General features: G+C 30.1%; 11 protein-coding genes, 1 long non-coding RNA gene and 1 other non-coding gene across 25 annotated transcripts; 9 read left to right on the top strand and 4 right to left on the bottom strand.

The window, feature by feature from the left end:
* Positions 1-3,565: 3,565 nt before the first annotated feature.
* On the top strand, positions 3,566-40,524 carry LOC129972406 (proclotting enzyme-like). The gene is made up of 8 exons (XM_056086531.1): positions 3,566-3,613; positions 12,270-12,389; positions 16,012-16,368; positions 23,186-23,262; positions 24,202-24,323; positions 25,792-26,066; positions 26,983-27,128; positions 40,173-40,524. The coding sequence occupies exons 2-8, from the start codon at positions 12,314-12,316 to the stop codon at positions 40,332-40,334; spliced, it is 1,215 nt and encodes a 404-aa protein (XP_055942506.1). The 5' UTR covers positions 3,566-3,613; positions 12,270-12,313; the 3' UTR covers positions 40,335-40,524.
* A 20,279-nt stretch (positions 40,525-60,803) lies between these two features.
* LOC129972629 (beta-soluble NSF attachment protein-like) lies at positions 60,804-73,468 on the top strand. The gene is made up of 4 exons (XM_056086839.1): positions 60,804-60,959; positions 65,574-65,856; positions 68,950-69,129; positions 71,344-73,468. The coding sequence occupies exons 2-4, from the start codon at positions 65,581-65,583 to the stop codon at positions 71,764-71,766; spliced, it is 879 nt and encodes a 292-aa protein (XP_055942814.1). The 5' UTR covers positions 60,804-60,959; positions 65,574-65,580; the 3' UTR covers positions 71,767-73,468.
* A 7,277-nt stretch (positions 73,469-80,745) lies between these two features.
* On the top strand, positions 80,746-94,314 carry LOC129972626 (zinc finger BED domain-containing protein 4-like). Of its 2 annotated transcripts, none has more exons than XM_056086829.1 (6): positions 80,746-80,853; positions 83,662-83,773; positions 85,798-85,870; positions 88,555-88,613; positions 90,209-90,274; positions 91,947-94,314. In XM_056086829.1, the coding sequence occupies exons 2-6, from the start codon at positions 83,670-83,672 to the stop codon at positions 94,111-94,113; spliced, it is 2,469 nt and encodes an 822-aa protein (XP_055942804.1). In that variant the 5' UTR covers positions 80,746-80,853; positions 83,662-83,669; the 3' UTR covers positions 94,114-94,314. The 2 variants fall into 2 exon arrangements, with proteins under 2 accessions (XP_055942804.1, XP_055942803.1); XM_056086828.1 differs by lacking the exon at positions 80,746-80,853 and adding an exon at positions 81,040-81,422.
* Positions 94,315-98,595: 4,281 nt separating this feature from the next.
* On the top strand, positions 98,596-98,668 carry Trnar-acg (transfer RNA arginine (anticodon ACG)). The gene has a single exon. It is a non-coding gene; the product is annotated as a tRNA-Arg (tRNA).
* Positions 98,669-117,169: 18,501 nt separating this feature from the next.
* LOC129972628 (uncharacterized) lies at positions 117,170-216,164 on the bottom strand. Its single transcript, XR_008784879.1, has 3 exons — positions 215,828-216,164; positions 126,320-126,599; positions 117,170-117,281 (listed from the first exon to the last, which is right to left on the bottom strand). It is a non-coding gene; the product is annotated as an uncharacterized LOC129972628 (long non-coding RNA).
* Positions 192,651-373,391, top strand: LOC129972627 (sodium-dependent dopamine transporter-like). 8 transcript variants are annotated; one of them, XM_056086836.1, is made up of 15 exons: positions 192,651-193,504; positions 293,483-293,634; positions 299,242-299,446; positions 304,930-305,061; positions 327,025-327,250; positions 334,396-334,534; positions 335,518-335,652; positions 338,532-338,635; positions 339,902-340,139; positions 342,199-342,339; positions 345,645-345,744; positions 347,177-347,277; positions 364,876-365,043; positions 368,895-368,969; positions 370,613-373,391. In XM_056086836.1, exons 2-15 carry the CDS (start codon positions 293,593-293,595, stop codon positions 370,634-370,636), a joined length of 1,830 nt encoding a protein of 609 aa, XP_055942811.1. In that variant the 5' UTR covers positions 192,651-193,504; positions 293,483-293,592; the 3' UTR covers positions 370,637-373,391. The 8 variants fall into 8 exon arrangements, with proteins under 8 accessions (XP_055942811.1, XP_055942806.1, XP_055942810.1 ...); XM_056086831.1 differs by having other exon boundaries at positions 299,237-299,446; XM_056086835.1 differs by lacking the exon at positions 192,651-193,504 and adding an exon at positions 212,538-212,690 and having other exon boundaries at positions 299,237-299,446.
* A 7,527-nt stretch (positions 373,392-380,918) lies between these two features.
* LOC129972620 (ganglioside-induced differentiation-associated protein 1-like) lies at positions 380,919-394,474 on the bottom strand. Its single transcript, XM_056086822.1, has 5 exons — positions 394,324-394,474; positions 390,514-390,706; positions 388,275-388,448; positions 385,282-385,482; positions 380,919-381,254 (listed from the first exon to the last, which is right to left on the bottom strand). Exons 1-5 carry the CDS (start codon positions 394,426-394,428, stop codon positions 380,938-380,940), a joined length of 990 nt encoding a protein of 329 aa, XP_055942797.1. The 5' UTR covers positions 394,429-394,474; the 3' UTR covers positions 380,919-380,937.
* A 336-nt stretch (positions 394,475-394,810) lies between these two features.
* LOC129971635 (NFATC2-interacting protein-like) lies at positions 394,811-420,959 on the top strand. 3 transcript variants are annotated; one of them, XM_056085585.1, is made up of 12 exons: positions 394,811-395,006; positions 396,102-396,276; positions 404,140-404,199; positions 405,453-405,512; positions 406,981-407,031; positions 409,575-409,614; positions 411,392-411,487; positions 413,051-413,198; positions 415,098-415,242; positions 417,343-417,455; positions 419,081-419,143; positions 420,480-420,959. In XM_056085585.1, the coding sequence occupies exons 2-12, from the start codon at positions 396,183-396,185 to the stop codon at positions 420,735-420,737; spliced, it is 1,128 nt and encodes a 375-aa protein (XP_055941560.1). In that variant the 5' UTR covers positions 394,811-395,006; positions 396,102-396,182; the 3' UTR covers positions 420,738-420,959. The 3 variants fall into 3 exon arrangements, with proteins under 3 accessions (XP_055941560.1, XP_055941561.1, XP_055941562.1); XM_056085587.1 differs by lacking the exon at positions 394,811-395,006 and adding an exon at positions 396,675-396,833 and having other exon boundaries at positions 396,143-396,276; XM_056085586.1 differs by lacking the exon at positions 419,081-419,143.
* Positions 420,960-426,985: 6,026 nt separating this feature from the next.
* Positions 426,986-428,284, top strand: LOC129971922 (zinc finger protein 287-like). Its single transcript, XM_056085899.1, has one exon. It carries the CDS (start codon positions 426,986-426,988, stop codon positions 428,282-428,284), a length of 1,299 nt encoding a protein of 432 aa, XP_055941874.1.
* Positions 428,285-474,759: 46,475 nt separating this feature from the next.
* Positions 474,760-480,909, top strand: LOC129971921 (uncharacterized). Its single transcript, XM_056085898.1, has 5 exons — positions 474,760-474,991; positions 475,363-475,522; positions 476,232-476,288; positions 476,376-476,872; positions 480,261-480,909. The coding sequence occupies exons 1-5, from the start codon at positions 474,836-474,838 to the stop codon at positions 480,648-480,650; spliced, it is 1,260 nt and encodes a 419-aa protein (XP_055941873.1). The 5' UTR covers positions 474,760-474,835; the 3' UTR covers positions 480,651-480,909.
* A 1,056-nt stretch (positions 480,910-481,965) lies between these two features.
* On the bottom strand, positions 481,966-483,854 carry LOC129971919 (uncharacterized). The gene is made up of 3 exons (XM_056085897.1): positions 483,630-483,854; positions 482,720-482,931; positions 481,966-482,307 (listed from the first exon to the last, which is right to left on the bottom strand). The coding sequence occupies exons 1-3, from the start codon at positions 483,817-483,819 to the stop codon at positions 481,966-481,968; spliced, it is 744 nt and encodes a 247-aa protein (XP_055941872.1). The 5' UTR covers positions 483,820-483,854.
* A 119-nt stretch (positions 483,855-483,973) lies between these two features.
* LOC129971059 (uncharacterized) lies at positions 483,974-495,816 on the top strand. 2 transcript variants are annotated; one of them, XM_056084530.1, is made up of 3 exons: positions 483,974-484,151; positions 486,635-486,781; positions 493,703-495,816. In XM_056084530.1, the coding sequence occupies exon 3, from the start codon at positions 493,773-493,775 to the stop codon at positions 494,955-494,957; it is 1,185 nt and encodes a 394-aa protein (XP_055940505.1). In that variant the 5' UTR covers positions 483,974-484,151; positions 486,635-486,781; positions 493,703-493,772; the 3' UTR covers positions 494,958-495,816. The 2 variants fall into 2 exon arrangements, with proteins under 2 accessions (XP_055940505.1, XP_055940504.1); XM_056084529.1 differs by lacking the exon at positions 483,974-484,151 and adding an exon at positions 484,703-484,983.
* Positions 495,817-502,026: 6,210 nt separating this feature from the next.
* LOC129972780 (dermonecrotic toxin StSicTox-betaIB1i-like) lies at positions 502,027-537,320 on the bottom strand. 2 transcript variants are annotated; one of them, XM_056087036.1, is made up of 6 exons: positions 537,167-537,320; positions 516,981-517,233; positions 515,460-515,591; positions 513,844-513,969; positions 505,702-505,927; positions 502,027-502,357 (listed from the first exon to the last, which is right to left on the bottom strand). In XM_056087036.1, exons 1-6 carry the CDS (start codon positions 537,209-537,211, stop codon positions 502,147-502,149), a joined length of 993 nt encoding a protein of 330 aa, XP_055943011.1. In that variant the 5' UTR covers positions 537,212-537,320; the 3' UTR covers positions 502,027-502,146. The 2 variants fall into 2 exon arrangements, with proteins under 2 accessions (XP_055943011.1, XP_055943012.1); XM_056087037.1 differs by lacking the exon at positions 537,167-537,320 and adding an exon at positions 523,829-523,933.
* Between the last annotated feature and the right edge of the window lie 3,196 nt (positions 537,321-540,516).

The following is a 540,516-nucleotide window of genomic DNA, read 5'->3' as shown; positions in this document are numbered from 1 at the left end:
TAAAGATTCAATGAAGCTACAATCCGATACAGATATTACGTAGGGTTCATAGGTAGGATACGTAGGTTTCACAGTTATATCGAATTTTCATTTTTAAAAAATTGTAACTAAAGTTGAAAGATTCAATGAAGCTACAACCCGATACAGATATTACGTAGGGTTTATAAACATCTCAAGGACCTTATAAACTCTTAATTGCATCAAAATGATAACACAGTGACGAAATTGGATGCATCATCTAAACAAACAAGTATTAAGAGACCAAAAAAATCTCATTAGCCCCCTCCCACATCTTTTCTAGGGCAGTATAAATACTGATCGATTAAGATTTCTCTCTTCTCTGTTCGACGAATTAGTTTAATTACCAATAAAAAAATATTTCTGTCTTCTGTTGTACTTCCTAATGTGTGATAAATCGAGTACCAATGAGCATATAGAATAATAATACAAGCTATGGAAGGATTCTATTCTAATTACTTGAAAAGAAAGAAAAGTAATTTTTTGTTTCTTAACCGCTATATTAAAGAATTGTAAGAGTTTTCTCGTCTGAATATGAAAATTAATGTGACAGAGATAATAAATTAATTGTCTTCGAAACATGTTGATAACAGTCAATTAAGTCTTCTGTTATTTCTTGAAGATATTTGTATTAAAATTAATTCAAAAAATAAATTTTGCAAATCACAACAAAAGATTCATTTCACTATTTCCTTAAATGAGTTCTAATTCGTTGCAATAAACAATTTGACTTTTTATTTGAATGTCAATGTATGTTTCGAGAATTCTTAAATGCATGTATAAAGATTTGGTATTTTGAAAACTGTTAGCTGGAAAATCAATTTAAATTATTTCACATGCTAAGGAATATAAAAAGATGCTGAAAACACACAGATGCTTGTACAAGAAAAGACATAGTCAGAACTTTTTCTACATGAAGTCAGAATTTATTGCAAACTAGCCGCCTTTGGCGATCAATTTCTTCGATGGGACTGATGGATGGTAAAAATTTCAATTAAATATTTGTGTTATTTGATCTTAATAATTAGTCAGCGAAATATTTTTAAACTTTAAAACTTGATAAATATGTAACTCATATTATTTTGAACGCTTTGCACCGTTCTGATTATTGTATTTCGCATTTCCATATTTTTCTATATATATCTTTATAGATTTGATTATATTATAAGACAGAAGTATTTTAAAATATTTGCACTTTAAAACTTTTCCTCAGTTTCTTAAATTTATGCTTAATTATTAGCACAACAAATGCATAATTAAAGTCATTACAATAAGACATTTTTAAAACATACCTTATGCTGGGATCTATTCGTCAGGAAAAAAAAAACACCTTCTTATCTTAGTCATTAAAAATAGATAAAAGTAGAATAAAATATTAGTATCAATAGCATAAACAATTTGGTTTTTACATCAACAATAAAATATACTGTTGTAAAATGCGCTTAAGTTATTTTTAAGATAAATTAAAAATAGAAAAAAATAAGGCAAAAAGTTGGGATGAACAATTGATCACCAAAAAGAAATATATATGTAATCTCGCTTAATTTTCAGTTCATTACAATTCTAATTAAAATTTCAAGAAATCGCATCAAAATACACATTTCCGCAGTTCTAAATACATATGTGCCAAGTTTGGTAATTCTAAGCAAACGGTCTGTCCTGTAGAGTGCCAGAACACACCCGCGCATGTTCATCTTTATTATTAACTAGACGTTTCAGACGACCAGCTGATTAACTGGGAAATCCATAACATCATAGACTGTTCAAAACGCGAATACCCAATTCCATAAACTTCAGTATCATATTTCATATGCAATACCCAATACATCTACTTTCTAAAATTCCCAATATTGTAACTTCACTTTATTATTGGTTTTGTAAACAACAGATATAAAACAAAATCTTTTTTCTTTAACTTTCAATAATGGTAGAAAATCCTTGATTAAATATTTGATAAAATAATTAAAAGGACTTGAATTTCAAAGCAAAATATAACTTATTAGTATAAATTAAGAAATAAAAACCGGCGAAACCGAACCGGGCCGGGAATAGGAGCTGCGTGAACCAAATCGTTAAATAAACTTTATACCGCTTCCGCTCACAAAAGAAGTTAAAAAATCATAAAAGTTTTTTATTAATTCTTAAAATATTTTAGAATTTGTCGGTAGTCGAAGTATTGTAGTTGGAGAGAGAAACATTTTTCTATTTGTAGCCATAAACTAAGGCTAGCCAAAAGGCTGATTGCATATATGAATGCCAGATTAAGAAAATCTGCAAGCAGACCCTCAATAAAAGTAAAATCTTAGAAAACGATATTATACGAGATAGAATTTCAGCAAAAAAAGTTATTAAAGTACTTTTTTTATAAATCCTCAAAAGAGACCCCGGCTAAAGCTATGCATATTATTGTAGCGTGATGTCAAATTTGTATTCTAATAACCTGTGCAATTCACTTCTGGTAAAATTGTAAATTTCCATTGCAAATTTAAAATAAACCATGGCAAATTTACAACAGTCCAATTGCATAATGAACATTCGTGGAATGCGTATAGCTTCAGACTTCATGCACCTTAAATATTAATGTAAACACTCTGATTGTAATGATTTGTTGTTCAATCTGTCGAAAAGAAAAGGCCTCCAAAATGCATATTCTGTATTCTTTACTATACTATAAACTCTCATATGCGAGATTCTGAAAATAAAATTATGATCACATGACCCGTGCTAAGCCTTACCAAAGGTCAAAGATTACATATTTTTGAGAAGAGGGTACAGAATAACATCTTGATTAAAATACATGCGTTAAAGTTCCGTAGAAGCCATTGCTGCTGATTTAAAACGTATAATAGCATTCCCGTCGTAGAAATTAATGTTCGGCATCAGCCAAATAATGCAAATGGATTAGCACTTTAACTTGGTGGAATATTTCGCCATATAAAATACGGCACCAGCAAATTTTGTTGAACAAATGGCTAAATGCAAGTTCGCTAAAAGTATGAAATTTGTAACAAAATTGTTACAAATTTAAATCATCAGTTCAATGAGCTGAAACTCTAATCAAGGAATATCTTTCACTGTAAAATTTGCTAAAATGTGAAGCTTCATCTGTTCGAAACGTATGAGAGCGGCAAAATGCAAACTCATTTAAAGTATGAACTTTGCAACAAAATTGTTACAAATTTCATTCATCAGTTCAATGAACGGAAACTCTAATCAAAGAATATCTTTCCCTGCAAAATTCGCTGGAATGTGGAGCTTCATCTGTTCGAAACGTATGAGACCTTGATGAAAACTCATTAAAAGTATGAATTTTATAAGAAAATTGTTACAAAGTTCATTCATCAGTTCAATGAACGGAAACTCTAATCAAGGAATATCTTTAACTGTAAAATTCTCTGAAATGTGGTGCTCCATCTGTTCGAAAAAGTATGAGACCTTGGTGAAAACTCGTCTTCCATGAATCGGAAGGCAGGAAGGCAGGTAAATGCGATAATAATCGCTAGTTGTAAGTGATGTCACAAGGGGGCTCTTCCAATGAGCAGGTGGAAACCGGAACGTGCAGGGGAAGATTCGCATTTTTAACCGTCCTGCTCTGGTAAGTGCATGATCCTTTATTTGTATTTAATCTAAAAGAAGTATGCAAAGTACTGTCATCGTCAAAGTATCAGATATTCAAACTTGATATTTTGACATATCTCTCTGTTTATCTCTGTGTTCTAAAAATACGTTTCTGATATTACATCTGTCTACCTGTCAGTCTGTCTGTCTGTGAACATGATTAATTCAAAAACGCTTTTGAGTTAGATGGAGGAATCTGGAGTATAATTTTACAGCCAATTTATGGTTTTCTATCAATTTTGAACGAAATCTGTTCGAAGTAAGTTTGTCTGCCATTCCTTTTAAACGCAAATAAGTACGGAAATAAATACAAAACAGTATTTTTCATTTATGGCCTTTGTCAAGGTTCTTAGCTTTTATTTGGGAAGAGCGATAATATCTTGATTAGGAGAAAATTTCAGAAAGATTTCTCCTACTGATTTGTATTAAAAATAAGAGTAGTTAGACTTGATTGATTTATATTTTACCTACTTTTACAATAAACCTTTATTATATAGTAAGTGTATTTACAACAACGTTAAACTCTGCAGTGCACTTAGATGGCGTTGAACATTGGGGATAAATATCTATAAAGAGAACATCCATCGCTAAATTAATGCGCTTATTAAATAAAAACCCTTAATAAATTAATTAAATTAATTTTTAATAAAAACTCTTAATAAATTAATTAAATTAATTTTTTAATAAAAACCCTTAATAAATTAATTAAATTAATTTTTCGGATTAGCCGGATTATCGGTTTTTGACTGTTTACTCCTGATTGCAAGAACGTTTTTCGAACTTACCCTCAGTTTCAATTGAATGTTCCAGATTTTACTTATAAGTAAATAGTAAATATTTGATGACTGTAAAATTGAATCTTTTAAATAAAATTAAATTAAAATACTTGATTTTAAATAAAAATTAGATGGATTATGCATATAAATGGAAGGAGGAAAAACAAGGAACCAGACTTAATTAGTCGAGTTAATGATGCTTTTCGGATTCTTTTCTTTCCTTGAAAATTGTTTCTGTAAATGTATGAATTAAATTTCATAGAATGATTCGTTTTGTGCTTAATAATAATTCATTCATATTAAAAATTTATTGAGCCTTTTTTTTATTTTTTGAGCTCTTAATTTCTGCAAAATTCTCGATTACAGCTTTCATCAAATATAAATATGTATTTTATGCCTTTTCAGTATTTTTTTTAAAAAACTAAAAAAATTAAACATTTCGTTGTTATTGTTATTACAAAACCGACCCCTTGACTCTGCTCTTATAATGCCCCTGATTGGATTCCTTGGTTTTTATAGCATGCCAATTTGAAGCTCAAAATTCTTGTCATACCAGCTAAATGAAAAGTGTTACAAACGATAAGATCTTCAAGAATAAATAATGAGCAGTTATAGAGATTTTTACTCTCTCTGTCTCTCTCTTTAGTCCCAAGACTGCGGATATATTTGTCAAATTTTAAAACATTATTTAACAAAAGAGTAATGCATATAACTTCTTAATTTTAAACATTTTCTAGGAAATATTACAAATAAATATATTAAATTCTTTTTTATTTGTTCCACATGAAATATTATTTTATTTTGTTTTTGTTTTTTTTCATTTATCTGTAAATAGAGATAAGACATTTCCCCTCAGCGAGGAAATAAAACTTCCGAAGACGTTTTGGTAAGTACTACGGGTCAAAGCAATGATTCAATAAATAAAGATAATAGTAATTCTTTGTTTACTCTTTATTTTTAACATAATATATTACTTCTGTGATAAAGTGTTTTCTGTTATCATCGCTTAAATTCAAAAGTCATCCATCAAAATAAGTAATTCATAATTAAAATGACTATTTATGTAAGATTTTTTGAAAACTAAAAATGGGATTATTATTGTTTTTATAGAAAATAAAATATTATATTCATATTTTTTTAAATAACTTCAATGGCTAATTATAAATATGAATTATGATCTCAATGAATTTTTATGTATGTAGAAGAATCAAAACATGAAATTCGAAATTTTCCACTCTTTTATGCAAAGATAAAAATTTGGATGCCTCATTAAGGTGTATGTACACACTTGAAACTTCGAAATTAGTTCAAAATATCAAATATTTTTCTATTGCTTAATAATGTTCCCTGATCCTTTAGCTTTCAAACGATATCAAGATGTTGTCAATATTCGAAATATTTCTCGATTTAAAATTATTTTTCTTGAGGTGATTTCATTAAAAACTCTAGTTACGGTTTTTTTAAACTCATTTTATGAAGAATGATATTTTTCCACTATGTTGCTTCATTCAAACAAACATAACTCAGCAAGAAATGAACCAAATACAATTATTTATATATCAAAATAATCTGTATGAAATAGCAAATGTTTTGCGCCTCAATCAAAGTTATATTTATAGAAATAAATTTTTAATAGCTATTTAAAAGATAAAATTACAGAAAAAATCTCGCTTTTTCTATTCATCGTTGATGAAAAAATTGTTAAAAAAAAACTATATATTTTTATAACTTGATTGAAACAGACAACATGAGGACTAATATTAGGCATAATTTCCAACTAGAATTGTGTGTCTGTACAAATTAGAATTTAAGATATCATGTTTCAAAAAATAGGCTAATTAGCTCATTAAATATCATTTAATTAGCTAATAATTAGTGTAATATGGTTTTTTTTCACTGAAATGAGTTTAAAAATATATTAATGACCTACTGTGAAAAACCTGTATTTTTAAAGTTAAAATTTTTAAAAAATATTCTAGAGTGTACGTACACCTTAAAATGAATAAACGAAAAATATAAATTGAAAGGTATACTGTTTTAAATGGTCTCGTTTTTTTAACCAGCTGAAACCATTTGTCATTAACAAAAGGAAACTGGCAAGAGTGGTCTTCCCGAAACTTTCTCGCACACTTCTTCAATAAATTTCTATACCGTTCAATCCATATAAAATTGTGGATCTTAGTTAAGCCGCAGAGATTTTGCGTAGTTTTGGTGAACGATACTTACCAAACTTAGATCTTTGGCATGAATCTTACATTTTTACTAAATCTATCGTGAGTATATATATTTTATAAGTTTTTTTAACTGCAAATTGACATTAAAATTCGACAGGAACTGCAGTTGTAATCACAAATTAATGCACCAGATTTCATTAAGTCATTCATTTACATACAAGCAAAATTACTTATTGACACATGATAAACTGTTTGGCAAATTCGGTTCAAAATTTCATAAAAATCTATATTTTATATGTTAGATTTTTGTGCAGAATTTTATCTACATAGATCTTTGCATTTTGCATCTACCTAGTTCATTTGCACTAGAATAGTTAGATAGACGGATTTTCTGTGGTTGGTTTCGTTCGAAATTTGATAAAAATCTATAAATGTAGTCATAATTCCATATACAAAATTTCTAAGATCAATGCATTTTTGAATTATCGTGTTTGTAGACAGGGAGATAAATATAATGCTAAAAATGTTTTTTTTTTATAATTTTTTGGCCTTAGGTAAATCTGAAACGCTGACATTTGTCAAAATCTAGAGTTCCAATTTTTCGAAGATTACAATGCTTCGTATTTGTGAAAATAAAAATCAACATCCAAGATATGAATATCATCAAATATTGGGCCTCTTTTAGACCAAATAATACACGGTAGTCTTCTTTATTTATAAATTATTCATTGCCTGCTTATAGATTAATTCACTTTTTCGGACACATTATTCTGTTACTTTTATTTTTTGATGAATTTTAAAATTTTGTCTTTACCTTTAAAGCGTATTGAGAACCTAACCGAAAACTTCTTTTTTTTCTTACTACAGTTTTTTAATAATAACTATTATTTCCATTATAAATATTACAATACAAATTTATTTATTTATTTTTACATGTGATTAGCCACTTTTGACGACTAGCGAGATCCGGGGAATGTATGCCATGCTTTCTTTTAATGAAATGCCTTATGCATGATTTAATGTTCATAATTCCTGCTAGAAAATATTTTTATTCTTCAAATCCTCAGAGACATCAAAAACTGTTATTTAACAGTCTTCACTTTTTGCGTTCGTTTCATTTATGTATCATTCTAATAGTCCAGTTTTAATCACAGTGTAATTAAAAGCCATTATTCAAAAAAAAAATAATTGACATTAAAAATAATAATTAAAATCCATATAATCTATTTTCTAATTCTCCCGGTGCTATAACATTACTTACTTATTCTTTTTAAAATGCATAGATATAATTCGGAATATCTTTTCTTTATATTTCAACAATGGAAAAAATTCACGTGATTTAATATTTTATGACACAAAGGAAACAGTTTGAAATTCAGTTCCGTTATGAAATCAGTTAATAAAAACGATGCAACAAAAATATTTCTTTTAAAATATTGCTATTGCTAACCTAAAACTTAAAGATATAAAATTACTGGTATATATATTTTTTCTAATTCAAAGTTCAAGTCAGATGGTTTCTGAAGAGAAAACACGATTGCTACAATCTCATTTGAAAAAAAAAATTATTAAACAGAATCGGTAATATTCTTGTTATTGAAAGAAGTACTGAAAAGCGTTATTGTTATTATGGGGGGAAAATTAAATTTGTGAAAATAACTTTTTAATGAAAATACTTTCTTCAATACTAATTATAATATTCGGAACAAAAGTTAGTATTTCAATAAACTAAAATTTAAATTTAAAAACAAAACTGGTTAAGAATTCATTCAAGCATATCTTTTAAAGAAAATTATTTCATTTTAATTTGTCATTGCGTAATCTTTGCTTCTAAATCTAAAAATTATTTTAAGAAAATATCAGTAGTATTAGTAGATTTTTTGTTCATATCCTTTATGTCGAAATTGGCAGGAAGGTGATGATTTCGAAGTCGTTAATGAATTTTTTTGTCTGCCAAGCTTTCCGTTTCCTTACGACTTTCTCGAACAGGAAATATATGAAGAGAAATTGTTACAATAGACAAATGATTCGATTTTCTGGTTTTGAAAAATATCTATGTAGATCCTTCAGTTAAATAAAATGAACTCAATAAATGAAAAACAAAATGAGATAAAGGTATGAAATTTGCATGTTTTTTTTGTTTGTTTGTTTGTTTTCCACCAACAGATTTTCAGATTCAGATTTTCGTCTACTGAACTTTTTATTTCCTTTTTACTTTCTCAAATATGAAATATATAAAGAGAAAGTATATTGCAATCAACAAAAGATTCACCTTCCAAATTTTGAAAAATCTTTATGTACAGGGTGCGGCAAAAAAGAAATCCCTTGGACAACGTTATTACATCATAGATAAAAATTAATTAATTTCTTTTTAATTTTTGTTCATTTCTTTTTGTCTACCACTTTCATTATAACATATTTTATAATGTATCTTTTAGTTTACTTACTGATTTTTGGCTTTTTTACAATGCCAAGCAAAAGGTATGCTATTTTAGAGTTGGAAAACGAACAGTATGAAGTTGTTGGTTTGCTTAATATACTTCGGCAAACAATGTCTGATGCAATCCATCGTTGAGGGTCAAATGATGGAAACGCATGCAGCAATGAGGGTCAAAGTCCAGGAAATGAACGAAAACGTATGGTGAACACTTTCAATAGTCGTAAGGTTATCAAAAAGCGACTTCAATGAAATTCGAGAGTTTCCATGAGAGAGATAGCTCGTGAACTGGGAATGAGGAACCGAACAGTGCAACGAATGGCAAAAACAGAACTTGGGCTGAAGCCTTACAAGCCTTACAAGCAGCTCATAATGAAGAAAACAAACTCGTGCGGCTGCGAAGATGCCGAAAACTTTTGAAACAGGCCGCAAATCAGCGCTCAGAGATATTCCTTTTCACTAATGAGAAGTTTTTTACCGTCCAAAAGCTTGTAACTCCTAGAATTATAGGATAGTGTCTGCAGACTCTCTAAGCATTTCAGTAATTGCTGAGCATCGCAAAATTCCAAAATCAGTCATGGTCTGATGCGAAATTTGCGCAAGTGGCAAAACAACTCTGCCTTTTGTGGATGAGGGCGTTACAATAAATCAAAAAAGGTACCTGTGTGGCATTCTAGAAGCTGTTGTATTTCTGTGGACCAAATGCACTTCGGCAATGTAAAGTGGGAGTTTCAACAAGACATCGCACCAGCTCACAAGGCTAAAAATACAGAAGAGTGGTGCAAGGCGTATTTTCCGGACGTGATATCATTTGGAGAATGGACATAATACTCGCCGAATCTCAACCCCCTGATTACAGTGTATGATCCATTTTGGAGTCTAGTGCATGCACTAAGCGACATAAAATTTTGGACTCTCTAAAGCAATGGCTTCTGCGGGAATGGAATAGATTAAAGGTAGAAGACTTGCGGCCCATTACCGAAAATTACAATAAGCGTTTGAGCCTCTGAAGCGCTGGAAAAGGCGGCCACTTTAAAACAAATTAAATTTATTTATTAGTGGAAGTTTACTCTTAATATTATTTGCTATGTTTTGTTAATTAATTTATTTTTTATCAAGTTATATTACAAATTGTTTGTCTGGGTTTTTCTGCCACACCCTGTAGTAGATATCCTTTACTTTAAAAAAAGAAAAATCATTTTTCGAATTCAGTTTGACCGGTTCTCTTTGAACACAACAACTGAAAAATGTAACGAGTATGCAAATTGCATGTTTTTTTTTAAACAAAATTTCAGATTTTTGTCTGGAAAGCTTTTCGTTTTATTTTTACTTACTCGAATAGGAAATATATAATGAGAAAGTGTGAAATCGACAAAAGATTCGACTTCCAGATTGTGAAAAATTACGGTGCCGTAGACATCCTTTAGTTAAAAAAAATCCTTTTACGAACTCTATTAGTTTGTTTCTCTTTGAACACAATAACTAAAAAACTCAACGAAGTAGAGGTATGAAATTTGTCTGTAGCTTCTTTCCACCAAAATTTCAGATTTCTTTTAAACTTAGAACAAAATTTGTCTCTTCGTCCTTCCATCTCCATGAAATTTTGATTTCTCATTAAAACTGCAGATATGTGTCACAATTTTGGACGATATTTCTAAGGGGTGACAATCTGCCACTCTGATTATTTGTATGTGTGAAAGTGAAGATTCAGCAAGTCAGACAAGTGACATCTGATATCAAGTCTAGTCACAAAACTTCAGACATTAATCACCTTTGTATATAATCAATGGAAAGAGAAACACTTCAACTTTTGGATTGATGGAAATCTAATTTCTAATTAATGGAAAGAAAAACGTCTAAAATTTTGAAAATAATTGGTAGAAAAAAAACGCATAAATCTTTGGACTTAATCAGGGGAAATATAATTTTTTTTAAAAAATTTGAACTTAATTCGTGGAAAGAAAAACACTGAAAATCTATACACAGTAATCTTATCTTTTTCTTCAAACACAAGGTGCACCAAATTTTGTTAATATAGGAGAAAGAATAGAGGATGAACATTGCTCTATATGTTCTAGTTACTCTCTTTATGACAATGTGTAGCTATTATAAGTGACTATATTACTTCTTTTGGAAATGTTTACTCGCTCAGAATGGGAAACAGGTATTTGTTTCACACTCTGGAATACAACCCATTCCTTTCTTTACCAAAACAAAGTTTATATTACAATCTTCCATATTAATTTCAATAATAATAAATCTATCTCTTTTTTAAATAATTAAAAAATTTTGAAATTAAATATATGAAGATAAATTGTATTGAAATACTAAATACAATATCTTATAACTGGTAAAATTTATTAAAATATAATTATATATATATATATATATATATATATATATATATATATATATATATATATATATATATATATATATATATATATATATATATATATATATATATATATATATATATATATATATATATATATATATATATATATATATATATATATATATATATATATATATATATATATATATATATATATATTAAGTAATTAAAGCAAGCATTTCATGAATATTTTTATGAAAAAGAAAGGACAGATCAGATTTAAGCTTTCTGTCCAAATGCCAACCAATAACTTTTTTTAAAAATCACTTTTAATTTCCATCCTTTTAAGAACGCTGCCTTTTTGTCTCCATCATAATGTTATCAATGACTAAAGGGAAATAGAACAATGGCATTTTTAAAAATTTCAGTTCAACTCATTAATGAAATTTTATTTCAGTAAAATGCATTGTTTCAAGTAGTGTTCAAAATTAATTTTAAAAATGCGTAAGCTTAGGAAAACGATTTTACTAAAACAAAATTTTTTTCACAGAAAAGCTATTGTTTTTTAAATTTTAAATGTATAAAAATGGTTTTTATGTGGCTATATTTTTCGAAGGTATTGATAAAAAACTTTAAAATTTTGATTAATTTTAATTAATTAAGAATTTTATTAGAATTTTAAAAAACTCTCACTACTAGAAAAAAAATTACTGTATGACTAACTACTATTAAAACGAATCAAATTTAGCTCTAGATCTAACAAACCATTGGAGCCTGTGCTTAACGATTTTCGCCTCAAGTAATTTGCAAATTGTATGCCAGTTCGCTTTTTAAAAAATCCTTGTTAGGTCGCCAAACAAATTGCCAATAAGAATTTAAACATTTATACATTTTTTCTTCTTCTCTAGATGGAAATTCCTTTCTTGAAATTTACTTTAAATGAGACTAAGAGATGAATACGAAATATCAAGTTGTTCAGCTGCTGCTTTTCCTGATTCTATTATGGATCGTCGTCTGTGAGGGGCAGAGTACGTTGTCTTTATTTCTTTCTTTTCATTAGCATATTAAAACTGCTACTATAATTAGATTTATTAAACATTTGATTGATTGATCAATTGGAGGTTTCTGATACTAAGATGCCAAATTTTTGATGCTAGGCCAAACGTGTGTCAAGAATCAGAGGCAAAAGTTGAAATTTAAACTGATAATACAAATTGTTATGGTCATCGACCGGTGGGTGCATAGTGGAAGAATTCCATATCCAAATGGAAAAAGAGACTTTGCTCTTTAAGAAGACTCAAAATATAGATAGAAAATTCATGTCGAAGAATACACAAAGACAGTATTTTCAGAAATCAGCGACATACCGGAGATAGCAATTCATTCAGAGCAAACAACTAGAGAATTCGCTCTATCATCGACACTCTAAACAGAGAATTCATTCGATTGACTTGCCTTAGCTCTCTTGCTTTTATAGTCTGCATGATAGAGTATCGAATATTTGACGAGGTTCTATAAAATGTGAACCCTAATAAAATTATTGCCCTAATTCTTGTATTTTCTGGAATCTTTATTTTTGTTGCCTAATTCGCAATCAAGGACGGTTATCATTAGCCTGGCATCCGCTCAGCATCCATCAAACTACATATGAATCGCTTCTTTTTACTATGTGACTAAATGTGCAAGGAAGCAATTCGCAACAAGATGAAATAAGTTTTCTAAAAGAAATGAAATTTTTAATGCTGAAAAGAACTCAAGGTGATATCATTTTTAAAAAATCCTAAAAAATAAAAATAACCTATTTCTTTTTTAAAAAATAAAATGATTTGATGGAAATACTTTCCCACTAACTACTGTTGGCGCAGCATAGCCATGTCTGGCTTTTGCGCCATTAAAATCCAATCAATCAACCCACTAACTACTGAATATTTAAATTTGATTTAAGAAGAGATTAATTGAGAATGATTACTAACGACACATTGTGCAAAAATTTGGATGACATTAAAATCAAGCAGCACTCTGCTTATGTGGGCAATTGCTTACGAAATAGGGCCATTTGAATTCAAGTTCATCCTCTAGGATAATATTGAACAAAATTACCATTGATTGAAGGATACAAGATTGTTAAGGAAAATCCAATCAATCAATCAATCAACCCACTAACTACTGAATATTTAAATTTGATTTAAGAAGAGATTAATTGAGAATGATTACTAACGACACATTGTGCAAAAATTTGGATGACATTAAAATCAAGCAGCACTCTGCTTATGTGGGCAATTGCTTACGAAATAGGGCCATTTAAATTCAAGTTCATCCTCTAGGATAATATTGAACAAAATTATCTTTGATTGAAAGATACAAGATTGTTAATGATCTATAGATCCACAATTTTTACCACAATAAACTTATAAATATTTTTCTGATTTTTCTGGATTGAGTGATGGTCCAGGCAGAGGAATATCCAGCAGAGGAAGCTATCCAAACTGTAGTATGGGACAATTTATGATCTTTAACTGCAGCAGAATTGAAAATCCGACATTTTAGGATTTTTATACTGTTTTTCTGATGTAAATAGAGAAAAGTTTCTATCGAATAACTGCTATCTAAATGAGCCTAATGTTAAAGACATCACGAATCAAACATCCTAACAACTGTGCCTTATGAAAGAAAGATTTATATAAAAATACCGTTCCCAAAGCCGAAAGCTTGTTCAAACGATATCGCAACTAGGACGACATCAACAGATATCAAATTTTATAAAAAAAAAATTACCAGAAAATCAGAAGGAAGTATGCCAAATCGAAACCAAATTAATATAATTGCAATTTTTCTTTGCAAATAATGGTGATGAGATGACTTCTTGTAGAAAAACGTGTCTTAATACCGGATGGGCAAAATATCAGTAAAAACTATAAAATTTGTAAAATTAATCAAAATAAAAAAATGATTTGCAGCATCGATGCATCGATAAGTCGCGGGAGTTTTTTAGGAAAAAAAATTAATTCAAAAACATCTGATAGGTGGAGCTGGGATGAATGACTTGTTTGGAAATATGCAAATGAGACAGGCGATTATAAATACTTACGCTCTTGATTCATGAATAAGTTTCCCGTTGCATGCTATGTGGAAAAAAAGATAAAACTTTGTTGGTAAAGATGTTTTTCCTGAAACAGAAATCAGCAACTGTTGCACTGCGTGAGTTCCGACTTCAGAAAAGCGTAAAGAATGGGAACGATCCTTTAACAATCAGGCTTCATAAATCTTGTTTAGCGCTTTGAGGAAGCTGGATCGCTGGAAGATCGTGTTAGGTCCGGATGATCAAGGCTAAGGCAGACACGTTCGGGGTGCGTTGAAACCAAAACGGAACCATTAGCTTCTGAAACCGCGGCAGGGACTAGCAGTGCACTAGAAGCTGGCAGACACTTGGGATTACCACAAACTTCGATACGCAACATTCTTCATTGAGTTCTTAATCAGTATCCATACAAATTACAGTCTTGGATACTGTAGGGAGAGAATTTACAAGGTGGACTCTCACCAAAATTGAACAAGATCCCTCCTAGGTCTTTAACATCTTGTGGACAGATGAAGCTCATTTTTCGCTCCATGGCGACGTTAGTACATATAACTGTCGCATCTGGGCCACGTCAAATCCACTAGTGTAAGCTGGGAAACCACTGCATCCTCCCAAAGTCACAGTGTGATATGTGCTTATAGGTTACTTCATCATAGGACCCTTCTTCTTTGAAACACAGTGTCTGGTAAATGGGTGGAAAACGTTGAACAGAAAGTTCTCAGTATTATTTAACGTTTCTGTGCGAAAAGGTTGTATCATGTTTGAGAGGGAAAGATGCGCTTTCTGCTGTTACATTTATGCAAGATGGAGCAACAAGTCACACTGCTATTCCAGTCGAAGAATTCCTAATAGAGATATTCGGGGAAGAGAGAATCATTATTAGACGTTGCAAGTTTCCATGGCTTTCTCGGTCACCAGATATGATATCATCAGACTTTAGGCCATGGATAAATTTTAAATCCCGGGTGTGTCGATCCCGTCCATCCAATCTGTCGGAATTGAAAGATTCAATTCGCCGAAAGATGTCTTGCATACAGCCGAACATGCTGCACTCTGCCGTTGCTGGATTTGTGACACGCCTGCAATGGGTAATCACTTGTGGTGGTGGGCATGTCGAACACATGTTGCAATAATAAATGATTTGATAACATTATTTTTGTTATTTGCGTGTCTATTCTTTCATTTATGTACGAAACACCACGTATCGTTTTTTTTTTTTTAATTTTTTTTTCTTACCTAAAAAAATTCCGTGATTTATCGATGCTAAATCTGTAAACCGTTTTTTATTTTGCTTAATTTTACAAGTTTTATGAATTTTTAAAGTTTTTACGGACTTTTTGCCCACCTAGTATATTTATTTTAAAGGTATAGAATGAGTCATTGTTACATATTTTTATCGTTTCTCCATCTCATTAATTGTCTAAATGCAAGAGTTTCATTTTTGGTTCAGTTTCAAATACATCACTTGCTTCATTTTATATATTAATGGTATGCATTGATTTATGTATGCATATGTGTGCACTAATTTAATGAAAGACTTCACCGAATCATTGTTTAAAATTCTCTTTCAGTCATATTCGAAAAAAATAGCAGGCATCTTCTTGATGGTAGCTGCAAGACTCCAGAAAGGAAGAAAGGAACTTGCACGTACTGGACGAAGTGCATATCCATAAATAAAAAAATTAAAAGCTGGGATCAGCTTAGGCCTTATGTGTGCGGTTTTGTCGGCTTTCAGCCAAAGATATGTTGTCCCTCATCTCGTCAAAGATATGTCTCAAATTCTCATAGAGATACGATTCCTCAAATGTACAACAACTTCGGAACGATAGCCACAACTACCGAGGATAGTCTGGTCCTCACCACACCTATTGCCAATTTTTCTGGATCACCGGGTAACAGTAGTGAAAAGCCCAGTTTTTTGCCAGATGGTAAGCATGGAATTTTTTTTTAATCATGTGAGAACATGATGTTTTGGGAATGGTGTTCGTTCCATCGAAAATCATTGTCCAGATATAATACAGAGAATACGTGACATCGAATATTATTGAATTATGGGAACTGGCTTGAAATCGGGGCAGTGAAAAATATAAAACATCCAAGAACTTTCTAAATTCGAAATGTTTGTATTTAGATTCTGAATTACCACTATCTCTTTTTATTTTTAAACACATTATTAAAAATTAATTATCACAGAGATCTTAATCTTTTTTTTTCAAAATATTTTGGATAGTTCAATTCCTTTAGTGTGATTAACTATAATTTAAAAACTCAATTATCATTAATCAAAATTGATATTGCAAAATAAAAATGCCCACACATAATAACTTGAAATTTACAACAGAAAATTTCAATTTTGTTTAAATTTAATGTTGCATTTCATAAATTGAATGACTACCTTGAAAGAGATTGCTTTGTCAAAATTTTTGATGACGAAATCTTCAATCAAAAATGTTGATTCATTAAATGGTGTATTAATTTGTAATGTTTTCATATCATCATTATCGCCGGATTGCTGTTTGTGACTGAATTTCTATTTCTATATATTTTATCAGTAATTAATGTTGCTTTTTATAACTTCTACAGGGTGTCCTACAAGGTATTCAGCGTCTAATATTTACAGATTCGGATAGAATATATCAAGATGAATATTTTGATGTATAACATGTGGAGTCCCCGAATATAACTTCATAGTCTAATAAAGAGAAGGACGTTAGTTACGAATCCGACAGTTTGTATTCCAAATTGCGATGCATATGACGATTGCACAATACGAAAGCTTCCCTAGGTGACTATGGAAATTTGCGGCAACCAATGGTAGATAAACAGCGTCTGTAAGTGAATAAGCAAATTCTTATACGGTTCTGTTCCCTTATAAAATTCAAATCAATCACCATTGACCGATTTGGGTGGTTTAAGGAGGTTTGATTTTGCAGGCACGATGTTTAATAAGGTTGAATGTGATGAAATTGATTTTAATCAGATCTGGTTCAGAAACGAGGTGCAGTTTCACCTCCAAGGATATGTTAACAAACAGATCTGGAAGTTCTGGGCACCTGAAAATTTTCATCATGCAATAGTTCTGCCACTGAACCCACTTAGGCTCACAGTTTGATGTGCGTTTTCTGCCGAAGGCGTCATTGGGCCAGTTTGTTCTATTGAAAATATCGCCGGTGAAACTTATTTTGACGTGCTGAATGACAGTGTCATCCGATTCTTGCATGGCATAAACACAATAAGCGGTTATTAGTTTATGTAAGACGGTGCTAGATCTCATCTCATTAAGCGAAACGTCGGTGTCTTAGCAGAACATTTCCGCGATAGACTGATCGTGTTGGATTCCGTTATGAGAACAGGCAATGGTATAGAGTGGCCACCTAACTCGCCGGATCTTAGCCCGTGCGACTTTTTATGGAGACGTCTGAAAGACACAATGTATCTCACACAGCCCCCAACATTGGACGACTAAAAAGTAGTAATTGAAGCCGAGATCAAGGAAATTGGAACAGATGGTTTGCTGAAAGCAACTGCGAACTTCTTTTCTAGACTTCGCCATATCATTTGTTGAAACGGTTGACATTTCGAAAATCTGTTGCATTGAATATTCACAATAAACCTTGATTTTCACCTTGGTTCCCGCCCCCCCCCCATTTTTTGAAGTTTTCAAGACACAAGCTTCACACTTTAATTAGACTATGACGCTATATTCGGGGACTCCACATGTTATACACCAAAATACTCGTCGTGATGTGTTCTATCCGAATCTGTAAATATTAGAAGCTGCATACCTTGTGGGAAATCCTGTATTATTATTGAAATAAAAAGGCATAATTAAATCATAAAACACTCTCCACCAATTTTTAGCATAAGTCTTACGAATGTGTATATATTGAATATCGATATCTTTGATTGCAAAATGACGCTTCCTCAAAGTTATAATATTAATGCCTGCCTTCAATAAAATGAGCCTGCAGCACCATTTCAGAATAATTGCAGAGCTTTTGATAGTGATTTTTGGAAGTTAAAGACTTTATCAAAAAAATGAGATTAAAGCATTCAACTGAAAAAGCATAGAAGGCTACCAATTTCACTCTTTGTGCAAATGTTGGTACATTCCTTATAAATATGTTTACATGATGTGTCGTAATATCATTATGTAACTAAATTATGTTTCCAGTGATAAAGCTGGAGTAGTACAAATAATGCCTACCAATAGTAAAGTGGATATTTGCTTTCATCTTAGTTAATTGCAGCAGTTCTAACAATTCATTTTGAGATTTAATGATTTTATCTCAAAACCTTAAACAAAAAAAACGATAAAAAACAATTGCAAAAGGGTAAGACCTTACCGATTTAATATAAAATGTTCCTCTGTATAGACAAAGTTCTGTACGAATCGCGGTCTCTTGTGGTTTACGCCTGCATGCTTTCTATATTTCATCTTTCTGGGAAAATTACAAAGTTAATTTTGAATTTTTTACTGTTCGATGCAATTAATGATAGAATTTTATTTACGATCGCATTCTAAGATCTGTAATTTAGTCGATGAAATGTAACGCCTGAGATATACGATCATAAACAAAACTGTATCATTAATGACATCGAGTACAAAAAATTTTAAATTATTGAAATCTTTCTGAACAGTGTAATATTGAAAGAAAGTTATAATCAAGAACATTATAGCGAATAATTTATTGGTGAATGAGAAAACTTATCAATTACTTATATTACTTATATGGAAAAAAATCAAGAACTTTATTTTATATTTTTGCTACATTTTTATCCTACTATTAAGTAATTTTCCGACTAAAACGTTAATTTTAGCTGATTTTAAGCTGTTATATTTTTAGCCTCTCCTGAAGTAATTATCTATAGTGATTGATGTTATAGGATTTGTCTTTCAATACTATTGGATTACTGTAGAGTTCTTTTTATTATAATGATATTTAAGATGGAAGAAAATAATTATATTTATTATTATTTTTTACTTTCTCGTATACGAAATGTACAAAAAGAAAGCATTATTATCGACAGAAATGTCGAATTCTAGATTCTATTGAATCGGCTGCTCTGAATCCGAAAAAACACATTTTTAGAATTGTGCTCATCTATCTGTGAATCCGCTTTGAGACGGATAGACGAAAACGCCTAGAGACAGATAGTCGAAAATGCCTTGACACAGATGGACGAAAATGCTTGAGACAGATAGACGAAATTTAGTATGCTTATCGATTTCTATCAAATTTTGTTTAAAATCTGTTCACAAGAAATCTTGTCTGACTATCTGAGTACAAGTGGGAATGGTATTTACAGAATGTAAAGAACTAGATAAATAAAATTTAGTGCACAAATTTAGTATTTGAATCGAAAATACTTTTAAAATTTTAAACCAAATCGATCGGGAGATGGATCGTATCTCTAAACTTTAGCATGTAGAGAAACGCAATAGCTCAAAAATACAAAGACTTGGATAAATGAAATGTGATTCACAATTATAGTGGCTAAAGCTTAGATCCTTATCAAATTTTGAACCAAATTCATCAAAAGATTGACCTCTGTCTGTCTATACAATCTTGGGAAGAAAGCGCCGATAACTCAAAAAATAAAACGACTTAGGTAAATAAAGGCCTGTGATTTTGTTACGAAAAGCATAAGTCTTTGCCGAATTCCGAAAATTGCCAAATTAGGTAGACAAAAAGGTTTCTAAAATGAATACCCGATTTTTTCCACTATACTATGAAGTAGAACACTCTTGTGGCGAATTGGGGTGAGCGAAGATAGAACCTGGGATCTTGTGGTTCGTATTCCAGTAACATGACCACGATACGAAAGCAATTGCTCGGGTAGCGTGGCTGTTAACTGGCTTATAAGCTTTCACCACAGATTCTCCCTCCAGTGAGTCGAACGATATGGCTATGAGTGGTGATGTATTAGCTGTTGATTCTACTGCGCCTATACTCATTTGAGTAGCGCCAAGCGTTATGGCGAGCGTGTGTGGGTGAGTGGTTGCTGATGCTGTGGCTGCGTCAAGTGAATTTGACGACTTTAGTTGTGGGTAGATGGCGCCACAACAGCTGTACGAAGGTTGAAGGTTCATCGTCCGAGGTCACCAGATATGTCATGACTAAAGCGAAACTGAAAAAGTCGTGCTGTCATACATTTGTTAAAGTAATAATAATTCTAAAGTAGTAATAATTCTTGTTAAAGTAATTCTATCCAAAGTAAGACGACATATACATTTAATATTTACATTTAATTTACATTTTAAAACGTTTAAATATAACGATCGTAGATTAACAGAGGTAGCGCTAACGAATATTTCAAATCTTTAGAATACAAGCCAATATACTAGGTAGAGTTGAGTTGTTACACAACTTCTAAGTTCAATAATAGAAAAAATTTCTGCTTCTTCTTTGCACCACACTCTCATAAGTGAAACTCTGCGAATAAAAATCTGATCATTAATGGTATTCAGAGCTTTTTCTAAGCTTGTATTACATAAAGCTTATGAAATATATAAACTATATAAACTTATGTCGGTTGATCTGGCTAAGAACATGAACCAAGTCGTCAACTAATGATATCCAAGATCATAAACCAACCAGCTAACTATTTCTATCCGAGATCATAACTAAGAAGTCAAATATTGCTAGCCAAGAACATGAACCAAATAGCCAGCTATTGATATCCAAAATCATAAACCAGCAAGTTAACTATTTCTAACTAAGATTATGACCAATTAGCCAACTATTACTAGCCATGGTCACGAAAAAGAGGTACTGAAGGTTTCTATTGATCAAGTGAACTACAGCTTTTAAGAATATGTAAATTGTTGAAACTTTCTAACGTGCTTTCAAGGACTGTATGCATTCCTTTTTGGGATTAAAGATGGCAATAAGATAATAGAAAAATTAATCTAGCTCAGAAAAATGCACCACACCATCTAGAAAATCGATGTTTTTTTTTCCTGCAAATTGAATTTTTTATATAAAAATAACTTTTATGTTTTTCATTTATTTTATAAATTTTATTATATTTTTGCACTTTTAAACTTATATACTGTCTCTTTGTCTATCATTACTTTTTTCTCCTGAATGACATCTTTTTAAGATTGAAGAGCTCTACAAAGTCATTCTATTGTAATAGTTCGAAAAACAAATTTGAAACTGAATATTATTACCAAATATTTTTTAATAATTTCATTTTCATAATATTTTCTTTTAGTTTATTATTTATTATCTCACTTAGTACTAATAGGCAGAGACACACGAAATTCGGAACCTTTAACCTAAAATAAGGTATTAGACTGACTTTATTATACAGGGTGTTTATAAAGTCCCGGACCCATTTTGATATTTAATAACTCGTAAAATAATAAAGATATAAACAAACTTATGGCATTTATTGATGGAATAACTCATATATTTTCCTTTTCAGGTTTGAATATTTTTACTTTTGTAAATATCGTCTGCACGTGTGGTTATTTTCAGATAATTTCATTTTCCAGTCTAAATATCTGTACTTTTCTAAATATTGTCTGCTTATTAATTGCATTTTTCTCTCTTTTGTTTTTGGCAACTATTGCAATGTTATGTTTACTTTTGATGTGTTTGTTCTATGTAGTACTTTTGTATGTGATGTTTTATTCGAGTGGATATTAAGGAGAATGCGTACACCACAAGAGAAAGGACAGATTTTATGGTGGTTCATAGAAATGAAATCGATTGTGCAAGCACAGAGAAATTTCAGAAGAATTTACCAAAAATATCCTCCATCCAAAAACAGCATCTTGCGGAGGAAAAAGAATTTTCTAGAAATTGGAAGTATCGCAGATAAGAAACGTTCCAGACGTCCTTGCACAAGTGATTTTGATGTTGAGCGTGTCAGAGAGACATTTTTACACAATCCTAGAATATCTGTGAGATCAGCGGCAACAGAATTGGATATGCTAATTTCGACGGTGTACAAGGTTATTAAGAAAAAATTAAGACTGCATGCATACAAAGTTCAAATTGTTCAAGTTTTGGAACCGAACGATAGGCCTAGGAGGATGGCCTTTGCAACAGATATGCTAAGGAGGATAGAAGATGCTGCTGATTTTCTGAAGAGCATAATGTTCTCCGATGAAGCATCCTTTCATGTTTCTGGCATTGTTAATCGCCATAATGTGCGCAAATGGCTCTGTGGATGCCGACATGCTTGTCGCTACCTGGCGTGAAATTGACTATCGACTTGATATTCTCCGTGCGACGAAGGGGGCACACGTGGAAGTTCATTGACAAGGGTCATGAAACTTTTTGAGTCTATTTAACCATTTATGTTATTAATTTTAATCTATCTTTATTATTTTATGAGTTATTAAACATCAAAATGGGTCCGGGACTTTATAAACACCCTGTATATCCGACAAAAAATTAAAAGAAGTAATTCTATTTAAAGAAACTTTAGATAATAAGACTGCTAACAATAATTTTGGTTTCTAAAATATTCTTCGTCTTATTCATAGAAATGGATGTACATGTGTATTCGCACTATTTTGTAACATGAGCTATTTTCATAAATGGAGTAACATAAAACTCTTAACGATCTTTTGCAGTCAAGGTGATATTACTAATTTGTTTATTGCTTTTTTTTTTTTTTTTTTTTTTTTTGCCTGCTCGAAAATTTTGAAATTATTTCAACTTTGTTTAAACCAAGTTTTTAAAACTATACATTTTGAATCAAACTATATTAGAGCATTACTTTTAGATTGTGGTTGGACACTCTTTACGGTCAATCAAGTAATCGGTGGTCAAGAGGCTGAGAAAGGAAGCTGGCCCTGGATGGCGAGTAGATGACCAAAGTTCGAATTTTCTTCCGCTTTCCAAATGCCAATATGTCATTACATAAATTTCAAAAAATCCTTTATATTAACTTGCTGTCCCATTTACTGAATATATCAAGCATAAAATTTGAATAACAACACCAGAAACATCAAATATGCCTGTAATGCCTCGGAAAAGCTCTAATTTCAGTAAATTAAATACACAAATTTCTTCAATATGTAAAAATAAAAAAAAAAATGAGAAATTCTAAAAAAGTTGAGAATTTAAAATTTTAAAAATCGAGTTCAGAAATTAAATTTGCACAGAAACATTAATTATGTTTCACGAAGAATATTGTACCATTTTTATAAGGTCATAACTTATATAACATGCAACTGCTTCCAGAGTTTCTTTTAGGTATATTACTGATGATAATGCTTACTGAATCCATTTACTGTTATGCTACAGGTAATACAAGATCTGTACTAGTAAAATTCTCCGTTTTACTTTAGGCTGGTACAATTGCCTTACCAGTGGACCATAAGGATTTTTCTTCCCTCCCCCCCCATTTAAGAAATTTCTTTATACTTTAATCACTTAATTTTCCGCTTCATTTTTCGTGTTCAATTTAATCATTCACTTTAATGGACAGATTATAGCAGTAAAATAAAAATAGTAATTCTAAGAGCATTTTCAAAACTTTGTAAATATTATGAATGCTAGGAAAGAAAGGAGGGCACTTTTTTTTTTTTTGTTTCTTCACCAAAATCACTGAATAAGAAGGTTAATGAGTTTTTCCTACATAATTTAGACATTCAAGAAAATATCAGTATAACTGCAACTGAAGCATGTTGTAGGGGAAAAATTAAAAATATTTAAAAAATAGTTCTTCCATAAAACATGAAAAGATATTCTTTAATAGATCTCCGTGATGGAATTCTGTCCTATTTCTTTGTTTAGGCGGTTATTTTTGAAGTCAAGAAAAGTGGCTCCAAGAAATCAGACTGCGGTGGAGTCCTGGTGACTGCAAGGCACGTGGTTACGGCTGCACACTGCGTGGTGAAAAGAAATACTATTACACCGTGAGTACTATTCCAGTTGACTTTGTATAAGTTTACATATCTTTCAACCCTTATTTAATACTTAGCTGAACCGCCTACATCTAACGCAGCTGATGACTTTGGTGGTGTAACTTGATATTACAACTATTAATGAAATGAATGGTCTGTTTACATTTTAATAAGAAATTTCTTTGTTAAAATATTAAATTTATTATTTACGTAATCAAATTCTAATAGGAAGTTTTCACTAACCGTTTACTAGTTGACCAAATATACTCATCTTACTTTCCATCTGAAATCACTTTTATTGTTTTTATTTTCCATATTTTATGTCACATCACGAACTAATTACATGCTATTAACACACCTTTACTTTTAAGGTAATTAGATGTTAACGAAACGCCATCTTCTCTTATATATGCCCATAAGTGACTGACTGTATTAAGGTAGAGTATAGCTGATAAAACTAAAGCAGAACATCTTTGACTTTTTGGTTGCATTCATAGCTAGCATATTTAAAAGCCGATACAATGTTCTAATCCACTTTAGCAGAAAATTGCTCTTTGCAGTTTGATTGGATGCCGGAGGTTTCCTTGCAAACAGGTCGTTAAGTTTTTCTGGTACAATTTAGCCTGAAAATATTAGAGGGAAAGCACTTACTACATGTATTTGCTGTTGCAACGCCATTGGTGGCACGCATTTCTAGAGCTAAGTCAGACTTTTACCTAAAGTATTGTCTAGATGCTTTAAGGTCTCTTACCAACTTTATCACGTGTCTTTTCATGAACTTATATAAATGAATTAGATACAGTAAGATTTCAAAAACCCATACAGCAGTAATCCAGGATTCAATCATCACTCAGAAGAGGGAGTTTAAAGTTGGAGTATTAATTGATCCTCAAAGCGGAGAACGCTACCGCAAGAAAGTCACTAAAAGGTGCACAGAAACGAAGTAATTGAAGTATAATGAAGAAAATTTACAATCTTGTAGTCGAGAAAAAAGATATTACAAACATTAATTGCAAAAACTGCTGCTTGAATTGATACTAGCTAGCTATTAGGGAATTTAGCAAGGGATAATAGTCAATTGTCATATTGTATAAAGATACTCAATGAGCAAAAATTCATATGTTATATATTACCTCTTTAAGAGACACGGTATCTTGACCTTTGAGAGACGATATTGTCGCGCGCGCGCGCGTGTTTATGTGTGTGTATGTGTGTGTGTGTGTGTGTGTGTGTGTGTGTGTGTGTGTGTGTGTGTGTGTGTGTGTGTGTGTGTGTGTGTGTGTGTGTGTGTGTGTGTGTGTGTGTGTGTGTGTGTGTGTTTTGTCACGTTGTTTCCGGAGGCAATTTCCTTGTATCAGCTGTCAAAAAGACATCATACTTCTGAAAATCAGTTTCTAGATTATACAGTCCAGGGCAGTGATTCGTTGACTAAAGAATATATTTTTCTAATGTTATTCATTTATTTCTCTCTCCTCAACAGTATTGTCCCTAGCCGACTCCTGATCAGGTTGGGTGCTCACAACCTGAGCATTGACAACGAGCCTGGTGCTACCGACGTCGGTGTGGATGCCGTCCGAATTCATGAAAGGTATGATCCTAGAATTCATACGAATGACATTGCAGTCCTTCGACTCAACCAGTCCGTTCCATTCTCGAATAGCACTTCCCCCGTCTGCCTTCCTTACAACTATCTGCGGAATATTGATCTTTCCTGGAAGATTGCTACAGTCACTGGATTCGGATTGACATCCGTTAGTAAGTTCATGCAAGTTGTTGTGAGTTAACTTGATTTCTTCGAAGATATATACATAGAAAAGTAGTACACATTGGTAAATGGAAATTTGCTTATTCTTACACTTTTATTTGCTTATTCTTACACATTTGCCTACGGACAATCACTTCGAGTACGAACATGACAGATTGAATTATGAAGAAACAGATTCTTATCTGAGCAGTGATTATGCTATCTTTCTTTTACATATGTAACTGCCCGTAATCAAGCATATGATCATGAAACTTTTAAAATTCTCATTTGTCCTTCTCTGCTGATATACTGTAATAATATACTTTAAAATCTCATCCAGTTTCTTAATATTTCATAAGGAGTTGAATCGAAATGGCTAAAAAGTAGAAAAATGACTTCTTTTGGGTGGTATTTATTCACGCAAAAGTCATATGCAATCTTCCAAATAGAAAGCATGATAAGATGGTAAAAACACAGAGATCTATGATTCAACGACGGTTTTCAATTAATGTAAACAAAATCAAATTTAGATCTAGATCGTTTAAATTTCAAACAGATGTCCCGAGATCAATATCTCCATTTCCGTAAATAATTTATCTCTTACTATTGAAAGTTTTAAATGTGTCTATGTGTGTTCCTTTCTTTTAAGGAAGAGTATATTATAGAAACTTTGGTCTTATCATAACGGAATTTACCTTTCATAAACATAGCTCACTCTGATATATACTTTAACTAATTGACTCGAATATAATAATTAATTATTTCTTGAGCATTACTGTGCGTCGAATTTTGTAACCTATCTCTCTATAATCCTTTCATGAAACTTTATCTTCTATCTTCTAATCCTGCTCTTATACAATCTAAATATTGTTTTTATACGAGCAAAACTACTGGAGGAAATCCATTTATAATTATATATTTTTTCAGATGGGTCTTATAGTGATGTTTTGATGGAAGTGACTTTTGACATCATAGATCAGGAAACATGCAGGAAGTCATATGCGAAAGATATTCGGATTACTGATGGACATTTATGTGCTGGAAGTCTCGATGGATCTGCAGATTCGTGTCTGGTAATTAGAAACATTTTTATATCTATAACTTTTTAGAAATTTGCGTCGCCAATTGATTTCGCAAACCAATCAAAGTGCACCCCATTATTAAGTAGTCATAATTTAAAAGAGTACTTCATTTTATTTTGGGTAGATTCGTCGATATGACTATATTAAGGCCAATGATCGCCAAAGATATAATTACCAAAAACACTTGATACTGTAATGATTCAGCTTCTTCCCTGGGTGCCACTGTGACATTCCTTTTTTCCACACTCGGTAATTTACATTCCGGGCCATTCTTCATCAACAAAACTCCCACAGTGTTAAGTGTCTCCAGATTGCCAAATGGAAGACCCTCCTTTTAAGTACGGTCGTCTGGCCAATTAGTGCTAATCCAGATAAGGAACCACACGTGCGTTTCCCAGGGAAATAAATCGTGTCTTCGAAAGGCGAGAGTGTCAAACACTCCAGATGTCCTTCATTTTTCCCATTGTGGAGGGTGTATCATCAATGGACATTTCCCATGGGCGACCAGAGACGATTCAGGTTGTTCTGAACGGTGATTGGGTAACAGGGAGTAGACAGGAAAGGTGGAGTCTGAGAGAAAGATAAAAGGTGAGATTTTTCGGAAGAAGAAGGAGAGAGGAGCTTGGTATGAAGTGGACTTCTGAGAAAAATTCAACCCGAAGGAAATTCGGTGGATTCCTAGAGCTAACCCTGCAGTAGCCTGAGACGCCAACCGCCTGTTAGCTGTTCTTGTGAAGGCGTTTTCTCCAAATTTGTTCGAGGAACTATTCTTGTTTAAATTTCGTGCTATAAATAGCATCATTCATTTAACCTAGATGAGAAAGAGTTGTTTTTATGTAATAAAGCTGTAAATAAAGAATTTGATCATAACGCTACCTGTTATTGGATCGAGACTTTACAATACATAAGAATAATTTAGTCATGTCAACCAAAATTGATTAACTGCATCTTAACACAACCAAAATGTAATAAAAAATAGTTCTAATAATATAAGTGAAAGTTGCAAAATAATAGTAGCACTGTGATTGGTTAATAATATTTCAAAGAGACAAAACAGTTTAGTTTGTGAAGAAAATTGACGAAATCATTCCAATTGCTAAGGCTGAATGCTGTCCCTAAGTTCTATTTTGAAACATCTCCCGAAATCGAGAAGAAAGCAGTTCATGCTTATAGGAGTAATTTCTCCCAAAAAAGAGGTTGATAGGATATTTATGTATGCAGACGACAAGCATACCTACGAATATAGGTGACAGGCATTCTTTGTATTACAAGTTTTCACGAAATAAAATTGTTTGAAATTGGTTCAATGGTTGCGCCTGGAAAATTCTGTTGGAAGTTTTTCCCCATTCTCTTTTAAACTCAATTATGAAGTTCGACGCTTTCGATTTCTCTCAAGAATGGAGGGGGATGGAATACAGGTGACCCTTAATGACTGCATTCCTAGTTCCGTCATGCATCTTCCTGATAAATTTATGTTCGCTATTCTATTTTTTTTTAAAGTTCATCATTAAATATAGGTTAGTATGGTATAGGATTCGCAACTTTGATGCATATAATGCTCTTTTCTATATCTTCTGTCAATTTGTCATGTTACCGTTTTGTTTGCGCTCTTTATTAAAAAATGGTAACCATGCCCTGATTTGGCTTCAGCGATTAAATTTGCTTTAACCCTGTTGATATGGGATCAGCTATTAAAATAGTTTCGTATTGAATCGCTGCGGGGTCGGTTGAACCTCGATCAAATAAAAAGTTGGAATTCGAATTGTCGTTTGATTTTAAATACATTTCAGTTGAAACGAGGAACATAACGCTGAGATAAATGCAATATGAAACAATTTGATGCACTGCATGCTTTTCCTCCATTAACAGTTTCGCGCGATTGAGTGTCTCCATTTAATAACGAGACAAGGCGTTCCATTGTTAAAAATATTATAACATATTTTTTTAATACACTATCTACCAGTAAGTATTTGGACACTTATGCAAGCGAAGACATCGGCGGTCCTGGTTGATGTTACGCCTTCTGTACTTAAATATCAGGTAGTAAACAGCATTGACATTAATCGCATGCACGATGCCACAAAATTCAGAGCTGTCTGGCTTCGAGTAAGGCATGATGTCGTATATCAAAGAAATTACCAATCCTTAAGGGACATATCTAGCGAGTTAAACATTTCAAAATCGACAGTGGGTTTTGTGGGTAAGAAGTGGATGGTGAGTCGTGATTGTGGAAATGTACTTTGACCCAGTAAATCCACGAAACTAAGAAATAGAGACCGACAAGTGCTGTTCAAAGAAATTAGATAAATCCGCACCAAACCAATGATCAACATACTTCAAGAGTTCCAACAAGCCTCCAGAACTGTTGTTTCGATAAATACCATCCTCAAGGAAGCACATTTGCTTGGTTTCCATGGTCGTGCTGCCACCTATAAGCCTTTAATTACAAAGTCCAACCGCACTGCTCGGTTGAGGTGATGCAAGGAACGTCGAAATTGAACCATAGATAAGTGAAAATAGGTTCTCTGGAGTGATGAATCAAGATTCAGTGTCTACCAGTTGAATAGCAGAGTATGGGTTTGCCATATGCATCAAGAACGTCTCTTGCCAGAATGCATTGTGGCTACAGTAAAGGTAGAAATATGGTATGGGGATGCTTCTCATGCTATGGGCTGGGAGTCTTGATCCAAATTCATAGTAAGCTCAACGTCGATTCCTACTCCACTACTCTAGACAGAAACGTGCTTCCTACGCTATGGCAATTTTGCGGGTTTGATTATAGTTATTTTCAGGATGACATGGCAATTTTGCGGGTTTGATTATAGTTATTTTCAGGATGACAACGCCACTTGCGATGTTGCGAGGTCCACCATGGATTGGTATGATGACAATGAGTTGAACCAACTGGATTGGCCTGTCCAGAGTCCAGATTTGAATCATAAAAAACCTCTGGGACGAGTTGGATCGCCGAATTAAGGGGTGCAGCAACCATCCAAAATCAGTGAAAGAACTTGCACGTTTTCTTCAAGGCGAGTGGAAGAAAATATCACTATCCGTCATCTAAACACTTGTGGAAAGCATGCCGCGGAGGATTCAGGCTGTAATTGCCTCAGGTGTAGGCTCTACCAACTATTGAATATGAATAAATTATGTTTATCTCTTTTATCACAGGTGTCCAATTACTTATAGGCAGATAGTGTATATGCAACCCAATCAAAAGGAACTATTGCGAAAAATTACCGCACTGCTTGTAGTGGTATAATATCGTAGAGAATCCAATACTGCAGGCTATTGTCCAGTTTATGCTACTGCTTTTCTTATAATGCAGTACTCAAAATCTATTTACGTTTTTGCATTAAATTTTGTTGTACACCGAAGACAATCGATTATGAAGTTTGGCTTTCATTCTTTTGACCTATTGGCTCTAAAATTTGGTAAAGTTCTAGTATTTAATTTCAAGATAAAGATTTCGTTCATAGTAATTTCCGGGTGATATACAAACGGCCACGAAAAAAAAAAGGAGCTACAAAGCTTTTTTCTGGTATCGTTCATCGTATAATTATAAAAATAGTATCTTTCAGTGGGAATTAACATATTTTTAAAGATTTTTGGATTAAAAATTTCATCTGGGGCCGTCTATGTATTGAAATAATTGAAATAAGGACAAATGTCAAAATTTCCAATAGTTACTTCCTTTTTTCTCATCAAATTCAACACTACATCTTTTTCACTGAAACCAAGTCTCACTAGTCTAGTCTACTCATTTTGAAATTATGAAATGATAAAATTATGATAAAAGTTAAAATAAAATTTTGAACTTTTGCTCATTTTTTAAAAAATTCATAGGTTTGTGCAAACTTTCAGTTCATTCCTATGAGTCATTTTTTTTCATTAAGTGTCCTGTTTTCCCTCCAAAACAATGCGCTTGAAGCATAGTTACAATTTTCAAATGTCGATGCATTTTGTTTAGAATTCAAATACAATTGATCATGTATTTCGTGAATCAATATCATTTTACACGATGTTTTAATATAAGAATATATTTAAAAGAATTTCGCTAATGGCAAAAAATATAAAATCAAGATTTCAAAAAAAAAAAAAAATGCTTTTCCGTGTCGTAATATTTTTAAGTGTGAATGATAGTCTCTGTCGTTTTGGCAAGCGAGAATCTTTACTCATTGGCTCATATATTACTTACAAAACATAAAAAATTATTTAAAATGGGAATTTGATTTCCAAATACTTTATATCCTTTTATTTAATTTTGGGAGCTGAACAAATTATTTCTATTTATAATTAATACATAATGAATTCCAAATTCTTTATATTTTGTAACAAGAAAAAAAAACTATTTATGTTTCTTTACATTTATTGACGTTTATTTATATGCTCGGTATTTCTCACAAAAATATAAATTTCATAAAATTAATCTGCCATAATTGTAAGTATAATTTTGTATCAAATCATAAATGGAATAAAAAAATTCACACTACAAAATGTTATTAAACAAGTAATGTAATATTAATTTTTGGAGGGAATAATATAACTTATATTTTTTTCCCCAACACATGAGAAATTGAAGAATTTCTAATGATTTTAAGGTTTCTTGAAGTACCTAATGATTGATGTTCTAATTTACCACTAGTTTTGTAAACGTACAATTACGCAGTTGTTGTTTTTTTAATTTTAATTTTTCGCTTTTTAATTTCTTAGTTTCATTTCAGTCGTTCTATCTAAAATTAATTTCTACTTTCCACATTGCACACGTTTTTTTGCCTTCCACGGAATTTCACTCACTTCAAGCCAATTTTTTTTTTCCTTAATGCAACTGAATGCCCCGGGCAATGGCCAATAAACTGCAGTAAACTTCCATAACTACATGAAAAATAGAAGTGAATGAAATAAAGTTTTTGAAATAAGGAATTTCTGTTGAAATGAATACAGTTATGTAAAATTTTCTCTCGGTAAGGAAAATTTATTTATTACAGAAAATGACACCAAATTTCGAAAATTCATTTTCAGTTAATACTTTTCTTACACATTCAGTTAATACTTTTCTTCAAATACCTAATATTTAGTATGAAGAGAACAGATTATTAGAGACTTTTTTATAAAATGTTTGCGATCATTTTTTTATTTGACCTCAATTATATGAAAAATTTCAGCTTGATAAATAACTCTATTAAAGCATTATTCTTATATCCTTTTGGAAAAGATTTTAAATTTTTAAGAACAAAAATTATAGAAGAAAATTACACATTTAAAATAAATTTTCGTTTATTAAACTGGATATTCCTTACAGACATCCTACGGATTTATTACTGTTTCTATAATTACTCTTATAGTTATATAGATTATAATTATTTCTATAATTACACCTGCTTTCAAATTTCTATTCATGCCAGAAGCAGGAAAATATAGAATGAATAATAGCTTTAAAAAGTACAAGTATGGAAATTAATAATAAAATAATGTAAAATAAATGAATGAATATTTAGAATGACGCTATTGCTATTTGCGGTCCTTGTCTGAAGCAAGCACATTTCGGATGTCTCCAAAATGACTAATGGATTTTGCAAAACAATAAAAAAAGAGAAGACGGAAAGCGATAGAGAGGCATTATTTGAGGCAATGTGCTTGGGAAATCAGGAAAAGGCATTTTACTAGATTGCGAATTCAGTTAGCATTATTAGCAATAGATGGTGATACAAAAGAAAATTAAAAACCAGTATGAAAGGTAAAAGGACAGTTCTATGAGGACCATTATGAGGACTGTTACAAAAAATTAAACAACGATGTTTTCATTGTAATTCCCACTTATAGCGCAACAATAGAGCCCAGTCTCAGGTAAAAATTTCAAGATCTAAAATACTTTTATACCTCAACAATCCTCTTAATTTTTGTAGTTATCTGTGGCGCCATCTCTCTGTGTCAATGCTAACTAAATCTGTAATTCTCATATAAAATTGTACGATTTTCTAAGCGTAAGACATTTCGAGTTCGATAGCAGGCTTATTGGGGCTCCCGTCCTCGGAGAAGGTCTATCCCCTTATTGATGTGACGAATAGAGCATTTAATTTTAATATGTTGCCATGAGTTATAATACATTTCTATTTCAGTATATAAAATTTATAACTTTGTGGTTGAAAAATAAAGTGGTAAATCATTTCCTATCCATTTATTAGTAAGCAATGATGATAAAAATATATTGATAACGAAATACAGGAATGAAACGTTAAAAGAATAAAAATGAATTCACTTTTTCTCTCTTCTTATCGTTAAGCTTTTAATTTTAAAATTAAAATCGATATTTCTTTTAAGCAATAAAAAATATACAATTTTATTTTTTCCATTCATATTACAAAACTTTCAATTTTGATTCTTTCAGCTTAATGGCGACTCAAGCTCAAATGTAATTTCAGCAAAACTTTCAATGCTCTTGAATATTTCTTTGTGTAAAAGAATCAAAGTTCAGCCAATAATTTTCTCTGAAAATATTTTATCATGCATGAAGTACCAATCGATTCTTAACATGTAGATTGTAACCTTACCAATGCTTTTAACATAAGAGTTTTGCTTTTAAAGTTTAAGTTTTTATTAAAAAGAATTTTTTTAAATATCAATGCCACCGCCCAGAGAATATAAATTTTACACAACTAATTATGGAAACACTGTCATAACGGAAAATGTTAAATATCTCCGGATGTAATCACAGTATATTAACCAAAATGGTAAATTTTTCCATGAGGAATTTATTTTTGACATTAAAAAAGAATGTTGCCATAGTAATTTTCAAAGTTTGAACAATTTTAAATATGTAGACAATTCCCTATGAACTTTTCGCATTCTTTTTAGTACACGTTACTAGCCTTAAAATGGTATTTTTAGTTTCTTTATATATTCAGTTTAGTTTAGCGACAGATTTATTTCGAGTAATTCGTTTCCCTTTTTTCTCCTCGTCTATGTATTTGTACGTCTGTTTCATTTCGTGGTTAGAGATACTGAAATAAAATAAGAAGTTAAAAACCTTCATTCATGAAATTAATGTAGCCTTCACTTAATAGATAAGTCTAACAACTTTTCGAAGTTGGAAGACTTTTTCAAAAATGTAAACAAATTGCAGGTTTAAGAAATTTTTTGAGCCACTTTGGACTTTGAGAGTAGAGAATTAAAATGTAAAGTTTTAACAAAAATCATGGTAACTACTATTTCCCTTTGGAAAGGCACAAAGCAACAATTGCTTGTTTCGCGAGTCTTTGGGGTGCAATTCCAAAGAAAGTAAACTGAAATAGAACTATATAAAATCTGTCATGGGCTAACAGATTTAGAGAAGAAAGTACCAGCATGATACATGATCAAAATGTTCTGTTAGAATGACATGAATAATGAAAATGCACCACTTGTTAGCAGAATCTACCTCACCGATTTGTACACATAAGGGCGAAAAGTGAGGTATTCTTGAGGTTAAACGTTTATGTTCAAGATCGCTTGTTGAACTGTTTAAGAAACTAAATATTAATTAAGCAACGTAATTCTTGAAAATAATTTATGATTACTTTATGGTCAATTAAAATTTTATTTTCCTTAAATTGCAATTACTAATATTTCCAAGGACTGAATGGTTTTTTTTTTAAATTCCCACTTTAAAATTAAAATGTTATTGTATTAGTAAAAGTTAGTTATTTACTTATAGCAACTGTATGAATAATTGGAAAATAAAATTTCGGCAGTTTTCTCATTGTAAAAAAGATTGTGGTGAAACAATTGCAACTGTACTTTTCTTTTTTTCAAATTTTATTTATAAGCATTAATTGAGGATACAATTGCCAACAAAAAATGGAACACTTCTGTAACTTTGTTATTTATTGTCACATTAACAAAGTTAATTAACCACCATTTCAAAAATTTTATTTGACGGAAATCGAGATTTTTTAGTAATTCGATTCAACAGTATTTTTATGTATGTGCAAAAAAATTTGTTCAGAAATTCGTAGAAGTTCTTGAGATATATTTAATTTTATTTAATAAAAATTCAGCCACAAATGTAGCCAATCAACCGGGACCGTATATTAAGTAAGTCTCAGCTTGTTAATAGACATTTAAGACTTCTTTCGGGTTTTTATCTCAGGAATTTCGAAAGAGCAAATAACACGACTAGGATTTATCCTTAATATGAGTATTCTTTTTTTTAAATATAAATATTTTTTCCTTTTATTTAAACATTGAAAATTGTCCATCACCTTTAAAATCAATTCATTATTTAGTGTTTTTTAATTGATACCGCCCTAAGATATAAACATACATCTAAATTTTTATGACAAATGTAATACGTTGCTTCATACATTATTCCCTTAAAAAGCTACTGATAAGGAAAATGCGAATACCCTATAGACATTTTAAGCCAATGAAATTATCAATGTCTATTAAAAGGATAGACTCATTGTCAGGCAGACACAATTGTTAATCTTACAGAAGATTTATTTAGTTTCCTACTGTAAGAATAATTGAGTAATGGACAAACATTCTGTTATGCAACGGCTGATGTAATCATGATAAAGAAATACAAAAGAATTCAATCAATTGAATTATCATGTACAATATCTCGAACTAGAGGTTCGAAAACAATGATTTTTCTTAAACGCAATTGCAAAGTGGATATTATTTTATAACTCTGAGGGAATCATGATACTTTTAAAATATTATCCATCTAACTAAAGAAATTTATGAATAAGTGTTCACATTAAGCAATTAAGTCTATAAATAATATATGCTGATTAATTTCCTTATCTTAGTGTTAATTGACTTACTGGATAGTAAGAAATGCTATGGACTTCCTAGGAAATCGTTTGTAAGCATTTACTTACAAACGAAAACTGTGGGTAAAGAGCAAAAAAATAGTTAAATATTTCAATGATAAATCCATCCTGCAATCTAATTTCATATCGACTGACTAGGGAAAAAACATTAAAAGAAAAGAAATAACAGAATTCAATTTAACAAAATCATCTGATTTGAAAATAAATTTAATATAAATTTTATAATGACGATAAAAACTCGTATTTCATAAGATTTAGATCTATAAATACAAATAAATTTGATATATGCTCCCTCAAAAGTGGGTGTCGCAAATCGACATTGGGAATTTTACATTCTTTTGTAAATATTTCGAAAACTCTTTGGGGTAGCATGTCAGCTTTGCACCGATGTAAAAATTGTATTATGCTACAATTCACTTTTTCGCACATTCATTTATTTTAAAAATCATTAAAATATTAAATTTGTATTATTTAAGCATTTATTTCATGATTTGATATGATAATTTACTTTCTGTGAGTAAAATAATTTTTAAGAAATACATAATACTTTTCGATATATCAGAAGATTCATTTAACATTGGAAGTGTCATTTTTCCAAAATCCTATATCTCTCGAAATTATCATCAGAATTCTACAAAATTTTATTGAGAGATTAATTTTATTAAGAGAGATCGATTCAGGAAAAAAAAATGATAGCCGTAATGGAAAACATGGAATGTTGACATAGTATTTAATTAATCATATTTATTAACTCGGTTAATCAGTTTGTCTACCTCAACAAACCTGATTGATAGATGAGATGCTTAGAGCATTTTTCGTCTATCATGCATGGTGGCAGCCGAGAATCGAGAAATTTGATTCAGTGCAGTTCGCGGTACATCGAATCAAATTTTTCGCTTCAACTTCATGTAAATCCTTTTAGCATTGGGTATTTCGGCTTATTCGTCGATTTCATTTGAAATGATTTTATTAGTGAGCAAGATATGTACCAATACTTATAGTAATTTTTTTCTTTTGCCTTTCTGCTGAGTGCATGAAAGGGATGCTGTGATAAAATACACAGCTCTGTTCCAACGAAATGTCATATGAAATAATTAAATGAAAATGAATCGAAATTTATGAAAATTTAATTTAAGAATGCAGTCGCAAACACTGAATTGGAATCGTAAAATAATCAGTATAGTGTATATTGCTTTTACTTTCAACAGTTGGTGTCATCTAAAACAGCGCCATCTGTTTGACTCCGTTATCAAAAACAGTAAAAAACATGTTTTAAAAATGTTACTGGAGTGATTCTATGTAATGAGTATATAAAAACCCGGCCGTATTGGAATACAACGTTGTGTCCAAATTTTAAAGAGTAACACGTATACAGTCATGAAAGAACTTTCGAAGATTACCGATTTTGAACCAACAAACATTTACATTTTTATTTATATAATTTTAAAATATTTCACTAATAAGTGCTATATTTTTTTTAATTTCAATTCAATGAAATCCTTTTATTTCGTTTAATCAAAAAGTCTCTAATGTAAATTTTCATTTATTAAGCTGTTACTTCATAAACACATTCTAAGAAATTATTTTTATTATATAAATCATAACTATTCCTATAATTATATATACTATTGGGTTGGCAACTAAGTAATTGCGGATTTCACTCATAGATGGCTTCAGTTGAATTTTTAGGTTTGCAGACGTAGTACAAATGTAAAACACATTTTATTATTTGATAGTTGGCAATTCAGCTATCAACTGTCAATCAGTAAAAAAAGTTTTTTGATCGGTTGCGTAGTTTTCGTTTGGCGTTCGTTGAAAAATGGAAAATCAAAAGGAACATTTTCGTCATATTTTGCTTTTTTATTTCCGTAAAGGGAAAAACGCATCGCAAGCTCATAAAAAGTTATGTGCTGTTTATGGTGACGAAACCTTAAAAGAAAGGCAGTGTCAAAATTGGTTTGCCAAATTTCGTTCTGGTGATTTTTCACTCAAAGATGAAAAACGCTCTGGTCGTCCAGTTGAAGTTGATGACGACCTAATCAAAGCAATAATCGATTCGGATCGTCACAGTACAACACGTGAGATTGCAGAGAAGCTTCATGTATCACATACATGCATTGAAAATCACTTAAAACAACTTGGCTATGTTCAAAAACTCGATACATGGGTTCCTCACGAACTGAAAGAAACGCATTTAACGCAACGCATTAACAGCTGCGATTTGCTAAAGAAACGTAATGAAAATGATCAATTTTTAAAACGACTGATAACTGGCGATGAAAAATGGGTTGTTTACAACAATATCGAGCGAAAAAGATCGTGGAGCAGGCCAGGTGAACCAACTCAAACAACATCAAAAGCTGATATTCATCAAAAGAAGGTTTTGTTATCAGTGTGGTGGGATTACAAAGGAATTGTCTACTTTGAACTCTTACCACCCAACCGAACGATCAATTCTGATGTCTACATTGAACAACCAACGAAATTAAACAATGCAGTTGAAGAAAAGCGGCCCGAATTGACAAATCGAAAAGGTGTTGTATTCCATCATGACAATGCAAGGACACACACATCTTTGGTCACTCTGCAAAAATTATTGGAGCTTGGTTGGGATGTTTTGCCACATCCACCATATAGTCCTGACCTTGCACCATCTGATTACTTTTTGTTTAGATCTTTACAAAACTCCTTGAATGGTAAAAATTTCAATAATGATGATGATGTCAAATCGTACCTGATTCAGTTTTTTGCTAATAAAAACCAGAAGTTTTATGAACATGGGATTATGATGCTGCCTGAAAGATGGCAAAAGGTCATTGATCAAAATGGACAATACATTACAGAATAAAGTTATTTAGTTCCATGAAAAAATTGTCTTTGATTTTCTAAAAAAAATCCGCAATTACTTAGTTGCCAACCCAATATATTACAATTATTCAGACATTATATCTGCTTTTCAAATTTCTATTTATATCAGAAGCATCAAAATATGTGGTAAACAATAATTTAAAATAATGCTGTGCTACAATAAAAGAAATGAAGCATATGTAGGTTAAATAAATGAATATTTAGATGGTGTTGTTCTACGATTTTTCACTTCCAAGTCTGTAAAACTCATATAGCCTGCATATGTGTCCACTTAAAATGAATTCTTTTTTAATCAAAAACCATTCATATAGATTCCTTGGTTGCTGGTAAAACAAAGAGGAAAAACATATTAGATTTTATCATTGAATAGAACGATAGTTTGTTATGTATATTCATAGAATAAAGTGGCGTGTCATTGCATATCCATTTACGAGTATTAAGCAACAATAAGGGCAATAGTACATACTGATAAACAGATACAGGAGTGAAGTGCAAAAGGAAGAGAAATCATTTAATATTTTCTCTATTTATCTAATGGTATATTATACAAGTATACTTAATTTAATTTTGATACTAAAATTAATATTTTGATTAAACGATAAAAGTTTATTTAATCCTATTTCTACTTTTCATACAATCGAACTTTCTATTTTGGCGCTTTAAATGTAGTGGAATTTAAACTAAACTTTCATTTCTCTTGATTTTTTTTTCCGGAAAAGGATGAAACTTCTACCAGAAATTTTCATTGTAAACATTGTATTTGTCGTACATGAAGTGGCAACGATCTGATCCGTTTAAAGTATCACACACACAAAAAAAATTTTACTGTCATTTGGCGAATGTCTAAACTTTACATAATTAAATGTAAAAACGAATTCTTAACAGAAAAGGTCAAGTATTTACCAATGTGTTTGTGGTATATTAACCAAAATTTGCACTCCAGGTAATTAATGCATGAGAAATATATTCACGACATCAAAAGTGGGTGTTACTATAGGAAATTGTAAAATTTGAATACTTTTAAATTTGTAGACATTTTCATATGATGATGCTAGGCTAAGCACCGTTTAATATACATATATTACTGCCTTTAAAATGATATTTTTAGTTCCCAAAATGATAATCGGCATCAGAATAAAGCTAAGTGGCTCTATTTTTGTTCCATCAATACTTTAAGCCTCAGTACGTCAGTTTTTGGAACCTAATGTTAGAACGCTGATGATGATATCAAAACATTATAAAAATTTCAAATCGCACTGAATGTAATTATGTGATAGCCACGCTTGCATTTCCAGTTCTGATTAACACTTTTGTATTCAAGTTTTTTTTTCAACCCAATTCCTATTTGCAGGGTGATTCTGGAGGACCCCTGGTGACTGTAGGAAAGGGAAAGAGATTCTATCTTGTTGGAATTGTTTCCTTTGGGAAGAAATGTGTCCTCTCTGGTTTTCCTGGAATTTACACCAGAGTTACAAAGTACCTGGACTGGTTAACACCCAAACTTGCGGACTGAATGCTATGAGAGGAAAAAGATAGGTCTATTTAAAAATCTTTTGATAGTTCCTGCCTTGAGGAGACTTACGACTATGGATTCATGGAAAATCCAGAAAGTTTATAGAATATTTGTTGATTTATTTATTACGAACTTTTATTTAATTTGTCCTTTTTACTATTTGTTGAAATTCGCAATCATATGTCATTGAATGGTGCAATCTATTTTACACCATTTTTTCTTATACTATAGAATTGTAATTTTATATTCTTTTGTATTCCGTTTGACAATCCCGTATTTCAGTATTTTCTGATATTAACTGTCAGCTTATCAATAATTTAACTAAATTTTGATTTCATATGAGTGGCGCCATTCAGTATTAAACATGTAAAAAGATATGCAAATATTTGCTAATAGTTAAGTAATAAAAACTACTTTTTAGTTATTAATAAAGATATCTTTTTAATAACTAGTTTTTGATTATATTTTATAAAAAAAAACTATCGCTGCCATTGGTAAATCTGTTTAATAATATCAAATAAATTTTCATTTTTGCTATAACAAAATATTTTTTCTTAGATTCAATTATTTCTAGATATCTGCTCATTGCCTAATACTAGATATGAAATTGCTGTTTGAAAAAATGAAATAAACGAAATTCTACACTTTTATTTGTGTTGTATTTCTTAGTTGTAAGAATCTTCTTATAATAATCTCATCGTATTCTTACCTCAATCAAGTATAATAGATTTAAGAACAAAAAAGAAACAAAATCTTTTTCACCTTTATTCGTTAATTCTAATTCAGTTTAACTTTTATGTTTATCTGTTTCCAGCTATAACTGGTTTTCGTAGTACATTCTTTTTGGATGCAAATATTAGATTGGTTCAAAAAGAACTTAACTTTTCACAAGTTTAGTTTACGTTTTGAATAATACTTGTAAATTATGCGATTTTTTTCATTTGAGGTTTATTATCTCATATTTGAATCTTACCTTTAAGAGCATATAATTTTATTCAAAAGTTTCTTGTATAATTTTATTAATATAGACTAAGAGAAAGAAGATGCTCATAATACAGGGTGAGACATAAATTTGTGCATACTTCAAAAAAAAAAATCAAAAATGGCCAAAATCACAGCCAGATGGCGCTCACAAGCCAAACTGAGATGATTTATTGCAAATCAGAAAAACAAAGCACAGTGCATTTTATTTTAAAACAACAGGTATTCAATATGATGCCACCACAAGGTATTAAGCAAGTGAGGGGCGTAACTATATCTGTTAAAGTTGAGTATAGCATGTCGGCATCGATGCCCCAGACGACCCGTTAAAATGGCATCTTTCAGTTCCACCGAAGTGCCTGGAGGGACCCGATAGACGAGAGACTTTAGGAATTCACTATATTTTTATCTCGTTTTCCAACAAATAACATAAAATTATTGACGAATCGTAGCTTTATTTTAATAATTCAAACAAAGTAATTCTGAAACTGCATTTTCTCACTTAGTTTACAATAATTCCTCTGCAATGAGGCATGTACTACTGCATTCGTGAATTTTAAATTATCAGCAATTTTTTATTTGAATTTCAAATGCTACTGGTCCTATATTTCCTGAATCAAATATTTCTTTCCCCGTTATTGTAATATATGAATATATAAAAAAATGTTCAGCTGCTACATGAATATATAAAAAAAAATTTTAGAAAAAAAATATTGATATTTTTTTAATGATAAAAAATATGAAATCAAATTAAAAAAAATGTTTTCCATTTCTATAATATTTTATTAATAGTTGCTACTTCTAAATATTGCAAAGCGTACCTGTTGTGAACGGCATTAATTTTTATTTGCAAACTCATGTAATGTCATTTACAGAATAGAAGAAATGAATGGAAAATGGAAATTTATTTCCTAATAAATACTTTGTTGGACTGCTATTATCCAATTTACAAACATATTCTTCAAATTATTTTTCTTTGTAATTAATGCATAACTGTTTCCATAATTTGTAAGAAACTGGCCAGTTGAAATTGTTGAAATTTGTTAATGTTTCTCTTATACGCGTCATATTTCTTTTTAAAAAAATCTTCAAATTTCCAAACATTAACCTGCCGGTACAGTGATTATTATAATATTGTATATAATCATAACAAAAATTAAAATATCAGAACGTTAGTGAATAACGCATTTTTAATGAAGTTCAGTGAAAGAGAACAGTAATAATGATGATGATGATCTTTATAATGATGGAAACATTCACTGGAAATCCGAATAAACAAGGTCACTCCCAAAAAATGATCGCAGCGCCACTCATTTTCAAAAATGAGCCAATATTAAACAGGATATGTTCAGTTTATTCATCTATGTAGTTACAAACCATCAAATGATGTTTATGTTTTTAGCGATAGGTGCTGTGCTAGGATAGAACCTGGGACCTTGTGATTAGCAATCCAGTAACATAACCATTATGCAAACGCAGTTGCCCTTGAAGCGTAGTTGTTATGTTACTGGACTGCTAACCACAAGGTCCTAGGTTCTATCCTAGCGCAGCACCTACCGCTAAATTGGTGACCTCGGACGATGTATCTACAACTTTCGTACAGCTTTTGTGGCGCCATGTACCCTCAACCAAAGTCGTCAGACTCACTTGACCCAGCTACCATTCACTCACACACGATCGCCATAATTCTTGACGCTACTCAAACTGGGTACAGGCCCATTTAGACAACAACTACTAAATACATCACCACTTAAGAGCCATATCGTTTGTCTCACCTCCGACTCACTGGAGGGAGAGTACTGTGGTGAATAGCATATAAGCCAGTTAACAACTCTTCTACCCGAGCGATCGTTTTGGTAAAATGGTTGTTACTGGACTTCTAATCACAAGGTCCTAGGTTCTATCCCAGCGCGTCTAATACCGTTTCATGTTCCACTGTTTAATATTTTCTACCAATCGATTCGTACCAGCTTTGCATACTTTGGATAGGATAAGTTTGTGTGAGAAATGGAAATAAATAAATAAAAGATCACAACACTCTCATTTCTGAAAATTGATTGCAGTCACTTTAAATAACAAGTTCAGTAAGTAGCTTAAAGGAAAGTCCACAGATAAGCATTAGCAAAGTCTTCATACTCATACACACTAATGAATATTCATTTAACACTGCATTTCAGATAGTTTCTTAATCCATCCTTCTTGGCAAATGGAATTAATAGAAAATATGTCATTCTGACGAACAAGAAATGAAAGTAGTCTCTGTTGCCATACAACACTATGAACAATAATTAAGTATTCGCTCAGGGACGGCCATCTGGGGGGTGCGGCGGGTGCCATGCACTTGGGCCCCGTGACTGAGGAGGGCCCCACCGTGATTAAGCATTAATATAGTATTCTGAACAATAATAGTGTTTACACGTATTGAAAGTATACAAGTTTGTTTCCACGTGGCTGGCTGAGCTTCGAGTGACACCGTTATTACGCAGGGATCGCAATGATCGCTGTAAGAAGGGGGGTAGAGGAAGTTGATTTAGGAATAAAGAAGACATGTTAAGAAGACAGAGAGGCAGAGCGGCGCGACTTCTGGGCGCTAGCGGCGGACAGAAGTCGAGGCTAAGGCTGGGTTCAAAAGGACTTGCAAATAATCAACTATCTACTTTTTTTTCTACATCTAATGTAATATATTTTATGTGTGCATCTGCACATATTTGTTTATATTAAGTTGTTGAAGCAAAAAGTAAAACAAAGATAAATTAAATGATCAACTCCTAACAATGCACACTTTATTACTTCTTCACCGGACACGACCGGAATAAGAAGAATTAAGGAAGAAGTTTAAATGGAGCAGTCGACAGATTTGGAAATATATGAAGTTTACAGTGTATATTATAGTCTAGTGCAAGTGTGTAAATATTATTAATATAAGGTAAATAGATTTACAGTCACTTATCTCTCTTACTAGGTAATAGCGTATAGTATAGCGTATATTAATTTGATAATCCATTCTATAAACTACTTAATATTGTTAAATATAACCATGTCCATGCCAATAAAGTATCGCTCTGGGTGTCAAAAAAGAAAATTATCAGAAAAGAAAAAAAGAAGGAAAACTAAACTTCACAAGAAGTCACAAATAGATCACTTTTCTTGGCTTCGAAGTAATTCTGGAAAAGAAATTACTTCAACTTCAGAAATTGCAATTCAAACTTCAAATGGAGAAGAAATTTCTACTCCAACTACACAGTCTTGCAATGAAAATGTTGAAACGGGGAAATTAGTTGAAGAACCGTGTGTTTATACAAATAAGACCGAATCAGAAAATAATAAATACGACCAAGAGAGTATAAATAATCCTGGTTTATGGCCAAGTATTATAATTGATGAATTTAGAATGTTTTCTAAGAACACTATCAATAAACTATTTCAAGAGGAAACAACTGTTCTTGACTCGACTTTCAAATTAGTCAATAAAATTAAAACCGAAATCCAAAATTTAAGAACAAACTTAAACACATTTTTCGACGAAGCAAAAGTGCCAGCACATAATTTAAACATTTTACTGAAAAACAAATTCGAGAAAGGAAAAGATTATACTCCGAAGTTATAAAAAAAAATACACGGTAGAGGAATTTAGATATTATTTTTTAACACTGTAATTGATACTGTTATTGTACAAATAGAAGCTGGGTTAAAAAGTATACCAAATAGTATTTCTGATTTCAAATTAATCTCTGATGTAACAACTTTAGAAAATATGAATTAGAGAAATGTTCTAAAAACTTTGTAAAGTTTTATAACACGGATGTAGATGAAAACCTAATCCAAGAAATTTGTTACGGGATTTGATTTTGAATGAAACAGATGTAAATAACGCGCAAGGCATATTGCAATGCATACTAAATAATAATTATAAGGAGTTATTTCTAAATAACTGTGTTAAAACTTTTCTTTACGTTGCCAGTTACTACAGCAAGTGCGTAGCACTCTTTTAACAAATTAAAATTAATAAAGAATTTTCTTTTGTCAAGCATGTGTTCAAAACGCTAAAATACATTTGATGTATTAAGCATCGAAAAAAAATTGCAAAAAATTGTAATTTTCCTGAAATAATTGATGTATTAGCAAAAAAAAAATCACGGATTAAATAAATATACATTAATAATACATGTTCAGATTTGTATTTTTATTTTTTCTTTTCAAAAAATTAGGGTTTTAAATGACTTCTAGTACCCAGGCCCCTTTGAAGAGAAGGCCGGCTCTGACCATAAGCCCTTTAATCTACTTTGTCATAACCAACTATAAATATATGGCGAGGAATTTTGTTATGAATTTGTAAATTTTTGTCACTATAAATTTTCAAATTTAAGTCATTATAAGATTCCTCCATCAGATTTATGACTGTCAACGCTACTGATTTCCTGTATGTGTGAGTTCTACAACAATTCCTTGTCAAATACATATTTTAAGTTCTTTTTTATTTTTTTTAGGATAAAACATATATAATTCTTACGTACATCTAAAAAACATTGCAGTTGTTGCTACCATAAATACACGTTCTGCATGTTCTGAATTTGATGCTTGTAATGAAATTTTGGGACATTAAAACGCAAAATCAAAAAATAGGTGTGTAGTTTCGTCAAACTAAATAAAAAGTTCATTATTTGTTTCATGCTTGAGTAGCCTCTTAGCCAATGCAGTTCCAAAGAACTGCACAGTTGCCCAGGGAACACCACGTGGAGGTGGGCTATTTTTGTTCCCCGCCCACCCACCCTCCTTTGCTGCATCCGTAGACAGTTCTGATCTGAAAACTGCATCGGGCAGCCGACGACAGTTTTGATATTAAACTGTGTCCTTCTGCGACCGGTATCTCACTGGAATATCCAAGGCTAAGCAGAACTGGTAGATCGCAAAGGATTCTACAACTGGCACTCCCACAGGAGCCATCCGTGCAGGCAAACCCAGAGCAGAACACAGCTTGTAGACCGTATAGGATTCTACAACAGGGATATCTGACTTCTGGATTGCAGATGGAGCCAGTTTCGCTGGAAGTTCTAAAGCCTGGCAAATCCTAAATACCGTGTAGGAGCGAACCACTGGGACGGATTCTACTCTAGTCGCAGGTGGATCAGATGGTGTATCAACATCTTGATCCAAATCGGGACCGAAAAACAGATCTCCGATTGAGGGTAAGTGAGGGAACATGTAATATTTCAACAGTTCCCAGATCGTCCATAGGACGATCCATCCAATGATGGCCGTAGCCTCATTGAAATGTTCATAAAACGCACCAAGCATAGTTCAGCAAAAAAAAAGTCACACAACGATCAGTTGCAAAAAGAGAAATGATTTTTAACAGAGCAGCAGAAGGTGGATTCATTGTTTCATCTATTATATTGTTTGTATTTTTTGCCTTTGATTAACATTAAACAGTAATATTTCTGTTAACAACAATAAGAGTGATTGTTGAAAACTTCTGCATCCATTAACAACTGAAATATAACCAATGATTATTACTAAGTTAACAATGGAATAAATCTAATAGTCAATCATAGAATATTAAAGGAGGGCAAAGAGGGGTGTTAATATTTAATTAAATTATGTGAGTTTTAATTTCTATATTTTTTTCGAATATTAACTAGATTTTGCATGAGGCATTTACAACGAATACTATCGATCGAGGTTGAAATTCATTAAATTTTTTTTTAAATGTGTTGAGTGAAATTTGAGAAAAAATTTCCTTTTTACTTAATATGTTAAGAAATAAGTCTCTGCCCTGTGCTGTATTTGAGGTAAATTGCCATCTCATATTAGTGTAGTAATCAGTTAAACAAAGGAAGTGGAAGGTAAAAGAAAAATGAAAGAAAAAGAGAAGAAACGCTCAAAAATAAGCTGAAAGATAAAATTCACGCAAAACTTATGCAGAAAAACCCTCAATTCAAGAAGCACCAATTTTCAATATCCCTTACATGAGCGTTTAGTCCTTCATAAAATAATGAAGGGAAGAAAAAAAACGAATATACATTTTAGACCTCATTTGTCAACCAAATAAAACTAAAAACTCTATTCCAAATTATTTTAATGATAAGATCAATTATCATATTAAGTCGCTGTTGCTACGTTTACACGAACGAGCAGATCTACAGATGGTCAATCCAAATTTGAAATACTTTAGCTGTTAAATCGCCGGCATGCAGGGATAGTGCGTCTTCTCCGTGATCTGGGCGTCCCGCGTTCGAGTCCTGGCTCGGACATGATTGTTCTTCCTGTTGTATTATATCTGTGAAATGTGTGAAAGAGTCACTCCCTCCCCGTAAAAAGGGGTTGTGTAAGTGAGTGTTATCTTCATATGAGCTGGACGTCAGACTTCTGCCCTCGAATGTTCAGGAGTCTTTACCATCAGAAGCTACTGGCCCCCTATTTCCGTTATAACGCGGACACGACATCACTAGATGTTAAATCTGTACATCAATTATTATTCATTTATCGTTCTTCGTTTTGTTGCTATCGTGTTAAATTGCTTTCGGACCACCGAATTGACTTATTTCCTCTGAATGTACTTCGTTCAAAATTTGATAAAAATCTCAAATAGAGACCATATACAAAATTTCATCCATCAAACTGAAAACGCTCTTGAATAATTGTGTTCACTCATAAGACTGATTTTATTTTTAATAAATAAATTTCTGAGATTCTGGGAGATCTAAAATGTGCTGATTCGTCAAAATATGGAGTTCGAATTTTAATTATTATAAGTACAAACTATAAAACTATACTTAAGCTATTTATTTTGTATAAACTATATTTTTTAACTATTATAAGTCCTGGCTAGGCACACCGTCAACCCATTCTTATTTGATTGGGTTGATCATGTTTTGCAAATAACTGGACATTAATTTTAAATCTTACTGAACCTTTAATTACTGTGTCTTACTATAAAAAGTATCCAGAAACTGAATTGAAGCTTCAAGTGGCACAAATAAGGCTCAGAACCTGAAAAGTGAAATGCAATCATTCATTTTGTTAAAATTTAATAAAATGGAATGTATTAAATATAATTAATATTTTGTAGCTTTTTTCATTTTCTGTTAAACTTATCTTTAATTAGGAATCTGTTTTATATATGACAAAACTTGATATTATCCTTTAAGCTATAAAAGTGGTTTCAGTCTTAAACCCTTAGAAACCCAGAAAAATTGAATTTTTTTCTAAATGAGAGATTAAACGCTATTGAAGGTGTTTGCGTTGCTGTCGTCAGGCTTTGTCACAAGATACAAAATATGAATTAGAGAAAAATTCCAACAACTTTGTAAGGTTTTATAATAGAGATGTAGATGAAAACCTAATCCAAGAAATTTGCTTGTTAAGGGATTTGATTTTGAATGAGAGAGATGTAAATAACAAACAAGACATATTGAATGCATAATAAATAATAATTATAATGAATTATTTCTAAATGTATTAACTGTGTTAAAACTTTTCTTTACGTTGGCAGTTACTACAGCAAGTGCTGAGCGCTCTTTTACCAAATTAAAATTAATAAAGAATTATCTTTGGTCAAGTATGTGTTCAGAACACTTCAATGTACTTGCTGTATTAAGCATTAAAAAAAATTGCAAAAAAGTAATTTTTCTGAAATAATTGACGCATTAACAAAAAAAATCAACAATTAAGAAAAATTACAATTTTTTACAATTTCTTTTTCGATGCTTAATACAGCAAGTGCATTTAAGCGTTCTGAACACATGCTTGACCGAAGATAATTGATGTATTAGCGAAAAAAATTTTTAAAAATCATTCATTAAATAAATATGCAGTTATAATAAGTGTTCAGATTTTTTTTTTCTTTTAAAAAAATTAGGGCTACAAATGACTTCTTGCACCCAAGCCCTATTGAAGAGAAGGCCGGCTCTGTATTCACTATATTTTTATCTCATTTTCCAACAAAATTAATGACGAATCGTTGCTTGATTTTCAACAATCCTAACACTGCAATTCTGAATTTGCATTTTCTCACTTAATTGTATCTTATTTTAACAACAAAATAAAACTTTGTGAATTAAAAATAATTTATTCACGTGCTTGCACTGTTCCAATTTTATAACCTAAGCGGATAAATAATTTTAAAAAGAATAAATTCAATTAGATATCCTTTTTCCCAAAGCAAATTAATGAGATCATATGATTTTTTTTAACAGGAATTTAATTTTAGATGCAAAGTTAATATTATTCAATCTTTTTCAGCGAATAATTTAATACAATAATATATATTTTTTTTATCTGAATTCAATCTTATTAGAGACAAAATATTAAAAAAAAATTTGAAAGAATGCATGTTTATTAAATCTTCTCCAGAAGCACGAAGAAAGTTTTTTCGTCTTAAATTAGACGAAAAAATATATAACAAAAATAACAATATCAAAAATATATAACAAAAAATTATAATGCTAAAGAATCAAACTGTCATTAAAATGATTACATGAAATAAATATAAATGAAAAACGTAAAATGTCTGATATAAAGCAAATATTAGTATCAGTAAAAATACAAATCAATAATAGAGACATTTTTTTCCGAAACTTGTTCAAATAATGCTTTCACTTAAATATTTCAAAGTTTAATTAGTAAAATACCAACATTTCATTTCTTAAATTGACTTACTTAATGAAAACAGAATTTTTTAAAATAAATATGAGCACATGTATTAAGAAATCTTACCCATAATATAATTAAATTAAAAAATAAAGGTATCTATAAATTTTCCAAATCCTATGGAATATTTTATCATCATTTGAGCATAAGAAAAAGATATTTTTCCATAACTTAGAACATAGCTCTCAATATTCACTTAATCCAATGTTCAGCTTAAAGTATATATTGCTGTGGATAAGTGGCGATCTAAATTTCCTCTATTAACAAGCTCACATATCCTAAACATCTTTTTTTATGAAAAAGAAATCTCCAAATCTGGACTTCACATTGTATTTGAAGTCTTATCATTGTGCAATTTATCTTCCAGCATGTACACAGTCAGCTTGCAATAATAACTGAGTGCCAGGAAGAAAAATAAATCGATTGTAAAAATTATTTAGAAAATTTTTCACCATATCGCTGTTATACATAATTTGTCTAAATAAAATATTCACCTAAAGGATTTGTAATTAAAAATTAGTTATTAGAATTTTAAGATAGCTATTAGCAACTAGAGTTACTATATCAAATTGTGCTAATAAAAGCAAATAAAAATATTTTAACAATAATAAAATTTTATCAAATATTTACTAGATGAACTTCCTTAATTTTATATTTAAAAGTGAGTATTAATATTTAATTTATACCTAGTATAAAAATAACAATGATAATTGTGATTTTTTTTTTTTTTGATGATTAAGCCAAAGATATCAATATATCTTTTCAGATTTATTTTATTTCCCTCTCATATTATACAGCAAAACCTATTTCATAGTACAAGCTCATGATTATTCAGGAGTATCCAATATGAATTTTATAGAAATAATGCATATTTTGTCAGCATATTTCATGTGATTATCATTTTAAGATGCAGCAACAAATGCACAAAAGGAAAAGTCAGTTGCAAGAACAAATACAAAAACAAAAATATTTATCCCTGCAATTTTTTTAATTAAAATAATTTTTATGAAAGTTTTGAAACACATTTTAAATTTGCCATTCGTATATAAATGAATCTTGTTTAGTAGTAGATCATTACGTTCTTTGCAAAGAACATCGATTTATTCTTTATGCATTTACTTATTCTTTAACAACAAAATAAAACTAGTTAGGCAAACATGCATTGTATGTACTTCATGGACCTTGTTAAGGACCTAATTCCCAGTACTAATTCTATATTAAGCTTGATTATTATGTTACTTGCGTACGTTAGCCGTTTTGCCGATGACCGTCAAGGTGACAGGAGGCTGACCGTGACCTCCGAGAAATAAGGCTTGCTGGCTGTTGTAATGAATCATCACGGCTAGGCGGACGCTCCGAGGAGGACGGAGATTAACATAACGCGTAACTTGCGATGTATTGCATTGTGCTTTCTTGACAGTTTTCGCTAATTCTCTAAATTATCAAATAATTGAATAGATACTAATTAAAAAATATTACTTTGTATTTTAAAAAATTGACATTTAAATAATTACAATCGCGGTTTGAGAATTTCCGATATTGAATATCATAATTTCTTGACAACTTTCGTTATTAAGAACACATTCACCGAATTATTAAATAGATTCATAATAATTGCTAATTTACGAATTATTTATTATCTGTTTGTATAAAATAAATGTTTACATTAAATTTTCTTTGAAATGGAAACTTTTTAGTTCTCAGGAATTTTATTTTTAAAAAAAGGAAGCTAATTAATAGTAAAAGATTTACATGTAGAAAATAAAATTTGCTGTAAACAAAAAAATTTGATTAGTAACATAATGAGATTATTCATTCATTTTTTTATGCTTTATATAAATATTGGATTTAAAATTTTTTACTAGAAATGAAATGTTTCTTTAAAAAAATGTAGCAAATCTATAAGCTGTACTTGTATAAAGAAATAACATATTTAAGTTAATAAATATGAATAAATTAAGAAATTATAAAATATGGACCAGATGAAGACTCATAGTAGTAAACATTTATTTATTTCAACATAATAGCAAGAAAAAAAATACAATTATTCAGAACTCGTACATATACAAAATAGAAACACTATTAAAATGTGATTAATAAACAATTGTTTTTATGTACTATATAAAAAAATACAATTATTTAGAATACATATATACAAAATAGAAATATATTAGTAAACATTTATTTATTCCAACATAATAGCAAGAAATTATTCAGAACTCATATATATACAAAAAGAAATACTATTAAAATGTGATTAATAAACAATTATTTTTATGTATTATAAAAAAAGGTTCATTACTATATAAAATAGGTACTATATAAAAAAGGTTCATTGAAGATACTATATAAAAAAGGCGTTCAGGTTTACACTTCAGCAGATGCAATTGCTCAAAAAAAATTCAAAGAAAAATTTACATTTGTCAATAAATACATCATCTGAATTTTTGATGATAGAATTAATATTATTGAATGAATATTATTAATAATATTCAATGAACTTGATAATCTATCACAGGGATCCTTTTCATAATAGTCAAGAATATCAAATATTTGATTTATATTATTAACTTTAATTGGTAATGGGAATTGCTCGTGTTTCAAAATCCTTTCTCCCATAAATGATGCATTTAAAAATAGATCATTGTTAATACTTACAGCATATGTTATGGTAGGAATGCCATCACTAACAAATAGTGGATGAAAAACAAATTTTCATTCTTTTCAATAATAGTCCAAAAGGAAAAAAAAAAAAGGTATGATCTTCAATACATTTTTTTAATTCATTAAAATTAGTAAATACAGTCTTGCTGTCATAGTTCTGTTTGGAATTTAAGCTTTCAATTATGGAACGTTCAATTTGGACTTGTTCTAATTGTTGCCTCTTTTTTTGAAAGACTCTCTCGAATTCAGGATGTTGATGATGACAAATACGTTGGGCAGTCAGGAAAAGTACTTGGCACAGCATTTTCTTTCAGCCTGGACTTCTTCAGAGGAGCAGATAATGTTTCCCCAGTACTTTCATTGTAGAAAGTAGTTCTGTAAAGCACTTCACTATCTTTAAAATGTCTTTCACATACCAGCAAGAAAAAGAGAAAAAAATCAGAAAAAATTAGCTATCACGTAGAATAACTTTTTATATTTATAAACCTACAAATCAAGAGGAAAAAATTTTTTAAGTTCTAAAAATGTTTTAAACTACTGCTTAAAAATCAGTTTTTTTCATGCTTTATTTTAAAAAATAAATAAATCTGAGTGGCCTATATTTTATATTAACAAAATTGTGAAGCTAAGATTGAACTAAAATTAATGCATCTTAAATTTTAATTAAACAGAATGACGTTAATTTTTTTTTACAAAAATTAAGACTGTAACTAACACAAATTATAATATTTTACACCTAAAAATAATTGAAACTATTTCAAAATATTAAAACGTATTAATTATCAATGCTAATTTTTGCTAACTTCAGAATTCTTTGTAATGGCAAAAATTTTTCTTGGTATTGCAAGCAGCCATTTCTCTATTAAAGCCTCATCAGTGGGATATCCAAAAACAGCGACTTTATTTTCTTCATCATAATTTCCACAGCAAGCTGGAACTGAGCATTTATATGGCATTTTTTTTTTTTTTTTTTTTTTTTTAAGAAAAGGTAAAGTTTATTTACCAAAAAATAAATAATTTAATTAAAATAAAAGTTCAAATAAAGTAATATAAATTTCTTTGTATATAGATATTCATAGTGATATTAATTTACATTGTTACTTTAAAAATAAAACTCACTGTCATGATTAAAAATACTTAAGAGCTAATGGATGCAACTTAATAAATTGTATGTAACTAAATAGTAAATAAAAGATAAGCTCGAGATTAATTGATGAAAAAATTTAATAAAGAACCTATTTAAACAGAATTTTTATACCAAAATTATGAATAAGAATCGAATAAGTAAGAACCCTGACAGGGCTATCATAGATAAACAAAAGATAGATTAGACTATCATAGATAAACTAAAAATAGATTCGATTTTTGACATAAAGAAATAGAGAATTTGTATAAATAGATTAGAGCTATTTATCCTTTTTTCATTAAGTTCATTCTTAATCAACGCCATATCATTGAGAGAACAAATAATATTGAAAAACTAAATCGTAATTATAATTTGTTGGTAAAACGGAAGTGATGAACAAATAGGCTTAACAGTAACAGATTCAATAACACTTTAAGTTTATATTGAGGATTATAAAAGAAATACCTTCAATAATTTGTATCCTAAATTTGCTTTTGCATCTCATCCATTTCAATATAACACCATCTTGGATCAAGAAATAAATATAAAAATAGAAAAAAAAATGAAGGCTTATAAACGCCAGCCGTCGTTCACTTCGAGCAGAAAACGTGCAGTGACGATTGTTAACCGGCTTCTCGATCGCCTAGCAGTGATGACTCATGCAGGAGCGATTCGTAGAGCCTGCAGGCCTTGTCTCTCGGAGGTCACGGGCTCACACGTGCGTTTCTTCCATATCTGGAACATATCTGGTGTTGTAAGGGTATAAGAATGAAAAAGTTCAGTAGTTACATGGGATTAACGTATTTACTGTATTTTCGATATTGTTAAGATTATTAAAGAAATTGTGTGGATAATTTTTTGAACTCGAGCAGTTTCAGGAATTTAATGTTTTTTTCTGATATCTTCTGTTCACATATACCATCCTACCTTACAAATCATTGCGAGTATATATTTTATAATTTTGAAATGTTTTCATTTTGGATTTTGCAGCTGAACCTAAATGAGATAAATTAGATAAAGTAAGAATATATAATAATTCAATTCATTAAAACTGAAACAATTATGAAACAGTTCAAAATTTTGGTTGATTTTTGTTCAAAATGTAGAATTCGGAACAATAATTCCAATTTCCAATAGTGGTGGCGCTGCGTTCGTCTATAAAATTATACTGAAATGTCAAATCATTTTTCTCTTATAGCTAGAAAATTTACTTTTACTATAATGAATTCATTCACTGTGCACATAAGATGATTCAGCGTAGATACTAGTAGCTTCTCAGAACTAGGAGAGCTCTACTATTTTATATGGTATAGTTGGACAAGTTTGATGAGGCGGAAATTTTTTTCAAAACTGACCATCTCAATTATCTGAGTATAATAGAGCCGTAGAGAAGTAGAAATTTAATTTCTCGATGCTACCGTTGCAAATTATTTAATGACACTGCAAAGAATTGCAATATTATGTCAAGGTACTTAAAGTGCAATGGAGCCACGGAACTAATATATGTGAAATTAAATATGGAATTAAAACACCCAATTATCGAAAACTGGGACATATTGCTTCCTATGGAGGCTGCGAAGCCTTTCCTAAAATCCAAAACGTAATTCAAATTAAATCCAATTTTTTCTACAAAAACCAAACAAAAATAAGAGACAATATTACAACCACTGGACTTTTCAATCAATAGATGGCGCCACAAGTCAATACAATTGTAGATGAGCGAGAGAATCATAAAAACACTTTAACAATCCCAAATGAAATAGAAGATCTTGTGAAAACTATGAATGAACCGAAAAAAATTAACTAATGAATATTCATTACTTTTCACGCAACTGAGAAAATTTTAAATTTGTAAAAGGAATCACGGACAAAATTCAAATCCTATAATGACAGCCTTCGTTAACTCTGGCCAACAATATAATATTTAAAATTCTTTTTTTTTTTGTTTTATTTCCTAGTCTTTATTCCTTAAAAAGTTTGTTTTAAAATTACCTTAATTAAATATAAAATCCTAGATCAATATAAAATCTTTTTAAGTCCAGTACTCATAACAGCATATACTTGCACATTCTAACAGCCAATAGAAATGCTATCTCATGTTCACGACTTCTGCTCTTCTGACAAGACAGAAGAACAATGACTAAAAAAGCCCCCTTATATCCTACATGTCGAAAAAAATCACTATGACAGAACTGCCTTCTCGGTACTCATAATCCTATCATTAAGGCACCTAGCAATAGTGTTGTCTAATTAAACTATTAAACAATATTTTTCTTTTTCTTCCTTTCATTCAAAAGTGGTGTCTAATTAAACTATTAAACAATATTTTTCTTTTCCTTCCTTTCATTCAAATGACAATGTATTTTACTGATTTAATGCAGTTCATCAAGTGAAGTTTTATTTCAATAATAAAAATTTTCTAAATAGAGAAAAAAAATTCTGAAAAGGCGCCGCAAATGTTTCTAAAATATCAATATATTTTAACCGAAACAGCTACTAATTTGAAAAAGGATGATAATAGGAAATAATAAGTATTTAGCTACTTTATATGATAAATTAATAAAATGTGAAAATACTTTAGTATATACCGCAACCAACAAAATTTCGATTTCATATGCCAAATTGAGATTAAACGGAATGATAGAAGAGGGCGCTGCAGTCAGTGCTCATGATGCAAACAATATCCGTTGGAGTAAAAAAATCTTAAAAATATACAAATAAAGGAGAAAAGACGAAACACAACTGTAAGGATTTCCTTAGCAATGAAAATGATGCACTTTTTTCAGTTTTTGATCAATAATGGACTCTTTCCAATAAATGGTGTAAACCCTTTAATAGATTTACTTTTAAGTCCAACAAATCCTTTTCAAAAAAATAACTCTTTCTTGATGAGTGTGTCGGTTTAGATTCGACTTTTACATTCTTCCAGTTGACAATATTTACTCTCATCAGTTCAAATTACCTTATTTGAAAGCGATAAACCTAACGCAGTCATGTTTGTCTGTGTGTTTGACAGAGCAACAGATTTCAGAGATTCACAATCTCCGACTCCAAATTTTTAATTAAATAAAACTTAGTTGCTATTGCTTTTTGATTTAATCTTATGATCGTGTTTATAAACAGTTACTTACTTATTAGAGATGTGCTAGAAAAAAATATGTTTATTAACATTTACCATGATATATTAATACCGACAATCATTCTTTCATCGTCGAATATTGATCTGCATTCATACTTTCTTCCGTACAACAGAAAAAGGAAAAAAAAAAAAAAATTGATAATTTATCTGATTAACAGATGATATACTTTAAAATTTTACTGCAAATATTACTTAAATAGCTACAAAAGATATTTTACCTATGTTAGTGGTAATGAATTAAAATTCAATATTTTTCTTTTCCTCCTTTTCTTTTGATGTCAACTTTTTAATCTCTAATTGTATCTGCAACAGAAATATATCACAAATTTAAATTTGTCGATTTAATGCAGATAATCAGGCTAATGTTATATTTGTTTCTTAAAAGAGAAAAAGGAAAAACATTTTTTTTTTATCGAAAGATGCCAGCAAAAATGTTAATATATTTTTACCAAACAACCTCCATTTGAAAAAAAGGTGATAGGCAGCCAATATAAAATTATTACAATGAAAAGTGAGTAAAACGTGAAGAAGCTTTAGCATACAGAATCTTCTTCACCATACACATCACAACTAACGAAATTTTCTGGCATTATTTCTCAAATTAAAAATTAACGGTCAAACAATAGAGGGCGCTGATGCAGCACCCCTGATGTAAGAATTACTTCGTTCGTTCTTTACCGACTTAAACATATACAAATGCAACGGGGAAAGAAGAAATATAACTGTGCCGATTAAAGTAGCTATTGAAGCAGACCACTTTCTCTTAAATTTTATTTAATTACAATTATGACAAAAATTTCAAAAAATATATCTTTTAGTTCATAAATTTGCATTGATGAACTAAATATGAATTAGAATATGAATTAAAGCATATTTCTAAGAATATCGTTCGTAGCTGCAGATCAAGTGTATAAATAATTAGTAGATAAATTAATATCAATAAAAACACAAGAAAGTGTATTAACGCAGTATAGCTCCAATTATATTAATATTAATTTGACTACTTATTATTTATTTTAAAAGAAAATGCACAAAATAGAAAAAATTCTTTCATCGAATGCATTAAATATTGATTAGCTAACATCTTTTCTTGAAAAAGGTTAGAATGATTTATTCTATTTTTATATGTATATTGCACAATTAAAAAGCTTAAATTTATCACAATATTTATTTCTATATTTCCTCTTCTTGGAATGTAAAATTTCTTATAAGAAAAGTGTTTTTCTTGTTTCTGAATATAGATAATATCTGTAATGAAAAAAAAGTATATTGAGTTAGTATCTAAGTTGCTGGAAATATTTCTAGAATTTATTAAGGGATAGAAAAGCTTTATATATATATTCTCACATTACATATTTTGCTGATAAATTTAATATTTTACATGTATTTAAAAGGGTTGTTTCTTGTTATTTGTTATGAAATTGTATGTTTATATTTTCAATAAATATTTTCTTCATAGAAATTTTTTAAAATGCCATACCTTTGTTTATATTGATGCTTAAAAGTATAATGAATATTTTAGCTTTCAAAAATATTAAATTAACTGAAAGTTATATTTGTTATAAAATTACAAGACATAAATTGTCTTTTTAAATAGTTACACTATAACTTCTTCTAAATTCGTATTATAGAAAATGTAAGCATTGCTTTTTTTTTGGTAATGTTATTATTCTTGCAAATCTATGTGTTAGGCACAAATATTTTCTTCTTTATTATAGCTTTCACTAATTGCAATTGTAAATATAAATGCTATATTTTTGCTTTATTGAACTTATATTTAAATAAGTTACAGTTATTGCAGTACATCATTTGTATAATTTTGTAATATTGGTTGTTATGCCTAAAAATGTCAGATTTTTCTAGTGTTAAATTTGTATTTGTTCATTATGAATAAACTAAGCGTTTTTCAAAGAAAAAAGGTTGGTCATAAATATTTCAGTAAAAATGAAGTAATATTTCTATACAAATACAAATCAAAAAGATTTTTTTTTTTTTTTTCAATTGGGAAATTCATGATTTTTTCAGGGCTGGTACATTTCTGTATGAAATATTCCAGAATTTAATTTTTTCATTCTTGACATTAATGAACTTTCTTTTGTGTAATAATTCTATAGTAATTTTAATATCTGAACAACTTTTTGTACTAATTCAATCATTTTATTGTTCAATTAATCATACTTATTTTACTCCTTGGTGTTTGGAACGATGCATTTAATGTATGAAGATGAGCTTTTTTTATTCCAAGGCTGAGTTGCATAGTTTTATATTAATAGTCATTTAAAATGCAACATAATTATAGTAAAATATACCCTTGGATCTTGACACCCATTTTAGATAATAAAAGTTCATCACATATTTTAAAATTCTCTTCAAATTTTGTCAAATCGCCTTGCTCTTTTTTTTTTTTTTCTTTTTTTTTTCCTATTAACTTTTAGATATTGATGTTTTATAGTTTGTTTACTTTCTTTAATAAAAATGAAGTGCTTAGTAAAAATATCAAATAAGAGCAAAGTGTCTGATATTTTAATTAATTGAAATGCTTTTCGTTATGCACAGAATACAAGTTTCATTGGACCTACAACTATTAAAACTGACATGTAGTTTCTTGGTTAGTGCGCTGGAAGAAAAGATTTTTCCAAATTTTATTTATTTTATTTAATGTAAATTTAGTGGAAATTTTAATGCTTTCCCTTATTAATTTGTTCACCTCCATGAAATCAAAAAAGTCCAAAAACAATAGCGAATCCCTTAAAATCTGAAAAATCGTAAAATTTAAACATTTTAGAATATTATTGGGAGTGGCTTGATCTGCCTTGCACCAAGGACATTCAACAATGATCCTCCGTCCGTGTTGGAAGGTGAGAGATTTGGTGTGTTCACTCAAAAAACGAGAAAGAGACATTTGCTGTTTTCTAGAGATATACAGACGGTGACACCAACCGGGACTCTTACCAAAGTACCAAGGGCCTTATTATTTTAGAACAATTTTTTGTACAAAATCATTTGCATAATTTTTTGAAATTCACAAAGGTGATGCCAATTTCATTCTCGAGCAATTTTTTCTTTAATTTAAATATTTTTAAAATTTATTTTGAATAGAATTTGTAACAGTAATTTTTGTTTTGAATGAAATGAAATTTGTAATTAAATTCAAATTAATTTAATTGTTTTATCAAATCCAACATTGTGATTAGCAGCCCATCAAATTAATGCTACAGTTTTTTTAATTGCTTTTTAGGGCATTAATTCAAAAGCATAATTTGCACTTTCATTTTTATTAAATTAATAATGATTTTAGGCTGATATTTATTCTGTAATTTGAATGACGTAAAAATATGTCACATCCGCCAAAGAGACAAATTTTTAATTTATTAATTTCCTGACTACAATTTCTATTTATACAATTTAATATTTTTGATTATAATTTCAAAATTATTATTTATCAAAAAGAAAAGTAAAAATCATTGAATTTCATAGAAATGTTTGTGTTAAATGCTATGTGAATATTATTATTTCAATTGCTTTTTAAATTGTTCAGGAAATTTGGCATTTTCTTAGTAATTTATTTTATTTACTTCTCTAATTTCATAATTGACTTTCTATGATTAAAAAGTCAAAAGAATCTTCAAACGCCCTTCAGAAAAAGTTGGAATTGAAATATACATTATTTTAAGAAACATAGCTCTGTCGTCGTTATAATATTAAATAAATGAGTATATTTTTTATGATGAAACTTTTAGTCGTATTGTTTTGTTTATTATATAACTTTTTTCTCCAGTAATTCCATTTTTAAACATCTACGAGAGCTTTTAATTTCCTCCGGTGCTTCATATTTGACAGCTGTTTTAGTTTAACGAAATGGCAACGGAGAGTTGATTCTATCGATCTATCAGTTTGAAATGTCGTCTGCACTGCGCAGGCACTCAGTTTCGCATTCTCTGCTTCAAAATATCACTAGCTTACTCCTCGCATTTGGCTTGCTTGTTATTCATTATACTCAGATTAAACTACTGAGAACTGTGTAAAAACAAAGCAACTGATTAATTGATTTGCCTTCTTCGTAAAGGTTTGTGCTGATATTTTTGATTGATTTTAAATAACGCTAACATGCGCTTTTCATTTCTGTTTACATTTTGAAGTTATATTTTCTTGGTAAAAAAGGAAATATTAACGTAAAATTAATTAATATGGCGTAAATGACGAAACAAAATTTTATAAGAAAAGCTTAGAATTTCAGTAAAATAAAAAGCGGAGAAAAATATACTGCTTTTTTACTGTTTGATTCACATCGTTGCATAACTTGTCAAAATGAATTCAGTCAATAAATATGATCTTCAAAATTCAAAAATAAGCTCATGTATTTAAAAAAAATCAGCTATGAAATCAAAATTAAATCAGCGATGAAATCAAAATTAAATCAGCTATGAAATTCTCTTCATATATTATTCCTAAGCATTTAGTTATTCATGAAAAAATGTTAGATACACAAAATGGTACAAATATTTTGAATGCAAATATATTAAAAGAGAAATATTTTTGTTCATCTGATTTCAGAATAACATATCATAGCTTTTATCAAGACAGCGAAAGGTTAAAATAGTTCATGTATTCCACTTTATGTAAAATGTGTTACATTTAATTAGATAGTAAGGCGCTTCAGATAAAAAATTAAAACACCATGGAAGAAATTTCTTTTTAAAAGTATTTTTAAAAGATTATAATTTATAGTCATTACCTTGAATAACAAAAAAATATTTGTATTTCAAGGATTTTCTATGTCCTATATTGTAAAAATATCTGTATCGGTGCTTGTAAAATGATTTGTCGACCGAAAACTCCGAGCATTTATTGAACATCAGAAAACATCATCAGCAATTTAAAAAAAATCGAATTTGAGTTTTACAGAAATTGATCACAGATATATTATAGAAAACCTGATAAAAACCATGTATAATTTCTCCTTTCACTGCATAAAATGCGTACAATTAAAATCATTTTTTCATGATCAAAAGGCGGAATCACTATTCCATACACAACGAAGAAAAATATTGGTATCGGTTTCTAATTTTTCTGATGTGATTGATGTATTGGAGTTTTCTTCTAATTACTTAATAAAACAATATATAATATTGGTAACACTTTCAATCAATATTTAAAAGTAATATTTATCTTTAAATTCGTTTATCTATGCGTTTAAAGTAATTAGAAAAACCAACCCCCCTCCCCCTGCCTGAGTCCCAATTAATGTCTCGATTTCGTCAACTTTTACTTCATATGAAAGCCCATGACCTCTATATATGCCATCAAAGGTCACCTGCCATTCATCGCCCATCATTTTCGAAAAAATCTTCGATAACATTATTTAATTGTATATTCTGTACATTGTATAGTGCATTTGGGAAATCGCAACAGAATATCACTGTCACTGTGTCCTATTAATGAAAATTCACATGCTAACTTTTGACCCTTAAATGCATCATCATTGATTGAATGTTGTCCCCACCCTAAGTTTCAAAAGATATCGCAAAATAATTCTTTAAAAAGTTTAAAAGTATATAAATAATATTCTTTTCTTAAACAATTTTTTATATATATAAAACTGTCAGTTAACCCTTTCTAGGGCCGTGGGAAGTATGCTTCCCACCAAATTTATGAATCTTTGTATGAATTTATGTAGTTTGGCACAAGTTCTGACAATTTTTTTAGTAAAACAAAAACTAAGATTCTTCAGTTATTTATCTTACACAGAATGTGTCTTGATTTGTTACTTAATTATAAATTAACCAAATTAATTAATTAATCAAATTAAATTTTTCTAATAAGCTAAATGAATCCCTTGTCTTATTCTGATTTCAAGCCTAAAAATATTTAAACATAATATGACTAGAAAAAAATGGCCCTTTAAATGGTTAACACATAAGAAATGCACTGTATAATACTATTTGCTTTCTATTGTGAACAAGTTCTAAGCGAAATAATTTTTTTTCTCTTTAATCTACATTTTGAAAACTGTTTCTAGTATATTAATGCCTAGAGACACAAAAGTTCGGTATTTAATACTTGTTAAATATACTTTAAAAAAATTAGAAAAAAAATAGTTTTATTTAAAATTATATCATTACAAACTGTATTGATATAAGTCCTTCTTGCACTAAAGAATAATTTTTTAATCTCGATTAAAAAACGATTTAAAATTCAATTTTTCTATTACTTTTGAATTTGTGTTATATTGCAGTGTTTTAAGATAGAACTTACGCTTATAAATATTGTTTTACATTTTATAGTTCAGTTAGCAATAATAATAATAAAAATATCTTTTGAAAGATTCTGTTTTCTAGCGAAGATATGCAGCATAACGGTTTTCGTTGATGTTAAATATTTAGAATACCAAAACATCCTCTTGCCGATATGGTGTAAGGTAACGGTACTTATCCTCAGTAGATCTCGTGTTATTACAAAATAGCCGTCTTTGATGTCCAGCTGGTTCTAGGGGATATTTGTTGCGTTCATTTTCAGTTAAATCTTTTCTATACAATATAATGTTCATGAATTTCACAGGAAAATATTTGTAAGCATCAAATCACAGTAAACGTTAAAACGCATTCTTTTGAAAGCCTTACACCTGTTATGTTCTTTATGTACATGAATTATCGTAACCGAATCGAATACTATTATATCATAGTCCTTTTAGAAGAGTAATTGTCTGGTTCATCTGTCTTCTAGTTTTCACGGCAATACAATTTCAATTTCTAATACTTCCTGTAAATTGTATAGATGTTAAACAGATTCCTCCTTTAGCTTTCAACAATGGAAAAAATAGTCACGCCATTACATATTTGATGAAGCAACAAAAACGGTTTGAATTTCAGTATAATGGTGATATCCATTGGTGTAAATTATGCAAAAAGCTGTTTTAAAAAATTGCGAAAATCGAGGAAATATTTGCACGAAAGTTAAATATGAATGTATATATTTTTTAATCTTAAAATGCTGCAAAATTTGATTTTGTATAGCCACATTTTCTGAAATTATAGCAGAGAAATGTGAAAATATGACTGATATTTTCAGTAGTTAAAATTCTAATCAAAATATTTTAATAGGACGAATGAAGAGCACATTCTCATTTCCCTAAGTATATTTGTGCCAAGTTTGGTAGCTCTAGATCTGACAGCCCGCATTATAGAACCCCAACATTCAAATGAACAGGAATTAAAAAAATTAATCCATCATCGGACTTAAATAAACAAAGAAAATAATATTTTAAACTATATTTTCATTAAATCTAACCATTTAATAGATTATCGTGCTGAAATAAAAATAAATAAATAAATAAGATTATACCCTACTATGGTATTCAACTTGGGAAAATAAAGAAAAGAGGATTTTCAATCCAATTTCTACTTTGTATTTTATTAAATATACTAGTCACCTTTAGTAACCTACTGGGTCTCCGGGATTAATAGTTGCTAAAATCTTCAGTTAAATATTTTAATGGTTTTAATGGTTTCCGCAGCGAAACATTTTTTTAAGATTCTAATTTTGACAAATATATAACTAATTCTATCTTAGAAGCCTCTCACTGTTCTGTTCATTGTGCAACTTTTGATTTTGACAAATATATAACTAATTCTATTTCAGAAATCTCTCACTGTTCTGTTCCTTACCTTTCTGTTGTTACTAGTTTCAATTTTAACAAATATAACTAATTGTATTTTATAGACTTATCACTGCTCTGTTCATTGTTCAACTTTTGATTTTGACAAATATATAACTAATTGTATTTTAGAGGCTTCTCACTGTTCTGTTCCTTGCTCAACCTTTGATTTTGGCAAATATATAACTAATCATATTTTAGAAGCCTCTCATTGCTCTGTTCATTGTGTTACTTTTAATTTTGACAAATATATAACTAATTGTATTTTAGAGGCTTCTCACTGTTCTGTTCATTGTCCAACTTTTAATTTTGACAAATATATAACTAATTGTATTGTAGAGGATTCTCATTGTTCTGCTCCTTGCTCAACTTTTGATTTCAGCAAATATGTAACTAATTGTATTTTAGAGGCTTCTCACTGTTCTGTTCATTGTCCAACTTTTGATTTTGACAAATATATAACAAATTCTATTTTAGAAGCTTCTCACTATTCTGTTCCAAGCGCAGCTTTTAATTTTGATAAATATATATATATATATATATATATATATATATATATATATAATTATATTTTAGAGGCTTCTCACTGTTCTGTTCATTGTGTAGCTTTTCATTTTGACAAATGTACAATTCTATTTTAGGAGCCTCTCACTGTTCTGCCCATTGTGCCATGCATTTTCCTAATTTGTTTTGTCTATACTTTTGTACATCCAATTATATCACAGAAAAGAGTAGTATAATTTAGACATATTTGTTTTGAAAAGATTTTTCTCAAAATTTCATAGAAATCTTCAAATTTGGTGTAAAGACCGCATACCAAATTTCAATCTTCTAGCTCAAAGGGTTTTTTAGTTATCTTTGAGATAGACACACGGACATTTTCTAAAAAGTGTTTTTCAAACTCAGGAAGGTCTAAAAATTGGCGATTTATCAAAATCTCTTCAAATTTTTTTGACGATTATTGCACTTTCTCTATACTATGTACTCGATTAAGTAAAAAATGTGGCAATTCATTATCTCTTTCAGCGCTATCATGGGCGACCAGCAACGTTCTAAAGGTGAGCAGTTGATGATCGAAGCAGAGGCGATGCTGAACCAAGGTGGGGGCATGTGCTGTGGCAAGAAGGCACGTGTGCGATCCGAGGAGGCATGCATGTTGTACGTGAAGGCCGCCAACGCCTTCAAGATGGCCAAGGAGTGGCACAAAGCGGGAAATGCATTCGCAGAAGCTGCCACTATAGAACTGAAGAACGAGAGAAAAACAGAAGCCGCGATGCACTTTGTAGAGGCAGCTAAATGCTACAAAAAGGTATCGAAAATTCGGTTGGTCTGTTCAATTTTGATCAAGAACAAAAAATAGTTCAAGTATTTTTTTGAAGATGTACTATCTTATTATGGAGAAGTGATTTTTTATGTTTGGCACAATTTGATTCTGGTAATAAAATTAACAGGTGGGTGGGCATCAGAAAAACGATCTTCTATTTATCATTTTACATTGAAAGGATTCAAAAATATTTTGGTGATAAAGTATTTTGATGATCAAAGGACATTTCTGTTTTAAACAGAGTTCACTGATCCAGAATTCAACTTTATACTTTCCATTATCCTTGTTATAGTTTATCCTATATATTGTGAGTTAATTATTACTGCAATAGCATGGGCGGATTTTTTTTTATATTCTCCTCATTTAATTATTGCTTAGCTTAGTTATAATTGTCGTTATTTAATGCTTGTGTTTTGCACATTACAAGCTATGAGACCAATCTTCTTGTAGAAGAACGTCTGGTAACGATTCTTTTTAATCTGATATACAATTATGGAAATTTAAAACTCTTCTATTTCAATGTAGTAATACTTTCTTTATACTTTTCTGTTTTCTATTTTTTAAATTGTTTTCTATTTTATATTTGTACTTAGCAAATGTGCTTATATTGCCTTATTGTATCATACACCTTTTGTTATTATCATCATGTGAGAACATGATGTTATTTTGGTTTGAGGTATTTGAAACCTCAAAATGCATAGGCAACAAATTGGCGGTTTTATTGCTTTTGAGGCATCAATTCTTCGCTTTTAGATTTATTAGAAAGTGATAAAGAAAGTTGTCATATTTGGTGATTTATCGTCAAATAAAGTTACAACATGATTTCCAAATTATTCCTTCTGTGAATCCTTACGAATTGTCTTAATTAATTTAAGTCATTAACTAGTTTAAACCGGTTTAAAACAATCACGGGACTATCAGATTACGCCTGCGTCGATATTTAGAAAAACGGTGGGTTTTTTTGTTTTTTTTCATCTCAAAATCGCTCGAGCCCCAAAACTTTGTTTGCCAGTTAGAAAATTGAAACTGAATGTTAAAAAAATTTTATACATATACATATATTACACACACACACACACACACAGAAAGAGAGAGAGAGAGAGAGAAAGAGATAGATAGATAGAGAGAGAGAGAGAGATAAGGACAGAGACCGATAGAGAAGTCTCGTGATTGTTTCAAACCGGTTTAAAATGGTTAATGACTTAAATTAATGAAGACAAATAATAGAAAATAATAATGTTCTCACATAATAACTTGATATTTGGGATCGTAGATCTTGTTATTATTATTTGCTATATTTCTTTTATTGATTGCTTTGTTATTTTATCCGGTCAGTCTAAAAATTTAAACTCCAGACCGACACAACGAAATTAGCTTCAAACATCGAGAATAAATAGATACCAAGCAATCTTTACATAAGTGTTCCAGCTGTTATAATAGCAATAAAAAGAGGAACATTTTAAACGAAGAAATATATAATTTCTGTCCTCTTAGAATACTTTAGCAGGATTAAAAGCATTAAAAAATTGCGTCCTATCACATATTATTACATGCATGTAAGGGGGGGGGGACAAAATGCCCATTCAATCCGATTTCGATCAGTGTCTAGGGTACTGATTAAGAAAAGAAGTAACGTTTAAAGAAAAACAACTCATTTATTTAGAGCAAACAAAATTAACAGGACATTAACAATCAAGACAGGAAAGGTTAATGACATTAAAGTTAGAAGTTAAAATGCTTAGATGGCACCAAAAGGCGAAGCCTAACAAGATGTCTGCATATAGCAAAATTATGTGCCGCTATAGCAAAAGATTATTAAACACTCATCGTTACCGGAGAAGAAAAACCCTCTTCCCTTTTTTTTCGAGCGAATGTCAACAGCTCGCTTTTTACTAAAACTTGTGGTCATGTGACTTATCACTTTGGATTAGTAGATCGATCATAAATAGCAGCATTTTTCCTTCATTTATAACCCCATCTACATTTTACTTTCATAATTACTTTAAATAATATTTAATCATTCTACGAGCTAGTCACATTGCCATGCTTAGACTTTATGCATGTAACTGGCTTATTAAAGACATCCTTTTAACATTTTTACCACAGGAGAATTTTAAAAAAGTATCGAATAATATGTAACATAATAAAAGCTTTAAAAAACAAAACAAAAAATGTCCTATTCAAAATTAGGGTGATCTTTAAATGGATTATTTTAGTTGTTATTTACTAAGAAGAGTTTTCACTCTAATGTGAGAAACTTAAAAAGTATAAAAAATCTCATATAAAATTTAATTAAAATGAAAAAGCTTATCATAAAAAAAGAAACAAAAAATTCTAAAATTAACTGAACGAATAGTTTAAATGATGACCTCTACACTGATCATAAGAGATCCTCATAAATTTTTATCAAGGAGTAAAAAAATTTAGAAATATATCTCAGTTAAAATCAAGCATTCTAATGCAACTAATTTTTCATAAACAGAATAAACAAAAATTAGGGGATATACTGTGGATACCTTCTTAAAAGGAAAAGGTTATCATCTAATGGAGCTTAGAAACCATGAAGAAAACTATTATTTAAAATTTATTATCTATTTTTATAGTCAAAATAAATTTAATTTAAATATTCTTTTAAATATAATATGGTTTTCCTTTACAATTTTTGGGACTTAACTGCCTTTTTTGAAATAATTTTTTTAATCTTATGAAAAGGATTTATCTAATATCATCATTACAAATTTAACATCTTTTTTATAAAGATATTTATTATTATTACATGTTAATATTATTTCAAACTATGAAAAAAAAAAACTTTCACTTTTAACGTAGAAGATGGAACAAAAAATTTGATCCAGGAAACGAAATTGAATAATTTACTGTGCAATTCATTTCAGTACTTTTCCGTTTCCGAAGACCGTTGGCGACAGTTAAATAATTTTCGCCAAAATCGCCAACAATAATAATAAAAAAAATCACACACAAAAAAAGCCAAAAGTTTGGCGATTTTTTACGGCCCAGAGAAACAGATAAGTACCTACATTTCTTTAAAAACTAATTTAATGTACATTTTTTTATTAGGTGAGTCCTAACGAGTGCGAGCAGTGCCTCGTGAAAGCAGGCGAAGTGTACGACGATGTAGGCAGAGGGAAGACAGCAGCCAAGCAGCTCATGACCCTGGCGGAACTCTACGAAGAACAGGGCAACTTACAGAGGGCAGTGGAAGAGTACCAGAAAGCTGCCGACATGTTCACTACCGAGGTAATCAAATTTCTTCATAACCTTTAACTGGCTACTCCGACCAACCGAGGGCACACGGAAAAATCTGAATGACCGAACCACCGCGTCAGCAACACTGACGGGAACTATGGTGGAATCCCAAGGTCCATCACTGGTCACGGTACAATCTTTTCCGTGGAAAGTAAGTCCCGTCATCGATAGAGGGCAGCCAACCCACCATTTCCTTACCCACCAGAGTAGTGAGAACTAACCACCATACCAGAAAAATTCTAATCCTCGTTTCTGAAGTGCTCCCTGGTGGGATCACATTTCTTTATAAAGAAGCGTTCTGAAAGTAATCAAGCACGGACTGATTTCCAACTAGATAGATGCCAAGGACAGATAAGCTGAGAGGTGGAAGCAAGTAAATGGATTGAATAACTTTATTTTCCTAGTTGCCAAATAAATGTTTGCAAAAAATACTCACTCTATGAATAATAAAATATTAGGATGAAATAAACATTTAAGCAAGTATAACTGGCCAGGTTCCTATATGTTTTATTACGTTCATTTAGTTATTATAAGATTTAAAAACATTGAACTTCTGCTTCGATATATCATATATAAACGATTGTGCAAGACAGTTTAGAGTCATAACAGATAAAGATATATATTTTCACAAATTAAATAAAGTTAGAAAATAGTGATTAAATAAAATTAAATAATGAAAAAATTACCAAGATAATTATTAATCTAAATTAAGCCATTATCATTGTAAAAATATGCGGAAATATTAAAGTAGATTGCTTATCTTATTTAAACGCAGTATATGATGAAGTCTCCTGAAAGCGTCTGTGTGTTTGGAAGAGATCGCGTAAAATAGTAGGATCTGTGCTTTGCACTTATCCGCACATGTGCGAAAACATCAAATTGCGCATGTGCAAATAGAAAGAGCTGTGGTATGCATATGCAATAATTTCTTTATTTAGGTCTGATTTTAAACAGCGATTCAAAACTCATTATGCCCCAAAAAAGGAAATCCAACCTTCGACGGAGCACATTAAAATGTTTTTCTCGTGGACAACTTTATGTGGCATTTTCTAGAGTTACATCATTTTTGTCTTGGCACCAGGAGAAAAACAGCCAATATAGTTTACAAAGAAATATTATGAAGCAAGCTGAATTGCATTTTCATATCAGGTTATACAGAGTTGATGAACAAGTGTGGAACAGGGGATACAATTAGTATATGCTAAGCTAAAACTATTTCATGTTGTGTATAATAACACACCGCAGGCTTCTGTCAATCTGTTTAAGGGATTAAAGATAATAAAATGTTGAAATTAACATCCTTTCAATTAAATAAAATTATTATAATATTCAAAAAATACTATCCCAAGAAGTAAAATTTGTTAAAGGGAAGATTGTTTACTCTCGCGCATTTAAATCCTGTGATTGAATCCACAAGAGGAATTAAATTTGATGCATGTTCTATTCTCCGAAATTTGGCACAGATTGGCAATTATCTTCTGAATTAGATTCTCGATCTTTCTCTTCACTCCTGATATAAGTACACAATAGCTTTAAATACCATGAATAAATCGAAGAAAATAAGGTGCATAGGTTTAAACAATAATTTTAAATCTGTATCAACGTTCGGATTGCCGCTTCAATTTATATATTCCGTTATTTTCCTTATGCGACGAAACTAAATACAAAACGTGTAGTGGAAGTATACGCGAAAGCTCAATTGTAAACATTAAGATTTTTGTCACAAGAAAAGCATATAACAGAGCTTTAGTCTTTGTACAGATATTGATATTGCAGCAATTGACACGAAATTCAGTTTTGCAAAGTGTAAAGAAAAATGTATTGATGTTACAATAAAGCATTGCATTTTAAACAGGTGGCAAACTTTTTGGGGTAAAATTCGGTTTTAACGGCGACCGAAACGCTCCAAGAAAAAATATTGCCGAATTATAAAAATATACTCAAGCATTAAGTATCAAATTATATAATCACATGCTATATAATTTGACGATTGAAATCGCCAACTGACGAAATTTTTTCTTGGCGCTTTTTGATCCCCGTTACTAACGTACACGTTTGGAAATGAATAAAAACATGATCTCAAGTGTTGCAGAAAAATTAAAAAAAAAAATTCTATTCCATTAAAATTACGATATACCGAAAAGATTTGAATATATTTTTTGATGTTTTACAGCGAATTTTTATTCAAAAAATGTTTTTTTTCAGCAATTGGCCTCTTCCACCACTAAATGCTTGATTAAAATAGCAACGCACAGTGCCAGCCTTGGTGATTATGACAGAGCCAGGAAACTATTCGAAGAGATAGGAACAGAAGCTCTCAACAACTCACTGCTCAAATACACTGCTAATGAAAACTATACTAAAGCTGGCCTCTGCATTTTAGCAAACAACCCTCAGGATGGAAAGGGACTACAAGAGAAGATTGAAGAATGGAAAGACACGAATCCTTCATTTCCTGGCAGTCGAGAATGTAATTTTTTATCAAAATTAGCTTTAGCTGTCATAAAAGACGACGTTGATGAATTCAACGAAGCTATTCGGAGCCATGAATCCATATCAAGGCTGTCTGATTGGGATAATGCCCTTCTCAAGACTATCAGGAAAAACTTAGGACCAGATTTGCGCTAATCATTCTTGAAGGTGACATTCCATCATTGTAACCAAAGTTTATGGACTCACGCCTTAAGTATGCTTAAAAAGAATATATGTTTTTTTTTTTTTTTTTTTTTTTTTTTTAAGATTTTATGTTTACAATTATTATTATGCCACATTCATAAGAATGAAATCAAGCTATTAACCCGTAACTGGAGACGGGAGTCAAAATAATTCCGTGTTGTACATTGGCTCTGATTATCTCTGATTTTTTTCTTTGTCCTTAAATACAGTCATCTCTTTATTACCTTCAAGTAGTACTTTTAACAGTATGTTGGCAGAAGTCTAAGCTTGAATACGTGCATATATCCGAATTATTCTTTTTCAAAGTTTTTGTTGTTATTTAAGGAGTCATTGATTCCACATCTCTGTAACTGTGATTGAAAATATATCTAACGAACCAGTTAAGTTCTACATATTTTCCATTGCAATCCGTATTGTATTCTTCCTTTTTATTTGTTAAATTATAATATTTATTAATGTTAGTGTCATCCCGTAATATTTAAATGAAGTAAGTACGCATGAAAAGATTGTTTAGGTTTTTCTTATAATATTTTTCCAACATTTAATATTATAACACTTGGCAATCTCAATATTAATATTTTTGGGAATTACATGATTTCCAGAATATATTGCGTTTCAAAAAAAAAAAGTTCATTGCTGTTTACAAAAGACAAAAAAGAAAAATTACAATGGATTCTTTTTTGACTCCATGTCTCTGACCTCGTAAGGAAATTCATGTCTCCAGTTATGGGTTAATCTCAAATTCTAGACAATGGATTAATCTCATTTATTCTTTAGGGTTTTATTAAAATTTAATTATAACCCTTTATAGCAATTAATAACTTGAAATTATCAGCAATATTTGGAAAGTTTTGAATAAAGTTCGTAAAGCTTGACAGCTTCATTGTATCATAAATTTAGCAATGAAACACTCAGTACCTGAATTTGATCCTTTTTGGTTAAGTTCTGAAAACAGCAGATACACAAATAATTACAAAGAATTTTAATTTGCTCTCCATTTTTTCTCATCAAATGATAGAAAAATTATTTACAATTAAGCAATTAGCTGATGAAGGTGATTGCTTTTCCAGAACTTCAGTTTTTCAAGTGGCATTTTATAAAATATTCGAACATTTGATCACAGAGTATTAGAACCATATGATTATATATTGTTACCTGACCGGTATATTTTCTAAAGCGTATTAGTATTATGCGATATTTTCTATCGATAGTGCATTTCAGAGTTCGTAACTAATTTTCTTTCAAATTGTGTCCCCTACTACGTAGGAGCATGCTATTTTTGCCTACACTTTTTCTTTGATAAACCTATAGCAAACACTGCTAAAATGTCTTACAAAGGTGTAACTATTCTTCCCTACTAATTGCCTTAAAAGTTGTTGATAAATCTGAATATAAGAGCTCAGATGATTTACACATTGTTAGTATATTTAAGAGTTTATTTCTCAGTAGAAATTTACAGCTTCATTGTAATTTAGATAAGATGTAAAGATAGAGTTTTTACCAGCTCAAATATTGCTAGTTAGTATGTGTGTAATTATGTTTTCCCTATTATTCGAACTGTGATGTTTCTTGTTTCCTACTATTGATAATCGAATTGTGAATAATAGATCTATGTACTGTTGCAATTACAATAAATTATCTGTGAATTTGCGAATGTGCATAATTGTTTTAGTCCATTTGTCCAATTTGCTTAAGTTATATATGTTTTTTATTGTATTCAAGAAAATTTATTATTATTAAAACTAGCCACTTTCATAGAAATATAGCTTTACCTACTCAGGTAATAATCTTATTTAGGTTTGTTCAAACACACACTATGCGCAAACGCACATTACACATTAAAAGTATCCAAATTAGTCTGAGGATATTTTAATTTAAAAACTTAACAAAAAAAATCCTTAATTTCACCCCTTTATATTCTAATACCAATGCCCAGCTTCCAAAACAAATTTATATGTCTTAAATATGATTTTGTCTTTAGATCCGACTGAAAATTTTTAATTATCTTTAGGTTATCGTATTCTTTCATGGCGTTAAGATGTTGAGATGGGTTGCTACCTTTCATGTTAACAAAAATTTTGTGAAGATCTATGTAGAGATGCATAATCCACGATTTTTTGAATAACAAATAATATTGCTATTGTTATTTTTAAATATGTATTCCAAATATCTGTTATTTCAATCATATTATTAATTAAAAATTATTACTTAATATTAAATATAAAATTTATTAATTGTAATTAATACTTAATTTATTAATTTAAATAACAGGCGATTGAATTAATTTATCTGTTTCAACTTCCTTCTTAAATTTTATTTTTTTCTCAAAACTATTGATTTAATTTATTTATTGGAGTGAACCATTTTCTGGAAAAAGTGAATTAAAAATATATGTCATTTCTTTAAAATGTTTACTTTAGTTCTATATTCTACCAATAGCTGGCGCCAGCTGTAAACAGAATATATGTAATCAAAGTCAATCATGTCACGAGCAATTAAAAATGATCTGTATGGAATAGTGCATCATCATATGCGAATATCGGAAGTCACTCCCGTAAGGTGGAGTGGTGACTTCGCACTTTCCAGTGAAATCACCGCCCCGATAAATTTCAGTGATATGCAATTCAATGATACGATAATTCCAATAACCGGTCCGTTCACTTTTCAATCCATTCACAGATTTCTTTCGAGGGCTTCCATTGGACAGATAGTATCGATTGTTACTTTCCAATGAAGTCACCGCTCCGGCAAATTTCAGTGATATCGTATCGATTGTTATTTTCTATCGTGATCCAAAACCACTAATCGAAATATCACCAGTAAGATCGTATCAAGGATTTGAATCACACCCTTCTTTGAAAAGTATTGATCACTTGTATTTGTGACTTTTTGATATTGGTTACGTAATAACCGCTCGTAAAATATCCGTCATCCCTAGATCTATGAAGGTTGAAAATCATGGAATCTAAGTTCGTGATTCCTGAAGAATCAACCTCATTAACGTACACGTTGTATGATCATCCTTATCAGTTGTTTTTTTAATCATGTACATAGAATCAAGATTTTATCAGAAATAAAGCATTAGGTATTCGGTCTACTCCTTCTCACTGATTTGATGATTTTTTTTCTTGTGAAGACCGTTTTATAAAACTTACCTGAAACCAAAGGTATCTCTGTTTTTGACAAATTTCAAACCTTTAGATATTATATAACAATGCCTATATTAATACAACAAGAAATGCAAGAATAATGAGAAGAAATAAATAATTTTAAGCAGAAACATTATTAAATAAAAAAGAATCAGAAATATTTAGAAAAGTAGTTGGTTGCTAAAACACGAAAAAATAGTGATCTTAAATACATGTACTGAAAATGCTCTGAAAAGAGAGTTAATATTTATCTTTTTAAGCGTTTCGTATTATCAAGAATTTTAAGCAGTAATTTTCCATTATGAATTTTCCTTTGGATGCATACTATAAAGCGCAAGTCAAAAATTCCTACCATACAATTGATGCATTCAATTAATTTTCTGTAAATGTTAAGCTCATTGTTATATTAACCATTCCACAGATTATTCTATAAATCTGAATATTGAAAATATATGATCTGATTATATCGAATATGAAGATTCTTAGTAAACTAAAACATTCAATAAGTAGAAATTTTAGTATACGAAAATACATATTGTCAGTTTATATTACTATACTTATTAAAACAATTATCTTAAACTAGGACTTGGTAAACTTCGCCTAGTGGGGTGGGGCAACTTTCCCAATTAAAAAAAATTATAATTGGTTAGAAGCTCAATTTCTGGATCAAACAATAAATGTGCTACAGATTTATCGCGCAGAAATGACATTTAATTATAGCTTTTTTGCATGCTTTAGCCATTAAAGATCGTTTACAAATTTTAATCTTCCCCCCTTTTTTTTCCAACATGTTGAGCAAGCATCTTTGGTGGTCAGCTTAAATTATTCGAACAGTCCAGTTATTTAAACACAAATCAAACAAATGATATTTGATTTGCTTGAATCACCATCATATAATTGAATTTTAAAATCACTTCTAGATTTAAATTGTATATCAGATTTCGGTTTAGTAATACAAATGCGTAAAGTTTCAGAAATCTGAATAAAAAAGGATCCACTTTACTAATCTAGAATTTTTTTTTCTCTTTTCTAAACATTTGAATAATTTTTTCACATTGAAAATTGTCTGTGTTTATTTAACAAGTATTTCAAATGCAGAAGCATTAGAGACAAGTTGGGAAGGCGCAGATATCAAAGATATGATAATATTACCCCTCAATATATGGTCTCTAGTATAGTTTATAATGAAAAGACCAGTGAAAAGCATCTGAAAATAGTGATATTCCTTGAAGGATTATTAGAAATAAAAGTGCGTCCATTGAAAGAAACCAAGACTCCAGACTTTATCGAGCAATGATGAGGAAGACAAAATCTTCGATAAAGCTCTTATTCAGCAGATTGCAGGATTCCTTTTAATACTCTGAATGTATTTATTCCATCGAGAAGAATTTCTTAAACTTTTTTGAGGTGACAGATGCCACAATTTTGCAAATAATAGAAAAAGTCCAATCCAATTCAAAGTACTTCTACAGCAAATAAAATTGGAGACTGGAAACTTTTAAACTGACAATAAAAAAAAATCACCAAAGCATAAATGAATCTAATTATGAATTTGCTTAACATGCCATATTTTACGAGCATGATGAAATGCTGAAAGTCAGTGTGTTCCAGGAAATTGGTGGTACTGTTCTTTAAAACTAAAGCTGTTCTCCAAAGTTTTGCCGTGTTTGTTACAATAAAACTCTTTGGGGAAGAAATAGTGCCATATATTTTGTTCATAATCTCCCTAAACTTTCTCCATTCAATTGTGTGGATACAGGGAATTAGAAATATGAGTGAGTATTAATAATTAAGGCACTTAATTTTGAAAATAATAATAAAAATGTAGTACATGATAATATAAAACGGAAATGAAAATATTGCTAATTTATTCTTTTCGATATAACTGCCATTCATGTTAGGCATTTGACCAGCATTGATCGGTTTGAAAATCCCGGTTTCATTGAACTCTGACGGACCACATGTGGTCGTCATCACTACCAAACTTCTGACTGCTGAGGAATTTCTTCCCGAGTCCAAACAACTGGAAATTTAAGGGTGCCAAATCTAGTTTGGTGCTTCACAACTTTCCAATCGAATCCTTGTAGTTTTTCACCTTTGGTATGAAAATGTACGGTAAGTGAGAAATGAAATTAATATTGTTTCCTATTTAGAGGCATCTTGCTTATTTGTAACGATGCATACTATTCAATTGGTCGATTTTTAAACCTTGTGATACGCTATAGCATAGTTCAGCGAAAACAGAAAGACCTCCAGTCTTCAAAACTGTTGTTGGCTATAGCCCCAAAGTTTTATATTTAATAGCCTCGGCACTAAGCTATCCATGTGTGCTTAGTAAATCTTGTAATGTCTCTGGTGAAATAAAGGAAAATTGAATATAAGGATAAAATCTCAAAGATTTTTTTTTTTTATCTCGAAGATCGTTCGATCGAAACAAGATTTTTCTACTTCAACAAGTACATCATCCCCAACAGGAAGAGCAGGCACTTCCTTCCCTGGACTCCAGGACTGATGCTACTTCTGCAAAAGAGATTTAAAAAAAGTTATAATAGATCGTAACAAGTTGCATCGAAAGGCAATGAGCAGAAAACATGAGTTAGCTCTTGATCATAACATAAGGCGCCAAGAGCAGAGGAAATAAAGAAATATCATGAGCCATCTGTAATCTCTATACCAGTGAAGATGGAAGTCTATGTATCCACCTGTTGGAGATTTCTAGAAGATATTGCTGCACCTAAACAAACAGCTGAATATTGTTGAAATCAAGCAGAACGTTATATTTGGCAATATGGATGATGAAAATATACGCTTCGAGGCCAATTTTTCAGCTTTTAATTATTTAAAAATTGATAAATTTCGATGTTTCCGCCTATTTTTTCACCAATAAAAGAAGCTACTGACTGAAAATAATATTTATACCATTTATCTCTCTACCGATATAGATTTAATTATTTTTCAAAATTTAGATCTTTTAACAAAACTTTAAAACTTAAGTCTTTTTTTTTATTTCGGCAATTTAAAAAATTATTATTATCATAATCTGTCATCAAAGTTGCTCAAACAGATTCTATTGCATTCTTTTTTTATGGTAGGGAAAAGCAAAAATGGACGAACTGGTTATATAACAATGGTCGGGTAGTTAGAAGGAGGAGGGGATTTAATAGTTTAAAAATCTTAACATAAAACAGACACAAAAAATTTTTGTTAACGCTTTCATGCATTGTAAACTCTTTTTTCTTATGGAAAATTTTTCACACACATTTAAATGAAGCAAGTTAACTTTTCTAATAGTATTATACTTCCTACCATGCGGTGATATCATCGTCACATGACAAACGTAACAGGGCAGATAATCCAAGCATGCAATTATATTAACTACATAATACGAGTACAAATGTGTCTGTCAAAACAATCATACAGTTTCATTTCATTTTGTGCAATATTTTTTAATAGAAATATTGCTTTATTTTTTTTCCTATGCTATCATGCAAATGAAAAAGTATTTTTTTAGAAGTTTCTTCTTAAGAACTGTTTTATTATAAACAAATAAAATGCGAAAGAAGCCTTTTAAACTTTCACCATACTGTGTGCAGTTTTTTTTAACTATAATAATGCTAACCAACATGGTGATTAACCAACTTTAATCTTCAACAAAAGAATCAGATTCGCTTAAATATTTTAAGTAGAAATTAAAATCAGTCATAAATACATAAAAAAAAACATTATGCAGATTAGAACTAACACTAACGAAGAAAAATCGTTGAAATACGAACAGAACTCTTTATTAAATAGCTTTATCAAAATTGTGGATAAATAAAACTTAAATTCTAATATGCGAATTAATATTGTGAAACTAAAGAAATTGTGAATCAAAAATATTTAATTGAGGGTGAACTACGAACAATTATTTTTATGAAAGAACTTGCTCTTACCACTTTCAGGAGCAAATGCAAAACGTACAATAAATTTAAGATTTGACTTTAACACCAAAATTTAGCATTTTGATAACTGGAGCTTGATTTGCTCCCTATCATGCAATTTCACAGTCACATGACACACTTTTTTATGTCTTCTAAATGCATACTATCTGACACCTGCGCTGCATTGACACATACTTTCAATGACATTACGGAACTTAGTTTAACCTTATTAGCATCGAAATATAATCAAAAGTTTGTAATACTACTTGGAATATTTTAATGTTTCAATTTAGTTTTCCTGGACATTTTATCCACCAAATTATGTAATTTTGTTAAAAAATAGGCCAAAATTTCGTTCCTTTTACACAAATCATTTTTTTTATTCCAATAGCAGTTTCATTGCTTCAAATAATGCAGTATAATATTAATCGAAAAATGAAATTCTAAATTTGATGCCCATTATTTTTTCAGAAAGTATCAAATTTGACCTTTTTTTTTCTCACTAGTGGGAAAATCATTCTATCTTTCTCCATTTACGGATGCTCTCCTCAAATGCATTTACGATGCCATAAAAGAGTATTATTTATATATTATCCTCACCGTTTTCTAAGGCTTCAGTCTTATTTATCAACTTCTTTAAAAATGTAAAATAAATGCAGAAGTGCATTTTCTTGGAACATCTCCAAAGAATTGGCGACTAATAATCTATATCCTACTTACACACTTCTCGCTGTGTCAATGCCAATTGATTTTAAATTAAAATTGGTAAAGATTTGACCCATGAACATGTAAGAATAAAATTATTTCTTAGAGCGAGTTATATCTCAACTAATATACTGAGTTAGACTCCTAAGAGTATAAATTATTGCGTTATGGAAGATTTTTCTATTTATAAAGAACTTTCGTCAGGAATTTAGCTTTTCACATATGCTTTATCGATGAGAATTTAAAATTTTTGGGACTGATATTTTCTTTTAATACCAATAAGTATTTAAGTCTTTCTGTTTATTAATGTTTGAGGATGCTTTAAAGATATTAAATAAAAGGGCTATATTTTATCATTTTAAATATTTTTTTAAATAATTATTTGTGGTTATAATTTCCATATTATTTTTATGTTCAGTAATATTTAATTCAATTATAAATTCTTCAATCGCGAAACTTAATGTTAATTTTTTCATTTTTTCTAACAAATCTGATAAAGAAATAAATGGATGAAAATGATCTATAGTGAAATGAATGCATATTCATATAATTTATATATAAAAAAAAGCATGCACAGGTTTTTAACTTGACACTTAGAATTGAAGCCCAAAACGGTTGGCGAATTCGTAAATTAAATGATTATTGAAAGGTATTGACAGCAAGGCAATAATCTAATTCATAATCGTTTCTGATTTCATTAAATATATTTTTTGTCATTCATTAATTGAAAATAATTAGAGAAAATGATGGAAAAAATGTAAAAAAATTTCTGACATAACTAAATCGAATCTCTCCCCCCCCCCTTCTTTTAATTTGCACTATCTCAATCGCTCTAGAGCATTGCAAAGATACTTCTTCGCCATTTAAAAGGAATTTTTACGACTGATATTATTTATATAGCTTTATATTTTTATATAAGTAAACTTAAAGTTTTCAAAATATAAGATACTGAATAAAAATAGAGGAAGAGAGAAAGAAAAAAAAAAAAAAAGGAAACGCAAATTGTAATTATTATCTCTCTTTCTTTTAAAGTTGTTATCATATAAGCAAGTATTTTCAGAATAATTCTAGAGCAAATCTTAATCTGCAGCTTTTTTTTCATATTTTCATCATCTTTTGATTTTTTTTTCAGAAATAAATTTTTTTAATCGGCATACACGTACTCTGCTGAACATAACAAAAAATATTGTGGCCACAGTTAATGTAACTGATGCAGAGTACTGAATATTGATTTTTAAAAGGTTGTTGATTAAATCTTTCAAAAAGTAAGTCAATTTCATTATTTCATTTAAAGTTTTTGTTTGTAGACAAATAAAATTTGTATAAAATTGTTAATTATCATATAAGGTTAATGGAGAGCTGTCCCTTCACGAACATAAAGGGAACCCGCGGTCTCCTTGGAATTGGACCGTGGACCGCCATTTTCTTAACTGTAGTTATTTTTTACTCTTAACTGCAAAGAAACTTGCATGTTTACGACCGAAAACCGCTAAAATCATTTCAAATTAATGGATCTTGTTAACATTATATATAAAAATGTAATGCAGTGCATGATGTATTCTGTTAAAGACGATTGCTTCTATCTGTATTTGTAAATTAAAATCTGTTAAAATCAAACGCACTAAGTGTTAAAACACATTTATGGCAATACTCATTATATATATTTGTGAGAGAAACTGTGTCGTCTTTAAAAGTATGGCTTCTTTATTTTAAAATCGGAAATGTCTTCAAAATTATTCGATTATTTCCTTAGAATCCTGAGGCCTAATGGAGACGAAAATGAACTTTATCGTATGATCGCACTTTTTTAGCATTTCCCAATTCTGGGAATAAAGTGAGTGTACATCGGAATTTTTTTAAATGAATTTTTTTAATTAAAAAGAAATACTACTTTTTAATTAAAGAAAGGAATAAAATAATGTAATCGTAGTTAAACAAGGGATTTTCATATTAAATAATGAATAAATAAGCTGATATTGATCAATTACTGTTGTGTTATCGTAAATTTATGACAATAAATTGTTACCTATTGATTTTGATATGTATTTTCAGAATTGATTAAGTAACTTTCAGCATCTTCTATTCCTTAATTTATATTATGACTGAATCTGTATACGTACATGCCAATTGAGTCCCCTCCCCCCAATACTTAGTTTAGTGTAATATAAACTTTAGAAGTTTGATCCATCAGCAGATTTCTGTTTTGAATGCTCTATTTATTTAAATAAATGAAATTCTTTTTTCATAGAAGTTATAATTAATTATAGCTTTATATTTGGCTTAAATGTCCTGTTAAAAACATTTCATAATTTGGTGTAACAGCTCTCACATATTATTTTAAAATGTCATGTGTATGAAAAAATAATTGTTCTTATCATCCTAATGAAAATCTAGAATAAAACTTTATAAATTCAGGGGTGTTTGTGCTCCGGGGAAACCCCGGAATTCCGGGGATTTTGAACTTCGATACCCGGAAATTCCGGGGATCGTTGTTCAAAAGGAAGTAGGAATAATAATGAATTATTTATTTTGATCTGGGTAATTTTGTTTGCTTTGAAAGCAGAAAACGCAAGGTCAGTGTGTGTGGTGAAAACTTTTCCTTTCTTTCTCCAAAGGCAGTGATAATGCGTGAAAAGGGGGAAAAAACTTCTTTTTTGTTCTTTCCTTATTGCGAGTTATGACTCATTCCCCCGGTTCTCGGACATTCTCTTCTGGATTCTTTTCGGCAAGTAGGCGCGGCAGAAAAAAAAGGGAGAGACTTCGTTCGACCAGATGTGCGATCACGTGACCTGGGTTCAAAGGTCTTAATTTTGCAAAAAAAGTAATTCATTGAACTTTTATAATTAGGTCATTCAATACTTCATAATTGTAATTTTTCATTTGCCCCCCCCCCCTTCTCGAAACTCCAAAATGTCGGTAGTAAGTCCGTAAAAGTTTCAGGGGATTTTTTGGGGTCCCACAAACACCCCTGTAAATTCGAAGGGGAATTAACCTGTAGAAAATTTACTAGTGTCTTGAATATTAATTTTTCAAGCTAGACGTATTGTACAGTTTGTTTTAAAGATAAATTAACAACTTTAAATACATTTTGGTATCAAGAAAATTGAATGTCAAAAACAGATATGATAAAAAGACAATATAACAGCCAAATAATTTCTGAATAATAATGTAAATAATTTTTAATTTACTTTGAAATTTTAAAGACTCATTTCTATCAAAATATTTTTTTATGGATTTTAAATTACAACAAAATGGAAATTTGTAATGCTATGTAGGATTTGGTAATTCAACCAGTTGACAGTAGAATTTCAGTGCAAAATTTTTTTTGTGAAAGTTATAAAAGGATTCTATGACTATATAGTACTTACATTATGAATTATATTAATGTAAAACAATTTAATTACAAAAAGGATAATGAAAGGTGAGATGTGATGCTTATTCCAGAATGAATTGTTTTATCTAAACTAATAAATTAATTGAAAAGTTTGTACAATTTTAAAGTATTATTTGAGATTATCTTTAGTGATTTAGTAAGATAATGTCGAAGATTTACCAAAATAATCTGTGTAATTACCAAGAGTAAAAGAAAACAGAATTGGTAGATTCTAAAAAAGTCTATAAATAACCACTGCATTTTGAAGAACTCATTCTTTTTTTTATATTTGAATCAAAAATGAACCTTTGTTATTTTTTTTAGTGAGAAGTGAGATGGAGGGAGAGTAAATTAGCATATGAAGTTTAAGAATTTAAGCTTAACAATATGGATAAATGTTTGAAACTAATCAATTTGAAAGAAAATATCCTTAATCATATTCACTATGAGAATTAATAGAAAAGAATAAACTGATAAATAAAAGGTCCTGATCGAGATAAGTTTCAAATGCATTTTTTATAACTTAATTCCTTCAACAGCTGACTAGTTGATGATCAGTGATTATTTCTTGAAATGTTTTCACTTTTTACAAAAAGTTATGCAGCATCACTGTATTGTCTTTAGAAAGAATAAAGATGTTTTTTTAAAAATATATTTCTGAATTATGAATGACTTAAGAAATTCATTTTCATTTTTGCAGTTATCATCATGGCAGATGATATTGATGAACTCTTAGATGAGGTGGAATCGAAGTACATTGATACCGATAATAGAATTTCTGAAGCTCGACAGTCATCAGCTTTGGCAAAAAAGTAATTTGCTTGCTTTTTATATATATATTTCATTATGTCTAATAAATTTGCAATGCTAACTTGAATATATATTTTTCATTTTTTTTATGCTTTAAAAACCATTTTTAATTTCATATTTAATAAAATCAGTAAATTTTTAATAGTAATTATATTTCTTGTCTGAAGTGCGATCAGTGAACAGTGCATAAAAAAATATAAATACTTGTGTATTATAGTGATCTCCAGATTTAATCTTTAAACATTTTGAATATATTACCAAGATTCTTGCATTATATGTCATGAAGCATGGTATAATCCTGATGGTTGCTTAGTAAGCCTAAGGCTTGTATTATACTTTGTACCAAAATGTACATTTCATCCAGTGGAATCAATTATATAATAGTCTGATGAAAGTTCTAACCTAAAATTAATATTTAAGAATAGATAAAGTTATGATAGAAGAATTATTTTGTTCACTAATTATAGGGTAAATACTTAAATATCACTTTCAGATCATGCTATTATGTTTTTTTTTGTTTTTTTTTTTCTCATTTTATCCTATCTTCTGTATCAAGTTAGAATTTATTTCTTTGATTACTTTTATGTGATAGTTTTTACGTTTGTACCTACTTTGTATTGTACTACATCTACATTGATTGGCAGTATTTACATTTTATTACTTAAAACTATTATCAAAATGCTATTTATTGTATTTTCACGGAATTATCATGTTTCAGATTAAAAATTATTTCTAATTGTTTTTTAACATAATAATTGCATATTGAATTATTAAAATGCATTCTAAATTCATCTTTTTTAAAGCAATGTTGTCTTTATATTTTTATTAAAAAATAGTATGCTAGATTTCTTGGACTGTTTTTAGTTTTATGGCCCTTGGTTTGATTGTAAATATATTAACATGTCATATTATATCTATGCTTATTTACATTAGTATGAGCTCTAGAATACCAAATTTAAGATAGTTTTCTTCGTTTACTTTTCCTTTCACCATTTTCTTTAAACGATTGCTTTGTTAATATCACCACTATGTTGCAAATTATTGTATTTTCTGTGTATAAATTGTAATATATGTAGCATTACTAAAATATGACTGCAGTTTATGAATAAGTGTTTTTTGATATTTGACATGACTAAAAATTATATGTATGTTCATTACTGTTTCATCCCAAAAGATATAATTAATTATTAGGGAAATGCTATATAGGATCTTCCTTCCCAACTTTTAAGCCACAAAATAGTATGCATATTTATTTATTTTAAATAGCAGAATATGAATGTAATATATATATATATATCATGAAGTTTCTTTTTGTAATATCTTTCCTAATATAAGATTTCACATTGTAGGAAAAAAAAAAAAAAAAAAGACATTTTTTACATTTGAGAATTATGGTAATAAAATCTAGATTGGCCAAAGACTAGGGATTTTATTTGTAGATTATTTGCTATTTTTGTGCATCTAATTTTATATAAATATTTTATATTTGTTCTGAAAGCATATATAATAAATTTTAAGATATCCAAAATAGTATGCACATTTATTTATTTAAAATAAAACTAGGTGAAATTATCATATTCAATGTATTATTTTTGAAGACTTTACCTTATACAAGATTTCACATTCATTCAAAATTTTAATATTCAAGTATTAACTACAAAATATTTTCTTTTTAATAGTATTTGATTATAAATATTGTTAATTGTTTTAGAAATTTATAATTGTAAATTAGATAAACCCTATGAAATAATATTTTTATTTTTATGTTATTAATTTTTTCATGACTGATGTACCACTTACAAATATTTTTACAGGCATAATATTATTATACATTTTCACTTGTCGAAATAAGAAATTAATTTTAAATTGTGTTACTATTATATTATGAAATAAATATTTGACATTTTAATGTTTTCTTTTTAACATGTTATCCAATGTAGTTCTTATTGCTAATTTAAAGAATTTCTTATACAAATGATTGCTGGTTGGTACAATTATTAATGTAATAAATTTGATCTCAATGTAGAGCTAATGGCGAGGGAGGTGTTGAAGAATTGGATGCAGCTATTCATTCTATTTGCAGCATTCCAGAGCCTATTGTAAGTATAAATTGCTTTTCATCTTCTAATTTTCTTCACTGATATCTTTTTATAAATTTTGCAATAAATTCCAAATTTTATTAAATGTTTTATATATTAAATTTAAGCTTTTGCTTTAGAATGATTTTCTACTTATATGAAGTTGTGCATTTTTGATTTTAGAATAAATTAGTTTTTACTTGAAATGTGTTTATTAGATAATTCTTCAAATTAATTTCCAATGTGATGGGTTCATACATAATGCTATCTTCCAGCTTTTTTATCAGCAATATTATTTGTTTTATGTAATCTCTTGTTCATCATTTGTTCATGATTTATGTTACAAAATGTTTTTAAAAATCAAATTGTTATGAGCATTTTAGCTATTCGATTTTAATAGTTTTTATTGTGCTATTCTACTTTATAAAACCTGGAAATTACAGAAAATTAACAGCAGAAATGCTGGCCGTCTTGAAATATATCAAATTTTTTAGAAATATTAAAATAAAATTTTATTTAATCATTGCTTACACTGAAATTGAATATATACTATAATTGTTTCATGCTGAAAAACACATACAATTTCATCAAACCTACTTTTATCTCTTTGTGCTACACTTTCTTTTTGTTCTGTTCTATTTCTCCTGTTTTTCATGTCTTATTTCAGTTTCATACATATACCATTTAGAGTGTTCCTTCCTTCAAAAGACTACTCTAAAGCAAAATATTATTGAATTTTGGTTCAAAATATAATTAATTACTTTCTTTAGCTTTATATTAATATATATTAATTTTTAAGTTAGAATTCTTTATCTCTTAGCTATATTATGGTGATAAATTCAGACAATATTAATAAAATTTTAAATTTTTGAAACTTAACAGATTTCATTTTTTAAATAATTGAATAACACATGGTAATTATTACAGTATGCAATAAAATTTCTTCAGTATTTAATAATAGATGTCTTTTATTTTCTGAATTTTTAAAGCAGAATTTATAACACAATGCAATTCTACTTATAGTTATGTGTAATATTCTGGATAGTTTTATTACAATCGATGAAAATTCAAATAACTATTTTGATGCAACAGACTTTCATTTTCTTGTTTTTGAAGAAAATTTACAAAAAGAAACTAAAGTTTTAATTCTGTTTGACAAAGAATAATCTGTTTAATTCGTTCGTTATGATGTTTGATTTATTAAATCATAATGTATGGAACATATATCCCTAAAACTTTTCTTCTTCTGCATTGATTTTTAATGACTTGTTATCTGCAATTTATGAATTTTTTTTTTGTTTTTTTTAGCTTAAAAATGAATTGGAATAAATCAAAAATTATCTTAATTGGTATAATAATGGACAACTTTCTAAAAAGGTTTCATTTTGTATATATAATTACAGGGTGTGCAGAAAACCCCGGACCAACAATTTTTAATATAATTTGTTTAAAAATAAATAAATTAACAAAATATAATAAATAATAATAAGAACAGACATCTATTAATAAATTTAATTTGTTTCAAAGTGGCTGCCTTTTGAAGCAATGCAGAGGAGCAAATGCTCATTGAAATTTTATGCAAAAGGGGTGCAAGTCTTCTACCTTTAATTTATCCCATTCCCGCTGAAGCCATTGCTTTAGAGAGTCCAAACTTTTATGTCGTTTAGTGCAAGCCCTAGACACCAAAATGGGCCATACATTGTAGTCATGAAATTGAGGTTCGGCGAGTATTGTGCCCATTCTCCAGATGATATCAGATCCAGAAACTGCACCTTGCGTCACTTCTGTCTTTTTAGCCTTGTGAGCTGATATGGAGTCTTTTTGAAACTCCCATTTTACATTACTGAAGTGTTTTTTGCCCCATGGAAATACAACAGCTACTAGAATGGCCCATTGGTACACTTTTTGATTTATTTGAATGGCCTCATCCACAAAAACTAGAGATGTTTTGCCACGCATAAATTCTGTCCCAGACCATGACTGACTTTGGATTTTTGGGATGTTCAACAATTGCTGAAATGCTTGGAGTATCTATAGATTAATTCCTATAGTTCTAGGAGTTATGAGCTTTTGGACAGTAAAGAGCTTCTCATTAGTGAAAAGGAATCTCTCTCTCAGCACTAACTTGGGGCCAGTCTCAAAAGTTTTTGGCATCTTTGGAGTCACACGAGTTTGTTTTCTTCAGTCAGAACCTGAACTTTTTGGAATTTGTAAGGTTTAGACCAAGCCTTGTTTTTGCCATTTGCCACATTAATCGGTTACTTATTTCTATTTCACGAGTGATTTTTCTCATGGGAAACCTTGGATTTCATTGTACTCACTTTTTGACGGCCTTACGATTATTGGAAGTTTTTATATGTTTTCATGCACTTTTTGGATGTGGATCATCATTGCCAAGCTCTTTGAACCGACAGATTACATCAGACACTGTTTGCCAAGACACAGTAAGCAAATGAACAACTTGTTTTCCTTGCTTAAACAATTCTAAAATTGCAGATCTTGTTGTAAAAATACCAAAAAACTATATGTAAAATAAAAGATATGTAATAAAATATGTTATAATTGAAGTGATAGACAAACTGAAATGAACAAAAATTTAAATGAAATTAATTAATTTCTAGTGTATGATGTAATAACTTTGTGCTGCACCCTGTAGGATATATAATTTAAACTTTCATTCTTAACTTTTCATAATTTTTTTATAGGAAAGTTCCTCTATTGTAGGGGAGGCCAATCTGCATTTGAATAAAGGAGCAAATAGGAAGTAAGTGTTGCTGTACATGAATAATTATATTCTTTCATATTTTATTTTTAAACTTTGTCTGATGAGAACATTTTCTAAATATTTCCTGTGAATAATTTTTAACTTTATATATTATTTATTACTTTTGACAAACAGCGGTACACTAGGATTAGCGATTGCTAAAATTTTCTATTAAATACTTTATAATATCATTAGCATCATTCTTAATTATTTTTTAATAGCATCCACAACAACGTATTTTAAAATTTTAAATTTTGATAGATATGTAACATGTATTATTATAAAATATATATACCATTCTTTGTCCAGTGCATCTCATCTAGAATGTGATCCTTGATTTTCAAAATAGATCAGTTAAACTTCATCTAATTCAAAACCTTTTTTCCCTGAAATTAAAAACTTTTCTTTGAAAAAAAAAATGGTAAATAAGATTCTTCGCCATTGATGTTTTATGTGTGTTGTAGAATATTTTTTCACATTTTTGTATACCAACTTAGAGGATTATTTAATAAATATTTCTCTGATTAAAAAAAGAAAACTCGGTGCATTGTAATAAGAAAAAAAGTTTCAAGCATTAAGAATGTTAATTTCAAAAATTTTTGTGGAAAGCAACAAAATTTAGCTTAAGTTTTAATAAAATAAATTTAATTAAAGTAAAATAAAAAGGAATCACTCCAAAGTACACATTCTTATTTTCTGAGATGTAATTCTGTCAATTTGGTAGCATTTAATCTAACATTCTGTCCTGTAGAGCTTCTGCGCACATCTTTGTTATTAATAGAAGTGCAATATACTAAGAAATCATGATATGCCTATAGTTTATTTTTGTGTTTTACCATAATACATTAAAACTCATTTTGCTGTTTCAGAAAATTACAAATCCTAGCCAATCTCTGTATATTTGTTTTTATGTTATTAAGTTCATCTTTCATGCTATTGACTATTTTCTTTTTTAGTGAGCTTTTATTTGCATTACATTGTTTTTGATTTGTCAAAATTCAGTTATTTGAAGGCTACAAAATAATTAGATTTTGAAACTTGAAATTTACTAAATGCTATTTACTTTCTATTGATATCTTTAAAATTCATTTGTATATAAAGAGATTTGATTCATTGTTTCTTGAGGGAATCAGCTGAAAATTGATCAATATTTTACAACCTTTGAAATTGAGTTTTTCCCCCATCTTTCCTAGGATTTATATACAATGAAATCAAATGGTTGTTGTAATTGAGTCTTTACAGTATAAGTTACATCTGTAATATCATGATTTTTTAAAAATTCTTAAGTAATGACTAAAGTTTTAAAATAGTGCTTTGATATTTGCATACAAAAATAATTATATTGTAAATTCACTAAGCAATTTTTTAAATTATTCCATTAAGCACATAAAAAAGGAAGCTTTGATTCTTATTTTTGCAAAATGTATTTCGTTGTTTCCTTTTTATTATAATGTACAGATTTACTTATGCGTATGATATATTAAATATACTTTAAGTAAATATTAACTATCTTTTAAGTGGTATTTTATTTCTTAGCTTAGTTTCACTTTTAAAAAATGATTTTGTACTGTTTTTAAATTATCTATTTTCAACAGATGTACTGTGGTTTACATTGGTGATAGTTCTGCGGCATCTGGTTTATCTAGTGGAATTACTCAAAGGTAAGAACCAGTACATTACTTTTTTTAACAAAATATTTTTTAATTTACAATGTTTAATATCACTTTTTAAATTTGTTTGAATCTCAGTTATATTTGTTTGGATTAGCATAAGATGCAACAATTATAATAAATTTCTGTGTGGCATGTATTTGAAAATGACCGTTTGAATTGAATGAAAAGGTGTTGTGCATAGTTCATATGAAGTTTGTTTCATTTTCTGATTTTGAAACTGTTAAATGAATAATTATTTTTAGGGATATGGTAAATGTAACAGGGTAATTGGAATGGAATACTTATTCATATATGTTTTTCAGTTTTGAAGCTAATTTTAAGAACAGGAAAAAATATTACAAATGAGAGTATATATTAAGATTTATAATTCTTTTTTTACTGCCAAGTCAAAATAAATTCATCAAATAGTAGAATTTGTAGTAGGATCCATAGAAAATCTTTTGTTTTTTATATTATAATTCAAAATTAAAAATAATCTTGCATTATACATAAAAATTTATAGCAGGTAATTATTTTGCTTGTTTAATTATATACATTTTTACAAAAACTGAGTTCAGTTTCTTATTTTGTACAAAATAAACTTAAATTCATGCATGATTTGAATGTAGACATTTTTTGAAAATGTTTGATTTAAAACTAAATGAAGTGGTTCAAATGGATCCATTGAAATTCCACATGGGTTTCACATTTTGCTTGAACTTCTTTTTGTTTAAAAATTTAGCAACCACCTTGATTTTTGTATTTAATTTTTCACTAACCTTTGTGATAAAAAGGAACAGTTCTTTGATTTTCAAGCTCCAATAAAACATTTTGCAAATGATTCTGAAAGCAGTTATTTTATCAAAACAAAAATCACTGTGTCACAAAACAAAAATCGCAAATTATTCATTTATGCATTTAAATAATTTTGTTTCAAAAATTATAAAGTGATAATTTGTTGGAAGCAATTTTCACAATTTTATATTGTGCATGAATAACTTACACCAACCTTTAGAGTATGGGATATTGAAGGCTTTAGCTGAATATTATTTTAATCTTTTGCTCTATTGGAATTTGTTAGTGAAACTAAATATGGACCATTTAAATTTTAATATATACATAATAATTTTAATATATTTGTCTGGAAATTATAAAAATGTACTCTCATTCACTTTTCGAAAGAATGCTATTCATAATTATTATTTTATGTGCCATTAATGCTAATTAACTTATCTTCTGTTTGTGAATCATTTTAAATGGTGATTAAATGTAAAGGCTTGATTTATGTCCAATAGAAATAAAAATTATAAAAAGTAATATAAACACCAGAACAAACTTTTGGGCTTTATTTTAATTTCTAAAAGAATATTCCTTCATGTGCTATTTTATAAAAAAAATCTCTCTGAAGAAAATCCTTCCTCTGAGCTCAGCTTTTGTGCAATGGATGATTTGGGATCAAATTCAATATTTCAAGATTTTTTACAGGTAAGAGTTTCTAACAATTATTACACAAGCCTTTTAATCACCATTTAGAATCACTTAATCCCTGTCAAATAATTAAATATGTATGTTAATTGGGAACACAATAGTAATAATATGCACTTTTGCACTAATTTGTAGTTTTATAATTTTTTAACTTATATTGTTTATATGAGTGGTAATGCTATATTCTTTTCTTTAGACGCAATGCTCTGAGAAGACCAAAGCACAGTGCAACTACTAAAATATACACCAAAAAATATTTTGCCAAGCCTGTCTTTGAACTCTCTGTAAAAGACTTGGAAGCTGAGAGTGCTCGAAGAAAGCAGAAAGAAATCATCGAAAAACTTTTTGAAAAGAAACTTGCTGTAGTTACAGATAAAATGATTTTAGATGCTCGTAAATTCAAAAGAATAAAAAGTGATGTGTGGACCAATTTTGGTGACGTACGACTTTTGATCAGTGAAGATGAAGTCAAAAGACGCAATATTGATCACCATGTTATCCAACTTGGGAAAGAAGAAGTTTTACTTTGCAAGTCATTTGTGGCTTGTGTCAAATGCTCAGCAGTATTTAGTTATGAAAGTCACAGCTATGGCACTTCAACTTTACGCTCACATTTGAAGTCCTGTGGCAAACAAAGGTATAATCGAAGTGATAAACCCAAAAAGCCTCGAAGAATTACTGGTTCATTGTCAGATATGGGCATGATCGATCCTAATACCATTCCTGAAAAACCTGTATTCCAGGAGAAGATGTATAAATTTAGAGATCATGCCAATAAATTGCAAGAACAAATTTTGTTATTTTTTATAAGCAAAGTGAAGCCTTTTACTCTTATGGAAAATGTTGAATTTAAAGATTTACTTCAAACTTTTATTCAAATAGGTCATAGAGCTGGCAATGTTGATTTGACACATTATTTATGCTCACCAAATGATCTTCAAGAGTTTTTAATAAATGATGTTTACAATCAAACCGAAGAAATGTTTAAACAAGAAATTCAATTTTTGTATGGATTGGCCTTCTCTGCTAGTGTGTGGGTGGATGCAGTTGACAAAATTCCATATATAACCCTTACTTGTCATTATTCAAATGAGGATGGTGTTTTCAAATCTGTCATGTTTCATACCTCTGAATTTCCTTACGAACACAGGACATCGACAGATGTCAGTAAACTCTTTCAAGATTGCATGTCTCTTATGCATAATGACTTCAAGAAACTTTTGGTGATTGATTACTCTTTTAATATGGTAAATGCTTTCAACAACAATGAGCAGTTTATCCAGTGTATATGCTATGCTCTGAACTGTGCTGTTCAGACTGTCATCAATACTCTCAGTACAACAAATGAAAAAGAGACAGAAGAATCTAATCAAGATGACGATGATATGGAAGACCCACATGCATTTGCATGTTTTGTATCACTTATTAACCAGTGCAGGTCTTTGGTTTTACATTTCAAAGAAAACAAGTTACAGAGTAGTTTGCCAAAGAGCTTACAAATGTGTTCCAGTACAAGTTGGAAATCTGTTTTATCCATGCTTGAATCTATCAATAGCCAGTGGGATCATGTTCTTGACATATTGGTGGATAGGAATGAGTTGGAGTTGTTTTATTTTGATCAAGAACTTCTTAGTCTTGTTGTTGATTTCTTAGAAATTTTCAGAGATGGCTACAATGAACTGTCTTCTCTTAGCAGCCCTACTTTGAATCTAGTCTTGCCTTGGGTTACTAAATGGAAAACTCATTGTCTGCAGAACGAAGATGAATCGCCTTTTCTGTCTGCTGTAAAAAGCTTCATGAGTTCATCTATTGATCAAGAGGTTGTGAAGCGGATTACTATTCATCACAAATTAGCAACTATGTTAGATCCAAGGTTTAAAGAGCTGCAATTCTTGACTCCAGAAGACAGGATGGAGACTCAGGCTCATGCTGAATACATGGTTAGGGAATGTCATGAAACACTTTTGATGAATGGTATTGATGTCCATAATATCTCATCAACAAATGATCACTTTGCTGAATTTTATGATAACATGTCTTCAGAAAATGATGCCATGGCAGTTTCACCTAGTGAAGAAGTTGAAGAATATCTGATGGAAGAATTCAATATGGGAAAATTAGACTTGGATGAAGAAAATAAGTTTAATCCTTTACAATACTGGATTCGGGCAAAGACTAGATACCCATACTTGAGTCGAGTTGCTCTTTGGGTTTTATCTTGTCCAGCTAGTGCTATCCAAACAGATGACTGCTTTGTTGGAGCAGAATGGATGATTACAATGAGGGATACTGAGCTACCTCGTGAACACATGCACAAATGTCTGTTAGTCAAATCATTTAAGAATTTTCGTCAGAAAACATGACATTCTGAATGGTTATGTAAATTTTTTTTATAAATTAAATTTGTACAGTGTGTTATATTCATTTTCTGTAATGTTTTGTTGACTGAAATTCTTTGATTCTCTTGTACATGTTTTTCAAAATTTCTTTGTTTTCAAAACTGCCAAAAAATATGTATTAATGCATAATTTTTCCCCTTTTGTTATTAAAGCAAATATTTTTAATTTTTGTGTTATTTTTTTTCTTTTAGACAATTATTAAATGTTTATTATTAAATTTTGATTTTTATTTGCCCTGAAAGAGGGTAAAAAATATTAAGAAATTTTATATTTGTAAATTTGAGGGGAGAAAATTCATGTTAAACACAATTAATTACTGATAAGTGAATGCAAACTATTTTAATTCTTATATTATTTGAAGTTTATAAAAATATTCTTAGAAAAATTGTCTATTATTAATTTTAATACAAAATATATATAGCCGAATCAATTTATAATTTGCACTAATTTTTTAATGCTAATAATTTTAATAGATTCATTACATACATAAATTTGTACAAAAAAAGTGACATTTAACATTAATATCACATTAAAAAATACAACTAAAGCATTAAAATATTTGTTAGTTCTTAAGTCAAATATAAAATAACTTCAGATTAAAGAAAAAGACTAGCATCTTTTATAAATTTTTTTTTTAAAAGAAAATCATATTGTGTAATGAATTTTCTTTAATTGTTTCAAATTTGTAAAGTACAATTCATGTTAAATATGTTGAAATTTCTGAAAGAATATTTAGAAAAAAAATCATCTTTAATGATGGGGTTGTAATATTTAAAATTATTTATGCAATAAGCTTGCCATCTTCTCACATAGAAAATTCATTTTTTTTCAAAAAAATTTTGGAATTAGAGAAAAGAAAGGAAAAAAAAATTGTTTTTAGATAATTTAATGTAATGGCAAACAGTTCTTAGATATTCTTTTCTCATTGTATTTGATGGTATTTTCATTTTTTTTTTGTACCATTTTTGGTAGAAAGAATATAAAAAAACCTGTCCTCCATGATTTCAGTAAATCTTCATTCACCTGTTCAATTTTGTTTCCTCCATATTTCATAAGTTTTGAAAAATTTAGCCTTCCTCTTAAAATCCAAGTCTTCTGCATCAAAGATAATCATAAATTTTTAAAAAACTAATATAATATATTTATCTACTGAAAGATCAGGCAATATTTTATCTATAGCAGTTATTTTATAAATTAGGTAAATTTTTAAATGAAATTCAATGATATCAAATTAATTTTTTGTTATTAAGGAATATGTTTTAAAAAGTTGCTTTAATTTTTTATGAGTATTTACCAATATAGAATTCAGTTTTTTTTTTTTTTTTTTTTTTTTTTTTCTGGTTGGAGCATCTTTTTCAATATTATATTTGTACCAATTTTGATTTATTAGTTAATTTCGAACTTTCTAAATAGCAGTTTACTCATTTTGTTTTCCTATTAACATATTTCTGAAATTATAGCATTTGTTTTTTAAAATAAATTGTGTAGTCATTGTCTCTTTGCATTTCTGAACTATTAAGCCAAGTTTTTAATTATTACTATAAAAATATAGAAACTATGGTTTCTTTTTAATATGTTCATAATTGCTTATTTTATAGACATTTGGTAACGGGCAACAAAATCCATAAAACTACAGAAAATTTCAAAATTTGATTTCGAAATTTCTGCATACAATTATGCAAACATTGTTTGCAGGACCCGACTTAGTCTAATTTGGGAGACGGGGCAAAAACTTCTTCAGGGGGAACCTCTCTGCTTCAGTAATGAAGAACTGTGCATAAAAGTATGCACTTTAATAGCAAAGATTTAGCTGAATTCTGCCCTGAAAAGCCATAGATTTTCGAAATATAGATTTTTTTGTTTTCAAACGATAGATTAATGAAGAAACTAACATGAAACTGACGAATTTTACACTGTACTGATATTATGTTTAAGAAAAGTTCATTAAAGAAGGAAATGTAAAATGAACTTTCTATTCGATTTTGGAACCCCACCCCCCTCTTTCCTGGGACAACTGCCCCGTATGCCCCTTCCTTTATCAAGCTCTGGCAGACAACTGACTCATAATGCACTTTTACATTAGTTAATAATGTTTAAAAATAATTTATAATAAATAAATGTTTTTTATAAGACTAAATATGCACATTGTAATTTGTTGCAGAAATTTGTTTCTGGATAAAGGATACATTTTGCGGTTTCCTCTTTTTTTATTTACGTTTAATCATTTTTTAGCATCAATTTTTTAATGAGACTACTATAATTTTTAATGTGTTTATGCACATAATGTATCTTAAAGGGTCTTGTTCATAGGATGAATATTGTGTTTACTAATTTTTTGAGCAAAGTATGTTAACTTTCAAGAGACGAATCAAATTTATTATGACCTCTGGAAATTGCATTGCACTTGCTTTGTTTATAAGCTTACTTTCATCATTAAAAAGATTGATAATGCATTGTTTTCTGTGAAAATAATTGAAATTAAAATAAATAAATATAACTAAGATGCAAAGTTATTTTTACGAATTAAAAGAGTGATTTTAAAATTATAAAAGGATTTCTAAAGGTGAGATTATAAATATGAATGGGATTTTAAAAAGGCATTAAATAAGCTAATGGAACATTTTAAAATGTTTTGATACTGATATTTTCCTTTTTCTTATTCAGTAAAGAGGATTTATACAAAATTAAATATCCTTATATTTCATTTTAATTAAAAAAAATAAATACACCATAATTGAATAATGATTTTCCATTCCAGAACTAATACCAGTTGATTAAACTTTTTTTGGTACTTGCATATTCTAAAAATAAAGATGGAAAGGCTGGGAGCCTCAACCTAATTTTCTAAAATTGCATAGGTCCTGCTGTTGCTTTACCTTTCAGGATAATAAATTAATGCACTCATAAAAAGGTATTAATAATTATTCTTTAAATAGATTATAAATACAGTTAAAATTTTTACTAGAATGAAGTACTTTTTTTTATTAATGATAGTGTAATTCTCTGAAGGCAGCACTTGCTTTGTGTTCCATATTGTGTGGCTAAAACACCAATTAATTTCCTATATTATTAGATATCAAGACCTTTACATAGCACTTTACATTTATGGAGGGGGGGGAGAAACCCTTCCTCCCACCAGTATATAAGATGAAAATATTTTTATTTTTTATAAAATTTCCTGCTTCAAATTTTTTAAGCATGTTTTTTATTTTAAGGAAAGAGAAAGAAATTATGATTGTTTTTGGCATACTAAAGACAATATTGCATGCTTTTTAATAATGGTCCAGGTGTCACTTATCATTGCTTTACCATATACTTTCCTTTATAATTTTAGGATTGAACATTTTTAAGTTTTAAAAGTCATGATTCAAAAGAATGTTACATTTTTGGGAGAAGTTAGGTAAACAATATTTAGACTATCTTATATTTTGAATTTGCTTTTTATTTATAAATTTTATTTACTTTTATTTATGACTTTTATGGTTAGAAAAAACTGGTTTTAGTTATATATGTGAAATTGGAAGAAATGTATTTGCTAAGAAAAATTTTTGGTTTTTAAAAAAATTTGAATCCGTTAAGATATGGAAACATCTTGTAGCGGATTGGTATGAGTGAGGATAGAACCTGGGAATTTTATATTTTGAACCACAGGTTCGCAGCCCAGTAACAAGACAACAATGTAAAAGCATTTGTTTATGTTACTTAGGATTTTTTTTTAAAAATTTTGCATTGATATTGAAAATTAAATCATTAAAATGTGTCAAGTGGAATGAAAAATTTGCTATAGAAAAATTTAATTTGAATATGTTTATATGTTTTCCTTTTTTTCATTATGATTAAATTATGATAAATTAAAAAAATGGCAGATAGAGTATGAACATAATTGCTTTTTCTGCTTTTTGTTTATATTTTGCCTTTGTATGATAACCTTAAAAATCTGACGTTATTTAAAGAGAAAGTTGTCAATTAAGTGGCTATTAGCTTATAGCTTTTGAATCTGAGTTCCCACTAGTGCTGTAGTTTATAGTAAATAATTACATTTGGTCGCTTAAAATTAGTGAGGACTCCAGGTTCAGCAGAAATACCTCTACCATTTGGGTATATATATAAATATATATATATAAAGTTCGAGTATATATATATAAATATATATATACTCGGATTTGGAATTCCAAACCCGATTTTCATCTACTAGATTTGAAATCATATAACAATCAAGAGTATTTCATTTAATTTCCGTTTCGAAAAAATTTAATCAAAGACATAATGAACAAAATCGAGGACTATAATTTTCTCCAGTCTAGAATAGTGGGATATTCATAATTACCTGTTTTCTTAACTCTAATTCTAATGAGCTTTATGCGCAAAAAAATGATCGGGTAAAATCTATTGAACAATTTTATTAGTGCTATTTGACCTCATTAATAAAATGCCGAAAGCTTATGTGGGCCAGTGGCGCAACGGATAACGCGCCTGACTACGGATCAGGAGATTCCAGGTTCGAATCCTGGCTGGCTCGTGGTAGTGTTTTTTTTAATTGATGCACCGTCTCCATATTTGATGTATTATCGAATGAATTTTCCAAAATGTTGCTTTCCATTTCAAGACCTCAGGCAAATTATAAACGTGGAAGTTTTAAAACTATATTTTAATATGAATAATAATATTTTATCAAGCGGTGACATTCCTCATAAATTTCCAGACATTTTTATAAAGAAAACTGACTTGGTAACTTAAACTTTCGTTAATTTTCTTCTGCTGCTGCAGAATGGCGTATAAATAAATGTTTTTCGTAATATTTTAAAAAAGGATACAAACTGCTTCATAAATAGTTTTCTCCCTTAAAGTTTTGAAGTATCTTCCATTTATTTCGTTTGAAATATACATATGCCTTCAAATTTACACAATTTTGTATTAATATTTTAGAAAAAAAAAAAACTAAATATTCAAAATGACATCCATATTAATGCTTTTTGTCTTCTTAATATCGTGTATGTATTCTTAAAGCTATGAGTTCTTATTGATAGATTCTTAACAAAATATTTTTGCGACCTTTTTTTTAATCTTTTTATATTTTAAAGCGTTTTATTCAAAATTTTACTTTAAAAGTAACTTATCAACTTAAAAATAAACTATGTGGAATATATATAAAATTGTCGAACGAATTAATTTCAAAATCTATTACTTTAATTCCTTGCACTACAGATGGCAGCACGAGTTCTCCTTTTTTCCTTGATAGTCATAAGACACTTTCAAAATTAAAAATATATTCATGTTCTAATACTCTTTACGTTAGAAACTTAACACATAGCTCTCATATTTAAAAATTTCATAAAAATAAACTCTTTGCATAATGTTGATTTATATAATTAGCTTAGCTAGCCATTAGCTAGACACTAAAGAAATAAAATGGTATGTTCGAAAATACTTTCAATGTAAAGCAACGAATTAGTATTTTTTTTTCACTTTACTTTTGATTATCAGATTTATAAATTTTAGCGGTTATGTCATATTTCATGCAGAAAATCCAATTCAAATACTGCGATTTAACAAATTTTACAATTCAATACAATATACTATAACAACTTCATTGCAAGGTATGAAGTGCAAACTTTTTCTTTCTCAAATTATATTGACAGAATTATTTACATTTTAAAACTGTCTTTTGCCTTTATACACTACTTTAAACTTTGAAAAATAATTTTTCAGCAATGGCAACTCTATTTCTATGCACATTTTTCTTTATTTTAATAAAATTTCACAATTAACTATCTAACGGTGAAACGAAAATTAAGTAAGTTTTCATTCCAAAAATATTTAATCTTCAAAAACTTGGTTACGAAGTTCTGTTTAAAATTTATTGAAAGTACCTGCATATGCAAGTAACTGCAAACAATATTTTGATTCTTTTTTTTTATGAGACGGCATTGTTTGACGAATTAGGAAATTTGGAATATAAAATAAATAAATAGTGGGATTGTTGGATGCAGAAATTTTAACTATAAATTTTTAAAAATTCTGAATTTTTAAAATTTAATAAATTATAGGTACAAAAACAAATTTCTTTTAATGACATTTGTTTTTTCTCAATGATGGATTTTTTTTTCTATATCCATTAGAAACAATGCCATGAGCGAAAAATCATTCGGAAAGACAGAAAATATGTATTAAAAAGGATTCTACCTTAAACTTTCAGTCGGAGTTTTAAGTGCATTCAGTTATCATCATTATGACAATTTGTGTGCTGAATTTTATGTTTGTGAGTACGATTGTTTTGTCTAGACACACACACATACACACACTTTTTAAGTATTGGCAATAAAATATGTAATATTTTTTATTGAATTATTTTATTATAATTAAATGACTAGGGGATTTGATTGAGAAATAGCATTATAAAAACGCAAACGATAAAATAAATAAAAATTTTAACTTAAAATGTTTTTAGACTGGCATTCTTTCTATAAACTGTGTGATGTAAAAATCGTTACTCCTTCAAGTCAGACGAATATAAGAGAGAAGTCTCAAGTCTCAGACATTATAATGTTATAATATTAAGTTCGAATTTATTTATTTATTTTTAAGGCAGTTTCTTCTTCTTTATCCCCCCCCCCTTTTTTTTACTATTGTAATTTTCCGATTGCAGTTTTTTCTCTCTCTTTTTCGATCTAGTATTGAAGCTATCTGTTCAAAATAGCAAAATAATGTTGTATTTCGCATTCTATAAAATGCCAAATCTGCACTGAGTTTAGCTGGTATCTGCATAAGGTTGATTTTGAACTTAATTTTTTAAATATTGATCCTAGGCAAAGGTGATTTTAAAAACTTTGCTGCTCTAGCATTGCCCATTATGAGACATTATATATATATATATATATATATATATATATATATAAACCATACAATATAATTTCGTATTTCAACACTTTTTTAACATGTTGATGATTTATTTTAGGGTAATATATATATATATATATTTATATCAGGAATTTAGCAAAAATGTTTCTTACTTTTCTTTATCTATTCCGATTCTAGACAGCCCGACATCCACATTCGTACACAATATTATAGAAGCAGACATTTTATTTATATATGGAAGCAGATGTACACAATTTATTGAAGCAGACGTTAAATATTCGAATAATTAAGAAAGTGTAATGAAGCATACAAGAACCCGAGTCTTTGCTGCTGCTTCTCATCCTATGGCCGCAGGCAGCTGCCTAATCGGATATCCGCTATTAATCCTAGTCATGCTTCTTCATTACGAAGTGGTTTAATAAAAGATATATAATTTGATGAAATCGACTGTCAGTAAATTGAGAATATATTATCATTACACACAAAAACTCTAAGTGCTTTACGTAGATTTATAAGATAAGTACCTGGAAAACCAAGATTAATTCGACAAGTTTTGTGTGTGTGTGTGAAATCGTGTTTTTTTGCGAGAATATATTTAGATACGAATCACATACGAATATTTTTCAATCCTACCTACATATGAAATGGTTATTTAAAAAAAATTATACATGCACTTAGTTTAGCACCTTTTTCGAAATAACCTGCATTCATTTTACAATTTATCTATCATTATTTACATTTTTGAACTTACACTCAGTTTTACCATGGTGCAATCGGGTCCGAGATGACGCTATATGACATTGTCAGCATGAGAGCAGATAGTTCTTTTAGTTTAGTTATATTAATGTATCATTTTAAGGCAACATTAGGGCTATTTTGGGACGGACCTTGTAATTTTGAAACGTGTTTAAATGACGAGTACGACGCCTGAGCTGGCTACCCCTCTCCACACCACCAGGAGAACATTTGGTTCGGAAGGACTTAACATGCACTAAAGCCCCTTACACAATAATCCTTCGATGGAATCGGGTCTCGAACCTGAAACCCTCTTGTTCCGAAGCCGAGATCTTACCATCGGGCCGCGGCGGCTCATGAGGGCAGATTGAAAAAGGCTCTAATAGTTAATTATAAAAATAAATGTTTCTTTTGGGTATGTGTAAAATAGCGTTTTTTTTGTTTTTTTTTCAGAAAAGACACCTATATAGATAAACTTAAAAAGAAGAAATATTAAATATAAATACATAAGTAAAAAATAAAACAAAAAGTGCGACTCGAATCCGAGGACCTACAACACACAATTCAGCCATGTTTTTCTGACCACTATACTACATTGCTCTCACTTCGAAACGGAAGTTGAATAAGCATAGTCTAATAGTTAGTTATAATTTTTTTTGTATGTAAAATAGAATTTTTCAAGGAAAGACGCCTATATAGATAAACTTAAAAAGAAGAAATATTAAATATAAATACATAAGTAAAAAATAAAACAAAAAGTGCGACTCGAATCCGAGGACCTACAACACACAATTCAGCCATGTTTTTCTGACCACTATACTACATTGCTCTCACTTCGAAACGGAAGTTGAATAAGCATAGTCTAATAGTTAGTTATAATTTTTTTTGTATGTAAAATAGAATTTTTCAAGGAAAGACGCCTATATAGATAGATTTAAAAAGCAAAACCGCATCTAAATATGAAATTTAATCCAAATCCATACAGTCGTTTCTGAGATACATGAAATAAATATATATACAAGAATTGCTCATTTGAAAATATGAGATAATGAAAGATATTTCACTTTTACATATACAGTCTCGCTTATCGAGCACCTTGTATAAAAAAATGATTCGCATTCCGGCATGAGGTCCGTAGCACGTCTTCCCTGTGATCTGGGTGTCCCGGTTCGGGCGTGGTTGTTCTTCTTTTGTGCTCTATCTGTGAGATGTGTGAATGTGCCCCCCTGTAAAAAGGGGTTGTGTAAGCGAATGTGACGCATGGAGTAGCTAAGTTGTACTTTGGTCCTAGTTGGCGCTACTGAAAAAACAAGAGACGCTCACTCGGCTTAAATCGCTGACAGATAACTGTCAGTTGGCTTGTAAAGTGCCATAAGTCACAACACAACAATATGATTCGCATGCTTTTATGAAGTTGATAAGTTTTATTTCTGGTTATGAAGTTGATAAGTTTTATTTCTGGTTAGTGTTAAACATTTCTAGAAATAATTATATCGTACATCAGTCACAAGCAAGATCGAATAAACAGGTAACATAATCAATTGTCTGGAATAATTTTGCATTGAGATAATTTTGTGGTATTTTCAAAGTAATTTAATTTTTTTTCTTGCATGTAATATATAAGAGTCACACACTTGAACTTATTGAAATGAAAATATATAATTTCGAACTATTACTATACCAATATTCCTAATTAAATCACCTTTTGCAAGTTTTGTGTTACGACGTTTTATAATTAAAAAATATAAGCTGCTTTGTAATTTAAAAATGAATGATCCAGTGATTAAGGAGTATTTAAATTATATTTTTAAAATTGTCTTTTTTTTTTGTTACTATTTTGCTTAAAGTCACTCGAGTTTTAGTTTTGAATTTTTAAAAAATGAGATACTGAAATCAGCTATCTTGAAGAGTATTCGAAATTAAATATAGAAGCGAATTAAGCATCGGTTAAAATTAATTATTAAAGCTTAAAGCACTCAAATTAAGCTTAAAGCACTTAAGTCTCTTCATAAAGAGATTAAAGTCAATAAAAAAACCGTATTTGGTTTAATAAATTCAAGAGGAAAAATAAGTGGCTCGAGATTTACGTTGCCTAAAGGAGATCTTTGTATTGATTAAATTATAATTTCACATACATTTACATTGACTTTTTTCAAAATTTAGCACTATTTTTATTTTCTCGTATACGTAGTATAGAAAAATTCGAACTCAAGATTTTGATGAATCTGCACATTTTAGACCTCAGTTCAAAAGAAAGACATTTTTGGATTATGTCCGTCCGTCCGTCCATCTGTCTGTAGCAAAGATAACTCAAAAACGCTTTGAGCTATACGGATGAAATGAAATTTGGTATACAGGCTTGAAACCAAATTTGCAGATTTCTATCAAATTTTGTGTAAAATCTGTTCAGAGGAAGTCCATCTGTCTGTCTGTTCGAATATAATTTAACATGAAAATTGCAAAACGAAATAAGATAAGATATAGATAAAATTGAATAAAAAAATAAGATGGTAAATAAAATTTTGTATACATATTTAACATCTGTAGTGTAGAAACATGTCAAATTTTGAGCCTAATCCAACTTTGGGTTAACTGTCTGTCTATCTGTACTTTCGGAAACATATAAATTCAATAATTCAAAAACGCAATGACTTATATATATCAAATTTGCTATGGGGTTTTGTGACTATACTTTCAGTTTTGTGTCAAATCTTTGTTCTATTTGGTTGAGAAAAGCGTTTCTAAAACACAAATTCGATTTTTGGATATTATTAACGCCAAAAAACTCGACAAGGATGACACGATAGATTCAGCAAATATGCTAAATTTTTCCAAAAGTAAATATTTTGTAACTACTGTACGCCAATGCTATGCAAGGCATTTTCTGACATAAAAGGTTTATTGGAAAGTAGGCGAGAATATCTGGCGGAGACTATTCCTATTGATTTACACAACTAATTATTTTGTCGAATGCAGTATTTAAGGAATTAAATTCGAGATAAAATTCCATTTCAAACTTTTCGCATTACCTCCATTAAAGAATTTTTCAGAAAGAAATTGAGCACGAACAAAAGGAATTTTTAAATTACTCAATCTGTTTTAAATAAACATTAAATAATTCACAGATTGAAAATTTATCTTTCGCCTTTTAATATCTCATTCATAGTGTTTAGACTTGAGACATTTTGGTTGGAATCGTGAAATTCATACTTTTGTCGAAGAATGAAAATGGCAAAGAACGATGCATTTGAGACAAAAATACAGTTCAGTATTTTGAAGCGAAGCAGATGTGAAATGATATTGATAAGGTAATAGATTACTTTTGTAAATTTACAAGTGAAAACGCTCTAGGTACAAAAAAAATTATTGTTGAACTTTAAGCGTATCACGTCGACCATTTTCGTAAAATTCCATTTAAATAGCATGGAATTGGAGAAGGGAGTGTCAGCTCAAGTGTCATCCTCGTCCTATGATTACGGTTCATTATTAAGAGAAATGTCCCAAGATATCCATCGTCTAACTTAAAACTGGCCTATTTGTCTTAGTTATTAATCAAAACAAAACTAAACTATTTCTCAATCCATTGTGTTGCAATTTAATATAACTATTAATTTTAATATAACTATTATTTAATATAACCAATATTAATTAACTATATTCCTAATATAAATAGTTATTGAATTGCCAAATAACTTGCGGAAGGATATAAAGTTCTAATAGTTGCTTTGGAACACTTCAGGTATTATAATCTTTTTTTCAGTGATAGCAATTATAGTAAATAGTCATTTTAAGGACAATAAGGCGTTTTATTTTGCATCGTGGCAGTTTTAAAGATAATAAGATGTTTCTTAAACGCCTCGCCATATTAAAGACAATAAGTGTTTTTTTTCTTTAAAAACTTTGTGGTATATCAATATATAAAAAAATACCCTATCGATGATCGATTAAAATATAATACTCTGTGTAATCCAATACTTTTAACTCGATCAAATAATCTTATTATACAGTCTCTCTTGATTCTGACTATATTTTTAGCACATTCATTAAAATTTTTCTTATGTTCCTGAACTCTTACCACTTGGATGTTGCTGACCTAAGGAAAGTCACATAGGTCAATGGCTATATATGCAAATAAAAAATTTCTGTCTTTTCTTAATTGTTACTGCTTAGATGTTGTTGCCTAAAGGAAGTCGCATATGATAATAATTGTATATGCAAATAAAAATGTAATAAATTTTTCTGGATTATGCTCCTTAACTGTTACTGCTTTACTGTTTTTGACTAAGTGGAAAAGGACAATAATAGGACAATAATTACAGCTCATAAAAATTTAATAATTTTTTCTGACTTATATTACTAAGCCAGAAAGCTGGTATTGTTGTTTAAAGAATGTCACATAGGGCAACAATTACATATGCAAATGAAAACTCAGGCTCTCCGATATTTTATAATTTTTTTTTCTTTTTACCGTTGTTTACTAGGAAGTTATAGCCTTTATAACCTCTGCAACTGTTTTAAATAACCTTGCATTACGAAACATATAAAGAGCCATATTGCATAAATAAACAATTAAATCTCTGATATTCTAAAATTCTACCTACTATTAATGTTGCGTTTGTTGCGCAGAATCGCTGTTCCATGTCACCTTCACCGATCCAGCACTTTGCCTTGAGAATTACCATCTCATTAATACGCAAAGCGAAGTTCTGCCCATTCCCCATGAAGTAATGAGAGAGATAAAAAGCAGAGGCAAAGGCCAGGTCTCACAAATTATAAATATGATAGATGGATTTTACGGAAGGGGATGCTTTAGAAGGAATGAAATTTCGAATATAACACGATAGAAAGCGAGAGTTGAAAAGATGCCGATGAAAGGGGGAATATTTTTGGTGAATAAAACATGATCGTGATGAATTACCGATTCGAACTATTTGCAAAAACGGATCGAACGAGATCCTGTTGTAATGCAAGTATAATGAGACAGAGGTTCCATTTCGAGAGATGCATTTTGTACTAATAATAGCATTTTTGGCTTAGCTTTAGAATTATCGTGATTGACAAGACAAAAAAATTGAGTTAAACTTCCAAGAAAAAGTCGTTTTGAACAGTCTATAATCTGTAAGAGACTGGTAATGACACATTTGAATTTCAGAATAATTTCGTGTACTGGAAGCCATTTCGGGCTCTGTATTCTTTTAAAGCAACTTTAATGAGATTAAACTATAATGGAAATGATGGTTCAAAGCAATTTTGATGATTCGTTCGTTCTCTTTCTTAAAGCATCTGACACAGCTGCTCAACCAACGAAAATGTTCTTTCCTCGATTTTGTAACTAGGATTTCTATTTAGACAACGGATTTTGTACTTAGATGATGGATTTAGTATTTAGTTTCAAAATTTAACCCAGATTTACAGCTTTAAGTTCACGTACTGAAATTCACTTAAATAGCTAAGAGGGAGAGAGTTGTATCTTGGATCCTTTCCATTAGAACTGTTGGTTCTAAAATTTGACTGAGATTTACAGGTTTGATGTTAAACTCACATACCGAAACTAACCTTTAGTTATAGGATTTCTATTTAGACAACGGATTTTGCATTTAATTTCATCGGATTAGCTCCAAAATTTAACTCAGATTAAAGCTTTCATATTAAGTTCACGTACTGAAATTTACCTATATAGCTAAAGGAAAGCGAGTTTATATTTTAGAACCTTTCCATTATACTGTTGGATCCAAAATTTAACTCAGATTTCTAGTTTTGATGTTAAACTCACATACCGCAATTAACATTCAAAGTTTATTATGCTTTTTAGCATTCGCATTTACATATTCATAAATAGGCACTTCGGCATATAGACAATTTCAATGTTTTTGATCCACAATTTGATACTGGTAAGCCATATATAAAATTTCCCTGTCTAACTCGTTAGATATTTATATTATCGAGTTTACATTCATATAATTGGACGTGCCTATGGACATATTTTGTACTAAAATTTATTACAAATGTGAAATTTGGTTAAAGGGTCAAATTTCTTTATTCCATTTTTGAGTTATCGCTTTTTCATAAAAATAGATATAACTCCAGACAGGATTTATTTGCACTTATAAAGATCTAAAATCAAATTGAAATCTCGTGATCGTATTTTTTTTCGTTGATTACGATAGATTTGCTTTATTTGCCTCACAAAAGAAAAGTAAAAATCACAAATTCCCACGGCTGTGCAAACGTCCTCCCGCTGGTGTGGTGTGGTGTGGAGAGAGGGGTGCCAGCTCAGGTGTCGTTCTCGTCATCTGACCGCGGTTCAAAATTACGAGGTCCGTCCCAAAATAGCCCAAGTGTTGCTTCAAACGGGACATTAATATAACCAACTTCAACCCACGGCTGTAACTATAGAACTAACTATTAAGGAGGTAACCGTCAATTTCCATGAAAATAAAGAGAAGGAGTGGAATTTCAAAAATAAATAGTGTTTGAAGCAGTGATGTAGTCTTGAGGCTCATGAAGTATAGATGTCCTGCTGGGGTGGAGGTGGGGAGTATCGAGAAGACATTTATTATATTTTACTAACGATAAATATGACAAAAGAATTTAAAAAAAATGCTATATCTTTAGACTCTACTTATACTTGATACTCTATTAGCCCTAATGCAGTATTTTGTTCTCCTTCTGGATGTAATTTTTTTTTAAAAAGAAAACACAAAAGTAAAAATATACGATTTTGTGGTGTCCTCTACCGGTGCCCATGACATCATTAATCATCTTGTCCTTTCCTCGTCATGCCATTGAAAGCTAGAACGACTTGTACGTTAAATATATAGACAGTAGAAATATACGGTTTTCCTGATGTCCTCGACCGGTGCGCAGAACATCATTAATCATCTTGTCTTTTTCTCGCCACGTCATCGAAGGCTAGAACGACTTGTACATTGAATACATAGACAGTAAAAATATACGGCTCTTGCCGTGTCTTTGACCGGTGCGCAGGACATAATTAACCATCTTGTCATTTCTCGCTATGTCTTTGAAGGCTAGAATAACTTGTACGTCTAATACTTAGACAGTAGAAATATACGGCTTTTGCGGTGTCCTCGACCGGTGATCAGGACATCATTAACCATGTTGCGTTTTTCTCGTCATACCATCGAAGGCTAGAATGACTTGTACATTGAATACATAGGCAGTAAAAATATATGCCTTTTGCTGTGTCTTTGACCGGTGTGCAGGACATAATTTACCATAATGTCCTTTTTTCGCTATGCCTTTGAAGACTAGAACGACTTGTACATTAAATGGATACACAGATAGTAGTTTCTATATATATCCCCTACGCTTTCTTGAAGCAATATGAGAAGATTCATTTGCCACAGAATGTTATGATCGTTTATTGAGACTCAGAGGGTTAATCTGTAAATTCATCAATGAAAAGATATCCTTACTAATGCTTTGAAACTATTTAATGCAATAAAAAAATGGAAATAAAACGAAATCTAAAAAAATAAATAAATAAATCGATATTATTATGCCTTCATCTGTCTCTCATAATAAGTATAAAAATTTGCCTTTAAATGTATCGTTCAAATCAATGCATTCCATGTTTTATTACTCTGATTTGCATTTAATTTGAGTTTATTAATTTTATTTAATTGTTATTTAATAGACAAAAAATTATTTATCATATTTTATAAACTTCATTTGAAATTTAAATTTTATAAAATTACGCTGCCGTTTTTTTTCCCTCTAAGAAAGGAAAACGTTTTTTATTTTATCGTACGTAAACGTTTTTAAGAGGATTTGTATCGTATTTTAGGACTATTTTCAAAGGGACGTTGAATCCCCCTTTTCTTTGAAATACGATAGTAATTATTTCTTCTTGTAATCAAAGTAAAAAGAGCGCAGTTTGTTTTCCTTCCTTTGAAGAAGAAAGATAGATTTTGTGTCGATTCAAAGAAATTGCTAATGGAACGTCTTTCAGAATCTTGGAAAAAAACCGCATAAAGAATTTCCAAGAAAAAAATTACATTCATCTATTTTTGTAGATTTTGTTTCGATTCAAAGAAATTGCTAGCGGAACGTCTTTCAGAATCTTGGAAAAAACTGCATAAAGAATGTCCAAGAAAAAAATTGTATTAATCTATTTCTGTTAACAAGGAATTTGGTATATAGGTTGACCGATAAAATCATTTTTAGCCATTCAGATTGAAAACGGCGTCTCGTATAGCCATGGAAGTAACGTGTATCTATCGTTAAATAACTATTCTGAAATTATTAAAACACTTTACAGGGCTCCTAGCTGCGAAATAAGAGAGTTAAAAAATAAACAATAAAAAAATAAAGGAGATCGGCTAAAAAAATCATAACAAAAATAAAGAAAAAAGTTTCATGTAGTTATCAGTAAAATTAGCTGATATATTTACGATTATGAACTTTCCTTTACTTGAAAAAGGGTTCATCCTAAAATTGAAAAATGTATTATTTGGTATTGTCACAACGAAAGCTATCCAAACAAAAGTTTTATTTGATTAAATTTTGCATTTTTGTATGCGAATTTTACGAAGAGAAAGTATTTATAGTATGAAATTGACATGTGGACAAGTGGAGGATATTTTGAAGAAATTTAATATGTGGTCATCATATCGAAAATTTAAATTTTGTTCAAATTTTGGATGAGATCCTCAACACCAATTTTATTTTCTATTCAAGTGTATTGAGAACAATAATCAAATACGCAACAAGCCAAAAACATTATTACTAGAAGGTGTTGATTTGCTTCGGATTCTGAGCCAAATTTATCAAATGATTGACTTATCTGTCGATTTGTCTTTTCGTATAAATATAAAAATGCAACAATATAGTTTGATGATTTTTAGTAATAAAGCATTTATAAATCTATATCTAAACTTAGACTAATTCTGTCAAATATTAAAATGTAGGTGTTAATTTGTTAATTTTTATATATAAATAACATATAAATTATGAATCTTTTTTTTAATTGTTTTATTATAAATAACAATTCCAAAACATAAGAAGCAAAATAAATAAATTGGTAAGTAGTCTTAATGTCAAAATTGCTGATCTCAAACAAATTTCAATTTCGTTAAACTTTAGACTCTAAGAAAATAAATACAAAACACTCAGCATTCGCAGCGAAAACATTCCTTCTAGATTTTGGCGGGGGAAAAAAGATAATTCGGAAGAACACTATAAAACAGAATTCCGAAAGTTTCATTATCAATAGTTTCCTTACTGTTTCTTCAAGCTTCTTAATGACCTACGCACTTTGAAAGAAATCCTATTGCATTTACATTGAAAAAATTTTGATACTCTGAGACGTAATACAAGTTTACGATCGGAGGCCACACACTTGTTAAGGCCGACCTCGGCGACCCTTTTGCCATCGATTCGAGTCAGAAGGAGCTCATTAGGTATTCCACAGCGTATCCCTTTCCTTCTTCTCTAAGCCGATGCAGACGATAGATGGGAGGGCAACAGGTGGTCTCTGGGGCAGTAGTCATCAAATCTCTGCCGGCTGAGAAAAAGAGACTTCTCTTATTGTTTTTCTTCGTTTCTTTTTTTTAATTTACTTTCATAGCGTTCTTCCTTTTCGACATTTGCTATGGGTCAGGGTCGGGACTTTCTGTGGAATTAAATGCTAATAGCTGGGAATATTTAAAACTCCCTCGTACACAGAAATAGAATTTTTTTAGGTAGATTCCTATAGGAAAACTACCTATTGCAATGATTCTCACATCAAGACGCCGGAAAATTTTCTTATATATATATATATATATATATATATATATATATATATATATATATATATATATATAAAAGTAAAAAAATATATTCGTATAAAGCTTTGCCCATGTTATCCCATGTAACAGGATAACTGGAGTAATTTTGTTTGGGTTTTAACTGACTTGGAATATGTTGTTAGAAATGAAAAAATCTCTGACGAGTTCTTAAATGGCCCATCTAGTTCAAAAGGGGTGGAAATAGAGGGGGAGATTGGAATATTAATTTCGCTATAACTTTCTTAATATTAAGATTAAAAAACAAATCCAATTAGCCGAATTTGCGCCTCATTAAGACGAGCAACTATTGCATTTAAAGTTTTTCGATAATTGCAATATCTTAGAAGTTAGGGATTGAAAAGTGATTTTCGAATCCTTATATTGATTGTTTCTAACATCAACAATTTATGTTGCCAGATAGTAAATTAAACGTAAAGGAATCTACCTTTGCATTCGAGCTTGCGGAGTGGAATTTTTTTTATAGTTGCACTGAATTTCGTTTGGAAACTATACACAAATAAAATTCTTGTAATGTCTCGATCAAATGGCTTGTGTCATCAAAATTGCTTATGTCATCTAAAGCTGTAGTTATTATAAAAGCGAATGTATGTGCTGACGTTCTACAAACCAGACTTTTTGACATAGAGTTGGTAAATTAGGCACAAATATGCTTTGAAGGGCAAAAATGTGCACCTCGGAACTATTTTAAAAAAATTTTAATTACTTAAAAATTTAGCGAGATTTTGTCGATAACTTATTAATTGTGGAAAGAAATAACTGAACGGTTTTACGATATATAATTATCTTTCGTATATGACGTTAAATTATACGCCAGTTATTCGATGCTCTTATTTATAGTCGATCTTATTTTTTTGCATTGGATGCAGTGTCATACTTTTTTTTTTATTTTCAATAACTGCGGCCGTAGAAGTATGTCTCTTTGAACAACATTAATGAATTCGAAGTCTTGTCTTTCTATAAGCTTGTCCGATGGTATTCTATATAAAGGGTGTTCCAAAATTAACGCAAGATTGGAATTTTCCACCATTCGTACAAGAAAGTGTGCAAGCCCTATTTTAAAAAAAACCATTTGACAGCTGATAGTTTAGGTAGTAAAAATGAAGCGTTACACGATAGTACAAAATGTTTTCACTGTCGAACAATATTTAAAAAATAATGAAAGTCTAGCCGCCATAGTTCGGAGATTCGAGAATTGGCCCCCAGATCGTGTGATTTAACACCATTGGATTTCTTTTTATGGAGTTATTTGAAGTCAAAGATCTATGCCAACAAGCCCACAAGCACGAGGGTCTTGAAAGAGGAAATTCAACGCTGCATCAATGAAATTCAGTTACATTTATGCAAATTGGTCATGGAACATTTCGACAAGAGTGCGTATGTGTCAGCAAAGCGTGGAAGCCATTTTCCCTATGTTACATTCCATACATAACAATATCCTGTATACTTTACGATTCAATAAAAATATAACCAATTTAAAGAAAAAAATTTGTGTTTTTTATTTAAGTCAAATTTTGCGCTAACACGCTATTCTATCGCGTAAAGCTCCATTTTTACAAACCCTAAGTTATCAGCTGTCAAATGTTTTTTTAAAAGGTTACCAACACTTTACTACAAGAATAATGGCAAATTCAAATCTTGCTTTAATTTTGGAACATCTTTTATTATTTAATTGATTGAATTTTTATGTTTCGCCAGATATTATTTGTGTATATTTAAATTAACTGCATTTAATTATTATGTTCCGCATGCAATAAATTGATTTCGATTTTTCAGATAAAATGTTCTGAGTTTCCATAACAAGCATTTTTTTCAGAATGACAATACGAATCTTAGTATGAATTGAAGCACGCAATAAAAAAAGTATATATATATATGAAATGACATTTGAAAATTGAGTAGTCGAAAGAGAAACGTTTCCAACTTTTTAACAAGAGTAATTCCACGTTTCCGTCTCCGCTGACATTTAGCCTGGATTGTTGCCTTCAATTCCAGCAACTTAACTCTGATTCAGAAATAAGTGAATCCGAGAGATGATTACTCTTTTCTATCAAACAGGCGGGGACCGCGCACAAATTGTTGAAATGAGAAAAAAATGATTTAATTTTTAATCTCACACTGCATAGAAATATATATAAAAAAGAATTATTACCATTTTTGCTTTTTACTTACTTGTGTGCAAATGATATAAGAATAACTGAAATGATTAAAAATTTGAATTTTGGATTTTGATGAGCATGCAGGTGTAGAAAGACGTTTAAAACTTTTCTTTTATCACATTTGAAGTGAATTTCCCTCAATACCTTCCTGGTGTGGCGTGGTATGGAGAGGGGGATACCAACTCAGGTGTCGTCCTTGTCATCTGACCGCGGTTCAAAATTACGAGGTCCGTCCCAAAACAGCCCTAGTGTAGTTTTAAAACGGGACGTTAATATAACTAACTTAAACCCGCAATATCTTCTTCCCTTCACAAATCTGGTTGCAGAACCGAGTAACTTAGTTTCTAAGCTTGCGCCGCAGCAGAACTTGGTACTTTTTTTGGCAATTCATAGTGATGCATTTTCGACTGTGTCCCCTAAACATCGACAGCTTTTGAAAGAAAAGTACGTTAGATAGTTGGGGAATTTAAATATTATGTGTAAAATTGAATAAATAGGTGATTATATTTAGTCACTGGAAATAGTTGGGTGTGTCCGCAGCGAGCCGTGTTCTGTTGACAAATGACTAAACTTTTTAATACATTTTTAACCGTTTTATTCGATTATTTGTAATTTGAATCCATTTATGGAATGCCAAGTTCATTATTTTTAACATTTGATTTTAAAAATTGATGAAAATTAAATTTTTATTGGAGAATGAATGTGTAATTTTTCTCTCGCAGTGCTTGCGACAGTCTTCGTTGCACCAACTGTGACTTCAAAGTGTCGATTTTCCGCGACTTCGCCTGGGATTCTTCTACCAACTACCTCTTTCTCAGGAACAACATGCCGGACTTTGAAAAAGTACGCTCTAAGCTCAAGGCGAAGAAAGGTAAAGGGCAGTTGCTGTTTTTATCAGAGAAAAAAAATAACTTCAATGTAATTTAAAAAAATTTTACATTAGAAAAAAATTTAGAATAACAGGGTGCACACCAGAACTTCCTAAAACGTAAGTTGTGACTATAAAAGAAGTCAGAATAATCTATACTTATAATAAAGCTGAATGTGTGTGTGTGTTGGCGCTCCACAGGCCAGGTAATTTGACATACAGCTATCAAATTTGGTATATATATACCTTAGAGGTCGGGAATGTGCACCTGGGGTCCCTTTTTTTTGAAATTTTAATTAGAATTTTAATTATTAATTAAAAACTAACTTTCCCGCCAAAAAAATCTTCTATTTTCCTTACCGCCAACTTTTCTGCCAAAAAAAAAAAAAAAAAATCTTTCATTTTCCCCACAGCCAAATGAGTAAGGCTTAGTTTTGTTTTTTCTCCCAACAGTAATGAGGCTAGGGTTACCATTTTTTGGCGGATTATTTCAAACGATTCTGTTTATTTTCTTAATGTTTAATGCATTTAAAATGAAACATTGTTAATTAATCCATGTTTCAGATTCATTCTGAAGTACTTTTGAGTTAAAATAACACAGAATAAAGGAAATTAAAAATGTCTAATCTGCATAGCGTTACCGCAACTGGCGTAGAAAAATTCACGCATTTGCGTTACGTAAGTGGCGAAGAAAATTCACGCATGCGCATTGCGTTCTGATTGTTGCCATGACAACCATTATCAACGGATGATTTAAATTATTTTTAGGTTAGTTGCATGCTTTTGTAAGTAAATTTTATTTATATTAGTTATATATTTTTTGTATATGCTTATAGTTTTAAGTACATCGTTTTGAAGTAGTTTTTTTTAACCTGTTTTCAATGATTCAAATTATTTTTAGGTTAGTTGCATGCTTTTGTAATTAAATTGTATTTATGTTAGTTATATATTTTTTTGTATATGCTTATAGTTTTAAGTACATCGTTTTTTAAGTAGTTTTTTTAAACCTGTTTTCGACCGATTATTTTAAACGATTCATTTTATTTTCTTAGTGTGTGATGCATTTAAAATTAAACATTGTTAATTAATAGATCTGTTCATGATGAATCTGAGAAAATTTTGTTGACAAATTCTTGAGATATTACATAAATTAAGAAAGATATTCTTTAGTGCCCATAAAGTTTAAACGCTCAGTGACTCTATTATCAGTAATCATATTATTAAAAAAATGCTTTGTTTCAGTAAAAAATATTATTATATTAATTGCAGATTAATCATTTATACTTTAATTTAAAGCATAAATTCTACGAGGGGTACGAGAAAATTAGAGAGATACATATCACGTTATGACTGAAGGCCTTTATAATATTATGAGTGAATTATAATATTATGAGTATATGACTATCAAAATTTGAAGTTTTAAAATATTTTGCTGAAAAATCTATTAAAGTTGGAATTGCGTAAAATATTTAATGGTACGACCGGAGTTTAACTCCCTGCTTGGCCAAATTTTTTAAAATCGCCAACAACGGCCTTGCGAAATGTTCAAAAGCAAAGGAGCAGATGTTCAATCATAGTGCATAATAAAGATTGTCAGCTTTGGCGCGTTATCGCAACTTGGCGAAGAAGGGGGTTAAACTCCTGTTCAAGCTATTTAATTATTAAAATTTAAACGAACATTAAGATTGGCGAACCGGCTGGTCGCCAAAGGCGGCTAGTCATAAATAAGGCTGAGAATACATTATGATTTTTTAGTGTTAATATATAAAAATAATTAAGAAAGTTGTTTATTAAAATTTAAGAAATAATGATGTTTAAGTAAATTTCGTAATCATTTTACTTATTGTGTTTACCCCTTTTAATCCCCATTGTGTTTGTTCTCAAAATGGGGGATTATTAAATTCATTATTAAACATCAAATTCAGAATTAACACACAGGAGCTGTACATTCTAATTATAACACAATATTTACTTGCGAAAATGTTACAGAAAGAAATAGACATATACTTTCCATTAGGAAAAGCTATAAATAACGTAAAAAAACCATATTTTGGGCGATTTAAAAAAATGTATATATTTCTAAACCAGTGATAGTGATCTCTATGAAACTTTCTTGCATAACCTCTAATATATAAGTATAGCTGCCTCTATAAGTATAGCTGCCTCTATAAGTATAGCTGCCGACCTTGGATAAGAAAGTGAATACCATAAATGCTCAGATTTTTATTTTCTAATCGACCTAAGGGTTGTGTGTTTGTTACTACAGCAAAGGAAACTGGTGCTTATGTATTATCAACCCCATGTCATTGACGAACAACTAATACGAAAGGGTCAATTAATGTACAATCTTTGGGACTTGGTTTTTGACTATTATTTGTTTGCTGTCAGTTGATACAAACAGCAGAAAATCGAATATGTATTTCGAAGACCTTTTTTAAAATCAGTTGAAACCAAAATTTGACATATAATTAAAACTGTAATCATAAGATTACTTACTCAATTTCATTTATTTAAGTTACAGCGTTGGCAGGCATATGAAAGTTCAGACCGGCAGATTTTCAACTCCTTCTCGGATTTGGTTCAAAATTGGATAAGGATCTACATTTTTGATGGTAAATCTGCATATCATGCTTGATCCATCTTGCTCTTTTGTTTTGCGGTTATTCTGTGAACTTGTATTTTGGCAGACAGGCAGACTTCCTGGAAATGGATGTAATTCAAAATTTGAGAGAAATATACAAATATTGATTGAAAGACCATAAACCGAATTCGAACCATCTTTGTCAAAAAGTTCACGTATTATCGTATTTACAGACACATTCCAAAAATGTGTTTTTCGGATTCAGAGATGTCTGAAACTAGGAAATTATTTTTTCAAAATCTTGTGTTCAAATTTTTCTATGATTATACTACTTTCTCTTTGTATATTTCATATACGAGAGTAAAAAAATGTAGTTTTAGCTTTTATGCAAATTCCTTTATCGTATTATATTTCATATAACTTGACATACTAAAATTCCAATACTGAAAGTTCCATTCTTTTCTAACCATTAAACTGTAATTCAGTAAAACTGAATGAATTATAAAGTTATGGATTTCATTAATTTAGACCAATCAGCTGCTATTTCGTGAAATCACCGAATGTTGATTGGTGGATATTTTTCAAAATAGTCATTGAAATAGTCTAAAGTATTGATTATGTTTTTTTCCTCCTACTGTTAGAAAGTAGCCTATTTCTAATAGTTTAGAAATTTCAAATATTCCTTTCTTTTTCATATAGTATAATAGATAATAGATTTTATGTATCCTAGCTAAAATGGATTAATTTTAGTTTAAAATTTCATATATGAAACTAGCGGGTGGAGTTTCCCCAAAACATTCATTCATACTCTCTAATAAAAGTGTGTTCGAAAAGAATATACCTTGCATGGCATTGGTGCACAATAGTTAAGAAATATGAATCTTTGGCGTGAATTTAGCACTTTTACTGCATCTGTCGGGTCATCATTGGCGAGTTAATCCTTGGCGTTATTTGGCGATTAATCCTTGGCGTACAGTTCATTATGGTATGCGGTTAATAGTATTCGAAAATCGAATTTCTATTTTAGACACGTTTTTCTTAACCTATTGAAACAAGAATTCGATACAAAACTGCATTTGTAAACAGAAAATCTCCATAAATATTTGATATATTGAAAACATAGCGATTTTGTATCTTCGCGTTCACAGGTTTCTGAAATTACAGATCGACAGACAGTCAAACCGTAGTTGAAGTTTGGCTCAAAATTTGAGAGATGTTTATATTATAAAAGTTAAATCTGCGTATCGAATTTTATCTTTTTAGCTCTCTTCGTTTTTTAATTATAACAGATGGACTTCCTCTGAAGAGATTTCGCTCAAAATTTGTTAGAAATCTGCAAATTTGACTCAAAGCGTTTTTGAATTACCTTTGTCGCAGACAGACGAATATTTTCAAAAAAATATTTTCGAACTCTTGGATTTCAGAAACATGGAGATTTGTCAAAATCTGGAGTTCGAATTTTTTGGCGATTATTATACTTTCTCTATACTAAATATACGAGAAAGTAGAAATAAAATATATCTTGAAAAAATGAAATTTTAATCCATTAGTGTAACCTTTCCGTTATTATTAGAAAAATAAAATGAATTATACAAAAATTATTAAATAAATCTTGTAACTGAAAGCCTGTTTCACGATTAGTGTAATTTAGAATTTAATAGCAACTATCTCCTACACTAATGGAAGTTTAACAGGATCCATATCTCTGTTTATGTGTTATTGAAATCCCTCAAGTGTAATTCCAAGAGAAGCTCGCATAATTTAGTGATAAAACGTTACGAACTTGTGATGCATTATAACGCTTCAGTTAACTGCAGTATCTCTATTAAATATTCAAATGAATTAAGTTACGCTTTAATTTTAATGGACAAGTGAATAACAAAATTATTCTTTTTCTCTTAATCATAGTTTCTTTAAATTATTTTTGAAAAAATACTGTTTTGCTTCATGTATTTAAGCAGTATATCGTATTTCTAATTTTAATTCATGTCTCTGATCTCAATCATTCTATTTAGAGAAACTAGGATCGTCTTCGATTGTGAGTCATTGGAATTCTACGAAAAAGGACAATGACTCACTTTCATTGATTATTGGCCTGATTTGAGATATTTAGTCAGACTTTATGTTGTTAGATAAGTGAACAGTATCTAATTAGGATCTTGAAATCCAAATTATACATACAACTGCGAGTACATTTAACCCTTTATGTAGCACGATGGTTCGGAATCAACATGCTTTCATTGGTTCTTGTGAGAGATCTACAATTCCAGATGTTTTTGATAGGTAGTGTAAGGATGCCTTCGTACACAGATTTCTGAGTATGAATTAAAGTAAATTTCTAAGAATTAATTAATTAAAATAAATATTAGGAACATATCTGACTTATTTAGCAAGTGCACCTCCAAATTTGTTTGATTCCAATTTTTCCCCATTTGCCAGTTAACGGGTTAAAATATAGAAATATTTAGTAGACGTTTTATTTGAAAACGGAATATTTTAATAAATACTTTGCTATGTGATTACTGCTATCACGGCATAATGATCTTGTAAACAAGAACATTTTTATTTTTTCTTGTACGAAGTATAAAAATATAACTATAAAAAACTATATTCTTCAAATAAATTCAGAAATTGATGAATCTCCACGTTTTAGACTTCCCTGAATTCGAAAAACACCTTTTTGGCATTATATCTGTCTGTGAAACCAATAACTCATCTATATTTCTGAAAAATGTTTGTGAAACAGATGGATGAAATTTGAAGATTTTTATAAATTTTGAACAAAATCTATTTAGACAAAGATTGTCTATCCGGTTATCGGAAAATTAGTTACGAAATATTCTACGAAACAAAGAGAACTAGATGGATAAAATTTGTTGCATGGATTTAACTTCTAAAGTGACGCCAAAAGTAACGTGATTACGCCAAAACACAGTGACTTAAATATATATATAATTTGTTATTTGTTGCCATTTCATGTTTAGTAACTTGCATCGAATTTTGGTCCTAAGGGATTGGAAGAAACAAATTTAAAACGTAAATCCGATTTTCTGTTATTATAAACTGCATGTCAGATATTCATCAAGAAAAATAATTGCCAAGAATCATATTATAGACGCAGTAAAAACGCTAGATACATGCCAAATATCTATGTTTAGTTTCTATTCTTCTCCAAAGTTATTCAAAGGATTCATGTCCTTACCCAAGATCCATAATTTTATGTAAGCGTGGAAAAGGGGGATGACAACTCTGTTAGAGAACATGCGAGAAAGTTTTGGGAAGCTATTCTCTTTAGTTTTATTTAACTTCCAGTTACTTTTAAAGCGATATTTGTAAACATTTCTTGCAATTTTTGCAAATATCAACGCTTGGTCAACCTGGAAATGGTTGGAGATTGAATGAAAAATCAATTCTTGCATTCATTGGGATATATTGATAACTTATATTTGATAACTGTCTTATAAGATAAGTAAGAGGGGGAGTGGGTAATTCTCTTCCCGAATATTCTTTCAACATCTAAGACTCCTATTAGGTTTGTTGGTTAGGAATAATACCTTAACTAACAGAAAGTATCTAAAAAAGTGCGAGGGGGGACCTTTTCATTGTCTGTTTTTCTTTTTTTTTTCATAACTTTCATAATATTTGGAATTGTAAGTAGTAAGTTTTTTTATTTTATTGTTTGCCCTTCGTTTGTGCTATTATTTGTGACTAATTATTTCACTTACAGCATTTTATAATTTTTATTAACCAACCTACTTCTGTAAAATCAAATAAAAGAGTAATGTTACACTCTAAAACAGTTTAGTTTATAGCCTAATGAGCTCGCTCCTATCAACTATGGAATAGCCAAGGCCGGATGAAGCCCTCTAGTAGTTTTTAGCCAATGCAAGTTTCGGGGAACCCTTTTTTTTAATCTCTAAATTTCTGAGACATTTATTTTTTATTTATTTTAATTATTTATGTAAACATTTTTATGTAGTGAATTCTGATAAATTGACAGAACTTTTGATTGCGGAATTCTTTCAATACAATTGGTTTCAATATTTCTTATAAAAAACCCGAGATTCAAATATTAAGCAAAAGATTAAAAAAAATCTTTACGAACAAAATCTAAATGCTGTTAAATTACAGAATCGGATAGTTTGAAAAATATAAAGTAAAATATTTCCATAAAGCTTTCAAATAACACACTATAAAAAATGAGGAATATTAGAATGAGGTTTTAATATTTAATCGATACCTGATTTGAATTTGAATTAGTTCGTGCGTTTGGACTTTGTATATTAAATAAAAGGAAAAAATTAATACGCCCCGAAAATATTATAAAAAACGAATCAAAATTTTGGGGCCCTCTGCTTTAGCGGGTCTTCTATGTAGTTGCCTAATCCGGTAATACTTAGGAATAATGTCATGTTATATCAACTTTTGAAATCGGAATGTCCGTCTGTTTGGCAATAATAAAACACCAGCAACTAATAAAAATTTCTGACTTCGTACGCATTAGTTACCATTAAGAATAACTTTCATAATTTTTAATGTTTGCTTGCTATTTCATTTAATGAAATCATCGGGACACCCTGTTAGTACTTCCTACTGCACGTAAACACTAAAAATGCCCACGCTGCGACAGCAGCTGGCCACTGTAAATAACGCTGTTAAGAATGAAATGATTGCTTTAAACAAATGTTTTATTTTTCCAGGATGGTGTGCTTATGGATGTCAATGCCATGCCATATCCGTCAACGTGTTTATGGAAATGAAAAAGGCGTCTCATGTCAAATGGGTCTGTGCCGGCCACTAGCCAAGTGATGCACAATTTGCAGAACTCGTTTAGGTTTTGAAAGGAAGAATATTTATTTCAAATTTCTCAAATCTTAGAAAACTGTCAGACAGAAGATGAATCAAAATAGCAGAAGTTATATAATTTATGATTTATAAACAGAGCTGTTTGGTAATACGACAAATGAAATAAGATAAAATAATTTGCTTTTGAAAATCTTTTAAGTAATAATTTTCTACTTTTTTTTAATATTAAGATATCTAAACAGTCCGTTTTTACATATTTCATACATCTATATGCACACAGTGATTAAAAAATCCATAACAACTTTAAAAGTCAATGCAATATTATACCGTTTTTTATATTTCAATGGGCGTAGTGGAATAGTGAAATAAATGGTGGTGGAGAATATAAATTGCGGGAAATCTTTTGCTGCATAAAAAGGTCCAGAAAAAGAAAGGCAAGTGTTTAACAATACACCTTCCCAGGTAACCTAGCCTGTTGTACAATTTTAAGCGATATTATATTATGATATTCAAAGTTCAACAATATTATACAATAATGTGAATAATGTTTAATATCATTTAATATTGTACAATATATATGTATCCCTGGGTTATTAAATCTATCGACTATTTCGTTCATATTCTTAGTAATTACCTCAAATAAATATCCAATGCATATTTAAATACTATTACTATACTTAACTATTGAATTAGAGAAGGGTAATTGGAATATAAAGTAATAGAACCTTTTAATTTGTCTATCTTTCAGAGTATGGATATGAAATTACTTAGATGTAATAAAGGTTCTTTCTTTACATGAAATATTGATATTTTAATGCTAGTATTAAATTTACAAAGTTACACAAGTATTAGGGTGTCCCTTTTCTTTTCTATTTCTAATATGAAATGAATACACAATATTTACTATTTAAGATATTATTTATTTTGCTACATAAGACCCCTTTTGCTCTATTACCTTCTTCTATCTCTCAGGAAGCCTCAATATGTTTTCTTTCCAAAATTGTTGTGTTTTGGACAAGAGATAATCCACGAGGTGCGCTTTTATTTCGCTGATGGATTTAAAGCGCTTATCGCGAAGAGAATTTAAGGACAGAAAGAAGTTATAATAAGATGGAGAGAGGTCTGGAGAATATGCAGGATGCGGTAAAACATCTCAATCAAACTGTAAGAGCTTCTCTCTTACGACTAATGAAATATGTGGTCTCGCGTTGTCATGATGGAAAACAACTTCTCGTCGGTTCATTAATTCTGGCAGTTTTGTTATTGTTGTGGCTGCTTTCAACTGATCCAGCTGATAACAGTATTTCGTAGAATTTATTGTTTCACCTTGAGAAAGCAGCTCGTAGAAAATTGCGCCTTCCCAATGTCACCAAATGGATAAAAGAACTTTTTTGGGATGTAGTAGAGCTCTGGTGCGACTGAAACCGATGAGATAGACAGCTAATAGATAAGCCTGCATGTTTGGACAAGCAGAGCCAGATAAGGCCATTCATAGCGTGATTTAAAATAAACTTTTGGGACACCATAATATTTATTCCAGATGAAAATTATAAATACTGCTTCCTACTGAAATAAGAAATCCAAATTGGGTTTCTACTTCTATTTATTGTTCTTTATGCTCCCCCCCCCCCTTTTTTTTTCTTTTTCTTTCAAGTAAGTCAAGATTATCGATATTTTTTTCACCCTTCCCACCCAGAAATTTAATTATTGAAAGCGTTTCTGATTATTTAAGAGCTATTTTACTACAATTTTGTTCTCCAATCAAATTTATCCGTTGATCGTGAAATAAACGGTTGGAAGCATAAAATTAAGAATTCTGAAAAGACATAAAAAAAAAAGAGAAATGTCCAGTGAATGTTAAATATAGAATTACAAAAGCGCAGTAGTATTGCATTTTGCATACAAATAAAGATAAAGATATGCTGTTTATGTAAAAAAAAAAAAAAAAAAAAAAAAAAAGTAGATATGAAGTCACAATGTTTAATTTCAAAACTAGAGTGTCTCCAATATTTAGAAATGCAGCTGTCACATGTTTTTGAAACATTTAGAACCATTTCTGATCGTATAACACGTCATGAGCTACAGAAATGTTGTACACTATGTTAAAGTCCCCGTACAACAGTAAAAGTAAGACATTATACAAGCTGTATAGGGTTTCCTATGGATCGCATAGATCTAATAACTGCCGAACCACCTGGCGATTTAAATTAAAGATAATATCAGTTAATTCTGGTTTCATGCCAAAAATACGTATATCGACATTATTTTTATCTTTTCTCTGTAAATGGCATCTTATATTAATTTTAATTAATTACTAAATTTTAAAGTTGTTCCTTAATAACCCTTGTATATTTATTTATCTATCTGTAATTCCCTCCAAATCCTTAGAGCCAAGTTCATTTTGGGGTAAGATAAAGTTCGTAAAATGAAATAATTTTTACTTTAATATTATAAATTAAACTTATGCTAACTATAAATTATTATATACCAAACTTAAAATTAAATATTATTAATAAAAGTAATTGTAATTAATAGAAATGTAATTGTAGTATTTAGTAATGTCAAATTTTATATGAATCACTTTAAAATGCATTAACTAATAAGTTTGAACGAACGTATATGCATATGTGATATTTTGATAGGATTGCAAATAATTTTAGCACCAGGAGCTTGAAATCTTTTTAATCCGTCCCAATTCTATGTATTTTATAGTTAGGATGTATCGCACCTTCTCTAGGATTGTAATTATCAAATAATCAAGAAATTAATTAATCACAATTATATATAGATTTCAATTTTCAAAGTTTTTTTGGTATTCTACCAGTAATATTTATGATGGGTAAGTTGTCTGTGATAAATTAAACCTGAAGATGATTTTTACAATGATGATGATGATGATGCTTAGATTTTTATTGCTTTGATAGAATAGGTTGATATTTAATTCCTTCAAAACCTGGTCGTAAAAGTGAGAATTTTGTGTTTAACTCAGAAATATTTCTTATGTTTTATATCTAATTTATTTATTGTTTTAGAATGCGGATATTTTGTTTTAATGTATTATTTGTAATGTTTAGTGATGTTTTCTGATTAAAATAAAAATTATAATAAAATTTTTTGCCTTTTTTTTAGTATTTATTTATTTATATTTTACATAAAGAACGCGCTTTAGAAAGCAATTAAAAGCAAAAACTATTTTGTACATGAAAATTAAATTAAGAACACGGCTCGCTAATTAAGTAAAAATCATAACATTTATAATAATTAAATTAGTCAAAAAGAAATAGCTAAAAAATTGACTGTAGAATGACGCAGAAAATTTTCTTTTAACTGTAATAAAACTGGAAGAATAAAAAAAAATTAAATATAATTTTAAATAAATAACTTTTCGTGTTAAATATCATCTGATAAAATAAATGAAATTATTAAAACGTGTGTTTAATGTTTAAAACATTTTGTTTGAATACATTAAATATTCGTAGTGCTTGAAAAAATAATTTAAAAAGGACTCTTCTTCTTAAAGAATTAAAAATCTTAAATCTTCAAGAATTAACATTTTAGCAGAAATGTAACTATTTCTACAAATTAACTCATATTTGGAAATAAATAGCATAATATTGTAAAACCAGCAGATCTGTATTAATAATTTATTATTATTATTGTTAGAATAGATAAATGTGTACTTGTCTGTCGGTGTCCTATGGGGCAAAACTGTTTAATCAGCACTTATCAATTTTGGTCCACATGTATTTTATGAGATAAGAATTAGTATTTTGAGTTATTTTTCAAAAATTTTATTCAGAATTATAATTAATGAAATTCTAGCCTTCGTATTTTTCAGCGCAGATATCAAAAAATATTACTACACTAAATGATTTTTAATTACCTTAAATTTTTTTAATAAAACTTTTCAATCATATCATTTAATTATACAGCCATTTTCTAATCTAATTTTAGCAAATTTTTAAATATATTTTCAAATCTGATTTGCAAAACTGTTTTACTGCATTACAAATTCGTTTGCTTATCATCAATTAAAAATTCTTATAAAATTTGTGCAAAATTTTTTACTATCGATTTAAAAATAGATGACTTTTTAATGATGTCATTTTTATTGGTGTGATATTTTGTTCTTAATTTTATCAAACTTTTCAAAATTGATTCAAAAGAGTATTTATTATGAAAAATGCAGTTCATTTTCTTTGCTTCGCCAGTTAGTTCTTCCAATAATTGAAGCATGAAAAATTCGATATATTTAATATTGAATTGAAAACATTTTTGAAAACTTTTCTTTTATAGTTTATTTATTTACTTTTTTAGCTAATATTGTAATTCCTAATTTTTTTTTACTTACTACAAAAAAAAAAGTCCCACTGAAGGCACCTCTTAATTGAGGATGAGAAGCTTCCAGCATGGTGGTTAAATCTCGCCACCCTTGTGGGTACACGAAAAGATGGAATCTGGTTTCTGCCATCGATGACGGGATATACTTCCTTAGGAAAGGATTATATCGGGGCCGGTGATGGCGCTTGACTCAACCACCGTTCTCGCCAGTGCTGCTGTTGCGGCGGTCCGGTCATTCAGATTTTTTCGTGTGACTTCCAGCGAGTTGTTGGAGTACTCAGTTTATGATTCTACAAAAAAAAAAAGAAATGATTTAGGTGAAGATTATCATTAAGAATATGTTTCTAAAATACAAATTTTTCGTGCGAGCGTACACACTCATAATCCGACCGAGGGCCACCTCAAAAATGAGTACGAGAAACTTTCAACATCGTGGTTGATTCTCGCCACCCTGGTGGGTGCAGAAATGGTGGGGGAGGCTACCTCCTATCGATTGCGAGACGTACTTCTTACTGGAAGGGTTGTACCGTGGTCGGTGATGGTCCTTAGGACCAGTACTGCGGTCAAGGCTGTCTGGTCATTCAGATTTTTCCATTTGCCTTCGGAAAGGTCGGAGTAGCCGGTTATGGTTATGGTATGATAGTGAGATCTACATGGGCACCATTAGCATAGGCCACCAACTGCTTTCCTTATAGTGAATATTTAGTGACATTTAGAAAATTAACAACTTCTCTTTGTCATTTATGATGTCAAATCAAAACGATAGTTGACAATAATTCAATCAGGGCAATGTTCTTCTCGTTTAAAAATTCACAGATTTTTATCTTGTAAGTCACAGGTGAAAGAATAGTAACATTTTGCAATACATGATCCATCCATGCCATCTGTTGGCAATAGGTAAGATTCATTTTCTGGATATTCTTCGTATATCAATTCTTATTAAGTAAGCTTTATGATTAGGATTTTCAAAACATGCAAGTTTCAGAGGAAGTTAAAAAATAGTCTTATAATTTTATTTTACTGTTTAACAAAATGTATTATAAAAAATTGTTTAAAATATCTTAAATCATTTTGTACATTTAATTTCTAAAATCAAAAAAAAAAAAATCTGATCTTCTTCATAAAATTAAACATAAATTTATTCTATCAATAAAATTTAGTTATTATTTTTATTTTATATCAAAAAATAATGCAATAGATCAGCTAAAAATGGCTGCCATTTATTTAAAATACAAAAAATAATTTTGCTCCATTTCTGATTCCTTAAAATTATTCTTCGTTTAATTCTACCGAAAAAAGTAATCTTTTCTCCCTCTAGAATATTTACTTTGGTTTTTCATTTAAAATGAACTCTCAGTAAAACGATCCTTCCTCTTCTCATGAATATGCAATGGGCAAAAATTGATTTGATCTTCAATTCTTATTTGCATTGAAGTTCATTTCAATATGGTAACATTTTTATTAACCTGAAAGGCTTTATCTTTGAAGTCTTTATATTTGCAATCTTACCTTTACTCTTTTGTTTGAATATATAGAAAACGATATTTTAATTATTAAATCGTGTTAAATCTTTTGCCTGGATATAAATTCTGTTAGGAAATTGATTTAAATAGAATTAACAGTTTTAAATCAATAAAGCAATTTTTTTTCATATGGAACTAATTACTTTATCAGTATTTTTTTTCAGGATACACGTGATTAACTTTTAAATTCTTATTATTTATTTATCCAATAAATATTATTTGTTGTTTGCATTTCTATACAGTGAAGCGTTGTCTTAATAATGCTAATATTTTTTGAAGAAATCAAAATGAATTTATGAATAAATATTACCTCAGCAAATGATGCGATATTTAAAAACATAATCTCATTGGAGCATGCACAATTGTGACCAAACCACAACTTTGAACACAAACGCCAAAAACAAAAGGGCTTTCTTAAAAATGATATTTTCAAGATCATAATCTATGCCTTCTCAGAGTTGGGTTAAAAACTGATAAAGATATTCAATTGTGTTTGAAGGATACTATGAAGCTTTTCACATCTTTAATTTATTGTATTTTTTGGTTAATATTGTTCACATAGAGATGTACAAACACCTTCTCTGTTAGAGAATTTGTTGTATACACAATACCGACCGATTCTGATATGAAGATCAAAAGTTGCATGGAATAATGGTCGTATATCTCATTTTATCCTAGTTTCTCATCATGTTCAAATGCACATGAATAATATATCAATTATAAGATCAAAAAATGAATGAAATAATGGTCGTATACCTCATCTTATACGTCTAACTGTTTGTTTATCATATTCAAATACACATGAATAATATACGAATTATGTATATCAAGTTACTTGAAATAATAATCGTAAATCTAATCTTACTCATCTAACTTGTAGTTCATCATGTTCAAATGCACATGAATAATACAGGCATTATGAAGATCAAAAGTTACTTCAAATAATGATTGTATACCTCACATTATGTGTCTAACTATTTGTTAATCATGTTCAAATGCACATGAATAATACATCAATTAGGAAGATCAAAAGTTATTTGAAATAATGGTCGTATACTTCATTTTATCCTTTTATTTGCTCATCATGTTCAAATACACATGAATAATGCATCAATTAGAAAGATAAAAAAATGAATGCAATAATGGTCGTATACCTCATCTTATACGTCTAATTGTTTGTTCATCGTATTCAAATACGCATGAATAATATACGAATTATGTATATCAAGTTACTTGAAATAATGATCGTAAATCTCATCTTACTCATCTAACTTGTAGTTCATCATGTTCAAATGCACATGAATAATACAGGCATTATGAAGATCAAAAGTTACTTCAAATAATGATTGTATACCTCACATTATGTGTCTAACTATTTGTTAATCATGTTCAAATGCACATGAATAATACATCAATTAGGAAGATCAAAAGTTATTTGAAATAATGGTCGTATACTTCATTTTATCCTTTTATTTTCTCATCATGTTCAAATACACATGAATAATGCATCAATTAGAAAGATAAAAAAATGAATGAAATAACAGTCGTATACCTCATCTTATACGTCTAACTGTTTGTTTATCATATTGAAATACACATGAATAATATACGAATTATGTATATCAAGTTACTTGAAATAATGATCCTAAATCTCATCTTACTCATCTAACTTGTAGTTCATCATGTTCAAATGCACATGAATAATACAGGCATTATGAAGATCAAAAGTTACTTCAAATAATGATCTTATACCACACATTCTGCGTCTAACTATTTGTTAATGATGTACAAATGCACATGAATTATACATCAATTAGGAAGATCAAAAGTTATTTGAAATAAGGGTCGTATACTTCATTTTATCCTTTTATTTGCTCATCATGTTCAAATACACATGAATAATGCATCAATTAGAAAGATAAAAAAAATGAATGCAATAATGGTCGTATACCTCATCTTATACGTTTAACAGTTTGTTCATCATATTCAAATACACATGAATAATATACGAATTATGTATATCGTTACTTGAAATAATGATCGTAAATCTCATCTTACTCATCTAACTTGTTGCTCATCATGTTCAAATGCACATGAATAATACAGGCATTATGAAGATCAAAAGTTACTTCAAATAATGATTGTATACCTCACATTATGTGTCTAACTATTTGTTAATCATGTTCAAATGCACATGAATAATACATCGATTAGGAAGATCAAAAGTTATTTGAAATAATGGTCGTATACTTCATTTTATCCTTTTATTTGCTCATCATGTTCAAATACACATGAATAATGCATCAATTAGAAAGATAAAAAAATGAATGCAATAATGGTCGTATACCTCATCTTATACGTCTAATTGTTTGTTCATCGTATTCAAATACGCATGAATAATATACGAATTATGTATATCAAGTTACTTGAAATAATGATCGTAAATCTCATCTTACTCATCTAACTTGTAGTTCATCATGTTCAAATGCACATGAATAATACAGGCATTATGAAGATCAAAAGTTACTTCAAATAATGATTGTATACCTCACATTATGTGTCTAACTATTTGTTAATCATGTTCAAATGCACATGAATAATACATCAATTAGGAAGATCAAAAGTTATTTGAAATAATGGTCGTATACTTCATTTTATCCTTTTATTTTCTCATCATGTTCAAATACACATGAATAATGCATCAATTAGAAAGATAAAAAAATGAATGAAATAACAGTCGTATACCTCATCTTATACGTCTAACTGTTTGTTTATCATATTGAAATACACATGAATAATATACGAATTATGTATATCAAGTTACTTGAAATAATGATCCTAAATCTCATCTTACTCATCTAACTTGTAGTTCATCATGTTCAAATGCACATGAATAATACAGGCATTATGAAGGTCAAAAGTTACTTCAAATAATGATCTTATACCACACATTCTGCGTCTAACTATTTGTTAATCATGTACAAATGCACATGAATTATACATCAATTAGGAAGATCAAAAGTTATTTGAAATAAGGGTCGTATACTTCATTTTATCCTTTTATTTGCTCATCATGTTCAAATACACATGAATAATGCATCAATTAGAAAGATAAAAAAATGAATGCAATAATGGTCGTATACCTCATCTTATACGTTTAACAGTTTGTTCATCATATTCAAATACACATGAATAATATACGAATTATGTATATCGTTACTTGAAATAATGATCGTAAATCTCATCTTACTCATCTAACTTGTTGCTCATCATGTTCAAATGCACATGAATAATACAGGAATTATGAAGATCAAAATTTACTTCAAATAAGGATTGTATACCTCACATCAGTCTAATTATTTGTTAACCATGTTCAAAAGTACATAAATAATGCATCAATTAGGAAGATAAAAAAATGTATGAAATAATGGTCGGATACCTTATTTTATCCATCTAACTATTTGTTCAACATGTTCAAATACACACAAATAATGCATGGATAATGAAGATCAAAAGGTGAAATAATGGTCGGTTACTTTATCTTATCCGTCTAACCATTTGTTCACCATTTTCAAATGCATATGAATGATTCATGAATTATTAAGATCAAAAGTTACTTGGAATAACGATCACAAACTTCATCTTATCTGTTTGAATATATTTGTTCATCATTTTCAAATACAACTGAATAAGTCATGAATAAACAGGCAAACAATGCAAATTGCAATGCAGAGATTCATCTAAATCTCGTCTTTGAATTTTTGATGGTTGCAATGCTTTCTCTTTCTTTAATTCCCTTTTTTTTTTGTATAAAAGAAAGCAAAAAGTACAAGGGAGTCCAGCACATGGCATTGGAGAATTTCCCCGGCACTCCTTCATTCTGCGAAACATCGCTCGTTGAGCACATCACTTTTTGCATTTTATTTTAATTGTTTAACCTCAAAATTGTTGGAATGATCACGTGACAACTGTGTTGCGCAATTGTCACCTTTTAGAAAAGATATAAATTGTTTTAATTTCATCTCAAAGTCGTTCGAGCTCTAAAATTTTTTTGCTAGCTAGAAAAATTGAACCCAAATCAAAACAACATAATGTTCTTACCTGATAATAATAATAACAATGCTCGTGGCGGTATCTTGCCTCGCCAAAAGTTCGCAATTTTCAGATGATATTGATGACTTTCCTTTATAAGGGATCATACGAGAATGTTTAGGGGACACCACTTCTCTTAGTTAATAAATAAACTCAATATTTGAACATTTTTTTCCTGATTTACAATCTCATTTTCTGAGTATCTTAGTATTTGTTATACAAAGAAGCTTAGTTAATTCGATGTTAAAGGGACCATCCTAAAAATTAGATTTATACAAAGAATTCAAATGGAGAAAAATTGGATCTAAAAATGAGCTCTGAAAATTAATTATCAAATTAATAATGACATTACATATTTATTTTCATAAATGTTTTATCTATATCTATACTTATAATAAAGCTCAATGTGTGTGTGTGTGTGTGTGTGTTGGCGCTCTACAGGCCAGACCGTTTGACATACAACTACCAAATTTGGTACATGTATACCTTGGAGGTTGGGAATGTGCACCTGGGGTTTCTTTTTTCGAATTTTTAATTAGAATTTTAATTATTAATTAAAAACTAACTTTCCCGCCAAAAAAATCTTCCATTTTCCCCACCGCCAACTTTTCCGCCAAAAAAATCTTCCATTATCCCCAGCGCCAAACGAGAAAGGCTTCAGTTTTTTTTTCTCCCAACAGTAATGAGGCTAGGGTTAAAATTTTTCGGCGGATTATTTCAATCGGTTCTGTTTATTTTCTTAATGTTTGATGCATTTAAAATTAAACATTGTTAATGAATCAATCTTTCAGATTCATTCTGAAGTACTTTTGAATTAAAATAAAACAGAATAAAGGAAATTAAAAATTTCTAATCCGCATAGCGTTACCCCAACTGGCGTAGAAAAAATCACGTATTTGCGTTACGTAACCGGCGAAGAAAATTCACGCATGCGCATTCTGTTCTGATTGTTGCCATGACAACGTTATCAATGGATGATTTAAATTATTTTTGGGTTAGTTGCATGCTTTTGTAAGTAAATTGTATTTATGTTAGTTATATATTTTTTGTATATGCTTATAGTTTTAAGTACATCGTTTTTTAAGTAGTTTTTTTAAAACCTGTTTTCAACCGTTTATTTTAAACGCTTCGTTTTATTTTCTTAGTTTCATTTTGATGCATTTAAATTTAAACATTGTTAATGAATCGATCTGCTCATAATGAATCTAAGAAAATTTTGTTGACCAACTCTTGAGATATTACATAAATTAAAAAAGACATTCTTTAGTGCCCATAAAGTTTAAACGCTGAGTGACTCTATTTTCAGTAATCAGATTATAAAAAAATGCTTTGTTTCAGTAAAAAATATTATTATATTAATTGAAGATAAATTCTTTCCACTTTCATTTAAAGCATAAATTCTACGGGTGCTAACAGAAAATGAGAGAGATACATATTACGTTATGACTGAAGGCCTTTATAATATTATGAATGAAATATATGATAATCAAAATTTGAAGTTTTAAAATATTTTGATGAAGAAGCTATTAAAGTAGAAATTGCATAAAATATTTAATTATTAAAATTTTAACGAACATTAAGATTGGCGAACCGGCTGGTCGCCAAAGGCGGCTAGTAATAAATAAGTAAACAGGAAGCAATTTTAGTAAATGAAGTGGTAGTAATTATAATATTAAAGATGAATAATGTTGATTTATTACTTTGTAAATTTAATAGAAACCAAGTTGTATTAATAAATGAACAATATTTAGCATTTTAAATAAAGTATTTATGCATGAAGTCCCAAATAAACACTACAATTTATAACTAACGTGTCTTAAAAATTTTTTAAATTCAAGGGATTTTTCATAGTTTTTAATCGAATATATTGCATCTTAAAAACGCACCGAAATAATCAGAAAGAGGCATATTTAAATAATAAAAGCATTTTTCTTTTAAACGTACAATAAATCAAAATGTACTTAAATTATAAAATAGTATATTAAAATTAAGTTATAATAACAAGAATTTCAAAGAACCCAAGATAAATTATCGAAGGTATCGAATTAAAAATCATCCAATGATCTAATTTTTTATGGATAGTGTCACCATAAAATAGTTTTACTTGCTGATGTCTTGGAGAAATGAATTCGGAAAAAAAATTCCGCAAAACACTTTTACAAAAAGAAAGAAAGAAATCACAACAGAAAAAAATGGTAATAAAAGTCACGGACAGGGACTATTTTGTGCTGCTGAAACAAAAACGATGAAATCAATATTCACAATGAAAAAAACAAAACAAAAAAGATTATTGTTTGCCAACGGATTCTAGAACCCTCCGCGCTTTTGCATATGTTTTAGGAGGGGTTTAAATCTGCAAAATAGGGGTGAGTGGGAAGAGAAAAAGAGATGTTTACATTTAACAATAAAGTAATTTAAAAATTATAATTATTAATTATTAACAATTATTATAACAATTATAATTATTAACAATAAACATTTAACAATAAAGTAATTCGGTGGTTCTATCCATAAAGGGGTGACACATTTTTCCGTGTGTCACCCCTTTAGTAAGATAGAACCACCGAAAAGTGATCGTCTCAGAATACTGAAACGAATAGTATGCAAAATTCCTTTAACATTCGGAAATGAATCAAATGAACAAAAAATAGTTTTTATTAATTTATTGCTGCATGCTGATCTTACCTTTAAGATATTGCACCAATAAATTTTTTCCCTTCAAAATTCATCTCTTCATGGTACCTACAGTTTGGATATGAATTTTCTTTTTTTACATTCTTTTCATTTGTTTTAGTAGTACATGCTTTCAAACAGGGCGTTATTTTTTAGGGCTCACAGTCCTTCCCTATTTAACGATGATTCGCTAATAAGATTTGAAAAAGAAACCTAAAATAATAAAACTTATAATAACATATTCTTTTTCTCACTATTTATGCTACATATGTCAAGAATATTACTACTTAATTCTTCAAAATACAAACTTGAAAATAAATTTCAATTAAATAATAATAAAAAAAACTGAACATGCAACTTGATCTTAGAATGCGTGATTTTAGACGATCGTATTATATGAAATCAAGCACAATCTGTATGAATTTGAAATGTGAAGCTGACATGCAAAGGGGAAATGTCAAGAACGCCCCTTTTTCCAGGCAAACTGGATTTACGTTTTCAATTCCATTGTAATAAATAGAAGCGGGGAATTGAATCCGAAATCTCCCCGGGCGGGCAACCCGAGCCGCCCTGCAATTTCATGGCTTTTGGTTTCTTCGGAACGAAAACAAGACGATCCTCCTCCCTTTCTTATATTAATCAGATTACAAATGTTCTTGTTTGAGGGAACTTCACGTTACTAAACCGATCGTCCCTATCGATTGCAGTCTTCAGATATCCGAATTCTGAGAGCACTGGTTTCATAATAATCGCAAGTGAAAAAATTGTGGATTTATATGGAATAAGAGGAATGGAATAATATATATAAATATATAAGGGATGTAAGTATAGGGGAATAATATATAAATTAAGGATGTAAGTATATTGCAATAATAACATAAGTATATAATGGACATAAGAATACCGGAATAATATATACATAAATATATAATGAACATAAGTATACCGGAATAATATATACATAAATATATAATGGACATAAGTATACCGGAATAATATAAACATAAATATATAATGGACATAAGTATACCGGAATAATATATACATAAATATATAATGGACATAAGTATACCGGAATAATATATACATAAATATATAATGGACATAATTATACCGGAATAATATATACATATATATATAATGGACATTATACCGGAATAATATATACATAAATATAAAATGAACATAAGTATACCGGAATAATATATATATAAATATATAATGGACATAAGTATGCCGGAATAATATATACATAAATATATAATGTACATAAGTATACCGGAATAATATATACATAAATATATAATGGACATAAGTACACCAGAATAATATATATACTTATATAATGGGCATAATTATAGTTTTGATACTTTGGTAAGCTGCTGGAGAGAAATGAATATATGAAATAGTCATTCACATATCTAATGATATTTAATTCGTAAAATATAACCACCGAAAGTTGTTGCCTCTAAACTTTTTCGCATGCTCTGTATTAAAGGAGTATCCCAGAGAACTCCTTTCATGGCATTGGCGTACAATAGTTACGAAATATTATCCTTTGGCACGAATTTAGTAATTTTACTTAATATATGGAGTGATTCTTGGCGAGTATTTGGCGATAAATCCCTCAATATGGCAAACAATATCCGAAAATTTATGTTTTAGGCTCGTTTTTATCAATTGATTGGAAAAAAATTTGATATAGAACTACACTTATAGTCGCAAAATCACATACTAAATTTCATACATTTAAATCCTTGCATTTTTTTTTTTACTATCGCTTTTACTTGCTTTTGAAAGTACAGATGTTCAACGCCTCAAACGGCTCAAAATTCTATAGGTATCATCACTATAATGTACTGGAATTTTATCCAAATCTAGAATTTATCTGAAATTTACTTCTCTCTCTTCCCTTTTTTTTAGTTGTGGTGTAATTTATATTCGAATAGCCAGGCAGGCAGACTTTCTATGAACGAAGTTTGTTCCAAATTTGATAGAAATGTATTAATTTGATATAAATACGATATACCAAATTTCCTCCGTCGAGCTCAAAGCAATTTTGAATTATCTTTGTCACAGACAAACAGATATATTTTTTTAAAAATTGTTTTTCGAATTCAGGGAAATCTGAAACGTGGAAATTCGTCAATATCATTAGTTCGAATTTTTTGATGAGTACAATACTTTCTCTATATTCTCTAATAAGAATGATGAAAGAGTGGCCAAATTTTGTATGATAATATTTTAAAGAGTAAGTTTCTGAGATTATTTATAGAGCTATAATTTTTGTACTTTCAATTAATTAAAAATTAAGAGGAATTTGAAATTTTCCTTGGCAGTTTTGAAATATATATATATATATATATTGCCATCTGGAAATTGAAAAAAAAAAGTCCCCTTTCAATTGTATGAATTTAGTTACAGCGCAAACTTTTCTTAAATTTTATTAGATTTGAAAAATATTTTTACGTATATTTTACAATAAACCTGAATAAAAACAATGCTGAATAAAAACAAAAATTTATTTATATATATACGGTCTTTTCTTCTGAATTAATCAGGGTTCTATTCGGGAGATTCCGAAAAAAAAAAAAACTTACTTTCTCCTTCATAATGGTTGTTATTGATGTTGTGGGGTTTATTGGCACAAGAGCCATTTTTGGTTATACTGCGCCAAGATTACGGTAAAATCAGAACAGACATTTAAACCAAAATGATTTTAAAAGTTAGTGTAAGTAATTTAAACCACATAAAAAGTGTCGATACAAATATTATAAAACCATTTTAACGTAAGACAATAATTAACGTAAATGCAAAAAAATCATGTAATAAAGACGTATTTTACATAAAAGGAAGAACAAACAGACGGAAAAGGTGTTAAATACAGTTGATGAAACGAATAGCTCTTAATTAAATATTCGTAATGGAATAAAGCTATTAACTACATATTAAACAGAACACTTTCTTTACTGAAAATACTTGAATTCATAGCTGTATTTAGCAGGACTAATTATAAATGTTTGAAATACATTTATTAGACGATCATATTCAGATGTTACAACACTCCAGTGCAAACCATGAGCATCTACATACAAGATCAGAAATACACACACGCACATGCACGTAAGCACACGCACACGCATGCACACACACGCACACACACACACACACTGACAATTAAGAGCATAGATAATACTGAGATATGAATTATAATTTTACACAAATAGCTTTCGGGAATTACTTTGAATGATATGCTTTTCTGCTTTATGCCATTAATTTAAACTGGAGAGAATTTGATGGAGTCTATAAAATAATTTAAACCAATATAAATGAATTAATTTTAATTAATTAATTAAGAAAATAATTATCGTCTAACAAGAAAAAATCTTTAGACATGTATTTCTTCTAAATTGTTTATATCCTAACTTCTCCTTTTTTAAAAATTAACAAACCATAATTTGTTGCGTAAATGAATAAACACTATTTAATTAACTTATTTGAATATTTGGATACCCCATGAGTTACTTTGCATCGATTAACTTCAAAGGATATCTGCACCAAATGTTAACGAATAACAATCTTTTTCGAATAAATTTAAGATTTGTTGAACTTTTTCAAACCAAAACCTGTTTTCCCGAAGGACTCGGAGAAGATCTCGAATTACGTCAATTAAACGCGATCACGCAGACTTTAATTATCTTCTAATTAAGGAAAGGTTTCAAATTAAAACCTTATTTATTTTGCCGCAAGCTCGTAAAAATGCGAGAGTCGTTATAGGATCCCAAGGGATTCTAGTTTTAAATTTGCTTTATTTAAGGCTTTGCGATGTTATTTTGTTTTTAAAAAATGTTTTAGTAGATTTTTAAAACATTGGAGCTTTTATTTTCTCCTATATAAAGGGGAAAACAAGGAAGATATTTTTTGTAATCGTCAAAAATTTACTTCGAGATCTTTTATAAATTTCTATGTTTAAGACTTGTTTGTGTTCGAAAAAACATTTTTGAATTGTGTATCTGTCGTTGGAGATAATAATTCAAAAATACAACAAATTGAGAATTCTGATTTTACGTTCTTACTCCAAAACCATAGTCAACTATGAAATTTTGGAAGATGTCCTTTAACGGAGAATTTGTATAAAATCTAATTATCCGCTTATAAAGACTCGAAAATTCAAAACTACAATATATTAAACTAGTGATTCCTAATGGGATGCTAGATCCAAGAATAGACATCCTATCTCATATAAAATGTAGATACTAAAACATTTGGAACCAAATCTGGCAAGGGATTGACTTTTTATCGGCCTGTACTTTCTCAAACTAGTAAACACGACAACTCAAAAACGCAATGACTTAAATATGTGAAATTTAGTATGTGATTTCTTGACTACAATTGTAGTTTTGTGTCACATTTTGGTTTTAAAAGGGCGGACTAACTCGTTTGGAATACAAATTCGATTTTTGGATATTATTAATTCTATGCCTGTGATTAATCGCCAAAAAAAAACCGCCAAGGATGACACGTCATGTTAAAGATCAATATTTCTTTGCTATTGTTCGCCAATACTATGCGAGGTATTTGTGGCTTTATCCAAAGTGCACGATTTTCTACAGAGGGGGGGGGGGAGGAATAAGGATTTTACTAGAGAGTATGCTGGAAAGTTTTGCAAAATCACTTCTGCTAGTTTGTTATACAATATAGACTGGGAACTCAAAGAAGGATTGGCGAGTTAAGAAAATGATACATTAGTTGAATGTACAGCACACAGTTAATGAAATATATATATATTGTTACGAAATTTCCGGGGTTCGTTTGGATAGTGGAAGTTAAATGGTGTGAAGAACGCTCAATCACCAGGCGGCAGTAGAAAATAAAACAACGATGTTTATTTACACGAAGACACACAGGACAGCACAAAGACGACAACTATATACAGCACAGAAGACGATTATCTTCAGCCGAGATGTGCAGCAACAACAGCATACACAGCAGCATATAACAAGACTCTACTGCAGACAGTAGAGCACAGCTTAGTTCAGCACTGGCTTCACTCCGTCACTCTGTAAGGCCAGTTCTTTATCGTCGATTCCGACTACTCTGCCCTAGCAGCTGCGGCCGCCTCCTTTTATAGGTCTCAGGAGGCGGGGCTAGAAGCCTCTCAACCAATCAGGAACGTTCGAGGCGTATCTCGGTTCCTACTGGACGGATCGGGAAAATTCTCGATGTTTCGGGTATAATCTATTTTGGCGCCAAAGTCGCCAAATTCGTTGCCAAGTCGCCAAGTTTGTCGCCAAGCTCTGGAACCTCCGACGCGACACCGGACTCCGTCCAATACAGATGACTGTAAAACATTCTTTCCGATGGTGGAACCAACTATGCTGGGAAGCAGCATAACAGATTCGTAACAATATGTACAGTGATATAACGTCCATTTATATGAATATTAGCATTACAAGTTGTGTACATCAAGATATGATTATATTAAATAGTTCGCAATACTAATATTTTTGGAGAATTGGAATGTTCAATGGACTTGCTGCCTGAAGCTGTACACGCTTCGCACACTGTTATTCATGTATCTGAATGGTTAGGTTGCTGTGAATTTATAATACATAAATTCTGTTCTAGACATTTTATTTGATAATATTTTTCATTAATTCATTAACGAAGAGAATGAATTAAAAAATTATACTATTTCTTCAAATCTGACCTACTTTTAACCCTTTCGTGCACAATGATATATCTAACACGCACATCGAATTAATAAATTTTTAGTTTTAAATCCAGAATTATGGTGTCCGACTGATTTAAAAACGTCCTTTTTAGGAAATTATTGAATTTTTTTATGATTTAATTTTGTAATCTGTTTTATTAGCTATACTGCATTGTTTCCCTCTGTTTGATTTATAATAGCAATTACAACCGAGTATTATTACCGAGTTATATTGATAATAATAATAATTATTATTTATTTATTATGAATTTTTTTATTACCGAATCATAAGCTTTATTTTGTGTTGTATTAAAATTTTAAATACGTTTTCCAAGAAGCGATATTTTGAAAGAAAGTGTGCGTCTGAAATAATGATTTCTCAAGAAATTTATTTATTTGAAATAAGCACACTATAGAGACGAAGACTGACTCCATTTACAGAGTGAATTAATCAAAAACACTCAAGGAACACTAACCACAAAGGGAATTAAGTTATATATATATATATATATATATATATATATATATATATATATATATATATATATATATATATATATATATATATATATATAAAGCCAGATAATAAAGCACACGCAAGCCCAATAGCAAGAAAAAGGCATGCGTACACAAAAATATTAGAATATATATAATTAAAAGTAATGTGTATTCAAGAATTATATTAAAAAAAATAAAGTCAACAAAAAAAGTTCAAGCAGATAAGAGTTGAAAACAAATCGCTTTAAAAATTCATATATGAATGTCAAGTTCTCCAGAAAAATTCTGTTAAAAGTCTTATACAGTTTATACAAAGAGAACATTTAGTTAAATTTAGAATAATACTCTGGTTCCGTAAAGATCTTACAAACACAACGAAGTTCATAGATAATTTAGTTATATTAACTTCTTGTTTTAAAGCAACATTAGGGCTATTTTGGAATTGAATTCTGAACCACAGTCAAAGGACGATACCTGAGCTGGCACCCCCTCGCCAAGTTTCCACACCAGGGGGAGGCCGTTTGACGACGACGGAATTGGCGTCCCACCCACTTACACGGCGGTAGATGAAATCGGGTCTCGAACCTTATACCATCCAGTTCCGAAACCGAGATCTTACCACCAATCAACCGCGGCCCTTAGAGCTGCTGGAATATCAATTCAATCAATGGAACCATTGATAACCTTATGAAAGAAAAAAAAAACAGGTCTACAACACAAGCCAGGGGAATTAAACATATCACGTAGACAAAAGGAAGTTATATCTTGAGAGGAAAATCCATTTTCTTGTAACGCAAGTAATTTTCTTGTAACGAGAGTAATTTTCTTGTAACGAGAGTAATTTTCTTGTAACGCAAATACCGCAAGATACTTGTTTGAATACGTTCAATAATTTGAATTTTGTTACGCCAATTTGGATCCCAAATAATGCTACGAAATTGCAGACGAGACCATCATGAGCATAATATAAAACCTTCAGGGCATTTTTACTCGGAAATTCCCAAGAAATTCCTAAGAAAATTCCTGAAATCATCTGAAATTGCTTATATTTTTTTCTAAAAACTAAGGTCCAGTATTGAAATATATGTAAATTTTTTTAAAATGCTAAGTGTAAAATACATTTTTTATGAAAAATTACCTGTTTAGTAACTTTTTCAGCTGAATCTGAAATTTATTTCGAATTACAAGAAATATTTTATGATATAACCGTCATAAATATACTCCTGCAACGATGAAAGAGAATCTAATTTAGTCTATCTTTGTTAGTAAGGCTAATTTATTAGATATTTTTCGCCAAATCTCTTAATTAAAAAAATTAGTACTTTGAAAGGTTAATTTTGCAATATTTTCAAAGTTTTGAAACATATGCAGGTAAAAAAAGTAACATTAAAGAAGAAATATAATTTATTTTATTTAAAAAAATTGCTTCCGAGCACAGTCGGATATTTTAAGCGAAAGTATTAAGTAATTTAAAATGAAAAATCCTCTTGAAACATTTCAGATGCCTCTCATATTATTATACGAATTAAAATAGCAATAAATGTCCCATCTAATATAAAAAGTCGTAGGTCAAAAGGTTAAAGTTTTCAAATATTGCCATTGGACATCCTATTGCTACAAGAAGATAAAAAGAAAAAAATAAGATCTGTAAACAATCGTAATGAAAGCAATTTTCATAAAATAAACTATCTATCAGAAATGATAATAAAAATTCTTGTAACAGTTAACAGTCCTTACTTTACAATCGACTGATCGAATTCGGGAAAGTCAAAAGCAATCTAATAGCACGGAAAACTTTCAATTGGAGGAGATGAGTTTCAAAGAGCACATAAAATGCGTGCACATTTTAAGTACAGAGGGGAGGGATAGAAAGGGGCCTTCAAATGCAGATGAAATTTGCATACGATTTGCCTCTTAAAGCGGATTCGGGCAACGGGCCATGAAATGAACGCGCTTCGAGAAACGGGAGCGTGCGCGGAATGCTGACAACTCGACTCGCATTTTCAGAATCGTTTGCAAAATGCACTTCTAATGAATTATTATAGTGCGTTCTCTTAATGAAGTTGTTCCAAATGGCGACCCGGACTGTTTGTTCTGCTGGAGATTAAATACCACTTCGCGCGCTTCGAGTTCTCTGAATTCATTGGACGATTCTCAGAAGGAACGAGGATTTCATAAAATGATTGGCAAAATCGAACATTATTTAAATTTTGATGATGTAACTAAAGTTGTGCAATTTGGGATGGATACTAATATAAAAATTAGTTTCAAAGAAAAAAAATTGGCCTTTTTTTTTTTTTTTTTTTTTTTGTACTGAAAATATGTTTATAGAGTTGTTATAAGATTGTAAAAGCTCTTTGTTGGAAATGTAAATTGTAACAATCCCGCAGATCACGAATTGCTTTCAGATATTTGTTTATATTTTAGTATAAACATGAGTATCATATTTATGCGATTAATATTTACATGATAACTATTGTCTTGATTCATCTGTTTATTTAATTGTTAGGTCAAAGATTTAATCTCACAGATATTTCATTTCAGAGTTCCAAAATTCCAAAAAACATATTTAAAATATATAGATTCCAAAAAATATATTAAAAATATATAGATTTCAAAAACATATTTAAAATATATAGATTCGTTTCTTTTTATCTGCTTTTGAATTTTTGTAAGGTATTTGAGAATCGTAAACATATTAAAAACATTTAAACATATCCAAAAACATATTAAAAATATATAGATTCCAAAAACATATTAAAAATATATAGATTCCAAAAACATATTTAAAATATATAGATTACAAAAACATATTTAAAATATATAGATTCCAAAAAACATACTAAAAATATATAGATTCCAAAAAACATATTAAAAATATATAGATTCCAAAAAACATATTAAAAATATATAGATTCCAAAAATCATATTAAAAATATATAGATTCCAACAAACATATTTAAAATATATAGATTCCAAAAATCATATTAAAAATATATAGATTCCAACAAACACATTTAAAATATATAGATTCCAAAAATCATATTAAAAATATATAGATTCCAACAAACACATTTAAAATATATAGATTCCAAAAAGCATATTAAAAATATATAGATTCCAACAAACATATTTAAAATATATAGATTCCAAAAAGCATATTAAAAATATATAGATTCCAACAAACATATTTAAAATATATAGATTCCAACAAACATATTAAAAATATATAGATTCCAAAAACATATTTAAAATATATAGATTCCAAAAAACATATTAAAAATATATAGATTCCAACAAACATATTTAAAATATATAGATTCTAAAAAGCATATTAAAATTATATAGATTCCAACAAACATATTTAAAATATATAGATTCCAAAAAACATATTAAAAATATATAGATTCCAACAAACACATTTAAAATATATAGATTCCAAAAAGCATATTAAAAATATATAGATTCCAACAAACATATTTAAAATATATAGATTCCAAAAAGCATATTAAAAATATATAGATTCCAACAAACATATTTAAAATATATAGATTCCAACAAACATATTTAAAATACATAGATTCCAAAAAACATATTTAAAATATATAGATTCCAAAAACATATTTAAAATATATAGATTCCAAAAAACATATTAAAAATATATAGATTCCAACAAACATATTTAAAATATATAGATTCTAAAAAGCATATTAAAATTATATAGATTCCAACAAACATATTTAAAATATATAGATTCCAAAAAACATATTAAAAATATATAGATTCCAACAAACATATTTAAAATATATAGATTCCAAAAAACAAATAGCTTCTTTGTTTAAGAGTAAGTGATAACTACAAAACGTAAAGAACTATTAAATAAAATTTAGTACATAGTTTCAGCATTCAAAATATTGATTTTTACTCTCAAGGTTAAGATTTTGTAACTATGGTGCATCGGTGCCTGGCAAGAATTTCACTGGGATATACCAGAAAATTTTATGGAGACCACTTTGGCCAGTTTTTTTAATAAAGTATACTGTAATGTATAAATGCGTTTTGTGCGATAATATACTTTATGATTTTTTGAGGAAAAAAGTTAACCGTATTCTTTAAAAAGAAATTAGAATGTGGTAATTCTAGGTTTAATAATGTGTCCTGTCGAGCAATTTGAACGAATTTTCTTTCAACCAATTTGCATATAGTATCCACTTTCAATATTACCATATTTAAAATTTAGTAGCCATAAGTTACCATTTGCCTCTAGCATGTCCCTTTCTAAAATAAAAAAAAAAAGGAATACACAAATGCGACAGTAACAACGTTTGATTTATAAAGTACCGCCTTGGGAAATAATTCTTTCCCGTCGCATCAGAATTTGGAATATTTGAAATTTAATTTATAGTTTGTTGAAAAGAGAAAAATATTTTTTCTCAATTTAAAGTAAGCGAATTGTGCTGTATATCTAAAATGCATTATTCCTACTGTCAGCATCCCTTTTTATTTGATCTAATAATACAAAGCCTTCAGCGATGAAAGAGATATTACTGAGTAGGAGTTTTACCGACATCGAATAACAATTCCTATCCATAACATCTCATTTTCCTTTAAGACACATTGTTTGTTTCTAAATTTATGTGAAAAGAAAATTTATATTAAAAGAAACAGTCTCATTTCGATTATCTTCATCTAACTTGGATAATATTTACTCGAAATTCAAGTAGAATATTTATTTGTTCAACGTATTTCAATATTCATGTTCTGTAGATAATTAGCTTAAGTAGATAATTTTAGCTTTGTAGTAGATAATTTTGCTTTTATTGACTTTTGCTCGACTTTTCAATAGTTAAGCGGAATTTTTATCTTTTACTTTCTCGTATATAGCATAGATAAAGTAAAGTAATCGTCAAAAAACTCGAGATTTTGACGAATCTCCACGTTTCAAACTTCCTTGAGTTCGAAAAACAAATTTTTGGAAAATGCCCGTCTATCTGTGGCAAAGATAACTCAAAAACGATTTGAGCTAGAAGGATAAAATTTGGAATATGGCCTTTACACCAAATTTGCAGATTTCTATCACATTTTGTGTAAAATCTGTTCGGAGTATACCGTCCTGCCGCTCATTTAAAGTCAAGTCGCTCTGGAGCCGAATTTGTTGGAACTTCTTCAGCCTTATTGGGAGTTAAACTGTAGTGAGATGGGCTTCGACGGAATAAAAAGAAAGGATGAGACGAGAAAGGAGAGACTTTGGTTTTGTTCTGTGTGTGATGGCCGGATACTGAATTCTTTATATTTAACAATTTTAAATTAGTTTGGTTTTGAAAACCCAGAGGATTTTAAAATGTTAAACCTGTTTTTTTTATGTTTAATTTTAACTGTTGTCTATGTCTGTGAATAAATGTCTTGTGTGCTTTTAAACTACGTTTTCCTTCTCAAGACATTACAGAAGGAAATCTGTATGTCCGGCTGTTCGAATATAATTTTCCACGATAACTGCAAAATGAAGAGAGCTCAATAGATAAGATTCAGTACACATATTTAAAATCTGTAGTGAAGACGCCTGTCAAGGTTTGAGCCGAAAGCTACAAGGGGTTGTCTGTTCTTTCACAAACATATAAAAATGATAATTCAAAAACTGAAGGACTTAAATACATAAAATTGGATATTTGTTTTTGCGATTACAAGTGCAATTTTGTGTCAGACCTTTATTTCAATGATGGGGATGATGATGTTGTGTCCGCATTACCACGGAAAGGGGCTGCAGTACCTTCTGAGGGTAAAGACCCCTGAGCACCCGAGGGCAGAAGTCTGACTTCTAGGTCATATGAAGCTGAAACTCACGCATTCGCTTGCACAACCCCTTTTTACAGGGGAGCACATTCACACACCTCACAGATAGAAGAACAACCCCGCCCGAACCGGGATTCGAAACCGGGACACCCAGATCACGAGGAAGATGCACTATCCCTATGCCAGGACGCCGGTTTTTATTTCGATCGGTCAAGAAAAACGTGTTTAATGCACAATTTTGATTAATGAAGTTTTTTGGGGTGGGAGAGGGATTGAAACAATAGGATCGTAGTTTGGTAGTTATAAAGATTCGTTGCGGATTAGTGATATACTTTTAAAAAAATATAAATTTCATTCATATCAAACTAAGAAGCTAATTTGATATGCTACAAAAGTGGCTTGTTTGTGGATTTGTTAAGCAAATATTCTCACTTTACATATGAAAAAAGTATTTGCCACTGCCGTTATTTCTTCCTTTAGAAGATCAATATTTGGCATTTTTTTTTTTTTTTTGGCGGTTTTTAAATGATTTTGAGTTTCACAAGTATGAACCCTATAATAGGATTATATAAAACTGTATTTCTAGATCAAAATCCCGTGTTTAATCGGCAACTGATTTTTAAAATAATTAAGTTTCCGAGTTTAATAATTATCAATTTAATTTTTCTTAATATTCGTAAGTAATCAAAATATAATTTGGAGACAAAATAAGTAATCCCAATTAAATATTTAAAAATTTACAAGAGATGATCATTTCTGTGCGTATATTTTTGTAAATACCTTCCAGCTACATTCTGGAAAAATAAAAATCGATACTTTCCCCCTAATTAGAGCCAGTTTGAAGACATTTTCGAAAATTCTATACTACATGTAATCATTTCTGTGAGCGATTTTCCGAGAATGCTTTCAGCTTCTTTTTTAGAAAAATGAAAACTGGTAATTTCCCACTAATTGGAATCAGTTTCAAGATGTATCAAAATTCTATAATTGATAGAAACGCACAGGCTTTGTAGGTTTACCCTCATGTAAGCAAATATTTATTTACCAATTTTCTTCTTTGCTATATTTTAATCGACTCGTGACTATAAGTTATTATCGATCTTTAAGTAAATGCATTATAACTAAATATTTAGTCGAGAATTCCAGATTTCTTAAGTAAACATTTAAATATTACTTTCATACATAGAATCGTTTAGAAATTGAAAAGAGAAGGCGATATGTGGTTATTATTTTTTTTTTAATTTTCAGTTATGTTATATATATAACAGAATTTATTTTATACAAAACAATTGTTTTATATAGAATATTGCTTTTCCTTTTATTATAAATTCGTGTGAAATGTTGATCATTAATGGCATGGAACTTTCGGTTTTCTTATGAAATTCATTTTATAGTTAAATATGCTATTTTCAGATTTACAATGGAATTATAAAGTTAGAAAAAACTTTATTTGAAACTCGAAATAAATGTATTATTTAAATGGACTCAAATAGTGATACAAATGTTAGTATTTCCAATTCAATTTAGGAGTTCAATAAAGCATTTCCTATCAGAAATAGAAAAATGGAAATTGGAAACCAATATTTCAAAATGTTGCATAAATTTTGAGTTCTGAAATATTTTTTTTTAGGATTTTATAACAGGATTAATCAAATTAATTAGTATTGAAAAGGCACCTGATAAAAATCTGTCTCTGCCGAAGTCGGGTAGGTGGTAGATAAATCTGAAAAAAATTCAATCGCAAAAATATGTATGAATTGCTGAGTTGCTTTCTTTTTCCAATTCCTACTATTAGCTCATTCTCTCTCTCTCTCTCTCTCTCTATATATATATATATATATATATATATATCTTGTTTAAATTTTCAATCGTTAAGAAAATACTTATTATTCATCCACTCAAGTTCAAATACATTTTTTTAAACTTGTAGTGGATGACACTTGATACTAATACAGTTTTTTTTTCAAATATTAATTAATTAAATAAATTTGTCCAGTAATTTATATTTGGGCACCAAAGTTGCCAAATCATTCGCATGTCGCCAAATGGTCGCCAAGTTTGTCACCAATTTTGTAATTATTTAATAAAAAGTAACTAAAATAAATTTTTTTGAAATAATAGCAAAATATTATTTTATTTAAAAAATCATGCAATGATATTAAATTTTAATTAAATTTTTTTTAAATATTCTTAAATATATAATATATAGAAATTTAAAAAAATTGTATAAGATAAATTTTACATAGCAACCAACGGGGATGGTCTTCCCGAAACTTTCTCGTATATTTTCAAATAAAGGTGTTATATTCCTCCCCCAAATATAAGAGTTGTTGACCGAGAGGAAGGCTATAACCCCCCTCCCCAAGTGCTCTGATGTTTATTTTCAGAATTTCGCACATGAGCATTTCCTGCTACGTAGTAAAGTGAAGAAGATGAAGTATGCGTTTCGAACATCTTTTTTGCGATCAAATGAAATTAAAATTTGACCAATTTCTACAATTTAATTCGGATCTGTACATTAGATAATAAAATTGTGTACTAAATGTCTCTGTCTAGTTTTTCCGTTTACCGTACTCAAGGACAGACAGACACAACTATAAAAATATTTCTGTCAGACTTGGACAAATCTGAAACGTAAAAAAAAAAAAAAATCTAGTTCGAAATTTTTGAATTTTTTTGAAGTGCTTTCTATTTGTACAATTCGTATGCGAGAACGTAAGTATATAAACAGAAGAAAAAAAAATGTAATTTTTTCTGGTAAATAAAATAAAATAAAATTTTCTAAAGAATAAAATAATAATAATAAAATAATATTTTTGATAACCTCAGGACTTAATTACTATGATTGACTTTTAAGTGACAATAGATTCCATTTTCTAGAACGATTGTAATGTAATTAATTTTAGTTCCGGTGTTTAGATTTTGGTACGAAATTACCAGAAGTTAAGCTGGTTCATTTCAATTTTTTTAATAAGTGGACTGTAATCTTATTTAAAATCAAACGACAATTCGAAAGCCAACTTTTTTTTTGTTCGAGGTTCGTCCGACCCCGCAACGATTCAATACGAAACTGTGTCAGCAGGGTTACAATAAATATAATCGCTGAAGCCAAGCCAGCGCATGGTTGCAACATTCTTTAACAAAAAGCGCCAACAAAACGGTAACAGTTTTCAATGATCAATTTCTTGATCAAGAGTGTCAATGGAGGATAATACGTGGTGCCTCAGGATTGTTCCTCCAGAACATATTAGAACAGCTATTCCTATACAACTAGAGCTGAATGCTAGACATCATTTTCTTATCCATTATTTGTATTATGTATAATCTCTCAATTACTGTTATGGAGGTACTTCGACGAACATTTCCTTTCAAAAGTAGCAAATAGCTATATGTATTCATTGTTTTTTTTTATTATAACTAAGTTTATCTTTTTTGGATGCTGCTATGCAATCCCAAGCCATAACTAAACTGACCCGCTTATACAATTCTTCTCATATTCATTGACTGATCCTACTATTGCATATTTTTCACAAAATTTTCTAGATATTATAGTAGTTAAATTACTTTCATGCGAAAGTAAATCTTAGAACTCCCAGGTTGTCGGCCCATTCAAGACAGTTATACAAAATCTAGTTTTTTTTCTTACGATTAATTTTTTTACAAAAGGTTTACTTCTTAATTCTGAGCATAGTATTTATTTTCTGACATTCTACTTAAACACTTATATTGAGATCTATTTTATTTTCGGTATTTTGTCTTCGAATTTTATGATCCACATTGCTCTACAAATGGTAATGATGATGATGTGTCCGCGTTACCACGGAAAGGGGGTGCAGTAGCTTCTGAGGGTAAAGACCCCTGAGCAACCGAGAGCAGAAGTCTGACTTCTAGCTCATATGAAGAGGAAACTCACACATTCGCTTGCACAACCCCTTTTCACAGAGGGCACATTCACACACCTCACAGATAGTACCCAGATAAAGAACAACCATGCCCGAACCGGGATTCGAACCCGGGACGCCCTTATCACGGGGAAGATGCGCTACCCCTATGCACAGACGCCGGCTCTACAAATGGTCTGTAGAGGCTAACATCTGGTGGCAGGGTTAAGGTGTTTAATTATTTTCATGCATTGTAGAGTAACCACTGTTGTACAACTAGCTTATTTTGTCGAAAAACGCATGGTGTCCGAAGTTCTAACATAGAGATGTTTTGATCACTCCTAAACCAAATATTCGCGAGGATTCATTTTTACTTTTTCGTATACATAGTAAAGAGAAAGTATAGGAATCACCAAACAAATTCGGTTTTGAGATTTTGACTCAGCTCCTCGTTTTAGATCTCCCTAAGTTCAAAAAACACATTTTTAGAAAATGTCAGTCTGTCTGTCTTTTGTGCTAAAGTAACACAAAAACACTTTCAGCTAGACGGCTAAAATTTGGTATACGGCCTTCACACGAAATTTGCAGATTTCTATAAAATTTTGAGTAAAATCTATTCAGAGGAAGTCCGCCTGTCAGGCTGTTCGAATATAAGTTAACATGATACCTACAAAACGAAGAGAGCTAGATAGATAAAATTCGGTACGCAGATTTAATATCTATAGAGTAAACACCTATCAAGTTGTGAACTAAATCTAACAAGGGATTAACTATTTGTCGGTCCCTACTTTTAAAAACATGTAAACGAGATAACTTAAAGATGCAATGACTTAAATATATCAAATTTGATATGGGATTTTGTAATTACAAGTGCCGTCTTGAGTCAAATCATTGTTTCAGTCGGTTGAGAAAAACATGTTTATAGCACACATTCGATTTTCGTATACCATTAACCTCATACCAGAGATTTATCGCCAAATAAGTCATCGAGAATGACACGATAGATTCAGTAAAAATGTTAAATACCCAGCAAAATTTAATACTTCGTAACTATTGTACGTCAATGCCATGTAAGGCGTTCTTTGGCTGATAAGTTTATTAGAGTGTATACGAGAAAATTTTGGGAAGACCACTGCCTCTGTTTGTCAGATTGGAGCTAAGCTTGTCTTCATAGGATGCTGCCATCAATTCCAAACCAAAACTAAGCTGTCTTTGTTTTACACTTCCTCATATTCATTAGCTTAGACATTACATTTACAGATTTTTCATCAATTTTTTTTTAGGAAAGTCTGTATTGTAGAAGTAAATTTCGTGCAAAGTAAACATTGGAATACCCAGACTGTGGGTCCATTCCCTTGTTTTTTGCGAAGTCCAATTTTTCTTTGCTATGAATTTTATTTCCGAACAGTTGACTTCTCAATTCGGAGCATAATGTTCCTTTTGTGTGACAGATTTTATTTTCTGTTTTTCTACGAGAACTCTTATAGTGAGATCGATTTTATCTTTAATGGTTTTTTTTTTTAATTTGATGATCCAGATTGTTTTACAAATGGTCAATAGAGGAAGAATAACATCTGGTGGCAGAAGTAGAGTTTTTAATTGTATAAATAGTAGTTAGAGCATTAGTAGAGTAATTGTATATTTATAGTAGTATATATTGTATACTAGCCGCCTTTGGCGACCAGCCGGTTCGCTAATCTTAATGTTCGTTAAAATTTTAATAATTAAATATTTTATGCAATTCCTACTCTAATAGCTTCTTCATCAAAATATTTTAAAACTTCAAATTTTGATAGTCATATAATTCTCTCATAATATTATAAACGCCTTCAGTCATAACGTAATATGTATCTCTCTAATTTTCTGTTAGTTCCCGTAGAATTTATACTATAAATTAAAGTGGAAAGGATTAATCTGCAATTAATATAATAATATTTTTTACTGAAACAAACTATTTTTTTGTAATATGATTACTGAAAACAGGGTCACTGAGCGTTTAAACTTTATGGGCACTAAAGAATATCTTTCCTAATTTATATAATATTTCAAGAATTTGTCAACAAAATATTCTCAGATTCATTATGACCAGAACGATTAATTAACAATGTTTAATTTTAAAACTAAGAAAATAAAATGAATCGCTTAAAATAATCGGTTGAAAAGAGGTTAAAAAAACTAAAAAAACGCTGTACTTAAAACTATAAGCGTATACAAAAAAAATATAACTAACATAAATACAATTTAATTACAAAAACATGCAACTAACCTAAAAATAATTTAAATCATCCTTTGGTAATGGTTGTCATGTCAACAATCAGAACACAATGCGCATGCGTGAATTTTCAACGCCAGTTACGGTAACGCAAATGCGTGAGTTTTTCTACGCCAGTTGGGGTAACGCTATGCAGATTAGAAATTTTTAATTTCCTTTATTCTGTTTTATTTTAATTCAAAAGTACTTAAGAATGAATCTGAAAGATCGATTCATTAACAATGTTTAATTTTAAATGCATCAAACATTAAGAAAATAAATAGAATCGTTTCAAATAATCGGCCGAAAAATCTTAAGCCTAGCCTCATGACTGTTGGGGAAAAAAAACTGAAGCCGTGCTCATTTGGCGGTGGGGAAAATGAAAAGATTTTTTTGGCGGGAAAGTTAGTTTTTAATTAATAATTAAAATTCTAATTAAAAATTCAAAAAAAGGGCTATCCTATCTTTTAAGTTAGATCAAACTGCACACGGTGTGCAAATTTGATTAAAATCGGTTAATTAGTTTAGGAGTCCATCGCGGACAAACAACGTGACACGTAATTTATATATATTAAGACTAGCTTTTACCCGCGACTTCGTCCGCGTGGAAATAGATTGGAATTTATAGTATCAATGGCTTTATCTTTTGTTACTCCTGCGCATGCCTGAATTTTCAACGCCAATTGGGGCAACACAAACGTATGAATTTTCTACGCCAGTTGGGGTAACGCAATATAGATTATAAATTTTTAATTTCCTTTATTCTATTTTATTTTAATTCAAAAGTACTTCTGAATGAATCCGAAAGATCGGTTAATTAACAATGTTTAATTATAGATGCCTCGAACACTAAGAAAATAAACAGAATCGTTTGAAATAATAGTCAAAATCATGTTAAGCCTAATCTCATCGGCGTGGGAAAAAAAATCCCTGAAGCTTTACTCATTTGGCGATTTTTGGCGGGAAAGTTAGTTTTTAATTAATAAACAATTAACCACTAAATTAAACGGAATAAATAATAGCATATGTCCTATTCCAGACTATAATCTATCTCTCAGCTAAATTTCATCCAATTCTGTTCAGCCGTTCTGGCGTGATTGACTAACAAACATCCATCCATCCAAACTTTCACATTTATAATAGTAGTATAGATATATAGTAGTGATTTGTAGCTGGGTGTGTGTGTTTTTATCCAACGAACACTTCTTAATTGCCTTTTCCTTATTTAGTTTTGCAGTTTGACATCACATAAAACACAGACAAAATTTCTATAGCATTTAGGATAACATATAGCTCTTCCCAGCATTATGCTAACAATGAATGAGCTCTGCGTAACGGCGACAAGGTTTTTCCATAAAAGACACGGAAGTGACAAAAAAAAAAAAAAAACTCGCCACACATTGTCAAACTATGCAATTTAGAGAATACATTCAATGTCATCTATCAACAGCATTAATCAGCCAATTGAGCATATTTAAATTACACATTAAAAATAATAATTACAAGTAACAAAATTACATGAACACCACTACTGTATAATTAGCACAATATACATTATGTTGTTGAAAAATGCATGATATCGGAATTCCTATTATAAAGACACTTTTATACTTTTTACAATAACCAAATAGTTGTGCCGATTTAATATTTTTTAGACTGCAATTAGATTGTCTTCTTCGGATACTGTAATTTAGTTCCAAGCCGAAATGTAATTCCTGAGTATGAAGAACACATTTTTGAAAAGTGTCCGACTGTCTGTTTACATGTGACAAAGATAACTTAAACACGCTTTGAGCTAGACGGTTGAAATTTGGTATACGGTCTTCATCTATCATACAGATACAGAACGAAGAGCTTGATAGATAAAATTCGGTATACAGATTTAATATTTATAGTGTAGAATTTTGTTAAATTATGAGCCAAATCCAACTTTGGGTTAACTGACTGTCTGTCTGTACTTTCAGAAATATATAAATTCGATAATTCAAAAACGCAATGACTTAAATATATCAAATTTACCATTGGGTTTTGTGACTACAATTGCAGTTTTGTGTCAAATTTTTGTTTTAGTTGGTTGTAAAAAGCCTTTATAAAATGTAAACTCTGTTCTTGGATATTATTAACCACATGGCGGGGATTAATTAACAAGAAACTCGCTAAGGAAGATATGAAAGATTCAGTCAAATTGCTAAATTCACACCAAAAGTTAATATTTCGTAAATGTTTTACATCAATGCCATGCAAGGTGTTCTCTGGTGTAACACCTTTATTAGACCACTCCCGCTGATTTAAACTAATATCCAACTTATTTTGATTCATGAAATTGTATGGTCACCCTGTTAATTGGTTAGCTTGAAATACTCTCCTCAATTTGAAACTTTTCAATAATTTTTCAACGATTATTTTACCGTTCAATTTATCTTCTTTATTAACTTGCATATTTTAAATTTTAAGGTCTAGAGGAAGTTCACTTGTACATGTGGCCATTTTTTTTTTGTCGTGTGACTATTTAAGCCAAATTTTGCGCAGTTACTTCTGAGGGTAAAGACCCCTGAGCACCCGAGGGCAGAAGTCTGATTTCTAGATCAAATGAAGATAACATACACACACTCGCTTGCACAACCCCTTTTCACAGGGGGGCTCATTCACGCACCTCACAGAAAGAACACAAGGAAGAGAACAAACGTGCCCGAACCAGGACTCGAACCTGGAACGCCTAGATCACGGGGAAGACGCTCTACCCCAGGCAAGGACGTCGGCACATGTGGCCATTGATGAATGAATGAAAATTTAATTCCATTTTACAAAAATTAGGATAATTTTTTTAAATACTCTTGAAAATTCAAGAACACTCAAAATTTATCGTGCCGAATATTTTCTGAAGCTTATGACATTACGAACTTTCAGAATGTGTATATGCTTTTATTCAATATTCAATATAACTAATTTCTTCTTCGTTTCTGGAAGAACATCGAGAAACGTTTGCATCGAGATATGTGTCAAAATGTTGCAGTTTGTAAGGCCATTGTTCCCATTCCCATTAAGCTGTTGAATATCATAACTACCTATAATCATTGTAGAGTCAAAGATCATGAATTAAACTGTGTCCAAAAGTAATGCGAATCGTGGCGGTTTAGCATATCTCATCCTATAAACGCTCGTATCATTTTTCTTAATCATCTCAAAACTCTATTTTTGTTGCACAAAACGTGCTTGTTCCGTTTCTTTCGAATTTTTGTTAACTATTTGAAAATTGCATTGTTATTACATTCAAATGGCAGCGTTTCGTATTTTTTAATACAAGAATTAATCATTTTTGGCGATCAATTGATACCTAATGATATTGACAGCTTTATTAATCTAGTCATGTTAATCAGTTGTGATTACATTTTACTAAAATTAAAGAAAGTATTATTTCAAATAAAACTTGATCAATAAACAAAGAGAAATCTGATCGATCAGCAATGTCTATAAATTGGCGAATTCAGTTTAGTAATTAAATCTCGGAGTTCTACCAAAATTTTATTTCCAGATATCTCTCGAAATTTTGGATAGGTGACAATTAATGGTATATCTTGGAATCATAAACTTTCATCTGAAAATTTTCGAAATCATTACTGGGATTATGGCTGAAGAATTATATCACATTTTCTTTTCTTTTAGAAAATATAAGCCTTTGATGGCAAATTTGGATATCAATTTAGATGAGCTTTCATGTGAAGCAAAAAATGGGCGAAATTGGATCAGTGATTGGAGTTGGAGGACTGATATTTTTACTTTCCTCATTATTTTAAATATATAGATGCACACATATATTAGCAGATGCTTGACAGAGAAAAATAAACTTTTTAATTTTTAACTTCGATTAATTTTACCCCGGAAGGAATAATTTGTACAGAGAAAAAGCGATAAGAGATACGTCAGTCTACATCGCGACATAAGAATAACCTACACAGATATTCTCCTTTATTATTGGTGAGATATGTTATCTGGCAGTGCTTAATTTAACATATTGTAGTTTCGAATTATCGAGTCCTTATAAGCGGATAATTACAAATGAGTAGAATTCCCCACTTGAAGAATATATTTCAAAATTTGATAGTAAACTATAATTTTGGCGTAAGAACCCAAAATCAAAACTTAACTCAGAGTTTGTAATAATTTTGAGTTATTGTCTCCAATGACAAATGCACATTTCAAGAATTGTTTTCACGAATACAAACAAATCTTAAACATAGATATTTATCAAAGTCTCGAAGTAAACTTTTGACGATTACAAAAAATAGTTTTTCTTGTTTAATTTTTTATATAGGAGAAAATGAAATCTTAAATGTCTTAAAAGTCTACTAAAGCGTTTTTTTAAAACAAAATAACATCGTCAATCCTTAAATGAAACAAATTTAAAACTAGAATCCCTTGAGATCCTATAACGACTCTCGCATTTTTATGAGCTTGCGGTAAAATAAATAAAGTTTTAATTTGAAACCTTTCCTTAATTAGAAGATAATTAAAGTCTGAGTGATCACTTTTAATTGACGTAATTCGAGATCTTCTCAGAGTCCTTCGGGAAAATAGGTTTTGGTTTGAAAAAGTTCAACAAATCTTAAATTTATTCGAAAAGATTGTTCTTCGTTAACATTTGGTGCAGATATCCTTTGAAGTTAATCGATGCAAAGTAACTCATGGGGTATCAAATATTCAAATAAGTTAATTAAATAGTGTTTATTCATTTACGCCACAAATTATGGTTTGTTAATGTTTTAAAAATGAGAAATTAGGATAAAAACAATTTAGAAGAATTTCATGTTTAAAGATTTTTCTTTTATTACAGAGTAATTATTTTCTTAATTAATTAATTAAAATTAATTCTTTTATATTCAGTTTAATTTATTTTCCAGATCTAATCAAATTCGCTCCAGTTTAAGTTAATGGAAAATGAGTAGAATAGCTTATCATTCAAAGATGCCAAATAGATTCGTAAGTCCCTAAAGGGCTATTTGTGCAAAATTTTAATTCACATCTCAGTGTTAAATGTGATCTTAACTGTCCGGAGTTTATAGATGTGCGTTTGTGTGTAAAACATATATAAGCAGTTGCGTGGCCGAAGAGAAGACACTTTTGAATTTTTAACTTAGATTTATTACATTCCCAGAGGTATAATTTTTGCACAAAAAATATGTGGTCAGAAATACGTCAGTCCACATTGTGACAGAAGAACAGAAGAGCAAATCAAACCGAAAGTCTCCTTTCAGTGGTTTTTACAATGAGATTTTGATAGGGATTTCTTTGACACATGTAGACTTAGGATAGGGAATCTTAGGTATCTTTAAAAGAATGTTTTAAGCATTAGTGATTGTTGTCCTTTCTCTCAGAGCGTTGAGAAAATGTTGAAGTCATCACTTTCCTGGAGCGTGTGTAGAATTAACTGAATAAAAAAGTGAAAATTATATCAAGAAATAAGAAACATTTTAAAATTAGTTAATATGAGTTAATTTCAAATAAAAACTAGGAAATTAATTAAGTTTTAAATTATATTTTAAAATATTATATAGATATATTAATAATTTTGATCAGTAATCGAAGTTAAAACGATAAGATACTTTCAGACCCAAACTATGCTTTTAATTGAAGGATTACTTATTTTGAGACAGATTCATTATAATTGTTGCTGATAACGAAAAAAAAAACTCTATTGGAGAATGTTTCTTTAAAAATAATGAGATGTCATGGAAAACTGTTCTATTGTTATGTCTGTGAACTTCTCGGTTCCTGAAACTGCGACGGCATAAAGAATTGTTTATATGTGCAAACGTTAAATAACTGTTAATTGTTTACTTTCGAACAGATGTTAACAGCTGAAAAGGATTGATTGTGTTTGTTAAAATGGCTTTGACTTCAACTTTAATGACTTTTTTCCCTAAATAATAGTTTAAGTGCTTTTCTTTGTTTGTTAAGCAGAATTTCTAAAAATGTTTACACAAGTCAGGTAATTTGCAGTGTCTGCAAAATTTGAATGTGTTTTTACTGCGATGCAGACCGGTTCATTTGGCTATGTTCTTTTAAAAATGTGCCAGTAAAAAAAAAAAAAAGAAAAAGGCTTTCTTTCGTTTGTGACAGTTAACGACTTTTCAGAAAAGAAATTTGAATCCCTTAAAAGAAACATTTTAAAATTATCTTTATTTTATTTTTATAACTTACTCTTAATTACATAGTAGCAATAACGTGCACCAAAAATGTGTTTATATTTGAATATAATATAAGTAATTCATAATAATTGAATAAAATAATGTTGCAAAATATGCAACATTTTACATGAACGGATTATGATTGTTGTATTTGGCCATTGTTCTATGTATCACATTCTCTGTTATTTGGATTATGAATCATTTGAATTTTTTTTTCAAATTATCTTTTGAAAAGTGTGATTTACAAAATAAACTTTGATATTCTAACCATCGGATGTTGCTACATACCAGAGAAATCAACCATAAACGCTGTGTTCTATAGAATAATATGCAATTCTAAAAATACATGTTTGGGGAAATTTGAAAAATTAACACATTAAAACTACCCAGTATAAAAGATATCAAAATAAAATGGGATATTTCATGGAAACTATAATTTTTGTAATTCGTTTGACTGATTGATTTGATTTACTGAATTTACAGCGCCATAAAGAAGTTGGTGGAATAAACAGAATTGGTTTTCTTTTTTTAACATAAATTGAGTTCCCATGGGCTGATTACAGTCAGTTTGGTCACATTTGGTAGAATTAATTTTTCTACAATCGAGACTAAAATATTTCATTTTATGACCATTCTATATTTTCATCGACTAATAAAAATTTAAAATTCCCCCAGATCAATAACCAATAACTCTGAATTCATGTAACTTCTAAGAATCTAATTAAATGTCACTTTGAAATGATTCCTTTGAGAGAAAAATAATGAAGAGAAATTGTTTAATATCGTTTGCAATGTTTTTACCATCTAAACCGTCATATTCAACTGAAGTTAATATGAATATTATACAGAATTCTTATTTATATGCTGAAAATGTAGAACTATTTCTTTAGATCATTGATATATCTTAGAACTGGAAATATTATTATGCACCTTTATGTGATCATGGACTGCAACATTGTATTGAAATGATCAGAAGCTATCAGAGTACAAAATAAAACTAACGAGAATTGTCTTGCATAAACTGTCCAACTGTCCCTACCTCATCGTCAAAAAATGTGGATTTTAGAAAAGGCCGTGGATGTCACGAGTGCTCAGATTTTTATTTTCAAATTTCTGCAATTTTATTTTTTGCTTCGAAGTATAATGAAGGAAATCAAGCATGCATTTTGGATGCCTTTTTTTTCTGAATAGATTAAAATCAAAATATATTACACAACTAAAATTTTAATAACATGAACTTGAACTTAATTCATTTGTTTAAGTGATCGTGTCTTTGAACTATCGCGTTTACATGCATGCAAATTAACAGACGGTTAATCATGTGAGGGATTTCACTCAAAAATTTAATATGAATCTACTTTACAGATGCTATCTATGTACCTATTTTCAATTATATAAGTTGATACGTATTGAAGTTATCACATGAACATGTATATGAGAGTATAGATAATATGGACTTGGTATAAAGTTTGATACACTTTAGTTTCTAAAATTGTCTACCAAATTTGTACATAGAGTAGAGATGCATAGAGGAGAGATAAACATAATCAATGTATTTTTCAGACTCAGGCATATCTGAACATAAAAATTCTATAAAAATTCCTCAAGATCTCCAAGCAAACTTTTTTGGCGATTAAATTTTTCTTCTCTTTATATATTTATGAAAATTTATTTTATTTATGAAAAATTGGATATTTCTGAATATTAATTTTGAAAACGAATATGTCTTGTCAACTTCTTTGTTATCTGACTGAATTTTAAACTGTTAAACTTACAGGTTATAAAAATAAGTAAAACTTACAGTGCTGTGTTGTGGTTTTCTAAAGAACTGCCCGGTTTTAAATACAATATTTTTAATCTTCACAAACACAGCTACACTATACACACAGCTACACTACACTACACTTTAATCTTCACAAACAGAGCTACACTACACTTTAATCTTCACAAACACAGCTACACTACACTTTAATCTTCACAAACACAGCTACACTACACTTTAATCTTCACAAACACAGCTACACTACACTTTAATCTTCACAAACAGAGCCACACTACACTTTAATCTTCACAAACAGAGCCACACTACACTTTAATCTTCACAAACACAGCCACACTACACTTTAATCTTCACAAACACAGCCACACTACACTTTAATCTTCACAAACACAGCTACACTACACTTTAATCTTCACAAACACAGCTACATTATATACACAAACACTTATCTGCTACACACACACACATAGAAAATTAGGTTAAAGAAAACAGTATGGTGGAGGGATTCCACCGTTTCCAGCCGAAAGCATTCGGTGTTAGCGCAAGGGTTGCGCATAGGGGAAAAAGTCGACCTCAGGTTTCAGGTCTTCCATCCAACTGATTTTCTTCTGTAAACTGTCACAAGGGGACGCTCTCTGCACAAGGGGAAAAAGAGGTGCTACAAACTAAGTTTATACAATCCACAACAAAAAAAATTTATATACAATTACAGGTTTATAAATACCCATCGTTTGAGGATTTGGAATTTGTAATAAATATGTGAATGCTTTTAAAGCAAAATGAAGGCTAAAAAAAACGTCATTAGAAGTTGATAATTTAAAGACAATGTTACAATATTTCACTAAATTATCATTTTTTTTTTCTTCCTTGAGAAGCGTTGTCGAAGTGGATAATATTTCTTTCTTTTTTTTTTTTTTTTTTTTTGGTAAATTGCTGGAAATATTTAATTTTCCTGCCTTATTTTTACGGTTACCTACCTCAACCTTTTTGCCGAAAAGAATGATCTTTGAAAAGAGCAGACTTGGTATATTTTGAGCTTAAAAGAAATGTGGCTATGTTACACTTTAAATTAACTTTTTCAGGAATTTAAAGATTTAAAAAAAAATTATTTTGTGCATATTGATTTTACATTTAATTGATTCAAATCAAAATTTTTGTCAGTTAGGAATTTAATTTACATTTATGCATTCATGAAAGAATACATCTCAGGACAAAAAATATATACTAAACATCAATTCGTAATACATTTGTTTTGAACCTCAATGTCATCTGTAAAGTGTTCTCTGGCATGACAAATTTATTAGAGTGTATGCGAGAAAATTTTAAGGAGACCACTTCTGCTGGTTTTAAATTGCATAATAATATTCCAAAGCTTACATTTTTTATTAGAAAGGCCATAATACATTTTCGAAGCATTGTCTATGTAGAAATGAAGCTCGATCTCTTCATCTGTGAAAACTTATCAAGATTTTGTATATACAACATTAGGAACAATTGATAGTGAATCTGAAATAAAAGTAGAAGGTAAGACAACCGGTTTCTTGTGTTTAAATAAAAAGTTAACTATTTGAGAGAAAATAATTTAATTAAAAATTTGTTGGTATAAAAAAAATTTATAAAAAGCATAATCTAATGCTAACAAAGTTTAATTACTTTAGTGGTAAATTTAAAAATAATGCAAAATTGGAATAAAATATTATATATATATATTTCAATGCATGGATAATAAAATAACTGGTAAAAATTTAGGATTGATATCCTGCATTATTTTTGAAAAATTCAGCTTAGGGTATAAAACAGATTGATAAATGACTTTAAGTTATTTTCTATTCTTCAAAAAAGTATAAAGAAAAAAAAACTAATCTAAAAGTTTTATTCTGTGATTGTATATAATATTAAATAATCAAGTTTTAGAAAAAAAATTTATGGAAATTAAATTTGAAATTAGCATTTTGTTTCAATTATAAAGCTTGAATTCATTTTCTGATGACTATTCCGCTCACGAACATTGCTATTTAATGTTATTCGAGAATAAATAGTTACAAAATAAACCTTTCAAAATTTAATTTTCACGAATTTTTAAAATTGACCATTAGAATGCCACTTGAAATCGTAGAATAACACTTTTAAAATAGAAGATTTTTGCTATTCTCTAATTTTGATGGTTAAAAAAATTTTTTGCATGCATTTTCCGACAACCCTGTTTGGTTTAGCATCCAAAAAAAATTTGAATTTTTCAAAAAAAAAAAAGGATATTAATTGAACATTTTTATTACTTATTCTCTTTTAATTTACTTGAGTAAAATTCATTAAATTTTGTTTGAATTAAAAAGAAACGAGAAACATTTAATCAAATTGCTGTTTTTTAAAAAAGAATTACTCCAAACTTAATTAAACTATTAAAATGTTCGATATTTCCTTTTATAGATTTTTCAAATTTCTACAACTTTTTAGTCTAAACCTTTCTTCTCGATTGAATACCTTTTCATCTGAATGCAAGAAACCAATGTTCCAACTTCTGCTTATTAACCTTTTAATATATCCGGGTGCAAACTTAAAAGATAGCCAATTTAACAAAATAAAATCTCTGTTATGTGTTTTTTCCATGTCAAAATAAAATTTGACTGTCTAATATTAAATAACACGCTCTTTCGAAAATTGAATCAGTGTTATTTAATTGGAATGAATTACTGGAATAAACAAAACTCTCAAATATTTATGACAGGTCATGACCGGACTGTTTGAAGACCTTGTTTTACCAAATCGCCCATTCATCTGTTATATCAGAATGGTAGCTGCCCTTCACATGAAATATTTACACTAGACAAAGGATTTTCCCATAATGCACTATTGTCAAGTCCAGTAATTCATTTCAAAGCGGTCATACTGTCAAGATGATTTGAACTTATATTAAGTCATGGAAAAAAACATTGAAAACAATTTCTTGATTAAGACACATTATGCGCCAAGTCTGTGACCATTTGAACTGATCGAAAAAAAACACGCAAGTCAATTCGAAAACAACGCACTCGATGAGAAGGGAACTTTCCCCTTTTACAGCCCGGAGCTAAATATTTTTATCGACACTACTCCAAGGTCTCTCGATTTAATTCAGTCACGAAATTCTCGGTCCGTGACTAATTTATGGCCAGCCATCTGAAATGGAATTGCTCAAAATTAGAATAGCACAATACTATCTCCCTCATTTAAATGGCAGCAGGAACTAATGAGGAAAACACTTCATTTAATTATCGGAGCTAATTTGAATAAATAAATCGCGTATTCTTTTAAGAGGTTTGGTCATGTTTTCCAATAAAAGATGATTTATAGTCGCTTCGGCTAATGAATGTGTAATATTATGAAGGCATTCGGTCGATCGTTAAAACCATATCTTAGCTGCCGGAATGGATGTATTGTTGAAGGAATGAATTTTGATAGCCTTGATCCAAGTGAGATGGCGCTCGTACACGTACTGCAGATATATCTTGATACAATTTTATCTCTTGTTGATTTTGAAATAATGTATTGTAAGTAAATCGTGTCCTTACTCATTCTCTTCAAAAGTCTTTGGAAAAAAGATTGCGAAGATATCTTTTATTTTGAATTGACTTTCAAGCAAATCTCAAACAAAACTCTTTCACTTAATTGAACTTATGAACAATGCAGATCTCTGAATTTTCTAAATAAATAAATAAAATAAATCAACCCTTAAAGATTCTAAATTTTCCATTTTTACTTTCTCGTATTCTTAGTATAGAGAAAGTATAGTAATATCAAAGCATTCGAACTCATAATTTTGAGAAATCTCCACTTTTTAGACTTTCTGTTAGAGTTCGAAAAACACATTTTTGGAAAATGTCCGTCTGTTTGTTTTTGACGACGATAAAAACACTTTGAACTAGACGAATGAAAATTGGTGTACTGTCTTTACACTAAATTTGTAGATTTCTGTTCAATTTTGAGTAAAATCCGTTCAAAGGAAGTCTGTATATCCGGTTGTTCGAATATGTTAACGTAATAACTACAAAATGAAGAAACCTAGATGGATAAAATTCGGCACACCGATTTAACAACTATACTATAGACAACTGTGAAATTTTAAGCTCCCACCAAAAAGGATTTGACAAAATGGATAAAGGGTCAGAAAGAATGAGTGGTACTAATGCATATTTCTTGCTTGAAATAGTACAGAGTTTTCATTCATATGTTATATTCCCAAGAATCCTTGAGTCCCAGAAAACCGCTCCAAGACAAAGAAAAATAAATACTTTCACCTTTCAAATTAAGCACTTCCACAAGTTTACGGGCCGCGGTGGCCTGGTGGTAAGGTCTCGGCTTCGGAACCGGAGAGTTTCAGTTTCGAGACCCGATTCCACAAAAGAACCTTCATGTAAGCGGGTCTGGTACACGTTACGCTGTCCGGGCCAAACGTCCTCCCGCTGGTGTGGTGTGGAGAGGGGGAGGCTATCTCAGGTGTCGTCATCGTCATCTGACCGCGGTTAAAAATTACGGAGTCCCTCCTGAAATAGCCCTAGTGTTGCTTTAAAACGGGACGTTAATGTAACTAACTAAACTAAACTAAGCTAAGCTAAGCTAACTCCATAAGTTTGTAGCTCCAATACTACAAATTACATGCCCACAATATATCGTCTCATATTGTACAAAAATTAGCAAAATAATAATAATAACAATGAGTTCATACTGTTTCTTTTTCATCACAAAGCTTTTATAAATGTTACAAAATTTATTTGAGTCTTTCAAAATTTTCCTTATACATTAATAGGTAAATAACTAAAATAGGCAAATACTAGCACGGAAACACAAATTCATTTCATTATTTAAGAATAAACATTTAATGGAAAAACGATAAAAATATAATAAAAACGGTTATTTACCTTTTGATTCTAAAAGGTTGATACTTTGAACTAAAATCGGAAGTTCATTGCAAAAAAGTAATATTTAGGGTATCCAGTCTGATCGTAACTCAGTAGCTGATTCCTGAATAATTAGAAGTAAGCGTGAACTTTCAATTGGAAAAATGATTTAGTGACGCAAATAAACAACACCTATATTTTATGTTATTTGTTATTAAATGTATTGATATAAAAATATGAAGTATACATTTTTGTACACTTCTTCGATTCTATTATCGATTGATATACAGTCGCTCTCGATAGTCAGATTATCGATAGTCAGATTATTTAAGAAAAAACATTTAATGGAAAAAAAAATACAAATGTAATAAAAACGGATATTTACTTTTTGATTCTAAAAGGTTGATACTTTGAACTAAAATCGTAAGTTTATTGCAGAAAAGTAATATTTAGGGTATCTAGTCCGATCGTAACTCAATAGCTGATTTCTGAATAATTAGAAGTAAGCATGAACTTTCAATTGGAAAAATGCTTTAGTGAGGCAAATAACCATCAACTAAATTTTATGTTATTTGTTATTAAATGTATTGATATAAAAATATAAAGTATACATTTTTGTACACTTCTTCGATTCTATTATTGATTGATATCCAGTCGATAGTCAGATTATCGATACCAGATGCATCCATGCGCAATAACTAGCAGCTACTACAAAACAGGAGCTTTAATATTCTTTTCTGCTGGGTACCGAGTCATGCGGGAAAGTGGATTTTCAAGCTAAATCTGCATCGACATTTTTGTCACAGTCACTCCCATTTTGTGACACTAAAAGATCACTTGTATGCCGACTTTCTACTACTTGGCAGGGATTATGGGATCTGCAGATCCACAACAAATTGCATTCTATAAAACCCACAATTGGTTTGTGGCCTGTTCTCCCTATACGAGAGGTTGATGACAAATTGACACGCCTCTGTATAGGGCATACTCGCTACATGCATAAACATCTTATTTTTGGCGAGGCGATACCTAAGTGCCCCACATGTCAGGTGGATTTTACCATAAATAATATCTTAATCGAATGCTCATCTTTTAATGCCTCTCGTTTACATCATTTAAGTTATCTTCATTAACTTTACAAGATCTGGTTGGTGATAAATTAAATTCAAACATTTTAAAATTTTTAAAAACCCTTCACTTTTATACTTATATTTAATACATTTAACTTATGTTCATGTTTAACTTTTACATCGCATCATTGTAACGCTTTTCCCACACAACTGTTTCATTTAAATTTATTAACTTTGTACATACTTGAATCTTTATAATTTTTGTATTTTTATGCTGATATTTTTTGATTTTATATGTTATTATAGTTTGCACTATGATTTTACCATTTGCTTGGTGTAGCATAGCCAAGTATGGCACTTGAGCAAAAAAAAAAAAAAAAAAAAAAAAAAAAAAAAAAAAAAAAAAGCCGAATCAACCATCTATTATCGATATTTAATAAAATATGTTTGACACAATTAACAATATATATATATATATATATAAATTAAGTTTCCATTCTTCTGCGTCTTAAATTTACCAAGTTGTGAAGTATTGAATCTTACAATTTAAAAAATTTGAAACCATTTTCATGGCTGCTACGGAGATGATCCGTTAATCAATATAGTATTTCGATTGGCTAAAAATAATGAAAGTAAAAACAAAGAGTGCCTATATTTTTAGCAGATAGAAATACATGACATAAAAATTTCAAGTATAACGCAATATATCATACCCAGGTAGCACAGCCTGTTGCACAATAGTGTACAATATTGTGAGATATTATATGATATTGAACAATATTGCGAATACTGATCAATGTTACACAATATTATTACAATATTCGTGTGCTGCGAGGGTATCTGACAATTTCTTACAGCAGCGATTCTCAACCTGTGGGGCGCGCGAGAATATCCAAGAGAAAATATTATTTAAAAGAGAAAATATTATGACTGAAAGAAAAGCACACATACACATAGAAAACCAAATTTATTTCGACATATTTAATAACTTATTGAAGTAAAACAACTTACTTAATCAAAACATACTAAATTAAAAACAAATTTAATGATTATTAGTGACTTCCTTTGGCCTGTCTTGCAGAGCAACGTTTTTCGAAGGAAGGCTTAATATTAGAAATAGCCAGAATATGTCGACCAAGTACCTCAATTTCATCACAAATAAACTATCGCGAAAATTCTCGGCCTCCTGTCTGTTTTCTTCTTCTAGGAAATGGTGATTTCTTCTCTTAATTCATAAACACGTTGCAAAAATTTCTCACGTGATGACCCTCTTGCCTTGCAATAAAATAGTAACGCTGAACGTACTGAACCCATGTCGTCATAAAGTGCGGAAAAGATTCTCGATTTCAGGGGTCTCATTTTTATATAATTTACTACGGTTACAACCGTATTTAACAAAATATTCAAACCAGGACTCATTTCTTTCGAAGCCAAAGCTTCTCTGTGGATCATGCAATGTGTGCACTGAGGAGACTTTTGTTTTAAAAGTGCTTGTATATCTTGAAAATCTTTCGGACATTAAACGAGCACCATCGGTGCATATTCCGAAGCAATTTTTCCATTCTATGTTTGCCTCGTTCATAAAATCATTTAAAATAGCAAATAATGTGAGTGCTGATGTTTTGAGTTCTATTGGTTTGCAGAAAAGTAGTTCTACTACTGACATGTTACCACAAATTCGAAAATAGCTATTAAATGAGCATCTTTATTACTATCTGTTGCTTCGTCAAGCTGTATTGAAAGCAATTTGTAACGGAAATTGTTATGATTGTTATTTCTTGTTATAAGATTTTAATTCGAAGAATTCTCTGGGTTTGTAGACGTACTCGCTATGAAGCGTTTCCGAATGTCGTTTAAGTTTATTAGGTTTCATGCAGTCTGCGGCCAACAATTTTGAGCAAATGATACACAGGGTAATTTTTTCTTCATTTACTTCAGTACTGGTAAACCCAAAATTTAAGTATTCTTGACAATATTTTCTTGATTTTATTTTCGGAACCACGCTCGTCTGTGTACTTGTTGATGCTTGACTATCGTCTAATGCTTGCTTACTTCCGCTTAAAAATTTATTCATGAGTCTGCATAAATCTGCTGCCGTGAATATTTTATATGGTGAATTGCAATTAACACGAAAACATATATAACAAACAAATTCACAATTGATTTGATAGCGATAAAAGGATCGTCTCGATTGAGACTGGCTGGAATTGAAACTTGCGTTATCGAACATTTTACTTCTTCTTATGAGAAAACATTTACTCCTCGCATGCTCGAGACGGCCTCGGTCGTGTGGATTCCCTTGCACAAACATTCCTATTTTTTTCACTTTCGTTTTGTCATGCTTCTGTTTTTTTTTCTTTTATTATTCTAAAAAATGTATTCCCCGTTTCTAAATTTAGCTCACCCCGTCTAAGTTAACTTTCATTGATGAATTATTCTACTTTCATATTCTTTTAACGTTACCTCCCTATTTGGCTTTCATTTCAAATATAATATTTAAATTTTCTCCACTTTCATTCGCTTCATCTGTTCACTTTCCGCTTGTCCAAAATGCAAGATGTGGTTTCTCGCCAACGTTGGCTCGCTTTTACTCTTGTCTTGGCAGTTAATAAAAAATAATTTAAAAACAGAATCCAAAATACTCGATATACATTATTGTTGTATATATTTTATTGTAAGGGGGGGCGATGAAAGTTATGATTGAAAACTGGGCCACGAATACTGAAAGGTTGAGAAACGCTGTCTTACAGCATATAATTCATTGTTCTTGTAACAGCTCAAATTTAGTGCAATATGATTGTTATCTCTGTGCAAGTTTGAGGTTCGAACTCGCAACGTTAGGGTTCATAGCCGAGTAACAAAGCCACTAGACAAAAGTGTACACTCTTCTCCGGAAGTTGTTATCTGGCTTATGATGTTACCACCACATCTCATAAACCACGCATCACTAGATACGAAGATAGCGAGTATCTTCTGCTCGACATATCAGATAACCTTTCCATGCACCTTTCTCGTTCAGAGCCAGAGATGAGGAATTAGCTTAACTACATAGAAGCCAATGATTTTAATTATATATGTTATCCAAGCAAATATAGATAGACCAAGTTCTGGTGATAGGGCATAGTTAAGCACTTATTCGAAACTGAAATTCCTAATTAAGCTAAATAAAACTGAGTCTGATAGTTAAATATTTAATACAGTAATATTATAAAAATGTTTTATTTACACAGAGTGTACATATCATTATTAAATCTCATATTTATTGTTCATAAGGAAATATTGAAAATTTATTTATAATATCCATTTTTACATGCATGAAACAAATAAAGTTAACTAAAGGCATTTGGACATTCTCAAGGATCACGATGCCAATAAAATTAAAAGTTAATTAAATTTCATGACAGCAACTTCTTGAATTTCGAATTTTGCACATGTTTATTAAATAGGGATGTGTATTCACTCAGATACAAAAAAGTTTCAATAATGAAAGAACATTTTTTTTAAAAACATAAAGAATACTCTTTCAAACAAAGGACATATATTTGCAAATCAATGGGCATATATATATTGTAATGATTTCAAGAAACATTATTATTTTTCGGATTATAATTGAAAATAAATTTTACTAACGGTTTCTTTTCAGTCATGAATAATCCAATATTTAATTATTTTAAACGTATAATGAGTTCTAAAAGGACATATTCTACACAAATGAGTACTTTTGAATGACATTAAATCTTTGTTCACTCTAAGAAATAGAAAAATAATTCTTTTCCTTATGGCCAATAAACGTTTTGAAAGTAACATTTGGAAAATATTTATTAGTATTTTTCTTCGAATACATAACATAAACCTGCAGCTGCTTCGTTAAAAGTGTATGACACTAGGCAATAATCAAAACAAGGAAAATAAAATAATAATTTCCTAGGAACGCACGTCAGAGCGTTGCATTTTCTGCAAATTAATCAAGTTTTCAGTGGTTCATTATATCTTTCTCTCTTGGTATTTTTCATTCATATGAATTGTTTTCAATTGCGCAGTTGATTATTGTTTTCTCAATGTTCTAAACACCGTAACTTTTGCAATTGCTCTGTTATTTACTATTCTGCTAAAAAAAATGATATTTTCGAAATTGTGATATCTTTCGCATTTGCAATGTATAATGTCTTATGAATTCTTAAATGCTTTTTTAAAAAAAGAATGCCGCACTTCTATGTATATTGAATGAAAAAAAAAAGATGAATATATTTTTCCCAAGAGGTAACAATACACAACATTAATTATAAAATATTATTAAGACATTGTAATAAGAGAAGTTCTAATTGAATTTGTTTCAGTGTAAATACAGAAGATGATTGCATATTTTCAGAATAATCTCGTGGGCATTTTTTTTAATTAAATGTAAAGATTATTTTTTCAATTGTTCAGTTTGATAGCATTTTTTCTGGATTATCAATCTGTATCATGACTTTAGTGCTAGAATGGGTTTTCTTAACATTTCCAGGATTATTGATTTTTATACTTCTTCTGCAGATTTTCCAGAGTCCATCATCATAATCGGTTTGAGCATAAAAAAAGTTTTCTATCTAAATTGTTTGCATGAGATATGTGAACAATTTAGGCATTAATTAACTATCTGACTCAAATAGCTCGATCTAAACATAAGTTCTATTTCAAGTTGAAAGGATGTATATATAGGATTGGTTGCCATAATTAAAAGCCATTCAAACAGTTTCGGTATGCATTTTGAGGATGAATGGAGGCGCGTAATCCACGACTGCTTCACAGAAGACATACAGCCATTATCACTTTGTAAGCCATATCCGGCAGAATTTACCACACATTCATCTGGATGACCAAATCAAGAATAAATTCAAGCAGTGCATTGTGATAAAAAATGAACACATACATTACTAATGTTTCATAAGAGAAACTGGTTAAAATTTTTATAAGAAATATGTTTCTTTCTCGAAAACCCACAAATATACCTCATGTTTTATGTATATTATAATATATTTGTTATTTTTTGTATTACATATTTCATCATATATATAAAATATACATATATATATATAAATTACATATATATAAAAATTTAAAGTAAATCCTAATTGTTTTCCTTATTTTTATCTTAATTTTACCCATATTAACTACTTCATTCTAAAATGTTCTCTTATTTCCTGATCCAATTTTACCTTTTTTTTTATTTAATTAATACAACAGAAGCTCTGTAATATTGTTGAAATCAGCAAATTCGCACACTCCGAGTGAAGGGATAAAAATTTGTTGATCTAAACTCATTCTTTTAAAAGATCCCTATAATTCCCTTACCTAAATCGGCACGTGTAAAGAAATCCCTAAAAGAATCTAACAATATATAATGATGGGGATAAATTTTTCACTCTCTCTTTTCTCTTTTCACTCTTGTGTCGTTCTGTGTTGACGTGCCTCGTCGCTTCTGACAGAGATTTTTTTTGTAGATTTAGGAAATGGAATATAAAGTATCTTTGAATGAAATGCATAGTTGTTAAGGATTTCGCTCTGACGCCTTCATTTATTTAAAATTATTATAGCATATTTGCTCTAACAAAATCTTGATATATTTTAATTTATTTAGACGAATATAAAAATTATTATTTTATTTTTGCTCCTTCTTAAATAAAGAATATTATTAGTTGATTATTACATGACAGGAATCGATTTAAAAACAATGTAACTTTTTCCCAAATAAATTCTTATTAAATCGTCTATGCAATAAGAAATATTTCAATTTATCTGATGTCTTTGAAATCATGAAATCGATAAACAAAATGAAAATTGTACAAAAATTTCTATTACAAATATTTTTTTTTATTTGATTCATTAAACAAAAAATTGTACGATTAATTTTACGGTTTTGAGTTTGAAAAAGAAGAGTTTGTCTTTTCAATTAACATTTTTTTTTTTTTTTTTTTTTTTTTTTTGTTCAATCTTGGTTAAAAATTTACAACGAATTTAGTTATTTATTCATATGTTATTACTTTAATTATTTATTCATTCATTCTGATAATCAATTGCATATTGTATCCAATAATGCAAAGATATTAAATATTTTTCATTATAATTTATTTTTAAAGCTTTCCTATGATTCAGAAGAAAAAAATGACTGTTATTAAAAAAAATTATTATCTTTTAAGGAAGAAGGAGCAAATTCAACCATCTTTTTTTGATTAATCAAGGACTAGAAAAAAAACTACACGTTTTTTTTTTTTTAACTTGATAAATTATTCAGTTTAACGGATTGAATTCCAAGTTTTTAACATCACTAAAGCTAGTAATAAAATATATTGTTAAATATTTACCATTATTCGTTGGGGATAACGTAAATTTTTCTATAAAAATGCCAAAAGTAGAAAGCTTATTTAAAAAAAATGAAAAAATGAAGTGCATTAGGTTTCACCATTTTATTGAAATGCATATTATATAAAACTCTTTTAAATGAACAGATGTTAAGGGTAGAAGTATTTTTAAATCCAACATTAGGTTTTTCCAGGACTAGAATATAAAAGTTTCATGGTTATGCAATATAGGTCTAAAGTGCCTGCCATTTTAATTTTCAAATTCGCGTCTTTGCAAGAAGTTAAAGGTATAACGTGACTGTGATACTTGTAACTTTATTTCTCACGTTTTTCATGCCCGAGAATCCAGTGTTTGTGTGAATTTAACCATTTTTAAACAATTCTCGTTTGGATCTTAGTTATGTGAGAGACATTTTTTTCTTTGTGTCTCGTTGTGTGGTGAATTTAGAATAAAGTTTATTTGCTAGTTTTTAAAGAATTCTTTATAAACTACTTAATGTATTAGTACAGCATTATACAACAAACAATCTAACGTTACATGGTAGATGGAGTTTTATAAAGTGGTCATAGTTATTGTTTAGATGTTTTGAATTCTGTTACAACGAATAAATAAGAGCAAACGAAACACTATTTCGTATGTTTATTATTTAGACAGTGAATAATCGACTTATAACGGAAATAATAATAAAAATAATGATGATAACATTTTACATTTTCGATATCAGAAACAAAAGCGGTTGTTAGAAAAAAAAAGTTGATTTATGCTATTTGGATTTGGATTTTCTGGATTTTATTGGCACAAGAGCCATGATGTTGGCTATGCTGCACCAAACTGTATTTTTCAGGATTAAAATATAAAATTTCAGCTGTAAAAACAATGTGAAAACTTTTGAGAAAGATGAAGAAAACTTAAATATCTGGATAAAAACCTATTGATTTCAAAAATGCACACATTTGAACATGTGGTGTCTTACCAAGTAAGAAAGGTAATGGAATGTTCGTATTTTGAAAGAAGTGCAAACGTTGAGCATTGAAATTTGGACATTCTGACATTATATGTTGGACAGACATTTGACACTCTAGGAACATAGAGGTGGTTATTCACCTAGCAAAAAATGGAGATGGGTGAATCTCGTATGTCCAATACGTAAACGGGTTAACACTGTGTCTGTATTTCGGTAATCAAGACCACGGTTGTACATGAGGTTTAATAGCATGTAGTTTATTGTTAGTTTCAAGGTCCCACTGAATTTGCCATTTGGAATAAAGAAGCCTTTTAGTGTGCTTATTTAAGTTGCTATATGATTTATGCTATTAAATATGCGTGAAAATTATGAAAAAGGTTTTTTTATCGATACCTAACAACACAGGAAGGCATTTAACTTTCTTGTAAGCGTAATATACAGAAAGTATAGTAATCGTCAAAAAATTTGAACAAGAAAATGTGACGAATATTCATGTTTTAGATCTTCCTGGGTTTAAAAAACACATTTTTGGAAACTGTCCGTTTGCCTGTCCTTGACAAAGATAACTAAAAAAAATGATTTAAGCAAGACGGTTGAAATTTGTATATGGCCTTTACACCAAATTTGGTAGATTTCTACCAAATTTTGAGTGAAATCTATTCACATGAAGTCCATCTGTCCAGCTATTCGACTATATTAACTAACATGATAACTACAAAAGGAAGAGAGCTAGATATATAAGATTAGGTATATAGATTTAACAGCTCTAGTGTAGGTACCTGTCAAATTTTGAGACCAATCCAGTTAACTCGCCAAAAATGAGGCCAAATATTCCGCAAAAATGCTAAATTTACTCCAAAAGTTAATATATCGTAACTATTGTATTCCAGTGCCATGTAAATTCATAATTAATTTGCCAAGTGTCATGACAAATTTGTTAGAGAGTATGCGAGAAAGTTTTGAGGAGACATATCTCTCTGGTTCAGCGATTACATTTTTTTTCTACACTTAACTAAATTTTTATTGTTATAATCACACTAATATTCAGAATTTAGCTTTTTTTACAACGTAGACTTTTTATTTCACAATTTATTTAATGAAATATGCTGAGTATGTTTCCTTGCATGTGTTATAGCAAGGTCGTTCTGAAAATGGTACTATTGATTGAAGAATGCTTTATGTCATATCGATCTGTCTGGTGTGCACTGCTATACGGTCTATTAACTCTGATGAATTATTCACATTTGCAGAGTTTACAAGATATTTCTTATGTTTGAACAACCAAAAATAAGAACGTGGAAGACAAATGAGCAACAATTTAGACTAAACATATTCCACAGCTTATTTATCAGTGAAGATCAGTTTACAATAACACTTTTTTAAAGGCCACATTTATTATTAAATATAACATATGTATAAGTTGAAAAATATAATCATTCTTGTAAAACATTACGCTTTGTCGTTTTTCTTCCCCATTTTACCGCACAAAATTAGCCTTCTTTGCAGTTTTCGCCCTTGGCGCCAAAAGTGTAATTTATTATTATTACTTTCTAAATGATCCGAATAAAATCTATATACGAAATCTTATTGAGTTATTATGCATCTAACCTCTAGACACCTATACTTTTATTATTGCCACCACGCATTTGGCATATAAATTGATTCGACTTATTAACCCTTTAGTGGGCCATTTATTTCTCTTTTGAATTTCTTCCATGTTTTGTGTTTCATTAAGAATTAAATAATAGTATTTAAAGAAATATATTTTATTTTACCAAATTTTATGTTTATATTTAAATTCTAGGGATGGGAAGTATGAAACCATTTACGGTCATGAAGAAAATTCAATTTAATTGCGATTATTTGCCACAGAAAGATGGGAAGAATGTTGCAGTGTACAAGTGTACATTTCATTCTACTCACAGTTAGCGGGTCTTCTTTTCTTGGGATTTTGTGTTACATTTTCTACATCGTCTATAGTTGGAAACCAAATTCGGAGTATGCTTCTCCATACTGGCAAAGCATTCATCATCAGGAAACTTCACACATTTTTGATTGTAAGTAAGTAAGGAGGCCTTAGATTTATCTTGAGGAATAACCATCTATTAGTTGACGAACTAATGTTATTATGAGTGTTAAATGGCCTAAACTTCTGTTTCTTTTGTTCACTTGCCACAGTATAAAGCTACTTGCGATGCAAAGGTAAAAAAAAAAGGAAGAAAAAAAATACGGTGCCACCATTTTACAGTTCTTATTCTTATGAAGTATCTTCTCCCTTATTTTTTTTTATCAAAATTATCCCCCCCCTACATTGACAGATACTTTGGGCTAGATATATCTGTTTTAGTACCATTCTTTTTTGTCCTCTTTACAGATGTCATTAATCGTTGGATTATGTTCAGTATTCAACAAAGTAACACCCTTATTGCCCATTCACTTTATAGTAGCAACACCTTCCTTAGTTAGAAACACTGATTCACTTATTTGTAATTAGTGGGAATTGATTTTCTTAATGGTACAATAGCGCGGGCAATATATTATAGTTTGATTTGCGCTTCCCTTCAAGTGTATTTCGTATGAACATATAAGTAGATAGTAAGCTTTTAGCCGGCGTTCTGGCATAGGGGTAGCGCGTCTTCCCCGTGATCTGCGTGCCCTGGGTTCGTGTTCCGGTTTGGGCATGGTTGTTCTACGTGTGAGATGTGTGAATGTGCCCTCCTGTATAAAGGGGTTGTGCAAGCGAACGAGTGATGCGTGAGTAGCAAAGTCGTACTCTTGGCCCTAGTTGGCGCTATTATAAAAACAAGAGACGCTCCCCCACCGGTTTAAAATCGCTGTCTTAGTAACACCGGACTTGTTCTTGGCAAGTGCCATAAGAAACAATAACAAGTAATCCTAGGCCACGAAAGAGTTAAACTTACTTTCAATATGATTCGATTTAGGCATTTTGTACTTTTTTTATCTTTAAAAAAATGCATGCTAAAATTATTTTCTAGCATTCTTCCATGATGTACTTTTTTCATAATTTTATCGACTTAATAAACATAGCACACCTTTATTTCTTTCTTTGCAGGAGTTGCAAAAATAAGGTTGGTATGCTTTGTGCCCTACAATAATCAATTATAGTATTCACAGAAATGCCTTAGGTTTATAGGTAAAAGACTTACTTCCAGGATTACATTGCATTTTGCTTGTATGATCAGCACTTTTGAAAATAGTTGTAATATCAATATTATTTTTCTTTTCTTTTATTTATTTGATTTTTAATTCTCATTTATTGATACATAAACTTGTAGAAATTATATTTTGCCCTTTGTAATAAAGGTTGATTGGAAATATTATATCCGAATTCATTTTTTTTATCAGTTCCATGACCTAAAAATTAGTTATGGTTTTACATGTATGAGGTTGACATGAAATAATGAAACAATATTTAGAGCTTTCACCGAGATTGTTATTCTTTATTATTATTATATAATATTCACATTTTTTACTTATTTAATAGTTTTAAGTTTTTTTTAAACGAATTATTATTATTTTTTAATAGAGGTTTTAAGCCCTGCGAGGATCTTTTTAGTTATTCATTAGAAATATTAAGTGAAAGCATTTCAAGAACAGAAAAAAAATTTCACTTATTTATTATTCATCAATTTTAAGTAAAAACTTTGAGGGCTTGTTTGAAATTGATTAAAATTGTAAATTATTAATAAAATATGCATTTTGCATATCTTCTTTTTGATGAGATGAAATCAAAATTCGATGCATCTGCAATCTTGACTAGAGAACCTTGTACTAAATTTCATTTATCTAAAAAGTAATTCTTAAACAAAATCTTGAGGTTGAGTATTTTGATTATTAAAATATGTATTCTTTTTATATTTCGAATGCAAAAAAGTAAAAACAATCTTTTAAGATAACTAAAAAGTAGAAATTTCTTTATTTTAGTTATTTCCAGCTTTAATCAAATTTATGATTTTTAAATAAATGCACTTTTTCTGGTTTTTCTAACCAAATGAGTATAATGCGTAGTACTCAAATTTAAATTAAATTAAATAATTGATTAATTATCTGAAAAATTCATGATTTTATATTTTTTTTATAAAAAATTCATGCGTTTGAAATAGTTGCATATAATTCAGGAAAATTATTTAAAAAATTTTAGATTTTTTTCGGTGAAATTTTAACAAAAACAATTAAAATGTGTCAATTGTCTATATTATGAATTAAACAATATCCCAATGACACAAATCGCATTATAACAATTCTGCAATAAAAATAATAATCCCTTTTTACCAATATATTTTTTACAATGAAAATAAAACATTATAATAGCATTTTTAATGGTAGAATTATTTATACAACAGCCATCTTGGTGTTTTTCTGCCTCCAGTTTAAATCTAATTCTAATTCTAATTTTGTTCTTGCCAAATATCGGTGTTTTCTGCAAATGTTTATCAAAACGTATTTAAAAAGGGATTTCCAAACCCTCATTGTTGCCTTTTAAAACAGTCATGTGGAAGCATATAAATGGAAATAAAAATTTGAAACCAAACTGCTACACGATGCATTGAAGGGTTAATTAATTGTGAATTTCTGAAAACACTAAAATAGTGCATTTTTAGTAAAAACAAGAAAGTTTATATCAGAATTCTAGCACATAATGAAAGGTAACGAAAAATTAATGAAAAAACTTTTTATCCTAACAAATTTAAAATAAGTCAATCAATATGAAAGTCCCAAAAAACTTATCATTTTTGTGTCATTCATTATATCGGCTTTTAAAATTGCTATCAATGTTAATTTTAAGGAATTTTTTTTTCAACAGAAGAAACGAAGGACAAATTTTCACACATTTATTTTGCATAGACTTTTTCTAAATGTAAAGTTAAGCAGAAAAATATCAGTAAAATTGAAGCACATGGAAGATAAACAAATATGATTGAATGAGTAACAGAGGGCATTATTCTTCGTTAAAATTAATTGAGAATATCCTAAAGAGAATGGAACCTTGACGGCAAATGTCATGGCCAGAAAGCTGGTTACTTTCGATAGTATTATTTTCTTTTAACGACTCTATTTAAATATTTCAATATCGCTTAAAAGAATAAATTATTCATTAATACTGACAGATGAAATCAATTTTAAAAGTACTGAAATACTCAAGGGTTAAAAACTTACATTTTACATTATTTTTATGAGAATGCTGATTTCAAGTTTTAAAAGATATCGTTCTTTTTAATGAAGATAATTTGAATGATGTGTAATTGCCTCTTAATAGAATATTAATGGATATATTAAGCTATCATATAATGTATAATATTAATATAAAACATTATATTTTTTTATTAGAATTATTAGTTTTAATAATTTTTATTATTTTATTCTATAAGAGTTTTTATTAAATGATTTTATTGTTACTCTCAAAATAGAACAGCTTTCTACAGAGATCTTTAAGTAAAGTTTTAAGCATTTTAGGAAAATAAATGCCAAAAGAAAGCATATTAAAACAAAAAATGAAAAGAAATAAAAATCTTCCGGATTAAAGTTGATTTATTTTTAGCGTATGATGATCATTTTTCGATTTAAATTTTAATGAAAAAAAAAACTTGTTTAAAAAAACTATATTGTGTATTTACACATTTATGAGCATTTAATATTATCGTGAAGTGAAGAGAATAAATATTGTTATATTCTGACGAATTTGCGGATTGAATGATTTTAATTAAAATTACACTCGCAGAAATTCATGTACCATTGCCATTCATAAATACTTACAGTTCAAAAAAGCAAAAAAAAAAAATCCAGACTTTAATAGACTTTTACAGTTCATTTTGAGAATTCTGTTAAAATTCAAAATGCTATTTCGCATATCGACTTTGGTTCCCGACGAAGTTCTGAGGTTTAGTCTTGATTAAGAACCGATGATTACGTGTCACACTTACACAAGGCAAGTATAACAGCAACTGACTGATAGACGATTTCAGCAAGGCTCTAAGACTTTCCTAAATTTCCTGTAAAAAAACAGTATCATATAGAAAAATTTGTCACCAAAACGCCACAGCAAATTCAATTTACAGATTTCGTAAAAATATGCTATTTAAACATTTTTTCTTCTTTGAACATAGATAGATACTAAAATCACGGAAAGATGCTCTGGAAAATTTCGCAAATTCCTCAAAACCAATAACAATCAACGGGTTCGGAATAGTGGGTGTTCGGTGAAACAGTATAAAAAGTTCAATAACAAAGAATAGCGTTTATTCACCACGAGGAAACGAACACACAGACAACAGAACACAACCTAAGTGCATTTACGAACAGATACAATAAACAGCAGTACACAAGTTACACAGCAGTACAGAATGAATGATGAACAACTGTAACAGTATAAAATGCTCAGTGAGCTCCACAGGAAGAGAGGTCACACAACTATTCACGCCATTCAAACATCTGTTATTCTCTACTGTCGACTGACTGGAGCAGCGTTCGACTGCCAATCCATAAACTCAACACTGACTACCTACCCAGCACGAAACTCAATGTTGCTTCAATACACGATTATAAAACTATTTGATGTCTATTCCTAACAGCTGTATTTAAACAGCGGTGTAAAGAACTGTTAGTGATGTATAGCACAAACAGAGGTAAGTAGAGTACAAGATATTGCATTAATTTTTGCCCCCTTATGATATATTGCCTGTAAAAGTGACATAAAAATTAATATTTTGTCACCATGGCGCCCCCTTAAAACTTTCATTCCACGATAAATACTCCCTTGCTTCTAATCATTGCGTCACTATATCTGAATTCAAAATTTTGAAGATAATTTAATCGATCAATAAATCTTCATCATTCATTTAGCTATCCTAATTAAGGAAATTATCAGATACAAAATACTTCAGATTTACCCCATAAATTAGCTGGTTGTTTATTGATAAACTGATATTCAATTTAAAAGGACTTTTGTGTAGTGGAAATAAAGTAAAGGTATGTCTAAGAAAAAAAAACAATATCTAGTAATTTCTTATAAATTTGCTATTGATGACCTTTAGAGAAAACAATGCTTTGGCCAAACAGGAAAGATGAATAGAGCGAGCGCCGATCTGTCAATAGGAAGAGGATGATTTACAACAGTTTTAGTGTCGTTGAACCGGTATCATGTATCAAACAACAAGAAATATGTGGCATTTATGATGCTGGAAATGGCAAAGAAATAAACCATTGGGAGTTCTTTTCATAGAGTGTTTTTTTCTTTGAAAAAAACATAAGGAAAATCCTTTCGTCTCTCATGAAATCGTGTGCAAGTAGGAAAGAGATTAATGCAATATATCTACGTTTTATATAAGATATGAAATCAAAAAGACAAAACAGTAAAGCAAAATCTAAAAAAGTAAACAAGCTATAGTCCCAAAAAGGTAGAACTTTGAAAAACTAATAATTAGATATTTTGTGGTTAAAAGGGATTAATTCAATTTTAATTAACGTACAAGGGTTGTTTCTTCCTAAAGTCTGAAGGGCTATAAAATAAAGACAAGAAAGAGTACCAAATGATTTTATTACGAAACTTATCTACAAATTTTGTTACTTTCGACTTAAACACCATTAAGATTCAGGCATTAGTCATATCGATAGGCTAGGTCTCGGATACTTCCTCTGAAGAACGTTAATGATGTCGTTGTAAAAGGAACCTTAACATTCTTTTGGATCTCCAAGTCTAGATGTCCTCTGAAAATTCTTTTAAGGAAAGAATATGGGAACAGAAATTCTAAGCTTCATCTTCTTAAGTCATAATTTTGGCATGCTAATCGGCCCGATTGTTGCTTGTCATGAACATCTACCTTTTTTTTTTTTTTTTTTTTGTTCTCTATGTATAAACTCCTTGTGTGCCAACAAGTATACCACAAGGCTTACAGATGTAAGTCAGTACCCAATTGACAATAAAATAATTTCAAATATAAGGTCTCAGGCACAAATGCAAAAAAAAGAAGAAAGAAAAATAGGGCAAAACAAGTAGATACACAAACAAATGCAAAATGAAACAAAATTGCTCACATAGTAACAGAAACATATAGTAAATGATATAAAACAATTAAAGAAGCATGATCAAATAAAATATTCAAAATACAAATACAAAAGTATATATGCAAATATATGTAGACAAACACACTGGAGTAAAGTTTAAATCATACGTGGAAAAATACTGTTAATATATGTACAAAAGGAAATGAAAGATGATTTACACTGTACAAAGTTAGATCAACGAGGAGGCCAAGCTGTATTGTTCTTCAGAAGGCAGTTCCTGAGTTTACGTCTTTCCGGAGTAAACTTGGTGCATTCAAATATCAAATACTTGACATCCTGGACTGCACCACTGTAGCACGAACACCTGTCAGTCGGCGACAAATTGAATCGTTTTAAATAGAACATCTACCATTCTCTTCCGAATAATTTAAATGAGAAGTTGAACGAGATCTTCTAATCGGCATGTCTTGATCCTTGCCTCTGCTATCGAGAATAAGGTTTTCTGAGGTTTCATAATAGAGTTAATACATAATTAACAATACATTTCATAATTTTTGATGAAATTCTAAATAAATTTCGGCTTAACCCTAAGATTTTTTAATTTTATATCCTAATTGGACCAACAGTGTGAATAAGTGAACAAAGATCAAATAAATTCGCACATTGAAAAATGTTTTATAAATGAAATATGTGATATACGTTTGAGCCACCATATTAATGATTATTGTTAAATAAAAAAAGAGTATAAGAAATAAGTCACTTGATGGTATAATCGGACTTGGGAAATATTTTTCAATTCAAAAAAGGAAGCAAATCCAGGTTTCGCAGTATTTAAAATCATATCGAGATTATTCAGTGTCATTTCAGTAGCCGCGATCTGAAACACCGGTATTTTTATATATTTATCTGTTTGTTGTTTGCAACTTCATGTTTTGAAGTTCATTACAGTTTTGCTTTGTCCACGTATTTGTTTGGTTTTTCTAAACCGATGTTACATTTTTTTGCTGTAATGTATTGCGATTTATCCATATAAATTTCAATATATATGGTGTTTAGGTTATTAGTGTAAAATTTTTATTCGTAGCTGAAAATGATATTGAAACTAATCATGTATAAAGGAAGAAATGAATCTGTCTTTCAAACACATTTAATTAAGAGATTCGAGAAAACCAAAAAATTATTGGTGAAAAGAATACACAAAATTAATCATATATCGTTTTCCTTCTACAATTAAAAATATAAAAATATCATATAAAATCCATGTAGAAACTTAAAGACAGAAGGAATTAAAAATACATTGGGCAATATAAAAATACTATGGTCAGGAACAAAAGACTGATGATATTTTTATTAACATAAATTTTATGACAATGCTACAAATTTCTTAAGCACAGAAGTTAGTTTACATTCAGTCTAACTAATAGGAAGCAATTTGTTGCAACAAATTTTTTTGCCTTCAAGATATTTTTAAATAACGAGGCATTGAATTAAATTTTCTGTATTCTTTGAATAGTTATTTCACTCCTTTTTTTTACTCAGCAAAATTTTTAGTAGTCATTTTTCCCTAATATGTTGATGCTGAACAGGTTCCTTTGCTATTTAAAAGCATGTAACACATTTGAATAATATTGTTTAAATGGAGACTGGGTTGGGAGGAGTATGCAAATTCATTTTGAAATTGTAAAAGTAATGTCATAATGTCAGTTGTATCCTTAGATTGTTAAAAAATAAAATTTGATTCTAAATTAATTTTCTGGACATTTTATTAAACATTTTTTTTACTAACATTTCATTTCATATATTTCATATATATACCTCAGATTCGTATATTTCATATATGAATTTTCTATTCGTTCATTATTTATTTTATACATCTATATATTTCATATACGTATATACATTAAATTTCCCACTCCATTTACAGATATACAACCCCCATGCAGAGACTGAATCTCATCCAACTTGACTTTGGGAATCGTGATTTGGGGAAACGGTTCAGAATCAGGCTTTCGCCTCAACTTCGACCATCGCAACCAAAAATTTTAAATTTACTTTCGCCACTGAATAAGACGTTATTCCATTTAATAAGTAATCTCATTGCTATGCTATTACTTTATTCACTTTTTATGTCCATAGGTTATGAGCCTTGTGTTCAAGTCCTCCGTGTCACTCAAGCCACCATGACGTTATTACAAAAATTCTTCAAATTCTAAAATAAGCCTTTCAACAAATCCAGTTTTAAAAAAATCTGAAATGAATTTTGAAATGAAGATTTTTTTCGCTGTTACCATTCTAACTTTCTGAACACTCTTCTAACTTTTTTTCTACACAGACGTCTCTTTCTATTAGTCTAGATGTCGACGCAGAAAATCCTACAGCACTCAGTTTATTATTTAGAATAAAGAATTTCTTTTCTCCTCTGTCAGATTTATTTGTTATTAATGCATATTTTTGATATATTTGAATAATTTTTTGTATGCTTTCATGACCAACGGTGAATATTCTTTACAATATCTCTCAGAAATATACTTTTTCAGACTTTGTAATTACAACTTTAAATTCAAACGCTTGTTTTCGTTCTAGGGCTTCTTTTTTGAAAACTATAAAAGTAATAAACTGATTTTTTAAAAATTTCAAGTGATTTTTGTTTTTAAAATAAATATTATTTTGACTTAATTAATGATTGTAATTCATATAAGAGAATAAAGGATACATGAATTATTTTAGATTGTTCAAATAATCTTTGCTTTTTAAGTTAAGATATATTCTTTGGCTTAATAACTGATTCGAATCCATGTAATAAAATAAAAAATACTTGAGGCACTTTAGCTTTTTCAAGTTTTTATCTTTTAAATTAATAATACATTTGACTTAATTGCTATGTTCAATACATATAAGAAAGCATACGTTTTCTGAAATATTTTAGCTTTTCCAGTTAACTTAATTTCTAATTTGAACAAAATTATTGATGTAAATGTTAAAAATTATATAATTCAATGTACTAATAAAACACATCTAGATTTGGGAAGGGATTTGAAGAAATATATTATCAAACCTAAGAATAAAGTTTTCAGTCTCTTTTAAATCATCTGAGGACCTAAGCCAACTATTCACATTTAAAATAGTCTCTATTGACAACATCATGTCATTCTTAGTTTGAATAGCCTCACGCTGTGCTAAATTTGTTCTAAAATTAGGTTTTGCTTTCAGTCATCTGTCATTTAAATAATTTCAGATTTGACTGATGACATGCTTATGCTATGAAGGAGACAGATTCCATGCTGGTAGGAAAATATTCAGGGACATGATCTTCTCGTCTTTCGAATGTTTTTCTACAAAAGCATTCTAGTTAGAAAGCATAGAAAAATGTATGTATTATGGAAAACTAGCTTTTAATTATAGTATATTATTATCTAAATAATTTCAGATTTGGCTGAAGGCATTAACGGCGTACTTATGTCATAAAGGAGACAAAATCTAGGTTGGTACAAAAAATAACATTGATATGATTGTTTCACCTTTCCTTGATATTTCCAGAATTATAATCTAATTATAATTAATATGTAAAATATGTATGAATTATGGAAAAGTAATCTTTGCATATAGCATACAACTCAATTTCCTCAATTAATCTTCAAATTTTTATAATGATATCACGATGATTATGAATATTTCAAAGACTTCGTACAGTTAATTTTGCTCTTAAAAAAGGCAAAATTTTAAATGAATGACAAATAAGCCTGGAGAAAAAAGGGTCCTAAAAGAATTACTTGTGCTGGTAATTAAACTAGGTGCAACTAAAAATAATAAAATTTTATTACTCAAATTGTACATGTAAAATGTCAACTACAAAATTATCAACAAAATAATTAGATTTCTTGTATACCAACTACCAGATCTCTCGCAACTACAAGATTGCCAACAAAATAATCAGATATCTTCCATATCGACTACAAGATTAGCAAAAAAAATAATCAGATATCTTGCATATCAACTACAGGATTTTCAAAAGTAATTGGATCTCTTTGATTATGAATTTTTTACAATTATAAGATTATGAAAAATATTTTCTAAATCGTCAAACAGTTTGAAAGAAAATCGATATACTAGATTCTTTTTCAAAAGAAATCTTATATTTATTTTATTCATTATATTCAAAATCTCTGTTTGCATTTACCATGGAAGCTTGTTTGAACTCTCGTTATTCTGTTCACTATTTATACAACGAACCTGATTGTCCTGGATCTCACGAATTTTCGTCTATTTTCACAATCCTATAATTCGTAATTAAACAAAAATTAAAATCGTTCAACGGCATTCAAATATTTAGTAGGAATTTTTTATATCAAATCTTATTGCGCACTAAATTTAGGTTAAAGGTTTTGTTAAAAGATTTATTACAGCATACTTCTAATAAATGTTTCAAGTACTAGTTCCAGAAAACCAAATGTTTACTGTTAACAAATAACACCGTTGTTATTGTTTCTAATATCACTTGTCATAGACAAGCCTACTGACTTTAGAAGTCAGCGATTTTAAGCCAAGGGTGCGTCTCTTATTTGTTCAGTAGCGCCATCTAGGGTCAAGAGCACGACTTAGCTACACGAGCGTCACAACCCTTTTTACGGGACGGACTTATTTCGGGCATTGCATCAACTCATCTACAAACTGTAATTTAAAACTGAATCAGAGAACGATCACCCCTGAACCAATACCCCCAGCGGTATTATCTCGACATGGATGACTTTGTGAAAACGACAGATTTATATTTGCACCAGACGCCACACGGAGAGTCTTCGGCCGGCAAAGTTCGAACTCGCAACCCAATGAACGCGAATCCAACGCCCTTCCAACCAAGCTATCCCGGCCCTCATTTATAATAATGAAATCATAAAATGCTTTATTACAACATTGTTTATTTAATTGATAAAAAAGAAAGCACATTTGTAGATAAATGTATTAGCCAGTTTTAATAACTTTAAATCTACAATAGAAGAATTTGTCACTTCTAAATGAAAAAGGTAAATTTAAATCAAAATTTAATTAAAATTCCTGTTTCAATTTCAGTAAGTGACTCTACATTTTAGGTCCACAATGACACAAATTCATTTTAACATATCTAAAAATACATCATTTCAGATTTACATTTAATTTCACGAATTCATTACAGGTCCATATAGGTCTAGTGTTAAATTAACAGTAATTAGAAAGCAGGATTTTAGATTCTAAACTACGTTTCACTAATCTTTTAACTCTATTTGGAAAACATTTTGTTTGATTCTACTTTCCTCCTTTTCATAATTGCTCAAGAAATTTAAATTAAATATATGTTATAAAAATATCAGTAAAGGGAAGAAAATCGTTCAGCATTGTAGTCTTCGTTCAGCATTGTATTGAAAATATTTTATAATTTATACAGTATTTCAAAGAATTATTCTATAAAAATTTCCAGTACATGATAAAAATCATTTTTCAGTATCTTTTTAAAATTTCTATTGGATTAAATGACATAAATAATATTTTGCTTCAATCAAAAAATACTCTTCTGAAAAAAATTATGATGTCTAAATTTTATAAAGTCTTTTTGGTCTTAAAGAATCGTATTCTGCAAATTATTCTTGACATTCCAACTTTTAAATAAATAAATAAACATTTCTATTCTTTGTGATCAAGTCTGACTGAGTCATGAAATTTTGAATATCATTATTTCAGAACAATCAATATTTTCCTTACTTTCGGTCACTTAGCCTTAGAAAATTATCGGATGCTGATAAGTATATTTTCCACTAGACGAGCAATGAAGCAGTTTAATACAGCACGTATTTAAAAATTGGTATATTTATATTTTCATAATTCAAATCAGTTTTTGCCGAAAAAAGGATTTTTTATTACTATCTCAAGAATACTTTATTACATACCATTCGCCTCTGGTGCCATCCGATTCGCCAAAATTAATGGTCGATAAATTTTTCAATTAAATATTTTATATTACTTGGCTTTAATGTAATCCTCATCCAAATATTTTTAAGCTTCAAATTTTGATAGTTATACAACTCACATTATTTTAGAGGCCTTACATCGTTCTTTCATTGTAATATACATTCCTCTAATTCTTTCCATAATCTCCCCTGAATTTGAACTTTAATTCGACACGGAAGGGATTAAACTTTAATTAATATAATTATTTTTCTGAAACCATATTCTTCGTTAAAAATTATCAAACGTGATTTCTTTAAATTTTAAGTCTTAACATTTGCTGAATATTTTAATCAGCTTATCGAAAACATCAGCACCTTATTTGATCCGATTACTATAATTTTAAGACCTTAATCTACGTGTGTGTTTTGTAATAATAAATATCGAAATCTTGTAAATTTTTTTTCGTTTCGTTTAAGTGAAGCGCTCTGAATTTCCCTTTAAAAATATTAAATTCTGGTTATTTTCAAGTTAATATTCGAATTAAACTACTTTATATCCATATGTAAAAACATACGTAAATAATACATAGAGTCTCCGTTAAAAAAAAGATTTCTAACAAATTACAAACTACAATTCCCCTTACAAATTTTCCGATTTCTATAAATAATTTCAAGAATAATTCCTTTTCTATTTTGAAAAAAAAAATCAGTTTTTGCTTTATATTCGTAGATAATATGGCGTTATTCGTAAAAAAAGTGTAGGTTTAAATTATTGATTTCTATTGAGTGAGAATAGAAAGGGACAAATAAAAAAAAAAAATTTAAAAGCTCTTTTTTTTTTCTTCTTTTTTTTTTTTCTTTTTTTTTTTTTTTCTTTTTTTTTGCAAAATAATAATAATCTTGGTAAAAAAAAATGATGCTTAATTTTGAGAAAATAGTGAAGTTACAGGAATCATCATTTGAGCTGTAAAATGCGAAGAATGAGTCCCGTCCACGCATTTCGATTAAAATCGACAAAAGGCCTCCTTATCATAAACATATTTAAAGCTGATAAAAGAAATTCATAGAAGATGATAGCACATTCAAAGAGGGAAAACGCTGGTAGACTTCGCTGTTAGATGAAAATGTTAAACGTTTCTAAATTGCTTTTGCAAACCATAGAAAATCCAAAAGCAGAGAAATCAAGGAGTTTCGAATTCCGTGCTTAAAATCGATGCATATTCATCGATGCACTTTTCATTTCATCGATATAACTTTTTAAAGTCTGAAATGAATCAATGCATATTCATTTTATTTATCGATGCATTTTTTGTTACATCGATAAAATTTTTTTAAGCATGAAATGATTCGATACATAATCATGTTTAAAATCGATGCATTTTTTCAGATCTGCAATATCAAGCTTTGTTGTAATATTGAAATCAGCAATCAGGGACCAGTTACTTTTCTGATATTTTGTTGGCCGCATATAAAATCAAACTCATGTTAAATGCACAGAATAACAGCATTTTTTCAGATCTGCAATATCAAGCTTTGTTGTAATATTGAAATCAGCAATCAGGGACCAGTTACTTTTCTGATATTTTGTTGGCCGCATATAAAATCAAACTCATGTTAAATGCACAGAATAAAACTTTGAATTTCTCTTTTATACAATCATGTATTGCAAGTGTCTCTATATTTTCTCGTTCATTAGAAATGAATAATTTAAATTTGATTCATCTTTTTGAATAATTTGGTGTAACTTTGGTTTTTACCTTGGCTATTCACATTAATTTTTTAGAGCTTTTGTCAATAAAATTTTGAACCTACTATACTTTTTTGTACATTAAGTATACAAAAAGAAAGCTTTGTAATTGTAAAAATATTCAAACTCAAGCTTTTAACGAATATTCATATTTCATATACCTCCCTATGGACAAAAACATATTTATGATATTGTGTTTTTCTATCTATGAACACCATAACTCAATAAAAACTTTGATATGTAATCTTTATATCAAATTTGTATATTTTTCTCAAGTTTTGGACGAAATACAACCAGAGGACGTCTATCTGTCCAGCTGTGCAAATAGAAGTGAACACAATAACTGCAAACTAAAGACCCGCTAGTGCGTTGTGGTGTGGAGAGGAGAGTGCCAGTTCAGGTATCGTCCTCGTCATCTGACAGCGGTTCAAAATTACGAGGTCAGTCGCAAAATAGCCCTATTGTTGCTTTACAACGGAACGTTAATATAACTAAACTAAACTAAATTAGACAAAATAAAGAGATAAATAAATAAAATTTGATAATTTTTTTAACATCTAAATTACAGATCTGTATCAAATTCGTCTGAGGGAAGGGGTTAATCATGTGGTCTATATTTCTGCATGCATGTAATGACGATATTCAAAAATGTAATAAATTGAATAAATAAAATATGGTATGTGATCTTGTGACTGCGGTTGTAATTCTCTGTCAAATTTTATTTTCAATCGTTCAGAAAACAGCACCTAACATACATATTTCATTTTCTGGTGGTTGTGCAATAACAGCATACAACGAGTGATCATCAAAATTCGAACCCTAATAAACTCCTTCATAACCATTTTTTCGCCATATGACATTAATTTAACAGTATATAAATACCACTTTGTTTTATTATGCTATGAAGTACATACGAGTCTCTGAATATAAAAATCTGCGCACTGAGTGTTCACGGCCTTACTAGACGTCCGCACTTTTATCCAAGAGTGGGAAGAGGGTTTAGTTTAATTATTTTAAAGTCCCGTTGTAAAGCAACACTAGGGCTATTTTGGGACGGACCTCGTTATTTTGAACCACGGTCAGATGACGAGGACGACACCTGAGCTGGAAGAAGCTTATCAGGAAGTTTATCCTGAGTAGGAAGAGAGATAACATCTTAATTAAAGATGATGCGAAAGTTTCGGGAAACTACTCTCGGTGCTTAAGTTTGTTCACTATCGTTTTCTTTTTGAATTTGAGCAATCGCATTCATTAATATTTAAGCCGTTGATCTAATCTTAATGACACTAATCTTTTTAATAATAAATTTTGCTAAATTTGTTAATTGCTAATAGATAATTTTATTTTTGAAGAGATGATAATATATATACATACACTTTTCTTTTCAAAAAGGTTTTCTGGAATACAAGATATTCAGAATGTTGCAATCGTAAAATTCCCATTTAAACTTATACAATATTTTTTATTTTCATACAATTTAATGACGAAAGCAAAAAAAGCTCAGTTCTTATTTGGTTAAAAATGAATTATGTCACCATTACTATTACTCAAAATTATTACTTTTATGGTTTTCTCAACATTTTATGACATAATTGACATTCAATTTGTTTATCGTTGAGAAGGTTAAGGTTAAATTTTTGCGTAATTGCATTGCATAATTAATCGAATATTCAATCGCGTAATTTTCTTCCATTGCTGAAATCAAAAGACGAAAGATTCTTCTTAATATCTATGTACTTCAGAAAACGATAAAAAAAAGTGTAGTTAACATACAACGAAATTTAAAAGATAGATGAACGCATATTTATGTTTTTAATGGCACTATGATATGATGGAACTTGTCCCTACAAGAAAGGTTCATACACAAATGAAGGGAACATATGTAAATCATTTAGTATAACTTGACTTTGATTCTTGATAATTTGCTGGAATCATGGACATGGAAAAGAGACTAGTATTTAGTACCTAAACTATAAATCAGTTCTTATAGATAATTTGAGAAAAATAATACGCACATTTCACAGATCAGAATATTTATTCTACAGAAAATCAAAAAGTTTCAATTGGCGATTTATTATGGACTTTCAATTTCTTAAAGAATCGAACCCGGGAATTTATGTCAAGGATTAAATTCAGATTTGAGACAATAAATGGTACTAATAAAGATAATTCAGAGATGTACCATTTGAATGCGTCGGTAACAGAAAAATCATGCATTTTATTTCAAAATACATTAGTTTGTTTCATTCTCAATTTCAAGCAAAAACTACTCTTTTTTTCAAAAAGAGGTAAGTATGACTTTAAAGATAACTTTTAATGGAATTTCAACAAAAATAGATTTCGGACATTTATCTAAAGAAAGTTTAACAAAAATCTCGATGGAATCATTTTAACTCTTCATAAGAATGATCCATTTACAAATGTCTTATTTTTTTATTTCGTCCTCTATTTGACATAAATATCATCATTAAAGTCGAAATACTCCCATTTTTTTGAAGAGAAAAGAATAAATTACTACAAAAATAACTTAACGAAATTTCTGCAAAAATAATAATTTTATATATTTATTTAAAAGCATGTAAATTTTTTCTTCACGATTAAAAAAGTTTTAAGAGACATGCCATGGGAATTATTTTTATTCTGCATGAAAATGATTCACCTGAAAATGTTACAATGCTACTTATGAGTTTATCCAAACAAATTCCAGATTTTATTTTTTACACTGATTCCTCTTCCACCAGCAACTTATTTAAATCTAAAATACTGGATGCTGCTATCCTCCCCTAGGGAGAAAATTGAAATCGCATATTTTCTCCCCAAATACGTTGTTACTCGTTTTGTTTCGTCCCCGCTCTCGCGCAAACAACGTCATTAAAATCGAAATACTCCCGACTTCCAACACCTGTTTGCACACCTTAATTGCGTCGCGGCCTCAGCCCCCAGAGAGCTTTACGATTTACATAAATCTCGCGCCGCACACTAATGACCCGCAAAACTCTCCTGCTCCGAGAGTGTCTCCACGAAAACTTCGTTGCAGATCAGGAGGAGGAATCCCGAGCTCGAAAAAGGTGGCGGCAGGGGAGGTGCATGACGTCACTCGCAACGTCCACCAACTAAGCGCTTCCTCTGTTCGCGAACCACACAGCGGATATGACAACTCAGCCCAATTGATGCTCTGCTACGACTGGCTTTCACACACTCTTTGCTCTTATGTATACACAGAAAGAGATCCAAGGAGGTTCGTGAACATGTGCACTGTCATGCAAGAAAAACTCCGGCCTTAAGAGAAGTTGTTTCGAAGAAGTGAAATTCAAATTGCAGAATTTCAAATAAGCTCAATTTTTTTTATTTCAGATTTTATTTTAAAAACAATTATCGTCTGCTGCTGATATTCTTTGTCAGATTTTGATTTAAAAAAAAAACAATTATCATCTGCTGTTGATATTTTATATATGAATTTGATTTAAATTCAGTTATCGTCTGCTGCTGATATTTTATATCAGAACTTTATTAAAAAAACAATAATCGTTTGCTGCATTTTTTTCCCAGTGATATTGCAATTATTTCTTTACAGAAAATAAAATCGTTAGATGAATTTCTTTTGAAAGAACTTAATTTTTCCGAAATTTTCAGAAGCAGAAGAATTAAGAAGTGTGTAACAAACTTTTGACGGAGAATTAAGAAATATATTCATTTCCAAGAACTTGAAAATTCTTCGATATCTTCAGTGAATAATGAACTTTTGAAAAGTTTCGATAACCGAAAAATTTTGTGTTTGTAATAGAGGAATCTGTCTTTGAAAAAAGAACCAGGAGAAAAATTGTGAATTACAAAAAAATTATGTACTAAAGTTTTGACAAAAGCCCATCAAACAGGTAAGCATGTTTTATGATATATTATTACTAATTAAAAACTTGGAAATTATTTGAAGTATAGAAAAAATATTCCCTTTCATTGAAATAAAAAATCACTAGTGTTTCAGAGAGATTCGTAGAATATGCTTTTGTAGTGTAAGTATGAAAAGCAACGCAGTATTTTTTTAATATTAAAGATTATTTGTAATGAAATTCGAGTACATCATTTGAACTAATTCTTTCATAATTGTTCAAATATTATTAATGCTATCTTATGTAGCATGATATTCTTAAACATATTTTATTTTATAAAGTTTTTTAAATGTTGCTACGTTGTCATAATAAATATGTATATACATATACATATTTATTTTCTTTTCAAGATTTAGCATTGACATCTAAAAATAATATGAGAAGATATAAATTATTGAAAAATTCAAAATTTATACTTATAGATACAGTAGTATTTAAATGCCTACATTCTTTCATTTTTTTTCCAAACTCTCCCCCCCCCCCTCCCGCCAAAGTTCATTTAAAAAAACGCAAAAATACTGTACCAAATTTGTAAGTTTAAGATAATTTATTACTTAAATTAAATAATATTTATTAAAATTCTGAGTTTTTACAGATACTTTACAATCTTATTCTATAGTTTTTGCGTCACATTTGAAACTACATTTATCATTTTTTGAGGGAGTTAGAAATATTCAGTCAAGTGATTTTAAATGCATTTAAGACTTTATTATAAATTCATGGTGATTCTTTTTTTTCGTTCATGATACAACATATTTTAAAGGAAAAAATTTACGAATATCCGAGTCTTTGCTATTTTTATATTTTTACCCTTCTTATAATTAGCATAGAAAAATTTTAAATGAATATTAAAAATCAAAAGATTTCCAATTGAAAATAATCATAGATCGCAAATCATTCTGATGATGCCTTATTTTTAGAACTTTTTATTTAATTGAAAAATACATTATAGAATAAAAATGATTTTCTTCTATTCGCTGTAAAAATTCTACTGCGCAGAACTGCTGATAATGACTTATTTTTAATGCTAATTAAAAAATATTTTAAGTTTTTCTCCTATTTTAGCATTCATATTTTAGAAGACACATCTTAAACATTTATATCAAATATCCAATGTAAAAACTAAATATGCATATTTAATTAAAAATTTACATTTTATATGCAGATATATTAAATAGAAAAGTACCCATCTGAAGCTAAGTGTTTACCAAAATGCTATATTGTTTCCATGGATTATATCCTACTTGTGCAAAAATAATTTCTTTTTTTCATTTCGTTTATACAAATAACAAATCAATTAATTATTTATTTTTGATTAGATATGCTGTGACTGAATACATGACTATCGAAAGGGAAGATAATAATGATTTCTTGTGCTTGAAATGTACTCTATTAAATTAAAATATAGGCTATCATTTAGAGTTTAATAATCAACTTGCTGATTTCATATTTCGCACTTGTACTGTTTCAAAGTTATAATCATTTCCCTTCGTTTGCAATTTGGAATAATTTTATACTAAACATTTCTCTCACATAGTTATTTGTTTCTCTTGAAAATATTTTTATTGAGCTCTCAACCAGTTCTCTTATAACAGATTTTGATTTAGATTATAAAAACGAATAAATTTCTAATAGTTTTATTTTTTTAAAATTTTATAATTCAGCAAAAGGTATCGAGTATTTAAAATTGGAAGTTAAAATGAAGTTGCAACCTTTCGAATATTTATCTCAGAATCCCTAAAGGCGTCCGTTTGTTCTTTGTTGACAGAAATAAATTTGAGTATTCCAGCTGCATAAAAAAAGTGATCCACATGCTTATTTTATACTTCTCTCGCGTGCTGTTTTAAAGTTATAATTATTTTCCTTTCTTTTGAAATCCGAATTAATTTTATGTTGAACATTTCTGATGACGTCTTACATCATAATTTATTATTTCTGAAACTATTATTGACCTAGCTATCATCAGTTTTCTTATAACACATTTTGATTTAAAATATAGAGGCGAAGGAGTTTCGAAATTTTTTTTTATAAAAAAAATTATAATTCAGCAAAAGTTATCGAGTATTTAAAATTGGAAGTTAGAATGAAATTGCAATTTTACGAATTTTTATCTCTGAATGCGTCCATTCGTTCCCTGTTGCCAGCAACAAATTTGAATATTCCAGCTGCAGAAAAAAAAGTCAAAATTTCTCACGACATCACTTAAAATTTTAAATGCGGAAGCTTAGTCTTATTTCACGTTTAGATAATTTTTTTCTTCTTTTGGATGAAAATTAAGTTTCTCTCCAGGGAATCTAAGTAATGTAGTAAGTGTAGTTTCTGATTTTCCCTCTCCTTTTACTTGGCTGATGGAAAGTCTTTGCATCTTTGTTTTTATCTTCTTTTTTTTTTTTAGCCGACTCATTAGATCATATTTCTGACAGTTGATATTTCTATAATCATTTTCCTGAGGAGCTACAGGTTGAGATATGTTGAATGATTGTAATTATTTTCTGCTTTAGGTAGGGAGCCTTATACGTCAGACATTGAACTGCTTATTCTTTCTTTCTTTCTTCTAAAATAAGTTTGATTCTTTTGCAAATATGTTTCGCAAAAATTTCGTAATAAGAAAATACTCACTGTAAACTAACAAATTATTCTATTTATTGATTTTGGAACATCTTTATCCTGAAGTAAATAACATTCACTAATTTCTTAACCCTTCTTATTTTTTCTTACTTATTTCTTTATTATCTTCTTTCTTATTATTCAAATGAAAGATAAGTGTTTCATATTATTGTTAAAGTTCTACTTCGTACAGAAAAAAATGACTTAAAAAAAATTTTGCTATCGTTTTTGCAATTTTAATTCACGACATAACATGTAATATACACTATTTTCTTAATACGAATCTGTTTCCTAAAATTAAAATAATTATGAAATAAAATTTTTCTTTTTCTTTTGCATTAAAACATACATATTCTCTATCATCTTTCAGTAATTTTTTAATTTAACGACATTTTTCTGTTATAATTTCTTTAAATCCGAAATCTTCCTTTAGCGTTTTGTAATTTCTAAGCTTAAAAAATATTATACATTTTCTATGCTGACATTACTTACGAAATATTAAAAAAAAATCTTGAATCTTTGTAAATTTTGTAAAAATTGTATCATTTGAATTTTGAAATGAGGAAAAATGAAATAACCAGGTTTTTTAAACATTTGAATCTGGTGCCTTATAGAACATAGGTGATTAAACAAGTGGAGAAATAAGGGGGGAAAAAACTAACAAATAAAATAAGAAAAATTATAAAACAGAAAAAATAAAATAATTATTTAAAATTTCAGAAAAAAAAATCACCAATGTATAATTAATATTTTGCACATGATACAATGTATCGTGTATAAACTTATATAAATAGTAATGCATACAATGTACAAGCCTGGTATTTTTTAGTAAATAAAAATGATATATAAATGATGTATTTTATATTATTTCATTTCATACTAATTTACCTTTTACAAAATTGCTAAATGAAAGAAAAACTGGAAAGACTAATATTAACAGAAACTAATTTTTAAAAAAAATTAAAACGAATTAATATTTCTCAATATATTATATTCAAATAAGTAGGAAATAGAAAATCGGGAACCTTTAATTGAATTTGAAAGTTTGAAATCTATTATATCCTGATTGATATGGTATACCTGGATGTTAAATTCAGGAAAGACCGTTGTCCTAAATAGAATTTACCTTGTGATTAATGTCGTGAAAGCAATAAAAAGTTTGAATACACTCTTTAATTATTGTATATGGATGTGATGTTTTAAAATTTTAATTAATTTTCAGCGTTTTAGTCTTTAATTTATAATTCATTATCGTAGATTTTATGACATTGGAAGATTGGTTCTTCTCAAATTCGCTACCACGTGATATAATTCATTTGGAAATTAAGTAATCGACAAACGATCAATAATTTTTGAATGCAATATGTTGTATCGGAGTCTTACTATTGATCAAAATTTCAAAGCTTTACGATATAAGAAAGTAAAAGTAAAATTAATGGCAATTTTTTTATTTTTGCAAGCTTAAAGTAAATCAAGTTAAATAAAAATAATTACTAAATTACCTCAGCTGCAGTTTAATAGAAGTTATTCGGAATATCGTTCATTGAGAAATAATAAATAACTACGTTCAAATTAGAAAAAAATTGTTAATTGATTAAAAAATTTTTTATATTCAATATATCTTTTCAATTCCCCAGCGTGCTTAAATTTTTCGTTCTTTATTCCATGTAATCGATACAAGAACCTGTATTTCTGAATTACAGCAGATCAGAAATTTGTGTAAAGGCATGAATACTGTATTGATAACCAACTGTATTTATAATAGAGGCTTACGTGAACAATGAAAATTATTTAGCATCCAATATATATTATGCACTCTAAGAAATTCTAGTCTATATTTTTATTAATTTAAAACTATTGGTAATAACTTGATTTGCAGTTAGTGATTACCCAAAACATTACTAAATTTGTAATATCGACACAAGTTTGGCAATAAATATTAGACTTTCACTATACTTTAATGCTTATGCTTTCATTATATTTCAGTATTCATTTTAAATTAGCCTTCGAAATGTGAAAAAAAATAACATATGAGAACAAAAACAATTGAAAATATGCTCACAATTGTCCCCTAAAATTCATCGATTTAAACCTTTTAATCTTATTTACAGCATTATAAATTGCATATATTAAAGTTAATGTTATTAATTGATTATTATAAATCAATGGCTATGCTCGGTGACCAGCTTCCTTTTATATAGCATTAATTTACAGGGTGCGGCAAAAAAAAACTCGGACCAAGTTATTACATCATAGAATATAAGTTAATTAATTTGTTTTTAATTTTTGTTCACTTCTTTCTGTCTACCATTTCAATTATAATATATTTTATAGTATATCTTATAGTTTACGTATTGCTTTTTGGCTTTTTTACAATGCCAAGCAAAAGATATGCTATTTTAGAGTTGTTTAAGTAAGGGAAACGACAGTATAAAGACGTTCATTTGCTGAACATGCCTTGACAAACAATGTTTGATGCAATCCATCGTTTTAAAGAACTTGGAAATGATCGTCAAAGTCTAGGAAGTGAACAAAAACGTATGGTGAACACTTTCAATAGCCGTAAGATTAATCAAAAAGTGAGTTCAATGAAATTAGAGGGGTTTCCATGAGAAAGATCACTCGTGAACTAGGAATAAGGGACCGGTCAATGCAAGGACTGGCAAAAACAGAGCTTGGACTAAAGCCTTACTAGTTCCAAAAAGCTCAGCTTCAAACTCGTGCGGCTTCAAAGAAGCCGAAAACTTTTGAAAAGGGCCACAAGTCAGCGCTGAGAGAGATTCCTTTGCGCTAATGAGTAGTTATTTAACGTCCAAAAGCTCGTAACTCCTAGAACTACAGGATCTAGTCTATAGACGCTCCAAGCATTTCAGCAATTGTTGAACATCACAAAAAAAAAAAAAAAAAGTCTTTCGTGGTCTGGGGCAGAATTTGCGCAAGCGGCAAAACATCTCTGGTTTTTGAGGATGAGGGAGTAAAAATAAATCAAAAAGTGTACCAACGAGACATTCTAGAACCTTTTGTATTTCTGTGGACCAAAGATTACTTCGGCAATGTAAAGTGCGAGTTTCAACAAGACTTCGTACAAGCTCACAAAGCTAGAAAGACAGAAGAGTGGCGAAAGCCGCATTTTTCTGATGTAGTATCATCTGGATAGTGGGTACAATACTCGCAGCATATCAGTCTCATGATTACAGTGTATGAACCATTTTGGAGTCAAGGGTTTGCACTAAAAGTTTGGACTCTCTAAAGCAATGGCTTCGTCAGGAATGGGATAGATAAGAGGTAGAAGATTTGCGGCCCATTGCTGAAAATTTCAATAAGCGCTTGCGCCTTTGCATCGCTGCAAATGGCTGCCATTTTGAAACAAATTAAATTTATGTGGGGAAAGGCAACTACCAACATTAGTATGAGAAATATATTTATTAAGATTAAAGGAGAAAGGACAAAACATTACTAACATAGAACATAAAAAAATACATGAGCGTGAGCTGTACGTCGTACAGTCTCACTACCCAACTCTCGTCTGCCAACAATGGCGGGAAAAATTACGTGATTACTGACGCAACATGGCCAACATGGCGTCATACAGGATACGAGGTGTGTCAGCAGTTCCCATATTTATTTATTATTAAAAGTCTACTCTTATTATTATTTGTTATATTTTGTTAATCATTTTTATTTTTAATCGTTATATTAAAAAATTGTTTGTTCGGATTTTTCTGCCGCACCCTGAAATATCTTATTAGTAATGTCAATCAGCATTGATGAACTATATTGTATCGCACTAAATATCGAAACTGTTTAAAATTATACTTTTATACCAAATAGAGCATTAAGATTGGTTAACTGCGCGCATAAATTGGCGCAGTCAATTCAGTTATTGAAGTTGAGAAATATTTTAGGATTTTATTTTATAGCTCCTGAAAATGGCGAATTGGTTGGATGGAGCGAGTCGGTCATTGATGACATATCAAGATTTCATGAGCTTCTAAATGAAATAAAAATTGCAGAAATCGCTACTGTAATCGAAACTGGGGAAATGTGAGGCTATTTATTTTAATATTGTGAATATTCAATGACGTAGTGTTTTTGGAGATTTCTCTCGAAAATGGAAGTTGAAGAGGTTCGACGATAACTAACGACTTATTTAAGGGTCATAAAGTTTCAAATAAAATAAAAGTTGGCGAAACTGGACTAGTGGTTGGAGCCCCGGGACTAGTTCATCTATTTTCTTATTTTAAATAATGGATGATAATAATGGTAATAAATAATGGATAACAATATATATATATATATAATATTTTTTAATTTAATTTAAATCAAATAATTCTTTAATTTTTATTTTAAATTAGTCCATATTACATATTTTTTAAATTTATTATTGCTAATACGGGCTCTAAAATTTTCTTTTAATTTGCTTCCACGCATCACGAGCAAAGGAATCTTTGGCGCATAATCAGTTTCTTCAGATACCTAAGATTCTCTTTCCTAAGTCGACACATGTCATGTTTATTTTCAAAATCCCTATGGGAATCTCGTAATAAAACCCCTAAAGGGAAAAATTCGGACTTTCATCTTGTATCGCGATATGAACAGACTTTTTTTTTTATCATTCTTATATTCTTTGAGCAAATTATGCATTTCGGGATGAAATAAACTGAAGTTCAAATTTCAAAAGTAAATTATTGTCCGCCATGCATATATATTCAACATTTATGCGACTGAATGCTTTAATTTCTTACAAAGTATTATAAATTGTGTAGTTTATTGATCATGTAACTTTCTAATGAAATCATTAATCATATCTGAAATTTTATCGTAGAGAGCAATATATAACTAAATCGCCTAAAATTTACAACCTCACAATGCTATATCATACATAGCAGCATTTAAACCTCGGCCTTTAAACAGTGAGGCCAACAGTTCGTTTTATGATTTCGCTAGAGCTCATAAAACTATGCCGGGGTTTTAAAAGATCTCGGTAGTAAACAGGTGTTAATATTTCAGTGTGGATCAGAGTTTAGTCGAAGTGTTCCCAAGGTTATTTTTACTGCCATTTTCTGCTAGTACTGCGATTTTCAAATATCAATTCTCATCGAGACCATTTGATGAAAGCAGTTCTTGCTTTCTATGTTTCTGAAATTCACATTAAATGGGATATATTTTCTCAATCTTGGATTCTGAGACGTTTTAACTATTCCTTTGCTGACTCAGAGTCTTTTAAGTTAGAAAGATGTTTACTTTTATTTATGTTTATTTTCAATCGATTTTAATAAATTATTAATACAAGATTAATAGTATTAACATTGATATATTTTACACATAATGCGTTTACTACTGAAATCTTCAAACAGCAGAAATAGTCTCCTCAAAACTTTCTTACATACTCTAAAATATTCTTACTTCCACCACCCCTCTCCCTTCCCCTTCCTCCACATAAAATTTTGAAATTTTTCGGAAAGTCTGCAAATGCTTCGAATGCCATTGGTAAACGGTAGTTACGAAATATTGATATTTGTGACTAATCTAACGTTTTTACAGAATCTATCGCGAGAATAACTTTGTTGGACTTCATTTGGCGGCTGGATTGACATAGAAATTACTTCAATTGTTGTGGCAAAAAAACATACCGAATCTCGTTAATTTAAGTCACTGCCTTTATGATTTGTTGCCTTTATATGTATACGAAAAATGCAGACTGACGAACTGTCAACCGTTCGGCAGAACTAATTCAATATCTGATTGGAATCTATGTTTTAGAGGCTAAAACAATGTACCAAATTTTATCTATCTAGTTCTCTGCCTCCTGCAATTATTGAGTTACTTTTACTCAAACAGCCAGACAGACAGACCTCTCTTTCTTTCAGCTTTGACAGAAATCTACAAATGTATTCGTAATTCTATGCACCGAATCTCAGTCATGTAGATCAAAATCTTTTTGAGCTATCGAGTACACATACAGACATATAATGCTAAAAATATGTTTTTCGGATTCAGGGTTTTTGAAATGTAGATATTTGTCAGAATTTCAAATTCGAATTTTTTTGATGATTAGCATACTTTTCTACTTCCTATACGAGAAAGTTAGGGCTAAATGAATAATTTTTTAAAATATAGGTGAAATCTTTTAAAATATGTTCGAAATTATTCCTCTGATGTTTAAGATGCAAAGGAAGATGTGACTGCCAAGAAATAACCAGGGGTGATCTACCCTAAACTTTCATACAAACCTTCAAATAAAGATGTTAGTCCCCCTTCCCAATATAAGATGGGGGGGGGACTCTGAGCAAGGTCATAAACATTATAATTGTTCAAATTTTTATTTACAGAATTCCTCATATAAGAGTTTTATAATACGTAGTAAAGAGAAGAAAACTGATTATACATTTTGAATGTCTTTTTTTAAATAAATATTTGAACCAAATTTTGCCCATGAAAACATTTTCTATAGCAAGATCACATATCAAATTCCATTGAATTAAGTTCTTACGTTTTTGAGCTGTGTTTACACGCACGCAAATTAGAGATCAACAGAAGGTCAAGCATTGATAGATTTTTCTTCTTCAAAATTGGCCATAGATATACACTTTATATGTCATGCATCAACTTTACACGTCTTGTTCTTTACATTTAACAATTACTCGACCCATTTTACTCAAAATGACGAATGTAGTGATTGAATTTCTGTTTAAAATTTGAATTCTATAAATTTGAGAACAAATCTCTATTTTCCGTTAGATTAAAACATTTTTGAATTATATTGTCTATTATATTGTCTGTTATGTCTGACAGACATAATTTCAAAAGTGTATTTTTCCAGTTCAAGGGGAACTGAAACACAAAAAATCGGCAAATATCTAACTCAGATAGAATTTTTCGACTATTACATTACTTTCTCTTTACACTTCGTGCAAGCGAAAGTAAAAATATAGTTTGGAATATAGTAACATTTTTAAAGCTGAAAAACTAGGGGAATACTTTCTCTTCGATGTTTCTAATTTTCTTCCACAACTCGGAACGTTAAATATTTAGTTTTGTTCGTATCATAAAAGAGAATCTCGAATTCCGTTCCATTGATTGAATAGTTTCAAAATTTAGCATAGATGTGCAATTATGTTGCTATAACCGAATACAATTTATTCATTGAACTACTGAGTTATCGTTCACGTTCACTTGAATGAACGTGAACGTGAACGACGTTAACACCATTGCAAGAACCTGAGCTAGGAACCAAGATTCTCTGACTTGGATGGACATGTTGACAGATTTGGAATTACAGTTTCAAACTAGGCACGAAACTATAATTTCATTTAATGGAGGTATAACAAGTTTCATTTTACTAGCTTATTTTATTTTAGAATTATCCTGTTCACAGACCAAGAGACAAATAGAGAAAAATGCTTTTTTTTTAACTCAAAGAGAGCTAAATTGTGGAGTTTCGTTAAAATTTAGGTGTTGATTTTCTTGTTGATTTCAATGCTTTCTCTTAATACACTTTACATGACAGAAGGAGAAGAAACTAGACAATCAAATGTAAATTTAAGTGGAAACTATAGTATAGTTTTTAAACTAATATTATCTTCTTTCAATATATATATAACATAAATGAGAACCATTATACCTCGAAAAATCCCACAGAAACTTTTGTAAATGTGAACTATTTTCTTTCAACTCCCAAATGGTATTAATATCTTAATAATGCTTCGAGTCTGATGCAGAATTTTTATGTTTTGAACTTTTTACCTGCACTTTTAACCTTTTTATCAATTCAAAATTTTCATAATAAAAAAGTTCAGAAATATATGTGATGTATCATCGACTTCTGCGTTCAAGGTTACAAGGCAAATGACAGAACTTTAAATCAGATACAAATGGTCAGAAGAATTTTTGAGAGCCATCAGAATTTTAGATGTTTATATTGAAACTAAGCTTGGTTTTATGGCTATTAATTTTACTGGACAGTATTTTGTCTATGTTTGTGACTCATTCTTTTTTTTTAAAGAATCGCATCCAAATCGAAAACACGTTGTAAATTATCGATTTCGAATGACTGAGACGAAAGGCAATAAGTCGTCACTGTAGCAAATTTTTGAATCCAACGCTGTAGCTCAAAACGATCGGGTAATCCTCAGTTAAACCATCTTTTCTTTTCCTGACCTTCATAAGCCAATGCAAAATTAAAATTAAATCTTAGATCTTTGATATTCAGAGGCGATATCTCTTGATCTGGATGAATATACAGAAGCAGGAAATGGTATCGGTCTAGGAAGAGTGATGATACTGTTTGGATAATTTTAAAATATTCTGCTTCGTACTTGGGTTAATAGAGAATAAAAGTAAATGTTTTAGAACTTATAGTTAAGAGGCCGGACATATTAGAATCATGTTTTTCAAAATTATACATTCACTCTTCGTGTAAAATGCAAGTTATCTTATCGCCATTGTTTGATACCATCTCAATTATATTAAAAGTCGTTTATACTCTTCTTAGGACAGTTATCGATAAGTTTAATTTAAGCTGTGAACCCTAAAACGCAAATATAATAAAAAATATTTTTAAGTTTTTTCAGTGTATTAAAAATGAAAAATAATATATTTATTAAAATCTGGAGATTAAAACATCAAGATGCAAGATTGGCGGCGAAGTTCCTTCTAGAATATGCATCAAACACTCCATCGATGCTTCCAACCATATGTTGCTGTTGATAGCCTTATTAGGATTTATGACATCTAATCAACAACTTCTAAGAATATTACTCTGGAAAAACAAAAAGAGGCGATGTATTTCTCGCAAATGTATAATCACATCGAGGGACAAAAAAATTCAGCGTAGTCTGCCTAGAATGTTCGTCAAACACTCCACTGACGCTTGCAACTATTGACACTTTCTTTCGCCACAGAATATCCCCGAATTTGGAATCTCTTGGATTTCCTGTCGGTTTAAAGGATATACTTGGAAATATTTACTAAGAAAAAATATTTTACATACGGTACACAGAGAAAGTAACTACATACAATATTATGATGATGAAGGGGGTGGTCATTGGGTAGTATGAGTAGATGAAATCTATTGAAGTTAATATATTCTAGAGAAGAGTTTGGTTGAGATACGAGACGAAAATTTATACAGGGCTTGGGACTAAGCAGATCAATTCCTCGTTGTCTTGTAGGAACCGCACAAGATTTCTAAGTTTGACCTTGGATATTTTGTTTCCCATAACGTTGATCCACCAGATATTTTCTAGGTCTTGGGTGGGTGGGTTTTTTGAAATGGAAAGGCGCGGTGAGAGGGCAACAAGTGGCATAATGAAGGGGATCGCCTACTTCACCCGCAGCCATATTGATCCGATCCTTTAATACTGAATTGCTTGAAATACGAAGGAAAAGGGTCATGGTCAGTTGTAAAGATAATGTCAAGCCTGTTACAAGATGATTATTTAAAGGAGACTTTGGAGATGATTTGATATATATTTTTGCCAGTTGAGCCATTGTCTCATTCTATTTGTCATCTATGTAGGCTCAATTTATTTAGAATACTTTTAAGATGGCTTCTAGGAGCTAGGTATTGAACGGGCGTACCTGTAGAAATGACCTGTTTGGCTAAGGAATATTACTATTGACAGACATTTTCTGACTTATTACGACTAATAAATTTTAATTTATGACGTGTTTGAAGAAAAATGAAAGATGATGGATATTTCTCACAACCAAGTAGCCATTATGACTATACGAGAAGAAAGAACACCATCAAAGTCCATCTAAAATTTATACCACGACTCCATCGATACTTGCAGCTATATATCACTGTTGAAGGACATGTGACTTATGACGTACGCCTAATCAATTTACGAAGTGATTGAAGAAAGACTCAAGGTGATGGGTATTTCTCACAAACGTGTTGCCACAGTAAATTTTTGAAAATTAAGAATATCATGAAAGTCCATCTGAAATTTATACCATGTTCCATCAATGTTTCGAACTATTTATTATTGTTGATGGATATGCTGTCATTATTCTTATGACAGCTAATCAATTTAAATTCAGGAAATGAAAGAAGAAAGAGAAATACTACGAAATCAAGAATTCGTTAATCACAGAATCGCGCAAGGTGGTACTACTTCCCTTTTTCGAGCCACCTGACTTCTCTTAAGCAACTTTTATTACCTTAAAACACTCAGTAATGAAAATTAGTCTCCTAACCACTTTAAAAGGTTCGGATAGCTGAAAGAAACATTCTGAGATATAGCTGTAAAAAATCTGCTGGAAGTAGCATTTGGTGATAATTCTGTTTGTAAACATTTTATGTTTCCACTCATGTCTGTTCCTTCCATCTGTAAATGAATGCGTCATTTACATTAATTTTTTTCTCTTACTAATAATATTTATGATAATGTAAAGTATTATTGTATTTAGATTGTATGTTTACAGTCTTTAAATACATTTCAGTAACAAAAAATAGTTGCTATAAATGTTTTATTATCCCTAAAAGTTTTGTCTATGAGTTTTGAATCTCATTGTCCACAATTTATTTTAAGGATATTTGATTTGTACTGATATAAGAGAAATTTCAGCACAACGAATCAAGAAATGTGAATAAGAAAAATACTGAAGTCGAATCTCATTCAAGGGCACAATTCCTTTTATTATTATTATTATTTCACTTCTTCAGTGCCATTTAAATCACCGAATCCAGCTTTCCAATACCATATAAGAGAAGATAGATTTGTCTCGTCTCTTACCCTATAAGAAAAAGATAACGTAAAGAAGAGAAAATTTTGCTTTGTGACCATTAAGGATTTGGGAAAATATTTGCATTTCCTTTTTTTGGGGGCTGAGTTCCTGTTTTTCCGTAATCCCTTTTAGTGAGTTCTTTTGCCCTTATTACCCTTTGAGCTTTTCCCGTTTTTCCAGTTCTGTCAATACCAGTCTCAAAAAATCCAATAAAGAAAGGAATATTGTACGCAAACGTCCCAATATAATTGGAGATAGAATTTTCTTTTGGGAATTCAGGAAGAAACTTCTAAAACGTCAGTTCGGAAGGCAAAGTGCATTTCCTTTGAATACAGCTAATCTTTTTTCCATTTCAGTTGATTGAACCTTAATTGATGTATGGCTTTGTTTCCATCTCGAATAACACTGATTGTAATGAGAACAAAAGACAATCGTTGTTTGAAAAAAATTACTTATTTTTTTTTTATTCTTCTTGATTTTTTCAAAGATATTTATTAAATAATTGGTCACCAAAGTTTGAAAAGTAGTTTTATTTTCGTGCTTTCGAAACCAATTATTTTCCTTTCTCATTATATTTACCGAATATAACCGAAATATTTTTTAAGAAGATATTGTGTTTTTTTCCCGGTAAAATAGAATAAAATAAATAATTGAATCAAAAGAGATCTGAGCCTCTTCTTCAAAAATATAATTACACGATGCATTATAGATTAATATATATACCTTTATTATATTGTCAAAAACTTATTCCTAACTATAGAAACGATAGAATTCATTTTTTTATGAAATATGACTGATATCCTCCCAACGCATGTAAGCATAAAAATCAGTATCTAAGCATGTATTGCTAACTAATATTGTTTACAAACTTATAGACTCATGCGTGCTTTTAAAAACGAATATCTCACTATGACCAGGCTGGTTGATGAATATTTTCCTGGTTATCACCTGTATATGAGCTAAAGAGAAACTGCTAAACAAATACGGGGGAATTTTCATTAAAATATCCCAATGAAAGCATTTAACTCTCGCATCAGAGTTATAGCATTTACCTAGACTAACAAATTATGCCACACCTTCCTTTTCCCCCCGAGTCTTTCATTCTATGGACTGGCTGATATGGAACCTGATCATTAAATTTTTATTGTTTGTTTTCTCACAAGCATACAGTGATTGCGGAATGTTTTCGTATAGGTAGAGAATTTGTATAAATTTTTCATATTTATAGATTTTAAGAATTTTTAACATTGCAAAAGACATATGTACACCTCCATCTATTTCAATCTTTGCTTGTTTAACCAATTACAATTTTTATTTTTTTATTTTTCCTCTTTAGCTGTCACTCCAATATTTTCATTGTATGTTTTTTTTAAAATTTTATTCCCGTCTTTCTTTTGTAATCTAGTGCAAATTGAAAAGAAAATCTATGATGGATAAAAAGATGAGATTTCTATCTGTGTTGCTAAAGTTTCGGAAAGATAAAAAACAGCAGTACCAAATCCACTCGCTTTATTTACACCGGGACTTCTTGATCTGATTTTGGAAATCAATTTTTTTAGAAAATATCCTGCATGAGAACAAAAATATTCTTAAAATGTGTATTCGTTTATTAACATATTTCCACGTATATTACACACATCAATGGGGCCGCGGTGGCCCGGTGGTAAGGTCTCGGCTTCGGAACCGGAGGGTTTCAGGTTCGTGACAGGATTCCACCGAAGAACCGTCGTGTAAGGGGGTCTGTTGCACGTTAAATCCGTCATGCCAAACATCTTCCCGTTGGTGTGGTGTGGTGTGGAGAGGGGGGTGCCAGCTAAGGTGTCGTCCTCGTCATCTGACCGTGGTTCAAAATTACGAGGTCCGTCCCATAATAGCCCTAGTGTTGCTTCAAACGGGACGTTAATATAACCAAACCAATACACACATCAATGCATACATCCATATATTCTCCTAGTTCTTATCATGTATTAAGTCAAATTCATGTCATTCTATGCATTATTTATTAAGGATATATCATAAAAACACACTTTAAGAATAAATCAAGTATTGAGAAAGATTTTTTTTTTTTTTTTTTGCATGTGATCGGATGAGGAAAAAAAGGTTCCGCTGCATGGGGCTCTTCATCAATAAATTTAGAAAATGAAAAGAATATTAAAGATTAAACATATGATGCATGGTTTATGAAACAGAAATTTGTAATAAACGAGAATACTGTATGAATAATAGCTTGCGAAATGAATCCTTCTTTGTATTTAAAATCGCTAGAAGCCTAAATTAAGTCTTCTTCCCCGTTATCGCACTTTCCTAATCGCGTGGATTGTTGTGATGCATATTGCAAATGCGTATTTCATTAAATCAGATAAAAAGCAATGATTCACTGATAAAAAGCAGTCTATAATGTGCCCCTTCCGTTAGGTTTTGAGATCACGTGCACGACTGCAAAAATTAATTATGTCTATATGCTTGACTGTATACCTGTTTTATTTATAATTATGAGATATCTTATATCTCATAATATTGATAAATTGGTTTGATTATTACTTTTATAAATATATATATATATATCCATTTATAAAAGCAATAATCAAACCAATATGCTTGTTATCATTCATGCAAGAACGCAAAATTAGCGATTTCGTTTTCAATTTATAGCAAATAATGAAAAATTGTAGAAAAAAAGGAGAAATAAATTTAAAATTCGGACTCAATTTCGAATTTTTTTAATATTATTTTTATAATTCCTGCTTCTTTTTGATTTCGCTTATTGTTTGATACATAAAAATACTTTTAGAAAATTCAGAAACGAAGTTCAAAGTTTAATTTTAAATCATGTAAATTATATTATCTGCAGACAATTGACGTTTAAAAAAAATTATTTTGCCAAAAAATCATTGCCTAAATTGGTTCAGATCTTAAAATTAGAATGAAAATATACAATTGTTACGTAGCAGGAGTTTTTAAAATTTGTTCTTGTTGCTTTATCTTTGAGTACATGAAATATAGATTATAATTATTAACAAGAATTTGAAATTAAAACTCACTTTGAAAATGACAGATGTAAGGTTCGGAATGCTTATTAATGTATTTGTCATCTTTGGTAGGTCTTTCTTTGAATGTATTAATCTTTTGAATTTTTTTCAATAAAGATACATCTTGGATATATAAAAGTATATTCCAAAGGAATATACTTTTATAGCCGAGCTTGAATTGTAATGAAGAAATTGTTGATTTTGTCATTAATTAGAAATTACAATAATTTTTTTTAATCAGATTAATACTTGCTTCAAAACGGGAATATAACCAAACCAAACTCTTTATTTGACCTAAAATGTACTTAATCAAGCACGTTTATACCTTCTGTCAAGAAATTTCACTTTATCACAGCACTAAGTACAACATTGCTGTCATAAATACAAAAACTAACATTGGCAAACAATTAATTTGCAAAACAATAGATTTTTGCATAAAACGGCCAAAATAAGGTTCATATCCAATTTACAACAGACAAATTTGTTGATTAGTTAATAACAACTGTAAAATAAAAATTTAAAATGAACTTTTTATTTTAATTATCTGAAAATTCAAGATTTTGATCGAGTATCCAAGCTTTAGAAGCTTTAGATCGCTCCAAGCTTTTTCTAAGTTTTAGATCGATTTACCAAAAAAAAAAAAAAAAAACCTGTTTGGAATTGTAGTTGTTTCAGAAATTATTGAATCGTAAACGGAACGAGCTATAATATGACATTTATTGTGTGCTCTTTACATCGAAATTGTATATTTGTATTGAAGTTTGGATAAAATTCACTACTTAAATATTTGAGTCATTGTTTGTTATCCTGTTTGTAGCCACAATACGTCAAAGGTTCAAATGAATCTTTCTGTACCGAATAAAGCCTTCTATATATCCACTGTCGCGCAAAATAAAGTTGGATCTCACAATTTTTCAAGGTCACATCAGCTTTCATAATAATCTTTCTACTCATAATGGAGATGAGCATGCATGTTTTTGTCATTTTTGGCGCTCTACAGAGCTCATCATTTGATACAAAGCAATTAGATTTTGCTCAGATATATTTTGGCGAAATGGAATGTGATTTTTTGAAATTTTTAATTAGAAATTTAAATTTTGTTTTGGCTAGATTTTATGTTTTTCATCATTGGAGAGTTTTTAAAATTAAATAGATTTTTGTACAATAATATATATGGTAAAAACACCAAAATGTTTTTTGCAACATTTTGAAATATCAGAATTTTTTTCTTAGCGATTCCAATTTAATTATGGTATAAAGACTGCTTTATTGCCTGATCTTAGACATTTTTAAACGTATTTTTAATATAATTTTTATTAATTGTTTTCATTATTGCAATGAAACTCTATTACCATTGATGCGATTCGATTCCGTTAGGATAGTTATGTACGGAATAAATAAAACAAAAGTGAAATTATTAAAACAATACGGTTATTTATATGTTTGTCGCAATTTTATATTATATTATTTTGATGAGCAAATCTCGAACCTCAAGTTATGCACAAGGAATTTATTGACAACAAACAGGATCAATTTTCCCACTGAAACGGCTGGTCACTGAAATATCTATAAAATCTAAAGCTAGCATACAATAAATTTCTTTGTTTTTTTTTTAATTTCATTTTCTCCCATAGTATAAGACTTTCTTTCTGTCTCTCTAGCGTGAATTTAAAACCTTGTATCAACATAATAACATTTTAATCGAAAATGTTTCCGAATTTAGACATCAGTGTCGATCCTGGTCTTGTTTGGGCATTCAGAATCATCTAGATGACTATCAGCAACAGTACTACGAAATTTAGAGTGGAGTTCTAACGGTTCCAGCTGAAAAATCAACCCTATTTACCGATCAAGGCCCAACTTACCCAGTAGGAAGTACGTCCCACTATTGGAGCGAATGAAACTCTACCTCACATCACTGCTATAATCGCTAAGATAGCACGGACCTGTTTATTTATATTTAGCTCTTCGTAGTTATTCCTTCTATAGTTAGGAAATTTTTCTCTAAATTTATTTAAGAGAAAAGAAATGGATGAACAATTGGATTATTAAAAAAAGCTTGATTACATCTAATTAATATCAAATTAATTTTGCTGTTTTCATATAAATTAGTTTTACCCATAATGTAAAGGCATCTCTGTTATTACCTGCAATGTGAAATAAGATCTTTCTCTTCGTAAAGTGAGGAAATATCGATAAACATGAGAATGAATGTCTCTCTAAGTAATCAAACGTTAAATATTCTTTCTATTTGGATTGAAACTGTTTACACTGAAACCATTGTCTTCTGCGACTATTTCATAATATTCGCTAATAGCTCGCATTCACATTCCGAGGGATTTCGAAAACCTTATCATCAGAATGTAATAATTGTTCCTTTCATAGATTATGGGATTTCTAAACAATGTGAAGACAAAGTTTCAGACGTCGGTTGATCTAAATCACAATTCAGCGGTAAAATTTATTTCCCAAAAGATATAAATGTGTTTATCAGACAAGATATTTAGTAGTTTGTCGCTCATCTCGGCATAGTTCAATTTTAGGCTAACTTGTACTCGAATCTTAGTTTGCAGTTCATTTTGATGTAGTTCATTTCTGGTTTACATGTACTCAAATCTTATTTTGCAGTTCATTTTGATGTAATTCATTTCTGGTTTACATGTACTCAAATCTTATTTTACAGCTCATCTTGGTGCAGTTCGCTTTCAAATTACATTTTTCCCTGAATTTTAGTTCACATATACAATTATGACATAATTAAATAGAAATCTATAGATCAACTTCTATATAACTGGAATTTTTAGGTATGTAACTCTAATTTTTTCGAATACTTTGTAAAATTTTTCTGTTGCTGTGAAAATTAATTACGATACTAAAATGTTAATTAAATATTTTATTTTCAGTTGTTTGAAAAAAAATTATACGAATGTAATTATGATGATATTAAAGAAAAAAATTGCTCCAGTGATTAATATTTATAACTAAAGGAAATCTAATTACGGTTTCAGTTTTTTCTCATAGATAGACATTTCACATTTTCGTTTGGTTTGGATTTTTATGGTGCAATAATCAAGAAGTTGATTATGCTGCGGCAAAACTTTAAAAATATACTAATGCTAAAAAGGTTGAAGATATATTAATGTAAAAAGATGATACTAATGTGTTTTAATAGCTGATACAAAATTTACTCCAAGATGTTCTAAATTTTAAATGAGTTCATCCAAATTAATAGACTTTAAAAATGCAAAAAGTGATGACCGTAAAGCATTTTAAATTAAATTGATAATAAAATTGTAGAAGTTTGAAAAAAAATGCAATTGTTGAACACTTAAATTCGTGCATTATTATTTTATATGAAGGACATATATATATGTGATAATTGTACTGTGAACACAATGAAGGTTATTTTTCCATCAATAAATACAGAGTAAATCTGACTGGCACTATATGCAATCAAGTGAAAACTAGGTCTGCTTTTCTATTCCGTAGCAAAGATCAAAGTTTTGTAGCGTGGTTTGTTCAATTTTTCTTGATATTTTACGAAAGGCCATACATTTGAACGCTAGCATAACCTCCACGTTTCTCTAAATGGAGGAATTTGGAATATGAATATAAAATTATTTAATATTTACGTATCAAAATGGTTCTAAAAATTGCTATATCAATTATGCATTCAAGATATCGTATTATTCGCAAGAAGTATTCTAATTTTTCATACTACATAACATACTTTTCTACATACTTTCCTATATATTCTACATGCCTTTCATTGGATGAAATTCAATTCTACATACTGCCCTGAAAGGAATTCTACTCTATAATTAGCACCTTTTGAAAGTGTAGGAGTATTTTATAAATAAAAGAAAACTACACAAGATAATTTTTATTTGTTAAATATATTTTTTTATTTTAAAACTGATTGTATAAATTAATCATATGAGTAAATAATCTAATTTGTAGAGTGCAATATCAGAGGTCACCAACTGAATTAAAATTTGTAGATAGCATGTTAGAAGAAGAGGTTTACTTCTATCTGTACAAAAAGGAAAGTGGATTAGATTATAAGGCGAGTCATGATGACTATGTTCTTATTCCGGATAAACTCCAAAGTTTAATAAAATATATTTATTATATCATATATTTTGCTCTGTATGCCGAAACCGTAATTTGAAGAAATAAAATTTAAAACTGATAGATTACAGATATGACTAAAAAGATATCTAATGACTAATTCTAAAAAAATACTTCGAGATATATTGTTGTTAAATACCAATATATAAAAATCTTAAGCTGAGTGATAAACTGTCTGCAGTCAGAGCCGGCATTCTCCATAGAGGCGCCTGTGTGCAAAAAAATTATTTGGGGCCCTAAATTTTTTTGTAGAGCAAAAAGAAAAAAAAAATGCAAACACGAACATATATTACAAATGCATGTTGTTTCTACGAATGTTCATGTTTCGAATACGAGAATAAATTTTTTGTAGAGCAAAAAGAAAAAAAAAATGCAAACACGAACATATATTACAAATGCATGTTGTTTCTACGAATGTTCATGTTTCGAATACGAGAGGTTCGAATAAAAGACGATATGAATTTCACACATTCACATTTATTTTTCACACACACCACAGGACATCACAAGACAGATTCACAGAACTTACATCGTTCTCCTAATAAACATATTATAGGTTTGCCCTCTAGCGGCGAAATTTCGGAACACATCCCACCTGTACTCTGTTAAGAGTGCATTTTACAAACTATTATACGATTATCAAATACAAAAGAAGAAAAATAAAACGATATAAATTCCTTAATTCTTGTAAATTAGAAGAAATTTTTAAAGGTGTCATATTTAACAGTTTAGACATATGGGCATTAATTAACACATCTCGCTGACCAAATGTATCTTGAATTAACTTAAGTGCTGACTTATAGTTATTTCCTGTTATCGCAAAACCTTTAATGCAAGCAAGAGCATCACCACGAAGACAACTAAATAAATAAGAAAGTTTTTCAACATCTAAGAGAGAGGAATTTTTGTCAATTGAATTTTCGAATTGGTTCCAAAAATTTAAATACTCTGATGGATCGCCATAATAGGTTTGAATTTTTAATTTAGGTAATTTTGCATTTATATTTGATCCGCATCGATTTGCTGGGGTTTCACGCAAATTACTAGTTTCATGTTCATTTACACAATGCGAATGCAAGGATTTTATTTTATTGTTTAATTTTACAGAAGTAGAAACTATTTCTTCATTATATTCATCAATTTTCTGAATTTCCGACTCAATATCATCAATATCTAAAAGATTTTCTATTTTACTATCGATAGATTTCATTTGTTCGTCTTTGGTTTGTATTTATACCAAAAGACCTTCGAGCTCATCCATTTCAACTCCCGGTTCGTCTAAACGAGTTTTTATTTTTGAAATTAACTTTGTAACTTGTCCTCTGTGCGAGGAACGTTGTTTTTTTCAACTTATCTAACCTATTTTTTTCGTTCTTTTCAGCCATAACTAATTCTTTTTTCTTTTACAGACATTAACTAACACAAACAGATGACTTCCTTTCCAAACTCAAGCTATTTTAAGACATATGTGGTTCAGAAATACAAATACACCCAACAAGTAACAAACAACTGAAAATGAAACTTAATTCAAACACACTCAAAATGACTCCCTTTACAAATCAAACAATTCTAAAACATAGGTGGTTCAGAAATGCTAACACAACACAACTAGTAACAATCAACGAAAACGAAACTCAACACTCTCAAAACGAAAGCATGTATATACAACTTTACCATTTCAACTATTTCCTACGAATAAACCTTAATTCTAAACATCAATACAATCTTGGAACAACTAATTTCTAAACCAGGACTATTTTACTTCAATAACTTTCAGCAGAAAAGAAATAGCAAAATTTCAACTACATACCCCACCAGCTGACATTTGTTGCTCCGCAAACGAAGTTACTTCAAAATAATCAGGATATCCAATAAATTTCTTGAGTCATATTCCAAATGAAATGTTCGGATAAACCACTTCAATTATATTCTGAAGCATTAAAACAAAATTAACTGTGAAGTGGCAAAACGAATATACTTTCGTTTCGAGTCAGTCCAAACGTATTTTACTTAACCAAATAAATCCACAATCCCGGCCGATGCACCATTTTTGTTTCTACGAATGTTCATTTTTCGAATACGAGAGGTTCGAATAATAGACGATACGAATTTTCACATTCGCATACATTTATTTTTCACACACATCACAAGACAGATTCACAGAACACCAACTTACGTCGTTCTTCTAATAAACATATTATAGGTGTGCCCTCTAGCGGCGAAAATTCGGAACACATGTTTATTTAATGCGTGATTTTGTATTGTCAGTACATTAATTACTTCAGAAAAATAAAGTATTTTGAATTTTTTTTATGTTAAGGAACCAAGTGCATTTAAGCGTTCCACACACATGCTTGAATGAATATAATTATCAATTTTAATTTGCTGAAAGAATGATCAGTACTTACTATAGGGACTGAAAATGTAAAGAAAAGTTTAAACGCAGTTAATACATTTAGAAATAGTTCATTATAACTATCATGTAGCATGCATTGCAATATGACTTTGCGTTATTTACACTCTTTTCATTTAAAATGAAATCCTGTAGCAAACCAATTTCCTGGATAAGATTTTTCATCTACATCTTTGCTATAAAACTTCACAAAGTTTTTAGAAAAACATAAGTTTGAAAAAGTTTTTAAAGATTTTATATCGGTGATTTATTTTAAATCAGAAATAATATGATATACTTTTAAACATTTCTTCTATCTGTACAATAACAATATCAATTACAGCGTTAAAAATGACTTCTAAATTCCTATACCCGGTTTTCTATAATTTCATCTTCTGCTGTTATGTAATATAATTTTTTTTGTTCGAATTAACTTTTCAGGAAAAAGTTCTGAACCATTCTAGTATATTATTACTAGTAGTTTTGCTAAATAATTACTAGTATTTTTGCTTCAGCTAAAAATGTATTACAATTTATTATTAATTTTTGGACTTCGGTTTAATTTTATAATTAAATTAAAAACCGAGTCAAGAACAATTGTTTTTGCTTGAAATAGTTTATTGATAGTGTTAATTTTGAAAAATATTGCAAATCTTATTATTAAACATAAAATAAACAGCATTTTTTGTATTGAATCCAATATATTTTTAGCTTCGTATACCACAGTATTATTCGATTCGTACATCAAAAAATTTTTCTAGGATATTATAAGTTTGTTCAAACTGTGTATACATGCTTTAACCGATTCTAATTTGTCTTCCAACAAGTGCCGCATAATGGTTTCGGAGTAATGTTTAAAATTTTTTGTAGAATGCCCATCTTTTTTCAAATCCAGAAAATAAACAGCATAAATGTTCATACTTCCAAAAAAAATTATAATATATATTGCTGGAAGCAATATCAGATATTCCTAAATTAAAAGAGTATTAAAGAGATGATTAAACCCTCATACAATTTATTGCACGAGGATTTAGAGCAATTAATCTAGATTGTATCCTTTATGTTGCACTCTTTCATAGATTTACCGTTGTCGTTGTCAGGCTTCTAAAATTTATAATATATAAATCAAGCTCACTTAATCTTTTCAATAGTTTTTGCAAGTCCTTTTCTATAACATCAGTTACTTCAACAAACCCCATAAATGACTCGTTTTCTCTGCAAACCTAATAATGTTTGCAGTTTGTTCCTTTTGGGAAATATCAGGAGTGCGATCCATTTGGATGCTATAGTATGTGGCTGCTTTTATGTCGTCTTTAATTTTGTTATGGATGTCTATACCTAAAGGCGACAGAAGACGTAGAAACAAACTAGTATGTATACTTTCAGTATGTGTGACCGCTATAATCGTTCAGAATATTATTTTAGTTCTTGATTCTGTTGGGGGCCCCTGTGCATAGCATCCGCCGCATTCCCCTTCCCCAGATGGCCGGCCCTGTCTGCAGTTTTTTATGTTAACTCTTTCTTACAAAATATTTTTTCTACATTAATAGAGTTCTAACATATTGCATTTGAAGATTGACAAAAACTTCACATAAAATAACTAACACTTAAATAAAGAATGTTGAAAATATTTTAGACATTCATTCTAAGTTTTTTTCGTATAAAATTTGTTGTATGAAAGAAAAAATTTTCATCAGTCATCAATCCTTCTCTGCCATTATTTTTGACTAATATTATCATTAATAAAGCCAGAACTCTAAAACATTTTATAACCTCTCTCATCATATTTTTATTACAAGATAATCTCTTTTTAAAGTAGATTTTGTAAGTAAAATAAATTCAAATGACTTAACTTTTTTTTAATTTTTCATATATGAAAGATATAAAAAGAAATTACTATAATTGATTGATTCATTCTCATACTCCAGACTCTTCAGAATCCAAAAATCGCCTTTTTACTTTTTCATATGCGAAGTATACAGACTAGAACTTTCGCCTTTCCCTGATTTCGAAAAACACAATTTTAGAATTATGTCTATCTGTGAACCTGAACGACTCAAAACCACTTAGAGCTATATCGATAGAATTTCGTCATCAAGTTGTTAGATTTCTATTAAATTTGGTGATTCTTAGATTTGGTGGCTTGAACCAGGTCCATTGAGAAACGTATCTGTTCTATTGTCCGGGTGCCAGTGAATTAGTTAATTTTAAAATATGGAGAATTAGTTAGATTTGGTGCCCAGATCTAGAAACTAAACTATAGATCTATGTAAAATTTTGAACAAAATCCCATAAGGAGATGACCGTCTGTCGGTCTGTATTATCATACGCATGTAGACACGATAAGTAGTGTATTTGTTATATTGGCTACATTTTTGCTATATTTTGGCTATAATTGTATTTGTTATATTGGCTACAATTTTGGCTTCAATCAATCGAAAAAAAAAGTATCCAAAATTCGTATTTGACTTTCATGTTTTTATGTATTAACCATGTTGGCAATTAATCGCCAAAAAAATCACAGATTTGGTGAAAATGCTAGATTCGCACCAATGATTTACCTTTCCTAACAATTATTCGTCAATGATATATCAATACAAGAAATTCATGAATTAATGCAAGTGGGGAGAGGAGGGAAGGGGGATTACCACCTTGACTAGAGAATAAGCGAGAAAGTTTTTTTTGAGGTCATACCCGCTGGCTGCTATAATGTCTATAGTTTATTTATGTGTGTGTTACTTCTCATGGTTGTTATACAAACTAACGAAAAATAAGAAAATTGGCATGCGTATTTCATGCCCAAATTATTGGACTGTGTCGAAATTCGATCTAAATTATTTCAAGTACATTACGATTATTTTATGTATGTATAAGTATAATCACAGTGCAATGTGCTATCATAACTCTTTTGTTGTTTTAACTACTATCAATTATAGACATTCAATCAATTATAAAAAGCTTTCAAATGAAGTAAACTTTCATATTATCTTATTTTTTAAAGCAAATAATAATAATACTTTTTAAAAATTAAGAATTCTGTTTCTATATGATCCCTTTTTCATATATTAAAGTTTATTTAGTAAAAATGTTCACGTATTTTGATGAATATAACACAAAGAAATTTGGCTGCTTTAAGGTAAAAATTGGCAGAGATATCTGAGCTGTGGTAGCTGATTTGTAATTGTAAATGCATGTCTGCGGTATTATTCTAATTTTCATAATGCCGATTTGCATGTGCGTTATAGCCCCACTTTCCATTTGTATTCCGCTGCCATTTTTCTAAAGCATTTTTTGCTTTCGTTTGTGTTTTCAGGCTGTCGATTAACTACTTAATTTGACGCATTCATTATACGTAATGCAGGCGAACATCTGCAGTGCTCTGTTTTCACAAGCTGAGTCAGTTCAAATTTTAAGATGAAATATGTCTGTGGATTTTTGTCCAGCAAATGTCAAAATTTTTTGTGTTGTATTAGTTAGGATAAGTGTAAAGTGTTATTATATATAAATATAGAGAACTTAATATAAAGTTAGATTTCGTATTTAAAAAAAATGTTCTTTTTTTCGTTTCAAAAATACTTTAATATGAATACTTACCTGATTTGAAAGTTTATTTATAATTGGAAATACAAGTCTACGACTGAGTGTTGCGAAAATAAAGGTCTAATGAAGATTAACTTGTTTTACTTTGTATCCACAAGAATGTAAATGAAAGTTTATCGTTTTCGTTATGGAAATTATTCCAATTTATCGTTGTTTTTATGGAAACAATCAATAGCAATATCCATTTACTCTTATTGGGGGGGGGTCATCAGACATGGAAATGAGAAGCTCCGGTATATCTCCGGTTGATTCTCGCTTCCAGAGTTAGCATATTAAAATGGTAGGGTCGAATGTCCATTTTATGATAGAACTTACCTTCAGTGGAGGGAATTATACAGTAATTAGTGATGACTATTAGAGTTGAACCTTCATTCCTACCTCCGTGCTATCGTGAAAGTAGTTATTCAATATACACCACCAAGTAGAAAGTAGTTATTCAATATAACTGGCAGTGGAGAAACTTTTTCGTTGCTATCCTTTATATATCTACAATATTTGTTGTTGTTTCTGATAGCACTTGTCATAGACAAGCCAGCTGACTAAGTTAGCGAATTTAAGCCGAAAATTTTGCATCTCTTGTTTTACAATAGCGCCATCTAGGACCAAGAATGCGATTTGACTACTCAAGCGTCACAACCCTTTTCACGAGCCGAACTTCGTTCATGCATTTCATTCATTCAACCTCAGATCGTAATTTAGAACTGAAGCTAAGAACGATCACATTTGATCCAATACCGGCAGGGGTATTACTCTCGACATGGAGGACTTTGTGACCACGACAGATTTATAAATGTGCCAGCCACCACCAGACACGGAGAGTCTTCGGCTATCGGGTTCGAACTCACATCCCAAGGGATATGAATCCAACGCCCTACCAACCAGGCTACCTCGGCCAGGCTACCAATATTGAAAAGTAACTATTTAACACATTCTCTTCCATAATTAATGGCTGTGATTCGGATTGCCATCTAATAAGATGCTACATCATTGCTCTCTCTTAGTTGCTGTAGAAAAGAGAGTATTTGATTAGATTGTAGGTGTGAATCAAAGACGATTCACACGGTGAATAACGTGTTAAAACAAGGGAGGGTCTGCTAAACAACAGTTATGTACCACTTGCACCAAATTCTGCATTGAATGGGAAGTTTTTCTGTCACCCGAATATAGGTGACCAGGCAGTCAACGTGTTTCTGAACCGTGCATACATTTTTAATATGACCATTTTTTCCTAACGGTATTTCCAAGACACAAGAAATGTAGTTCTGATAGTTAAATGAAATCTGAAGCAGTGCTTAAAATTTTAATAATTTATTGATTTATTTTAATTAATTAAAAAAAAAACTTTTTTGTCTCCTCTGGAGTTATTCTGTATCAAAATATATCGAATGATAAAAAAAGAAAATAGAAATTTGCTCTTAAATTAATTCTGAATACAAAGATAAATTTGATGTTACCCAAATGGGATAAATTCAAATATACGCAATTTATGAATATAGGCTCTTTTGTTTTTGAGATTTTGTTGCTATTTGTATTAGTTTTCAGAATATTTACCACTTCCATTCAAATGCAGTTTGTGATATAATTGTGAATGCCATGAACGGTTTAGATCTAAATTACTTTACATTAACGTAATATCAATAGAAATGATACAGCTTAAGTGCGAAAATCTGATTAAGTTATGATTACATATTTAAACTGCATATTACCTAGATCATCTGCACATTATATGCTATGTAATAGTTGAAAATATAAGATATTTTCCCAAAAAATATTTATATATTCACATACTCACAAATACATATAAACAGACATTACAATTTGACTTATTATATTGGTAATTTCATCTACAGATTTATAACAGTGATAAGATCTTATTTCGTATTTCATTTATTTTGATCTTTAGATATTTGAGACACAAACTTCTATTTTTTGTGTAAAGATCATGCCGAATTCCTGTCGTTTTTCGAGCCTCTGTCTTCACAGACAGACAGACATGATACCAAGCATTTCTGTTCCGATTCAGGAAAATCTAAATTACAGAGATTCGTCGAAATCTTGAACCTGTAATTTTTATATGTTTGCATTGCTTATTCCCTTTATATACATTCATTCATATACGAAAAAGTAATATCATGTAATTAACAGGAATCGCATGAATTAGCATTTTACCCCTTAAGCTTTGTTCCGCCTACTTAAAAAAGTCATTATTTCATTCTTTTTCAACGGTTGATATCTCTCCTTTGTTATTTATCTTTTCTTTATAACTTCTCTCCTTTTGTAAGTGGATAAAAAAAGCTGTCACAAGTGGATAAAAAAGTTGTTCCATCTTTTCTTTAATTGATTTAAAATGTGGTTTATAAACAATAATAATATTATTTTACTACAGCAAAATATATTTAACATGGAAAAAGTTTAGCCCTGATATACATACTAATTAAAAGCAAATAATTAAATGTTTTTGTTATTTTTTGATCCATTTCTCATCACAATATTTTCAATCAAAAAAAGTGCTCCTGTTGTTTTATCTTATAAATGTCAATAAAACAATAATAATAATAATAATAGCTAAAAGAGTTTTTAGGGCTAAGTTATTTCGTTAATTAATATATGTTTTGGCATACTGAAAGAAAAATATAGAGTCAATTTGATGAAAAATATATAACTAATTAAATTATATCCATTTTATCATTACAACTCTAGTTGCAGCGAATAAAAAATACTAGAATGGGAAGCTTCTGAAAATATTTATTTTATGTTTAGAACTTTTTTTAAAAAAAATATTTTCTCATATTTAAAAAAGTAATAAACTTTTACTAGTAATTACATGAATAGTAAAAAATGTGTTGTGTTATTTATTTCTGCAAAATAAATAATAAATATGTAATTTTTTTGCGTATTTTTAAGTTTCCCCTTTATTTATATTACAGAGCTCTGATCAAAAATTGAGATATTGAAAGATTTTCTAGAAACCGTGAATTTATATATTTTAATTCATTAACCTGCATTGCTTATAACTTTAAAAAATCAACTCCAATAGATATTTTTTTTTCAAATTTTAGAACTCCATTAAGCAGAAATAATTCGATATTAATAATGATATAATATTAAAAATAATGTAATATTTATAATTGTTTAATTACTTAAGCTAATTAATTATTTAAAATCAATTTTTAGAAAGAATGATAAAAATATACATTATCCAACATTGAGCAATGCAAAGAAAAAGTACATTATGTTTTTTTCATTACAGATACAATAATTTTCAAGAGTTTCATACGCCTTTACAGATGGAATTTTATATTAATAAATCATTTATGATTCTGCATCGTCATATTTTATTATTGCAATAATCTTTTATAACGTTATGTGTTAAAAAAATATCCCTTGAGTGCTATCGAATATGCAAAATATTCCAATAAAATATTTTAAAACAAGAAAAATCAAGTATTTTAATTTTAGCAGTTTTTTAAAGTTTTCATAGTATTTAAATATTGAACTTTATTTTAGAAAAATTATGTAACTTTGTTATAACAAATACTAATTACAATGCAATTAAATGTATTAAATTGATATAAAACATTATAAAGCATAGGTCTGCACATTTAAAAAGCACTCGTAAAATCCATTGCATGCTTAAAACTGAATGGATAACAGAAAGCAACTGCATCGATTCTTTTTTCTTTGTTTGAATCTTAATTGTAGTATCCTTTAATTTGAAGCGTCATTGTTGAAGCACGTGACTAGGATCACTTATTTCGATACACAACGCCAATACGGTGCAGCCAGGAAATTCCGAGGACAATGAACGCCGCTTTTGATATAGGAATCTTTTGAATGATGTTTGGAAGAAATTTCCACTTTTTAATTTAAATGCGGACAGACATAATAAAAAATAAAATTTAAATAATTGAAAGGTGTAATTTTTAAATAAACTAAGTATCTATTAAAAGAATTGTTGTAAAATTTTGTGCAATTTTAACAATACACTCGAAAGAATAAAATCATAACATTTATAAAAAAAATGAATAATTTTTATTAATTAAATTTCTTTCTAATTTTTTTTAATTCTTCAAATGTCTGATGATTTGCAACTAAAAATAATTAATGATGAAAGATGGATCTCTAAAATTAATTTTATGTGAAGAAAACTAGAAAATTAGTAAACTAGAAACCTAATAATTAATTAACTGTCAAAATAAATTAGTAAAAATTTCACATATCGGAAATGGAAACAGAAATTTAAAAAAAAAATGTTTCTTGCTATATCGGTTTCATTTTCGTAAAATTTTAAGATCAACAAAATATAAATAAAAATTAAAAGTTGAAGATAAAGGTTTACTTTCTTTAACAAAATAATACCAATATTTGATTGCATGAAAACAGTTAAGGAAGAATTATTTCTGAATCTGAATTTTAAATTTGAGAAATATTTCTATGGTAAATAAATTTAATGAAACCAATTGAATAATTCGCTTGAATTATTTTTGATTAAGTTTGTTATGTTTGCAGACTTAAAAATGTTCAGAATTTATTTATTGGGAAGATCGAGATTTAAAATTTTCTGGAACATGAGTTTTCCTTGAATGAATTATATGTGTATTAATTACTCTGGAACTTTAATTATCTAATCTTTTACAACTTTCATGATGCTATTATCTATGTATTTTAAATTGCTTAGACATATTAATTGTTTGATTCTATTGAAAATAATAATTTTAAATACAATTCTAAATACATTTTCTTTAATTATTTATAATTTTAATGCTATTGTATCTAGATATTTCTATAAATTAAACGCAGAAATAAAGGCGTGCAATTTTAGATAGTCGATGAGCGGATAGAATGCCGTTTATTTTAAACAGATTTTATTTCCCTTTTCAGATTTTGAAAGAACAATGAAATCTGTTTTATTTTTGCTACTGATATCTTTATTAATGATTATTTTAACAATTCAACGCTTTTTATCATCAAAAGGTTTAGATTTTTTCACTTCATTTATGTAAAGTGCCTAGCTTGTTTCGGACTTATTCATCTGCAATAGCGTCTGCATTTTCGTTCAGTTGAATCTCTTACAAATAATTTGATATTTATGGTTGTCTATACAAAATATTTTCAAAACTCAAATTATGATGGGTTTTTAAAGATAAGTTATTTATAGTCTCGCATTTGTTCTGTTAATATTATACGTGAATGTTTTTAATGGTATCAGATCAAATAACATAACCTATGCATCTTATCTAAGATTTAATTGCACATCATCAGCTCCCACTCCATTTTCTTATTACTCATGATTGCAATATTAAAGTAATGCTGCTGTTATTTTATACTCAAGAGAATGAATTCAAAAATGAATTATAAATGGTGTACATGAACTAAAAAAACCATTGGTGAGCAAGAGCATGAATTAAAAATCGAGACAAAAATTAAATATCCGAGGGAGTGGATTTGCGAAATTTTCTCACATACTCTCCGATAAATGTTTTTATCCCTTTCCCTTTCGTATAAAATTGTAAGATCATGAATGGTTTGCATAGCATTGGTGAACGATTGTTACGAAGTATAGATCTTTGGCGTAAATCTAGCATTTTTACGTATCTATCTGCGAATATGCATTTTTGATTCTTTTTTTTTTTTGTTAACTGATTAACAGCAAAATTTGACATGGAACTACAGTTGTATTCACAAGATTGTATACCGAATTTAATTGATTTAAGTTACTGGGCTTATGAGTTATTTTATTTAAATTCTTACAACAGTTCAAATGGGCAGATGGTTGCTGTTTGACAGATTTTGCCCAAACTTTGACAAAATTAGCATCTACGTTTTAGATGCTAAATTTCATACATTTAGCTCTTTGTGTTTTGTAATTATCCAGTTCACTTGTACTCGAACAATCAAAGAGACTAACTTCCTCTGAATAGATTTCGTTTAAAATTTGGTAGAAATGTACAAGTTGGTCGTAATTCCATATATTAAATTTCACCCATGTAGCTCAAAAGGTTTTGGTGCACACGTTTGAATTATCGTGTTCACAAACATATAGGCAAGCACACTGCCAAAAATATATTTCTCCAGGGAGGTTTGAATCGTGTAGATTCGTCAAAACCTCGAGTTCGAATTTTTTGACGTATATCCTCAAGTAAGAGAATGTAATAAAAAGCAACCATAATATCTGCTTACTAAACATATTTCTTAATGCACTTTTTTCACAAGAAGATTAATTATAAAAGAAAATCTTGGTGATATAAGAATTTCAGAAGTAAGTTTCAAAAATTAACTTAACTAATAGAATATAAACTAAAGTAATTAACAAACTAATTAAACTAATGGAAACAAATAAATGGAATGGATCCTAATCTTTCTTATTAAAACATATATATATATATATATATATATATATATATATATATATATATATATATATATATATATATATATATATATATATATATATATTAATTTAGCAATACGTAGTTGTTAGTCTCCAAATATGGTATAGTCGGAACACACGATTTTTTTATTGTGTCAAATTAGAATTTTTAAATTCCAATCATCTTACTCTATAAGAGGACAAAGCTATGATAAGTGAACAATAAAATCTTTTTGAACATCAAATTGTTGAACAGTAAGAAACAATAGTATTGGAAATCTCGAAAAGAATTTAAAATTTAATTTTTAAATGTTAATATTCAAAAATCTTAATGTTACGATTTTATTTATTAATGGTTATATAATATTATAACATATTATATTTATTAATGTTATATATTAATTGATTATTTGTTAAATTATTAGCAAAAAAAATTTAACAAATATCTGTAAGTAAGTAATTATTCTTTTCTTTCAATTCGATACTTTCTGTAGAATATTTATAATTCCAGTATTAAATATTGAGAACGAAGGAAGATGTCAAACTAAAAAAAGTCAAGTTAAAATAAAAATTAAAAAGAACTGATCTAAAAAATTCTTTAAATTAAAATTTTTGAAATGTCATTTTGTGATACATTATTACACGGATATTCGGTTAGAATGACATTTTTTTAAATCGATATTATTAAAAATAAAAGTCCTTACTTTAAAAATTTTGTGATTTAATTCTTCATACAGCATTACTCGAATATTCGATAAAAATGAATTCTTCACACAGCATTACTCGAATATTCGATAAAAATGAATTCTTCATACAGCATTACTTGAATATTCGATAAAAATGAATTCTTCATACAGCATTACTTGAATATTCGACAGAAATGAATACTTCATACAGCATTACTTGAATATTCGATAAAAATGAATTCTTCATACAGCATTACTTGAATATTCGATAAAAATGAATTCTTCATACAGCATTACTTGAATATTCAATAAAATTGAATTTTTCATAAAGCATTACTTGAATATTCGTTGAGAATTACATTTTTCTTTAAGAATAAATATTAATGAAGATAAAATTTTAAGAAATAAAAAATAAACTTTTATTAATGCAATAAAAAGAATTAAAAAACAAGTTTGGGGCTACTAAATAAAGTAAGCTTTTAGTTCTGGTGGCAAAATTCAATATTTCATCATGTATGTCATTTTTTAGTTTTAAGTGAAATTTTAAAAATTTATGTTTTGGACATTCGCTGTTTTTTAATTATTGTTTTCAGGGGTTCCTACTTTTACTCTTTTGTTTAGACATATTATTGATTAAAGTTTCCTTTCGGCATTTTAGCTCACTAAAGAAGACAGGATTTATTATTTCTATTTATAATTGATTATTATATATACGATGGCATCATCGAAACATTTTTTTTTAAACTCACGACATATGACGCATTTTATATGAGACTAAGATTAATTGATTAACTGATAATTGAGTTTTGAAGAACAAGCAGACAATCGAAAAGGGCACAAGCGAAAGATCTAAATGCAAAATTTTATCTTTGTAAACCTGAACCGAGCAAGCTGGAAAATTACGTGTAATTTATTCATTGCTATGCCAAACAGTGAAAAATGAATTCTACAAAGTGATTTCAAATGTGCGAAACTACACAAACAGTAACTCCTTCGAAACAATATTTGCTTAAACAAAAAGGAAAAGAATCATCAGTGTAACCTACTGGAAATTCGTCACACCCACGTCTAGCTAAAACAAATAGACATTTGCCGGTAAGTGATCCGATGGCGTCATTTTTCAGAACTTTATTCTAAATCGAAGGACAACTCGAATACGCATCTATTTTTTTTCCTTTTGTCAGTCATTCTATAATTATATTGACGTCATTTCGAAATATGAGAATTCCTTTTTTGGTAGCAATTTTATACAGTGTAATTCAGTTCACGCTTGATAGGCTGTCTAAAGAGGAGTAGGCGACGATAACGAATTGTTTGACAGCAACTCGCTACTAAAATCTGCTCTCAGAATGACTGCATTGGAAAAACATAAAGAAATTAGATACTCAGAAATCATTTTATGAATATCATTAATTTCTTTATATTTTATATTCTGTCTATTCATGCATATACTGTATAATAAAATTAATTTTCTGTGGGAAGATATGCAAATGATGGAAGCGATTCTAGATAATCTATATTCCTACCTATATAACTTAACCCATTTCAAGACGCAATACTTAGGAATGCTATAAACCGCCATTTTGACTAATCTAAAAGGAAGAGCTTTATTTGTTATTATTTTGAATACATCTGATATTTAAATAACATGCTAACATGATAATGAAAATAACATGCTATTTTATTTTTTCCATTCCTATGGATGAACAGGAGACAACACTTTCTAATAATAAAAACTATTTCATGTAAACTTTTTACACGGATGGCTTTTATTTTATTTTTTGTAGAAAGTCTATATTCCTATCTATATAACAACCTATTTCAGTAAATAGTTCTTAGGTAGGCTATAAACCGCCATTTTAACTGGTATAAAAGGATGTGCTTTATTTATTAATAGCCGCCTTTGGCAACCAGCTGGTTCGCCAACCTTAATGCTAGTTAAAATTTTTAATAATTAAATATTTTATGTAATTCCTACTTGAATAACTTCTTCATCAAAATATTTTAAAACTTCAAATTTTGATATATTATAAAGGTCTTCAGTCATAACGTAATATGTATCTGTCTAATTTTTTTGTTAGCTCCCGTTAAACTTATGCTTTAAATTAAAGTGTAAATGATTAATCTGCAATTAATATAATACAAAGCATACAACTAACCTAAAAATAATTGAATGAATTCCGCATCCGCTTAAAATAGGTGTCAACAATCAGAACACAATGCGCATGCGTGAATTTTCAACGCAGGTTGGTAACGCAAATGCGCGAATATTTCTACGGCAGCTGGGGTAACGCTATGCAGATTAGAAATTTTGTATTTTCTTTATTCTGTTTTATTTTAATTCAAAAGTACTTCAAAATGAATCTGAAATATCTATTAATTAACAATGTTTAATTTTAAATGCTTCAAACATTAAGAAAATAAAGAGAATCGTTTGAAATATCGTTTGAAATAAAAATCTTACGCATAACCTTACTAGCGTGGGTAAAATACTAAAGCCTTCCTCATTTGGCGGTGGGGAAATTTTTTTGGCGGGAAAGTTATTTTTTAATTAATAATTAAAGTTCTAATTAAAACTTCAAAAAATGGACCCCCAAGTGCACATTCCCGACTTTCAAGGTATACATGTACCAAATTTGGTATCTGTGGGTCAAACGGTCTGATCTATAGAGAGCCAACACACACACACATTGAGCTTTATATAAGTATAGATTATTTTGAATACGCTTAATATTTTAATATGTAAATAACATAACATTTTTTTCACTCCTATAGATAAGCTGGGATAACATTTACTATTAATAGGGACTATTTCATGTGAATTTTTTACACAGATCATTTTTATTATATTTTTTCTAAAAAAATCCATATTTTTCAAGAAAATCTATATTCTTACCTATATAAGTTAACCTATTTCAGTCGACGATACTTAGCCTATAAATTGCCATTTTGCCCAGTCTAAAATAAAGCGCTTTATTTATTATTATTTTGATTACGTTTAATATTTAAATATGTAAATAATCAAAATAACATAATATTTTACATTTTTTTTTCGATTCCTATGGATAAACTAGGAACAACACTTTCTACTAATAGCAACTATTTCATGTGAACTTTCTCACAGGTAGTTTTTATTTTATTTTTTATTTTGTAATAATCACAAATAGGGCTTCTGCTATTTTTGTAGCAACAATTACTTTAGCGCGTTTCACGAATATCAGAAGACTTTTAAACTGTGCAGCCAATTAAATTAAATTTTATTTAAATCAACCAACATTGCACAGGACAAGAATTCTAACTGTGGCACTATTGCTAATATCTGAATCCTTAGAGATAAATACACATTTTCAATTGGAAAAATGCTTTACAGGCATGAAGATTTTCATTTTGTGTTACTTTCGTTGACAAATGTGCTGATAAAGAAATTAATGAAATCAATTTCTTGTAAAATTTTAGAAAATTACTAAAGCAATTTTTTTTCATTCCCTAATTTACATATTTAATGAAATATTATATTTATTTCAACAGAAAAGTTCTACTCTTATGGAACTAATACTGACAGAGTTATTAAACTTTGAATTCTACTATTTCAAGAAAATAAATACCTTTTGGCAAGCGTAGCTGTAGATGGACCAGTTTTCACTCGAGGCAAGCATTGGCATTTTCAAAAATAGAGATATTTTAACCTTCATTATTTGGTCAATTTCAGTCTCAGAACAAAGGAGCCTATTATATAAAAAGTTTTTCGGAATAATAAGGTTAAGAAAATAAGGGCTAAATAGATAGAAGTACTGTATAATAATTTAGTCTTCAAAATTTTTCGCAATGAATTTATTCACTTAATAAACACAGATATATTATAATTTATATCATTTAAAGCCTATATCATGTATATCTTGTACAAACTGGAAATTGATTGTTGGGTCATGATTAGAACGGATAACGCTGTGCGTATAAATTTAATTATAATATGTTATAATATATTAAAAATTCAAAATATTTATTTATTATATTGAAAGCTTTTGAAGCCTTCAGTTCGCAGAATTTAAAAATTGCAGTATTTAGTTGCAAAGAAATTAAATGTATATAATCTTTCTTTCATATTAAAAATATTTACATTTATATCGACCAAAGCATTTTAAAAAGCTTTAATTATTGCTTCAAAAAATTTAAATACATTAAAATCTCATCATTAAATTGTTCTAGAATTAAACATCATCTACTTAAATCAAAAAAAATATTTGTTAAATTTATTATTTATTAAAATTTATTATATTGAAAACTTTTGAAGCCTTAAGTTCGCAGAATTTAAAAATTACACTATTACAGTGTTTAGTTGCAAAGAAATTAACATGTATAACCTTTTTTTTTTTCATACTAAAAATATTTACATTAATATCGATCAAAAAAATCTTATAAAGCTTTAAATATTGCTTCAAAAATTTAAATACATTAAAATCTCATCATTAAATTGTTCTAGAATTAAACATCATCTACTTAAAGCAAAAAAAAAATTGTTAAATTTATTATTTATTAAAATTTATTATATTGAAAGCTTTTGAAGCCTTAAGTTCGTACAATTTAAAAATTACAGTATTTAGTTACAAAGAAATTAACATATATAATCTTTCTTTCATATTAAAAATATTTACATTAATATCGACCAAAGTATCTTCTAAAGCTTGAAATATTGCTTCAAAAAATTTAAATACATTAAATTCTCATCATTAAATTGTTCTAGAATTAAACATCATCTACTTAAAGCAAAAAAAAAAAAAAGTAAACAAATCGCATATAAAAAATTATGATGAGAATTTGATGGTTATATATAATCAAGTAACAGATAACATTCTATCAAAAATCATTTGTTTTATTCCACATATACAATTTTGATTAAATAATAAATAAAATAAGTATTCTTTTTCCTTAATCACATGAAATTTTTTATATTCTACTTATCGCATTGAGAAACATGCGTTATGTGAATAAGCATAGTTACATTTAATATAAGTAATATAGGCTCGTGAATTTTCTTAAAACTAATATTTTCAGTTTGGAAATTTGTATCGTACGCAATGGATTTACAGATAAAGCGCGCCCATATTTAAAATGAAACGCATGAGTTTGAAAAAGATTTATTGCGTTTTCTGTCCGCTTTTGGATAGTGAATGCGCGCGAAAATGTTTACTTTCTGCTGGCGAGCGCGCGAAGGGCCCACGTTCGAGATTTCCTTGACGGCGAGCCCACTTCTCGTGACACACCTCCAAGACTTCTTGGCAGGACCCGAACTCTTTTGCTGCCAAGAGTGAGAAGGTCAGCGCTGCGTCCTCGGCGCGCTCCAAGCACTTTGATTTATTTTCACTGATCCGCTCTCATCTGTCATTTCCAAACGCGATATTGTTTAGAAGACGACACCGGCAAGGAAGGAGGGGAGGGGGCATTTTGAAGTTGCCATCAGCAAATGATGAATGTCTTCTGTTTTGAATATCGATATATTCAGAACTGAATTAATACGAGATCTTCAACCAGTGCAATTTCACCTTAATCGTCTTTCGCGACCAGTTGTTCGCCCATCGTATTAATAGCTTTAAGTTGCTAACCAGCAATGCTAACCAGTTTTGCTAACCAGCAATGCTAACCAGTTTTGATCAACAGTATCTTATAATACCAAATCAATGTACTTTTTTGAATATGTCCGCTGGATGAACATAGAATATTCTGAGTAGTTAGCTATGTAAACAAAGTGGTGAAATTTGTCTAATTTTTTATAAAGTGATATCTTATATAACGGCTGGGGATTCAGCCGTTTGATATTAGAGTACTGCAGTGGAAAAGATGACAAATAAAAAGTCTCCAAGATTGGGTCCGACAAAAGGAAAGGTTTAATTTAAACACAATTTATTAAGAGGAAAAAAAATGAAACACATGATGAACTATTTACAGATATGATGGGAAAACTTATAATTACATAGACGGCCATTACAGGACCCGAGACCAGCACCGAACCATCTTACAAACATAATGGCACTTACTTATATCATGTCTTAATTCTTATATTTGCATATTAGCTACGGTTATCGGGTTAAATAAATGTCAAATACGATACCGATTCAATAGTTAAATGTCAAATGAAGTGATTTACTCATACTAATGACGCACAATAGCAGGTTCAGAATGCATTGTATCATTTTAGAATAAAGTACGGGAGACAAAAGAATTTGGAATTTAGAGCCTTAATGCCGAAATTTCCTAACAATTTTTAAGGCTCGAGACTTCTTAAAAGTTTTATTTTGTGATATTTCTCGAAAATGAAAGACGGAGAAGGGAGTGAGCACCATTGATATCAAAATGGCATAAGCTTTCAAATAAAATTTTAAAAAAGTGCTGAAATCGGAATTGTGGTATGGAGCTACGAAACTCTGTCGCTACTTTTTTCTGCATACAGAATGCATGATGAAGTAGTGGTTTTGAGATTTCTTTAAAAAAAGCTATATCGTGACACAAGAAGCAATGAGACAGAAACTTTTCTCTTCAATCATTTTACTATAATGTTTTGATAAGGATTTTTTTTTCACACATTCTAGCTTAGGAAAGATATTCTTATGTATGCTTAAAAGAATTTTGTAAGTATTAGGGATTTTTATTCCTTCATTTGGAGTGTGAGAAAATACTGAAGTTAGCAATTTTATGGAGCGCATGTAGAATTAATTAAATAAAAAAAATGGATCAAGAAATTAGAGACCATTTTATAATGAATTTACTATTATATCTCAGTTTTTTCTTTCACTAATACGAAATATAGCATGAGAAGTTATTATAACCATAAAAACCAGTGAGAGTAGTCTCCTCTAAACTTTCTCGCATAATCTCTAATAAACATGTCATGCCAGAGAAAGCCTCGCATAGCATTGGCTTACAGTAGTTACGAAATGTTGACTTTTGGCTTGAATTTAGCATTTTTACTAAATAAATCGTGCCATCCTTGGCGATTAATGCCTGGAATTCAATTAATGATATCTAAAATCTAATTTGTGCTTAGACATGCTTTTCTCAATCGATTGAAACAAAGATCTGACACAAAACTGCACTTGCAGTCACAAAACCTCATGCTAAATTTGATATATTTAAGCCATTGCGTTCTTGAAATATCGCATTTACATGTTTCTGCAAGTACAGACCAGCAGACAGCCAGCCCGTTGTTGGTTTTGTCTCAAACTTGACAGGTGTCTGCACTATAGATGTAAAGTCTGGGTGGCGAATCTTATTTATCTAGCTCTTTTCATTTTGCAGTTATCGTGTAAGCCCATATTCGAACAGCAAAACAGACAGATTTCCTTCTAATGGATTTTGCTCCATATGTGATAGAAATAGGTTTTAAACCAATATATCAAATTTCATTCGTTTAACACCAAACATTTTTTACTTAGCTTTCTCACAGACAAACAGACATTTTCCAAAAATGTGTTTCTTGAACTCAGAGATGCTTCAAACGTAGAAATTCGTTAAAATAGTGTGTCCGAATTTTTCGACGATTACTATATTTTCTCTATGCTACATATACGAAAAGACAAAAATGAAGCCCGGGCTTTTAATGGAATTCCACATTTTAAGTTCTGAAGTTTTCGAACTCGAAAAAATGTATCATAAATATCTTCCTATCTGTGGGCATGATAATTGAATAAACAAGTAAAACATCATGAGCGAATCAGACCATTTTGTTCTGTGATCAGAAAAGTGGTTAGCATTTAAGTCAACATTCCAACTTCAAATTTCAGCATTATACTATCTTGAAGTCATTTATATCCAATTGTAGCACCTCTTTTTCCCCTTGAGCAGAGAGAGCCCCCTTGTGGCATTTTACGGAAGCTCCTTGTGGCGTTTACAGACAAGCAGTTGAACGGGAGACCTGCATCCTGAGGTCGACTTTTTCCCATGCGCAATCCTTGCGCTAACGCCGACTGCTTTCGGCTGGAACCGGTGGAATCCGTCCACCATATTGTTTTCTTTAACCTAATTGTCTCTGCGTGTTTGTAAATTTTGTAGTGTTGCTGTTTTTGTGTAGATTAAAAATATTATATTTAAAACCGGGCAGTTCATTCGAAAATCACAACACACTCATTATACAATAGATTTATCAACGTGGGCACATACCAGAATCAAATCTTCAACCAATGACCCTTTGATTTAGAAACCAAGACACTGTCAACCAGGTCATCAATGCTTTTTAGCCTTTGCCTTTTTTGCAAAGTTTTTATTTATGCTTTCATCTGTCCTCTATTTTTATCTTAAATGTAATAAAATAATGACATAAATTCAAACAGACCAAATCTGTTTCAGAAATTCTCACATTCCTTATCGAGCTGTTAATCTAAGATATAAAAATCCACTTCAAACAGTTGGCACTACAGAAGAAATTGATGCTGCTTTCTTCAATGGTCAACACTCTTGAGTACTTTTATAAACACTCTTTGTGCGGTCTTGTCGAATGCGAATTTAATGGCCTGCACTCACATCTTTGCCCTCCGATTTAATAATACATGCTTCTAAGCCATAATTATCTAAACGACTTTTAAAGAACCCTCACCCTTGCGCGTGGGCGGAGTTTTGACACATTTATGCTATCGTTAATTATCACCGCAAGAGTCGATTGGAGTATCTCAGATTTGAGAGATGCGGTTCAGTCCTTTTTTTCAAAAATATTTGTCTTGAAGTATTTAAGCGAGATTCGCTGTAACAGAAATTGTAACTAGTTCATAAATATCGATTCAAGTTTCAAAGATTTTATACAGATATTTTTCTTAAAAGTTCAAATTCACCTCATAATTTCAGGTAAGGAATTAGAAAAAAAATCCAAACTAGGAATTTTTTACTTTCTGATATTCGAAGTATATAAAGAGAAAGCATACAGAAAGATAATCGTCAAGAAATTCAAATCCGCGATTTTTATGAATTTCCCCTTTAGTCAGAAAAACATATTTTTGAATTCATGTTTGTTTACCTATGAACATGATAACTTAAAATCGTTTTGAGCTGGACGGATGAAATTTGGTCAAGTGAGTCTAACAACTTTGGTTGCGTGTAGATGGCGCCACAACAGCTGTACGAAGATTGAAGGTTCAGCGTCCAGGTCACCAATTTGGCGGATTGATATGCGCGAGGATAGAACCTAGGGCCTTGTGGTTCGCAATCCAGTAACATGACCATGATACAAAAGCAATTGCTCGGGTAGCGTGGTTGTTAACTGACTTATATACTATTCACTACAACTTCAAATCTGTAGATTTTTATCGCCTTGAAAGAATCTATTCGGAAGATGCCTACATATACGGCTGTTCGAATATAAATTAACATGATAATTACAAAGTGAAGAGAACAAGATGGATGAAAATTGGTGCACAGATTTTTTATCTAAAATATAGATCTATTTAACATTTGCAGCCAGATCTATCAAAAGGTTGATCGTCTGTCGGTCTGCACTTCCACAAGTATGTAAAAGCAATAACTAAAATGTATGGAATTTTTTATCTATTTTTTTAATGACTGCAACCGTAGTTGTGTCAAATTTTTGTTTTAATCGGTCAATAAAAAGTCATCAAAAATGCAAATTCGGTTTTCCGATATTTATGTATTAAACGCATCCCAGCGATTAATTGCCAAAATTCGTATGCTTTCATATTAATAGAAAGTGTCCGAAAAAGTTTTATTGAGTAGAAGAAATACCACTTTCACTGGAGAAACAGTGTAAAATCACTTCCATTGGTTTAAAATTAGAAGCGCAAATTATATTAAAATTCACAAATCTAGATCCTTGTGATATTATCACGTTAGACGGACAGACCAAGGCAGTTCAATAAAACAAAATATTATTCCAAATTTGATCTAGATGAATAAAACTATTATTTAAACATCATGCCAAATATCATTTATTTCTGAATTGCTAAGCGATTACTTTCTCATGAAATGTTTCTTCCAAAATTTAATAAAAATTTATGATTTTTTTTATGTCAAGAATTATATTAGATACCACTTGTCAATTCATTGCTATTTTGAGCTGTTTGTGTTTATATACATACCAATTGAGTGGCAGACAAGTTTGAAAAATTGTTTTTCGTATTCGTATAATTCTAATGTGGATATTCATTAAAATCCCGGGATCGAAAATAATGATGATGATTTTGTCTTCAATAAAGAAAGTAATAAATCTTCAGTTTAATTCGCCTCAAGCGATTAGAAATGCTGCTGAAAGCCTGCGACCCAAACGAGTGATGAGAAAATAAATTTCATTTAACATTTTTCATCGGGATGAGTGGGAGTGTCTGGTTTCATTAATCCTGTCAAGACGAATGAAAACGCGTTGAGAGCGTCAGGTGTCAAATGTCGCTCAGTGCATCAATTTCTTAATTGCCTGCGAAATTATTTGGACGTGGCCTGCTCTGAATTTCCATTAACCCTGGAGTAAACTGATCGTGGGTGTGGCAAACTAACAATTTTTTTTAATACAGTGAACTTCTCTTTATCTAGCCTTGACATCTTGAGTAACTGTGATAAAACATTAAACTATCGATTGCATAATATAAGAGAGTTGCCTGATTCCTGTGACGTGCCATTGGAGTTTCAGTATCACGAAATTAAATCTCCTTCAAGGAGAATTGTACTTTAAATCTCCTTCAAGTAGAATTGTGCTATCTAAATAAACAACTGTAAAGCGTCTGAAATTTATTTGAGATATTTTCAGAGTAATCTAATTTTAAACTTTTATTTGATTTATAAGGATTATATATTCGAACATATTCATCTTAACCAAAGGGTCTGTTAAATTTCAAAACATAATTGAAGGATTTTTTTCCGTGCTTTTAAGTTTTTTACAAACCAGTGTATTCCAACTATTTTTGAATTTTGCTGATTAACTTTGTTTTAGCAGCCCTGCTCGAACTTCGTTCTACAGTATGTAAATCTTGTTTAGAAGTTTTTGATTTTACTATACTACAAGATTTTTTTTAAATTTTATTTATTTATTATTATTATTATTTATTTGAGATGGGGGTCGCGGGGTCCATCTTAACCAAAGAGTTTGTTAAATTTCGAAACATAATTGAAAGAATTTTTTTTCGTGCTTTAAGTTTTTTGCAAATAAGTGTACTGGACTATACTCCAACTGTATAAGTGTACTCCAACTATTTTCGAATTTTGCTGATTAACATTGTTTTAGCAGCCCTGCTCGGACTTTGTTCTACAGTATGTAAATCGTGTTTAGAAGTTTTTAATTTTACTATACTGTAAGATTTTTTTAAAATTTTATTTATTATTATTATTATTTATTTGAGATGGGGGTCGCGAGGTTCACTGGTAAGGTTTGGACTTGGAGGCCGCAGGATTCTTATTTAAAACCCGATTCCATTGAGAAAAAAAAAACACCATGGAAACTGTATTATTGTACGTTAAATCCATTGGGGCCAAATGACTTTCCACTGGTGTGGTGTGGAAATCTCAAGAGGAGGTACCGGCTTAAATATTTTCCTTTTCATCTAACCGCGATTAAAAATTGTGAATTCGCCCGCAAGTAGTCCTAATGATGATTAGAGGCTCCACTTTAACGTGAATAAACTAAACTAAACTATATTCTAGATATTGAATAAGATGCATTCTAGATATTTTGTAATATAATATTCATATTCTAGATATTTTGAAGGGGAACGCAATCAAATTTTTTGTTGATTCACATTTTCATTAAATATCTGTTTCTTAAAAACTGAGGTTTTGGAAATTGCGAGAAAGAAGTAATAACCCCCAAAATTTATATTGTTTAATGGCCCTTACCGGGTTTAATCTGATCATGACGGCAAGGGATAGTTTAGAGGAATTGGATGATGTCCTGGATTACTAGGACCTGGACAATCCTAGTTTCACTTGTTTCGTAGGTTGAGAGGTATCTATGTTTTGTTTCTATATTGAATTACATTCAACTTATTAGAAAATACTTCATATTGTAAAGACATTAGTTAGAATTAATATTTAAAAACCCCAAGTTTTTATTTTAAATAAAAGTAAAGCAAAAAGAATTCTCTTTCCAGCCTTTCTTCCGCCACAAAATAACTAGACCGATCCGATAATCCAAGTCAGTCCAAATTTCTGACTCTTTGTCATTCTTTGAAAATTAATGCATTTTTAAATGCTTTCAGAATTCCTTGATCATATGTCTTGAATTTCTCTGCTTCGTAGTTGTTATGAAATTATTGTAAAAAAAGGTTCCTTTCTGTATAGAACTGAGCCTCTTCAGAATTCCGCTTCTTAACTTTTAGTATACATAAAATTGATTCCTCTTAATATTATCTTAATAATATATGAATCAAAATGTTAAATGCTGTTAAAAAAATGTTAAAATTGTTAATCAATATTTTACTTATTTTAAGCTCATCATATTATTTCATTCATCTTTCTTTTTAAATTTATATAATTAAATTTTTCATTATATCTCATATTTGAAATATACTTTTTAGATTTGTATCTTCCCCTAACCATTATTTCTTTTATTATTTCGGGTTTTGAAATTTGAAGTTCAGAAATCTTGGACACTTTAAGTATAAAAAAAAGATTTCCTACTTTAAACATCATTTTATGTGAACGGATACCCTTGTAAACTGTCTTAGTCATTTCAACTGCGTTACTGTGGAAACTACACCAACTGAAGTCCCGTTACCAAATTGCTGACAATTGTGTGTCACATTCTACTTTCAATAATGGACCCCTCTAAAAAAGCAAGGCTTCTTTTTTGTTAAATCCGTCTATCTGTCCATTAAACTTTTCACTGTTTAAGACATTCCTTATTTTCAGCTTTCATTTAAGTCAAATCCGTCTTTTTCCTCCTGTGTAAGAAGTTCCCAGTGTTTGTGAATGACATAATTCGAAAATACTTTAAAGAATGAAAATTTTCAAAATAGCGATATTGCATTTTATTCATATAATGCCATTCATTTTTTGAAATTGAAGCAAACAAATTTGTAAAGATTAATAAAACACTGGGTTTTTTTTTGTTCCTTTTTGCTTAAATTTGTTGATAATTCGTTTAACTTTCAGTTGATTTAATATTCGGAATTTTGATCATAAATTGAATGAAGTAAAATAACTCGCAATATCGATTTATGCTATCGATTTCCTGTTTTCTTGAATATATATTTTGGAAATTTGACGTTTACATTAATTAAATGCTGCATAAAGTTTGCAAGAGAACTTAAATAATTCTTTCACAGAATTATTTGCATAAATTCGTATAAATGAGATCTCAAACACTATATCTCTTATTCTAGTTCTCAATAAATGTCTCAGCCTATTTATGGTGCAAATAAAGACAAATAATTTATTGTACACAGTGGAAAAATTTAGACATCTGAAGCAGTAGACATATACAAAAAATAATATTACTTTATTTGAAATAATTAAACTTTCTTAAGAAAATACTTGCTGTTTTTAAATACCTAGATGTATAAAGGCAGTTAACTCTTCTCATTAACAATCCATGTATCAAGCACGCATGAGTTTCGTTACTATAGACGCACATAGAGAGCGGAAAATCCAAAAAAGAAAAAGAAAAAAAACCTACAGTTTTTGAAAAACTTTATCTTTATCCTGGATTTTAAATGCTGATTCTGATTCTGATTCTGATGTTTTCCTCCAATATTACTGAAAGAATATTTTTTATATCATTTCAAAATTTAACAAACTGTTTTTATTGTTGTTGCTGTTGATATGAGTTAAGTTGTCGTACAATTTTTCCCTGCATTTTGAGGATTTAATTGTTTTGGTATAATTTGCACATTGTAATGTTACTCTGAAATTCGAACCATTTCCATTATTTCATCAAATATTTAATCTTGTATTTAATATTCATAGTTAAAAATAAAGTAAGAAAAATACTGCTTAACATCTGCGAAGTTTACATGAGGTATTAGAAAGTGAAGTAGTAAACCGAGAAATTAAAAGATAGATAAACCAAAATGATACATTTAATTATAAGCGTTATGATGTTTTGGAGTTTATTATAGTGATTTTGTGTAAGTGTACATTAAGCAGAATACATATAAGGATATTAAAATAACGTCTGTCACAATTTGATGTTTAAAGATTCTTTATTGTGGAAATCATGTCCAACAAATATACATAAAAGATATAATTAAATTATACTTAAAAAAAGATATAATTAAATTATACTTAAACTTTATTCTTGGAAATTGATGTTGACAAAAGCAGGCTAATTGTAATAAATAACGACGATAACTTGTTAGAGGTATAACGACTGGAAGAGTGAGGACGCCAAGGAGGTTTAATGACATGGGAATTGGTTTGAAGGAAATGATGGAGAGAAAATATTAGTGCGTTTAGATTATTATTTAAAGTTAATTATTATAAGAGAACGAAAAAATATTATCAAGCTTCGAACGATATTAATTTTACAAACTTACTGATTTCGACTGGCGCCTTAAACATCATATAGCGCTCTGAGAACCACTTAATTAATACATTTTAGTGCCTAATTATAAATATAATTGAAGACATTGATAATAAATAGTATTATTGTTACGAATTTGTAATATTGCTTCTCAGTTCAGAGAGTTTCAAAGTAAAGAAGAGAGTTTTACAAATAACTCCAGTGACTGATGAAGGGATGCTGGATCAATAACAGACTTGGCGACAAAAATTAAAGACCTGGAATATTCGAGTATCTTGACGATAGCTCTATTAGGACTAGAGTTCCAGAGCTTATTCCAGAACATTCGATGTTCGGTCAAAAGCTATAAAAAAATTACTTGATTCGAGAAAGAGTATTGAATTCTGTCTGAGCATTTGGTGTCTCTGTGGCTGTTTGTGTGCTATTATTCACTGTAGGTATTGTTTTGTGGATGCTCCGTTTGTACTGTTACGAATATGTGATGCGGCTTTCCAGCATAGTTGGTTCCATGGGAGGTCCCAGAGCTTGGCGACTTTGGCGTCAAAATAGATTATACCCGAAACATCGAGAATTTTCCGGATCCGTCCAGTAGGAACCGAGTTACGCCTCGAACGTTCCTGATTGGTTGAGAGGCTTCTAGCCCCGCCTCCTGAGACCTATAAAAGGAAGCAGCCGCAGCTGCCGGGTAGTTGCGAACTAGTGGAGTCGAAGAGGTAGTCGGAAGCGAAAGAGTAGTCGTCGTGGTGAACCAGATCGAAGTCGTAGTCGTGGACCAGTGGAGTCGAAGAGTAGTCGGAAGCGACGGAGAAGAACTCGTCTTCCAGGGACTAACGGAGCAGCGACGGAGTAGAGCTGCTATGTATACTGTTGTATGCTGCACGTCTCGGCTGAAGATAATCGTCTTCTGTGCTGTATATAGTTGTCGTCTTTGTGCTGTCCTGTGTGTCTTCGTGTAAATAAACGTCGTTGTTTTACTTTCTACTGCCGCCTGGTGATTGAGCCTTCTCCACACCATATAACTCCCACTATCCAAACGAACCCCGAAAATTTCGTAACAGCATTTTGTTACCTGTGTTTTCATGCTTTCTTGTACAATAAAGCGTCGTAATTCGTAAAGAGCATGTTGGACCTTCCAACGTTCAATCCACATCGGAATGTAGATTTTTTTCGTAGCATTATCAATCCACATATGTTGCGAGACGTTTGCAGCCTTTTTATGCATAATTTGCATGTCTTCTAATTCTTCAGGGGATCTTATTTTTTGAGAAACATTTAAAGTTTATTAAAATGATTCATGATACATACTCAGAAAATTTTTATTCTGATAAATTAAATTAGTTGCTCCCAAAATAGATGAAACAATTATCATTATACGACCATTTTCTTTAGATTCCAATTATTCAAACTTCGAAGATAAATTCTAAAATATCACTCTTGAGTTTTGATAATAATTAATGAGCTAACACTGAAAGTTTATACAAGGCTTCTGAAAAGCAATTTACAGCTCTGCATTTGAGTGATAATTAGACGTCACCGCCAAAGACAATTCAACGCAATTGAGGTCAAACCCTTTTTTTCCCCTTTTTGTTTCAAATCGACAAAGACGCAACCGCGTTATCTCCACTTGAAAATAAAATACGCAGCCTGTCAAATTAAGCAAATAAACGCGAGCGCTGAAATTGAGATGATTCTGATGAGTGATGTCGCTTCCTTCTGTGGGAAATGAGATTTAATGAACAAAAAAAAAAAATATCGTTGGTATTTACAGAACACACTTTGACTGCGACGTTTATGAAATTAATCTTTTCTGCAAGTGTTTAAATAATTGACAGTTGAAAAATGAGAATTTAAATCATTTCAACAACTCCCATTCTTCAGAGTTTAAAGAGATTTTTTTTTCTCTTTTTAAATATATATTCTTGGATAAATATGTTTTTTGCATAATAAAAGAGTTAAAGAAACAACGGAGCACTATTATTATCTTGTCGAAAATTCATATATTTTAAATTAATTAATGAAGATTTATAATAAGAAATTTAAAAAATAAACTCAATATTTTTTCTACATAGTTTAATAAAATAAATGCCATAACAATTTTTGCAATTATTTTAAGATGTTAAAGGCTGTAATTTCAATTTAAACAATCTTAATTGTCTGAAATCCACTACCGAGGTTAATAAGTGTTAACTATTGTTACAATTTCACATATTGATATATTTCACTAATCTTATCGGTTATTTATTTATTTTTGTCCTTTTTTTAGAAAAAAAAAACTAATACTTAAGTATGGATAACTTTTAAATTATCTAAAATTTGAAATTCTATTTTAATATTTTACCTTGAAAATATTTATCCACATTATAAAATAATATTAACCCTTTAAAGGAACATTTTTTTCTAGTCATATTATGTTAAAATACTTTTAGGCTTGAAACTAGAATAAGGAAAGAGATTCATTTAATTTATTAGATAAATTTAATTTGATTAATTAATTAATTTAGTTAATTAATAATTAAGTAACAAATCAAGACACATCATTTTGTCTGAGATAAAGAACTGAAGCATCTAAGTTTCTGACTTACAAAAAAAATTTGTCAGAACTTATGCCAACCTACATAATTTCATACAAAGATTGATAAATTTGGTGGGAAGCATACTTCCCACTGCCCTAGAAAGGGTTAATGTATATGCGCTAAATAAAACGAATTATAATAGTTTCAGAGAGTAATATATTTTAAATGATTTCAAGGTCAGATTTTCTTGTTATTCAAGCGTCTCATGTCTTTATTATTGAGAAAAATAAATGTTTAAAATAAGGCTTCCTGTATACAATTGAATAAATTTATAAATCGACTTCATCCCGATTTAATTCCGATAAATTAAAACTGGTTGATCAACACACACAGGAAATAGTTGTTTATTGCACAAAAATTTATATAAGATACATTTTATTCAAAAATTTTAACAGCTTTAGTTCTATTAATTCGCATTAGGGATTTTCTGTTGGATGTTTTAGACTTACTATTCATTACAATAACTTATTTTGTAATAGATTATTAAGATTGAAATTTGCTATCTCATATTCTGTCAGGATCTTACTCAATTGGATGTATATTAATGAAAATCAATTTTCTTAGGTGATTTACTCAAGCAACTGATTCCAGTTGAAATTGGTAATAAACGTTATTTATAGGCATTACGGTTTAGGAAAATAACTTAGAATAAAGCCCTTTACAATGATAGAAATTCAGTGTAAAATATTGGAATAAATTATATATAATAAATAATAAATTCATTCTAAATAACTGCATCAAAATGTTTTGAAGAGAATTAATTAGAAATACAAGGAAATACAAAACTGTTTAATTTTATAAGATTTTGAAGGGAACGTTTTCTAACCAGATAATAATGGAGATTATTCTTGGTAAGTCGAAACGAAAAGGTACATAATAATTCTTTATCTCTTATTTATATTAGATCTTCTAATCCTTTGTGTATCCTCCTGTTGTTGCAATCCTCAGTATATAATGATATTGTTAATTTTTTTATTGGGAGCATGCTGTAATTAAGTGACATGGGAAAGTATCTTTGTTATGTCGAAATAAAACTATACAGTGGTGGCCAAAAGTGTGGACATTTTTTGAAAGTTTCATGTTTTTGAGCTTTGCGTGCTTGTAGAATATATTAATTTTCCCTTAAATACAAATGTTTATATATCAAATTGAAGGTAATTTAATGTAAAATTTAATAACAAAAACAGTATTACAATATCTGTATTACAAAAAAAAGTTACGCTCATTTTAGTAAGATCTATCTTAGATTTGCATTTTTTTTAAACTGATACTTACACAATCAATACTTAGTAAGATAACCCTTATTTTTTAAGACAGCTTCACAGCGTCTTTTCATCGAGTGAACGAGTGTTTGGAGTTCATCTTTCGTAATCACATGGTGTCAAAAATCAATTATAGATTAAATAAGTTGTCTTTTATTGGATGGACGTTTTTTTCGTACAAGAATTTTCAAACGTCGCCACAAATTTTCAATTGGATTGAGATCAGGGCTGCTTCCTGGCCATGGTAATACATCTATGCCTTTATTTTGAAACCATGCTTTGCATACTTTTGCTGTGTGGCATGGAGCTGAATCCTAATGAAAAATAAATGGTGCTTTGTTGGGGAAGAAATCCCTGATGGAAGGTATCAATTTTGGTTCCAGGACAGTTTCGGCGTATTTTTTGGTATTCAGGATGCCATCAATCACTTGAATTCGGCCCACACCATCTGCAGACATACATGCCCAAATCATGGCATGTGTTGTTGTTTTTATAGTTGCTTCAATGCAATCAGGATGAAGCGCTTCACCTACTCTACGTCTCACGTATTTTCTTCCATCACTACCAAAGAGCTATATTTTAGTCTTATCGTTCCAGATTACTTTCTTCCATTGATTTTCTGACCATTTAATGTGTTCTTTTGCCCACTTAACTCGTTTTTCGCGTTGCTTTTGATTTAAATATGTTTTTTTTCCTTGGATTTCTAGCTTGTAGTCCAAATCCTGATAACATTCTTATTGTTCTTGAACTTACTGCAATACCCGCTGCATTCATTTCACATCTTATGGCATCTGATGAAATTTTTCTATCTTGAAGGCATAGCCGTTTAATTTTTCTATCGGCAGTAGCATTTGTACATTTTTTCGGCCTGATTTGGCCTTACTTTCCACTGATTTCGTTTTTTCATAACGTAAACAGAACTTTCGTACACCAGAACAAGTCACTGAACCACCAACTTGTCTTGCAATTTCAGCATAAGAGAGACCATTTTCTCTCAATATGACAATTCGGCTTCTTTTTGTAGATGTCCAATCAGTTCTTCTTGTTGGTGACATTGTTTAAAATTAGTTTAATTAAAAAAAGGACTTAAAATATTCAAAAACAGCAATACTCTATTTAATTGTACTAGTATACATCATTCCGCAAAATATTTCCTCAACAATAACTCTTTTACCATCCAAATAACCTAAACTATAGTTACAGACATTTGATGGGTCCGCAGAACAGTGTTTGTGATTGGCTAGTACGCTTTTATTACAAAACAAGTCATTATTCAAAACGATTTGTGTTTGTTTGTTCTACTAAAATGAGCGTAACGTTTTTTGTAATACAGATATTGTAATACTGTTTTTGTTATTAAATTTTACATTAAATTACCTTTAATTTAATACATAAACATTTGTATTTAAGTAAAAATTAATATACTCTACAAGCACGCAAATTTGAAAAACATGAAACTTTCAAAAAATGTCCACAATTTTGGCCACCACTGTATATAACATTGCTTCTTATTCTCTTAAATAATTTTCTTATTCTCTTAAATAATTCTCTTCTTATTCTCTTAAATGGTTCTCTTCTGATTCTCTTAAATAACTCTTTTCCTCATGTCATGTATGCATCTTCCCATCTTTCCAACCTTTTAAGATACTAAAGTTTTCTTACAAAACATTTAATGCAAGATTAAATGAAATTTATTTGAATGAAATTCTTGCTTTGAAACTATACGGAAAAAATATTGATGATTCTTATGATTTTAAACCATGTAATTGAATTCGGATCCAACACCAACATTGCACGAGTTGAAATACTTTTAACACAAATCGCTTTTATATCGAATCCTTACCGAAACTCGTGATTCCCTGGCTTGGACCCAGGCTTTAATGCATCAAAATATTTATTTAAAAAAATGGCATAATTTTTCCACTTTTTCTGAAACGTCTTTTCTGAGATTTTAAAGTATCTTTTCATAAAATGCAAATAAATTATTCTAAAAATCAAGCAAGCAAGGTTATTTAGTATTTAAATGAGAAGAATTCTTATTTATTGATGATGTCTGGATTATCACTATTGGAAAATTACCACTCTTTACAAAGATATCATTCGGCGAAAAAAATGAATGATCTAGAAAAGCCATAAATCATGGCTATATCACTATTAGGGCACGAAATTTCAGATTCTTCTAAAAAATCTGTACATCGTTGGAAAACTATAAAAAGAGAAGCGATTACATGAAGAGTGAATTTTCTCAATGGAGTAGTGATCGCGGTGCGAGCTTTCTAGCTGCATTTTGAGAGCTATTGTGCTGTTGTTATTTAGTAGTGACATATTGTATGCGCGTGTGTTGTTGATTTCTTTGCATATGCTTCTATATATTTTGACTGTCGTACTTCGTAATTTTCGTGGAATAAAGGTACTTTATTCGTTATTGAGGTTTATTTTTAAAACTCAGACGCCTGAACCTGAATTTATACTGCTAAAAAAAGGGAATACGTGTGTGTGTGTATATATTGGCTCTCTACAGGCCAGATCGTTTTACCTCAACCGACAAATTGTCAATATATATAAATTTCCTGAATTTCGGGGTTTTTCCCCGCAATGATTTTTCAAAATATTATTGCGCAAAAATGAATTTTTGCAGCATTTAAAAATTATCTTTTTAATATCAGTTTATAAATCAAGCATTTTTTATTTTTATTTTTAGCATTTTTTTTTTAAAATTTCAGCCTTTTTTTTTCTTCTTTTCTTTTCTTTCTTTTTTTTTCCTTTATTTTTAACAAATGATTACATTCTTGTCCCGAAATTCAAAATTTTTTCATTATCTCATTGAATGTTTAATCAAGCGATTTTCTTTCATTGTTGAAATCAAAATAAGAAGGATTCTATTTCCTACCTATGTAGTTTACAAGACGTAGAAAAAGGGGAAGTTTCAATGCCATGAAATTTAGAAAATAGATGAATTACATATTTATGTTTTTAATTGCACCATTATGTCATGGGGTGGGCGTCCATTAGAAACGTTCATGTGCTAAATGAGAGAGGATATGTAAGAGAAATAAAATAACAGGCTTTTAAGGCTTCTAAGGTATCCGAACACGTTGGAAAGGTCGATTTTCACCAAAAAGGACATTTAAAAAAAATTCCTTTGTTGGATAGACCAGTCTTTGAGTTATCCAAAACAGGTTTATTTTATTACTTTCTACGTTAATTAGAAGTCATGATATTAATATTTTCGTAATGATCGGTAAACCGGAAGTACCGATTTAAAGGGCCCCCAAAAATTGTTAAAAATTTGTATAAACACAAATTTAGTTTTAAATACGGAAAATTCTTTACACGGCAAAATGCAAAATGACAATGAGAGTTTCAAAGGCGTTTTGTTTAAATTTGTACCTAAAGATGTCTTTGTTGAACTCCGAACCATCAGATTAGGGGCATTTATGCCTGTAATGCATTTTAACGGTTTTATAGGATTACTGAATATCCTTAAGGTTAATGGAGTGTATCGTAGTGCAAATGCAGTTAGAGTATTTGCTGAGTTCGACAAAGACAGAATAAATGAATCTAGGCGACATTCACTGCCAAATGCAAAAACTACTAGAAAAAATATAAAATGATTATTAAAAAAGGAAAATTATTAAAAGCTGAGGGGGAAGAAGGTATAGACTATAAATGTGGCGAATTTTAAGTACGAACACACATAATTTATCATTAAAACATGTTACTGTATACTTTAAATGCATTTTTCTCAAAATGGATTTTTACTTATTTTTTGCTTACTTCAAATCAAATCTCAAAATATAATTATCATATTACTATGAAATTTGGTGGACTTTATATTATTTTCTAGAGAATGAACAAAAAGAATTTAGATTGAGTGAATTTACAGCCTATTGTTTGAAAAAAGTGCTCTGAACGTGTTCGGATGCCTTAACTGATAATTTGAAGGAATAATAGACAGAAAAAAATATGAAACAATTGAACTGAAATTAAATTTGCTGAATGCCTTCGACGAGCGAGCTAGTCGCCAAAGGTGACTAGTAGAAAACAAATAAGATCTTCTTCTTTCCATTAGTTTAACTAGTGACTCTTTTCAGAATTATGTTTATCATAACTATAATTAATTAAACTTAACTAAACATACCGATGAAGTTCCCGCGAAATCTAAGGGAGTTCCCTTTTTTTCTCTTTTAAGTTATTTTGTGAAATCCTGGAGACTTTTATAATTTTCTTCACACCTGTCGCACAAACTTATACATAAAAGAATACAAATAAAAACAGGCAGGAAATAATTTAACGTAAACCCTTTAACATTTCGGCTGGCATTGCTTAATAAGCGCCTGCACTCGTAGCTAACAATGCCCGGGAACTTTCCAAGGAACGTCATCGCAATTAGTAGCCAAGAAAATTGGTGACGGACTGTTCTATGTCAGTGAACTTTTATAATTGGTAGCAAGTTGTGTATGCTGCCATAATTATACTAAAAGGTCTCACATCTAATTAGGGTATTGTTCTTTCGGCATAATGAACGCGCCTCTCCAACTTGTGGTTGTCGAACTTGCAACGAAATTCCAGATTTTTGCCTCTTCCACAAAAGAGTTGGAGGAAAAGTTTGCTGTCAAAGAACCTTCTTCTCAAAAGAGGATATATTCAACGAAGACAAAAGAGACGCTTCTTGTGTAAAGAGTTTTATCAAAGTGAGTGTCGGTTTCATCAGATGCAGTTACACGAAGCCGTATAACCATGCAGAACAAGATGTAAACAAGGAGAGGAAAATATTGGATTTATTAATTTTGCCAATCTTTTCTATGAAAGAACGTTTTTAATAACCTCATCATTCGATTTTTTATACCCAAACTGCTTTGAAATGAAGGATGCGCCTTCATATATCACTTCTTGAAAAATATTTTCTATTTTCTTACGAAATTGCATTTCTAAGATTTCTTCTCATTTCTGGTTAACTGTTTCAAGAAATTCAATCAAGAAAATTCAGCCACGCTGTCATAATTTAAAAAAGTAAATTTGTTATGTTGTGATTATTTAAAATATCATATGTTTTATATATATATGTATAATTGCAATGAGTATAAATTTATTTCATTGCGATATTCATACCGATATGTGATATTCATTTAGATAGTTATATCATTCATAATGCTATATTTTTTCAGTTTTTACAGGCTTTTATTTAAATTGTCATGCTTTACACTCGTACAATCGAATTTCGAAATCATAATTTATCTCAATCTTTCATGGATTAGAGTTACGTACTTTTATACAATTGTATGTTTCTTATTATTAATAATTAGAAATTAATGAATAGCTTTTTATTAAAATTTATTCCGTCTGAATGATGCCATTTGGTAGTGAATTTTAGACAAATTTAATTTCAAGATTCTATAAAATTTCGAAAAACGATTTAGAAAATGTATTAGAGACTAAAAAGTATCAGGCAATCTAAAAAATAAATAACAGCCATTAAATGTACGACTTTATTCGATATTATTATCCTACTAATCGCCTTTGGTGATAAATTTTTTTCTCTCCTTTTATGCATAGTCTCCTAATTTTCTCAACAAAATATTTGTTAGAATTAAATAATGACAAATATTAAGGCTGTGGAATTTCATTAGCCTTATACTATTCTCTTTATTGTGTACATTAATATTTCTAAGGAAATCAAATCTAATGACATTATAGTAACTATAAGAAATGCAACTGTCTGGGAAATTTAACATCTAATTCTATGTCGTCTTTCGCGGGACAGTAACTACATTTCCTTAGTCTTTATGTATAGCAAGCAGGTAATAAATAGAATCTTTCTTTAGTTGTCTTTCGCGGGACAGTATCTACATTTCCTTAGTCCTTATGTATAGCAAGCAGATAATAAACAAAATATTTCTTTTGTAGTCTTTCGCGGGATAGTATATACATTTCCTTAGTCCTTATGTATAGCAAGCAGGTAATAAACAGAATTTTTCTTTAGTTTGAAAAATGGAAGAAAATCAGATAATTAAATCTTTGATGAAGCAATGAAAAGCTGTGAAGTGAAGAAATGATGACCTGTTTAAGTGTCTTTGCAACAATAAAGAATGTTGTTGAAAATTGTGAAAAATACTTTTAAAAAATGCCGGAAGAATTTCTTGGCATTTAAATTAATGTCATTAAAAGGATAATGATTTCAATTTCAAATTGGGGTAAAACTCATTTTATGCAATAATAGCATCGGAAGTTCTAACGAATGAAAACTCTCGCTTCATTCTCACTTAATTAAATTCTAAGTAAAATTTAAGAAATTTAAATTGTTTGGAGATGCACATTCATATATTCTAAATTGTCAAATTTGGTAACTTCTGGTCAAACAGTCTGATTCGTAGAGAACAAACAGACACATTCACACAGTAAAAAAGACATCATCAAATAGTACTTATTCAGTATTTGAATACACTAGCGCAGCAGTTTCATATATTAGAAAAATAGCTTCTTGGAATGTCCATTGTGTACACACTTTTTAAAAACGAAAATGCGAAAAATAAATTCCATATATTTATATTGTAAAAATTTGTATATGGCATAGAAGTTTCTTAAAATTCTTTGTTTATTCTCACTGATATATAAGAAGACTCAGAAATATATTTATTTCTATCAGCTGCCTCAAACAATATAAGATATAATAGTACTTTTGCTGACTGAAACAATATAAGATATAATATTACTTTTGCTGACTCAAACAGTATAAGATATAATAGTACTTTCGCTGGTTTAAATAATATAATAGTACTTTTGCTGACTCAAACAATATAAGATATAATAGTACTTTTGCTGACTGAAACAATATAAGATATAATATTACTTTCGCTGACTCAAACAGTATAAGATATAATAGTACTTTCGCTGGTTTAAATAATATAATAGTACTTTTGCTGACTCAAACAATATAAGATATAATATTACTTTTGCTGACTCAAACAGTATAAGATATAATAGTACTTTCGCTGGTTTAAATAATATAATAGTACTTTTGCTAACTCAAACAATATAAGATTTAATAGTACTTTTGCTGACCCAAACAATATAATATATAATAATACTTTTTATAATTTAAAGCATTTTTCCGACTGAATCACATGTATATTTCTAACTGCTCAGAAATTAGCTATTTCCTCATTGTAACAGCGAATAGCCTGTATATTTAGCAAATATTTTTTTCCTTGTTCTTGCTGTTACCAATCATTAATTATAACGAGAGCAGGAATTCTAGTATTAATAAAACTGCAAAAAATATGAAAATGAGAATTTTAAATATATCTGACCGATGCAACCTTGTTTTAATCTGGCGTTAATTTAAGTAGTAAAATATAACATGTCCAATAAAAAAAAATTTTGCCTTGAGTAAATAAAATAAATATATGGAAAAAAAAGTGCTCCACATATTTCTATTTAAAAATTGACACTTTTTCCATGCTATGTTAGTACTGATTAAAAATTGTTCAAATAAATTAGCTGTAATAAAAATCTCACCCCAAATTACGAATTTTTTACCTTTTATTAATTTATAATTGTTGATAATATTTTGGAATATAAATTAATCAATTTAATTACTTTTTTACTCAAAGCAAAAATTTTATTGGCATATTGTGACTTATTACTTAAAATTATTTTGCTTAAAACAGGAAAGTGCCTATTGGCCATACTTCAAAATGTTACACATACATTATATTTTCGCTTTAAAAGATGACACCTTTTTCTTATTTTATGCGATATTGATTAAAAATTGTCTCAATTAATTAGTTATAAATAATTATGATTTTTCAATTCATCTGATATTCTTCAGAAAACATAGAATAAAATCAAGTACCTGCACTTCATTACTAAATAATGAAGTGGGAAAAAAATCAAACGATATATACAATAGGCTCTTACTTTTTTAAATGTGGCCTTACTTTCTCATCCATATCCTTAAAAACATTCTTTTTATATTAAATTCGACCAAATATCAATTTTTATATATCAATTTTTGTTATATACAATGTTGTTAGTTCAAAAAAGCTATTACAGAAAATGAAATTAAAATATTATACGGATTTTAAATTATTTTCATAATATTTAACAATTTTGGAATACATGAAGTCATATATATACTATAGTGTATGATTATTATTTTTAAAATAAAGAAATGATTTGCATTAAACATTGATTAGATTTTTACAAAAATATTTGATTTCATTGTACTGTTCATTGATTAATCATCACACTAATTTAAAACTCGCACATGGCATGGAAAAATATAGTAGAAGATGCTAGCTTGGCAGTAAATTATTCCTAATTTCATAGAATTCTTTGTGGCCAGAATGATTGAAATTCTACTGCGAATATTTTAAGCACCGGAGCACTTGAATATTTTCTTTATATTTATATTAACGTTAAAAAAATATTTGATTTCATTTTACTGTTCATAGATTAATTGTTACACTAATGTAAAATCCATACAGGACATGTAGAAAGATTGTAGGAAGTGCCGGCTTGTCAGTAAAGTATTCCTTATTTCATAGAAATTTTTGTGGGCAGAATGATTGAAGTTCTATTGCGAATATTTTAAGTACAGGGGCATTTGAATATTTTCTTTGTATTTATATTGATGTTACAAAAATATATGATGTCATTTTACTGTTCATAGATTAATTGTTACACTAATGTAAAATCCACACATAGTATGTAGAAAAGTTGTAGAAAATGCTCGCATGTCAGTAAATTATTCCTAATTTCATAGAATTCTTTGTGGCCAGAATGATTGAAATTCTACTACGAATATTTTAAGCACCGGAGCACTTGAATATTTTCTTTATATTTATATTAACGTTAAAAAAATATTTGATTTCATTTTACTGTTCATAGATTAATTGTTACACTAATGTAAAATCCATATAGGACATGTAGAAAGATTGTAGGAAGTGCCGGCTTGTCAGTAAAGTATTCCTTATTTCATAGAAATTTTTGTGGGCAGAATGATTGAAGTTCTATTGCGAATATTTTAAGTACAGGGGCATTTGAATATTTTCTTTGTATTTATATTGATGTTACAAAAATATTTGATGTCATTTTACTGCTCATATATTAATTGTTACACTAATGTAAAATCCACACATAGTATGTAGAAAAGTTGTAGAAAATGCTCGCATGTCAGTAAATTATTCCTAATTTCATAGAATTCTTTGTGGCCAGAATGATTGAAATTCTACTACGAATATTTTAAGCACCGGAGCACTTGAATATTTTCTTTATATTTATATTAACGTTAAAAAAATATTTGATTTCATTTTACTGTTCATAGATTAATTGTTACACTAATGTAAAATCCACACATAGTATGTAGAAAAGTTGTAGAAAATGCTCGCATGTCAGTAAATTATTCCTAATTTCATAGAATTCTTTGTGGCCAGAATGATTGAAATTCTACTACGAATATTTTAAGCACCGGAGCACTTGAATATTTTCTTTATGTTTATATTAACGTTAAAAAATATTTGATTTCATTTTACTGTTCATAGATTAATTGTTACACTAATGTAAAATCCATATAGGACATGTAGAAAGATTGTAGAAAGTGCCGGCTTGTCAGTAAAGTATTCCTTATTTCATAGAAATTTTTGTGGCCAGAATGATTGAAATTCTACTGCGAATATTTTAAGCACCGGAGCACTTGAATATTTTCTTTATATTTCTTTATATTACGTTATGTTACTTAATTATTAAAAGTGGGGTGCTGAAAATATGAGGAAATTTTAAAATAATATCCAAGAAAATGAAAAAGGAAATCTATTGTCCAAGTTATAAATCCTACAAGTTCACCATTCTCAGTCGTTTTTCTGGAAAATTATTTGGTCTGAAAAAAATTTTTTAAGTATTTAATGTGATGCATAAATTTAATTTTATATTTTTCTTTCTCATTTTTTATACTTTTTATCCCGTATTTACATAATTTTTGTTCAACTATTTGAATATTTTAGAAGCTGCATTACCAAGGATACAGGCAGTTAAATTAAAAAGATAATAATAAGTATGAAAGCGCTGTTATGTATCAGATGAAAGCGGATTCTAAAATCGTATTCTTCAAGAGAGCTAAATGAAAGCGCTTCTTTGCATTACGCACCAGTTTGGCGCAGACGTAACTTTTGAAAAACTGCTTCTTTGTCTAATTGTTTGACATGATTTCAATTCAGAGACCTCTCCATCAAAATACAGTAAACATTTTATATTTAAAAATTTGAACTTGGACGAGAATCGATCCAATTCAGTGAAATAAAGTATTTTTGGCTGTGCTTCGCCAATTTTAATGCACAAGAATTTTGGCATTTTTTTAGTTGAAGAACTATTTTTTTAGACTGTAATCTAATACATTATTTATTCATTTTTCTGGTAATAAATATGAATATATATACAATTGCGATGATACTTCAAATAACAAATATGATCCTAAAATTAAAAGATCATACAATTCACCATGTAAAAATGTTTAGTTTAGTTATATTAGCGTCCCGTTTTAAAGCAACACTAGGATTATTTTAGGACGAACCTCGTAATTTTGAGCCGCGATCAGATGACGAGGACGAGCAGGCATCCCCTCTTCAAGCTTCCACACCACGCCACACCAGCGAGGGGACGTTTAACCCTAACATATATAGCGTGCACCAGGTCCGGTTACAAGGCGGTTCTTCAGTGGAATCGAGTCTCAAACCTGAAGCCCACCGGCTCTAAAGCCGAACTTACCACCAGACCACCGCGGGCTCTTATACATGATTTAAGTAGAATTTATTTTTCTGGAACATATTTGTCAGTAAGTTGCTGATAAATATTTATCATGAACCAAAAAATAATTTTTACTCCTAAGCAACATAAAAGTACTACCTATTTTCAGCGATTCAATCACTGAAGTATTGATTATATAGTTTTCATCTAAATACTTTTCGTTTAGAAATCTTTTCTGAAAGTTCCTTCTTTCCATCTAAATTTATTTATGCGTTTATACTATTTTTAATATGCATTGTAGAACAGTTTCTAAAATAATGAAACTGGGTTTTTTCTATTTAATATTTCTCAACCATTTAGTCCTCAAAAATACGAAAACTTTGCTAATGATTCATAATAAAATTTGATTTAAAAAGACTTTTCTGATGAGTTTTCATGTCTCTCTAATTAATTTTTTCCATCAAAGACAAATTATTAAATATCGGGACGAAGTAGCTTTCTAATGCACCATTTCCTTGTCAAAGTATTTGTAAATATATAAGTTGCAAAGCATTCAACTTTTGCAAATCTCGTCTGAAAATATACTAAGAATTTTATTAGAAACTAGCCGCCTTTGGCGACCAGCCGGTTAGCCAATCTTAATGCTCGTTAAAATTTTAATAATTAAATATTTTATGTAATTCCTACTTTAATAGCTTCTTCATCAAATATTTTAAAGCTTCAAATTTTGATAGTCATGTAATTCACTCATAATAATATAAAGTCCTTCAGCCATAACATAATATGTATCTCTCTAATTTTCTGTTAGTTCCGGAAGAATTTATGCTTAAAATTAAAATGGAAATGACTAAACTGCAATTAATACAATATTTTTTACTGAAACAAAGCATTTTTTTAATAATATGATTACTGATAATAGAGTCACTGAGCGTTTAAACTTTATGGGCACTAAAGAATATCTTTCTTAAGTTATGTAATATCTAAAGAATTTGTCAACAAAATTTTCTCAGATTCATCATGAACGGATCGATTTATTAACAATGTTTAATTTTAAATGCATCAAACTTTAAGAAAATAAAATGAATCGTTTAAAATAATCAGTCGAAAACAGGTTTAAAAAACTACTTTAAAAACGATGTACTTAAAACTATAAGTATATAGAAAAAAATATATAACTAACATAAATACAATTTAATTACAAAAGCATGCCACTAACCTAAAAATAATTTAAATCATTTAAAACAGATTAAAAAAATCTAATTAAAAAACGATGTACTTAAAACTATAAGTATATACAAAAAATATATAACATAAATACAATTTACTTACAAAAGCATGCAACTAACCTAAAAATAATTTAAATCAACCTTTGATAACGGTTGTCATGGTAACAGTCAGAATGCGCATGCGTGAATTTTCTTCGCCAGCTCCGGTAACGCATATGCGTGAATTTTTCTACGCCAGTTGGGGTAACGCTATGCAGATTATACATTTTTAATTTCCTTTATTCTGTGTTATTTTAATTCAAAAGTACTTCAGAATGAATCTGAAACATGGATTAATTAACAATGTTTAATTTTAAATGCATAAAACATTAAGAAAATAAACAGAATCGTTTGAAATAATCCGCCGAAAAATGTTAACCCTAGCCTCATTTCTGTTGGGAGAAAAAAAAATTGAAGTTGGCGGTGGGGGAAAATGGAAGATTTTTTTGGCGGAAAAGTTGGCGGTGGGGAAAATGGAAGATTTTTTTGGCGGGAAAGTTAGTTTTTAATTAATAATTAAAATTTCAAAAAAAGGGACCCCAGGTGCACATTCCCGACCTCTAAGGTATACATGTACCAAATTTGATAGCTGTATGTCAAATGACCTGGCCTGCAGAGCGCCAACACACACACACACACACATTGAGCTTTATTATAAGTATAGATAATGTAATTAGGTAGTAATCTATAATTCTCACTAATATCCAAATTAATTTTTAGAGTATTAGTTTATATTTATGCTACAGATTGATAAAGCTTTTTCCCTTTTTTTTTTTTTTTTTTTTGTCTTTCAATTTATCGCTATCTATGCTATTAATAAAAATGAATGAGTGTATATGTTGGCGCTCAACAGGCCGAACCTACAAACATCAAATTTCGTATAGATATATCTCTCGAAATATACGATAGAGAGAATATTTTGAAATTTTCATTAGAGTTTTAATTAATTAAAAATTAAACGAAATTTTGAATTTCTACCGTTATTACTTCTAAAATTATTACAATACAAAAATTACTTTTATGTTATCTTAACATACAAAAATAATGTCTTTTTATTGATATTAACTAACTAATTAGCTCAAATGTCCAATTTTTTTCTGAAATTCAGCATTTTTTTAAAAAATAATATATTTATTTCTTAATTTCTAACAAAATATAACTCTGTTGCGCTGATGCTGAAAACGCTTTCATTGTTTCCTAAAATATTTTATTGCTCGATTTTCTTTCATTGTTAAAAGTTAAAGAAAAAAGATTCTGTTTAATATCTGGGTAGTTTACAAGACGAATAAAGTGAAATTGCAATATCGCAACATTTAGAAAGCTTTAATATTAGGAAATTTGGGCAGAATAATATAAGACATGATATTATATATTATCATGTGTATATCTCATGATATATACATAATATTATATCTATAGTTGAAATTAAATATAATCAATATTTCCAGCGAACCAATTGGCCGCCGAAGGTCACTAGAATGTAATATAACAATAGATCCAGTTGAGTTGTAGATATCATTTAACGATTTTTTTTTTAAAATAAGGAAATGTATATAATAAATAATGGAAAGTATATTGAACATTTCACGTGTTATTTAAAATAATCTTTGTCACGATTATTACGAAGAAAGAGTGTGCACTATCTCAATATTTTTGATGAACTTCAGACTTCATGAATCAAAGAATGAAAAGAAAATAATTTTCTTATACCTGTCTTTAAAAACTATGCCAAAAATTAAACGAAATATATAGGTGAAATTTGATGAATGTTCTCCACATTAAATTAGAAGGTCTCTGTCAAAATTTCAAGCTGTCTATCTGTGTACAAATATTCAAGGAAATTCAAAAACTCTTTGACCTAGACGGAATAAAAAGCATAGAATTTCATCATCATATGAAAAGAAAGCCTCACAATCATTAAAAAATTAGATTTCGGAATTTTGAAGAATATTCATTTTTGAAATTGTGTCTGTCTTACGCTTTGTATCCAAGCATGATAATTTAAAAAAGTGTGATCTAAACGCAATTCGGTATACGAATTTTAAATAAATTTGTGGATTTCTATGAAAACTTGAAACGAAATCCATTCTGAGGAAATGTCCGGTTGTCCGAGTACAAATGAATTCAATAACTACGAAATGTAAAAAGCTAGATAAATAAAATTTGTTTCAAAGGCTCAGCAATAAAATATAGATTGTTATCAAATTTGAAACAAAATTTGCTGAAGGATTGTCTGTCTGTATTTTCGCATATAGGTAATAACTCAAAATCGCGATGACTCCAGTAAAGGAAATTTAATATCTTTATTAAGAAATTGTAGTTATGTCTGTCTGTCGCTTTGTATGTGAGTATATATTGTATATATTAGAACGTGCGATCTAAAAGCAATTTGGTATACGAATTTTAAATATATTTGTAGATTTCTACGACATTTGAAACGTATCTGTCTGTCCCGTTTGTCCGGGTACTCAATAACTATAAAATGTAAAGAGCTAGATAGATAAGATTTGCTTCAAAGGCTCATAAGAAAATGTAGATTTTTATCAAATTTAGAACTAAATTTTGCTGACGCATTGTCGGTCTACTTTCGCATATAGATAAGTGCAGTAACTCAAAGGTGCGATGACTTCAGTAAATAAAATTTAATACGTGATCTTGCGATTGCAGTCGTAGTTTTGTGACAAATTTTGATTTCAATTCGTCGGAAAAAAATATTCCCAAATCATTATTCTAGTTTCGGGTGCTTATGTATTAATCTTTGCCACATATCGCTATCTAGATTCACTAAAAATGCTTGCTGCATGTCAAAGAGTTTATATTTCGTAACTATTGTTCACCAAAACTGTGCAATGTATTCGCTATCTTACCCAAGGTTCAAAGGGAGGCAAGATAGCACCTTTATTAGAAAATGTGCTAGAATATTTCGGGGGGGGGGGCTTTTTCCTTGATTTGGTTTGTATATATTCGTATATTTATAAACGATCATTAAAATAGATACCGATTTAAATTTAAAAAAATCTAATAACCCCATCATTCCAACAATGATATAGATCTATGCTACATTTTCTGGAAAAAAAAATTATTTTCAAACTGTTTGTTCGATTTTCTTTACTATGAAGTTCATTACGCATTATGTTAACCCTTAACTGGGGGCATGCGGTCTGTGAGGCATCTAGCGATGGATTTTCGGTCACCCCTATTTTATTTTTTGCTCAATTGAATGGATTGACCCTGTAGCTTCCTGTCTTGTGACCTTCAATACACGTGCACTTTTTCAACCGATTTCAGCGGATTCTTTTTAAAATAATTAAGTAATTTCTTTAAGCGCCGTCACTAAGACCGCACCTCCCTGTTAGTGTCCCAGTGATAAAAAGGCTTAGAAGATGGCGCTAAAACGTGGGCCCCGAAATATCATCCAATTTACCGATCCTATTATGAAGCAGTGCCCCAGATACTTTTAAATGAAGCAGAAAGTGACTTTAGTGATAAGGATAATTTAACAGACGAATGAAAGTCACACAAGCCGATAAAAAAACGGCCAATTTTACCCGTTGTCAATTTTTTTTTATTCTTCAAATAATTGATGAATTTTACATTATATTGTCTTTTATATACATTCATATTCTGTAAAATTAAATACGATTTAAAAAATAAAAAAGTAATATGTTTTTTCAAGAATATTATTTATTGTAACATGTAATTTGAGGAAAAAAGTATTTCCAACGCATTTACTTTTTTCAATGATAATATAGTTTGAAAAATTTCTAAAACATATCTATATATCAAGAAAAATATCTGCAAAATAAATTGCCAGTTATTCTTGCTAATACATTCATTAGAAAATTTAATTTGAGTATAAATAAAATGCGGTCTTGTAGACTGCACCTCCCCAGTAAAGTCCTAAAATTCCATCTCCCCAGTTAAGGGTTAATATATGAACCAGTCGAGGGGCGAACACTCCCTCTTGTTTCCTGAGACCTTGAACCAGATTTTATCCTAAGAAACATGTAATGGATATTTGCATGTTACGTAATATATTTCTTCAGCTCCTCTATGTCCCGGAAATGCTTTTCCTTCCGGAGAACAGGTGGAAGACTTGATAACTCATTGAAACCTTGGAACTTTCCAGAAAAGTCATTGCCACAAAATAACATCTTTCAGTTTTTATTATTAGTCTGATAAGATTAACATTTGTTACTTCATTTATTATGATTCACGTCCTTTAAAAGATTGTATTAATAGTATAACGTAAATAACATAGATCAAAAATAGGAAATTGTGTTTGATATCATCAATTTAGTAATTTCCATATTACGATTTATTTCATATTGAGTTGATGCGACATTTTGATTTATTTTATATCATTTTAAGAATATTTTAGCTACAGAATCCACACCATTTACATAGCTAAAGATAAAAATTGTTCATTTACAACAAGAAAATAGAAAATAAGGGTAAGTAGCTAATTATTATAATTTAACTAATCTTAATTTGTTTTCGCAATTTAAAGAATATCTAAACTAACGACTATCTTTTTATTTCGCTTTACTATTTATCCTTGATTCTTTAAAATTTTAATTAAAACATTATGAAAAAAAAAGCTTATTTATTTTCCAATCGAACATAGTTTTAAGGATTTTTATCCCATGATTTTTTGAATTTTAAATTATAGAGTTTGCTTACTTAATAAATTTAGCGATTAATTGATAAATGTAAAAATACTTAATTGGATCTAGGACTATCTAATTTTTATTTTGTTTAATATTATCACTTTAAATTCTTAAATTTTAAATCAAATGATTTGAATTAGCTTTCAAATCAAAGGAATTTTCCCCCTTTATACCAAGATATTATATTTCTATTTATCTTCTCATTAACCATTATTTCATGATTTAAAATTATTTTCTTCTCAAACCAATTAATTTACTGAGTCAGAAATTATTTGGATCTAAACGTCTCATGTTGATGAATTGGTAAACTTTAATAACAATTAATCGACAAAACTAATAATTAATTGGTTTTGAAAGGAATAATTTTTATTTTGATTAATACTTTCACTTTTATTTCTTAAATTTTAAATTTGAATGTTTGAAATTAAAAGTGTGTATATTTCGCAATCGAATTAATCGTAACTTTTTTTTTACCTTGGTGTCGATTTTGATTAATATTTTGCTTTTGTTTATTTAAATTTTAAACAAATATGCCTCCTTGTTCGTTCAGTCGAACTTATCTGTTGGATTTTTCCCATGATGATAACAGAATATATATATATATATATAATAATAATCTTTTCAGTTCTCATTTACAATTTTTTTTCGAACCATTTCATTAATTTAATCTTAGATTCAATTTTTCAATTTCGTTTTAATTTTCAAACCATTTTTTTTCTTCTTTTCAAACCATTTTATTAAATGAATCTAAGATTAAATAAATCGAAACACCTAAAATAGATTAATTGGTAAAAATAAATAATGGCCAATAAATAGATATAATAATAATTACTTGAATCCAAGCGGTTAAATTTTTCTTTTCATTAATGATTTTACTTTGAACATCTTAAATTTTAGACAGAAATTTTATAGTCTCTTTTCTCCCAAATAGAATCGTGATAACTAATAGAAATTTGAATTCCGTTTTTAGCAATTTTTCTCTTCAAACCATTTAATTTATAGCATATGAAATGTATTTGTTCATGTAATATTAATATATTATACAATTTTCATTTATGCTCTTAATGTATCTCACCCAGCAAGAAAAAATAATATTTCCATATTCATAGCATAAATTAGCAAAAGCATTCCAGATGTTTATGAAAAGAAATTATACTTATACACTAGATATTATCTACATGGAAAAGAAAAGTGTTTGCTATATTTATACACTGAAAATTACGTATTTGTAATAAAGTATATGATATTTTAATTGAACCCTGGGATGCTAGTTACCTCTTAGTGTTTTGAATCCAACTTCGAATATCAGTTTTAACCACAACAATTAAAATAATTTTCAAATGGGTGAATTATAACAAAATATTTTTTATTCCTTACAATATTATTAAGGGTAAGATTTTAATTTTGTTTAAACAGAATGGGTCTTTTCATAATTTTCTTTTAATAATTAGTTGCACAGTTTTATTTAAATATTAGTTTTCTGTTTTCATAGCTTTCCAGTAAATGAGTGCATACTTATTTGCAATTCATTCGTATACGTACTATATACATTATTAATCGCGGGGTTGTCTCCTAAAATTTAACACAGAAACTTTAGGACACAACTTTTTATCATTCGACTGAATCTTCCGTCAGTTTTTCCAATGCACATTTTTAATATCAAGCTACTAAATATGAATCATATGCACACTGTGAGTCACTAATATACAGATAATTCATATTTAGTTGCAGAAATCCGCCAAAAGCAAAATGGCTTCCTGTTGGTATGAAGTGGAAGTTCAAAAAGGGAATGCCGACTCAGCAAGCATCCTCATCATCTAACCATAATAAAAATAAAAAAAATTACAAGATCAGTCAGTACTTGGAAATGGGGTTTAAATATAGCTAAACTAAATTAAATTAAAGCTTCACCAATGCAGTGCTAATTAAAACTTATGAAACCATTTCTGCTGCATGCATGTTTGTTAGATAATATGGCTTTCTTGAAACTTCGTGACACCTACAAGTGAAGGAATTTATAATCTTGAATTACAATGTATTAATAAAAACGTTTCTTGAGTAGGGATTCCGCGTTCCAAACGTGGGCCGCGGTGGCCCGGTGGTAACATCTCGGCTCGTGAGCCATAGGGTTTTAGGTTCGAGACCCGATTCCACCGAAGAACTGTCGTGTAAGGAGGGATGGTACGCGTTAAATCCGTCGAGACCAGACGTCCTCCCGCTGGTGTGGAAGTTTTGAGAGAATGTACCAGCTCAGGTGTCGTCCTTGTCATCTGACCGTGGTTCAAAATGACGAGGTCCGTCCCAAAATAGCCCTAGTGTTACTTAAAACGGGACATTAATCTAAATAACTCCGTTTTCCGAACAACGAATTAAAAAAAAGCTGGTAGCTAACAAGTGAATTTTTATGAATAACAACAGTGGGGATAATCACACCAGAACTTTCTCATATTCTTTGAATAAAATTGCCCCGCCCCCACATAAAATAGTTGATCTTTGGCGGGGCCATGAATGTACAAGTCCCCGGGCTTTTATTTCACGCTTGAGAATTGTAGTATTACAAATATTTTTGTAGGTGTACTTGCCATTGACGTACAATAATTAGCAGAATTCTATTTTTGAATGAATCTAAAGTTTTTATTTAGACCAAATCGCCATCTTGGCGATTAATCGCGACTTAAGTACATAAAATCAGATATGTATTTTCGATGATTTTTCCCCTGACCGATCGAAATCAAAATTAAAGGAGAGATAGCATAGAATTGTTATTTCACACAAAATCTCATATCAAATTTCATTTATTTAAGTTTCTACATTTTTGAATAATCGCATTTACATGCATGAGAAAGCATGCTAATGTTATTTATCTCTAATGTCTTAAGGTAATTTATCTCTAAAAATAATAACTCGAAGGTATAGGTGGAGGCAAATATGGTTATGTTTGTTTGTTTGTTTAGTTATATTAACGTCCCGTTTGAAGCAACACTTGGGCTATTTTGGGACGGACCTCGTAATTTGCAAATATGGTTAAAATAGCATGAGCCAGCTTCTTCAAACAGTTAAATATATCTGGAATCGAATTCCATGTTTCCAAAATTTCGTTCTTGGCATTTTTACTTATTTTGCTTGTTAATCTTTCTGTTTCAATCAATTCCAACTTTTTCCTTGTTTCTATAAATTTTTGAATCCATATTGAATTAGACTGGAAATCAATCAGTTGCATTTCAAATTATTCAATTTCCAACCAATCAAATTGGGACAAGTTCAATTTATCAAATAAAGTCACATGCAAACCGTTTTGATCGGTGGCGTGCCTAATATATTGTGTTGCCTGCCATCAATGGTAGACAAACTTCTTTTAAACGGATTTCGCTCAAAATTCTATAAGATTCAATGATAGAAATCTACAAATTTGGCATATATATTCCGTACATCAAATTTTATCCATCCATCTCAAAGTGTTTTTGAGCTATAGTATTCACCGAAACATACGCATAATTTTTTTAAAAAATTGTGTTTTCCCAAGTCGGATGGTTATAATGTAGAGATTCATTAAAATTTTGAATACGAATTTTTTTATGATTATACTACATTCTCTTTGTGTGCATATACGTATAAGTATTAAGAAATCAGTCTTGTTGTTTTCGGAGCAATGACTTTATTTAGCTATACAGAGCAATGACAGAGTAAAATGATTTAAATTTATATTGAATGGGTTAGAAAGTTAGAAAAAATCACCAGAATCTCAATTTCACGGTTGTTTACACAGATTATCACTACATCAGGCTAGAGGCTGTAGGCTTTATGCCCCTGCCGATTTAGTGCCATGGTGGCCTGGTGGTAAGGCCTCATAGGGTTTCAGGTTCGACACTCCATTCCACCGAAGAACCGACGTGTAAAGAGGTCTGTTGCACGATAACTCCGACAAGGCCAAACATCCTCCCGTCGGTGTGATGTGGAGAGAGGGGTGCCAGCTCAGGTGTCGTCCTCGTCATCTGACCGAGGTTCAAAATTACGAGTTCCGTCCCAAAATAGCCCTAGTGTTGCTTTAAACGGGACTTTAATATATCTATCTGATTAACTAACCCCTATCGATTTACTGAATAATAAAGGGGAGTGCTAAATTAAAAAAATTACCATCGTGACGTCCCTCTGCTGTTCTGATGTGGAAGTTTAGAGAGAGGGATACCAATACGGGTGTTCGTATCATCTGATGGCTGAAAATTGCAGTATAGTCTCCAAAAATATTCTTTAAAATGAGATATAGACATAATTAAAACTGAATTAACTTTTAAAACACTCATTGTTAATTCGCATTATAATTCCCACATCCGATCGTCAGTTTTCCAGAACGATTTGAAATAAAACCCATTTTTTTAACAAAATATATTGGAGAGGAAACAAGGCAAGGCAACGTAACAACTAGTCTTGACTATCACATTTAAGCTGTGATATTTTAAAACATTATGTAAATACATGAAATGCAACATAGCAATTCAAGATTACAGTAATTACGATTCGTAATATTGACATGACATTCATAATAATAATGACATAATCATGGCATTCAGAACAGCGCCGTAGATATATCGTATGATGCTTTGGGCTTATAGAAAAACGAAGTGGCTTTTCAAAAATTATATAGTGGAATACTAAATACTTTATAAACAGTTTTTTTCTCTAATAGCTCTTTTTCTCTCAATTATCCAATCACCTAAGTAGCGTTCCATCGTAAATAATCCGGATAATTTGTGTTCTACAACTACTTACAGATATTTTATCTTGTGCTAACAGATAAACAAAATTGAATTTCAGTCATTGCATAATTATGTTATAAGCACATTATAGTTTTACAAAAAGAAATAGCTTTCTTTGCCTTGAATTATTCGAATCGGATTTTATGCTTAATAATCAGATGTTGGAGTTCTTCAATGTTGTGGAATGATCATTTTTTGCATAAATAAAAAAACAAAATTGTTTTTTAATCATTAATTAAAATGTTATAAGCAAACTTCGTTTTTTTTCTCTAAGAAGTAGTCATTTTTCTTTGAATCATCCAATTTATTGAATTGGGTTTGATCTAAAATACTCTAGATAACTGTAGTTTTACAATGCCGTGGATATTTCATATGTTATCTTGTACTTACAGAGAAACATAACTGTATTTCCAATCATTAAATTTACATACAACAAACAAATTTCATTTTTATTCTAGGAAATATGTTTTTTTCCCATATGAAATATCCATTGATCCAGGTTCGAGTTTAGTCTTTCATAATCCGGATAATTTGAATTTTGTCGTATTAATCAGTTGTATAGTAACCGTTAAAAAAGCACAATTACAATACAGCTGACTGGCTGCCTTACCTCTCTGAACAAACCCAAGTATCTTTGACCTACATATAATCGTCAAACTAATAGTACAACTTTTCTACTACACAGACGAAGATTCGGAGCCAACAAATTAGCTGCAACTTATTTGTTTCGCATACCAAGTTGACGCTTCAACTACTTAAGGCACAAATGAGGAGTTCAAAGATCTACGAGATCTCTTCTTTTTTTTTTTTTTCTTTTTCTTCCCAAGTCCCTCTGAAGAACTTGTTTGCTTTATTCCTGAAAGCGGTTCAAGGGAAGAGGCAGCTCTGGCAACTCTTTTGTCCCGGCGTGCCCGTGAATAAGGCGGCGATCTCCTCTGCCGGGCTAACGAAGGTTGAAAATACTCAAGGTTCCGTAGCGCTGGCTTCTTGGCAACCTTCCTGAGCCTGTTGCGATGGGCGAAAAAATAAAAGGTAGATGTTTGTTTTAAACATTCTAACCACCTGAAGGAAAAATAACGGGGCGCGCTAGGAAAAATGCGCATTCTATAAATTCTGAGTCGCGATGCCTCGGATGAAGAGAAGAATTTAGAAATTGTGATTAACAGGTCGTTGGTTTCATTTCCGATGTTTAGCGGTAGAGGGTTTGGGCATTTTTCGACCCTACTAGTGCGCTTTTAATATTTGGTAGAAATAGTTAACATTTCAACAGAGTTTTAACTTATTCAGCATGTTGTTCAGCATCTATTTTAGCTAATTTATTTCATTTTACTAATTTTGTTAAAGAAGTGTGATTATTTATTTATTCAATTTTTACATGTATATTGGGGAACTAACGAATAAAGTAATACAAGTTTTGAAAAATCAATCAAAATTATATGTCAGATATTTTTATATACAAATAATAGAATTTATTTATGATGAAAAATTATTTTGGCATAATAAATTTCAAACAGATGTATAATATCATAAATTGTTATTTTACAGCACCTGCCATTAAAATATAACATAACTAATTAAATGAATTTTTAATTGTCCAATATATTATAAATATATAATTAATCATAATTTATTAAATACTGATTTTAATTTGTACAATTCATAAAATATTTTTTTTACAAATTTGTTTATTGGGCAACTAAATTAGTAATTTTTTAAAAATAGATTGGCTTGTGTCCTTCATCTAGGCGGCTTAGTTCGGAACTGCCACTAATTCTTGTATTTCTCTGAAACTCTGAGAGGGACTTAGAGAAATCTCGAATGTCCGAGGCATCATGACCACAGTTGTCTAATACACCAGAGTCAAATAATCGCTAATTTGGTACCCGATACTACAACTCATGAACACTAAATCTACATTTTCCTGTGCTGAGTTGCAGAAGTTTGGAGAAAATTGCAGTTTCAAGTTTTGAGGCTTTGATTTTGCTTCCGAATGTAATGTTATTCAAATTTAACTAAATTTTATCTAAATTATCATTGAACCTATCAAAACATCCAATCTTTTATCCTACACTAAGATAATCTTGCAAATATTCTTTTCTGAAGCAACACAATTCTATTTACTTTGACTTTGAATATTTGAGGCATCATGGGTTTCAGTTGTCTAGTGATCCAGAATCCGAAATTCGCTAGTTCGAGATCAAATGCTATTGATTATCAGCTATATATGGAATCCTTATGCAAGTTTTATCTGCAATAAGAATAAAACATTTTACCTCTAGCATGGTGTGGAAATTTGGAAGTAACGTTCAACGTTCAATGGAAGTACTGTTCAACGGATGTAATGTTTCAACGTTCGAAGTCTATTCTAGAACATCCTTCATTGAGCTTCTAAATGGAATTCTAATCTAAATTATCATTGAAACTATCAAAGCGTCCCAATCCAGTCTCCTATACTATACTTAGATAATCTTACAAATATTCTTTTCTGAAACAACACAATTCCATTAAATGACCTTGAATGTCTGAGGCGTCATGAGCCTCAGTTGTCTAGTGATCTAGAATCGAAAATTCGCTAATTCGAGATGCAACTCTACTGATTATCCACTGGAATCTTCATGCAAGCTATATCTAGTACAAGGATCAAGCATTTTAGCTCTGGCATGCTGTGGAAATTTGGAAGAAGGTGCAATCTCAGTTTTCGAGGTCTGTCCAGAAACAGCCCCTACGTAGCTTCTAAACGAGATTCTAATCTAACTAAACTAAATTTATTCTAAGCCGTCATTGAACCTATTAAATTGTTCCATACAATTTTCTACGCACTAAACTAATCTTGCATGTGTTCTTTTTTAAAATCACACAAGGCTATTTAACGACGATCCCTTAACTAAGATCTAAGATAGTTTCATCAGACCGAATGAGATTTCTCTATCAAAGTAAGAGTGTTTTTTAAGTCCCAAGAGATCTAAAGAGATACCTTCTTCAAATGTAAATTGTGACTTGTCCGATATAAAATTAATGATCGCTTTTGCTAAGGCATTTCTTCTAGATATTTTGCATTTGCATAGGAAATGAAAATGCATGATTCTTTTCAAAAAAAATTATGATGAAACGCAAATTATATTGTGTATCGCAACTTAAGCAAATAAATATTCAGAAAAAAATTTCAAAATAGGAATAAATTCTGCGCATTTTTATTACTTTAATAAATTAAATAATAATAATAATAATAATTTTTTTCATAATTCAAAATTTTTTTTCAAAATTTTGTTCTAAATTTAAAAAGCCAATTTTTTGCCAACTTTTTAATTTGAATACCATTAATAGATCTTTAAAATATTTATCTAAAGTAATTATATTCCCTTAATCAAAAGATAATACATTTACTGATTCTATTCAGAACTATTTTTAGTTTCCTATGTATATGTAGTAAAGAGAAAGTATAGAAATCGTTAAACAATTCGAATTCGAAATTTTGACGAATCTCCACATTTTAGACCTCCTGAGTTAGAAAATTAAATTTTTGGAAGATGTCCGTCCGTTTGTCTGTGACAAAGATAACTAAAAAAGGCTTTCAGCTTGGCAGATGAAATTTGGTATACGGTCTTTACACCAAATTTGTAGATTTCTATCAAATTTTGAGCAAAATCCAATCAAAGAATGTCTGTCTGTCCGACTGTTCAAATATAAGTTAACATGATAGTTTCAAAACGAAGATAGCTAAATAGATAAAAGTCAGTGCATAGATTTAACATCTATATTATAGGCAACAGTCAAATTTTGAACTAAATCCAAACTGCGGATTAACTGTCTGTCGGTCTGTCCTTTCAGAAACATGTAAATGTGATAACTCAATAACGTAAAAACTTAAATATATTAAATTTGGTATGAGATTTTGTGACTACAAGTGTAGCTTTCTAAGAAATTTTAATCGCCATATAACACGCCAAGGATTACATGATAGATTCAGTAAAAATTTTAAATTCACGCCAAAGGTTAATATTTCTTCACTATTGTACGCCAATGCCATGTGAGGCTTTCTCTGGGATAACACCTTACTTAGAGAGTATGCCTGAAAGGTTTGGGAAGAAAACTACCACTGGCTTATTTTGATGTGAAATATTATTTATTTATGATTTTTGCAATTATTGAAAGATGAGCACATTTACTATCGAACTTCTAATTTTAGTGTCTGGACTTATCAATTACCCTAAAAAAATCCTCGGATTTTAAAATTTCATTTCACTTAATATTAGATTAATTGTCGTCGATTTTACATAGTTATTTCATTAATTGAATAGAATTTCTTATGGAATGCATTTGATGTAAACAATATTATAGAATTATCTTCAAAATATTGCAACACATATTGTTTTAAGGTTTAATTTTATATATAGCTGCCAAGTTTCAGAAACTATATTTTGAAATTATATTCTCATGTTTTCTAGAGTTTGCTTGAATCAGCTTTCTGCAGTGATGTCTAAGTTATATTGCTCTGATTTAAAGCAAGAATATAAGTGAAGATTTGACGATTTTGACTATCAATTGTGGCTTCAATTAATTAAGCAAAGCCACCAAAGTGATCTCACATTCTTTTCTATTGAAAATAGTCATTATTATTAAATGAAGCTGATTAAGTAAACCTCAAAATAGTCTAGAAAATATTATGTTTTAGGCACACACAATATCTGTTAACACATATGTCTTATTATTGAGATGTCTGCATTTATTCAGAATTTATTTATTTGAAATATATTATTTATTGCCCATTCTCTCGGAATTAGATTTTCACCCTGATTGCTCCACCTTTTCTTTAAAAAACAATCTTAAAATATGTATAATAATCTTGCATCGATATCGATTTTTGAATTGTCAGCTGAATCGAATTTCAGAAAAAAAAAATCCATCTCATTCTCTCTATATATATATATTAAATTAATTTAGCTGAATAGAATTTTTTATTACTTTTTAAGATAATGATTAAAATCTTAAACTCATATCTTTTTCAAACTTTATTCATCCAGCAATAAGGCATAAATCATAAAAAAATCAATAAAAAAATTCCAGGCGTGATACAAACCAAATATAAGAAATTTATTTGGATGTATAGCGTTAATTCAACGATATTTAACATAAATTAATGTAAAGACTACTCACGTTTTAGGTAATTATTAATTAGGTCACGTTTTAGGCAGGTTATTTAATTAGATCGGATATCCACACAGATTTCCCTCGCATTATCGTCGTTGTTTTTAATTCTGCCGTTATTAAAATAACTATCGTTTCTATTTTATTTGCCTTTAGTGACTTTATTTGCTGGGAATTTTGAGTAAAACTTAATCAAATGTAATAATGAAAAGATAATTAAATATCGTTTCAGAAATATGGCCATTTTAAGCATTGGTCGGGTTATCTTGTAGTCCAGTTATCTTTAAACTGTATCGTGAACTTTTTCCTTCTTCATAGACACTCTTTCATGTTTACTAAATCTATTTGTATGAAAATTTATTTTTCATAATTTTTTTTGTATGATGAAGTATAAAAGGATTTCAATGAAAAATTAAAGATAGTCTTTTGGAAATTTAGAAATAAATAGTTTTGAAAATGACATCTTACATAAGTTTAATTCAAATCAAGTCAGTTCTGTTCTATCAGATCCTTTGTTATAAACAATTTATTTGAAAGTTCCTATTTATGAAGTTCAGTAATTGGACATCTAATGCTTCATATCAGTCAACATGATATATTAAATATTTAATACATTAAGTATGTATTTTGGAATGGTATTTCTTTCAGTTATAGTTTAAGTCAAAATTTTGATTCAGATTTATAATCTTGATCTCGAGACTACACATGAAATTTCGTTTACTTAATGTGTTGTTTTATGGCACCACAGTTTCTATTAATTATTGAATTCATCCTAATATAAATGAATAAACAGATAAAAAAAATAACAAACCAGTTGGTTAGATTCTAGTAGTTCTTCAGAACTGCAGCTAAAATCGTCATTTACTACTTAATTATCCTGTGCAAATGCGTAAGAACATATAGACAAATTTCGTACAAATTTCGACACAAATGTCTTATTAGGTCTAAAAAGAATATGCAATGTTTCATTTTCCATTTATCATTCTCAAAAATAGAGAAAAAAATTTCCAAAATGACTTGATGTTTAAAACTTTTTACTTAATGTGTTGTTTTATGGCACCACAGTTTCTTTTAATTATTGAATTCATCCTCATATAAATGAATAAACAGATAAAAAAAATAACCAACCAGTTGGTGAGATTCTAGTAGTTCTTCAGGACTGCAGATAAAATCGTCATTTACTACTTAATTATCCTGTGCAAATGCGTAAGAACATATAGACAAATTTCGTACAAATTTCGACACAAATCTCTTATTAGGTCTGAAACGAATATGCAATGTTTCATTTTCCATTTATCATTCTCAAAAATAGAGAAAAAAATTTCCAAAATGACTTGATGTTTAAAACTTTTTATTTATCCCATTTTTGTAATTAAAATTGTTTACGATTACATTATATCCTTTTTATACACTTCATACATTATAGAGTAAAAACCTTGCTGCGGTTAGTATCAACATCCAAAAATTATTAAGTTCATATGTCGCAAAAACTTTCCTCGACATCCGTTGAAAGCTTGATGCAAAAACTTTTACCAGAGGCGAACAAGACAATAACTTACTCAGCGCTGGTGCTAAATCTTGAGACAAATGACTGCTCTTATCACTAACACCAACACAACATTCTGTTGTTTCATAACAACTCATCTAAAAAAACTCCATTTTTTTAAACATGTAATTTATACTCCCTTCAAGGCGGAGGTTCGCAAAGTGCCTCAGAGAATGCTAATTCCTCCTCACCAAAAGACGAGGAAACTTGATGAGTGTCATTAAGATAGGGTGAACCCCTAATTTGAATTGTGTCAGTCAAGTAGTCCATTTTCCCGGCAAATTCCTCTTCAACAACGGATTCACTGTGCATACAAATGCGCAACCATCGGCCGGAAGTGTTAAATATGCAGTGTTTGAAGTCGCGCACTCGTCTTTTTGCTGGCGACCGCCAACAACTTTTCAGGACATTGCTCTGTCCAGTCGGAAAAAAAGAGATTTGGTGACAAAATTCGGAGATCTCTGAAGGATTGATGAACCATTCATCTGTTGCATAGTTCTGTGAGTACTCTATTAAGTTTTCATTGTAAATTTGTTCAAAATTTACAGCAATTTATAGCCATTTTCAATAAATATAAAAGTGTTATATTTGCATAGCTTTTACATAAATCTGCAGTTTTATACAATCTCAAAATTCGATAGAATTTTCGACAATTTCCAAAAATTTGACAGATTTTTTTCAAGATAAGAAGGATTAATTTTAGCATTTCAAATTTTAGAAGTTAAATAAGATTTATTAATAAAAAAATTTAGTTTATTTTGAGTATCTCTCTACTAACTCTAACTCTACCCTTTGAAAATATTAAGTTAAAGAAATTTAATTTTATTTTAAGTTAAAAAAATTACCCCTTTAATAATACCAATTTCATTTCCACGCAATTTTTTCTCTAATTTTAAATGGTTTTTAAAAAATTAATTTGACCCACAATCTGTTATAATGTTTTTACTATTTTGTTATGAATATGAATTACTATTATGTTATGAATAAGTTGAAATCAATTTTGCGTACAATCTGTAACAATGCTTTTACTGTTATGAATAAATTGAAATCAATTTTGCGCACAATCTGTAATAATGCTTTTACTATTTTGAATAAGTTGAAATCATTTTGATGTACAATCTATGTTTTTACTGTTTACTGTTGATATTTACTAATTTTGCTATTAAAAAACAAATGTAAATAAGGCAAACAATCGATAATATAGTCCTAACTTTTTTTACTTATTTATTTTTATTGACACGATGAAAAAACGGATTGAGTTCTTAACCAGTTTTTCTTATATCTTTTAAAATTGTATTTGAAAAGTAACTTTTATGCTTGATATAGTAAAATTCCATTAGTATCATTCCTGAAATTTACATTTAATCAATATTATTATTTACTTACATTCTTCGATATTATAAACACATTTATATAGGATTTTTTTATTCTAAAAACTACCTACTTGTGAAATTTGTTTGAAAACTTTAGTTTGAGTTTTTAATGAGCACTAAATATAAATTATATAATGTTGTAATCCAATTTCATTCTTTATGCTTCATTTCAAATTTTTTTTATCTATCAACTAGTGATGAAGTCTTCATTTAGTAATTACAAATAGTAGAGATCCTACAAAAAACTTAATTGATTGAAAAAAAATTCACTTTTTCCACAGACGCCAGGTAAATAGTTGCTGACCTTACTTTTAGTATTATTTTATAACCCAAAAAAGAACTAATTACTAATTTATGTCATTATTATTTTTGTGTTAAATGACCAAAAATTGGAAAAAAATACTTGTTTTCATGCTTAGAAATATTTATGGGTTATGCAGTGTCATCAGAATAAACTGCCGAGGGTAAACTCCTGGCACGTTTTTTATGTTGAGATCGAATGCAATATGCCAAAAATCAGACGATATCAAAACTAAAATTTCAGAATATTTTTTCATTAAAAGTACAAATAGAATCTGAATACATTTAAAAATTATTTTCTTATTTCAGAAATAAGATTCCAATTCCTTCATTCATATAATGAAAATGTAACCAAGATTTTCGCGCCAATTCTTATACAGTATTCTGCATATACTATGTCCAAAGTTCATTTGATTTCCGGATTTTTCTTGTATTACAAAGAGTTTCCCAGTTTACGTTTCTAATACCATTTTCCGTTAAAAAATATTTTTCCGATATTGGATTTATATGGATTTTTTAGAGCAATGATAAAGGAGAGATTTATTGTTTGTTTCCTTAATTTTTCTATTCCCTAATCTGTTTTATTAATTTTTATTATATCGTGTTAATTTGTATTCATCAGTTATTCATGCAAAGCGACGGTATTAATCCAGTTGTTGAAGACGGGGGCTTTATTTTGTAGCATCTCTCAAAAAAGGAAATGGAGGAAAGCAGCCAATCACTGAAAATGTATCGATATATCCCGTGCTTTCAAATGAAAGGAAAATAAGCGAAACCAGTGCAGCGATTGTAAGAGAAAAATTATCTGCTTTGTTTTTCTTTTTAGATAAAGCATAAGGAAGTAATGTTTCATCGATTTTCCTCAAAAATGTAAAGTAGCTATGTACCATTTTTAATGGGTATAGAAGCCATCAGTTTTCATATGATATAAATATTGGCGAAATCGGAGCAATAGTTGTAGCCTGGGTGTTTTTTTTTTTTTTGCTGTCTATTAAAAGAAAGTCTATTGAAATATATTTTTTAAGCTATTGTTATAAAATTTTTCTTCTACAAATACCGCTAATCAATCGCAACACATATAATCGCTAATCATTAGTTCAGCAACTTGCTTGCTTGCTGTCTAATCCTCGCCAAAATCGGTTACTTGTCGGCGACTCCGACTCTCAAACACGACTTCTGATGATCCACACCACTTCTTCCCAGCTTCAGAGTACTCGTCTTTTATAGTTTCGGGAATCGGGGCTAGAATCTTCAGACCAATCAGGGCGTACCTCGGTGTATCTCGGTTATTACTGGACGGATCGTGAAACTTCTCGAACTTTCCAATATTATCCATTTAGTCGCCAAACTCGCCAAAATCATCGCCAAGTCGCTAAATGGTCGCCAAGCTCAGCACGCACAGTACAGATCTTACAAAGGTTTTAACAGTTTTTCCAGGATGACACTATTCGTGCCGGATGGCAAAATTACAGATCTGTAACACTATTTTTTCTCAAAAATAATGGCATATAAAGTACTAGTGGTCGTTGATGACATATCTAGAGGAATTGAATTTCTATATATAGCAGAAAAGAATAGTGGTTAACTATTTTAACTGTATTGATTTTCAAAACTACTATACGTTAAAAAAAAAGCTTAGTAAAAAGAGTCGTGGAGGCAGTAGAAAGTATACGAAGTAAAAATACAATTTTCGAAACTCTATGTTATTAGATAAATGATATAAATATTTAAACGCATACACCAAGATATTTTCTCCTCCTTTATGTTTTCTACGTGTTATTTAAATGAATATATGAATATAAAATATAAAATAATATTAAAATATAAAATATAAATGAAATACTCATTGATTTTGACATTTCTTTCTATTGTGTATCGCCTACTAAAGGCATTTCACCTTCTATTTTGAGTAATTTTTTTTTTTTCTTTCTGAGCGTCAAATTTACTCTGAGATTTTTAGTTATATTTTTTAATTATCCAGGTTACATTATTCATGGTTCTTTTCTTTCAGTACATAAGATTTCCCTTTTCATGTTTATAACACCATTTTGAATCACCCTGTATATGTTATGAGTGACTTTGTTTCCTTTTTTAAATCACATTTGCTTTTTCTTATTTCAAAACTATTTTAAATCAACCTGTACGCATTACGTGTGATTTTCTTTCCTTCCATTTGTGTCCTTTTCTTTTAAAAAAACTATTTTGAATCATCCTATATATATTATTCTGGATTATTTTCTTCCAATATATCAACTTTACCCTTATTTTGTCGAAGATATTTTGAATTTCACCCTTGCATTCATTCACTCAATTTCGAGCTCCCATCTCTGAATTCAAAAACTCATATCCCATAAAAGAAAATAGAAGATTTCAAGGAAATATTATTATTTACCATTCTTTCTGCCCTTCGAGAGTAAAAACCTATCTTTTGATAAAGAACGGAACCATAAAACGATATCTTACGCTCTACCACTTACGATTATCAAAATGATTCCAAAGATAAAGCTTCCTGAGAAGAGGAAAAAAAATAGGAAATGCTTTCTAAAAGAAGGAATAGAATTCGTGCACCATTTGCTAAAATCTGCATTGTCTCTGAAGATGGTCGTAGTTGCACGAGCCATTGTCTGTTCCGTTCGACCAAATGGATGGCTTTTCTCTCTCTCATGCTGATGTGCATATGCAAGAAAAATTCAGCTGATACGCAGGAAAGGGTATTTTTATGGTTTGTTTGTTTCGGAAAGTAGGGGCGGAGGATTTTTTTTCCTTTATAAAGGAGAAGGAACAAAGGTTTATATTCCATTTGGGAAAACCTCGAACAATAGCCTGCAAATTGATATTAAAGGGTTTATGGGAGGCTCGGTTTATGACGGTATTCAGTGCGAAAATAATTCGATTGGATGACAAATTTGACGCGCATTTCTTTCTCCTTTTTTTAGAAAAGAGTTTATTGTTTTGTTTCTTATTTTTCTTCCCTGAAGGGCAAGGACACTTAACCCTTCAAGTATTTTATTCATATGTAAGTGTATTTAACTAGTTGCTAGAATACCTATCCTTGGGTATTCTTGGGAATGAAATGAACACTTGTATGAATGTGAGAAAAGTGGACACTAAAAGAAACTTACATAACAACAAATTTGCATCCTGAGTTGAAATAATAGAAATCTCTCTATTTAGCATAAGATCTTCTATTCTATCTATTTTATCTCTATTCTATTCTATATCTAAGATCTTCTATTTACCTTTTAACTTTAAATAAGAAGTATATAAAGGTAAAATATTGTAATTGTCACTAAATTCAGACTAGATTTTAAGAAATCTCCACGTTTTATACCTATTTGAGCCTTAAAAACGTAATAATCATGTCTCTATGTCTATAAACCCGATAATTCAAAAATGCTTTGATCTAGATTAATGAAATGTGATATGTGTTTGTGGAGATCACATGCCACTAAGATAAGTCATATCACTGACTCTCCGACCTGCCTTGAAGGCACACGAATAAAAAAACTGAATGACCGGACCACCCCTACAGCAACACTTGCGGGAACTGTGGCTGAGTCCTAAGGGCCATCACATGCCACGGTACAACCCTTCTTTAAGGACGCAAAATCCCGTCATCGATGGGAGGAGCAGACTCCCACCTATTCATGTACGCTCCAAAGTGACAAGAACCAACCACCATGCCGGAAGCTTCTGATCCTCAATTACGAGGTGTCCCGCGGAGGGATATACCACTTAAATAAAGTAAATGAATTTTTCTCAGTAATAAAAAGTTTGATGTAATTCAAATGTTTAGATTTTCATGAAATTTGGAATGAAATCCATTCGCAAGAAATCTGTCTGATGGTCTTTTTCTCCGAGGAAAGATAACGAACGATATAAACACGATAATTTAAAAGCTTAGGATGCTAGATGAGTAAAAATTGATACCTAGATTCTGCATCTGGAGTGTAGATTTTGTATAAAATTTTGAACCAAATCTCCCAAAGGGTTGACCGTACAGTACATTATCATGCTTGTAAACTCGATGGCTCATAAAACGCAATGACTTAGATGCTTGAAATCTTTTTTATGTGGTCTTGCTATTAAATTTGTAATCGTATGCCAAATTTTCGCTTCATTCAGTATAAAGAAAGATATACAAAATGTATATTCTTTTTTTTTTTCCATTATACTACGATTTACAGAAAGCTTATGTGCTGAACTCTAAAAATAAAAATCTGAGCATTCGTTGCATTCATGATTTTGACCAAGGTCCAAAATTGTGTGTGGAGGAAAGGGGTCTCTAAGAAGTATGCGAAAATGTTCCGAGGAGAGCACTCAAATTGGCTTCTTGAAATTATAAAAGAACATATTTTCAAAATGTGTAGAAATTTGTCAGATAAATTGTTTCCTTCAAATTAAGAAAAGGATCTTTGCTTAATTTGGCAAAATTAGACACTCGTCAAAAATCTTTATGATTCATATAGTAGGTCATACTTTTTAAATATATGTATGTACTATTTCCCTGTTTCTTAATTAAATAAGATAAAATGGATCGCAAAAATACACGTTGTTCGGTTTTCTTCAAAAGTGTGTTGACGCTCTGCCGGACTGACTATTTGATTTTAATTTGATATAAATAATTTTTTTACATGCACTTCCGAGGCAATTTTTTAAAATTTTTAATTAAACAACAATCGGAACTTTGAAATTTTACTTCAACAACTTCCGAAAATATTAATACAGATATATAATGTTTGCACCGTTTTAAAACTCAGGTAATTGGGGTTTTTTTTTCAAATTTTACTTTAAAAAAATTTTTGAAATCTTTCTTGGATTAAAAAAAAATTTATTTCCAAAAATACACTTCGTTGTTGCAGTGAAATTCAAATCGTCTTTCGCTAGTTTCATCAAATAGTTAACCGTTTGAAGCTCTTTTACCTATAGAGTTTTTGCTTGCCATTAAGGCAATTAATGGACGGATTACGAATTTCAGGGTTTATAATACATTACAATATCAATGGACTCAACTTCATGAAGAAGGTTCACCAACACAATAATAAGAATAGATAAAAGGCTATTAAAACAACTGAGTTTTAATGCCTGTCATAATTTGATATTTAAAAATACTTTATTGAAGACATAAACATCACATTATATATAAGAAATTTGATGGAAATAAACACATTAAATATTTCTGTCCAACAAAATATTCACGAAAAAAAAGAAGAAAAAAATTTCTTTACGAGGCAAATTTCCATTTGCCTCATAAGGAAAATAAGTTCTGAGGGGGAAAAAACATCACCTCCCTACCATAATTATCTTACTGATTCACAAACACAACGGACCTCCAGTATATTTAATTATATGGCTTAATATGCAATATCAGGCAAATAAGTTAGTTTTTATATATTTTCATTCATTTTGAAATGAATAATAGAGTCCTTGATTTTCTTAAAACTAGATTTCAGTTTTAGGTAAGAAAAATAAAAACTTGGGCAATTAAAAGGAGATAGAAGCAGTTTTGGTGTCTGAAAGAATTCATAATAATGCATTCATTGGAAAAGATTTTTATAATTGGCAATACAGTTTTTAAAAAAAATTATTGCATTCAACTTTCATGAAAAGGATGAATATTTGGCACTGAATTGTCATTTCAGACCTTATTTCACCCTTGTCATGTTAAAGTGTTTAAATGATATCTATATGGCAATGTGTGAAAAAAATTATTAGTAGCATAGATCCGTTTACGTTTAGTTATATTAACGTCCCGTTTGAAGCAACACTTGGGCTATTTTGGGACGGATCTAGTCATTTTGAGTCGCGGTCAGATGGCGAGGACGACATCTGAGCTGGCACCTCCCTCTCCACACCACACTAGCGGAAGGACGTTTGGTCAGGACAGATTTAACGTGCAACAGACCCCCTTACACGGCGGTTCTTCGGTGGAATCCGGTTTCGAACCTGAAACCCTCCGGTTCCGAAACCGAGACCTTACCACCAGGCCACCGCGGCCAGCAACATAGATCCATATTCGTTTCAAGCTAAATATCATTTCTATTCTGTAATTTTTTTTTCAAACTAGCACTAATTGTTCATACAGATTATACAGTTAGAGACTTTTCAAATACTTCTTTGTTTGTAACTGAGTGTTTTTATATGTATTATTTGCTGCATTAGGCATTCAAGATTTTTGCTTTCCAGAAAACTAAAGCATTACAATCATCCAAACATTCTGAGCACGAGATTTTCGGAAAATACCCAGACTTGACCTTGCTAGAAATACGGATTTTTAGAATTGTAAGTGAGTAACCCTCTGGTTATAGTACTAAACATGAAAACCTAAAAACGGAATAAATGGTGCGAATAAAATTCTGTATATGATTGTCACATCAAGATAGTAGACATGTTTAAAGTTTTAGACAGATTTCTCGATAAATAGGCTGCTTGTATATTTCTCTATTCATATGTCTATATTATATGATATATAGCTCTTGTATCAGCCTATATTAGGTTTGCATTATATTAAAAAATTGGGAGAAGCAAAATTATGCAAAATTAATTCATTACTTATATGCAAATACTAAACAAAATTAAGACTACATTAAGGAAAAAAGATGAATTAAGAACTTCACATACGTTTGATGCATTAAACACTCTAATATTTCTTTTTATGCTCCGTTTAAAAACTATATTATACGTAAAATTTATTGTTATCTCGATTCCATGTAATATTTCTTACCTTTAAAATTCAAATTCTATATTATTATTTCTTTGATACTTTTAAAAAGGTTTTGCATATACCCATTCAACCAAGTGTCGTTCAAGCTTCGCCTTCGAAGGTGTGCTGTGTTGATAAACTGTAAAATTTCAAAAACAAAGTTTTTTTTAATTGAATCAAAGAAATTTAATGATACTGGCACAAAGAAATATCGTCGAATAAAATTTCAATTCAGTTTATATTTTTCAAATTAATATTTCCGTCAAATTAATATGTGTGCATTTTTCTTTACTTTTTTTTTTCGAGAATGCATAAAAGCTTGATCTTCATTAAACCTTTCATTGAAAAGCTACAGTTATTACAGATAATAACTAATGATAGTTAATAATAGTAATTACCACAATCATAACTTGTTTCAATTTCACATCTTCATTTAAAATAGTTGCCTTATTATGCAGGTTTTTTTTTTTTTTTTTTTTTTGTAATCGCTGCGCTTGCAAATAAATTGGCAATCGCTGAGTAGGTTTGCATTTCAATGAACTGCCTTGTCAGAAATCATCATAAACGAAATAAAAAATATATATAATTAAACAAGAAAATGTAATCTATAACATCTGGATCGTGCGTGATTACGCTGTCAGTTATCTTCCAAGGATGTCTTCGTCCTTGGAATCAAAGTCTTTTACAAGATGAAATGCAGATGTTACTAGTAATTGTGTCAATTGAATCAGGACATGAAAATTAATAATTAATTATGATTGATATCACGTTTAAACGGTGGAATGCTAAAAAATACCCTTAAATTTCAGAAAGTGAGAATTTTTAGGGAATACACTTAATTTTTACGTTCGTGTTTTGTCTCAAATGACACCTGCAAAGCTTACAAAATGAATCATTTGGAGGACGATAAAATTATGTTTTCATTAGTTTTAACCAAAAAATAGTAAGCTAAAGTATGAAATAGATATATTAAAATGTTTGTAAAGAATATATTATTTCACGATATTGAAGGATTTGACGTTTTCAGTGTTTTTATCGTGGAATTTTTTTCTTTTAATTGATATAGTTCATATTTTAAAAAAAAGAAAACGAAACATAAAGTGTTAATAAAAAGAGTTATTTTAGCCATGAAAAAAATTTTATTTAGGGCGTTTTGGGATATTGCCATATCAAATAAAGAATTTAATTTTTTCCCCTAAATATGACAATGAACAATATGTTATGCATAAAACAGTATAGAAAAGTAATATATATTTTTTAAAGAAACTATGCTACCCGAATTTAATATATTGATTGATTGAAACAGTAATTTATTGACTGATTTAAGCAGTGTTAAATTGTTTGATTCGAACATTCGAATAGGGTATTGAGAATGTATAGAAGAGAAATATAATGAGCTAAATTACCCGAATTCGATCAATTGATTGATTGATTTAAATAATGTTAAATTAATTGATTGAAAAAGGATATCAAAGAATATATAGAAAAGAAGCACAATATTTTTAAAGAAACTAAATTACCCGAAATCGATGAAGTAATTAAATTGAAACAGTGATTGATTGATTGATTTAAACAGTGTAAAATTGATTGATTCAAATAGGATATCAAAAATGTATAGAAAAAAAACAAAATATTTTTTACCTGAAATCGATTAATTGATTAAATTGAAAAAGTGATTGATTCATTTATTTAAAGAGTGTTAATTTGATTGATTCAAACAGGATATCAAGGAATGTATAGAAAAGAAACACAATATTAAAAAAAATTAAATTACGGAAATCGATCAATTGAAAATTGATTGATTGAAACAGTGATTGGTTGATTGATTTAAAAAGTGTATCAAAATAAGCATATCAATGTATTACAATATTTTTAACGAAACTAAGTTATCCTTTGTAGGAAAAGTACGAGTGAACTTATGTTTACATCTTAAGACATTTGTGACTAAGAAAAGCAAGGCTTCCAAAATGCATTTTCTATTTATATGACAAAGCATGTAAGTTGGGGCAGAGGAGAATTTATGCTTATTGAATGTGAGCTTTCAAGATTTGCCGCCTCCTTTTCTAAACTATTTCTACCTAGCAATATGTTCAGGGGACGCCGAGGAGAACAAAAAGTGAACCGTTAAGAAGGTGCTCCTTATCAAAGAAACATGAGAATATTCCACGTGATTTGTTTGCTTATACTATCTAATGATAGAGATATAAATGGAGTAATAATGCGTAAATATTTATAAAATAAGAAATTGTCGTCTTTTTTTATTTCAATCATTTTACATCTACATTTATGTTGAATTGATTCCATTACAAGTACTTAAAACTCTAAGATAAAAAAAAATACCATAAAACGCCATGTAAATATTATTAAGATGGGCTTATCGTTCAACAAGTGTCTAAAACAAATTTCCTGCCATAAACGTTTTCCATTTGTGTTCATCACACAAAGGTGTGAGCACCTGTTGATGTTATCAATATCGTAAGGCTCAACATTGTTGACAATTCACTATAATCTAATCTGTATGGGCACGTGAAACGTCATCGTTCTCAAGCCCATTCGTTGACGAATTATCGTAAGTCGAGCAACCCTTTTAAAACAAAAACAGTTTATGTGTTTTCCTTCGTTCTCCTGCTTGAGCGAATGAATGAACGAGGTGAAAAGTGCGCTTTGGGTAACTTAAATCTATTTTACTCCGAATATTGAACGATCTTGGATTTTGCTGGATTTTGAATTCGATAAATATAATTGTCTTTCAGTATAATGATATTCATCGTTCAGTAAAAGTGAAAGGTAAGATTTGTAAGAATCTATTTACATTCAGACCTATTTTTGTGCAATTCCTTTTTATGGGACTTTATTTTTGTGTCATTTATTTTGTGCCATTATTTTTATGAGGTATATGAATTCTAGCGTTTTTGGCTTACAACACTATTGTAACGTTTCCTCTCAGTGTACGTATGTACACTAATACAATGTGTATGGTATACAATGTATCACGTCAACTGATTCCAATTTCCAAAATAAAATAAAATATATATTACAAAAATAAATCAACTATAATATCTTCAAGTAACGAAAATAATTTTGAAGTATTTCATCACAAGAAGTGCGCGTTTTGGAATAAGGCAAGCTGTATTGCCTTATGTGCTTTTTGAAAAATTTCCAAGTTTAAAATAAGAAATTAAATTTTTTTCAAAAATGTTTCTGTGAATGATTTAATTATTTATTTCATTTGGAAAGTACTTTCTCATCTTTTCTCAAATCTTCAATAGTTTTTCTAAGTGAAACTTTTTTAGGCGGTCCTCTATACCGTATAAAAAATATTTTCTTTAATATTTCTAAAAATTATTTGTTATGGCTATTTATGATTTTCAGAGTATTTTTATGCGGTTTCTTTTATGTGGTAAAAGCAGGTTTGACTGTTTCGGTACTTTATAAAATTATCGTTACAAACTAAAAGCGGCAATTATTTTTTTTAAAATAAAACTACGGTTTTAAAGAAAACTTTAACTAACGATGCATATATTTTATTCTAAAGATTAGATGTCCAAATTTATTATGAAGATCAGTCCTTATTTATCGAAAATCATTCAGAAATTAATTTATATTTTCATTTATTACAACACCTTCTTAAAAAATATGTTCAAGAGAAATAGTAGTTCTTACGATTTTTTCAGTTCATCCATTTAGCTTCTACCCGTTAACATCCAACTTGTTAAAGGATAATTTTCAATTGATTTTTTTTTTTTTTTTTTTTTTTTTTTTGAAAAACGCAGAAATCACATCATATCTAAGATAATTTTGAAATAAGATTAAAATTCAAAGAAAAAGTTTCGGAATTTTCGAAATAATTTTTTAACGAACAAATCGCTAAAAAGTCATTTTAAAAAGCCTTTTTATCGATAAATGTTAAAAAGATTTTTGAAATGATGTAAAATATCAAAAAATAAAGATTCATATATCTTTCATTATCACTAGAGTAAGTCGAAGGAAAATCAATTAACATTTCAAAAGGACGAGTCTTTAATTTCAAAATTTAACTAATAGGTAGTATATGTTACTTGAAAATAGTTTAGGTGTTTATAAAAAATTTTAAAAATTCTGAGACAAAATGAAAAAAATAACATATAAGTATACTTAGTTTAGCCATGGAAGTGAAATGTTATTTTCTTATAAAAAGAGTTGAAATGTTATTTTCTTATAAAAAGAGTTGAAATGTTATTTCTTTTTAAATTAGTGGGTTAATAATTTCTCAAAACAATTTTTGTGATGCAGATTGAGTTTAGATTTATCCGTAAATGATTGGAAATCAACTAAGTGAAAACAATACTTTCGATGTTGTTTTCTGTATTTCTCATGCTAATTTATGCAGCAAATTTTGTAGCTGATGACTACAAAGGCAATATAATTTTTATTTCTCTTATTTTCTCTTTATTTTTAATGTGAAGAATTTATTTAATATAATTTTACATCAAATTTTCAGCACCCGTAAAGAACTTTACAATGATTTTATGTATCAAAGGAAAATAAATTATGCGAACTAACGAATTTATTAATTTTCTTTGCAATATTTCTCTACACAGTTCAATTTTAATTTAGTTATTTGCTTGATGACAATTAATACAAAAAGGATTCGCCTTCAAAATTATTTCTTTATCGGGGCATAACGGGAGATATCTGGCTTAAGGATCATAAGTTCGAGAATTAAGTTTATGAAAGATCCGCTGTATACGTTGGGAGGGGAATAGTGAAGGTTTACTCGATGGTTACTACTTAACAAGAGTGTGAAGTTGAAATGCAAAATGATATGCTGGCTGAACTGTCTCCTATGTTTTATTTCCCACAATTCAAAATATCGGGACTATCCCAAAATTGTCCTCGTATTGCTTCAAAACGGAATGTTTATGCTTTAATATGGTAAATAAACTAAACAACTAAATTAAGTTAAGGTTCCGTCTTCATGACATTTCTACTTATAATTTCAATGGCAATATAAATTTAATGAATTATATGTTTATATATTATTCAATATGTGAAAAATTTAAATAATATTATGCTCAATGTTTATAAATTATTCAATGATATTATAAATTTAATGATTACCTCAATTTTAAGTTGTCACCTCTTTCTAGCAAAATTAGTTTTTACTCAAATCAATTGGCGCTGAAATGTTTGTAAGCATTTAAATATTAAAATAAACGCTTTATCATAGAAATTACTACTTTCTCTTAAATTGTTGTTATAGTTAATACCAGGGTTTCTCGATAGTTATTTCAAAAATCTCGAATTAAAAGTAATGGTGTATATTTTCCTACACTTTTGGTGCCAGTTTTTCTCACAAGTAAGTTTATTATACAGACTAATTCCGTGACATTAATATTATTCTAAAAAAGAAATTACATTTTTATCGAATAATACATGGAGATCGATGCCCCATATTACTGAAAAATACAATCGGAGTCTTCCAGTTCATAGAGACTAGAGGTAAATTATATTTTAATGCTTGCCGATAGTCTTAGAATTAAATTTTTGCATTTGAATGACCCAAGTATTTTCGGCAGATTCCGTTATTGATTCCAGGCCTCGTATTCAACAAAAGATATCTTTTCGAATCATTTCTTAAATTCTGTCAGCAAAAATTTTTATTTGCTGGCAGTATAATTTTCATTTTTCCTCGTCTTTATATATGTTCAGAATGATTTATCATCATAAAAAATAATTTCTTTCTCGTTTTAAGACCTGTTTTTGGTGGTGTTTTCTTCAAACTTTTCTCCGAAAGTTTTTTAGAGTCTATTATTCCTATATGAATTAAATATTTAGTTGTTCTTTGATTCAATTAATTACAATGACATATTTTTAATGCCATACTTTATATCATTTATTAATCATCTACAGGGTTATTCTAAACCATTTGTCACTTTTCTGATAAATTCAATAAATAGTTCTAAAAGATCGTTTGAATTTTTTTATAAATGTCTTATAAATGTTTCCTTTAAACTTTTAAATTTGACATTTTGATAGTTTCCATCTTTGATATATTTTCAACAAAACTACATCAGATATTAATTCTATGACCAGAACATAGCACTGTACTTTTAGGAAAAGCTAAATAATTAGTTCAAAGCCATAAAAGTGACAAAATATTCAATTATCAAAATATACAAATATACAATTATATACAATTATCACTCATGCATATTCATCATTGAAAAATAATTTAGAGAAGCAGATAGTAATTTTTTTAATGTTTTTATTTAAGGATCGGAATATCTCTATATTTATACAAGAGACGATTTTTCAATTTTTTAAAACTGCTGTTTTTTACCATAGCGTCATAATTTTACTATAAACTCGTAAAAAAAGGAAAAAAAAAAAAGAATAAAAATAAATTAACCCTTTAAAGGGCCATTTTTTTTCTAGTCATATTATGTTAAAATATTTTTAGGCTTGAAATAAGAATAAGAAAAGAGATTCATTTAGCTTATTAGATAAATTTAATTTGATAAATTAATTAATTTGGTTAATTAATAATTAAGCACCAAATCAAGATGCATCATTTTGTGTGAGATAAAGAACTGAAGCATCTAAGTTTCTGTCTTTCTAAAAAAATTTGTCAGAACTTATGCCAACCTACATAATTTCATACAAAGATTGATAAATTTGGTGAGAAGCGTACTTCCCACGGTCCTAGAAAGGTTAAATTATTTCCATTGGTATTCGAAACGAACTCTAGTTAGAAATATCATTCCCTTTGTGCTAAATTTTGGGAAGAGAATGATTAAGTAATTTTCATAATTAAAATTTCAAAACTAATGTGTGTGTGTGTGTGTGTGTGTGTGTGTGTGTGTGTGTGTGTGTGTGTGTGTGTGTGTGTGTGTGTGTGTGTGTGTGTGTGTGTGTAAATTCAATCATCCAAATGTATAGATGTTTTAAATTTTCGGCGAAATTTGAAAACTATCTTTACAAACTTTAACCATCCTATCTCAAATCCAAATACCACATCAGATTATTCAGCAATATCAAATGAGTCATTCTCACTCATTTTCTTTATTTCGAAAACGAATCCAAGGCGCAAACCTTGGCGGCAACGACAAAGGTCGGCCGCCGCCTCTCCCTCTGTAAACGCTCCATCAGAATATCAGCGGTGCGTGTGAGGAGGGCGATAAATTAACGAGTCACATTTTTTAGATGCTTCCAACACAAACGACGTTCGCTGAGCCACGGGTACGTTTCATCTCTACTTGTAACATTTAAATAAAGGCGTGGAAATCGTTTCTATCTCGATATTACTTTTACTCTCAAACATAAAGAATAACACTAAGGATTACCTTGGATATGCTATCATTTCAGTTTGCAAATGCTGCAATTTTTAAGCCATCACCGCACAGTTGTTCTTCATATTTGCTGTTTTATTTGTTGAAATTATTTGACTTATCTTAACCAAACCTGACTTCTGCGCCATTACACCATAATAATCCAACCAATCATTTAAATTGTCACAACTGCATGCAACCTAATCCGATTTTTGAAAAGAGTAATAAATAAGAGCAATTATTATTATTATTATTATTATTAGCATTGAGACACGAAAGTATCATTTTCTTTAACATAAACGTTGTTTGACCTTACTATGAATAAGTTTCACTTTTAAAGAAAGAATGTGAGAATCGTTTCTATCTTGATATGATTTTTACTTTATGTCATAAAATAATAGTACGAAAAAATGCTATGATTATATGATCATTTCTCTATAAATTTATACAGCTTCAAGCTTCAATTTGATTCATCGCTGTGCAGCGATTCATATTTTCTCTTATTTATCAGCTGAAATCATTTGGCGCAGTTTAGCCAAATTTGCCCTATGGGAAATTAAACCATAATAAACCAATCATTGAATTCATTGAAAGGACACGCAGCCTAATCCTGTTTATAATATGCATCAAAATATATTTCGTTTGCTTTAGTGTTGAAAAAGTACTCTTATGTAGTTATAAGAACTGTCACGATGAAAAATAAGAGCGATTAATTTATTATGTAACATCGATTTAAAGACGTGATAAGATATTTTTAAATAGGAATATATTTATGGTATTTATTAAGAAATGTTGCTTCTTGAAATTACCGAAATTTTATTCTGATTCAAACACTCAAGTCCTACGAGTCTTGACACTCAAATTATAAATCATCACCTTAGATAGGATCTGACAAATAGCATTCGATTGCAGAAATGTTGAGCTCCTCCTTTAAGATTTTTCGGCATTTGTAAAATTATTAAAAATAATTATTTGTAAAATTATTATTAATTGAAAACAATTTCATACAAATTTAATTATTTTAATAACATAAAACAGATTTCGGATTTTACGAAACAGTTATTGTCAAGATGTTAAATAAGCAGGTTTAATTGATTCAATATCATGTATGTAAAGAAGAGGTATGATTTTTTTAAATGGTTATACAATTATGGGAATTTGTCCAGAAATTTTGTATTTTGACGGTGCTTAACTTTTTATCTAAGTCAGAGAATCTTTAATTATGAGTCACGGTCCCAAATAAGATTAACTGTATAATATTAAACCATGGAAATTATGAGTATCTTCTCTAAGATTCTCATACATTTGTAAGTAAAATTACGGAAAAAAATAATCTGGAATACAAAAATAAATACATTCAAATTTAGTTAAAAAAATAAATCATTGTTTATTTATCATTAATTACTATTTATCTTTTTGAATTTAATTTCAAATTTTGGGGTTTCAAAAATTTGTCAATAATATGAAAACTTTAAAAATCTACTTCTAATATCTCTGGAATCAATCTCTTTTATAATCTCTTCAGTGAGCAACAATATTTAAAAACAATGGGCTTATTTACTGCACATACACAGTAGGAAATTCAGAGAAAATGTAGTACCTCAAGAATCTTTTTTCCTCTATGCAGAGAGATATTCTTTAGATGGGTAAAAATAGTGAGAAACTCAGATTCGACTATTCTTACCATTAACTTCGTTGTAAGATTTCTTCCGCTTTTATTTAGTAATATATAGACTTTTTAATTTTTAACTAACCAGATTGATTGAATTTAGTCTTTTCAGTCGCGTATAACAAAATGAAATGTTTTTTAATGTAATCATTTAATTACCTAAAAAGTCAGTAATCTGTGTAAATAAACTGATCGCCAAAGGCGACTATTTTTCAGTAACATAAATTTGCATCACAAATATAATAAATGTCAATTAATGAGCTCTAGATAACGAAAGAAATTATCATATAGAAATGATATATTACTTTAAATATCCTCTATTAATTTAGAGGGCAAAATGCAGTGACATTTTAAATTATTACTCGATTCATAGATTCTGATAATAAAATATCGTGCAGTTCTTTCAAATAAAAGGATCAGAAATATTATTAACAGGTACTGTATTTCACATAAAAGGATTACTTTAGAATTAATATTAAATGGACATATATAAAGCAATAGTTTGAAAAAAGGAATCGGTTTTGATTTTACTAGAATTCAATTGATTTTTCTGTAAAAGAAACAAGACCGTGAACAATCCTATTGATACAATTGGGGTAAACAAATACATTGGGATAAACAAAACATTGGATACAAAAAAAAAATCACGAACAGCTTTATATGCAACTACACTTAAAACTTCAAACACTGTTCTAGTATTCCGTTTCTAGAAATTGTATTCATAAATTCATACAAAGTATGAAGTCGTAGTCATTCAATGTCACTATCAATATGAAAATGATGCTTTCGTCCTTGCTTAATTATTTATTAAGAAATAATTATTTAAGAAAATTAACCTCTTGATAAATTTGCAAATGCTATACTGAAATGAATGTTACATATATATATAGTTTAGATATAGTTACGAAATAGTTTCGGAATCGCAACTAAAAATTATTTCTTATTCAAACTAAAACCAAAAAAGGAACAGGAAAAACTTTATAGTAATTAGAGAGCGCAAATGCAGCTACTTCTAAAACACAGATGAATTGAGACAAAAGTATTAAATTTAAGTTAATAGGAAAATCAAATTAAACCAAATAAAAAAAAGAATCCGTCCTGAAGACTTTTTCAACGGTCACCCTCAGGCAGGGATTCAAAAAAAGGGATTTTTTCTGTGAAGGAATGCAGACAAGACAGTCTAATAATGATTCCTCGTAACCCGAAAATCCCCTGAAATTAGGCCCAAGAGATATACCATTTTAACAGAAAAGGAAAAAACCAAACAACAAATTAAGTAAAAATACAAACTAAGTAAAAGTACAATAACATTATAACAATAAAAGTAAAAATACCATAAAATAACACTCAAACCAGTAATGAACACTAAAAGAAAAGTACATACCAGCAGCAGGCAAAACATTTTAACACACACACACACATATATATATATATATATATATATATATATATATATATATATATATATATATATATATATATATATATATATATAATGAAGAACTTATTACTTGACTTAGAACATTATATAATAATAAGAATATTAATAATGAAGAACAGCATGAGTCTCAAAACACCTACTTACAGTTTATAGAATGTTGAAGAAATAACTAATATCTTTTCCATGACTGTGACTGCAGTTGTTAATATGCATGCACGATTTTGAAGATTAGTTTTATCTCATTAAAAATGTGTAATGTATTCAATTATGTCTCTGTAACTTTTTAATGAGACAAAACTAATCAGGTTCAAAATCTAGCATACTTTTAGGTAACTACAGTGACAAAAATAAAAATGATATTTATCATATCTTCAACATTCAATTGACTGTTAACAGGTGGTTGTCAGCTCATGCTGTTCTTCGTTATTTTTTATTTTTATTTTATTTTTTATTTATTTACTTATTTATTTATTTGCTACATAATTATATCACTGCACCGAAACAAACTTAGAACTTTAAGAAAATTGAAATTAACAAGAATATTTTTACAGAGATTTTTCAATATTCATTAATAGTTAGTTGTATATAGTTCAATATTCATTAATAGTTAGTTGTATATAGTTCAATATTCATTAATAGTTAGTTGTATATAGTTCAATATTCATTAATAGTTAGTTAGTTGTATATAGTTCAATATTCATTAATAGTTAGTTGTATATAGTTCAATATTCATTAATAGTTTTTGCAGATAAAGCAGTTAAATTTTTTAAAATTTCTTTAACTTTTACGGATCTAATTTGCTTCCGTTTTATCAAGTTGTGGTTTTTAAATGACAATGCTCATAAGTAGGAGAAATTCCTGATTTGGAATTTCTAAATTTGTTTGAATTGTGATATTTTTATTTGTTTTTATTTTTTCACACTACAATATGGCTTTGCTTCCATTTATTTATATTTCATCCTTGATTTTTATTCCCATGTGTAATTATAAATTGTCATATTTTAAGTAAATGTACTTAAATATTAGTATTTAAGCAAATATACCTCAATTTTTCTTGGGCAATCACTTGCCAAGAAATCTCATTGCCATTCCAATTACCCTATTCACTTGTTCGTTCAGTCTGGAGGTTAAGAACCTTGAGTTTAAGCACTCCATGACACTCCCCTCAAATCGGCCAATTGTTTTTTACAAGTATATATTTTTTATGTTTCTCATTTCAGAAGCGATGAGTGGCGGCCTGCGGCAAGGGTAGGGAGCATGCAGAAGGCCCTCCTGCCCACCTCTTCCCAGAGCACCCCTGCCAAGAACCATCTCACCCGAATCTGCACAGATGACGGATACTGTTCTTCTGCCAGCACACCCAAATCCTCAGGTAAACCTCCCTTTCGTGCTCATGAAGACCCGTTTCAGCAAGAAATAAATTCTACAATGTTTTGAGCCTAAATATTTTTAAGTAAATTCAAAAGCCGTAAATACTCATTAGTAGACTCGAGAACATAGATAAACTGTGTAATTGGTAATATTTTTATCCTCGGTTTTCTGAATGCTGCTGTTAACAGAAAGGTATATACCTTGAAAATACTCAGTGCAGTTTAGCGTTCATACAGAATTTTATTACTTATTTTTCTATTTGATATTTATTATTATCCAGGTATTCATTTAATTCATTCCGAATAAGATTTAGAGTAAATTTTATGATGTTCTTTAAAGGTCTACATATTACATTTCTTTTCATTTCGTAAATTTTAATATGAAAAACATGAAACAAATACTTGATAATTTGAACAGTAAAACATTGAAAAAAATAGTAAAATCATTTGAACATTGTACAAAAATCGTAAAGCAAATATTGGTGCCTTAAAAGATACGGACATATCATATTTGACTATATAAGAAAAACAGGATTCAAATATTTCACCTTTTTATAAAAAGTACTCATTTATATTCAACAATGTTAGAAAATCCTACAATTAAATCTTTAATAAAGGAAGCAATCGGCTTAAATTTCAATATAAAAATGCAATATATATATACAGAGTGGTTATAATTAAACTTCCCCTATAAACAGCATCATACAACGCAAATGGGTGAAGGAATTGCAACGAAATTTTGTATATAGACTATACACGACATGGGCTCACGGAATTTTGAAAAAAAAAAAGTCCAACAGAGAGCGCCGTTTTCGGAAAAACATCAATTTTAACACAATAAACGACCAAAATTACAAACAATATTAATATTTATTGACTAGTTTCTGATCACCTTGTCATTGAATCACATTAAGTAAATTTACAGAAAGAATTTAAAGAACGCTGTTTGAGAAAAACAGCGTACTGTTATTTGTTGATGTGATTTGATTACGTGATGCTTTCTTTGCACATGAAGCATTATGACGTTCTTTAAGTCATACAACGTCGCAAGATACCGTCATCATAACAGTGGGAAATATCGACATAAAACATGACAACGACTGCAAACGTTTCTTACCCTAACCTATTTTGCATAAGGCTTCCTCTTCTTCGCAAGCATGCAAATTTCGGCATTTTTCCTAGAAATGATAGCTTTTCCCGGTTTTATGTTTTATTACTCATAATTCTTCTTCTGGATGGTTTCTGTTTCTGTATGGTTAATTTATATTTCTGTATTTGGATCTTTAATGTGTTAATGTTTTTCCGGAAAACGCGCCCTCTGGTGGACATTTTGGAACTTTTTTTTTCGAAATTCCGTGAGCGCATCTCGTGGATAATCTATTTAAATTTAATGTTTTTCAGAAAAAAGCGCCCTCTGGTAAACATTTTGGATCATTTTTTTTTCCGAAATTCCGTGAGCGTATCTCGTATATAATCTATACACCAAATTTCGTTGCAATCCGTTCATCCGTTTGCGCTGTAGGATGCTGTTTATAAAGGAAGTGATAATAATTGATTATAATTTAGTGAGGAAAAGGAAAGGAAGTGATTATAATTTTGTGTATTGCATATTGCATTTATATATATATATATATATATATATATATATATTAAAATGACAACATTTATGAAAAAATTGTCTCAAAGCTGAAATTATATCATTAAAAATAAATTTTTAATTTTTAAATGATGTGAAAATAATTTTTTCGGTAATATTTTTGGAAATTATAGTGGAAAAGCTAAAAAGTCTTTCTGCATTTTTTAAATAATTAAAATTTAAAAATACAAGCGGACATGCATATTTCTATTCAAAGCCTAATTTTCTTTAATATCGATGATATACTTCAAATTGACTTGTAAAATGCTGAAAGACAAACACAGACACATTCCTTTATCAGTTGTAAAGAAATTTAATAAATTGTATTGAAACGCTAAACTAGACGGATAAGAACAGATGCTCAGAGTTAAGGAAAAGTGATATAAACTATTTTATGTTTCACTGAAAATAATATCTCTTAACTGTAGCCAATATCTTATAACTTTATATGGCACACTTTATTCTAAGTTTCGATGCATAAGAAAGAGAATCCAATATTTATTTTGAAATACTTCTATTTAACTCACTGGGTCCAAACTTTCATAGATTCCTCGTCGTGTTTTCAGACGAAATTCCCCGTTTCCTTTATCTAGCCCAATTAGGTTTGAATATCGTATGCATATGAACAAAAAAAAAAGTCCGCAACCAGTCACTTGACAGATTTCTCCAGATTCCAATTAAGAGCTATAATTCTACTAGCAAAACCTTATGCCGCATTTCAACTTTCTAATATATCACGTTTTCTCGTTTACTTGCACACGTGAACAGTTTTGTTTTTCTCACTAGCGTATTCCAATCAATATTTCACAAAAATCAGCAATTTCGAGTAAAGATAAAATATTAATAATTTCCCATCAAATTTGATACATGTTCGAATTATTACATTTATAAATAAATGAAAATAATTTTAAAACATTACATTTTCCTAATCCAGAGAGGATAGGAAACTGATAACCCATTAAAATCTCCAGGTCGAATTTGAATGCTATTCAAAAGTTGAAATTCGAAATATTTTTTGTTGCAAAAGGTTATGGTGGACCCGTTTAGTTCGCTTTCCTACAACGAATTTTAACACATCAAAAAAAACTGTTTTATACTTATCCGTCTACTGCAAGCAAAAAGTAATTATCGCAAATGAATTTTTTGATATAAAGTGTTAAAGTGATATCTTATATAACGGCTGGGGATTCAGCCGTTTGATATTAGAGTACTGCAGTGGAAATAGTGACGAATAAAAAGTCTCCAAAGATTGGGTCGGACAAAAGGAAAGGTTTAATTTAAACACAATTTATTAACAGGAAATAAAATTGAACACATGATGGACTAGTCAGATATGATGGGAAAAAAACTTATAAATACATAGACGGTCATTACAAGACCCGAAACTAACACCGAACCACATTACAAACATAATGACACGTATTTATATCGTGCCTTAATTCTTATATTTGCATATTAGCTACGGTTACCGGGTTAAATAAATGTCAGATACGATACCGATTAAATAGTTATATGGTTAATGTCAAGTGAAGTGATTTACTCATACTAATGACGCACAATAGCAGGTTCAGAATGCATTGCATCATTTTAGAATAAAGTACGAGAGACAAAAGAATTTGGAATTTAGAACCTTAATGCCGAAATTTCCTAACATAAAGTTATATATTGAATTCGAAATATATTATTCCAATTACGCAAACTTACACTTTCTCTTTGGATGACCCAGGAGCAAAGTTGATTTTTTAAAAATAATTCCAAGTAGTATTCATTTGATTTACATAGCTTATGTAATTTCTTAAAATTATTCTTGCCTCCACAAACGGAAAGAAAGTTACTTCAAAATTTAAAAAATAATATTGTAGTATTAGTAACTAATTTTTAGTAATTATTATTAGCTAGTAATTAGTATTAATAAAATATTACTCTTTCACCGTCTGATAATATATCTCTATCTAAGAAAGAAAATGATTCCTTTAATGAAATAACACGCACCAAGTGATTTTCATCTTATTTACACAAAATACCCAATTTCTTAAAATTATTGAAGTTTCTACAAATTAATTTTTAAGATTTTTAAAAATTATATTTTAATTTTTTTATAATCTCATTATATGTTTCATACAAGTTTTAACTTTTATACGAATTTAATAATTTGATATGTTTTTTGAAAACTAAATCCAGTAATTTAGTTGGGTTCCTTCCCCACGAGAAAAGATAAAGACCCATTGTGATCTAGAAATAACTTCGACTTCACGATTATAGAACACTCAATCTCTTGGTGGTATTCCTTTTATGTGAAATAATTCACATTTTATCTGCCATCAAGAGCCAAACGTTGATGAAGATTGAAAATTTGGAACCCTCTCAAGTATCATTTTCATTATTATACAGCTTGAGACAGATATTTTTGTTTTAAAAATACATTTAGAAACAGAGAAAACAAATATACGAGAAATGTTCGGTATGAAAATTCTTTTATCGTAAGAATTAATCTTGAAATAATGTAAAAGGGCAAACAGAAAGAGAAAAATTCTTCATTTATTTATTTTGTTGTTGTGAATTATGGTAATATAGTATGGATTCAAGGTTAATACTCGAATTAAAATGATTAATGAATCATTACATGTCAAATTGTGTTTTAAATTTAACATTTTCTATTTTTGTTTCATTGCGTCATACATTTTATTCAACAATTTCAAATTAAATTCCTTTTTTATACAGTATTTTGTTTTAAAAATGGCTGGAAACTCCCAAGATTTCTGAACATTTTTTAGAATTTTATACACATTTAAAGCTAAACAGCAAGTCAGGCTCCAATTAATAATCAATAAATCTTTATGAAGTTCATTTAGTTTCCTTTCATGAAGGTCAAAAGCAACTATTTATCCTCGAAAATTAAAATGTTACATCAAAATTCTTGAAAAAGTGATCATATTTCCGTATTTATGTTTGGCTATTGATAAAACTCTATGTGGAAAGCTGAAAATAAAGTTTTCTAAGGAGTTAGTAAGAGTATGAATGTATCTTTTATATTTTAAATCACTTTTAAATTCTTTTGCTTAATTATTTAACTGAATGATTAAGAAACATTAAACCACCCACTTATTTTTTAAGTGTTACAATAGAATGATCTCTTGCAACAAGTGGTAATTTACAGAAAGACAAATAAAATTGAACAAAATTTCAGTTTGCAATCATTTTTTGAAATGGTTTGAAGAATATGATTCGATAGAGAACTCGCCAGACCCAACCTTTCAATTATTAGTGCAGTATTTACCTAAAAGTATCAAATTCGCTATGTGAAGTGTAATTCTGGAATGGTGGGTTTGTTTTTTACTATTAGCTGCATTTGCTAATTAGTTTGTTTGCCCTAAATATTGGCTTACTAAGCTGCTAAAATATTAATATGGAATACATCTTTTTAAAATTTTACATTGTTGTTTGATATGATTGAAAAAGTGAATTTAATTGGAATTGTACTGCAAATTACTTTCCTTACAAATCGTTTTACATACTATTTTTGAAGCTATATCAAGCATTGCTTTTAAATAAAAATATATTAATAAAATCAATTGAATTAACAGAGGCTTTGAAAAACACTCTTTTATTAAAATACTTATCTGTAGATTTATTTTATTTTATTTACTTTTCCATTATTTAGTTTTTATATCTTTTTTTTATTCACCTGTAGGTGATGCCTCTGGTATGGAATCAAAATTAAGTTCTAATTAATGATTAACTGATATTTAAATTCTGTAAATATTTAAAAAAAAATGTTTTCTAAGTGGATAATGCACACAAAATTTCAAACCAAATTCGATTTTTGCAAATATGAAACAAGACAAACCAAAGGATTAAAAAAAAATTAAAAAATATTTCTTAATAAATTAAATAAAAATATTTCATAAAAGTAATGATTTATACTTTTATTCATTTTTATTTGTGCTAATGTGCGGACTGTTTCCCAGGGCAGTTGACCGCCACGACGGAAAAAGATCCGCTTAGCGATGGGGTTCCCTGCACCACACTCCAAGGGGACCCAGAGGCTGAGGCCGCCCCCAAGGATGAAAGACCGACGTGGGGTAAGAAAGCGGACTTCTTGCTCTCGATCATTGGGTTCGCCGTCGACCTCGCCAACGTTTGGAGGTTCCCCTACCTCTGCTACAGGAACGGAGGAGGTGAGTGATAGTATCCTTCTGTAGTAAAAACTTCCTAATTTCAGTTCTATCAAAAAGCAACTCCATAGGGATATTGAAGATTTCAAAGCGCATCAAATTGAAAAGAAAATCAAACATTTTGTTAATCGTTGGAAGAATACGACGTAGTGTCAAAATATTTCAAGTATTCAATATTTTCCCGTTCTGACGGTCAGTTGCCTTTGTAGGACCACTCCTGCCTGTGAACGTCGACCAGGAGCTTCCCGAAAACCATATGTCAGAGTAAAGAAGGCAAAATGAGTCTGTCTCAAGGTGTGCGCAGGCCATCGGAACGGGCTTAAAAAGACCAACAAATAGCGGCACAAACCTGTACATACAAGGAGACAATTAAATAGTATCCCTACATATACCACAAGCCGGCTAATCCGACCTACCACTAAGGCACACAGAAAAATTTAAGTAACCGGATCTCCGCTACAGCACTAAACAAAACAAAGGTTGACTCTTAAGAGCCATCACTGGCCACGGTAGAACTCTTCCCGTGGGAAGAACGCTCCGTCATCAGTAAGGAGCAGCCGACCCCACACCTTTTTTGTACCCACCTGGGTGGCGAAAGCCAACCACCATGCCTGAGGTTTCTCATCCACTAATCTGAGGTGCTCTTTGGTGGGAGTTCCTGAGATACCGAAAGATCGGTATTAATAACTGCGTAGTTACTGATTCATTGTTCACATTGAAATTTTGAACAATAAAGAACGAACAAAGAGCAAATGTAACATTTTGTTTGAAACACTTCAACCCTGCCACGCAAATTGTTCATAATTTTGTGACTGCACTGTCATGGGTCGTGTAATTTGAATTACAGAATGTGATTGACACGGAACATTCTAGGGCATATTTGAGAAATAGATAACAAGAAGGGTGGGAATGCTGTTTTGAATTTATCGGAAACTATTTTAAAATGAAAATGCATCCAAAGAGATAAATAAATTAGTTTCGTGAGGAAGAGGAACGAAACTATCCCCGCCCTTCCTAAGAATCCGGGGTAAATGAATGACAGTTATCATGATAGCACTAAGTTGGAAACTACGATTGACTCCTAATATCTATCACCCACCACGGCCAATTTATTATTATTCTTGCCTTTCATTATTTTCGATTCATATAAGAATCTGAAAAATAATTAAGAAAAAAGATAATTAAACATATTAAAGTGATATATGTCTTTTTTAAAGCTACATTGACTTGATTACAGATTTAAAGATAAAAAAATCTCACGATTTAGTCGGTTTTTTTTTTAAGGCATTATTTTTCTGATAAATAAAAAATGATATTGACGAAGTTGACGTTACAGCAATGGTTGAAAGTGCAGCTGAATTAATAGATAATTTTTCAATCATATTGGTGGTATTCATTACTTCATTTACGGTTCTTTTAGAAAATTAATACTTCATAAAAATTAAACCTCTGTCACAAATTAGCTGGGAATCTTGGAGATTGGTTCAAATATGTTTCCAGAACGCTCGAAGCAATCTCAAGGGTACACCGCATCCCTTTTCCTCTTCCTTCGAATTAGGGGCGAAAAACAATCGATTTTAATTGGCGGAAAAAGACAAATGTCTGTTCGATGTTCTTCCAATTGTTCTTCATTCTTCCCAGGACCGGAAGTGCTTTGTGTAATGCCGAAAGCGATAAACTAGCGCAATCAATGAATGAACTGGGTTTTCAGAAGAACTCTCTCTCTTGGAATTTCGCGAAAGACTTAATGTGAAGAGGGCTTCGGTGAGAATGACTTTGATGATGGCCACTTTATCACTGAAGATTATCAGTGGCCGAAATAATCAGGCTGAGAACTACTGACTTAAATACCATTTTTGATTTAGTGCATAGCGGCCTCGTATTCAATACTTTAATGAGATCTCTTGGAAACAATTTAGTTTGATGATGTTAATGTAGATTAATTTACAAGCTTTTAACAATTTCTCATAGTCCATCATCAAAAGATTTCAAATAATAAAAACTTAAAGAAACTTCAATGCGATGTTAATGTACAGTTTAAAAAATTAACCAAATAAGGCTTTATAAAAAACCTTTAAACCTTTAAAAATAATTAACCCTAAATAAAACCTTTAAAAAATAACCTTTTTAATTTTTTGTACAGTACTCCTGGTCAAATATAATACTTTTGGTTGCATACGTGCATTTAATAGTATCCATAATCTTAAGACGATTATCTACACCATTGCAGCTCAAAGGATATGTTCTATTGTTCGAATTAGATTGGGTCTTATACTACAAATAATTTGGTTCTTAATGTGTTGCTACGCTATCTTTTCTCTTTTAAATTCTTTCACAAAAAAAGAGAAACTGTCCTCTTCGGCTTTCGGGATAAGCTCTGTTTTCTCATCTTAAAAACTTGATAGCTGTTTCGACTTATTTTTCATCTAACCAATCATCCAATAATAAATATAAGCGGAATATTACTGCATGATGCTTATCGTTAGATCAACCAATGATAAGCAGCAGAACATCTATGATGATATAAATGACTACCAGTGACTTAATAAATGGAATGCTTTTTGTTTTCGTCTGAAGATATAAACAGATACAAGGGGTATTCAAATGAAAAGGTATGAAACGACACTGTCTATAAAAATGAAGACTTTATTCAAAGTATGCACCATAGGCCTGAGCACAACGATCCCATTGATTAACGAGCCGAAGGATTCAAGATTCCTTGTTCCCGGAATTCCTGTGGCCGTGAGGGGACCTAGTCCTTCACAGCGTCCTTGAATTCACCATCCAAGGTCAGCTACTTCTTAAATTCATCGAGCACAGAACCATTAATCCCGTTGTTTACTGTGAGACACTCCGAAGACTACGCAGGTCCATCAAGAACAAAATATCAGAGCTACTCACGGAGGGTGTGATTCTGCTCCATGATACCACGCGTTCTCACGTCTCCAGGGTCACACTCACGGAACTTGCCAAGTTCATGTGGGAGCAGCTCGACCAACCGCCCTACAGCTCGGACATGTCATCCTGCGATTTTCATGTGTTTGGTCTCCTGAAAAAATATCTGAAAAGAAATCGCTTCGACTCAGACGGCGAACTCAAGAACGCTTTAAAGGACTGGGTCTTGTCACGGCCCCAGAAATCCTTCGGCTCATTAATCAATGGCATCGTTGTGCTCAGGCCAATGGTGTATACTGTAAATAAAGTCTATTTGTTTCTATTACACTGGAAGCGGAAAACAGGCATTATTAGCAGAGTGTCAGAAAAATTAGTTGTAGTTATGCTTTTAACAGAGAGTGGTTGAATTTAGGAGCGCTATTTCATTCCTAGAGTTGGAAGATGTAGCTCAAAAAATTTTTGAATGATGAATTGCATATATACATAGTAAAAATGCAAATAGAATAAATAAGGTTCAAAAAATGCTATAAAGCGATTGATGCATTAATTTTTAATGCCCACCTCAAAGGGAATTATCGCATTTCCTGCAAACATTATCGAACGATTAGTAAAAAGATACTATTTCACAACAAATGTTACTATAGATTAACGAGGAAGGGTTGAAAAATGCTGCACAACAGAGATAAGACATAAATAATTTAAAATAAAAACGTATAATTAACCAAGGTAAATCAAATATGGAGACATACTATAAAAATTAAAAGTAAATGCATTTCGCAAAATAAAGGAAAAAAGAACAGCATGAAGGACATATATCTTTCTTGGTACTTTGCTTTTTTACTCCAGTATACTCTAGGTTTTTCTCCTCTTTTTACTTTTATTGTGTTTTTACTTCTATCCCCCTTTTGCTTCTCCATTATTTTGCACATACATATACAAAAGAACAAGTTTAGTTTAGTTATATTAACGTCCCGTTTTAAAGCAACACTAGGGCTATTTCGGGACGGACCTCATAATTTTGAACCGCGGGCAAACGACGAGAACGACACCTGAGCTGGCACCCCACTTTCCACACTATGCCCCATCAGCGGGAGGAGTTTTGACCAGGACGTTTAACGTGCACCAGACCCGCTTACACAATGGCTCTTCGGTGGAATCGCATCTCGCACCTGAAACTCTCCGGTTCCGAAGTCGAGACCTTACCACCAGGCCACCGCAGCTCATGTAATGAACAAAGAAAACATCTTATGTCTCCCAATTCCTATTTGTTTGTTTCTTAATTGCAAACGAGCTGCCTCAACTTCGAGGTATATGGATTGCGGATTTGTTTCTAGCATTCATCAAAGATCTCTATAGTTGTGGGCTTGGTATATTTTAAATTTTGGGATTACGATCAAACAACCGTCACGACGGTTCATTCGTGACTAGTCGTCAGTTCAAGTATCGTCTTAATCATTTAGGTACAATACAAACTTACCAGATCCAAGCAAAACAATCCTCATTTAACTGAATGTTAAATTACTCTAAACGCAAATGTGGTGATGAGAAGTTTTCGTAAAAGTAAACATGTTTTCTTTTCTCTGAAATGTACAGAAATTTCGGTTTTGCCTGATTAAAGGAACGATGAAGGCCTGATAAATGAATGTATCATTTGTGATAAAAGCTTTTATACTTTTGCAAAAAAAAAAAAAAAAAAAAATCCGAAATTTTTACTCGCGGGGACTGGATGCTAGCCAAAAATGTGGTAATTCCTGTGTGGTTAATAAATATCAATATAAAAAATTGTAACTGAACTATAGACAATTATTCAAATAATGTGTAGAGAAATAATGTAGACAATAATTCAAATAATGTGTAATGAAAACATTGAATCTTTGTTATAGAATATAAGACGGTTGGTGCATATGTAATTCAGTTGTTACGAACAATATTGTAATACCTGCTGTAATGATATTTCAAGATAAAAAAAATCGAACTATGTTAAGCACTACTATTTATAGAAAATGAGTTACAAATTGCTGTTTTCAGTTGTTTTTACGACTGTAAAATACAGAGTAAATCAAAACTCAGTAAACATTTGAAATTTCAGTAAATCATGGGATAGTGTAGGAAAAAATTGACACGTGTTGAAATGACATGGGGTTTTATTGAAACTATACAAAAGAGTGCAAAAAATGGTTGAAGATGGCGATTGTTTCCCCAACATGTTGTGGACCGACGAAGCCCATTTCACACTCTGAGGGTCTGTCAATAGCATAATTTGGGCTACCAAATGTCCTAAAACTGTCGTAGAAACCCCATTACAGGACTTTGAATGTGAGGCTACCTGAAGTTGCAAATCTACAGCGATCATCCGACCTCTTTAGAGATGATAAAAGACAACATTAATGCAAATGTAATATTACCGAACTTTTGAAAAACTTGGTTTTGTATAAGTTTAAAAGTTTTTGCTTAAGTCATGTAAATGTTTCATACTAAGTGCGCATTTATTTATCAGAATTTTTTTTTTAAATAAGTCTTATGAAATGCTTTCAAATTCTGAAGTGAAAAGGACGATTGTCTAAATGATTTCTTAATCCCTCTCTCTCTAGGTGTTTTCCTCATTCCCTACATCTTAATGCTACTCTTCGGGGCCATGCCACTTTTCTACATGGAATTGGTACTTGGCCAATACAACAGACAGGGACCAATCAGTGTCTGGAGAATATGTCCTCTTTTCAAAGGTAAGATGGCCCTGCCTTTCCATTGATTATTCTTAACAAAGAGCCTTTCGTGGTACATTGAGAATACTAGTTGTGTTTAGTTGCAATTTAAATCCTTTAAACATATCTTGATGCGTCATATATCATTTTAGATATGTGATTACAATTTAGATTTATAACTGTACTTCTACTTAATTTTAAAATGAAACTTTTATTTAACAAATTTAATTCTATTCAACTTTACATAAAAAATGAGTTGCTTAAAATTTCACATTGACCTGAGATGATCTTCAGTAAGATAACATTTTGCAAACTTTTAAAAATAATTTCTTTCAAAGTCTCCAAGCTTCAAATCTCTCTAAGTTCGAAAAAATTATTTTTGTCATTGTCTGTCTACCAGTCAGTCTATCTGTGAACATGATAAATCAAAAACATTTTGAGCTAGATAGCTGAAATTTTGTGTATAGTATTACGACTAAATTTGTAAATTTCTATCAAATTTTTAACGAATTCCACTCCTAGGTAGTCTGTCTATCTGGCTGTTCGTGTGCAAGAAAACTCAATAACTATAAATTCCCAAGAGATGGGTAAATAAAATTTGGTGCACAGTTCAGAATCTAAAATATAGATATTTTTCACATTTTGAACGAAATGTGTCAAACGGTTGACCGTCTGTTGATCTGTAATTTCACAATCTACAACTCATAAACATAATGATTCAAATCAATGGAATTTGGTACATCATCTTATGATTATAATTATAGTTTTGTGTCAAATAATTTTGGTGACAATCGGCTGGAAAAAAGCGTCCTACTCTCGGCGTAGATTTAGTAAAAACGCTAGATTCAATCCTAAATCTATATTTCTATATTTATTCTAAATTTATATTAATCTATATTTTGTAATTGGCAATCAATTTGAATATTTCATTTATATGAAAAAAAAAGATAAAAAAAATATAAAGAGAGTTAATCGCTATTAATTACTTTGCGTAAAAAAAACCGATAAACGATGCAAATATTTTTAAAAAAAATAGTAAATTCTCAGTTTTAAATACCTGAAAATTTCAGTACAGGCAGTGCTGGGCTAGATCCGAAAATTGTTCAAAAGTCTACAAGCGTAATTTATTTTAAACACAATTGTCCACGTGTGCGGTTGTAAAATAAAATATAAATAATTGCTCTCCCAAATTTTCTTCAAGGAGGAGATAAGGTAAGGACAATTGATGGTATGAATGAGTGTGTCCTTTTCCTAAAAAAAATAAAAAGCATAAAAATTTTGAAAAACATTTTTAAAAATATAACATGTATCATGATACTTTGTAGCAACAAATATCATGTCTGGTTTAAAAGTCAAAGATTTAGTAGACTTATGGATAAATAAATAATTTTATAAAATAAAATCTTTTGATAAATATTTTTGAACACTGCTATCTTCTGAGATGATCAGCTACCATTGTTTGCATATTTACATCTGCATGCAAATAAAACTCTATTTAGTAGGTTCATGTATATATAATAAATTGATCAGATAAACAACGAAGTGTAATACCTATAACAAATCTATGTTTAAAAATGTTTTGTTGTATGAATTATGCTAAAATTATTCAACTGAAAAAACGACCTCTGGTTACAAAAGACGACTAGTTCTACGAAAAAAAAAAACCCTTTGAAATAATAAGCACAATTTGCATTGAAAATACTCAACATTTTATGATAATTAGATTTCTTCTTTTACCTCTTTTACTAAACATGTAAAGAACTACAAAAAGTACATTTAAAAAACTACACTGAAGTAAGAATCTTTAATTATTCACTTATGGTTATTAAAAGAATAAGCCCTGAAAGCTTTTTTTAACAAAAATAACGATGCCGTGTCCGCGCTACCACGGAAAGGGGGTGCAGTAGCTTCTGAGGGTAAAGACCCCTGAGCACTCGAGGGCAGAAGTCTGACTTATAGCTCATATGAAGATGAAACTCACACATTCGCATTGCACAACCCCTTTTTACAGGGGGACATATTCACACACCTCACAGATAGAACACAGATGAAAAACAACCATGCCCGAACCGGGATTCGAACCCGGGACGCCCAGATAACTGGGAAGATGCGCTACCACTATGCAAGGACGCCAGCACTAAAAGATAATAAAATTAAATTTTGATTTCAAATTATTAACGCTATTTTACCCCCATTATATTGACCCTTTGACCCCACGAATTACTTAAATTCTTAATTGAATGGCGTATCCTATCTAGGATATTTTTTACATTTTTTATTCCTGTAATAATATAAGAGCATTTGAGATACTGAAGCATTTTTAAGCAATTTTTGCATTTTAAACTATTCAATAATTTCACTGAACTGCAGATTCAAAATTAAAATTTCAGTAACTCTATGAGTGAATCAGATTCGTCATTGTATGCGAAGGGGTTAATAGGAATGCGAGAGAAAATAAAATTGAATTATCAATGTATTCAAACTAAAATATCTCGGATATATCATGACAATATACGATGATTCAATAAATGGCAATATATTATGATATAAGAATAAAACAGTTAACTAAAAAGTAAAAATAGAGCGAGAAAAAGAAAATACATGGTGAAATCGAAGAATTTTCTTATGTCTATAATCCTACAATATCAAGATAAAGTGCTTTGATGAGATGACCAATGACATTTATATGCACTTATCGCTCACATATTTACTTATACACGTTATGTAAATATTGCAACGAAATTATCTGCTTTGCAACGGTTACATTTTGCACTCCGCAAAGCGTCTTATCAGATCATTTTCCTCACAACGACTCGAGAAAAAAGAAATAAAATAGCCCAACACTTCTTTCCCACCTGTTCTTTTCGCACGCTCTTCCATAAAATTTCGTTTTCTGTCTCTTTTATAAACTCAGAGACATAACAAGATTCTTATATAGATTTTGTCTTCTATTCGGTTTTTTTTTTTTTTTTTTCCTTTCTTCCTTTCTTTTCACCACTGGGATGTTGGAACTTGCGTTTTCCGTTTGTAAGAATACATTCCCTTGTTTCAAATTGCTAGCAAGGTCGGAAGCATTGATCTACATATTACACCATAATTTTATATTTAATAAAATCCGAAACATGAAATAACTAAAGCATTTATTCTTTTTTTCCAGTCAGTTTCTTAAAGACCCTGGTCAGTTTTCATCTTCGAATGATTTGCTGGTAAATGATTATTTTTGAATAAGCGATGTTTTCAACACTGAAAAGAAACAGAATTTTCAATGCATAATACAAATACTTTTTTAGGCAGGTTCCTATAGGAAGATTACCTAATACAAGGGTTCTCATGACACGACTTTAGAAAAAATTTTGCAGATCTCCACTGATTATGGTCCCTAGAACCAAAAAACCCATCCTTCGTTCTAAATGGCTTGGAATATGTTTTTAGAAATGTGAAAACCTCGGATGAATTCGTAAACGGACCATCTAGCTCAAAAAGGGTGGAAATGGTGGGGAGTTGAACTTTTTAGTTTGTTATAACTTTCTTAATATTGAAGATAGGAAAATAAATCAAATTAGCGCCTCATTAAGATGAACAACTTTTGTATTTAATGTTTTTCGATAACACCAATATCTTTGAAGTTAAGGGCTAATTATAGAATTTCAAGTCCTAATTTTGCCTGAAATTAGATCCATGAAACATTAACTTAGTTGAAAAGGAATGTATCTTTGCCTTCCAGCTTGCCGAGAGGATTTCTTTTTTTTTTTTAATTTTGACCAGTTACTTCATTGCCACAGAATGAAACCGTATAAACAGGGCTTACCTAGTGCGTGAGCGAAAGGCTATTTTAATTTATTCTTGCAAGGCATTAAAAAAAATTATGCACAAACTTTATAAGCCTATTAGTCAGGATAAGAGGACAGATATTGTATGCACTTTTATGTACTTCAATGATATAATTATATACAAATAAAGGAAGTGCAGAGGAGGGATTCCTTTGACACAGATCAAAACGATGAAGAAATTGTTATATTAGAGGGAATACTTTTTCTGTGTAATCACAATCCACATGCTAGATCAACGCACAAATTAACCATTTACCTGTCTTACATTTTTTTTTATAATAAAAGTGGATGACACTTTAAGTTTCAGGAATATGCTGCCCTATAGATTCAATTAAAAATAATTAAATACTTGAGATATATGTGGTTTATTTCTGACTTTTACATCGAATTATAGCGATTTATGATGATTTAATCTCTATAATCATAGCTTTTCAACTTAAAAAAAGTGAACTCTGAAAAGTGATAATTCATTACCCACTTGATGCATGGACTTGGCATTCATGGTTTTAAGTAGGCCAAATTTGTGGCACTTCTGTGAAGTTCCTCTTAAAAAAAAGCTAGTTTTGCGAATATCTCGTACACCAGAGACTTCGTAATTTTTTTTATAATGAATGCAAAGGAGAAACGCAAGGTGGGATCTGTTAGTGTCTTTCAGGGAAACGTCTTCGTTATATGCGCACCGCTGTTTATAAATAATCGCAAATGTAATGCATATCTATCCGCTGCATATTTCTATGCCGACAATTCTTTATCTGAGGTAGGATCTCTATCTCATATTCATAGAGAAATCACTAAATATAACCGTTAATAAGAGTAGCCTTTTACACTTCCGTACACAACTTACGGTATAAAAAAAATTCATAGATTGACGTACCAACATGTAAAGTTTGAATAGAACCTGCAATACCAGCCAATGCGTTTAGTATTAGTTTTCTTAGAATAGTTTCAAACTAGACATTTAAATTAGTAGTTCAGATTTAATTAGTTCCTAAGTATTATTTTTGTCTCTGGCCATTTCTAACAAAAATAATACACCATATCGCTCGGTTTGATTATCTTTAACTTAAGATAAGTTGATGGGTGATATACTTATTAACTCATCACACTAAATTTATATTAATATCAGTTAATAAATGAAATTAACTAAACCATTTAGGTAATATGTCATATGAGGTTACAAAACCCTGTCTTCGCCATTTTTACTTTCTCGTTTACGAAGACAAATTACGAAGTGTAATCACAAAAAAATGTAAACTCTTGAGAGTTTAACGAATATCGACGAATTTCAGACCTTCCTGATTTCGAAAAATCCATTCTGTTCATTATGTCTGTCTGTATAAAAAATCTTTAAGCCAAATGGATGAAATTTTGTATATGGAACGACTAAAGTCGTAGATTTCTATCAAATTTTGAACATAGAAAGAAGTTCGGAAGTTTGTCTACGTAGCTGTTCGAGTACACATGACGTCGATAACTACAAAATGCTAGATACAAACAAAGCTAGACAAACCGAATTTGGTACACAGGTTCAGTATTTAAACTCTGGATACTTAATCAAACTGTGAACAAAATTCGCCAAACTGTTGATCGTCTGTCAAACTGTTCTTCCGTATGTATGCAAATGGAGTAACTAGTAAATGCAAAGACTAAAATCAATGAAATTTGGTATATTAACTTATGACTATTATTGTAATTTTGTGACAAATCTTGATGTCAATCGGCAGGCGAAAATACATATTCTCGCGATAGATTCAGTAAAAAGGCTAGATTCATAACAAAAATGCATATTTCGTAACCAATCCAACGCAAAGTATGCGGCCTTACTCAATGTCCACAAATTTAACAGGGAGAAAAACCTTTATTAGAAAGTGTGTGATGAAATTTCAAGGAAATTATTCCACTTATTTGGAAAAAAAAATAGTTAAAAAAGACAACTCTTTTTCTTTTCTTTCTTTCTTTCTTTTTTTTATTATTTATTTATTTATTTTTGCTTTTCTTATATAAAAAAAAATTAATATTAAGGATAAAAGCATTTAAATAAAAATCCAAGCCGACACGTATTTCTCCACATAGTTGAATAGTGGTACAGGTGTTTGTTTGTATAGTTTGATAACTGTGAGTTTCTTATTAAAATATTTTTTTTTAATATTTTTCATGAGACTATGGTTGCCTGGCCTTGAGACTAAAGAAGGATTTAAAAATCGATTCCGCCAAAAATGTGCTATCCATGGTGGTATAATGCATGTTAAACCCATCATAAACGAATGTCCTTCTATTTAAGTGGTGAAATGGCAAAGAAATGTACCAACTCAAGTGATGACCACGCCTTCTGGTCATGGTTCAAAATTACTAATCTCCTTCCAAAGTAGCTGTCATGTGTCTCAGACGGCACATTAAGCTAATTAAACTAAGCTCAACTTTTCTCGCTCATACTATTCAAAAAGCTATATTACTATATTCAGCCAGAAATACTGACTAATCTTCATTCATAATCTCCCTAACTAACCTCCATAAACCGAGCAGCCATGGACGTCAGAAGAGGCCTTCCCCTGTCTTTCGATGACACCGGCCCTTTAACTCGTTCCTCGAATGGCCTTGCGACCACCATTTACTGCTAATGACTTCTCCAAACTAGCATTAAATAAGCGACAGAGCGAGAAGTTCGTGAAGTAACTAATTCCCGGTTGTGGAGGATTTGCACCTGGGATTAAAGGCCCCTATTGGTTGAGGGGCAGGAGAGCGTTGGGGCGATTTAGAGACAAGCTTTGGGCGGAAGTGCGTCATGAGGGATTCATAGTTCGGTTTGTTGGATCGATATTTGGAATTAATTGGTGGCCATTAGGTAATCGCCTAAATGGTTCAATCGGTGTCTTTCAACATTGTTAAAACGTAGTTTGCCAATATATCGGTATATACACATTTTAACAGTTTTTACTTGCATGAATTTTCACCGAAATAACTTTGAAGTCTCAGAAATGTATCGTATTCTACAAATTGAAGGATTAGACAGATTAGCCTGTTTAGTTTGAGTCCTGCAGAATTATTGCCGATAATGTTCCATATGGCCAGAAGATTATAACACTTGTGGTATCCTACCTACTCTGGATGTTTTAACCCTCTGCACTCGGATGGTGCCTCTCACTCATCATGCAAGACGGTGTATCATTTTGACGTTTTATTTATTTATTTTCCAATTTTGATTGTTAAAAACGCCTACAGATTGGTAAAAAGATGTAAATTAATTTTTCAAAGAAATTGGACTTAAAACAATTATGTATATTTATTCTCCAGAGAATAAACAAATCTTTGTATTAGGTGAATAATCATGCATCGAATAACTTTTCCGAGTGCGAAGGATTAATATAATGACAAAATGAAAATTACTGATCCACTTCTAAATTTAATATTCATAAAGCTAGTTACTTTGTAAAGTATTTATGGAATTCAGTAGCCATTAATTATAAAATATAGCCTATAGTAATGATGTTAATAAAAGCCTTTAAAATCAGCAAAAATATCAAATTTATATAAATAATTAGTTTATTAAATATTATCCATAATATGTGAGGTTTTTTACCCATTAGTAGCAATATTCGAGTACAACAAAGCAAGAAAACATCTTGCTAAAAATAATGCTCTGCAGAAATCCATTCCATTAACTGCATGAATGGATTAATGAATAGGCAAAGTAGACAGCTGCCTGGAGACCAGGCAACATTGAGCAGTTCAGAGGCCAGAATAAATTTTATATTTGCTGTATTTTTAGAATAATTTAATTTTGTGCTTTTATTTAATTTACAGGTGCGGTGCAATTGAACTTACTTAAGTAAAAAAACATCTTTGAACATTATTTTGTGAACATTCTTAATTAGTAATTGCAGTCTTCCTTCATTCTTAATTCTTGCAAGTTTTATGTTATTTTACTTATACTTCTAAAAATATATGCTACTCCATAGTTTGAAAATAAATTTCCGATCCAATAATTAAAGGTTATTTAGATTCCGTTAATGAATTTTGACACTTTTTTTACCGTTTTGTTTAAAATTACTTTTAAATTTTGAATTGCATTTTTTAAAAGTTAAATACTGAAACCAAACATTTTGTAGAACTATTTTAAAGAAATTAATCATTTCTCATATTAAATTTTCTTCTTGGAATTTTTTATAGGGATAAAATTCAAAATCAATGAAAACAAAATATTTTGCTCAATATATTCGAAAGCGGAAAAAAAGGTTTCGAGGCTTGTATTGCCAAAAGGTCTTTAAAAGTCTTAATCTGATTTTGGTTAAGCATAGCTTATATAACTCTCTCTTAATAAATCTCCCATTCTAAATATCAGAAAAATGCATCGAAATTGTTGAAGAAATACTTCTATTTCTTATTGTGATCATAGTTGAAAAATACAGGATGATATAAAAAGGTTCCAACAAACTTTAACTTCTCGACAACCATTCCAAAATAAACGTTTTATATAAGGACATACTTGTGAAATATTCGCGTCAGGTATGCTTGTAAGATTTGGCAATGGCCTAAAGTAAATTAATCAGTTCTAACCACTATTTCTCTTGTCAAAGACATAGTTGAAATACAGTAGATCTGCAAAGCAATATTCACAATGCAGATACTGAAAACTAGAGAGCAACTGTCTGTTAGTGACTTGAAAATTTCTAAACATAATCGTTGTCCAATCCTAAACCACATTTTTTTTTCACACAGACGTAGCTTACCCAAGGGGTGTAAAGTCGATCATAAACAACTTACGCACTTAACCGTTTGAAACCAGATAATTCACAATCAAACTTTATTCATAATTGTGATCATTAATTCAGTTCATTCGCTTGTTTTCACTCAGGAATTACAATCTAGATATAGCGTCTACCTGCAACCTAAACTTGCATTTGTTTACAATCTCAACAGTGCTGTATAACTCTGTTCTATTTTCATTACACCTTTGACAGGGGGAATTATGTTAGTAAATACTCAATTTGTTTTTAACTAAGCAACGTTTTTTAGTGTGTATTATGAACATAGTATATCAGTAAACTTGTTTTGATATGCTTCTTGACCTAAACTAAGCAACGTTTTTCAGTGTGCACACGTAGTGTATTACGAACCTAGTATATTAAACTTGTTTTGATATGTTTCTTGACAAACTAAGCAACGTTTTTCAGTGTGCACACGTAGTGTATTATGAACCTAGTATATTAAACTTGTTTTGATATGTTTCTTGACAAACTAAGCAACGTTTTTCAGTGTGCACACGTAGTGTATTACGAACGTAGTATATTAAACTTGTTTTGATATGTTTCTTGACAAACTAAGCAACGTTTTTCAGTGTGCACACGTAGTGTATTATGAACCTAGTATATTAAACTTGTTTTGATATGTTTCTTGACAAACTAAGCAACGTTTTTCAGTGTGCACACGTAGTGTATTACGAACCTAGTATATTAAACTTGTTTTGATATGTTTCTTGACAAACTAAGCAACGTTTTTCAGTGTGCACACGTAGTGTATTACGAACCTAGTATATCAGTAAACTTGTTTTGATATAAATCTTGACTTTAAAATTTGTCAGACCCATTGTGAATCCTCCTGCATGCATAGATTACATTTGGTGCTGTCAATATTAAAAATGAAATAATTTTTTATTCCCTTCTAGATATCTTTTGTGGTCCAACTCTTTGCAAAATCACTTCATGTTCATGTGGATGTATATTATTACTATCAAATATATATTTCTATCTATATATTTTCATCTATTTTATCTATATCTTATATCTATATCGAATGTATATTTTTACTTTCAATAGTTATTTAAACGAAACTATGCACTTATGACCCAACTATTATTTTGAGAAATACAACATCTTTATTAAAACTAATGCTTTGTATTATGATTATCTATTCAAAATTGAACTAATTTCAATTTACTGAGCATTTGGTTGCTCCTAAAATTCAATTATTAGTTTTAGAAAAATATAGCATCAGAAATTTTGCAATAGTATCTAGGAAAAAAAAAAAGATGTCTCACAAGTTTTTCCCTGATTGCATATCTGTAACGAGTTATTTGATTACTGCGAGAAAATAGTTTAACATTATTCACAAATCTTCGAATGATTGAAATAATTATACCGTAAGAATGATTAGAACAATCTATACATAAAAGCTGACTGTAAAATTTTCTTTTATCACTCGGTGTTTAATTTTTTCATGTATCATACCCAACTGAAATAAAAAATTTCTCTTCCATCGAATTTCTGAAAAGTTTAGAAGTCAAAAGGATTAGCATTCAAGTTTCCAAACGACGTGATAATAAAAGAACTGGAAGATACTGGGGTTTTATTTTTTTAAGTCTGTAGATTTTCAACGACACTTTCCCTGTCTTGGTGCTTTTATTTGTTTATATTCTTTTCTGCTTTCAGTTATCTCAAGTATTTTATTCTATTTTATTTATTGGAGGCATTGCTTTTCACTTTCCATACATTTTTATTTTATTTCATGGTGTAGAAATTCGGAAAAAGTTCTGTCGAGAAATTCGATATTCAACTTTCAGAAGAGAAGAAGAAAACGAGATCTTCAAAGGATTTAATTTGATTGAAAATCCTATCGAATGATATTAAATATTTCGTACTCTTCTAAATAGTTGGAATATATACGGTGATAACTAAATCTAAAATCATGGATCTAATTTTAAGAACAAGTTAGGCACACAGAAGCAAGACATTTTTGTAATGAAAATGGAGTGCAAATTGGATGAAGTCTGTCGGAGCTCTTTGTCAGTTATTAAGAAAAAGAAAAGGATACATCAGTTAATCTCTAAAACACGCTTAATGAATACAAATGTGCAATACTACACCACAGTTTCTTGAATGTGAAGCGAACGAACGGAGAGTTTTTGAACACCTTAATTGTTTCCAATGTTTTTTGTTGAGATAGTGTGATATTTGCGAAAATCACAACTATCGTGTTCCTTATAACTTTTAATCGCATCTCTCACGTTCTCTATACATGTATTAATCGTATTTACTATGCACCGTACGACTTTTAATCGCTTCTGTCATGCTCGTCACAACTTTTAATCGCACCTAGGTTGTTACGTTCAAATTTTAATAATATCTGTCATGATCTTTGCGTCTTTTAATTGCAATTATCTTGTTCCATACAATTTTTAATGGCATCTGTCATGTTCTTAAACGAATTTACGTCTTTAAATCGCATCTGTCTTGCACCATGTGAATTTTAATTGCATCGGTCTTTTTTGAGCATCTTCTTTTCTTTGTTCTGCATGACTTTAAATCGTATATCCCATGCTTCATATGTCTTTCAGTTGCATTTATCTTGGTCCGTATGTCTCTCAATTGCTCTTGTCTTGCTTCATGCGTGTTTTTTGTCGCATCTTCTTGTTCCGTATGTCTTTAAATTGCTTCTGTGATACACTGTACGTCTTTTAATCGCATTCTTTCCTCTCTATATGACTTTTAATAGCGTCTATGTCATACCTTGTACGACTTTTAATCACATCTGTCTTGCTTTAAACGTTTTTTTTATTGCGTTTGTTTTTAATAACGAGTATATCGTTAAATCTCATTCATGATACCTTGTACCCTTTTTTAATCTTACAGCCCTAGTCTTCCTTCCTCATTATCCTCTATAGTGCATAAGCAGTGGCAATATTTTATGCCTTGCAACGCATTTCTAGAAGTCAATTTCGGAGATTCTGTATTTATAGTGATAGCGTGAGTATTTTAACACAACCGGGACACATTACTTTTCACTACCATTCAGTTGTTTTGGATATTTTATACTGCTACCATTCACTCGAAAAGAAAGGGTTTGATATCATTTTTTGCTTGGAGCCCGAGTCACGTTGGCACTGATGGTAACGAGAAGGCAGATAACGCAGCTCGATCGGCCTCAATCCTTTTAAACCATATTATGACATTCGCTGACATGCTGACGCTATTTTAACATCGTTGACATGTCTTTTAACAGCATCGTTTTTGTTCTATATGATTTTTAATCACATCTGGTTTGCTCTGCACAAGGCATCTGTTCTGCTCCTTATAGTTTGCGTTATTCAAGAAATTTAGTTAGATTTAGTATATTAAAATTATACATTAACATATGTTGTACATATTATGCTTTCTTTTATTTAACTAAATTCATTGATAAAGAAATCCTCCAAAGATGCCATGTTTTACAGTTGGTACGTGTTTACAATTGGTTGGTGTTTTATTGTAAAAATGTTCTGGCTTTACTTTAAAAGCAGACCTGGTTTGCTTTTAAAGTTTTTTTCGTGATTTTAGAAACTTTCTGCAGTAGTTGTAGAATTTTTTTTTCATCTCTTGAATTATATATTTCCCGTGCTCTTTATGGGAATCACATTCAAAACATGTTGATTTATTTATCTTACCAAAATCATATTTTAATAAATATCTCAGAATCTTATAAAGCCGATTCATATGATAATGAATACATCCAATTGTTTGCCTATATAAATAAAAGATTTGAAACAGTATTAAGAATACATTAAAATAAGCAATAGTACATTAATAGTCAATTATTCGATAACAGCAAGAATAGTTTGTATCAAATATGCAAAATTCTGCGAATAAATGAATTGAAAGTTCTCTATTTCCTCTTTTGATTCAGTATTTAATCTTATCGACTTTATTCAACTTAAAATTGAAATTTTCTTTTTTTTCCCAATAAATTCTCAGAAAAGTATTACTAGAAAGTCGAAAAGATTAACATTCAAATTTCCAGACATCTCGATAATTCAAAAGAATTCCCAAGAACTGTGAATTATTTTTCCTTGAACTCCAGTGACATTTTCTTTCTTTTTTTTTTTCCTATGTATTCTTATTTGCTTTCAATTATCTTTATTTTTTTTTAGTGATATCGCTGCTTTCTCCTTCAGCTCATTCTTGTTTCATTTCACGGGAGAAGGAGCTCTCTTCTCCTTCTAATCCAAAAAAAGTTCTTTCGGGAAATTTCCCCTCCGTTTTTGAGCGGAAAATAGTTTTTTTGAAATTTGAGAGACGTCGCCGGCTCGTCATTTCGTTTTCGCTCCGAGTTGTCTTTCTCCTGGCTGCAGTGAAATCAAATTTCTTGCGACAGAATTTCGACACTTCTTTCTCTCTTTTGGCAACGTCGCTTGCACTTTTCTTCCTTCTTATGTTCGATCTCTTGAAGTAACTTCATTTGCTTCTTTTTCCTTCCGAACGAAGAAGCATCCTCTCAAAGATATCCTCTTCGACTCGACCCCCTTCTACCCCCCCCCCCGGCAGCGTTTTGCAAAAATCAAACATTATTACTAGCGTGTAACATGAATAACAATAGCGAACTCAGAACTCTCACTTCACATGTTCTTCGTTATAGTTCGTGCATTTCAATTTAATAAGTTTTCTCTGAGACATTCTGGCTTAAAATCGATTTAATGAATTCTTATTCAAAACTATACAGCTTGTTATAAATTTTAAACTTCACTAAATCGGCAGTAGCGAATTTGTACTTATTTAAAAAAAGTTTCTAACTTGCGAAAATGATAAATAGTATCAGAAATAAAATCACTTTATAAATATAGAATTAATTGAAGGTATTGGCTAGATTTGGGATGAATTTTTGGGTAAATGTTCGAAAATAGTTTTATTTTTGAATATTTGCATGAAAAATATTGAAAAACATCTTTGAAGCCAAAATATACCAGTTAAGTGCCAAAGTTTTTGGAAAATTAAAAAAAAGGGCCAAATTTTTAGCCAAAATGAAGTATAACGGAAAAATCTTTTAGTTTAGAGATTTATAAACTGGTTTACTTAAAATTTTGCAGATAGCTTCAGAAATATATTTAGTTCCTGAATTAAAAACTAAGATGTATCTCTGCCAATTCTTTATCATTTATGATAAAAATGATAAAGAATGGGTAGAGATACCAATGATAAAAAATTTCATTTATTTATCATTGAAGATCCAATGATAAATAAATGAAATTTTCATTTTTTTTTTTTACGTTAATCCTTGAAATCCTAAATCCCCAGTTAATTCCTGAAATAACTAAAAAAAAATGTTTCTGAATGAATAGATTACTTATTCTCCATTTCAGAGACCGAATAACATGTAGAAAAAATATTAGACCCAATTTGAACAAAAAAATATGCATTAGATTTTAATTTAGAAATTTTTTTTGGGGAGGAAAATTCTATCAAAAATTAGAATTTGAGTAAATGGCTTCTAAAGATGTAAAATGACATTAAAACGTAAGTAAATGTAAATATAAAAATCAGCGTAACTTCCCAAAACATTAGACATAGAAATACAATTTTAATAGTTCCATGTAAAACCTGTTCAAATATTAAGAATATTAAATAAAAATATCATAATTTCACAAAAAAAATCGACTTTTTAACATAGTCACCTACCTTAAAAAACAATCATTATAAATAACTAATTTATAAAATATAAATAAATAAAATTTATAACTAGAGTTAATTTATAAATAAAATAATAAATTTTATAGTGATTTTTATAATACCAAATCTCTGATTCAAATGATAGTGAATTCATCCATTAGCTACTTATATCAATAAAAAAAAATTAAATTTGTGGGATATATTTATACTAGCCGCCTTTGGCGACCAGCCGGTTCGCCAATCTTAATGTTCGTTAAAATTTTAATAATTAAATATTTTATGCAATTCCAACTTTAATAGACTCTTCAGCAAAATATTTTAAAACTTCAAATTTTGATAGTCATATAATTCACTCATAATATTATAAAGGCCTTCAGTCATAACGTGATATGTATCTCTCTAATTTTCTGTTACCCCTCGTAGAATTTATGCTTTAAATGAAAGTGTAAATGATTAAACTGCAATTAATATAATAATATTTTTTACTGAAACAAAGCATTTTTTACTAATATGATTACTGATAATAGAGTCACTGAGCGTTTAAACGTTATGGGCACTAAAGAATATCTTTCTTAATTTATGTAATATCTCAAGAATTTGTCAACAAAATTTTCTCAGATTCATCATGAACAGAATGATTAATTAACAGTGTTTAGTTTTAAATGCATCAAACACTAAGAAAATAAAATGGATCGCTTAAAATAATCGGTCGAAAACAGGTTTAAAAAAACTACTTAAAAAACGATGTACTTAAAACTATAAGCATATACAAAAAAATATATAACTAACATAAATACAATTTAATTACAAAAGCATGCAACTAACCTAAAAATAATTTAAATCATCCATTGAAAGTGGTTGTCATGACAACAATCAGAACAATGCGCATGCGTGAATTTTCTTCGTCAGTTAGGTAACGCAAATGCATGAATTTTTCTACGCCAGTTGGGGTAACGCTAGGCAGATTATACATTTTTAATTTCCTTTATTCTGTATTATTTTAATTCAAAAGTACTTCAGAATGAATCTGAAACATGGATTAATTAACAATGTTTAATTTTATATGCATAAAACATTAAGAAAATAAACAGAATCGTTTAAAACAATCCGCCGAAAAATATTAACTCTAGCCTCATTACTGTTGGGAGAAAAAAGAAACGGAAGCCTTACTCATTTGGCGGTGGGGGAAATGGAAGATTTTTTTTTTTTTTTTTTGGCGGAAAGGTTGGCGGTGGGGAAAATGGAAGATTTTTTGGCGGGAAAGTTAGTTTTTAATTAATAATTAAAATTCTAATTAAAATTTCAAAAAAAGGGACCCCAGGTGCATATTCGCGACCTCTAAGGTATACATGTACCAAATTTGATAGCTGTATGTCAAATGACCTGGCCTGTAGAGCGCCAACACACACACACACACACACATTGAGCTTTATTATAAGTACTAGCCGCCTTTGGCGACCAGCCGGTTCGCCAATCTTAATATTCGTTAAAATTTTAATAATTAAATATTTTATGCAATTTCTACTTTAATAGCTTCTTCATCAAAATATTTTAAAACTTCAAATTTTGATTATCATATAATTTATTCATAATATTATAAAGGCCTTCAGTCATAACGTAATATGTATCTCTCTCATTTTCTGTTAGCACCCGTAGAATTTATGCTTTAAATTAAAGTGGAAAGAATTTATCTTCAATTAATATAATAATATTTTTTACTGAAACAAAGCATTTTTTTATAATCTGATTACTGAAAATAGAGTCGCTCAGCGTTTAAACTTTATGGGCACTAAAGAATATCTTTTTAAATTTATGTAATATCTCAAGAGTTGGTCAACAAAATTTTCTTAGATTCATTATGACCAGATCGATTAATTAACAATGTTTAAATTTAAATGCATCAAACACTAAGAAAATAAAACGAATCGTTTAAAATAAACGGTTGAAAACGGTAGAATTTATGCTTTAAATTAAAGTGGAAAGAATTTATCTTCAATTAATATAATAATATTTTTTACTGAAACAAAGCATTTTTTTATAATCTGATTACTGAAAATAGAGTCACTCAGCGTTTAAACTTTTTGGGCACTAAAGAATATCTTTTTAAATTTATGTAATATCTCAAGAGTTGATCAACAAAATTTTCTTAGATTCATTATGAGCAGATCGATTAATTAACAATGTTTAAATTTAAATGCATCAAACACTAAGAAAATAAAACGAATCGTTTAAAATAAACGGTTGAAAACAGGTTTAAAAAAAACTACTTAAAAAACGATGTACTTAAAACTATAAGCAAATACAAAAAATATATAACTAACATAAATACAATTTACTTACAAAAGCATGCAACTAACCCAAAAATAATTTAAATCATCCATTGATAACGTTGTCATGACAACAATCAGATCAGAATGCGCATGCGTGAATTTTCTTCGCCGGTTACGTAACGCAAATACGTGATTTTTTTCTACGCCAGTTGGGGTAACGCTATGCGGATTAGAAATTTTTAATTTCCTTTATTCTGTTTTATTTTAATTCATAATTACTTCAGAATGAATCTGAAAGATTGATTCATTAACAATGTTTAATTTTAAATGCATCAAACATTAAGAAAATAAACAGAACCGATTGAAATAATCCGCCGAAAAATTTTAACCCTAGCCTCATTACTGTTGGGAGAAAAAAAAAGCTGAAGCCTTTCTCGTTTGGCGCTGTGGATAATGGAAGATTTTTTTGGCGGAAAAGTTGGCGGTGGGGAAAATGGAAGATTTTTTTGGCGGGAAAGTTAGTTTTTAATTAATAATTAAAATTCTAATTAAAAATTCGAAAAAAGAAACCCCAGGTGCACATTCCCAACCTCCAAGGTATACATGTACCAAATTTGGTAGCTGTATGTCAAACGGTCTGGCCTGTAGAGCGCCAACACACACACACACACACACACATTGAGCTTTATTATAAGTATAGAAATAGATAGATTTATGACAAATATTTATGTATTCATATATAAAACTTGGATGGACAACAGCCAGAAATATTCAAAATAATAGCGATAAAATATTAAATACAATAAGGTGATGAGTTTGATAAGATTAAGATCCGCTTAAAGCAGTGTGAGAGATATATTCGGAACAGAATTCTGCAATTGTTCAAGTTGCCCTCATTTATCTCTAAACTAATTTTTTTAATTATCATCTTAAGCGTGATTTGCATTAATTTATTTGAATTCTGATGTTTGTTGAGCTTGCATTCTGATACACATTTTTCCTCCAAAAAAAAATGTACATATACAAAAATCTCAGTTTTTATTCAACAGAACTTATTTCATAGAATATTTTAACTCTTTTATATACCAACCTATTTTTGTTTATTCTTGAATGATTTTAAAATATAAACAATTCCATGATAAGTTTTCTTTTAATTTCTTTAATCTTTGATCAAACACAGTTTTAGAAATTACTTTAATGAAGCTTTGGAAGTGTATCTATTAGATCGTGTACATTCACTTTATAAGGAGCACCGATAAAAAATATTAGGAGCAACAACAACAACAACAACAAAAATATTAGGAGCTCAGAATTCAATTACCTTCTATATCAGCGGGTGTGGTGGCTTCGCGGTCGGAGTGTCAAGGAATCTAGATACGGTTCCAAGGAACAGTCATAATATGTACGGATTTGATGAGCATTCCATCGAGACCCAAACATTATGCCATTGATGCAGTGCCGAAATTTTAAGAGAGATGCCGAATCAGCTGTTCAAAAACAATGAGCCATTCCAAAATTCTCTCTGGGAAGAGTTAAAATTGGAAATCAATATGATTACAATTCATTCTCGGATTCGGAAACCTTCCGCGCTCTTGCATATGAGTCAGGAGGTATATATTTCGTCGAAAAAGGGATGAAAGGAAAAATGAAAGGAATAGATATTTACATAACAATAGGGTGAATTCAGTTTCGCGGAATTAGGGGGAGTAAATTACAACTCATTCCAAATACCACCCCTAAGGGAAGTACAATCGTCGAGAGGTGCTCATCTCGGATACCTGAAAATAGTAGCAATCAAAACTACTCCTGTAGCCCATATAAGCATTATAACAGTAAATCCAATTTATAATATCCTGATATTATAAAAATTTTATAACATTTTCCACTATTAAGAGGCATTAGTAATTTACTGATATTTGGAAGAAACAAAACCTTTAAATGACAGGGAATACAGCATAACTGGTTCTCAAAAGTCCCCTCTAAAATCACTGGTCTTTTTTTTTTTTTTTTTTTTTTTTTCGTACAACATTAGCCCGATTCTTCAAAGATTGACAGCTAAGCCCCTAACTTCGAGAAAAATGGAAATATGAAAAAACTGTAATACTAACCTAAAATTACAGCGAGTGAAACAGGATTCAGAGGTCTGATACGCATTGCATGAAATCTGTAATGCACCGAATAGCCGAAGATTTTGAGGCATCCTCCCCTGTCTACTTCGAAAAACACGTTTTAGCATTATGCCTGTCTATGTTTGACAAAGAAAACCCAAAAACACTTTGATATGGATGAATAAAATTTAGTTTATGATCTTTACACCAAATTTATAGATTTCTATCAAACGTTGAGCGAATCAAAATGTGATAGAAATCTACAAATGAATAATAAAATTTTCATTTCGTTGTGCAGTTATCGTTTATAACTAACTACACAACGGAAAGATCTAGATGGATAAAATTCGATACCTAGATTTAACATCTAAAGGGTAAGTCATATCACTGACTCTCCGACCCGCCCGAAGGTACACGAATAACGAAAACTGAATGACCGGACCGCCGCAACAGCAACACTTTCGGAAACTGTGGTTGAGTCCTAAGGGCCATCACCGGCCACAGTACAACCCTTCCCGAAGGAAGTACGTCCCGTCATCGATGGGAGGAGCCAGATCCTCCACCTTTTTGTGTACCCTCTAGGGTGGCGAGATTCAACCACCATACCGGAAACATCTCGTCCTCTTTTCGAGGTGTCCCCCTCTGGGGTTTACATCTAAAGGGTAAATATTTATTCCAATTTAGAATCAAATTCCTTGACTATTTGACTTCCTATCGGTGTATACTTTCAAAAACATGTAAATTCGATTATTCCAAAACGCAATGACTTAAATATAACAAATTTAGTATATGATTTTGTAACTACGATTGTAATTCTGTCAAATTTTGGTTGTAATCTATTGGTAAAGGCTTATCTAAAACACAAATTCTACTTTCGGGTTTTATTAATATTATGCTAGAGATTAATCGCTCTGATTAATTTAGTAAAAGTTTCAGTAAAAAGGGTAAATTCACACACAGCGGAATTCTGTTTCCGTATTGTTCCCCAATGCCACGTTAAATGGGTTTTTTTTTTTGCGTTTTACCAAAAATGTATTTTATGGAGGTATGAAACGTGGAGATTCTTCGAAATCTCGAGTTCCAATATATTGTCAATTTTAATTACTCTCTCTATGTGACCCCAGGGAGGAGACCTCGAAATGAGGATGAGATTCTTCCAATATAGTGGTTGGATCTCGCCACCCTGGAGGGTACACAAAAAGGTGAGGGTCTGGCTCCTCCCATCGATGACGATACGTAATTCCTTCTGGAAGGGTTGTACCGTGGCCGGTGATGGCATTTAGGACTAAACCACAGTTCCCGCCAGTGTTGCTGTTACGGCGGTCCGGTCATTCACTATTTTTTATCCGTGTGTCTTCGGGCAGGTGGGAGAGTCTATGATATGACTTACTCTTTCTATGTAAATTGCTTCTTTTACAAGAAAAAGTAAACTTACTACTGTTGTTTTGTTTTGCAGATTCTTCCCAGCAACAAAATTATTTTCGTTTTTATTGTTCTTCATTTCGGTCCGTATTTTCCTTGTGGAATCCTTTAGTAAAAGCATGTTCCAAGACGATTTATCTTAACATAGAATCCGCATTAAATATGATAATTTGAAAATATTATTAACATATTTATTTTCTATTTACATGATTAATATGTTTAAGAAAAATTAAGCTGAAATGATGCTGTTTTTTTATGAATATTAATAACCTGATTAATATCACAGAGAAAAGATACGGAAGCAGTTTAAGACAAAATAATAACAGCAAAACAAACAACCTCTCTCATTCCTATGCGCGAAGTGTGAAGGTCACTAATTGTATGTCATTATTTTCTTTTTAAGTTCTGTTTGAATTTTTCAACACCCGCATAGGATACAAATGACGCCACGCAGTTAGCTTGCTGTTATAAGATCGTTGTTGAGATTGAAAAAGAAATGGATTTCCCGTTTGGAATATTAACGACATTTGCATGCGCATATATTTAAAGAGAAAGCAAGGCGTAGTAAAATGATAAATATCTTGATATGTGAATGGAAATTTGAAATAACGGTAAAAAAACATGGTGGTATTTAAAAAAGGTATTTTTTATTTCATTTCTAAAATCGGGTTACACGCATATTTGTGTGCTTATTCCAATGGCATTTTAAACTCAGAATTATTTTGTTTTAAGTGTTATATAGACTTGCAACTTCAAACCACTAAGTTTGTGGTGTTGGAAATTAAATTTGAAAAAAAAAATATTTTTAAATACAATTTCGATTTTTAAAACAATTTAAAAAACCACCTATAAACAAAAAATATGTTAAAACATAAAAGTGCTTAAAAATTGGAAGGTCGGTTTTTATTTTTATTATTATTAATTTATTTTTGACTAAAAGAAGTAAGAAACAGTTTAAATTTTTATCGAATTATTTGCCCAATATTTTACAGATACTGTATTCTTTTTTTTTCTCAACTATGAAATAAACTGTATTTCTACCAAATCTTAACATACTGGGATCATTTGATAAATAACATGAATTTTCTGATTATTATCGCATTTTGAAGAATTAAAACAAGCATGAAATATTTTTAAAGAATACCATATAATTTTTAAATAAATATTGTAAAATTTTTATACCAAATTTGAACACAAAAAAAAACTCATGCATTAATTTATGTAGTTTGTTCTAATTTTACCCAATTTGAGAAAATCGCAAATAAAATGTAAACATAAAAATCATTGTAACTATACAAATTTTAACAACAAAATGTTAAAATTTTCTAAATTTAACTACCTTTATCCAATAAAAAATTTAATTCTTGACCGTCATGTCAAATTAAATAATTCCATACTCGTGATGGGTGATTTTGAGAAAAAAAACCAATTAAATATTTCATAATATTTATAACAACGGTTTATAAATTAAAAAATATAAGATAAATAATAATTCAAATAAAAAAAAATCTAAATTTTAGAAACTGATAAAATTATTTTTAATAAAACTCTTGCATTGAACAAGACAGGAAGGAATATGGTAATTGATTTTTCACTCATTCCCTGTTCTATATGAGTTTTGAAATGTTTTACAATAACGGATTTTAATATCTTATGAATTATTAATAATTTAATTAATATTTACTGATTCATTTAATCACATTTGGGATTCCATGTGAAAAGAACCAAAGTTGTTCGTAAAATAGCAAGCTCGAATTTATTGCTAATTTTGACTTCTACATTCAATAGAATTTACCTTAATGAATTTTAAATTAAGCTAATCAGTAAGTGCAGATAATTTTTTTTAAATTTCAGCTTAAAAATTGCCTATCTTTAGCTCTTAGCTTTTAACATACGATATTCTGAGTGTTGTCAGGCTATAAATTCGATATTTCTGTTTCAGGCGTGGGTTTCTGCGCTGTCCTGATCTCGTGGTACGTGTCCTTCTACTACAACGTGATCATCGGCTGGACCATCTACTTCATGGTGTCTTCCATGACGTCCGAGCTGCCATGGATCCGCTGCGGCAACGAGTGGAACACCGAGCACTGCTGGGGAGGGCACAACGACACCGTCAACATTACCCACCTGCCCAACAACAGGACCAGCCCGGCCCTCGAGTTCTTCGAGTAAGTTTCCCATCTATATAGTCAGAAATAAAGCTATAACATTTAAATGAAACAGTAATAATAGTAATGCTGCGATTCTGCAACTGGCCATAACACTTCTAGCATACTGCGAGGTGATATAATAAAGTAAATAATAAATACTGTTCAGCAACGGATTGTAAAATCCTCCGCGCTTTTGCGCATGCGTTAGGATGGGTTTAATCTGTCAAAATAGGGGTGAAAGGAAAGATGATAGGAGGAGATTCTTACATTTACTAACATCTAATACGGGAAATCCAAGATCAAAGGGAATACCGGAAATACACTCATCGTTCCGCGTCTCACCCCTTAATGAGATGGAGTCGTCGAAATGTGGTCGTCTCAAAATCCGTTGACGAACAGTAAATATAGTTACCACATGATCACAACATACGAGTGTTTCAAAACTCCTGGGGGGTTTTCAAATTACGGGTGTTTCAAAACTCCTGGGAAGGGGGGGTTCAAACTATGGGTGTTTCAAAATTCACATTTTAATGAATAATATAGAACATCTGGATAAGTACAAATCATTTTATACCTGGTCGTAACCGCAGCAAGACATTACTGTAGGTTATATTTGCTGTGTATTTAAATGGTGAAAATAAGAATAGTCATGAACGAATTAAAATAACTCAATGAATTTAAGGAATATGTTACTAGAATATCTTAAATAATATTAATTCCACCAAAAATGCAAGAAAAATCCAAATTTTTATGCACTATGAATATATTTCGAAGTATAGACTGCCTTAGATTCTTGAAATCTGATCAGAAAATCTTTACAGATAAAATGAATTTTTTTTTCCATTATCAAAATTTTAATATTGAATTAGAGTTGCTAAATGTTCAAGAAAACAGACAATGGTTTTTGTCAGAAAAGCAAAAGAAAATGTAAGCAAAGCGAATTTCGTATGTAGTCATAAAACTTAGTAATGCAATACTTAATTGATACTTCCTTAACTCGCATGGCATTTCAGAGCTCAAATTCCTCAGGGAAAGAAACTAATATCGTTGCCCAAGCCACCACGCGAAAAGCGATGTAAACAAACAGATTAATTTCCTTCCCACAGATGGCATTCAAAATCAGCGTCATTGTTACATCACCGCACTGTCATCCGGGACTTTCGGAACGAAAAAAACAATGGGCTATCCATCAAAACTTTGCCGAAAAAGATTTCTCACACTTAGCGTAAATTGAAATTACTCTCGTAGTGAAAAAAAAAAAAAAGGAAAGTTATCTTTCTCAGAGCTGGTTACATTTTTTTTTCCCTTGGCTGATTGTTTTTTATTGGCTTAGCCGCGTGTTATTGTTAAACGACCTGTAAATTCTTTGTTCTCTGAAAGAAAGGAATGTTAACAGATAAAACACAAAGAAACGGAACAAGTTGTAGAAAGTTTTGTTTTCTTTACTATCAGAAAACATGCGTTGAACAAAAATAACTTTGATTAGAAAAAAAACATTTCCATTCATTAAATGCTCCGTAATGAAGCATATATTATAATTACATTTTGATTATCATGTAAATTATTTAGTTATTATAAAGAAAGACTTCTAGAAATATTCTTTACATTCCAAGTTATAAATAGTTATTTTCCATCGTATTCTTATCTATATTCCATGGTATGATCTATGGTTTAAATAATCTATAATATAAATAATATAATCTATGGTATAAATAATCTATAATATAAATAATATAATCTATGGTATAAATAGTCTATAATATAAATAATATAATCTATGGTATAAATAATGGTATAATCTATGTTATAAATCTATGGTATAATCTATGGTATAATCTATGGTATAAATAATGGTATAATCTATGTTATAAATCTATGGTATAAATAATAATATATGATAGAAATTGAAATCTATGGTATAAATCGATATCTATGATATAAATAATAATCTATGGCATAAATAGAAATCTATGGTATAAATAATAATCTATGATATAAATTGAAATCTATGGTATAAATCGATATCTATGATATAAATAATAATCTATGGCATAAATAGAAATCTATGGTATAAATAATAATCTATGTTATAAATAGCCGCCTTCGTTGACCAGCTGATTCGTTTAACCAGTTAACTGTTTTTGACGAGTATATTCGTCATGAAAAAAGTACAACATTTTATGTTAAGGCAATTTTATTCATCAGGTGTAATAAGTAGTGACAATTTGCAATTTGAATTACAATTTTAGTAAAAACTCAAACATATTTGTAAATTTCAAGATGTTTAAAATATTTTGAGGCGAAGTCGAAATCAAAGAAACCAATAAAAGATTATTACGCGTTGTACCATGTTTTGCTCAATACCAATCTCTAACAGCAAATTAAAATAATAAATTAATTCTTCGTTTCTTTTCGTTCATATGCAAAAAATGTATGTTAGTTTAAGTAAATAAATAAATGAGATTATTGAAATAAAAAATTGAAAATCATTTCATTACAACATAATTTCATATTACACATACTCTGTGTTTGGCGAGTATACTCGTCATCGCTAAATTTTTGCGATAGAATTTAGATGCGCATTTTTCAAAGAGGTCGAAGCAATTAACTGGCTAATTTGCTTAGTTTCAATAAAATTTTTATGTATAATTTGATATCCAGGAAATAATTTTAAGTATTAAATTGTGATAAGCATTAAATCCGATTTTTTAAAATAACAATATATTTGTCAATATATTGTGAAATTAATACTGAACGTCATTCTATCCTATTAAGTGTCTGTATAATGTATTTCAAATTGTACGTTATCTTTTACCGTAATGTTACTTCCCCCATTCCTCATGTAAGATAACATTTTAAGATAAATGTAGATAATAAAGGCGAAAACTTTCTTATTACTTAAAACAATGAAAGAAAATCTCGCAATTAAATATTTGGTAAAACAAATGAAAAGGATTTGAATTTCATGGGAACGATGAAATCTATTGATGAAAATTATCGAAAATATCACTTTTAAAAGAATTCTGAAATTCAGGAAAAATCTGTATAGTAACTTAATTGGCATTATCAAAAAAAAAAAAAAATGTTTGAATATTGAAATGGTGTAAAAAATCAGTTTTCACCAGTAATATTTTTGGAAGCTGTAGCAGGAAACGCCAAAATATCCCTTAATTTTTAATTAATAAAAATGCCATCAAATGTAATCAAAATATCATCAATTTGCACATTGTCGATTCTCTGTAGAATATCTGTACTAAGTTTGATAGTTCTAGGTCAAACTGATTGCCATGTTAAACATCAACATATACTTTTTCTTTTATTAGGATAAAACCCAACTTATCATTTTCTTTATATACGAATTTAAATGAAATATGACGCATTTTATTAATGTATTTTGAAACTTGTGAGCATTCTTAAGAATCATCCCCCTTTGGTTGTATGCTTACAGTACTTTATTTTACAATAAATGGCAATTTTCCTAAATGATTTTAACAATAAATTATTTTTTTTTTAAAATTGAAAATTAGATTTGCTAACATATGCAAAAATTTATTTGCTGTATAATTTATTTTGAAATTTCATTTTATCTATAAAGTCCTCGAGCATCTTATTAAGAATTAATAAGTATAACTGGTACTTTTATAGGAATATTGTTATTGTTTCTAATAGCACTTGTCAAAGACAAGCCCGCTGCCTACGTCAGCGATTTTAGGCCGAGAGAGCATCTCTTGTTTTTTTCAGTAGCGTCATCTAGGGTAAGAGTACGTCTTAGCTATTTACGCGTCACAACCCTTTTTACGGGGCGGACTTCAATCATACATTTCATTCAATCATCCACAGATCGTAATTTAGACATGAATCAGAGAACGTGAACCAGTACCCCCAGTGATAATACTCTCGATGTGGAGGACTTTGTGACCACGACAGATTTATACGTGTGCCAGCCATCACACACACGGAGAGTCTTCGGCCGGCAGGGTTCGAACTCACAGCCCAAGAATCCAACGCCCTAGCAACTAGGCTATCCCGACCTTTTATAGGAATAAATACAGCTACTTACTCTATGCACGATCATTTAATTCCAAAAGATTTTATACCGTTTAATTCAAGTTACACATAATATATTATTGATATAGTTTTAGAAATAATAGCACAAAAACAAGGGATTCTATCATGCTTATTCGTGCATTTTCTTGTTTAGAATTTGAATGCAGAAAGCAGTAGGAGTTGTCTTCCGAAACTTTCTCTTTTACTTATTAATAAATGTATTTGTACATTATAAACCGTGTGCTATTTGGGAACAATAGTCAAGAAAATATCTATTAACTGCAACTAATCCCTAGAATTCGATAGACCAGAATAATGAATCACAAGAACCAAAGTACTAAATGCGTGTTTTGGACATTCTTACGAGGAATGAAATAAAAATTTGACACAGAACTATAATTGTAGTAACAAAAGTACGTACAAAAATTTCATATATTTAAACCAACGTGTTTAAGAGTTTATATGCTTGTGAAAGTGCAGACAGTTAATCATTTGATGGATTTCGTTCTAAATTTGATAAGTATCTATATTTTAGATGTTTAATATTTGTACCAAATTTTATCTATCTAGTTCTCTTCGTTTTACAATTATAATGATAATTCATATTCGATTAGCCGGACAGATAAACTTCCTCTGAATGATTTTGTACAAAATTTGATAGAAATCTATAAAATTGCTGTAAAGATCATACACCAAATTTTATGTGCCTATCTCAAAGCTTTTTTGAGTTATCTCAAGCATTTTATCTCAAAGAATTTTTGAGCCTTTTAAGTTGCAGAAATAGAGATAATGTCAAAAATGTGCATTTCGGAAAGTTCTAAAATAAGGAAATTCGTCAAAAAATCGAGTTCGAATTTTTTTAAAGATTACAACACTTTAACTGTACAAAAAAATAAAAATAGTAAAAAAAAACTCCGCAAGATTTCTTTATTGTTTTTCCTAGAAAAGAATTATAATTGAAGAAAAGGGGGTAATAATTTAGAAGTATTGTTTTAGCTTATATGCAAAGTGCATCTTACAACATTTAATATCTACTGCATTTCTGGAATTCATAATTCGTAATTAATGTGTATCATGACAATGAATGAATTTTCATAAGACGATAATGTTCATTGTATTCTCGGCTTTACTCAAGATTTCCAAATTTTACTCAGAAGGGAACAAGCAATAACACCTTCATTAGGAAATATGCGGGAAAATTTCAAGGAGACCATTTGCACTATTTAATATTAGTATTGCAGCCTAGCAGTGAAATTTCGCTTCAACTATAATGAAAGCTAAGAACCATCCCACTTTTTTAAAATTACGTTCAAATGAAAATTGATATAATTCCAAGTCTGAAGCTTCCACAAACTTGCTTACAACGAACTAAAACTACAATGTTTATTATTGATATATGCTTCATAGGAATGATCTTGAAAGATATTAAATATTTTATAGCTTTAATTCTCAGTTTTAGGCACTTTTTGTTGATTGTTACACATTAAACTTCTGAACAAATGTAGCTTTCATTTCTCAAATGAATTTCAAAAACAAATTTTATAATTACTTTTTTTTATTTCAATCCCCTTTTGTCTCGCTTTTTTTTTTATTGTTATTATCATCATTACTTTCACGCATCTTCAGCTGGATAACAACATAATTTTAGTGATATGAGTTCTATAGTTTGGAAAACTCTATTTTAATTCTATGAACTGGAAGCATTAATTATAAAATCTTGTTTATATCTGTATAGAATCAATGATCAAAATAAATGATATCTTACAATTCTAGCAATTCAGATACCACTAAGGCAATACAATTTATAATTTGCAACGGAAGTAAGACAGGAAGAAACTGTTTATACAGAAAAAGTGGAAACAAGAGTAATATATTTTTTTATTTTGTTATTGTTGGTAAATCAGAACTTAGTGGTAGCATACTTCACAATTCAAACACCAGATGGCTCTACAAATGAGAGAATAATACTCCAATTAAGAAAAAATAGTAAAAGTAGAGGTTTACAAATATTCAGTATTTTACATTCCTTTCAGGTATTCAGACATAGCATTATAGTTTGTTAAAAGTTTTGTGATTAAATCTTCTGTTGTTCATCATTTGTTATATTATTAAAAACTGAACATATGCTGCTACATATATTGTCCCTTCTTTGACAGCTGAATTCATGGATGAAAAAAAAAGTTATTTCGACCATTTTATTATCTTATATAAAGCATCGTTCTGCCATCTATCTTATTGTTTAAAATATAAACAAAGGCATCCATTAATTATGGCTTCAGAACAAAAGAATTCATATATTTCTTCCGTTCAGCAATTAATAGGCTGTAAAAAGACATGAAAATTATTTGGAAACGTTCTAAAACACATATTAGAAATCCTTCAAATACTTCTCAACATAAGAATCATCTGAACTAGAGCACTTATCAGAAGATCGTGAGACCAATTTCTGTAAACCGACTTCGAAGAAATCCTCCACCTGAGGACTGAGAGAACATGCAATAGCCGTTTGTACGCCATGGCGCCACCGGGAATCTTTATAAGTGATGGTGTAAATGACATGGATGCTTCTTGCTGACATTGTGATACTGCACTACAGCATTCGCCATTATGTGTCACTACACACACAAAAATTGCTGTTGTGGTTTTGCTGATAGATGTTTATAGCCCATATCTTGTTCCCAGTGACTTTATCTATAAAAGTTCTCAGCAGAGCAGTATTTCACTGTTAGTGACAATGTCAGAGACAGTCACCCACTGACTCGGCGGATTTTTTCGACACCTGTACACAGAAATAGTGCTCACAATTTCCGGGTACAGGTGTCAGTACTGTACTTCTTATGGATCTTATGTGGAGAGGTAAATGAAAATAATTGTACCAGCTTTAATACATATTTACAAGTTGTTAATAATCTTTTGTGTCTATTTACTGTCTCCGAGAACTGGTTTTCTCTACGAACCAAATGCATTCTTTCTATGCAAACGACATTCAATCATTTGTGAATTACTAATTATTAAACTTGCTTTGGATTTCTGGATATTTCTCTGTATTTAATATTGCTAAATGCTTCACCTAAATAAAAGCACCTAACACTGTTTGTTTGCTTTTCTTTTCTCAGTCGAGGTGTATTAGAACTTCATCTGAGCAAAGGTTTCGACGACCTCGGGGCACCCAAGTGGCAGTTGGTGCTCTGCGTTTTCTCCGTCTTCGTCATTCTTTACTTCGCTCTCTTCAAAGGAGTCAAGTCGTCAGGGAAGGTAATGGTTTATACTCTTCATTGTGAGCTTTACTATATTAGTCCAAGATTTCATAAATTAGTTATTATTCTAAGAAACTTATCATAATTTGGAAAGGGAATGGTTTCAAACTTTTTTCAAGTCTTAGTGCCCTTAATGATATATCATCTGCACAGAAACGATTAAAATAGGGTCAATTTTTTAGTCGATAAACCGGAGGTTAATTGGTTGTATAATTTGCAATATAGATCAACAGGTAGTTCAGCAGTTATAGCCCATATCTTGTTCCTAGTGACTTCATCTATAAAAGTTCTCAAACGAGCAGTATTTCATTCTTAATGACAATGTTAGAGACAGTCACCCACTGGCTCCGCTCACAATTTCTGGGTGACACAGAATAATACATAAGTTAGAGAAATGATTTATAAATGTTCAGTGTGCTCGTCCTCCAGTCAAAAATAAAATGAATTGATAGAGAACCGCATTTTTTTTTCAGCGTTAATTTCATTTTTAAATAAAGAATCAATTGTGACAAAAATGATCTTCACTTCCTACAATCTATTCGAAACAGAAGCTAAAATTTTCAATGGTTTCGCTTTTAGAAATTAAATTATTTACGAAATAAATTTTTAAAACTTTTATTTAAAGGTTTATAATTTTTGATCATTTTGATTGAAACATAAAAAATATTAAAATATTTCACATTTTCAAAAACAATTCAAATTCTAGACCTTTAAATTAAATTTTAACTAAAATCATTAAAATCGTTATTTAAAAGTAACATGCTTTCATCAAAATGTACGTTTAAGCTGTTACTCTGAAATAAAAATCCTGAAGATTTGACCATAGAAATCGCTGCATGAAAATAAGATATCAGAAAATATGAGTTACTTTTTCTTGACAGGTCAATTTTTCAACAATATTTTCAATAAGGCAGTTTGTATGAAATTTGATTCTACACCATTTGTTAAAATATCAATAAAACCAGTGTTATTTCTCTTTAGGTGGTATGGGTTACCGCGACGGCTCCTTATGTTATCTTGACCATCCTGCTGTTCCGGGGCGCTTTCCTCCCTGGTGCTGGTCAGGGCGTTAAGTATTACCTCAGTCCGGACATCTCTAAACTGCTTAATTCTCAGGTAAGTGAGAATTCATTTTTTTTTCAAAGTAAAAATTCTAAAAATCAATAAATAAACAAATTTCTTGAAGATCATCAGGGATGTAGTGAGTGATGTGACAGCTCCTTATCACTTTGTATCCAGTCTTAAGTGGTAGGACGAAGAGAAAAACCTTTAATGAATTTACGAGACTATTTCGAATCCAAGTGTAACGAGAAAGCCGAAAAAATAACAATGCATCTGGAGCTGTTAACACTTGCAAAAACAGTGATGACAATTGGAGACGAAAAAAACGTAATATACCAGGACGCCAAGTATCTTCATTGTATCAATGATGACCTAAGCAAACTCAGAAAAGTTTTATTGAAAATAATAATAGTTTTAACAGAATTTAAGCCCATTAAGAATGTAATATATTATAGCATTGAAAATATGACTTGATTGAATCAGAATTTATTAAACATTTTAACAATAAATTTGTAACATTCGACATTTTGCATAAGATTTATTACTAAAAATATTTTTTGAAAAAAGCTAGCAAGTCTAAGAAAAATATTTCAAAAGTTGAATTACATTTTTAAATGTCTAAAATCCAATTTCTTCTATTAAAATTATCGTTGCTATAAATAAGAGATCTGAACAAAGGCAGTATTGATTTTTTTTCAGTCGTATGACTTATTAATCTACAAAATCGCCATAATACTTATAGAAATAATTTAATCGTCTTTTTATAACAATTTAAAACTCATTGAAGCGGCTTCATTAATTGAATTTTTTTTAATTATTACACGACGCTCATAGAACTTGAATTAAATTTGAATTATAGTCATATCATTATCTATTTTGAAGCTAGGTATGAGCTTACGACCAACAATCTTTTAATTTTGAACTTCAGCATAGTGACGACGACTTAATTTGAATGAAAAAAGATATTTCAAACTTCACAAATTTAATTCGCATGGTATCAGTGAAATGAGTACTTGAGTTATTCAAATTATGAAGGTAAAAAAGTAATTACTTAATTGTAGAAATAAAATAAGATACCAAGAAAACCCTGTAAAATGAAGGGTTTCTTTACTTGTATTTAGAATTGTTATGTTTAGACTTTTCAGGAATGTATTCCAGCGGAATCAAAAATGAATTGTGTGATCCATCTATCGCAAAAAATAGATTAGAAAAAAATGCACTTATAACCGCCCATCACCAAAAAATACGAAATAAAAGTTAATAACCTCATTTAAAACTACCAATTCTTTAAATTTACTACTTTTCGCACTGTAATTCAGTGTTTCAGTTAAACAACCAAACTTGCATAAATTTGTAAATTCCTATCAAGTCTTAAGGATATATTACTGATAGGAACGAATAATAATGCCCGAGACCCGCCATTCAAGATCTGTAAATGAACTCGCTAATGCAAATAATTTGAATAGCTTTTCTGACAACTTTTTTATGACTCCATACATGTAAAAGAATAAAATATGTAAACGAAGAATCAATTAATGAAAATTATTTTGCATTGTAGCATGAGAAATTTTGAATATATTTTTAAATTCCTCTGAGGTATTTTTTTCAGGTTTTAGAGGTAATATTTTGATCAACAACAACAAAAAAAAATCCGAAATCCATATTCCGCGAATTTCTATGTTTCAGACCTCCTTGAATCTGAAAACCCATTTTTGTTGTTAAATCCATCTGCTATAAACATGATAATTCAAACACACTTTGAGATAGGTGGAGAAAATTTGATATATAAATTCGCAAATTCGCAGATTTCATTAAAATTTTGAATGAAATCCATACATAGAAAGAATATCTCTAAGCCTGTTCGAGTACAAGCGAACTCGATGACAACAAAAAGGTAAGAACTAGAAGTGTAATATTTGGTAAACAGGTTTAGTATCTAAAATATAGATACATATCAACTTTTGTACCAAATATCTCAAAGGATTGACCGTCTGTCGGTCTGTTCTTTCACAGGCATGTAAATGCACTGCCTTAAATCAATGAAATTTACTAAGTAATCTTATGAATAAAACTGTAGCTTTGTGTCAAATTTTAATTTTAATCGGCCGGCAAAAAAGCGTCCAAAACACATACTTTTAGATATAATACATAATTACATACTATAGATGCAGTAGATTCATGTCCATTTCTATATTTCGTAACAAACAGTCATCAGTGCCATACAAAGTATTCGCGAATATTCTGTGCTTCCAATTTATGAGCAGGAAAGAAGATAATACTGTTATTAAAGAGAATGCGAGAGAATTTGGGGGGGGGGGACTACAGCCGATTTTTATTATTTATAAAATTGAAATTTCTGATTATTATTTGTTTGGAAGTAAGTATGAGGAACGTCGGATGTCCTAAATGCCAGTCATTGGTCATAAAGGTCCAGCTATAGTACGAGCCTTTGAAATAAATGTATTCAAGTTACCCAAATCTAAAACGATGTTTTTGATCAATTATCGATCTATTGGGATAGGGAATAAATGAAACACCAGGGCTAAAATAACAAACGGAAACTTTCCTAAAACAAAGGTCAGTATGGTGTCAGTCATTAAAAAAAATCCTTTGTCATGTCAATTCAACAAGAGAATCAGCATGTGGTTGAGGTGTAACTTTCATTATGACTGCCACCCACTCTATAATTAAGCCGTAATTTAATGACCTTCCTTTACATATCGCTTGAAAAATTAGCTAAGTCGTGTTTCAAATATAAAAATTAATTCTTCTAAATGATATTACTATTAAGACAAAAGGTATCAAACACTATAACAACCAGATTATTTATCATGCTTTTGTTCTTCATTGCTTAAGAAAATTATTTGAATAATTTTGTTTTATAGCATTTATAGAAGCATTAAATTTTCTTATTCTTTTGACTTCATTATCAGGTGTGGGTAGATGCCGCAGTACAAGTGTTTTTCTCAGTCGGAGTTGGATTTGGTGTCCATCTAACTTACGCATCGTACAACAATTTCCATAACAATTGCTACAGGTAAGTCCATCTTATGCTCACAAAATGTCATGATTAAAGGCAGACATCTACAGAGAACAATTTCATTAAGTTTCTTACCTTGTTAATGAAATTATGTATGAGCATCATTAATTATTTAGTCGATAAATGAAGTTGCTTATGAGAATCTTTAATGGTTTAGTCGACTTATGAAATTGCATACGAGCAAGAAAATGGTTAAACCGGCTATTTTCAATACGAGATATATACGAGCATCATTAGTGGTTCGATCGGTTTGATGAAGTTGCTTATGAGCATCTTTAGTGGTTTAGAAAGTTAATGAAGTTGCATATGAGCATTATTAGGCGGGAGGGGTAATCGGTCTAATGAAATGGCATATAAGTATTTTTAGTAGTTCAGTAAACTAATGAAATTACTTATGGGCATTTTAGCGGTTTAGTAAGTTAATGAAATTGCTTATGAGAATCATTAATGGTTTAATCTATTTAATGAAATTGCTTATGAGAATAATTAATGGTTTAATCTATTTAATATTATTGCTTATGAGAATCATTAATGGTTTAATCTATTTAATGAAATTGCATATGAGCATCTTTAGTGGTTAGTAAGTTCATGAAGTTGTGAGCATCTTTAGGGGGTTTACTCAGTTTAAAGAAGTTTTATATGAGCATCTTTAGTGGTTTAATGGGTTTATAAAGCTACATATGAGTAATAATAGTGGTTTTGCCACTTATTTTCAAAAATATATATGGATATCATTAGTATTTCTGCAATGCCCTAGTGATAATCATTCTCCGACAAGTGTTTTATAGAATTTCTGGTTTTATTAAACCTGTTTCAGATACATGTAGTTTCCATATATGCATCCAGAAGGCGAACAATTTACTAGGGCGCAATAATTTAAATGAAGACTCATGCGAAAAAGTCCAGCAGTATTATGTAATGTGTCCGATTATTTAAGCATCCGCATTCATATTCTGATCACAATCAGCAAAAGAGTCCTGCGGAAAAAGGTTCAAAGCAAATATCGCCATTATGCTCATTTAATCTTAGTACGAAACTTATTTATATAAAACATTTGATTAATTATCTATCGAAATTATTACGCTTTCAGAACTAGTTATTCTTTATTTTCTCATTGTAATCCGTTATTATTGGATATCTTTTTCTCTGACATTATGTGTAAAACTTCAAAAAAGACCAAAGACCAAATGTCAGTAAATTCATAAAACTGATGATAATTTGAATGAGTTATTAATATGCTTCTGTTGGCTATTTTTTCTCCAGAGACTGCCTGTTGACCACTATGGTGAACAGTTTCACGAGCTTCTACAGCGGCTTCGTGATCTTCATCTTCCTGGGGTACATGGCGCACAAGCACAACGTGCCCATCAACTCCGTTGCCACCGATGGACACGGATTGGTCTTCCAGGTCTATCCCGAGGCCATCGCCACGCTGCCCGGTGGGCAGTTTTGGGCGGTGCTTTTCTTCATCATGCTGCTTAGTCTGGGACTGGACAGTGCGGTCAGTTCATCTAATTTTTCTTAAGCCAGGTTTTGGCCAAATTGTCTTTGTACAGCTTTTTAACCACTTCGCACATAATGACGAGTCTGGTTCACGCATCGAATAGCTGAATTTTTAATTTTAAATCTGCAATTAACTAAAAGTATAAAATCATTTAAAATGCAAAAAAAAAAAATCACTTCAAAAGTTTAAATGCCCTTATATTATGACGGGAATTAAAATAATGATAAATGTCCCAAATAAAATGTGTCATCTAATTAGGAAGTTAAATAAATTCGTAGGTCAAAAGGTTTAATATATTCTCCAGCTATGTTAATATTGATTTAGATAAAAGCCGGTATAATATGTTCAGCATATTTGTCCTACTGTGTTATCCCCAAATTTGCATTCATCAATAGGAGTAAATTTGCTGAGCTTCACTCGATAATACTAAATCCTTGAAAGGATTTTATGTTAAAACCCTTACTAAAAAATTCACTAGTGTTTTAATCCCACTTTACACTATACATTTTATTATATATTCGGTTTCCTGGTCTTGGTTTATTAAATGCATTTCAAAAATCAGTTACCAAAAAAAAATCGCCAAAGAACGCACTCTAATAGATTCTTTCCTAACTACTGTTGGCCAGTGATATGACATTAATAAAATACAAATACAATTATTAGTGAGTATGCGAGAAAGTTTTAGGGAGACAATTGGTTATCTCTTCATAACTTATTTTAGAATTGCTTAGACTTATCGATTAATTTATCTATTTTTTCCCTTTCTCAAAACTCAGAGAAATTGACAAGCATTGAAAATTTCTTCGTGAGAAATACTACGTTTATTTTACCCATGTAAAATATATAAGAAGTAAATAATGAGAAGAGATTAAAAGTCACTTTAAAAAAAACTAGCTAATATCTACTATAAATAAATCTATGCTTAGATTCTGATAATTCAAGCTAATTCAAAAAAAGATATGAAAACTGTCTTCTAAAAATCTTAAAATGTAAAACAATGTTTGATTATTTTTTTATGAATCAGGTAGAATACAAATTAAATAATGATCGTCTTTTGCAATGTGTTTTAGGATATGCCTAATGGTATATGATTCCACACCTATAAGTAGCCGAATATCAATTTTTCTTCTCAAAACCATGATCGGGGAAGCTAATCTTCTTCAGCTGGCATTTTCCCAGCTTCAATTCGCGATTTTCCGCAGTTTTATTCTTTTTGCGCGTTTCTCCGATTTCCTTGAGTGTTTTTATAGTACTTGTTATGATGCTGATGTAAGTTACATGGGGAAGAGCTACATAGTCACAAGCTTTTAATACATTAAATAAATGCAGTTGGACATTATTTTATTTAATCTTTGAGTCACGCTATGATTAAAATCTCTCTGCATAATAACGTCTATAGATAAGGAATAACTATTACAATCAAACCTTTAAGTGTTAATTTCTCACTTAAAGTCTTCATCTATTAAAAATTTAATTTATGAATACAAAATTTCTCATATTATCTATTTTCTGATTTAATATTCAGCTTCAAGAAAAGTTTCTGAAAAAAATATATGAGATAGCTTTCAGGAAATGGAGATTGATGTGATTACTTGGAATGGAAATTACATTTTTATTCTTTATTTTTATGATCCATTCGTATTCTGGAAAGATTTCAATTATCAAGATGTATTTGAAATGCTTTTAGCTAAAACCAATACGGAGTACTGCCGCAATCCGAATGTAAAAACTGAAATCAGCAAAATAAACCATGTGAGCTTATATAGTTGTAGAAGGGAATTTGCTGATACGGCATTTTGGTGCGACGTGTGTTAGATTCGCAAATAATAGCTTCTGTAATTCAGATATTAACATGAAGACTTGGTTAGAAATATTAGAAAATAATTACTTTTAAAAGGTGGATAATTCTTTTATGTATTCATGATATCAGACAAACCAACTCTTGGCAAATTTTTTTCACTTTCAGAAAAAGTACGGTAAGTTATGTAATTACGGATGATAATATTTATTTCTTCTTATAAAGTGACTGATAAATAGTGTTGTTTTTTCCCCTCAGATGGGAGGTCTGGAGTCCGTGATCACTGGACTGATGGATGAATTCAAGGACTTCTTCGATCGCAGGAAGTACAGTCGCGAGATTTTCACCTCCTTCGTTCTCTTCACATCTTTCTGTATGACTCTCATCAACGTCACCAGGGTGAGTGTATTTTGTCATAGTAATTTTAATAGTTTAATACAAGTGATTCAATATTGATGTATAAAAGTGATTGGTTAGTTTGAGCAGAATGATTAATGATTCATTTGAATAGAATGGCTATTGATTCATTCAGTAGGATTCTAAATAAAATTCAGAGCAAACTGGCAATGGATTCGTTTAAAAAGAATGGTCATTGATTCATTTGAATAGAATGGCCGTTGATTCATTTAACAGGAATTTGAATAAGATTCAAAACAGATTTGTAATGGGTTCATTTAAACAGAATTAACATTGGTTCATTTGAATAGAATGGCAGTTGATTCATTTAGGAGGATTCTAAACAAGACTCTGAAAAACTGGTAATAGGTTCGTTTAAACATAATGGTCACTGGTATATTTGAACCTAACTGGTAATAGATTCATTCGAAGCAGGATTCTTAACAAGATTCTGAGCAAACTGATGATGGATTCATTTAAACAAAATGGTCGTTGATTCATTTGAATATAATGGTCATTGATTCATTTAACAGGATTCTAAACAATGATTCTGAACAAATTGCTAATGGGTTCATTTAAACAGAATGATCGCTGGTATATCTGAACCAAACTGATAATAGTAGATTCATTCGAAGAGTATGCAAATTAAAGCATTTCAACTGAATAATGAGAAATTGAATTGCATTATATAGTCATCTCTGACTTTTCAAATTTTCACATTCGTGAATATTCGCAATTGTGAAGAACATTCAGTCAGCCGAGAGAAAGTCAAAAAGTAAAGGAGAAGGACATTTGAGAAAAGATGCGTTTATTCTAATGTTAGAAAATTAAAACGCACATTATTTTTCTACATAACCAACCTAGACTTCAACTCATTTTTCCCAATGTTTCACAAGTTTCTTTATTGTGTCGGAAAAAAAAGTTTTTCGGTTGTATCTGTAACCAATTTTTCACCACATCAACGACTTCATCGACTGCAAATCTTATTCTCCCTGGCTCTTTCTTCAATGGTACAAACATATAAAAGTTGCTTGGAGCCAGATCTGGACTATATGGCAGGTTTTCACGTACTTCGAATTCAAACTCCTTTATTCTTTCGGCCGTAATTGGAAATAATTTGGCCTAACGTTATCTTGCTGCAGGATGTCACCTTTCCGCAGTTTTTAGGATATTTGCATCTGATAGCAGCTTTTAATTTATCATAATAGTTCCCATTGTTCACAGTTCCGCCTCTTGGTTTGAAATGAACGGCCACTGCACCTTCCATGTCCCAGAATAATGTTAGTATAATTTTACAGGCTGATGGATGACGTTTAAATTTATTAACTTTTAGTGATGATGGAGGTTTTCAAACCATGCTCACAGCCCTACTCTACTTACAAAATGCGAATCAGATCGACCATGAAGCTGCTATATTTAACAGTCTGCTGCACTCCAACGACTAACGCTGTGTTGTATAGAAGCATTGTCGACTGCATTAATTCAGCGATGAATACTAGCAGCGTTACCAAATCCTAGAAAATGAAATTGCAAAAGTTCTTTTACTTTTTTACTTTCCTTCGAATAATTCCAAACGTATTTCTCGTACTCGGAGAAGTCTAAAATGGATGTTAAGAATCGTAAAAAAAAACTGCATGGCTTTTTTTACTATTTCAGTATTTGTGTGTGTGTGTATTTTTTGGAAATGTGAAATAAAGAAAGAAAAGAAAAAAAAATTGGTCAAATTGAGTCTGTTTCACAAGACAAAACTCTGTTTATTTGTTTATCCTATATCCATAAATATCTCGACAGCATCATTGCAGAAATCCATAGACAAGATTTGCAACACAAAACTGCGGAATCGAATCCAAAGGATGCAGTTTTCTCGGATGCTAATAAACCTAAATAAAAACTACATCGGAAAAATAAAGTGCACTCGATTTCGTCTTTTATATGAAGCAGAAATCCCCCATCGCTACTCTAATTGAATCGTTTGTCTCCTCCACTAAAAGAGGGACGTGATCTCGAGAATCTGCCGGGGTTCGGGACGAGGGGCTTTTATCTTCCGCTCGGATCTCGAGAACGTTTTCTCGCTTTATTATGTGGCAGTTTTCACTGCGACTGCAACTCAATCGATTGACGGAACAATTCGAATTTCGTCGTTCGGAATTTCGACAGGAATTGATGGTATGACTGAAGGTGATTTAATATTATGGCATTTAAATTTAACATCGTTGGAATTCCAGATGGGAGAAATTTTAGACGGGATTTAAGGAATGTCATGTAGAATTTAGTAGTTAAATAAATATGAATTAATGTCTTATGGGATACATAGTTATGAAATTATGTTGCAATAATTGTCATTTGGCAGAAATGAAATTTATGACTTGTATTTTTATTTATTTATTTATTACTTTCTCGTTTCGAAATGTATAAAGTTTAGTAAACATAAAAAAAAAATTGATTTTGATCAAAATTTTGATATTTTTTTTATATTTTAGATTTTCTTGAAACTGAAAAAAAAAAATTTAGAATTACGTCAATCTCTCTTGGGGCGTAATAACTTAAAATTGAAACAAGCTAGATAATTGAAATCTGGCACGCAGTCTTTGAATCAAAATTGAAGGCTTCAATCAAATTTTGAACACATATATCATTTAGAAATTTGTCTGTCTGTTCGTCCAAGAGCATGTGAACTCAATAATCCAGAAACGCATTCGGTTTGAAGGAATTAGTCATATTTATTGTTAAAATCTTATATCTATATTAATTTTCGCACTAAATCTGTGAAGGTGTTGATTGTTTGTCGATATGTCTGCTCGTATGTAAGTGAATATGATAACTAAAAAACAATGTTAAATTAGTATACGATCTTTACATCCATATGCTGGATCTGTGTCTAAATTTGAATTGAACTGTGTCTAAATTTGAATTCCATGTAAAGCATCCATGCATATATGAGGTCTGTTATTCAAAAGCAGAATATGCTAGATGAATGAAATTTGGAATGCAGTTAGTATGCATAATTATTTACCTTAACAAATTCAAACATAATCATTTAAAAGAAAAAAATAAAACAATTCACACTCAGTATTTTTCCCTTCCCTTCACTACAAAACTGAACGCGAAACGTAATGTATAACGAAACGTAAACGTAATTACGTAAGTATGAGAATATGTCAGAATTGAATCCATACTGTCTATTGAGTATGACTTATCTAAATTTCATGATCATTTTCATCGAAACGTTAATTTTTATCATGGCCTGAATTTGTGATGCTGTGAATTATGTTATATTAGTTCACTAAAAAAGAAATTTATTTTTCCAGGGAGGTGGTTACACCATGCACTGGTTCGACAGTTATGCTGCCAGTATCTCCCTTCTCTTCTCTGCTCTACTGGAGGCCATAGGAGTAGCATGGCTGTACGGTAAGTGTCTCGACATACTTTATACTGAGTGACCAAAATGTGAAGTACAGATCTAGGTAGAGTACTACGTAGTTAGGTCTAGATTTAGATTACGTAGAGAATTACTTAGTAATCGTATTGAACTTTCTCTTTTTATAATGATAACCGATACTAGCTTTGAGCTCTGCAGATTACTGAAACAGTTGAGATGGAAGCTTGAATATTGCTTTATCCACGAAGTTTTGAAAATTCAAGTTATTGCCGTACTAGAAAAGTCAAACAAATGTTAGGTGATGAGAGGAGGGGCTGGGAATCTTTGGAACTGCCCTTATGGTGACCATATTATGCTATTATCAACGTTTCGATTGCAACGTCGGTCAAATTTGGATGATATACAAAATTAGGAAAAAAACTTTTATTTAATTAGCATGCTTTTTGTATATTATTAAGAGCGCTTTAGAAGAATATTTTTTCATTCTGGCAACCAATGAAATTTGCAAGAACCGAACAAGAGCGAAGAATCAAAGATGTTCATAATATCAGTACAATTAAAAGTGGAACTACAAGAATGATAGACGGAAATCAAATGGCTACTTGGAGAAGCAACGGACTGGCCAGGAGAACGAATCGGAAAGGATATCGGGAAAAAGAAATGATAAAAATTAAAACTAAAAAACGATCGTTTATACATTTATGAAAGATTTCTGGAGGAAATGCTGGCAAATGCATGTGATCTTTTTTTCTATGCTGCGTATTTGTTTTTTGTTATCTGAGCTTTTTTGTTTCTAAGAACCTTTTTATAAAAGTTTGTTAATATTGTAAGGTATTAAAAGGGATGAGTGTCAAGAATTGCGTTCTGCGCAGAAATCATCAAAAAGATGTATTATTGTTATGGCATATAAGCAAATATAATAAGAACTCGTATGTTGATTTAATTAGTTTTGAATTGAGAGAATAATTAATTAAATTTCTTCAAAAGTTGTGATAAATAGATTACCTGTTAATGAAAGATTTGAGTGATGAATATCGTCTTTAAATAGAATAGTTCATTAATCGATCATCCAGTCTGCATAATTAATTAATCCTTTGTTTGTCTATATAATTAATTAATTCATTCTCCCTTTAACAATTTTTCATAAATTCGCCACTATTGACAAGACTCTTTTTATTGAAAAACCTAACATTAGAATTCTATCAAAAAATTAAATACTACAGTGGTGTAATCAGACGTTATTTTACTTGTATTTGTCAAATACAACTCACCAAATTATTTTTAATGACACTTTTTTTTAAAAATTATGTATACAAAAGAATTGCAATTTATATGCTCTAAAATAATAAGTTTAATAATAGTTTTTTCTCATTGGTTGTCTTGCATTTCAATTAATTCATTCATATTGATGATTTTATTTTTAAATGTCACATCGTGATACGTAATCCTCCTCTCCTTTAGGTATAGGACGTTTCAGTGAGGACATTGAAGAGATGATTGGTCATAAACCGGGGATCTTCTGGAGACTGTGTTGGAAGTTCATTAGCCCGATCTTCCTAATAGTGAGTACACTTTCTTGTGCGTGTGCGTGATCAGTGACTATTGTGTAAAAGTTATTCTATTTTACGTAATCGCAATATCTACATGTTGAAATTACATAATTTTATACTTGTTTTTTTATCCTTTTCGTTAAATGAAATTCCGATTAAACAATAACACGATTTATATGATAAATTAGTAGTATATCAGATTTCATTAAGTTGAGATTCCCTTTTTATTTCGTCCAACATAATGAGTCGAGCCCATGAGTAAGGATTCATGATACATAAAGGGAATTAAAACATCTTCGTTGTAAGAATGACCTTGGAGTAATGAAACCCATGAGTATGCCCGTAAGAGCTCATAAAAAACCCATGAGCATGCCCATAAGAATTCATTATAAAGAGAAATGTGGCATCTTCTGATAGTCAGAGCACCACACTTCTCTTTAAAAACTAAAACAACTCACCATGAGGCAAAAATTGTTGATAAAGAAGAGTAGTTCCACATTCTGTTGGACAGAGTGATTTTAGAGCCCCTATTACAGGCGATCTAAATCGTCAATATAAATTGGAATAGTGGCATCTTCTGCTAAGCAGAGTAACCTTGGAATAACCAAACCCATGAGCCAAAAATTTCTGATAAAGGAGAATAGTAGCATATTCGGTTGGCCAGAGTGATCTTATAGCCCCTGTTATAAGAGATCTAAGCCTCCAATATAAATAGAAAATGTGACACCTGCTGTTAATCAGAGTGACCTTTGGAACTACTAAACCCATAAGTCAAGGACACGTAATAAAGAAAAAATATATATTTCTATTAGTCAAAAGGACTTTAGTACAACCAAGCCTATGAATAAAAGATACGTCATGAACCTCCCTATAGGATTAACAGGGGAAACTGGGTCACATTTGTGTTTCACATGGAGGAAAACCAAGAGAAACCAGAGTGTGCTTTGGGAATTTATTCCTAAAGAGAATAGTATACTAACAATTTTTAAGCAATGCCCTCAGGAACAAAATCAGGCAAACCAGGAATGAACCCATAAAATTCCTCCTCCCGAATCATGTTCTCTAAACATTCTATATTTCTAACATAGGATGAATAACATAGGACTTACTAACATAGGATTCTCTAACTAACATACTAAACATCTTCATGTTCTCTAAACATGCCTGTGTGTGCCACTGTGATCTAATGGCAAGGTCTTGATTTGGGAGCCGAAAGGCTGCAAGTTCGAAACCTGATTCTACTAAAGATCCATCGTTTCTTTGGGCTTAGTTCACGCTATATATGACGTTGTAGATCAAATGTCCTCCAGCTGGTGTGGTGCGAAAGTTTGCAGAGGAGGTACCAGCTCAATTATCGTCCTTAGTTTTCTGACAATATTATGTAATCCTTGTCATAATATTATGAGGTTCCATTTCAAAATAGCCTAAATGTTACTTTCAGGCTGGATGTTAACATAACTGAACTAAACTTCTCTAATCTGCTAAATAAATGTCAAGAGAAATTAATGATTCCAAAGTTCAACTTGAAATAAATCATAAAAATATTTTTTTTTCTGCTATCGTTCTACTGCACAAAGATAAGCATAAATAAATACACTGAAATTTTTGTTCACATTACCTACCGTAATCTGATGTTCAGTTACAAAGGTAGCGGGAGATATTTTTAACACAAAGCGACATAAAATTTAGCATTTCCAAGAATCTTCTTTTATGTCTTTGTCAGGATGCTTTACTGGGTGAAAATAATTTGCGTCTCTAAATTATTCCCATTGTTTCTTTCGGTGTTCACGTCTTGGAAATTTACCGTCATCATTTTATTTCGGTTTTCACACTCGTTTTGCGTCGCTTTGTAGCCAGAAACTGTGTAAAATTTCTGTGAAGTAGCCGAGTAAAATACTATAGTGAGGTAAAATTATTTCGTAGTAGTATTTGAGGAAGAGAAACCTTAAATTCATCTTTCTGTTTGGGCAGCAACTTTAAAAAATAGTCCAACTTTCTTGTAAAATCTTCACATATTTCTTCTACTAATGGATGACATTCTTGTAAAACTATTCTTTCCTAATTTAAGCTTTATATGATGTAAACAATGGAGCTGGTTATGTAGTTGGTTTACGATGTTCCGTGACGCTAGAATTAGTTTTGGTTAAGCAGCGACAATGAGTGTTATCAGACAACAGGGAAGTTTACCATTTTTAATTGGGCATATAAGTGCGGCCGAAGATATTTTGGTAGTTCTCGGATTTCAGCATGCCTAATTTATTTCGTATTCTACTGACAAGAAAGAAGCACATTATTCAGAACACACATACGAAATTACGATTAACGCAAGAATATTTTATTTTCTTGATGTTGATGACAGTTCTTGTGTTGCTGAAAAGAGTTTTGTAAATAAACAAAGATTCCTTATGGTGATTTTTTGAAATTTGAATGGAATAAGCCAGAAATCGAAATCTTCTCGTATTTAACCCTTCTTTGCATGATGATGCAAATTTCCATTCTAATATTTAGTGAATAAAAAGTTGTATTCAAAGCAGGTATACTGTAAATTGGTTGTTGCTGGCAACTTTTTTCATGACTATTACGTAATAAAGAACATATCTGTAAAAAAAATCAAATGTCACAATCATTATAGCTGGTTTGAACGTCATTCCTCTGTTTGTTGCGGTTGGAAGAAACGTGCGATTTCTTGAATATTTTTTATATCTGAATTAAGATTTGTTTACTAATGAAAATGATAATGAGTAGAGAAATTTAGAAAAAAGGGACAGTGAAGATTTTGTACATGTAGATTTACATAATGATGGATATTTCCATCATATTGATTTTTAATTATTTTATATCGTATATTTATACTAGGATTTATTAAAAAAATTTCCTTTAATCTAGAGCATGATTTATATCACCCTGACTTATTTTTAAAAAAAATCATGCAAAGAAGGGTTAAAGAAGATTTTTTTTAAATTTTAACTTTAAAAATCCAGTTTTTTCACAATAGGTCATTAATATATGTTTAAACTCATTTCAGTGAGAAAAAAACATATTACACTAATTATTAACTAATTAAATAATATTTAATGAGCTAATAGGCATATTTTTGAAACATGATATCTTAAATTCTAATTTGTACAGATACACAATTCTAGTTGGAATTTATGCCTAATATTAGTCTTCATGTTGTCTGCCTCAATAAAGTTATAAAAATATATAGTTTTTTTTAACATTTTTTTCATTAACGATGAATAGAATAAGCGAGATTTTTTCCGTAATTTTAACTTTTAAATAGCTATTAAAAATTTATTTCTATAAATATAACTTTTATTGAGACACAAAACATCCGCTATATCATACAGTTTATTTTGATATATAAATAATTATATTTGGTTAATTTTTTGTTGAGTTATGGGTGTTTGAATGAATCAACATAGTGGGAAAATATCATTCTTCATAAAATGAGTTTAAAAAAAACCGTAACTGGAGTTTTTAATGAAAGCACCTCAAGAAAAATAATTATAACTCGAGAAATATTCCGAATATTGACAACATCTTGGTATCGTTTGAAAGCTAAAGGATCAGAGAACATTATTAAGCAATAAAAAAAATATTCGATATTTTGAAGGATTTTCGAAGTTTCAAGTGTGTACATACACCTTAAAGTGCTATGATATGAGTGTTGATTTTCTCATATTTAGATGTCTCTTAGATTTTAGATATATAAGGTTGGTGACATTTCTTGCATTGCTGAAAAGAATTTTTTGCATTATAATGAAGATTCTTCACAGAAGAATGATTTTTCAAAATTGGAATGGGATAATAAGGCAGCTCTTCGGAGAACTCAAAATCTTGCGCATTTAAGTAGTTCTGCTATGGGTTTTGATTTTCTCATATTTAGAGATCTTTGTCATTCAAAATGGAATATTTGTTCTGTTTCTATAATTACAATTCCAGCCAGCGATTGAATCAAAAATTTGAAACGTATCCACAGATAACAAAAACATATACCAAATTTTACTTATCTAAGTTATTGCGTTTTAGAATTATTACGTTTACATATTCAAAAATATACAACCCAATTCTGTAACAATAATTAACATAATTAACCCTTTGACTTCTTGTGTCCAAAATTTGATACATATCTACAATTCTGATAGAACTTCAGTTACCTGGTGGTAAGGTCTCCAGAATGTTTAAGAATAGAGTGGAAATGCAGAAATGGAGGCCAACTCATATGTCGACCTCGTTATCAGACCACGGTTTGCTCCGTCTTAAAACAGTTCTTGTGTTGTTTCGATATGGAATATCAATGCTACGAACTAGATTGGAAAATTCTAATAATAAATATGAATGCTTAACTTTATCCATCTATATATTCGCGTTTTTGACGTATCCTTTTCGCATAGATTTGGACGGATTACAGAAGCTCAAAAACGAATTTATCCACATTTTGATAGAATTTTCTGCGAATTTGTTGAAAAGGCCACGTAAAAAATGCCATGCCTATAACTTGTTGGGTAAATGGGGGTGTTTTTTTTTTTTCTTCTTCTTCTTTTTTTCCCCCGAATTTAGGGATGAATTTTTGACGCGCTTTTTATTTTTTTTGAAAATGAGAAGGTAAAAATTATTCTGTTTCTTTATTAACATAAAACAGAATAATTTATACTTTTTCATTTTCTGTTTCAAGAAAATTGTAAGATTTCTTTAGTTCTCTTGACACTTTATATTTTATCTGTCATTTCTGTAAAGAATGAAATCTGTCGCGATAATAAAACGACAAGAAAGATAAACTTATCTTCACAGATAAGATATTATATTTCGTCACTGAATAATTTTTAAATAGCTGCAAATTATTAACGCCAATTAAAAACAATCTACTCTGCTACTGACAAAGAAAAAAAATTGCGATATTCTTTAAGCTGAAAAATGAATTTTTCAATTCAAATCTTCTTAAAAATTCATTATCTTTCTAAGTATTTAAGATTCGCAAATATTAGATCTTTCTTGATTACTTAGAAATGATAAATAAACAGCACTCAGAGATAAAGATCAAATCACAATCACAACAACCACTTCAGTTCTCTTTAACAAAAACACTAGTTGAAATCTGAACCTTGAAAAGAAAACACGGAGCGAATAATTTATTTCCACTGGGAAGTCGGCTCGATTCCGGAAAAAGATTCATCATGTCATTGATGCCACCGTTTTTCTGAAATACGACATCGAAAAAGTGTTCATTAAGTTAAGTGTGGCCGAGCCGCTAGTAGAACTGAAGGTCAGAGAAGCTGAAACCGTTTCGATTCTCAGGAAATGTGAAGTCTCTTCGCACCTCTGGCATTGTTTGCGAAGTCGCCAGAAACCGAAGAACTCTTAATGAGACGACAGACGTAGGTTATGGGGATAGAGAGTGAAATGCTACGATTTAGAAGCCACGCCAATTAGACGGGAATGCAAAAATTAAGTTAGAAACATTGGCGTCTTGTACACGAATTTAGATGAACAGTGTTTTTCCAGATGCGCATTTCAGAATTTTTACTTGGAAAAAAAGATCTCAAATTAGCAGCTTGATAAATTAGTTTATACGAATTATATGTTTGTTACAGTGTTCTTCTTAATATAAAGAGAATATGGAAACAAGATATCCAAATATAACTTTTACAATGAGAAAGTCACACAGGAAAGATCAAAGAACTTCCCGATTAATTAGGAGCTTCAAAGAAGCGTTAAGGATCTCACATAACTTGTGGTAATGTTATTTGACGTAAGGATCGAAAATTTTATCTTTCGATATAACAAATGCTTCAGGGTGACTATATATATATTCATATTTGTACATAATTATCAGTACTAAATTTATTTTGTACTCTACTGTTTTTCTTTTTTTTATGGTCCATTCGAACTTGAAGGAAAAAAAGACCCTCAATAGAAATAAGATGATGGCTATATATAAAATAAGACTGGCATTATACGACATTTTTTAAAAAGAACTTACTTTAATTCGTTTTTATAGGAAATTATTGAAATTATTTAAGTTTTTATCAGGATCCGTTTATGCGCACTGTTGAATGTTCCTTTCGGCCGATTTTGAAAGCAGTCACATCTGCAGCTCAATCAGGCATTTTTGCACTGTCCATGATGATTCGGACATTTATCATATTGGTGAAACAAATTTTCAATCCTCACTTTGAAGAACATTCGGCCAAAAATATGACATGAACCTTAACCTTCCACTGAAACCCCTAATTAATCAGGGAAGAAAGAATATGGAACAGAAACGTAAAAATGTTTACTCTTCTAAGACGCAATTTTGGCTTTCTGGTTTGCCAATTTATTCACCGGGATTCTAGCATCCTCCGTTTCTTCCGAAACAATTTATTAATTCGTTGAATAAGATCTTCTGTTGCAATAGACTTGGGTCTTTATCCCTTTCAGAGAGAACGTGGTTTAGAGGTAAACGATTTTCATCTCTTTTCTAAACTGAAAAAAGACTAGAAATCCAAATCTTTCAAACTAATAAGATTCATAGGTAAGTCATCCATTTCACATCATTTGCAGCAACAATCTTTAAAGAAGGGATCAGATATCTGGTGCATCGATATGGCAAATTTCAGAACCTTCATGATCATGTTTCCTATCTCACATAATTAACTGCAACGTTTGTTGAATGGAGAATCGAGAAGCTTATCTACTGATATCACAAATGCCAGAACCTCCATGACCATGTTTCCTATCTCACATAATTAGCTGCAACGTTCGTTGAATGGAGAATCGAGAACCTTATCTACTGATATGGCAAATGCCAGAACCTTCATGGCCATGTTTCCTATCTCACATAATTAGCTGCAACATTCGTTGAATGGTGAATTGAGAACCTTATCTACTGATATGGCAAATGCCAGAACCTTCATGGCCATGTTTCCTATCTCACATAATTAGCTGCAACGTTCGTTGAATGGAGAATCGAGAACCTTATCTACTGATATGGCAAATGCCAAAATCTTCGTAGCCGTATTTTCCCATTTCACATCATTGGTGGCAGCATTTTTTGATGAGAGGATTGGGAATTTCGGCCACCGATATATCTTCATAGCCATCCAAAAGTTTGACTTTGGAGGGTAAATGTTTAGACATTTCTGCTTCGTTTACTTTCTTTTAAAGAAGGATCAAATAATATCCCGACTAATGAGGAGATTCAAAGAAGCGTTAAGGCTCGCTCACATTACTGGCGGAAATGTTATTCGAAATGGGGATCGGAAATATGTTCCTCCGATATAACAAATGCCTGAATATTTATGGTGACTGCATCAAAAAGTAAGCATGCTTGTGAATAATTTTCGGTATTAAATTCATTTTGTTTTCATTTATGGTTCATCAGAGTTTGTAGGAAAAAAAATCTTCCACAGAAATCAGATAATTTAAATTGAAAACATTTCTGAGCATCATTATTCTTTAACGTAATTTATTTACTCAATGACTTAAATCAATGAAATTCGATATGTTATCTTGTGACAGCTACTGTATTCTGTACCAAATTTTGAAGTCAATTGATCGACAAAAAGGCGTCCAAAATACATATTCTTATGATAGATTCAGGTAAAAGTGCAATATTCACGTTAAACATGCATGTATATTTCGTAAATATCGTTTACCAATGCTATGCAAGATATTCGTGGCCTTATCCAAGGTGCACAATTTTATGCGGGGGTAGAGAATAAAAAAAAATGTATGGGGGAGTATACGAAAAAATTTCGTGAAAACCACTTCCACTGGTTATATTTTAAGAGGTAATAAAGAAACATTTAAAGAAAATTCCGATTAACATTGTTCATTGTCATACTTTCTTTTGTTTATTCAGTTTTTTTCCCTTCGGATTTGCTCATATCTCTATTCATTTTCTCGTTTCTGTTAGAAACTTCTTTCTATACGAATTTCTGTTAATTGCTATTTTTCTATCAGATCAAGCAAAAAAACTTTAATAACCATAGAATAAATAGTATTCTTTATTGTATTCTATACCATGCTGAATATTGTATTCTATACCGTGTAGTAAAGTATTCGTTAATGCATTTCAGGATCGATAGCAGCTGTGATTTGTATATTCTTATTTTTTTCCTGTCATGCAGTTTTCTAATCATAATAAAATTAGACAACGACATTCGTCCTTTTTCGAGACCTAAATTTTTTCCTTTCCTGATAAGGAATTTGTAAATTTCAGAATCATTTGTGAAATTCTTTCTTCATTTGTAAAAAATTTGAATATCACTTATTAATTTTATTGATATTCAAATTTAATGATATTTAATGATAATTTGTGCAATTCAAACGGAGTTGAAGTTTGAAAAAATTAATTACAGATATAAACTTTTTACAAGTATAAGATTCTTTCTGTCTTTGATTTCCACTTAATGCAATGTTCATTCTTCTATTAAAGGAGTAATAATTGTATTTTTCTGAATCGACCTGATTAATTTTGGTATTGCAATAGTAATTATCGAACGCATAACCGATATGATAAGCAGATGCAAACGAAAAAAAAAAAAAAAACAGTTACTAGAACTTAATAACCATTGATCTAAAATGGGAAGCCTCGGAATCAGGTCGGTAATTTTGATTTTGATTTCTCTTAACTTTAACCTCGTTTCGTGTATTAAAGTTGACCTTAGAAATACTTCATCGCTGACTTTTGCTTCGACTATGGCCAGAAAAGGTCAAGTCCAATCGACTCGATACCTTGAGAACAATCGAATTATTCCTAATGATAAGTCGCGAAACTGGAGTGCGACAATTATTACAGGTTTAGCGTCTATTATTTTTGAATTTAAGCTCGTAATATTCTTCTAAAACACTTAAAACTTCCAAAAAGACTTAATTTTTGTCAAATGCCTTCACAATAGATTGATATAAAATCATGTAACCGCTGATAAAAGATTCACAAATGTGCGTGCCATAACAGTTCAATGTAACTTGCAGCGAGGCCACACAAAGTATCCGACAGCTTACAGAAAATTGAAATGCATATATATATATATATATATATATATATATATATATATATATATATATATATATATATATATATATATATATATATATATATATATATATATATATAATCTTCTAAAAAAATTAATTTTCTATCGAAAACTGTGTTTATTTAAATTTTACTCCAGCAAACAATCTCAGTTGACGAATCGCGAAAACATTATTTTTGATTCTGTGATAATTGTTTGTCGACATGTGCAACACATCGGTAGCAATTTTGTGGCATTTCGACGTGCGCGGTACATATCTCCAGCGCACATAGTGAAACATATCAAAAACACATTTTGGTTTTCATAAAACAATAGCTGCAAGTTGTTGATTTTTTTAAAAATTTCATGCATTTTTTTATTAATTTTAATTGCGAATATTTTATGTATAATTTTAGCTTAGCGAAAAGTTAATTAAAAATATGAATGGTTCTAAAAAAATTAAAATATTTGAAAATGAATAATTTTTTCTATTATATCAATCCATCCACGAACGATTAAACCTACCTTTCTAACAATATGTTAAAATCATTTTCTAAGATATTAAAAACATTTTTTGTATGTGCACGGTACCGTTGCTACTAAATAAAAAGCAAAATTTAAAAATAAAATAAAGATACATATCTCAAAAGGCCCTAAGATAGTATCATTATATATATGATGCCTTCGGATTGGAGCTTCGAATATCTTAATTTTTTTCTTAACTAAATTTTATAATTATTAGATATTTTAATCTAAACATATAAAGTATTTTTTCCTAAAGTTTTAGATTTAACATTAATTTAAATTTTTTAAGGAAAACTTATTTTTAGGGCAAACGATTTCCATGAAAATTCGCGTAATTGCTGTTTTTGCATTTACCAAATCGATACATCTTTTTTTCTCTTACGTTGAAACACCAATTTTTTTTTTTTCTTTTTTTTACGAAAGTATGGATTTTTTTATTTAATCTTCTTAATGTTTGAACAAGATTTTTATAAAACCGTTAGAATATTGTTTCTAATTTTATTTTTGTGGAAAGATACAATGATTTCTATATTTACATTTGCATACATATTTTAATGTTATTTGATATTTTTAGATGCTATTTTCTGAAATTCTAATCTTTGATAGATTTTTTTTTTACAATGAACCTCGTAAATTAAAATCTAATGCATAATTTTTGTTCAAATAAGATTTAATAATTTCTCAAAGTGTTTTGTAGTTCCAGAACCAAAGAATAAGTAATCTATTTCTTTAAAACTATTTTAGATTTATTTTAATTCTTCAAAATGTGAAAAAAAAATTGAACATTTTGTGTTTTTTATCAATCGAACCCTAATATTTAAAGAAATACGTCATATTTTTGCTCAAGAACTTTACAGTTTTAAGCTATCTGCAACATTATAAACAATAATCTTGATAAACACCTAATCTAGAAAATTTTTGCTTTATACCTCTTTTTAGCCAAAGAAAAGCTCTTTCTTCCATTTTTTAAATGTTTGCCATTTAACTGGTATATTTTGATTTCATAAATGCTTTTAAAGTCTTTTTATACAAATATTCAAAAATATAACCGTTTTTTAATGCTTTTCAAAAATTCATGCCAAATTTGGTCACATATTTTAAATAACTGATGGTTTAAAAACATGATAAACTTGTTTGAATATATTCCAGTGCGTCGTAATGAAATACGTGCTGATTCTATTATAAAAATCTAGAAATCTTTTAGAAGAAAAAATCTTTTCTTTCTAAATATTTTACTTGTAAAACCTCAAGTGACATATTTGCAAATATTTTACATGATAGAAACCCACATAATAGTATACATTTCAGTAAACAAATGTTATTTTCTTCAAATATATACCTCCGCTTTAATGAAATCAACGAGAACATTTAAACTATTACGACCAACTCAAACAGTATTGATATTCCATGCACGACTCGTGCATCGATCGCAGACAGTTACAAAAAATAATGCAAAACTATTTAAACTGGAATTCTATGTCGAAATGTTCTTCACGCCTGCTTTGAATACCAATCATCTCGTGAAAGTGTCTCCCCACCCTTTATAAACTTGTTATGAAGCGCATGGTTGAGCTCCTATTAATCTAATTCGAACCGATTAGGCGGTGCTTTTCGCGGTGAATGAATAAAATCTAAATAGTAATTATCCGGTAATTAGTGAGGTGGATATCGCTGCTGCAAAGATAAAAGCCATGGCAAAAACACTCATTTTTTTTAATTGCAAATATTACTATCAATATATGCTGTTTGCAAATATTACTTTTATCGTTTTCCAACATGCGTACCATTGATTAGTGTTTCATGTTTATAGATTTTACACTCCCATATTTATTGTCTATTTTCTACCCGGGCATTTATCATTGATACGTTAGCTTTTATGCCTTTTCTGTACAATTGAATAAAATTCTTGCTAAAGGGTCTTTTACATTCTGATTCTGTTCTTTGATGGATACCACGTTTTATACTTTTCCAGCATTCAGGCCACTGGTCAAAAATATTAATTCGTTTTGATTCTTAGAAGGAACCCCGTTTAATACTTTCCCAACATAATGCCACTGGTTAAAAATTTCATTTCATTTTGATTCTGTTCTCCGATGGAAATCACGTTTTGTAACTTTTTTTTTTTTTTTTGAAATCACAACATGTATGCAACTGAGAAAATTTTTTATCTCATTTTAATTCTGTTCTTCGATGGGGACCACATTTTATACTTTTCCAACATTCATGCCACTAGTCAAATATGTTATTTCCTTTTGATTCTGTTCTTAGATGGAAATCACATTTTATACTTTTCCAACATGAATGCCAAAGGTCAAAAAAAATTATTTCATTTCCAGTCTATTCTTAGATAAAAACTGCATTTTATACTTTTCCAACATGTATGCCACTAATCAAAAATTTTATCTCATTTTGATTCTGTTCTTCGATAGAAACCACATTTTATACTTTTCCAACATGTATGCTATTGTTCAAATATGTTATTTCATTTTGATTCTGTTCCTTGATGGGAACCACATTTTATTTGTTTCCAACATGCATGCCACTGGTCAAAATTTTTATATCATTTTGATTTTGTTCTCCGATGGAAACCATATTTTATTCTTTTAGAACATGCATGCCACTGGTCAAAAATCTTATCTCATTTTGATTTTGTTCTTTAATGGAAACCACATTTTATTCGTTTCCAACATGCATGCCACTGGTCAAAAATTTTTATATCATTTTGATTTTGTTCTCCGATGGAAACCATATTTTATTCTTTTAGAACATGCATGCCACTGGTCAAAAATCTTATCTCATTTTGATTTTGTTCTTTAATGGAAACCACATTTTATTTGTTTCCAACATGCATGCCACTGGTCAAAATTTTTATATCATCTTGATTTTGTTCTCCGATGGAAACCATATTTTATTCTTTTAGAACATGCATGCCACTGGTCAAAAATCTTATCTCATTTTGATTTTGTTCTTTAATGGAAACCACATTTTATTTGTTTCCAACATGCATGCCACTGGTCAAAAATTTTGTCTCACTTGATTCTGTTCTTCGATGGAAGCCACATTTTATATTTTTCCGAAACATGTACGTGAACATTTAAAAATTACATGTATGTGAACAATTTTATGAAATATCTTTTATTATTTCACACGATTTCCTCTCATATTGTTTGTCATTAATATTTTAACTTCGACACAAAATGCTCTGTCTCGTCAACTATATTTGTTCAAAATGTATATATCATCGTTTATTTACCGACATTTGGTATTACACATTTTATTTTTTTTCAAATATGTTTTTATTATTAAAAGCTAAATATAATCAAATAAAAGAATTTACTAACTCTATGTATACCAACCACACAGGGGACTCAGAAAATATTGCAATCATTTCGCCAAATGGTATCATCAAAGGCATATGAAGTATAAATTGTATTTGGGTCATGGTATTTCTTATTGTCTCTTTCATTACAACTGGCTTTTAAAAAATGAAATAAATGCATTTTGCCCATGCGAGACTTACTGGAATCTTATAAACTGCTGAGTGTAAACCCACCTTTAGAAGACATTTAAGGTTAAAAAAAAATCAAAACCCCCGCTCATGTCCGTTAAGCTTCAAATAAACGTGGAAATTTGTTTCTCTTATTGTATGACTAGCAATATTAACTTTTCTTATTTGTGTGTAACCCCAAATTACTCTTTAAACCATTTTTTGCTATTTTAACACAACGAGTTAGATGCATCTAACTCGTTGAAGCTAAAGAGAAAATAATAATGTTTAGGATAAAATATTTGTAAGAATAATTTTGGGCTCGCCCACTAATTTTCATGAGAAAAAAATCAAATATAATATATGCATAAAATCTAGGCTAACAATTCGAAGGTTATGCTGCAAAAAATAAATATGATTTAATATGTGTCAAGTTATCTTGACAATCTCAAAATAAATGCCAGAAATTATGCGTTGTAGTTCCAATATTTAAATAGTTGTTCAGAAATGATTGCAGAACATCATAGTTAACCGCTAGTAGGCCGAGCCTCTTGTAAGATCTGGATCTCATTTGCATGGTTTTTTCCAGTAGTTAATCAATTTGCTTAGGCAGTTACAACCTTGAGACATGACTTGTTTCTCACTAAATAATTTGTAATAAATAATAGTTAATAAAAATTCGGAAAGGTAGATTGGAACATTAACAATACTAGTTTTAACTTTTTTTTATCTGTTTAACATTTCGTATTTTGATCACTGATAAAAAGAATTGCTAATATTTTGAAGAAATGGTTTCAGGAAAGCAAGTCAATTAGTAACTTAATACAATTAATACAATGTCAATTAGTAACTTGAATAATGAAATAATGACATAAATATTATCACTAGCAATATTTACTAAATTGTGTCTTAAAATTAACGCCAGATATGAATTTGCGACCATTCGTACAGTAGGCAACCTTGTTTTTAAAAAAATCATTTGGCAGCTGATAGTTTAAGGTTAGTAAAAATGGAATATTACACGATAGAACAACGTGTTTTCATTGTTGAAAAATATTTCAAAAATAATGAAAGTCTAGTGGCACAATTCGGAAATTTGATAATTGGCCCTCTAGATCGTGGGATTTGACACCACTGGATTTCTTTTTATGAGGTTATTTGATGTCAAAGGTCTATGTCAACAAGCCCACAAGCACGCGTGCATTAAAGGAGGAAATTCAACTCTGCATTAAAGAAATTCAGCCACATTTATGCAAAATGGTCATGAAAAATTCGACCAAAGAGTTTGTATGTGCCAGTATAGCCGGGGAGGCCATTTGCCTATGTGTTATTCCATATATAACCCGATTCAATAAAAGTATAATAATTTAAAGGGGGAAAACTGTGTGTTTTCATTTAATTCTTGCATTAACACGTTGTTCTTTCGTGTAAAGCTCCATTTTTACTAATCCTAAAGTATCAGTTCTTAAAAGTTTTTTTAATAGGGTTGCCTATACTTTATTGCACGAATGTTAGCAAATTCAAATCTTGCATTAATTTAGAACATCTTTTATATAACCACCATGATAAGATATAACTTTTTTCAAGCGATAATTACCAAGTATGGCATTCTACGAAATTTCAGTTACAACCCTATGAAACTAAAACTAAAAATTTCTGAAACAAAACATTGTTTTAACATTGTTCAATATTTTTCTCTCCAAAAATCGGTGGTTTGGCATATTTTAATTGTTGGCGACCATTTTATGAGCTTGGCGGTGAGAATACCATAATATTAAATCTATTCGATTATTGTGACTAATAGAGAGTTAAATGTTACGAAAGAGAAAAAAAGAATACTATACGGTGGTGAACCTCTTTGTATAGCAGAATCCAAAAGCGATTTGTCAGATAAAAGAATATTATGTTTCTGTAAAACCAGATTAATAAAGGTAATTCAAACCTTCTACCTTACGAAATTTTTAATACTCTCACAATTTCTTAAATCTATCTAATATAGTGAACTTTAGAATAACGTTCTCCCTTGTAAAGTAAATTTTAAAAAATGGATGAAACATTGCGATTAATTTTTGCAACAAAAGTGAGTTGAAAAGTTTCCTGTAGCGAAAGTAATGTTAACATTTTAATTAGTTTGTTTCCTAGCTCAGGAAAATAAATTTTTGTCTATTGTATTTATACAAATAGTGAAGCTGCCTGTTAAAAAATAGCATCCTATTAATAATATGCGCAATTAGAATTTAGAAACATTTTTGGATTTCCTTCAATTCTACTGAGAATGAATGTCCCGTATAACGCAATTCCTTATTTTGTGAAACCTGCATCGCTTTTTATAGACGAGACTATTTTAATAATAAAAACAAATTAATGAAGGGATACTCATATTTTGAGATACACTTAAGCGCTAAAGAACTTTCTTTTGGAAATAATCTCTCACGACTAATCCGTTTCATATCCAATAGCGAAATTTTTTTATAGTCACATAGAAATGTTTGGATAAATAATTAATATTAAATAATAACGAAATGGGAATGAAAATTTTCAAATCAGACTACATGTAAGCAATCTTTAAAAGTTTTTAATTAGTTTTTTTTTATTTATTATTATAATTTTGCAAAATTTTGTTTCAAAGTTTAAATATTGGAAGTATTTCTTGGAAACAAAGAATAATGAAAATTCTTAAACAAAAATCCGTGCTTACTGGTCTTTTTTACTCCGGGATTACGATTTTGTGAATTACAATTTTTGAGAAAAAATAATTTTTGTTTGTAATAATTGTAAAATTTCGGATATTCTAGTTACATTTAAAAAACTGTCTGAGAACATACCAGTTTCTTATCAAGGAAACCTTGTGAGAATTCTGATTTCTTCAATGATAAGCAAATTGAAGAAGAACGTACCAAAAAACCTAAATAGTAGTGGCTACAATAATTTTATATATACAAGATGAATTGATCAATTTTGACAACTGAAAGAGGGTATAGAAGACCTCATGGGGATCATAAAGCACTATAGCAACCCTGTTCCATCTCCAATCGTTTTCAAGTTATGACAAATAAATTAATTTTCTCAAAATCCTGAGAAATCCAAATTTAAAACATTTTAGGTATATCCTAACACAAAGTAAGTACATATTCTTAAAGAACAGCTAAAATCCTTTAAAATGGCACAAGTTTCATAAAAATGCATCGGATTTTTTATATCCGAGTAATAAGCCCTGAAACGTTGGCGAAATTCAAAATCGAAATGTCGCCAAAATGTTTAATTATGAATTTCGATATGTTTTTTTTTTTTTTTTTTTTTTTTTTTTTTTTTTTTTTTTTGGAATTCAGAACTAAACATTTTGACAACATTTCGATTCACTGTTCAACTCACTTTGTGTATATATATATATATATATATAATATATTTCACAATCGATAGTTTAAAGTTTCCTTGACTGTTGATGGTATGTACTGGCCTTTTCGTTTTTAATTTTAGTGCTATTTTTTGTTTTTATTGTTATTTTTGTTATTGTATTTTTACTTTGTTGTGGTTAATTTCTTCTAATTTGTTGTTTTGTATTTCCTTTCTGTTAAAATGGTATATCTCTTGAGCATAATTTCAGGGGATTTTCGGGTCACGAGGAATCATTATTAGACAATGTCTGTATTTCCTCACAGAAAAAAATCCCTTTCTTTGAATCCCTGCCTGAGGGTGACCCTTGAAAAAGTCTTCAGGCCGGATTCTTTTTTTATATTTTTTATAATTTTTTGGGTTTAATTTTTATTTGATTTTTTGTTTTTCCTATTAACTTGATTCTAATACTTTTGTATATATATATATATATATATATATATATATATATATATATATATATATATATATAATCGCTATTTTTGAATTTTTCAATGATAACTGATCTTTAAAATTGTTGATAAATGTTTATTGCATTACGCTCGTAATTGAAGTTAGTTTGTGTCGTCGTGACTTGAATAGTTCCTGCTATATGAAATTTTATATTTTAAGCATTGCTTGCTTTTCGAATAACTTAAATATGTTTTATTCTTTCTCAAGGATTAACTCATTTCAATATATCTGAAAAGGAAAAATTCAGGAATAGCTTTTTCACGATCAATTTTCATTCGTTCAAAAATTTGACTTTTTATGATAACGATGAGATAGTTTTCACAGTATATTAGCCTTATAAATAAAAAATTTAAGGAAAAAATGTATTTTCAAGGTTTTTTATTTAAACTGAATGATTTGATATCATGATTAATTAGTTAGTATGCCAATTTTAATTATTTTATACGATTTTTCATTAAATTATACAATGAAATGTTGTATCATCACAAGATTTAAATTTCTGGAAATTAAATATTTAAGGACTGACTAATATTTCACTTTATTTCACCACACCCTACAATATTGTAACGTGAATTATTCAGATATATAGCACATTCCACCAAACTTCATTTTCATGTACCATCAAATCATACTGATGTATATAGAAAGTTTTGCAGAAATATAAGAATATCCATTGTTATTTTATACTGTAATCGAAATCTACGGTTATAGAGTATCTTTTAACAGTTAACTGCTTATATTTCTTTACAGGCAGTGATTTCGTCAGCCATCATCAACAACCCTCCCCTCCGTTATCAAGACTACCTTTATCCTGCGTGGGCTGTCGCCCTGGGATGGGGCTTTGCTCTGTCCTCAGTCGCCATGGTGCCAGCCGTTGCTTGCTACAAGCTCTGGAAGGCTCGAGGTTCCTGCGCCGATGTGAGTACTGGTGATATGAGATTTAAAAAAATACCCACACAGAAGGAAATGGTTATACATTTCCACTAAACTAAATATGGTTAATGTTATAACAGATAATGTAAAAATTCTGGATCGTATATACATGAAGGATCGGAAAAAGTTATCTTTTCACAATAAATAACATTAAAGAATGTTAATAACGCGCAGACTTTACAATGAATGTCATCTTATTGTATTTTTATACTCAAGGTGACCTCTCTTCGAGAATTTCTCCGAATGAATTATGCCGTGAACATGTTTATCTATCATAAGCTTGGCGCAGCATGGCCAAACATGGCTCTTGCGCCGAAAAACCCCAAGCAACCAACCAACCTTCGTGGGTTTCTGTACGAATTAAGCTATAATATGTTTCGGAGAAATGTATGGAATGTACAGAAGTTTCTATTCGAATAGGAACTTTTAGAATGAGCAGATTTTTCTCATCAAACAGCCGTGCTGGATTAGAACATAATTTTCATGAGAATCCAAGTGCTGCCCGAATTTCTTGACAAGTCTTTTGGTTTGTCAGTATGAAGTCCGTTTAAAAGTTCCATAACTCATTCTTAGGTATTTAAATGGACAAAATACTAAAATTTTGTGGAAAAAAATTTGTCAGGATTTTTGGCATAATCAATCATTGTGACGTGAAATAGGATTCCATCATTGTGAGACTCTTTCCATTTTAACAATGGAAACTTAAACGGAACATTTAGGCAAAGGTCGACTGAGCAAGATTCACTGAATTTTGATATTGCTTTTTCTAGAATTATTCGAAACTTTCTGTGGACGATGTTTCAGAGGAAAATACTGAGGATATTGCGATATGTGTCTCTAGAGCTGCTAAGATTTGTAAAAAAAAACGAAATTTTCTCAGAATGCTCATGATTCTATAATCCAAAGATATCAAATATAAGTTCCTGGAATGTAATTTCACGCATTCTATATATTTCCTTTGGATTTCACAAACGTATCATTATACACCAAAGAGCCATTACATTATGACCATCCTCCATCTATAACAATGGGCTCACCCAGGAACAAAACCACTGCGCGTGCCCGGCTGATGTTGGAGTATATAAAGCGACTATGCATTGTCTTTCCAAATATAGCGCGATTATCGAAGGAATGGGGAAAGCAGCTGATTTATCAGATTTTGATAAAGTTGAAATCGGTATGGCTCGGCGACTGGGAACATCAATGTCAGAAACGTCGCGTTGAGTGGGCTGTTCATGTGCATTTGTTGTGAGAATATATCGAAAGTGGTGTATGGATGATGGAACGACAAATCGCCGATCAGTGGTGTATCGTCCACGGCGCATTGATTTCAGAGGAGAGTGGAGATTGCTACGCCTTGTTCGCCGTGACCGAAGAGCTACAACAGCCAATATCACCACTAGTTATAACAGCGGCAACCCAGACTGTGTTTCTCAACACACTGTGCAGCTTACATCGCTGCGTATTGACCTACGCGACCGGAGGCCGATGCATGCCCCTGCACTGACGGCACGTCACCGCCAGTTGCGTCTGCAATGGGCCAAGAAACATAGGAATTGGACATTAGAAGAATGGAGGAAGGTTGCATGGTCCAACGAATCACGTTTTCTGCTCAATCATATCGATGTACGTGTGCGAATACGCCGATTTCCAAAGGAAACCTTAGCTACGGGATGCACAGTTGGGCAGAGACAAGCCAGTGGCGGTGATATTATGATGTGGTCAATGTTTTCATGGAGCATATTAAGACCCATAATCCTCATAAAACAATTTCTGACGTCTGTGAGCTAAGTGAACATCGTTGCAGATCAGGTTTAGCCATTCATCACAATAGTATTTCCCGCGGGCGATGGTGTTTACCAATAGGATAATGCACCATGTCATAACGGTCGAATCGCCAGGGGGGGTTCGATGAACATTCCAGTGACTTTCAAGTCATATCTTTGCCTCCTAATTCACCTGACATTAATTCCCATAGAACATTTGTGGCCCCAACTGGAAAATCAAATTTGTGCTGCCACGCTACCCCCTCGCAATGTGAGGGAATTGCAGGACCAGTTGGTGAGCGCTTGGTACTAGATACCTCAGACTACCTATCAGCACTTTCTGGAGTCAATGCTTCATTGGGTGCTGGCAGTTCTGTGGGCTAAAAGTGACCCTACATGTTATTAACAGGGTGGTCATAATGTAATGGCTATTCGGTGAATATCACCTGCGTTTCTCCGTAATCTACTGAATCAATTTTAAACTAATTAGGCTATTTATTATCTATTAACTAAGCAAAAATACTGTAGAGTTTACTCATTCTTACTGAAACCGTTACATAATGCATAATGATGGGAGATGAGAACCTTAAAACATTACAAAATGTTACAATTCTGGAACATTTGGAACCAAAATGAACCCGGAATGTTCATGATTCCATAATCCAATGATATCAAATATAAATTCCTATAATATAATTTCCAGTACTTTATATATTTCCTGAGAATATCTCAAACGTATCATTACGTATTCTCTACATCTTCTCGTAATGCACTGGACCGAGTTTAAGCCATCTTGGGCTATTTATTAACTAAGCAAAAATGCTGTAGAGGTTACCCATTCTTACTGAAACCGTTACATAAGGAATAAGGATGGGAAAAGAGAACCTTAAAACATTACAAAATATTTTAATTCTGGAATAATTGGAAATATTTTAAAGCATTTTTTTTTTACCATTGTTACATTTTGAAAATTTATGAACTTTCTGAAAATTTCCAGAACTTTTTTGAGAGTTCAAGATCATTTTGCAACTTTATAGATTATTTCTTAATTTACCCTTCTAAAACAAACTGAGATTTGCGATATGTTTGAAAAGCATTCTAGAGTATTCCTCTGATAGAGAAGGTTCTTGAAACTTCTTTACATTATAAAAGCAAGAGCGAAATATGAGTTGCTATAATTTGAATCTAAAAGTGCATGCATAAGTTAAGGTTGAAGTGCAAGGTGTAATTCTCAATTTCTTATTAGTAAATTAATTCAGATCATAGTGTTTTGTGAAATTTCTTTCAATATCATTTCAGAAATATCTAAACTTTATTCATTATATACATATTCGTTTGTCATGTTCTCTATACACCAGTAGATGACAATGATGTTTCCGATTTGTTGCAGTTGATTAAGATTCTTATTTGAAAAATCCACTTTTCTAGAAAAATTACATGTTGTACTGGAACATCCTATATGCTTTTGTATTAATTTTAACGATGTGCTTGGAACAGCGTTTAACCCTTTCTAGGACCGTGGGAAGAATGCTTCCACCAAATTTATCAATCTTTGTATGAATTTATGTAGATTGGCATAAGTCCTGACAATTTTTTTTTGAAAGACAGAAACTTAGATGCTTTAGTTTTTTTATTTTACACATAATGATGTGTATTGATTTGATAATTATTAATTAACCAAATTAATTAATTAATCACATTAAATTTATCTAATAAGCTAAATGAATCTCTTTTCTTATTCTACTTTCAAGCCTAAAAATATTTTAACATAATATGACTAGAAAAAAATGGCCCTTTAAAGGGTTAAACAATTTTAAGTATAAGTCTGTAAAAAATGTTAATCCAAGATAAAGGCTTACAATTTCGTTTTATAGAAAAGCAACAAATTTATCTCAATATTGTTTACCCTATATGGCACAAAACAATGCACAATAATTATAAATCCGAAAAGATTTATTCCATAGAGAATAAATTTATAATTTCATCACTTATTTCCTATTCAAAGCATTTCTTTTATCGTTGCATGATCTTTTGTTCTGTAATGAATTACAAAATTTTCTTCTATTTCAGAAAATTGCGTATACCATAACGCCAATTCCAGAAAGGAAAACTTACAAAGAAACTGGTACTGTCACAAGATTCAAGGTAATATTTACTTCTACAAACTCAAATCTGAGTAAATAACTAATAAAACTATAAAAAATAAGTATATTTCAGGGACTTGGTTTTGATCATATAGGATATCCGCTGCAGATCAGAAATAATTAATGTGTAAGGTATTCTAAAAATGGTTAATAGTTTTTATGGATGGAATACTATCCAAAGCATGGCAGCTGTTTCATAACTATTAAATGTTAGTTAGTCTTGATTGAAACGTATGCACACAGTCAAGAAATTTTGTTAATTTTACTTTTTTTTTTTTTTTTTTATCATTACCAAATATTATCGACGGTACTCTAATTACAGAATCTGTGAATCCATTAGGAAATTATATATAATCATTTGAATAGCTTAAATAATAATCACTTAAAAATAAGTAATATTCAACAGAAGCATTATTGTGGTCTATAATTCATTTAGGCACAATAAATTCTTCTACGAATTTATTTGAATTTTTGATACCTCGGACAATACAACAAGAAAAGCCTGAGTTTTAAAAGATAGCATAAGACCCAATCGAATTTTGAAGTTTTCCCTGCAGGAAGTATTTGATTTCCCGCACCCGAAAAATATGAAATAACTCGCCGAAATTTAATACATGCGATTGTTTTTCTACGGTACATTGCCACAATATCATTTTGCATCCAAAGCTGGAGTCAAATTATCAGTCCTGATCATTCCATTAGGGATGGATGCTACAAGACAACGCTGATAATTTCTTATTTCATTTCAACCACATCACAGCTGCTATCTTGTGATGTCATATCAATGATTGGCAGTATCAGCAGTTGAAACGCCATCTTTTGGCGAAATTTCATATTTAAAATAAGAAACGCAAACAAAAATTTTGAACTTGCTCATCAGTCCTCGTTATATTAGTTAACTCTAATTCACAATATCTGAATAATGCAGACTTTTTTCTAGAAATAATTTGTATTAAATACTAGATAAAGTACTGGCACTTAATTAATGTTTTGTAGATAATGTGTTCAAAAATGCGAGATAAGGTTCCGAGTTCAAATTTGATAACGTGATTAGATTTAGCTAAAAATCAGGATTTTTGTGCAATTGCGGTAAAGTTTGAAACTAGATAATATTTTAGATTCAAAACCGACAACAGATCATTAAATTTCGCCAAGACAATGGCGACCAAGAGAAAATATTGGTGCCTTCAGGCTTAGTCACAAGGGGCACCTTGGGGGCAAAACATTAGTGGGTTTATAACATTTTTTAAATGAAATATCATGAAGGGACGAAAAAATGATACTATGACTGGAGCGTCATCTGTATTTATAGACACCTAGTAAGGACTGGGAACGAAAAAATTATTTTATATTCCAGATGGCTGTTACTCTTATATCGCCAAAAAGCAGATTATCACTAATATTAGTAAAACTTCAAATTCCGATGTATAATTAAATTTGAAAACTTGATGAAGAGCTTTTTTCTTCCAAAGCCTTTTGCTTCGAAATGAAACTTTCTGGTCTTTCGTAACAGTGCATTAAATAGTTATTCAATATTCATATTCATTTAAAAATAATATTACTCTAATGTATATTAAATTTAATATTAATTGGATTTGAGAAATATATAGTATGTGTATTCATTGTATAATTTTTTATTTGCAGTTGAATCATTGGACAAATGTTTAGAGGTACCATCTACGATTTCAGTTTAATCCCAGAAAAGGAAAATTTTTTATAGTCAGCATGACCGCTCCAAGATTCAGCGCGCGGTTCCAGCACAAAATCAGCAGCATACCAGTGCTCTGCCCACTAGATAATTTCAGCCATATTGCGATCTGCTTTGATTGTGTCTGTGCAATTTTCTTTTCAAATGAATACTTTCACCTTCAAAGAAGAGAAATTAAAACGTGAGAAGTTGACTAAAGAAACTTCTGGTTAATGCTCGATGCACATTTACTGTTTATTTTTTATGACAATATATAAAAGAGATGGTATTCAAGCGTTTATCTAAATGTCCAAACTTGCAATTCATACATACTGGCATGCATACTCAATGAAATCAAATAAGTGCCCATCCTGCAAAAAAAGACAAGTGGACCAAAAACTATTATGAAATATATATATTGCAAGTGGTGGCTTTTTTCCCTGTTCAATACAAAAGTATAGAGAACACCCGAGACAAAAAGAAATATAGCATTATTGTTGCAGATAAAGACAATTCAGATCCTCATTCAAAGATTTCGATTAACAATAGCACAATGAGTGTGCAATTTTGTATTTTGCATAAAACTTATAAAAGATTATTGATGCCAGGATATTCATGTTGGTTTGAAAAGAAAAGACATGAATACTTATAAAACATAAGTAATATCAGGACATTCGTTTTGGTTAAAAAAGCAAAGACAGGAATACTTATCAAAGATGATTAGTACCAGGATATCCGTGTTGGTTTGAATAGCAAAGACAGAAATACTTATCAACGATGATTGGTATCACGACATTCGTTTTGATTTGAATAGCAGAGATATGAATACCTATCAAGCATGAGTGATACCAGCACATTCGTGTTCGAAAAGCAAAGGCAAGAATACTTATCAAAGATGAGTGATACCAGAATATTCATGTTGGTTTGAAAAGCAAAGACAGGAATACTTATCAAAGATGATTAGTACCAGGATATCCGTGTTGGTTTGAATAGCAAAGACAGAAATACTTATCAACGATGATTGGTATCACGACATTCGTTTTGATTTGAATAGCAGAGATAGGAATACCTATCAAGCATGAGTGATACCAGCACATTCGTGTTCGAAAAGCAAAGGCAAGAATACTTATCAAAGATGAGTGATACCAGAATATTCATGTTGGTTTGAAAAGCAAAGACAGGAATACTTATCAAAGATGATTGGCATCAGGACATTCGTGTTGGTTTGAAAAGCAGAGAAAAAACTCTAGATACCTGAAGATGTTAAAGCATATCTTGATTATCAGTAAATGCAGATATAACGCCCCGAATGTTCTTTTAACCTATGATTATCATCAAAAATTCTACAAATGGAACTTCATATAAAAATTTTGCTTCTGAAACACGTATACATTTGACAGTCTGTAACGCTATGTGAAATGTTTCGTTCGAATATGGTGAAGTGTAAATTTTATATTTCAGAAATTGTTGGTTTTGTATCTTCAAAAATTCATGAGTGAAATTTGTTCTCTTAGTTATAAATTGCGAACATTTGTTTTATGCAATTCTAACTTAGGTGGTGTCTTCATCTCTCAAAGCAGAACTTGCTATTGCTACTTATAAGAATGTCGCACTGAACAGAAGTGACAGTTTCTTCAAGTGTTATTCACAAACCAAACTTGTAACTTGTGGTGTTCTCATCTTTCAAAGCAGGATTCTATTACTGCAACTCAGAAAGAAATCATATTGAACTTTGCCATTCCGTTACCATTTCGAATGAAATATCATGGATTGAAAAAAAAAAATGCCCCAGAATTTCTCTATTTGACATCCACCGCAGACCATAATCAGAAACAGTGGTTTTTATTTAGGCAAATTCTTTGGCATTTTTAGGAGTGAACTGAAGAAAGTGTGCAACCTAGGACAGGCCAATTGCAAAACAGACCAATAAGAGATTTACAAATGATTAACGTGCATCAACATTAGATTCTATATGAAAGAGAAGTTGGTTGGAATTATTTCGGATTGTCAATTACTCTGTTAAATGTTATCAGAATTTAGCTCTATGTATCGTTCTTAAAATTTTTAGTGTAGTTAAAACTCTCAATGTTGCTTCCATTCTTGCGAAATAAAATCAACAGCAGAACGCGGAGATCATTAGCAGACAATAATTAAATTTTCCAATCATTAAATATTACGCATGTAAGCCTTAATTTCAATTTTGAATTTATGTTAAACACCTTTCGGCCAGAAAATGAAATTTAGATATCATTTGCTTGGTGGTGTTGGATGGCACAATTTTGGTAATTCTGACAGTGCTGACATATTTTGTCTGGAATTTGTATCTGAAATTTCATGCTTTGGCGAAAATTGGCGAAAATTAAAACAGTCACCGAGTAATTTTTACATGTCTTCTTTCCAAGTAAAAACATTTCTTTATCATCCAAGTTTTTTTTTTAATGTTCTATTTGTGAAATTAGCATCTCTTTGCTTATAACACAAAGTGGCACCGAATTCCGTTGTTTCATATTTTAAAGGTGTAAAATAAACACCAGTACAAAAGACAGTGTTAAAGGAAGAAATGTTCAACATTTTTATTTCTTCTTCAATCCACCTTTTACAAAGTGATTGCGGGTTTCGACATTTTCATTTTATTTTGGCATATCATCTTATTTATGGGTCCGATTTCTAATATGTTAAAGTTTTTGTATTGAAAATGCAATCAAAAATTATCATGTAACATGCATTTATTCTAAAATAAAGTTATAATAATATATTGCTGCATATTTCTTTCTCAAGATGCGACACTTCCTGATGGTTGTATGAAGAAATTTTAAATGAGAACCCACAATGGTGGTGACTTAGAATTCGAGGCGAAAGATATCATATTTCATTATGCATACAGGAAATAATTTAAACACATTATTCACTGAAGTCAGTTTGTGCTCATGTGATGCACGAAAAATTCAACGCGTTAATTAATTTTTGGATCAATTTTTACTTTTTTGTATGCATAATATAGAGAAAATATAGTACTCATCAAAAAAAAAAAAAAAAAATTCGAACTAGAAATTTTAATGAAGAGTTCGAAAAACACATTTTTACAAAATGTCCGTCTGTCTGTGATAAAGATATCTAAAAAACTAAAGCCTGCTAACTCTGAGCTAGACGGTTGAAAATGGGTATACAGTCTTGGCACTAAATTTGCTGATTTCGATCGAATTTTGAGTAAAATTTGTTCAGAAGTCCATTTGTTCGGCTATAAGTTAACACGATAATTATAAATCGAAGAGAGCTAGATAGATAAAATTCGGTAAGTACATTTAACGTCTGTAGTGTAGAGACGTCAAATTTTGAACCAAATGCAACTACGGGATGATTGTCTGTCGGTCTGTACTTTCAGACATGTGTAAACGGGAAAATTCAAAAACGCAATGACTTAACTGCATCAAATTTGGTATGGGATTTTGTGACTGCAAGCGATGTTTTTTGTCGAATTTTGGTTTCAATCGGCTTAGAAAACGGTGTTTAAAACGGAAATTTGATTTTTGAACACTATTAAAGCGAACCAGGGATTAATCGCCAAGAATGGTACGATAATCCCGAAAAATTGCTAACTTCGCGCCAAAAGTTAATATTTCGTAACTAGTACACGTCAATGTCATGTAAGGCCCCCTCTGACATGATAGGTTTACTAGAGAGTATGCGAGAAAGTTTTGGGGAGACCATACACACTGTTATTAGATGACAACAGAGCATGAAGTATCAGTAGCTATCAAGCCCTAATATGAAAATTATGTGATTAAATTCCGCAAAGTTCCATTTTTAGCTTATCTTATTTATTAGGGATACTGTGGGTCATGAAAAAGCAGCTTCTTTTCAATCCCTTTGATGAACGCCTTCTAGAATAAACAACAAGCCTCCTATTCCCACGACATTCACTAAATGCCATTCAAAATGATGCCCAGCGAAAAAAATTCGGACGAATTTGATTTTTTATATTTTACTCCATACAACAGCAATTTTGACCGGTTTCCACACTGACGGTTCTTAAATGACCGGTTTAAGACAAAGTGAAATTAGACAACAGTTATTTTTAACATGCGATTGTAATGTGAATGCCGATTGTCCAAAATTAATCATATGAAAAACACCTCTATTGGATTTAAAAAACTTCAATATAATGATAAAATTGTTTAAATAAATGTAAATATATGGCTGGAATGTTGAAATGTACGCCATGTTGTTGAAGTAAATAAATATTGAAAATAAGTTTTTATTCTAAATTCTTAAATGTAATGGCGCGTGTGAAAGGTACGAGTGATGTACCGAAAATAAGTTTCGTCATTTTATTTCAGAGTTCCACAATAGAGAGAATAACACATTGCTTTGAAAGAAGATCAGCTTCTCCCTATTTTTTTCCCACATAATCATCATTGCCACTAATCCGTTTATCTTTCCATGAAATCAAATGCAAGCAATCCTTTTAATAAAATTCGGTGTTCTACGATTTCAGGAAATCCTTCACATCCTGTTGCTTCTCTACAATACTTGTCTAGATTATGTTGACTTCAATGCAGAAACCAGCGAGAGTTCTCTCCTCAAAATTTTCTCGCATACTCTCTAATAAAGGTGTTATACCAGTTTAGTTTAGTTATATTAACGCCCCGTTGTAAAGCAACACTAGGGCTATTTTGGGACGGAACTCGTAATTTTGAACCGCGGTCAGATGACGAGGACGACACTTGAGCTGGCACCCCCCTCTCCACGCCATACCACAACAGCGAGAGGACGTTTGGCATGACGGATTTAACGTGCAACAGACCCCCTTACATGACGGTTCTTCGGTGGAATCGGGTCCCGAACCTGAAACCCTACGGCTCACAAGCCGAGACCTTACCACCAGGCCACCGCGGCCCTAGGTGTTATACCAGAAAACAACTTTTATCACATTAACGTACCATAGATACGAAATATTAACCTTTGGCATGAATTTAGCATTTTTATTGAATCTATCGTGTCATCCTTGGCGTATTATATGACGATCAAGCCCTGAAATGCGCTTAATAACATCAGAAAATCGATTCTGTATTTTAGAAGCGTTTTTTCCAATCGATTGAAACAAAAATTTGTTAAGAATTTACACTTGTAGTCACAGAATCCCATATCAAATTATATATTTAAATGTGATATGGGGATATGATATTCATTGCGTTTTTTGAGTTATCGTGATTACATATTTCGGAAAGTGCAGATCGACAGATGGTCAACCCTCATTGAATTTAGTTCAAATTTTGATAGGTGTCTACACTATAGATGTTAAATATATTAGATAGTCAACCCTCATTGAATTTAGTTCAAATTTTGATAGGTGTCTACACTATAGATGTTAAATATATTAGATGGTCAACCCTCATTGAATTTAGTTCAAATTTTGATAGGTGTCTACACTATAGATGTTAAATATATTAGATGGTCAACCCTCATTGAATTTAGTTCAAATTTTGATAGGTGTCTACACTATAGATGTTAAATATATGTACTGAATTTTTTCCATCTTGTGTTCTTCGTTTTGTAGTTATTATGTTAACTAATATTCGAACAGCCGAACTTCCTCTAAACGTATTTTGCTAAAAATTAGATAAAAATCTGCATATTTGGTGCAAAGATAATGGAAAGCATTTTTTAACTTTGATTTCATATTTTTTGCTGCGATAAAAAAAATTTATATATACATTCTTACATTACAACAGCATGGGAAATGATACTTGATTCAAGAATTGCTCATTGGCAAAATCTGAATGTCAAATAAAATGCTTTCAACAATTTAAAATTTGTAAAGCATCATTTTAAACACAATACAGAAAACCTAATGCCATTAAAAAATCTACTTTTGGAATGAGCTGAAATTATGTATGACCCCATAAAATTTTTCTCCAAATTTCAGTGTGCTATCATTTAAAAATTTTTAATCTCTAATTTTGAAATTCTTTTCACATATTAAAAATTACTTTTAAAACTGCACGAAATGTGTAGAATACCTCATATTTTTGTAACAAAAAAAGCTTGGGTCAATAATTATATTGTTTTTAAGATACGAATAAATATCCAAAATTTTATTTTAACTTAAGAAGGTCAAAAATCTGTAAGCTAGACTTAATGAAATTTGTTTTCTCTCAAGAGCTTCTGGTGTAGTCTTGAAATTTGATGAAAAAATATGGGTGTTGTCATTCGAAATTTTGAAGTTTGTTCTTATTTGATACATAAACAGTTCTTAGAAAATTTTTAATAAAAAAAAAATCTGAGAGTATATTAATGCTTTTCGAGAGGCATAATTTTTATGCTTCTATGATGAATGATGTCATAATAAAGTTGGCAAATGTTCTTTCCACAACTGTAGATGCCCACACGCTGCTATTAAATGGTTCCTCTCTCATAAATTTACCGAATCCAAGAATGAACAATATTTTAGTGAACTATATTTAAAGATTAAAAAAAAAAGAAAAAGAATAGTCTTAAAACAGAAAGAAAAAAATTAAATGATATTGTGAAAGGATATGAAAATTTAAGTTGTGTCTTCATTCATTGGCTTTTAGCAATGGAAGAAAATATTTAATGAAACAATAAAAATAGTCTGAATTACATTATAACAATGAAAACATTGTCACAAATCATGCATACAAATATTTTTTTAAGTATTCTAAAATTAGAGAAAAAAATTGCATGAAAACAAAATTGGTATCATTAAAAAGACAATAATTTTTGTTCAATAATATTTATGAAAATTACTGTAGCAAAAACTCAAAATCTTGCTCATTGTTATTATAATTTAATAATTTAATTTTTAAAAAGTTACATCAACGTGACTGTTTTCACCCAACAAAAAAAAAAAAATGTGACAAATTTAGTAACACTAGCCATCAATAATATAAACATATTCTCCATTATAAAGGGAAGAAAACAGATAAAGATTTAGATTGTTTAACTTTATATATATATATTATAATCACACAATTTTCAAACTGCCCAACTCAAAAAGACTTATGAGATGTTTTTCTGACTTGTGATATAATTGTATCAGATTGATAGTAAAGTTTACTTTCTTGAATTCTTCTTATGGCAAATAATCGATGATTGTATACTAGACATATAAATGGTGATGGTCGACTTTGTCCCATTTTAAAGCAACACTATATATATGCTAAACTAGGGGTATTTTGAAGCAGATCTTATAAGTTTGGAGTACAGTCAGATGATGTATGAATGTGACAAATTATCAAAAATACCAAAGAAATAAACTAAACACAAAAATGTGAGAAAAGTAATCACTAGATATAAAACACATTAATTGCTTATTGTTAAAGTATTAAAATAATATACACAAGCATTTTTATAGTGATTAATTAGCATGTGTTTGCAAATCTACTATGCATAATAATGCTGACTGATTCACAGTCCCATTTTCAAGTTGATATAGACTTTTATACCCACACCCACAAAAAAAAAAAAGGAAGCGCTTCTAATATACTCTGTATATTAAATTATTTAGTTAAAAAAGAAAAATTTTGAAAATATTGCTGTTGAACTGAAGTTTTACTTCCTATAAATTTATTATAGTAATATTTTAATTCTTATGGCTTTTTTACCCTTTTTTTAAATGTATTAAAAATTGCTATATATATTTGATTTAGTTTTAAACTGGCAATCATATCTCATTATTATATGTTGCTGTACATGAAAAGCAATAATTATAGCAGGGCTAGAGTATTAAAAAAAATGTTTAAGGGGCCGGCAACATTAGAAGAACCCTGAAATTTCAAAATGTTATTTACAGTATTACCTGAAATATTAATTTTATGTTTTCATTTAATTTACAAGAATTGTGCTCTCGAACTGTTTCAAATTAAAATCAAGTATCATTTAAATGTTCAATTATTATTCTAATATTTTTAATTAATTATCTTTTATTACTTTTATAATATTGCTTAAAAACGTTAACAAAATCACATGTTGTATAAATTTAAAAATGCCTGATTCCTTAATTAATTAGTATTTAGATTGTGTTCAAAAATTCTTTTTACTATTTTTCTTAATTGCTTTCAAAATTGAGTCCTGAATTTTTACATATGAAATGCTGAAACCAAATCTTTCAAAAGAGATCCATATTTGAATGTTTTATCAATTTATCAGAATTGCTATATAAAATGCTTTTACAGAGAATTCAAATCTATAAAAAAAATCTGGTGCAGGGAATTAGAGAGGAGAAAATGGGGACCCATAAAACTTGCATTGCCTAAGGGTTTAATATTTCGGTCTGTTAAAACAAAATTCTTAAACAAATTTAATATCCGGTCTTGATATTTAGGTTTGGTTTACTCATTACATACATAAGTCTGTTCTAATTTGGGGGTAGACGGGGAGGAACTGACACAGATTGTCCTTAAGATTATATATAGCAGCTGCTTGTATTAAATGGAAACGCTACTTTAAAAATGCCAATAAGATAAAATGGTTTTTATTGTTTATTGCTTTTAGAAAAATCTATAATACGGAGAAGTGATATTAAATTTTTTGGACATTTATGTTCTTTTCTGAAAATAGAAAATCTTGTAACAATAATGACAAAAAGAAAATGACTAGAAAAACAATATGCCGAAAATTTGATTCAATCTACTTTTTTAAAACCATTATTTATTTTCAAAGACATTTTATTAGTATTCATTAAAAATATTCAAAATGCACACTACTAATTAAAATAAACAACAATAAATAGACAAAACTTCCACATTATCTTGATCTAAAAAAATTACTACACCGGCTTTGAAGATGGAATATTTATTAAAAATTTATTCTTTTATTTTGTTATAAAATATATATCTTTCCAATATTTTATATATATTAATCAATGGGGAAATGAAATTATTAATCATTCACAATCGCTCCATTCCATAATATTTAATTTTGGAGTTTCTCATATAAAATCCAAAATTATGCTTTTCAAATTATGATGAAAATTAAAATGGGTTGGATATCCATTCTTTCATTCAGTGCCATGCCAATTCAGACATATTTTCACATTGCTTTCACACTGAAGCAAATATTCCATAAGTATGGTATGGAGTGATAATGAATGTCCACAATTAAATTCGATCAAATAATTTTATTCTCCTCCATTACAATCTTATTTTTTTTTCTTCTATTCTTTTAAGTTTTCAGATGACACTCTCTTCTTTTCCTCTGTCACATCACAAAGAAGTGAATTTTGAAGCCCTTACTATAATGACACATTTTAAGTCCTCCAATAAGCTATTAAAATAAAATACTCGCTACAATGGTTATCAGATTTGTTTGTTAAAACAAACCTCTGACTTGAAATAAGAATAGTGGCAGTTGAAATAAACTTTCGCATTATAAACTGGAATTTTCCCTTTTACTTTTTTTATGCCATAATATAATTATAAAAGTTCAAACACTGACATAAAATTCACTTTCATGAATACCTTCTATTTCAAAAGGTAATTCATATTGGTATATGAAACAATTACTAACAGCCATACAATTTTATTTGTTTATCAAATTTATCAAGAACTGGAGTGTGCCATTCGATACCAGTATCTGCATAAAAGCGAGAAATGCATTCACCTTATGAGTGAATTGATTAATCAGAACAAATTCGTTTTACTAAATATACATAAACAAAATAAAAATTGGAGGTAAAATACATATTTCCTTCAATTTATCAATTATAGGAATATTGTATATAGACCTGAATAGCATAAACAGCCAAAGGAAAAATAAGTTACAAGTTATAAGATTATTTGTTTTACCTTCAATTAAAAGTGATAATATATACAAACTTTCAAAAAAAAATTATTTTATGATCTAATCTTTAAAAAAAATAACTAAAGAAATAGGTATAATTAAAAAACAACATTAAAACATAAAAGAACATTTTTTTTATTATAAGTCTATTTTATTTTAAGAGGATACATATTTTATTTGGACCCTTCGATACATTTTTAAATGGCACCTGCTAATGGCTTTGAAATGTAATGAAACACGAACAAATTATTTTTTTGTCCAAATACATTTAGAATACATTTGAAATAAACAATCTCTGTGTAATTGCCCTCTCACATTTTTTAGAGCAATTGTGGAGAAAAACTCCAGAATTCACCACACACAAAGTACAGTAAGTAACCATGCCTTCAGATTGGTTCTTCAAAAATAAAAACTATTTTTCTATATATATATTTTGCAACCCAAAACATGAACATAAACCAGTGAGTGTACAAAATATAATTTATTTATTACGACCAATTAGGAATGTAGCAATACCTGCGGCAGCTAAAATTATAGCAACACTGCCAACAGTAACAAAAACTTGCTCCTTCTTATCAAGGTTAGAAAATTTATTTACAATACCCTCTCCTTGGTTCATAGTTTTTCTGTACGAATCTCGCTGTTGTGCTCGCTTGAAATAGTCTTGTACATGAGGAAGGTTATTATCTTTAAAAAAATTTTCAGTAAGTCCAACCATTTGCAATCTAGTTAAAAGTACACATAAACTAATATCGGCTATCGTAAACTTTTCACTGCAAAGCCACCATTTTTTCTTATCTGGAAAACAAGAAAAAATTAATTACAATACTAAATGAATATGGATTTTACTTTAAAAATGCTCAATAAACAAGGAAAAAAAATAGATAAAAAGTTTTTAACAGATCTGAACTTCTAGTCCAAAATATAGTACATTTGGTGTTCAATAAAGGATAATCATATATTAATAATAAAAAAATGATACTTATCTTTCAAATTTTAATGGTTTTTCTAAAAATTCTCCTCGTTACATGCAATGCAATCATATTCCTTTTCAAGTTTTCAAACATAAGCAGGAAATTACTTTTAAGAGGAGATTCAAAATCAACTCCCTAGCTTTTATTATTGTTTCTGGTGATAGAAAATATTTACTCCAGAGATATTACTTTAAATTTGTGAAATGAAAAAACTCATATGCTGCTAAATAACAAGGATGAGGTAGTCGTATGACATTGCATTTTGAAAAAGATTTTTGGCAGTCACAAAATCCATCGCTCACATACATGCAGTTTTTCAGTGAGCAATCTATTTGGCACCCAATGAAATATTCAACCTTTCTTATAGATCTCTTAATATGATTTGACAATCATTTTTCATATCACAACAACTGCATTAATGTTTACTTCCACTAAAGCAGCCACTGGAATGCTGGACCCATTTTCTTCTGGAATCTATAATTTTCCTTTTTTTTAACAATTTTTAGTGGTACTATAAGGAATCACAAATCCATAAGGCTCTGGTAGCACTACATAGACTTTAATACCCAGTTTGCTTGTTTTTTTAATATAAAACAAAATTTCATTGTGTTTGTTTATTGTGTGCCACATCCATTTTCAGTACAAGTGAAAGTGAATAATGTATACTTGGGCAGCTACGAAAGCTATATTAATAATGTCATAACCATGAAACTTGCACCATTTATTCTTCACTTATCTTATCACACATTTAACATTAACTTAAATCTCCTTTAATAAATTCTGATTACTCTTTATCAAACAGTCCTTATGTGATAATATTTCAGGATTGATTTATCTATCATTTAAGAATTTATGATTAATTATAGCAATGATTAGTTGAAAGCTGATACATGATTTTTTTTTTAAATTTATGCTTACTACCAATGAGCATGATTAATTTTTTTGCTTGATCTCACTGACTAACCAAAGACTCGCTCAAAAGATTCTTGTTTGAAGTTGATGATGCATTAACTTTGCATTTCGGACAAATAAGCAAGTGTTCTTCAGTCTTAATTTCATGCTAATTCTGCAGATTGGCGATTAAAAGAAATCTACTTGAATAATCTTTCATTGGTGGTATAGAAACAATAACTTTCCAGCAAAAATGTATTTGATACTGCTATAATGTACATCTATAAACACTACAGTAACTGCAATAATGAAAAGTATTGTAAAATATACTGTAAAAATTCACTGAGATTTATTAACATTGAGGAAAAAAAAGTATGGAAATAAAACTGAGAACTTTTTTTTAAACTTTTAAAATGATCATAAAAAGTTTTTTTTTGTTTTTTTTACAGTAATAAGCCCAAAACTATTGAGGAAAAGAGTAAAAATTTTGATTAATCTTAAGTGTTAAGTGAAATTTTGAACAATTTTTTTAAGTAACCATCTATTATCAAGAAGTAATTGCCAGCTAAATTCAGTAGTCTTAGCTCCAGCAATCTAACCTGTATAGTATTTTAAACAATTTTTAATCACACGCATTAAATGACACAATTTATGCATAATAAGCCAGCATATAAACAATAACATGTTAAAAGAATTAAAAAAAAAGCAAGGTTTACAAAAAAAAATTACTGAAGATCAATTCTGGGAAATACATCTCCAGGATAAGAAGATAATTACATTTTGCAGTATAAAATTGAGGCATAAATTTTTGCATATACTCTTTCTTTTCTGATATGCATTAAAACAATAATTAAACAGCTGATTTTGTAGGAAAATGTATTCAAACCTTAAGAAAAAATAAAAATTTCTTAAAACATTTTTTTTAAAAAAAGAAGAAAAAAATGGAGGCTTTTTGAAAAAAAAAAATGAGTAAACGAATAACAATATTTACCCTAGAAATCAACATATATTTGTCATTTTAACTCACTTTTTCTTATTAGTAAAGAATAATTAAGTAAAATTTTACATGAATTAGTATCTTCATTAAAAAAAGGAGTAGAAGCAAACTATGTTGAGTTCAACTGGCAGGAAATAATTGATGTAAGATAAAAAGTAAATTAATTATGATGATGAAAAAATGATGATGTATGAAATAGAAATTATTCTCCCCAATTATAACTGATGTTGAGAGAGATCATAATGAACATTTAAATGGTTTTGATCATAAAAAACAACTGTTAATAAAACAGTGATTACAGAAAATTCTGATACTCCGATGATAACACAGAACTGTAACTCAAGACATATTACATTTTCATATTGGAAAATCAGATTCTGATGCAGTATCAGTTTTTGCTACATATATGTCATTAAACAGTGTCATTCAAGCATTATTCATTTTCCTATAAATTATTTTAACATTCCAAATTGGAAAAAGTTTAATTTTTTTTTTTTAATTTCATAGATGATAACATTATGATGAATTTTTAGTGATTATGATTTCTTACATAATCTTACTTCTTAGTTCCATAATCTAATTCTACCCATAAAAACCATTAAATTATTTTTGAGTAATGAATTGCTATGCACAAAATTGAGGACGAGACCTCCAACTAGAATTGAATTCATATTTCATTATTTAAATCAAATATTAGTTACACTCAATAATTTCATTGGTTCATATTCTATTAACCACAGAAAGAATTTATTTGCACTATAAAAACTATGAATTGTGGTTGAAAAAAGTTGTATCAGTGATTAATTGGAACCCTGGCAACATCCAGTTTAATTGCCATAATCAGAATCGGCTATTATCATATAGATTATTTTGCTGACTTTTGCACTAAATCAATTTTTTTTACTGACAGAAATTGATAGATAAAGCTAGATATTATTTATTATTTAAGTAAAAACTGAGTATTGCTTAAACTTTACATCAATTAACTGATATCAAATCTCTACTGAAAACAAATATATATGTGTGTGCATATGTTTAAGCTCAATAGGCAAGACTGTCAAAAGGACTGAGTTACAAAAGTTGAAACATATATGCTTTGGAGGATGAAAATGCACACCATGGATTTTTTTTTTTTTTTTTAAACTAAAACTTAAGACTGACTTTGGGATTTCTTTTCCAAGATAACTTCTAAAAGTAATACAACAACAACAAAAAATTAAAGCATATAAAGAATAAACTTTTCAATAGTACTAGTTTTTATGCTGCAAAATTTTTTTGAATAATTTTGTGCGCATATTTTATTGTTAAATTGTAACTCAAAAATGCTTTCATTGTTAATACAATATTTCATCCTGACTTTTTTATGATTAAGATATGAATTATTTATTATGATTTATTATTTATATCTAAGGTATGAAGATTTCACTTATTTTCCTATGTTAAATAAATTTCAGATTTTATGCCTTTGATTTTTTCTTTTTTAATTTGTAGTAGCTACATTTAAACCTTAACTTCAAAACTAAATAAAGGTGAAAATTTTTTAAAGTGTGCTCATTTTTAATCATTGCTGTTCTTTCCTGTGATATAATTGCATGTACAAAGTTGGAAAATTTAAGAAATGCATAGAACTATAAACACATTCATGTAAGGTTTCTAACATAGTATGAGTTATACATGCATATTTAATTTTGAAAATGTTTTTGTGAAAAAGCCATTAAGACCAAGTTACACAAAATATTTCATGAAAATTTTAAGCAACTAATAATTTTAGCAAATCAACATGTTGTCAAAGCAATTAATATTAATATAAATATATCTGGACCATTTAGCATTTAAAAATCATTATATAAAAACATATACTAAAAACTTATCTATTCAGTTTCCAAAAATGGTAAGATATTGTTTAATCTTTGAATTTAGAAATGAAATAAAAAAAAAGAATAATGGAATTTAAGTCACATACCACCTTCATGAGAGACTAGAGCCTTTTCAACTTCACCCAAAGCATACTGAACATCTAAAATTCCTTTTTCAACCTCATTTTCATCTGTTATTAAACGTGTCAGTCTTGCAAGATTGCTTTTTTTATTTAAATAATAATCCTTATATTCTTTGTTTTTTTCACACAAATCAGTGAGAATATTCTCTTGGGCTGTAAACACTCCTATTTGAAAAAAGAAAAAATGTTTGTTGGATAAATAGTACATAAAATATCAGCTAGCATTCAAAGCCAGAATCAATAACAAAAAAAAAAAAAAAAAAGAAGATTTGTATACATTATTTTATTTCAATATTAATAAAAAATGAAACTGTCTAACAGGATTACCTTCCCAGTGCTTTTCCTATTTGTATATTCAAGATACGAGCAAATGCGTAAATAGAACTTGTGCTGGTCATAATGCAGTATGATTATAAGAAGTAGAAAAAGCAAGGAAAGGGAGCAACAATTTAGCATTATTCAAAATAATAGCCTATTAAAAGAAGGTTTATATTTACTTTAAAAAAAATTCTCTTTATTTATAACATAGAATTTAGTAAGACAAAATTTATATATGGGGGGGGGAATATATTGTTTCCCATGTTCTTTAACTATAAGTCAAACAAAATTAAGGATTCAGGTGAAATAAAACACAAAATATTTTTGTTATCATGATATAAATCATTTAATGATTACTTAACAAAAAAAATACAACAAAGCAAGATTACTTCTTTATTTCTTCATTTTTGCCAGTTCATGAATTTGGGCATATATTTCTACAACTGCTGCAGTTTCATGGAGCTAATCCATAAAAAATAAAGTACAACATTTTTGTACAGCTTAATGAACACTTTTTAGCTGTTTCACTTTCAGAAAACATAAGTGAAAATATTTTCGATATACCATCGAATGAATTAAAGGATGAATATGACACGATAAGGTTTAATGCCCATAAAAATTCAGCTATAAATTACTATTCTTGAACTAAACAGTTCAAATTCAGTTTATTTGTAGACATTAAATTTTACATTTTCAGTTTTGACACAGTAACTAAAAGAAATTCAGAAAAAGATAACAAGTTCAACAACAGTGATGACTCCTTTGACTAGCACACAGTCTTGCATGTTTTCCTCCTTTTGTATGCCTAGTAAGTGCCTGCTTTTCCATATTACTTAAGTCTTATTATCTTCTTACAAAACAAGCAATACGTTGCAAATGGATTTTGTGGAACTTCTAGAACCTATTCAAAAAAATCAGGATTGAATTTTTTTTATCAATCCAATTTGTATTAAATATGGATTTCAAGCAGCTCATTGTTAAAAAGAATTTTCTAATCTACTTTGAATAAGCTGACAGTTTCTCATATAATAAAAAAACCATTCAGTAAACTCAAGTATGGCAGACTAAATACCACCACACTGCTTCCGCAAATTAAATGTCCCTGCCAAAGAAATGTATTCTATTCTCTCACGCACACTCAGTACTTGCTAATCAGGAATCTCATGGGAAAAGATTATCGAAACTGGATTGATATATAAAGAAAAAAAGGCACGAGAGTAAAAAAAGGGAAGGATTTTCTGCATAACACAATAGTGAATGGTATTGTTTCATTTTCAGAAGCTGTGGCTACGATCTTTTACTCCTGCAATCTTTAGAGATCAACATTTTCAGAGATGGGAAAAAAATAACTAAGAAACTTAAAGTTCACTGCATTTTTCTGGATTTTATAAAAAATTCCAAATTTCTGGCATTTTTGCTTTTTTTTTTTTTTTTTGTCAATTTTTTAATTTTTGTGTTTTCTCAATTTTTCAGGTGGTGTGGTTCAATGTGGTGTGGCTCCTGTTATATGGGGGGGGGGGAGGAGACCAATATTTTATTTTAGTATATGCAGAAGATGAAACTGTCTAAGAATATTAAATAGAGGGGGGGAGGCCAATATACATAGACTGCTTTGAAATAGTACATTAAAATAATGTGAATGTATTTGATATAAATAAAAAAAGGCAAATTTATAAAAATGCAGTAAATTAAGAAATTGATGGACATTTTTTAATAATTTTTTAAAGCACCAATACATCTGTTGTATCTACTCCATTATCTAGTCCATTTATATATGTATATAAAAAATTCTAATTGTAAAATTTCAGAATAAATTAAAAGAAAATGTTATAAACCACAGTAACTTTTTGCTCTGTTATCACTAAAAAGACGACTATTATGCAATTAAAGTTTAAAGATCATTAGAAAATAAACAGATACCATAACAAATTAAACCCTTTTCTTTTTAAAAAAATATTATTATTATTATTCTGAATAAATAAAATAAATTTTCTCAAAAATATTTTTCTAACCTAAAAAAGTACAGCAAAGATTCAGCCAATTCCTTCCAATTATATATATATATATCAAAAATATTTTTGTTACAAAACGTAACACATCCATACTGGCTAGTGATAGGATTTGACTCTTCTTTAAAAATACAAATGCAAAACATTCTTGCTCAATATAACAAAGCGACAGTTTTACTAGATAAAATGTTCATGGTAATTAAAACTATGTTTCAGAGAACACACAATCATTTGAAATATTCTGTATTTCTAATAAAAATGTTCAAATTTGTCATCCATGCAGCATTCTTAATTCTTTAATATCCAACACCATATTTGTATGCTTCTTCAAATACTTTTACTAATTTGTCACTAATCAAATAATTAGACAAGTATGGCCACTGTTTTGAATTGTAACAAATTTACTATGAACAAGGTTAGGTTAGAACATGCTTGTGTCTTAGAGTGATGGCCAAGGATTAAACGAGAAGTATGTTACTGTAAACATTAATTATGTATGATCAAATAAAACTGAAGGGCAAATTATTTAAGGTGTTATTGGAAGTTAAGGAATTTATTATATTATTTAAACATGAATTTCCACAATATCACTTTTATTAACAATAAAAAAAAAGCATTAAAAGTAAATACCTTGACGAATTTTGATCTCTTGTGGAGTAAGCTTCATTGTGCCAGTCAATGAAGGATGGAAAATACATCCATATGTGACAAGCTGAATAGGAATATTATCAAGCAGATCTCGCATCCTCTCCATTTGTTGAAACTCGGAACTTCCCTTTTCAGGAATCAGCCTGGGAACATCACCTAAAAAAAATTTCTCAATAACTAAAAAGGTAATTCAAATATTTACCAGTAATTATCAATTAATTTAATAATTTACTTAACTGATTTTGAAACATCAAATGAGAGATAAGAAAAAACGATTATTCTTAGAATAATCATTGGTATTTTTGGCATTGAATATTGGCATATTTATTATTGTCAAAGGTACAGGAATTTTTATTTTAATTAAACAAAAAAAACTTAAATTTGGCATTAGTTAAATTTGTAATGCAAAAAGAAAGAGCAAAACCTCTAAGAAAAGAAAAAAAAACATTCACAAAATTATTCAATGATTGCAAAATTGTATTAACTTTTAGCTCGCTTTCATTCATACTTGAATACTGGCAGTGCATTTAATTCATTTGTATCATATGGAGAAAATTGGCCCTTATCACCAATTTTTTGTTTCTTTGTTTATTCCACACACACACACACACAAAAAAAAAAATGACAGAAATATAAATTTACAAAAAGATGGCTTGGATGAATTTTATAAATTTTTGGAAACAGGTATGAAATACATCAAAATGCATTTAAAAAAATGATATATTTCCTTTATTTTTGGAATAAAATTACAAGAGAAATATGAACTTATAATGCATCAAATAGAAAATATCAATTAATTTAATGTACTTAAAATTACCTTACAATTCAGAAGCATTTTGTTTATTATAGGATCAATTTTAAAGGTATGCCAAATTTTTTTTTAAATGCTGAAAGAAAATATTAGCAAAACTATTTTTCTGATATTTTAAAGATCTATATTCACTAGAAAATACTAACAATAAGATCATAATTCAACAAAAAAAAAAAAACTCTCAGAGGTAGGAAAATAAATTAATTCAGATTACAATACTGAGACAATATATTAAATATAGTTTAAAATAATTCTAAATAACACAGCATTTATTCTTTCATTTTCTTAACACATAATACAACTGAATATGCTTTGAAAGAGAAAAAAACTATTGAAATGTTTTTTTTTTTTTTCTTTTTTCTTTTCTTTTCAATAAAAGAGGGCCATTAAAGCTGAAGAAGTGAAGATTGTAAAAGGTGGCTGCAAAACTGATACTGATTTTGTTAATTATGACAATCAATTGAATGCTCAGGGAAAAAAAACTCTGAGAATATATATATATATATATATATTAGGTATGATTAATTACTCTTTCTTCTCCATTACAGTTCAAAATATTAACAGCACCAAATTTATTGTTCCTAAACTGCTTTGAGTAAGAACAAATGCTAAGTGAGGCCTCAACCAATAACGAATTTCCAAATTAGAATACTATTGGATAATCATTGTAATATCTTAAATCATACAAGAAAATGTAAGAAAAAGATATACATTTTTAAAACAATATATAATATATGAATATAATATAAAACATAAAAACAAAATGAATTATCAATTGGTTAGTTATTCAAAACGGCCATCATAATTTGAGGCACTGTCTGTCATAAAATAGATGCATGGCAGTTTACTTCAGAATTAAAGGAACTTCTCGAGTATGATGCTGACAAATGTATATAGTTAAAATTTTGGCCCACTAAGAAATTTAAGGAAAATACCCATCGTACACATTCAAAAATGAAGATGGCCTCCAAATCCGATTATTATTAAATGACTGATTTTCATTGATTGCAAACTTGTTCACTTTATTTATGAAAAAGACTTAGTAAATTGTTGGGTCCAATAAAAAGTTTTAGAAAAAAAACTTCCATAACTTTTTCTGATCTTCTTGACCATTCCTAATCAATTAGTCACCCTGCCATTAAATATATTTTGATAACAATTATTAACTATGAAAATATATTTTTAACATTATGAAAAATGGAAAAAAAAAGAGCAAAATAAAAATTTTGCATTTAAATCTTAAAAATGAAACTTTATAAACTTTATTAAAGAAAACAAAACTTTTAAATACTATAATTGCATATAATTTGTATTTTAATTTAAACTAGATAAAAATAAATGTAGCAAAAAAAGTTTTACAGTGTCTTATTTGATATATCACTGTAATAAAACTGTGAACAGCTGGCCTACCATTGCTGAAATTATCTTCAATATAATCTATGATCCGTCGAGAGTCTGGAATGATTTTAACACCATCTTTCAATACAGGAACTTCACACTTAGGGTTAAGCTTCAAAAACCATGGCTCAAACTGTTCACCACGAAATAAGTCTACAATATGAGATTTGAACTTGAGTTTCTTTTCGTGTAATGCAAATACAACCTACAAAATAAAGAATTTTTTTAAAACACTGATTTAAAAACATAAGAAATCATGTGTGAAAATTAATCTACATTAAAAACTATTAATCTTTCAATATATCTTGAAAGATGTAAAAGGTTATGGGCTTTTCTCTGCTCACAACAAAAACTATCAAGATTCTAGAGTCAAGGATTGTATTGTGGTATTTATATCTATGCCCCATACACTAATTAGTATAGCTGTAAAGAAAATGGCTACCATATGGCATTTAAAACTAAAAACAATGCACATTTTATTTTAGTTAAATAGAGAAAAGCCAAGAAAGTGCAAAAAAGTATATATCTATATAGAATTGTATTACTGATTGATTTTATAAATGAAAAATATCTTAATTTTAATTTCTTTCCTGTTAGTTTCAATCTAAAATAGACTACACTTGATTATTGTGTGTGTGTGGTTATTTTATGTGCACCAACCCAAAGTAAAATAAGAGTATTTTTAGTCTCATTATGTTTATACACATCTATCATGAGCTACAATGCTCTAGTCATAGTCAAAATTGGCATTATTCTTTTTGATGCTTTGCTAAACAGCATTCCACTACATGGAAAACCTAATTTCACTTGCTTCTAAAAATTATTAAATCCAACCATAAATGGGGAAAAAAAAAAGATTTAAAATTTAGTTTTAATCTTTTTTATGAATAAGAGATGATAATTCAAATCAAAATTATCCATAATTTTCATCTATAGTATAACATATAAAAGCCTATTTTTTCAAAAAATTTTATTAATTATTTTTTCTAGAAAAAACAAATTGTTAAAAAAATAATTTTAATGTCATTTTGTTGGCTACATCTAAAACTATTTATACTATATCTTTTAAAATCTTTTATACACAAAGCATACACATAATTGTTGAATAAAATTAGACGTCAGCTGGAACAAAGTGTTGATTGTATTACTTGGCAGGACACTATGCTAGAAAGTCTTAGTTTTCATTTTTTGTTCTTCTCCCTTTTTAGAGGGAATTGAACTCAATTCAAAGAATATTGTTTGGAGGGCCAGAATTCTTGGAAATGACCAATCCTTAGTCTGGATCTTAAGTTCAGCGGTTTTACTTTATAATCAGTAGCTTTGGCCTTCTTTATTTGAAGTTCAATAGATTTTTCTGCTTTTTAATTTGAATCACTGCCTATAATAGTGTATTTTTTTAAAATTGTATATAGAGAGATAGACATATGTTATAGCTTATTTTTTATTTTAAATATAACAGTAAATTTTTTATTGCAAATTAATTATATTAAAAATGGTGCAGAAAAATAAACTAAATTTGTCCAAAACGCCAAAAATGCTTCAATCATTGATCTCCAATAGTGAATCTGAGATCCCTCTCTTTATGGTGCACCTTGGATAATGCTCAACTATTCATGCTGCTACACATGTATGAAGTAGCCTTTTTTTATTCAAATTTTAGAGATTTTACTCCTTTTTTTTTTTTGCACTTCACTACAATGATCACTTAGACGCACTTTGTACTCTAGCAGTGTAGTGTTCTAGCTGTTGGAAAACCCCCAAAACCAAACAGATGAGTACGATTTCCACAAAATTTAACCTGATACTCCTACAAGTCTAAATAGGTTATCTACGAATTTTATTTTTATTTATTTTTTTGTCTGAATCTAAGGATAATGTGCCGCAAAGAGTTAACAAATTTTGATATGTATTACAAATATAAAACATCATATTGTTTCTTTTACCAAAATTTAAACAATATTCATTGAATTTTACCTTTCAGGATCACAATTTCACATTTCTTAAAAAATAATTTTTTTGAATCATGCATAAATTGTTATTGTTCTGATTAAATTGGCTTCATTAACTGTAATTGCATGAACAAAAAAAAATTCCTCTTAAGATCAAACCTAAAGCTATTTGAGATGCAGCATTAATCAAATATGAATTACTGGCTTATAGAAATTTTACCTACAGGATTCAAATTAGCCAAAAGGAGAAAAAAAATTAAATTATCAATAAGTATTATCAATAAATTTCCTATAAAGCATAAAAAAAAATATAAAAATCACACACTGCAAACTTATTCTAGTAACTTGCATATCAAATTATATTTTATAAGAGAATGAAACAATTATTTTTGTTTCAGGCAATAATCATTGTTTTTGTGATTGAAATGCTAATTTTATATTTTAAAAAATTTCACATTTTCTTATATCCTTCAAAGTTTTGTTACTTCAATCTGGACAATGCAATAAATTATTAGGTTGTTCTATGAAAGTTTTTTCCAAAACCCTAAAAGTCAACTTTGTACCAAACCTGACTTTTGCTTGGAAGAATCTAGTAATTACACATTATTAAAATGAATTCTAGAATGGATAAAAAGAGCAAATTTTAATACAGTGCAAAATGATAATCAATTGAGGCAAAAAGAAGTTTGAGTCCCATGCATTATAACCTTGGATTTCAAAGAGTAATATTAATTTCAATGTAATTTATCCAAGTATCAACTCTTGCCCCCCTCAATTCATGTCATATTTTATCCTAAAACAAAATAATATGCAGCATACATAACAAATATGTTTCTTTTACAAGCAAAATCACATTTGTTTATATAAGCAAATGCTAAATCAAATTTTAGTTAAAGAATGTGGCAAAATCACAAAATATAATTTTTTGCAACAGAAATACATTCTTTAGTCAATATTTAACAAGTTTTCCATTGCTTAGCATGATTTGCAAGAGAATGGGGGGGGGGGGGGAATATGTAATGTGTCTTCTTGTTTTATCCAAATTTTAATACATTATACAAACTTATAAAAAAAATAAGTACAGCTTAAATCATAATGTTTAGCAATAAGTAATCAAAGAATTGAAAATTTATAAATATCTTTTAATAATGAATTTTAAAAATTACATTTAATCAAGAACCAAAATATAAACTATCACAATGCTTGATAGAAATTATAATGTAGAGCATTTTATTGATCAATACTAAATAATTTTAACTATACTTAAATCTTAATGTGAGCATTTATGAATATATGCTACAAATGATAGGTTTATCAGTCAGTTATGTAGAAAACTCAAGAAATGATATTTTATAGCTTTCATTGCACAAGAAGCATATGCTACAATAAGCAATCTTACAAACATATGTGTTTTAAAGCATGTGATTCTGTTGGCATATATAAGATCAACTTTTGGTTTCATCAAATTGTGTTTTTCAGTAGAGCATATTACATAATGTCTTACATTTTTTTGTATTTCATTTCTTTTCTTTCCAAAAATATTCTTGCCTTAATTATTTGTATTCTTAGTAAATAAGAGAATTTGAAATGCACCAACTAAATAATGATTCAGAATAACTGAATTTATATGAAATTCTCTAGCCAATAGGTTAGTTATGTAATATAATGGAAGAAAATAGTTACAAAGAAATAATGAATTTTTAATTACGATTAAGAGAGTGTATCATAGTGTCAAACTGCATTAATAAATATTAAATTTCCCGAAATTACATGTAACATAAACTTGATAAACATTTCACAATTTTTAGATAATCAACATTTGGAAATATATGAAGGATATAAAAAATTTATGTAATTCAGCGTTGTGAATTACCTTCAAACAAAAATATGATTGATAATTTTGGTAAAGTATTAAACCATTTCCATTTTCATTTGCTTTCTTCACATCTGAAGATACTGTAGTTTGTAAGCCGGCCATATTTTTTATATTGTGACTGGATTTATGAACTGATGAATGATGAACTGTGAAACATGAACAGATAAGAGTTTAGAAGTATACATAAAATCCCAAAACTATTTTAGGTTTATAGTGTTATATTATTAAATAATTAACGGCTTTAAAAATAATTAAAAATTAATTATCGTGAACAAATTTCTGATTTAATTCATCTTTCATAGTATATAAATAACTAATTTTAAAATATTAGCTGTTTTGGCTTAAAAAAAAAGATCAGAGGTGCGGTTAAAAATAAAGAAAAATAATTAAGTGATAAAAATATCAGTAATCTTTGAATAATTAATTAAATATTTTAAAGTTTATAATTACAACTTTGCATAATATGGCAATGCCATTACTTTTTTTGTTGATACACATTCTGTTTACTGTTAGGCATGCGAGTTTTCTGAGAATCGTCTGATTTTTCTTAGCTATAAACAAAAGAACTTTCACAAATAGTAATATTTGTTAACTTAATAAGTTTTGAGAAAAAAAAAATTATATATCCTCTACTTGTGAATAATTAAACATAAATACCTGCCTTAAGGACTGTATCTTAAGTAAGTAGATTTTACTGATTTAAATATTATTTGTTGATGCGTCAACATGGCACGTTATTAAAAATGTCAAAATACGGTTGTTTAAAAGAATATACAAAATCCTATCAAGTCGTATTCATTGAAATAAAAGAGAATTTTCTTTAAAAAATGTTAATATAATAGTTTCAAGACTAACTTTGCAAGTTTCAAGACTAACATAAAGGAGTCAAACTGTTTTTGAAAATTTTATATGAAAATTCCTGATGTAAATTTCTGACATAAGTGTGTCTTATTAAAAGTCATATAGAGACAGTCAAAGGAACATCAAACCAGAATAAATTTTTTGGAGTTTAATATTTGGAAAGAATGCAAATATTTTATATTAAAGGCTACAAAAAAAATCCTCCTATCTTTCTTTCCCCAATATTCTATTTTGGTATTTGAATTCATGTTCCTTTAAGAATATTTGTATTCATGTTCCTAAGAAAGATGTATATATTATTCTGGAAGACATTTTCCTTTGTATAAAAGCTGATATTGATCTTTACTAAAACATCACAGTTATATTTCTGACTGTTAGCAAATTAATGCGATTTTTCAAATCTGTAATTAACCAGTAAAAGTATTTTCTTATCCTTTTGTAGCATTGTGTGATTGCTCGAATTTTTAATTGTATAGAAACTAATAAAGTGTTTCATGAGAGTCAAACAAATTAACATTTACTAATGCCCTGAAAAAGAATCAATAATCTTTTTTTTTTCCTCCCTTTTTCTATCTGATTAGTCTGTAAAGGTATTTACTGTACTCTTAAGAAGAAGCTTAATTTTCAATTTGGACTTTTCATCTTTTTGGACTGAACATGGTATGATTGACTCCTAAAAATAAGCACCCTACTCATCAATATAATGATGATCAAGAGCATATAGTGGATAAAATCATGTGACGTATTAATAATTTATCTTAACTATAAATAATTTATATAATGTAATCCACAAACAAAAGATTTTATTTGAATGTCATGCATGATGAATTAACCATTTGTACATTCATTTTTTTAAATTTAATTTTTAATATTACTTACAATTGTGAAATATTTATTTTTATTGTTATTTTCAGATTAAAGGCATCTTCCTGATATAAATTTGATTGTATTGCATGCAGTTATTGCTAGTACGTTACTAATTGAAAACAGGAAACATGAGTGATAATTCAAGCGATGATGATGAAATTACCCCAGTGTTTGCATTCCGCGCTGATGATATTATGAGAAAGCAACGTGAAGCATATAAAGGTATTTAACTTACTTTAATTTATTATAAAAATAATTTTATTTTGTTTTTCACTTGAAAATCTGGTTATTTTTCATATTTACATCTTTGACCTCATGTTAGTTCAGCAATAATATGAATAGTTTTAATTTAATTAATTAATATTGTTGCATTTGAGCTTGTATGTAAAATGTGCATGCATCAAAACCAATAGAAAGATATTTTTTTAAAACTATGTAATTAAACAAAAAAAAAAGAAAATATTTACTATTATTTTAAACTGAGTTGTAAATGCTGATAAGACCATCAAAATTAGCTGCATTTTATCCCAACTAAAGAAGACAAAATGACACAATTATATTCAAGAATTTTTTTTAAAAAAAAATTAGTAAAAATTAAAATACAAAATATTCTGTTGTAGTTAATCTCCATAGCCTGACTTAGTCAGACCAAATCCGTTGACAAGAAGAAAGTCAAAAACGAGGAAGGGAGAAGAATAAATTTCTCCCCAAAGAAGTCCTAAAGAGTCTAGAATATGTTCAGCAGAGGCCTGATGTTGGCAACATTTTGGACAAAGAGGGTAAGGTTTTTCACCCTGAGTAAAGAAAAGACATTTAAGGTAGCCACTGGCAAGGCGCGACAGGCAAGTGTTGGTTTTTCTATCACAAGGAAGAATTAAGGACTGGCCCGGCTTATTGACTCTATACCAATCATGAGTATTGGGAATCATCCAATTCTTCTTATTTAGGAATTCCACCTGAGAGAACAGTTCTAAGTATGTGAGCTCAGCAGAAGAAGTCGCTAGGCTGCTTCCTTTCTTTGCAAGCCTGTCTGCTATTTCGTTACCAAGTAGATCCACATGGGATGGGATCCACTGGAAATGAATATCATGTTGGAGTGAAATCAGCTTCAACTTCTGAAGAATAGACAAACTTGCTTTATCTCCAACATAGGTTCAATTGTTAAGGTGTTCCATTGAGCTGCGACTATCAGTAAGAATCCAACGGTTCTTATAATTATTTTCGTGTAAAATGGTCTTAAGTTCCCCATCGATTGCTAGAAGTTTGCTTCTAAAAATGGAACAGAAGTCTGGATTTCATTGGCATAGAGAAAAACTAGACTGAGGAGTTACAATATAGATGCCACTACCTACAAAATTGTTGCTTTTGCTGCCATCAGTATAGAATGTAATGTCACATTTAGGGATTTTATTAATGACTACCAAGGCTAATTGTCTAAGGTGTTCTGATGCATTTTCCTTTTTATTAATGGGAATAGGGAGGTTGAAATGAAAGTGAACCCTGGTAAGTTCTTCAGTTGGATTCATACAGGAATGAAGAGAATTTGACTCTACATTTTTAGGAATTACATTCTGAGACAAGACTTGACTAAAGGGACAATTTTTCTTGAGTCACTGGAGGTTAGTCCAATTACTTAGGTATTTTAAGGTGTTGTTTTGAATGCCATAACTGGAAAGCTTGTTGTAATACTTGATGTTAGCATGTCTTTTAACATGGAGAGGTTTCATGACAATATCTGAGGGGCAACTGCGTTTCAGACCAGTTATTATGCGAGCTGCACTCAGCTGTACCTGTTCAAGTTCCTTCAAGTTGGAATCGGAGGCACAGCAGTAAATTGGGAATCCATATTCAAGTAAAGGTCTGATGATAGCTAGATAAGTAGTTCTATGGGTAGACGCGTCAGCTCTCTAGTCTCTACCTGCAATATATTTAAGGATGTTTAATCGTTTTCTTGCTTTTGAGACGATGTAATCAATGTGCTTATTACTTGTAAGTTCAGAATCCAAAACAAATCTTAAGTATTTTGGGTGTTTTTCATATGCAAGTTCTTGATTTTCAAGCATCAATTTTGGTTTGTAATTCTATAAGTGTTTATTGGTTGTAAAAAAGGTGGTAATCGATTTGGCAGGATTAAATTTGAATTTAAGTTCTGCAGCAAACTCGGACAAGGCCTTCAAAGACTCATTGAGTTTGAGTCTAGAAGGTTTGTATCGAATCCAGAGCTCCAAAGAGAAATGTCATCAGCAAACATACCAATGTGTGTACCAAAAGAGATAACTTTTTCTGCACCTGCTAAAAACAAAGAGAATAGTGTTGGACTAAGCACTGTACCCTGTGGGACACCTTGGCTAAGATGAAAATTGTTTGAAAGTGTCTTATTGAACCTAACCCTAATAAATCTTTGTTGTAGATATTTTGAGATCCATGCCAAAGTATTGCCTCAGATGTTGAAGCTATTATGCAGCTTAATGATTAATTTGTGTTTCCAAACTCTATCAAAGGCTTAAATCTAAAACTGCAGCCACGGTATGATGCGTTGGCTTATGGTTATGAGCATCTCTGATAGTCTGTGCAAAGTAAAGAACTTGGTCAAGGGTACTGTGGCCCCTTCGAAAGCCATATTGCTAACAAGGCATAAGATTGTTTTGGTTTAGGAAGAATTGTAGTCGAATAAGGATCATTTTTTTCCTCATAACCTTGCTAGTTGTACATGTAAGTGCTATTGGTCTAAAATCCTCAGGGGAGGAAGAATTCTTGTTAGGCTTTTTAACTGGAGTAATGATTGCCTTTTTCCATTCCTGTGGTAAGCGTCCTTTCTTCCATGATAAGCTGAAAAGATCAATAAGTCTTTGTTTTCCCATACTTCTAAGGTATTCAAGCAAACGGCCAGAAAGTCCATCTGGTCCAGGAGACTTGTGAGATGAAGAAAAGTCAATGCGATAAGTAATTCCCTCATGGAAAATTGTTTTGTTAGAGTTGGATCACCCAAATCAGTGCTGCAACAACTGTGGACTGTATTTCTGGCTTTACTTAAAATGGGTTTGTCTTCGTTTGCAAAATGAAGCCAGCCAGTCAATTGATAGTGAGCGGCAAGGCCATTGGCCGCTGATTTGTCGTGAGGGAAGATTTGTCCATCGGTGTTCCTGATTGAATTGCATTCTTCATTTTGAATCTGTTCCTTGCAGATACCCTTGATGATTTTCCAAAGTTTAGTGTTTGGAGTTCTAGGATCAATTTTACTGCACAACTCATTCCATCTGGATCTTTTAAGGTGAACATAAGTCAGTTTGATCTCTGCATTATTTTTATTGATAGCGGTTCTTCTGTTATTTTCTGCAGCCCAGAGGCCTCAAGTAGGCTTTTTCTTTTTTTCCAAATCAGAGTAATGGAGAACGGTATTTTTTGTATAACAAGGGACATAGCACTTCACATTACCTCTAGGAATGCATGCCTTGGCATAATTAAGGATAATATTCTTGAAATTATTCCAGTCATTATTAAGATTCCCAGTCATGAGCACTGCTGAAATTTCCTTATCTACAGAATCGCTAAAAGAAGCCCAATCGCCTTGTTGAAGTTCCAGAAGTTTTCTTTGGAAAGAAAGGTCTTTTGCTTTTTGTTGAGTTCTATAAGAATTGGTAAGTGGTCACTTCCAATGTTATCTAGTACAGACTAGGAACACTGGGGAACTAATTCTGCACTGGTCATGGCAATATCCAAGGCCTCAGAGGTATTATAACTGAAGGAAGAATGTGTATGAGTACCATGGTTGAGGATTATAAATTCATTGTCATCCATCATTTGAAGGACACCAATGCCTCTGTCGTTATCACTACTACAGCCCCCAGCACAGGGGTGTTTGTGCTCCGGGGAAACCGGGGAATTCCGGGGATTTTGAACTTCGATACCCGGAAATTCCGGGGATCGTCGTTCAGAAGGAAGTAGGAATAATAATGAATTATTTATTTTGATCTAGGTAATTTTGTTTGCTTTGAAAGCAGAAAACGCAAGGTCAGTGTGTGTGGTGAAAACTTTTCCTTTCTCTCTACAAAGGCAGTGATAATGCGTGAAAAGGGGGAAAAAACTTCTTTTTTGTTCTTTCCTTATTGCGAGTTATGACTCATTCCCCCGGTTCTCGGACATTCTCTTCTGGATTCTTTTCGGCAAGTAGGCGCGGCAGAAAAAAAAGGGAGAGACTTCGTTCGACCAGATGTGCGATCACGTGACCTGGGTTCAAAGGTCTTAATTTTGCAAAATTAATGGTTATTAATTTTGCAAAAAAAAGTAATTCATTGAACTTTAATAATTAGGCCATTCAATACTTCATAATTGTAATTTTTCATTTCTCCCCCCCCCCCTTCTCGAAACTCCAAAATGTCGGTAGTAAGTCCGTAAAAGTTTCAGGGGATTTTTTGGGGTCCCACAAACACCCCTGCCAGCAGTATGTTTTGCATTTAGGTCCCCGATAATCATAGAGTTCTTGTCCATAAAGTTGGAAAATTTTGCAGCAAGGTTTTTATGATTAGGAAGGTGATAGACGTTAAAGATGTTTAGAGGCTTACCTCTCCAGAAGATTTTAATACCCTGAATTTCAAGATCTGAAGTTTGGTCTGCAGGAATGTCAATGTTTTGGTACTTGACGTCCTTTATTAAGAAGGCTAGGCCTCCACCACTCTTTGTAGTTTTGTCTTTTTTAAAGATGTTATATCCTCTATACTTTAAAATTGTACAAAATATTCTAGTAATGGCATTTACATTTTCTTATTTGTTTTTATGTAGAAATTGAGGATAATTTTTATATCATTTTTTAAACCAAAGATAAGCATACAATTTAAATATTCAATAGAAAAAAAGAAAAGATTTAACATTATTTATAACAATAAAAGGCGTTGTTACAATGAGCAGCATTTTGTAGTTGTTAATTAGTCGATATGGTTCAGAAGATTATATTTTAAATTTTAAAATTGTACAAAAATCATTTTTAAATTCTGCTGTTTTTAAAAGTTGTAGGAGAAAAATTCCTAAATTTTGCTCATTTTTTTTATTATTATTTTCTAATTAATTTTTTTAAATCCACTAGAGTAAAAAATGTTCTCCCTACATTGTATATTAGGAATTATATATTTATATATGGTTACATTAATTGTAGTTTTAAGCTAAGTGGCCCTTCTTTTTCCCATGAGCACTGAAAGATATATATAAAACTTTTTTTTTTCATTATTTAAAATTAATTTTATTATTTAATTTTTTGTGTTTATAGAGATTTTTAAAAGTAAATAAGTAAAGAATGAATGTGATTTACTATGGAAATATATTTGATGTCTTTTAAATATTTAAATTAATAATAGCGACTACAAGACTTCTTGTTAATTATCTTATCCAGGTTGTCAAATTTCTTGAAAGTTTCTTTTTCTTTTAATAACATGCTGTTAGAATAGGGAAGAATTAATGACATCCATTATTATTATAAGTTTTATTTATTTCTTACTCTTGATTTAAAAAAAAAAAGAAAAAAAGAAATGAACTGTGTGGTGGAATATAGATTATTATGATCCATGCAGGAAGCAACAGGATGTATGTTTTCGGGAACATTTCTTTAATAATCACATTCACACACTAAACAAACACAAAGACAAGAGAAGACATTTACGCACGCAACTCAGAACAGCATATCATCTCATTCTAGTTACAATCGCAATGCACTATGGGATGGCCTAATAAGGCATCATCATCTAGTATCCAAAAGTATCGTATTTCATTTTTTTTTTTTTCACTTTATACAGACACGTGCTGAAAATTACATTTTTATATGTTTAATTTGCAATAATAGTTGGTTTATTTTTTAATTTCAGCTTCTTCTAATGTGATGGCAACACAATTAATTTTTTTCCATGCTCGCGAAACGTGCTCGTGCAGATTAAATTTTATTTTATGGGAAATAAATTGTTGAAAAATATAATTAAATTATTTATTTAAAAAAATCATTAAAAATTGAAATTTAATTTGTAGGTAAAAACATTAGTATCATTAAAAAGATAATTTTTTGGACTTTAATTTGATGTAAAAATCATTTTTGTGCGATAATATTTTTGAAGTTGTAGCGGGAAAACGTCCAAATTTCGCGTAATTTTTAATTGTTTAAAATTCTAATTCAAAACTCAAAAAAAAAAAAAAATCGCTCCAAGGTATACACATGCCAAATTTGGTAGCTGTAGGTCGAACGGTCTGGCCTGTAGAGCGCCAACACACACACACACACATTGAGCTTTATTATAAGCATAGATTAAATAGTATAAAAACATTTCACAGAAGGCGAACAATCTTGGTGTATTCAAACATGAAGGAATGGTGTGTTTCAACGAAACAAATGCTGGATGCTATTGAAATTAAACAACAACAAAAAAAAAATGCACAAGCGTTATGACACTTGTCTGAGAACAAGTACCGACAGGAATGACCAAAATTAAACTGATGAATTTTTCTGTGCTGTAAATTTGAAAAAACACACACTAGGTTTCTTTTGTGGATTTAAATGCAGATTTTTACTGGAGATGCACAAATAATAAATTATACTCGGTACAGGGGTCGACGTCCCGTACGAGTTAGGATTTAAAACTTAATACAGGAATACCCCTTAGGACATCAAGGAAGCTAAGATGGCAGATGCTGATTCATTTTTGAGGACTGGTGTCTATAACACTGTGATGGACCATTCTAAGAACAAGAAAAATGATGACGTGTCAGGAAGACGCGTTCTCGGGATGAAAAAAATTATAACTTGTGTGAATGTTTCAGACGACAATGTAGACGACATGTTTCATAATTTGCTACGGACGGGAAAATTTTCTTGCCATCATCGGGACGACTTCACTTTCGTTTCATCATTTCACTGGAACACAATGATGGACCATTCCCGGGATGGGAAAAATTATTCTGTGTCAGGACGACACATTTCGCCATTTGCATCAGCAATTCTTTTTCGTTGGGCACCAATGTGGTGACGGGAAAATTTTCTTATGATCGTCGGGACGACTTCACTTTCGTTTCATCAGAAATTCTTTTTCGTTGGGCGCCAATGTGTTGAAATGGAGATTATTATAATCCGTGTAGGAAGCAGCTGGACGTATGTTTTCGGGAACATTTCTTTATTAATCACATTCACATATTAAACAAAGACAAGACGAGACATTCACGCTCGCAGCTTAACAGAACAGCATATTATCTCATTCTAATTACAATCGCAATGCAGTATGCGATGGCCTAATAAGGCATCATCATCTAGTATCCAAAAGAGAAGGTAAGAGCAATGCAACTGCTGCATCTGTAAATACAGTACACTCCCGATTATCCGCGGAATTGGGTGGCGCGGCTAACAAAAATCGTGGATAATCCGAAAAAAGCTGAAAACGGGTATAGCAAAAGAGAAAACAGTCATTCCAACTTTGAAAAATCGTTTTATGTACAATAAAACGTAAAATAAACAGCAGGAAATGTTTAACTAACGCTTAATATTTTAGTATATCACTCGAAACAACCAAAAATGCGTTTTGTTAATGAAAATAGAAAAGTGCTTTGTACTTACGAGAGGCGTCAAGGATACACAGAAAAATGAATACATATGTACTGTTTTAATACTGTAATGTATTATGTAATTACAAAAGCATAACTGTAAAACTACACCTTTTTGAAGAAATCAGTCATTTCTGGTTTTTTTATCTTGCTTTGGAAGCATTTTCTCTTGATCCGACATTGCATTTTTCGTAGCATAAGTTTCTCGGCCAACTCCGCGTCGCATAAATAAGCCCGATGTTAGCAAATTTAACGTTTCGCTCAACTTTGTGAACATTTTTATTTTCTTTGTTTTACGCTTGTAAAAAAAAAAAAAAAAAAAAAAAAAAAAAAAAAAAAAAACTTTGTGCCGCAGGCGCGGATAATCGGGAGTCAACTGTATCACTTTTTTCAAATTTGGTTCCTAGAAGTTTATTTATTTATTTTTCTCTCTCGTAATTTAATATGTTTTCATTATTTACTATTATGTAAATTGTGATTTTTTTTTTTTATTATCTATTGTATTTTAAATTTTAGAAATGTTAAAAAAGGTTGAAGAAGAAGATACAACAAAGGCTATAGAAAATGAAGAACATGGTAAAAACTGTTTCATAATAATTATATTAGTTTTTACATTTATGTAATGGTTTTTTTAATAGGAATTAAACATGTTAATAATTTATTCAGAAATGGGGGGAGTTGAATAGATAAAAATAGTGTAAAATGTAAGAATTGTTTAATATAGAATGCAGAATGGAAAGAATAAAGGAAGTAAATAAAATTATTTAATTTCTTTTATGGGTTTCACTGCCAGAATTCTTAATCTAAAATACCAAATGTTCTATATTAACTGATACAAGCTTGAGTTTTGACTATTTATGTAAACTTAATTTTCATCCATGTAAATGTTGAAATAATAAGCTCCCAATCCCAGTACACACACAATAATTAGAATATTCTGGATTGAAGCTCACAAAATTATATATACATATATATTCGAAGTGTGATTTTGTTGCCTAATAATAATTCATGGGTGTTATACGAAATTTCTGTCTCTTTCAGGTTTGTTTGATAATCTAATTATTATTTTAAAATTATGTAGTTATACAAAATGCTTTTTATTTAAAATGAAGAAAACCCTTTATAAGCAATATACTTTAATGTTTTTATTGTATACTTATGGTGAAACATAAATAAACTTTGAAAAGCATATCAAAGAAATTTCATCCTCTGTAATCACCTCATATATACTTTGTATTTAAATCCTAATATTGATTAAAAGAAAAAGATAACAAGTTAATTTATTTGAGGTATGAATAATTCTTTTTAAATATTCGAACCTTATTTGAATGTATGATTATACTGCAAAGTTTGTAAAATGCAATTTTGATTTTATAATTATGAGGGACAATTGCGTAAAATTTATTTTAAAAATTATCTTTTATTATTGGACAAATATTATAACATTTTATATTAAAGTGTGTGAAAAAAATCATTTTCCTATACAGATGAAATTTTTTTTTCAGTTAAAAATTTTAATATCAACTGATTGAGTTAATGAAGCTTGGTATATATGCAAATAAATTATTTATATTTCGATAAAATATCATTTAATTTATATATGTGTGTGTGTGTGTGTGTGTGTGTGTATATATATATTCATTTTTCAAAACTTTTTAGATAGTAAATGCGCTTTTTGTTCTTTTTTTGCTTTGACTGAATCTTTTTTATTTAAAGTATAAGAGCAAAGTGTACTTTTAATAAATAATTAAAATTCAGTGTTTTTATGTAAATAGCATTAGATAATTCTACTTTTTAAAAATGTGATTTTTTCCCTTTCTTTTTTTCAGATTTGTTAGTCAAAATCCGTGAAAGGCAAAAGAATAGACCTACAGCTAAAAGAAAAGCTAGTAAACTTTTTTTGCTTCTTTTTTTTATTTCAATAATAATTAAAGTCCTCTTAGTATCTCATTATTTGTGCCTGTACTCATCTCTATTCTAAAAGGTTTCATTTAAATTTCTTGAAAAAGAGTTTTTTGTTGACACACATGACATTGCTATATCATCATTATTAATTTCTGAAAAAAGTTATGCATATAAGCAACAAATATCATTAAATAACTCATCCAAAAAAAAATTTGAATTCTTGGCAGATTATTTGCAATAATATTTTTTGTATTATTGTGAAGGAATTCGAGTCTATTCCATTTTCCATCAAATATCATTACATTTTACCTCTGTTTAATGTTACAATTTTAAAAGAAAGTTACTTTCCTTTATGTTAGCTTCAAAGCAAACTTATCTCTTTTCCTTTAAAGCATCTTTAAAAGTCCTTAAAAGCTGCTTATATTTGCTGGTCTTAAAAATATTTATTTTTTTACCCAAGTATTCCCCCCCCCCCTCTTTCTGATGGACGGGCATTTTTCCTTGCTATAGAATTGCACTAAATCTATCCTATTATATTAATCTAATTTCTTTTTAATGTCCAATATTTCATTGCTTTAAGGTTCTGAATAAATTTGGAATTCAGTGGGAAATGTTTTATCTCAGTTTTAAAGAAATGCTTATAGTATGAGGGAAATAATCACATTCATTTATTTGATAATTCTTTCACCTTCTTATTTGTCTAGATGGAAGAAAATCCCCCCCCCCCGTTTTAAGGATAATTTTATGTATTAATATGAAATTTAAATGTAAGTATTAATATGAGAGTTAGTTTTTAACAATAACTTCAGCCCATCATTGCCTTTTTGCACATTATTACTTTGTAGAGCATTTGCTAAGTATACTATACATTTGCTATTTACAATTTATTGCTAGTTATATTTCAACATCACTTAGTAAATTACTATTAGTGAAATATTTAAGAATTTTTGTGCAAAAGTTTAGTATTTTTTAACAATATGCTGCAGGATGTATATTTAATCCAGCTGTTCTGTTCGGGCCTATATGACCCGGAATAAAATTTATACCTTCATAAAAATATTTAGTACAGAGATATTTTCATGAAACTTCTTGACATCTTTGGTAAATAATATAAATATGTACTCCTAGAGGGATTTAGGTTTATTCTTATTTCGAAGGAATATTTTTCAATTTATACCTAATGTATCGTTCGGGTCAATATGACCTAATGCAAAAAAATCATTTATTTTCACTCGTACATGTTCACTTTTGTTTGAAATAATTCTAAAGAAAAGAATAACAATAGTTTCTGTAATTTATCCATTTACAAAACCTGTTTTGTTGTATCCATATGTATAAGAAAATAAAAAATATATGCATTTTGAAATTTTAATTAAAATTAAAAACTGTTTCTGAAAATAAACTAAAAAAATTAATCTAAGGATCTGTTAAAATCCAAGAATTTCATTTCAGATGTTAAGCCCTCTCCCACAAAGACTGAAGAGAAAGTTCCATCTACACGACGTAAGTAATGTTTAATGTGCCTTTTCATATTAATTTTTTTTTTAATTACAAGTCTCAACTCTACACATATGCATTCTAAGTTTTGTGAAAATGTGTAAAATATATTTGCCCATAAATGCCTGCCGCTATTAATAATTTAATGCCAGGGCAACCTTTTACTGTGATTGGTAATCATTATAATGTTTTCTTTTAATTCTGTTTCCCAGATTCTTTCCTTGAACTTAGGTAATTTCCTGCAGATAACCAGTTGATCATGCAGGAAAATCCAGCATTCGAATTCTTAAAAGTTATTTCTTGTAATCAGTGACATTGTTTTTATAATGTAGATCCATGAAATACTGAATGTATAGTACGTTTAAATTAAATGGGTTTCGTGTTCAATTTCTTAACAGTCTTCAACAAATAAAATCATTGTAATCACTGTCAATAAGAGCATTAATTTTGCGAATTTTACCTTCTACCTTGATATTAACTTGTAAAGTTTGAAGAAGAATTTCTTTTAACGCACAGCGATTAGATAAATTCACAATCAACTTCTTTTCTAAATCAGGTGTCTTAACTTTCATTTCATTTGTGAACAAATCGGGACACATCAAAGTCCAAAGTTTCTTATTTCAAAGCAGTCACTGTAGGTTTGATTTACAAACTCTAGATTGATGACCAGGATTTAAGCAGGTAAAGCAGCATTTCTTGTTTCCTAAAACTTCTTTCTTTAGCATAAAAACATTCTTTGCTGCCATGAAGTTTCTTGCAAAAAATACAGTTAATAGCAGGTGTATTTTTTTTTTATCTCAACTTCCCCTGAAAATAAATCTATGGTAGTGGCCAGAAGAGTAGAATGAGATATTTTTTTTCTTTTTCGCTTGTTATATACTATTAGGGTATAAACCTTGCTTTAGCCAAACAAATTCTTTCCTCTTCTATTTCTGTTTTCCGAAAGAGCAATATTTTTTTTTTTTAATTTTTCAATATGAATGGTGTTTGAGACATCATTTAAAATTATAATAATCATACTATAAAAATATCTTCTGGTATGCATAATTAAACAGGAGGGAAAAGCATTGCAGAATATTTTTCAGCTGTTAAATCAGTTAATTCTAAAACTCTTGAATATGTTTCTGATTTATCATAAATTTGAGAGTGTTTAATTCTAATTTAGTTTCTGTAGCATTGATTATAACTTAATTTAGTAACTCATGAACATAATACTTATTTTTTCCGAGACACGACTTTAAACTTTCTGTTGCTGTGGAATATGTTTTAAAATGTCACATGCTTTTGTTCCTTCATTTACAGACTGTATCAAATACGGAAGGTTATCTTTGTTTTCAAATTTATTATCATTTTGAATACATTCAAATTGGCTCTAGAAAACTAGCCAATTCTTAATTTTACCATTAAATTTAACAAGTTTTATTTTTGGAAGCATCAATTTTTGTTTTATTTACAAAGAAGCTGGAAATGGAAACCAATGCTACCCCTTTCTGAGACGGCAAATTTATTCAAATATATATCAATTCCAACTTTTGTCTCAGCCATTTTTGTGCTGTTGTTTCTCAATTGTTAAATATTCCATTATTTTGCTTCATATATTACGACATACGAATTTTCTAGCAGAAAACTACAAATTTCACTATCCAATTCAACAAAATTTGAATAAATTCTTTCCAAATTGGGGGAAATAGATTTTATTTCTTTTTCCTGCGATTCATCAATATTTAATTTTTCGATCAGAACATTGTATAATCTTGTGAAGCTTGCTCTAATAGAACTTAGTTTCTTAACAAATACTTAATTTAAACTTTTGGCCTATGAATTTATTCCTATTTAAATGACGCATCCTATTTGGGACATTTATTATTTCAATCCCTATAATAATATGCAATTGAGATATTAAGGTGTTTCTAAGGGGTTTTTCGTAGTTACAGATTTAAATTCTAAAAATTCAGTACATATCTCAGACACGTTGTTAAAAGGATTACTGTCATTGAACTATTTAATCATAAAAATATTTATAATCTCTTATTTAAAGCAGAGAATCAATTATTAGATTCAGTATTCTAATTAGTTTTTTTCCTTCATATTTTTTACCACATGGTTAGAACTAATATGAAAGTAGTAGAAAGATACTGAGGGGAGCAAATAGTGTATATATAACATTATTGGACCTATGTCAAAAATTATATTTATTTGGATATAAATGACACATAAGATATTCAATTGTATTAATTTAGTCTTTTAGATAAAAGATTCAATGGTTATTAATAAAATCAATTTTTTGTGTGTATGATTACAGAAAATGAAATAAAAATATCAAAATTGAATTCTTATAAACAATCTAAAAAGATATAATGTAAATGTATATGCATAAAGTACAGTAGATAAAGACTACTTTATGTATTCACTACTTGCATTGATTATTTATTGTACTGATAAATAATTTTAGCAAAACTCATTCTCATATCATCTCAAATTTAAAGTTTTTAACAATACTTAAAAAATAATATTTATTATTTTTTCCTAATGAAATTGATTTTACTTAGGATCAAAGAGATTGAGAAAAAAAGATGTTAAAGAAGATATGTAAGTAGAATATTATTAATGTGCTTTTTTATAGTTTTTGCATGTATTATTATGTAATGGAAATAATCTGTTATTGCTTTAAAATGTAAAACAAATTGTGTTCCAAAATCTTTAGTCTATTAAAATTCATGAGTGAATGTCTTAATTATCTGGTACAATTTTGGATATATTTTTTATTTCAAATAACTTTTCTGTTAATTAGCATTTTTTTAACGTACCTCAAAAGATGCAAAATATTTATCAAATATCATGAAATTTGGCAGTATTTTCAATATATGCAGAATGAAGGAAATTTTTTGTCTTGGAAAATATCAAGAATTTGTTACATTTTATTAGCTCAATGCCACAATATATCAGTACAATTCATGTTATTAATGTGAATTGTGCTAAGATGGTATGCTATATGCACTAATGAAATGGAGTTATATAGTATCAAATAATTTTATCTTTTATTAATAATTAGGCTATTCTAATGACACTTTTTTGTAATACATATTGGGACGGGAGGGCCTTAATTGGTTCCCTTTTCCTAAAATCATTCATTCATGACCTCTACACTTTAAGTGACTCTTGTCTACTCATCTGAAGAATTTCTTTCTCTATTGCTATTTATTGTGTGCCCATTTCAACATATTAAGAAGGAACATATTGAAAGTTAAGAAGTATGAGATATCCAACCTTCTGTTCTCACCATTCCTGTTGTAACCATTTTTCACATCAGTGATCAATTTTAGTATGGAATGCTCAGATTTGCATGGCATATTGAAAGTTAAGAAGTATGAGATATCCAACCTTCTGTTCTCACCATTCCTGTTGTAACCATTTTTCACATCAGTGATCAATTTTAGTATGGAATGCTCAGATTTGCATGGCATAATTTGATCTTGAATAACTGTTTTAAAAACATTATTGGGCATTAAAAATTCATAATTGAACTATTTGTGTTGTGTGTATTACAACTTGCATCCAGTAATCATTAGTAATAATAAGTATTTTGCATCACATTATGTAGCCTGTGAATATTATTAGTGAACCAACTCAAAATGAAGGTTATTTTCTGTAAATTTCATGGCCATATATAAAACTTATAACATACATTTTAAGGATATTATAAAGTGGCTCCAACCATATAGCAACTGTCATCAATATGGAATAATCCACCTTAGGAAAAAATGAAATGTAAAGTACCATGAAAAGAAAACTTTAACAAGACTGTATTTATATAGAATTGTTTAGTCAATGCCAAAGCAAGTGGTAACAGCTTGTCATTATTGTACTTCAAAATGTTTGTTAGTTTAATTACCTTGAAAATTTAAATATCTACCACATAAAAATGTAATTTTTTGAATGCAAAGAAGTTGTTGAGTGTGTATTCAAATTATATTTGAAGCTATAAATTTCAGTTTTGTGTTCCAAAATTGTAATTTTTATAAGTTTCATTAACTGCATTCTTAATGTGTGTTTTTTAGCTAATCAAATTCTTTCAATTTAATATTTATATTAAAAAAACTGCGATACTTTATGATTATTTTTATTTGATGACTTCAAATATGTCATTGTTTTTATATTCTAATTTTTTTTTTTTTTTTTTTTCCAAGATTGTATTTGTATGGAAGTTTATCGAGCAGCTTCTATTATATGTAACTTTTTTAATATCGACCTTGATTGTAAAATTTCAATAATTTTTAGCTAATTAAATACAAATATTATAGGAAATCTTGACCTTTGGACAATTTGATATAATTCAGCTTGTAAAATATATTTATTTTGTCTTTAGACCTGAGAAGAAACTAGAATCTCCAATCAAACTTCCTGCACGTGCCAAAAAGAGATTAATGAAGTTAGATCTTCAAAATAAAAGAGAAAGACAAAGGTTTCTATTTTATATATTTATGTAAAATTTATGCATTAATCTAATTCTTGTTTCTGATTCGTTAGTGTTAAATATGACTGATATTTCTGTTGAAAGATAAATATAGCCTGTTACTCTACTTTAGAATTGTAAATAAAAAGTATTGTTACTTTTTGGACCTATAAATCTATTATTATGCTGTTAGATTAAATTGTTGATAAACTTTTAGCTCCCTTTTATTTTGAGTTTAGATGAAGTAGAATATCTTGCTCCCATTTCAGAAGGCTATTAGGAGAGAAGGTTGAATGTGCAAAATGTTTGCACTGGTTTACTGATTATAATATATTATTACTATTTTATATTATAATCAATCATGGCTATATTTAACTTCCTATATTATGGCCTCATTCATATACTTCATAGTATTTTATATAATGTTTTTTTCCTTAATTTTAAAGTATTATTAATTGTATCGTGATCTGGTCATTATAGAGGCCACTCTTCTATATCTGATTTAAGCAGCAAAAGGTTCAATTAAGTCTATGAGCTCAAATTTCTTCTCAAGGTAAAAGGAGGTTGTTAGCTATTCAAGCATTATTATGAGATTCAAATTTTTAAAGTGATTTTTGTATCTATTCTATCTGCCTACTTTGCTTGTAGGAAATATATAACTTCTGGATTAAGAATTGTGATTTCTAAGAATATCTTTAAATGCAACCAAAATATTATACTTCACAACTTTGCATAAAATTGGAATTATTATCAAATACTAAAATATATAGCAGTGAGTTAAACAAAATTCTATTATGTTCAGATACAATTTTAATAGTAGCTAAGTAACTAATTTCTGATCAATTGAAAATAATTATATGTTTCCCATTGAATAATATTTTTTATGTTATGTATGTTTTATATTATTGGAGTCAATAAATATAGTACTGAAATTATTGCTGTATTCAAATTTTTATGCAATTCCAAAGTGCTGTTATTCATATTCAGTAAAAAGATATTGGTATAGATATATTAAAAGATTACTCTTTTGAAAATATTCCATTGTTCCAACTATGTTATGATGATTTGAATTTCAATTTAGATCAATCAAGGGCCCTTTCAAGGAAGTAGTATCTGTTGAGTGATGGATCTCCCTTGATTCAGTCATTAAAATGGCAGGAAATGATGGAATTCAAAATTCCATAACTCATGCAGCTTTTCACAGGATGTTAAATCATTTTTTTTAATGCTGGCTTCTCATGATCATTTTATTCAATATGAATGGTAGGATGAAAGGACTCTAAGAATTTAATTTTATACTTTTTTCAGCAGTGCATTTATTTCCTCAAACAAATTAAAAGGAAATTTTTACTTCACATAAAACATGTTTCCTATTTGAGATATATATCGATCTCTAACAGAATTTAATTCTGTTAGAGATATATACTTCAAAGATAGATATATTGTCTAAAAATAAAATTCAATAAATTTTCTTTTTAGAAAATCAGTCAAAGGCTATGATTTAAGCGGTCTGTACATATAATATATATGTGTAGATACCTTTATTTATTTATTTCACCTCTTCCATTTTAGGATAGAAGAATTAAACAGGCGTGTTCTTTCCTCGTGCTTCTCTTCATCTGTTGATGATCATAATACAACTATAGAAATTGAAACAGAACAAAATATTACTCTAAAAATTAGCTACTTATCAGACATTTCTAAAATTACTGTTAATGAGGTAAGTTGATGGCTTTTCCGTATCTTTTATATTATTTAAAAATGTATTAAAAAGTCTGCTTATGAGTAATGGATTCTTCTTAGAAAAATATCAGTTTATGTAATTCATATTTATTTTTCAGCTGTATCTTCAAATCTGATATTGATTACTTGTGACAGATTTCTTGCTTTTTTTTTTTTAACCAGGGAAAAAACAGTTCAGAAGTAAAAAAAATTAAAAAATAAATTATAATTAAATCAATTATTTCTTATTAAAGAAAGCATTTTCGAAACTGTAAATAGACTATGTATTATTTAACAATGATGTTCAGATTTTTTATTTCATTGTAGAAATTTGAAAGCAAATGTATTTTTACCAGTACAATTTCCATTGACTAGCATAGCAAAGTACAAAACATGTCTGTTGTTGTATTATCAAAAAAGATCTATTAAATAGCTGTAGCTTTTCCTGTGTATTGCATCCCAACTTATAAAATATTACATTAGTTACATTAAGCTCTGAATTATCTACTTTGCAAATTATAGTGCTGCTTTTTACTAAAATTTCATTGAAAAAATCTTCAATTAGAGATTTTTTTAAAAAAAATGTTTTAATACCTGAAAAAGCCAATTTTATATAAAAAAAAATAAATTATTTGTAAGTTCAGGAACTTTTTTATTATAAAATTATTGTATATGTAGACCTTTCTCCTATAAAAATTTTGGTAACTGCTTATTAACCACATGTCAGTGATTAACATTAAAAAAAATGATGGCATGTTGTTTTAATGATAGTTTGCCAAATGATATGCAATAAAGCCTAAAGTTTGCCAGTGGTTTGTAGTTCAGTCAAATGTTCCCCAATGGCATGTAATAAATATATGTCCATATCCCTCCACTCCAACATACATTTTGGTATCCATTCACAGTTTCCACATCCCCAAATTCATGAATATTTTGAAGTTTATTGCTCTATTCAACAGCATTTTTCCTTAAGCTATCACAATCTTATGATAGAGTCAGAAAAGTTTCATCTAATTTCAACAGGATTGATTGCTTTGATACATTTTAATAATTGCTTTTCTTTTTAATAAAAATTGAATCAACTGATCAAACATGTTACCAAAATTTAATTTTAGGTTAATAAATCTTTTTTAAAGTTCTAAGTAAGAATGAAATAATATATCCATATTAATTTCTAAAGACTTCTTTAATCATATAATCTGAATGACATAGCTAATTAAATATCTAAATAATTTGAAGGCGATTGTGATTCAGATATATCCAAAATTCAGAATTTTTTTACTTCTATCAGATATAGATTTGCAAAATATTTTCATTGACTTTCTCAAATTTAGATTTAGAGCAAATATCTTATTTAAAATTTAATTATTTGGATATGTCATATCAGGAAGAATATAAAATAACTTGAACATACAGAATTTAGATTATTCGCAGCAACCTTAAGAAAGAGTGCTGTGCATTGACTTGTGAATCTTGCTTAAAATGACCATAAAAATTATTTTAAATTACTAATATTCAAAACTCTATAACTTGATCAGTTTTAACCGCAAACCTATGCTCCTTAGAAATATTAATATATTGAGAATATTTTACTGAATATAATAAAAGTAATTGAGAAAACTGTATAAAAATTACAAATTATAATTTTTAGTGCATTTATTCTTTTGCTCAAATAACATCAAAAAACTACTTTACATCATTTAAAGCAATTTGGTACCTGTATATATATGTCTGTATTTATTTTTTTAGAAATTAAACTTTTGTATCATGATTAAAGTGAACATCCTGTATATCATTTTTTTTTGTTGTTGTTGTTGTTAGAATTATTATATTATTTTTGTTGTCTTTTTGCAAAATTTGTTGTATATTTATAAAATATACTACCTGTATGTTTCAGAATGAGAAATTTTCTTCAGTAATTTCTAAAGTAGCCAACCTTTTCAAACTAAATATAACTGAGATAGCATTGTATCTTCGAGATGAAATTATTAATTTGGATGCCACACCTCATAGTCTAAATGTGAAGACCTGGGATATAATTGGTAAATATTAAATGTTTAAGAAAATTTATACTATTTTTTGAAATATTACTTTAACTTTGAATCTGTGAATATATGTTTTAATATTATTAGATGACGGATAATACTTATTTCTTCCAAGTAAATTTTCTAATATTTTTGGTAGATAATAAATTATTCTTATGCAAATTATAAATCTCCTTGTTGCATTACAAGTGATGCCCTTTTTTCATAGTTATTATTACAAAATATTATACTTTTTAATACCTTTTTGCAACATTAATTGCATGGTTTCTCTCAATCTATCCAAACTTTGTTTTATATGTGCACTAACTGATATCATTTTCAGATATTTTATACAAATTATTGTTATATGTATGTAAAAAAAATTCTTTTATTAGAGAAAATTATTCCTTTTCCTTGTTGTTTTCTTATACTTGTGAATACTGAATTAATTTGATGTGTAAATGGCTTCTGTACAAAACAACACACCAAGCTCTAAGCTAAAAGAAGAAAAAAATTATTGCAAAACAATTTTAGAAAAAAAAAATGCTTCTTTGTAAATACAAAAAAAAAAAAAAAAAAAAAAAAAAAATGAAATCCTGAGCTTTTTCAAATCATACAAATTTGATATTTTTTCTTGTAGAAATTTCAAAATATTTTTATTCATAATATACAAAGTATTTAAATGTTGTAATGAATAAGAAATTAAAATTCATCGAATGCATAATACCAATATAGTAACACTGTACTTTGTAAGAGTTGATCAAAATTTGTTATTATGACTTTTACTGCAAAATAATACTTTTGAATTAATTGATCATTTCGGAGTAAATTAAAAAATGTAATTTAAAAGTGACACTTTTTTCATCAGAATTACTGCATTTCATTGTTGCAAAACAATTTTGTAGAAAAGAAAAAAAAATGCAATTTTAAATGATCTGTTCCGTAAGTTTTCATTAAAATTAGGATTTGTGAAATTTAATTCTTATTCAAATTTTGAATTTAGAAGAAGTAGATGTAAAAGTTTTGCTTTAACAAAGAATATTAAAGCCTAGATGAACTTATAAAATTGGGAGTTTTAATTTTAAATATTTGTAATGTATTTGAGATTTAGAGTGCTTGAATCTATAAATTTCAATCACCACATTCTCATGAATTCACTTCTGTATCAAGCTTTGAGATAATTCATGTAGTGAATTTTGTATTTTTTTTTTTTTTTTAACCTTTTTGTTGATTAGTATCTGTAAGGCTATTGACAACTATAAGTATTAAAGCAAAATCTAAAATTCAATTTAATATGATTTATTACTTTGATTATACTTCAGAATTACAGATTGGAATGGTAGTGAATAAGAATTTAAAATCAAAAATTCAGTATAATTTGATTTATTATTCTGATTATATTTTCTTTGAGATCATAATTTTCAATTTGATAACCTGTTTCTATGAACAGTAACAATTATTTCATAATTAATGCATAAAAGTAAAAAATCTCTAAAGACAAGATTCCTTTTTTCAATTTTTAAATAACCTTTTTTTTTTTTTTTTTTAGCTAAGCAAGCCCAATGATAATTTTTAAAATTATGAATCTATACATATTTGTTTATATGTTACTATAAGTTCAGACTTACACTAATCACTCTAGCTAGAAATCAGATTTTCTGCACAAATAATTGCTCATTTTGTAATTAATTTATGAAGATTCATTGCAATTTTTCTAGATGATTTTTTCAATGAACCTATGTCATAGATTTTCTACTCTAATGTATAATTCTACTTACCATTTTAAATCTTGCTTAAATAAAGCAAGTTAAGCTTTTTTATTTTATAAATAACAAAGGCTTATTGTGCTATACATATATAAATAATTTCACAGACAATTATGTGCATGCAGCATTACTGCTAAATGTTTGCCTGGTTTTTAATTCTCCATTATAATGTCACTTTATATAAAATTTTGTGTTACTGTGAACAGTGGGAAAGTGCGATTTGATATTTAAAATGTGTGTGTACGTGTGTTTAAAGAAGGTGTGCGTAGTCGAATTTTGTGTTTTTTCTTCCATAATTCCATTCCATTTCTAAAATATTTTACTTGCCCTTTTTTTTTTATGTTTTTTACAGAATGCATCCCTTATAAATCTACTGAAATGAAGGATGAAGAGAATTCGAGCAAAATTCTCATCAAATTGCAATCAAATGATTGTAAAAAAAAGATTGAAATATTTGCACACAAGGTAAATATCTTTAAACGAAATCAACATTTTTATATTCTTTCTGCATCAATATATTTGTATGTGCACAACAGTTGTGACCATGTGTTGTAGTGGTGTTCTAATCTATATTTCATTGCTTGTTGATCCCTTTTAGCAGAACTTTACATCTTTAATTAATTTTGAGTAATTTAATAACTGAGCCATAAAAATAGTAATTGGAGTTTTGACTTTATAGTAGAAAATGAATAAATGCACTGTAATCAAGCAATTAATAATTTTTAATTAATTTGACCTACAAAGTAAGCTTTGTAACTGTGTTCAGATGTTTTTCTGGCATTTCTTACTCTTGTTTATAAAGATTTATTAGACGACCAAACATTAAAAAAAATAACGAAATTAATTAATACTTAAAACTAGGTACTTGTGGGCTATATTCAGAAAAGTAAAATATTTTCAAATTTCAGACTAGTGAAAAAAGTATTATGTATGTGAAAAACGTTTTAAATTTCATTTTTACCATCACTGTAAAGGAAGAAATAATTTTTGAAAAGCTGTTCTCATTTCCTTTCACAAGGTCAAAATTGAATACATTTTGTGATTGCGCTTGCACAACTTCAAAAATCAGAGCTGTTCTGAATTACAGTAATCTTTTAAAAAGTTTTCTCTTTCTATTTTACTGTTTCCATTGAAGATTCAAAGCTCGAAAAGAAAAAGAAAATGTAAGATTGTTGGTAGATTTGAATATGGCAAGCAGAATTGAATAAAGTAATATATGTATATACACAAAAGTTTTTCATGGCTCTTTCCGTTTTCTGAAGTCAAAATTTAAATAATGTCGGCATATTCCATTTATAACCTTTTAAAACTTTGCAGATGTTAATTCTGTTTCTCCTCAATTACAATACCCAGTGGATTCAGATATATCTTTAAATTAAGGTCTTCATGATTGATTAATTTGTTTATGCACATGCATGTATAAGTATTAAGATGAAACCAACATGGACACCTTTTAAAGTTAGTTAAGAAGAATGCTACAAATAAAAAATAAAAAAAAAAGTGGATGCATGCCTTTAAGTGCATACGCTAGTGTTATATTGTTTTAGATATCATTAGTGAATTGAATCATTCATCAAAGATATCATCAATGGACATTTTAGTAGTGGTAGCTAAACTATAAAATTGCATAACATTGATTAAACACACATTTGAAAGCATGGTGTTTGAATTTTTCTTATTTTAAAGCATTTCTAATTTAGAGATGGGATGATATTGTATCACCTGGTTCTGCATATCAAGTACTCAAAAATGATATTGATAATAGTATCAATATCAGTTTTTGGAATCAATGGTTAATCTCTTCAAACTCTTTTCTTTTTAATTAGGAAATATTATATCTAGTACCCTATATTATCTAAACCATTATATTATATCTAGCTATTATATCTAAACCATATTGTTAGTGTAATATGGTTTAATTTGCCATTCTGCCTTAATAATGGTATAAGCAGGCACTTTTTTTTTTTACCCATAACCATAACATTACTTCATCCCATGTAACAGTGTACATTTTGTTGAAAAATTCCTGTCTTTTCTACTGTAGTAACAAAAGCTTTCCTTTTTTCTTCTCACTCACCTGTCACCACTAGTTGATGATGCAGGAATGGCTCATAACCTTCAAGAAAATCTTGAGGTTATTGTCACTTCAACAAGTAAGGCAATTGTTCTGAAGAAATGAATTACCAATTTGAAATTGTATCGTATCAGTCTCAACTAGTGATACTGTGTCAACAATATAAAGTATCAGAGTGATACTTTTATCAACATAATGCAGATTATCAGATTCTCTTGGTGACATTATATGCTGGTGTTTGTTTTCTATTTAAATATATTAATTCTTTCCCTTTCTTGGAATAAAAATATTTCTAATGCAACTTCTCTTAGAATATTTATTTACAATTTTCATGAGACTTTCACTGAATAAATAAATGTATTTTGCTTTAAACAATCAAATTATCATTAGTAAATTAATTGAAAGCAAATAAAAATCAAGTTGAACAAGGATAGAATTTTCAGATTAAGAATTTATTTTTAAGAAATTCAATTAAGAAATGTAAAAAAAAAAAGCTTTTAAAAACTTGTATATATTAGCGGATAGTGTTTTAATACCTACTGATGACTGAAATCAGTTGCTAGATGTATCAAATATCAGGTAAATGTGCCCGGTAAATTGAGTTTCTGTCTGCTCCCATACTGCAAAACTAGATGTCAACTCATTTTTATTCTTGGCTCTATTGCAAAAAGCATTTACTAGATTTCATTCCTGCAGGGGAAGAATCATTACTGTTTGCATCTGGTATAATTATCAATATCAACTTATACCTGATACAGCAAAATCAGATATTAATCCAACTTTATTCTAAGTTGAATAAAGCGTTTGTATTTTTCTTCAGTTATTTAAAATAAATATATTGTCAACAGCAAGTACTAAGGGAAAAATAATCTCCAATGGCTTAGCTGTTTCTTAATTATCATAAACCGCTGTATCCTTATGATGTTCAACAACAGAAGAAAATGAAAAATAAAATATTTGATGAAATATTGAAAACAATTTGGATTTTATTCGCAACAATGAAAATATTGTTGTGAAACATTTAAAAAATATGTTTAAAGAGTTTATAAAATCTAGACTAGAGAATTTGTCAGCAACTATATTGGCATTTTACAGAGATAATATTTTTAGACTTGCAAATAGTACAATTACCACTTTTGTATGGAGATATTTTCAATTATCACAAACGAATAATAATAATTTGAATTGAAATTTCAAAAAATCGCTCTGAGCTGCACATTTACACTTTCCAAAGTGTATCTCTGCCAAATTTGGTGGCTCTAGGTCAAATGGTCTGGCCTTTAGAGTGCAAGCATAAACTCACTCATTCACTTTTATTAGTAGTAGAGATTATTTAAAAAATATTTACTTTAAATGACATCTTTAAACATGTTGATAATTTTTTTTTTTCATTAGATACATTTTTAATTTTGCAGCTTGAAAAATTCCAAGATATAATGAAACGATATGCCAATTTGCGCAGCTTACCTCTAAAAGATCTTATATTTGAATTTGATGGTGAAAGAATCAGTGGTTCAAATACACCCGAGGAACTTGATATGGAAAGTGGAAGTTGTGTGGATGTTAAAGTTATTGGTAATTCTTTGAAACCTGCATCACCTTCAATTCCATTCATTGACCTTGAAAGAGAAGAGACTCCACATACAATATTAAATATTTGTGTTTTAGATTAATTTTGTGTGAAGTTTTATTGATTCATTTGTTGTATATGTGGAATGTATATATAATGTATCACTTTTAATTAACAATTTCAGTACAAAGTTTTATTATAGTAATAATTTGATGGTTCTTTGTAATAGACTGTATCTTCAACTTCATTTTTTGATCTTGAACATAATATGCTGCGCATTTGTATTTTAAACTAATTTTTTTATAAAGCATTCTTTCTTTGTTCATTGTATGTGCATTTTATTTTTATATATATAATGTGGGTTTCCCTTCATTGTATTTTTAATTGTAATTTTTTTCATTAAATTTTATTCTCATTTCTTAAAAAAAAACATGTTTTATTTCATATAGCAGAAAATCTCTACTGAGGGTTTTAAGAAATAGATATGAAGCTTTTTTTTTTTTTTAAATAGCATAAATACATTTTGTAATTCTTTATTAAATTGATTTTCTGTCAGAAATCTACTTATTGCAGTTATTCTCAGAAAAATTTCTGAAAACCATTGCATCTAATATGGTAATTATAACTTTAAAACAATTTAAAATTTACACAGTAAACATTCTAATTTCAAGGGCTTAAACACAAATGATATTTAAAAAAACAATCACAAATAAGTTAAACAAGTAATGCTTGTTAATGTTACAAATAATGTTTAAGTCATAATTGTATGTTTTGGTTCCCTGTTGTAGATAAAATTTGTTCAAATGCATTTTTGCTTTGGTTTTATTCAGTAATAGATGAAATTATCCATGATTGTCATGAAATTTATCTGGTAATCAAGAATTTATTGTCATATATAAGTAGAAGAAAACCAAGACAACCAAACACAGCAATTACTTCAGACATCTTGTCGGTAGAAGATATGAAAACTTTTCTCACAACTCAAAACAGTTAAGATCCCAAGTTTAGACTTTTTTTTTGTTTTTTTTTTTTTTTCTATTGGGAATTGAACACGACAACTTACAAGATAGAATTGCACCAATGCTGCAACTCAACCAAAACATGGCATATTTGCAAATTCCAATTAGTTTAACCTCCCAGCTGCTTATCTCTTTATTTCCATGAGTCCAAAATGCAACTCAGAAATGAAATTAAAAAACTAATAATTAAGGTTTAGTAGGAGAGATGGAATAAATAATTCCATCAAAGAGAGAACAACCCATCAACATTTTAAAAACGTTTCAGTCAACCGAATTGTGGGTGATTTTTATCTTAACCAAGTATACACTGGACATATGTATTTTCCATACATCAAAGTCATTTCTTTGACAAAAGTTCAACTTTTCAATGTAGCCCCGAAGAATGATCTATAAATCATGTGATCAAAGCTTGTGCACTACAGCAAGAACACAAACTCAAAGGACCAAGAAATTAAATGACTCTTGACGTCAAAGAACTCATAAAAATTCCTGTCATTAAATCTTCTATTAAGAATATTTTGTCTTTAGTTCTCTCTTAATGTAAAAAATACATTTATGTATTTTATCCATTTTTAATGGATGTAATGTAATATATATGTAATGTAATTTTTTCCCCTATTCTTTTTTCTTTACCAATATCCGTTTCTTTCTTGTTTGCAAGTGTCCAATGCCATCAACTGTTTGTTACTTCGTGCTAGGTAGGGAGGCTCTTTGGTGGCCCCATCACGTTACTTGTATGGCCTCTGGCTATGTCGGGCTATCACTTGTATAGTATGGCAATCAATCTATTTTCTCTTGCATCCTGTGTTTTTCATGGTTTCATAGTTTATCTTTTATTATTTGTAGATTTTTATTATATCATACTATTATCAGGTAGCATACATTAACAGTTTGTTTTCTTTGAAAAATATTTGAACTTATTTGCAAACGTTGCATCTAAATAATGATTTAAAATTGCATCAGGATGCGTTTATTAAGTGAAAATAGATGTGAGAGGAAAGATAAAAGGAGGAGATGTTTACATTTATCAATAAAATGAACTCAGATTATACACGAACTAAGGAGGCATAAACATTGTGGATAGCTGGTAATATATATATATATATATATATATATATATATATATATATATATATATATATATATATATATATATATATATATATATATATATATATATATATATAATTACAGCTAGGTAGTCCATTACCACAGAAGTAAGCTGTATAAAGAGAACTTATTGTGACTGACTGTTATAACTTGCAATATTGTCAGTAAAAATACTAATTCATTATAAAATATTTTAAAGGGATTACCGTAAGGGTCTAAGCATAAAATAATTCGTAATAAATGAAAGATTTCTGTTCTTAAAATTTGGCAATTCACTCTTTTACAAAAAAATAATTTTTTATGCTCAAACACTTTTTTTTTCTTTGTATCTTTTCATAACATTTTGCGATTAACAATGGTAGATAATCACGGTCACATTTAATGATATATGAAATATTCTTTGTGCAGTTTCTGAAAGCTTTTTCGCCACTTGAATTAGCCATATAAGCAGTCAATACACAATTTTGAATGAAAATAGTACAGTAAAAAACGATATAAACCTCATATACATATTTGGGGGGAAAATGTGCAAAAAAGTATCTAATGGAGCAGAAATCAGGGCTGTAGAATTGCAGGAATGCACTCACTCTTTTCCATCTTGCCCCTTAACAAGGTAGAATCGTCAAAAAGTTTTAGTTTTGGGATACTGAAATGAACAGTAGTGATAGTGTTGAGTTTCAGAAAGTAATTTTTTCTCAGCATTGTTTTATTCTGTTTCTTTTCTTTTTTCTATTCTGATATAAGTAAGAAGTTTTAAAATTCTTTACTCTTCGCAATGACTATTAATAGTGAAAAATTCAGCTTCTCGCAGTTTTCACTGAAAACATTTGAGCTACCTGGAAATCGCATATCGTGCAAGCACATTATTACTCTTTGATTACTGTTTACTGCTATATGTACTGAAAGAATGCTTACCTTTACTTCTTAACTACACAAACCCACTGCATTCTTAAATGAGAGTATGGAAACAAACCATTAAAAGTGCAGATCAGAGAATATGTTCTGAAGTAAATTCATTAGTACAGTGTCAAGGCTTGAAAATTTATTGAAATTACTGTAGAGAACCATGTCTTAAAAAAGAGTTATAATCTGCCATTGTAATAATATATTTTCCTATAGTTCTTGAGAAGACTTGAGTGATTTCATAGAATAAAAGAAATTGGTTTCAATCAATACACATGTCATATAATCCCAGAACAGATTAAAGATCTACTATAATATTCTTTCTTCTGAATAATCTATGAATATGTCACTTGTAATTTCCAATAATTTTACCATTGCATCACATTTTCTTTCCATATTATTCACAAGTAAGATTTATATTATAACTATGTTTGTTTATTAATCCAAAAGATGTTAAAAATATTGCATGAATTAATTATATATAAGAGATAAAATTTCTGTCAAGGATAAGAAATCCTTCAATAATCGTTTTTTTTTTTTAAATTAATGTAGGTAATGCCTTCTTAACTATAAGTAACCTTCTTAAGTAATGCGTGCTAACTTAATTAATGTAAGTAATGCCTTCGTGCCGGCTCACGTATCGTCCTCGTCATCTGACCGCGGTTCAAAATGACGAGGTCAATCCCAAAATAGCCCTAGTGATGCTTTAAAACGGAACGTTAATATAACTAAACTTGTTATTCAATACTTCGTTTTGCCAATAATTGTTTTTTTTTCAATATTTTATTTCTATTCATCAAATTAATTACTTAATTCATAAAATTCTGTGAACTGTATGAAACGATTTCAACAAATTTTTACAGCGTCTTGCAACATGAATTCATTTTTAATAAATAATAATGAAAATTCCACAAAAAAAGACCAAACATTTACGTGCAAATGTTTTTATTCCTAACTAAAACAATATTTCCGTTACATTAAAATCAAAATTTTTGCTTGAAAAAAAAATAACTATGGTTATAATTTTGAAAGATGGTACATCAAATATTATGGGCAGAATAAAAATTTTGACCTTGTTTTTCCCAGACAAACAATAAAAAAAAATACTACTAGACTAAACATCATTTAAAGAAAAACTAAAAATAAACAGTACAACGTATATATCCAATTCCTTTAAAAAGTTATACCAAGTTTAGAAACCACTCATTAAAAATAATGCCTCAGAGTAAAAATTAAAAAAAAAAATCTTCAGAGTTATGTAAAATACCTTATTTTAAACAAAAAGTGAAATTCACCACAATGGCGACAAAAATCTCTGTAAGGTTGAGATTTTTAATGATTAAAAGTGTGTGTTATATGCATTCTTCCGGTCATCATTGGGCAAGGTGCGTGAAAAGTGAAAGTAATGATATTGTTACGAAATTTCCCGGGTTCGTTTGGATAGTGGAAGTTACATGGTGTGGAGAACGCTCAATCAGCAGGCGTCAGTAGAAAATAAAACAACGACGTTTATTTACACGAAGGCACACAGGACAGCACAAAGACGACAACTATATATAGCATAGAAGACGATTATCTTCAGCCCAGACGTGCAGCATACAACACTCTACTGCAGACAGTAGCACACAGCTTAGTTCAGCACTAGCTTCACTCCGTAGCTGCTCCGCTTATCTCTGGAAGGCCAGTTCTTTATCGTCGATCCCGACTACGACGACCCTGGCGGCCGCGGCCGCCTCCTTTTATAGGTCTCAGGGGGCGGGGCTAGAAGCCTCTCAACCAATCAGGAACGTTCGAGGCATCCCGTTCCTACTGGACGGATCGGGAAAATTCTCGATGTTTCGGGTATAATCTTTTTTGGCTCCAAAGTCGCCAAATGGTCGCCAAGCTCTGGGACCTTCTATGGAACCGACTATGTCTTAAAGCCGCATCACAGATTCGTAACAATATTACAGGCACCTCTAGCAATGCAGAGTCTACCACCAGCACAAAAATTGTAATTAGCCGCGACCTTTACGAAGGTCACGAATCAGCCAAACCAGTATTTAAGTCCACATATGACTTCGATTCTTTTGTACAAAGTGAATAATTCATTTTCTTCTTGAAATACCTCAAATAGCCAACCAAATGTGCGTTTGTGGAATATGGAGATAACTGCATATATAATGATTTCATACTTTTCAAATACAAGGAAAGGGAGGAAAAAACAAATTATGGACGAATGTTAAATCTTTTTTTAGTTTATTAAAATTAGAATCCAATTTTTATTCTCCGAAACCTCAGTGATCTTTTCTTAATTTTGAACCATAAGAAGATGACGAATATTTAAATCTGAACTGGTTCGATATGACACATAGTTCGAGGATATCAGATCTTTATCCGAATCAACATCCAACAAATCCGCATACAAAAAAGATATTCTGCTGAATCCGATTTGAACAGGAGAATCTCAGGTCACAGAATATCAGTTGTTACGAAAATTTGTTTTCATTATTTTAAAGCATTGTGATAGTATGCATCTAAGGTCTGATAGTGCCCTAAGCAGTCCTAATCACAAGGAATCATCAGGTAGAACATATTATTGTTGGATATTAAACAGAGTACATATGGAATTTAATTTAAAAAGAAAAATATACTTTCAGTTATTCTTTATAAATATGAAAGCAACTTTTATTATAATGAAGCATATTAAAAATGAAAGCAACTTTTTTATCAAATACCTCCGTCAGTCAGGAAACCTAACTACAAAAAACATATCATATTTTTCAAAATAGCAAATATCAAGAATCTATTGGGAATGTTCCCAGCGTGTTTTCCCTTACACCATGGCTCAAAAATAGAAGAGAAGATATGATAGCTGCATGTATTTTAACCCAGATGGGTATTACTCCAGCTCTGTTCAATAGATTTGGTCTACATAATTATCTTCATTGCCAAATTTGTAATCTTGAAAACAACATTGAACATATCTTGTTTTGTTCCAAATACACAACTCATAGTTCAAACCTTTTTGCAAAACTTAATATCGATCTTCATTCAAAGAGCTCATTCAAAAAGCTGTTTTTAATAATCATTATCTTCGGATCCTTCTCTAATCTCGGTTTTTAATATCTATTGATTTGGCATTATGGGAATATTGCTTTTGTTGCCAAAAATCATCGCATTTCAACCAGTCAATTGGCAACAGTAGCAAAACAAAGCATATGACTGGCATTCAGCCCGGGCAGTAAAAAGAAAGAGATTTTATTACTGTTCAAGTTTTCATTGATGTTCTTTTCCTCTATGCTAAATATCTAACAGCAAAGAATCCAGAAAGATTGAAATGGATGATGATTTCTATTCGGTATTGCCTGAAATAGGAAATGCGAGTCCTGGATATTATGTACCAGCAGCAGATGCTACAACTCAAGTAACCGAAGAAGATTTTATTTTTCTCGAACCAATCCAAGACTCGAGTACTCAAACTACAGAAGAAGAATCTATTCCTGTTTCAGCAGCAGATGCAACAACTCAAGTAACTGAAGAAGATTTTATTTTTCTCGAACCAATCCAAGACTCGAGTACTCAAACTACAGAAGAAGAATCTATTCCTGTTTCAGCAGCAGATGCAACAACTCAAGTAACTGAAGAAGATTTTATTTTTCTCGAACCAATCCAAGACTCGAGTACTCAAACTACAGAAGAAGAATCTATTCCTGTTTCAGCAGCAGATGCAACAACTCAAGTAACTGAAGAAGATTTTATTTTTCTCGAACCAATCCAAGACTCGAGTACTCAAACTACAGAAGAAGAATCTATTCCTGTTTCAGCAGCAGATGCAACAACTCAAGTAACTGAAGAAGATTTTATTTTTCTCGAACCAATCCAAGACTCGAGTACTCAAACTACAGAAGAAGAATCTATTCCTGTTTCAGCAGCAGATGCAACAACTCAAGTAACTGAAGAAGATTTTATTTTTCTCGAACCAGTCCAAGACTCGAGTACTCAAACTACAGAAGAAGAATCTATTCCTGTTTCAGCAGCAGATGCAACAACTCAAGTAACTGAAGAAGATTTTATTTTTCTCGAACCAGTCCAAGACTCGAGTACTCAAACTACAGAAGAAGAATCTTTTCCTGTTTCACTAATCACAGAAGCAAGTACGCAGACAACAGATGAGGATTTTAACCTTCTTACGCAGAATATCACTGAGATATGTGAAAAAAGAAGCCATCCACCAAAAGACGTGCATTTTACTGAAGATTCGAACACGGTTTCACAGCTAACAGCTGGTAATTCTCGAGAAAGATTAAAGGAAGAGAATAAAATGATTCCTTGGACTCAACAATTTCGTCTTGAAAAGGACTCGACTGATACAAAGCTAAAAGCCGTCTTCATATGTCGGAAATGTCGACGAAGTTTCAAAAATCAATCGGTGTTGGACCTTCATTTGCAGAATCACAGTGATCCAAAACCATATAAATGTGATAGATGTCATAAGGAATATCGCCTTGAATATAATTTGACTGCCCATTATCGGGTTCATACGGGTGAGAAACCTTTCAAGTGTGATGTTTGCCCTTATTCCACATCACGAAATCGCAATCTCAAAAGGCATCATCAGAATTCCCATTCCAAATAATCTATTATAGTTAAAATCTCTATAAATGCCACGGTGAAAAATATTTGCACTGATAACATGCATTGTTTTCTCTAAAGAAATTTTAAAATCTGTTTCTGTTATTATTTATGCCGGTTACATGATTTTCGAAATGTCATTTCATCACGATTTGGAGTATCCCGAAGATCTTGCTTTTATTAAGGTTTGCACAAAAAAGTTAAAAATTTGAAAAAATTCTTTTAATGAATGACAATTTTTTTATATTTTCACTTCGAAAATTTAATTGAAATTAATAAATAAGATACTATAAATACAAGTGTCTCGTTTTTTGAATTTGCCTTCATATCGGTGTGATTTTAGAAACCGTAGGTCAAATAATCATCTAAACAAACACACAGAAAAAAGTAATTTTTTAAAATAGACTAAAAGGAGCACAACAAATGAACACAGAGCCTCGATGGCCTGGAGGTAAGGTCTCGGGTTCGGAACCAGTGGGTTTCAGATTCGAAACCCAATTCCACCGGAAAAACAGTTAGAGCCAAATGCTCCTCCTCTTGTGTGGTGTGGAAGCTTGGAGAGGGGTCGTTCTCGTCATCTGTTCTTGGCTCAAAATTAAGAGGTCAATCCCAAAATAGCCCTCGTGTTGCTTTAAAATGGGGCGTTAATATAAATTAAACACAGATATAAAACAAATAACATTAATGACATCATTACAAGTTGTTATCAGCTTGACAGATATAATCTTATAAGATGCAGTATCAACAGGAAATCTTGAGTACTTATATGCTCAAAGTGCATACAGCCAAAAGTTAAACATACTCTGCAAGTTCTTGTATTTGTGTTATTGTAAATTTATATTCTACTGATACTACGTTACTCGAGCTTAATATCTTCTCAAGTCTAATATTTTTTATGTAAAAGCCACATTTGTATAAAATTGTTATAATGCACACCATTTCAAAACATATGTATTTAAATAAAAGAAAAACAACAATTAAAATAGTTCAAATTCTTAATGTTGACCAGCAAAGGTGAACTATGCATTTCGTTATTCCAAAATAATCTGAATTAATCCTTTATACCCGGAAAAGTAATCCCATCCATAATTATTCACCTAATACAACGGCTTGTTTATTGTTCTGAAAAATAAAATATATATAATTGTTTTGATTTGAATTTCCCTGCAAAAATTAATCTACGTACATCTTTTTACCATTCCGTAGGCTACCATTTTTGATTATGGCTGTTTTGAAGGCTACATAGATAGCTTTCCGGTTTGGACCAGTCAAGAATCGAGTTATAGGGCTGTGGTTACGAGTAGGAGTTTTCTTCTAGCAGGTTGTCTATAAGGATAAATATTTTTCAGTGCATGTTCTTGTCTTTTTTTTTTTTTTTTTTTTTTTTTTTTACCTAGTTTAATAGCTTGTAAAATATATCAAAATTATCTCAACAGTTCTAGGATTTTCCTCCAGCAGTTGAGTATTCCCTACATTAATATACGAAAGATACTAAATAAATGAATGGTCAATATTGTTCCGTTTTATTTACAAGGTTAAGGATTATTATATACTAGCCGTCTTTGGCGACCTGCCGGTTCGCCAATCTTAATGTTCGTTAAAATTTTAATAATTAAATATTTTATTCAATTTCTACTTTAATAGCTTCTTCATCAAAATATTTTAAAATTTCAAATTTTGACAGTCATATAATTCACTCATAATATTATAAACGTCTTCAGTCATAACGTATCTAATTTTCTGTTATCTCCAGGTAGGATTTATACTTTAAATTAAAGTGGAAAGGATTAATCTGCAATTAATATAATAATATTTTTTACTGAAACAATTTTTTTTGTAATATGATTACTGAATATATATAACTAACATAAGTACAATTTAATTACAAAAGCATGCAACTAACCTAAAAATAATTTAAATCAATTATCATCCGTTGATAATATTGTCAACAATCAGAACACAATGCGCATGCGTGAATTTTTAACGACGCCAGTTACGGTAACGCAAATGCGTGATTTTTCTACACCAGTTGGGGTAACGCTATGCAGATAAGACATTTTAAATTTCATTTATTCTGTGTTATTTTAATTCAAAAGTACTTCAGAATGAATCTGAAAGATCGATTCATTAACAATGTTTAATTTTAAATGCATCAAACATTAAGAAAATAAATAGAATCGTTTGAAATAATCGGCCGAAAAACTTTAACCCTAGCCTCATTACTGTTGGGGAAGAAAAAAAAACTGAGTCTTACTCATTTGGCGGTGGAGAAAATGGAAGATTTTTTGGCGGGAAAGTTAGCTTTTAATTAATAATTAAAATTCTAATTAAAAATTCAAAAAAGGGACCTCAGGTGCACATTCTCGACCTCTAAGGTATACATATACCAAATTTGGTAGCTGTAGGTCAAATGGCCTGGCCTGTAGAGGGCCAACACACACACATTGAGCTTTATATAAGTATATATAAAAATATCAAATTTCTATTTAGAATATTTTGTAATTTTTAAAAGAATTAAATTTAAAATAAATTTTACACGGAGGAAGAAAAAGTATGTTTAAACATCTTATTACTGAATACATTTTACCACTGATAAAATTAATGTCTTAAAATAACAAAGTATGGTATATGGCGATTGTTGATGACTTGACCGAATGAAAGAAAATTTCAAAACGAAAAATTAGCAAACAGAAAACAAGCGGGAGAGGTCTCCGCAAAACTTTCTCACATATTCTCTAATGAACCAGCTATTCCACAGAAAGTCTTACATGGCATTAGCGTACAATAGTTACGAAATAAATCTTTGGCGCAAATTTGACATTTTTACTGAATTTATCGTGTGATCAATGACGATTTTTTTCGCGATTTATCCCTATCATGCAATTAATATTACCCGAAAATAAAATTTGTGTTTTAGGCTGATTAGTCACAAAATACTATACCAAATTTGATGCATTTAAAACACTCTGCTTTTGAATTACTGCATTTATATATTTCTGGAAGTACAGCCGGCCGACCTTTTGTTGGATTTGACTCAAAATTTGATAGGTGTCTACTATAAGCATGTTAAATCGGTCTACCAAATTTTATCTATCTAGCTCTCTTCCTTTTGTAATTGTCGTGTTAACTTATATTGGAAAGGCCGGAGAGGCAGGCTTCACCTCAAAGTATTTTGCTCAAAATCTACAAGTTTGGTGTAAAGATGGAATACAAAAATTCATCCATACATTCACAGCATTTGTCACAGACAGATAGACCGACGGACATTTCGCAAAAATGTGTTTTGTTCACTCAGGGAGGTCAAAACATGGAGATTCGTCCAAATCTTGAGTTTGAATTTTTAGGCGATTACAATACTTCCTCTATATACGAGAAAATAAAAATGGTTTTTAATAATATTTGAAATCTCTATAAAAATATTTATTCTATAAGCAATGCATTGTCTTAGATTTATGCATAATAAAGTTGCTTTGATGAATCGATACATTTTGCAATATCTCGCGTTTTATTGTTTCCAAAACTGCGTTGTTTTTATAGTCGAAAGTATAAAATGAAAGTAAATCTTTTGGCCTATAGTCAATTCAGGGTATTTTTGTATTGTTACAATTCGGTATATATTCCGGCATCGTTAATGATACAGTCAAAGAAAGGTATTATTTGAAAGGAATTAATCTACTTCTAAGGAATTTTGAATAATAAATTTCAATAGGGTCCGACTATAAATTGAAATGAGAACAAACTTCAAAATTTCAAATGGCAACATTTATTTTTTTCCCCATCAAACTTATAAACTATACATAAAATTACTCTCGGAAACCAAAATTTTATTAGTTAAGTTAATTCGAAATTATGAGCTAACAAAATTTTGATCTTAAAGTATTGTTTAAACCATAAGCGAGAACAAAACAAAAACAAAAAAAAATCCTACATCAAAATATTATTAAATAGCGCATTTATTATTAAATTTTTGCTTGTAAAATGTAACTTGCATTTATTCTGTACCCAATCGAAAATGTACAATTTAAAAAAATTTAATAGTTCATGAAGTATTGATTCATATTTTAGGCAACAATTACTTTTAACAGCATTCTTTTTTTTTTTTTTTTTTTTTTTTTACTTTTTCGCATACGTACTATAGTGAAAGTAAAGAAATCGTCAGGAAAATTCAAACTCGAAATTTTGACAAATGCCCACGTTTTAATACTCCCTGAGTTCGAAAAACGAATTTTTGGAAAATGTACGTCCGTCTGTTTGTCTGTCTGTTTTTGACAAGCATCTTAAAACCTCTTTGTGTCAGACTGTTGAAATTTGGTATACGGTGTTTACAACAAATTTGCAGATTTCTATCAAATTTTGAGTAAAATCTATTTCGAAAAAATCCGGTTATTTGAATATAAGTTAGCACATTAACTGCAAAACGAAAACAGCTAGATAGATAATATTCTGTTCACAGATTTAACGTCTATAGTGCAGTCACCTGTCAAAGTTTGAGACAAAACCAACAACGGGTTGATTATTTGTCGGCCTGTATTTTCTGAAACATGCTAACTTTATAATTTAAAATAGCATTGTCTTAAAAATATCAAATTAGGTATGGGATTCTGTGGCAACAAGGGCAGTTTTGTGTCAAATCTTCCTTTCAATCGATTGAGAAAACACAAATTCAATTTTTGAATGCCAATAATTAATCGTCAAAAAAAAAATCGCCAAAGATGACAGAATAGATTCAGTAAAATACCAAGTTGACGCCAAAAATTAATATTTGTGAGCCAATGTCATGCAATTCGTTCTCTGACATGGCGAGTTTACTAGAGAATATGCGGTTCGCGAGACTACATCCACTGGTTTTATATATAAATGGACAGAAGCTATCAAATAAGATCTAAAAATAATATATTTCAGTTTACACAAATGTCGAGATGACACCTTCTTGGAAAATTTAACGTTGTAAAGTTTCTTTTATTAACAGATCTTTTCTATTACGGAATAACGTCAAATAATTTCAAATTATTACTTTTTTTAAAGACTTGATATAGAAAAGAAAAAAGAATATAAGTGACTGTAAAATTATTTGAGGTTACTTTTTATTTAATCTCAACTATATCAACAATCGCTATTTATGAAATAATTATTTTTTAGGAGAATTTAAGCGCTATTCCTATATCCTTTTGAAAACAAATGTATAGTTTTAAGAACGAATGCAAGGATCAAACTAATATCTATTGTAGCGGATTTTGATGCTCGAGGATAGAACCTGTGACCTTGCGGTTTGCAGTCCAGTAACATGACCACGATACAAAAGCAATTGCTAGGGTAGCGTAGTTGTTAACTGGCTTATAAGCTATTTACTACAGACTCTCCCTCCAGTGAGTCGGAGGTGAGACGCACAATATGGCTGTTGATTGGGGATGTATTAGCTGTTGATTCTAATGCACCTGTGCCCTTTTGAGTAGCGCCAAGCATTATGGCGAGCGTGTGTGGGTACTGCGTCAAGTGAGTCTGACGACTTTGGGTTGCTGTGGGTAGATGGCGCCACAACAGCTGTACGAAGGTTAAAGGTTCATCGTCCGAGGTCACCAATATTGCAGATTGAATTGCGCGAGGATAGAACCTGGGACCTTGTGGTTCGCAGTCCAGTAACATGACCACGATACAAAAGCAATTGCTTGGGTAGCGTAGTTGTTAATTGGCTTATAAGCTATTCACTACACTATTCTACACCTTTTTCCTATTTTCCAAAGTAAAAAACATTAAATAAGACTGAAGGTTATTGAGTAATAATAAATTAGATTAAAAATGTATGGGAAAATAATTGAAAAAAAAATGAATATGGCCGGGGGATTTTAAAGCAGCGATTTTTTACCTGTGAGGGGACTTTCGCTTAGGAATATTTTCGAAAGCTTTAAAGTGCTCAAGTGGATTAATTTTTTTTTTTTTTTTTTTTTTTTTCAAATTTTAAATGACAATCCTCTTAAAAATTTATATTTTAACAATTTTCCAAAAAACTACTGGAATATAGATGGAATAATAAAGTAGGGTTTATATTATAACAGAATTTCACGACTGGAAATACGTTTTCCTTATTTTTATTTGATTTTTCCTTTAAATTTATTATAATCCAAGGGATGGCTCTGAAATTTTTCAAAGTAAACAGATGACCATGTGCTTAAACCAGACTTTTTGGACTTTTTAATGCAATGAATGGAATTGTCATTTTATTTTGAAATGTCATAATCAGCTTTCAAATAAATGATTTTGAGAAATAAGACATTTGTACCGCAAATTCCTTTCTCCACTTCGGCATTCTGAGAAAGACGTGGTCTCGGCTTCGGAGCCAGAAGTCTCTAGATTCAAACCAGATTCTTCTAAAGATACATCGTGTCTGTAGATCATGTTAAATCTGACTTCGTGAGTAAAGCTGATGAAGCTTCGGGTGAGCGGTGTCAGTACATGTATCGTCCTCGTCATCTGATCGGAGTCTGAAATTATGAGATGCATTGCAAACTAAGCCTATTCTATTCTTCCAAACGGGATTTTTATATAACGAAACAAAATGAACCTGAACCTCATACCACTACTTAAGTAAAAAAGAATGTTTTTTACATTTAGTTTTGAAACTCGTATTTCAAGCATTGAACTATCCTGAGGTCTTTCAAAGTCGGGCAATGTTATCGAACTTAAAGAAGGAGTAATTTTTTTGTGTGTAACTATTAATTGATCTTAAACAAGAGTAGTTTTGTCCCTGTATAAGCATATCATTTTGTGCAAATTTAATTATCTTAGATAAACATTTTTTCCCGTCATACCTGAGGATTGTTAGTGCATGAAACCAACTATTTTGAATGGTTATCGATTTCTGAAGACGCCATCTGACCCATTTCTGATTTTTAAGATTTCCTAACAACGTATTGTTACGAAATTTCCGCGGGTTCGTTTGGATAGTGGGAGTTATATGGGGTGAAGAACGCTCAATCACCAGGCGGCAGTAGAAAATAAAACAACGACGTTTATTTACACGAAGACACACAGGCCAGCACAAAGACGACAACTATATACAGCACAAAAGACGATTATCTTCAGCCGAGACGTGCAGCATACAACAGTATACACATCAGCATACAACAGCAGCTCGACTCCGTCGCTGCTCCGCTAGTCCCTGGAAGACCAGTTTTTTATCGTCGGTTCCGACTACGACGACTCCACTGGTCCACGACGACGAATCTCACACTACTCTTCTCTGTCGCTTCCGGCTACTCTCCGACCTGGTTCACGACTACTTTCTCTCTCTGGAAGACTCGTTCTTCCCCGTCGACCCCGACGACTCTACCACTACTGGGTCACGACTGCCCGGCAGCTGCGGGTGCTTCCTTTTATAGGTCTCAGGAGGCGGAGCTAGAAGCCTCTCAACCAATCAGAAACGTTCGAGGTGCAACTAGGTTCCTACTGGATGGATCGGGAAAATTCTGGATGTTTCGGGTATAATCTATTTTGGCGCCGAAGTCGCCAAATGGTCGCCAAGTTTGTTGCCAATCTCTGGGACCTCCTATGGAACCGACTATGCTGGGAAGCCGCCTCACAGATTCGTAACAGTATTATTATGAAATTGTTTGATCCCCAAGTACTACTACGTCTGCATATATGTCGAATCTTCATTAAAATAGGCTTTAAAATCATGATCCTCTTGATCCACAACCAGAAATTAGTTTTGAAAGAAATGCATTAACAGATTAAAGAATGATGTACACTTATAAGAAATATTCCTGAGATCTTGAGCAAGCACCCTTTTTAAAAATCCATTCAGTTTTCTTTGAAACTTTATAGTTTCAGTTTAAAATTTTCTTTGATGAGTCGTTAACTTTAGGTGAACTGATAATAATTTTCAATACTATCTCTCTGGCAGGACTTCCGTTATTAAAATACTGTTCATTCTTTGATTCTAAAACCTCCGCGCTTTTGCGCATGCGTACAGATGCGTTTATTTAGCCAAAATAAGAGTGACAGGAAAGTTAAAAGGAAATGTTTACATTTAATGATAAAAGGAACTCGGATTATTCATAGAAGAAGTTAAAAAAAAAACGAATAACTCAAGTATTATCAAAAAAGAAACAGAAAACGAATAACTCAAGTATTATCAAAAAAGAAACAGATTCGAGATAAAAATACTTTTGAGCAATTTATATTTACTGTAAGGTGACTAAACATTAAATTATGATGAATGAATAGAAGATTGGGGTTCTCAATATTCGGTAATTCACTTTCCTTTTACATAATAATAATTTGTTTTATGTTACAGCACTTTTATTTGTTATTAAATTTTTGATAACATTTTGAGATTAACAATAGCAGAAAATCTCAGTCACATTTAATGATATTGTTACGAATCTGTAATGCTGCTTCCCAGCGTAGTTAGTTCCACCATCGGAAAGAATGTTTTACAGTCAGCGGTATTGTACGGAGTGCGGTGTCGCGTCGGAGGGTCCCGGAGCTTGGCGACAAACTTGGCGACGAATTTGGCGCCAAACTAGATTATACACGAAACATCGAGAATTTTCCCGATTCGTCCAGTAGGAACGGAGATACGCCTCGCACGTTCCTGATTGGTTGAGAGGCGTCTAGCCCCGCCTTCTGAGACCTATAATAGGAGGCAGCCGCAGCTGCCAGAGTGGTGGTAGTCGGAAACGACAGTAAAGAAGTGGCCTTCCGGAGATAAGCGGAGCAGCGACGGAGTGAAGCTAGTTCTGAACTAAGCTGTGTTCCACTGTCTGCAGTAGAGTTTGTTGTATGCTGCACGTCTCGGCTGAAGATAATCGTCTTCTGTGCTGTATATAGTTGTCGTCTTTGTGTTGTCCTGTGTGTCTTCGTGTAAATAAACGTCGTTGTTTTATTTTCTACTGCCGCCTGGTGATTGAGCGTTATTCACACCATATAACGTCCACTATCCAAGCGAACACCGGAAATTTCGTAACAATATTATACAAAATATTCTTCCTGCCAATCCTAAACGCTTTTCTTAATTCTTCAGCCGTATAAGAAATGAATACTCAATATTGAATCGAAAGAGTACCTACAGTCAAAAACGGTATAACACTGACATACGCGTGTAAAGCTTGAATCCAAAAGTATCAGGCGAAAATTAAGGTCAAAGAATGAAGAAGAATGCTAGAAATGCACTCATTCTTCCGCGTCGCACCCTTTAGGAGGGTAGAATTGTTGAAATGTGGTAGTCTCAAGATACTGATACGAACAGTACGTTTCTAATTTAAAATTGTAGACTGTAGATTTTAGAAATAAGAGATCATACATTAAAAATGAATTATGGAGTATTGAGAAACTTTTCTCAAATAGAAATAATCCTTTCTTTTTTGTTTATACACTTTGTGTAAATTATGTTTTCATTTGTGTTATATCCAACTGTCAAATATATTTCTGAGAGAAGCATATTCGGCTAAGTTATTGGATGGCATCAGCAATCCAATTATTGTTTTTGGAAGCTTTCTGTCTAATTTCTTGAGCGATTTGTTATTAATAACAGAAAGTTATCCTCTATCAATAATGGTAAAGCACCAGATCTAACTTCATTAGACAATATAACTAATGCCAACCCATAGCTTAATAAGTGGCTGTCTATACATGACTATAACAATTTTTTAAGTGTCATTTGTTTTTTGGACATCATATTATATATATTTCTTTAATTTCGGTTCACTTATAAAATATATTGAACTTAAAATATTTCATACATCTTTCATGCTGAATACTGTTCATGTGTGAGTATCAAAAATAAATTTATCAAATATTTTGTTTGATGGACACGCATTTGTTTAATATGCATTTAATTTGATAAATCATATCACTTCTTCAATATGTATTCCATCTGCGTCAAACCATGTTTTTAAAATGGGTTATAATGTGCTCTACAAGGTGCTGCAATTCATCAAAAAGCACGAAGGGTTTCTTGTGGAATTGCAGCCACACGGAAAGTTATTCTTGCTTTGAATTCAGTTGGAGATTGTAGATTGTATGCTTTTCCGGAGACACGATCTGTAGGGTGGAACGAAAAAAAAGAACAATTTTTAATTTATAATAGTGCTGAAAAGTTACATTTTGGTATAGATAAGATAAATAAAAGATATGAAGAATATTGAAGAATATCGTGAGGTGCCGCAAGGGCATTAAAGTTTCATAAAAACATACTTTTTGCAACTTTTTAAGGATTTTTGCGTACCTCGATTATGAAATAAAAAGCTCTCATTAGGTATTGTCATATGAAATAAAAGTATAAAGACAGTTTTACTATTGCACTTTCATGGCACTGAGTCATCCCCGGAGTGGTTATTGTTGAGGTAAAGCGGAGATTTGTCTGCGTCCGGTGACAAGGACAGAGCTGGTTTCAAATCAGTAGCTTTGCCGAGTTCAGTTGAGTGGGCCTCTCCCTTCCGTCTATTGTGTAACTGATTTATTAGTTTGTGCTCGTGTGTTTTGCTGTGAATAAAAATGGCTCAGTCTAAATTAATGAAGACAAGACAAATATCAAAGTGTTCTACTTTTGGAAAATTTAGTGATTTGCTTGAAGTTGAACACGCTACCGACGAATCTAGTGCTACTGTTATATTAGACAATATTAGACTTCAAAGAAGGATCCTTCTGTAAGTGAAATATGTGACACTTTAGTTCCCGTAACAGAAAACAAATATGGTCAAGAGCTTTTATTTCCGTTGCTTCGTGCGAAAGAATTTCACAAATGATAAAAGCTAATCATTCTAAGTACAGAAATTTATTCAAGTCTGAAAGCAGAAAATGTTTAGTAAGTTTAATTCCAACCTCACAGAATTTAGAGAAGAGCAGAGGCGGCGGCAGAGATTTGCCGACGTGGGGGCAAGGCAAAGCCGACAGGGGGGCAAGCACAATATCTCTCATTTGGCTTGAAAATAACTCATAATAATTAATTTTACATTCATTAAAGAAAATAAAGTATTATTTAGCTTTTTTTTTATTCAGATGCTGATACTTTCTTTCAATGTTAAAACTTTACAAAGGAATTTGTACAAAAATGTTCTCAGTTTTTTTCAATGACCATCAAAAAATTGTCAATATTTGAGTCTATTTCTTTATGAGACTGTTGAGATTTAATTTCTCTATCTAAAATTAGAAAAAATATGTTATATTCCTTTCTAGATTGCTGAATATAGATAGAAACACAGATTGCGCCAGAATGATGTGTCCTACTAAATGAACAAATGAAAGCTCTTATTTTATATCAGAAGCTATATAAAAAAAATAGTTCAAAGAAAAATTTTTATAAAAGAAACTTTTTCAAAAATCTAAAATAATAAATAAAAAATATTGGATGTTTTCACCAAAAACCAATTTTTTAGCTTAGTTTCCCCTTCCTAAAATATTTGTTAAATCAGGATTGCAGCAACGAGCAGGAATTCAGATGTCTTTCGAATCCGAGGATAATAAGTGCGCAACAAAAATACAATAAATTACATTTAATACAACAAAAAATTTACTATTGTTCTGACACGATTCAATACAGAATGCGGAAGAGATACAGTGATGTCGTTTCTTAAGAATGCTGGGGAAAATGTTTTGTAAATATATGTACAAACTTACTATTTTATGTAAGATATGAAAAATATTCTCATGAAAAATGGAAAGCTTAAACATTAGATCCCCCATGTATTTATTTTTCACTATATATTCAGGCTTAAAAAAACCAGTGAATTTTACTAAGAAACAATTAGATCTTGAATATGAATTCTCCTATCTTCATTTTTAGGCATGCGTTCTTATGGTTAAGTACTTTTTTAATTCTATGTTATTGCAAGCTAATATTTTCCACCCAAAAAGGGAGTTTTATCCCCCCAATTGCATGCATTGGTTTTTCTTAACCCCTTCGTATACAATGACGAGTCTGCTTCGCTATGGAATTACTAAGTTTTTAACTTTAAATCTGCAATTAAGGGAAAGTATTAAGTAATTTAAAATGCAAAAATCACTTGAAAACGCATCATTACCAAAAATGCCCTTATATTATTCTAGGGATTAAAATAACAATTATTATCCCAAATAAGATCTGCTATCTAATTAGGAAGTTAAGTAAATTTGTATGTCAAGGGTTATATATGAATATTCTATGAATAACAATTTTAATCATCCTTTTATCAAGGCATCTTTATTCAAAGTCTATTAAAAATTTAGAAACATCTGAAATCGTATAGTTTTTACTGCAAATAGTAATTGAAATAAAAAAAATAAAAAAATAGTTCTCCTATTACATGGTCATAATATTGAATGCAGAGTTTGAATAATTTAGGAAGTATTTAGCAAATTTAGTGCATACTTGGTTAAACACTCTTAGTGTAGCTAAAAGGCTATGATACCACAAATATTTTTTTTTGTCGTCAGTTGTAGACGATAATACTTCTTTAGTGTAATAATTATAGCTTGATAAATTAGATTGCGAAAGAAAACAGATATTTTACTTAAATAAACTTAATTTGCAATTGTACAATTTACTTACTTCAGTAATTTATAATGAAGCCAGATAATTTCGCTACAGTAAAGTAACTTCTTTTAGCATGCCTATGCACAACTGTGTCAAAAAAAGAGTGTTTGATTAAATTTAATTTAACCCTTAACTAGATTTCAGTCAGGCAATTCTCATAGTGAAATGAATAAAATAAATTTACCGATTCGTTACCGAAGAAGTAAAATTTAGATGAATAAGACGACGCTTAACTTTAGAACTTGAATTATGGAAAATAACTCTATCGTCCTATTCATGAATAATATAAAAGCTTCAATTTCTCTACTAATTCCACTGGCATGTAATCGAAGTGCTCGATGAAAATAATTTTTTCCCATAATCTATGATAAAATCTTAGCTGAAGGGGAAAAGATTAATCGAGAAAAACGTGACGTCTTCTTCACTTGTCAGCTTATTGATTATTCTGCTAAATATAATATAAAGTCTATGCTGAATGAACATCATAACATTTAAATCAGATGACTAAAAATTTGGACTTAACTAGAGATGCATAATCCACGATTTTTTGAATAACAAATAATATTGCTATTGTTATTTTTAAATATGCGTTCCAAATATCTGTTATTTCAATCATATTATTAATTAAAAATTATTACTTAATATTAAATATAAAATTTATTCATTGTAATTAATACTTAATTTACTAATTTAATTAACGTGTGATTGAATTAATTTATCTGTTTCAGCTTACTTCTTAAATTTTATTTTTTTTCTCAAAACTATTTATTTATTAGAGTGAACCATTTTCTGGAAAAGATAAGTTAAAAATATGTGTCATTTCTTTAAAATGTTTACTTTAGTCCTATATTCTACCAATAGATGGCGCCAGCAGTAAACAGAGTGCATGTAATCAAAGTCAATCATGTCACGAGCAATTAAAAATGATCTGTATGGAATAGTGCATCATCAAATACGAATATCGGTCACTCCCGTAAAGTGGAGCGGTGACTTCGCACTTTCCAGTGAAGCCTCGCACTTTCCGGTGAAATCTCCGCTCCGATAAATTTCAGTGATATATGATTCAATGATACGATACGATAATTCCAATAACCGGTCCGTTCACTTTTCAATCCAATCACAGATTTCTTTCGAGAGCTTCCATTGGACAGATCGTATCGATTGTTACTTTTCAGTGAAGTCACCGCTCCGGCAAATTTCAGTGATATCGTATCGATTGTTGCTTTCTATCGTGATCCAAAACCTGTAATCGAAATTTCATCAGTAAGATCGTATCAAGGATTTGAATCACACCCCTCTTTGAAAAGTATTGATCACTTGTATTTGTGACTTTTTGATATTGTTTACGTAATAACCACTCTGAAAATATTCGCCATCCCTAGACTTAACGTCGTCGATATCCATCGCATTGAAGTCTGGGTCAACCGATCAAAGTTTTTTGGGAAAATGCGACATATTTTATGCTTTATTCACATGTCACCTAGTCGGTTATATTGGCAAAAGTAGTGAAAATTAAAAGCTTGATGAACGACATTTGAATCAAATGTCTGAAAATCTGCAGGTATAGTCTTCGACATTCATCACGTTTAGTTCACAGTCGGCCGCCTTAAAATTGTCGGCAGAATGCGATATCTTATTCAGTCGGATATATTGCCAAAAACTAGTGCAAATTATAAGGTAAATGAACGACATTTCAATCAAATGTCTGAGAATCTGCAGGTATAGTCTTCGACATTCATCACGTTTAGTTCACAGTCGGCCGCCTTAAAATTGTCGGCAGAATGCGATATCTTATTCAGTCGGATATATTGCCAAAAACTAGTGCAAATTATAAGGTAAATGAACGACATTTCAATCAAATGTCTGAGAATCTGCAGGTATAGTCTTCGACATTCATCACGTTTAGTTCACAGTCGGCCGCCTTAAAATTGTCGGCAGAATGCGATATCTTATTCAGTCGGATATATTGCCAAAAACTAGTGCAAATTATAAGGTAAATGAACGACATTTCAATCAAATGTCTGAGAATCTGCAGGTATAGTCTTCGACATTCATCACGTTTAGTTCACAGTCGGCCGCCTTAAAATTGTCGGCAGAATGCGATATCTTATTCAGTCGGATATATTGCCAAAAACTAGTGCAAATTATAAGGTAAATGAACGACATTTCAATCAAATGTCTGAGAATCTGCAGGTATAGTCTTCGACATTCATCACGTTTAGTTCACAGTCGGCCGCCTTAAAATTGTCGGCAGAATACGATATCTTATTCAGTCGGATATATTGCCAAAAACTAGTGCAAATTATAAGGTAAATGAACGACATTTCAATCAAATGTCTGAGAATCTGCAGGTATAGTCTTCGACATTCATCACGTTTAGTTCACAGTCGGCCGCCTTAAAATTGTCGGCAGAATGCGATATCTTATTCAGTCGGATATATTGCCAAAAACTAGTGCAAATTATAAGGTAAATGAACGACATTTCAATCAAATGTCTGAGAATCTGCAGGTATAGTCTTCGACATTCATCACGTTTAGTTCACAGTCGGCCGCCTTAAAATTGTCGGCAGAATGCGATATCTTATTCAGTCGGATATATTGCCAAAAACTAGTGCAAATTATAAGGTAAATGAACGACATTTCAATCAAATGTCTGAGAATCTGCAGGTATAGTCTTCGACATTCATCACGTTTAGTTCACAGTCGGCCGCCTTAAAATTGTCGGCAGAATGCGATATCTTATTCAGTCGGATATATTGCCAAAAACTAGTGCAAATTATAAGGTAAATGAACGACATTTCAATCAAATGTCTGAGAATCTGCAGGTATAGTCTTCGACATTCATCACGTTTAGTTCACAGTCGGCCGCCTTAAAATTGTCGGCAGAATGCGATATCTTATTCAGTCGGATATATTGCCAAAAACTAGTGCAAATTATAAGGTAAATGAACGACATTTCAATCAAATGTCTGAGAATCTGCAGGTATAGTCTTCGACATTCATCACGTTTAGTTCACAGTCGGCCGCCTTAAAATTGTCGGCAGAATGCGATATCTTATTCAGTCGGATATATTGCCAAAAACTAGTGCAAATTATAAGGTAAATGAACGACATTTCAATCAAATGTCTGAGAATCTGCAGGTATAGTCTTCGACATTCATCACGTTTAGTTCACAGTCGGCCGCCTTAAAATTGTCGGCAGAATGCGATATCTTATTCAGTCGGATATATTGCCAAAAACTAGTGCAAATTATAAGGTAAATGAACGACATTTCAATCAAATGTCTGAGAATCTGCAGGTATAGTCTTCGACATTCATCACGTTTAGTTCACAGTCGGCCGCCTTAAAATTGTCGGCAGAATGCGATATCTTATTCAGTCGGATATATTGCCAAAAACTAGTGCAAATTATAAGGTAAATGAACGACATTTCAATCAAATGTCTGAGAATCTGCAAAGTTAACGTCTTCGACACTCACCGCATTGAGTTCATAGTCGGCCGATCAAAAATTGCCAACAAAATGAGCCTATCACCTTGTCTATATCTTATTCACTCGTCAGCTTGTCGGTTATATGTCAAAAGTAGTACAAATTATAAGCTGAATAAACGACATTTAAATCAGATGTCTGAAAATCTGCGAACTTAACATCTTCGACATCCATTGCATTCAGTTCTTAGTTGGTCTATCAAAAATTATCCGCAAAATACATCATATTATTGATCTACCACTCTATCGATTATTTGGCCAAATATAGTCAAAACACTTTAATTGTTACTTGGATATTTCTACTGTTTACATTATATTAACTTCAAGGCTGTTTTTAAATAATTATATTCAATAATGCGTGCGCATCTCTCTACAACCATCCTGAAGTGGTAAACACTTTTACCGACGAAACCCTGTCTGAATCTCACGCCGATGGGGGGGGGGCAAGACGCTGCCGACAGGGGGGCAATTGCTCCCCTGCTACCGCCGCCTCTGGAGAAGAGGCTAGACGCTTATTTGATATTGCTGACTTGCATAAAAGAAAAAAAAATGTGCCAGTTATGGAATAAAAGGTTCTAAACGATCAATGCTCTAACAGGAAAATGGTTATAGATAATAATGATATTGCTACCACAAGCGCTTTGAGGAAGAAAGAAAGAATAAAAAACTACAGAGTCTTTTTTTTTTTTTTTTTTTTTTAGAAAATTAAATATTGAAAGTCTCAATTTTCAATAATCTGTTTTGCAATATCAATTGGCATTTTAAGAATTTAATTTAAGGATAAAAAGGAAAAATGTTTATAAATGTCTCAGAAACTTCGATGTAATTAAATGGCAATACCACTATTTTTATAGCGGAAAGATATTTATATTATTTGGCCTCAATGAAGTTTTGTCACAATATTAGCAATTAAAGCGTCAATAAAAGCGCTCTTTCTCGAGAGCGCTAAACTTGTAATAACATGAAATGCTTCTTTGAGTAGCCCATGGGCCTATTAATACTTAGAAAAGGCTTAGAAAGGATGCATAATGGGCATTGTTCTTTCTTCCCTTCTTGATGTTTCAAAGTGGCATAAATATACGATTCCTTTGTGTTAATCCTTTGTCCTCTTTAAGATTGATTCCAGAAACAATCTAAGCCTCACTCGCATTCTTATCGTTATAACACTGGAGTACAAATTTTCATAACGATAACTCCATACTATTGCTCGAGATTTTAATACGAAAAAAATGGCGTGAAAGTATCGTAAAAGTAACAATTGCAGAGTACTTTGTGTTATTGGGTGCATCTAAACAGAAACAAAATTTACTTAAGATGTATGCACACACTTGAAACTTCGAAAATCGTTCACGATATCGAATATTTTTTTTATTGCTTAATAATTTTCTCTGATCTTTTAGCTTTCAAATGATACCAAGATGTTGTCAATATTCGAAATATTTCTTGAGTTATAATTATTTTTCTTGAGGTGCTTTCATTAAAAACTCTGGTTACGGTGTTTTTAAAACTCATTTTAGGAAGAATGATATTTTTCCATTATGTTGCTTCATTCAAACAATCATAACTCAACAAGAAATGAACCAAATACAGTTATTTATATATCAAAATAATCTGTAGGAAATAGCGAATGTTTTGTGCCTCAATCAAAGTTATATTTATATAAATAAATTTTTAATAGTTATTTAAATGCTAAAATGACAGAGAAAATCTCGCTTTTTCTGTTCATCGTTGATGAAAAAATTGTTTTAAAAAAACTATATATTTTTATAACTTTATTGAGGCAGATAACATGAAGACTCATATTAGGCATGATTTCCAACTAGAATTGTGTGTCTGTACAATTTAGAATTTAAGATATCATGTTTCAAAAAGTAGGTTAATTAGCTCATTGAATATTACTTAATTAATTAATAATTAGTGTAATATGGTTTTTTTCTCACTGAAATGAGTTTAAACATATATTAATGACCTACTGTGAAAAAAACTGGATTTTTAAAGTTAAAATATTTTTAAAAATCTTCTAGTGAGTACGTACAATGAAACGTATTTAAATTTAACTGTATTATTATGATATTTTTTGCTTTCTTTTAATACTATAAACCAACTGCTCGAAATATTTTTTCATCACAAGTGAAGGCTAGTGTTACATTAAATAATAATATTCATTCCTTTGGTGCCTTCCGTAATCTATTTTACAATGTAATACACTAAATTGGCCAGTATAGCCTGGTTGGTAGGGCGTTGGACTCACTCGCATCCCTTAAGTTGTGAATTCGAACCCCGCAAGCCGAAGACTCTCCGTGTATGTGGTGACTGGCGCAAGTGTAAATCTGTCGTGGTCACAAAGTCCTCCATGTCGAGAGTAATACCACTGGGGATACTGGTTCAGAGCTAATTGTTCTCTGATTCAGGTCTAAATTACGATATGTTGATGAGTGAATGAAATGCATGCATGAAGTCCGCCCCGTAAAAAGAGTTGAGACGCGTGAGTTGCTAAGTTGTACTCTTGGCGCTAGTTGGCGCTACTAAAAAACCAAGAGACGCTCACTCTGTTTAAATCGCTGACAGATAACTGTCAGCATAAAAAAGAACAGCGGGAGTGATCTCTCCAAAACTTTCTCGCACTCTCTCTAATAAAAGTGTTATCCCAGAAAAGACCTTACATAACATTGGCAATAGCACTAAATGTCAACCTTTGGCGGGAATTCAGTATTTTTATTTAATGTATCGTAAAATCCTTGGAAAATTTTTCGGCGATGAATCCCTGGCATGTGGTTCATAGTATCCGGAAAACGAACTTGTATTTTAAATGCGTTTTTCTCAATCGATCGAAACAAAAATTTGATACTAAACTACACTTGTAATCACAAAATGACATTCTAAATTCGAAATATTTTTGAATTACCGTCGTTACATGTTTCTGAAGGTACAGATTGACAGACAGCCAATCCTTTCTTGGGTTTGATTCAAAATTTGATTGGTGTTTACACTATGAATGCTAAATCTGTGTACCAAATTTTTCTAGCTCTCTTCGTTTTGTAGTTGTCGTGCTATCTTATATTTGAATAACAAGACAAACAGACATCCTCTGAGGGAATTATGCTCAAAATTCTATAGAAATCTACAAATTTGGAGTAAAAACTATATACCGAATTTCAGCCATTTTGTTCAAAGTATTTTTGAGTTATTTTTGTCACAGACAGACGGGTGGACATTTTTTATCAATGTATTTTTCGAACTCTTGGATGTCTACAATGATGAGATTCTCGAATCTCGAACGATGAGATCTCGAGTTCGAATGTTTTGCTGATTACTATACTTTCTCTATACTATTGATAGGAGAAAGCAAAAATCAGCAAATGGATGATAGTTGCTGTAAATATATTTAGGAAAGTTTCAATGGTATAAATTTGAGTATCTCCTCTGCAATTCTGTATATAGTGGTTAAAATGAAAGGTGCATTTTAAAAGATGTAAATTAAAAATGATCTGAAATTGCCCAAATGTTAGCATATATATTTTTTTCCTGTATAGGCTGGTTATAATCAAAGAACTGTAAAATTAAAAATGACCTGAAATTCAACCTGAAAATATTTCAGACAACGAGATTTAGTTTGATGAAGAAAGAAATTATTTCTAAAGTTTGCCCGTGGATTTTGCTAAGAGAGTCATGATAACTGAGTGTCACAATGGAGACAATCGATTTTAAAGAAAAATGTCTCATACATACAGACGCGAAAATGTTATCAGTAAAAAAATAAACAAATGTTCTGATAGTAAAATAAGACAAATGTATTCTTAGTTTAGTTATATTAACGTCCCGTTTTAAAGCACCACTAAAGCTATTTTGGGACGGACCTTGTAATTTTGAACCGTGGGCAGATGACGAGGGCGACATCTGAGCTGGTTACCCCTCTCCAGATTTCCACAGCACACTAGCTGGAGGACGTTTGAACCCGATGGATTCAACGCGCACCAGACCCGTTTATACGAAGGTTCTTCAGTGGAATCGTGTCTCGAACCTGAAACCCTCCGGTTGACGAAGCCAAGATTTTACCACCACACAACTGCGGCCCGACAAATGTATTGTAAAAAATAACAGCGACATCATTCTTGGTAATATCTCGAAAGCAAAATTCTGGTATAAACACTTACAATATTTGGAAGAAATGTTTAATATGCTGCCCAACATTTTTCAATAATGTCTTTCCTTGGTGAACAAAAACCTATTTCTTTAAGTGTATTGTATTCAGTTTAAATTTCAAGTTACTTTTACTAATCATTTTTATTTTCTCTTACTGGTCCAGTCACATTATTATGACCACCTATCAAAATCCAGAATAACCATCTTCCGCAGAGCGGACAGCTGTGAGACGTGCAGGAAGAGAGTGAATTAGGTCTGTTCACTGGGATGTTAAACCATGAGAACTCCAGCGCCTTTGCCAGCTGCACTAGGTTACGCGGATGAGGATCCATAGTGTGAACAACCAGATCGAGTTGGTCCCACAGATTGTCAGTTGTGTTCAAGTCCGGGGAATTTTACCACAAAAACATTCTCCAGACCATAATGCTCCCTCCTCCAGCTTGGGCTCTTCCTGCAATTGTTGCAGCGTGTTTTATCTCAGACGTTTCACGCCGTATAAGTCAACGTCCATCTGTCCGATGGAGCATAAAACGTGATTCATTAGGAAAATCCACATGTATCCACTCAGTGGAAGTTCAGTTGCGGTACTGGCGTGCAAATTCCAGCCTTCATCGCCGATGAATAGCAGTCAACATAGCTGCATTAACAAAGCGTCTACTGCGAAGGCCCAAATGCAGCAGCGTTCACTGATCCGTAGTTGTAGAGACACTGTTGGTTATCTCTTGGTTCATCTGGGAGGTCAGTTGCTCAACGATTGCACGTCTATTCGCCCTAACGCATCTTTACAGCTGTTGTTCATCTCTGCCATCTATGGCCCGTTGTGCACCACATATGCCACGTCGCTGATTTTGGATAGAGCCATTTTAACCTGCATGATATACTTTTACTACGGTGGCCCACGGACCGTTTACAAAATTAGCCGTTTTGGAAATGCTTCCATCCTTGGATCCAACGATCATGCCCTTTTGGGCATTTCTGTACAACTGTTTCTGTACATTCCGTTTCTGTACAACTACAAAAACTGAAGTGTTTTCCGAATGTCACATTTCATATATCCACCAAATTTACTAATAACATATGCCGTCTTTGATTGGCAATTTAACGTTGACGTCAAAAGTAGGCGCTGGTCACATCCATATGACTGGACTGCGTATAAGAAGTGTAGAGAAAGAAAGATAGTCGTCAAAAACACGAGACTTTGACAAATCTCCACGTTTCAGATCTCGCTGAATCCGAAAAACACATTTTGGAAAATGTCTGACTGTCTGTCTGAGATAAGGATGACACAAAAATGTTCTGGGCTATCTTGATGAAATTTGGTATACGCATTTTACAACAAATTTCTATCTAATTTTGAGCAAAATGTATAGAGAGAAAGTCAGGTTGTTGAAATATGTCAACATGCTAACTACAAAACGGAGAAAGATAGGTGCATAAAATTTGATTCACAGATTTTATATACTGTTGGCAGCTATAAAAAAATTTGAACCAAATCCAACAAGAGTTGAAAGCCTATCGGTCTGTACTTTTAGAAGCATATAAACGAGATAGATCAAAAATACAATAACTTAAATTTGTCAGATCTGGAATGGGATTTTGTGACTGCATTTGCAGTCCTGTGCCAAATTTTGGTTTCTATCGGTTGGGAAAAATCGTGTCTAAAACACACATTCACCTTTATAAAAAAGTATGTGAGCAAGATTTTTTTTGGGGGGGGGGGGGGCAATTCGGTCGGTTGACTTATAAAATTTCAATTTTGCACCTTTAATTAAGATTTAAAGGTGTATCATTGAAATATTGCATAGAAAGAAATGCTAATTTTCTATAATCCTTATTAAGTGTTATTAAATACAGTATACTTGTCAAAAAAAACCTCTTTTGCTTCTTGTCATTAATTGATCATTTTTTCTCACAGGTTTATTCAAGTCGCTTCTTCAATTTTAAATCTTTGTAATATATCAATTTTATGGAACTCAAATCAATATACGAGTTCCTTTTTATAGTTATGCGATGAAAAGAGCTTTCAAAATGTGTCAATATGAAAACGTTATGAAAATATATTTCTATTTATAATACTGGAAAGCTGATATGTAGTAATATTCTCACCTCTTATTATATTAGTTATAGATATACTGAACTCGTTTATTATTCGCTCTCGTTACCCATTAACGTTGCATAGTCAAAACTCATTAATCTTTTAATAAAAATTTCATGAAGTATTCGCCTCCGATTGAAAGACCTTATTATATTATCAGGCATCGTATTCTGAATTAACATTTCTGATATATATACATTAATGAATTAAAGCCAAACTTTATTCTTTATAGTTAACTGGAACTAAGGGTCAAATTTCCCATTTGCCTTCATCGTTAATGCACTCTCATAAGATGCAACCATTATTCTGAACAGCTCAACGGAAGGACGAGTTTACCAACTAAAGAGGAGCCCGTATAGGTTTAAATTAAGAATGGTATGGCCTAACTAAAACATCTACGAAGTTTCGGAGATTAAGAATCGCAGAATCCAGGTGCCCTGTTTACTCTCCCATCATTGTCATCATCGTATAAGATAAGCGATATCTATTTTTGATAGATCTCGATGACATGAGAGGACTACTTGTGACCTTGCTTGAAATACCCTATTCATGGCCTCATGGTCTGGAATCTATAATTCGAAATACACTTTCACTAAAGATCTATTACGTATGCAGACAGGAGCATGATCAATTTGATCCAATGAGCCAAATCCATCTTTAATGCACTCTCATTGGGTACCACCATTAGTCTGAATAATGCAGCGGAAGAATGAGTACTGGCAACTAAGGAGGGATTCATCTAGGTTTAAATGAAGAAGTACCTAACTGAAACATCTACTAGATCACGAGGAGATTAAGGATCGCAGAATCCAGTTCCCCTTCTTTACCCTTCCCCTGATCTTTATCGTCATCACAGTGGGTAAGCGATATCCATATTTGATATTTCTCAATGGCATGGAAGGGCTTCTATGGCCCTGCTTGGGATCCACAACCATTGGCCTCTTGATCGGGAATCTCCAGATTTCACTAAAAATTCATCACATATTCGGGGTGGTGTATGATCATTTTGACTTCGTGAGTCAAATTTCCTCTCGTTGGTGTAGTGCTGAAGCTTGTAACAGAGACTATCAGCTTAAATTTCATCTTCGTTATTTGACCGTGATGGAAAATTACGAGTTCCGTCCAAAAATAACCCTGATGTTGTTTTCAAATAGGACGTTAGTATAACTGAAATAAAGCGGATTAAATAAATGCATGAATTTTTCTCCAATAATGATACTAAATTGGATACTACAGACTCTGATGAGACAATCATTAAATGATTCATTAATTTTCTTGAACACATGGGTGAACTTTTATTCCTAGAGGGATACTAAATTGGGTACTACAAATTCAGATAAGACAATCATTAAATGAATTCACTAACTTTCTTAACTTGCTAATCTGCTATAGTATTTGTTAAAAATTACAAAATGCATTATACTTCCCAGAAATTCTGCCACTTCTTGAGATTAATTGATCATTTTCTCTCACAAAGATTCATCTCATGTACATTCAAGTCGCTTCTTCAGTTTTAAATAATTGGAAATAATGTTAATTCTCGGATTCTAAAACCCTCCGAGCTCTTGCGCATGCATCAGGATGTATTTATTTAGTCAAAATGGGGTGAGAGAAACGATGAAAGGCAATGTTTACATTTAACTATAAGGTGAACGCAGATTATACACGGACTTAGCAAGCATAAAAACCGCAATAAGCTCGTAACAATGCCGGAAAAGATACTAATTCCCAATCAAATACTTTACAGCAATTTTTATTTACAGTGAAGAGGTCTAAACATTAAATTATGATGAATAAATGAAAGATTTATGTTCTTATAATTTCACTTATTTACAAAATGATAATAATTTTTCATGCTAAAACATTTCTTTCTTTAATTTGTTATTGAATTGATAATATTGATAATATTTTGTGATAAACATCGGTAGGTAATCTTAGTCAAATTTAATGATACCATATAAAATATATTTCGTGTCAGCTCTGAAAGTTATTTTTACCACTAGAACTAACTATATAAGTAATTAATGCGTAATTTTGAATTAGATTAAAACAGTACGATCAGAAACAACCCGACACTCACTTACACGTGGAAAAAGCGAACGAAAAAGTATCTAATGGGACGAAAATCAAAGTCAAAGAACGAAGAACTCTGAATATGGGTTCATCTTCCAGCATATTACTTCTTAACTAGGTAGAATCGCCGAGAAGTGGTAGTCTTGGGATATTGAAACGAATACTATCATTTTTACAGAACCCTAAGCAATATACGAGTTCCTTTTTGATAACTATGCGATGGAAAGAGCTTTCAAAGTGTGTCGATGTAAAAACGTTATGAAAAAATATTTCTATTTATAATACTGGTAAGCTAATACGTAGTAGTATCTCATCTCTTGTCATATCGTAGATACATTAAGCTAGTTTTGAGTAAATACATGTTATATAGCTAGATCGAGGGAAGTTGACAGTTCATCTTTGACAAATGTTCAGAGTTGTAGAACCACTAACAAGCAACAAAAAAAAAATTATAGGTAATAATGGTCATGAAAAAACGGGCGCTTTTTCCTTCGTATTTTCTCACAGATAATTGAGGAAAAAAGCGCGCTTTTCTAGCTGCGCTAATGGAAGAATAGTAATATAAAGTGTTGGGAATTGTGCCTCTTGTGATGGCTACTTGATCACTGAAAAGATATGAGTGTATACAAACTTTTTCTCCCGTATTTTCTAAAATTCGAAATTAAATTTTTACTCAGAATATTCATAGTAGAATAAGTTAATGCTATACTTTTCACTGGATACCCATTAAAAATAAATTTAAAGTACCGTTTATTCGAGTGTTTTGATTTTTAATTTCATGTTTTAAAAAAGAGAGAAGAATATGAAAAGAGTGGTTATAAAATTAAATATTCTATAATATTGACGGAAAAGAGAAAAAATATGCCATAAAAAAAGTTTTTGATGGCTGGCTAAAATTTTGAAAAATTCAAAGCTGCTTCCATTTTATATTCAATACAAACTTCAAATAAATAAATAAATAATTTGAAAGGAAAATTGGGTAAATGCCGTATTAGTTATCTTCTATAAGTATTTAATAGATTGAATTCTATAAATTCTCCAATTCAAAAAATTATATCTTAAATTTAATTCTTAAATAAGGGTGCAAAAGTTCTTGTTAAAGCCATTCATTCATAAATTTTTGATACTATTCCTTTGCCCAACCTTATTTTCTCAAAATAGATTTATTGATTGAGTCTTAAAACCATGAGAAACAAGAAAATTTTGATAAAGCGGACTTGTATTGTAAAATCAAAAATCAATCCATGTTAATATTGCATTTGAAAGCAAATATAGAATTAGTGAAATGTGAATAGTTCCTTTTTATGAAATGCTATATACAGTTAGTAGCAGAGGGAAAAACAGAAGTAATGTACCATTGGTGCGTCTGTTGAGAAGAAGAAAGGTTGTTTATATACACTTATAGGGTAAATTGAAGCAGATCTTTAGATGCAATTTAAATTTCAGGAAGGCTAGTTATGGAGGTTTAAGAGGCAGAATCCATTTAGTGCACTCATGTCCATAAATTAAAGATAATTCAGAGTCACGCGGAAATTGAACTCTAAAATACATATATCACCCATAAAATAACTACACACATCTTCAAAAATCATATGCTAATTGCAGAAAGACACCAGATGACACCTATAATACGTCACAATGACGAGAGTGCAAGATGTATAAGTGATGTATAAGGAATATAGGCAAAGAAGTAAAATAGTTCGCAAGCTCTTTATAAGACTTTCAGTACAATAACCGCATAGTTATGAGACAAAGGACTCATTTGGGTGATTTTTTACGTGGTAGAATTATCGGCCGTCTGGAATGTGGGCGTATCCAGCTGGAAGTATCCGAGGAACATGGAATCGCCCAGAGTGTCATCTCCAGGCTTTGGCAACGATTCAAACATGATGGTAATGTGAGTAGACGTTACAGGACAGGTCGCCCCCTAGTTACAACTCAGAATGAGGAAAATTATTTGGTAGTTACTGCCAAAAGAAACAGACGAAGCACAGAATCAGATCTGTCTCATCAGCAATCTTCAGAAACTGGTACGACAGTTTCAAGGCAGAAAGTGTACAGACGCTTAGGACAGATTGGTCTATATGCTCGTAGGCCTGTCAGAAGGGTTCCACTTCCACTTACTGCAACTCACTGTCTCCTGCGGTTAGCCTGGAGTAAAGAGCATGCATTGCTGACACCGAAACAGTGGACTTGTCTTATGTCTGCCGACGAGTCCAGGTTTAGCTTGCAGTCTGATTCTCGCCGGATTTTCATATGGAGAGCTCCAGGTACCCGTTACCACCAATAGAATATCATTGAACGACACTGTTACGGTGGTGCAGGATTGCTCGTTTGGGGAGGAATTATTCTGGGTTCCAGAATTGATCTGCGTGTTCAAATTCGAACCATGACAGGACAAATATATCGGAACGTCATTCTGGAACAACATGTACGTTAGTTTCGGGGATCCATGTGTACAGAATTAATGTTTATGAATGACAACGCCGGTCCTCACCATGCAAACATCGTAAACGAATACCTTTGATCGGAGGTTATCATCCGTATGGACTGGCTAACATTCTCACCGGACTTGAATCACGTGTGGAACATGCTTGGCCGACGAGTTTCAGCCCGTCAATCACCTCCTATATATCTACCGAAACTTCGGAGAGCATTGCTTGATGAGTGGTGTAATATTCCCCAAGACCAGATCGATAATTTGATACTCAGCATGCCTAGGCGTTGTACGGAGTGTATTGCATCGTCCGTCTGGGAGACATACTGTGTATTAATCATAACACCAACTATGTAATATTGGTTTTTGTAAATAGTTTTTTTTAATAATTTGCTCCAAGGAGTAAAAAATTTACAATTTTTATTAATGATATCAAATATATAGCATCTTTTTTGCTCTTTACCTTTTGTTTAATAAATAGATGTACAAAAAAGTCACATTTGTTTTGCGTTTAAAGATCTCTGGGTATAGTATCATTTTAGATAAACCAGGAAGCATTAGTAAAAAAGAAATTAGTTTTGAAATATTGGAGTACGAACTATTTTATTTTGTAAAACTTGAATTCTGTTTCGGTTGGTTTCAGCAGCGAGTTCCCAAACTTGTGCAGCATAAGTGAGGATAGGTTTTAAAACTTGTTTGTATTGTGGGAAAAGGCAACGACCAGCATTAATATTTGAAATATATTTATTAAGATTAAAGTACAAAGGACAAAACATTACTACATAGAACATAAAAGATACATGAGCGTGAGCTGCACGTCTTGCAGTCTCACTGCCCAACTCTCGTCTGCCAATAATGGCGGGAAAGCATCACGTGATTAATGACGTGACGCAACATGGCCAGCATGGCGCCATACAGGATACGGGATCTGTCAGCGCTTCCCACATCGGCCATCATGACAGGATAGGCGACCTCACCTTATGGTATACAGTACAATGAAGTAAATATATAAAACAAACAGCAAATACAGGAAAATAATTTGTAAAATTGAAATATTCACAAGATAAAACAAATAAAATAGTCATACCATCCGTGACAGCATAAGTATATAGCAATACAATAGCGTGCACTGGAAATATCGAATAACTAACTAAAAATAAAAATAATATTAGTGTTGAACATATAAAAATATAAAAACACAAAATAAACAGAGAAAAAAAATCAAAGTCTATATCGTCCAAATATATACACACAAAAAGAAGGAAAATAGTTCTCTTTCTCTTTAAGTAGTGTTCAGTGTTTTCTTTTGAAACACAATTCAAGTGATATGTTCTATATTGCTGGACCATGGTTTCATATATTCTGCACAAGTTGAAGTTTTCGATGGTCCATCGAAGAAATAGCACTTTTCAACATCGTATGTGTCGTTTGCTTTAATTTTGATCACTTTATATGGTCCGAGAAATTTTTGTTTCAATTTCAGACCAGGGCCAAATTGAGTGCGCTTGATTGCGACGAGATCATTCAATTGAAATTTTTGAGCATGTTTCCTACGCAGATTGTAGGTACGGCGATTTTCTTCTTGGATTTTGAGGATTTGTTGTTTTGCATCTTTACGGAGTTCATCACGCTGTTGGAGAAATGCAGACTGGATCTCTTCGTTGACGATTTCGAGGATTTTTATATCATGCTCAGATTTCATTTTAGTTCCAAACAGAATTTCGAATGGAGTAGAATTGATACTTCGTTGAAATGTAGAATTAATAATTTGCTGAACGGAAGCAACATGGCTATACCATTTCTCAGGGTTTTCTATGGATAGCTTGGAGAGTACAGATATGATAGTAGAATTAAGTCTTTCTACCTGACCGTTTGATCTAGGAAGTCCAGCTGTAATAGCAATGTGGGTGATATGCTGATGTTCACAATATTCTTTGAATGACGTAGATGTGAAAGCGGTACCTCTGTCCGTAATAATCCTTGAAGGATTACCGAAAACTGATCTTTGGCATTCGAGCTTATTGAGAACTTCAGCGGTGTCGGTGGACTTGGTCGGGTAAAGCCACACAAACTTCGTAAAGGAATCGATGATCGCCAGAATATGCTTATATTTCTTAGAAGTGCTGGGAAGAGGACCCAAATGATCAATATGATATGTATGGAAGGGAGTATCGTCTTTGTCAAGTGAATGCAAAGTGCCATCTAATTTGCCACGTTTTCTGTTATTTAGAATGCATGTTACACAGTTGCGTATGCATCGCTCAATTTTCTCTTTCAAGTTCGGAATAAAGAATTCTTTGTTTAACATTTCCTGCGTGCGTTTTACTGCAAAATGGCCTCGTTCATGACAGGATTTAATAATGTTGGCCTGCATATCATCAGGTACGACAAATAAATCGATTCTGTCTAAGTTCTTATATAAAATGTTGTTTTTGACTATGTAGTTCTCGTAAGGTGCATTTTGAAGTAATGCTTTTATAGCTGTAATATGCTCATCTGTCTGTTGAGCTTTGAAAATTTGAAGATTGACACAGTCTTGAATGATCATGCAGCATGGGCTTCGGCTAAGAGCGTCGACATGAGTCATCTTTGAACCGGTTCGATGCTCTATTTCGTAGTCAAAATCCTGAAGGTATAATGCCCATCGCGAAATGCGGGAATTCATTTCTTTTTTATTTAACGTTTTGACGAATGCATTACAGTCAGTGATAATTTTAAAGTGTGATCCGAGGATGTAAATTCGGAATTTTTTAAGAGCTTCTACAATGGCGAGTACCTCCAGTTCATAGCTGGTGTATTTTCTTTCGCTGTCAGACGTTTTCTTGGACATATAATACACTGGATGGAATTTGTTATCATCTTTGGATTTTTGTAGTAGGACTGCCCCCAAGCCATCAATTGACGCGTCTGTATGAATTTCAATGGGACTGCCTTGATTAAAAATAGTTAAAACGGGTTTATCAGAAAGTAACTGTTTTAAGCGTAAAAACGCAGTTTTTTGCTGAGCTTGAAATAGAAAGGGGCTGTCCTTACGAAGAAGATCACTAAGTGGTTTTGCTATAGTAGAGCATGAGGGAATACATTTTCTAAAGTATCCTGTAGGACCTAGAAAACGTTGTACGTCTTTTGCATTTTTTAACTCAGGATAATTAAGAACGGCTTTAGTTTTGGAGGGTGAAGGGAGCAATTTGCCGTGTTCTACTACGTGACCCAAAAATTCAATCTGACTATGCAAAAATTGACATTTTTTAAAGTTTATATCTAGTCCATAATCGCGAGCTACTTTTAGAACAGTGTTAAGGCGTTCGAGAGCCTCAGATTCATTATTTGCGGGAATGACGATGTCATCCATATACGGGAGGACAATGCCTTTTGCAATAAGATCACGAAAAACGGCATTTATGTATCGCATAAAGACAGGAGGACATGAACTTAAACCGAATGGCATATAACGGAATTGAAATTGACCTGTATTTGTGACGAAACTGGTGTAACAACGACTTTTTTCTTTTACCGGCACATGAAAAAATCCGTTACGCAAATCGAGAGTACTGAAAATTTTAGCATTTTGAAGACGATCTAAAATGTCATCAATTAATGGTAGTGGATAATGGTCTTTAACTAATTTACGATTTAATTTTCTATAATCTATACAGACTCTATGTTTTCCATCTTTCTTACGAACTACGACAACTTGACTAGCATAGGGTGAAGAACATGGTTCTATAATTACATTTTTTAACCACTTGTCTATCTGCGCATTTACTATATCACGTTCGGCAAAGGGTAAACGTCGAGGAGTGTGGAAAATTGGCTCATCGTCAGTAAGCGTTATATCAAGTGCGATGTTCGCGGTTTTAGTTTTGTTAGGTTTATAGGCTAACAAAATCTGTTCAACCTCATTGCGAGTTTGTTTAGAAATATTCGGACCTATATCAAACGTGGGAGTTTCGGCAGAAATAGCCATTATAAAACTGTCAGTTTCAACAGGATCATCAGATTTAGAAATTTTGGAAAATACAACACCGTCAGGTTTAATTGTCAAATTTGCCTGATTTATTACGTCGCAACCTATTATTAGGTCATAAGTAGTACAATTATTAGGTACCACAGAAATAAAAACAGGAAAACTTTGTTTGTCAATAATAATTTCAGATTCAAAGGAACCTATTATTTTAGTTTGGGAAAAACCGAATCCAGTTAGTGTCATCTTGTTATTCGTCAACGGCGGCGATCCTAGTTTAATCCATGCAGAATGTTTGAGAAGTGTCGAAAAACTACCAGTATCGACTAATCCGGAAAGTGTATTATTAAGAATAACAACCTCTTTATGCATATTCGACGGAGAATGCAATAAATGTAAAGTGTTGACATTATCACGTGGGGTAGAACTGTCATTCCGAGTAGTACGATGACAATCGGAAGATTTATGTCCGAAAAAATTACAAGAAAGACATTTAGGACCACGATTACGATTAGGGCAAGACTTTGCGATATGTCCAAAATCGTTACAGTTAAAACAACGCGTCTTACTGTTAGTCGGATTACTAAGATTCAATTTTGATTCTCTTTGTTGGACAGGGATTTTATGTATTGTATCACGTCTTTGGCCGTCATTAGCATATCTAGAATACGACATCTTTGAATTATTTGCGTTCATTGCACTTACGATAGTTTCGAAAATTCGTAATTTTTCTTTAAACTCAGAATAACATTTTGCACCATAAAGAATAATTTTATCAGAAGGAGAACCCTGTATCCCATTTATTGTGTATTGAATAACAGAACATTCATCAATAAGGGTTTCAGACTGATTCGCAATTTCACGCATGGCAATAAAATATTGCATAAAAGTTTCATTCGAGCGCATTTTACGTCTTTCTAGTTGTTTATGTATTTCAATAGAAGTTACTTTATCGGAAAATTCATTAATGAATGCACTTTTAAAAGCATGATAGGAATTTAGATTTCTTTGAGAGAATAAAAAAGATTTAGCTGCGCCGGAAACTAATCTCTTTACAAAGATTAATTTTTGTTGTTCGCTTAAAGAAGGAAAAAGAGAAAAATTCTCTTCAACATCATAAAAAAAACTTTTAATCGAATAGGAATCATTTCCTGTGAAGTTTCTGCTACTACCACAGAGATCGCGTAATAAAAAACAAAACTGAAGGTTTATTTCATTCATCGTTTGTTTATTCGAGGGATCATTTTCGAGTGATTCCCTTTTGGCGCCAGTAATTAATGCCTGACTGTTATTTATTAATGTTTCGTCTGAAGTTACGGGGATGGGGAAGGAAGAATTATTACCCGTATTACTCATAGAGCTGTTATTAATAGATGAAGTTTCGGTTTGAGAAACCTTTTGAGGAGACAAAGGTTTTTCTTCTGTTTCCGATAAAAAACTAATATCTAGCGAGTTCTGAAATTCATTTAAATTTGTTAGGGCTTTAAAAATATTTTCACACATAGCATCTTTGTCGGTCTCAGTTACTTCTAAGTGTAATAAATTAGAAACGGAGATAAAATCAGATAAAGAAAAAATCTTCAGCAATTCTTGTTTATGTTTTTCTACATCTAAATTTTCAAATCTTTCAAAATTTCTCATTCTTTTTCGAGAAGAATGGTCAAAATTACTGTAACCTAACACAGAGTTAAGCAATTTTACGGAATTAGTTTTTGCATATTTAAGGGAGTTAGCGATTAATTCAATATCGCCTAGTTTTAAAGACATTGTAATGAATTAAAACAGAACTAATGCACATTCACTCGGGATTAAAATTTAAAGGGAGAATGGAATAAAGTAACGTACTATACTATAAATTACAAACTTGGGAAAAAATTGCGCCTACCTGGTTGGGAGCAGTCGAATTATTCACTCTTAAAAGTTCCTTTTTTTTAAAGCAGCCAGTATATGTCAGCACAGTTGCACAAGAACACGAAGTACTTGAACCTTTAACGTTTCCACTTGAATCATATCCATTCAAAACGTGCACTAACGTCCATCAAAATATCCACGGCAAAAATCCACTCTTATCAAAATTCTTAGCATCAATTTAACGTCTTAAATTGTACTAACGTCCACAGCTTTTCAACAATTTGGCGGGATTTGCTAGGGGTATTCACGAGAAAGGCCGAGCCCCCAAAAATGTGGGAAAAGGCAACGACCAGCATTAATATTTGAAATATATTTATTAAGATTAAAGTACAAAGGACAAAACATTACTACATAGAACATAAAAGATACATGAGCGTGAGCTGCACGTCTTGCAGTCTCACTGCCCAACTCTCGTCTGCCAATAATGGCGGGAAAGCATCACGTGATTAATGACGTGACGCAACATGGCCAGCATGGCGCCATATAGGATACGGGATCTGTCAGCGCTTCCCACAGTATAATAACATTTTATTCGTTAGTGAAATTGGAGGTCTACCAATGAGTGGGATAATGAGCCGAACTTCTTTTTTCCTTTATTGATACGACTTTTAAAAGTGAAGTTATTGTCTATGATCCGTTTAAGATATTTCACTTATTTTCCTAAAACAGATTATCTTCAAAGAATGTGAGTGTAGGCAGCAGTTTTAGTTGCACTTTCTCGGACATGACGTTATAGAGGCTTTTTACGTATTGATAGCAATACGCCACTCTGTTCACCAGATTTTCATCTTCAGAAGTTCATTTTGAAGAGTTTTGTTGACAAAATTAGTGGTACTGCCTTGCATAAGGATAGCAGTGTCATTAGCAAAGAATCAGTTTGTAATGTAGTTGCTTTTGGGAAAGTCGTATGTAAAGATGGTATTAAAGTAGAGGGCTACGAACACTTCCTTCCAGCGCTGTCGCTTTCATTTCACACTTTGGAAAAAGAATATCATTTATTTGAACACGAAATGTTCTTTTGTTGAGGAAACTGTTTATTTCAATGAGGAAGGAGAGTATTTTGAATTCTATGAGCATGCAGATGAGACCATTATGCCATATTCTATCAAATGTCTTTCTTACGTCAAATCCCACCGGTGTATAATTTTGTTGTTGAAGCCATGCATGGAGATATTTGTGGCCCTCAGAAGTTTATGAATACATCCATGAGTGAGCCTAAAACCATATTGCTCATCAGGGATGATAGCAATTTCTTTACATTGGTCTTTGAGTCTGATATGAATTATGTTTTCATAGATTTCTATTCTCAAGGGTCCACTTTCCACTTTCTCAAGGGCCATCCTCAGGCAGGGATTCAAAATAAGGGATTTTTTCTCTGAAGTGTCTGACCTTAGTCCAACAATATTGACCCCTCGTGACCCGAAAATCCCCAGAAATTAAGGTCTAAGACATACATCATTTTTTATAGAAATGAAACAAAACAAAAAATTAAAAAAGAATACTACCATTAATTAAACAAATAATACAATAACATAAAATAAACTATATAAGAATTCACATAATCAATTATTAAACAAAAAGGAAAGACATACCAGCAGCAGGTAAAAAAATTTTTAAAAAGTGTCCCATCTTGTTCATTTTGCTTCCGCTTACGCCATTCAAGGTGATAAATAATTGGAGGTTCTTAGCGTCATCTATTGAGATAGTTAATATGCCACTGAAAGTCTATCTTTATTTTAGGTAAAGGATTAATACCAAATCATCTCTTTTTTTTTAATTTAAAAATCAATATTGCAGTAGTTTCTGGAAAATTCATTATTAGTTAAATTTTTAAGGAGATTATTTGCTGCTTCAATATAGGAAATTTTGTTATTACAAACACTTTTTATCCTGCTAAATTGTGAAAAAATTAATTTTTTGAAAATTTTAGAGTTTAGATTAGAATTTTAATTACAAAGTTTCGTTATTTTAAAGTTGAATTCATCCCTTTTATCGTATATACCAACTATTGTTTTATCATTAGAAATTTCGATTTTTAAATCCAGAAAGGTAGCTTCAAGTTGATTTTTATTTGTTACTGTTAGAATTAAATCTTTTGGACAGCAATTAGTCACAATATTGGTATAATCTAAGTTTATCAAAAGTAAGTCATCAATATATATCCAACCGTTTATTAAATTATTTTTTTCTCATAGTATGTAGGAAAATATTGGTTAAAGCTCTTGAGAAAGCTGTTCCCATTGGAATGCCCTTTACTTGTTTATAAAAATTAATTCCAATAAAAACGTAATTTTCAGTAATATTAAAATTACATAATTCTAGCCAGTTAACTTTAGTAATAACATCTTCATTTAAATATTCGTCATATATAAAAGCACAGATATTTATTAATTTTTTATAAGGCAGATTGGTGTATAAATTTTCGAAATCATAAGTATTAAGTTTACTGATGTTATTATCTTTAAGAAAATCCAAAACTTCTTTGTTACTATTATAAAGTTTTCTTCATCTTTGATTTTGTCCAGGATAATTTTTAAGCATTTAAAGAACTGTTTACTCGTAAAGTAATTATAACTGCCAGTGCTATAAATCACGAATCTGAATTTCAACGGTTTTTTTATGAAATTTAACTGTTGGGAACAAATAAGGATAGTTTAGAGAGCAAGTCTTAATTTTGGTTTTTTCCGTGAAAGCTAGCATTTCGTTTATCTATTCCTTTTCCACCGTTTTCTTTAAAATATAAGTTGCATTAGAGTTATATTCATTAATTAATAGTTCTTTATCATAATATTTACGAATTAAACAGATATTATTTGCTGATTTATCTATTACTAAAATAAGCAATTTTTCTTTTAAATTTTTTATTTCTCTTTTTTAATGTTTTGCTAAAATATATTCGTCGTTCTTTAGATTCTTCTTGCCTGTTCTTACCTGCTGCTGGTATGTGCTTTCCTTTTTGTTTTAATAATTAATTATGTGAATTCTTATATAGTTTATTTTATGTTATTGTATTTTTTGTTTAATTAGTGGTCGTATTCTTTTTTAATTTTTTGTTTTGTTTCATTTCTATAAAAAATGATGTATCTCTTAGACCTTAATTTCAGGGGATTTTCGGGTAACGAGGGGTCAATACTGTTGGACTAAGGTCAGACACCTCACAGAAAAAAATCCCTTATTTTGAATCCCTGCCTGAGGGTGACCCTTGAAAAAGTCTTCAGGTCGGATTCTTATTTTATTTGGTTTCATTTTGATTCTAATTTTTTCCTGTCAACTTGGGTTTTATTACTAATTAGTCTATATTCATTTGTGTTTTAGTAGTAGCTGCATTTGCGCTCTCAAAATACAATGATGCCTTTTCTAATTTTTTTACTTTTTAATTTTTTAGTTTGATTCTGAAATAATTTTTTAGTTTCGTTTCCGAAATAATTTAGATTGTTTCAGAAATAGGTTTTAATTTCATATTGCTTATTATATATATATATATATATATATATATATAGAGAGAGAGAGAGAGAGAGATGCGTATAACCGTGACCTCCACGAGACAAGGCCTGCTGGCTCTACCAGTCGCTGCTGCATGAGTCATCGCTGCTAGTCGATCTAAAAGCCGTTTAACAATCGTCACTCTGCATGTTTTCTGCGCGAAGTGAACGGAGGGCTGGCGTTTATAAGCCTTCATTTTTTTTCTACTTTTTTATTTATTTCGTGATCCAAGAAGGTGTTATATTGAAATGGATGAGACGCAAAAGCAAGTGTAGGATACAAATTATTGAAGGTACGTGTATTTCTTTTATAATCCTCAATATAAACTTAAAGTGTTATAGAATCTGTTACTGTTAAGCCTATTTGTTCATCACGTTCTGTTTTAACAATAGATTATAATTACGATTTAGTTTTTCAATATTATTTGTTCTCTCAATGATGTAGCGTTGATTAAGAATGAACTTAATGAAATAAGAATAAATACCTGTAATCTGTTTATTTATATAAACTATCTATTTCTTTATGTCAAAAATCGAATCAATTTTTAGAATATCATTTGTTTATCCTTGATAGTCCTGTCAGGGTTCTTACTTATTCGATTCTTATTCATAATTTTGGTATAAAAATTCTATTTAAATAAGCTCTTTATTAAATTTTTTCATCAATTAATCTCAAGCTTATCTTTTATTTACTATTTAGTTACTTACAATTTATAAAGTTGCATCTATTATCTCTTAAGTATTTTTAATCATGACAGTGAATTTTATTTTTAAAGTTACAATGTATATTAATATCATTATGAATATCTATAAACAAAGAAATTTATATTACTTTATTTGAACTTTTATTTTAATTAAATCATTTATTTTTTGATAAATAAACTTTACCTTTTCTTTAAAAAGAGAGAGAGAGAGAGAGAAATTGCTACATGCAATTCCAAGAAAAAATTTTACCAATACAAAGAATTCTAAGGTTAGCAAAAATTAGCATTGATAATTAATACGTTTTAATATTTTGAAATAGTTTCTATTATTTTTAAATGTAAAATATTGTAATTTGTGTTAGTTACAGTCTTAACTTTTGTAAAAAAAATTGTCATTCTGATTTAATTAAAATTTATTTAAGATGCATTAATTTTAGTTCAATCCTAGATTCACTATTTTGTTAATGTAAAATACAGGCCACTCAGATTTATTTTTTTAAAAATAAAGCATGAAAGTAACTGAATTTTAAGCAGTAGTTTAAACCATTTTTAGAAATTTTAAAAAAAAATTTCCTCTTGATTTGTAGGTTTATAAACATAAAAAGTTATTCTACATGATAGCTATTTTTTTTTTCACTTTTTCTTTCAGGTATGTGAAAGACATTTTAAAGATGGCGAAGTGCTTCATAGAACTACATTCTACAATGAAAGTACTGGGGAAACATTATCTGCTCCTCTGAAGAAACCCGAGCTGAAAGATAATGCTGTGCCAAGTATTTTTCCTGGCTGGATATTTCATCATCAAGAGCCTCAATTCGAGAGAGTCCTTCAAAAAAGAGGCAACGATTAGAACAAGTCCAAATTGAACGTCCCATTATTGAAAACTTAAATTCCAAACAGAACTATGACAGCAAGACTGCATTTACTAATTTTAATGAATTAAAAAATGTATTAAAGACCATACCTTTTCTTCCTTTTGGACTATTATTGAAAAGAATGAAAATATGTTATTCATTCACCTGTTTGTTAATGATGGCATTCCTACCATAACATATGCTGTAAGTATTAACATTGATCTATTTTTAAATGCATCATTTATGGGAGAAAGGATTTTGAAACACGAGCAATTCCCACTACCATTTATAGTTAATAATATAAATCAAATATTTGATATTCTTGATTATTATGAAAAGGATCCCTGTGATAGATTCAATAATATTAATTTTGACATTCAATGAACTTGATAATCTATCATCAAAAATTCAGAAGATGTATTTACTGACAAATGTAAATTTTTCTTTGAATTTTTTCTTGAGTAATTCAATTGCTGAAGTGTAAACCTGAACTCCTTTTTTATATAGTACATATTTCATATAGTAATGAACTTTTTTTAAAGGTTCATTAAAAAAGTTCAATTACTATATTTCATAAGTTAATTCATTTACTATATTTCATAATGAACCTTTTTTTATATAGTACATAAAAATAATGGTTTATTAATCACATTTTAATAGTATTTCTATTTTGCATATGTACGAGTTCTGAATAATTGTATTTTTTTTCCTTGCTGTTATGTTGAAATAAATAAATGTTTACTAATTTGTGTCTTCATCTAGTTCATATTTTATAATTTCTTAATTCATTCATATTTATTAACTAAAATATGTTATTTCTTTATACAAATGCAGCTCATAGATTAGCTATATTTTTTTAAACAAACATTTCTAGTAAAAAATTTTCAATCATATATTTATATAAAGCATAAAAAAATGAATGAATGATCTCATTATGTTACTAATCAATTTTTTTGTTTACAGAAATTTTATTTCCCACATATAAATCTTTTACTATTAATTAGCTTCCTTTTTTAAAAAATAAAATTCCTGAGAAATAAAAAATTTCCATTTCAAAGAAAATTTAATGTAAACATCTATTTTACACAAACACATAATAAATAATTCGTAAATAAGCAATTATTATGCACCTATTTAATAATTCGGTGAATGTGTTTTTAATAACGAAAGTTGTCAAGAAAATGTGATATTCAATATCGGAAATTCTCAAACCGCGATTGTTATTATTTAAATGTCAATTTTTTAAATACAAAGTAATATTTTTAATATCTATGCAATTATTTGATAATTTAGAGATTTGACGAAAACTGTCGAGGAAGCATAATGCTATGCATCGCAAGTTACGCGTTATGTTTATCTCCGTCCTTCTCGGAGCATCCGCCTAGCCGTGATGACTCATTACAACAGCCAGCAGGCCTTATCTCTCGGATGTCACGGTATAACGCTTTGTCCATATCTTGTGATGAGGAATGAGGATAACTCTAAAATAAATTTGTTTGAACTTTAGCTGACTTGGAATATGTTGTTAGAATTGTAAAAAAGGGCTAAGGGATGTAAGGTAAATGTAAAAGGGACTAGCTCAAAGGGGGTGGAAATTTTCATTTCGTTATATCTTTCTTAATATTGAAGATAGAAAAATAACTCCAATTAGCCAAATTTGCACCTTATTAAGAAGACAACTTTTGTATTTAAAGTTTTTCGAAAACTGAAATTTCTTAGAAATTAGGCACTGAAAAACGATTTTTCAAGCCCTAATATTGACTGTTTCTAGCTACAATTTATATTGTCTGATAGTAACTTAGAATTAAAGGAATTTACTTTTGCCTTCCATGTTACGTAGAGTTTGTTTGCTCTCGAATTCAAGATTTTGAGAAATCTACACGTTTAAATATCCTTCAGTTTGATTTAAAAAAAAAACATTTTTGGCATTATGTCCATCTGTCTGTCTGGGACATAGATAACTCAAAGACGCTTTGAGTTAATCGGATGAAATTTGATGCATCGTCTTTTCACGAAAACTAAAATTTCTATCAAAATCTGGACGAAATCTTTTCAAAGGAAGTTTGTCCAGATGCTAGAATCAATTTTTTTTATATTTGAACTTTACTTGAATTCTATTTTAGGAAGTTTCTTTTTTAATTTAAATTCGAGCAAAAGATTGATAGACCTTATTATAAGACCCTGATTTTGGAATAGTGAATTTTTATTTGAAAAAGCAAATCAAACTTTTTATTAAGTAAACTAAGAAAAACATGCCTCTAGAATATCTGTATTAGACATATTTGTCTTCAGTTAATGATAAAAATCATTAAAAAATTTTCATGTTGAAATGAACGAATTCGAATATGAAATAGCTTGCGATTAATCTATAAAAAGGGTCCATAAGTAGAATTGAAACAAAAATTATGAATAAGATGATTTTTCTGAAAAAATACTAAAAAGAACCGGAAAAAAAATTTTAAACATGCCAGAAAACTCAACACCACTTTTTTAACATATAAACAAAGTATATTTTTCTTCAATGTTTTCAATGCGCCTTTTTTTTTTAAAAAAAATCTAGTATGAGTCCGAAGATCTTGGAATTGAGCTCTGATTAATTCATATTCGGATCAATTAGTTTTTACTACTGGAATGTGTCTTTATCACGCAGTTGCCTATAAATGTATATATACAAGAGAAAGTACTTTGTTTTGTGTGTTTCTTGAATAAAATTGCATATATTATCTTCTATTTACTGGGGCTAAGTTCTATGGTAAACTAGGTGTCCACGACGGTGTTGCGTTGTATTTTAGCGTGAATTCGCTGATTTTTGAGGCCATTGTCTTAGGATGTTTGTTCTACACCATTTACCTTAAAAGATCTGCTATAATTGCGGTTTGATGAACATTAAATCTGTTATCCACCGTCAAAATGCAGCATTTTTGTGCGATGTGAAAGTTTAAAAGATGACATCTCTATTTAGATATCATCTTTGTCACTTCACCTCAATTTAGAATTGAAGGTTATTTCCAAAATTTTCACGTACAGGTTAACCTCCCCTCCTTTTTCCATGGTTTACTTTAAAAAGTGTATTGCGCACATTGTTATAAAATATTCAAGTTAAAATCCAAAAGAAATCTGAAATATATAATTAAATTAAATTCTTTAATTAATTTCTTATTAAATTAAATTCTTTAGGAAAATGTGTCATTAGTTTACAGGTATTATTCTTTGTCCTTAGATTTATATTTTTAGTCCGTATCCGAAGTTGTAACAATCTGTATATCTTAATATAATTTGAATAATTATGTTTTCCGTTATTATTTAAATTCGGTAGCGTCAACAAAGCAAAATGTTATTTTTCGCAATGTTTTTTTGGTGCATTCGAAGATATAATTCCCTGTTCTGACAAATTATTAATTTATATTGGTCTTTGATGTAAGGCAGATATATTCCAAGCAAACAATGTTATTCCTAAAAGGGGCTTATTTTGTATATACTCAACAGGTCAAAATGGAGATCAAACCTAACATGTTTTTCTCATTTTCAAACCTTTCTTCCATCATGACTGTATGATTAGAAAATTGCAAAATCTACCATGAACGACAAAATCTACTTTTGCAGCATGTATAAACTCACAAGCATGCAATTTCAAAATTTTAACCTTGATATACCTTAATATATCTCAGTTTCGCATTACGCATAGAGAATTATTGTGAATTCAGGCTGATACCACCAGATATCAAGAGCACAATTTTACCATAACGAAATTCATGTGGTAAAGCACTTCTAAATTGATTTGGCCTGCAGTTAATTAAATATTCATGCCTAGTTAACTCTCTCCGATAATGAGTATGAATTGGCAAGCCTGTAGATAAACTATAAAGTTGTATAATCTTCTATTCGTTTGTAAACGGTTAATCTTAAAACATACTTCTATCCAAAAAAGTCAGCAGCTACTAGAGGAGGCCAATTACTCCATTTTGCCTGTTTCTTTAAGTAGTTGCTATCAAAAACCGGTCGTATTCAGGCAAGGATAATTTGCACTGAAAAGTTTTCTTTTTATGGTTTCATTTTCAAGGAACCGCTTCTTTACCATTTGATTCTTCATTTCTAGGATACCCATATTTTTTTCCTGGTCTAACCACCGATTAACTTTCTAAGTAAAAAGTAAATAATAATAGACGTGGCTCCTCGGAGTAACAGTTGCTCTGATATCGAATCCTAGGATTGTACACTTTTTTGAACTGCTCTGCTTCACAGCTGAGATCTCATTTATAAATGCATAAACTACTCTATTCGAAATTTTAGCTTTTTCTTTATCTTACAAAATATTTCCACCAGGGAGGCGCCTCATACATGGGAATGAGCAACTTCCGGTATGGTGGTTCGTTTTCGCTTCCCTGGTGGGTACAAAAAAGGGTCAACACCCCCCCCCCCCCTACTACCACCACCGATGACGGGACATGATTTCTAGAGAATAGGTTATTTCATGACCTATAGTTTCCGTTTGTGTAATTTCTAAAAATATTTGTGCTCTGATACTCTAAACGTACTTTAATATAGTATATTCTTGAGATTCTCCTAAGTTATAAATAATGCGTAGTCCAAAATTTAATTTCGAGATAAATTATTAGGTGTTACCTCAAATTTATTGATGTAAAGAATCGATATTTGTAAATTGCCTATTTACGCTGTGCTTCCCACAAATAATTTTCTATCTCTTAAGGTAATAGAAAGAAAAATATGAAGTCTTGGGTAGAACACAAGATTGGAGACTGAAAGTACATGACGCCACATTTTTAACTACTTTAATATATTTTATTGGAATTAAAAAGAAATGTAAGTACTGAGAAATACGTTTCCATGAATCTTTGTCTAGTTCAGTGATGCTTTATGGTGACGTGTGTTAAGATTGTAAATGTTTGTACTTCTACAGGTATTTAAAATCCCTAATAAAATACAACTTTGTATTAGAAGGATTTGGCTTTTCAAAATAAAAGTTTCTTTCTTTGTTTAAGGAACATCAGAATTATTTGGATATAAATCATGCAAGATTGAATAGAGGTCAGATACCGACAAAAACGCTGAAGTAAGCATCAGTATGCTCTTCACTTGATTAGAGGGAGGTCATTTAATCTACGATTCAGAATAAAAGAGACAAATAGTTGAGTATGTTGTAGAATTGAATATTAATCCCTCGAATTTTGATTCCAAATTCGTGACTCTGTGACCAAGCTATGATAGCTAAATAAAATTTATTTAGAATTACCGTCGAGAAATATCAGGATATGAAAGCAAATAGTAACAATATAAATTGAGATTTTTGATATCATTATTATTTTTTCAAAGAGAGCCCAGTTATACCACAATTTATGTGTATTAAGAAATTTTAAATCATTTGGAATTTTCTTAAACTATTAAAGGAAATAACTTCTTAGATTTTCTGTATTTTAGCAACAGATAATATAATATAGACTTTGCTATTTATTTGGCAGTGTATCATGGTAATAAATTCAGTCAGACCTCGAGTTCTGAATTACACGTAGAAAAGCTTGTTAATGCATAATAAATATGGGAATTATGTTAAGTTTTAGCATAAAATTCTGCGTTTGAAAACAAGAGTAGAACCGAATAAAATGTATTTTATGACAAAATTTTAAGAAGGTTAAACATACTGTCAATAAGGGTAAAAGTAAAACAATCTCAATGCCTCAGCCAGAAAGATCTGAACATGGAACACTTTGTATTCCAAAGTTCTTTTAGTCATGGCACTTAAGTGCCATAGCTAGTGCTTGTTACAACTATAACCTACGGGTTCTGAAATTATCTTATGCCCGGTTACTGAAAATAGATATGTTCATTTCTTACAAATTAAAATAACTGTATTAACACAAAGCATAGAAACAAACATCATCACAAGTAACACCACATCGGATATTTAACCTACATCGGATATTATACAATGACGTAATGACAGACCAATCAGATAACCTCATCACATCCCTTCAACTTATCTTCGTCGTAAAGGATGTGACTTCACAGTTGCTATCAAACAGAGATAATGCAATGTCGTCGCATCAGTGCTTATGATTAGGTAACATTAAAATATTTTATGCTAAGCTCTATATTTGGTTTATATTTTAGTGATAGTTAAACTCAGAGCCGGCCTTCTCTATGAAGAGGCCTGGTGCAAGAAGCCATTTGGGGCCCTAATTTTTTGTGAAATAAAAAAAAAAGGGACAAACACGAACATATATTATTAATGCGTATTCATTGAATGTGAGATTTTGTTTTTGCTAATACATCAATTACTTCAGAAAAATTACAAATTTTTTGCAAATTCTTTTCTTGATTCTGAATATAGCAAGTGCATTTAAGCGTTCGGAGCACATGTCTGAGCGAAGATAATTCTTTATTAATTTTTATTTGCTGAAAGAGAGCTCAACACTTACAACTGGCAGCGTAAAGGAGAGTTTTAACGCAGTTAATACATCCAGAAATAATTCATTATAATTATTATTTAGTATGTATGTATTATAATATGTCTTGTACGTTATTTAAATCTATTTCATTCAAAATCAGATCCCGTAGCAAACAAATTTCCTGAATTAGGTTTTCATCTACATCTTTGTTATAAAATTTTACAAAGTTTTTGGAACATTTCTCTAATTTATGTTTTCTAAAGTTTATTCTGAATAGCATATAAGCCAGTTAACAACTACACTACACGAGCATATGCTTTTGTATCCTGGTTATGTTACTAGACAGCGAACCACAAGGTCCCAGGTTCTATCCTCGCTCATCCCAAAATCCCCTAAATTGGTGACCTCGGGCGATGAAACTTCGACTTTCGTACAGCTGTTGTGGCGCCATCTACTCGCAACCAAAGTCGTCAGACTCACTTGACGCAGCAGCAGCATCAGCAACCACTCACCCACACACGCTCGCCATAATGCTTGGCTCTACTCAATTGGGTACAGGCCCATTAGACAACAGCTAAAATACATCATCACCACTCATCAGTCATATCGTTCGTCTCACCTCCGACTCACTGGAGGGACAGTCTGTGGTGAATAGCATATATACCAGTTAACAACTACGCTACACGAGCATATGATTTTGTATTCTGGTTATGTTACTGGACAGCGAACCACAAGGTCCCAGGTTCTATTCTCGCTCATCCCCAAATCCCCTAAAAGTTCTTATATCAGTGATTAATTTGAAATCAGAAATAGTACTTAGTATACTTTCAAATCTATCTTCTATTTGTACAATAATAGTATCAATTACAGTATTAAAAAAATAACTGTAAGGCTGTAACATAAAGAAAATTTGCTGTACTAGGTTTTGAATAGATTAACCAGCTGTGAAGTTGGGTTTCACCATTTGGCATTTTTTAAAAGTAATAAGTAGTGAAAAATGATCTACCTTCAACATTTTTAGCAAACACTCCTTTGTGTTGTGCAGGTCCGATTTTAAGACAAAACATTCTAAATTTATCAGTTATAATACTTGGCCATAAACTAGAATCATTTATACTCTCTTGATCATATTTGTTTGTCATTTTCATCATTATTTTCTGATTCGGTCATATTTATATAAACCCACGGTTCTTCAACAAATTTCACTGTTTCAACATTTTCATTGCAAGACTGTGTACTTTGCGCGGAATTTTCTTCCCCAGTTGAAGTTTGAATTATAACTTCTGAAGTCGAAGCAATTTCTTTACCAAAATTACTTCGTAGCCTTGAAAGCATATCTATTTCTGACTTCTTGAAGTTAAGCTTTTCTTCTTTTTTCTTTTCTGATATATATTTTTTTTTATACTTAGAAGGATATTTTCTTGGCATGGACATGGTTATATCTAACAGTTTTAAGTAGTTTATAGAATGAAGTATTAAATTACTTTATGCTATACTATACGCTATTACCTAGTAGGTGAGGTAAGTGACTGTAAATCTACTTACCTTATATTAACAATATTTTGCACGCTTGCACCAGACTATAATATACACTGTAAACTTCGTATATTTCCTAATCCGACGACTGCTCCATTTAAACTTCTTCCTTAATTCTTTTCATTCCGGTCGCGGCCGGTGAAGCAGTAATGCAATGTGCCTTGCTAGGAGTTGTTCGTTTAATTTATCTTCGTTTTACTTTTTGTTCGAACTTAATATATACAAACATATATAGATGCACGCATAAAAAATATTATATTAGATGTAGAAAAAAGTAAATACCTGATGATTTACAAGTCCATTTAAACTCAGCCTCAGCTTCGACTTCTGGCCGCCGCTTGCGTCCAGAAGTCGTGCCGCTCTCTCAACATGTCTACAGGGGATTTCTTTATTCATAGATGAACTGTTTTCTCCATTTTATAGGTATCATTGCAATCATTGCCTATAAACGGCGTCATTCGACGCTTAGCTAGCTATGTGGAAACAAATTTCTATACTTTCAATACGTTTAAACGCTATTTTTATTCAGAACAATATTTTAATTCTTAATCACGGTGGGCCCCCTTCAGTCACGGGTCCCCGGTGCATAGTACCCACCGCACTCCCCAGATGGCCTGCCCTGTTTAAGCTGACCGGTAAGTCAATGAAAATAAAAAGAAATCATTGAAATTATTAATAAATTAAAACTGTTGAATATTGACACTTGATCTCTAAAGGCCTTATCACACGGCCAAATACCGTCAGCACTTTCGTCAGCAAACGACCACGAAAGTGTAAACGAAGTGTACGTCACTTGAGCATTTGCTGTCTGGTAAACCTAAAAAGAAAGGTGTATTTTATGGTGTATTTATCGCTCTTTTTTACACTGCTTCTACTTAGTGAATACCTGTAGTTTTCTCATTCATATCTCGTTGGATTCCGTTCCTGGATTCTGTTGAATTGTTCGGTGCAAAATGGATTTTGCTGAGACAGCGCTATTGTGCATTATCCTGGGAACAGTGCTGAAAGAAAAAGAGAAACCGAAAAGAAAATTGTGGTCTCGGAAATGGCTGCTTAGACGTAGACAGAAAGGCTGCTATGAAAATCTAATGAGAGAATTGGCTTTGGAGGTAAGCAAAAAATTAGCTTGCATTTTTTATATAAATTGTTTGATAATTTTACGGAATGATGCAGCTATAAAATGAATTCTCTATTATTATCTTTGCTTAGAAAATGCACTGTCCTTGCTTAGTTGAGTAATATTTTAATTAATTTATTTGCAATACCTAAGATATGCATTCCATTCCAGATTTGTCTATTGATTATTTACTTTTAAGGAATTTTAATTATTAGCACATTTTGTATTGATGAACAGAATTGATATTGTTTGAATATTCAAACCATTTAGTCATTAAGAATAATGTTATATTTAATAAATCTGTGCATGGATAATCTTAAAGTAGTTTAGTCTTAAAAATTAGAATTGCATTTTTCAATTTAGGATGCCGAAGGTTATAGAAGATGGCTAAGAATGAACACAGCATCATTCGAGTATCTTCTATCATTGGTATCACCTCATATTTCTGGAAGAGATACGAACATGAGAATAGCCATCACTGCAGGTGAAAAACTTGCTGTGACCCTGAGATACCTTGCATCTGGTGAGATTATTTTTCACTTATTACATTACTCTTTACATTAAAAAGACAAGCATTTTAATATTTAGGTTAGGTTAGTTGGTTTTTATGGTGCATTTTAATATTTAGGTTAGGTTAGTTGGTTTTTATGGTGCATTTTAATATTTAGGTTAGGTTAGTTGGTTTTTATGGTGCATTTTAATATTTAGGTTAGGTTAGTTGGTTTTTATGGTGCATTTTAATATTTAGGTTAGGTTAGTTGGTTTTTATGGTGCATTTTAATATTTAGGTTAGGTTAGTTGGTTTTTATGGTGCATTTTAATATTTAGGTTAGGTTAGTTGGTTTTTATGGTGCATTTTAATATTTAGGTTAGGTTAGTTGGTTTTTATGGTGCATTTTAATATTTAAATAACAAATATTTGTTTCCTTATCTTTATCTCTCATAATCCAGTTTTTCCCCCAAAAATATATGGTTTTTTTCTCTCTATATTTACATAATATAGTTGAAATAGCATCTTTGATTTTTTTTTTTTTAAATGCTTGCAAATAATTTTCAAAAATTTAAATTTCATTATTGTAATTATCAAAGATGAGGTATCTTCAGATATTGGATGAATAATGGATAATATAAACCACAAATTCGATTTGTATGTTGCATGTAGTATTTTTATATTGTGTTAATGAAATAATACAAATTAGCAGCATGTTTTTTATGTTCATTTCCCTTTATAGGTGAAACACAAAGCTCCCTATCTTTCCAATTTCGAATTGCCCAAAATACTATATCAGGTATTTTGAATTTATTTGTACTTCCCTGCATCATTTTTTACCACTTAAAATTTATATATTTCAAATTCTATTTTTGAATTTTCTTAGGCATTATTAAATTGGTGTGCAATGCACTTGTGAAAGTGTTAAGCCGAAATCATCTGCATGTGCCATCAACAAAGACTGAATGGGAAGCTGTGAGCGCCGATTTTTACTCTATGTGGCAATTTCCTCAATGCATTGGTGCTCTGGATGGAAAACATATAAAAATTTCTCCTCCTCCAAACTCTGGCTCACTTTACTATAATTACAAAGGGGACTTTAGTATTGTGTTAATGGCTTTAGTTGATGCTAATTTAAAATTTCTTTTTGTAGATGTTGGGACAAACGGTAGAATAAGTGATGGGGGTGTATGGGGAAAATGTAAATTAAAGTCAGCTCTGGATAAAAATGCATTAAATATTCCAGTGGCGAATACTTTGCCATTAACTAAAACTAAAGTGCCTTATGTAATTGTTGCTGATGATGCTTTTCCTCTGTCATTCAATCTCATGAAACCTTATCCTGGCAGAGGCTTGAATGAAGTGGAAAGGATTTTCAATGGGGTCAATTCACGGTCACGTGTCAGGTACCAAACAAACCGCTTCTGTTCAATTTTCAACCGTTCTGCGCATGTCGTGATGTCTGCCGATAACGCTGACACTGTTTACATTGTTGTTGACATTGTTTAGTAAATATTAAGCTAGCCGATCAATTGTTAAAAACTTCTGATTTTTTTTTAAAGATATTATTTTGAATTATTTTCTCCAAATTTTCTTAGTTATATATTTTTATTTCTTATATTAAAATTTTAATTAATATTTTCCATAGAATTATTGTTTATGGAAAATTAACTAACATCGCTTTTTAATTCGTCTGGTGCCGTTTTATTCTTTCCTTTTCCATATCCCCCCACCCCCATTTTTTCATCCGAAGGATACATTTTGACAAATGACTATGGCAGTGTTTTTGAAAAATTACATATGTTCTTTTTTATATATTATTTAAATAGTATTGAATGTTGAATTTTATGAATATAGTTCCCCCAGTTAGTTCTTTTTAAAAATAATTATTACTCTTAGATCAGTTAATACTTTAAAGCTTACTAATGAAATTATTGTATTTTTTTTCTTATGTAATTACTTTTATAAATATTGACAGTTAGTTATTTGATGTTTTCAGTTTGCTTAAAAGAAAGAACATGAAACTCAAATTAGTATATATTGAATAAATTATGTTTACAATTTCAAATTATGAAATATAAAAGGTATGGATACCTTTTTTTAAATCTATGCAACTTATGAATAAATAATTTCATTTTAATTTGTAGAAATCATTAAAGGAAAACAAACAAAATCACGCTTTCATAATTTTTATTTACACATTACAAATATATATATATATATATATATAGAAAGAGAGAGAGATATATAAAATATATGTGATAATTATTTGAAAAAATATGATCCAATGTATGTTTCAATGTACTCACTAATACAAAAAACTAAAAAAAAAAACTATTAACTATTTATCAACATTTATTTTTCTAGACACTTAGAAATAATATAAACACAGTATGACAAGAATGTCAATGTAAATGATGAAATCAATTTTATTCAACAGAAACATCCTAGATACTAAAGAACAGTATTTTTTATCACTAATAAAAACATAATGTTGAACAGTATACTTTTAAAGCAGAACATTTATGAAATTTTTTTAAATGCTAAAGTTACATTGATAAAAATTAAATTGAATAAATATCATAAAATAAAACAAAAACATATAATAGAGTAAATTTAATAAACAACAATAAGGTCATGATATATATACATATATATAGAGAGAGAAGTTAAATAGGATATAAAGAGGAGTTGAAAGAAACACTTTTATGCTTTCACAGAATTTTATAATTCAAAATTGATATGTTAAAGAAATAGAAAAAAAAAAAAAGTGAAACATGCGTGTAGCAATGAAGTTGAGAATAAAAATTATATAATAAATGCTGATATGGAAATTGATTTTCAATGAAAAGACCTTTATTTATTCAAACAGAAATCACTGAGGTGCACAGTGTTATAACAGGATATTATGATAACAGTGAATTTCAGTTTAAATACAATAAACTATTGACATTTCATTTTGAACAATAGAAAAGATGTTTGATATAAATTCACTTTGAATCCATCACAAATCTGCAAATGTAATTAGAAAGCTAGTAATATTCACTTCCACCTAAGTTTAGCATTATAGCAGTTGTTATTTTTGCAATAGGAGTTTGTTTACTTACGTTAATTAAATTTAGATAAGATTTTGTAAAAAAATGCAATGTAATACTCATGTAAACATTTTAAAACCTTCTAAGCATATTCAAAATTATCAGAAATTTCATCAAATGTGAATGAAGTAAATTAGAAATGCCCTCATGATTTTGTTTGATTGTTTTTGGTGGCAAATCGCTTACCGATTTCTTTTTCTTCGAAGAGTTTTTCTAACAAATTACTGGAGCAGCTATATTTAATAAATGGACACAAACTGAAGGAATTCTTCAAAATGATCGGAGCATATCATTGACTTCGAAGGCTTGAAAAAATCTATACCAAAGCTATCAACCCAAGTCAGGTTTGTTGAAAGGAAAATAAAAAAACATTTTATCATGACAGTCACTCTTGTATTTCGCATTAAAGCATGCATGGCCTAAGTGAAGATTAGTGTGCACCAGCCGATTGTCGCCAATATTGCAACCCATCGGATCCCTCTTATAGCAACCGTACTGCTGTTTTGTTTACTACTTTTTGCGATGGTTGAGTTGTACTTAAACTACAATTAAATTATGAAAAATGTTAAATTAGAAATATTAAAAAAATATCGATTAAAGATTTTACTTTTGTTCTTTATTAAAATTAAAATTTATTAAATAAAGAAATTTAAGCTTATAATTAAAAGTTATTTTCTTCTTTCTTTTTTTAATGTGAATACGAACAGAAAATATTTATTCTTTTGCAATTTTTAATTGTCAGTATTCGCTTTAAAAAAATCGTCTGCATTCTCACTTTCAAAGACAGCTGCAAATGGAATTCTTCGCAGTTCTCGTAATTCTTTTGGTGTTATAACGGTTGGTTCCCTTCATAATTTGTTATGTCGGGATTATTTCGAACCTGTAGAATGGATGAAGGGCGAGTTAAATATGCATACATATATATTTTATGAGTTAATGAAATTAGGAAAGGATGCTTGTTTGAAATTTTGTATTGAGAATGGTTTGATATCGAACCGGCAGAATGGATGGAGGGTGAGTGGAATATATTTTTTTACAAGTTGATGAAGGTGGGGAAAGTATGTTTGTTTGAAATTTTGTATGGAGAATGTTCCGATTGCTTATTTCTCCGTTTTTTCTTTTCTCTTGGTTATGTACTGTTTCTGTTTTCCACACAGTCTTTATGTTCAATGTGCTAGCGAAGCTACTAGGTTCCCGCTCCCGCTGCTAGCGAAGCCGTAGGATGTTTTTTTAAGTTAAAAAATCCTGCCCGGTGCCTTCTACAGATGCCGCGGCATCTGTAGAAGGCACCGGGCAGTATGAAAAAAAAAATGCTTATAAGTAAAAAGTTCTAATTAGATGGCGGGAAATAGTAACCGTAACTGTTCCGCGGAAGTATTTGTTTATTTTGTCCGCCATCTTTATTGGCGACTTGGCATTGTTGGCGCAGCTGGGTGCACACTAAAATTCACTTTTACCGCATGCATCCATCAGCACACCAGTATTTCCTCTGTTAACACATAATAAGAGGAAAGAAAATGACTCAAAAATTATAACTTCAAATGTAAACAAAAAATCCGCTTCATACTTGGCGGAGAACGTTAATGGCAGACTGATCGACGAGAGCGGCGCGGATGAAACTTAAATGCCATGCGCAAGAGGTACATGACATGTGACTTTTACGTCACATGAATTGACCCCATTATCGTTTGTCTCGAGCACGGAGGGTTTCAGAAAATGCATTCGGAATTCTTGCTGCTCGATTTCAGATTTTCAAGCAGAGAATTCTAACGACTCCAATGAATGCTACAAAAATAGTTTTGTCATGTTGTGCTCTACACAACTTTTTAATCTCTAATAATTCAAACATCTATATACCACCTTGTAGTATTGATGTAGAATTAATTGAGAATAAAGAAATTCAAAGGGGTGACTGGAGGCATTATGCATCTGAAGCCTTTGTTCCATTGTTAAAGAGAAAAGGTAACCCTGGACAAATTGCTAAAGATATACGTCAAAAGTTCTGTACATATTTTAATGGAGTTGGTGCCGTTAAATGGCAGAACGATATGTGCCTTTTACATTAATTTTTAAGTGTATTGTCTATTGTATTATTAAATCTGTTACATAATAAAACTTTTTTTATTGCTGTACTCATTTTCATGAAGTTTTGTTATAAATGAAAAGCCTGATAATTTGAATTAAAAAAATTGCAACTATTATTGCTATCTTATCAAACTTGCAGATAAACCCTGAAGCCTGTGCAATGAAATTCCAACTTCTATTGGCCTAAAAAGTTATTGTATTAGTTGAAATTAAATCATAAATATAATAAGGATTGTAAAATCAAACCAAGTTGTACATTTATCAAATTTGAAAATGTTTTCCCTGCAATTTTTCCTCTGAATGTCTTTTTCAGTGTTGATCTTATTGTATCATTCAACTGGTTGCAATGGTTATTAAAATTTGTAACAATGAATTTTGTAAAATAATAAAGGTATTTTTTTATTATTCTTAGTAACAGTTTTGTTGTTAATTTTTGCAATAATAATATAACAAGCAAAAACACTTTTTACTGCATCTGCAAAAATCATTTAATAAATATTGTTAAATTTTAAGGTAATTCAGCATTTAGGCTCACACTAACTTCAAAAATTGCTCTTTAAAAAAAATTAACTACAGAGCTGTTTTTTTTTCTAATGCTTCAAATCTTTGTTAATTTGTTTATATGCATTGTTCTCAATGCCAATACATAATCAGAAATAGATGCATCATTCCAAATTAACTGGTAATTTGTTAAATTTAAAAGAAGCCTGAATTTTATTGTTAATCGTACAAAAGGTGATTTCATTTTTTGGTAATGATAAAAGTATGATCGTTTTTTGTTTTTTTCAAAATCAAATATGTTTTACAATAGATGCTCCTGCAGTGTTGCAGGAATTAAAAAGTATTAAAATTATCTTATTGTAGTAATAATTTAAAATTTCAAAAATACACATTTAAAATTAATTTTTAAAAATAAGGCGTTATAATAAACATCCCATGCTTAGAAAATAAACAGGCGCACATATGTATGAAAGTGAGAAAATGCTTCAAAAATTAAGCACTTTTAACAATGCACTATTTAAATAGAAAAAGTATTTTTTTTTTTTTTTTACATTAAAAAGATGAAACAGTTGCAGAATCATTCATATCTTATGATTCCCTCAAATGTACTATATGGTAACTATTTCAAGGTTAAAAAACATAATTAATCCTTATTACTTTTCACATTAACATAGGTTTTTAAATTATATAGAGGCTGTTAATGAACTATTTAAGTAATTACCATTATCAAAAGATTCAATATGTTTAAAATATATTTCACAAAAAGAAAACATTTCACATCAACATTTTTTTTATTCATGAAAATAAATCTGGCTGGATTTCCCCAAACTCCATCACTAGTTCAAAAATCCTTCGGGTGAACTGTTCCCCATACGGTGGTGTCAGTTTTTTTAAAGTGGAAACAACAAGTTGTCCCACCGCATGGGGAACAGATTCCGAAGCTTCACTTTTTTTTTTTAATAGTTCTGACACCATTCGTAGAACGTCTTCTCCGACATTTGTTTGACGGCGTCTTTTCGGAGGAGGACCTACACTGTTATTGCTTGATTCGGCAACTCTCTTCTGCGGAGTTGCTGCCGAAGACTCTGGGCAATTTTCTTCGTATGCTTCAAAGTGATCTGCTTCCTCCACAGAAATCTAAAAATAATTATGTTTTACTATACATTGAAAAATTAATCAAAGGATATATTTAAATGCGTATAGAAATGTACATGTTAAGAATAAAGGTGCCACCCAACTCCTTCAAGAGATTAGATGCTAGACCCTTCTCTAATATTAATCGATTGATTGGTATACGGTTAATTAATGATAAGATCACTAGATATATTTAATAAAATTCAATTACATTAGATGTTAAATTCAATTACATAAGATGTTATTTAGTTATACATTCTATTTCAATTCACTTCTTGACCAGCTTTTTCATCATTCAATTTTAAAAATTAAAGGTCAATGATTAAGCTCAATTATAACTAAATATGCATATAAGTTATTCATCAACTAAATAAAAGCATTATATAAGAATTATAAACATTTTAGCAAAATATACCATTGGTTCCGAGCACCCATCAGTTGCAAACGAATCATCCAAATTGGACTCGGAAGAGCCTACATATATTGTGTCCCTCAGGAACAGCAGTCTGTGATAATGCACCCATTTTGGTGCAATATCCAGAGCTGCTGATCCTGAAGGCAATCTTGCTCTTTTATCCTCTCTTTGGAAATATGACCTTAGCATACAAAATTTCTTGCGAAGTATTTCTGGAATAAATTAAAAAGCATTTAGTAAGAAATATATATATATATATATTTCTTTATAGAAATATGTGTGTGTATATGCATCATAATAATGTAATTTTACGTAGCCAAATATCTTTAACTTAAAAAAAATTATTTTACACAATACCAAATTTAATTTTGTATAATTTGACTTGTAAATGAATATAGAATTCTTAATAATTTTTCTTTTAGTTTCATGAAAAATAGGGTATATTTGTAAGAAAGTAATGCTGCATGTTAATACACATTTACATAAGTGAAACAATAATCCCAAATAAAAACTAATAATGAATACGGAAATAAGTTAGGAGCTAACTGGCCGCATTAACCATCTTGTCTTATTTAATGAATAATACAATTATATAACCTGTGTATGGTTCAATATAGTAAATAAATTGCATCCCAATTTTTAAAATAGTTAAACTTTTTTTATGCGTTTCATATTTTTCAAATATTTTAGCTGGGATTAAAAGAAAAAATAATTCAGCAAAATAGATGAGATGCTTATAATTTGTGTTACATATACATACAGAAATTTTTATCAGGAATTTTTTGTACATATTTAAAAGAATTTTAAAAATTGATTAAATGCCGCCTTTCTGCATTATCATAAAATGTATTCGTATAAAACGTTTTTTGATCACAACATCATACTGAGAAACATAGAATATTTCACCTACCTGATGTTAAGTGGTCCTCATTTTCGGGCCATCTCCTTAGCATTTCTATTCTTATCGATTCATACAATGTTTTTTTAAATGTTTTTTTCGCATAATGAGTATCCAGTGGATTCCAAAGAGCCGGCTTCTCCTGAACAAGGTCAATGAGAGCCGACTCTTTTTCATTCGACCACAATATTTTTTTTGCCATTTTGGATGATGTTGTTCGTTCGCATTCACAATCAAAAATGGACTACTTTTCACAAAGTAGTTGGCGTCAGTCGCGCCATTCTTGGCACACTACGTCACTATCGAAGTTTGACATGATTGGTTGAATTTCATTTGCAAACGATATTTCCGTCGCTATCGTCAACATTTTCAAGCTGGTCAAAAAATGCTCACGATGACGGAAAACTTGCTTGACCGGTTGCCTGCGGGTAAAAACGGAAAATTGCTCACGAAAGTGCTGACGGTATTTGGCGGTGTGATAAGGCCTTAAAGTCCCTTGATGAAGAATAGAATCTTTTGTAGAGTACGGAGCTTGTAAGTAATGACAATTTAATAAAAAATTGAAGGGAAATTTTATCATTGAATATTTAGTGAATGTATTATTTCCAGAAAACGAATTTATAGGACAGCTGCATTCAAAACCATTTAATGCAGTACAAAAGTGTTTTGTCTTCGTCGAAATATTGAAAACTGTAGCAAGTAATATATAGAATTTTATAATCGGAAGTACAAAAAGGACAGTTTATTAACTATTTTTTAAAAATTATCAATTAATAAATATTTTTGTTATAAATTTTAATTAAATTTAGCAAATGAAATTAATTAATAAAACATTAATATAATTAATTTCTTGAATATTATATTATTTATAATAATAATTATTCATTTAATATTCATTTAACATTTATTAAAGTTTCAATAATAAAAAATGTTATTATTAAATTAATTTTAGGATTCGGATGTAACCTCGAAACGGTTGGTCGAATTCAAAAACCGAGAAGAGAACCAATTCCATTCTATTGGTAGTTCAGAATAGTAAAAATGTTGGCGACGGCCTGACCAATGGCAATCCACGATAACGGAAGTAGCCTCTAACTCCAGCTTTTACTGCTTCCGATACAATATTTTATTTTATAATTATAATATAAATTTTATCTTTTCTTAATTTTTTGTTTAAAATTAATTCTTTATTTAGCTTTAATTATAGGAAATATATATTTATGGTTCTTTAACATTTTCAATTTGCTTAGTTTCCTAATTATCTGCTGAATTGAGTTCTAGAAAGCGGGAGATTTATTTTTCAGCTTGTATTCGTCAGAGATCGGAAGGTGTGTGTTTGCAAATGCTCTGATAGCCTGTTTCAGAAGTGGGTACCTGACTTCCTTCTTAAATAGAATAAATTATTTTAAAATTTTCACTTAATCGGAAACACCTTTGGAAATATTCTGCTATTGATAATGGTGCCTTGGTAGTATACCAATGACTTGCTAATAAACAAAATAGATTTACATATATAGAACGATTTTGTTCTGTATTTAATAAAATTAGACTTAAATATTTCCTTGCAATTTTTATTAAAAAAAAATTTTTCGTCGTGAACTATATTTACATTTAAGTAAATGAAAATAAGAACATTAAAAAAATAAAGAGTACCAAAAACTGAAAACTCGGGGTCTTTTTTTAAAAAAATATGGACATCAAACATTACTGCAAAAGCATGAAATGCTGATAAAAATATTTTAACCAAATCACAGTTTGAATCTTATCTGTAGTATGCTTTTATGATATTAATTGTATCCCAATTTCCTTTTTTTTTTTTTTTTTTTTTTATTATTCCTCTCTGATGTCTCAACCTAATTCGTCGGGGTTATTGGTGACATACAATTTCAGCTGAATCTTTGGTATGTAATTTAATGGGTTCCTCAACAACCAATTAAGTATGGAAGGCACAAATTAAATAATGTGTATTATTTTTGGAGTCTTATATTGCTATTATTATTGCGCTGTATGCCTTTCAAATTTTCTATCACTTTACTTTAAATGGGGAGTGATAATTGAATTTCATTTAATATAATTACAATTACTGAATTAAAGTGCATTCGTCAAAAATATAAAACCATAAAGAATAGTTGTTCAAATTTAAAATTCTGTATGTAGCATAGATCATATTTCATAATTTACATAATATATCAGAGGATTACACAATAAAAGTTACACTGATTCTATAAAATGAGCATTTAAATACTTTTGTATTTAAAAGTAAATGGACTTTAAAAATTTTCATCTTGTTTACTTCTTGCATTAAATGTTAGCTGCAATTCCTCTTATTTAGTTATATTAAAAGCAAGCTTTAAACAGAATTAATATGTTAAAATAAACTCAATATCTTAATCATCAAAAATTAAAGAAAAACTAGAAAGAAATATTATTATAAACACTGAAGATAAACTTAGTTTCATTTGCAACAATGAATTTTCTTTTGTAAAATATATCTAAAATAATATTTAAATTAAATCTAAAGAAATTTTGAACAACTAGGTTGGTATCATTGAAAATATAATAGTTTTAATTTTAAAATAGTGCAAAGTTAACTTTTATCTTTAATTTTTGGAAAAAAAATGTTAAAATCTATCTGAATTTTTAATTAAAACTTTAAAAAATTGCTCCAAAATTAATATTTACACCAAAGTATATCTGTGCCAAATTTGGTACTTCTAAATTTAACAAGTCTTACAGGGTACTAATATACACCAATGGCTAAAGCTATTATTTCTTCATAAACTGGAATGACAGCCTTTGCAGCTAAAAATTTACAAACTTCCATCAATCAATCAATCCATATAATTTTTGCATACATTCTCTTTTGTTATTTGTCCGGTTGATTTTCTTTTTTGTTTCTTATAATTGATGGAGCTGCATGCAATGTTTTATTGTATTAATATTATTTTAATCTTTTATTGCTAAAATATGATCTTAATTGCATATTTATATTTGATTCTCAATTCATTTTTATTTAGAAAAAGTTTTATATGATTTTTTAAAACTTATATAATTTTCTGATGATTTGCTGATCTGAGTTCTAACAAGTGGGACATTTTTCTTATTGAAAATATCTTCTAATTTGAAGCTTGGTTTAGAAGTACTCTGTCAACTTAGTTCAGAAGGTGAGTATTTTTCTTCTTTAATAGAATGAATGTTTAATCCTTTGTACTCTTTTGCATATTGAAATCTTGTTCTTTAAAAGTCTAAAATGCCCCAAAGTACAGATAAATGAAAATGAACATTTCTCTCCCCTTATTTGCAATTAATTGCTTATTTGTATCATGTACAGATTCTTGTACAGCCTGTTTCTAACAAATCCAAATCCTTCCAAATCCTTTTTGATTATAAAGGAGTTGTGAATAAATTGATAAAACTTCTCATGAAATTATAAAGTGTTATAGTTTAATTTTATGTATAACTTTTTCTTGACCAAAAAGATAAATTTGCAGCAGAAACATAACTAAATTTCAATGAGCATACAGATATCATTTTAAAATCATTGCTATGGCATAAAAATTTAGTCATTTAGAAGTTCACATTTTTTTTTTATTTTAAGAATTTATTAATCTAGATAATTCACTGTAAACAATGTTTTTTGCTTATTAAAATTTAAGAAATTTTTTAATTAAACATAACCAAATTCATTTCCAGGACAGTTGCACAGATTTATTTGTTGGTATCTATAAAAGAAAACTAGAACTAAAAACTTATTATGATATGTGCAAGTACTTAAAGAAAGAAGTAGTTTCCAGAGTAAATACCTAAATTTGCTAAAAATTTCAGATTTAAAAGTTATAGAATAGAACAAGATGCAATTCGGGAAACTTTTATTTAAAACAACTTTTATGTGAAATAGATCTTGTTTTGGTAACTGATATTTAGTATTTATAAATATTGTAGATATATTGCAAAAAAATAGCAAAATTAAAACCTCCTATTTCCTGCTCAAATGTTTTTTACAATCCAGCATTTGTTATTTTACACAAATTATAAATGTTATGAAAAAATATAGAACTTTTATGAATATAGCAATCAAAATTGATTTTATTTTTCAATCAATGGGAATTTGAAATATTTTTTTCAATTACATTATCTGTCTTAAGCAGTACATTCACAATAAACTTCAAATAATGTATAATTTTTAAAAAAAGTGTGTATATTTAAATCATTTTATTTATAATTAAGACTGTTTCAAGTACTGGTATGAAAAAAAAAAAAAAATTAACTGTGAAAAATATTCTATACTGTTACAAACATTTTCAAAAATAGGAAAAAAAGAAGCTACATTTTATTTAAATTGATTTTTAAGACTTTATAAAGTATGAATATTTAAGCAATTGTATTCATAATGAAGACTGTTTGAAAGAAAATAAGCTTTGTAAAATATTTTATATTATTATAAATGTAGTTTTAAAAAAAAGTATGGTTTGGTTTTAACTTTGACCAAAAAGTGCCAAGAAAAAATTTCACCAAATTGTAAAAATATACTCGATTGCATTATTGTTTATTATAAAATATTTTGAACATGCAAATCACATGCTGTATAGTTTGACAGTTAAAATCAACAAATTGTTAAAAAATAACTTTTTAAAAAAGAATTTTTTTTTACATAATTTCCAAAATTTTGCATTAATACATTTTCTAACCAAATAGAAAAATGCTGTTGAAAGAATTCAAAGGGTCGAATTCATCATCATTGTTTAAATTTAAATGAGATTCATGAATGCTATCTGACAATATATTTTTTAGTTAAAACTTTCCAGTATCCAGGCATTTCTGTAAGAACATTTTGCAGTTAACAAGCTGAAAGCTTAATGTAAATAGGATGTCTGTTCTCAGATACTTACTGGAGACATCAATGAAAAAAGATAGTGTGGAAGCAACTATTGTTGTAAAGATTGCTCTGCACCATTTTATGGCCCTCTATGATAGAATGAAATATATTGATTTTGATTGTCATGTGGCAATTTGTGGGAGAGGAATTCTGAGCCAAAATAGGGGGGACAGAGGGTTTTTAAATTATTCAATTATTTGAAAGCACCAAGCAGAATATTTTCCAAAATATTAGGAAATATTCTGCTTTTCATAATGGTGTGGTAACAATGGAATGCTAAAAACAAAATAAAATTTATAAAAGGTTTACTATTGTTTTATGAGAAGTAAAATTTATCAACAAGTTTTTATAATTTTTTCTTTTTCAGTATGATCTATTTACATTAAGTAAATAAAAATAAAATCGTTTTAAATACATGCTTAATTAATATAATAAAATGTAGATATTAATTTTAATAAAAAATGTGGATTCAAACAAAATTGTACTTTGAAATATATAAATATAATTTACATGAATATATAATATAATATATATGTAATATAATAAATATATAATATTGAAATATATAAATATAATTTTCAGAAATTGGAATTTTATTCACATATATAAAATTTTTCTTTATTTAATACTGAGAAATTATCTTTCCTTCAACGTGAATCAATTATTATTATTATTTTTTTCATAATCTTCAGCAACTGTGGTTTTTGCAACTTTTGTTTGATATATGTTTAATAATTAGAAAAAGAAAATGATTTGCTTATTATATCATTGAAAAAATTTCATTTTAAATTTTCTGCTCTTTTGTCTTTCAAAATCTCAAACTAAAGATTAATATTTCCTTTTTATTCAATGTTGAATTATTTTATTCTGTTGTACATAATTTAGTTTTTAAAACATTTATACATATAAACATATAATGTTACTAATTTTGTTGTCAAATTAAGGTACACACACACACATATATAAGCTTATCTATATCTGGGAGCATAGATTGAGGGATTTTTTTATCCCAAATTCAAAAACTATATATTAGCAATTTACAGAATATTTTCCAATCAATTCATTGAAAAGGAAAACACCAGTGAGGATATTTCTATGCCTAATAACTTGTCTAAAAATTGCACATCTTTTCTTTGTTTTACTGTCTTGCATATTCTTTCTATTTTTTTTTTCTTTGAAAGATGGGGGGGGGAGAAAAATCCCTATGCAGTTGATTGTATTTTAATATTTTTCCTGTCAATTGCCAGCATTACATAAGAAATCATTTAATTAAGAATTAGTTTTTGCTTAAATATTAGAAATATGAATAGAAATAAACAGTACTATATCTTTGACCATATCTAACGAGTTATTACTTACACTCTGTTAAAAAAAAATAAAGTGTTTTTTTGTGAAAGAGAGAAAGATTGGTGGACCCATATATCAGCTGTCCATTGTAATCTAGTTTTAGAGAAAGGTCTTTCTAACAATAATCTTATACACTCAAAACTATGTAATGTATATTGAAGTGACTCATGTTTTGTTGTAAAATAAATATTTAGTAAATTAATTTAAAGACTTATTTTATTATTTATAGTTGTCTTAAAAGACTACAAAAATGTGATATGTTTATTGTTAACAAATCTTTTGTTTTATAAGATTATTTCTAAAGTTGATGATCTGCAAATCTTTATAGATTTGATTTAAATAATCAAAAAGGTAATAATTGTTAGTATATAAGCTAGAGTACTGTCAGTTTACTAGATAACTTTACACAATGATAATTTGTGAACCATGAATCATTTGCTAATAAAACAATGCACAAAGTTGTTGATTATTTCTAGTATAATATGCAAGTTTAATGTCTGTAAAAGCTTCATAAAATGTCGTGTGAAAAGCCTTATTATCCCCAAATATTTCAAACAAAAAGTTTTAACATATTTATTTAAATCAAATATCCAAATAAAATTAATTAGGCATTAACATAAGATATAAGCCCTTTTTTCATTTGAATTATTATTTCAACAATTATAATTGAATTATACTTTGCAATTTAATTTTGTCAACATTTGCAAATAAATCTCTTTAAATAAATAAGCTTTTTTATGAACCTCTTACTAATTAGATTCAATAAAATTCTGTATAATCAAAGAAGAAATGGGTCATCATCTAAAACTATCAAAAATAAACAAATATTAGTATGTGTGGTATAACAAGTTTATTTATCTGATGCTTAATATATTGATTGGAATAAAATTGAATTTTGGATTTTTTTTTTTTTTTTTTTTTTTAAATTCTTGGTAAGAAAATGCAGGCTGCAACCTAATTCTTTTAAAATTGAGGCATATGTCATGGTAACAGCAACATATTCTTCTTCAGAACTTTTCTGTGGTAGGAAAAGAATGTGGAGAATGACACTTTTGAAAAAGTTTTTTGGAACTGAAATTGCTATAAATTCCAGCAAAAAAATTAATATTTCATAATATTAGCTATTGTTGAGTGCTTTGACTTTCATACAGTAAATTTTGTTTGTTTGCTTTATGGTTGATACTTTGGGTCTTTCAGATAGGGCATTTTATTAATGTGGAATAGAAGTATTAGTTGCGACAATAGAGGTATTAAGACACACATGACTAAATCTGTCTAATATAATAAATCAAATTCATTTGAAAGCATGAGTTTTATAAAATTGAAACTTTGTATTTTGTACATAATTTTAAAATAGCACAAAGCTGAGAACTTAATCAAATTTTATTTTTCCAAATTCCAAACTGCTTAATTATGATGTAAATTTTTTATTCTTAAAAATTGTACCTAAAAATAGTGAGTAATGATAAAATTGTCTTTCTGGACCACTTTTCTAAAAATGCATACAAAACAATAACTTTAGACATTTTTAATTGTAAATAATTTTTAATGAATTTAAATTTATTGATTATTAGTAGCAATTAATTTAAAGATTTAAATTAGAAAATTTGTATTATTTAATTAACTTTTGATCACATTTTACCATCCAATAAAAATATATTGCTGCTTTTATTTTTTTAAAAATTGATTTGAAAGTGTGTATTTATTACTTTGAAAATGATATTAATTTTTTTTCTGCTTGCATTTATTTTCACTTCAGCTATTATAAAACGCAATTACAGAATCTAAAGTTGGCTTGAATTTTTTTTGAGCTCCTAAACTCCTGATTTTTAATCTCTTAAATTTCTAAACCATTTCTGAAATTGTTGAATTTATTCAAATATTGGTGGGTTTCCATACATCCCATATATATTGAATGGATATTTAGTATTTGAGTGCCATATTACTGTTTGTCGCATTTTAATCACAAACTCTACATTAGACATCGATGGCAGCAATCTTTTATATCTAACAGCTTTAGGAAGGGGGGAAAAACATACCAAAACCAGCGAGAATGGTTGTCCCAAAGCTTTCTTGCATATTTTCCAGCAAAGGTCTTATCCTCCACATAAAATTGTGGACCTTGGGTAAGGCTATGAATTCTTTCCAAGTTATTGGTAAACAATAGTTATAAAATATAAATCTTTGACATGAATGACATAGTGTTAAGAATTTCATATATTTCAAATCTGTGTTACTGCCTTTACATGCATGCAAAAGTTTTTTATTCAAATGTTGATAAACCATCTATATTTTAGATGTTAAATTTATGTATCATATTTTACTTAACTAACTCTTTGTATTTTGGAGTTAATTGAGTTCATTTGTACTCAGACAGAGTTCCTGTAAATGTATTTCATTCAAAATTTTATTTATCTAACTCTTTGCATTTTGGAGTTAATAGAGTTCATTTGTACTCAACAGACAGAGTCCCTGTGAATATCTTTCATTAAAAATTTTACTTATCTAACTCTTTGCATTTTGGAGTTAACTGAGTTCATTTGTACTCAGAGTTCCTGTGAATGTATTTCCTTCAACATTTTGCTTATCTAACTCTTTGCATTTTGGAGTTAATTGAGTTCATTTGTACTCAAACAGACAGAGTTCCTGTGAATGTATTTCATTCAAAATTTGATTGAAATCAACAATTTGGGTTGTAATTCTACATACCAAATTTTCAGCTGTCTAGCTTGAAACATTTTTCAGTTATCATGTTCACAAACAGACATAATGCCAAAAATATATTTTTCAGGTCCAGGGAGATATGATGTGTGGCAACACTTCAAAATCTTTTGATTTTTTTTTTTTTTTTGGTAATTACAATACTTTATTTTGTAAATGAGAAAGTTTTAAATAAAGTCCTCCATAACTATTATAAATGAAGTATGGAAGTGATTAGAGTTATTGCAGATGCATCATATAATAGAGTTTCTTGCAGATGTATCATATAATAATCAAAAGTCATACCTAATAAAGTTTTGTGAATATATATTAGCTACTCTAGCCCATAATACAAGTTAGAAAAAATAATTTTCTTTATGCTATTTCAATGATCAGGTGAAAGTAATCTGTTGTCAATAATAGAGAAAACTGAAGTAATTTGAATTTGATTTGTCACTGTAATTTTAAAATGATTTGCATCAAATCTTATAATTATGCGAAAGAAGCAAACGTTACAATTTAGAAAGTAAAATAAGTTTTAAAATATGATTGGGCTAAAAAAGGGTCAATTTTGCATCATTTTTATTATTCTGTATTCATTTTAATAGATTGCTTAAATTTCATTGTTTTTTTGATTAGTGTAAGATAAATCAATACCAGTTCATTTATTTTCCACATTTTCTTTATTTAATATTTAATTGTCTTGCATTAATACTTGTTGTTATTGCAACCTTTTTTTGTAAGTAATCAGTTTTTTTTTTTTTTTTAAATTTATGTATATGTAATAGTACTTCTTTCATCATGAATTTTTTCAGTACATTTCTTATCATTGTTATAAAACGTAGTCTAATATTATATTATAATGACGCATGTTACCCTCATAATGATAAATGAAAAAATTAATCAATATTTCAAGCACTTTGCACAAGAAAAGTAAATGTAGAAACTAGAATAAGAAGTATTAAAATGAGGTTTGTATTGGACAATATCATGATGAAGTTTTGATTTTCTTTTTTATATTTGTAAAACAATGATTTGTGAATGGCTGAAATTTAAAGAAAAGCAGCCACAATATGCCATTGATGTATAATGTCATATGTTCTTTTTGTGTTACCCCCCCCCCTTTTTTTATCATCATTAACTTAATTTTGCCGTCTTTTAGGTGTCAAGAAATTCTTTGAAAAGGTGCTATAAACTTCCAACTACCTTTCTCTCGATTCCAAAAAAGAAGCATGTATTTGCCAATTAAAAGAAATGTCTTTAACACTACTTTGGAAATTAGAATAAAGGACTTTTGTACAGCTACTGAAATGGTGAGCATTGAGCATGAAATTACTTACGAAGATTTTCATTTCTTCATCTCTGCTTCTGTTTTTCCCAATGGAACTGATAAAGAAACCGAAGGTTGGCTGGTAGTTCTTCCAAATATAATATTTAACCGCAAATGTTCAATGTTTAGCAACACACGCTTATTTCAGGACGATTGCTTTTTGTCAGGGACAGTAAGTATTATTGATGTTCAAGGCGACTCCAGACTGCCCAGATATTTTGAAAAACCTCCTTCTAAGGTACCTTCTACCGGAACAAAATATTTGAAAAAATCTTTGATCCTTAACAGAGCAGACGAATTGCTTAACGAAGGTATATTAACATTGCTTTGCGATATCGAATCTGAATGGAATGGCATTACGGTTTTCTGTGCAAATATTGTTGATGGTGGCATGGAACAACAGTCTTTGACTGACTTTTTATTCTGGATTCCGCAGGCTCTCCACCGTAAAAATGATATTGATACAGAAGGTCATGGCGATACTTTCAGAGTTTATAACTTAACGTCTCAGATTTTTACTTCGTCAATGCCGCATGATTTAAATATGTATTTTGATACTGATGGTATTTCTCCAGTAGTAAAGTTTCTGAATTCTGTCAGACACTCAAACGAAGATAATACTGATGTTAAGGAATGTATTTGGATATTTGATACTTATCCTGACAAGTTTTGCTTGTCCCTCAGCGAACATCAGGAAAATGTGGGAGCCCGACTTTTGAAATCTTGCCCCGTCATCAGACTATGTGTAAACACTCCCATGAAGGAACAGCATGAGAAATGCATCGATTTTTCACATGTGGACAGCCAGACCTTCAAAATCGTGTTATACTACTTAGAAAAGGGATCATTTCCCAATTCTAGTTTTCAAAACATTTTGAATGTTTATAAATTCTCTCACATGTACTTAATGGAACGATTGCAGAAAAAATGTGCTGAATTCATGGCGAAGCGGCTCGGTAATTTTCAAAAATCTAGAAAGCTTTTCTCTCATATGTATTTAAAATTAAAGAATATTGCCGATGCATACTCTGATGATTATTTATCATCAAGTATCCTGGAATATGAGAATTCAGCTTCTCGGCAATGAATTGTAGATACTAAATCAGATTCTTATATGCCTGGGATGGCATGGCGATAAGGTCTGGCCTTCAGCTTTTGATGAATTGGTTCAACCAAAAAAAAAAAAATCATGTATATCTGTCAAGTGTGTGCTAAATGTGATGTATAAAATCAACCACATTCTTTGGGTGAGTAAGAAGTAGATGAAGGCAGGCGACGAGGGAGTGCGCTGTTAAGAAAAGTGGAATATAAGAAAATTTTGGTATTTATAATATTTGCCCTCGTATTTTGTTTTGACCCAGAATCAAAGGAAGAGTCATTACGGACACATACATTATGGATCACATTTCAGTATTCGTCCCAATTAATTTCTGTTCTTTGGCGAATGGCAGAAAAACAAGAGCTCAATTTAGGAAATCTTTACAGCCATTAGATGATGAATAAATGCTGCCAAATACAAATCGCATGAGAAACGCGCCAGTTTCAAATATGAACGGACCTTCAAAATGACTTCATACATCTTTAAAAATGGAATTGATGAACTTTCGATGTATGCAAGATGTTTCATTTGTATGCGTGCATGGCCTGTAGCAGAAATACACTAAACTAATGATGACAGTTTTTAATTTATTGCAGGAGATGCAAGACAATCGCTTATTTCTTCTCAGATTACTTTGGTGAGAATATGCAAGTTCCTGATAGGATCTGTAATTCTAAATTATTGATCTGGGTTTTTTTTTTCTATTAAATAAATGTGTTGCTTTCCTCTAATAATGAAATGTATTTATTAATTATTAAATAATAAATTAAATGCATTTACTTTCTGTTAAAAATATTTGTTTGGTACTATCTATACATATTTCATATGAATTGACATATTCATACGAATTCAGGAAGAAATAAGAATCCATAAATTACATTAGGCACATATTTGCCTCCATTAATTTCTGGTATATGAATCTTTTATATGAAAAGATAAATTCATCTTGATTTTTGTAACAAAATTTATACATTAAATAAAGGATGTTTTAAAAGTTGACTTTTATTAGTGAGCTAAAATGTAAAAAATATTTTTCTACATTTTAATCTTTTATTTATGGTTCAATATTAAAAATATTATGACATCTTAAAATCTTTTTCCTTTTTTTTTGCTAACAGATGGAAAACTAATACGGAATAAAATTTCTATTATATTTATGATTAATTGATAAGTTTTGAAGATATGATGCAAGCAATACCCCGACCTAGCCAGAGACCAAACGGGAAGCATGGTGGGGCCGCCGAAGAGCAAACCCATTAAGCAAGAAGGAACAAACGTATACTTGATAGTATATGTTTATAATAGACACTTAAACCTAAACGTATATAATAGATACTTACAAAAGACCCTATAGAAAAAATACATATTGGTCCAGAAAAAAAGGATAGAAAAAAAAAACATTAAATTGCACATTACATATTAAACTGTGATACATTGAAAATGCATCAAAAACATTAAATGTACGTTCTGAAAATATTTTTTTAAAAATGTCTTGTCGCGATAATGCATAAGTGGTCAAAACTAAAATTCCAGCAGTTCAGAAAGTAAGTGTGAAATAGATGGCAAAATTCCATTTTTTTCAAAATTGAAACAAGTTAAAAATTGTATGAAAATAATAATTTCTCACTTAGGAACTTGCAAATCTACTACTGCATTATCTGATTAATAATTAAAATTATCTGATTAATTCTTCTGTTTTTAGGTTCTTGCATTGAATGTTGAATTACTATAGAATTAAATCTTTGAGTATCGAATTCAAGTTAATTAAAGCAATCTTTGAGAACAATGACCAAATGTTACTCTTCATGTATAAAATATATTTTATATACTAGTAACTAGGCAGAAGGAAAAAAAATTCTTTTAACTAAAATTCAACTTTTAACGACACTAAATTACATATTTGTAGATATCGCTTTCTTTCATACCCAAATCTTTTAATTAGAAGGCTCGCTTATTCTGTTTTTAAAATTAAAATATAACTTAACATTAACGTTCTAATAATTGTGAATAGTGAAAAAGTTTATACAGGAAGCTTTTAATAAATGATTTATTTTCTGTTTTAGTTGTAAAAAATAACACTATCATATGAAACGAAAGTATTCTTCTATTAATTTATTTTTGGCTTATGAAAGTCACTTTTTTTACTGGAGCCAAGTGTATAAAAAAGATTGATATTTTCAAATCATTTCAACCAAGTACCAGTAAGTGAAATAAAAGCCGAAATTCGATATCAGCTGACAAATGAATTTTTTTCAAAGTAAGTGAATAGTTTCAAATACTTTTCCTCCAATTAAAATATTATTTGCTAATATCATCAAATTCATTTCTTCTGTAGAAGTTTTTTTTTTCTTTGTGGACTGTTTTTGCTATTCTATTATTTTGTTTTGGATCTGGCTTCCAAAATCTTGTTATAGATAAAACAATATATTTATTGAGGTATTTGCTGTTGAAATTGTGCCTCAATTTTCTAAACTAAGGAAATTTATTGTGTAAGAGACATGTCTCATCCAACAACAAGGGATTTTAAATAATTCTTTCCAACTATCGATTATTTAAAGTCAATAATTTAAAAACTTTAAAAAATCCTTATATTTGAAAAAAGAATTATCCTTGTGTGACCTTGACATGAAGTCTGAGCGTTTTGATTGGTTAAGCGCTCATTTCTGATGTGCTCTCAAAAGGATCGTGGAAGAAAATTATGAGTAAAGTGAAAAAAGCAAAGATAAATTCAAGAAAAGAAATCTTTTTAAAAATAAATTATCATATTTAATGTAACATGTACAAAAGTTATTTTATATTAACCCTTATGTTCATTTTGTATAGTATACCATACATACAACTTTATAAAAATATGCTACCACTATTAAATAATTTTTAACTTAGTTTTATTAGACACATTATTTTATGTATGTTTATTATAAAATACACATGCCTAAATGTTTGTTCTTAAACATTTTTATATATACATACTTATATACATTTTTTTTTTTTTTTTTTGCTTTTTTTTAAAAAAGCAATCTTGCCACGATAAGGGTTAATTCTGTCCAGCTTTAATTGTCCGATTTGTCATTTTATTCTATAAAAGATAAATTTTAATAAAGCAAATGCCTTATTAAAATACCAATATTTTTGTGTGACCAATATTTTTTAATTTTCAAGAATTCTAAATTGTAAATTAAAAATAGGATAGGAATATAAGATCTATTCTAATATATTTGAATCCTGTTTAGGAATGTACTTCTCAGGCAAATTTAAAATTATTATAGATGCTCTAAAACGGAATAATAGTGAATGGCTTGTAAGAAGTGATGAGCTCGGATTTGCCTTAAATATTCCATCTCTTTAGGAGTTTATCATTAGCTAGTAACCAATAATGATTTAAGATTGATTTATATTATCTATTGCAATACCATACTTGAAAAAGAAAAAAGACCAAGGGAAATGCACATTGACTATCAAAACCATAACTTGCCTTATAATTTATTAATTTCAGGTATTCTATTAAATATACGAATTTATAACCTTCACATGAGTTCTGATGCCTCACCAGTAATAAAGCTTAAAATTTGCTTAGTTACTATTCTCTTTCTACATAAAAATTTTTAATAGTAGTAATGATGCTTTTATAATCCTTTTAGCCTGAAAAATTGAATCAAAAATAAAATTCGAATACAAAAATATATTAGAATTGCATGGCGTCACTATTTGTGTCTTCATTTTATCATGGTATAAAGAGCAATTATTCCCAATGATGTCTCAATATCATTTTAAACAACAGAGACACTTTTAGCAAACTCACTTATCGGTTATTAAACTTGTCTGGCAATTTAGTTCGTTGATTTATCTTTAATTATTGAAACATTTTCATTCAGGATATATAGAAAACGAATAATAAAGTGCGTCTCAAAAGTATAGGGACATGCGATTTTTTGAAGTAACCGTTGAAAGAATAAAGCAATGGCCACGAAAAAAATAGTTAGCATATGGAATCATAAAATACAGAAATATTATACTTGTATCCCAGATTGTGTGTAAAAAAATAAAATTCAAAATATGATGTCCCAAAAATATATGGACAATGAAAAAAAAATCGCTTTTATTTTTTCTGTACCAAAAAAAAAAAAAAAAAAAAAAATTGCATATTCTGCGGTCTATACATCTGACGTAAAAACTTCGGAGTATAAAATCGCAGCTCGTTCTTCAATTCTGGAGTAATTGAAAAATGCCTCGCAACGTTCCATTCTCTGCTGCTGATATAGTTAAAATTTGGCGTTTAAAAGCTCAAAATGTTAAAGTTTCTGATATTGCTAAACAAATGAAGCGTAGCAGATCTGGAATTTATGAAATTTTGTCGAAAGATGCAAATCCTATTGTAAAAAAGCGTTCAGGAAGACCAAGAAAAACATCCCAGCGACAAGACAGAGAGATTTTGCGCGCAGTTTCAACCCAGAAGAAGTCTATTCGTGAAATTTCGAGTACTTTAGCGTTTCCAATTTCAAGATCTACTGTTCATCGTGGCATACAGTCAAGCAAATTTCATAGATATCGCAGAATGCGTCGGACACCTATGCTGAAATTGTACCACAGAAAAGCACGCGTCCTTTGGGCTAAAAAGTACATGCATTGGATGGATGAATGGTTAAATATTTTCTTCAGTAATGAAAAAAAATTCAACTTAGATGGCCCTGATGGTTGGGCATACTACTGGCATGATTTACGGCGAGAACCTCGTGAGTTCTTTAGTCATCAACAAGGAGGGGGGTTCTCTCATAGTGTAGGGCGCGTTCTGCTTCAACGGAACAATCGATATCGCTTTTCTTGATGGTCGACAGACCTCTGAAGATTATCAAAATGTCCTCAAAAGCAATCTACTTCCAATTGGAAATATGCTAGGAGGGAAAAACTGGAAATTCCAACAGGATAATGCGTCGATTCACACCTCGCACTCAACAACAGCTTGGTTTACTCAGAATCAAGTGACTGTTATAGACTGGCCAGCTATTTGCCCAGACCTGAATCTCATAGAAAACCTTTGGGGAGTACTTGCACGGGATGTGTATGCTGATGGTGGTCAGTTCTCAACTATTCAGGAATTAAAGCAACAAGTAGAGCAGAGTTGGTTCTCTTCAGAGCCGCATTTTCTTCAAAATTTAGTTCGAAGCATGCCTGATAGGATTTTCAATATAATTAAAAGCAATGGATCCAAAATTTGAATTTAAATACAAAATATTTGAAAAATCCATATATTTTTGGGACAGCCAATTTTTATTATTATTTTTTACACATATTCTATAAAAACTATACAGTATTTCTTTGTCGTAATAAACTTATATTACGATTACAGATGCTTATTATTTTTTTCATGATAATTGCTTCATTTTTTGAACTGTTACTTCAAAAAAATCGCCTGTCCATATACTTTTGAGACGCGCTTTATATTCTCAATAAATATATAACATGATAATATATTATATAGAATATATATTATAAACTTATATATAGAATATATATTATTATATTTATAGAATATATATTATATATGTTATATATTTATTATATAGAATAAATATATAACATATAATATATTCTGTAGAATATATATTTGTTACATGGTAATAATTTCGTTATTCAAATCGCAAATAGTATCTTGAATTTTTCGTAATATGCCTGTAGCATAAATATCTATCAATTCATTTTTAAAAAATGAGAATTTTTCAATTCATTTTCTCTATTAGAAATTTGCATTTCCGCATTTCGTATGCATTAAGTATTCAGAAAAAAAAAGTTCATAATAAAGTTTTTTTTTTTTTTTTTTTTTTTTTTTACCATTAAAAAGGAGAGGAGTTAGAGGGAATTAAGAAATACTATCTGTCCGTCATGGTAGAGATGGAAGAATGAATTGCAGCATTATTTCGAATCTATTTAAAATATATTTTTCAGATACCTTGTGTCTCTGTATAAAACTTATTACACTTCGACGGATCTTTAAAATAGTCTTTTCAGATATTAAAACGAATGACTTAAATATATCAAATTTGATACATGATTTTGTGACTGCAAGTGTAGTTTTGTGATACACTTTTGTTCTAATCAGCAGAGAAAAACGCGTTTAAAACACAAATCCGGTTTTCGGATACTATTAACCATATTCTAGAAATGGATCTCCAAAAAATTCGCCATGGATCCCATAATAGATTCAACAAAACTGCTAAATTCATGCTGAAGTTTAATATTTCGTAACTATTGTAAGTCAATATCCTCCAAGATGTTCTCTGGGACAATACCTTTATTAGAGTGTGAACAAGAAACTTTTGAAGAGAAACTTTTGAACCACTCTAGCTGATTAAGCCAAATTAAAAGATAGTGAGATGAACTTGTATGAAATTCGATTTCCCACACATGTATGAGAAGTACAGAATCTCCACGTATTCCTTTACTTCTGAATGAATCACTAAATCAGAGACTAATAAGGACCAAGACCCATTGAAGAGAATAGAAGTAATTAGAAACTTTTAAGTCCTTATCACACGAAGGCGATTTCCTACATGGGATGCGATTTTCGCTTCTACTATTGAAGTTATTCATTTTGATGATCGGAAAGCAGAAACTTGCAACTGTGCCCAGGAAGATTCGTTTATGTGCTCAAGTCATTCATTACTTTACATGGACATCACTACAGGTGCCGCCATGGCCGTGGTGGCCTGGTGGTAAAGTCTCGGCTTGTTAGCCGAGGTTAAGGTGTCAGGTTCGAAACCCCATTCCACCGGGGTCTGTTGCACGATAAATCCGTCAGGGCCAAACTGACCAGTGGTGTGGTGTGGAGAGAGAGGTGCCAGCTCAGGTGTCGTCTTCGTCATCTGACCGCGGTTCAAAATTACGATTTCAGTCCCAAAATAGCCCTAGTGTTGCTTTAAACGGGACGTTAATATAACTAAACTTAACTAACTAACAGGTGCCGCCATTTTGAAGCTAAGAGATACTCATAATTTTAGCCATCACCTTGTATATATGATTAAAGTGTTTCTTACTTAAAATTGAATCTGCAATAGATTACAAATTTACTGTGAAGCCTATATTTATTTTCACTTTCTAGTTGTTTTACATATATTACAACAAGCAACACGTATTCAATAAAATATAACAACAAGTTTGCGATATAAAATCTTGCATTATCAGTTCAATTATACAAAATCTCTTCCGTCACCATCTTTTCATAGAATGTCGAGTTTTCATCTCGGAATGAGTTGGACATTTCTGTGGTTAGAACATGTTTCTTCCAGGGACTGTCTTCCAAAGTTGCCAATCGTGCATAGTGTCTGAAAGGATCTTCTTTCAAAACCTTGAATAAATTTTCAGGATAATTTGTGATCATACCATCAACTCCTAACCTGAAAATCAAGAAAATTCATTTTATAAAGATGTGCGGGATGTGGGAAAAGGTTCTGTTTCACTATAGACAGGGTGATTCTAAAATCATGGAACAAAATTCAAGAGTACTTCAGGCATCCGAAATAAGTTATTTTTATAATAGAACATGAGGAACCAAACTCAAGGGAAGAACACGTTTTTCAACGGAAATACTATATTAAGTTTACCATGTAAGTCAAAAATAATGGTACATATTTTGAGAGGTAGTACAGTTTATCAAAACAAACTTTTTTTTTTTTTTTTTTTTTTTTTGTATAGAATTATATGATTAGACGTAAATGCTGAGCCGCAAATGCAAAAAAGAGGAATCCTGAAGTAAGGAAAGAAGTTTTTAATTATAACATCGTCTTTATCAAATGCCGCTTTACAGTAATTATGTGCCTTGAAGTCACACGTTTTGTGTATGCGTTATTTCTCAACAGTTCATTTCCACTCATACTATACAATTGTGTACTTTGAAGTCGCATGTGCGTTGATTTGTCAACAGTACTCTTCCACTCGCACAATACAATTTTATATTTTAAATTCACACTTTTTGTATCTAGGTGGATCTCTCAACAGTTCACTTTTATCATCACAATACAATTCTGCTATTGTACTTTTTTGTTTTTGCATTGATCTATTAACAGTCCATTTCCATCCACACAATGCAATTCTTTATTTTGAAGTCACTCATTTTGTATGTGCGTTGATTTATCAACAGTTCACTTTCGTTCTCACAATGTAATTCTGTACTTTGAATTCACATTTCTTGTATGTGTGGTAAATCTTAAAAATTCCCTTCCACACGAACAATATAACATTGAAACTACGGTACAGTACATTGGATGACCGCGAGAGGAGTCCCTCTGACAAGAAAGCAGCCAACCGTAAACGTTCCAGTCAAAAGTATTTTTATATATATATATATATATATACGGTATTTCTTTTCTAAAAGACAGTAATTATTTTTACTCCTATGAGTGTCTGATAATGTACGAAAAAATTTGCGAAAGTGTACATAAGTACATGATTGTTTGGACTGGAATTCAAGGAGAATGCTTGCAAATACTACTCCGTGAGGAAGTTTGCGGTTAATTTTGATGATAATATTCTTAGAGTTATTTCATTCAAACATTCGTGACGATATGATGTTATATAGTGTATATGGTAAATAGTATGTTCCAAAAGAAGTAGAAAAAGCGTTCATTTCCTTTATTATTTGAATTAGATATATACTTTCATTTAGAAAGTTTCATCATATAAGGCACGTAAATATATAAAAAATACCTTAGTTTCTGTGTAAAATGATAAAAAAAAAGTTTTAAAAAAATGATTTTTTATATTATTCCTAAAGAGAAAAAATGTCTCTCCGTAAATTGTTTTTCTTACATTCATCTATAAGGACATAACGTTTCATGCTTCTATCTGTAAATTTTTCTGAGATATTAAAAGATAAATTTATTGAACTTTGATCATTTTTTCATACCTTTCACCAATGTAATCATCAAAGATAATGTAAAATCATTAAGGATTATTAAAATGGCAGGATTAAAACAGCACAACGCATTCTATGTGTAAAAATGAAATATTAGTGAAAGTAAAAACTAAATCATGCAAAAAAAAAAAAAAAAAAAAAAATTAAATGCTGATGAGGGGTGATATTTGGAGCAAGAAAACAGTAAAATTATTATAAAATAGATGTTAATATAACTGTTGGGAATTAAATTATGAGAATCAGATAACCATGATAGAATATTCCACACCGCTTTAAGACAACTGGGTAAATCTGAATGATTAGATCACCATGACCGGAATTATGACTGAATCCTAAAATCCCTCACTGGTCATCGTACAAATCTCGCTGGAGTCGTGTCCTATCATCGTTAAGGGATAGCTACCGCGCATCATTTCTGTTAAGAAATGAATCACGGGAATCAGATAACCACGAAGCTACTCAACCTCGTTCAAAGGCATCCGGTTAAATCTGAATAACTAGATCATCATGACAGGAACTGTGGTTAAATCTTAAATGCTATCACCGGCTACAGTACAAACCTTCCAGTAGGAGACCCGTTCCGTCAGCATTAAGGGATAGCCACCACACATGATTTCTGTTCAGAATTGAAGCATAGGAATCAGATGGCCACGATAAACTACTCCAACAGGTTCAAAGGCATCTGGATAAATCTGAATGACTAGATCATCATGACAGGAACTGTGGTTAAATCCTAAAGGCCATCACCGGCTACAGTGCAAACCTTCCAGTAGGAGACACGTTCCGTCATCATTAAGGGATAGCCACCACACTTGATTTCTGTTCAGAATTGAAGCATAGGAATCAGATGGCCACGATAAACTACTCCAACAGGTTCAAAGGCATCTGGATAAATCTGAATAACTAGATCATCATGATAGGAACTGTGGTTAAATCTTAAATGCCATCACCAGCTACAGTACAAACCTTCCAGTAGGAGACCCGTTCCGTCACCATTAAGGGATAGCCACCACACATGATTTCTGTTCAGAATTGAAGCATAGGGATCAGATGGCCATGATAAACTACTCCAACAGGTTCAAAGGCGTCTGGATAAATCTTAATGAGTGGATCATCATGACAGGAACTATGGTTAAATCCTAAAAGCCATCACCGGCCACTGTACAAACCTTCCCTTAGGAGGCACGCCCTGTCATCGGTAGGGGATAGCCCTCCTCACGCCATTTCTTTACCCAACAGGGTGGAGAATCCAATAATCGTTCCGTAAGATTCCCATTCCCGTTTTTGAGGTGCCCTTTGTAAGAAATGAGAATCAGATAACCACATTGGCTACACCGCCCGCCTAATATAGGAATTCGGATTAAATCTGATTGGCCGGATCGCTATGACTCTGGCGGAAACTATGGTTGAGTCCAAAAGACCATCACCAGCCACGGTACAGCACTTTTCATGGGAAGTATGTCCTGTCATCGATAGGAAGGGACATACACCCCTACCATTTCTGTACCCATCAGGTACAATCAACTATTGTACCGGAAGCTTCTCATTTAAATTTCTTGGGTGCTCCCCGATGGGGGGTGAGAATGAGAGAAGTAAAATTGCACAGAAGAAAAACCATTTTATAAAAAAAAATTAAAATTTAAAAAAACATAATTTTTTTGCCAACAAGATAAACGCAAAAAGTAATATTTCAAAGATATTTTATATCTGAATCAGAAAGTCATTTGATGTTGCGTTAATACTTTTGTCTTCTAAACGGTGTAAATCAATGTCGCTCTAAACAAATCTATTTTTTAATAGTCTATGGAATATAATACACAGTCTTACCTTATGACCCTTCTCATGGTCGATTGTCTGTCAACTGTCCACCAGTAAACCTTACTGACTTGTTTCTCATGTTCGTCTCTTTTGTTTAGAGCGCTCAGTAGTCTTTTTGTGCTTCGACCAAGACAATTGGTTATGCCATCTCCTAACCAATATTTTTCAAGATATCCGCTTCTTTCCAGGCAATCAAGGATAATGTGTAAGTCTTCATTTCCAGAAAAATCCAAACCTGATTTGAAAATGACAAAAACAAATATAAAATTGCAGAAATAAAGGCTATGTGAACTTCTTATGTATGATGCAATATCCAAAAATTTATTAGTCTTTAAATGAATTTGTAATTTTATTCATTTATACGTGGAATATTAATTATAAGAAGAACCCAAAAGAATAAATGATATATATGTGACTAAAAAATATACGAATATTATCGTAATATAAAGGGTGTCCCAAAATTGACGCAAGATTTGAATTTGCCACCATTCGTGCAGTAAAGTGTTGGTAATCCTATTAAAAAATTATTCGACAACTGATCTTTTAGGGTTAGTAAAAATGGAGCGTTACAAGATAGAACAACGTGTTTCCATTGTTGAACAATATTTTAAAAATAATGAAATTCTAACGGCCACAGTTCGAAAATTTGAGAATTGACCCCCTAGATTGTGTGATTTAACACCAATGGCTTTCTTTTTATGGTGTTATTTGAAGTCAAAGGTCTATGCCAATAAGCACACATGCATTGAAAGAGGAAATTCAACGCTGCATCATCGAAATTCAGCCAGATTTATACAAAATGGTCATAGAAAATTTCAGACCAGAAAAATTCGTATGTCTATATAAAAAAAATTCTTAGAAAAATATAAATTCGTATAAAAATTCATCAATATAATATTCCAAAAATTCGTCTGGGCCAGCAAAGCCATGGATGCCATTTGACCTATGTGTTATTCCATTCATAACCCTATCCCTTGTACTTTACCATTCAATAAAAATATAATAATTGAAACGGGAAAAAATTAATTCGAATCTTGCGTTAACACGTTGTTTTATCATGTAAGCTCAATTTTTATTACCCTGAACGATCAGCTGCTAAATGATTTTTTAATAGGGTTGCCAACACTTTACTGCACAAACGGTGTCAAATTCAAATATTGCGTTAATTTTGGGACGCCCTTTATATATTTTAAAAATGGCACTTTTATTAAGGTTACTGTCCTGATTGAAATTATATCCTTTTGATTATATTATATTTTATTATATTAATATCATCATTTTGATTTCAGTTCATTTAACTTTTTTTACTCGTACTAAGTGAAAAATAAATGAGATTGCTAAAGACAATGCGGATTTTTCATTTTGGTTTTCATTGATATTATAATACAAATTTTTTCGTTCATGTTTGCATTTACTAAGAAAACAGTTGGCTGGAGATTCAAATATGTCCAGTACCTCACTCTATAAATAAAATTTTATCTTGTTATATTAATTTATTTGATTCAAATCCTCTTCTGAACTTACCTAGAAGGAAAATATATGCACAGTAATGTAATTTCGAATATTGTTCAGAAAATGAGAACGACATCTCATTTCGGAATCCATTTTCCCTGTTTTCACACCACTTCAACGACGAAAATGGCGCATACAACAACAGCATATATTATGAATTTCAAATATCTTTATAACAATTAATTTGTATCTTATAATTAGATGTAATTTATGGTTTAGTTAACAGTGAAAAATTCTTAAGTTCTATATCTATATTAGACTGATTCTCTTATAAAGTGATAAATTTACTTAACATTTTTTTATCATACACTTCTTAATATTTCTCTTTTATCATAAAAATGTGGAAATGTATAAAATATTTTTACTTTCTCGAATATATAGTACAGAGAAAATATAGTAATTGTCAACAAATTCGAACTCGAGATTTTGACGAATCCCCATATTTCAGACCTTCCTCAGTCCGAAAAACACATTTTTCGAAAATGTCCATCTGTCTGTCTGTGTCAAAGTTAACACAAAAACCTGTTGAATTAGACAGAAAAATTTGATACACCTTCTTTACACTAAATTTGCATATTTCTATCAAATTTTGAGTAAAGTCTGTCTGTCCGATTGTTCGAATATAAGTTAACACGATCACTACAAAATGAAGAGAGCTAGATAGATAAGATTCAGTATACAAATTTAACATCTCTAGTATAGACACATGTCAAATTTTGAGCCAAATCCAATGAAGGGCTGATTGTCTGTCGGTCTACTTTTTGATAATTAAAAAATGCATTAAGTTAAATATGTGAAATTTGGTATGAGATTTTGTGATTACAAGTGTAGTGTTGGGACAAATTTTTGTTTCTATTGGGTGAGAAAAACACAGCTAAAATACAAATTCGGTTTTCGGATAATATCAATTGCATGCCAGGGATTAATCGCCAAAAAAACTCGCCAAGAATGATAGGATAGATGAAGTAAAAATGTTTCATTCACGCCAAAAGTTGAAAATTCGTAATTATTCTACGCCAATGATATGCAAAGCGTTCTTTGGCATGACAAAGTTATTAAATAGTGCTACGAATCTGTGAGGCGGCTTCCCAGCATAGCTGGTTCCATAGGAGGTCGCAGAGCTTGGCGACCATTTGGCGATTTTGGCGCCAAAATAGATTATACAGGAAACATCGAGAATTTTTCCAATCCGTCTAGTAGGAACGGAAATACGCCTCGAACGTTTCTGATTGTTTGAGAGGCGTCTAGCCCCACCTCCTGAGACCTATAAAAGGAAGCAGCCGCAGCTGCCGGGCAGTCGTGAACCGGGACGGTGAATTGAGAAGAAGTCGGAAGCGGCAGAGCAGAGCAGAGTAGTGTGAACCAGTGGCGAGTCGAGTGGTGAATTGAGTAGTCGGAAGTGACAGAGGAGAGTGGTCGTGGACCAGTAGAGTCGTCGTAGTGGTGAGTCGAGTCGTGGACCAGTGGAGTCGAAGAGTAGTCGGAAGCGAAGGTGAAGAAATCGTCTTCCAGGGACTAGCGGAGCAGCGACGGAGTAGAGCTGCTGTGTATACTGTTGTATGCTGCACGTCTCGGCTGAAGATAATCGTCTTCTGTGCTGTATATAGTTGTCGCCTTTGTGCTGTCCTGTGTGTCTTCGTGTAAATAAACGTCGTTGTTTTATTTTCTATTGCCGCCTAGTGATTGAGCGTTCTCCACACCATATAACTCCCACTATCCAAATGAACCCCGGAAATTTCGTAACAATAGTATGCGATTGGGGAAACCGCTCCAGCTGGTTTTCAATATATAAAAATTTGCCTGAGATTCATCAAGTTTGATAGAATAAGGATGTAAGATAAAGCTTTTTGCTAAAAATGAAGTATTTGAATAATGTGTATTAATTACATTGCGATATTTTGTGTTTTTAATATAAACTTATTAAATACTATATTTAAAGATGTAAACGAAACAACGAGCTCCCAATATATGTAATGAAACTTTTGTTTAATAGTGACTTTCAATCCGATTATTGCTTTCTGTAGTGCCCAGCTCATTTGGGATAAAAATTCTTTCAATTATCCATTCACTTAAGAATCCATTAAAATCGTGCTTTAATAACAAGCATCCCTCGATTGTACTAGAGAAAGTTTCTTGTGACTTTAAATAAGAGTATCTTCAATCCTAAAGAATCGAATCGAGATCCAAAGTACTAATGTCAAGACCCAATTTCTTTAATAAATTAAAAATTTTCTGAGAAATAAAGCGTTGTATCGCTTTTCTACAAAAAAAAAAAAAAAAAAAAAAAAAAAAAAAAAAAAAAGCAATGATCTTATTATTTGCTATAAGGCAACTGAATTCCTAATGACTCTATTTTTAAATATTCATTAGAAAGCCTTGCCGAAAATTTAATAAATTTTAAACTGACAACTATTTAAATATCAAAGAATAATGTTTGATAAAAATGTTCTTAATATATAAAATCGATTGAATAATAATTAAAATTTTCTCTAAGAGGAGAACCTTTGAAATTTTTTCAATATTGAGAGTTTTTATGTTTCAAATTTCTTATGCCATATTTTTGACAAAAAAAAAAAAAATGCTAACACGTTTGAATTTTTATTTTAGTACCCCAGGTTGTTCGCAAAAAAACTGACGAAATGACCCTATTTAGGTTTTGATATTTCTTAAAATCTTTTACAAAATCTGAGGGCACGGCAGTGCCACCGCCAAGTCGTGCAAAAACAAGCGACACGCCGTACCATCCTTTTCTCAAAGCAGTTCAGGCCATTTTCGACCTCCTATAACTTCGTTGTGAATAAAACTAGAAGCCTGAATTTTCAGAAACCAAGCAGGTATTATATAAACACGGTAATTTCAAATTTCATTAAATTTGAACCAGTAGTTTAAGAATTATAATTAGTCAAAGTTTGTGAATTTTGTCACTGATTGACTGACTGACCAAGACACTTCTAGCATACATAGAAGCTTTAAATTTAGAATACAATTAGTGTTTAGTGTATAAATCAAGGAAAAGCTAAAATATGAGTGTAATAATGGACGGATCGATAAATTTCTCGAAGTTTCGAGCATTATCTATTTTGTCGGCAAATTCGTCGCCAAGTCGCCAAATGGTCGCCAAGTTTGTTACCAAGCTCAGGGATCACTGACTCGGCATCCGACAGCATCCAATACAGATTAATGTAAAACGGTCTTTCTTATGATGACACTATTCTCGCTGGGAAGCAAAATTACAGGTTTGTAACAATATCTAGTTAGAAATAATTCAATTTGAAGCTGGGAAGCTGCAAACGCAATGGGTGACTTTCAGTGAATCAATCTGGTAGAAGAAGAGCAAACTGATCTTCAAAGTATGATCGCAAAACTTAATGCCGATCAAAAAAGAGTCTTCGATATGATCACACATAAAATGGACACAACTGATAATAACGCTGACGTTTTACGCTGTTTTGTGAGTGGAACTGCTGGCACTGGGAAGACCTTTTTATTAAAATCTCTGAAAGTTTGGGTTAAGACGTATAGAAGCTTCAAATTTATAATACAATTAGTGATTAGCGTATAAATCAAGGAAAAACTAAAATATTTTGCAATTTCGATCTAGTTTTCTAGATACACCAACTGCATAAATAACTTTGCAATCCCATATAAATATATTTAATATATAGGATGCCGTGCCCCCAGATTACAACGTTACATTTGCAGTTAATGACTCAATGTACCAGTATATGTATAAATAATAATAATGAAATAATAAATGTATATTTCATTATTATTCATTATAAAAGTCAAGGTCTAAGTCTAAATAATGCACTGATGGATATAGGTTCTGCAGTATTCACATCCGGTCAAGCTTATGTGGCACTTTGTAAGCTATCCAGTTACAAGTCTGGATAGCTTACATCTAATTAATGTCGACTTTGGAAGTATTAAAGCGCAGGAATCCTCAATTTGTGAATACAACAGACTAAGAAGCATTTACCGTCCAGACTTGTCAAAAATTGTAACATTAAAGCTTACGAGAAAAACCCATAGAGACAGGGAGCTTTAAGAAAAAATGTAGCTGAAGCTCAAGAAGTAGTACCGGAAAAGAAAAAGAAGAAGACTACATACAAAAAGAAATGAGATGCCATCAAAAACATAACTTGTAAAAAAACCCAAGTCTCGCAACTCAGTTCTTCTATCGTAAAAAATTGTGAGATCCATGTAATACCAGGTCGGTCCATTTATTCAGTCTCTACTTAAGGGTCCTTCTGTCTTAAGTTATTACGCAATTAGCTAACTTAATAACATCTTATAGTGACCATATCAATATTAAAAATCTTTTATGGTTAAAATAAATAGATTGACTTGGCAATCGCACTAAACAATCTAATTTAATATAATATGTTAATGTAATCTAATTTAATGTAAAGATACATTGTGATTTCATGCGATGGGGTCAGATCCCAAAGTTCACCGAGAAGCCAAGTCAATCTATGCGATGGCCAATTCAATCTATTTATTTTACCCATAAAATATTTTTAATATTGATATGGTTACTATAAGATGTTGTTAAGTTAGCTAATTACGTAATAACTTAAGACAGAAGGACCCTTAAGTAGAGACTGAATAAATTGACCGACTTGGTATTACATGGATCTCACAACTTTTTACGATAGAAGAACTGAGTTGCGAGACTTGGTTTTTTTTACAAGTTATGTTTTTGATGGCATTTGTTTTTCTTGAAATCTTTAACAATATGCTAAATCACTAAATGGAGCATCAGCCTGCGATGAACTTCATATCAAACTTTAACCTATAATTCTTACAAAAAATAAGCAAATGTTCGTCAAGCCGTTCACTTCAGGTAAATTGTTGTCAAAATAGAAACATTTTAAAGTGATAAAATAATTTTATCAATTGATCTTGACGTAAAGCACCTGGTGAACTGATTTTGATATTCGAATCTGAGTTCCTACTGTCATTGTTATAAAAAGTCTATATTTCAAAGATCTTCAGATACTGTCGTGTTTATGTTTTCCTTGATTCTTATACGTAGCAACAATATGTAGCCTTTCACTTTTCAAATCTCTTGCAATTACAGCAGATAGCTTACTATTACAATGAAAGGAGACACAATTAGGAGCATTTTCTATAAATAATTCTTTTGTAAACATTATACACTTTTAAATTATATATATACTAATTTATTATGCTACCAGGTACCTAAATAAAAAATTTGATTCCCCAGATTAAGATATCACAGTATTATTATCAAGATTATCAGTTGACTACTCCGGTTAATGACCCTGGGAGAGGAAAACTCAATAATTTACTCATCGATGAGATGTGTGCTGATATGAGAGAATCTGGGAATTTATTTGAGGTCTAATAAATGATATCTGAAACATTTTTTTTACAATGAAAGTTCCTTTCTTTTCGTCGAAAGACATTTCATAACGTTTGATAGTAGGAAATTAAATACAGGAAAAAAAATTCTCACTGCAAACTGGAAGGCAGAGATTTCTTTATATCTAAGTTACTATTTGGCAACAAAAATTGTTGATATTAGAAACCGTCAAAATTAGGGCTTGAAAATTAATATTTAGCCCCTAACTTTGAAGATATTGAAATTATCGAAAAATGTTAAGTACAAAAGTTCTTCGTCTTAAAGTGGCGCTAATTTGGCTAATTGGGTTTATTTTTCTGTCTTCAATATTAAGAAAGTTACAGCAAAAATTAAAATTTCAACACCCCGCCATTTTCTTCCCTTTTAAGTTAGGGAAATTTACGAACTTCTCAGATATTTTTACCTTTCTAACAATATATTTCAACCAGTTAAAATCCAAACAAAATTTCTGTAACTATCCTGTTCACAAGATAACGAAGGGTGGTTTTGGATTCTAGGGACGATGATCGGTAAAGAACTGAAGAATTTTTGCCATTATATTCATACAGCAACAATATTTATGCTTCTGTATAAATGCAAAATACTATTTTCCAAATTTCATACAAAATTTTTGTAACTATCCTGTTCACAAGATAACGAAGGGTGGTTTTGGATTCTAGGGACGATGATCGGTAAAGAACTGAAGAATTTTTTCCGAAGTCTTGACATGAGAGCCATTGCAATAGGTAGTCTTCCTATAGGAATCTACCTAAAAGTTTGTCATGCTGTTCTTTACATTCATATCTGCAATTACATTTATACAGCAACAATATTTATGCTGCTGCATAAGTACAAAATACTGTTTTCCAAATTTCATATAGCTTTAAGAAAACTCTATGCTAACTCCAAACGTTTTTGGTAAAAACCGATTTAAGTAGTTTTATCTAGCAGAATATAGCTATATTAATGCGCCGACTTTTAGGTTATAGATATCGGTAACGAAGGGGATAGGGAAGAATTTTAGAGGACACAGTAGAGTCGTGCATAAAATATAATTCACAAGGCAGTTAATATAAATTTTTTAATTTAAAAATTAACTAGTGGTTTGGTTAACCCCCCTCAATTATGTTAGTAATTAATTAATTATTAACATAATTGAGGGGGGGTTCTTTTTTCGTGTTTTTCAAGTAATCAGTTTTAAAATTAAACTTTGTGAGTCCCCCAAACAATGTTCACTCATTGTGAACAAATGAGTTATGCATAAAACATACCTATTCTTGGGATATATTCCGAAGCATTTTGATTCTGAAGCGTCCTCAGGAAGCTTTTCATTACCTCAACGTGTGCAGTGGATGGAAGAGAAACTACAATGTAGGCTTGAGTTTGATTGGACTTACCTGGAACAAAATGTAACTGTTTTAGCTTTTTCATATTCTGAATTTAAATGGAATAACATTTACATAGAAAGTTAATATATTTAAAATAACCTGAAAGAAAGTTCCGTTAGCCAATTAAACGAACACAAAATAAAAAAATACGTTACTGAAAAATACACTTTGGATTATATTTCAATAAAATTGTCATTAGCGTCGATATATTTGATCACTTGGTCTTCTTTATCCAGGATGTGAATCCACATTCCATGGCATAGTATTTTGTTTATGGAATCTTTTGCAATATCCAAATATTATCATATACATGGTGTGTCCTTTAAAGAACTCCGGGGTTTTGATGCAATTTTTTTAAAATTGAATCATAAAATTAGGTTAATGTTATATATATAGGCACTTAAAGGCTAATTTATCAAAATTTTTACCATTTATTGTATTTCAATATGTGCCCGTTTGCTTCACAGCACATATCCAAACGGTATTCAGATATATGTGCTGACCAGCATCTCTGGAGTGATTGGCAACACAAATGATTATCCTTTGCCCGAGATGGATTTCTGAATTTTCTCAGGGTAAACAAGATTCTTGACATGTTCCCAGAAGAAAAAATTTAATGAAGTCAGATCCGACATCTTGGAGGCCAAGAAATATGCCCTACCCTTCTAATCCACTTGTTGCCGAATCATCCAATGCTGTACACGATTTTTTCGGACTTCGTTGACATGAAGTACGTATTCTATTGACATTCTCTTCAACTAACCTTAAGGCCGTGGTGGCCTGGTGATAAGGTCTCGGCTTCGGAACCAGAGGGTGTCAAGTTCGAGACCCTACTCCACCGAAGAACCGTCGTGTAGGCGATTCTAGTGCACGCTGAATCCGTAGGGACCAAACGTCTTCCCGCTGGTGTGATGTGGAAGTTTGGAGTCTGGGGTGTCAACTGAGGTGTCTTCCGCGGTTCAGAATTGTGGAGTCCATCCCAAAATAGCTCTTGTGTTGCTTTAAAACGGGACTTGAATATAATTAATTAAACTTCAAATACTTTTTGTTTACTAGAGGACCTTTATTTTAACACACTTCCCGTTTCTTTAAACGAACGTAGCAAGTGATGAATCACAAACTTCTAGGAAAGGTAAAGTATAGCTAGAAGACTCGGAATATCCTGGCAAAGCTGTGTCGGAAATATTTGCTAAACACGGTAGATCACGTTGTACGTGCGGAGGACTCCCGGGAAGATTAATAACAGAATCTTCATTTCGGCATTTCATAGCAAGATTCAATGTTCACAAAAAATGACGTCAATAACCAAAATGAACAAAGCGTGACCAAATATTAACCCATGACATAGCAATAACGTCAGAGGTGAAGTCAGCAGATTTAAAATAGGTAATTCATATAAAAGTTGCTGAAAATTTCTTGATAAACTATAGAAAAAAAAAACTACTTTTAAAGTGATATAAGTAACTACTTTGTAAAGAAAAAAAAATGGAATATCAAACCTCTTAACCAGTAATAATCTAACATTTTCATCGCCACATCTTCACCTGCATTAGTCAGAGCTGCAGAAGATAATCCTCGAACTTTAAAATCCATGAGAAGCAGTACTAGTTCTTTACGAAATAGTTGATCACCTATATAATGAAAAAAGAAAAGTTCAAACGCTCGTTTGTGCACAGAGAAAAACAGTCTGATTCTCTCTGAGTCCGCTCAATTTTCTGTTCGTAAGGATCCTATTTGTAAGGGAATTTATACAGGGTATTTAACAGACATGGTGGAAAAATTTTGCTTTCAATCGCTATTTTTAGAAATATATTCTCAGTTAGGAAATGCATTTAAGACAAGTGTAAATTTTGTACACATCTCTTGTATAATTTGGAACATTATATATATAAATATATACATATACTTATAAAACATTATCAATACAACTATGAATCAGGATTAGGTATCTTACTTGGTGTTAGTTGTATGGACATAAAATACAGGATGATTCGTTAAGAAGTATATAGATTTAATGTACTACAAATCAAAAATAATGTAAGATATTATATGTCACCATATAATATGTATGTAACAGAACATGTAACAGAATTGTATGAGATTAATTTAAATTTTGTTAGAGACAGTCGCAGAAGTTCTTAGAAGGTGCCATACACTTTCTCTCTGGACACTGCACAGAACAAATTTAATTAGGGAATCTCGCATGTGTTTCACTGTGAATTTGTGATTCTCTCTTCCCCAAAAGGGAACATTGTGCCTGTGTACCTTACCACTATCATGAAATGTTTCTTCATCAATAAAAACTAAGTGATTGCCAAAATCATCACTTTCAAAACGAAGTTACATATAGGCACAAAATAGACACAAAATTCAAATCACTTTTGCTTGCAAAGTTCATCAGAAATTTCAACACCTGAACTTTGTTTGGAATCGTTTTCAACTTCTTTATCAAAATTCTCCAGACGGTGGATTGAGATATCTCCACTTTACGACTCATCCTCTATGTTGATTTTTCCGGGATTCGTTGAATTACTACTTCTTCCGATACAGTCAGACATCCGGGACTTATACCATTGCAGAAACAATCGTAGTTTTAAATTTTTCATACCATTGATAGATAGATTTTCTAATTGAAACTTCTTTTCCGAATCGAGTTCGAAAATGCCATTGCACATGAGTTTCGGATTCCGTTTTGCTAAATTGACGAACACAATAAGACTTCTCCACTGCAGTCGCCGCCATTTCGACTGACTAGTCACATGACACACATGCAACTGCTTATCTGACTTCTGTCACGGGCGAGACACAAACTTTAAGAGTACATCTAATTTACCATTCGCTAAGGTGTTCGCTTCTTTGATTGGTATTGTTTCACAGCATCTGGAAAGTGTATACATCTTTATGAATCACCCTATATTATCATTTCAATTGTGAATCATGATTAGGCACAATATCTGGTGTTAGCTATATAGACATAAAATGTTATCAATACACTTATGAATCACGATTAGGCGACTTACCTGGTGTTGTAAGCCGTTGCAAGTACTGAAGATACGTAATGAAGTTTTCGTAGTGCAAGCAACTTCGGAAACAATCACAGGGTATGCCGTGAAATGTGTATAGTGCCTTCCCTTCAGGCGAAAAAGAAATATCGAATTCTAAACCATTCGCTCCCATATCTAAATAATAATCAATCTGATGCAAAGCATTGACCATATGTGCGATGTTCCAAATAGGTCGGCGACTCTCGGCTTCATTAGGAGCAATTAAAACCTAATAAAAAATGGAATCAATTATTAAAAACAATATATTAATTTACCTTGTATCTTTTCAAAGTTTATTATCAACAGATTATTATCAGTGAATTTCAAAAAAATTTCACACAATAACTAACTTGCGATAAATGAACTTTTTTCTTCTTATTGACATCATTATTTAAAGTATATGAAAATAATATTCCTGCTCAATGCAGAAAAGTAAAAAAATTTAAAGATTCATATAAAAAAAATTGTTAAAAAGTTAATATTAATTTACTAGACTGTAGTAGGATACTTTTAATGAAATATGTGAAAAAAACGATTTTTTTTTAAAAATTTAGAACACAAATGAATTTTAATTATTTTGTGACTGTAAACATCGAAATAATTACAGATCTTCAAGAAATGTAAAGGTAAAATTATTGAGGTAATTCTATGTTAGTGGAAAGATTATTAAATATGTTAATTGCATCACAGCTTATCAGTGGTTATCTATATATTTAAAACAATAAAAAAAACTCCAAAAAAACCAGATCTAGCACCAACCAATAATTCATTTTCACCAATCTTTATTTCATAGGAAAGTTCATGACTTTTAGACTCTCAATGCTCACCTGTCTACCAACAGCTTCTATTTTCAAGAGAAATTTCAAAAACGCTACTTCACTGTAAAATTTATATGGAAAAAGTTAGAAAAATCTCTAAAGAGGTCCCGAGGGTCAACTATTTATAAAGGTTTATCATTTTATTTCATATGAAAACATATTGATGATATATCCCTCCACATATGTCATCAATGGTAGACTGTTTTCTCTCTGTCCTTCATTTTTAAGATAAGTCTCAAAAATGCTACTTCACTGTAAAATTTATATGGAAAAAGTTAGAAAAATCTCTAAAGAGGTCCCGAGGGTCAACTATTTATAAAGGTTTATCATTTTATTTCATATGAAAACATATTGATGATATATCCCTCCACATATGTCATCAATGGTAGACTGTTTTCTCTCTGTCCTTCATTTTTAAGATAAGTCTCAAAAATGCTACTTCATTGTACATTCTGTACAGAGAATTCTGTACATTCTGTACTTCATTTTTAAGATAAGTCTCAAAAATGCTACTTCATTGTACATTCTGTACAGAGAATTCTGTACATTCTGTTCTTCAGTTTTAAGATAAGTCTCAAAAATGCTACTTCATTGTACATTCTGTACGGAGAAAAATTCAGAAAAATCAAGATAGAAACCTCCAGGTCCAGTCACTACACCAAATTCAGATTTTTTTTAAAAATTCATTTGAGAGCTGATGAATTCTGTATACATCATCAATTCTATATACACGTCCTTTCTCCATTCTCTAGTTTTTAGAGATATCACAAAACAAAACCTTGACGCTGCCTCGTATCTTAACAGGATTTCGTCCATATATTTAAAATATTTACGAAAACGAAAGTATCAATCCTCCAATCTACCAAAGATTCACAATAATCACAAGTAATATCATAATTGTGAGAACACTAAACGTCATTTTAGAAGGAACTTATTTGAAGAAAATATTGAAAATGCGAGAAAGAGTCTAAATAAATTGGCGAGCTAAGCTAGACAAGAAGTGATTTCTCCCTCTAGATGTTCGTAAAAAATTAAGTATATTCCCCATAATGGCGCACAAATCTATGCGAACACAAACAACATTTTTTTTTGCCGTGGTTACTCTATAGCATAACCCAAACGAGAGAGTGCTAAAAGCTTTCAGATTACCAGACGCTACTTAGTAAAAGATCTTCATTCCACTTAATGTGAGCAATTTAAAATTTGGGTAATTTTCTTTTGGATTCATGTATTTCTTGACATTCTATCTCTTACCTTTTTTAAAATTTAAAATTTTGAAATAGAAATACTCATTTTAAATAAACTTTTATATCACTAAAGTAAATTATCCGAAACTACAACAATATTTACAACTTAAAATTATTGCAAATTTACAAATCATATATGAATTTTCTTTTAGTCATTCATATTTTGCGTGCCAGTTGTTGTTGTTTATAATGGCACTTAAAATGGACAAGCTCGCTGATTAAGTCAGCGATTTTAAGCCAAGGGAGCTTCTCCTGTTTTAGTAGTGCCAGCTAGGGCCAAGAGTATGTCTTAGTTACTCACGCATCACATTCGCTTGCACAACCCCTTTTTGCAGGGGCACATTCACACATCTCACAGATAGAACAGATGACGAAAACCATGCCATAACCGATATTCGAACCCAGGACGCCCAGATCACGTGGAAGACGCGCTACCCCTATGCCAGTACGCCGGCTTGAGTGCCAATAACTAGTAATAAAGAAAAACTCGAAATACAGTTAGTGTCTATATAGTATCGCTTCAATCCCAACGATTTATTGTATCATTCTGATTATATTAGGTTAAAAATTTAAAACTTAAAACTTAACCTATTTTTTAAAAGTAAATTCGTTGATTGAAATAATAAACAGTCTTCCAACAATGCTTGTTTAACTCCCCCCCCCCACTCCTGAGCTTACTGATAAATGCTGTATTTTTTTTTTTTTTTTTTTGTAATAGTAAAACAAAAGATTCATTTGTTCTTAAGATGAATTCCTAATCTCATAACTATTTCGTAAATTCTTTATACAAAAAAATAAGGATCTCATTAAAAACTGATTGCACATAAGAATTGTTATCTCCGAAATTTTTTTTGATCTTATTTGATAACCAAGATAATGATACTATGACATTGTTTCATTTTCTCAATAATCTTATTTTAGAGCGCAGAGATTAGTCTATCAGTCGCTTACACAGAGCTTGGTTAAGTTTCATTTTGAATTCATGCAATGCCCATATTGATACGATTATTTAATGAATAATTATCAAATAAATACCTACAGTATAAGAAAAACAAGTGATAATTTTTTAAAGTCAATTCCTAGTTTCACAATAATTGAACTCACATTCTTCACCTTCACTTGGAAAATACTGAAATCCTTACATTTTACCGATTGAACTACTGCCTGTTGATTTCAATTTTCATTACAAACTGCTAAAACTCTATTTAAAGTATTAAAAATTGATTAAATTTAATAATTAATGAATTGATATTTGAAACATTTGTATTAACATCAAGTGCCATCCACTACAAGTTTAAAAAATGCATTTGAACTTGAGTGGATGAATAAAAAGAATTTTATTAACGATTGAAAATTTGAACAAGATATGTAAATATATATATAGGGAGAGGTGAACTAATTGTTCGGAATTGAATGAAATAATTGAAAAACAACGAAAAGATCAAATATTGTTATTTTTGTAATTAAGATATTTTTGCTTAGAAGTTTTCAACAATAATATCATTTATTTCCGTGTGTAAAAATGCGCATATTTAGTGATATTTATACTTTTAATAAAAATAAACGTGTGTGTGCGTTTTGGCGCTCTGCAGGCCAGACCGTTTGACCTACAACGACCAAATTTGGTCCCTGTATACAGGACTTGGAATGTGCACCTCGTGGGAACTTTTAACTTTTACTTAGATTATTAATTAATTAAAAATTAAGAGAAAATTTTGGCTCTTTTTCGTAAAATCCTCCGAAAATACTATCGCACACAAAGTAATTGTAAACCGTTTCAAAATTTAAAAAACGATCTGTTTAATGATACCATCATTTAAATAGTCGTGCAGATTTTTAATTGAATTATCTGATCGTTTCATTTTTTGCAGTACTGAGAGCTAAAAAATATTAATTAATTAAAAATTAAGAGAAAATTTTGGCCCTTTTTCGGAAAATCCTCCTAAAATAAAATATTATCGCACAAAAAGTAATTTTAAACCGTTTTAAAATTTAAAAAATTATCTGTTTAATGATACCAATTAAAAAATCGTGCAAATTTTTATTGAATTTTCTGATCGTTTCATTTTTTGCAGTATTGACAGCTGAAGAAGGTTTCTGTTTAATATGTATAAAGTTTACGAGTCGTATTTAAAAAAAAAAATGAAGGTACAATACCACTAAATTTAGAAACTGATGAACCAGATATTTACATTTTTAATAGCCTCATGATGTCATGGGACTGATCTCCATTAAAAAGGTTCATGTTTACAGTAAATACAGCATGTGTAAGAGACATTTAAAATAAAAGGCTTTAATATCAGACATTTTGGCGGAATCGTGGATATGAAATAATAGCTGCTCGACTTAATGAAAATCAAATATAACCAATATCCCCAGCTAATCAGTTAATGGCCAAATGCGAATAGTTTTAAATAAAAAGAAAGGTACACTATTGCGACTAAAATTTATTGAGTTGTGAAAACGTGTGATTTTTAGACCATTCATCGCCGTCTCAAAGAGGATCTGCCAATTAGCACCCAGTGCCTCCAAGGCTAACTAGCCTAAGATTATGAAAATGTCAATTGTTCTAAAAATGTAATATTCAAAACTTCATAATTCGTTCAGATTTGATTTCAGGAAATAGAAATATTATTTTTTATTTAAAATTTGGAATGTCAAAAGTATTTCGCAGAATATCATTCCCCGGGACCAAATGACTGCATAACATTTACATTTCTTAATTTTTTTTAAGGATATTTATCGACAGGAACAAAAAAAGATTTTGTTATTTTCGCCATTTAAATCCTTCTGAAAGTAAAACTAAAACCGAGTTTTGTGATGAATCAAGGAACTTGTATCGAATAATATTTTGAGATATTTCATAAATTATGAAAATTATTCTATAGTGCGACATGAGTCGGATCTACGCCAAACGATTCTGTTTTTTGTACTTTTTAAAAAAATACATGCTCGGTTTCAGCAAAAAATTTTTTATATTAATTGAGATTTAATCACTTCCGCTTTTATTTAAAGTTCAAATTTTACGAGAGTTCACAGAAGATCAGAGAGAAAAAAAATAGTACAATGAACAGGACGACTTAAGGCTTCTATAATAGTATGAGTTATACGAATATCAAAGTTGGTAGCTCAAAATTATTTTGCTGAAAACGCTATTAAGAAGTCAAGTTGTATAAAATATTTAATTGAAAATTTTAGCGAGCAATTATCATGACGAACCAGCTGGCTACTATTTGTTAATTTGTTAATAAAGATAAATCATTATTGAAATTTTTGTCCATTATTGTGTGATTCTTGAATCTGGTAAGCTTCTTATTTTGTAATGGTCCATTATGTAAAATTTCAAGCCATCAGGTAAGAAAATCCGTTCTTACTCATTAGCTGCAGAATATTAAAATAATAAATTCTCACATTTCTATATAAATACACAGGGGAAATTATTTGCTTTTCCATTAATTATTAAAATCTTTTTTAAAAAAAATGACACTTTTGAAGGCTTATATAACTTAAAGCTGAAAATTATCAGACAAAAGTAGCAGAAGACTTTAATTTTAAAATAACAGAAGGCTTTAATTTTTTTTAAAAAAACCAGATTATATTTTAATTGTAAATTTGCACAATTATTTAACCTGACATATTTTTGTCAAAAAAAACAACATAATTAACAATTTATATGTCATTGAAAAAAAAGAAGAAAATATTATTTTTTATCACTAAATAAGTTTTTAATTTTTTTACTAAGATTTTAAAGTAAAAGATTACCCCATACTTATTATTTATAAATACTTATTATTTGTAAATTCAAATAATTACGTCATAATTATTTGAATAAATTTGAAATTATTCAAATGTTTATCTTCGGTAAAAGGAAAACAGAAATGCATCTTATTTACTCAAATTAAACAAATTTTTAAAAATCGTTTTGAATTACTCTAAAGGGCGTTCCAAAATTAACGCAAGATTTGAATTTGTCACCATTCTTGCGGTAAAGTATTGGCAACCCTATTAAAAAATCATTTGACAGCTGATAGTTTAGGGTAGTAAAAATGGAGCGTGACATGATAGAACAACGTGTTAACGCAAGATTTGAATTAAATAAAAAAACACGTTTTTCCTTTACAATGTTATGTTTTTATTGAATCGTAAAGTACACAAAGAGTTATGTATGAAATAACACATAGGGGAAACGGTCTCCATGGCTTTGTTGACAAATACGCAATTTTTTGTCGAAATCCTCCATGACCATAAAACTCCATAAAAAGAAATCCAATGGTGTTAAATCACACGATCTAGGAGGCCAATTATCAAATTTTCGAACTGTGGCTGCCAGACTCTCATTATTTCTGAAATATTGTTCCACTATGAAAACACGTTCTGTTATGTAACGCTCCTTTTTTACTAATCCTAAATTATTAGCTGTGAAATGGTTTTTAATAGAGTTGCTAATACTTTACTGCACGAATGGTGGTAAATTCAAATCTTGCGTTAATTTTGGGACTCCCTTTACAAAGAATTGAAACATTTTTTAATAGAACACGAAATTAAAATCGTATGATGATAAAAAAAAAATTAAAAATATTTTTTCTTACAATTCTAAGATCTTGCCTAACATTTTGATATTATTCACATGGATATATAGAAAGTTCACTTTTGTTGCCAATATTTGTTTAAAAAAATTGAATGGTGGTTGCCAAATAGTTTAACATAAATGTTTGATAAATGATTGTACTAATATGATAATATAAGTAAAACGTTTTACCTGAGCTAAGAAAAATACGCAAATGCGAATCCACAACATCATTTCAGTGAATTTAGAATTCTTGACTGCTACCTCACAAAGTAAAGATATTTATGCTATTATCGCATCTGTCGTTTGTTTTTGTTTCCAGACAATTATATTTATGAAAGATAAGAAGAGGTTAAATGTCTGAAGAGGGTTGTTTTGTACAAGATGTTTCATATCAAACTCTTTATCACTCTTAAGAATTTCTAAAATGACAAGTTAGCTTTCATTTTAAAAGTAAGAATAATTTAAATTTCTTCCAGGTTGTTAGTATGTACATTTTATCATTTTATGACTATTTGAACCGTAATTTCTTTGAAATGTGTACGATATTTAATCTTTTACGTTTTATTTTAATTCTGACTTCTAAAAATTAGTAACATTTTTATTCATGATTAGTTACTTATTTAAACAGCTAAAATATTCTTTATTTAGAGGATAAAACATTTTCTATATAAAGCAGCAGTTTTTTCTCCAGTTCTGCAATGAAGAATAATTTTTATTCCCTTATAAATGTTTCAGTGTTTTCTTCTTGTTCTTTCAATGCTTTAAATGTTTTTCAAATGTTTTCTTCTTCATTTTTTTCTAGAATAACTAGTGATTTGTTAAAAGAATTTTCTCAGGTTATATATTTGCAATATTTATAAATCAAAATAACTAATACCTTTTATTGATAAACTCTAGGATTATTAACCCCTTAACTGTGGTGACCGAATATGGTTCATACATTGAACAATTTCTCAAGTAATATGCTAAAATTAAGTCAATCATGGATGTTATAATTCAATATATAAGTTCCATAGAATCCATGAGCATCAAGTATTCAAGGGACTCTTAGTTGAATCAATACAACAATATGTTTCCAAAACCAACGATGTCATTTAATTTAATAGAGGAGAAATTTACATAGTTAAGGAGTTAATAGGACACGATGGGCTAGTGGTCAGGTCTCAGCCTTGAGCCGCCGGACAGCTCCAGGTTCGAAATTCGATTCTACTAAAAATTCGTCTCATATGTGGGCCTGGTGTTCGCTAAATCTGATATCCTGAGCAAAACGTCCAGTCACTGGGGTGGTATGGAAGTTTGGAGAGGGAGTCGCCAGTTCAGGTGCCGGCCTCATCTGCTAATCATGGCTTAAATTTGAGAGGTCCATCTCAAAGTAGCTTCGTTGTTGCTTCCAAGTAGGATGGAAATATAACCTGAGAAGTTACAATTTTATTTCACGTTATTTAAACCCATAAGTTACTTTACATGGCAAGTTAGATAGAAAGATATTTTTAAACTTAATCACTATTTAAAACGATTTATTTTGTACTACCTTTTTTATGGGTCCTTTAACTAGGACCGTTTGTAGTACTAAAGCATTCATATGTTCAAATGTTTAGAATATGTTCAAACATTTAAACTGAAAATACAAATTTTTCCAAAAGAAAATCAGTTGAAGTGAAGTTATTTTGAATCAGCCATATGATTAAAAAAAAGTGGATAGAGAAAAAAAATTAATTAATTTTTCTGCATTTTCAGTTTTCGATTGAAAGTTAAGTTCCTTCTGTTTTGGAATTGAATCATGTGCTATTCGAATATTCTTTTCCAAATTTTGATCTTTACAAACATTTTTGTTCCTCTCAGTTTGATACCTTCGGTGATTATAATGTTCTTAATGAAAAGTAATTATTGATTAAAAGTTTGACCAACCAAACATACAATGTTTGGTATGAAATATATTAAGTAGATATATAAATATTAATAAGCGGAATTAAATCAGTATAAATCTAAAAAAAAAAAAATTACGGGCAAATAATTAAGAATTTAACAACATAAAATGAAAAAATAGATTGTAGCCATTTGCTTTGAATCACTCTTCTAACTAGGAAGTTAATTCATGAAAATATTAAAACACAGTGGTCAATCCATTTCGAGAAAATGGTCCTCTAACATTTGGTAAAGCTTATATACAGATAACTTGTCTCCCGTTCCGATGATCCCGATGGCATGGTTGTCTAGGTAACCGTCTCGAATGCGGAAGGTCAGGGTTCGAAACTGGCTAGGATTTTTTTCTTCTTTTAATAACTTTTATTCAATTAAAAATTTACAAATACTCTTAATTAATATGTTTTTAATTTTTTTCACCCAAAATAAATATTTATTATTGAAATACATAATAATAAAATTAAAATTTTAAAAGAAAAAATTATAAATACAGATACATTTTTAAAACAAAATAAAATTATTTAAATTTAATTAACTATTTACAGATAGTTTTAATTAATATGCTACTGGTTTTTATGCAAGGATAAATGCTTATTCTTTTAATACTTAAATTATAATTTAATATTTAAAGGGAAAAATAATTAAAAACGTAACATTAATGGCTACAGATAAATTAACTTGCTTGCATCATTTTCAAACAATTAATTTTCAAATTCTTGGATTTTAATAATAATAAATTATTAATTCTAACTCAGCGAAGCTGTATTTATATCAAAAATTGAAGGGAGCAGCTGATATTTGTTAAATATGTAAGCAAACATCCTCAACTGCAGTCATTAAAGAAACAGTAGAGAGCAGGTGTTAATTTATTGAATGCGTAGGCAGATGGTTCAAAGCCTACTAAGCGTATACAAAATTCTTATTTAATCGAACATGATCAAGAAATAAATTCTTGCGAAGATAGTGTAAAAATTCAATAAATTGTACACCATCAATTATCATCGCCAATTTTTAAAAAAAGATGATAAGATATGCATGGTACGCTGCCCAATTCTCTGATGAAAGAGAGATATTTTTAAATGAAAATGAATTTCGTTTTCCCATAGATCTCTTAAAAGAACCCTGCTCTTGTGGACAATCATCACTTATCAGTTGTGCAAGATGTCGTAATATATTTTGTTTCCAATTTTTTTACTATAGCTATTATTTTGGTTCTTGTATATAACTGAAAGTAAATGTATATAGGATAATTTTTTAGAAATAATGAATAATATTTTTACTATGTGAGTATTTATAATTAATAATTATCACCATTTATGTTATATTTATTACTATTTTTAGATATTAAATTACAATTTAAGTATTAAAACAATAAACATTTATCCTTGTATAAAAATAAGTAGCATATTAATTAAAACTATCTGTAAATAGTTAATTAAATTTAAATAATTTTATTTTGTTTAAATAATGCCTTTGTATTTATAATTGTTTTTTTATTTTAATTTTATTACTATGTATTTTGATAGTAAATATTTATTTTGGATAAAAAAATTAAAAACAAACTAATTAAGAGTATTTGTAAATTTATAATTGAATAAAAGTTATTAAAAAAGAAAAAAAAAACCTAGCCAAGTTCGAACCCTGACCTTCCGCATACGAGACGGTTACCTATACAACCATGCCATCGGGATCATTGGGAGGGGAGTCAAGTTATCAGCATATAAGCTTTACCAAAAGTTTGAGGACCATTTTCTCGAAATGGACTGGCCATTGCGTTTTAATATTTCATGAATGAGCATTCTAAATGTATACTATCATTATACTAAATCTCATCCCGATCTCAGATTTCAACCCCGTGTCCTGCCCTTGTAAGCAATCTTACAATGAGAAACAAGTCATGCTGACGTCCAACAATAGAATGTACTTCATAGAAGCAGAATTCAAACTCACAATGGAAACTCAAATCATTTAAATGAATACAGTATCAAGAGATGAGGGATAAATAAAGAGTTTATATGTTGATAACAAAAATTAACGCCAGCGTTCTGACCTAGGGATAGCGCGTCTTCTACGCGATTTGGGCGTCCCGGGTTTGAATCCTAGTTCGGGCATGATTATTCTTTACCTACGTTCTCTCTGTGAGGTGTGCGAAAGAGCCCTTCTGTAAAAAGTGGTTGTGCAAGCGAGTGTGTGAGTGTCATCTTCATATGAGCTAGAGGTCAGACTTCTGCCCTTGGGTACTCAGGATTTTTTACCATTAAAAGCTACTGGACCAACTCGGCTTGTGTGTATGCAGCTTGTCTAAGTGCCCTAATTAACGACGATGCAAAAATTAACTAATTCAACAGATTATGAAATTAAAGTATGCTTAACAAAATAGTAAATATAATCATTTTTGCGTTTGGTTGGTATCCTATAGTAATTTTTCTTATATATGTTGCAAAAATATTCATTGCATTATACACTAACTTAATTACTTCTACATGCTAAACTTTATCAAATGGTTTCTCAATAAATATATAAATATAGATGTTATATAATTGTGATAATTTTAAAGTCAAAAATAAATAATATCCGCACATTTTAATTTACAACGTAAAAAGAAAAATATGTGTTTTGGAAACTTATTATAACAACGAAAAATTTTCAATTTTATTGTAACATTAGAACATATTGCTATAAATTATATTTAAAAAATCATCCTTTAAAAATATTGCTGCATTGAAAAGAAGCAATCGACTCTCCATGGCCGAATGGTCCTAACCTCATAATCAAGAGATGGTAAGTTCGAATCTCGCTAGAGACAATGCGATTCACAGTTTGTGTAAATATTTCATTCCTTGATTTTATGTTTCTCTTTATTTCATGTTCCAGAAGATTCTGAACATTTCTTTAGTTTACCAGACAAGTGTTCTGGACTTTTCTTACTGTCTCCAGAAAAGTATTCTAAAACTTTCCCTGCTTTTATAAAAGCAGAAGATTTGTCAGTCACTGTGTTCTCAGTTCAGAGTTGAGTTAATAAATTGGTTTAGCTCCACTTCTTGTGTGTGTCCTTGCGTTCCACGCTAAAGTATCTACGTGACAATATAGTTGCATTTATAATATCATCATATTGAAAAGAAAATATTAAATATTATTTCTTAGTAGCTTCAAAATCAAGTTCAAGAATTCATTAAATAATTCATTCAAACAAAAAAACAATTCATTAAATTCATTAAAATAAAGCAAGCACAAGATACATCTCAAATTTATTTCAGAATGGGAAGATTTATTTCCTATAGTGAGGTGACGTCACAAATATCATTTGTTTAGTAATAAAACAAATATCAAGTTTAAGAGCTTTTCTGAGCATACATTTTTTAACCTTATTTATTTATTTATTTTTGAAATGTTAAATTAAGGAGTCGCACATTACGAAAGGTCCAAGACTTGGTGTATTAGATAGAAAAATGTAATGAAACTCTGTTTTTTAGATATGATCTCCAGGAATAAAACAGATTGCTAATTCTAAAGCTTAACATGTTTAGTACAATTAAAAAAAACAGCTCGACTTAAGACAATAGACGATTCTTATGAAATTGAACAAGAAAAGTTTTACTGCGATTAAAAAACACACACACTCGTCAACATAAAAATATTACTTCATTTATATAGAAAAAACAGAAATAAAACATCTTTGAGAAATTTTTGAAACTTATTTATAATTTTGAATAAACATAAAAAATATTTCGTTAATTTTTATTAATATAATTTGTAATTAAATTACACATAAATGTTATTGCTTCAACCCATAATAATAATGATACATAATATCAATAGATTTAAAAGATGTTAAAACCAATATTTGTAGAATTATAGGTAAATTATGGCAAAAAAGAAAAACTTTTTTTTTGTAGGGAGGTCGAATTATAAATTAAAATATATAGTTACCAGTACTAATATATAATAATTATAAAGTTTTACTAATTTTGCAGTTTTTTTAAAACGCTGAAAGTGTGAAGAATTAAATTTATTATCTCTTTCCAGCTGTCCAGTTCTCTGAAATTTGTTTATTTTGCATCTCGCATTAAATAATCAAAGAACCGAATGAAAGTTCTTGAATACATTTAAATTATCTCCTCTGGCACATATGGGGATTTTTCATTCATTTCTGAAGAGAGATTTGTGATTATGGGACTCTCTATAGATAAATGAATAAGGCCATGCATTTTTATTTTCTCTTATACGTAGCATAGAGAAAGTATAGTAACAATTTTAAAAAATCGAATGCGAGATTATGACGAATTTTCACGCTTTAGACCTTCCTGAATTCGAAAAGCACATTTTTGGAAAATGTCCGTCTGTTATTCTGTAACAAAGAGAACTCAAAATTGCTTTAATCTACAATTTGAAATCTGGTATACGGTTTTTCCACCAATTTTTCTCATTTCTGCCAAATTTTGTGTACAATATGAACAGTTTAGTTATATTAACGTCCCATTTTAAGCAACACTAGGGTTATTTTAGGACGGACCTCGTCATTTTGAACCGCAGTCAGATGACGAGGACGAAACCTGAGCTGGCACCCCCCTGTCCACACCACGCCACGCCACACCAACGGGAGGACGCTTGGCCCTGACGGATTTAACGTGCAACAGACCCCCTTACACGACGGTTCTTCGGTGGAATCGGGTCTCGAACCTGAAACCCTATGGCTCACGAGCCGAAACCTTACCACCTAAGCCACCGCGGTCCTACAATATGAACAGAGGAAATCCATCTATCCGGCTGTTCGAATATAAGTTAACATGATAATTACAAAATGAAGAGAACTAGATAGATAAAATTGGGTACATACACGTTTAATATCTATAGTGGAGACACCTGCCAAATTTTGAGGTAAATCCAACAAAGAGTTGGCCGCCTGTCGATCTGTACTTTCAGAAACATATAAACGCAATAATTCAAAAAAACATTGACTTTACTATATTGGTGTGAGATTTTGTGACTACAAGTGCAATTTTGTGTCAAATTTTTGTTTCAATCCAGAGAAAAACGATTGAACAAATTCTAAAATGCAAATTCCATTTCTGGATATTATTAACGAATGCCAAGGGTTAATCGCCAAATAACTCGCCAAACAGAACAGGATAGATTCAGTAAATATGCTAAATTCACGCCAAAAGGTAATATTCCATAACTATCGTACGCCAATGCGATGTAAGGCGTTCTCTGTCATGACAAATTTATTAGAAAGCATCCGGGAAAATTCTTGGGAGACCACTTCCACTGGTTTTAAAAAAAAATTGTTTCATTTTTTAAAAACTTTATTTAAATCTTTTATCAGCTGTGTTGAGACGGCCATCTCAAGAAAGAATTTTTCATAAAACTCATGAAATTTTTTTGCTTTCATTTCTTTTTCATAAAACTCATGAAATTCTTTTGCTTTCATTTCTTTTTCATAACAATTCACTTCAGCGCTTCGTCCAAACAAAATGGTATGAGAAGGAACATATTGTTCAGAAAACCACCTGATGGGTGTGTGTTAATAAAATCAAACAAACTAGATAGTGGAAAACAACAATTTATTCCATGAATATTCTTGAAAACTTAAAGCACCGATTATAAAACACACACCTAAAATTGTTCAAAGAATAATGCTTTTAAAACTAACACAAACAGAAAATTGCTTATTAAGCACTTAACGTTCACACTTTGCTAGTTCCCTTGACTAAAGAAAATGATTGATTCATGTGAGCGTTTAGTGTTTATATAGTCTCCCGATGAGACGTAATGTCATATGGAATTTTCTAGAAAAGTATACAGATCTTGGTTTCTGAGAGAGATACGGCTTTATTTCCTGCGTTTTTTAAACTTTCAATTTTGTCGCCAAATGTTCTCTAAGTTTGTAACCAAGGTCAAAAGTCACTGATTCGTAATAATATCTTCTGCATATTACTGTTTCATAATAATATCTTATGCATATTACTGTTACATAATAATATTGTAGCGGATTGTGATGAGCGAGGATAGAACATGGGACCTTGTGGTTCACAGCCGAGTAACAAGACCACAAGACAAAAACAATTGCCCGTGTAGCATAGCTGTTAACTGGCTTATAAGCTTTCACCACAATATCTTTTGCATATATGTGCAATATATCCGGCCAAATATTTTTCCCCCTCGGCACTGCGATCAGGAAAAAACAGTAGAATGAGTGTTAACTTGTAATATCAAATCGGACATTAATGATGGAAACTTTTTTTCAAATCAAACACCAGAGAACTGTTGCAGATTATTTGCAATTGTTTTAATATTTTATGATAAAAAGATATGCTTTGAATATTATCGTTTCAATTGTCACTTCGAGTTGTTTTAGAATGATTATCAGCAGTAGTTTCGACATTAAAAATTCTACCTTCTTAACAACACTGATGCTCGCAATAATAAATTCAGAATATGAGTTCAAAATAAATATTGTAGATATGATCATGCCATAAATATTGTCAAATATGATCTCCTTATCGAATGGAATGTTACAGCTGCCAATTACTTAGTCTAATAACTTTCGAACCTAAAAAAATATTGTGTGTATTTGCAATTGATGTGATAGAAAAGTTAATCTTCGTTTCTAAATCTCCATGGCACGGATGACATTACTGTAAACGGTGTCAAAAAATTGATAAATGAAATAAGTTTATTATTTCATAGTCTACATATTTTTTGATATTTTTATTCAATATGTTTTGTATCAAAGAAAACATTAAAAAAAAAAGAAATACTAATCGTTATTAAAAAGAGCACTAATTTTTAAAAAGGATATAATTTGAGGCAACATTAAAATAAAATTAAATCGTTTAATTTAAAATAAAATCAATATAAAGTGAAATAGAACAATTTTAAATAAAGTCCTCTTTTAAGACCATTCAGCTTAATCTGTTTGGCTTTTTTTCAAAACGAAAAATGTGCCCTTTTCCTTGAAAAATTTAAAAAAAAAAATGGTATGTACATGAGGTGAATTTTTTGTTTTGAAACCATTCAAGAATGCGATACTTGTTTATTTACATGGCCGCTGCGTTATATCGCCAAAATATCAAACCATCGATAACTTGGTGATTGCCATCTCAGCGTTAGATATATTGCCGATTTTCAAATTCGCTAAGTAAATCCGGAAATGCAAACATCTTATCTTGGCATCTTATGCATAATATAGCTTGGATAACTTTATGTAACCTGATTGTAAACCAATGAATATAACTGCCAAGTGTATCCATTAGCTTGGTGTTTTTGACGTAATCTAAAAATCGCCAAGTAAATCCATAATCTTGGCGTAGTCTGAAAATTGCCAAGTAAACCTAGGGGCGGTAAAACTTTAAAACGTTTGTCTTTAAAACGCAAGATAAAAATCTTAATAAAATATTGACAGATCATGAGAATTTATTATCTTTGCTTTTTGTTAGATCTTAGTTCAGAAATGAAACAATGGTGCCATGAAATTGTCATATTTCATAGTGAAAAGATAAGGTTATCACTCGAATAGATAGAGATTAGTTAGTCCTATTTTGAAATTACACGAGGAACGTATTGCTACACACTTTATAAATTTAAACCCTGGTTAGATAAAAATATATATATGGAAAAAAAACGAATTGAACCATTGTAAAAAAACAATGAAAATAGTACATCTTATATTCATGAACAAAAATTTGCATACTTAATGGTATTGTCAATAAATCAATTAAGATAAATCTTCATTTAAACACTACATATTAGTCGTCTTTGGCGACCGGATGGTTCGCCTGGGATATCGGTTAGAATATTTCTCAGTTATATCATATGGATATAACTTTATGTCCGACATTCATGTCATTCCTTCTCTTAACTGTCGGTCATTGAAGCTCTGTTATTTAACATGCATAAGCCCTTTTTATTGTGTATACAAATCTTTCTAATGGCGATCAGTCACATGACATCATAACGCTATTTAAAATATAAATGCCCGGTCCAGCTTTTGACTTTCGCGTCATTGCAATCACTTTTTTATTCCTTCTGGTGTACCAAATACAAAAAAAGTACTGTAGTCATCAAAAAAAATTCGAGCAGCTTGAGATTTTGATGAATCAGGTAGTTTCAAACCTCTCTATGTTTGAAAATCTCATTTTTGGCATTATGTTTGTTTATCTGATTGACTGTGACAAAGATTTCTCAAAAAAGTTCTGAGTTTTATGTCTGAGATTAGGTATATTTCGTTTACTCCGAATGTGCAGATTTCAATCAAGTTCTGTACGAAATCCATTCTGAGGAAGTCTGTCTCTCTGCCCAGTTCTTTGAATATATGTTAATGACAACAAAACGAAAAGCTAAAAGAATGAGATTTCATATACAGATTAAGCATCTAAAATGTAGATAACTAACAAATTTGAAACCAAAACCGTAAGACGGTTGATTTTCACTCTGTCTATATTTTCACAAAACATTTGAACGCTATAACTTCAAAAGACAAGGACTTAAATATATTAATTTAGTATGCAATTTTATGATTACTTTTCCAAATCTGTGTCAAATTTTTCCTTAAATCATTTGGGAAGAAACACATCAATTCGATCAACATCAATAGCATAGCATAAACACCAATTCGATTTTAAAATATAATAAGCTGCATATCAAGGATTAGTCTCCAAAAGGACCGTCGAGGATCAGACGGTAGAAGCATGCTTAATTCATAGTAAAGATCAATATTTCTTAACTGTTTTTCATCGTTGCTATGATTGGCATTCATGCCTTACCCAAGCTCAAAACTTTTCTCTGTTAAGCGGGTTGAAGGTATATTTATAAAAGTGCACAAATTTGTTAGAAACTATGCAAGAAAGTTTTGAGAAGACCATCCCCACTATATCTTCTTGTAAACAACACAAATATGAAACAAAGTCCTTCTTCTTTAGGTTTTAACAATGGAAGAAAAAATTAAAAAAAATAGATATATAGATATTAAAGATCGTGTGTGTGTGTGTGTGTGTGTGTGTGTGTGTGTGTGTGTGTGTGTGTGTGTGTGTGTGTGTGTGTGTGTGTGTGTGTGTGTGTGTGTAATACCTCTTAGTTCAATTTAAATCCTATTTAATCTCCAAATGTTTAAATTAATTTAACCCATATTAATTTCATTCTAAAATGAACTCTTACTTCCTGATCCAATTCCACCTTTTTTATTTAATTAATCTTACGCGAACTCTGTAAAACTGCTTTAATCAGCAGGTTCTCACGATCCTTGTGACGGAATAAAAATCCTTAATGCTTAGCAAATTATTTTAATCCCTATCAGAATCTCATAGTATAAAATCACTGAGGAAAAAATTTCGGTCTCTTTTTTTTGCTCTTGCGTCGCGATGTGAATTTATGTATTTCTTACAACTTATTCTAATTCATAAATTATGCCTCCCGGGATGGAATAAATCGGTTTAGAAATTCAAATGTGTCTACTCTTCGGTGTCTAATATGTCAAAGTTGGGCCATCTTAAAATTTTGAAGATTATTTTTTCAGTAATATCAATTTAGTTGTCAAACAATGTTTTGCGTAGTTTTAAATAAATGGCTTTTGAAAGAATTTTAAAATTATTTTACAACAATTCTTGTAACGGAAGCCAAATCTTTTTTATCACTGCAAAAGAAATTTCATTTCTGATTTTTTTTTTATTTATAATCAAGGTAAGAAGATTCAATTTTTTTAATGTTAAGTTTTTGTTTAAAGCACGTTTCTAATAAAATTATTGAAACTTTCTTGTATTTAGAGCAATAAACTTAAGATAAACTTTAAAAGAAAGCAATGATGAAAATATTTAAAATTCGTCCATTTTTACTTTTTCGTATCCGAAGTACAAAAATTCGCAATCGATGTTTTAAAACATTTTCACGTTTCAGAATTCTGGCATGAGTCTGGCATTATGTCTATCTGTAAACACAATAACTCAACACAAGCTTTGAATTAGCGTTTCAGAGACTGGCATCATGTCTATCTGTAAACACAATAACTCAAACAAGCTTTGAATTAGCGTTTCAGAGACTGGCATCATGTCTATCTGTAAATACAATAACTCAAACATGCTTTGAATTAGCGTTTCAGAGTCTGGCATCATGTCTATCTGTAAACACAATAACTCAAACAAGCTTTGAATTAGCGTTTCAGAGTCTGGCATCATGTCTATCTGTAAACACAATAACTCAAACAAGCTTTGAATTAGCGTTTCAGAGTCCGACTTCATGTCTATATGTAAACACAATAACTCAAACATGCTTTGAATTAGCGTTTCAGAGTCTGGCATCATGTCTATCTGTAAACACAATAACTCAAACATGCTTTTAATTAGAGTTTCAGAGTCTGGTATCATGTCTATCTGTAAACACAATAACTCAAACATGCTTTGAATTAGCGTTTTAGAGTCTGGTATCATGTCTATCTGTAAACACAATAACTCAAACCAGTTTTGAATTAGCGTTTCAGAGTCTGGTATCATGTCTATCTGTAAACACAATAACTCAAACATGCTTTGAATTAAATGGGTGTAATTTGGTGTAAGGATTTTAGGTGAAATTTTCAGATTTCTGTCAAATTTTGAACAAAATCCATTCAGTCTATCTGTCGAAATATTGATGTGAGCTGAATAACGACAAAAACCTAAAGTGCTAGGCCTGTATCATTCGTGTTTTGTTTGTTTACATTTGAAATTTAACTTTGCATCAAATTTCGAACCAAATATGTTAAAGAGTGTTGTATGTAAACACTATAATTCATAAACAGAATGGCTTAAATTTATGAAATTCAGCATGTGATCTTGTGAGTACAACTGCTATTCCCTGTCCATTCCAGGAATTAGTCGACAAAAAAATTGCCAGGGATTACAAAATACTTTTAGTAAAAACGCTAGATTTATGCCAAAAATTATTCTAAGTGCGTGAATGAGGAAAGAGGTAACACATTGTTTGAATGAGGGGGATTTAGTGATTTTTAGCTATAAAGGCTGTCATCCCCAGAAATAACACATTTATTAGAGATCACGATAGAAAGTTTTGGGGGACACTTCCTCTGGTTTTCTTAGTTTTGAGCAATGAAAGTAATAAAATATATTATGAAACAATGAAAACGGTTTCAGTTCATAACAACAATAAAATATATTCCTAAAAAAATGCAAAAAATATTTTTTTAAAAAATTGCAAGTTTATTAAATCGTTATTAATAAAAAGAAATTTTTAAAAATATTTAAAAATTTGTTCAATTTTATTTTAAGCAACAAAAATTTCAGCAGTTATTGCGGGAAGATGCCGAAATTTCACTTATTTTTTAATAAAATAAATTATTAATAATAATTTTTATTAATTAAAATTACAGATAATTGCACATAGATCCCGTTCCAATCCTAAAACTTATATCAATCAAATTCGGTAGACCTAATTCAAATGTTCTGTTCTGTAAAGTGCCCACATATTCACCACACATTTTCTACTTTATTATTTGTAGAGATTTATGACTATTCGTAAAAGAAATATTTCAGTAATGGCTAAATAGTTTTTGACATCAATGTTTTAAAAAAATATACAAAAATATTTCAAGAATATTACATGAGTAAAAACTTTTACCTGTGTGAAGAAAAAAATTGCATAAAATGCTTGAATGTACAACATCGTTTCAGTGAGCTTAAGTTGATGACAGTTAAGTTACAAAGTTAAGATATTTATGTTATTTTTGTTTCCAATCAATTATATTTGTGAAAAATAAGAAAAAGTCTGTTTGGGTCTGAAGAGGGTTGTTTTCTTTTTCAGGAGGTTTTTATATCAATCTATTATCATTTTTCTGAAATCATAAAATGATAAGTTAACTATCATTTCCAAAGTCATTATTATTTAAATTTTTTCTAGACTGTTCGTATCAAAATCTTATCACTCTTGCGACTTTTTTAATCGATAAGATTTCTTTCATTTTAGAAGATCTATAGTCTTTTATCTTTTACATTTGATTTTAGTTCTGGCTGTCAGAAAATTAATAAAATTTAATCATGATTAATAAGCCATTGTAACAAATTAACTGTGAAATATTCCTTTTTTAAGGAATAGAACAATATTTTTAATATTAAGTCTTTTTTATATATTCACCCTGCCAGCAACAAAAGAAATTGGCATCTAGAGAATTTTTTTCATAGATATCACAAAAGATATCATAGAGATATCACATAGATATCACCAGCTAACAATTTCATCACATCAATTTATATTATAGCAAACAATTATAAAGTATATTTTGAGAAGTATAAAAATTTATAACATATAAGTTGCCATCAAAAAAGAAATATGTATGTTGCATTCTTAGCAATGTTGTTTAAAAATTAGATAATTTAAATATTTAAGAACTGCAATTATATATAAATTTAAATAAACAAATAAATAATATTTGCATATCTTGATTTTTAGCACAGGAAGAAAAAAAAGCTCATTAAAAAAATTATGGAATAATGGGAATTGCTAAATTTTGTTGCTGCAATAAAAGATATTGTTATAAATTATACTTTAAAAAATGAAATTCGCATTTCGAGTCTGAAACGTCCTATCTGATAAGGTTATGTTTATTTTATATTATAATGTGAATAATGTGTGAGCAATATTTATTTTATAGTATGTGTTTTCACCTTCTTCTGATTATTTATTTAAGTTACCAAGTTTCTAAAATTACATAAAAAAACTTACAAAATACATTTTTATAATACCATCTCCTTTTAATTTTTTACTTAAGTTCACAAGTTCATAAAACTATATAAAAATGATACGGAATACAAGATACCACCATTTAAGTTTTATCAAAAATATCGAAGCGAATCTTGAAATTTAAATATTTTTTAATTTAAATGGACTAATTTTTTAGAATTTTAAGTTTTTACAGGGGCAGCAGATTCTTCAAATAAACAGACTATAATTTCAATAGAGAATGAGTGATAAAAAAAAAAAACTATTCCATTACTCAATGCTTCATAATTAAAAAAAAAAATATTAAAATTAAATTCATATATTTGGATAACTGAATTTTTGAATTTTAAAATGTTTGTGGAAAAGATTTTTGTGCAGTAATATACTCTGAAATTATTATGGAAAAATTTTAACATTTCAATTAATTATTTTTTATTTCAATTAATATCTTTTTTTTTCATAGTGACCTGCTACTCAAGAAGTAACTGCAAACTAAATTTTGTAATTTTAGGTTCAACAGCTTAATTTTCTGAGCATTTTGAATAACATTTTCATTATAAGTGATCTACTACTCAAGAAGTAACTCCAAACTAAATTTTGTAACTCTAGGTTCAACAGTTTAATCTGCAGAATATTTTGAACAACATATTCATTAAAAGTTACCTACGATTCAAGAAATAACGGCAAATTAATTTTTGTAACTCTAGGTTCAACAGTTTTGGCTGCAGAGTATTTTGAATAACATTTTCATAATAAGTGACCTAATACTCAAGAAGTAACTACCAACTAAATTTTGTAACTATAAGTTCAACAGTTAGAGCATTTTGAATAACAGTTTCATTATAAGTGACCTATTATCCAAGAAATAATGCATGCTTGACAATAACGGGCCCAATACTTTTAGGTGAAATGCATACATGACAACGGCGAGGCTTGCTGTCAACAATGCTTTTGATTGCTTTTTGTGCCAGTAATACCCATTCCTGTAATAAAATTTGCTAGAACTCGTAGAGGGTGCTTAGCTGAACATTGCGACCTGCAATCCATCTTCTCAACAAGTCCCACACATGCTCTATGGGATTCAGGTACGGAGATCCAGCAGGCCATACCCCTTAGGAATGGTTTCACTCCAGATAACACCGCACCAATCGTGCTCTAAGCGAGGGAGGGGGCGTTATCGTCCATAAATATTGCATCAGTACCACTTACAACGATAAAAGGGCGCACAAGAGGATGTAGGATTTCATCGTGATAATCGGGAAGCTGTAACGGAACTCCCAGCAAACACTCGAAGGTCTGTTCGAGAGTTCAATGCTATGCTTCCCCAAAAAAATAATTTGTCTATATTGCCCCTTTTGAATAATGTTTGGAGCCTGATAGAGCGTCCCTGGCCAGGGCTTCCGATAGTACTTTTTCTTCTACTTTTAAACTTTATATAAAATTTTTATTGCTCTCTTCGTTCTTGGAGGATCCGGCTGTGCCTATTTCCGATTTATCGAAAAAAAATCGGTATTTTGAAAAATCGATTATTTGAGGCCAGTTTTCGAAAAATATCGAAATCATGATCATGAATAATAGTTCCCGATTAATCGCGATATAATAAATCGATATTCACAATTAATTTGCATTTTCAATTTCGTTTTGGTTGTCGGTTAGCGTTTATTTTTTCCTGCTCTTCCCTTTTTTTTTTACCTTCATACAATTTTTTTTCGATATTTCTATAAATACTGTCATATAATAATATATAAAGGTACTTATTTTGGAATAAACTGTTTTCTATTTCCTGTTTGAATGATGCCATTATGAAAAAAGAATTGCAGTTATCAGAACGTTGTAGGCTGACCTTTTTTTAATCGCTAAATATTCATCTTCAGGAATAAAAGAAAAAGGATTAATTTAAATTAAATTCACATTTATTCCTAGCTCTCATTTTCTTACCTAAGCGTACTCACACCCACACACAAAAGAAATTCCGTTATACTTCCGCCTTCGCCTAGCGACTAACGAAAAAATCGCGATACAATAAATCAATATTACGTTTTCGATTTCGTTTTTCTTATTGTTCGTTTCAGTATTCTGAGACGAACACTTTTCTAAAATTCTATCTCATTAAGGGATTAGCGCATTTCCGGAATTCTTCGTCATTCTTTGACCTTGATTTTCGTCCTATTAGATACTTTTTTGTTCAATTTTTTTTCGCTTGTATTTGAATATCGTGTCGTTTCTAACCGAATATTTATATTCGGTCGGTA

Source organism: Argiope bruennichi, chromosome 6 (genome assembly GCF_947563725.1).
Source record: "Argiope bruennichi chromosome 6, qqArgBrue1.1, whole genome shotgun sequence".
Classification (NCBI taxonomy): Eukaryota; Metazoa; Arthropoda; class Arachnida; order Araneae; family Araneidae; genus Argiope; species Argiope bruennichi.
This window is presented reverse-complemented; position numbering and strand designations above follow the sequence as displayed.

Bases quoted from the DNA above. Each gene is read 5' to 3' on its own strand.
- LOC129972406 (XM_056086531.1), top strand. From the start codon at position 12,314: ATGAATACGAAATATCAAGTTGTTCAGCTGCTGCTTTTCCTGATTCTA. The intron at 26,067-26,982 runs GTAAGTTCATGC...ATATTTTTTCAG, and splicing joins ATTCGGATTGACATCCGTTA to ATGGGTCTTATAGTGATGTT. The intron at 27,129-40,172 runs GTAATTAGAAAC...TCCTATTTGCAG, and splicing joins GATCTGCAGATTCGTGTCTG to GGTGATTCTGGAGGACCCCT.
- LOC129972629 (XM_056086839.1), top strand. From the start codon at position 65,581: ATGGGCGACCAGCAACGTTCTAAAGGTGAGCAGTTGATGATCGAAGCA. The intron at 65,857-68,949 runs GTATCGAAAATT...TTTTTTTATTAG, and splicing joins CAGCTAAATGCTACAAAAAG to GTGAGTCCTAACGAGTGCGA. The intron at 69,130-71,343 runs GTAATCAAATTT...GTTTTTTTTCAG, and splicing joins CCGACATGTTCACTACCGAG to CAATTGGCCTCTTCCACCAC.
- LOC129972626 (XM_056086829.1), top strand. From the start codon at position 83,670: ATGGCAGATGATATTGATGAACTCTTAGATGAGGTGGAATCGAAGTAC. The intron at 85,871-88,554 runs GTAAGTATAAAT...ATTTTTTTATAG, and splicing joins GCAGCATTCCAGAGCCTATT to GAAAGTTCCTCTATTGTAGG. The intron at 88,614-90,208 runs GTAAGTGTTGCT...TATTTTCAACAG, and splicing joins AATAAAGGAGCAAATAGGAA to ATGTACTGTGGTTTACATTG.
- LOC129972627 (XM_056086831.1), top strand. From the start codon at position 293,520: ATGCAGAAGGCCCTCCTGCCCACCTCTTCCCAGAGCACCCCTGCCAAG. The intron at 327,251-334,395 runs GTAAGTTTCCCA...TTCTTTTCTCAG, and splicing joins CCGGCCCTCGAGTTCTTCGA to TCGAGGTGTATTAGAACTTC. The intron at 335,653-338,531 runs GTAAGTGAGAAT...CTTCATTATCAG, and splicing joins CTAAACTGCTTAATTCTCAG to GTGTGGGTAGATGCCGCAGT.
- LOC129972620 (XM_056086822.1), bottom strand. From the start codon at position 394,428: ATGGCCGGCTTACAAACTACAGTATCTTCAGATGTGAAGAAAGCAAAT. The intron at 390,707-394,323 runs GTAATTCACAAC...TTTATTTTGTAG, and splicing joins AATCATATTTTTGTTTGAAG to GTTGTATTTGCATTACACGA. The intron at 385,483-388,274 runs GTATTTACTTTT...TTTTTCAAATAG, and splicing joins AGAGATCAAAATTCGTCAAG to GAGTGTTTACAGCCCAAGAG.
- LOC129971635 (XM_056085585.1), top strand. From the start codon at position 396,183: ATGAGTGATAATTCAAGCGATGATGATGAAATTACCCCAGTGTTTGCA. The intron at 404,200-405,452 runs GTAAAAACTGTT...TCTTTTTTTCAG, and splicing joins TATAGAAAATGAAGAACATG to ATTTGTTAGTCAAAATCCGT. The intron at 419,144-420,479 runs GTAAGGCAATTG...TTAATTTTGCAG, and splicing joins GGTTATTGTCACTTCAACAA to CTTGAAAAATTCCAAGATAT.
- LOC129971922 (XM_056085899.1), top strand. From the start codon at position 426,986: ATGGATGATGATTTCTATTCGGTATTGCCTGAAATAGGAAATGCGAGT.
- LOC129971921 (XM_056085898.1), top strand. From the start codon at position 474,836: ATGGATTTTGCTGAGACAGCGCTATTGTGCATTATCCTGGGAACAGTG. The intron at 475,523-476,231 runs GTGAGATTATTT...TTCCCTTTATAG, and splicing joins CCTGAGATACCTTGCATCTG to GTGAAACACAAAGCTCCCTA. The intron at 476,873-480,260 runs GTCAATTCACGG...CACATGAATTGA, and splicing joins TGGAAAGGATTTTCAATGGG to CCCCATTATCGTTTGTCTCG.
- LOC129971919 (XM_056085897.1), bottom strand. From the start codon at position 483,819: ATGGCAAAAAAAATATTGTGGTCGAATGAAAAAGAGTCGGCTCTCATT. The intron at 482,932-483,629 runs GTAGGTGAAATA...AATTTATTCCAG, and splicing joins TGAGGACCACTTAACATCAG to AAATACTTCGCAAGAAATTT. The intron at 482,308-482,719 runs GTATATTTTGCT...AATTATTTTTAG, and splicing joins ATGGGTGCTCGGAACCAATG to ATTTCTGTGGAGGAAGCAGA.
- LOC129971059 (XM_056084530.1), top strand. From the start codon at position 493,773: ATGTATTTGCCAATTAAAAGAAATGTCTTTAACACTACTTTGGAAATT.
- LOC129972780 (XM_056087036.1), bottom strand. From the start codon at position 537,211: ATGTTGTACATTCAAGCATTTTATGCAATTTTTTTCTTCACACAG. The intron at 515,592-516,980 runs GTAAGTCGCCTA...TTCATTATATAG, and splicing joins GCAACGGCTTACAACACCAG to GTGATCAACTATTTCGTAAA. The intron at 502,358-505,701 runs GTAAGACTGTGT...CTTGATTTTCAG, and splicing joins ACCATGAGAAGGGTCATAAG to GTTAGGAGTTGATGGTATGA.